The sequence below is a fragment of the Drosophila takahashii genome, chromosome 2R, assembly GCF_030179915.1.
Source record: "Drosophila takahashii strain IR98-3 E-12201 chromosome 2R, DtakHiC1v2, whole genome shotgun sequence".
NCBI lineage: Eukaryota > Metazoa > Arthropoda > Insecta > Diptera > Drosophilidae > Drosophila > Drosophila takahashii.
In genome coordinates, this window is record NC_091679.1 from 28068196 (window position 1) to 28578229 (window position 510034).

Genomic DNA, 510034 nt, shown 5'->3' on the forward strand with positions numbered 1-510034 from the left:
TTGGTTTGAAATTCAACCTCAAGACGTCATCAGCAACCATGGCTCATAAGTGAAGAAGCCGACATCGCGCTGGCACACCGGTTCATTGAACTTTCTTTTGTAAATGTTTTCCTTTCTTCGCTCTCTCTCGCTCTCCGCGTCCCTCCCTCTTTTCTTTCGGCTCCCCTAGCCCTCCCCTTCCTCTTTTTGTTTACTTAGCTGCATTGTCGCTGTGTGTCGGCTGCCTTTTCTTTCTTCTTTCATTTCTTTTTTTTTGGACGACGACTTTCCGGAGTCGGAGTTTCTTCTGTCTTTTCGGGTTTCCTCTTTCAAAGAAGGGGGAACTGCAACTTGTTTGGTTCAAATGCCTTCATTAACGACGCACACAAGCGGGGAATGTGGGGAGCCAAATGGAAATTCCGTGTCACGGATTCACCGGACTCAGTCCTCCTCCCGCGGGCAAACGACTTTCTCATCCCCTCGAAATCGTTTCGGTTTACATTTTTCGCAACCTCTACCTGACCTGAGAGAATTTCCCCCAACCGAAAACCGAAACGAGCTCACTGATACGGAAAACTCATGCCCGAAATCCGTAATTCAAACGCCGAAAACCCTCTAATTATATTTATTTCAGAGGCAGCGAGCTCTTTGGTTACCAATTAGGCGCAGATTGTTTTGCCTTTGGCCAAGATTGCGGCCAGGAAATTCGGTGCTGTCAAAAAAGTATCTCTAAATTGGTAATTAATGTTTATTTAAACGAAGTATTTACTACTACAATTTAAAGTATGTATTTGTGAAGAAAAGGATGCTCATAAATGTACTTTATATCCTAACATCTCAAATATAAAAACCTCAAGTTTTGAAATACTTACAAAAATTCAGCGAACTATTTAGATCCCATAACTCAGGGGTAAATGGAAAATTACATGCAACAATTAATGAATCGAATTGATTACATTTATTACATACTCGAATTTTTGAACCGGGCTATCAAGGCATAAACTATAAAACCTTTTTACGAAGGAAACTTACATACAGTGAGTCACATTAATATTCGGTTTTTTTTTTTTGTCAACTTCAAACGTGAATAAAAAGTTTGAAACTAATAAAACAAAAAATCAAATAATGCAGAAATAAAGCTTATTTTATTACCTTTTCATAGATATATATATGTTATTACTTTTTTTAAAATTTAACTGAGAAACATGCATAAACGAAAGAAATGCCGAATATTGGGGCCACATTAATATTCGGTTTTCCCTTTTTGTACTAAAAATCAAAAAAATTATTTAGGAAATAAACTAAATTTGACAATTGAAATGCTAGCCATTATTGTCTATGGTATCGTTTAAATATTTTGGCATACTTAAAAATTTTTTTTTTGACTATTCTGGGCCAGTTTTTTCTACCTAAAAAAAGGATGTAGGGGATAATGTCAAAAAAGTTTGCAAAGGTACAACAAAATCTCGATTTTTTTTTTTTAATTTATGGTTAAACCCCTAGCCTTTAACTAGAAATCAGTTTCAGCGCAATCCATTCATCACACCAAAAAAAATGGATGGGTACAAAAGCAGAGTCGCTCGAAAATTCATTTTTCCTTAAGTTTTGTATGGAATCAAGCAGCAAAACGCTTCTTCTGAGCGACTCTGTTTTGTACCCATCCACTTTTTTTGGTGTGATGAATGGATTGCGCTGAAACTGATTTCTAGTTAAAGGCTAGGGGTTTAACCATAAATTAAAAAAAAAAAATCGAGAATTTGTTGTACCTTTGCAAACTTTTTTGACATTATCCCGTACATCCTTTTTTTAGGTTGGAAAAACTGGCCCAGAATAGGCAAAAAAAAAATTTTAAAGTATGCCAAAATATTTAAACGATACCATAGACAATAATGGCTAGCATTTCAAATGTCAAATTTAGTTTATTTCCTAAATAATTTTTTTGATTTTTAGTACAAAAAGGGAAAACCGAATATTAATGTGGCCCCAATATTCGGCATTTCTTTCGTTTATGCATGTTTCTCAGTTAAATTTAAAAAAAAGTAATAACATATATATATCTATGAAAAGGTAATAAAAAAAGCTTTATTTCTGCATTATTTGATTTTTTGTTTTATTAGTTTCAAACTTTTTATTCACGTCTGAAGTTGACAAAAAAAAAAAACCGAATATTAATGTGACTCACTGTATGTGCTTATGCAAATGTCAGCAAACTGGTTATGTTTCAAAATACCCTCCCCTAGCACTGCAATTGCATTCGGAGAAGAGAAAAATGTAAACAAAGGAACCGGAAGCCCCCTTGATAAGACGCAATTTCTAGCCAAGTTATCATTCTAATGAAAAATTCTTGGTCGCCAGGTAAAAATGAGAAACAAAGACACATTTTCTGCCCCTATATGTTCGCCATGCAGGCCGAATTGTTTCACAAAGGAAACTGCAAAAGAATGTGGAAACATGCGCAATACCGTTCGGCTTTGGCTTTCCAGGGAGGGTTTGAGGTTTTGAGGCGGGAAAAAGTCCAGGGGTGACTCGATATTTTGGGAAATCGAGATACAAGCTATGAAGTTGCATCGGCATTTGCTTGTAAGGAATAAGTAATCTCATTTTGATTTTAAAAAATTTAAATTCGCTTGGGATTTGAACCCGGAAACCCCTCTTTGGATCCACCACTGCGCTAATCAATTCGAAGGCGGAAACACTAGAACTCCTATCGCCTGGAAGTGACTAAGTTTTCATTTTTCTTATCAACTGCGCAGCAGCTTGGCAAGTTTTTCCGCCTTTTGTGCGCAATTCCCAGTCCCTAGTTTTTCAGATCTCTTCCATTCAAGAGCGTTCCTTTTCGAGCTGTATGCGTTAAATGGGGCTTTTCGAGGTCTGAGATTCTGCCGCAGACATCTTGGGGGCCCCGTGAGCAGCGACGTCGACGTTGACGCCGTGCCTCGGTGACCTACACACTGGCACACCCCCAAATGTACCCCCCATCCCCTCCACACGGCAAAGTACATGGAAAAGCTTATACAGAACTTAACTTTATGTACACTTTTATGGCCATGTGCAGGGGCTTTTGTGGGCTCCATGCTCCGTGCTACGCATATAGAAACGATTTTTGGCCGAACAGAAAGCGAGTTGGAGTCCGATGGGGCATTCGCCAATCTTGATCCGCTGGCATTAGACGCGTTGCTCACTCGGAGGCGAGTGTATGGGTGTGTAGCGCGCGGTTTCGCTTATCAGTTGGCTGATAAACCAGTTCCTGAAAAACCTCGACCAAGTAAGTAACGAAAAAATAGTCGGCAATCTCTAGATCGAACCATATGACATATAAAAGGCGGGTAATGTTGACTTTTCGTTACGGAAATCACAATTGTAGTGATTTTTACGGCTGCTTTCCAATGGTTTTTATGACGTTATGTTTAAAAGTGGGACTAAAAGTGTTTTATAACTTAGAAAATGTACATAATGGACTTAAAAGTGCATAAAGAGATTCATATTTGTAATTCATAATAGCTTTGCAATATAAAATTATTGGTTTAATGGACTTTAAAAAACATACCAAAGAAAGTTCTGTTCTAGCTAGTAATTAAATTGTTCTAAGAATTTAGAAAAACATGTTATTCACTTTAAAAAGTTAATTATTCGGTTATGGGCGAAAAAGAGTATTGCGCTTTTACAAGTAATTCTGGAATTTCGACCTCCTAGTGTACTGATAACAGCGCCTGTCATTACTCCTATCGACATCGCCCCATTCCCCACAACCAAATCACATCTGTTTAAAGTCCAACAGTGGACCAGATGCTAGATGTCGGGGCAGCTACCATTAAATATTAATAGCTATTGGCAAACAGCCGACTGCAAAGCACGATAATTGCATAAAATTACAGAACCTAACGAACGCTCTCAGCTGTATCATTCGACATCGATTTTTTTCTAGTTATTCTCGGCGACGGACTCTCTAATTAGTCACTAATACGTGTGGGTTGTTCAAGGTGTACGGCTTTTTGTTCCCAGACCCCAGCTGATGGATTAGAATTTAAAGTTCAAAAGCTCAGTCCACAAGGCTGTAGCTCGCCTCCAATTAAAAGTGGTTATGTTGTGGGATTAGAGAAACCTGTTTTCAAAGGGGTACCCAGTAAAAGCACTGAATGCTCAAAAAAGAGAGGTTTTTAACAAGATTCTTCGTGTTAGAATACACTAAAAAGAATTGTATAAGTGTTTGGACTCCAAACTTTGGAGAAACCAAAAACGAAATAGTCATAATTTTGTAAGTTATATCTTTAATTTTTTTTGTGTTTTACAGTGTTTTTAAAACTTTTGGATAAAGTTTCAGATCTCGAAAATTCGAAATCTACATAGAAGTTACCCATTTAACCCAAGACATCCCCCCGCCCCACATCCTCTTGAAATTTCAAGCAGCATTTGTGCGTGCTCGGTGTAATTGAAAGACACTCTGCGAAGAATTGGGGGAAGAACCAAGAGATTCGTGCCTGGAGCGCATTAACTTTTAACCCAAAAAAAAGACTGGTCTTTTTCGGTTTCTGTTTTGTGGTTAAGTAAACGTAAACAGAGTCGAAAATTAAAAGAAATCACATGCAACGCACGTCTGCAGAGCGAGCGGGATGGCGATAGCCTCTCGCCAGCTTTCTTTTGCCTTTGCTTTGCGTTTCTCGTTTTTTTCCCGTGTGGCTTTTAATTTTTGAGCATAAAAACATAAAACGCAAAAGGCAATTGTGGCGTCATCGCCGAAAATTTGTTTCGCTTTCGAACTGGTTTGGATGTTTTTCGATGTCGTCATCGCGAACATCCCAAAAATTGCATCAATTTCCGCCTTCCGCCCCACTTCCAAGTCCGCCCCCTCGGATCCCGTTGCCAGGCAACCGAAAAAAAGAATCGAAGGCAGAAACAAAAACAACTGCAGCTGCAGCTTTGCGTGCCAAGTGGAAAATGGAAGAAGAGGGAGATGGAGGAGAAGCAAGATTCGCGAAAGATTCGCGCGCCAATAACCCAGTTTTCAGTTTTCCGTTTCTAGTTGGCACTTACTTGTACACAAAGAACTGTCTCTGTGTGCGTGTGCAGTGGAAAAACTGGTATATACACATGTACTTACTTATATACATAGCCAATACATAACAAGTGATGACACACTTTCGCACACATGTTTAATCAAGAATATGTGCTTGTGCCTTGCAACTAATCAAACTAACCCACTTTCTTTGGCCAACATGCAGATTTCTAATTAGATTGCAGGTTTATCTTTCGTAATTTACATGGTTACGTTGCCTTTTCAATGGAAAAACAAGGAGACGCGGAAAATTTCATCAAAAGTGCGCGACACGGCCACAAAGCTACACTTCAATGGAAAACCAGCAACAACAAATGTGTGTCAGCGACAAAGCAGCACAAGCACACACACTCGCGCACACAAAGCCGTTTATATACCGAACGGAAAGCTTCGTGGGGCCCTCCCGCTCGCACTCGCGCGGAGTACATAGCGCTGTACTGTACTTGCGCGCAACTCTCCACAACGCCGACGTCGACGCCAACTCTCCACTCGCGCGCTTGGAAGCGATTTTGGCTCGCGTTTTTCCGTTCTGCGTTTCATTCGCCGTCGGACGTCGAACAGTGCGGTTGGTTCAGCGCTTGGAAATACAAAACACAAAACACTAAACGCAGAGTATAAAGTAATATAAAAACCCTGCACGGGAAAACCCAAGGAGAGCGCACCAGCGGAGAGAGAGAGCGCGTCCTACGCTGTTGCTAACGTCGAAAATAGTCGCGACGGTTGAGTTGATTGAGTTGGTGGTGGTTTTCCCAGTGAACTTTGCCTGCAGAGCCATAAATCAAGAACAACTAAGAAACCAGACAGTTAAAACTACAAAAGCGAGCCGTGGATTACGTAAAGAGCAGGAGTATTTCGAGGAGAACCGAGCAGGCGAAAAGAGGGAGACGGCAGCAGGAACTGGATGACACATTTCTTTTTCCGAATCAATTACGCAACTTGCAAATGGCGCTGCCCGCTGTTGCTGTCTCGCTCGCCCGCTCGCGTGTTTCTAAGGCCCCGCAAATGTGTGCTTTTTCATTATCGGAAGACAAACGGCAAGTCGGAAAAAATCCACACATACATATTTTTTCACCCAAATTCAAAGAGAGAGCGAAAAGCTCCGGCGACGTCATATTTTATGGAACAGCACAAACGCGCACACATACCTACGCACGCGTGAATTCTAACGAAACGCTTTCGCTTCGTTCAGTTCGGCTTTCGTCGAGTCCGTTGCCTTGGTTTCGCTTCGTCAACTCGCGTCATTTGCAGCTGCACAGCGGACAAAGTTGGCCGCGTTTTTTCCCTTCCGCGCGCTTCGCCTCTCCTTCGCGCCAATCTAATGGAATTTTTTGCGGCCGCGAGTGTGTGTTTCGCCAACAGTGGACTAGTTTTCATTATTTATCATCAAACAGCAACTACAACGTACTGCAACCTATGTGGGAGCGAGACGGGGACTCACTGTGGCTATTAACCAGTCAGTCTTTTTCTCTCTCCTATACAAATTGCGGGCGTATCACCATGAGCCGAGTGCCACGAATTAATCATAGTTTTGTGCCTACTTATTAAGCAGACATGTTTGTAATTGAAATGAATAAATGCCCTCTATATTTCCAGCAGCAGCCATTCAACCGAGCCGATTGTCTCTTTCCAGTGTGCTCGTGCTCTCTCTTGTCTTCTCCGCTCCCCTCCCCACCAATGACTTTATTACACGTTTTATGTTTTATCATTCCACAAAACACACACAACCACACGCACACCAAGTTTTGTACGTGGACGGGCAAAGCTTACGGGTGGGAGGGAGAGGCCGCGCCGAGAACCGTTACGACAGCGCGTGCTTGTTGTTGGTCTTTTTGCTGTTGCCAAGAGTGAATGATATATTATTGTTGTATGGAAGCAAATGAAACTGTACAATGAATGTCGGTGGGCAGAGAGGAGGAACAGAGCGCGAGAGAGAAATACGAAGTACAACAAAAGCGAAACTTACGTAAACACGCATGTCTACGCATCAGTGTGTGTGTGTTTCTAGTTTTTCGAAAAGAAGAAGTAGAAAATCAAGTTTCTATCGCTGGAATGAATCATATTTCTCAGACTTATAAACAATCTCCATTTGTCATGGGACTTTGGCTGACACTTATTTTTCTCATTAATTAAGGCGATATGACTAAGAATTGCAATTGCTGGTGATGCAATTTCCCGCCGACTCTGAAATTATTTTGCAAAGAATTATATAAATTGGCTTTTTAGGTGCTCATTACACGAATCATTCGCTTGGAAATATAGATATACGGAATGGCATGTTAACAACTCGATTAGAGATATTATATTAGTATAGAATACACGGTAATTGCCTTCGCCGAACGATTTGTGTGGACCTTGGAAATTCACACAATAACTATTAACATTCGCAATGTATAATTTAGTTTTTGCATTCGAAACTTTGACTTTGCAGTCCGGAGTCGAGGCTCCTCTATCTCTTTCTAACGCCTGCAGCAGCTGACCTTGAGAGCGAGACAAAGCCAACGGACAAACAAAGCGGACGGAAAAAGATGGGCGAATAGAACAGAGCAAACAGATTGTCTACATCTACAGTCCAACTTCTATAACTCGATATAATACATCTCAATTTAGCCAGTAATATATCTGTAATATAGTATAATACCTAATTTATAAAAGTATAAGGTCTTGTAAGCGTTTAAAGCATCCTTTTCAAAATTTAATTCTGTTTCAAGTTTATTAAAAAGTTACTGTTTATCTTGCTTTTTATTTAACAGTATTAAGCAAAAACAGTAAAAAATAATAGCAAAATAAAAATAATTTTAAAAATAAATGTTATTGCATTGTTTTTATGTGTTATATGGGGTGTATTATATCGACTCTCGTCCCTAACGTTAAAAACATACCGATTCCTAAAAATTTAAAATGCTTTAGCTGTCTTTGATTCAAAAATTCAATATAAAATTTCAAACTAAATTACATGGTAAAAGACCAAAAATAATCATGCATCGGGTATTTTTTCATATCAATTTTGGTCCCATCTGTTTTCATATCAAAATGATATTTCCATACATATGATTTTGTACCATATTGATATGAAAACATACCATTTTGTTATGGGAAAATTGATATGAAACCATATCAGTTCCATATTGTTCCGTTTTTTTCTCTGTGTATGACTTTAAAATTTAGGAAAATTAGTTATGGTAGTATTTAAATGTCTTAATATTATCTACAAATATTGGATTTATACTTTAAACTTGAATTAAACCTAGATATATGGTTCGTTCTTCTAGAAAGCTGTATCTTTCATCATAAAAATTTTTTCAACCTTTAAGTTTTGAGTAGTATTTATATAACAATGTAGTTTTAATTTTATAGACGTGATATATACAAATGGGTGTGTTTTGGTTCTGGAAGTCGGACTGTAGTATCTGCCCATACTTGTTACTCATTAGCGGAGACATCCCCCGAACCGAACCCCTTCTTCAAGCAACCATCCGGATAGATTCCACATCAGTTGCTAAGCGAAAATGACGCCATCTTGCATTTGATGATCGTCGAAAGCTAGTTTTACAATAAACCAATAGAACTGAACTAGCTAAGGCCCGTCCCCATACTTGATCTTTGGTCGCTGTGTAATTATAATCCAGTCCTTCAGCAGCCCCTTGCAACGTTTCGGTGCGGCTTCCACTCGGCGACTCACATCTTGGCATTTAAGGCCAGCATTTAATAAGAAGTTGGCCTTGAAGGCAGCCAGTTTCAAATTTGTGGATTCGGTTTCTGAGCCGCACTTCAGACCCAGAACACAACACTTTGTGCCGAGTGTGTGTGATTAATGGGGTTTCTTTCGGTTAGAGAAGCCTGCGCTTAGCTTTGGATTCGCGATTGACTCCACTGGAGCTTTGAGCTTTCCGCTTTGGATGCAGCTAAGGGTTAAGATAAATATGAAATGATTGTATTGTGGGAAAACCCAAAAACATGTATCAGAAGAATTTAGTTTGATTTCAAAAGTCGCTGTAAAATAGAAAGAAATAAATAGGGCCATTTCTAACAAACTTTTCTGTTTTAAAACTATTTTCTTAGGTTCTAGAGTCTAGAATCTAGACTTACCACTTCTTACAGGAATAAATATTTTTATTTTCTTTATAATGTATTAGTCAGTACTAGAACATATGACACTCTTAGTTACAATTATCCATAAAAATTGACATTAATTAATGTCAACTCGGTTTCAACACCATTCCCCTTCCACTCTGTAGCCTTGTTATGCTGGACATGTTGATGTCAGCTCATTTGTCGTCCCGAATTAGAGGAAATGAATGCTCATGTTTCGGTCTGTAAATGTGGCCAAACTGGAGGCCGTCGATCCAACATCGATCCGCGCTAATTGCTATTAATCAGAGGCGTTTGTTTGTCTGGGAAAAAGTAGGGAGAAGGCCCACTCTCGGTCAGCTGACATCTCCATTCGGTCCGTAATTATCCGCTGCACTTCGACTGTGTAGGCCTATGGCCACCGCTTAAAGATCCCCCCGCCTCCGGCCAAGTTGGCCACAAGCCCCAGACCTCAACACCCCCAGAAGCAGTAGTACCACCCCCCAATGGCCCAATGCCTCAACCACTCAACCACATGACATGCGAAGCAGTTCCAATTTATCGTACTGAGAACGCTTGGCAGTCATTGGAAAAGCGATTCAACAAAATTTAAAACAATTTAGCTTATGTCACGTCTGCTCGGCGCGGAAAAGGGGGAAAACCGGGGGAAAACGAAGAGCTTCGAGCGCTTAGAACAAAGCGCCACAAATTGTATTGTGTCACGCTCGATCTGCGGCCATGCGAACGGGGATATAAGCCCCACAAATTCATATGTATATTCACTGGGCTATATAAAACATGTACATATAGTTATATTGGTACATGCGAGCACTTATAGTGCTAGGCCATATAGATATGACTCTGGCACATAGTCATGTACATGCTATTTATACGTTTATTCATTTAGTTCGCCTGTTTTAATTATAATTAACGCCGCTTTGTAAATTAACCAGCGGCAATCGAGGGGCTTTCGGTTGCCCCAATGGAAAACAGTTGCTTTGGATTAGTCGAGAATATCAGAAATTATCAGTAGGTAATGCTTTCGTTTAGATAAAAATCATTTGGGTTAACTGCTTCTGGCAGTGATCACGCACACCCAACAGAATGTCATGTCAGGAGCGTATAAAACTAAAGCGAAAGCTTCGTTTTGCCTATCTTGATTATGTGGCAATGGGTTTGTTCCAAGAATAATTGCACACATTTTTAAATTTTAATTTCGGAATGGTTCTTTCTATATAATTGAAATAGTAAATATACATGCATAATATTCTGGTTTTAATTAATTTTTGGATGTCTTTTTAATCTTAAGTACTTCAAGTATAACATGGTCTTAACTTGAAGAACTAATCGTTTACTTTTATCACAAATTTAGATGCCATATTTTCGTGAAATAGAATTAATGCTAATCTCTTTTATATCTAACCTATTACTGCCATTAATTTATATAAAATCAATTTTAAGAATGTATTTTCGGTAATTCTCTAAGTTTGAACCATTAATTTTAGTCATAACTGAATTCCGTGATATGAATTCTTGAATTCCTGTAGATATGCACACCTTATGTTCGGCGTCTTCATCAACTGAAGATTCATTTTAGGCTATTATTTCAGCCCCAACGATTTTCAGCCGTGAATGAGTTTGTGCCATTCGAATGACGTGCTGAAAGCCTCTGAGCAGGTTGTCAATCAGGTTGTCGCACATACGTACATCCCGAGCGGCGCCTTAATAATTGATCCCGCCTGCAGCTGGATGACGATGATGATGGTCTTTCGGGGGGTCTGAGTACACAGAGAGAAAGCATATTGTAGTTCTGAAAGAGGTTTTGATTTGGGAGAGAAAATAAAGAGAAGAAGAGACATGGCAATAGAAAATATCTATTAAAACCGAAATAGTATGATTGATATCTTTGTTTTCCGTGCACAGGCTGGAATGGTGATGTACGCCATATGATGGAGGATAGATGGTGGTGCTGACAGGCACCGAATCCAGCGACTCCGGCGATGCCAACTCCAACTGGGCCATGACGTGAGGCGACGCATCGGAGCGGAGCCCAAAGGAAGCGTGTGAAATCCCATTTGGCTAATGGCCAACGGCGTCAGCGGGAAAATCAACCTGTTTCGCAGTGTCCCCCCAACCCCCCACCCATCGCTCTTAAACTGGGAAAACTCGCTTCCAATTTCCACAGCGACACGGCGAATGTGGGCCAACCAGCATGTCTTCTGTGTTGGTGGGAAAACGGGTTTTTCGTTCGGGTTCTGCAACTGTTTTTTGGCGACTCGCTGACACGCTGGCCTCCTTTTTCCTCGATTCCAGTACTGCCGGGCACTCCTAACTTTTCCACTTGCTGTGCTTGTGCTGATTTTCGCCTTATTTTCTTGCAGCAGGATCGGGGGCGGAAAATCAGGGGAAATTGTAATGAGCGGGGGGCCTTTCCAGGCGAGATTTTCCAAGGGGCTGGCCGGGTGGGTGGCTGGGCGGCTCAACAGGGTGTGTCGGGGTCACCTTTGTTGCCGTTTTTTCGGGGGTGGTTAACCATAAAACGGGGCGCTGGGGCTCGGGGGCTGTTGCGATGATATCAGCCACCAGCCTTGGGGTGGATGTTTTTCCGCAAGCAGTGCGAAGCTCTTAGATTAAACCTACCCCCTGCACAAATAGTCATAATCAAAAGTGCCCCACTGGAAATCAATATCGGGCGCACAGGGCGCAGCATTGCTCATACGCAACGTGAGCCGGACAAAGAACTTAATTAAAAGTGATTCACCCTAAAAGGCAAGCAAGCGCTGGCGAACGTTGCATGCATCAACATAAATCTGTATGAGGCGAGTCCCATGCAAATCCGCGAACGCTTCCCTTCGCCTGACCCACATCTCCTGCTGATTTGAAATTCGAATTTGTCGCGAGTTCAACGGCACTCCAGCAAACTTCCCACAACAAGCCAAAACACACAGCGAAAAAGGCCAAACACAAATTTATGCTCGAAGCCCCCAACAAAAGGAAGCTCATATTTATGGATGCTGTTTTGGTTTGGCGCAAGCCAAGAAGTATTTTAAATTGGATAAAAAAGGCATCGAAATCTAGGCATTCCTTTCGACATCACACAATTTATTTAACTTTGTATTTTCTAGAATATTAAATACAACTTAGTATGGTTAAGTGTGTTATTAATCTTAAAAATAAATCATAGTTCTCCAGTAAAAGAAATCTGAGTAAAATTTATTAAAGTCAAAAGGATTCACGTTTCAGACTTGTTATTAAATAAACAGGCTGGCACTACAAACTAGCTTTTTCAACTAAACTTTGGTAAGGGAATTGGGATGAATTTTCTTTCTTGTTGATTTAACACTCCTGTTTTAACTAATACTCTGTTGTTAAATAATCGTTTTAGTGCCTAAATCGATTGTTTAAAGTGGTTTCTTCTTCGACTGAAGAATTCGCGGTCTTACACTAACGAAGATTTATTTAAAATCTTGTTTTGTTTTTAAAAATAATTTTGCGCACGGTTTTAAATTATTAAAACTAACTATCTGGGTTCCTCTTGTCTTACCAACTTTGCGAATAATGTTGTTGTTGAATAATGTTGAAAGAAATAAATTACCAGCTTAGGTTTTCCAATTATTTATTACTAATTAATCAAGCAAAAATCAAAACTTAAGGTGACTCGCCCTCGCATGTCTTAAAAGGATTGAAGGAAATGGTTTAATTACAAGGTTCCGATGACCAAAATAAGGCTGGTTTCTGACCATAATGACATGTGTTGGGGGCGTTCTGGGTCTGTCGCCCACTCAATTAGGACCTCCGACTAATCCTGTCATTAAACACGGCCAGGTGTCGTTTCTTCGGGCTGGAAAACAATTATTAAACAATTAGAAGGCGCTCGTTGGGGTCTATAAAAGGGGAACGCTACTGGAAACGGTAAAAGTCATGTATCCGCGATTTCTAGACCGCAACTATCCGCTGGCGAAGCATCTGTTCTTCGTGACCAGATACTCCTTTGGCCTTTTGGGTCTGCGTTTCGGCCAGAAGCAGTCGTGGTTGCATCTCTCATGGCTGGTTTTCAACTTCGTGAATCTGGCGCACTGCTGCCAGGCGGAGTTCGTCTTCGGCTGGAGTCACTTGCGCACCAGTCCCGTGGACGCCATGGATGCCTTTTGTCCCCTGGCCTGCAGTCTCACCACGCTTTTTAAGCTGGGTTGGATGTGGTGGCGCCGGCAGGAAGTCTCTGATCTCATGGATCGCATCCGGTTGCTTATCAAACAGCAGGAGATGAGGAGAGATTCGCGCAGGGACTCGGCTCAGAGGAGCTACTATCTAATGGTCACCAGGTGTGGCATGCTGGTCTTCACTCTGGGCAGCATCACCACCGGCGCCTTCGTCCTGCGATCCCTTTGGGAAATGTGGGCGCGGCGACGCGAGGAGTTCAAATACGATATGCCCTTTCGCATGCTGTGGGTGTGGTTTTTAGATCTTTCGTAAATTCTGTACTCTATATGATTCTACAGGTTCCCCGAGTTTGCCCACCGAATGCCCTGGTTTCCCATCTTTTACCTCTACTCCACGTGGAGTGGTCAGGTCACTGTGTATGCCTTTGCCGGAACAGATGGTTTCTTCTTTGGCTTCACCCTTTATATGGCTTTTTTGCTTAAGGCTTTGAGATATGACGTTCAGAATGCCCTCAAGCCAGTTGAAGGTAGGCTTTAAAAATATCGATATTTTCGATCATTTTACAATATCGTATCGAGAATATTGATGTTTTAAAGGAAAAAAGTAAAATCTGAAACAAATTATTATAGTTATGTTTATAACAAAACATCAGAAAATCATCGTCATGTTTCCGATATACATCGATAGTTGAAAAACATCGAAAATATCGAAATGTCGATCTTTTTAAAGCTTTGGTCAAGGTGAATAAGTTACAAAAATACTCAAAGACTAAATTTTTGACTGTTCTTAGATCCCTCAGTCAGAGAATCAAATATCTGCTGTCAGCGTTTGGCGGATATCGTGGATCGTCATAATGAAATCGAGAAGATTGTCCAGGTATTCTCCGGAATCATGGCTGCTCCCACTTTCGTGCACTTTGTGTCAGCCAGCCTGGTAATAGCCACCAGCTTAATTGATATACTATTGGTGATAATTTGTGATGCTTAAACGATAAGCCTATATATCTTGAACAAATTATTTCTTTAGTATACCGGCTACAATATCATACGCTATGTGGTTTATACGTTCACTGTTTCGTCGGCAATATTTCTTTATTGCTATGGTGGCACTGAAATGTCCACTGAGGTGGGTAAATTAGAACAGGAAAAATTCCGAAATTTAAAAAAATATCCTTTAAATTTTTTGATTTTCCTCTGTTACTTTTAGAGTCTTTCCTTGGGAGAAGCGGCCTACGGAAGCGCCTGGTATAAATGGGATCGGGAGACGCGCCGGCGAGTTTTCCTCATCATCCTGCGAGCCCAACGACCCATTACGGTGAGGGTGCCCTTTTTTGCACCTTCTTTACCAGTCTTCACATCAGTCAGTATCTTTTCGGTATTGCAATTATGGCTACAACTTAACTGAAACACTTTTAGGTCATCAAGTTTACGGGATCTATTGTGGCTCTGGCTAAAACAATATTGTAAAACGGATACAATAAAAAGGCGATTATTTATTTAAGATTCTTGTTTTCCTTTTAGTTAGTTTAGTTAGTTTTTTAGTTAGTAGCATAGCCCCGAAAGTATGCAATTGCGACAATCAAAGTTCAAAAGTTGTGCAGACTTAAAGTCAATTTTTCGCCAAGGGTCACGGGTTCAAATCCAATATTCAAAGGGTTGAGGTGCTGCCATTTTCATAGTTGAAGCCACAAATATGTCAACAGGGAATTTCCTGACGTAAACAAAAGAATAAACGGCAGCAAGCTAACAAAGTTATGAAAGTTTGCAGAAGAACCAATTCACCAGTTGGTTACACAGATCGTATACGTAATCATTTATGAGCAGAGATTCACAGACATACTTGTATATAAATTTTGTGGCCAAAGCACGTGAGCATGGTTTGGCTCTGGTTTTGGACCGTTCTACGACTTCTGTCAACCAATTCCTGGCCAGCCATAAATGATGATTTGATTGAACCGCCTAGATTAGTTTGCCTTGATTAGATTTACTCTGATATTGAGCGATAAGTCCGAGGCGATGGCCAATTATTTTGGTCGGTCAGTCGGTTCAGTCTTCAACCAAGGTCTGACCGCCGCACAAGTCGCTTGGGTAACCTGGGATTAGTGGACAATGGCCAAGAGATTCGTTCTATTGCTTTTCTTCGCCATTTCGCTGAGCGGAAATGCCAGCGGACAGAGAGGTAAGATTCCCTGATCCTGCTTGAGTAAAAAAAAATTGTAGGTTTGGATAAAAAACCGATAGTCATAAGTGTCCTTACAATATGTTGAATATATACAATTTCTATCAAAAAACGCGTGGCTTAAAAACCTATTTAAAAGTGACAATTAAAAATGTTTATTATTTAAAATGTCTAAAATAATTATTTTAATTATAATTATTGAGTATTTTTGATGACCCAAAACAAAAACTTTCCTATAAAATATTTGATAAATAAAAAATGAGAGCTCTTGAAAGTATGTAGTCCTAAAGGATTACTTCTTATTTATGGCAGTTAACTAATAGATTGGTGGTAATATATTTCTAGTTATAGGACGAGGTACTTTGAGATAAAATTCTTCGAAGTGGCTCCTAATCTCAAAATACGTGTGTTTGCTGCTAAACCATGCGTAGAGATAAGACTCTATTAAGCCCATTGATATATTAGCAAACCTCTAAGCTCAAAGTGATTTATGTTTACTAACCGTTTTTCTATAGAATTGGTATACCAATTGTTAACAGTCTTATTGACCTTAAAGTTTTTGGTATCTAAAAGTAGCGAAATACTGCCAATGAATAGCATTTAATATTTGAACCTTGTTTTCTACCAATTAAAATTCGAAGCTCTAAACCCCTTTCAATTTATCCCGATTTCCCATTCAGACCACCCACGTGGCCGATCCTTCGATGCTGAATCGCATCCCATCAAGCATGCGGAGGAGCAGCAGACGCAGTACTGGGTGGACAAGGCCCAGGCGAAGCTCCTGTCCAAACTGGCCGAGACGCAGTCGGTGAGCTCGAACAAGGCGAAGAACGTGATCCTGTTCCTGGGCGACGGAATGTCCGTTCACACGGTCACCGCCACCCGGAATCTGCTGGGCGACAGTGCGGAGCAGGTCTACTTTGAGGGATTCCCCTACACGGGTCTCTCCAAGACCTACTGTGTGAACCGCCAGGTGGCGGATTCGGCCTGCACGGCCACCGCCTACTTGGGTGGTGTGAAGGCCAACTACGGAACCATCGGGGTGAATGCCAATGTGCCCAGATACAGCTGTGATGGCGCCGCCAAGGAGGAGGATCGAGTGCTCAGCATCGCCCAGTGGGCACAGGCGGCGGGCAAGGATGCGGGCCTGGTGACCACGGCCCGGGTGACGCATGCCTCGCCGGCTGGCGTCTATGCCCACATCGCCGATCGCAACTGGGAGAACGACTGGGAGGTGGCCAATAGGGAGTGCGATCCCGAGCAGACCATCGATATTGCCCGCCAGCTGGTGGAGCAGCCGGTGGGTCAGCAGCTCAAGGTTATCCTGGGCGGTGGTCGCAAGAACTTCATCAACTCGACGGTGAACGACGAGGAGGGTTATCCCGGCCAGCGGACCGATGGTCGCCACCTGATCCGCAGCTGGTTGGACCAGAAGCGGGAGGCCAATGTCTCGGCCAACTACGTGTGGAGTCGCAAGGGTCTCAGCCAGGTGGACCTGAAGATCACCGACTATCTGTTGGGTCTCTTTGCCAACGATCACCTGCCCTACAACGGAGATCGGTCCAGGAAGCGCAGCCAGCTGGCGGATCCTTCGCTCACAGAGCTCACAGAGGCTGCCATCAAGGTCTTGAGCCGCAACCAGGAGGGATTCTTCCTGTTCGTCGAGGGTGCCCGCATCGATATGGCCCACCACGATACCTTCGCCAGGAGATCCCTCGAGGACACCGCCGAGTTTGCCAGTGCCGTGCAGAAAGCGCGTGAATTGACCTCCGAGGAGGACACTCTGATCGTGGTCACCGCCGACCATGCGCATGTTATGTCCATCAATGGCTATCCGGTGGGTAACTAACTTTTTATACCCGTTACTCGTAGAGTAAAAGGGTATATTGTATTCGTGCAAAAGTATGTAACAGGGAGAAGGAAGCGTGTTCGACTCCATAAAGTATATATATTCTTGATCAGGGTCACTAGCCGAGTCGATATAGCCATGTCTGTCTGTCCGTATGAACACTGAGATCTCGGAAACTACAAAAACTAGAAGGTAGAGATTTTCCACACATATTCTTGGGTTTCCTACGCAGCGCAAGATTAATTCACCCGAGCGCCACGCCCACAATCCCCCACTAAAATGTGTCTGACGTCCACACCTTTAAAGATTTCCAAGAAGTATAAATGCAATTTTGTTGTATATATTTATACCTATCAAAATGTAGAAGACATTTTTCAAATCGGACCATTTATTAAAAATATATCAGCAATCAAAAAAATTTTAGATATCCATCTCCCTCGCACTCCGATTACGATTATTAGATAGTCGGGACATTAACTCATTTGACTCATCAATGGTTTTTCTTTCCACAGTTCCGCGACCAGGAGATCACTGGCTTGGCCCAGCTAGCCGATGACAATCTGCCCTACACGATCTTGTCCTACGCCAATGGACCCGGCTACTACTCCGGCTACAATCGAGCCGAGGGAAGAGCCCTGCTGAAGGAAAAATCGGTGGCCGATTCGGACTATCAGTATCCCACTCTGGCGCCCCTGGATGCGGAGACCCATGGCGGAGACGATGTGGCGGTTTATGCCTCGGGACCCTTTGCCCAGTACTTCAGCGGCAACTACGAGCAGAGCAATATTCCCGCTTTGATGGCCCGGGCAGCTGGCATCGGTCCTTATGCCTAGGATTAGCTTTCCCTTTCCTTTCTATCTTTTTTGGCATATGTATACACTCATAAAAATAATTTTCTACATTTTAGAAAATTGCCCTAAAAAATTTTTCGCCTTTGAACTGAGAAAAATTTTCTATTTTCACGACAAATTTGCCATAAATTTAAGGCAGGTGACCATAAAAAAATATTTTTAGGGTTAATTTTTCTATTTTTCTAATATTTAGGGCGATTTTTTTCGATTTGCTTCGTTTTGACCTTTTCTAAATCCAACGGCGAATTGCCCTAATTTTTTTTCTAAAATTTTTCTAAATACATGGGCGATTCGCCTTAAAAATCACTCCAAAAGTGTGAAATTCGGTAGCCCAGCGGTCTAATCACTTGCGCTTTCAACTTTGCTATATGAGGACTAAGGTCGTGGGGTTGTGGGTTCGAACCCTGTGTGATTCAACTTGATTTTTATGTTTTTTTTTTTTTTTGTAAGCATTATAATACTGAGGACATTTTTTCGTCCGAATTTTAAATTAAAGTAGTCTTTAAACCTTAAAAACGTATGGGAGTTCTGAGTTAAAAGCATACTTTGTGTTTGCGGGCAAGAAAACGGGACTAATTGTCACAGTCGTCAGGAAAAAATATACGGTTTAGTTGCCTTTAGTCATATTATAACGTAGACCTCAAGAAAATAAGATGTGTGCAGAGTTGGTTCGTCGTCTTGCGCGATGGGTCTGTGGTGCAGCGGTAGGACGTTAGACTCTAAACCGAGAGGTCGTGGGTTCGATTCTCGCAATGACCAAAAAAAGTAAGTTGTTTTTTCTCCTCATATTTATTTCCCTAATTCATTTACAAACATGATTTTTCAGTTCTAACGCCTGTGCTGTATAGATCGGGCCCCCCTCTTAACGCGGCTCCCATATAAGCTACAAACCAATACAATAATATGAAACGGTGTCCTCCGCCGGTGTTGTTTAATTAAAGCAGTCCCAGTTCCCAGAATATAGACTATTAAAAAAAAAACATGCTTCCCAAATTCAGTTAAGCATGCTCAAACACGATTTTTTTTAAATTGTCTAATTTTTAAGGGCATTCGCCTATAAAAACAGAAAATTCGCCCTTGATTTTAGAAAAATACACCTTAAAATTAGGGCAAATCACCCTCAAAACAGGAAAATATTTCTTATTTCAAGAAAAATCACCCTAAATTAAACCAAATTTCCAACAGGATTTTTTAGAAAATTTTTCTAAACACACGGGCGAATCGCCAGCGGATACGATTTATGGGCGATTTTCTAAATCCACGGGCGAAAAGTCAGTTTTTTAGGGCGATTTAGGGTAAAAATTTCTATGAGTGTATTCTTCTTCGGCTGACATAACCCAATTAAAATGCATCATAGCTAAACGAATCTTGCATGGGAAACCTGGTTGGGGAAAATCGAATTCCTTCTAATTGAACTGGTAAGCTGCGCAATTTCCTGTGGAACCGTAGAGCTGCGGAGCTGCTCCTCGATAAATGCCACCTGCCGGCGAATTCAATTAACCAGCAATGGCAACTGACAACCTGCAAGCAGCCCCAATCAGTCAGTTGCAATCACGCGCGGTCTGCGCCAATTGACCAGGTGGTTACTCTGGCCAAGTGGAGCACAAATGGCGAACAGCAACAATGGCCACTTTTGTTCGTGTCTGGAAAAATGGTATATGGTCTTCCGAGTGAATATTCTATTAATATACAGGGACATTCATAGATGAATGAGCTACACACCAAACGCATTCAGGGTGGAAAGAATCAGTGCAACAACTACTGCAAAAAAACATTATGGGAAGAATTTGTCCATACCCAAGCTTTCACTACGTTTATGCGACCGATGGTTTGGCAAAGTCTACGATATTTTTTGGGCTTTAGAAAAGTAAAGATATTAAATAATTAAATTGCTTACAATTTAAATTCCAAAAAAAGCGCCAATCAGTTTTTTTCAGACCAACATTTAACCATTATTCTTAAGAAGCAATTTTGATTTTTTAAATGTGTAGCAAATGATTGGTTCTTTTTGTATATTAATGAAACACCAATAATGTTGCTTTAATTTTCTAATTACTTAATTTTAAAAGTAAGTTTTTAAACGGAAATGTTTTACGTTTCTGGTATTTTTTTTAAATGGACTTTGGTTACATCTATTTTAGCCTTTTTAGCTAAACCTTTTCTTCAGATATGAACTCATTCGATGTCGAACTTTTAAATGTTTGTCCAAATAATTTCCTATTGCCGAATGGACGGCCATAAACGAAGCTAGCGACCCCCGTTTGAATGATTGAATTATGTTTTCCATTTGGTGTCAACATGCGATGATTGACGATTCCCAAAGGCCAAAAGGAATATTTGGTAATGGGTTGGGTTTCATTTCCGATTTCACTTGGTCTGGGGCAGATTTTTATTTTCGGGCAATTTCCGCTGCAATTTCTGTTTAAGGAGCGGTTCGCTTGCTCAGCTTCGATTTGTGCGCAAAGGAGGAGACCTAGTTTCGACTGGACTGGGCCTAATCACAGGGTTTCTTTTCTAGCCAAAGAGGCGGTGCATCGGGCCTAGAGAAACCGAAACTGGGTCATCAAGAGTGCGGGAAAATGGGGGGGACATTCAAAGAAATGCAGCTGCGGTCTGGTTTTTGGTTTTTCCACCAGCGAGAAGGAGGGGGGTTCTACCAATTATGTATATCTGTATCTGTATCTGCAGGGCCAGAAAAAGAAGAAGAGGGAGGCAAAGACGAAGCAGAAGAAGAAAACTAATGGCAGCATACACAAAATGTGCTCACAACTAATGGTGCTGCTTTGGCTGACTCAGCCAGAAGAAGCTTGCCGCAAAGATACAAAGATACAGGCGGTCACAGATACAAAAAAACACGTGACTGTGTTGGAGCGACCGGACTGGAGGAAAGCTTTTTAACGAAACTCCATCTCCGTCTCGCTCGCACGGCAGCGCGCGCGCGCACTTCTAAGCCGATTCAAATGGCCATGTAGAGCCACAAAGCTGCAGTGCCGCTTTTTGTATCTTTCGGATACATTGCCATTCGGATTGGGGGCCACATAATGTACGGCCAGGCCAGTGGGGGAATTTTTTGCTTTTGCGCAGCGATGTCGGCAGAGCGCTAAGTGTGCCACATTCTGTTTCCAAGCGCTCACACAGATACGCCACACACACATGTATACAAGCCGCTGGGCATTTTTTTCTACTCTACACTATACACTCGGAAAAAAAGTAAAACTACTCTTTTAAGATTTTCTGAGAAAACGAATTTAGAGAAAACTTTTTCTTAAGACTTTAAATTTGTATCTAAATATTTTCAGGTTCTATCCCTCTCATTAATAAAAGAAATTTTTATTTTAAATATTTTACTCCGTAAAAAAAATTTTAAACTTTTATTATGAACAAATCTTAATTTTTGTTCGATTTTCCTTCCTTAAAAGATACATTATCGAAAAACAAGACAATTCTCAACTCAATGATTATTATTTTTAAGAGTGCACCCTACACAATCGTCGTTTATCAGCCTTATGACAAATTCATGTGAATTGGCAACGAAAACAAGCGGCGGCGGGGGCATTGCGATGACTGCAGCATTTCAATTAATGCTGAATTCGTGTCGCACAATAGATAGATACACCCGTACATTTAAGTTTTCCAAGCTGAAACCGCTCTCTCCGCATTTATCGACATTTGTGTTTACTTAACCCAAATGCGCCCCACCAACAGCCCAGAAGGGGGCGGTGGGTTATGTAAGCCTGGGTGCGGAAATGGGCTACATATGTACGGGGTACTCTCTATATACAGAGAGGGGCCTTTGCTCCAATGAAACGAGCTTTTTTAAGTGTTGGCCGCACACACGAACTCACATTACGGCCATAAGGGAAAAAAAGTATCTCAAACACGGGGCTTTTTAAAATTTTGCCATTTATACATTTAATATTTGTTTTGTATACATATTAATTTTTATATATATATTGTTCTCTTAATGCATAGTGTTACTTATTTCGATTGTAATGGATTATTATTTATCAATGTAGATTTGTTGTGGTTTCTTGTGTCGCAGCTTTCGTTAATGAATGTGTCGGTCGATCGGTGAACGAATGTCTGTACATCCATCATATACATACATACTTCTTAGCCATCGCAATCGGAATTAGTCTATAAATGAGTTGGGCCTTTGGCTAATAAGCTAGCCCTATCTTCCTTCTCCTTCTCCTACCTCTACTCTCTCCTCCATACCTCGATTTCTACATATGCACTTTGCTCGGCTTCAGGCTTTAATTCAGTTTAATTCAAAATAGATTTGACTTTCGTAGATACAATGAATGTTCATTTGCGGTAGAGACTACAAACTAATAGAGTTGCTGCAGTGGTGCTTGAGTGACGAGTGGGAGAGGGCGGCTAATAACACGTACATAACTCGCAAATTGCCTAACGTAGGATAATGAATTTAGAATCGATCTCGATCTCGCTTCGCTGCCCGTCCACTTCCACTCGCTGCGCGGCAATCAAACTCGATTTACATTACGTATTTATATTTAGAAATACATATTTTATATATTTATATAAAGATCTATATAGATAATGGCCGCGACTCTGCGCCACGCTCTCTCTATATCTCTCCGATCCTAACAGCGTTTATCTTTACATGGATGATCGATTATACTTTTAACAAGCTAGAGGTGTTCAATGCATTTCCATTTCAGTTAATAATCAGTTCATAAAAGTATGTAGGTAAAAACAAAACGTATCGCTTACATTGCGTATAAGAAGATCAAACATTGGTTGGTTCTGGTTACTGTTGCAGTGACTGCCGTTGTTGTGCGGGAACATTTTAAAAAAGTTAACGTATACGAGTAGACTAACTGAGGGACTCTTAGAGGTTACGAATTTGCAAATGATACATCATTGAGTTGGCTGGGAGGTAAGCTACTTTGACAACTCGAATTGTTATTGACTTGAGGATCTTTCAAACTTTCTGCTCCTGCTTTTCGATTCACGTCTATAAATAGAGTAGGTTTACTAGGTCTCCGCTTTCTGCTTCCTGGTTCCTTCGCTCTTTCAATATGTGTACACAAATTTCATATGTGGCCGTTCGCATTTGTTAGTTTTTTCGCATTTTCATCGTACATTTTGCAATTTTTTTGTAGAAAATATTTTTCCTTTTTCGATTTTCATTTTTTTTGTTTTGGTTTTTTCTATATCTTTTTTCTTTTTTATCTGTTTGATTGATTTCTTTACACAGTATCTGTCATCAACAGTTTAACGCCTTCATCTACCATTTATAATACAACTCAATTAAAAATTTGTAACATTCCCCGGCGAAGGGGGGAGGCATTTAAAATATTATCGTTTCCGTTCGTTTAAATACAAGTCGAATTTCGGTTTCTAGCACAGCAGTTAGCCTGGCCTGCCGTTGCTCTACTCTTATTGTTGCGGTTGTTTTGTAAATGTTTGTGTCTGCTGTTGCTGATTTCACTGTCTCCTTAAAACGACTTACTAAGAACTAAACACAGTAATGGTTAGTACAATTCAATGAATGCTGTGCCGTGTGGTGTGTGGTGTGCTGCCCAGGCAGCTACTGCCTGCGTCTGGGTCTCGCGCAGACCTCCAGGCAGAAGCGTCGGACGGTGGCGTTTTCTCAGTTGATGTTGGCCACCTCCTGGCCCTCGCCATCGACGACGGGCATGTTCAGCTGCTGAGTGACGTTCGACTTGGCCAGACAGGACCGAGCCACTGATTCGAAGAGCCTACGGAATATTGAGAACACATTGCGGTTTAATATCAACTCTTTTCGCTTCGGGCCAAGCATCCGAGAAGCCACTTGCTTAATACAAAGTTATATTTTCATAGATTAATGCTAAATTGTATAAAATAGGAGGTTACAAACGAATATATAAAGAAAGGTTAACATGCAAAATGAGTGGGATGGGGGACTGGTTGACTCGCTTTGAGGCCTGAACTTGATCTCTTGCTACGATGCACACTGAATGCCAATTAAATGCTCAAACCGCTTAACTACAATCAGACATTCACCGAAATATCTGAAAAAAGGAGGGGTGGTAAAATGTAAGTTAGGTGCGAATGTGGGTTAGGGATTGGAGAAGCGAGGTTCATTATTTGGTGCTGCATTGCTACTAAACTACTAAATACTACGCCTTAAAGGAAATCATTATTTTGGCAGAGTTAAATAAAGAAAGGGCCACTCACTTGGTAATCTCCGGCGCGCAGTGCACAAAGTCATGGTCCCAGAACTTGTAAATGGGGTTCTTGATCAACTCAATGAACGTAATGAGCAGTCCCCATGGATGCGGGCGGTTAACGATCAAGCGTTCCAGCAGAACGCGCGTAATCTGCTCCTGAATCGCTTCTGAGTTGGCTTCGGCAAACAGATGAAGCACCGCACAGCTGAAGTAGTGAGTGTGGCTGTTGGGATAGCGCAACTGGTTGGCAATCGCATTCAGGAACAGATAACGACCTTCCGTATCCAAATCAACAGCCAGGTTCTGGAAGATGTCCATGTGAGCGCTGTGTGCAATGTTGGAAGTGTTGGGCACAAAGTTCTTGTTTCTGCAAATTAGCAAACTCGATTAGCAATCAATTTCGAGAGGAAAGCTACGTTTAAGCACTCACCTTATCAAAGCAATCGCCTGGGTACCCACATACATGACCAGTGCGTTCATCAGCGTCATGTTGTAACGGGTTCCTGGCTCGCTGGTCACCTGCAGGTGACCACGCAACTCCGAAAGGAAAGTAACCGGGGCCCGAGCCTTGAGGTACGAGTCCAGATCCTTCTTAAAGTTCGGCGGCTGGATGTTCATGATGTAGCTGCTGAGCACCTTGGGGGCATTGCTGCTGTCCGACAGCATGTCGACCTTCAGATTGGGCGTGAAGGGATCGGGCAGGCGCATGTTGCGCGGGAACGCAGACAGGATGATGTTACGCATCTGGACGCAGTTGGGCGGGATGGTATCGCAGAACCCGAAATGGTAGTCGCACAAGAACTCGGGAAAATCGTGCAGCAGAACGAGTAGAACACGCAGGGTGCCCTTGTACAGGAGTTGGACTGGTTTGCCCAGCTCCGTGTTGCGCAGGAAGGGCGCGAGATATTTGAAGAGGTCCTGCAGCAGTTGCGCGTAAAGCGGCCAGCCCTTTTGGCCGGGAATCTGGACGAGGATGCGGCCCAGGAAGACGCGGTGCGAGATGAGCTCGAGCCAAGCGAAGCAGAAGCCGGGAGCCACGCTGGGACTCAGCAGATGATATGTGTAGGCGAAGGCCGACACAATGCTGTGCATCAGGGACTCGAGAATTACGTCGGCCGAGCAGAGCTCCATGAAGAGCATCATGAAGAAGCGGTGGTAGCCCACCTGCTGGAAACTTACGCCGCGCATCTCGTGGTCCTTGAGCAGCGTGCCCAGCACAATGCCTAGCACCTTGTTCAGCAGGTTGATCTTGGTGGTCGGATTGCCCGCCTCACCTGAGTGCCGCACCAGCATGGCGATCAGGTGCACGAACGCGTCGATCCACTGGAATATCTTGTTCTTGGCCTGGTTAATTGGCAGACTGGGCTCGGCGAACATTCTGTACACCACATCGGTACAAATGTGCGTAGCCTGGCGGAAGAAGCGTGTGATCAGGTCGTCCGTCTTCAGGATTCCGTAGGTGTTCATCTTCTGGACGAAGGCACCAAAGTTGCGGGCATCGCGCGTTGACTGCTGGTTTTGTTGGGTGTACAACGCCACCCAATCCTTGAGCAGAAACTCGGTCTTCTCCTGCAGTCCCGGCGGATCATCAGTATCGCATGACTAGTGGAAGAGAAGAAATGTTATTAAAACTCAAAAATGAAATGTGGTTTTCATCCCTACCCTCACGTGATGCATGCCGGAGTGGATGTAGTGCGAGGCTCCTGCCAAGTAACGCTCACTGGCGTTAAACGGACTGTAGTCGGTGCTCGAGTTGAAGTTTCCGCTCCACAGCGTATCGATGGCATTCACGATGCATTCGGGGTACCGGTGACGGTGCTGCGTAAGCCTACCCAACAGCTCCACGGTGGCCATGAATTCGTTGTCCGACACAATGTTTATCACCCGATCGTCCATGATGAGGCGCTCCAGGAGTGCAATGCCGAACGAGATGGCCACATAGTTGTTGCCGTTGTCCATGCAATCGCGCAGCATTCCATCAAACTGATTGAGGTTCACAAAGTGCGAGGTAATCAACGCACGAGCCGCCTCCACATTGTATCGCACCTCCTCGCGGATGTCGAAGAAGCACTTGGTCACCGCTCGCTCTGTGTTCGGGGCACCAAAGCTGTTGTGCAGCAGGCCAATGATCCGCAGGTGGATGTTTTGGTAGAGCTTCATCTGCTCTAGGTTTTCGTGCATATTAACCAATCCCTCGGTCAAGCCCTCGACGGCGCGGGTCAGCAGATTGAAGGCCGACTCTTGGTCACGCAGGCGACGCGTCGACATCAAAGCATTAAGGAGCATGTGCATCTTGCTGGCCTGCACCTGCAGCGACGGCACACCGATTGCCGTGTTCATGAAGGCCTCCATCTTGCTGGCCAATTCCGCGTACACCAAGCTGCTCTCATCGTTGGCAAAAACATTTGGCTGCGACAAATCCGTCGGCTTGGGCACAAACAGGGCAATATCCCGATCGCTCATCTGCTGGAAGCCAGGTATGCTCCTTGCGAACTCCGAGTACACGGCATAAAGTGTAGCTGGAGCGGGGCCCACCTTGATACGCACTGCCTCCGGAAGACGTTCCTGCTGGTAGCTGAGGATCTGGGCATCCACAAATCGGCTGCCCTCTTCACGGGCAATCTTTCTGGTCTCGAAATCAGTGCTCAGACGCCTGTCAATCTCAGCGGCTGCCTTTTCGGCCGATGTCTTCTGGATGAAGGCGCACACCAGCTCCACATTTTCACTGGCCAATTGCATGGCGGCAGCTTGGATCTCAGTCATACTGGGCATTCCCGATAGAGCCGACAGCAGGGCCTTGTGCAAGTTCTGGCTAATCGCACGCGCAATCTCATCCTTTCCGGTAATCATGGCCATGCCGGCGGCCAGGTTGCGCACCATTTGATGGGCGGCTGTGCGCATTCGGTTCTCGTCGGCATCCAATGCGAAATCCTTGCGAATAATCTGCTCGGTTGTGGCGCAGGCAATGCGAATGCTTCGGTCCACAATGGGCTGCAGCCAGTCGGTGATCGTTCGCTCCACGGCGTTCACGACAATATGCTTGATTCCGGGATTGGCGTGCAGGAACGGCAGGTTGGGTGGCAGCACCAACTGCTGAGCAATAAGCTGGAAGTTGCTCACGTTCACGTCCACATAGGAATAGCGCGGCTCCGGTGGTGGAAGTACAACCTGGCTGGGATCGGTAGGAAGATTGGGCGAAGACACCGATCCGGGGGTGCTGTTAGCTCCACCTGCTGCCATCATCATGGCGGCCGCATTCTGGGCATCCACATCGGACGAGGGTGGCGGTGGAGGAGCCTGTTGTTGTTGTTGCTGCTGCTGTTGTTGTTGTTGCTGCTGCTGCTGCTGTGGTGGCGGCGGAGGTTGTGCCGGGGATTGGTGCTCACGCGGCAGAGAAGCTGCCGGAGCTACTGGCTCCAGTTGCTTGGGTTTCGGTTGCGACATCTGCTGTTCGATGAGCAAAGCTCGGCTGGGATCCTTTAGGTAGATCACCGGACGCAACTTGGCGAGCTCCAAATTGAGTGTCTTGCACAGCACCTCGATTTCAAACTTGAGGTTTAGCTTGAGGTCCGGCTCCTGGTGGAGCTCGCCCAGCACGTACATGATGCCCATGGTCCAGGGATTGGGCGACCGGAAGATGCGCGACTTGGCGGATGACTCGAGGATCTTGGCCACGAAGGGGACCACAAAAAGCAGTTCCTGCTGGCCCTTATGATAGGCCTCGGCCAGGAGGGACTTCAAATCCAGATCCAACTGAAGAATAGGACGATTACGACCCAGGGTCATCATTCCAAGCCAGTGACCGAGGTTTTTCAGCAGGCTGCGATCGGAGAAGTTGATAACTCCCTTATCAGAGCGCAGGAGCACCTTGATATTGCGCAGCGTCTCCTTCGTCACGAATCGATTAATCTCGCCGTTTTTGAGGGCATCCAAGAAGTTGTAGTAGAGCGTGTGGAAATTGAACTCCATTGATGCGCGTTTGAGAACCAAATACTGAGCTAGCCACGGCCAATACTCCTTGGTCATGATCTCCTTAATCTCGTCGCACTTCTGCGGGATGTTCAGTTGGCTCAGGTTGTTGAATATAAAGGCAGTTTTGTCCTGTACAGGTTCCGGGGGCACCGTCACCTTCTCCTCCTGGTTGGCCACCAAAAGGGTGTCGATATTGGTAGCATTTGCGATGGATTTCATCCTCGTGGCGTGCGACACAGCAGCGCTGGATTTGGGTCCCGATCCGGTTGTGGCAGAGGGCATGTTACCTATGGAAGAGCATGGGAATCAACGTTATTCTCTGGCGAAAAGTAGTGAAAATGATGTGTTTAGTGGATTTAGTCAGCAAGCTAAGTTCTTGCTTAGTTGCTTATAAATTGAGACTTAATTGAACACTAACATACGTTTTTAAAATAAAAATAAGCTGAGTAGCTCGTTGATGTGTTCACTTTCTCTTTTACAAACTTGAATACAAATAACTAATAGTTACCTAGCATGGAGTTGCTCCTGAAAAGTGGTTCGCTTGGTGGTCCGGTGGAAATTGCAGACGGAATTGTATTGCTGAGGCCAATCAGCTTTTGTGGCGGCGGCTCCTGGCCGTGCATTCCATACTCCACATACTGGATGAGATGCGGCGGAAAGTCCGAGAAATGAGGAATGGAGCGGATGTGCTCACAGTACTTGTTGTATGTGTGCAGTCGGGTCCTGAATCTGTCCAGAGCAGTCACACCGAAGTAGTAAAGTTTGGAGCCATCGGGTTTGCGGAGCGCGTCCAGAACACAGCGCAGGGAGAGACCCAGAGCCACAAATGTGGGCACCAGGTTGCGGTCGATGATGCCTCCAAAGAGCTGCGCTGTTATCTGCAGCTCCTTCTCTGGGTATTGACAGAAGAAGCGGTACTCCTCGAAGAGATTGCGCAGCATACACAGAAAGACCTCCTGTTCGCGCCGGTTACTCGACTCCTTGAAGCGCTGCAGAATGTCCAGCACTTCGTCAATGGACAGCGTGGGATTGGGCTGGTGATTGTAGATGCGCTGGAAGTACGAGTTGACCTCGTCTTCCACTTCCTTGGACACAGGTATTTGAAGGTCTGCCATCACAGGATTGTTTGGATTGGGCGCCGTTGGAGTCGGCGTGGGAGTCTGCTGTTGAGGACCCCCGGGCAGCATACGTCCAAGATTTCCGACATTGGGTGGCGGCGGAGCTTGAGGCATCTGCATAGGATTCAGCGGATAGGGACTGGCACCTGGGGTCATTAAACGCGATGGAGAGGCTGGATTGGTAACGAAATGTAATGGTTAGGCAATAATATCTCTGAACGATTTAATAGCTACACTTACTTAGCATGTTGCCAAAGTTAAAGGCTCCATTCGGGCCGCTCAGGTTGAGGCCTGCCAGGTTGTTGGACATATTGGTCAGCGGATCCATTCCGGGTCCGAACATCTGCGCATTGAGGTTTCCAGAGAACGGTTGCTGCGGGGGCGGAGGAACAATGCCGCCGGGCAGATCCATGCCGCGATGGCGTAAAATGGCCGGAGGAGGCGGCGGAACCAGTCCTGGCTGCTGCTGTTGTTGGGCACGCGCCTTGTTGGCCATAATGGCCACGTTGGCGGTCATCTGCATAATCACTTCGACCATCTCCGGCTGCATGCAGGTATTGATGCACGTCTGCAGACAGTTGATCATTGTGGTAACCGTTTCGGGCAAGAGCTGAGCCTGCTTGGGAGGCAGCTGGTCCTCGGGCACTTTGGCGTTGATCACCTGGGGGCAGCGGCGGTGCAGCACCTTGATTATGGCCTGCATGAAGGGCTCCCCATGGTCGCGAATCTTGTCGGTGAGCCACTTCTCCAGCTTCAGGTACTCGCGCCGCGAGGCAAGGCAAGCCAGGTCGATAATGAACAAAAAGGAGCGGGCGTTGAGCAGCGCTGACAGCGCCTTCAGGTCCTGGGCAAGGTCAAGAATGCGAGACAGCTTCACCTGGTCGAACTCACTGCCTCGCAGATACCATTCGGACATGGCATTCATGATGTTGGGGCGCAATTGGAAGTTGGTCGAGCTCCAGGCGCTGGCCAGGATCACGTTCGAGTTGGGATGGTTGCCCAGGAACGTGGGTATCAGTTGGTTAAACAGATCCTGGCGCAGCGGCGTTAGAGGTGGATTAATGTGCAGTAAGGCCAAGAACAGCACATCGGGACAATTCTGCGCAGGGAACTTGAAAAGCTCATGGACCTGCGTATAGTATCCCTTGTCCGCAACAGACAGCAACACCTCCACCAGGTGGAGTGACTTCCAGGCCGAGATCTCCTTGTTGTCCGCATCCGGGGCCGTCTTCAGCACGTCCAACGCTGGCTGGCTAAATACAAAGTCGGCGAAGGAGAAGAGATCCGGGTTCTTCAGCATCGTCGCGATAAGCGACAGCTGACCCTCCGTGTTTGCCCAGTGGCGGTAAATGCATTCTGGATGTGGGAATATGTTGGAGCCAGTGGCCAGCCGAAGGATGGTCAGCAGTAGCTCCAGACCAATGCGATCCTTGAGCACGAACTCCGGATGATCGAGTTCTGAAAGGGAATTAAGATAAATTAGCGTTTCGAATTGATGAGCCATGATGAGACTATTACCCATGCACACGTCCTTCCAGTTGAGCTGGGGCACCACTTCCTTGAGGGCCTGCACAAAGACATCTGGCTTCCAGGTCTGCGTGGCCTCTGTCGTCTCCTTCTTGTCCTTCTTATCACTGGACGAGTTGCCTTCGCTGCCATCGTTGTTGTTGCTGCTGCCCGAATTCTGCTGCTGCGGAGTGCTTTGTGCCTGCGCGGAGCCGCTGCTGTTGCTGCCAGCGCTCTGTCCCTGACCAGGCCAGAAGTTCGCCGGCGTCGGAAGGTTCACATTACAGTCGAGCAGAGACGAGTGCCGGCGGCACATGAGTCCCACGATCTTGGCGACATCTTTGGACTGGAGCTCAGCGCGTTCTCGCTCGCGGGAACACAAATGATTTTTGCACTCTTCAACGCTCGATGTAAATTCATAACCGATTTCCAGGATTAGATTAATCCAGGATGTGTCCATAATATTATTTTTGCCCTGCAACAGAAAACCAAATTAGTAAATCGCTCAACATTCAAACTATTTCTAAAACGTACCTGGTTGGTGAATATTATCTCGCTTAAATGGTCATAGATATCCTCGATTCCCACCTCGTTCAGAGCATCTGCCTCGGAACTGGAGCTGTTGCTGCTGGCCGTCGCTTCGGCCTCCGCATCCGTTTCGCTGGCACCTGCTCCCGCAATCGTCGCCGTCGTCGAGCCGTACAGAAACGGCGCTAGAACCAACGGCACCGCCTGGCGCGGAAACTCCTCGCGAAGCTTGACCAGGAACTCCTCCTCCAGCTGCGGCTTCACGTATTCGCTGAGGCAGGACAACAGGTACTGCAGCAGATCAAAAGAGATCTCCTGGAGTCCGCTGCTCGCCGGGCTGCTGTGGTTCTTGCCCAAATAGGAGTCGATCAATTCAGTGAGGCTGCTCTTTAGGTTGTTTGTGGCCGAATGCCGGAGTTCCGTATGCGAGGAGTGGGTCACGGCCAAGGCAAAGATGCACTCGCAGAGCTTGTTAATGCCGGTCAGTCGGGCGACTTGGCCAACGAGATCCGCTACCGCAGCAGGCTTTAGGGACTACTCAGAGAAGGTTATTTAAAACTCTATCCAGGAATTTGGTCGTGACTCACCTTCTGGTTGCTGGCGAAGTACTGGTCGAAGGCGTAGCAGATGTTGGACACAAACGAGGAGCTCTGCAGCTGCCGCTGCAACTGGGCGCCCAGGAGCTTCGCCTGCAGCTGGGCGGTAACCGATGGCGCGGGATCGCTGAAGTTGATCACGGAGAACAGGTGGCGCAGACTGCTGCGATCCGCTTCCAGGCCGTGCTCTTTGACGAACTGCAATAGGTTGGAGAGACTATCAGTATCGGGGAGAGGCATCGGACTAGTTTTTGGGGCCAACAGAAGTGCCCTGACGACGGCTGCCCGGAACCTGGGACACATATCCACGGGACAATGGACGTTTCAAACGATTCCACGGATTATGCGGTCACCGTTTTCTTTTTATATGATTTTCATCGCAAACTTGGTAATTTTGACAGGTTCTGTTCTGTGCGTGTGTCAATCTTTAACTGTCCTAGTTTTAAGAGTGTGTTTACGGATACGTAGTCCGATCTGAAGTAATATTTTATGGTTATTGTGTGAGTTGAAGGCTACTGATCACCCGTTTGCCTAGTTTATATGGTAAGTACACGTTTTCGATATATTATAAAGTGCCTCCAATACCACTAAAAATTCTGGATTCAGGGACTGGAGTATGTTCGAGAAAAACTTTATTGAGAGGTCCCCCCTCTTTTAATGAAATACGAAATCCAGAGTTTCGTTAAAATTAGCAAGGCTATTACTTATTGGAACACTATTTGCCAAATTGGCCTATTACTAAACAAACTTTTTGTTATGATACTACGTTCAGTAGGAAACTTTTGAGGGGGTCAAGTATCCCCACTCCCCCTTTCGGACCCCACTGCATGAAATACGGGATCCGGAGTTCGGAGTCCGGACTCAAGGCCTCTCTCCGCGCGCGGGAGCGAGACAACAGCTGTGACCCCGCCGCCGCAGCTGCTCCACAACAAATTACACTCGCGCCCTCTCGCTCGCACTCGCAGGCCAAACGTTACATGGGAGAGAAGGGGAGAGAGCATGACGGTGCGAGAAAGGAAGGGGGTCACAGGAAAAACTGCGACATATTGCAACTCCAGCGAAAAGAAAGCGGCCGCAATTGATATTCGCATCGAGTTGACCGCATAAACTTACTATTTAAATTGGTTTTTTTCCACAAGCACCGAGAAAAAAGAAGTTTGGGGGCCGAAAAGCCCTATGCTTGGCTTGGGCTTCCCAATTCGATTTTTGCAACTCAATTTCGCACTGCTCCGCTGCGAATTTCACACTGCCGATCACTCACAAATCGCGTGCGTGGCTAAGCGCACACAATTGGCCTGGTTTTACACATTCTAAACCACTTTTAGCTTAAACAAAACGGTCACAAAACGCGCAACGCCGTGCAGAGAAATTTTTTCAGCTGCCTTTACCAAAAAACTGTAATGGCGTCGGCAAAAATGCACGAGCGAGTGAAATGGCAATAGTGCTCTCGGCCAGTCGTGAGTGCGAACAATTGGCAACTCTGGCACCAGGTGCGATATGTTTTCGATTTGGCAACACTAGCCCTGTCACCTTGTTGTTGTTATTGTTGACAAAAACGGATTGTTCATGAAATCTAGTGGGGGAAAAGTTCGATTTAGCCATACAACTCACCTGCTTTATTTGCTCGCTGCTCTCATTAAAATTTCGCTTGTTCACGTGCTTGACCAGATTGCGTATGTGCGTTAGCGGTGTCTTCAGTTGGCTCTCTACGTTCATAATTCTACGTATCAGTTGTCAACTCCTGAGCGGATGTTACTTTATAGTGTCGTTGTTGTTTTTGTTGGTTGGCCACCAGAATTCGTTTTTTTTTGGGCACACACGTTTATTGTGCACTGGTATTGGAGATTAGAGATATTTGACGTATTCGCTGTTGCTTCTTCTGCTTCTTGGCGCTTTTCTTTTCATCTACGGCGTAATTTGTTTTTGTCTCTGCTTTCCTCTTTCGTTTTTGTTCTTTTTTTGGGTCTGTGGATTCATTGGCCGCGGCCCCCGTAAAAAGGGGCCATCAGCAGCTCTACATCGCTGGCGGCATCTATTTACGCATATATCAAATAAACAATAAGCTCGGGTTCGGGGGCCAAGTGAAATCGGTGTGGCTTTGTCCTCGGCCGACTATACATATATTGGCAATAGCTCACGTAATGAAATAATATGAATCAATCCGCACGTACAGCGAAAACAGAAATGAAAAAATACTACTACTACCAGACACACGCACGCACACGCAGGCAAAAGTAGTTGCTCCTCGGTCTCTTTTCTCCACTCCCCCCGCAAGTTGTGGGCTTAAATCGGTGTATGGGCTCGTTTTGTTTCGTTTGCTGGGTAAATCACTTCAGATTTGTTTGCACTCGTGGATTTTTAATTATTGCCGAAAATGAAAATTAAGCATTCACTTGGAAGCGTGTTCAGAAACCGATACTCTAGTCACGACCACTTGGCATTCACTTGGAAGATGTCACAAATAACAAAATCCCTAACGCGTATGCTGTTACTGATTTGGTATTTTTATAGGGCTGCCAAAATGTTCAAAGTTGGCCAGTTGTAACGGTTAATTTAAAAGATAAAACCTATTCATAAGTTCAAAAGAGTTTTTAGAAATTGCCGTTACCTTTGTATTTATATTATAATTTACTAATAAGAACACTCAATATAACATAATCCTCAAATTACCATATTATTAAAACCGCGATTCGGTATTTTTTGGGGGGCTACAGTCAGGTCACACCCACCCCAACAGCCCCATATAGCCACCCACTCCGCCCCCACTTAGTGTACATAACAAACGGGCTTAATTGGCAATTTAGTAAAAAGTTAAATGTGCGCGGCAGGCAGTCCCATAGTCAGTGCGCTCCTCCGGCAGAATGGGCTTCTGCGAGCGGGTGGTGTCCTCCGTAGCTGGGACTTTACCGTCTCCAAACCGAACGCTCGATCTCGATCCGAATCCCGCGCTTTCTCGTCGGACGCTGGGGCTTCCGCTCCAGCTGCTCCCGGGCAGATCTCGCACCCAAAAACAGTGAGTGATTTCCAAAAGCTTCACGAAGCCACCAAAAAGAAGTTCCAATGTAAGCCTCAACCAGTCGCAGGCATATGCATATGCGTAGTTTAGTATGTGCACGTTCTATAAATACCCATCCGCCGAGTGGTCCAATTAGTAACACACCCCCCGTTTCGAATCACTTGACATTTTCAGCCAAGAAGCTGCCCGCAGATGTGCACCCGGATGCGGTGTTCGCCTGCAACGAGCTGGATCTCAGCGAGGTGCAGGTCTATGGCTTCGACTACGACTACACCCTGGCCTGCTACAAGCCCATCCTGGAGGACCTGCTGTACAATCTGGCCCGCGAGATGCTCGTGAAGCGGTTCCGCTACCCGGAGGACATCCTGGACCTGGAGTACGAGCCCAACTTTGCGGTGCGCGGCCTGCACTACGACGTGGAAAAGGGGCTGCTGGTGAAGCTGGACAGCTTCCTGCAGCTGCAGTTAGGCTCCGTCTACCGGGGACGCACCAAAGTGGAGGCGGAGGAGGTGCTGAAGCTCTACCACAACCGCCTGCTGCCCATCGCCTACGTGGAGGGGCCGAACAACAGCTACAGGGTTCGTATCTAATCGCCTGTTTTGGATTTGGGTTTATCAATCGGTGATTTACGATCTCCTTTTTTTTAACAGCACAATACCAATTCCAAAATGGTGCAGCTGGCGGATCTTTTTTCAGTACCTGAAATGTGCCTGCTGTGCAATGTGATCGAATACTTTGAGCGCAATCGCATCGATTATAATCCGGAGATAGTTTTCCATGACACTAGGACGGCAATGGGCTCCTGCCATCCCATAATGCACGGCAAAGTTATGCTGAACACCGAAAAGTACATAGAACGCAACCCGAAGCTCATCAAGTTCTTTGAGAAGCTGCAGCAGGCGGGCAAGAATCTCTTTCTGGTCACCAACAGTCCGTACTCCTTTGTGTAAGATGCTCTTCCTTTATCTATCTTCAATCTTTTCTAATCTCTAATCTCTTTTAGGAACTGCGGCATGTCCTATCTGGTGGGCTCCAACTGGCGTGACTTTTTCGATGTGGTCATTGTGCAGGCGCGCAAACCCAAGTTCTTCACGGATGAGTCTCGCCCAATCAGGCTGTTTGATGAGCGAACGCAGTCGCACCTTTGGGATCGGGTCTTTAAGCTGGAGAAGGGAAAGATCTACTATGAGGTGAGGCGTTTCTTTTTTAATTTAGCGAAACAAATGCTGTAGTCTTAGTGATCCTTCCAGGGTTCGGTCAGACAGCTTCAAGAGCTCAAGGGCTGGCGTGGTCACTCCGTGCTCTATTTCGGCGATCATCCTTACAGCGATCTGGCAGATGTTACTCTCAAGCACAGCTGGCGAACAGGTGCCATCATTAGTGAACTGGCTGTGGGTATCTTTAATTTAAAATGTATAGGTAATTTATTAAAGATTGCTGTCTTTACAGCACGAAATTGAAACCCTCAATCGCGAGGACTTCAAGATGAGCGCCAACTGGCTGCAAATGCTGACGCAGCTAATCGAGGAGACCCAGGACGATGAGAGCGAGGCAGCCCAGATTTGCCTGAAGGAGTGGATGGAGGAGCGGGATCAGCTGCGGTGTGTAAAATTACCAAGTCTTTAAAGTGCCATTATTAATTATGCAACTTCTAACAGCAACAAAACGAAGAACGTGTTCAACGAGCAGTTTGGCAGCGTTTTCCGCACTTATCACAATCCCACGTACTTCTCGAGACGCCTCTTCCGCTTTGCCGACATCTACACCAGCGACATAACAAACCTGTTAAAGTTCTCTACCACCCACACCTTCTACCCCCGCCGGGGCGTAATGCCCCACGAATATGCCTCCCACTTCATCTAAAGAGAGTGCGGAGACGGAATAACGCCCGTTAGCAAGCTCAGATTAGTTGTAGGTGAAAAAGTGCCAGTGTTGATTGCCTGTAGATCGAATCTAGTGAATTTAATGCGTGTATATCGTTATTTACATTGTTGCTCAATAAAATCGTTGTAATAGTTCAAGAAAACCCCTTTGTGCTCATTGGCCAGATAATCCAGCTTACCTCTTAACCCTAGAATTTCCTCTTTGCTGCTTTGACATTTTTTCAGCGCAATTAGATCCCAGAGATAGGTCATCTGTGCAATGTACTCCATGGAGGTTTCGCCACACTGGGCAGCAGTGCCTTCTAGCTGCTTTCGGATAATCCTCGCCAGGTTTTCATAGTCCAGCACATCCATTGAAGTTCCCTCTGTTTTTAAAATGTTATTAATATTGAAATTATATGAGCAAACTATTGCTTACCATCAATTTCTACAAAACAGGCTGTCACCACTTCTTCCGCTAGATTTCTTTTGAGGCTGTGGTGATCCACTAGCCATTTGTCTAGATCATCAAAGGCTTTAAAGAGCGCCTTCCTCTTTGACGAATCTCCGCAGCCCTCTACGAGGTCAAGGAAGTCATTGTACCAGACGCATTGTTGGCGTTCCTTGCACACCGTGCATATAATCAAGTTGTCTGCGTTGGATGGCAGCCACCAGCTGAGATTATTCCGTTGAAGTTCCACGTCCGGCAGAAATTCCTGCCGGCAGTTGAACTTTTCGCAGCGATACCGATGGAAATTGAGCTGAAAGTAATTACAGAGTATAAATTTAAAGGTATGCCTATTTAAATGTTTGACTTTTCTCACATAGTCCTGATCGGGATCACTTTGGGTGCACTTGACACAGCTGCACTGGAATTTGTAGACCTCTCTTAAAGGTTCAGTTCGCTGAAGCTTCAAACTGTTTCTGTAATCCCTTGTATAGCAGTTGAAGATCTCTTCGCCCGCTAAAATATCCTTTGCAGCGTAGTTAACCACGGAGCACCCATCGAACTTGGTTCGAATAGAGGGAGCGCAGGCATGGTTGCACAGGCTTAAGTAGGGCAGATTGATGGCCGTGATCAGCTCCGAGTGGGCCAGATTGTGCAATTGACCGAGCTTAAGGTGTAGCGGATACTGCCACAGATCCGGCTGCAACAGGGCAAACTCGTTGGGCTCCATGCCAACTGGCAGGAGAGCATCGCCCACATGGCCATTCGCCAGCAGTTGGCCGGCGGATCGAAGAATCAATGCTGATGTAATCAGTTGCCAATCCTTAGTGCTGGCTGGCGAGAATTGGAACTGATCGAAGTAGTCGGTGTGCTCTTTCAGATAAACTTGAAGCAGATTTGCGCACAGGATGTGATAGACCAACTCCGCCTGTGAGGCCTTCTCCAAATGGCTGACCATGCGCAGGCTTTGCAAGTACTCTGGAGTGGTTTCCTGCTCTTCTGTTTGCTTGGTCATATTAAGGATACTTTCCCAAATTTCCTGGGCACAGGTTCTGTACTGGAGAAGGGTCAACATCTGGGGCATGTAGGCCAAAACCAGGCGCAAGGCCAAGTGTGAAACGCCCAGCATTTTGAGAAGATCCCTTTGGTAGGCCGAGCACTCGTATCTGTGGATTGCTGCGTGTCCTTCTCGACATTTCCTGGAGCAGTAGACAACTCTTTGGTGACACTTGGAGCAGGGAATGGGTGCACTCATCAAGGTGGCGGCGCACTGCTGACAAATCAGCCGCTGTTCTAGAGGAACAAAGCAGGCTGCTCGTTCGGAGAAGATGATTTGGCCCTTGGCTATCGGTTCTTTGGCCACCATATACCGCCCACGCTCACCAGGATCTGTATGGCTGACAAAAAGATTAGATAATGGCAATTATCTGGAAAGCTAAGCTTACATTTCCTCTAGATTTGTGCAGACATCTTCCTCAAGTGTCTCCGCATCAGTGCCTCTGTCCTTTAGGTACTGCAGTTCCTCCTTTAACTCCTCCAGCTGCTGCTTGAAGCTATCGTTCAGCTGGAGCTGCTCTAGACTAGTTAGATGCTCCTCCAGGGGCTCTACCTTCTCCAGCTTCCAGGCGCAGTGGGCCTGCCGCATGATGACCTTGTGGCGCAGCCTCTCCGGGTAACCACACTCCAGCGCATTGGCGCAGTCATCGTAGGCCTCCCTGTAGTACCCGAACTCCTGGAGGGCCATTCCGCGATTGGCAAAAGCCAGGGCCAGCTCATCGAGAGCATCCTCCGCCTCGAAAACGGCTCCCGTGTAGAGCCTGCAGGCACTCAGTACTCGCTCCGAGTCTGGGGGAGATCCTGGGCCTCCACCTCGGAACACAATGTTGCCCTCCTCGCGTAGACTTCGTGATCTCTCGGCGCACTTCTTCCTGTCGTGCGGCTGCTCCAAGTCCTCCAGCAGTTTCAGTGTCAGCTGCTGGAATTTTGCCAGCTTCTCCTCCGGCAGGGAGTCCAGGGACTTGAAGGTTTCGTACTCATCCTTATACCCTCCATCCAGAGCTATCAGCTCGTCCTGCTGGGAAAAAACTCTGGCCAAACGATCCATTTTCGCCGGCTGTCCAAATTGTTTACAACTATTCTTAAACGCAGTTGGTTATTTTTAGCTGTTTTTGATAGAGGCGCGGAATGTGCTTATCGATTATATTTCAAATCGGGTTTGTTCCGTTCAAACTTTCCGGCCTGTTCAGACAGACGGCGCTTCTGCAACAGCGACCACATTCCGCAACAACGCTTTTTTCTTTCATTTGAAGTAGGGACTAGTACTCACCAGAGAGCTGCAACGAGTATGATCGAGTACGATCGATCATCGCGCGATCATTTTCGTTTAATCCGGTAAACTCACTCGGCAAGGAATAATCACGAACAAACCCGAAAGCCAAACTACGATCCGATCAACTACCCGACTCGCTTCGTAACGATCAATGATGTGATTTTGAACTTCGGGTGTAGGAGAACAAAATGATCGTTCCGAAGCGCTCAATCGTTCCCGATGATTGCGACCTCGAGTCAGTTGTACATGAATAGATTGTGAACGGATTAATATGATTTCTTGTAACGACGAAATAAAATAGATGGAGAGTGCACTTCAATGTATTACACACAAAAAAAAACTTGGTAAAATTGACCAACAAAGATAGTTACGTAACTATTAAAATGGTTACGTGTATTTTGTTTTTGCTTTGGGTTTGTGGTTTGCTAATTGTGTGTATTTTGTTGTTGTGAAATGACTATTTACTTAGTAGAATTGACAATTTTGCTGGTTGGGGCCTGTTTGACAATTATTACAGTTGATTTTACCAAGTTTTTTTTTTGTGTGTACATATATGTTTATTGAGAAATATTTATTCCATATGAAACTTTTTCCTTTCCTTTCCATTTGATATTAGTTCTAAAACGCTTTTAAAATCTAGTACTTGTTGTCCTTTTGTGCAAATATAAAAATATGTTGTGCCAAATATAAAGCAATAACACGAACTGCATTGTCATACCGATAGGCGCGAAGCACGATCACACCAATCGATTGCACAAAATATTCGATCACAAACGGGTAAAATCTTCAAGCCGAACGTTCACACACGATCAGATCACACACTTGAACGATCACAAACGATCATTCATGGCACGATCGCATTCGCTCACCGCTCATTTCATTTCGCTCACCCGAAGCGATTAATCAAAACGGATACGAGTAAATGATCGGGTGTACCCGAAAATGATTGACTCGTTGCAGCTCTCTGGTACTCACATCAACGAAATCCGTTCTCTAGCTTTAAAGTGTACTTTAAATCTAGCACGCGGACGAGAAAACCAATTTTAATCTTTCGGAAAGATGATGGGAAAAAATGGAAAAGAGCGAAATTTAATTGAAATAGTTTTAATTAATAGAAGAAATGTAATTTTCCCTAACAAAAACAACTAAGCCAAATATTTTTATTTTATTATTTGCATTCGAAAACTTTATTTTAGGTGTGTAGTTCCCCTTATTGCTAATATTTAAGGCGAATTTTCATCAGGTCAACAACTTAAAAGTTCAGGAAATACCCAATGATAATGTTTTTTGGATGAATGTTTTTAGTTTTACAACCTATGGATAGTTCATGAACGATATTTTCAGTGTCTTTAGCTGTGCTTTCTCCCTCCCAAAAAAGTGGATATCCTCGTCAACAGGGCCAGCATTTGCATAATTCTGCAGCAGCTTCTGTCACCTAGCATTAGCATTTATGGAAAATGAGTACAACTTAATTGTTGGCAGATTTAAAGTTGTTAATGTAACAAAGCAGCGCCCACAAACAAGGCAGTGAGCTTGTTTACGGCTAGCAGACAATGCATTATTAATGAGTGTCTACGGCGCGTGGCCAACGTTTAAAATATGATCGTATGGGTGAAGGATACGATATACGTCGCTGTTTCCCTGCAAGCAATTTGGGGTGAAAACTTTGTCACAGAAATGTCTTCCAATCGAAGATGGTGTATTTTGGTCACTAATTGGTAACTTTTGGAAGATAAAAAGATAGTAAAAAACAAGAGAGAACGCTATAGTCGGGTTGGTGTCCCGACTATCTAATACCCGTCACTCAGCTAAAGGGAGTGCGAACGCTGTGTCGGGTTGGTGTCCCGACTAATAATCGTAACTCAGCTAAAGGGAGTGCGAGGGAGATAGATATATGTTGACAATTTATAAATCGTATAACTTTTTAATGAATGGTCCGATTTGAAAAATGTCTTCTACATTTCGATAGGTATAAATATACACAACAAAATTGCATTTATACTTCTCGGAAATCTTTAAAGATGTGGGCGCAGGACCCATTTTAAAATCGTTAGTGGGCGATTGTGGGCGTTAGAGGGGGCGTGGCGCTCGGCTAAAATAAACTTGCGCTGCGTAGGAAGCCAAAGAATATGTGTGGGAAATCTCAACCTTCTAGCTTTTGTAGTTTCTGAGATCTCAGCGTTCATACAGACGGACAGACAGACAGACGGACAGACGGACAGACGGACAGACGGACATGGCTAGATCGACTCGGCTAGTGACCCTGATCAAGAATATATATACTTTATGGGGTCGGAAACGCTTCCTTCTAGCTGTTACATACTTTTGCACGAATCTAGTATACCCTTTTACTCTACGAGTAACGGGTATAAATACATCTTTGAAAGAACAATATTCAAGAGGTTCGACTATCAGATACCCATTACTCTGCGTAAAGAGGGTGCGAGGGAGATGGATAGCAGCAAGCGACTATTTCCTAGATGGCATACAAGCCTATTTTGATTAAATTGGTATTTATCCACAATCGACTTGCTTCATTGACGAAAATGCAAACCCTATTAAACCTCTTTGCTGTGAAGAAGCAAGGATATCCTGAAATTCTATATAGACCACAATTGATCATAATCGAAATTGTCAACAAACAGGCGACAGAAATTTAAGCTGTTTAGTATGCATCGGGCAACATTCGAGCATAATTAATAGCATAACGAGATTTATTTGATACCCGGCCCATTCATACATCAACGAATTCAATTTGTGGCCACAAAGTTAATCGTGAATGCGAAATGACAGATCAAATTTTGCAGCCTAATTTGGCCGCCCCCAAACATCCGACATCAGGGCAAATGTAATTTAATTTCGATGTGTTGAAAATGTGACAATTATGTGTAGGTAATTGCATTTCAGTTGTTTTTTTTGGGATGGTTAAGGGGTGGGTGGTTGTTGTTTAAAGGTTGCACTGCCCATGGGCTTGTGAACTCAGTGCTGTAGGCTGGGCAAATGTTTATGCCTACGATGCAGGTCAAAGACATTCGACCAGGTTGCATCTGCTTAAATAGAAGCGGTGCGTTCTGAGCGACTATAAATACGCACTGAGCAATCAGTCCGGCATCTTCTCCGCTTCAACTCGGCCACCATGGATATCTCTGTGCTGTGGCTATACCTGCTCCTCGTGTCCGTCCTGCTCCTCTTCCTGGTGCCCACTGCCGAGTCCACGCTGCTCTTCTGGGCCTGTTTATACCGACTGGAGATCTGTCCCTTTAAGACCACCACTACTGGTACTGGCTAGTAATCGGATTGAAAAATAATTGAATTGTATTCCCGATAAATATCAACGGTCAAAGTAACCCATATACTAAGATGTAGAAATCCAAAAATAAATGAAAGCCCTCTTCGAATTCCAATTTATTGATATAAAGTTGAAATGCTGCCCACAATGAGATACATTATCAGCTGTAACGAAATCCCATCCCCCTTTATGTTCTGCTTGGCCTGCTGCTTAAGTAAAAGCCGAAGTTTTCCGGCGAGTGCAAAGTTTGTCATTAGTTATTTGCTCTAATTAAGTGTAAAGCCCGCTCGACAGTGGCTTTCACTTTGTCCGCTGTCAGTACGTGTCCTGGTTGCCTAATTCCAAAGTCAAATTCCCACCCAGATCTGCTATTTCATCGGTCGAATTCGAAGTATCGAATTTAGTTACCGTTCAGGCAGTCAAAGTCAACTCAACCAGAGTTCAAGCTCAGGTATTTACCTGTGGAAAGCCAAATTTGGGTCTTTGCTGTGAGTAAATAGTCACATTTTGAGCTGGGGTTGAGCTCTGATAACTTTAGGGGGTTTGGTGTTAAGCCCCCCTTTAGGGATACATCCTATTAATGGTTGTAAAAGTATGATTCACAAAACTTGTTTATGAAAAGTTGATTAAAGTTTAGAGCGAATGACGTGTTTGTCCTTTTGGTTAATAGTTTAAGGATCTTTTTTGAATGTGAAATTTAAAGTAGGAGTACATTGTACATATATATATCGGTTTCAGCATCTATTGCGATTAGAATTCAAATAAATTTGTGCGTGCAATTAGACAACAAAAATTTCGTTGGCGGTTTTGATATCCAACCATCCATTCGAAGAGTCAAAGGTCAGGCCATCTATGTAAATAACTCTGTATTCATCCGCGGTAGCTCCAAATATTTTTGCAATTCGCATGCGACTCAAAGAAAACCGCAGGCTGTTTGTCGCTCTGCGAACCCTGCCTGCCTGAAAACCCCGAGGAAGGGGCCTTCATTATGGTAAATGAAATTAAATTTACAAAACGCTAGACACCCCAGGCGATTCACTTAATGTGGAAGAGGACCAGGCGAAAATCAATAAATGCTACGAATGAATGGATTCCCCAATCCCCCTTGTTTGTCTTCCAGGGAAACTGAAGCGTCGCAAGCCAATTGGCATTTAATTAGCATAGGGCCAGGAATAGCAAAATGAAAGCAACAATGGGCAGGAAACAATACCAGTTCGACCTTGTAGGTGGGCGGAATAATCTCCGGTCAGAACATCGTAGCCTTTCTCACACAAAGGATAGCATTTTTGCGGCCCACTGATGGGCTCAGCAGAAATGGAATTCCAGCCACAGACCGCAAACCGATTTGGGGAAGCAACACAGAGTACAAAAGAAGAATCTGCACACAAAAAAAAACGTTGGTTAAAAGTAAGTATAAGAGTAACTATTGTATGGGTTAAATTTACCAATGAATTTTTTTGGTGTTTGCACTGCAAACACAAGGCGTCGAAGGGGACAAAAAGAAGAACAAAGTTGTGACAAAAGGGAAAAGCGACGCTTTTGTAGTTTTAACTTATAAGTTAAGGAGTTGAAGTTTTCCAGTTTTATGGCCACCGATGGTACATCAAGACTTGAAGAAGGAGCACTATAGTCAAGTACCCCGACTAACGAATACCCATTACTCTGCTGACTAATTATAAAAAATTAGCCATCTGTTGCTAGAAATGGCGACAGCTGCTGTACATTTTTAACCCTATACATGAATGAATCTTATTAAACTAGTCAGTAATAGTTATCTCTCTACTTGAGGTCTGCTTTTGGCATAATCGGAGTATAATAGAAAAATTCTATATTCGTAAAAATTAAATCATAAAACTGCTAAAACGGAGTTTAGTTTTCCGGAAAAGCTAAATTGCCTCGTAAGTTTAAAAACAACTTACTTATTTTGAACCAATTTTTAAAAGTGCTAAAAACGATTTGGCCCTGTTATTAAGCCAATTAATTTCTATCTCAAATTCTGATGAATGGTTTTGGCCCTCAAGGACTCATTTAGATAGCAGTACAACTCTTTTCATTTTTCTTATACACAACGCGTGTTGAAAGCAAAGCCCAAAGAAATATTTAAGGTAATACAGCATTGAAAGCCTTTGGAAAAGTCAAATTTAACATGGAGTTACCTTCAACAAAATTAATTTTAACTCACTATTTGATTGCACACCATGAACGTTGTTCGTTTCTGGTTGAGTGTTCTCCAAAGTCGTGGCGGAGAAACGCATTCAGCTTTCCAATTTCGGTGTGACAACAGGGGCAAATCGATGTTAAGTCAACTTTAAGTGTTTGAAAAGGTATAAAAATCGGAAGTGTGCAGTGGCGGCTGGCTTAGAGGCGCCACAATGTTGCAAGCTGTCGTCGCCGAGTCATGTCAAAGTTTCCGCCGCACTCTCCAAGCGACTTTTTGCTTGTCTTGTCATCTACGGCAGACTGGAGCCTGCGGGGTGGTGGTGGGGGTGGTGAACTTGGGGGTGAACTGACGCGTGTGCGAACCTAGGAGGCGGAGGAACCGGATTCCAGCACCCTGCCCCTCCGATCTGTGTTTGACTTACCCAGATTGTAATTCAAATTTACCGAGTGCAAACAGCAGGGAGATGGCAATTAATTAAATATCACTCATACGTCAGGTAGTGCGGCTTGCTCGGCTGGTAGCGTGGGCAGCAACATGTTGGCCGAACAATCCACCTTGCGAGTGCGAAACGGGACTCGGGATAAAGCGTGCCCGAATAAAAGAAGCACTGTGGGCGATTTCCCGGCGTGGGAAGAAGTTTTTACCACTAAGCCACGAGTGATTGATTTTTGTGAAACCCGAAATAGACCTTTCTTTGTCTATAGCTGTGTCCAATGAATTAGCTCTTAGTACAACAGCATTAGAGATGATGTTTATTAAGTGAAGTGTCACTCAGTTTCCTTTCACGGGTATTTCCGTTCAAAACAAAAAATAGGCGCTTATATTTGCACTAAAAATATAAAATTATAAAATCTATATTTTTACTATAATTTTCAGAAATATATAAAGATCGTACGTTGAACTATTTTGATTTTACATTTAAATATTCCTACCATTAATTGATGGAAATATTAAAATGTAATGCTTTTGTAATAATGGCGCCACCCACGCGTTAAACTTTTGCAACCGTTTTTATATCCTCGCATGGATATCATGTTGTTCGGAAGGAGACTCCTTTACTGCGTTACAAACTTCAAATTTTAATACCCTCTGTAAAAATATGCAAAATTTTGATTCGTGATAGACGGAAATCCCCTACCCAATTGAAATTACATTTCAACTTTTCAAATGCAGTTTTTAATATTGAAAGCACTCACATTAAAAACTATTCTCTTCTCCTCTTCTCAGATATATTTTTTCAATGCATAATCGTATTTATTGGGTGAGGGTTGTGGGGCAGAGGCAACACAAAAAATTCACTCTATCATCCAGACGAGGTGGTGTTGTAAGGACACAAGGGGGATTTCAACAGGCAGGCCAGCAGGATGAAGCAACCGTCTACGGAGGGGGACAGGAACGCCATGATAATGGCCAGCAGCACCAGGTAAAAACACACCGTTGTGGCAATCATCTTCGCTGATCTTCGCTTCGAACTCAGGGATCCAGTGATGGCTCTTCCGTTTTTATATATTACCCATATTGACGCCAATCGTAGTCGTAATTGCAGCTGCCGAAAGTCAAATAAATACGAACTGTTGATCTTTGCTTGTTCATTATTCTCTAGCGAGCATTGTGAGTAGGGTTATTATAAGTTACGTATACTTCTTACGTAAAGATAAACATCTACGGATATCAATGTTTGTTAAAAGAGAGAGTTGACTTAATTAAGTAAGTGATTCTACTACTGAAACTTTATAAAGTAACATGAAATATAAGTAAAGGTCAATGTCTATCAAAAGTAGATTTGGAACGACTGGAAAAAATAGGGTTTTCTTGAGAGTTCGCTAAGTTAAAGCTGTTTTGGATCAAGTCCGACAGCCAAGTGGAATCTTTCCACTTACTGGTAAAGAGGTATGCTAAACAAAGGTCAAAACAGCTGCTATAAATAAAAGCAAAACATTGGAAAAAAGCAGAAGCGACGCGTGTACAGAAGAAAATATTTTTGAAATAAGAATTTCCATTGAGAGCGTAAATATACGCGCACTCATGAATGAAATTTGCCAAGGAGCAGCAGCAACAGATGGCTGCCAAAAAAAGGGGGGCTCTTTCTTATGGAATTCGCGGCGCAACATCCGCAGTGATTGTTTTCAACTGGTGGTCAGCACATGCGCCGTGTTCCGCACGTGGTGGATTCAGTTGGAATTTGGCGCCTGTGTGGATCCCATTGAAGTCCAAGACTTTAACGCCGGTTCCGCCAACTTGGAGCAGTTAGTCCTGCACACGGATTCAGTCGAAACTGTCGAGGTCGCTCGCTTGCCAATCGCCGAACCGCCTCTTCGTGAAACGGAAATTAAAAAACCGAGTATGAACCAAATAACCAGCATTCCGAACTCGCTCTGAGAAATATTCTTTTGAAGCGCGCTGGCCGTCGGTCTTTTTGGTTTTTGGCAGCGGCCAAAGCAAATAGTTTCTAGCCCCGTTTTCGGGTTGAGTGCCAAATATTTTTAGGAAATTGTTTGGGGACTGACCCTGCATTTGATTTACAAACAAACAAATTGAAGAGAAGTGCTAAGAAAAGCGGAACAATTGCAGTTGACTGGCATGAAGTGCTGCCCTCCATTTGCTGATTTGTGTCCCTCGCATTATTTACAGTAGAGCAGTTTTGGTGAGTATTTTGGTAGATCGTTTAGACAGAGATTTTTGAAAATGCAGGCTGCCCATATACGAAAATGATATGATATTCTTTTCCGTGTTTTATCATCCATTATGAGTAAATGCTATCATTACCAAAACTCCCTTACCCCCTTGCTCAAAAGTACAGTTCCTAACCCTTTCCCATCGCTTCTTGAATGCCGACAGAATGCTGAAAGCTGTCAGGTCTACAGAAATTTTAAATTATTTATTTTCTTGGTGGGGGAAACAAAAACTCGTTGTTTGAATGCGAAAAAGTTTGACGAAATTAATTAAAGGACGTCAGAACGTGTCGTTACTCGGAGGCAAATAAGTACGAAAGGCTACAGTTCCATATTTATTGGGTCTTCCTTTTTGTCATGACAACCCCAATGGGGCTTTCCCCCTTTTTTTTCCATATTTTGACTCTTCTTTTCCTATGAAACTCACAAATATTCAAATCGTGTCATAGCCTAATACTTTTAATTACAGACCAAATCAATTTGGAGCTAATGAGCCTCCGCTGCGGAACTTTAAGGCAGCAAATTATTCCATAATTTAGCGAAGATAACATTGGGGTATCCTTATCATCCGCTTCTTATAGGATGGGGGCAAACGGAGGTCATTGAGTCGCTCTGGTCTGCAATTTTCCTTCTCAGGACAGCGGGGTTCCGAATCTAATTAACTTCGGACGGTTTTTTGCCCGGAACTAGAGGCGAAGAAACCAAGTTTCAAATAAAGGAATGTTTATATTTTTCCCTGAGATAAGCCTCCCGAGGCAACGGAATTCTTTCGACGCTAAACAAATCCCTAGTTCGATTCGTTTGGCGCTCGTGTCACTGTCACATCATTGCGATGACTTTTATGGAAGGATCTGAATCGGGCCGGGAAATTAGCATATTCGTTAGTCAATCAGTCAACCAAATCCAGAATCGGGACGTGACAGGGCCACATCACCAGAGATCACATCAAATTTGTCACTCACCTGGCGAGGCTGGAAGGTAACCGAACGGATGAATGTGTAATTAGGCAGCGCAATCAGTGCCACAGCCAGATATCCAGATATCCAGATATCCAGGCCCCAAACTCATAAATTTCCGTAATTAGTGCGTACACTTTGTGTGCCTTTGTCTTTCTAATTGTTTATAGCTGGCGCCACAATGGAAATTATCACGCATACGCCGCGTTGCACCATCGTGTGTTACTTAATGGCACAAAGTTTAGCTTAAGGTGAAGAGCTCGACTAGCTGATATTCCCCTCTGCTACCCCCTAGTCCACAGGTGTCGCCGCAACCCTTTTCATCTTCAATCGCTCTCCGCCAACCGCGCCATTTTCGGTGCCAGAAAAGTTTTGCGGTTAACAAAATTCGAAAATTCGAAACGGCGCACAAAACGCGTGTGCGTAATTTGCCCGCAGGGCCACATTTATTCACCGCCTGCACTTGACTATCATTTGATTATGATTTTGGGGTTAGTACCCGTGTGTGTGGCACATTTTCTCATATTCGTAATAAAACCGGGTGGGTGGATCGATTCTGAAAAACCCTGTCGGACTTTAAAGCTGCCCCCGGCAGTTGTCACATACTGCACACCGCATCCTCTGTGATGACAGATGCAAATATTATGGTTTCCTTTGGCACTGCGATGATTGAGTGGGACTTTGTTGATGCAAATGGATTACACGATGCAGACGACAGAGGATGCAGGGCTGCAAGCGGAAAAATCGGAGTTTGAAGGCTGGATAACAGGGGGATTTATTATGTCAGCGGATTGCCAGAGGTCCAGTGTTGACTTTCGAGCTAATGGATAAAGTTTCTTTGATTTCCGAGCCCAGCCATTAATGTCGGAATGTCGGAATTTTAGTAGCAATATGTGGCGACAATTTCCATGGCAACTTTTCGCGCCCCGCGGCACTCGGCAGTTACCACGGGTAGTTTGTCTCTGTTGTGGCTCCGAGTACAAGTTATTTGAACTTTTCCCATTTAATTCTTACAATTTAATTGCCTACAAATTGCGGGAAGAGTGTGAGGAGGCTGGTAAAATGCCATAAATACCTATACAAGGCTCTATCAGGTGTTGGCAGTCGATTTCTTCGATTTTCAATCTCACGCCGAGTAAGTAATAATAAATTATATTTTATTTGCGAGCAATGTCAAAGCGACCCCTCGAAATTGATATTTATGTGTATACACAGCCATTTATGGGTTTCTCGGGGGATCCAAATTGCCGGCTGGCTTAAAGGCCCCTCTTCCTTCCATTCGTTGCTCCGTAATTTATTGATGAGAACATTAAATGCCGGCAACATTCCAAGCTTCTTATTGAGTTTTGTGCTGCGATTCCGTTTCGCTTCCGAAACTAAGCCCTTAAAACTGAATGACAAGTTTCCTTTAATGCCGCTTCCACGAATGCGCTTTCTTAAATGGGGCGTTTCGCATTATTTTTGTAATTTGCCATTTTCTTATTCAAATACATTGTCTCCAGCCATCGACGACGACTTTAAAACTTAAAAAAAATTCCCTTGGCTTATAGATATTTCTTTTTGCTGCAGAAAGCACGAGAAATTAATTTGACATATAAAACTGATTAATGTCGGCGCTGGTTATTAATGGCCACCAGGCAGCGGAGGCCCAGGAAACGGGCTGCTGCTCGGATTGCGAGTTGCGGATTGCGGCGAAGATGAGCTCCCTGGTCGAGCATAATTAGGCTGACGTTCTGGGCGCTGGGCGCCGCTAGTCGACGCCTATTAACTGATGAATATGCAACAGCGCCACTCGCCTCATCCATTACGTAAATGAATTCCATAAAGCGGTCATTAGCTCGGCTCACCTTTAGCGCACGAATCTCGGACTCTTAATTAGTTAATATTTCTTGTGGCCCAACGCAGCTGTTATCGGTGGTTATCCTGGTCTCCATTCCCACTGGTTTTGTCCTTGGTGCAAATCTCTGACAGCTGTCTGCGAGTGTCCTTTGGATGCAGCACGCTGACGCAGAATGGAATTCAATTACCGCTCCAGTCAGCCGTGCAGATGGTGAACGAGGCACGCCATAAATAGGATATTGAATAAGTGAAGCAGATGAGCGTGGGAACGATTCCATCAGAGGAGCCGTCAATTCCCGACACTCGACACATGCTCGATGAAGGCAGAATCCTTAGCTCGTCTTTTTGCACCGGTGACAGGACTCACCTGTCGCCTAAGAAGATATTACTCATTTCCCGCGATTCTCGCTCTACCCCGATTTCAACCGCTTGATAAATGATAGCCTGACTGCTCGGCAATCATCGTCTGCGGTCTACTAATGCTATAAATTTCGACCGAATCTGCGGCGGTCCAATGATTTATTGAAGGCCCTAATTTACTTCGGGACTTTGAATGTTTTTGCTAATGTTGTCACATCGAAAGCAAAGCTAGTTGAAGAACGATGATGATGAATTTTTGATTGACTGCAAGCCGAAAATTAATCAAACAGAGAAAGTTACTTCTTAGGAAGGGAAAAGAGGGGGTAGCCCATCTCTTATTTGCCCAGGTCAGGTGGAAATCAGAGTTCCTCTTTACTGCTTCACTGTCCGAGTTCGAACCCCATTCGTTTTCCCCCTTTTTCCCGAAGATGGACTGCAGTCATTTATCATAAAATCGTTCTCCGTGTCACTCCCCCCTGCAAATCCCTCCTTGGTTGACCGGACAAGAACCACAGAATGCCATAAATAATCCCAAGGAGCTGTTAAAGAAAGACGTTTGTATCTTGTATCTTTTATTCCCTTTCGTGTTCCACACATCGGCTCCACCTCTTTTCAAGGCAACATTGTGTGCTTGCCATTCCCTTTTCAGCTGGCAAGTAATGCGATTGCAGGGGAAATGCAAAGGGAAAGAATCAAATAAAAGAACAAATGATTAATTTGCATAAAGATTCCGATTCAAATTCAATGGAGGTGACCACGGGCCCCCATTGTGTGGGCTTACTTAGTTTTCCATTAAGCGTTGCGAAAAGTGTTTTCATTTCCCCACTGACCCACTGGCCTTCTCATTCATCTGGGATTTAATTTATTTTGGGCTAACCAAAATTGCCTTTAGCTAACTAAGCCGCAAAATGAAAGCCCACTGCGTCCCCGAATCGAATTTCTTTTCGACTGTAAGTGTAAGCACATCGATGATAGGATAGCCATATGTTTTGCTCTACCAGGCAAATTATACAATTACTGAGTTTATTTTTTTCCGGTATTCAAATATTCCTAATATATTGCCTTTGTTGGAATTTTGATTTATTTCTTTTTTTTAAATAATTGTATAAGTAGTCTTCCCCATTTAACTGTCTACACTGATAATTACTTATGATTTATTAGAGCACAGTCCCATTTTTAAGTTAAGTAAATCTTAAAGAGGTAAACAGGTCATCACTATCGCACACTCAACAAACAAAATGCTAAGGGTAGTTTTATCGCCCGCTTGTTAAATTTAAAGGATGCTTTAAAGTTTAAACTGTTATTTCCTATACGATGTCAACGTTGGGTTTTCCTACTTTAAATTTAACAAAGGGAAGAGAAACTGGGCCATAGTCGAATACCCACAGATGAGTATATATTTGGTAGAATATAATATTATTTTACGTACGAAGTTCAACGCGAATAATCATTCGGAGAAATATGAGTTTATATTTTTGGAACAATTAAAGTTGTTATCTTTTCGACACAATATTTTACTTTTCACAAATCACAAATAGATTTCTCCGAAAACAATAACAGAAAAACCTAAAACTCTAGCTTAGGTTTCTCAACTCCTGTCAAATATTCTTTCCACGAAATTTCCTGTCATGTTTACATTTTCGTCCTGTCAGTTGGGCTGCCATTGTTTTTTACATTATCGCGAAAATTCAATGCCTCAGGAATTGGCATACACTTAATGTGTGTGTGCGTGTGGCCTTCAGAGGCTGTGGAAAGCCAAAGGAAGGAGCCACAGAAAATACGAAAAACATTCTGTGATACATGGCTCCCAGGGGCGCAACTTGTCATGGTTAATCAATTTGTAATGAATTTTCGAGTGAGTGTCGGGAACAAGAGGTGCCATTCCAGTTCAAAAGTTGTGCAAGAAGTGTGCAAATTATCAGTGGCCAAGGATAACCACCCTAAGAACTGGCTTAAAGTTCTCTACCATCGATTTCCGAAGAAATCCATCTTTAAGATGATTGCCCATAAACATTTCGAATCAATCGAAAGTTCAAGTCCGCCGCCGAACATTGATCGTCTGCAGCATCATGACCATTAGAAGATCTGACATTAAGCAAGGCAATTTTCCATAAACAGTCTATCGTAAACAATTCGCGGGTATGGACATGGACGTGTCTAGGCGAGAAGGCAAATATTTACAAAACACTATATTCCGATCGGGCGGAGGAGTCCTGGCCAAATGGCTGGCGTCGACCACATGAAATCAATTAAAATATTTGGCCAACTGCTTGCAGCACATAAAACCGCGTTGAGGGGGAAACATGGGCCATGATAATAAAAAGTAATTGAAAGTGCGCCGCGAGATGCGACTATAAAAAATTGTGTATCCGCCGCGTGGCCGCATGTATAGCACCGTTCTACGGCGGAGGGATGAAAAAATGAACTGCTGACTGCGGGAAATATCGGCGATAATTGAAAATTATCCAAATAATGAAAATATTCGGAAATGAAGTACTTCTTGTTTATTTCGAGCGCAATCACGCGCCAATGGAAACCAAAACAAAGCAAAAGCCAAGAGGTAAGAGCCAAAAGCCTCAATCAGAATAGAGTCACTGGGTCGTGAATTTGGGGGATGGTAGATTGTGAAGGGGAGAGGGACCAGCTCTTGGCCCAGCTGTCCATCACATGGCCGATGGAATGCTCACTAGTCGAACGAAAGTGAAAATTAATTAAAATACTCGAACGGTTTGGGTTTCCTCGGCCGCACTTCCTCCCCCCAAAAAAGTGCGAGTACGCATATATTTTCATTCTTGTTTTTTTGATTTTCACTCATTTCCATGGCCATGCCAGCTGAGTAGCGGGAGGCATCTCAAATATTTGCCAAATAATTAATCATGCCACTTTGCGGCCCCAGAAATCTCTGACAGATCTGCTCGCGAAACGCCTGCGTCAGTCGGTAGGCAGTCCCCGACCAGAGAATTCCATTGCCTGCGGGGCCACTGATAAAGGCACACAGCTTCATCATCGCAGGACGACCGACGACGACGACGGCTGCTGCCCAGATTACGATAAATTTTTAAATAACGCCGACAGCTGAAGTTGTCTACACGCCTCGCTGACGGATGGCCCCTCTTCAGGGTCGGGAGTTCCTCGGTTCCCCCGAAAAATGCTGCAGGTGTAGGTTGATTCTGCATTAAGTGCCTTGTCCGCCGATTAGTCAGCAGCATGCCGAAATTAACGTAATCAATTACTGCCCACACAGCTGTGCTGCCGCTTATAAACATAAATCAGTTTATTTTGCCCAGTCAGCAGCGGGTCTGAGTGGGCAGGTAGAGGAACTCGCTGTCCCTCCAGAAGTCCACCAGGGTTCGCTGTTGCGGCAGGGAGTCCAAGTGCTCAAGGCATCTGGCAAAGAGCTCGCCCTGCCTCACATGCCGCATGTGACCGGCTGCCACCTCGGACATGAACCGGTCCACCGAGGAATCCCGGCCAGCGCTTCCTCGCTGCGGCACCGCTTTCAACCGCAACTTGTGTGTGCTAGTAGCATCCACATCCACGAGGACGGTGGAAGTGGCCTGCCGGTTGTACACACTCCTACTGGGCTTGTTGTCCACGAAGATCTCGAAGTGGTCCACGCTGTCCAGGTCGTGGGTGAACCACTTGAGGGATAGGGATCCCCCGTCCAGTCGCGTGGCCCCGCAGATGCTCACCGGGTAACTCAGGCGCGCCGAGGGATGCCGGCGTTTCCCGTGCAGATCGGCTTTAATCTGGCCACGCACTGCTGAGAGGGCGCAGAGATCCATGAAGAAGTTCTTGGCCAGCAGCTTGGCCTCCAGTCGTTTCTGCCCCTCGGGCGACTGGAAGAACTCCACCCTCTTCACAGCCCTCCGCATATCCTGGCAGTGGTGACACTTGCACTCCTCCTCGTAAGTCCTACAGCTGGTGGAACCATCCTCGACATTGCTCCCACCTGGCTGGCTATTTGGCTCCGCCTCCTCGGGACTGAGCAGAGCGAAGGGATCGGGTGGCAGCTCGCTCTTCGCGCTGCTTTGGGATCTTGAGCGGGATCTTGAGCCACGACGGGAACTTCTGGAGGTACTGGGGCGTGGTGAGCTCTTCTTTGACTGGGTCAAGTTCCTGGCCGTCACTTTGGATGATGACCCCTGGCTGCTTCTCGATAACCGCGATCCCTCGGAGTTCCGAGCAGAGGAGGAGCTGACCAAGGCAAATGCAGGTTCCAAGGGTGCATTCTTAATGTTCCGGGGTGACAGCCGGGGTGATCTTCTGGGTGAACTCAGTTTCTTGCGGGGAGATGATCTACTAGAAGAGCGGGTTCTTGAAATCGGACCAGAAGATGCCTTGAATTTAAGAGCAGTGCGACTCCTCGACTTGGAGCGACTTCTGGATGGTGGTATTCCAGAGGGTGGCTCGGAAGTATCGGTTCGATATCCCGCCTCCGTCCTGGTTGAGTAGCCCGTGAGGGGTGTAATGTCCGAGAGCAGGCTGGTGAGGTCGTAGTTGGCGTTATTGAGCGACTGATTGGAGCGGAGAGCGGTGGGCGTCATCTGCGAGGTGCTGGGAACGGTAAACTGGGCCGGAGAATCGGTGATCAGCGTATCGTTGGACTTGCTGAGATAGGGATTCTCCCCACTTGCCACCTGGGAGGCGGAGGAATCTGGGGATACCTCCGAGGGCTTGGATTGCGAGATAGAGGCGCTATTTTTGATAAACTTTTGGAAAAGGCGCTTCACGGAGGTGAAGGATTCGCCGGCGCGAACCAGAGCGACTGTGCTGCGGAGGAACTGCCTGATCGAAGCGGTGGTCGATTCCTGGGAGTTGTTTGAACCACTTTGGGCCAAGGGGCTGGTTTCTTCGGGTGAACCCTCCTCCAAGTTCTCCTTAAACGATTGACTGAGAGAACTACGGCTATTTGTGCTGGTACTCTCCCGCATTCCGGAAGTCATCGAACTTTGACTGGTCTGCGGACTGACGACCACAAAAACGGGCGGTACGAGTTCCGTGCGCTTACTAGAGCTGTTTTTGATGGAACTCCTGACCGTGCGGTTGGTCATCATCGGGTTCTTGCTGCTGCCTGAGGGAGTCGCCGGCATTTCCTCGGGCAGCATGATGCTCACCCTCTTGGACATACTGAAAATTTCACTGTGACGCTTGAGAGCGATTTCAAGGGAATCTTTTAGGACTACTAGAAAAGTTTACCAATCGAAATTTTAAGAGTGTGTGCTTGGCAATTTCCCCGAATGCCACCTAACTCAAGGGCAACTTGACTTGGCCCTCGGCATATCGGCTGCCTAAAATGCAAGAGCGTGTCCCGCATTCAATCATCTTCAATGGCGACTAATGACTGGGCCTGCAGGCGAGGCGGGGAATTATAAGAGGTCGAGCAGCGATTGCGCATAATTTCGTCAATGTCTGTCGCCTTGAATGGCCTGGACCCAATTTGCATAACTCGCGGACCTTTCAGGGCACATTAAATATGTCCAAGGCCTGCGTTGGAGGTCCTCCAGGCACCCCGGATATTTTTGGCTCTAATTAGAGCTGCATGGAGCATAATGAGTTGCCGTTAGCCCGGGGCCTCCTCTATGATGGGTTCTGACTTCAACCTTAAAGCGCGCCGAGTACGGCTTTAAGATTGCTGCTCCTGCTAGGCTTATTATTCGGCTTGGCTGCTCACAAGACACGGCGAATGATTAACCGACATGCCGCATTGCACATACGCCGCGTTGCCTCAGCTACAACCGAAGCACGCAAGTGTATTAAATTATTTTTGCTATATGATTTATTTAACACGTAATACGCATTCCGAAACGACTTACAGTCTGTTCTGCGGCTACATATACGGTGGGAAATATCAGTAACATTTGAGATTAAAAACCCCAAACGGAAATTAAGAGGATTGAAAAGGGAGAAAAAATATGTAATAAGTAATATCATATTCTTTTCAACCAATTCGAAAATCTATATGTATATGCTGCATGTGGAAATTTAATGTTGCTTATTTTAACATCCAAAACAATCTGAAAACACTGACTTTAACAATGAAAATATTTTATTTTTGAAATATTTCTTTGCCACCTACCTACCTATATATTTAAAAGGATACCACTGTGCCGTGAAGGAAGTAATACATCGCTGGTTATAACCTATCAAATAAAAACACCTCTTAACGAGGTAAAAAACTAGTGACGACCGCACCTTCAACATACAAAAGTTCTGATATCAACATTTGTGACGAAAAATTATTACACTCGTCATTAAATAGACTTTCTAATATTTTCTCATTCGGCCCGCCCTAGCAAACTATTCCAGCCTTTTTCCCTTCACAGGCATTTTCTATTGCAGCGTGCCGAATGAGAAAATATTAGAAAGTCTATTTAATGACGAGTGTAATAATTTTTCGTCACAAATGTTGATATCAGAACTTTTGTATGTTGAAGGTGCGGTCGTCACTAGTTTTTTACCTCGTTAAGAGGTGTTTTTATTTGATATCAGAAGTTTTTGTTTGTTTACATTTGCTCTCATGGGAGCTAGTATATACATTTAAATTTAAATTGGTCAATCATAATTTGTAAGCCATTGTATTTAAACAAATTAAGTTAAAAAGGCGTTTAAGTATTTCAAAATACCTTTAAAACGAGGTATAGCACATTTCTGTACCTTTAGTAGTGTAGAACTTAAAAACTAACGAAATTTAGCTATTTTTAGCTTTTTTCCCGCTAAAGTAGCGGCTTTTTCCAAAAATCGTAGAACAAAAGATTCCTATATGGAACTCTTAAGTGCAAATTTACTGATTCCATGACCCCAAAATACTGTTCGTATACCCTCACACAAAATTCAATACTCAGGAAGCTTTAGTTGTTCGAGCTGGCAAAAGTGGCTATTTTCGTATAAAAATAACTTTTAAACGTGACTTTTTACAGTAATGTGTTATATACCAAAATTTAAGGAATCTCAAGGGCTATACAGTTTAAAGTTGTAAAGAAAATCGTTAGAGCCGTTTTTGAGAAAATAGCTAAAAAGTGATTTAAAAAAACAACTTTTAGCCATAAATTTTAAACTATTGCATTAAGCCAATTTTACCCAAGGCAACGCGATTAGCATTTTAAATTACCTTTTAAACGAGGTATAGCACGAGTCTGTAGCTTTGGTCGTTTAGAAACTATAAGCCGTCAAAATCTAGCTTTTTTCAATGATTTCCCGCCAAACTAGCGGGTTTTTCCAAAAGTTGTAGAACAAACGTTGTTCATATCCTGCTGCTAAGCACAGTAAAATTTAGTTCAGGATCCTAAAACCACGATTTGATGCATACCCACAAACAAAGGGACAAATTATTTCATTTTGGGAAGAAGAAGAAAATCTTATTTTGGTTATAACTTTTGAACGGAGCATCGGATTTTATCATATGACCCCTCATTCGACGGGAATTTTCAATAGAAAAACTACTAAAACATTGCGAGGGGGCATTTATCCCCACCGGCCCCAACAGCTCCAAATTTCGAAATTTTCACTTTTTTACTTTCACCGCTCTCACTCCCAAGCCAATTGATTTTCTTAAAGTCTTGGTATGCAATCCTGTTAGTTTTCGCAATACCTTTCGATAGGTGTATCATTCATTATGATCGGACCATCACAGTAGATTTTCATTTCTTCGTGTATATATAGTAGTCGCCTTCGCACACTCTCCTGGTGCGCTTCGTCACTACATGGACTGCCGTCCATAGTGATAATATCTGACTTTGTCTTGGGCTAGGCGGTGGTTCTCCGCGGGAGACCCAAGTTATCCCCTGTTAGACATTTTCTGCGGGGGGCAAACACTTCTTTTGCTCGTGTCCCGACGTTTGAAATTGCCTGACTGCTGGCTTTTATCTAGCACACACCGAATTCAGCTCGTACGCGAAACCTAAATCATAAATAAATGTTTTTACCTAGACCGCCGCTCAGAACAGATGCGTTTTACAGTCGCACCTCCAAATTTTTTACACGCTTAAAGAGCAAAAGTGGTGGAGACTCTACTGAAACTAATGAAGAAAATATAAAAATTCAATTTAATTGATTGAGGTCAATCGTCTTCACTCCGGGGCGTGTCTGGTCGGTCAAGTTTAATCATTTCTCTTGTTGATGGCACCGATGATGCCTATTGCCTGTCCAGCGATCCCCTGGGACAGCCTCTTAAAGTAGATTGCATGCGGGCACCGCGGGCTCGGACTAAGCGGAAACTTTAACTTTTCCACTTTCGCCCATGAAAAGAACTTATTCTAAAGTTTTCGCCGTGCCAAAAAAAGTTTCCTGATTTTGAGCGAAAAAGACTGATGTATTTTTTCTTGTTGCCAGCAGCTATTTGACGTTTTTCGGACAGTTTTTTTTAGTGGCATAAATAATTGACTAGCGGAGTGAATTTATAAGGGACAAGTTGATTCGGTACACAAAAAGGGAAGACTTTCAAACGCACACCAGAAAATGTACACCGACCGATTCCTTTTGAATGGCGACCGTTTTTCAGGTTAAGCCCCGTTAACAAAGGAAGCCCGAAATCATAAAAAGTCATGACCCCAGCGATTACATGTGCTTGACTATGTGTGAAATTTTATTTATACCCATTCCTTTTATCAACACATTTGTGAGGACTATTAAGCCTGGCCAAGAGAGTTCCATTTGCCAACAATTACCCCAGCTTCACTGAGACAGATTGGCAGCCATTTCGGCTGGGGGTTGGGAGGTCATTAATGAGAGGCCTTGGGTCAAACCCGCTTATAAGGGCCAAGCATATGTTCTTGTATATTGCCTTTTATAGGACTTCAAAGTGGGCAGAACAATTTACCTCTGGACGAGACAACAATGGATTTCATTAATTAAACTTGTCTTCATTGCCAACATGTTTCTCCGTAAATAATTGATTTCACTGTCGCGTAAATGCATCGTAGCGCCTGAGTCAAGGCAGCTCCTGGGAATGCACTTGCCCCGAATGCCCGGTTGATTCGATTTTCCGGAAATGGTCTCACGAGCCGGATTCTGATGGAATTTCATTTGGCAAATGGGGAGACCCACGCACTCGTAGGCCGCAATCAAAATAAATAAATAACGGAAACGAAATCAACAGCAGCCAGCCAAATGGCAACGATAGCTGGGGCAATCTAGCATCGAAATTGAAATTGAAACAACATCAGCGGAGCATCGGCACCCTCGCAAGCTGACAGCAGTCGGGATAAACCCGCCTTAGAATGCGGATCTGTCTCGGGCAAGGAGTCATTTTCTCTGCCAGTCTTAGTTGGGCGCCAGTTGTGAGCCTTTCTTCTTTTTAGGGGATAAACGCATTTGATTGTGACTCGAAAGCATTTTCTTCTACACGAATGATTTCGCATTAGTTTGCGTGGGGGTCCGGAAACTTCCGCTGAACAACTGAGCGTGGAAGATAATCACAGCCGTGGGGTAAGAACGGAGGCCAGAAGTAATTGGATGTTCGAAAGAAAGGCAGATAGGAGTAAGCACTTGGGGGGAATATTTCGAAATTTATGATTATGGGCGTTGTAAATTCGTGTTAAATGCAAACATGGTCAGCGATTGCATGTTAAGGAGATTCTTTATTATGCAGATATGCACACAAACTGCACACACGACAATCGCCTGGGCTCAGATGTCGTATCATAAATTCTATCCACGCGCCCCGATGCACACGCTGCGTATGCGTGTTATTTATGCGGCTCGTAGGTAATGCATTCGCCTGTCTAGATAAGCCGCAGCTTCTGCTTTATGGCCAGGCAAATGCACGCACCGATTAAAGTTGTTCAAGCCGCAGGCAACACTGAATTAGTCCAAACTGATGGAGCTCTTCTCTCTCTCTCTTTTCTCCACAGATTCCCCAGCTTTCCCAGCTTCCGGCGACAACTGGCGAAAGTCAGCCAGCAACGAGCTCAGTGGTCACGGCCAAACACAATGTGCAAAATAAAACACGGACCTGTGGCAGCACCAGTAGCACCAGCAGCAACATAAGCACAGAACCTGCGGTCTTTGGGCTTTCGCCGGACGCAGCAGAAACGGAAGTGGCCAAAAGCGAGGCCATAAAACGGCACGCATAGAAACAGCAATCGAGACATCAGGCAGAGCCACTCCCCCTCCTCAACATGTACGCCGCCCTAATGGACGTGGGCCAGACGTTGGCAGCCAGTCTGGCGGAAGGCGGTGGCAACGAGAGCGGCCTCCTGGCAACGCAGGAGGGGCAGGGTCTGGACTTGGAGACCGGTCACAATGCCAGCGCCGATGGCGGAATAGTGCCGTATGTGCCCGTGCTGGACCGCCCGGAGACATACATTGTCACCGTGCTGTACACGCTCATCTTCATTGTCGGCGTCCTGGGCAACGGCACGCTGGTCATCATCTTCTTTCGCCACCGCTCCATGCGCAACATACCCAACACGTAAGTGGATATAGGGCTCCCAGTTGGGTTTCCCCAGAGGGTGGGCTCCCTGGAATAATATTTATTGACGGCCTTCCGCTTTGATACGGTCTGGTTCTTCGGGGGCGGGAAGCCCATAAATAATAATGCCTTTATATGGCCGCACATTTGGACCCAAAATGAGCTCGTCACTCCGCGAAAAATGTCGGAAATTGCTACTCAAAATTCATGGGCTGTCTTATGGTGGGCATTTGATTTTATTGTTAAAGAGGGATGCTATGTCCTTGACAGATAAGTTAATTAAAAAATGGATGTTAACTCCTTGAACGCCTAAAACGATGTCAAGCCATCTGTTGGCTGCGATTTTGGAATACAAAAGGGTGCCGCCTGGGAACAAAAAGCGGTTTATAGTTCTTCAAAATTTGAATCAATTCCCAAATTTATTCGTTTTCCATTCGCCACGGACCGCTATTTGACCCATAGAAGGCAAACTCTTTGTCTAGCTACATAAATGTTCAGACACTTTTAAAGTATGCCGCCTTATGCGCAATGTGTGCCCTACAAATCCGATTTTCAAGCTGTTCTCCAGACTTGGTTCTATTTTTTTTATTCTGCGACACGAAAACTACGACAGCTGGCTGGGTAACTCTGGAACTCTGGAACTCGGCGACTGCTATGCAAATGTTTATTAACTTTTCAAAGTTGTGCAGTCTTGTAAGTGGCGAAATTCGAATAATTCAAATGTAGATTCAATCAAAAGTTTCTGGGAGCCAAGGAGCCTGGCGTGACAGCAGGAGTTGAAGATGAGGATGGGGAAGCCCTTTCAGTCGCCCTTTCGGTTGACATTAAATTGAAACCCTCGCATGGGACAAACCCCACCGTTTTTGGACAAACTAAGAGCTGCAGGTGGTCATAACTTCGCACTGATTGCCCGCAAATTGCCACTTTCTACACTTTCAGTTGAACTGGCTGATTGTAGAGGGCAGTAATTGTGATTGCTAACGTAATCGTCCTGCCATCGATGGCAAAGTTGGCGACTGTTTGTCTAGACAGGATGGTTGGGAACGTGTCAGGTTGGAATCCATTCACATGCAATCAGCCAAATCCAGCAGCTCTAATGATTCCCCCGTCCGAGGGCTCAAGTTCCCGTTCCCGACTGGTTCACCAGAGGTCGTTGGTGTGTCAATGTCAAGCCGATTTGCTCTCAATCGTCCCCTTTACTCTGCCCCGCTCGGCAATCAGTCTGAAATGGGTTGGGACTCTTGACTTGAGAGGAATGGAAGTAAGAATGTGCGCTTCAGGACCTTCTCGAAAGGTTTTCGACTTGTCCTTGACAACAATAAAGGCATTCCATTCCAAACGAGATCTCGTTCCGAGTGGGTGAGCATGCGACCGGGTTAGGGACAGATTTGTCTGGAAAGAGAGTAACCCCTGACCCTTAACCCCTTACCGATTTCACATACTTTCAGCTACATCCTGTCACTGGCCCTGGCCGATCTGCTGGTCATCCTGGTGTGCGTGCCCGTGGCCACGATTGTCTACACGCAGGAGAGCTGGCCCTTCGAACGGAACATGTGTCGCATCAGTGAGTTCTTCAAGGACATCTCCATCGGAGTCTCGGTGTTCACACTGACCGCCCTCTCCGGGGAGCGGTACTGCGCCATTGTGAATCCCCTACGCAAGCTGCAGGTGAGTGGGGGGGCGATTACCTATATCCTCAGATGGACTAACCGCATTTCTCCCTTTCGAACAGACCAAGCCGCTCACCGTCTTCACGGCGGTGATCATCTGGATCTTGGCCATCTTACTGGGCATGCCTTCGGTCCTGTTCTCCGACATCAAGTCCTACCCCGTGGCCACGCCGATGGGCAATATAACCATCGAAGTGTGCTCTCCATTCCGCGACCGGGAGTATGCGAAGTGAGTTTATTGACATTAGTGTGACCAGATCCAAAAATATAAGTTGTAAGCCATAATGGGCCTGTTGTTCAATGAGCCAGAAACGATGCAAAGGAATATTGAATATTCTTACCTAACCGCAGGTTCTTTGAGTGGGCCTCTTTACCCATCAGACAGCATTAATCCGTAATGCACCCACACCTACACAGCTGTCTTTCGCACCATCTGATGCAGCAGCTTTCACCTGCTTTCACTTTACTCCACCTAGTACCGCTCCGTCCAGATGCCGTGACTCCTTATTGACGTGCTTAAGCTCCCAAGCCCCGACCAGTTGAGCTTAATTCCTTTTCCCATCAACGTAACGTAACGCAAGTTGGAAATCCTTTCGTGCGGTTGGCGTCAGCTGTTGCCACATAATCTGCTTGTGATGTAATTTACACAGATCCTTCGATGGGGGACCCTCCCGAACAGCCGTAGTAACGCCCCTCAACTGGTCGCTAATTTTTCATTTAAGGCATGCCGACATGCTTTATTTTTATACCACTTGGTGGCATGTGTTTCGACCACATTAAGAGCCGCACAAGGGAGAGAAAATGGGATTCAGTCTCTGAATTTCAGAGCTGGTAAGTCGTAAGTCCTTCCCTTGGACTTTTATGGTCATCATTCCTCGCAGAGACGCAATTTAATGTGGGCCATTTTCATAGTATTTTTAATAGTAGGTCAAGCCTCTCGAATATTCAAGGGAAATCGCCGAATCCTCTTATGTATTTTGAGCGAAAATTGGAAATGGAAAATCGCGACCTTTTAAGTCCTAAACCAAAATGACTTCCTTTCAGGTTCATGGTGGCGGCCAAGGCGCTTATCTACTACCTGCTGCCGCTGTCCATCATCGGGGCACTCTACATCATGATGGCCAAGCGGCTCCACATGAGTGCCCGCAACATGCCCGGCGAGCAGCAGAGCATGCAGAGTCGCACCCAGGCCAGGGCACGTCGTCATGTGGCCAGGATGGTGGTGGCCTTCGTGGTGGGTAAGTCATCGCATTCTGCATTCTGCATCCTGCATCCTGCATCCTGCATCCTGCATCCTAAATCCCGCATCCTGAATCCCGCATGGACACTCTAATTGGCTGTGGGTTGTCTTTCCAGTCTTCTTCATCTGCTTCTTCCCGTACCACGTGTTCGAGCTGTGGTACCACTTCTATCCCACGGCGGAGGAGGACTTCGATGACTTCTGGAACGTGCTGCGCATCGTGGGATTCTGCACGAGGTGAGTGGAGTGAAGTGAAGAGCAGTGGAGTGGCGTCGAGCGTTTTCAGCAGTTTTCGGTGGCTCTTATTCACCACTTACCCTCTTCAGAGGGACATTTTTCTTGATCCCCTGCTTGCACTTGCCATCCAAGCATTCCTTGAGGGGTTCAAAATTTATGGCCAGACTGAAGGCAAGGAGGAGAAGAGTTGTGGGGTAGATTGCATATGGTTGTTTTTGGGCCACTCTTCTTTAAAGTTTTATGCACTCATTTTCGCTGCATTGCCCCTGGCACCGGCTTTTGGCATAATTTTTAATTGAAACAGATTAAGCTGCCACCACACCCCGCATCCTTTCCCTTTACCAGTACATTTATTTTTGTTGACAGCCCGCCCCCTCACAATTTACCCCCTACCACCGTCAACCAATTTGGGCGTCACTTAGCGCAGTAAAACTCGAAAAATAATGTGTCAGCAATTTGGTGGAATATTTCGCTGCCGAGCGGCGGGACTAAAAGCAATTTGCATTCTGCGCAAGTGGGTGGAAATAAAACCCAATATAGTGTCGCAACATAGAGCAGATATCTGGGGAAAGGATCAATAACATCGAGAGTCAATGAAATTCGGATGGTAGTACACGTTTTACAAAAAAATGCATTGCATTAATTTATTAAATACATTAATCGGGAGTGTCACAGAAATCTTTTTAAACCAAAGACACATTGACAACCCTTTAAATTGTGATAATACCAACGTTTTTATAGTTAAATCTATTGAAAATTTAAAATTAAAATTTCTTCCATTTGGTTAATTTTATCACCGATCAAATTAAAAAATTGTCTTTAAAAATCCAATATTCATAAAAAAGTTATGAGTACATAATAAGATCACCGATAGGTGGCGGTAGTTTTCTTTGCTTGCTGATAACCATTCTCCTTGCACTCTATTTAGCTGAGTAACGGGTATCTGATAGTCGTGGCACTATACTATAACTTTTTCTCTGGCTTTCCTTTCGAATTCCCTTTGAAATTGAAAAAGGGTGTTAAGTTTTTTCTGGAAAGCCGAATTTCGCATCGTTGATTGGCACTAAACTGGCTGTGCTTTTTCGATTTGCAGCTTCCTTAATTCGTGCGTGAACCCGGTGGCCCTCTACTGTGTATCCGGGGTATTCCGGCAGCACTTCAACCGCTACCTGTGCTGCATCTGCGTGAAGCGGCAGCCCCACCTGCGGCAGCACTCCACGGCCACGGGGATGATGGACAATACCAGCGTGATGTCGATGCGTCGCTCCACCTACGTGGGAGGAGCAGTTGGCTGTGGGCCAGCTGGCAATCTCCGGGCCTCGCAGCACAGGAACAGCAATCACGGAGGAGGCGGAGGGTCCGGTCGTGTGGGCAGCTTCCATCGGCAGGACTCGATGCCCCTGCAGCATGGAAATGGCCATGGAACTGGAATTGGAGCTGGGGTGGGCGGGGCAGCCTGCGGATCAGGCGGTCGGGCATCGGCGGCCGTGGGCGAAAAGAGGTGAGGCACGCTCATTGTGGAGCTGCGGGAGGAGGAGGAGGTGGTGGTATCCTTGCAGGCCGACGAGCAGCTCTGAGCGGAGACAATGGGCCTATGATCTCACTTTGTGCTTGCACCACCCGCACTTTGAATCACGCACTCTGCACTCTAATACCAAGTGATTTGTTTGTCAGTGCGAAGCTGGACTAATTTCAAATGGCACCTATCCACGCGGTAAATGGGGCTATAATGCATCAAAGGATGGACGATTTCGGCACCAATAGCACTTCTATCTAACTCAGTGTCATTGTACATATGTATGTTACCAACAAACTTTTACCCATTAAGAGTACTACACATTTTATGTAATGTTATCGTGTGCCATACCTCTATTGTACGTTATGTGTTAATTAAGTAAGTCTCTCATAGCACATTAAATGTAACTCGTTATTACCTGCCCCCAGTGCAATAAAATAGTATTATATAAGCCACAGACCCGAAACACAGAAACCAAAATGGAAACACACTCCTAGCTAATTACCGAATATGGAAATTGCTTATATCAATAGGCTTAAAGGATTTTAGCATACGATTACTGTAAATAAATGAATTCCATAAATGTTAATCGCTTGAATATTGTGCTAAATGGGTCTGTAATTTTAGAGTCGAAATATTGAAAGCTTGGACCATAAAAACAGAACAAATCCAGGTAAGAGTTCGTAAATACGGTTTACTGCACCAAATAATGTATTATCTGCTTTGATTTACAAATATAAGCGCCATTTTCCCAAGTAATATTGTACTTTTATCTAAATTCCAGTTATATAAGTCGTTACGAAAGTGACCGCATGCGTTACTAAACTTAGGCTGCGATTAAGAAAGGCCCGAAGAGATGGGAGCTGCCCACGGCAAAAGGTCGAGTTCACGTGGAATACGTAAATCATATTATTTTAATATTGTGCTTCTATTTGTTATTTAAAATGTAAATGGAAAACCGGATCGCAAATAAATCGAAGTTTTATGTAAAATAGATCTACATATTTATCAAAAGCCCAAATCAACATGTGCCATTCAATGTGAAACAAATTGTTTTTTTATAGGCGAACAACACTTTTATCTTTTGTAGGGGAAAAATGTGTTTGCTTCTAGTTAGGGAAAACCATTTTAATGTTTTGAACAGGGAAATAAAAGCTTTCAATTTTTCTTACTTTTTCTTTTTTGTAAACCCATTACCCAAAAAGTAAAGAGTAATAAAGTAGCGACTAGTGCTTTAAAAAGTTTGGCACAACGACTCTAACGCCCACAAATAGCAAAAGTCTGTGGCTAAAATGCCTATCGAATTATATAAATTTCCCCGCCCACACAATTATAGAGAACAACAATTGTTTATTATTTTTTAGAACAAATATAGTAAAATTGTTCAATCTAAATATACTTTAAAAATAATGTTTTATTGTACGAATTATCTTTGCAGCAATAAATAATTTTCAACATTTTTTTCTTCAGCTTATCAAAAGTTAAAGGTGTTTTTAAAGAAATCCGTGATAATGTATTTTTCGTTTGCGAACTTTAAACATTTTTAGAAATGTTTTAGCTTGTGCCAATATCCAATTTGTGAAAACGAATGCACCCGCAACGCCTTCTAAAAACCGGGCAGTAACCCTAACTCATATCGTTATTCCAATTTATTTGGGAACATCGCTCGAGCCACCCCTTATCACGTTGAAATCGAAAAATTGCTTTGAAGTTTGGGCCAACAGAACAATACAACTACACTACAACTACACCAGGGTCCTTTGCACCTATCCCACTCACTCTTTCGCACGACCAAAGCAATTTGGTTATTTAGACAAAGGAAATCGGCAGGACAGGGCCAGAAAATACAATAAATACAATCTGGCCCCAAGCACACACAAAATTTCATTATGGTATGCCAATCAGGAGGTCAGAGGCCACAGCCACCGGAGTTGGTGTATGTAAATTGGCCAAACACCACATGTATTATCTGCGGACAGCCCGTCCCCACAAGGGCAATATGGCCGACAAATATCCAGTCCATAGTTATTGACATCCAGCAAATGGGGGACTCAAAAAGTTCCATTCGCATTCGGTTTCCTCCGTGCGGCAAAGGAGCCTGTCCATCCGCGGACCTGGCAGCCGATCGACCTATCGACCCCTCCTCCCCTAAATCAGAATTGGAAAGGGCGAGGAGATAATTCCGGACATGGAAACATTTTCGAACAGCGTGGGCAATCATTGGGGCAAATGGGGCATTATTCGGCCGGCACAACGACAGTCAAAGGGCATCAGATTTATGCCCACCTAACTGAGTTGCCCACAGCCAGTTAGGTTCAAAGCTATCGCCACGAATGCGGTGCTGATTCGCAGGGACAGCGATGTCCATCTCACAATTAGCTAATTACACTCTGCGCCGCATTCAGTGAGTGGTTAGTAGGCCGTTCTGGGGTTGAGCAGGCTGAATCTGGTTAGGGCCAGTTAAGTTGAAAGTTTACGATGGGAAGTCATTGAGTTAGTGGCACGGTAAGTACACAAATAGCATAAACAGAGTATATTCAAGTGAAGTTATGTATGTTTAGGGAGCACCTTTAAAGTAGCAACTAGCTTACATAAGCAAATACACGTGTTGAACCCACAAATTTGTGTTGTGGTTCTTGAATGTCCTTACCTGGCAAATGCAAATGAGCAGATATTTCGATTTGTGGGAAGCCTCTGTACGTTGCATAAGCTGGTAATGCGATTATCAAATACAGAAAGTGTCCAATAAGATCGAGCCTGGACCGGCACACAAGTGGCTCTAAGTGATTTATCGAATGGGCCAAAAGGAGCACAGCCCTTATAGCATCGACAGCACGAAAATAACTAACAATTAGTTGGCTCTCCACCTTCTCGACTCGTATCTTTCATGTGTTCACGCATTCATAAGTCCTCATTATCCCGAATGTCCCCGGGCAGGCGGAGGGACATCTGCTTATCCAGTTTTGGCTGTAATTTTCCCTTTTATGTTGGGCCAACACGCAGGAGGCTTCTGCGGTTCTTGGACCGTGTTTATATACACTTGGCAAGAAGACATCCTTAGACCACAGCGCTTACGGCAATGTAAATGCCTGTAAAGAGGTTAATTCTTCTTGGCCATAGCTAAGTCTAATGAAAAACGTAGTTGATTTACTATTGTGCTCGATGGCTTCAGCCCTCTTCATACATACATACTTAACAGAACCGAAAAAGTCAACTGAAATTTATTTATTATTTAACCATTAACCATTACTTTAACCATATACAATTTTAGACCAAAAGTCGAAACAAGAAGACCAATGTAAATAGTCATGTGAAAGATGCTAACATTTCAGGGCATATTCGTTTTGGCTCTGATTTCCAGTAGTTAATTGCTAAGTCCTGCAAACCAATTAAGAAGAAAGAAAATAAGGAAGCAGATGTCTCAGACAGGATGAAAGGCTAGCCACTCGTCCTGCCCGGTTACGGTCCACTGCCGACTCGTGTTTTGATTGCGGCTAAATTCTTATTTACATTCCGGTCTGTTTACGTCCAAAGGCCAGCAAGTTGTTTCCGGCTTTGGTTGCTTGATGGTCTACATTTTCTTGGGAGCTAATAAATTGTCCGCGATTCGGGTATTAAATTTGCCAGAATAAAGCCAAAGCTGAAATTTTATAATTCACGAACCATTTATCATGGCAATTATATAATGAATTTCAGATGAAGCTGTCTTCTTATTTTTCGGCAGTCCGTTTCAAGTTTATTGAATTTACCTCGCATGTATTAAATTTCATTTGTGCAAATTCACCATCACGACTATTTTGGAATCAAATTTGCTAGGGCCTGATTAAAGAGGAATTCGATATGGGATAAGTATTAATATGGCGAAAGATAATGGGGGTATTATAGATGCAAGGCCTATCGTTTATTCGATCAATTACCTAAAAAGGGCTTCCTTTTGTTGTATTTCAAATTATAAGTTTTAGAAATGTGTATAAATAGAGAAAAAAATGTTTTGAGGCTTCTGGGCAGTAAATATTTTATACGGTACACAGAACTTTTATTCAGCATCGTCACTAAAATTAAATCAACACCATTCATGTGCCCCGTACCTCCCGCTTACTTTTTGGAACGTGAAGCGAACATGGGACTCACATAATAGGCTTATGTGCCGCCCAAAGCCGGCTTAAATGAACACGCACTTAATTTAATGACAGTTTTAAGCAAAAAACAGCAATTACAAGGAAGCTGGAAAAGCAAGTGGGTCAAGACTGTCGAAAGTTCCCCTAGAAGCATCTATGCAAATTATTTAAATTAGTGGGAACAAGAAAATTTTAAATTTGTTTCAGTTTGTAACGGAGTAAAGGAGACTTATCCGACCCTATAAAGTACATTCTTGATCAGGATCACTAGGGAAGTCGATAAGGCCATGTTCATCTCTCCGTCTTTTTTAATACCTTTTAAAAGGTATGTGTACGGACGTAAATCATGTATGGAAATAGCTCCCATAGGAACGATTGAGTGAAATATTGGCATATTGCTTTTTATTATGTCAATCATCTCACTGAAATTGAAATACCCTCACAAGGGTATAGTGTTCCTTTTATCAGGAGTAAAATCACTTTTTATCGAAGCTGTGCCCTCGTCACCTTTCTCGTGCGTCATTGGAAATCAAATGAAGAGTAATTAGTCAAGACGTGTCTCCTCCTCTTCAAGTTGTCGCTTGTTTGGCATTAATGGGCTTTACTTTAAGACTTTCAAGCTGATTTCAGGCATTCAAAACAACTCTTGCACTCAGAAAAAACTACTTAATTTTAAAGATTTTGAAAACGTAGATCTTCTGGCCTTGATACTTAAAGTTAAATTGACTCTAACTTGAAGTTCATTTGGTATTGTTGTTTTAAGTGTATCATACATATATGTTATTACCTTGACTTAAGTAATTTCTTTGCGTTTTAAAACCACACTTATTTTCTGGGTGTAGACAGAGTCAGAAAAGGCTCTCTTTCGAGAAAAGCTCGGTACCGGAGGCGGCTGAATAAGAGGATTTCTTTTTTATCTTACCCAAAAGCCATTTCAATATTTCGCAACCCTTTTTTAGCTTTTCCCCAAACTTTCCGAAAGGCCGTTTGTTGTTCCAGCCGCCTCGCAGGACCATAGAGCCATTAAAAGTCAATTGGGCCAGAAATGCAAAGTGGCAGACAGTCTAAAGTCGTCGAGTATTCTGCCAGCGCACATGTGCAACTCACCCAACTTTCTGGCCTCTCGGAAAATAACACAAATATTCAAGGTCCGCCCACGGGTAAGCACTGAATATCACATATTTTGTCCTGGCTACATTCCGCTAAATTGACTTCGAACTCTCAGAGTTGGCCAACATCCACATTGCAAAGTATTTGGTATTGGCAATGGCACGAAACCGTTTATAAAGGGGGCGTGCCCAGCACATTATCATCGGTCGAGTGGTAGGAAAAATGCCCCTATCAGCCCAGTTTAAAGCAGTATTCGGTAATGGCAACAACTATGGATGGATTGCGGCCCTAGGCCTGGGAGCTCCTTGGAGCAACTGTTGGAGAATCGTGGCTCCATGGCTTCCGTTTCAATTTCTCCCCCTGCAATGCACATAATTTCCGACATCTCCTTGGCGGACTCCTTTGTGGCCATACTCCTCCATCCTCCTCCTCTTCCAGCTGGCCAGCTGTCGGGCAACTGGCCAGCGATACAAATCTTAGCCCGGAACCCGGAGAATCCGCTGCCAGTGCCAGAAACAGAAGAGCAGCCAGTGAATTGCTGGCCTTCTTTACGATTATGGGCCACTTCTCATTGTGTTCCAATCGTAATAAGGCCCTCGTTGTGGCTTTCACCATTCGATGTGTATGCAAATAAACGGCGCAGCTCGTTTTTACGGCCGCGGACAGCCTGACACTCGGGGCCCAAGAGATGCCAAAGCCAAAAGACGTGCCCAAGTGCTGTCCAAATAAACAAGCAAGCCCGAAGCTCATCGGATGGGTTGATTTGATTGATTCGATTCGAGGTTGACTTACCATTAGGCCGATGGGCGGGCACCTCGGGTTCGATGGGCCTCAAGGACGTTGTTAAACTAATGCTAAACCAACAGAGTCCCATCCCTTATGGGGAAATAGTTCAGAGTTAATTCCTTTGTCCCTGCTGGCAGTAGACCAATTTACAAGCTATTTGCAAATTGCAACGTAATCTCGAGTCTAAAGTTAGCTCCTACATTAAAAATTCCGAACTGCAAACATTGTCAAGCGATGACCAACTTTGGCGGCTGTCAAAGCTCACGCTCTGAAATTTCCGACGATGGTAACCAGAGCGAGGCGCCAACTTTGGGAGCCAAATTATTTTTCGGCAAATAAAAGTTTGCTCGCTCGCTACCGAAACTACAAAAACGGCGGGAAAACTCACGGTTTTCTAGGGGGGGGAATGGGAAATGGAAAGATGGAATTAAAATTTTATCTGAAAGGTTGGAAAATTGTGGCGGTGAAAGCCAGATTTTTCCCTGACATCCAGGTTTCAATCGGCATCAGCGGCACGCTTAGCAAATTTCCCGAAATGTTGGCAGATTACTAAGAGGCATCAGCACTCTTGGGGAGTGTGTGTTTAGGACAAGGTCAGGGGTTAAAGGGGGGTAGCTGCCTTATCTGCCGGCAGCCTTTATGGCTGCCTCGAATCAGGACGCGTGTTCGCGATATAAACCGCCTGTGCGTTGCCTGGTATCTCAGTCCCAGTATTAGCCTGCCCGACTTCCAGACTTCTAGTTGCCAAGAGAAATTAAAAGTTTTCCTCTTTCCTTGTCTCTAGTTCATATTAAATTCTTCGACTTGCTCCCAGCTCATTCGGTTTAATTAAGGTGAAGAATTATCAGCTAGCATTCAGAGGCCAGCTAGCTGGCTAATTAAAATTCACTCGACTATTGAGCAGTGACAACAATGAGCTGAAGGACACCAATAAATACTCGATTGAGTCAACAACTAGGAACACGAATCGAGGGCCTCCTCTTACTGCCATCTGTAGTTTACAAAAACTCCTCTAAATTGTTTCCCCCGGCAGCAACTACGAGGTAAGGTCTTTTGGATACTGGGCAAGCACAAGTTCGGAATTTTATTGTCCCGGCTTAGGAGCCAGATGCACAAGATTTGAACACGCAAAACTTCCCGCCGAAGGGTAGAAAGGGTGAGCTGGCAAACAGAGCTATGCCAGATAGTTTCCCAACTCGTTTTTAAAGCACACGAATTCCTGGCTGAGGAAGTAGACTATTTAAAGGATACTCGGGTATGTTTTTGGTCGTTGGAGACAAGCAGCTCAATGAGTAAATTGGGACAAAACAATGTGACTAAAGACGTGGTTCTAAACATGTAAAATTATTGGAGTGAAAAGATAAGCTTACCCTTGGATTCATTATTGAAAAAAAAAATGTATGAACCAATATTGGATTTAATATTGATTTAATTTCAAAATATTTAAGTGCTTAAATTTGAGAAAAGATACAGGTTTTAAATCTTTTCACAAGAAATGTGGATTTTTTGCTAGTGTTAAACAAAACAGTCGGCCCTTTAGCTTTGGCCTCTAATCTTAAAGATTTTCCACATTTTTAAATTCAAAGATATAACACTTATTAATTATTACCTTTCATGAATATGATGATTTTCATAAAGGGCCACATTTAATCGCGAGTCACAGAAAATAAGATTTCTGAGAAATGTGAACTTTAGTTAACCGCATTTATTTTAGTTAAATTAGGCGCTTTTTACGTTACATGTGTATTCCTAAGTTGTCTGCTAGCCGCCCGCACATAATGTCGCAACCTTAAGGAGTTCCACCTTACGACACCAACTGCTACCATACCAACTTGGGGAGGTGGGCTAAAACCTGTTAATTTTCCACCAGGCCCGATACCTCATTGAGCTCACTGTCACATCTGGTTAAGGGGACCGTCTTCGTACATATTGTTGCTGAGGGGGGTCGCTGAGGTCACGAATCCTCTTCGACGGCTGCTTCGTCATGTCTGCATTCCATATTTCTTGTCTTCTGGTTGCTGTGGTTTTTGTGTGGGTGGGACATCATCACCGTCGTTCACTGCTGTGTTCGCTCATAATTTATCATTTACATTAAATATTCACGATACTCACGTGCCCAGGAATTTGGGTCGTGTTCCGTGGCTTGAAAGAGTAATCTTACGACTTTTCCTGCGCGCAGAAAACTTAAAGAGTGAGTCTCCCTTAGTTTATATACTAAATCTGTTCGGGATGATATTTCAAGATCAGCAACTCTACAAGACCGATTTTTCAAGGCAGAAAAATAAACCGCAATGTATTAAAATACCTTATTATTTTATCTTTTAACTTTAAGCTACTTATAAACAAGTAAATAAATGAGGCTTTAACTATTTACAACTTTGTTTTTTTCGTTTTCAAGGACTGGCTGGGATTTTTCCTTTTCAGCTTGGCCTTTGATTGCTTGGTAGCCGCCTTCTCTTCTTCCTCTGACTCATTATCACTGTCGCTGCAGGGAAACAAAGGAGAGCTTTTAGTTTATATATATCTCGAATATATAACGTAAAATTACTTACCCCACAGTGGGCATCTGCTCGAACATGTCTTCGTATTCATTGTCCACAGGTGTTGCTTTGATGCTCTTGTTTTGCTTCACGTTATTAACGACTTCTGGCTCTGCTTCATCCTCGGGCTGTGCAGCAACCTGTGGCTCACTCTCCAGCTGACGAATAAGAATCTTGGTGGCCTTCGATTTGACGTAGCATTGGTAGAGCAGCACGGTGGACTCAGTGTCATGGATGCGAACATATCGGTCGAGACTAGCGGAGCTCAAGTACCGGCCAGTGACGTCCAGATGAAGATCACTGATGCCGCCGGTGAATCCCTTGTACGTATGCACATGCGTTTTCATGCGTCGAGTGTCGAAGGCTTTTAGAGCGCCCATTGTGGTGCCCGTGTAGATGAAATTTCCCCTCGCCACCAAAGTAGCAAAGCTCATTCCGTGCTCTTCGCTGGCAAAACAGGCGACCGGACGGCGCTGCTTGCGCGTATCGTAGAGACGCACGTATCCGGTTCGCGAGCAGGTGGCCAGCACACTGGGCCCGTCCACAAAGCCGATGTCGCTGTCCCAGACGGGCACCTCCAGCTGCAGATAGTCGTTCGGCAGGTTCTTGGAGCTGAAGATCTGCTTGCCGTCGGCGCTCAGGTCGTAGACCTTCAGATTGTTCTGACGCTCCTTGCCGCCGGTGGCCACAATGCTCCTGACCTGCGCGCACTGGCGCAGATGGTCCATTTGGTTGCCTGTGCTAATGACCACGGGCTCCGCTTTCTCCTCCGCCTCCAGCTCAAGGCTCTGAATCTGTCCGTTGCCAATGCCGGCAATCAGCTTATCATTGTACCGTGCCAATCCAACGATCGGAGCGGCGGTAAAGGATACTGTCTTCTTGGAACCGCCTCCCTGCGCAAAGGAGTGCAGCTCCACGTCGTTCTTGGCCCGGCCGAGTAGGATTTCCGTCTGGGCCTCGTTGCCAAAGGCCAGCGATGTGACGCGGGATTCTTTGTCCAGAGCGCCCAGGTCGCTGAGGTTGGCTTGTCCATGGGGGGACTTCTCAGATCCGGGCAACAGGTCTGAAAAAGTTACAAATATTATTGCAGTGCTCTTGATCCCGAGACAGACAGACTTACGCTTGAAGGAGCCCGTGTGTGTGCCCACATACAGTTCGTGCTGCGCCGTGTAGTTGGCGTGCTTTATATTTGCCGTAGTCCACTTCATCTTAACACACCGTGATGCCCAGAATATGCGTTTTAAATTCAGAAAAACAAATTTTACACGTGCAGCGCAAACAGTGTGACCAAGCCGAAAACAACAAAATAATCCAAAGGAGTACAACAGGGGTGTTACACAAATCGCTTGCGGTTGGTTTGGAAATCTTAGAAACTGATTTTAATTGAACAAAATATTCCTCCATTTAAATTGGAATTATCTGCTAAATTTTCCATTTTCAGAACTACAAATCGATATCAGTTTATACCGCCTAAAACGAATTAAAAGCTAGGGAAAACTATGACAATATGATCCGTAATTTGATTTTAAATTAATTAATTTTTACTGTGCACTGGTTTATGAAAATTCAATTTGTTTGAAACAGCTGAAAAACAAACGACCGAAACTAAAAAATTCAGCCATCCAACAGTTTGGGGAATACCCCTATGTTTTGGCCAGGGCTGCATAGCTAGTGTGCCCAGCTGTGCGTGCGCGTTGACCAACACTGTCCGGTTCATTTCAAAACAAACATCGCACATCACATATTTTATGTAATTTCGCAGCATAAATGGCTCTCACGAAGGTCTACGATGCTGCCACCGTTTTTAAGCACCTGGGTGGCGTTCTCAATGTTTACAAGCCGGCAGGCATGAAGGTGAAGCACGTGCGGAATGCCATACTCACCAACATTTGCAAGGGTAAGGGTAACAAAGTCAACAAGAAAACGATAGGAGGACATTAACTATGGCTCTCCTGCAGGACTCAACGAAATGGAGCAGCGGGAGCCCCGTAAATTGCCAGAGGACAGACCCCTGCTGGGCACAGGAACCGCCGCGGATCCTGTGCTGCAGAATATAGCTGCCCAGACGGATATGTCGGACCACGTTCTGTCCGCCGGACCGCGATACCTTCCGCGGGACATCAGCTGCACCACAGTTTCCAGCCTGGGGGATCACACCAGCGGAGTGCTTCGTAAGTCAAGTAGAGATCCTCTTCCAAGATCGCCGATCTAACGATATTTTTGCAGTCTTAGGGATCAACAGGGGATCGGGTCAGGCGACCAGCATTCGGAGGAACCGCCCTGTACGGGTTTACCACATAACCGGACGACTGGGCAGTGCCACAGAGAACCACCTGCCGGACTCACGGGTCACGATGCGCTCCAACCACCGACACGTCTCTGCGGACAGGATCAGCGGCCTGGCCGCCTCCATGCAGGCCTCTCATCAGCGCAAAATGTTCGAGCTCTGCGGCGTCGATTTGCAGACCCAGGAGGCCTACGAACTGGCCTGTCGGGGGCTCCTCCGTCCGGCGGACGACAGTCAACCCGTTGTCTACGGCATCAAGCTGATCCACTTCGAAAGGCCGCACTTTACGCTGGAACTGCACTCGATTAATGAGACGCAGGAATATTTAGCCGCCCTAATACACGACATGGCCTTGGAACTCCGCACCACAGCGCATTGCTCCCAGCTGCGTTGTGTACGACATGCCCACTTTGATGTGAGGGATAGTCTGCTTAGACACTCCTGGCACTTGCCAGGCATCGTTAAGAACCTGCGCCAACAACGAGACATTCTACGAGCGCATCCTCAACTCCTGAGACAGCCCCGAGTCGAGCTACAAGCTGTACAATAATTTAAGTATCAGTCATTTCATGTAGGTAAATAAATGTACAGATTTCTTAAGAAACCCTTCAGTGTTTTCGAATAACTTACGGTTTGTTTCGTCAATAGCGGGTATCTGATATAGGCAACCGACTATAAGGTTTCTAAGTGATTTTTAAATGTTTTAAAATTGATATATATATATCCTGCATTTTTTTGCTTACTCCATAATTTAAGGGATAATAAAAAATAAAAAAGGTTTCTAAGGGCCTTTATAGCTTTAATGCATTTTTTAATAATTTTTATTTTAACTGAGAGCCTACTAAAAATGATTGGGGTGAAAGATTGTGATGTCAAATGTTGCTTACTCGTTTTGTATTCCAAACGAGATCAACTTTAAAACTCATTTCTTTAGACTAATTTAGAGTACTAATCAAAAATATTACCATTTACTTATCTAAAGAAATGATTTTTAAAGTTGAATTATTTTGTGTTAGCCAATGTTTTTCTCGAATAAAATTACTTTTGACCGACATCCCGTTTTTGGTTATAGGTATAAGTCAAAATCTGTTTTTCGCACTCGAAGACTTCCTTCTGGAGCTTTGCGTTCAGCTTCTGGCCCGCCACCGATTGTTGCTCCTTCTCCATGACCACCTGAGCTTCCTTGAGACGTGCTTGTGCGAGTTCCAGAAGGGAAGAACCCTCTGCCGAAGCTCGGCGAGCCTGTTCCTCCAGAGTGTGGGCCATTTCAATCAGAATGACGGTCACGTAGATGGCCAGTTTGATGCTATAAGGATCCAGTCGTCGGCAGACGTCGTACAGCTCATCGCACAGGCGCAGCTTTCGCTCCAGCTGCACAGCGCTGAGCCCGGCCAGCTCCAAGCCAGCTTCGTTGCCGTACAGCTGGATCAATGTGTGCCGAAGGTTGAAGGTGTGAAAGTGGTTCGGATGCAGCATCTGCGACAGGCGGGCCAGAAGCAATTCAACCTGATTCGCCGATGGGCAGCCGTTCATGAGGCCATCCACCTGCTCGGTCATGTGGGTCTGCAGCTCGGCTACGTAGGCTCCATCCACCACCATGGGGCAGGTATCGCACTTCCACTGAGTGTTCTCGTCCAACGGATCCACGGGCAGATGGGTGCCACTGCAGGTCTGGTTTACATCGCCCAGACAAGCCAGTGCACTGATATACGTGCCGTATTCCGTGGGATCCAGACAGCGACTGCAACGGCAGCTGAAATGCTTCGTTAGGCGCAGATGATGCTGGCGCAGTTGGGTGCCCCACAAAATGTTGGTGTAGGTGATGCGTAAGTGGTCGCCCTTTTTCAGGTTACAGCCTGCCCGCACAGCCAGTTGCTGAGTCAAAGCATCGAACACAAAATCACAATTGGGCTGGCAGGCGTGCTCCATCATGCAGGCCTGCCGGAACAGCCCGCTCATTTCCACTCCCGTCGGCAGCTCGATGACCATAAAGTTGGTCTCCACGATGCCGCACAGGCGATGCAGCAACTCCGATCCGCAGTCGGGCAACAGATTGGGCTTGGTCTTCTGCAGGCGGCGCAAGAAGCGCTGCTGCAGGTAGCTCACCACCCGCTTCTCCGCCTCCTCGTGCATCTCGGTGCCCCGGCGCTCCTCCTCGTGCGACTGCATCTCCAGCAGAGCAGCCCACTTGGCCGGGTTCTGTCGCTGCAGCAGCAGGCACTTGAGCACCAGGAGGGCCTCTCCCCTGAAGTAGTCGTTCAGGGAACGGGCATCCGAACGAGGCGGTTGGCCCGACGATCCCAGGCTGAGCACACTGCATTCCAGGGCCTCGTGCTCACAGTTGGAACTGCAGACGGGCCAACGGCACCTAAAAGTAGGGGATGGTTTAGATACTCACTAGCGGGGAACAAACGGGTGCTTCACCTGCGACACTGGTGCTTGCCCAGGCGACTGGGCATGGAACAGCCCACGCACGGAACGACGGAGGCCTCCTTCTCGGCGTCGGAGGGATACCACTTGGGCCCCACCACCAGGGGCTCCTCCACGAAGACTATCTGGCCGGCAGCAATGTCCTGGGTGGCCATTAAATACCTGCCCAGCTCGGTATCCTCCGCCTCGGCGAAGGGCCTGCAGCTGCGCTTGTGCTGCGGCCAGTGCTGCTTCTGGTGCTCCCGGTCGCAGTAGCGCACCATCTTGCACCTGGTGCACGCCTGCGAGGCGGCCACTCCGCAAACGGGACAGTCCGTGCTAGAGACCATTGTTCTTGCTCCTGAATAGATATTCTTTTGCGCTGTTACGTCGGCCAAGGAAATTTTCTTTTTGACTCGGCTGATTTCGGCGCGCCGGCAACTGGGGGATTATTTTTAGCACGCTTCTCCAAATGCAGGTCTCTTGGGCGAACCAAGAGAACCAATATATATCATACCTCCTCTCTTGGGAACCAGGAACCAGCGCCCTCGCACTGCTCTCTGTTTACGATGGGGAAAATAAGATCCAACAGGGTGGAACCACCAGAAATTCGCTTTTCATTCGCACTTTATTTCGATTTCTTTAAGGGAATACAAAAGTATACCGTACAAAACAGGCGTCAATCGGGATAGCTTAAGTTGAGTGTTTAGCAATTATTAATGTGATAAATACAATTGATTTAGTTTGTGGTTCTAGTACGGTTCTTGCGGCGCGTCCAAGTCCCGGTAGTGTGATCTGGGTCGATAATCAAAACCACCGGGTCTGTAAGCAACGGAAATGAATATAGATATTGGAATTATTCACGCAATGCTAATGGCAGGCAGGGCAGAGATACAAGATAATACAGTGCTTTGTTTTAGGCTACGGATTCGCATTTATTTCGGGCAAACAAAAGTGGGCAATCCGACAGAATTCTTAATACAATTGGCATTTTATTGTACGGGAAAGCGGATATCAGTTGTCGTATATAAACCGTCTTTATATGCAGTAGACACACCCCTCCTAGCAGTGCTTGAATTGCTTTTAAAACTTGAGCTCGCCAAACAATAAAAGCTGCAGCGAGATGGCCTGTTTTCATTCGCATTGTGCTAATCAATTAGTCAAACATATCGGAATTGGCAGGCGCATCCAAATCATGGTAACCGATTAGCCGGCGCTGGTGTTCCAAAGGCAATTCTCTGCAAAAAATTTGCGACACAAGAAAGTTGTGACAAATTTTGATTTAGACCAACAAAAGAGAAAACAAAGTAAAAAGGGGTAGAGAAAGGGATGCCTATCAGAGTGTTTGGGTGTTTAGATTGGACTTTTAAGCCGCTGTAAACTCTGAGTTTATTATGTCTCTAGGGGTCAAATATGCTTCTACAGTTCACCAAGAAAAATGTGAACAAAAATGGAGAAAACAAGTTTATCGAAACGATCCATTGATCGCTTCTGAGAAATTCTACTGTGAATCCTATGCTTGATAGCTCTCCTACACTATAGGTATAAATTTAGATGTACTAACCTGCGGGCAGGAGGAAAATTACGTCCTCCACGTCCACCACCCATCATGGGTGGGCCAAAGCCGTAGGGCATCGCCGAAAAGGGGGGATACATCGGCGGGCGGTAGCTGTATTTAAGGAATGATATTCATTATTCTCGTGTATAAAAGAAGCAGCTACTCCACTCACCCTCCTCCTCGGCTTGACTCCGATTCCGGACGCTTAGAGCTGCCCGGATGCTCCGGCAGCTGCGGGCGCTTGGGATCGCGCAGATAGTTGTTGAAGTACTGCACCTCCTTGCGCACCTCGTCCACCTTCTCCTCGTGCTTGTTGAAGATGTGCTTGCGTATGAACTCGGGGCCCTTGAACTTCTTGCCCGACAGCGGACACAACCACTTGTCCTTGGCCAGCTCCTGGGTGTTGGCCTGCACAAACTTCTCCACCTCGGTCTCGGCGTCCTTGGCGCCCAGGTCCTTAATCTCTTCCTCGCCGAGTAGCGTTGTCTTGGTAAGAAACTGTTGCAGCTTGCCCTCGTACGTCTTGATGTACTCCTGCACGTCGTTGCTGGTCACGCGAACAGGCGCCGGACCGCGGGCATGGATGATGCCGCAGCGATTGGGCATCTCGTCCTCGTACGGATACTCGCAGTGGTTGTAATAGTCCACAGAGTGCACAATGCGCAAGTAAAGTACTAGGCGGTCCAGAACCGCTATTAATTGCTCATCTCGCTCGATGGGTTCGCCCTCGGCGTCCTTGCTTTCGCCTGTGAGGCCGAGGAGCTCCTCTTCCTCGGCGGACGCCTCTTCGATGAGGTAATCGGTGATGTTTTGCAGCACCGGATTCTTCGAATTGAAGCCATACGTGGAGGCGCTGCCATTCGCCGAAGATTCGCTCGCAGTCTTGGCATTCGCTTCGTTGGCCGACGTCTCAGTCCACAGCTTGAACCTCTCGTCCAGATTCAAAGCGATCTTGGCGCACAGTTTAATGTCCGAACGCACCACCTGCTTGTGGGCGGTGATGCCGTTGGCTGGGCGCACCCGTCGACTTAGATCCCGATTGACTATGGCTCCCATTTCGCAGTCCCGCAGCCGCTGGTTGTTCAGGCCCCAGCAAATCTCTTTGATGTTGACGTCCCGCATGAAGGTTATCCAGCCGCGGCGATACCAACGACGCTCCACCAGGGGATCGGCAATGGCCACGCGAAGGTAGCCGTTAAAACGGTTGCAAACGCCCTCGATCTCGGCTCTGGTTATGGAGGGTGCTAGGTTGCGCAGGAAAATGGAGGAGGTGCGATGCAGCGCCCTTGGCTGGCCATCCTTTACCTTGTCCAGGTCGATGGTCTCGGTTTCGACAGGTTTGTTTTCATCTGCGGTAGGTTTTTCCTCTCCCTCTTCTGTTTTTTCCTCGCCTCCATTTTCCGACTCCTTAACCGCAGCCGAATCTGTTTCCGGTGACTTTTCCGCCTCGTCATTCTCGTCGGCTTTCTTCTCTGCCTCTGTTTCTTCGACTTCAGCAGCTGGCTTTTCCACAACCTCTTCCGGCTTTGGACTTTCCGGTGCCTGCTTGGCCTTGGCCGCTTCTTGTCTGTCCCTTTCCGCCTCGGCTTTTTGCTCACTCCTCAGGCCGTCTTCCACGTCGTACTTCTCCTTGAGCTTCTCGTCATCTGAGCTGGAACTGGAATCGGAGTCGGAAGAGGAGCTGTCATCATCGCTGCTATTCCGTTTGCGCTTCTTTGTCTTTTTCTTAGGCGGCTGCTTGTCCTCGTCAACCTTTGAATCCTCCTCCGCCTCTTTTTTGGGCTGCGCTTTTTCGGGCTCCTCATCATCCCAGTTCTCCTCGTCGGAATTTACGGGTTTCACAGTTTTCCGCTGAGGCGACACAACCACGGGCAACGAATCGTCCTCGTTCATCTTCTCTTCCTTGGGACTCTTGATTGTCTCCTCTGCTGACTTGGCAGAATCTACTGGCTCCGCCTTTCGCTCATAGACCACCGGCTCCTTGGGCTTCTCGTCCAGCACCTTGAGGTCCTCGTCTGTGCCGCCTTCCAGCTTGATAACACAGGTGTCCAACACGCGGATCAGGGCATCACCCTGCGAGGAATCCACCTTCACCCCTCCAATAGTTCCGTTCTCGAGCAGCTCCACGAAGACATCAGTTCGTCTCTGCAATAGGTGTGTTTAAAAATGGTTGCAGGAGTGAGTGGAAGAGTGATAGTACCTGCAGGAAGCCTCGCTGCTCCTCGCTGCGCTTTACACTGTCCTCGGGGTGGTATTTATTTTTGAACCTGCAGATATAAAAAATATAAAATATTAGTTAGTGCGGCGAAAAAAGTAATATTTCCCTATATGGTTTAAAATTCTACTTTTTTTGCTTCTTCGCCCGGCTGTTGATAGTCAGTTTGGTTAATTTATCATTGGTTTATAAAGGTTTTTTTGTTGTTGTTGAATTATCACCCAAAATCTTACCTTGCCAGCTTAGCGCTTTCGTTATTTATGGGATTATTATATGGTTTTTTTGGGCTTTGGCTCGACAATCGAATTAAATAAATCGCGGTTTTAAAATATGAACACACCGCGGCATTGCTCGCCGGGTAATTAACAAATTAACAATTTGGCAGATATCAGTTAGCAGCTCTGCGAAATGGCGCAGAACCTCTCAGAGAAGTCTCTGTCTCACAAACCCAATAAGCTGCAGAGAAAAACTTAATATACAGAAAGTTATGAGTGGCGAACAGGACAGGAGATCTGGGCAAATAACGCAAGGGGCCTGCAGAGGCGGAGATATCAACGGAACCGTATTGATATGGATGCCCCGCTGATGTGATGGTCGGCTACTAACCATTCCTCGTCCTTGTGGGCCACGAAGAACTCGTTCAGCTGCTGCCGCTTGAAGTCCGTCTTGTACTCGGTGTACTTGCGCATCACTTCCGAGTCCGAGATGTTCTCGTCCTGGGTGTCGAGGAACTGCTTCAGGTTGAGCATGGCCGGCTGGGTGAGGGTATCACCGCCTCCGCCGCCGCCTAGGGACTCCCGAGGGGGCGGGGCATGGCCGGCATGGGAGTAGGCCGAGTGCATGGACTGGTAGTGATCGTTCCAGGCCTGCATCAAGTACGGATCGTAGCCTGGAATGGAAAAATATGAAGATTTTTAGATCCTGTATAAATCTGATCCCAGATTAGCACTTACCTCCGAACCGCGGATTGGAGCGGACATCGCCGTCGCCCCAATCGGGTCGCATCCGCTTGGCGGGCGGCAGATCTCGGCCAGGTGATCCGTAGCGGGCCCTGGGTCCCGGTCCCCGGTAGTCGCTGTAGTCCGGCCTGTGGCGTGCCCCTCCTCCTCCGCCGCCTCCTGCCGAAGCTGCGCCCCTGAATGGATTGCTGAAACGTCCAGTAAATGTTGTCATGCACTAGCTGAACGGTGACCGCCACTTACCGATCCGCCCAGTCGTCGCGGGCGCCGGCTGAACCTCCCACCGGGCGGCGCTCGTCGCGGCGTTCCGTGCGGTAACTTTCGCTGCGCTCGCCGCGGAACTTGTCCCGCCGCTTCCGATCGTACTCGTCGTCCGAATCAGCCATTGTGGGTTGTCTGCAACGGGGAGGAAAGGTCGGTGTAAGTGAAAGCGGCTCCTACTTAACCTCACTTCGGGGCCTTTTCAGTCGGTTGTTATCAAGGTGTTCTAATGGCTTAAAGTTGGGATTGGCCAATTTAGGCTTGCCAGACGAAGAGTATCTTCGTATTTGGGTGGATAGCAATTTATGTTTTCTGCACAGCCGCCATCTTGGCAATTTGATTACAACCGCTTACGTGTTTTGCAGCGGGCAATAGAGCACAATTGAAGAAATTTTCAATAGCAGGAGGTGAGCTCCAAGATATAAGCGGTGTTTCGCTTAGTTATCCACTTTCAAAACATCAAACAATTACCTTTTTCTTGACTATAATAAATTTTCCGCAAAACGGCGCGTCTGGCAATCAGTGTGACCGATTTTGAGCGAAACAAAATACCGCTACGAAAAATATGGCAAATTAAATACCGTTTTCATTAAAATACTAGGATCATAAGGCCCGTTCACACAGTGCTCATGTAAGGAGTTATAAGGACCCGTTTACACAATTATCGAGTTGTAGAGTTTATAGATAGATAGTAATCGGTCGACCATATAATATAGCTTTTTAGGAACTAACAGAAAAAACCTTTAAAAAATTAAGGTCAAAGTGAAGTCAAAATCTTTAAAAATTTTGCATAAACTATGGGATAGAAAAAACCTCATTATTGGTTAGTTTGTTTTCAAAAACCTCTTCTTTTGGGAAAACAATTATAGTTATAGTAAATATTAAAGAATAAATTAAAAATAACAAAAAAAAAAAAATAAACAAAGCCAATTTAATATACGGTAACCCAAAATCACCTTTTTTGTTAACTACCGAATTAAAAGATCATTTTTTAAATATATCATTTTTATTTTATTACACTTTCATATATCGTATATATAGACTTCTGTTAGATTTGTGTGTATGTATATATTTACAACTTAGTTATACAACTATGCAAAATGTAAGTGTATCTAGGCCTAAATAAATATGTTAATTATGAAATTAGTTTTAAAAATGTAATTATTTACGTCTGTTTTAATTCACATCTTTAGCTGTTGACGATGCGCCAGACGCTCGAAATCGCTTATTCGACATTCTTCTGTTCGTCCTACAACTTAATATAGTGTTTCGATCTTTAAAGTATAAAAGTTTTCATCGTGTTACGTTGTTAGATATTAGCAATTACATATATTAACTTTAAGAAAAAGATTTTCAAATTAGATATCAGTTTTATACATTTAAATAAGTGCATCTAGATACATGTCCGAGGTTATACATATTTATGCACCATTTGTTTTTCACACCTCATCTCGAAATTATTTCCCATTTCGGTGTAGCCAATGTCAAGCCCGGGGAAATACACAGTTAGAAGAAGGTATGCATGCGCTTGCCTTTGTTTATTCGGTTTAAATGCTAACAATCTCTACTTCTCTCTCGTTATCAAAATCGGTATACGGCAACTTAGAAAATATTCGCTAAATGGGAAGATATTGAAACGAAACAATATTTGGTTTTTCGACCTATCACTTTCGCCGGATAGGTCTAAAGGTGAAGTAAAAGTTTGCTGGCAGTGTAGCATGTAAATAATAATGCAAGTGAAATAGAAAACTATTTCTAGACAATCCGTCCGTTCATTAATTAATTCAAATCTGCTATTTTCGCTTTCCGTTTGCTATTTTATTTCCTCTTACGTATCTGGAGTGTAATGGGCTTCGTTTAGAATATTTTCAGTATGCTGATTAGATTATCGCCTTTTTTGTATTTCTCGTTACACTAAAATGCCATCAATTCAGTTGTTTTTTGTATTGGGTATTCTCTATTTGTATTTTTCAGAAAAATGATTTTACTCGCTAAGTTCTCTGTCTTCGAATTGTGTGCGTTGTCAATCCACATACGTATATGTTCTGACTTAAAGATATACTCGAAATCGTATCTTGACCTGGTTGCTATAATTGTATATATATCGTAGATATTCGTTTTTACCATTTAAATTTATTTTACTGATTGCTAGACATTGCAAATGAAATAGACTTATGGTGTCTCCCCTTTTATTTACTCTAAGTTCGAAAAATGGCTGCGGTTTGATAACTTAGTCAATCTGCATGGTTATTAGATCTCAATTTCGATTTGGCAGTGAGAAAAACTAAGCTATTCAACTCAAGTCAACTCAAGAAGCTTTGTGTTGTTTTCTTCTCGCTTACGTTATGATAATGCAAATAATTTAAGTCCAATATTGCGTATTTTTGCGACAAACCAGGTACCTCTAACAAGGCTTGGGGCGTTTATGCTCTAACTTCAAAACGAAGTCGCTATGTGCTGAGGTGCGTGGGAAACGAATTTCTATTACGGAAATAATAATCTTTGTTAAAGGTATACGTTTTTTGTCTTCTTTTCCTGCTCATACTCTGCTGCTAAGGTCTCGCTTGTAGTTAGATTTATTTTTATAATGCTTAAAACCTTTCGATCACCCTACATCTTTCGCCCGTCTGCTTCATCATCGTTTGTTTTGCTTGAGGTAGTTTTTCAATTCAGGATCAATATCTACAAGTTAAACACAAAATGCTTGTAATTGTGTGTGAGTGTCAATCAATTTCTCTTAGGGTTACAGGCTGTGTACACGGTCGTGGTCGTGGGTTCTACATAGTTAGGTCTAGATATTGGGGCAAAACAAGTTACGAGTTTACACATAACAAAAAACAGTGCATAAAAATTAAACATAGTCTCGAATTTCAAAAATCTACATAACGATTTTTTTTCACGTTTCAGCTTTAGCTTTGTGGATTAGTTTTGGTTACCTCCTTTATATGAATGGATCTGTCAACAAATTGTTACTTTATACCATCTTGTATTTTCGTAATTCATCAGGTTGCATTATTTGTATTTTTGTTATTCGCATTCTTTGTTTGCATTCTTATAGAGCGAGAGATATAAATATATATTTATTATTTTATGCATATGTACAGGTCTTAGGCGTGCTACAATGTAATATTTTAAAGATTTAGCGAGGGTCTATCGAGAGTATTTATTATGCTTGACTTAGACTAAATTTAATACTCGACTTGGGTCTGGAATTGTAAATCGAATAACTATGATAATGTGGAAAGTCATCCGCTCCCTACCACATTCGGATCTCAAAAGTGTTTTTAGCAAATAAATGTTATTTAAACATTTTTGTAAGCTATTTAATAGCTTTTTTCTGTTTTATCCACTGAAAAAGAAATAAATCATAAAACAAATGTCAAAAAGGTACAAAACTGCTTTTTGCTTACTATTTTCTCCATTTTTAACCTGTTCCTTTCGTTCTTAGCCAATTTCACAGCCATTTGCATCGCATGCAAATTTTGTTCAAATTCTGAATTTCCAGCTCATAAGTCTTTCACTCACATCCCACTAGTTTTAATCTTTTCCTTAGCAAACAAAAATGAAACACATTGAATATGACGAAAAAATATTTGGCAAAATAAAAACACCAGGGTTTGGTTTATGGTTTTTTGCATATTTTTTTCTTGTCTTATTTTTGTTGTGTTTCAACATATTTTTTTCATATATTGTATATATTTTGCTTGCCGTTACTTCTTCCACTTGCGGCAATTAGGTAAAAAGGTAAAAATATTCCGTATTACGATGGAGTTTGCTTCTTTACAATATGTGTAGAACTATAAAACAAGGTATGCATAAATGTAACTAATGTATATTTTTATAATAATAATTGAACGTACTCGAGTGTGCATACTAGAAGAGTCGAACTTAAACCGATTGTAAAAACGAAACTTAAATTGAGTTTGATGAGCAGGGACCATCGCTGGTTTGAATCTTCCCTTGGAGGTTCCCTCTGTCCGATTACACATTTTATGAATAAATAATTCACTGCTTTCTGTTTGTCAAAGTGCAGGCTACATTTAATTAGATTTCTCTTCTTGAAAGCATTGCGCTCGTTTGATAAGAGTTACTCCATATATAACCATGATATCATGCTACTTTTAGTTCATCTTTACACAAATTCATCTTTATAAATTAAGTTTACTTAAAGTTTTACATGTGTGGCTGTGTGTGTAGGCGTGTGTATGCGTGTGAGTGTAAAATTATATTTAAATTAAGATTAGTAGTAAAAGTAAAAAATTGCACAATTCAAGTAGAAAGCTACGTAAGATGTTATTTAATCTTTACACAATAAAAGAATTTAACTTGTAACTTTACGTTTTATTTAGTTATTATTTTACAGTGTTTTTTTTATCTTCCAACACAAATTTCTATTAAAATTAGAATAAATTTGATTTAAGTTAAAATAAGGCCAACAATTTTAAACAATTTATTTAAAATGTACATCTCAAAGCAAAATAAACTAATACAATCTAAAAAAAGTTTTTTGAAAATCAATTGCATTAAATTTTGTTTAACATAAAAATTGCCAAAGTAAAAAATTTGCACGTTCTTTAAAAATAAATTTTGATTTCGCCAAATTTGTTGAATTTTGTTTCTTTCATACAAATTTTGAATTACCAATGTAAATTTTATAAATATATATTGAAGTCTTTTGGTGTATGTGTGTATTTATATGTGTGGCTGTTATCAAAGTGATTGAAAACTATTTTCCACCAAAAAGTGTTTATTGAATTTGAAATCAATATTTATTTTAGACTTAATACCTTTTGATGCCTTTTGGTTTTTGAGTAAGACTCCAATCACTTCAATTTCATTATCTCTTGTTAAAGTTCAATATAAAAGTTTTTTTTTGAAAAAAATGTCTTAAAACGATGCCAATATTAAAGGTTCTTGGTTTTTGCTTGCAAATGTTTTTGGGTGGAACTCATTAGAATCTTCGAATTTAAATTCTAATATTTTAAAAAATATTGGGAGGGCATAATCAATTTTTGTTTCTTTGTTTAGTTTTGCTTTTTGTAATATTTTTTACAGTTTGCCTTTCGTTATGATTAAAAAATATTTATAAAATCAGTCCAAGTTTTGCATGTTTTTTTTTTAGAGTTTTTTGTTTTGAATTAATTTAAATGTATTTAGTTATGGTGGATGTTAATGTTATTATCATAACTATTATTTTCCTTTAACAGATTTACTCGATTCTCTAACGTAAGGATTTAGAGTAATAGTTAGGTATTATACAGTTGCTTTCATTAAGTTTACAGTTAGTAATTATTATTTTATATATTTTTAAAATATAAACAATCTTTATTCTCTTCTCTCTGGTCTCGCCCTACTCTCTGTTCTTTTTTCTGATCTGTTATCTGTTTCGCATGCAGTTCGGAGGATCAAATTGAATAACAAAATTCGAGAATTGATCGTGAGGCGTGAGTCCGCCCACCAAAGATTTGATTCTAAACTTCATGATTTTACATTTGTCCGTCTCTCTCTCTCTGTGTTTCTCAACGCGTTTGTCCAATTGTGGTTGAAGCTTGTTTCAAATAAGCTTTTGTAATTGTTAATAGGCTGTGTTATCTGTTAAATCGTATGAATAATAGATAAACTCTAATATTTGCAGGCTTAAGACTAAATAACTGCATTTTACGCTTGTCCATTAATTATTCACTTCTATTTTCGAAACTAAACTCCTCAGCTGCCCTCCTCAATCCAGCAGGATTCCGATGGTCTGTTGGTGGCGCTGCGACTGCGTCTGCTATGCCGTCGTCGAGTGCTCCGACTTGACCGCCACTCCGCCGATGAGTTGCTCCTGGTGCGAATGCAGGGCCACGCCCATCAGGGCCATCGCCGTCTGGGCGTTCGCATACATGCTGACATTGCCGCCCACTCCGACTCCTACACCCACGCCCACTCGAACTCCATTGCCCATCGCCACGGCCGGAGTGGTGGAGCTGGCGGGCACAGCAGTCACCGAGGAGGTTGTCGCCGCCGCCGAGATGGATCCTATGGACCCACTGCCGCCAATAAAGTCGCTGCTCGTACTGACCGCCGAAACGGAACCAGGCGAGGGTCCTCCGGTGATGGGAACGGTGACGGGAACGGTAAGAAGCTGGGGTTGCGCCTGGAGAGGCTGCGCCTGAAGCTGCGGTTGCAATTGAGCCTGCAACTGCGGCTGCAACTGTGGCTGCAACTGCGGTTGCAATTGAGGCTGCGCCTGCTGCGTCTGCGACTGATGCTGTGCATCGTTTTGGGTCTGGTTCGTAGGCTGAGGTTGATGCTGAACCGCCGCCGCTGCCGCTGCCGCCGAAGTGGAGGCCGACTCGGTGTCGAGTCCGGCAGTTATGGCCCCACCAACCGAGGCGCGCATACGCTCCGCCCGCTCGAGTCGCTCGTTCTCCTCCTGGGTTACCTGGAGATGCGATTGCACCGAGGGCGGGATGGCGTGCACGTCCCAGATCTCCTCGAGGAACTTGGGCAGCTTGCGGTTCTTGAGCTTAAGCGAAAAGCACATCTCGGCGTTCTGGTTGCCCAGCGTGCGCAGCTCGGTGAGGATCGAGAGCAGCTTGGCGTAGAAGACAAGGCTCATGGAGTCGCCGCAGTGGCGATTGAGTATATAAATGCGTAGCGTGTCGATGTAGTAGCTCTGGATCGCTTCGACTAGTTGGGCCTTCTCAAGGCCCGGCCGGTCCGAGAAGATCACAATGGCAGTGAGTAGCGCGTATTCGACGTTGTCCACCTTCATCGAAAACATTTGGCGGCAGAAATGCAGCAGGTCTTCAATATTGTCAGCCATTCCGGCCATTTTGTACGAGTCCCGCGTATAGGATCGGTTATTCGCGAAGAATATGGAGTCCGAGCTGTGATCGTAGCGGCGAGCCATGCGCAGCATCATTACCTCCGACGAGCAGGCCTATTAGTTAGGGAGTTAGTTAGTCATCATATTTGGTTTGTATACTCTTAGATTTCTACTCACCTTTAGTAACGTGATCTGATCCTCCTGGGGTATCTTTGTAAACGCTGGTAGACCCTTGGCAAACTCAACAATCAGCTGGACTGTGAGTATGGTTATCTCTGTGATGTGCCGAAAGCTGACGTCCGTCTGGCTTTCGTTCTCATCGGGTTGACTCTGCGGGTAAAGGTAACCGAATATTAGACTTTATGTGTGTTTTGGGGTATTTACTTTAGAGATAGACCCACCATTATACGCCTGAGATCCTCTTCGGATGGCTGCTCATAGCCATCCTGGTACCAAATTAATTTGTATATAACGGCCAACTGATTGTACGTTAATGAAGGTATATTGCGCGCTTGACACTTGGCCAAAATTTCATCAGGTAGTAGCTGTAAGGGAAAATCAATGTGGTCACGATGGCTTTAATTTCCAAATGATATAATTTCCCTACCGGAATAGTGGCATGCTGTGGCGCCTCGCATGTCATCAGGTCAAGGATCTCCTTCTTAACAAAGTCGTGGGCATTGCCAGAGCCCACGCTTCCCCCGTTGCCGCCGTGCTGCGAGCTGGGCGACGTGGTCATCTTGTCCTTCTCCTTCTGGGCCTTCTTCTCGCGCCGCTTCATGGCGCACTGGTTCTCGGGGACGACGCACTCCGGCCTCATGCCCACGGCCAGGCACTTTTTCAGCCGGCACTCCTGGCACTTGCGCCGCATGTACATGTCCATTTCGCAGGCCCGCCCGAATTTGCAGCAGTAGACGGCGCTCTTCGTCACGCTGCGCCGGAAGAAGCCCTTGCAGCCCTCGCAGGTGAGGGCGTTGTAGTGGTAGCCCGATGCCCGGTCGCCGCAGACCAGGCACAGCTCCTCCTGCACCCGCGGCGCCGGTCCCTTCTTGCTCTTCTTCGCATCGCAGCTCTCGTTCGCCGAGTATCCGTTCAGGCTGCTCGATGGCGAGAGATCATCGCGACCTGTTGATAAAAAGAAGGTGGGGGAGGCATCTAGTTAGTATGGTATATATTCAGCGGCGATCCATAAAACATTAGACCCAAATAAATAAATTTTCTCTGCCAGAGTTCTTTGTTCTTCGCCATTTGCATGTTTTGCAAGCTCTGGATTCAACTGATTCGCTTCCAAACGGAGTTTAGCGACGCCCCCAACTCCGCCATTGTCCCCCGAGAAATTTAAAATTCAATTAACGTTGCCGCTCAAAGTCAACGGATTGAGGCACGAAATTATTCTCATCAACCAAAATTAAGCAAGGGAGGTTTGGATTGCTGGAGGGGAATGCACGTCACTGAAAAGGGAGATTCTAGGGAACTGGAGTGACTATTGTGTTATCCCATTATAATTAAGCTCTACTTAAGGTATACTTGAGAGTTTACACCACTGTAACAGGGTGTAACAGACAAATTGACAAATTACAAAATATTAAGAATAGATAAAGAATTAAAATACCAAATTTATGAAGCTCAAAAAATATCTAAGGAACATCTTTATCAAGTACAAATTAAATCCTAAGCTCTTAATATATTTTAAAAAAATGTATAGGTATATGGCAACTGGTTTTCTGCATAAAATATCTAAATTTTAAAATCTTTAAATTAATTTATCCGAAATTATGCTTTAATAACTGTTAAAGATTCGGTTAGCTTAGATCTGTACTTGTGTTCTTGTACCGTTTAAATAATTTATCTATCAGTAAGCTTTGCTGGATCCTTGTTTTCCTGTTGAGTGCTATTAAAAGTTGATATCCACCACCAACCATCAATGGTTGGCTCCCAGTACTTTCTTCCTATACCAACCATAAACCATCAAGACCCACTATCGATTACGTTCCAAAGAGGGTTTGTATGTGTGGGATCAAGAACTATGAATGGCGCTGGAGAGATACATTATGCGAATAGTCACGCTCGCAACACTCCCACAAAGAGATAAAAGAATATCAAGTGCAAGTTTTCCCCACAAAGGCACTAACTATGTGCCAAGGAGGGGCAGTTAGATGGGGGCTAGATACGCTAGATACGCGGGGCAGTGGGCGTTGGCGGCGCTCAAGTACGTGCTGCTGTTGCAACTGCAACAGAAACGACCGCAGGAGGAATGACAGTGACAGCAGGAGCAGCAGCAGCAGCAGCAATGGCAATAGAAGGCTGGCCCAAGACACGTCTCAGACACTTGACTAAAGTACAAGAGGCAGGAGGAATCGAAGCCAAAGCGGCTAAGACGTCACTTGGCCACAAGTGCACCCTGCTCCTTCTCCACCTCTCTTTGGTGGCTTCAACTGCAGGCGAGTGCAACGCAGTGCATTGTCGGCCTAACACAGTTTTTAGCAACCGTTTTTTCCCCCTCACCCCATCTTTTCTACCCACCAGGCACATTGCCATAAATATTACCCATACGCCCCGTTGTCTTGGCTCCTGCCTCATGCCCCACGGCCACCACTTTCCCTCCCCTTTCTGCAGTCGCTGCGTTTCAATTTCACTGCCAGCCAGCCAGGGAAGGAGCCCGGGAAAGCGCAGAAAATGAAATAAACGACGGCGTCATGCAAACTTTGTCTGCTCCAGCGGCTCATGGAAAATGGTAAATGGAAAATGGGGAGACGCCAACTTGACTGCATTTTCACTGCACTCGCGCAGAAATGTGGAAAATTGTTGCTGCTTTGGCAGGGAAATCGCGTGGCTAAAAGTAAAAACCTGCTGCTGGTTTAACCGGCTCTCGTCCAAGTTCGTCGTGGAAGAAGAGGGTTGATTGCATCCCACGGGATCGCCGCTGCTGATCCGATGGAGCAGAGCTAAGTAGGCGCCAGGTGACGGTGAAAAGCTCTTTGACCCCCTCCCCGGAGAACTGAGCGTGTATAACATCAACTTTCTGACTGCCGGTAATTATTACCCAGCGCAAAAATGCAACTTGCCTACAAACACCAAACACCGAACAAACACACACACACAGATCCACAAAGGAGCCACATTTCATTTTTCATCCATGAAAAGACATTTTCCATCGCACGCAATGCCAGCGGAAGAGCGAAACAAAGGCAGAACGGCAATGGATGAAAAAAGTGGACGCCAGAGCGGCAGCAGTGCAGCACAAAAGACACCCCCGGGTCCACGTCCACCCAACTGGCTTCCACCCATCCGCCCCGCCCCGCCCCTCTGGAGATGCCCACGTTTGGAGTTCATTGTGTTATTGTGCTTAGTCGCTCGGTCTCCGTTCGCCATTCCGCACTACATACCCACATAATCCATGTAAGCGCCTCCGACTCCAACTCCGACTGCGACTCCCCCGAAGAAGGGATCGCTGGAGGACGAGGCCAGAAAGCTATAGCCATATACAAATACGTGCATATAGTGTACATGGCCACGAAAACAAACTGCAGCCAACTTCCACTTCAGTGCTGACGGGTTGGACTTTTACGCTATAAGACAAAATATCGACCTGCTTCTTGGCATTCAAGAAACAAAAAAAACAATTCCCCATTAAAAATGTTTGATTTTAGAGACCCTAAGCTTTAAAATAACTTTGGATTTATCAAGAAATTACAATATCTCTAAAATAAAATTAATTGTCGATCAAATTATTAATAGAGGAAACTCTACATAAAAAAACTTTTTTTTTATTGTAGGTTATTTTTAAAAAGTGAATCCTAGTGCCAATTTAAACTTACAATTTATTGCTTCCATTAAAAAAATGTGTATTACCAATACAAAAATGTACAAATGTTCTAGTTTATCTTGACTATTATAATCATAAAAACCAATTTTTCTACAATTAGGTCCGTTTTCTCGTCATCATGATGAATATAAAAACTGAATTTCCATACATTTTCAAGATTTAACAGGGATAGTTAGTAGCGCATCTCTTTCACAAAATATTTTTTTAAAATATTTTAAAGAAATGCAACCAAGGTTTCATTTACACCGTTACGTGCTTAAGTCTCAGCTTGTCTATCTCTTTTTTTTAGCAGGTGGCACAACACTGGGCGCCCAGCAGCCTGCACTCTCTCTCACTCGCTCTCCTGCTGACTCTCTCTCACTCGCTCTCTGTTTGCGCCTCTTTGTCTGCTCGTGCTGCACGCCCTTGCTGAAAAAAACTGCAAAATGTTGATGTAGGCCTCGAAAATATGCAGTTTGCCTTTGGCATTGCCACTGTCACTGCGAGCAGCGCAGTCGACGTCACGAACAAACCCCCCACACCACCCCTTCGCGTGAGTGTGTGTGTGAGTGCACGAGAGCGGATTGCATGTCCCACAAGCTTTCGTAGTGGTATAGGTAAGTTCTCCCTTCTGCATTTTGCATCTCATTTTGTCCGTTCGTTTTGGCTTTTCATCGCTTTTTTTCGCACACACACTTTTTTGTTCTAGGCAAAGAAATGAAACTTTTTGTTACTGCTCCTGTTCTTGCCGTTCCTCTTGTTTTTGTTGCTCGGCTCTATGGCGAAAATGTCTCTTTGTATTTAGTGTGCATTGGTTGTGAGTGTGTGTGCTGTGAATGCAATATTTTTAAGCGGCTTGTTTTCTGTGAATGCATAAAAAGAGGCGAAGAAGAGTGCAAATAGCGCCTTCTGTGCAGAGAATGGAGAATAGAGAAGCAAAGTAAATAAGTTCCAAGGCGCTCCCCCAAAAACCCCCACCCCACCTACCTCCTCGGATATTAGCAGTCTAGTAGAGCCAAAAGTCATAAAAAAAGCGTCAGACGAGCCAAAGTTTGCTTGTACGATTTGCAGCCTCGAAATAAAAGCCAAGCAACTTCAATAGAAATATCGATAATATCGATTGCATCAATATCGAAGGATGTTGGTAATCGAAGCAACAAGGAGAGGAATAACCTTATATCCATGGAACAAATTTTTATTCAGTTTATGATTTGTATGAAATCCAGAGAGCAATTAAACAAATAAATAAAATATAGATCCCAAAAGTTAAAAATTTGGATTTTAGAAAATTTGTATCCTAAAAAGGTTAACTAGAATCTTCAATTTGTAGGATACATTTCTTAGAGTAGATTAACTAATTTAATTTCTTTTAAGTTTTTTTAACTTCCATTGGTTAGTCAGTGGATGTATATTACTTTCGTGTGATTTATCTAGGTTTTGTCGTTACAAAATTCCCCTTCATTGTGCAGCGAGGAAGCAAAGGATTATTATTCGGGAATGTAGGACTTTTATGGCATTGTCCTGGCGCCACATTCATCATGAATCATGTATCTCCTCACAAATCATCCGAAATGGTCATTTGTGTAATTTCGATGCGCCTGAGCTTCTGATGCTTAGGAGGTACAAAAATATAGAAAACTTGAGCTAATTTTCCATCTTCATATCCTTTAACCTTTTATCCTTTCGAATTAACACTTTGAAAATCGCCCCAATATCAAACATCCCTAATCCCAGAAACGGTTACACATTATTGACACATTTTCTGTGTATATCGCTCGACTGTTTATTAACCATGGGAGTACAAATTTGACTGCAAAGACATTGCTGGGGATTATATAAGAGAAAGCCGACGACCCTAAATCAAAACAAGTTGAGCAGGCCCAACTAACCACCGAAACTGCAGAGTTTGCCCACAAAGGGGATGATTGTTGCAGGTGGTTGGGGACCCGGGGGTGCTCCACCTTGGCTTTGGCCGTAGCTAGGATGATTTGTGATGGCCAGCCGGTCGAGTAGCTAAGGCCAAAATCAACCTAGTCCGCCCAGGAAACCCCTCTGAAGGGTTTGGGTTTGGGGGTTTCTTCTAGCAGGGTGAACGTAGAACCGGAGTTGAAAAACTGTACCACAGAAAGCGCATGTCCAATGCACTGTCTGCAGTTCTCTTTCTCTCTCGCTCTCTGTTTTCAATTCTCCGTCTCTTTCGTTTGTTTGGGGTTGCACACGTTTTTCTGTTCCAGGGGGTTCGGTTCGGTTCTCTAGTGCAAGGCTGCAATTTATTTTGCACGAGTTTGTCAGTTGTTAGGCACGTTTCGCCACCCCCAACCGCCCAACCCCCCCGAGCCACTCCAGCCGCCCAGCGAGGAGGGCTTGGATTATATGGTTGAAAAATTGATTTTTTCAGTTCGTTGGCATGTTGCCGCCTAGCCATGTACTTTTTTGTGTTTTGACCAGGGGCAGGGACACGGACACGGATCCGGAAGAAAGTAGGGGTGTTGGGGGGTCTGCACTGTGTGCAATAGGTGGCTGAAAAATGATTTTTAACCTACTTTGAGCCCAGGTCGACATTTAGACCGAGGGTCGTCGTCGTGACCTTTCGTGTGTTTTGAAACGCATTATATAGCTCTTCCGCTTCTTGTTGCGCAAGAATGTTTGTTGTCGTTGCAGTTTGAAAGAAAGCGCCTCTGATTTCGATTTGGAGAAAGCGTTGAAAAGGTGACGCCATTTTAGGTTCTGTCATTTACGGTTCCAAAATGACCGCCTTAGACAGGTTCTGCTTAAAGGAAATTAAGTACAGTTGACATAACTACCCATTAGAAGCTTTTTATTAGACTGTCGAATATTTTAATATAACTTTACAACACTGGTTTTTGATGTACAAACATACAAACTTTAAAAAATCACAGTTTTTTTCATTAAATTACCCCGAAATAAAGTATTTCGCTTTCGGTCCTTGGGAGGTCTTTGTAATTAGTATGGGAGCACTGTTTATTATTCTAAAATAAAAATAACTTGCACTACGCTCTACTACCGATATTCTACACTGTGAGCTCCATCTCCTTCGCCTTGTTTTATCCTGAAAAGCTTTCCCGCTCTGCCGTTTCCCTGTTTATATACATACATCAAAGCCCCAACGCTATATGCCATTTCTGCCCCACTGGAACCCGCCCCTTTTTTTGCGCATTCCTGCCTTAATGATATGTGTTTGCATTTGTATGCAGCACATGCACACAAACAGAGAGGCTCGTGTAATTCTGCATGGGTGTGCGAGACACTGGATTTGTTTACAATTTGCATTTTATAGCCAACATATGTTCGACATACCCCGTGTGCAATGTTTTATTTTGCGCGACTTTTCCTCACTTTTCCACCGCTTACCAACACTGGCCAGTTGCAGCCCCAAAACAGATATTAAAAGTACACGGGATCGAGTGGTAGGGGAGTTGGGTTCGGGTTGGTTGAGTTGGGGGCCATGGAGAAGTGGGGATGTTACACTTATGGCCAAAAGAAAAGCAGCAGCGAACAATGGAGCTCAAAACAAATGGCAATGGAGTGAAGCCATTAGAAACACAAAGCAAAAAGCGAGCTAGAGAAAAATGTGAAAAAAAGCCTGCAGAGAATAAGAGCTAAAATAGATGGACAAAGAATTCAAGAAGTTTTCAGGGTGGCCAACAAAAGCGTCACAATCAGTGGCGTCGAGTTGATTGTTTTTGAAGGGGGGTGTGGAGACAACCCGAAAAGTAGTAGCTCTATATGGAAAGACAGTGAATAGTTATGGTTAGAAAATATTAATTAAGACTTAATCTGAAGAGTCATAATGGAAAACTGTGTTTCTAAACCTGCCATTTCATACCTTTTCGCTATAGGAATAATATTTATTTTACGATCCGATCTTAACAGTTAACATAACCGATCCTATCGATCTTATATTGTAGATCATTTTTCTAAAGATGCTGATTTCCTGATTATCTGACAATTTTCCTTATTTTCCAGTGTACAGCCCCCTAGGGTGAGTCCAAATGTGTTTTCCGTATAGAGCTATCTACATCTCCATTTCCACGTTATCACTATAGCCCCCTCCCCCACCCAAACCAGACTCCACCCATTGCAGCGTGATTAATGCGAGCAGTGAAGCGTTCTCCTCAGCTACTATGCAAAATCAGGCACACAACTTTTGTTCAAGTGCAGTAGTTGGTGGGGTTGCGGCCCCCTCTATTGGAGTTTCAGCGAACGGAAGTTTTTAATTAAATGTACAAAAAAATAAAAACGAAATGAAATAAAACGCCAGAACCTTAAGCATGGCTCTACTATGAGTAGAGCTTAATTGCGACCTTGTTGCGGTAGGTAAAAGTCGAGTCCGACTTTGCCCCTCTCTGGGGTTTTCCCGCTGCACTGCCATTCGTCTGGCGTTTTCATTTTATGGTTATTGTTATTACATTATCAACATGTTGTTATGCAGCATCCAAGCATCCAAGCAGCCCAGCTGCCCAGCATCTCTTCACCCACTCGCCCCACAGCGATTTATGTGGCTTTGTCGTCGTCTTGACTGCAGACTTATTAAATATCAGCCACATTGTTGCTGGTCAGTGATTTTTATTGAGCGACACGGACAGCGACACACGTTGTTCTGGCTCTTAAGCGATGTACAATACACAATACACCATGAGCATGTACAAGTTCTTGTTGCCGTATGTGCCTTTTATTATTATTTTAGATGTCTGACAAGCGTGGGCCAGTCTTCGTCCTTGAAGTCATTTACGTCTGCCGCAGACGGTGCCAGATTGGGTGGCGGCATGTATTGACAGGGCGTCAGAAAATGCATTGAATGCGAACTGCATTTATGGACCGCTGAGTGACACGGGGAATACGAGCGAGAAATGGAAAGGCTCGATTTCAGGGGTACTAAAAAAATAATAACAATTGGCATTCCAATAACTATAAAAGGTAAAAAAATCCTAAAAATCATGTGCAATATTTCATGGGTATCGAAAAAGGATTTCCAAGTATAGCAAGAAAAAATATCGACATTTTGCTATTTCTATTAAATGTTAAATTTGTGTTTTCCCTTCAAAAAAGCAATAATATTGAATTTATATTGTCAAAAATATCGAAAATATCGATAATTTCCAACATAAATTTTCAAGATTTAAAACTATATTTTAAACATATATATTTGATTACCCCAAAAATTAAGCAATTGCTTAAAAAGCGTTGGCTATTTGATGCTTCACTTGGCAGGCAAAACAATTTCACGATTAACGTTGCCGGCGGCCGCCCACTGTGCGTATGCGCGATTTCTCTGTGGCTCTTGACATTGTGGGAAATTCTTTTGTCGAGTGCAGCAAAAAGCATATTTCGTTTGAGCGTGGTTTTTTGTGTACGGCATATTACATTACAACGTCGCCTTTGGTTGTAAAACGAACCGAAAAACCCTCTCGAGTGGAAGAGGGGTTGTGGCGTTGCAAGAGGTATGATATTCGCTCAATATTACAAAATCCATTTCCAGGAATTTTGCATTCTTAGCCAGCATTTTTCTCCTGTTTAAAAACTTTTGGTTTTTGCAGCGCCAGGGAAAATTAAACATAAATCGAGTGACAAACTATATAATTTGGGGCGATCAACCTGACTCTTAGAGCGAATTACGGACTTAATTAAGGGAGTGTGTTTTATTTTAGTTGTCTATAAAATATATAAAAAATGTTTACCAAACATTTTTTAAATTTAGTGTATTACATATGTTTAGATAATTCTTGCCTTCAAAAACTGAGCCTGTTATGAGGTATTAACCTCCACATAGCCATTTTTTTGTAAATATTAAAGGTAATTTTTCCACAATGTCAATAGACTACACATGCTTATATGCATATGTAGCTTTACTTCCGCTTTGTTACTTTTTATGATAAATTGGTAGCATCATTCTCGCATACATTTTCCATAATCCTAATAGCCCTCATTTGCCACCTTTTTTACTGTGCCATAATCCCAACAGCCCTCATTGCTCGATTGTTGCTTTTGCTGTTTTTGTTTTGTTTTCTTGTTTTGTGGGGTATATCTCACTTTTTTTGTGAGCAGCCAAATTGTCTGGTTTAGACCAGCGATTTCGGTTTTGTGCCAATTGTTGAGCATACATATTCGTTTGCTGGTGTTTATACCCGTTACTCGTAGAGTAAAAGGGTATATTGTATTCGTGCAAAAGTATGTAACAGGTAGAAGGAAGCGTTTCCGACCCCATAAAGTATATATATTCTTGATCAGGATCACTAGCCGAGTCGATCTAGCCATGTCCGTCTGTCCGTCTGTCCGTCTGTCTGTCTGTCTGTCTGTCTGTCTGTCTGTCTGTCTGTCCGTCTGTCCGTATGAACGCTGAGATCTCGGAAACTATAAAAGCTAGAAGATTGACATTTTGCATGCAGATTCTAGGAGTTCCTACGCAGCGCAAGTTTGTTTCAAAAGGGTGCCACGCCCCCTCTAACGCCCACAATCGCATATATACGATTTTAAAAATTTCAATATTTTGGAAAAGTAAAAATGCAGTTTTATTGTGTTTATCAATACCTATCGAAATGTAGAAGAAATTTTTTAAATCGGACCATTCGTTAAAAAGTTACGGCGGATCAAAGTTTTTCTCCATCTCTTTCGCACTCCCTTTAGCTGAGTAACGGGTATCTGATAGTCGGGGCACCCGACTATAGCGTTCTCTCTTGTTTTTATTGAAAACAATTTATTAATTTTATTTTTGGCGTTGCTATGACAAAATGTGTGTCAAGGGGCAACTTGTCAGTCATAGGATTTCTGCCTGCCTGTCAAATGATATTTTATTTTTTTGTGGTGCTCCTCTCGAAAAGAAATTGCGCAAAGGCAGCTGTGAATGCCTATTTTCGAGTGTGGGAGTCGATGGCTAAAGATAAGTTCATATATAGGTTCGCAGATACCAGTACTTAGCGCAAGTACACAGGCACAGATACAAAAAAAAGGCCCACTGTGTGGGCTTTACCTGGTCGCGAAAGGGAAAATTTCATTTGCTATTTTTCAGACCGCCGGCTGTCATGTGTCATTACCTGCAAAGAAACAGAAACAGAGATGTAAATGAGCAAAGGTTTCATACGGCATATGGTAAGGTGGTGGGCAGGTCGACCTAGTACATGCAGCTCCCATTACATTTCCGCGGCAAAGCTGCAAAAACAAGCTGAACTTCACAGCTCGGCTCACTTCCGTTGGGCACTTTAATTACAGGCAAGAGCCGAAGCCTGAGCTCAACCGATTTTCTTGGTCGGTTAAATGAAACCGAACCCCAAGGCAAAGCTCGAGAGCATCGAGAACAGAGCGAGAACTCTGAAATCGCTTTTGGCCCGAGTGTTTCTAGTACTAATTATAAACATGCGATCATCGCAGGCAGAACTGGCATCATCATCATTATTATCATCATCATGGACAGCAGCAAAAAGCGAAATGGACCCCAACCCCAGGAGAAGAAGGAAGAGGGGCCTGGAAGACTTTAGATGGCCCGTTTAAAGCTATCAAGTAAATGCACAGAAAAAATGTAATACTTTTTAAAAACAAGTTATTCATATCATTTTGATATGAATAAAGATTATGTTTATTTTGTTTTACAAAATATGTTAAAAAAAAAACAAATTTTGTATTCTAAAACGGTATATTTATAACTTTTATGAAATGATAAAATATCAAGTTGATATGCTTGAATCATACATTTGACATTAATCATATCGGCCTTATATTGATAAGAAATAAAGTTGAATTTTTTTTTTGTGTGAGGACAGTTTTTCCAATGTTGCTTTTTCCAAAAAGAAGAAGCTGAATCCAGAAAAATTCGTATTTTTAAAAAAGTGCAAAAAAGACTATTATTTATGTTATGACCACTTACAACTCGCAGTCAAGCTCGGCTTGATCTTTATGGCCAATTGTCATTAGGGGCGGTTGCCCACCTGACGGCAATTAAATAAAATCCAATTAAATCCGTGGAATGAAACTAAAGTACGAATAAAACTAAAGATGGAAATGCGAACAGAAATATGTAGCTTGGCGAAACAAAGCAAACAATTGCAAATAATTTACCATAAAATCCATGGAAAATGAAAACGTGGAGAAGGAAAACAACGAACGGCGCAGCAAAAGTGGCCGTGGCACAGGCTTTTTCACATGGACTGGCTAAAATGGAAACCACTTTCAGACAGCGGCTGCAGCCATCGGCAACTAGTTTCAGAGTCTAAGTAGGTTTGGCAAGTGCAACGAGTGCACTGGGCAAGCGGAGCGCGCTGCGATCGCAATCTCTATCTCGGTCTGTACGGCCAGGCATAAATGTATCTTGCAGATACAAAGCCTGCACTGCCGCTTTCTAAACACAACTCCAGACTCACATGATCTGGTGGTTGGTTGTTGGTTGTGGGGGGGAATGGCGAAGGGGGGCTGCCTGAGATCTGGTTGGTCTGGTCTTGGCCGGTCTACGTGCTTTCGTTTCGTTTCAGCTCGTATCGTATCGCTTCAAACGCTCGTTTGTGCCACAACATGGCCTTGAATTTTTAATCAAGTTTCGCGCTAGTCCCGTGTTCGAAGTCTCAGACTTGAAAGAGAGCCCAAAGGCATGAGCTTCGCCTCGTCATGTTGGCTAAGTTCGTCTTAGGCTGACTTTGCGAGTGTTCGTTTTAGGCACTAAAATCGAAACAAGTTCTATTGAACTTGGCTCGGCACAGCTCTTCAAAATAGCAGAATCCGAAACGAAAATAAAAACAATATCGCTTCGGTTATTGTTGGATTTTCTGACTTTATTTTTTGCAAAATGATTAATGAAATATCTTATTTTTTTCCCGCTTTTTTTGGCAAACAATACTGAGGTAGTATATACCTCCTAAAAGTAAGAAATATTATTTCACGAGACGGACCGAAAAAAGAGAAACAAAAACGGCCTGCTGTGCGCGAAGGATGGATAAATAATGCAAAAAAGGAAAAACATAAATTTGAAACGAATTAATTTAAGAACACCGAAACCAACAATACACTTTTTAATTATTATCACTGACAAAAATATGCAATATGAAAAAATGGATCTGTCAAAATATTAAAGTATTTTTTACTTGTACTAATAATAATGGAAAATTAATTAAAATGTAGAGTTTAAAACTTTAAGTTTATCATCAGAACGAGATAACTAAGCTCCGTTTACTACAGATTAACTATCACACGAAATTTCAGAGTTCTAAAATAACCATTTCGATTAAGTTTTAAAAGCTTTTGAATTTTTCCCTCACTGAGTTGTTTTTGTGTTTTTATGCGTTCTGCATAAATATTGCCAGTGAGAGTTAATATCGAAAATGAAAGATAAATTAAAAACCAACAAAAGGCAGCTAAATGTAAAAAAAAACAATTGTTTCGGGGTCTTCTGCTCTTGTAGAATTTTAATTCTCCTGGCAAATTTATTTGCCTAAAAAATAAAAGGAGTTTCGGGTGAAGATTTCGCTGGGCACTTTTTTGGTGATATTCTATTCTCTGTTCAAACCTTTCCCCTTACAGTTGTGCAAATGTGGTTTAATATAAACAGACAAAAATTTGTCACCGCAGTCCAAACAAGCGACAAATTTTCTCGGCTCTTGGTCTTTTCTCTCTTCCCTTTTTTTGTGTGTGCGCATTTTAATGACTTAAACTTTGCATTCGAGGTACAAAGTACATATCTACATATATGGAAAAAGAAAGAGTCCCTCCTTATGCACATGTCTATATACAGTCAGACATTATATATGTACGCGTTTGCATACCCAGATTGGACAGATCGGACAGACGGAGACGCCAAATGAGCCACAGTTTTGATTTATTGGGCCCTGCATATTTTTGCATTTGCTCCTGGTCTTCCCATCGAGACGACTCTTTCCACTTTAAATTCTCTGCGACAACTTCTTCACTTAGGATTGGGTCAAAGTTTTCGCCTTTACCATTTCTACCTAAACGCATAATTTGCATTTCGGGCAAAATTTCTCGGTGGTGAGACGACGACTTCGCCGAATGATTCAATTTCAGCGTTGACTGAAAATGCATTCCGAACTGATATAACCCAACCCATCTCAAAAATGGTTTTCTTGTTAAAAATTGTTTGTGCTGTCGGTGTTTACGTTTTTGGGTGTGTGCGCCACTTTTAAAATGTAAGCAAATGTCGGCTCTGTCGGTTGGGTATTAAAAGTCAAATGAATGCAAAGTCCACATCCTTTCCGATTATTCTCCCCCAACAACATCAGTGGATATCACATTTTACATGTGTTGTCGACTTTTAACTCGCGTTTGCTTGCCTTCTTCCTTCGGTTTTCAATATTTCAAGCTGCGATCTTAGGAAGGGGTTTTTATTCGTCATAAGTTGCATGGAATGTGGCCATTATTTAGCCGAGGGTGACACGCCCGAAATGTGTGGTATTAATTAATCAACTCTCCAGAACTTACGATTAAAAACTGAAGTTCTATACCTAAGATACAGTTTGAAGAAATATGTAATTGCAATAAAGAATTTTCATTAATTTCATTACTATCTTCAAAAAACTCAAACTTTTCAAGAAAAAATGTCACATTCTACTTTTATATTTTACAAATGTGCAAGAATTTTGTAAAAAATTTCACTGTATTAGTAGAGCATTTTTCTTTTGGCAGTCGTATTTAATCACAAAATGTGTTACCTTGTCTGAGACTTTTAATAAATCACACGTTTGTTGAAAAAGATAAAAGTTCTCATTCTTTAACACGGATAATAATAGAACAGGCCTACCCAACATTTGGGATGGGAAACCTAAGATGGGTCAAGTATTGTTGTTCTCAGGCATTTTTTCGTCGCGTGAGCTTTTCCTTAATTCATTTTTTACTATTCCTGCTGGCAACACCCAGTAAATATGCGTAATACTTATGAGGATGAGTAATTGAGCGATCCACTTTGACATTGAGTTGCGTGAGCCCGAGAGCAGCCTGATAAATGATCACACTCCATGCCCGAAAGCCAATTATTAGTAAGATGTAGATAAGGCAGACCGACCGACAGGCTGAGGAATAATGCAAGCAAATGTTTTGCATTTGTTCGCTCTTGTTACGTTCTTTTGTCCGGCCATTTGCTGCTGCCAATTAAATTTTCAAATTCGATAAAAATCGCCAGAGTTTAAAAAAAGGATCAAAAGCATTTGCCAACTACTTAAAATATAAATAAATGGCCGAGAGGTCTTAGCCGCCGCTGCCTTGGCCCCGAGTAGAAGTAGAAGAGCCAAGCGAGGCAGATGCTACAATGGAGACCGCAACAGCTGCCAATTCGACTGGAGGCCCAAAAAACAAGAAGGAAAACAAAAAACGCAGAAGACGACGACGGGGACGACAGCAATTGGAATCTAATTTAAAATTAGTGCTTAAAGGATTGAAATAAATTTAGTCAGGCGACGGCTGCCGCTTTTAGCCCTTTTGGCCGACAGCAAAAGGCAGCGGCAACAGCAGCAAACTCATTGAAAATGCGTCTTTGAGGTCCGGTTCCGGTCGATGCGATGCGATGTGGCAGGTGGCTTGATCTTGATCGGGAATTCTGCCGAGCTCGCGAATTTTGGGATCGAGATAAATGAATGCATAGGCTAGTTTATGCCACTTAAAAAGACTTTGTTTTGGGTAAATTTATCAGAAATATATATAGATTATAAAGAAATTGTAAGGAAATTGCGTGAAATATTTGAGGCAATTTTAAAAAGTGATCAAGTGAAAAAGTGTAGATAGAGCTGAATTAATTAGTAATATATTTGCAAAGTTTTTTTCTTTGTTTTAACTTCTGATTTTTTGTTTTGCTTTACCGTTGGCCTTCGTGGCTCTGTCATTCTGCCAGCCTACGGAAGTCAGTTTATAATTATAATTTAAAATTTATGGGTTCGAGTCATGGAATGTGCCAAAGACAATTAGGTTCTTTTTCAACGGATCGTGGAGATTGTGTCATGTGTTGCCCACGCGAAGAAAAGATTGGATTGTTTTGACAAAAACTTAAATGTAGAGTAAGTACCGTTAGTCGCCCACGTACAAATGTATATCCATAGCGTGGGTTGCTAATTAAATTGCGGCGAGCATTGAGCTGTCATTGACACATTTTTTTTTCGAATTTTTGTAATTTTATTTAATAACTGAACAATATTAATTTACAACCTGGGTTTGCGGTTTTAATAAATCAGTCAAAATCAAAAGACTTAGACAACAAACTCTTAAAAACAAGAAAAAAATTATACACGAAATTTCATCATGAAAGGTTTAGTCCTATCTATAAAGAATATTATATACTTCATACATACGAGTACAATATAACCGCTCATAAAAGGCACATTAAAAACTATCCAACTCAAAGCGGAATGAATACAAAATTTCTAAAAAATTTAATAAATCACTTTTGATTGTGCCATTGTTATTTTTCTGAAAAAAAACACAAATTCACTCCAAAAATTATAATTTGGTTAGACAAAGGGAGAAAAACAGAACAGAACAAAAGCTCGGCTCACACATGGCTTAAAATCAACAAACGAAAAAAACGAAAAGTCAAAAAGAGAGGGGGAAATCATTCTAAAGTAAACAGAAAATATAATTTCGCTTTGACATTGAATGGAAATGATAATCATCAACATCATAATCATTTCGACCACGTAATTACAAATAAAAATAGTTAACAAAAGCGGCAAAAGGGGGCGGAGGGATTTTTCTAGCCATAAGAATGGCCAAGAGTAAGGGCAAGAAGCTAGAAAAACAGCGTTGGCAAATAGAAATCGCGTGTGCGCTGACGCAGCAGAAAAATATCCAAGAACAAATCCAAATAGAATTCTACTATTCCGCACCCACTTCCTTACCACCTGGCCACCCCCTTATCCATTCTACCAATACTGGAGTAAAATTTTTCAAATAGTAAAACCATAGAGGGAGCGAGACGGGTGGCACGCACAGAAGTTGTACCTATTATTATTACTATTTCTATTTCTTTATTTCTGTGGCCCAGCACACACGTTTTGAGCCAAAAGTGTGAAGCGTCTTTTGTTGTTTTATTTGTTGCCTTATTACGCATCAACATTTAACCTTGAGTCGGGCGGGTCAACGGCCGTTTTGGCCAGCGAAAATTCTAACGATTTTTGTTACCAGCCACAACAACCATAACAATCAGAATAAAAATAACAAAAAGTAAGTGGTAAACCTGATGGGAATTAACAAAAGCACAACTTGCTTTTGTTAGATGATCGTGCTGGTGATTCTCTTGTTGATCTGAGTTTGGAGTCATACGAGGCGTATGCGTAATAAATGAAAGTTTACGGGGAAAGAACAAAAGTTGTAAGCTACCAATTAACTAGAATTAAATTATTTACATTTCTCAATTCATGATACAGTCTTCAATCATCTCAATTAAGATTGAACCGCTTCCGATTATTGTCACTCAGCTTGGCAAACAAAGAGAGAGTCGAGTTCTGCAGATCTTCCGCCCTGCAGACTGACACTGACCTTGTCAGAAGCAGATAAAATTAATGATTTATCGCTTCCCTTCCCACTGTCAAAATTTATTGTAACAAAGCAAACAAAACCTCAAGTTTTAATTAAACAATTTTTAACGGTACATTAGCAATACGATCACCGTATTTGCCGACAGCGAATTTTTTGAGATTTTGACCTTTACCTACACGGTTTTTGTACAGCGAATTGTGTAATATGATATATGGCAAGTGTGCGGTCTCAGATCGCTCTTTCCATCTCCCTCCATCGCACTGTCTTGTCATGGGGTCTTTTTGTCCTCCCCGCCGACGTGGAGCAGTTGAAGTCATCAACACGTGTCTTGATTAATACTCACTGATTTTTTCGCACAACGTTTTAATGGTTGTTATTTCCCACAAAACTCTATGCCCTTCCCCGGTCCTCCTTCGAAATCGCTTACTTTACGGCTAAGGAAAAAATACAGCAAATAATGAAGGCGAAACCCCGAAAAAAACAAAATCCAAAACAATGGAAGCACATACAGACTTATTGTCCCTTTCCTCGCCTTCTACTTGACCACGATATATAGTACGTATAGATTTTATATAATAAGCACAGCCATATGTATGTGTTTGCGTTTAATTCAAGTACGCATAGCCTTTTTTTCGTCAATGCGAATCGAAAATAATTTGACCGTGCTGACTTTATTTATATTCACCAGCAAGTAAATCAACACACGTCCAAAAAAACAAATTTAGGTGAATGGTTAATAGAATTAGAAATCACAACCACAACTGACTTCTTTTAAAATAGGTAAAATATTAATCCTTATAAGATAAATAAATTTTATTTTTAAAAATAAAAAAAACTGTGAAAGTGGGATTTAAAAATTTATCATAAATCCTACACGTCAAAAGTCCGATTTTCAGCCTCTACCTCGGCTTAATCACAAGTTGTTGTCCAAATTTGTAGAGAGAAAAAAAAAAAGGAAAAAAGAAAGTAGCTACCAAACTGTATTGGCCTGATGTGTAGGAGGTTGGCAATTGCAATTACCGAGTAATTTCTTAATTGCTTCGCCGCTCTATACTTGGATTGCTGGTGCGTTTATCATCATAATTATATAAATATAAATAAAAATAATAAAATCATAAACAGACATAAAAGTAAAAGTGCCTGAAACTGTGTCAGCTCTAACCGCAGGCATCAGTTGCCGGCTCAAAGCTGAAGGCTACCGAAGTCTGAGAGTTTTGCGTTACAAATTTCTTTGATTCCATCGATTGTCTATTGTGGGTGTTGCTCGTGCTGCTGTTTTTTTTTTTGTTTTTCGGTTCCATAGCTGTTGTTTCATGAAGGTTTTTGCAAAAAAAAAAAACACCTCAGACTACACAAATAAACGTAAAGCCGCAAAATATATACACATAAAAAATGAAATGTTAAATAAGCACGCACTTGCTGCTTATTTGTTTAGAAAAAAAATAAAAAACAGCAAAAAATTAAATGTTACAAGGTTAAGCCCTGGCAACGGCACGAATTTATTGTTTAAATTGAACAAACAAAACTTTTAGCAGAGAAATGAGTAATGAACGAAACAAAATTATGCGAATAATTGGGCTAATTGTTGGCCGATTTTGAGCGATGGTGAAAAAAATATAAAAAGGTTCAACCAGATGATGAAATTCTTCTATAAATATTATCAACAATGCCGATGTTATATTTTGGGCTAAAGAATAAGCAAAATAGCTAAGTTATAGGTAAAGATACTTGATTTTCTTCTCAAAATGTTTATTTTGATTTCGTTCTCCTCCGTAAGCTATATAAGACAGATATTTGTTTAGATTCTGGGGATCGAGTGCATTACCAATAAATTAATTATTTAAAATCTTTAAATTTATTGATCCCCGATGCCATTATGACATATAAAATATAGGTACATCTAAGCTTTATTTAAGTTAAAGATCACGTAACTCTCGTCTCAAGAACGAAAAATGTCTTTATTAAAAACTGCACCCCTTAGAATTTATTTCTGTGCACTCTAAAATCCAACAATTAATTTCGCTTTCATTTAAATTGCCAAAAATGTTAGCGTGCAATCCACAGGCGGCTACGGCAATCTGCGTTTCAGTCAACAGCAGACCTATATGCGTTTTCCGTATATTTACTAGCAGCCCAGCCGCCTTATCTTATCAGGCTAAGGGGAACCGAAGAAAACACGGGGAACCATCGAGACGAGGAGCGCACATGGAAGGGGACAACGCAACGGAATATTGTTTATATTAAGAACAAGAAAAAGAGCAGTATTTTTATGGCAAAATAAATAGCACAAATGTGCATTATCAGCTAAGTGCTGGTATCTACAATGTACGTATGCTACGCACACAGTTGCGAGCCCAGGCTCGAATACACTATCCGATCCACCAATACGCAGGCACTAACCCCAATTTGAACTGAACGATTGTGGGGCACTGTGTTATCACCGAGGCCCGAAAAAATAAACCCACACACAAGCACACACACCGTCGGGAGAGAGAAGCAAACAAAAAAAAAAAAGAAATAGGCAGCGAGAGTTGACAGTCACTTCTCTGCTACTTCCCGTCTCGCACTTTCTCATAACCCTGATTAGGCGGACCCGAAAAAAACATGTATTTAGACCAATTGAGCTGGGGCTCTAACTAAAATATTGATTTACAGCACGCAAACAAGGCATCAACCACTGACCAACGCGTACCCTGTCCCCAAGTTGAACGAACCGAGCTAGAAAATTCAGTTCGTTTATGACTTGCGACTAATTAAAATAATTATTGCTGGGACTTCCGCACTTTTCAGCCTGCAGTTTCATATATTAAGCCCCCCGACGACCCTGAACTTGAACCCAACTATGAGCGAAATAAAAAATACAACTCTTGCAAATTAACCAAAATCGTTAAAAGTAAACACAAAACACAGCGACTGCCAGTTCATGAACTCTTTGGCCAAGTGTGAAGGCTAAATAGCTCTGAACAAAGGAAAATAAACACGTTTGGCGTATAGAAAATGCGAGTAGGTAAGCTTTTCGTAGCCCTATCATAACGTAGTTAGCTTGTTGTCTCTTCTCGGCGCCATTTACATATCCAGATGACGGAGTCGAGTGTGTAGGTATTTGTAGATTTACGGCTTTTAGCCAAGTTAGCGGTGCGTTCTGAAAATATATATGATTTTTTTCGCAAAAAAAAAAATGAAGTTTTTTCCTTACTATTAAATTTAAAAAATAAAATTTTGAAATCAAATAAAATTATTACTTTTTAACGTTTTATGTTTATTTTTAGCATAAGATTAGCACAATAGATCGCCTCGTGGTTTGTTATATTGACTTGACTTTCTAACGAGCGTTTGAAGAGAACTATTCAAGCAGGGGAAGAGAGAGAAAAAGCATCGCTAACCATGCCCATTCAAATTTTCAGTCAAAAAGAAGAAAAGAAAAGAAATTCAACAAAACAATTCTGATTACGAAAACTACTCATTTTTTCCGCGGTGCGTGCGTTCTTGTTGAGCCAAATCACCTTAATCACCTTTTCGCCATTACGAAAGAGTGAAAGATGACGCCCCAACGCAACAATCGCTTGCCCTCTCTCTCGCATACGCTCCTGCCGTCCCGCTTCCGCCCACGCAATGCGGTGAGCGGAGCGGGCCGAAATGCGTGTGCGTTTCCAATTTGGGTTATTATTCGTGTTCGCCCTAGTTTTCGAGATACAGATATATATAAACGTGCGGTAGTGAATGTTGCCCGGCCGGCGTTGGGTGATGCGTTCCCCGCAACAACAACAACAAAAACAACAGCAGCAACTACAACCGATAACAGCTCCGATAAGTGACCGACCGGCCTTCCCGACCTACTTCTCGACCCATTGATGAATACTCTGTTTTTGGTTTAATTGACAGATTGGGGTCATTGGCTGGCGGAATAATAAATGTCCAGGATAACATGCCAAATTTTAGATCCCTAGTTGTGAAAACATCAATTGGTTTATCATTGGATCCTAATTATGACAAATTGATCCATCCTACGTTTCATACTGCTTTAAAGTTTCATATGCTAGTATAGGGACTCTGATGCAAGTTCATATTTTTTCTTAAAAAATAAATTTGTTGTATGATAGTTTGGATATCAAGTTAAGAGCGGAAAGTTCAGACAGCAAATCAGGTCATATGTACATACGCTTGTGCTAGCCCTAAGAACCGAATTCAATGCTCAACTCAGCACATAGTCAATCCCGAAAATGAAATCGACAGAGAAAAACCCGTACTCAATTTTCCAGGTCATTGTGTGCCTTTTCAAGTAACACAATACAGACCAAAACGATTGCGTTCGGGTAGGGTAGTTGGAGGGAGAAATAACTTCCTTAATTGATTGTGAAACCGTACGCCGCAAGACATCTTCAATTGAAATTACCACCAGCAGCAACTCTCATTTACTCTTGCAATTGATTGCGATGAAGGAGCGAGAGAGAGAGATAGAACCTAATGGTTTGGCGGAAAAGTTTTTCTAGCATTTCCCAAGGTGTTTTGCTTGCAACTCAGCAGCAAGGAGCGTGGGCGCCTCATGCTGAGCGAGAATTCATAGCTAATGGCTGTTGTCGTGGTCGAGCTAGCTAGCTGACCTACTTTCCGGCACGCACTATCAGACGCCGCCCCACACCCAGCCACCCCCACATTTCCCCACCCCATCCCCCCACTTCCATATTCTTCTTACTCTCTGACGCTCGGCGAACGTAATCAGAAAAGCTTTGATAAGGTTCCTGCTGCTCGGGGTTTTCCTCAGAGTTTACACATACCTGTAAAGAGAGAATGAAAGGGTTTAATTAATCAACGTTGTCTTGAGTATGGAAAGACTATACTATTTTAATTGATACTTGAAATTTATATTATAATACCCTTTCTTGTCTTTTATTTTCAGGTGTAAAACTTTGCGTGACAACTTTTAGACAACATGCAGAGGTCAAGGGTTAGGATCACGTAACACTCATAGCTTAATATGGAAATCCACCTCATTTTCGCCGGACGAGGCAAATTATAGTCGAAAATTATTTTAATGAGCTCATTATTGAGGGGTGTGATACTCCACAAAAATCCCACTAAATAGCGTATTATTTTTTTCGATGATTAATCATATTTTTTCGACTCGAATTAATTGGCACAAAGCAAATAACTTGACTGCTTGGCATGATGTGCAAAAGCAAATTAGAAGCCAAAGTTAAAATAATTGTAAAATATTAATGTTTGAATATTTTATTGCGGATATACATATATTTTTTTTAATTCGCGCCGTTAATTGAGCCCGGATTGGTGTCAATGCCAAAGAGTTGTTTATGCATTAAATCTAAAGAGTTTTGCTGCTTGTATTCACTGAAACAAATGGAGACGAACACTACTTAAATCAGTGGCTGATCTAGAATTTGGTTGTGAAGGGGGATTTATCCACCCCATTGATAATAATTTTAATCCTTTAAAATCAGCATCAACAACTGAGTTTAAATATTCGTTCGTTTTACCGCATTTGCAATCAATCGAAATGATTGCTTACACCGATTTTCCTCGCAAAAGGCTGGTGATCGCTGAAATCTATTTTGAGTTTTCAGATCAATTAACACAGAAGCTGCAATTGAAATTTCTCCCCGAACTGTCTACATGATCCCAAGAGCCTTTCGCCGCAACCAATTTGCACTTTCCTCCAAATGCTGGCCGCCAGCTGATTTCAAGTTCACTATCGACAGACGGACGGCAAACAATGGGAAATTTATGCAAAAATGATTATGCTATTTGGGGGAGTAGGGGGGAAAAATTGCCAGCAATCAGCGGCGCATAAATCAAAAATTTTGTTTTCATGAAGACGTCCATCTCGCTCTCTCTCTCTCTTTTTCTATGTGACCATCTCTTTCAGTCGCTATGCAGCTGAACATGAACATGATGAAAATGGAAAAGAAAAAAAAGAGGGGCTAAGAAAAAGTGGAAAATCATGGCTCAGCGACGAGCAACAACAACTTTCACCCGGCCAAAGAGAGCGAGATGGGGCAGAAAGAAAGTGAGACAACAAGTTTATTGCTTTTATAGAAGCTCGAAGTGAAGAAGAAAGTTAAGAAGCAGAATTCCCATTTGAGCTACAGATACACTGTATCTGTATGTGTGTGCGTGGCTCAAACTCGTTTGGGGAGTAGAAGAAAGTTGCTTCGGCCGCTTAAGAATGCTGCACTAATTGGGCGGCGGCGAGAAAGAGATGGCGACTGACCAGGGCTGGCCAGTGTGTTAGTTGGTCGCCACTCGAACCTCTGAGGAAAATGTTCATATCTCTTACACCAATTTTTTTTTCTGCCCCACCGCGATCTATCCCTTTGGCTCTTTCTCTTGGCTATTGCTTAATACCAAGTATTCTTGGAATATTCGGCTTTTTGTTTGTTATTTCCATTTAGCTGTCTGCGCCCTCTCTCTTTCTCTATTTTCACTTTTTCTTTCTCTGCGGCTAATCAAGAATATAAATACACACTCACCCAAACAGGCGTGTGTATTTTTTATACACAAATATTTCACAATTTGTTTTCGCTTTTTATTTTGGACAACATTTGTGCATACACACTACTGACATACTTTGCTCTTTTCTCTAATAATTATTTATAATATTTTTAAGCGCACAGTGGGGCAAGAGCAGCGCTCTATACCGAATTTAAATTAAATTTCGATGCGCTTCCGGTTTTTAATGGTTTTTAATATGTTTATATTTGTATAATCATCATCCATCCAAATGAGTTAAATTTCTGTGATCCTTGAAATAAAGGGTTCAACATTTTCGAAGAAAAGGTTAAAAGATTTGAAAGCTTTGAAAAAATCTGCTTAATATATGAATCCCTTTTTGATGAGATAGAAAATCTAAAATTTCACTTTTGTTTTTATCCAGTTACCTAGCTTAAACTATATCTCCGTCCCGCTCTCTGTGTGCTTTTTTAGCTGTAGCAGCTGCGCATGATTGTAAGCCACTTCAATCGAACTTTAAACTGTAAGCACCAATACATTACACTCAAAATAAATTTAACCCTAAATTTTAGAAAATCGCCATTAAAATTTCTTTTTTCTAAATACAAGAAAGTTATTTCTAAATCTAAGGAAATTTTTCTTAAGTCAAGAAAGTTTTCCTAAAATCCAGGAAGTTTTTCTAAAATGTAGAAAATGGTTACCATGAACTAAGATCACCCTAAAATCTAGGAAAAATACCCTTAAAATTAGAAATTATTTTCTGAAAAATAGAAAGGCAAACAAAAGAATGAAATATTTTGGCAACGCCTTTTCTAAAAATGAGTGCCCTAACCCTAAAATTAAGCTAACCCTAAATAATAGAAACATTTCCTAAAAAGTAGAAAGTTTTTCTAAAAAATAGAAATAGTTGTTTTCACATGCTCTGGCACACCAAAATGTTCAATGCCAGAACTTGTCAGCTGCCGGCCAGCTGTACTCGTGGCGCAGACCGTTAAAGCACTTGGTTAGCAATCGAATCGACGCGGGTTCGAGTCCCAGAGCAAACTATTTTTACCTTTTTTTTAAAGTTTTTTTTTTAGTGTTTTTTAATTTATTTTATTGTTTTTTTTAATTTGTTTTTTTAATCTTTTTTATTATTCCTTTTTTTATTGATGGCAAGCGGTAAACCGAAAAAAATTTGGTTTATATTCAGCTATTTACTATATACTACACATAATATAAATTGCGATAGCATAAATATATGCATATGTATATACGTGTGTAAATAAGTAAAACGCGAATGGTCAAAATTATGCAATTAGTATTCAAATGTGTTGTCCGCTTCACCCTTTACATACAATGCTCGGTTTGCCACAGCAAGTTTAAGTGCTACAATGGTCCAGTATGTAGGCCGTTCGCTCCTCGCGCGGGAGACCCGGGTTCGAATCTCACCGAAGGACAAGTAAAAATGTAAGTTTTTTTCATGAAGATAAAATATTAACTAATCATAATTTCTACATTCCCAATCTTCCGCAGTCCCGTAGTCCACATTTACAACCACATTTGGCTTTGGTTAGATAAGAAATCCAAGCACAAATACATAATAATAAATACATAACCTTTAACATTCACAATATACAAGACAGACAACGCCTGCATATGTATATAATAGGAAGGAGTACATAATATATACGTATATACAAAAAAAATCATGATTGAACATGTTTTTTTGTTTTGTTTTTCATTTCTATTTTTTAGGAAAATTTCCTACTTTTTAGAAATTTTTGCCCTTAAATTTAGTAAAACTACCCTAAAATTTAGAAATATGACGTCAAAAATAATCAAAAGTATAGAAAATTGTGACCCTAAAATTTAGGGCGAGCTTGTCTTGAAGACAAAAGTAGGGCGATTTCCTTGACTTTAGGGTTAATTTTATTTTGAGTGTAGGGAAGATACAAATGTATATATGTTTATATGAAACATTTCTAGTTGCGTTGACTTGCTGTTAGTCACAGCTGCAGGCCGGTTGTGTCATTAACCTATAAAAACGTGTTCGCCTAGAGTGGCAGTGCAAGCGAGATGGAAGAAAGCAGGGTGGGGGAGATAACTAGCAATTGTATTTGGCTTTATTGCACTCGAGTGTCGCTTCCCTCTTTATTTAACTTTAAATTAATGGCTAGTCTACGAAAATAGCCCCCAAAGAATGCAGCACACAAGTGCATATCGAATCCATGACGTCACGTTTGATTGTGACTAACTGAGATTATAAATACATTTGTGAAATATGAATCATTTTGAATAATTTATCAAGTTCTAAATCATTAAAAATTGCAAAACATGTAAAAAAGAAAATATTTTCATATATGTAACTTAATTTAATTTAATTGTTAGTATAGTTTATAATTATTTACATCTATGGTCGTTTTAAAGCTGTAACTCATTGGAATTTCGGATGACAACTAATTTTTTTACTGCGGGTACTGCGATATCTTGATGTCTGCATGACAGTTTTGCAAAAATAAAAATAAAAATAAACATGGCTAAAAGTCAAAGTCAAGCGACTGTCAGAGGGACTTATCAATGTCAGGCGACATTCTCGCACTGCAACTACAAACAAACAGACAAACGAAACATCTCGTTAACAACAACTGTGGATACAATGTATTTGACTTTAAGAGGGGGTTGTGGGTGCTTGGGCGGGTGAGGAGCGAAAACAATTGCAATCGAACGAGAGAGGGAGAGAGCAGGAGAGAGTGGCGGCGAGAGAGCTCCACTCATTAGTTGGGGGCTCGGGTTCTTGGCGCTCCGGTTCGCTGATACACGAAGTGCTTCGTGTTCGCCTGATCGCGATTGTCGATTGCTGACAGCAGCAGCAACAGCAACAACAACAACAGCAGCAGCAACAACACCGCTGTGAAATGGCGGCACAAAATCATTGACCTCAATTTTTTCGTCATGCGAACAGACACATGCACACATTCATATGTACATTTGTACTTGCGGGTAATTGCATCGGTGTGTGGTGAGTGCAAGTAAAAATAAAAAGCTAAAAAAAAATATATATATACATATGTATGTAAATAAGAAAAACTTGTCAACTGGCGTTATCGTTCGCAAGTACTGGTATTTTATTTAAATTGTTTTGCCATTGTATAACTGCTATTCAACTTTATCTGCAAAAGGCCGTCCTTGAGCATCGGGATTCGCTTTTGAGCAAATTATGTCATAGAAAAGTGCGAATATCGAGCAACCCCCAGAAAGTTTGACAAAAGAAATGCAAATAAGCTAGCCCGAATGGAAGCGAAATGAAATTAAATGAGATGAGATGAGTTGAGTTGAAACGAGCAGCAGTTGTGCAAAGACACGCACACGAGTGCTGTTGTTGCGGCTCTTGCAACAATACCTCTTTTTTCAGGGGGTAAGGTCATGTACTTGAGCTTTTGCTCCGTAAAGCACGTTCGCAAGAGCGGGACAGCAAAAGAAGGGGGCAGAGAACCCCGACAGTCAATGTCCTTGTGGTTTGTTTGGCTTTTTTTTCTCCGTTCTGTCCCAGTTGCAGTTGCAGTTTTGACCCAGTTTGAAAATTTGGGTGAATCAAGCTTAAAGAAACAACAGATATGGGACAAGAAAGAACACAACATTGGAAGAATTGATTTCTTTTTTCTTCTGCCTAAACGTCCCAAATTAATCTAACATCTCAGATATAAACTCGCCATATACAAATATCAAAGCTTCTCCAAAAATCCACTAGTATTGAATTCGGAAGAATTTTTATTGATGGACGTATAACCAGTTTCTTATTCACCCGATATAACAAAAGATCAGGTAAGATTTAAAAATGCCACTCTACTTTGAAATGTAAGATGTTAAAAAAAAAACAAAAAAAAACATTCTTTTAAAATATATTTTCATTTGTCACAATTGAGATCTGGGGCAGTCTCTTATCTGGTTTGCATAGCAATTCTTTAGAGAAACAGTGTTTTTAAAAACCAAATTGGAACGAATAGCATTGCAGGAATGCAAATGCAGAAATGATTCGGATAGGGATAGCAGAATAACTTAGGGGAAAGAATCGTTCTTAACTTTATAAACTCAGCTATACCCATCTTGAATTACTTTGTTAAATTGAACGCAGGTCAACTGATTTTTAGAACTTTAAACACAATTTTTCCCATCTTCCTTTAGAATGCGTTATTCCACCAGACTTTCTTTATTAAATACTGCTTTATATACTACCTTTGTAACCCAGACTAGCCTTGACCTGCCCTCTGCAGAATTTATCCAGCACAGAGACAACACACGAACCCGTGACCCAGACGCCAACGAAGACGCCATCGATTGCAGATACTGTCCTTGAACTCCCGCCCACGTCCTCATTCAATTTGGGTCAAATGCAAATGCTGTCCTGTTGCCGACGCTTCAGCCTCTGCTGCTGCTACTGTTTCTGTTTCTGCTCCTGACCTGACCTCGTTTCCCCAATTGGCACGAGGTCAGTGCCACAACAACGAGTACGAATCGCCCGAGGTGACGTCACCATGTAGCCCATGCCCAACAATTGCAGTTGCAACGCAAGCAGGAAGCGAAGTCGAGTAGCCGAAGAGGAGCACAAGAAGCAAAGAAGCAGCAGCATTCCTTCAGTTTTCCCTTTTCCGGCTGCTCGCTGCGGGGAGGCCCTAAATATAGAACGACTTGAGGTAGGTTCGAGCTCAACAAACGAGCGTTGCATCAACGGCAACACAAAGGAACAGCCACGAAAACCGCCCTTATGGCTGCACATGGCCCGGTGCAGCGTGTATGTACATAAATGACATGCACTCTTCCATGACGCTGCTGATAGTGGCGAGCAAGAAATGCTGGCTGCCTGTGTGCGTGTTGATTGCACTCCAGAGGATCCAGGGGAACCGAACGAAAAACGACCATAAAAAAAGTGCTTCATAAAAGGCGCTCGTGCAATAAAATATAATTAGTTGGCCGTGCAGCCCAGAAACATTTACCACAAACTTCTGGAATTTATAAAGGCAGGTCAAGCTAAAAACGTAACGCAGATATCTCAACGTTTTGATGGCGTTTTTCGGCCATTTTCATTTAAAATAATATTTAAATTTAAATAATGGAAACTATGCAATCTAGATGTACAACGAAAAAGAACATATAACTTACAAGTTGAATTTAAACCTTTTGTTTTAAAATGTTTTTTGATCATCTGAACAGTTAAGCGTTCTCCGTAATCTACGGGTCTTACCTGATGAAATGGAATTCGCTGAATCGCTTCGCGGCGTGTGCTGCATTCCCAGGCCTCCCACTCCTACTCCCATTCCGCCTCCGCCCATTCCGACTCCTCCGCCGACACCTGCGACGCCGATGAGGCCATTGGAGTTGCCATTCGCGTGGTGAAGAAGACCCATTCCGCCCCCTGCGCCACCGAGGGACTGCTGGAGATGAAGCGGGGTGGTGGGCGTCGTGGGGGTGGTGGAGTTGATAAGGCCATGGCCATTCTGCATCTGCTGCTGCATTCCGTTGAGCCCTCCATTGAGCATTCCATGGCCGTTGGCCAAGGCACCTAGATTGGTGGCGCCCGGCACATAGTGGCCATTGGTGGAGCCTCCATTTCCTCCATTGCCGTTCCCGTTGATTGGGATTATGGTGGTCTGGGCGGGCAGGGTACTAGAGCAGCCGTGCATGGCCAAAGTGATGACGCTTTGCTGCTGCTGCTGATTCAGTCCGTTGCCGTTGGAACTGCCGTACGGACCACCGGTCTCGTTGCCGCACAGCCAGAGCTCCTGGTCGCAGTAGTCGTGTGAGTCCAGCGACGAGGGCGACATGTTCACACCCGAGGGCAGGACGAGCCCGTTCGAGGAGGAGGTGACCTCGGAGGAGGACTCCTCCGGTAGCCGCGCGAAGCCGCCGTTGTTTGACCAGCGCCGCTTCATCCTCTGGTAGCCGATGGTCGCCGTTTTGGGGCCGTTTCTCGGATCACTACGCGTCGGCTGGGGACAAGGGGCTTGTCCCTGGCAGTTGGTCGATAATGCGGAGAATTGGCTTCTCCTGGTAAGATCCTTTGTTGCTGTTGCGAAGCTCGGCGGTGTGGTCCGAGGTTCGGCTTACTCTGCTGGCGGTGTTTTCTGGGCGTTTTTCTGGCTGATCTAGTATTTTTTGCGCACTTGCTTGCGTTCAAAATACATTTTCGCCCGAACTCCTGCTCATTCAGTACGCGAAACAATCAGAGCTGCAATAAAGAGCGGGTACAACCCATAAAGATGAGTCGAAAGTGTCCCCCGAGAGAAAAACCCGTTCTCCGCTCGATTCGACGGGGTTCCTTCAACATTTTGTGGTCACACTGGAAAACGACGGGACGGTTCAACGCACTTGGGCGGGGGCAAGCTCATGAAATTTTCATTTAATTTAATTGCAAATTTTCGCTCTACCTTGAGCCAAAGCTAAGCACGGAGAGAAGTGAGCTAAGCCAGCCGAAAGGAATACGTAATTCTTGAATAGATCAACAACAGGCCGACCCGACACATGTTGCGTATCTTGCTCGGAAATCTCCACCTCGTTTAGCGGGAACTCTTTTGCCAGAGATTGCAAAAATTTGATAGGCCATCTCCAACTAAATTTATTGTCATATCTTTAGTTGGACCGAAATAGATATCTTGACTTTTCTGAACAATTAATTTGTTTGTTTTTTTTCCCACTCCAAGTTGCGATTTATGGACTTTGCGAATCCTGGACACGTAATTGTCGCCAAAATTAATAGTCTATCTGTACCGTGTTCTCAAATTTCTACTGAATTTAGATATGTTCTATGTTATTGGTCCAAGCTTATCTATCACTTTGACTAGAGGTTGTTTCTACTTCCTGACTAATCAATTTTATTTCCCTATTTGCTCACATATGTGTTTGAACACTCGTCACAGCTATCTAAATGTCTTGACAATCGATTCTGTTCTATCCTCAATCCCGAATGTGTGTTTGTAACTCAAACAAAGTAGGTAAGACAAACAGAAGCAAGGAGGAGAGCGGAATCAAGACAGTTGGAGAGATTGTACACCCTTCTATGCGCTTCTCAAACTGTTAACTAACTGAGATAATGAAGGAAATAAAGGGATGATGCGATTTTTGATTCAGTAAGACATTTAAATAAAGTCCCTCAAATGCAACTTATTGAACCAAATTGCCATTGTTAAGTAGGCTTACAATTTATTATCTGATCAATCTCTGCATTACTGTCGCCATCATATAGCCACATTCGTCTCATTTGGAAAGCGGGTAATTGCTGGCACTTAATTAGTGAAAGTCGATCGATAAGCGAGACAATTGGAATAAATATTTAATGCAACCGGCATAAACTACGCTGGAAATTGCTAAGCGATTAGTCATGGTCAGGTCAGTGGGAGATGTGGATTATTCGAAAATCTTGAGCTCGAGAATTATTCGCATTTCGATACATTTTGCAATGCAAGCGGCGATTGACTCATTCTGCGACTTACAGGTGAATCATTACTTATCATACCGAGTATCGGCAGTTTAAAGATGAGTGCCTTCCAACCCGAGCTTTCTTTTATGGGCTAACCACCATTAAGACACCGGCACAACAATAACGAGAGGAAAGGAGCCAAGCGATAATAAAGCAAAAGTCTGTAACTTTTCGTCTCTTTTTGTGTTATAAAGCACCGAAAAACTGGTTTCTCCCCTGGGGGGAGAGAGCGAGATGGAGCGAAAGCTTAGAACAAAATCGAAAAGAATCACGATCAAGCGTAAGAAGAAGAAGAATAATTGCTAAGAAACGGCCAGAAGAAAAGGGAAGACTATTCTAAGCTTCGGAGGGGTGTCGGGGGGTTGAGGGAAGGTGGGGCACTGAGATTTTGGCCCGCATTAAGGAAAAAAACCTGTCGCCCTCGCTGCCAACGTTGCTGCCGACTGAATTCGTCGAGCAGCAACACAAAAACAATACAAACAGGTTGTTCTTTGGCGTTTTTGCTTTGTTGTCTACAAAAATATTTCTGAAAACATCAGAAAAAGCAGCGAGCGGAGCTCGTATTTATCGCATACTATATACATTATATACGGCGTGTATATGTGCGAGATGCGCTGCGATACATATGTGTAAGCGACATTTATGGCATTTTTGTTGTCTTGTTTGGTCGTTGTTGATGTTCTCTGTTGCGTTGCCTCCTTATTTTGCTCATTTTACTTTTTCTGCGGTTTTCCCTGTTTTTTTGTTATGCTTCTGGGATTCAGGTTGGAGTACAAAAGGCGTGAAAAAAGAGTCGGGAAGCTAAACGCGCAGACTCAGATGACTCGTTTATTCTTAAGCCTCAGATCGAGAAAGAAGTGGAAATAAGAACAAAACAAAACGGAAAATTCTTCTGCCAGCTGAAAAATTCGTTACGACTCGAGTGATGGATATATGGCATAGGAAGAGGGGGTTTATCGACGGGAAGGTATAGCATACAAGTCTATTTATAGAATCGTAGAATACATAATGGGAATTTCAACAGTCAACAGGTTGGGAGTTGTACAGCCAATTTCCCTTCACGTTCAAGTAGATCCCACGAGATTTGGGCCTCTAAAATCGAGGTCTGATCATATCTGGTTTGGATCTGCGCTCAATTAACTCAAATAATCGTATGGATCTGATTGAAATCAAACAAGGGATTTGTCTTAATGAATTCTTTAGTACTCAATATTATGGAACACTAAAATACTCATTCCAAGCATATAAGCTACTATTGCCTAAGGAGAGTTGTAATTGTTAGAAATCTAGTATATTTCGGAATTCTATTGATTGAAGACTTTACCCATTTGACCCCAAAAACCGGACTGACCCCCGATTATAGTACGGATATCCTGCTGGAACGTTTCCACAGCTAAAGTATGTCAATGACTGGCACGCGACAACCGATTGTCAGGAGAGCCAGCCCCATTCATTCCCTATCCACCCAGCAACTGGCCCAAAACAACGTTCTCAAATGCAATAAACTTTATGAACAGTGCGACAGTACAACGCCAACAATTGTTGTACACGCTACTGAAATCGATGGGTGGTGGGAATTTAAGCTGGGAGCCCATGCCTCCTACTCGTGTAGAGCGAAAACAATTAAATATCCGCTGCCGGCTTGTCCAGTTGGTAGTCTAATAGGCCCACAAACGCAAATCCCCATCAGTGAGCACCCTCACATACCATAGCAAGTACGAATACGAATACGAATACTCCTGTGAGCGGATCCTTTTAATTTCCTGCTGTTATTTTCCTGCACGTAGAGCCAGCGCCGCGTGATTTCCATTTGCTGATGATTCAAAGGGGAAAAGGGAGGAAAACATATGCGACACATTCCCACAAACTCCTGCCAACTAAGAAAATAAAGCCAAATGATAATGGGCCCCAGGGAAGCAAAAGGGCTTTAACTAAAGAGAAATAGGGAAGCTTTCAAAGAGAAGGAAAACCAGAGCAAGGCAATGGGTAAGGCTTCCCCTGATGTTATTTCATTATTGATGATGATGGTGTCACAATCTACATTTCCCTGCATTTACTCACATATTATAAAAAAATTTTATTTAAAGAATTTTGATTTTAGGGTTCAGTTTATAATATGAGGCGATAAACTATTAGTGGTTACAAAAATTAGATTTAAAGTATGATTAGGAATAAACCACTAAATGGATTGTCGATAATTTAATAACCTTATCGGTTCCTCTGAATTTATGGTTATGAAAAAAAGATTATACTCTATAGGTAAGTTGAACATGGCGCCAAACTTATGTCCTCTGAAAAGATGATTGGACCAAAAGGTCTGTTGGGGATTCTGGGTTGGCCTCGTTTCTTTTTTAAGGTAGAGCCTGGTCTCACCCGTGATTTCTGCTCGAGATTGAGGTCTAAAGCAAACAAATCAGACTGAAGAGTGACCAAAATAAAAATAAATATATGTGCGTATGCGAATGTCTAAGAAATTCGTACGTATCTCAGCCAAACCGCTGAAAACTTAACGGTTGTTTCTCTCCATATCTCTCTACCTATCTCTCTCCCACTACCAATCGCAATAAAATCCAACGCAAAACAGGTCGAGCTTTGCTTTCCGCGAATTCAGTTGTCTGTGTATTCGGACGGTTGACTTTATTTTGTTAGTGGTTTTCTCTTGAAGTTTGCTGATTTGGTTAAACATGAAAAATTGTGCCATTCAATTGACACATATCCAATATTTGGCTTAAGACAAAATCAAAAAAGGCAGGTGAAGTTCACTTCGGTTGGAGCAAGTGAATCACCAAAACAAAAATCTTTTTCGGAGATTATTACTTTTTTAAACATTGTATTAAAATAAGCGAACATTAAAAGCATTAGCCACTTTTTATAAGTCGGCTATAACACGGAACCTACATTTCCAATAAAAGCCTCTTAAACTTTTCTCATCAGTATCCCTTCAGCTGTTCTGATTCCCAGGCTGATCTATTGCACATGCCGGATCTCCCAGAGTCCCTTAGAACAATTTACATGGATGTTCTATTCAATTCTATCGGCCAAAGTCTTTGCACACAAAATCAATTAGCAATAAAAGCAAAAAAAAAAGCGATAGAAACTTTTTAATGCTATGGCCCGAAAGAGATTTATAGCATTTGGCAATGGCCCGTTTTCGGCTTTTTCAGAGCACTTCAAGCGAAAATATGTGCCAGGGCACGCGTTTCAATTAATAGCCTAGCAAATTAATAAATAAAAAATACCGCAAACGCTAATTTAGAACTTTGGGTGTTTTATAAGCACACAAAAAGGCAAACAGCCTTGAAGCATCAAACAGCTATCAGCAAATAGAAGAATAAATATTAGCTGGCGAGAGGAAAAAACCCCAAGCGAAGCGTCACAGTTGGTCCAAAGTTTAGGACAACTGGTTGAGGTTGATTGGCCCGGCTCAAAAAATGCGCTTCAATCATTTCCTTTTCCGGTTAAGCGGCGTCTCTCTCTGTTTCCACTCTGCGCCGTCTACGATTTGCATTTATAATCGATAATAACATTTGCATATGTGGATCTGACTGATTGCCTGACCTTTTCGGCAGCGAAGAAGACACATTGAAGCCAATACAGAATGACAAAGCGGCGTGGACGAACAAATGTCTACAGATAAGATCAAAACAGTCTTAAGAAAGCTTGCGAAAACTTCCCTCATGATGTTACTCGAAAATAAATTTGGTTTGCGGGGATTTGACCAACGATATTTTCGAGAAAATGTGCACAAAACACAAAACAAACAGGGCATTTTTCGGCATTAGTCATTAATTTTATTAGATATATGGGAAAAAGTCAATGCCGAGGTCATTACCATAACAGTCAAGTCTTAAACTTGGTTATGTATGCATTACAACTGGCTTTTCGCCATGCTCGGCTAATCAACTACAACAATGAAATTGTAGCAACAACTAGGAAAATTGTGGAAAGTCATGGAAAATCTTCGTCAGCGCGTCATCGGCAATTGTCTGCGAAAGTGTTGACAGCTTGACTGTGAAAGTCCACGAGAGCGGTGGAGACGTCGGATGAAAAACTCGTTCCGATCTCAACTGCTATATGGCAGGGTACTGCTAATTGCATATATAGTAGACACATTTGCTTGCAGCAAGAACAGCGAGCGAGCGTGCAGGAAAGTCGTCTAGAAAAAGGCTGACAAGATAAGACACTCAATGCAATTGCCACAAGAGCACAGACAATGGCACCTGTTTGCCCATTCCCATTCCTCGGGGGGGGGGGGGGGGGGGGGGGGGGCGGGAAACTATCACTCGGGGGTTGGGAAAATGGGGGTGGTGCACTGTCTCATGACCCACTGGTCTGCACCCATCGATACGTCCACCTCCCCAACCGACGTTACATTGAACCTTGTTGAATGGGAGTCTCAACTTGGGTTGCATGTTACACTTTCGAAATAGTTATGATGTGCCATGAATAGTGTGATTGGGGTTGGTTGATGGTGTTTAATAATATGAAAAATTAATTCCCAGTAAAGCTATGCTATATGATTACAAAAAAAGAACCTATAAAACATATTCTTTAGCAGAAAAAAGAGTAGCGGGTTCGCATTTGATGTACTCGTACTAACTTAAAAAAGTCACCGAAAAAAACGACATAAACAACTTCCGAGTGCCATATAGTGATATAAACTCGCCCATTAAGCCCAGAAAACCTCGAACTTAGAGTGCAGCGAGGAGCCAGACAAAAAAAGCATTGGGAATACTCAACGTGGTACACTGGGCTCCATGTTTAGACATACATGTGTCTATATATTTGCATAAAATCGCATTAAAATTTGCCATTTTGCCAACTTTAATGTACCATAAAACACAAACAACAGCGGCGAAGACGATGACGATGATGTCGACGACGCCATAGGAAACAAGTAACTTTTTTGTGTTGTTTGCTTAGTGTCCAGAAAGTGTAGCAAAGGAGAAATAGCGAATAATTTAATGTGCAAAAAAAGCGGTAGAGAAAGAAATGAGAACAAAAATAAGAGCCAAGAAGTCGAAACTTTAACCAGTCCCGCCCAGGAAACGAAGGCCAACGGGTGGCAAAGGGGGTCTGGAACAAATTAATTGTGGGAGAGTCTAACTAATGTTGGGGACTTTACTCCAGAGCTGATGCCACAATGTTACCTAATGCCTCATTAAGCGCCTAAAGTTAGTCAAAACCCAAAACACATCAGAGAAATTGCTTGAGAGGCCCAAAAGGGAATTTAGATCTATCAAAAAAATCATGGGTTGGCAAAATAAATTCATGAAAAATAATATTGTTGAAAGGAGCACTCGTTAAATATTTTTTAATTGTGAGAACTTAAAAAGGCATTTATTGCAGATTACATTTTTGTAAATTCATCTTTAAAACTTTTTCCTTTTCATATAAACTTCATACTACATTTTACACTTGTGGAATTCATTCAATGGCTCAAATTCAATCGAATTGTTCTTGAACCTACTTCCGCCACTCAACCAAACCAATTTGTTTTACACCGAATTAAACCTCATCAACAGAATATTTGCGTAAATCAGAGCGAATCGACTGCCTGAGTTCAATCAGTGCCCACTCGAATATCAATATGCGAGTGAATTTATGGATATTCATGCCAATTACGCAGTCAAGTGCTCGCCTAGACCAATCCAAATCCCAATCCCCCTGCACACATATAAATCGAGATATAGTGCCCCGAAAGATACGTATTTATTTATGTTTACGCAGGCGAAATTTACAATTTTCAGCGTTCACTCTTTAATTGGCCGTCTGTCAGTTGTCATGACAATAATTAATGTACTACCAATCGAACGTCCATCCCCCCCACATGTGTATCTCCCTGGGACATCATATAGCTGGTATCTGCCATATGTATCCTTCTCTGCCTATGCTCTCTGTGTATCTTGGTAATGTAGTTTTCATTTCGGCTGGACGGAACAAGAAATGGAAATTGATTTTGTTCACACGAGGTGACAAGTGAGCCAAAACAAACACATTAGGGTCGAAAAAAATTCGAAAATGCTTTCTTTTTTCGGAATAGCGAACTTGTTGCTCGATTCACATCTATCGCTGGGCAGTTGACCACAAAATGTTGGAAATGGAAAACGAGTCTATTGGATTCCCCAGGTGCCCACACACTACTCACCATATGCATCGATATAGTGCGCCAGTTCTGCTACTAATCCACAAGTATCCATGGGCTCACTGTGTTCTTGAATGGAAGATATTCCAGTTTGGAATATTTGGTAAATATCTTTTCTTTTCACTATATGTATATATTTGTAAAAGGGAATCCACAGCACAAATCCCTTGCTCACTCACTCGCGCACTATCTTTGAGATACTATTGTGGGATGCGGATAATAATAATGTCTACGGCGTTCCACAGACGTCGACTAGACTCGTCTGTTCGCCGCTTTGTTGATGTTTGTTTCGATTTCAATTTCGAGTTCTGTTTTCCTGCTTTCACCGTCGTCGTCGTCGGGAATCTTCCTATTTACATTTCGGTCCCGTCGAATTCCCTCATCCGCGATTTGCACTATGCAGCCGATGATGATATATAATATCTGTACAAATATGAATATATGCTCTCCGATTTGCGTTATTTAAAGAACTATGTGTGTTTCACCTCCGCCTGCTTCTTCACTACGTTTGTATGTATGTATTTTTCCTATTTTCTGAGGTTCAGCTACAATGCATTTGCACTTTATTTCAATTTCTGCCGATGAATTGCACTTGTTGTTTTTGTTGTTGTTGCTTGGGGGGAGGGCTGGGTATTATTCGGGACTTTTCTAACAATTTCTTTTCTCATAAATATAAGTGTATAGGCGATTTAAACATGTATTTTATTTGGTTGCAACATTTTGGGTTTTTATTTTGAAACGTTCGGTGTTTTTTAATGGGAAACCGTACTGGTACATATATTGTATCTTGTATCTTGTAGTCAGACGAACGCGATCGGGCGTCGAACGTGCGAGCGAGCAACCGTTAACAACAGAGTCCAAAAAAATACTAAATCTACGAGTGAAACGAACAGAATGTTAAACGCGAAATTCTCCCAGTGGCGAACCACTGAACCACCTCAAAATCGTCGGCGTCGCTCAGTCGGGAGCGAACTCACCACACACTCTCACTCGCACCACACCACTCGCACCACACCACCCCGCGTGGGGAGGGGGGCGGCAGCGAGAGTCAAAAGCGGAATCGGCGCTAAAGTTAAATGGGAAGCGCAGACAGCACTCACTCACACAGAGGCACGGGCACACTGAGCGAGCGGCTTGAATGAAAAATGCCGATGCAATCTGAGATACTCTTTGTTCGCTCTCCGCCACGTTTCTCTCGGTTCGTGAGTATTTTGTATCTGTGAGTTGTATGCAAGCCTGTATGCGGGAGAGCGCCCGCTTTGCCCCAGTGTGCGTGAGTGCCATCATCGCTTTCCTTTCTCACTGTCTTTATTTTCGGTTTTCTACACTTATTTATTGTGTTTTTTTTCGTTCGTCGATTTTCGTTCGTCGCTACTTTCGGGTGCACAAGTGCAAATTCACACGTACATTCGAAATGTACTCGCACAGTGGGACAAAAAGGCTATAATTTGAAGTTGAAAAATTGGAATGCCAACTGGAAAAAATTCCGGATGCATTATGTATAATGGTCGCTCAGAAAAAAGTACGATAAGTATTTTTATTGATCGAAGAAAGTGGATAACTGAATTGCTTTCTTGATTTCATTAATGTGAAAATAATTAAGGAATTACTTTTATAGAAAATAATCAGATTGTTATAACGACCAGCAATGACACCCATAAGTCTATTAGCTCCCATGCCAATCGTTTGGTTACAAATATTGAGGTCTCCCGACCCATTTACAAGGGACCTTAAAAAAAATGTTTAAGATTTCTAAAGAGGTGTTGCTTGTTTCATAAAGGTGCAGATAACATCGCTTTTCCGATGTTTTAACAAGAAATCATCTCGATGATTCGTGTTGATGCTTAAACACAAATGTAGCACTCTTTTGAAACTCAAAATGTTAATATCTTCCAGGATCAGACCAATTGGTGATTTTTATAGATTTAAAAAAGAAGAAAATGTAATCGATTCATCTCCCCAAAAATACTTTCTCACAACAGATGAATGAGTAATAGCCCAAGACCGAATAGATCACAGAGTCTACCGAAGGCCCTAACAAATTTGTTGCAAGCGGAAACCAACTGAAGTTGGCTATAATATAGACACCGGCAATCGAACGAGAATATTGACACTGCTGAGACGTAATTGATGGAAAGGCAAAAAGATCAGCAGGGCAAACAGAACGAACGCAGATCAAACTAACGCAAATCATGAAAAAGGCACAAAAGTATCTATGAGTACGTATGGAAATATATATATACACACGTAGTACCGCCGTCTGTTGGGCGGCGTATAAATTGCACATTTCGAATACATTGTGGTTAAAAAGTAAACGCAAAGCAAAGCGAGATACTCAGATACATTTACGCACACATCGCTGCAGATAATTGTTTGCGCCTTCCCAACCCCCCCACCTGCCCCATCGCCTCCTCTTGGGTACGTTTTTATTGTACATGGATCCCTGTGTGTGCGTTGAGTTGACGCTGGGCAAGTTCAAGTGTAGAATGCAATAGAGAATTGCATTTGCCAGAGCGAGAGAGGGAGACCCCGAAAGAGAGAGCTATGAGTTTTGCTCCCGCTCTCTACGCATACGCATAGAAAAGCCGGCAAAATGCAAGGGCAATAGTGCAGGGGTATGGGTTCGATGATGGTTTGTGGGGGTGGAGGGGGTGGTGCTGTTGATGGTGGTGAGCATGTGGTGAGTTTCGCTCTGTTTGGGGTTGGCTAGACACATTGAACCACAAAAGTTCAAGATGAAAACACAAAATATCAACAATGACAGCTGAGTAGTGGGAACGAGACATGGTCGTAGGTATTCGGGGGTTTATAGAAGGGGTCTCTCTCCTTTTGTCTCTCTATTTGTTTGGGTGTGTGTGGGTGGAGAGGGGAGGAAGGGGGGCTACCAATACAAACACAGCTGCCATCCATTACTGCGTCTATGATGCCTCTTCTGCTCTTTCGCTTCCCTCACCCACATTCTTCTTCTCCATTCCTCCCTCACTTTTCTCCCCCACCCCCACCACACCCCCTCCCTTCTTGGCCGACTGCCAAACGACTCTCAGTTCAGTAGTACACTGGAGCAATTGCTTAGAGTATGAGTGCAACGTGTATCTGTGTTTCAGCTCTATATGTATCTGTGTGTATCTGCATGGGTGCGAGAGAGAGTTCGTCTAGTTGCGGGGGTGATGGGATGGAAGGGGTCGACCGAAGTCATGTGCATGCCGTTTGTTGGGGTAGTTCGCCGGCAAATGAAAGAAATAGAAAATAGCCAAATGATATGTAGTATAAACTTTCGTGGGTCGCCAGGAATAGGCCATACTTTTTAACAGAAACGAGAATGGATTGCCTTTGGGTTTAAGTTTTAGTTAAATATGTTGACTAATAAGATTGATTTTTCTGAATATATGATTACGGAGTGATTAGCTAATGGTCCTCTTACTGAAGATTGCAGTAAACTAATCAAAGCTCTAGTTCATTACATGCATCTTTAACATTGCATGTCAAGAGCACGTTCTCCTAAGATAAGATAAAATAGGATTCCTCTCCTTTATCCAATTCGAATTGGTTACCTCTAGGTCGGAACTAGTTCAATCTAATTCGTTATATCCCATGGGATAACAGCACTTAAACCGAAACCAACAGTTGTTGCAGCCCACAGATACATTATGTATCTGTGCACCACTCTCCAGCCATCTGCTCTATGTGTGTGTCCGTGGGTATCTGTGTGCAATTGGCGAGCGAGATAGCTGGCTAGAAAACAAAAATAAAAAAGAAGAAACAACAAAGGAGAAAAACTTGTCTACATGCCTGTCGCACAAGCTGCAAAATTTATGCGAAGACACACAAATCCACTGAACGAGAGACCGACAACGCTGCTGCCGATGGTTGTTGTTGTTGGTGCTCTGTTGTTGTTGTTGTCGGTGCCTGGTGTTTTTGATTTCTTGCCCATAGACAGGCTGCACCAATCTGCTCCACAACACCCCCCTGCCTACTCCACCACCAGGCTGAACTTTTTAAATGCATAAAACGCCGACATAGACACACAGAGAAAAAATCGTTTCGATTCAATCAAAAAGGGAAAAGAACCTGTTACCTAATAAACCTTAAAATTCTAGATAAATGACTGACAAAAAGTGTTCCAAAATTTTAAAAAACTACGAAACTTGTTAAAAAAAAATCGTATATTAATTAACAATAAGAAATATCCTCTATATTTTATGGTTGATCAAACTTTTTTTCACCGTGCACGGACATAATATTATTTTGTTGGATTTTCTTTGCCCGTCTGGTTTGCCTTGTTTGGCTTGGTTTGCTTCGCTTCGGATCGCATCGGATCGGTTCGGTTTGCCGTTTGGTATGATTTTGACTTTGAATCGGGTGCCACAAAGAGAGGGAGGGCGGGTGAGGCGAAGGTAGGAGGCAAAGTCAGGTTTAATGTCGTTCAGTGGCGCGGCGACGTTTTGCAGTTGAGGTAGTCAGAGCCACGAGACAAAGATAGGGGGCAGCCAGTCGGCCAGTGAGAGGGGGTGCAGGGGGGTGCAAGGGGGTGAAAGGGGGTGAAACGGGCTGACAGTTGGGCTGGCGAACGACGACATCAAAAGTGGGCTGAGGCTGCTCGTGGGCAAAAAGGAACCCAAGACACCGCGCCACTGTGTGCAAATAGTCAAACACTGCACTATGGGGAAAAATTCCGTTTTTTTGGCATAAACTCTAGTTTTAAAGATAGGGCCTTGAAAATTATAATATATACTCCTTATGCACAAATAGAATTTCGGTTTTTTCCATTTTTTGAAAAAACCTTACGGTTGTAAAAACACCACCCACAGCCACCCACCCACCACCTCCCCATTATGGTCAACCCCCTAAAAATTTGTAAGAATATTTTTTTTATTAATAAAAAACATTTTTATATAGATAACTTATGTAAGATATAATATTAATAAAATAAAATTTAATTATTCTCCATCGAAACTCTCTGAAACAAGCAAGAAAGTTAAAAAATTGGGTTTGTGTTATGGTGTGTTTGCCATACCTAGACACCAACTTCAATCATTCTTCTTCAGGTTCTGCTTCCAAATAAACACTATCCAAATCAAAGAAATTGATTTCACCATCTTCGTCTTCCTCCGTACTTTCAATATCGTTTGTAACATCGGAATTCATATGCAGCTAAACAGTGATTTATTGAAAAAGGGGCAAAAACGGGCAAAAAGCAATGATAACACCTGTTTCTTTATCATTTTGTTAATACATTTATATTACAACCTTGCGTCGATCGGCGTAGATTCTTAACTAAAGCTTAACAGAACACAATAACTTTTGTTAGTTTTCGGCTAAAAGAGACATACACAAGACATTAAACAACAGGACAATGCAAACAGTTACAACACAATTTGTTTTAAGAAGTATTTAAGCATACCTTGACGTAAATTTTCCATATTTTTGTTTATTTTTTCGCCCTCTGAACACTTTGCACGACGATGGGAAACTTTGGAGTAAAATTAGCGCGCTTTTTTCTTAGAGATGAGCACGTTAATCGATAGACTTTGATAGGCTACAACAAATTATCGGTGGCACGTAAAATTTTTTTTTAAATTGTTCTAATAAGTTTAACCGTTTTACTATTAAAATAAAATATTTGTTTTTTAAATTAGTAACTTTTATTTTTTGCGTTTATGCCAAAAAAACGGACTTTTTCCCCATAGTGCACTGGTGGTTGTTTACCGATAAGCGTCTATGAATGGGTGATGGTGATGGAAGTTGGTGGACCGAAGGAGGGCCAAAGTTGTCCCGCCGGAGAGCATGTACTGCTATATATATATTGGTATGTACATGGAATCGGCCGCAAATGGGTGGTGAGAAGGTCGTGTCCAGGCACAGTGGGACAAATTGAGAAAGTGCCATGCGTTATGTGGTAGTAAAATTGTTGTGGTTCTTCAAGAAGAAACATTAAATTAATTTTCTAAATTTTTTTCTACATCTGTAACATGCCAAGAGATCATGTGATAGATATAAAAAGTAACTATGTTGGGGTGTTTACTAACTAATAATATTAAAGTCTCATTTTCAAACCGACGAGGCCAACTACATACATCAGAAAATCAAAACGTCGTTTTAAGAAAAAATGTTCCATAGTTGTTATTATGTAAAGTTGTTCAATTACAAAGATTCCTTTTCGATTGCAGCTTGTACTGTGCATGAATACATGCAAAAGTATATCCATTCATTAAAACTACCTTCCCCACAAACCAGTATCTTTAAGTCAATAACCATTTCTTTATGCCACTTTCTGTACAACAATGCCCCTAATGCATTTTTCTTATCAATTACATTTTTAGGTCCCCACTTTGTTTCTTTTATATAGGTTCACCTAAATAAATTATGTCGTTCTCAATTTACATTGACAAATCCATTGCCTTTTATCAGGAACATGTGCCCATTTGGATAAAAATAAGTGGCTGATGAATTTTATATTTACCTTAATTAAATCCAGCACAGAAAAATCATAAGCTTACCTGAAAAGAAAGAAAAATAATTGGTATTAATTAGCGGATATTTGAAGATATACTTTTTTTTTTATTCTATGCATATGTATAACATACAATTTATCCTACCGAAGGTCTCTGCTGCCCTAATTCATTAACATACTCAATTCATTGACAAAAAATTAGTAACAATTCTCCGCTTAACATATATTCAGCAACGATTCTCACTTTGGTTTTGCTTTATTTTTATCGTCATATTTTTCCTCATTTTTGTTGGGTGCGGAAAAACCTTGACTGAGTTAAGCGTTTCACGCTTGCCAAGCGTGCAATTTCCTTAACCTAGCCGGTGTCTGAGTAATTTGCATTTTGAAGTGCAGGAGACGCTGGGGAGTCAATGTAGCCTCGGAAAGGTACGTATTGAGGATTGAATTGAGGTATTATCCAGGCTCCAGTCAATCCAAGTCTGGGCTCTAGCAAACTCTGAGCAGAGCACATAAATCTTTATTATTCACCCGCGCAGTCTGTGACAAGCGTCGGCAAATAAACATGAATGAGAAATGCAAATTGAATTTGAAAATTGCGAACCGAAACTTGACGGGCTGTCTACAAAAGTAAAAAGTTAAATTAAATATATAATGACAAAAAAAAATTAAACTGCCTTTCAGCGGTTGGTGAGGGGTCTTGTCACAAGAATTTTTATTCCAACATTTGATTTGAATGTTTAAGATCCCGCCACAATATTTATACGAACTTAGCTAATTTAATAAGGGGTTTTATTAGTTTTATTTAACACAAAAAAAAGAGTTTTAGATAAAAAAAATAAATAAAACCATTTAAAGAATGGTGATTAATATAGAATACATGATTTCAAAAGAGTTTTGTTTATTTATTGGCATACAATCGTGCTTTAGCGAAACGGACTGTACGTCCGATATTCATGTTACGTGCGATAATTCAAATATATTTTCTGATTTATGTTGACGACCCATTATTTTATTCAAAGTGACAATTTGAGGCGTTTCTGGCATTCGACTATCCACAAATGAGTTCGGAATGCGTATGTGAATGTGTGGCATCCTCCGGGGTGCCAACGAATTTGATCGTAATGCCCACTGACAGCCAGTCCCCCAGATTGCATACTAAGCAGGAGACTGAGTGTGGGGTGGGCGTGCCCTTGTCCCGTCAGTTATCGATAACAATTTCCTGCACAGTTAAATCGAAACGCAGCACGGCGAAAAACAAAAACTCATCAGCATTCAGAGGTGGTGGGGGTAACTAAACACTTGTTGCCGCCGCCCATTCCAGCTCATTTTAATGATCTTTCTAGCTTAGTGGTAGGGTGGCATAGGGTGTTGTAGGTTGGTATAGGGTGCTGTAGGTTGGTATAGGGTGGTGTAGGGACACCCTACACCAGAATAGTGGTCTAAGTGCAACACGCGACACTGCGATTTTGCCGAGGGGCGTTGGGCACTAATGCTCCAGTAAGCAGCTGACAACGTTGACCGATGAAAAGCTTCTGGTTACAGAAATAGCCACGCACTTGCCACAACACAGACTGCGTTGTACTCAATTGGGTTCCCTATGCACCCACCAACCACCCCTCACTACCCGCACTCCACCCCTCGAACTAAGGCCAACTTCTGTAAATTATTTTTAAATTGCACATATTTAATCAAGTGTGAAGTCTGCTGTGCTGCTGTCGCAGCACTTTGTATGCATGTCAAACAATTAATTAGTGCAAAATTTTCGCACTGTTTGGTTTTTTATTCATTTTGTTTTCTTATTCGAAAGTTTATTTGCCTTGAACTTGAATTCCATGGGGAAAGATTTGCTGTAGCAGCTCATTTGTGTTTAAGTACATGTCAAATTAGTCATTATTAGTTTAGATTATGAATAATTTACAAGATTATTCATTGCGCTTTTGCTTACCAAAAAAATGTTCTTCACCAAAAAAAACATTTTAATATTGGTTTTTGCATCTGCAGCTTTTCGACGCATGAACAATGAACCCAAATTCTTTCAAATTTCAGCGATTTGTCACCAACAACTAATTTAGGCAGCCAGATGTCGCTTTGGCACTCTTGAAATGCATATATGTACACACTCACACTCACAAGTAGGTGTTTTATGTGAATAATCGTTCGCCCACCGAAAGTTCATTGTACGAGTCGCGACGCAATTGCTGCGGTTCTTACTCATTTTGGCTTCTCGCTAAGCGCCGAGTTTTACCTAATTAAGTCAACAAAGTGGGAAAGCCCAAACCAGCACATGTATGTGTACAATATCTGCGATACCGACCTAAAATATAACCTTTCATAAAGTTGGAAAAATAATGGTCGTAAACAAATGCCCTTGCCGAATTATTTCCTAAACGTATTTTCTAATCGTTGAAAAAATTCAGATCGTTAGCCTAACATGTTTTGAAGTCTAAAAAATTATACTTGTATCATCGCAAAACTTGATACGCTATTAAAAACTTTTATGTTATTTGTTACCTTGTTATCAATTTTAGAAAAATAATAGGTACATATACATTCAAATTGTTTAAAAACCTCGCAATTTCTTACAATGTTAACTTCCTTTGCTTATCATTTTTAGATGAATACAATTTATAAATTTGTTCCTGCTATCAAAAAATTAACTTGTAAACAAACTCGTTACACTTTTGTATATAATAGTAATCGAATTAAAATTATACTAAAATGGAAAATCAAATTAAGTGCAATAACCAAATTAATCCTAATTTCATAAACAGACCCCTTAATAAAATTGTAAATTATAGAGCAAAGCAGGCTGGGAGAGTAGTTTAATGGGAAGACTTCAGCTTTTAAAATTCATACGTGATTCCACCATCATTATCACAAGCAAACTGAACAGAAACACGAGAATTTCGAGCATGGAAAACCTCACATTAGCAGAACTGATGTGGGACAGCTCCCCGAAAGTGGGACTGCGGGGATACGACGGAGGCAAGGACGTGAGTGTTAGGGGCATAAATTCCTTCGAGTTGTACGTGAGCTTCCTGTGGATATTCGCCTGCATCTACGGCCTCTCCAAACTGACCCAACTCGTCGAGCGGATCCTTGGGCAGCGGCTGCTTGGCCAAAAGCAATGGTACGACGTCCGTTCAATCAAAAGCGAATGGGACCTTACCCTGCAACTGTACGAGAGGGACAAGCGCCAGCTGGACGCACAGGTGCGGGAGCTGCGCGAAAAGAACCTCAATATGGAGCGCACGATGATCGACCTGCGCGACTGCAACATCCACTTAATCAGCGAGAACTTTATGCGGTCCGTGATGCAGGAACAGGTGAGCACAAAACATTATATTTATTCATGTATTTATATTTTAACCAAATTTCAATCGTATTCGTATCAGAATCAGGCTAGAATTGCCTTAAAAAACATATCGGGAACAATCACATAACCGAAATAAAATGTAAAATGGTTTTAAAACCTTATTATGACTCATAAATTGGTTTTAAACAATATAAGAATCTTAAGAGCACGAGAGATTAAATCTGCATAACCATTAAGGAACCTACAGGATAGAAATAAAATAAAAAATATCTAGTTGACATTAAAACCAAAAAAGTTATAACATCTTATCTTCTTTTCATAGATTCCGCAACCACCACAATCGAATATCTACATCACCAACACCCACTTTCACCTCACACGCCAGATGTTCGTGAACGAGAGTCTCATCGATGGTAATATGCACAACGCTGGCGGAAAGGATACCGAGTCCATGGGCGCCACAAGGGGGGAGGGTGAGGGGCAGCTGAATGTCTGGCTGCAGTACATGAAGATGCGCAAGTGCTATATTGGCCCAATCGCTGATCCAAATTTGATAACTTCCAGCAGTCCAGATCAGATGCTACCCATTGTTATGTCCACCGAGCAATTGGCCAATTTGCAGGGTATGTCGAATTGATTTTACAAAGTGCTAATAATCATTGGGTTCTTTTCAGGTATGATCTAGTTGATTTCGTTTTGCATTTCAAAATTAAAATTCTCTTGTTATATATATGAAAGAAAAAACAAAAAATCATCAAAAAAAAAATATAAAAAATTGTTAGTTTATTTACCAATCTATTTATTTGTGATGATGGGATAAAATTTAGTAGCTGCGTTATACTCATTTCTTTGACCCCCGATGAAAGGAAAATCTTTCTTTGAGAAAACCACTTGAATACCCACTATTTGACGTATTTTAAACGGAAATGTCAACTAGTCCAGTCGGTTGATTTATTTCATTTGTATTTCAAATTCAATTTCCGCTAAGTGCTTCGGGCCACGCCAAATCGCTTTTATTTGCCTAACCACCTACCACCCCCTCCGGCCCCTCCCCCTTTGGTGGTCTTCATGTCAACATCTGGCGGAAACGAAACAAAATAAATGCAAAATATGCCTGTCTGCCGGTCTGCCAGTCGGTCGTCTGTTTGTTCCAACTGGGAATGGAACTGCTAAGGCGGTGACTTATCAAGGCAGAATTAAGCGATTGCTTTCTTCAGCACTCCCTGCCCATTCTGCCGGCACTCTCCATTTTATTTTCTTTGCCAAGGGGTCAGTGGCAGTTATCGTTGCAATTTTGTAATCAGTTGCCGACTCAAGGTTAAATGCTCGCAGGCACAGTGGTTCAAAGTCTGTGGGTGCAAGTCCTAGTCCCTACTTCTTTTCACCTCCCAATTTCCTTCCCCTTGTTGCCAACAAGGTTTCGCGAATTTATTTGCTCATATCGAGAGTCGCCATATTTGATTTACATTTGTTCGAGTGAAGCGCGATTGTTGTTTTTGTGCGGCTACTTTGTGGGTCATTTGCCTGTCTGGCTCATGAGTATATGCATGTGTTCAGTGGCGTAGCTGGGGTTTGATTAGGGGGGTTCTCAAAAATAATTGTGTGTATCATGGGTTTTTGCATGGTGTTTTTGGGGGGCTAACCCTACGCACCCTCCTCTTTCCCCCTTTCTACGCCCATGCATGCATGCACACACTTGGAACTGGAATCGGGTTTATTTCGTTTTTTATTTGTGATTGTCACATTGTTGATTTAGATTTATTGCCATTTAAATGCAATTTCATTGTATATTCTGGATCAGTATTGTGCACTGAATTGGGTCTTCCCTTTCTGCCCCTGCACTCGCATTTTCTGTTTTCGCTGTCTGCTTTGACAATGATGACGCTGATGAAGCCTAAATCGATTAGCGGTGAATGCTGTATAAATAATTGAACGGATGAAGTCACTGAACTAATTCAAAAACTCGTGCTCCTCAGTATACATTTTTTATTTGATTTCAAGTAAATTATAAAGAACGTTAAATATTTTATTTCAATGAGAAGAAAAATAATTTTATAAAATAGTTCAAGGAATCTTGACTACTGCTTTGCAAGCTTTACCTTTGAGTCCTGTATATGAAAGTAAAATGAAAAATTAATTAGATAATGTTCACCAGTACTTTGTCCTATTTTTATGGCTCGCTATTACCCCAATTACTGGGTCAGGGTCTCGTAACACAACCAACGTCATTGGAGCGCCCGCATCTTGTAATTCTGTTCGACTTTACCTAAACATTTTTATTGTTATGCACTTGATAACCATTCGAGCCGAGTTACCTGACTGGCCACGCCCATATAAACCTGGTGCAACATGGATGACGCATTAGCCGGTGTTTATTTCTTTGGCCAGCGTCTTATGCCAATCACCTACGCAAATGGAAGTCGTAGACGGCAGTTGGCTTATTATAGTTGGTTATTTTTAGATCACCCACTACGCGTGGCGCTTTACACTTGACCAGCATCGTCTGACATTTTCATGGCTAATTTGCTTACCGCTTCAGGCAAGGAATTAGAATCCGCCGACCGCAAATAAGTTCGCACATTAACCCACAAACCGGAGAGGGAGCGCCGGAATAATCTAATCGTTAATTGGCACACTAACCCCAAACAGAAATTGCGCTGCCATTGGCCCCATTCCACTCTCACTGATAAAAATAGTTTACGTTTTATCAAGGTTATTTGCCAAAAAAAAAAAAAAATGGCAAATAGAAAAAATCAAACAAAAGCGAAAACGAAAGTGGGCGCCAAAGCAAAAACGAGTGCGAGGGTGTGTGAATAGATAGACAGCGCCGAATACAATTGGGAACGACCTTGAGATAATGCCCTCATTTATGCATTTGATATTTGTTTATTTACAGTCTAAACAGTAGGTAGAACTGGAGGAATGGAAACATTTTCCGCATGCTGAGCCGTAAACGCTAGGATGATGGGTTTTCTATCAGTTAATTGTTTGCCGATAATAATTATAAACCAAAATGCCTTTAAAAAATATGTGTACTTATTTCTAACTTAAATCAGTTTTAATTGTAAGATTATTTCTACAAATTTCACAAAAAAAGCTTGAGCTAATAAATCATCAGCTTTCAAAAAATGATCAAAGTAACAAAAAAAAAAAAAAAAAATTACAAGATTTACCAAATGACAAATATAACTTCAAAAAATTTTTAATAAAATTATATATTTAAAAATATATAAACATTGTTTTCGTCATTCATTTTTTAATTTTATATTTTTTTTTTTTGTATAATTATTTAATTTCCTAAAAAATACTTTTTTTTAATGTAGCTTTATCAACAAAAAAAATATACTCAAATAAATTGTAGTATCAAAATAACATTGCAAGTTCTAAATTTATACCCTTTAAAAAAAAAATTGAAGACAGAAGAACATGGAAATGTGTGCTGATCAAGAATGCTTCCTTCTTTTTACGTTTCGTAACAATCTAATATACCTGTCAGTCTAAAACTGTGCCAAAACAAACAGGCAATCGTGTGGGTCAGTGTGCTTTGGATTGCAGAAGATCGTTGACACCATACCGATTTTTTTTTGTTTCGAAGGCACCTTGAGATTAGATCAGATTAGGAGTACGGTTAAAAAAAAAAGGACAGCGATCCCCATACAAAGAGCCCAACTTTCGTTTTGTTTACCCAAAAATTAGGGTCAGGGCTAGAGAGACATCGTTCGACGCTGCTGTCCCACTATCAAGTGTCGTCTACGTTTTGTTCTCTGGTTGCGAACGTGTGTATCTGTGTCATGCGAAAGCGAAAAGATACACACTCGCACACGCACACAGCCGCAGACTGAGACGGAGACGGGCAGGGAGTAAGTGTAAGTGTTCATGACTCCCATTCTAATTTTATTTAAATGCCCCGTACATTCAGACGAGCTGCCATCTCGCTCTTGGCCGCCGTTTCACCTCCCAACGCCCCCCTCCTAATGGCCAGACGAAAATTTCTATATACAAAATTGCAGCCGACGTCGGCCATTTTGTTTTTACTTTTATTTCGTCTGTTTTTATTTGTGTTTTGTTTTTTTTTTTTTGGCAAAATTTCATTTTGCCTTTGTATTGCCGAATCGTTGTTGTGGCTGGTGTGACTGCTGTGTCTGCCCTGCGCCTGCCACTCCCTCTTTGCGCCGACTGCCTCTACGTGAGTGTTGGATACAGCGGCGAGGCGACACGCCCCGCACTGCCCCCACTCACACACGCCTTTATCATAATCATCGTCTTTGTGTCTTGTTTTGCGAAGCGCAAAAACGTGTTGCCATCACTTGAATTTTTGCTTCGCTTTTTGTTGATATATTTTACGAACTTTTTAGTTGTTGTTGTTTTGTCGGTCAAATATTTGCAATTCTCTTGGTTTGCCTGTCTATGCCAGTAAATTGTTGTTTCGTATTATTCTTTGCTTGCTGTGCTTTTGGAATAAAAAGAACCCACCAATATTATGCATATCTGAAGTGGCACGGACAAATAAACAGTAATTTAAAAGGTAAAGCTTTTACAGCTTATTTTTAATCAAATCTATAATAGTACAATAAATACGTTGGCACAAAATAGCGTGCAAGATGGTAGTATTTTAAATACCGGTTCCACTTGCCGTCGAATGGAAAAACAAACAAAGCATACGTAGAAAACTTGAAGAATTTTCTAAGCAAACGAAGCGCCCTAGTAAACGACACAAAAACCGCTGTTTGCCAACCGGTCCTGTGGCGCAATGGATAACGCGTCTGACTACGGATCAGAAGATTCCAGGTTCGACTCCTGGCAGGATCGAAGTGAAATTTTTTTCATTTTTATTTTTTTAATAAAAAGTACAGAAATGCAAATTACGATACAAAAATTTCAAACTAAACATTTAATAAAGGATATTTTGTATAGATACCTTAATTTCGTATAATTTTTGTTAAAGTAACTTATACTATTTGGACAAGAAAAAAAAAAGAAAAAAATAAATTCGCCCAACGTGGGGCTCGAACCCACGACCCTGAGATTAAGAGTCTCATGCTCTACCGACTGAGCTAGCCGGGCACTTGTGACGACAGCCGACAATATAAGTAGTCCAGAAGCAAGTTCTTTTCGGCTAAACAGCAAAAAGACGAAAATTAGATAAACGTAAAGCTGCTAGATAGATACAGGCATAGATACATCGAAATGGCTAAATTGAGCTCACATTGAGTGTGCGCAATCTAGTTCTTTTGATTCGGGTCAAACTAATTATCGTGAGCAAGCAAATTGAATCAATGACTTTGATGAGTTGGCCATGGCAAAGATAATCAGAATGAATGTGATCAGTGCTCGTTTTATTGCATGGCCCGTCGCTATTACACGATAATTTGCTGGCTCTTTTTGCGCTTAATCAGTCGAGGGGCTGTGGGGGAAATTCCATTTCATTCAGTGTCGCGACTCTCGCTCTCCGATATTCTCTCGCCCCGCCTGCTCACAACTATTCATAGATTTCTATTTCATTTCACATTCACCCTGACCCACCGCAATAGTTTTTATATTGCTTCGTCTACCCCTTTTCTCAGTCGACAGCAGCTGCAGCAACAACAACAACAATGCCAACTATTTATGGCAAAATTTTTGCTGTTGTTGCTAGCTTTCTATCAGAGTTTTTGCCATTGCTGCTCTTGATTTAGTTTATTATTGTTTGTTGCTTTATTGTGTTTATTTCCCATTTTTTTCGGCTTCGGTTTTGTTTTTTTTCTGTCTGCGGTTCATTGAGTTCCCCAGCGATAACAGTCTGAAACCATCGTCACACGCACAATTTTCTACGCACACAATGTAGAATCAGCAACAACAATAATGGGCATTTTAGCAAGTGCGAAATATTTTGCTGCAGACGGTGCGTGTGTTTGTGGGGGGCGCGGCGGGCTTACGCGGCGTATGATTCATATTACGCATACGCCACATTGTCTACGGCGTACCAAACGATTTCATATTTGACTGAAATGGGTCTGCGAATTATTCCAAGTTTTTATTGGATAAGATGGAATCGTTTGATGACATGAGACAGGGTGGAAATATTATATTATCTTACTAATATTTTTCAAAACATGGTTTACACACAATAATATTTACCTATAATAAAGAGTTAAAATTCCCCAGCCCTAAAACAATAACATTCACGAACTGTTTTCCAAAATGATATTCATGAAAATATATACAAATTTCTAGGTAAAATTAATTATTTTATGGGTTGTAGAGTTTTGACTATTGGAGAATTGAAAAAAAAATATTTTTAAAAAGATTTTATGAATTTTATTTATATTCTTTTTTTTATAAAATGTATAACTTTATTTCTGATAACACAGGTACACAGCCAAAAATTTCCAGGAACCATTTCAAGTTTTCCATGATATTTGGGTGCTCCTGAGTAAAAGTCCCATACAAAATTATTTTCCATCACCTACAGGTTCCGCGGTATACCTAAGAATACAAAAAACCGATGTTTTCCGATATTTTGAATTACGTGGCCAATATAAGTGGACTTACCTTTATTATTTTCGGTAGGACCTACTCTCAATACATCACGGCACTACTAAAAAATAGTCTCTATCGTGAAGCATTGCCCATGTCTTTGGAATTCGACGCCAAAGTTGAAACTCCCAAAATTTTCAAAATTTGTGAGATGAAAAAACAATTCTGAGAATTAAATTTTGAATGGAACTAATTATAAATATTTATTGAATCGATTGTTTATTGTATTCTTTAATTTCGATTTTTAAGCGTTTTCATGAGGACATTTTATTGGATTTATTAAACAAATAAAACCGCTTTTTTGATTTTATTATCTACTCCTATTTGCTGTCAAATTTCAAAAAAGTCAAGGCAACCTATAGAATGCGAGTAAATATGTATCTTTTTATATGTAATATAAATTTACATTTATATTAAATAAAAAGGTCTTCCTAACATAATATTTTTAAGACGGCTTAGTAGCCGGCGATAATCCTTACATATTTAAGTTCAGTCAAAAAAAAAAAATGGCCCCAAAAGACTCGTGTAAGTCATCTCCAAACAATTTTTACTATGTTTGCGGATTATTTATTTCAATTAAAAGAAGTACCACAATTAACCAAACAATATGCAGGAATTACAAGATTGTATTCAACATGGAAATACAAAATCAAGATAAAACGTGCACACAAAAAAAAAACTTGGTAAAATCAACTGTAATAATTGTCAAACAGGCCCCAACCAGCAAAATTGTCAATTCTACTAAGTAAATAGTCATTTCACAACAACAAAATACACACAATTAGCAAAGACACAAACCCAAAGCAAAAACAAAATACACGTAACTATTTTAATAGTTACGTAACTATCTTTGTTGGTCAATTTTACCAAGCAAGTTTTTTTGTGTGTGGGTACCCAAGTCATGCTGTGACAAATGCAGACTTGATATGGAAGCAGCACGCAAAAATATTAGGCAGATGCCATTTTCAAGACCTTCAATATGGATAGAACCAAAAGACCACATCACACCACAGAAAAGAGGTACCAAGGAAAGTAGAGTCCATCAATGTTGGCTGATTACTGCACACAAAAAAAGTTGCTTGGTAAAATTGAACAACAAAGATAGTTACGTAACTATTAAAATAGTTAGGTGTATTTTGTTTTTGCTTTGGGTTTGTGTCTTTGCTAATTGTGTGTATTTTGTTGTTGTGAAATTACTATTTACTTAGTAGAATTGACAATTTTGCTGGTTGGGGCCTGTTTGACAATTATTACAGTTGATTTTACTAAGTTTTTTTTTTGTGTGTGCTGGGGATTATTAAGGGAATCTTCAAGTTCAGGGCTCAGAAAAAAAAGGAAATTGAAAACCTCTTATTTTGAAGTCAATAGTAAGAACATTTAATTATTTTTTTAGTTTACTAATATTTTATTTTCGGTCTTCTTCTTTTAATTGAAATAAATAATCCGCAAACATAGCAAAAATTGTTTGGAGATGACTTACACGAGTCTTTTGGGGCCATTTCTTTTTTTTTGACTAAACTTAAATATGTAAGGATTATCGCCGGCTACTAAGCCGTCTTAAAAATATTATGTTCGGAAGACCTTTTTATTTAATATAAATATAAATTTATATTATATATTATATATAAAAAGATACATATTTACTCGCATTCTATAGGTTGCCTTGACTTATTTGAAATTTGACAGCAAATAGGAGTAGATAATAAAATCAAAAAAGCGGTTTTATTTGTTTAATAAATCCAATAAAATGTCCTCATGAAAACGCTTAAAAATCGAAATTAAAGAATACAATAAACAATCGATTCAATGAATATTTAAAATTAGTTCCATTCAAAATTTAATTCTCAGAATTGTTTTTTCATCTCACAAATTTTGAATATTTGGGAGTTTCAACTTTGGCGTCGAATTCCAAAGACATGGGCAATGCTTCACGATAGAGACTATTTTTTAGTAGTGCCGTGATGTATTGAGAGTAGGTCTTACCGAAAATAATAAAGGTAAGTCCACTTATATTGGCCACGTAATTCAAAATGTCGGAAAACATCGGTTTTTTGTATTCTTAGGTGTACCGCGGAACCTGTAGGTGATGGAAATTAATTTTGTATGGGACTTTTACTCAGGAGCACCCAAATATCATGGAAAACTTGAAATGGTTCATGGAAATTTCACAAAGTTTAATTTTGTGTTCCTGTGTAATTTGTTGTTTTTGCTTTCTCTTTTGTAACATTTGCCCTGTATTCTCGTTTTTTTCTTTTGTTTTATTTTATTGGCTTTCATTGGCCTTTGTTCTCAAATTTTGTTTTTTTTTATTTCTGCTGCAGTGATTTGAAATGCTTTGTTCTCAATTCTCTCATACCCATGTGTATATAAACACATTGGGTAAAGTACATATGCAGCTTGTATGTGTGACTTTTTTGGCAGTCATGTTCAGGTATTATCAGAATTTATTGCGTTTTAGGTTCATTGTTTCCCCCCAATTGAGCATTTGTTTTTCGCAGTATAAAACACCGAAATTGTGTACATATATCAAATGTTTTTTCGCTGTATTGAAGTGAACAACAGGTAAATAAATTTAATTAATACGTTGAACTTGATCAAAGGGCTGGGGTTTTCGTTAGTCACAAAGTGGCATGTCTATGAATATCTTTTACTTGCGACGGACTGACGGCAGTGCAATATAGATACGAAAGTATACCTACAAGTTATATGTATGTAAAGACTTTCGCTTTCAAATGGAAATTACCAACGTACAACAAAAACGAGCGATTATCTCAACAAATGCCAAAGCGTCGAGTGCAAGGAATACATGTACATTGTACAACAAGAAGGAATGCTATTACCGAATGACTCGACTATGGAATACCTGCTACACAACATTTTTAAGTTTTGGTTAACCAGCTAACATTTGTCTTACCAAGAATACTATCTTTTGAATGGAGTATCATATTGTGATGGTTTGGTTAAGCTTACCGATATTAATATACCCTTTAACTAAAGGAGTAAAGGGTATACACACATCTACACATACAGTATAAATTGGCAAAGAACACAAATAGAATTAAAGCGCAAGAGGGAAAGAAAAAGGCAGTCTGCAGCGACCATTAATTAAAAGCAGATATAATATTAAAGAAGGAAAATCAGCACGATCTTATTTGAGTTTTCTCCTCCATATTGATTGATTTTTTCGTAGCTACTCGTTTGCCCAAGTAAAGAGGCGGCTTAAATACAGGTGTGTGATTATGATTAATAGCCAAATATTACAATGGGTGCAATGCACTTACTGACAGCGAAAGATTTCTGAATACACAATATTTATTGCACCAATATGCGATAGCGAAATGATAAATATGCATTTTAGGTATAAAGTAAACTGAAGGAAAGGAAGTAGTAATTTTTAAAAAGTTGGCGAAAACTTATATTTTTTAAAATTAATTTTACTAATTTACCATTATTTATTTATTTTAATTTTTTACGCATTCCTTATATCTGCATAAGCTTTCACCTCCTAAAAACGCAAAGTCCATTGATGAATTCCCTACCCATTAGTGTTCCTGCCGAAAATGAAACAACTAGAAAGAGAAGCCTAGGTGTATAATAATGAAATGTATTTTTAGCACCCTGGCATTTCAACTTGTTTTGCTCAGCGGCCATTTTGATGACGTTGGACCGAGCAAATGGCTGGGTGACCAACGGACAGGCCGACTGGCTGACTGTCTGACTGTCTGACTGACCCCACAGCAAAAAAAAAAAAAAAAAAAAAAAAACGCACTCAAACAATTGTCTCACCAACACACTCACATTTAGCCAAAAGAGGGGAGAAATTCATCTGTATACGATGACGACTGACGAAATATACAATGCCCAGGGTCCCCGCTCCGCCCCTCTTTCTCTCACTGTATATATGTGTTAATGGGTCTCTGACCTGATTTAATAATAATAAATAAGCTGTCACGAGTAAAAAGAACATGAGACGGGGTAGGCGGCGGTTCAGGTCCAAGGTATAGGCAATAAATACAACTTGAATAAAAGTGTATAAATAATTGCATGGATAATTCTTAAGAGCCACAATGAATCAATAAAAGTTGCTATACGAGCAAATTTTTAGTTAGTTTATGTATAAGTATTTATAAAAACTAAAAGAATTAAGCTATAGCTTTGACAATCCGAAGTTATCATAAGGATAATTTTTTAAAGGTTAAAAGTGCGATCGTCACATAGCGTTATAAAGCTATTAAATATTTATTTACTTTATTAGTTACCATAGCTCATCAATCATTTTTAAGATGCCATAAAATGGGCTGTTACTGCATTCCAAATTAATTATTAATTATTATAATTAATATTGATTGATGTTATGGTGTCGAGACAAAATAATTAAATAAACTAAAATGTATAAATTACTTAAATAAAATATATAAATGTATAAAAGGAATAAATTGTGAAATTAACAATGAATAAATTGATAAATTCGTATGAAACGTTTCCACTCTATTTTTTCCCCAATCTTTCGTCAGTGCTTAATTACATTAAAGTTACAATTAATATATTTCGAATTGCGGAATATTGAGAAACTCGCTCGTACAGCATTGAAACGGACTGTACAACAAAACCGAAAAAGAATAACGCGAAAATTATCACCGCCGCCTGTTTATTGTTATTGTTTGTATTTTTCTTTTTTTAATATTTTTGCCAAATTGAACCTTTGTGTGTGTGTGAGTGCTGCTTGAATGACTGGGGGCGTGGATGTGTGCGTGTGACCTTGAAATGGGTTGCGCTTTGTTGTTGGCACATTTTGGAAATTATCGCGCGTGTTTCTGTATTCGCGTATACGAACATCCCGCTCCCACTGCCTCCCCCTCCTTTCCTCCTCCCTCCTCGTGAAACGAAAGTCGCCCGTCGCTTTCATATTTTTGATCGTGTACGAACGTCGGTTGACAAAATGCAACCAGCTAAAAAATATACATATGAGCGAATTCGATTGTGTGCGTTCGAGCCAAATGGAAAAAAACAAGAAAAAGAGAAATGAAATGAAATGCGCTCGGTAATTATCAGAGCCGCTGCCATGAAATTAATTATCTTTTTACAGAGATGCACGATAAACTTGCGCGACTCGCCAAAAGCCAAAGTTCGCTGTATTATTTCAAGGCCAAGTGCGATACGCGAAAAAGTGCAAACAGCAGCGCAGCAGCAGCAGCAACAACAACAACAACAACGCCTACAGTAGCAGCAATAGCAATGAGTATTCATGTGTACACAGGCGATATATATTTTATATATGTACTCAAACCCAAACAGACTTCCATGCCAGCGCAAATATATCAGCAAAATCAGCACCGAGAATCACTAGCGAATGTGTTGCGCAAATGTTTTCTCTTCTCATTTCGCACTGCACTGGGGGAAAAAAAAGAAAGGAGCGCGAGAAAGGAGAGATTTGAGTGCTGGCAAATATTGCAATTTAATTGAAAGAGAATTGAAGACTCAATTGAAGAACGGATCTTATTGTATTTAATTTTGGAAGATTTAACATCATTTTCAGATATGTGTTTTTCTTTAGAAATATTTCTTTAGGTATTTGATAATGTTATTACCCCTTTTTATTAAATTAGAGAATCACATCTAATTCACATTTGGATCAGAAAAACGGAACAGAATTATCAGTTTTAAATTTTTTTTTTAATAATTTAAACAAAAATTATTATATCAACTTCTATCTTTAAAAAAAAATGCGTCAGAAATGTTAAAGATTTATCGTTTTACTGAAGGACTTACGTCACTTCAAAAAATCGAAATGTTTTTATTTTAAAATGCTTTTTATTTAGTTATGTCGTCCTCCTAGTAAATAAACGATAAATTCTTTAGGTTGCCACGACTTAGAAAAAAAATTTTTAAGTAGAACCACGACCTTATGGTGATTCTACGCCTAAATCTTCCCTTGCACAAAAGAATTTTCTCCAATCGAGAGCAACTGAGAGTAACCTAATCACCTGTTGCAAGGAAGCCCCTAAGCTAAAATGCAAATTGAATTTGTCCCTCGGAATCGACACTTTCTCTTTTTCCCAAAAAAGCACAGAGGACCAAAGCTCAATTGTGGCACGTAGCTCACGTTTATTGGACTACATGGACGAGGGGGGATTATAGTTAGGGCCTGAGAAGCACCGATCTAAGTATTCGTCAAAACAACAACGACATGATTATCCCTGTCATTATCCGGTTCATTATGTAGTTGATCGTCATCATGAAAGCGAAAATTTCACATGAATTTCAAGGACAAACACAATGTGCACATTTGTATGTATGTGCGTGTGTTTGTATCGGGGGAATTTGTTATTTTTTTCGGTTCTTCTTCTGTTCGCTCGCTTTGGTTGGTTTTTTTTTTGCAGGAATTAATTGTGCGGGTTCTGCATGAAGCACACACACATACCCCCTTGAATATTGCATTTATATATTCGAAAAAGCAAAAAATAAAATACCGAAATGCTGAAAGCAAACAAGAACCCGCCACTCTGGAATCGACAGCGTCGCACGAGGCTCTTGTGCTAATGGCATTTGGCCTATTTATGTTTCCACGTATCGAAAACATACGTATATACAGGCTACATACAGACACGGCCACAGGAGCACCAACACCAGCGTGGCAGCAATATTAGGTAACGCTTTTGCCCCAGGGTTTCAAATTCGTTTTTAACCCTTCATCGGTGAGATGGCTGTAGTTGGGAAGTTAATTGGGTTAAAAGCGCAGTGGGTAAGCACAGGGTGACGAGAAAGTCCTTAAAAACGAATTTGTTGTCGAATTGTCGAGAGAAAACCAAGCTTTAAGAGATACTCAAAAAATGGAATACTACCAAAAAAAATCCATAGTTTAACTCTTAGTACTCGGTGTATTAATATTATAATACACATACTAAAACAGTGTGGTGTTGATTTAATAATAAATTATGTAAACTATGTAGGTACTCTGTAATATTGATTTCATAATATTATAATATCATAATATTATAAAGTTCATATTTTGTAGGTTTAATTTAATTCAAGATTCATGTTAATACTTCCAAAAATATTAATTTAAGACTCATGTTAATAATTTTTAGTTAGATATCATAGATAGATAGATTCGATTTTTTTCGATGAAGAAATATAATTTGTTTTTGTAAGTAATTAATATCATATAACTTCGTAAAGTATTGTTAAACCTAAGGGAAATTATAAAATGAGTATTAATTTCGAACTTCTTTTTGGTGGGAATAATTTTTTTTTACCTTTTTAAACTTTATTTAAGGAAAAAATTTTTACTTAAAACAGAAATTTTTTTTACTTTACATTTTTTGAAGACCCTGTATTTTCGGACTCTACTCATCGCTCCCTTTTCCTCCCGCTGCTGCACTTAGTCATAGCCGGTCGGTCTTCCTCCTCGCATGGAAAAAAAAGTATTCACATACAATGCATATACATAAAAACCTATATATATGCTCAAGATCAAGGTCAAACTATATATAAAGAAGCTTATGTACAGCCAGCACTAACAAGAGCGAAGAGAACGAATGGAAGAGAGAATCGCAAACATGTGCCGACCCAAACACAATGGCAGGGACTTTGGTCTTGGTCCGCTACGAAAGTCCGCCCGTCCGTCCCCCGTCCCCGACCTCCTGCCCCTCTGTCCATCCGTTGCGGTTTAGCAACCCCTGCAGACCATTTGACACACTAAGGCAAGACTCGTGTGTTTTTTGGTTTTTTATTTTTATTTTTTTTTTTACTCCTTGGCTTTTTGGACAATGGCAAGCAAGTGTACCTGCTGGCAAAAAAAAAGCATCTGCTGTCCCTTTGCTTTAAGCCCAACGCAGACGCAAAGTCCTTGAATAGCAAGACGAACCAGAACCGCAGCGACAAATTTGAAGAGTCGAAGGATCGCATTTTGGTCAAGCTACAAATTCTAAGGCACAATCAGGAAACGAAGGCATGAGGAGGGGGGTTTTGGTCGAAACCAGTTCCCCGGCTTTGATATCCAGGGCCTTTTTAGAGGCCTGACACCGAGCCAGACTGGCAACGGTTATCATGTTTCAGGCGCATGATTGAAAAATCATTGTTGGAAGCCTCTGTCCCTGGGCTCCCTCCTCCTTCTCCAACCTTTTCTTCTTTATTTCTTTCGTTCTTTCCCCAGCATTGCGTGTCCTGGCAGATTAAGCCGAGTCTGGGCTTGGCCGTCTAGACATTAGGTAGGGCAAACCTAATTGCATACAGTGCTCAATCGATGCGATCGATTCGATTTGGTTTGGTTTTGGCTAAGGTTTCTCTGGAAAGTGCCTGCAGCCAACAGCTTTTATGCTAATTTGCGAGTTACGAGAATTTTTTGGGTTCGGAAATTTAAGAAAAGATTGCACGTCGCTTATTACGAAAGGCAGTTTTTTTTCGATAGTGTATTTTATATAACTTGAGTAGGTAATTAAGTGGATACTTGAGAACAAATAAAATATTTCGATCACTTTTAAAATCTATATACTTCCTAATTGAATTCAAAACATTAGTTTTAAAGATGATCATTATTGACTGTTTCAATAGTTAAAGCCTACTCAAAAAGTATACAATCATAATATACGACTATCAGTTACCCTTTAGTCTGATGACCAACTTCATAATACGATTCCATCAATATTACATTCTACACAAAAAGAGATCAAGAATACATAGATAGACTTTATAGGGTTCTTTTACTTGGTAATTAAACAGTAAAACATATTTCATATTAATTAAATACCGATATGATTAATGTCAAATTTATATTTGAAATATATCAATAAGATATTTTTTCAAATCAGTTATTTAAATTTAAAAAAATATATTTTTTTTGGTATATTTAAGTGAATTTTTATTTGCCAGCAGCAGACAATTAATGAGCTATTGATCCTTACACACTCGCGCATAAATCACCGATTCCAGCAACCAACCGAAGCGAACGGCGAAAACCCCAAACGACAAAAACAATGAGATGAAACTGTTGAGAAAATGTTGGAAAATAGTCGAGAAATCAAGCGTGCTGAGATGGAAAAAAAATCGAAACGTGGAAAGGTTTGGTTTTTCCTTGGAGTATTGTTTCTTGAATTGCGCATACGCCACATTGCACACAGCCTCCAGCACCCAACCCGCAAAACAGAGAGAGAAAAACCAATCGCAAGTGAAATTGCCAAGAAAAACAAGAAGCGCCACAGAGGATAGGGTCTAGGGTTTTGTCTGATGTCTGCTCGGTTTGTCCTCACAACGAACGGCAACAGCCTTGGCATGATTTCATTACGCACACTCTCCCAATCCCCTCCCGTTAACTCCCACTTTTCTGGTTGATTTTTGGGTCGTCGCAGCCCGCGCACCGCCAGACATATCCCCAAGTTGAAACTGGAGTGAAGTGAGCTGAGGAGTGAAAGCGAGGGAAGTTCAGGCGCACGCACAATTTCTTTGCGGGAGGGAGGGGGCTTTGAGGTGTAGGATCGATTATTTTCGGGCCGACAGAGGCCATTTTATTTTAGGAGTCGTAAAAGCAACCCAAAAGGAACCTCCAGGACCCACAGAACGGAGGCTGGCGGGCGTTGGCTTGTCCGTTCGTCTGGCGGTGAGGGGTCTTTCGGGGGTCCCACCTCAAAGTCTGCCCGCTTTCCATCAGAAAAGTTTACGATGTCGAGAGCATTTAGTGCCAAAAAACGACGTCGACGTCGTGGTGCTGTGTATGCGTGTGTAGTCATCGTCTGGTGACCTTCAACTTTCAACTTTATTGCCATTGTCAGTCGGCCCAACCTCCCCCGACTAATCATCCGTCTGTCTGCTCGTCCCGACTGCGGCGCGTTTTGGTAATTTCGAGGCTTACATTCGCTCCACGTCTGGATGCGAATGGAGCTTCTGCGGTGGGTGGATGGGTGGTTGGGTGGCTTGCCCGGGGGTTTTTGGCCTTTTATTTGCCTTGTCTGCAGCGCCCATGACCTTGAAGCTGGCCACGTTTTCACGTGAAAGGTGAAAGGCACGTTCTCGGCTTATGTCTGTGTGTCCACTGTCTATGTGTTGGTCTGTACATATATTTGAGCCCGTGGGCGTGTATTTCATTCCATTCCAAGTGCCGTTCGTGCCTAATTCTCTGTTTGGCTTCCCTTTGTCCTGCATCATACACATTTTCCTGATTTTAATCAAAATTTATATATAGAATTTTTGCTGTCGCGATGTTCCAACCAAGAAATGGGATCAAGTCAACTTTATCTAGCAAAGTCCCAGGTGTATTTATAAATATGTATTCTTTACTATTGTGGTTCCATTATGGAACGGTTCTGCGACACCAAGACTTGCTTTTGGGGAAAATTTTGGTTTGAAGAGATTTCTCTGACAATAGTGGAATCTTTGAAGGACCATCGTTCGTGATTAGAATATAAACACAGTGATGTGTTAAATGTTGATTTTCTTTAAAAAAATTTTTGGTGGCCACACTTTGTGGTGTATACAGAAAAAATTATTTTTTTTTTTCGTTTTATTTGTTTTTTGTTTTCTTGGATTAAATATGCCATACTAAAATTTCCTAATTTGTATTTTTAGTTCCTTCAATAAATAAATCTTTATAACTGAACTATGGAATTTTATAGTTATTTTACAGATTTAAACAAATTAGTCGGGAAACAAAAAACGCTTTTAAAAAAGAAAAGCGAACACTAACTTGTATTTCGACGCAGATCAGATTTATTTGGCTCTCCTAACATGTTAAGTTAATGTTAACTCTCTGAATGTTAAATAACGCCTTCCACTTTTAACATTTTTGAGGAGGATTTTAACAGCTGTGAAACATCGTCCACAAAATGTAATGTACATTTTCATTACGTCAACACAGCGCCACCTATCGGTCGTCGCTGTTCATATAGAAGTACGTGGTCCCACCTACGGTTATTCGAACACAGCCGTTAAGTGGCGCCAGCCAGAAAATGTAGAAATTTACATTTTACATTTTACGGCAGCGTAAAATAGGAAAAAATCGAAAATGTATTAATTCCTTTAAAAAGTTTAAACTTAACTTAAACTGAAACAAGAATCAGAAAGGCAGATAGAGATTGGTGCTACCAAACTATGCAAATTATAACTCTCACGGTAGAGGAAGAATGGATGGCGCCTTAATTCAAAAAATGTAATAATATGGAATTGGAGTAAATGTAAGAGGTTCCCTGCACCTTTGACAAATAACTTTAATATTGATCTACCTTTCCTTTTTTTTTACTGAGCATGCAAAGTACTTCCAACATTTCGAATGGATTTTTGTTAATACTAAGACAACTTCGAACCTTTGAAGGTTCCACTTTGGCTACCAAAGTAACACTTCTCCTTCAGAATCCTACACCTTGGAACTCCTTCTTATTTCGTTCTACAACTCACCTGTTTTGCCGGTGGGACTGTAGGGATCATAGCTTCCGGCGGACATGGGCGATGCATAGCCGTTGGACATGTTGTAGCTGTGATTCTGCGAGCCGGGCGACGGTGAGAGCGGCGGCGCAGAGCTGGGGACGCTGCCTGGACTAGGAGTGGACATCCAATCCTCGGGGCTGGAAAAATGACATTATAAGTGCTATTTGTGGCCGTGATTTTTTGTGGGCTAACTTACACATCTAAGCGTGGCCTTTTGTTGGGCACTAGCACCAAATGCCCGTTGGCTGCTGCCGCCGACGTCGAAGCTGCAGCCGCCGAACTCGTCTTATTGGAAGTAGAAGTGCTTGCTGCTGCGGTGGCTGCAACGGTGGATCCTCCGGCAGCCGTGCTCACGGCAATGACGTCCGGCATGGGCTCGATTTTAATTGTCGTGGGTGTGGACCTCAGTATATCCTCGACTGCGCCGCCATTCGCACTGGCCTCGTGCAAGGTCAAGGCGGCATGGCTTCTGTTGGCGGGCGCAGAAGATGTGGAGGCGCCTGTGGCAGACGGAGATGCGCCCGCAGTGGCAGCTAATTGCTGTTGCAACAAAATGTGGCTGGGTATCGTCGAGCGCTTTTGCTTTGATTGCTGTTGTCCGCTCGTCGTCAACATGGCCACGCCTTCATGGTGTCCATTCGCATGGAATCACATAATTCGTGCCTATGCTGCAAAAGAAAAAATAAAATTGGTTAAAAAAAGAATACAAAAAAAGTTAAGCCGCCCCCGGGTGGACTCGAACCACCAACCTTTCGGTTAACAGCCGAACGCGCTAACCAATTGCGCCACGGAGGCTCATGTCAGCGGTCGGTTCAAAATCGATTGTAAGCAAAGCCCGAAACATTTCAGTTTTCAAACCAATTCCGGAGACAATTACTACAGAAATCGCTTTGCTCAGAGTTCGAGGATGAATTCTTAATATTACATGAACATTTTTTTTTAACTCTAGGATATGTAGTTGTAAAACCAATTCTTTTTCAGACTATAAGCCCGTAGTTCTAGAAACAACTATAACATGTACAATAATGTATAGGATTGATAAAGGTTATTCATAATTATTAATGTTAAAAATAAGCAAATTTTTTTTAACAGCCGTAGGCCGCAAACATTACATTAACTATTTTCATAATCTGAATGGAGAAAGAATATAGCGCAGTTCTCGTAGCCTCCGTGGCGCAATTGGTTAGCGCGTTCGGCTGTTAACCGAAAGGTTGGTGGTTCGAGTCCACCCGGGGGCGTAATAACTTTTTTGATTTTAGAATTTTTTTAATTTTATTAATCAATGGCAAACGTTTTTTTTTAAATTAATTTCATGGTTTGTAGCAAATTCAATTAATTTTAAAATAAATACATCGAACAATTTCACACTAAAGAAAAACTTTTTTTAAATATTAACTTTGTCGATTTTTGGTAGAAACTTTTTGAACCAGTGAAATTTGTGCTGAGTAAAAATTTGTTGTCTACAAAAAAAATGTATCTCGATAAAAAAAAATCAATCGCCCCCGGGTGGACTCGAACCACCAACCTTTCGGTTAACAGCCGAACGCGCTAACCAATTGCGCCACGGAGGCTGTTGCGCTCGGGCCGTCAAGTGGCGCTTTTGTAAAACAGCAATGCAATCTGGTGCTCCTAAAATCAATGGGAATAAATCTTTACTATCGCTGTGCTAACAACTACCTCAAAAGTATCGATTGTCCTTCGCTCATGAGCTTACTTCCCTCGATTCACTAATAGAATCATTTTACCTAATTAGGGGACTTTTCCAAACGCCCTTTGGCATTCAATTATATTATTTATAAGCAAGTGGCCGGGCCCTAGTATTAAATTGCATGACCAGATGTCAATTACCTGAAGTCGAACGAGGTCAATGCAGTAGTTTAATGCACTTTAAGTACGTGTGACATGCAACGCTGGAACTTAAACTAAAGCAGAGCCATCCGACCGCCCGGTCGCTGAGGGCGGCGCCTTTGTTTTAGCGTAGAATTGAATTCTCAAGTGTACCACCCACAAAGCGATACACCCTAAGCACAAGCCCTCTAATAACCCAAACCCACACACGGAACGCACCCAAGCGAGGCGCCGACAAAATGGCGTAAGCATATTGACCCAGAATCCTTGATAAGGTCGTTCCACGTTGGGCGGCAGCAGCACAAACATACGAACGGCAAACGGCCCAGCCATACAAACCGACTGGATCCGAGCGCTGTGACCCAATTTCGATGGATGCTTATATAACCCATCTGAAGCCCGCCCTCTGCCTCTGTGTACGATTATCAAATTTTAATTAACCCACCAGGCGAATAAAAATACCCGATGAAAGTGCGGTGCATGACGGGAAAAAAGCTCGCCGAATGGCGAATGCAAAATTTTGGCGTCAGTTGTGCAGATTGCAATCTATTTGTGGCACATGAAAAATAGCAACAACTTTTATTCGGCCCTTCCCCCATTCCCTCCCCCAATCATCGTGCATTCGACAGAGTTTATTCGCCTCTTGGTTCGGTTCGTTTTACTTCTGGCATGTTGCACTTGCACTAATTTCGCGGACCGGCTTGTTGTTGTGTCCCCTGTGTGTGAGTGTGGGTAAACAATCGGACTGACAAGAACCACGGTTGACGACCGGCTGACCGTCGGAGGGATGGGACGACCGCGGGGGGCCGACTGCAAATGATGCATTTCCGCTGCATAAAAAACAGGAGAATTCCGTTTGGGTTGTATTTTTCTAAAATCACAGGGAATACTTGGTGAGGCGACCGTAACTCATCTGCATTTCCAATTGCCACCGCCGCCGAGCACATAGCAGCTGCAATTTATGCACATAACAATTAGCAGCAAGAAATCAATTTTCAGGTTTGGTCAGGATTCCGTAAAACTTTGTCAATTCAACACAAAATTAAAAAAAAAAAATTATTTTTTTTTTTTTTTAGTGTTCTCTTATTCTATTAATTTGTTTTTAAAATGATTAAATAGTACTCCTTAAATATTTATTCCAAATCATATATCGCTCAAAGCTAAATTCAATATAAAATCAAACCAGAATCCAATTATAAGAGAAATAAAACCTCAGGATTATGCTTTGGACAACGCTTGCAACGGTGAGACGTTTTCCTTACTGAATATTTATCCAATTTTTCAATAAGTGCTTAAACAAATAAGAAGTGATAGGAGATAAAAAAGAATTGGGAAAGTTTTTATATATTGATTTCCTATCAGAAAAGAACTCTATGAATTTTTCTACGAAATTACTTCAAATATTATGTCACTTTTGACTTTTTTCTAAGAAATGACTTCAAATATCACGTCACTTTTGAACAAAAATTTTAGTATTTATCGATAAGTTTTTTATCTAACATTAGTATTTATCTATTGTACACTGTAGCAGGAAGTTTAAACTTAGGGTACAGGGAAATAATCGACTATAGTTGCCATAGATATATCTAAAGATATAAATTGACAGGTATGATTTAAAAAATTGGTCGACAAATCAAATAAAATAAAATATAGATTTAAACAAAAATCGTTACAGTGAAACAAACTTGCGCTGCGATCCTGGGAGTCCCAGGGATTTGCATAAGAAATCCTAACATTATAGCTTTGCCGATATCTCAGCGTTCATACAAATAGACAGACAGCTGATCACCTCGGCTACTGATCTTGATCATGAATATATAAATATATACTTCATACACTCAGAAAAAAAATCGCCCTAAATTTTAGAAAATCGCCATACTTTGAAAATCGCCTTGAAATTCAGAAAATATTTCTATTTTTCAGAAATATTTTTCTAAATAATAAGAAAAACTTACCCTGATTAGATCAACTCCTCTTGTTATCCACTTTTAGAAAAATTTTCTGTTATTCAGAAATTTTTCTTTCAAACTAAGAAAAAATCGCCTTACATTTTAGAAAATTGGCTCAATTGGTAGCCTAGGGGTCTAATGCGAACGGATTATTTGTTTTCTACGCTTATATTCGGAAGCGTGTGTTCGATCCCACGTCGAGGCGGACATTTTTTGCGACTTTTTTTTTTTTGGCGCATTAAAATTTAATACAAATAAGGATTTAGGTAAGCTAACACACACATAATGGATAAATAAGAGTATAAACCTAGAACCCAAGAGAACAGAATGAGAATGTACTTTGTACAGCGCCTCTCGTGATGCTTCCCTGGCGCAGCTAGTAGAGTGTTTGACTGCAAACTGTGAGGTAAGGGGTTCGAATCCCGCGAGCGACCAAAATGTTTTTCTCAAGATAGTAAGTTATTTGATTTTTATGTTTATCATTAATAAATAATATAATAATTTCAGTTATTATTTCAGTTACAATTTAAGATTAAAAAAGTGTGCTTGTGTACAAGCATCGTGACGTCATCCATATGTTTAAATAGAGGAGAGAAAAATAAGTTGAGAAACGAGAACCCCAACAACAACACCCCACACTGACAGAGGGGTGGAGTCGGCATAACTCCCGATTCCCCAATTTTTTTTTCTTCTTCTTATTCAATTTTGCAAAAACTAACCCTAAATTTTAGAAATTACACTATGCAGCATCAAAAATTAACCTCGATGAATGCTATATTTTTGGATTCGTTACGAATTCCCAAGTTAAACTGCGTTTTCCAAAGAGTTCCCCGACGCAAGGATTCTTAGCAAAAGGACCTCAAAGTTCGAAAAATGCTGAAATTGGCCAACTTTGCGGAGCTCTCAGAGGCAAATGGATGCATGGCTTGGTTCGAAGTTAAAGTTTTTTAAAAGATACACCCTTTATCTTTCTAACCCCATACATAAAATAATTTTAGGATTTTTTTTAAGGCAGAAATAAATTCCAAAAAACATAGTCAAAAAACTGAAAAACATACAGCTGCGGTCTAAATAGTAGCAGTGTCGCCGCCTTGTGTTTTTAAAAGTTTGATGTTGTAATTTTTTCTTATCCAATTAGTCTAATAGTAAAATTATAATCAATACAATATTACCAGGAAAAGATCAATTACAACAACAAACTTTTAAATACACAGGGCGGCAACACTACTACCATTTTGACCGCAGCTGTATATTTTTATGTTTTTTGACTATGTTTTCTAAAATTTGTTTCTGCCTTAAAAAAAATCTTAAAAATTTTTTAATTATGGGGTTTAAAAGATAAAGGGTGTATCTTTTAAAAAACTTTAACTTTAACATCGAATCAAACCATGCATCCATTTGCCTCTGAGAGCTCCGCAAAGTTGGCCAATTTCAGCATTTTTCGAACTTTGAGGTCCTTTTGCTAAGAATCCTTGCGTCGGGGAACTTTTTGGAAAACGCAGTTTAACTTGGGAATTCGTAACGAATCCAAAAATATAGCATCCATCGAGGTAAATTTAAAAAGCACTAAAAATGCTGCACAGTGTTATTTTTCTAATTTTTAGAAATATTTTTTCTAAAAGGCAAGGCGAGCTGCCTTTGGCTTAAAAAGTATGGCGATTTTCTAAAATTCAGGGCGATTTTTTTTCTGAGTGTAGGGTCGGAAACACTTCCTTCATGGTTACGAGTTACGAATATAATAAATAATGAAACTGCCAGTTTCAAACTGGTGGTACTAAAATGTTTCAGATTTGTGATGGCCTTACTATAAGCTAATAACTCTGGCTTTCAACGATTCAGCAGCTTCGAGGTCTTAGAATTGCTGAAATTTCTGATAGCAGTTGATAAACAGCAGACCGAAATTCAACAGTTTAGAGAAGACCCTAAATACAAATTCCTTTTAATCAATGCATCCCTTGTTTAAATATGATTATTGCAGCAGATTTTTAATTTGCTACTAAATTTATTTAGAAGTCACCTACACATATGCACTTCGTCACAACGTGGATTGCAGTAGTGATGCATACTCACTCACCCAATTTTGATGCAGATTTGTTGTATTCCTAAAATAGTCCGCAGTAATGTAATGATTGTTTATATTCACTTTTCACTGTGTTTATTGCTTTTTATTGATTGTTTATGATTCACTTATAGATCTTTACACTTGCTAAAAGGGAAGACTTTAATTGATTGGATATTTAACACAATTCAACGATATTTTAAAGTCAGTTTTGCCCCACAGTTCAGTGCAAATGCATTTTCTACAGGAAGAGAGAGAGACAGAAATATTGAGAGCGGGGGTAAGAGAAAGCTGCGAAGAGTTCGAGAGAGAGAGAGAGTGAAAGAGAGAGAGTAGGAAATGCATTTGCAGCTCCCAGACACGTGCATTTCTCGGCGTTTTGGTTGCTGGCGCAATTTAATCGGAAAACACCAGACTCAGCAAAAAGTTTGAATGAACTTATGATTGGCCCACTGCACTGCTGAAAATCGCTGTAATAATTTTGAGCACAAGCTGTTTTTCATTTCGTTCGCTAAACATTGCCCAAAGAACCGCGGCAGCTATGTTTTCCGTTCTCTCCGTGGAACCGAATCGCGCTCTCCATCGCTCTCGGTGAGAGAGTAAACAAGCGCCAACTGCATGGAATGTTTGACGAGAGGGGCGGGGGCGAAAGGGGGGACGTGTCACTCGCCACAGCAGCAGCAACAACAACACTAAATATCCAGCTCGGCACAGTTTTTTCTTTCTTTTAAGCTTAAATAACTTATTTTCGAAACAAAGCTAAGGTTCAATCAAATCAAATGAAATCAAATAAAGAGTATCCCTAATATTAGCGTATAACGGCATTGTTTTCTTTTGAATCGCAGGCAGAATTCGAATTTTTCGATAGCACATACAGAAACGGGGGCAGCGCGTTTAATAAACCGAAATTGGTCGCACTCTCCGCGTTGTTCTAGCACCGTATCCGGGTTTATTTTCGATTTTTCTGCATTTTTCCACCGTCAACTACGCGCGATGTAATTTGTATTACTCGAGAAACTCTGAAACTGAAACGTCAACGCCGCCGCCTCTGCCGCCTGCGCTGCTCGGCCTCTGCCGCTGCTGTCAGGTGAAGCTCTCTCTTCCTCTCTCTCTGGGGCTACCTCCTACCCCCTCTCTCACGAAGTGGGGGCGCGGGGCGGCCAGCTTGTAATTGTTGCTTTTGCTGCGCAGGCGCTCTTCGCCGACTTTTTCGGCTTGGCAATGCCGCCCTTTGGCTCTCTAGCCCGACTTTTGGTTTCTGTGATTTTCTCAGACTCTATTTTGTTGTGTTTTGGCGCTTGGCTGTTTTGACTCTCGAGCTGCGCTCGCTCAACTTTCGCGTCAGCTCACAGCGGCCCCGAGCAACAACAACAACTACGGTGCAGTAGCCACAGCGGCAGCATTCACGCACAGTGGTTGTCAATGGTGGTTGAAATTCTCATGAATTTTTTAACTTTCGAGTTGAAGGGTTTTTACCATGTTCAATAGCCTTTTCTATGCGAAATTATTATACGTTTTGAATTTTTCCACCAACTAATAAGTTGCAAAAGCGGGTTGCAATTTATTCTTTGAGTAAGATAGCAAAGTACAAAAACTTGTGAATGTTTATTAAATTAAAAAGAGGTTTTAAACCTAAAAAAATTATGGGGACTAAGAGTTCAAGAACTAAATATGTACATATGCTAAGAAAAGGTTATTGGTCATCGTGCAGAACTTTTAGTTCCCAACCTACAGTTTTCCGAAAAAATTATTTTGTTGCATACATTTCAATAGCACATTTTCTTTCCCCTTTTACACTAGAGGGGAGTTTTGGGATCTATACACACCGAAGAAATGGCATGGATAGATGAAAAATTGATCTGTTATTGAAAAACTTAAATGCATTGTACGATTTGCCCCACTGTGCGCGCACTTGGCCAAACATTCGCGTTCTTGTTGTTTCTCAGCTGGCTTTGGGCCAGAGTGCGGAACTTTTGAGAAACTGAAAACTGGTTTTGGTACTTGGCTCATTGGCAGAGTCCAACTTGTGGTTGCTGATATTCCGTGTTTCTTTTTCGCTGTGGCTTTTAAGCTCTACTTGCTGGCGACTGCGCTGCCGTGATTTGTTGTTGCTGCCGTTCTGGCTGCTTTTTTTGCGTCTGTGACTTTGTAACACACTTTTTTGTGTTGATTTCGCTGCCGCTCTGACGACTATGTGACTTTTGATTTTTAATGCTTTTTCTTTATTTTTTATAATTTTGTTTTATTTTATTTCTCACATTTCCGACTGAATTCGTATTGTTTCTCCAAAAGGCAGAGAAATATGAGGGTGGGGATGACCCTTTACTATGACGCGCATTCGATCAACACACATAACCTCAAACTCGCTATTTACCTAAGCTAATTTGCAATAATCGACTATTGAACCTATTAGCCGGGGGAATCCAATAAAGCGCGCCCACAGGGTCGTCCGCCACCCATTCCACCACCCACTGTCCGCCACAACGCCAAGAAAAGCGCGAATGGGCGGAGTGGGTGGTGTGGGTGCTCTGGCCCAGGGGGCCGTATCCACGCCCCAATTGAATGGCACGACATGCGAGAGGCAACGACACAAAATGCTGGCGCAGCGATGACGAAAATGCTAAGAGCAACAACTACAACTACGAATGCAAGCGCCGACTGCAAGTTGAATGACATAAAGCATCAACTGACCTTCAACTCTGAGACTGAACCTTAGAAAAAAATGAATAACTTTACACTCGCGGCGCACACACATAGCCATATGCAAATGCAAGTGTGAGCGCAGCCCATGCAACTTTACAGCTTTACAGCTCGTTCGAGGTGGGAATGAGGGAGAGAGATAGGTGGGAGCCAAGAGGAAATCGCCAAAAGCACTGAGCCATGGCGAAAATGGCTATTGCAACCCGCTCTCTCGCACTCACACAAAGGCACAAAACTAGTGCACCCCCTCCAAACTATTCACCCATACCCTCGCCAAGAGAAGCTAGCAGGGGAAGTGAGCGGCCAATTGCGCACGATACGCTCTAGATTCTAGAGGTGGGAGAGTGTCTTGCGATGAATCACGCCGAGCAGATCAGAACCCAAAGGATACAGTTCGAAAACGGATTTTAAATTTTCAAAAGTTTTCAGAATTTTAAAGTGAAAAAAAATGTTTTGACTATTACAAATCTACCGATTCTGAAATATTAAATAAAGTGTCTTATTTTAAAGATCTCAAAATGGAAGTTCTTCTAATCTGCATTTGATCAATTATAAAAGGCAATAAGGGACACTCGACATATCGACCTGTAAGATGGTAATAGAAGAATCGTTTCTGACCCAATAAAGTTGATATAAATCTTATTGATCAACATGGAACATGATGGAATGGATGGTTGGATAAGTATTTGTAATATAGTGGTTAAAAAAAAGTGATAATATTATTCTTTCCTATATTTAATATACTCGATATTTTAAGTCAGTTTATTAAATATTATTTAATATAGCAGATTTTAATAACAATAATTCCATACGTATTTCGAAACCGTGAATGAGAACTTTCGACTTTTCACATGGTAGTTTGAAAGGGACGGAGGAGAAGGTGGAGGCGAAGAGAGTTCCGAAAGTACACCCAATTGCGATGACGTAAATTGCCGACCGATGCCGATGAACAGAACTTGCTCTTGCACTTGGCGGCGGCTGCATCAGCTCTTCTGCGCTCTTTTCGGCGGCGAGACAACTACAAGTACTATAGTACTGTATACTTTGATGGAAGATGGCAGAGCGGAGCGGCCTATTTCTCAATGCATATTTATTTTTGGCAGCGACGGCTGCACTCACATTCACCGTCCTTTCTCCGCCTCGCTTTTATTTTCGTTTTTGTTTGGGCTTTTTGGTTTTGGTTCGTTTTCATTTGTTTTAGGGCGTTGTACAATTGAGCGGATATATCATGTGACAATGAGTGGCGGGGGTTCGGTATTGAGTGGTGTCATGAAGGGCATCATATTTAGACTAGCGCAAATAAAGCGTTTAGGTAGGTCAAAGCCAGTAATTGAATGCTTTTTGGGTGATTTTTAAACATTAGTTCTTGGCACTTAATAAAAAGGTATTAATTATATTTTCTAGGGAACATTTTCTTGGTGATCTATCCCTTTATTTTTCTCATGAAAATGGGAGGATGAAAACGACGGTCAACTACTTAAAAGTTGAAAGCTTACAGGTCAAGACATACAGCTGAGAGTGAAAAACGTCCACACTAAGAGCACTGGGGACTCAGCATGACGATGCCATCTTTGAGCTGCATCCTTGACCCAAACAATGCGCCCATTTGTGGGCCAATGGGCGGCTTTCCTACCCGTCTAACGAAGAAGGAAGTTAAATTGAAATCTAAGAAAGCACTCATTTATGAAAGGAGGCGGCCTGGCAATGACCAAGAGTGCGGTGTCCAGTGAAGGACACTTTTTAACAAAGTGGTGGGTGTATTTATACAGCAAATTACCCCATGGATTCGCGCATAATCTCCACTAATAAAATTTTGTAATATTTTGAATTCATTAGAGTAAGTTTAATTTCCGAACTTAATCCTTAATATTATTCAATTATGAAAAAATCTTCTGTGATCGCGTTTAAGCATTGGAGTTGAGATAAAAGCATGCATGCTCTTGCGATTCTTGGGATGAGTAAAATTAAAAACTTTCGTACATTTACACTTACCTCGAGCAAGTACCGAGCTGGATGTGATGACTGAAAGAAAATAAAATAACAAGTACATTAACAAACGAAACACGCCTTATTGAAATATATACTGATACAAATGAAATATTTGTTATAAAAAAGTAAGTTTGTGTTATAAAAAGTCAATTCAATGTACAGTAGATCAAAAACCGTTTCCAATAATGTTAGCAGTGGAGCCCATTTATTTCAAATTCAATAGCTTGCATAAATTATCACAAATTATAGAGAGCCTCTCAATGATCGTAAACGACTAACAGCTGACAAGTGATATCGAAGTTGGCCCAAAGTGGGGTCGAGTGTCGATCCATTCTAACGGAAAACAAATAAAAGAAACACACAAAGTTAAATAGATTATTATTAGACATACAATCGCTTATAAGGGAAACAAACTCAGCTAATTTTAACCGGTCCTGTGGCGCAATGGATAACGCGTCTGACTACGGATCAGAAGATTCCAGGTTCGACTCCTGGCAGGATCGAAAATACTTTTTTTAATTAAAGAATGTTTTTTATTGTCATTCTTGTTGAAGCTGCAAATTTTAGTTTGTTGGTCAGGGTTTCAAATTTTAACATTGGTGAGCTGTCTTTGGAATTAAACTGTTGGATACCTAATTTATTTTATAAAAGATACTGAATTAAGAGTTTTATTTGTATGTAAATTTAATTTCCCAAAACCCGAATAATTTCCCCGATAATATCTGAGTTTTTGTTCTGGAAGTATTTAAAACGACAAAAAAACCCCGAAAATTCTTATAGATTTTTAAGGAACAGCCCAGCACTACAAAATCAACAGAACCTTATAATTTTTTTCATGTTAATTTTGTGCGTTGGGCATGGGAATTTTTCTACTGAGAAAAGTAAGAAAAGGTTTACAAAATTTTGAAAAACCTAAAGAAATACCTATAGCTTTAAATTTTGTTGTATCTTTTGGATTAAAATATTAATAGAATCGTACCAGCTGATATCATTCGTGCCTGAAAAACATCAAAGTTTTGGATCGCAATATAGGCCAATATGCGACAAGTAGGTCCTGTGGCGCAATGGATAACGCGTCTGACTACGGATCAGAAGATTCCAGGTTCGACTCCTGGCAGGATCGGATGCTTTTTTATTATTTGTATAATTAAATTTTTCAAAATTTTTCGAATTAATAAATTGTAATGCAATTTGCTAGAGCTTAAAAAGAAGGATGCGCCCCCGGGTGGACTCGAACCACCAACCTTTCGGTTAACAGCCGAACGCGCTAACCAATTGCGCCACGGAGGCTTTGGGAGAAAAGTTAAGCCGGATACTTAGATTACCTTTCTAGCTGTTTAAGGAAATCTCTATATTTTGAGTCGCAAAATTTTCGCGCGTTTTCAAGAGCCTCCGTGGCGCAATTGGTTAGCGCGTTCGGCTGTTAACCGAAAGGTTGGTGGTTCGAGTCCACCCGGGGGCGAATACATTCTTTTTTGTTATTTGCAGTGGCTTTTTAAATTTGCTCTTCATGTTTTTAAACCTACCAACATCCCGTTTTATTATTTTGAACCACTTAAATAGTAACTGTTGTCTGTTTATATTTTTTCAAGATCCGACAACGATACAAAATGGTTGCAATATTTTGCAAAATTTTTACTACTTCTAAAAGAAGGAAGAAATGTAATATTATTATGCATTTATACGATACTTATATTTATTATTTAAATAGGTTCATCCTCAGATAATAGCAAACGAATATCTGGCACAACCGTGACATCCGCCTCCGTGGCGCAATTGGTTAGCGCGTTCGGCTGTTAACCGAAAGGTTGGTGGTTCGAGTCCACCCGGGGGCGAATTTTATTTTATTTCATGTGCATTTAACTATTGTTATTTTTTTTACACAAAATCCATTGATTTGTCCCCGTCTTTCTCATTTTTTAAATTTATTGTCACATTTTTTTTACCTTTTGTGCAAGTTAACGATGACTTTTTTTACTTTTTGGGTTTAAAAATGGTACAAAATGAAATGGTAAACAATCTAGTAAACATGATCTGAATTCAAAATAAAATTTCTTCATTCAAGATCGATTTTGCCTTGAATTCTGTGTCTTGAAGTAAAAAATGTATTTATCTTTATTATTCAGGCTATCGATCGAGTCATAAATGCAATACCGCCGGTTACACACAAACAGTGCTTGTTCAGTGGCGTCCTAATTGCAAAAGGGCCTGAGTTTTTCAGAGAAGACAACATTAGTTATTTTTAATTTATCCTTCATGTAAGTAGAACAAAATATTTAAATGTACAAAAAACTTCTTATTCTTGGAGCTCTATTATTTTGATCTTTTGGCAGAGTTTTCCATTTCAAAACTGCAATTATTAACCGTAACTTTAGACAATTACAGGAATAAAATACAGAGCTATTCGTTTCAGTATTGAAAATAAGAACATGATAAAAGACGTACAAAATGTAAACAAAAAAGTTCTTGGCCCATGAGGGGATCGAACCCGCGACCTTCGCGTTATTAGCACGACGCTCTAACCAACTGAGCTAATGGGCCTTGATTGCGATATTCGATTTAAAAGACATCGGTAAACATATGAAAATAAATAATTTAGGACCAAAAAGATAACTCGAATTAAAACAGATATGAATTAAAATGTTGGTTTTAAATTAATACAGACACTTTGGACTTGATTAGATTAGATTTTTTGTCCAGAATGTCTCGACTTAACAGTAAAACTTAATGCAATTTCAATAAATTTGTTTAATAGTACTATTACTTTATTATTATTATTTCTAATATTTGTAAATTATTAATATTTATATTTTATAATTATTTGTATTATTTCTTTCCTACATTAAGAAATATGAAAAGAAATTAATAAAATTATAAAAAATAATAATAAAAATAATAATTCGCCCAACGTGGGGCTCGAACCCACGACCCTGAGATTAAGAGTCTCATGCTCTACCGACTGAGCTAGCCGGGCAACAATTCCAAAAAAAATCGAAACACTTGACTCCAAAACTGGGGCTTTTAACTGCAGTTAATATATTTCTATAAATCTGTCAATATATTTGTTTAGCCTAACCTGCTTTGGGTGACTTCACCGGACTCCAATCTTCTTTTTACTGAGAGTCAACATGATTTTATCGACGGCCTATCTGATTTGTCTTTGGGTCAGATTAACTTTGTGGAGAACAATAAAGACAGGCTCCTAGATTTAATCTTTGTTAATAACGAGACCCTTACAATTGTGCTCCGATGCTCACCCTTCTCCACACCAGAAGATCCTTACCACCCAACCTTGTTGTTGAAAGTTGAGATTAACGCTGAAACTCGTAGTACATCGGCCACACGAGTCAAATGTTTTCGCAGAGCAAATTTCTACAGTTTGAGCCAACATTTGGGTGCCATCGATTGGTCATTATTAAAATCATGTTATGATCTAGAGACCGCAGTGTCAACGTTTTATGAGTTCTTGCATTCGTCGATCAACATTTTCGTCCCAGATGTATCTGTTATTGACTCATCCAAGCCTCCATGGTTTAATAAGCACTTATCTTACCTCAAAAACAAAAAATCAAGGCTATACAAAAAATATCTAAAAACCAACCTCTCCGTAGACCTGGCGAAGTACGTATCGATTCGCTCTGAATTTACTATGGCTGCTAATCAGAGTTATGCTCGCTACATTGCTCAATGTAGAGAAAACATTCGCTCGGATCCAAAACACTTTTATTCCTTTGTGAATTCTAAAAGAAAGTGTAACTGTTATCCCTCATCTCTTCATTATAAAAGCTCTTCTGAATCCTCATCATTAAACATATCTAATCTTTTTGCCAAATTTTTCCAGTCAACCTACTCTCCACAGTCCTATAGCTCCTCGACTCCTTATCCATACCCTCTATCCCACATTAATAATATCTATGTACCATACTTTGAAGTCAAAGACGTTCTGAAAGCCCTTTTGTCTCTTGAGATATCGTTTTCTCCGGGTCCTGATAAGATACCAAGCTGTGTCCTTAGAAACTGTGCCGAAACTTTGTCCTGGCCAATTACTTTTTTATTCAACCAATCTCTGCTTCTTTCTGAATTCCCGAGAATTTGGAGTGAATCTTTCATCATTCCTCTGCATAAAAAAGGCTCAAGATCCGATGTTGAAAACTATCGCGGTATTGCCAAACTCTCTGCTTTACCTAAGCTTTTCGAACAGTTGGTCACCTGCCAACTTCAACATATGTGTACATCCATAATCTCTCCAGCTCAGCATGGTTTTGTTAAGCATCGGTCAACTACTACAAATCTCCTCGAATTCTCTTGTCTCATTCATCGAAGTTTCCTTAAAAAATGCCAAACTGATGTTATTTTTACGGACTTCAGCAAGGCATTTGATTCAGTAAACCATAGCCTTCTCCTTCACAAACTGTCTCTTCTTGGATTTCCACCAATTTTACTAAACTGGATTTTGGCATATCTCTCAAATAGAACTCAACGCGTTCTCTTTAATAATCAATTGTCTTCTGTTGTAAATGTTTTTTCTGGTGTCCCCCAAGGCAGTCACTTAGGTCCACTACTGTTTGTACTCTTTATAAACGATCTTCCAAATGTCATATCTTTCGCCACTACTTTAATGTATGCTGATGATGTAAAAATTTGCCTTTCATACTCCGACCAAATCTCTCACCACCGCCTACAATCGGATCTAAATGAATTACAGTCTTGGTGCTCCATTAACTTGTTACATCTTAACCATGCAAAATGCAAGTCGATGTCTTTTTATCGAACTTCAGCTAATATTCAACCTTACTATCTCGGGAATTGTATTTTGGAACGTATTTCCAAAGTAAATGATCTAGGTGTTTTATTCGACAGCAAATTATGTTTCAAAAGCCACATCTCCGTTACTATTGATCTAAATGAATTACAGTCTTGGTGCTCCATTAACTTGTTACATCTTAACCATGCAAAATGCAAGTCGATGTCTTTTTATCGAACTTCAGCTAATATTCAACCTTACTATCTCGGGAATTGTATTTTGGAACGTATTTCCAAAGTAAATGATCTAGGTGTTTTATTCGACAGCAAATTATGTTTCAAAAGCCACATCTCCGTTACTATTGGTAAAGCTAGGGGGGTTTTAGCCTTCATAAAACGTTGGGCCAAGGAGTTTGACGATCCATACACAACAAAAACTTTGTATGTTTCCATGGTTCGCCCTATTTTGGAATATTGCTCGAGTGTATGGAGCCCTCAATATAATGAACAACAAAAACTAATTGAGTCAGTTCAAAAGCAGTTTCTATTATTCGCTTTGCGTCAGCTAAACTGGGATCCGAATAGACACTTGCCACCCTATGAATCGAGATTAAAATTAATTGATTTACAATCTCTAAAACATCGCAGAATGTGCGGTGGAGTAATTTTTTTTCATAAACTGCTTTTGGGTGAGGTAAATTCCCCGCGTCTCCTGAGCTACATTGACATCGCTGTCCCTTTGAGATTCACTCGAACTTTTCGCCCAATTCACCTGCCAATTTGTAGGTCAAATTTTGCAGTTCATGAGCCCTTTAGGGTTCTTTGTTCAAATTATAATTTATTGTATATTGAAATATCATTGGAAAACTCGATTGAATGTTTATCAGCTAAAATTTACTCCTTTCTTGAGTCTTCGAATAATCTGTACTAATAACCCTGCTTTGTTAAACTCTTATTTAAGTTATATTTATTTAAGTAAATAGTTATGTTAATATAAGTTAGCAGATTTATTGTTAACTATAAACCCCCAATAAAAAAAAAAATAATTATTCATTTTATTCACTTTAATAACATTTTATTCACTTTAATAATTCTTCAAACGAAAACAAAGTTTTTGTTTAAATATTGCGAATAATATACGAATATTTATATTCGTACGAGCACATCAGTTATTTATTGCCGTGAACCCACTTTAATATTTCTTCAAACGAAAACCATGCTTTATTACATAGAAAATGGTATTATATATAATAAATATATATATATATATAATATATATAAAAAATTGCATTATTCTTCATTAAAAATGTTGTCATTTGCTTTAAAAAAATATATGTATGGAATAATTCTGGAACTTCTGAAAGGGTAGGTATGAGTCCGGTGCTGACGATGATATTACTTAAGATAAGCATCGCCCGGCTAGCTCAGTCGGTAGAGCATGAGACTCTTAATCTCAGGGTCGTGGGTTCGAGCCCCACGTTGGGCGAGTTTTTTTGGAAACAATTCCATTCGAATTTTGGTCTAATATTTTTGTACGAATTAAAAAAAATGTTAGTCTTAAAGAATTTGGACGAATACATTATAAAGGTGTTATAGGAAAATTTGGCCTGACATAAAGACATTTCTGTAATATTATTTAAATTTTATGATATGATTTTACCTACAAGCGTTCAATGAACACCGTTCATACTCTTTGGCTTGCCAAAAATAAAAAATATTTGACTTGATATTAAAATTAATCTTTGGAATAAATTGAACTTTATTTTCCTTTCTGCTAGAATGCAAATGCCTTTCTGTCTGGGTTGTAGGGCACAGAAAACCGTCTGCCAGGCTGATTATCTGCGCTGTCGTCACAACTCCCTTGCTTCCTCTGCTGCTCAAGCTCAGCTTCGTCTGTGTTTTTTCTTTTGTTTCCTTTCGCGCATTGTTTCGTTTTAATATTTTATAGCAAATTACTTGGTCTCGGCAGGGCGGGGACCAAGTCGTATTGTCAAGCTCCTCCACTGAAGGCTTGGATCCCCTTGCATTGAGGTAGGCGCGTTATTTTATACATCATTGCTATTCCATTAGAAAGCGGTAAAATGGGCTAAGGCTAGACAATAGGTTCCGTTGCTGCGCAGGGCAGAAAACAATTACCGAGCTCAGGACCATAGAAAGGGAGAGAAAGAACCAATAGGGACAGCAACATTAAATGGGTAGAAAATGGAGCTTCAGATATTATATCAAACAAAGCACCACTCAAAAAATGGTCTAGCCAGCTAAAAATAAATCTGTGCCGGCCGCCACGTGTCTAAAATTTCCGGTACGTTTGCGAGAAATTTTATTTCTTGACCACAAACGGTCACATTGCCCGGCTAGCTCAGTCGGTAGAGCATGAGACTCTTAATCTCAGGGTCGTGGGTTCGAGCCCCACGTTGGGCGACATTATATTTTTTATTTTGTTTTTTAAACACTTTGTTTGTAACAAGAATATATTAGTCCTCTCGCGACTTCTTTCACAGTTGTTTAGCTGTTGTTGGCTAGATTTATTTTTTTATTATTATTATTTTTTAAATCCATAAAAATGGCTAATTTATGGTTATGTTAAAAAATGAATCAACACCAGATTAATCTATTCTAAGTGCATGCAGGATACTTCGAAATGGCGAGAAACAACAGTATTTGTATAATTGTTAGAGCCTAAAAAACCTGCAACACAAAATTTACTAGCTATAATATTTTATGTTTGGAAAACATACCCATTATTTTTTGTTCTAAACTCAGTTTTCACCGAAATGTTTCCGGTTTTTATCAAATAGGTTTGATCTGATATATATATATCTCAGCTCCAGTTGCAGAGAAGTTTTTATGTTGAATGTTTATACAGCCCGGCTAGCTCAGTCGGTAGAGCATGAGACTCTTAATCTCAGGGTCGTGGGTTCGAGCCCCACGTTGGGCGACACTTTTTTCTAATCTAGTTTGAAAACAGTCCTTTACATAAGGGCATCATTGAAAGTTTCCAACAAAAATACGCTGTTTTTGAAATATAAAACGTTGATCAGGGTAAAATATCTTTCTGATCGGTGGACTAATTCCTATAGCGGCATTGGCAATATTAGGGTTAAATATAACCAATTTTTAAGTTAATTAAAATAGTTTTTAATATTTCTGTGTTTATTATTTAATTTTTGTCATTTTATTATATTAAATCTGCCGAGAGCTCTGACCAACGGATCGCGAAAATGGTTTCCATTTTTTTTATGTTGGCGTCCTTTTTTTTGTTACCGATAAAAGTGTAATAGTTCCACTGTAATTTTAAAACTTATTGATAAAAAAAAATACTTTCTGGCCCATGAGGGGATCGAACCCGCGACCTTCGCGTTATTAGCACGACGCTCTAACCAACTGAGCTAATGGGCCACGATGAATTCGGCTGATTATAAGAAACTTGATAAACATAGAGAAATCATATAAAAAAAAAAGATTTTAAGGATTAAAATAAAAAAAAATTGATTGTTGGCCCATGAGGGGATCGAACCCGCGACCTTCGCGTTATTAGCACGACGCTCTAACCAGCTGAGCTAATGGGCCCATGCGAAACTGGCTTACAAAAGGTCCAGTTGCCGTGAACTCACGGCAGATCTAAGAATTATGTTTTTTAACTTACCTCTATAATTTTGTTGATATACTGACTCCTTATGTGAATTACTTTCTTATTATTGCACTTTGATCCGATCGCATACTCATGGAGTTATCACTGAAATGAAGAGGACAAGAGCTTTGTGAAAATCGGAAGACAACCAAGTAGCTTTTTAGAGGCCGGAAAACGCATCAATGAAACGTGTTTTCACACACGACCCGAAGGCAGAGGATGAGAGAACCAATGAAAAAGTAAAAAAAAGTGAGACAGAGGCAGAAAAAAGATAATGAGAAGAATGTATGCCGCGTAGATACAAAATAAAGCGATATGAGGGCTCTGTGATGGAACGAACCGACGCAATAAGTTCTCTGTGGTGTAGGTTAGGGTGAGCAGCTCCCCCACTCGCATGCACAGGGGAGCAGACATTGGAGGTGGGGGTAGAACTTCAATAGGCCTTCCCGTCCGACAACTTGCAATTGTCGAAGAATGAGCGTAGAAACAGGCAGACGGCGCAAAAGGCTGCAAGAGATGGCAAGCTAAAATCGTTGTAGAATTGCAATGCAGAGGAGGCCGGATGGCGGATGGGATGGCGGACGGACAGGCAGGCATTCAGTCTGATGTCAGGGGCATGAAGTTGCAATGAAAATGAAATTGCAAGCGGCCGAAAGACAGGCGGGATATTTATAAAAGACTGCATCGGTGTGAGCGCCGCGCATTTAGTTGCCAGTGTCTGGTTCTACTACATTCTATGTGGCAGTTTTTAGATATGTATCTGCGAGATACATTTCAGACAGGCGAAGCGCGCGTCGAAAACTCTGCCTCAGCACCATTCTCTGTGCTATTTTCGCTTTCAACGAATGTCCGCTGAAGAGTCTTGTGGCGGAGTTGCAACCCAAAATGGACGACGTTGTTTCTCGGCCTACCAGACTTGTTTTCCGTATCCCCACTCTGCAGGTTAATGGGGCCAAAAAGGCTAGAAGACTCTTTTTCAGAAAAGTTTTCTTTTGAGTTACTGAAGGAGTATAACCCTAAATACAAGTTTCGTTAGAAACAAATCAATTTTAAATAACGCTTGCCTAAATGAATATTTTTAATTTGTCAGTCAAAATCTAAAGAAAGTAATTGTAACAATGAAATTTCGGGATTTTATTAGTTACAGTGTGTTACAACTTTAACGATAAATGCTTCCAGATCTTATTCCATTTTAAAACGTAATGAAAATGCTCCCTACATAAGGACTCTGACAAAAGGCATAATGATAAAGTTACAAAAATAAATTTTAAGTATTTATTAGTAAATCCAAAAATTGGCTAGAGTGGAGGGTCGTTGAAAAGTATTTAACAGGTTGAAATCGTTTTCGACCTTTTCAGGAACACTATACAAGTTGATCTATCCTTTTCGGCTGTCCGGCGTATAAAAAGTTGGGATAATCTCATGTAGAATCTAGGAATTCTAGAAAAGCATTGCAACGCCCACTCTTACGCCGAAAAATCCCGTAATTCAAATGATATGTAGGTATTGTAATTGTGTTTAAACTTTAAAAAACTTAACATTTATCCAAATTCTTGATATCGAAACTCTCGATGTTAGACCTGCATTAACATTAACAGAATCGCTAAACGAGTTAACCGCGACGCCGGCAGAGGGGCAGCGAGTCTTCTGCGGAGGCCTACAAACACACATAGGGAAGGAGAAGAGAGTTGAGTTATGGAGAGAGAACCGCAAGCACACCAATGCACATACGGGCGAATGTGAGTGGAAAGAAGGAACGGCAGCTAAACAAACGGCCACAACAACAAGAACCAAGCAAGCAAAAGCAACTACGGCCACAAAATAACAAAAAAGAAAAGGATTTTTTTTTTCGGAATTCCGCTTTGTTTTCTCTTCGGGCTTCCAGCCGAAGCAGACGATGAAAACAAAAAAGCATGTGAAAAACAGAATGGGAGAAGCGCCGGAGAGCGAGAATATCAGAGAAAACGGCAAAATCGCGTATTTTTTGTTGATTTACGGCTTTCAAACTGAAACTTACCCGAGCTGAAATTCTCTTTACTTCTGCCACTCTGTGTTGCGATTTTTCATTGCACACTCACTGAAACACACACACCCACGCACAACGACGTTGGTCGGCAATTTAGGCGATTATTCCGATAGTCGTTTTCACACAAAGGTTACGGACCACCACAGCGACTGGCCTCAAAAGGTTTCGGTTTGCCAAACCCCAAAACACGCACTTCGCGTCTGAAGATTGGTCTTTAATTGACTGCCACCAATGGGGCTTTTCGCACTCGGGGAACTGAACACTTCGAAAGTCAACGGCGGACTGAGACTGCGACTGAGACCCACTGATTTTCGCCCTCACTGTGTGCGCTTTGCTCGCTGCCGACGCTGCGCTGGCTCGCTGCAGGCTTCGGTCTTGCAGAGGGGGTGGAGTTGCATTCTCTAAAATGTATTTCGTTCTGAATGCAAACAGCTAGCGAATTACTCTAGTTATAGTTTCTATACATGGGGTAAGTAGACTGTTATGATCGATTTTTGGATTGAAAAATCAGATACAACATTTCTAATAATAATAATAATAATAATAATAATTAATTTATAACTAGTATGTATGAGATTTCCATATTTATAAAAAATATTATAATCTGCGATTATCAGGATGTAAAATAAAATAAACCAAATTGTTTAATTAACATTTGAGTGCGTAAAGATGTTGCGGTCTTAAATAAAAACTGTTAAAATAAAATAAACACACGAAGTTGTAGAGCTTATTTACAGCTTGAAATAAAATGTCGATAAAGAAGTGACGGAGAAGTTTAAAAGCTCCTCACTTTGGTTTGTGTGACTTTGACTTCGAGTTGGCATGTGGTCCTGTGGCGCAATGGATAACGCGTCTGACTACGGATCAGAAGATTCCAGGTTCGACTCCTGGCAGGATCGAATTTTTTAACAATTTTTATTTTTTTCAATTAATAAGCAAGTTAGATTATAAATAAAAAACCAAAAAAAAAACCATCGTTCGATCTTTAATAATTGGGGTGAATAAAATAAGACCAAACTGGCCATTTTGGACACGCTTAAACATGTGGTCCTGTGGCGCAATGGATAACGCGTCTGACTACGGATCAGAAGATTCCAGGTTCGACTCCTGGCAGGATCGGAATACAATTTTTTTATACACAGTTTTTTTTGACTTCAGGTATTTTTTGAAATCGTTATGTCGCGATCATATTAGTGATATGATGAATTATGAAATAGCTTTTAAATTGTGTTTAGGGACTTTTGAGGACCAGGAACAGCGGTTTCCTAATAAATCTCCTGACCATTGATGACCACCATATAACCTTTAAAGTTTTGAGTTAGGGCTAGTAAACAACATTTTTTGACATTTTTTTCATATGAAGTTTTTTGTTTTGGACGACTTTTTGTTGGGTTAATACTAGCCCTTAAGTGAGTTCCCATTTCTGTGGCTGACAGCCTACTTTATATTTAACAAGCGAACGAGAAAACGGCACTTCGAGCAGAGAGAGTGCTTTCCCTCTTAGTTTTTGTTTCTCGTGATAAGCATAGCTTGTTAAACGAATTAATATAACCAAAATTTATCAAATAACAAAAAAATTGCTAAAAAGTGATTTTCGCCCAACGTGGGGCTCGAACCCACGACCCTGAGATTAAGAGTCTCATGCTCTACCGACTGAGCTAGCCGGGCTGTATCAAAACACTCGTCAATGACTTATTTAAGCTAATGGGAGTGCGGTTCTGAAGAAGCTTTTCTCATTACGGCAAAGAGATAATGTTGACGACTTTTGGACCGATTGTTCTAACACGGTCCTGTGGCGCAATGGATAACGCGTCTGACTACGGATCAGAAGATTCCAGGTTCGACTCCTGGCAGGATCGAGAAGTCTATTTTTTTTATAAGCTATACAAACTTATTTTGGATTTCCGAGATCAATATTTTCATTCAGCGTTTAAAATCAATATAAAAGCTAGCTGAAGCAATAGTTTATCTTTTATTTTGTATAAAGCTGAAACAGCAACCGGATTTTTGTCATTAATTGGATAAGTAAATAGTAACCGCATTTATGTTTATTGTAATGCATATCTAATTTGTTAACATATAAACATCGACTTCCTAGATAAAGTCTGAATTACCTCCTTCCTCCTGTAAAGTTTGATAACTCGTACCAGTTCCCAACGAAAGCCAAACAACTATTAATCAAAATAAAAATAAGTATATCCCTGATAACACAGACTAGCAAAAACACTCAATTCAGTTCGTTTGGACTCCGGTTATACCGGTCAGGGGTGTTCCCTCAACGCGTGCTTCAGTCTAACAACACACGCTGACTCGTTCAAACAAAATCGGAATTCGCATCGGCTTAATTCGCTATTCATTCAAATTTTTGCATAGTCATGAGGCCTAAGCGAAATAGTGTCGGCAATTTTCGCCTAGTCAAACATTGAATGGCGTTTTAAACACTCTTATCATTGGTTGGGGTGTGTAAACACAGAAAGAAATTGGATTTTATTTCGATTATGGAAAAGGACTTACTTTCAGAAAATATTTGGGTCTTATGTGTGTTCAATGTATATTTATCTTATATTTTGTCATCTCACATAGCTTTAAAAAAATATTTCTAATAGTTCGTCAGTATTGGGTGTTTTCAACAAAGTACGTGGCATTATTAAGCAACAAAGGATTTTAATTTAAATTTAACTCAAAATAATCTGTAAATAAAAAACAAGCTATTTAAACAAAAATGTTATTTAAAAACATAAAGATATTTCTTAAGTTAGTCGTGCCGTTTTAGAGGTGTTCTTAAAATAAAATAAATATACACCTATTTTTTTTGAGTGCTTCAAGAGTGCGCATTCTCGATAAGCGTATTATAGCATCTAAGTTCTGCCTTTTAGCCCTATATTATATGGATCAGCTGCTGCCTCCGGAAAAGCTTTGGCGATCACTTAAAAGCTGCCCACGGAGAGGCGATAGCAATAGTGGCTCCCTGCATTCGAAGCTTCCAACATGTCTAACGAGCTACTGCTACTGCTCGCCACCCTATCGATCGTTTTCTATATCTGGCAGAGACGGGTCTTCGCCTTTTGGAAGCGCCATGGGGTGAACTACATCCGCCCAGTGCCCCTTCTGGGCTGCACCCGCGAGTTTCTGACCGCTCGAGTCCCGTTCTTCGAGCAGATCCGCAAGTTCCATGAGGCACCCGGCTTCGAGAACGCCCCCTTCGTTGGTGTTTTCATGGCCTATCGTCCGGCCTTGGTGATTCGCGATCTCGACCTGGTCAAGACGGTGATGATCAAGAAGTTCCAGTACTTTAACAATCGTGTGCTGCAAACGGATCCGCATAACGATGCCCTTGGCTTCAACAACCTATTCTTTGCCCGCAGTCCAGAGTGGAGGGAGCTGCGCACCAAGATATCGCCAGCCTTTACCACGGGCAAGATCAAGCAGATGTATCCTCTGATGGTGAAGGTGAGTGAAAGAGAGATTCATAAAGTATTCAATTCCAAAATGGTTGTGTTTTACAACTGATAAGTGAATAATTTTTGCCACCTTTGTTCCGAAATAAAAACCATAATTCTTTCCGTAGATTGGAAAGAATCTGGAAGACAGCGCGGAACGCCTGGGCAGTGGATCGAACGTCCAGGTCAAGGATCTGTGCGCCCGCTTCACCACCGACCTGATAGCCACCATAGCGTTCGGCTTGGAGGCCAACGCTCTGCAAAACGCAAAGAGCGAATTCTTCTATCACAACAAGGCCATCTTTGCGGTGACCTTGGGAAGGGCCATTGACTTTGCTATCATTTTCATGCTGCCCGCTCTGGCGACGCTGGCCCGCGTAAAACTCTTCTCCAAGGAAACCACCAAGTTTATCCGCACCAGCATCAACTACGTCCTGACGGAACGCGAGAGGACCGGTCAGAAGCGGAACGACCTTGTCGATATCCTGCTGGCTTTCAAGCGCGAGGCTGCCGCCAATCCGGAGAAGTCGCAAAAGGCGCTCGATCTGGACTACTTGGTGGCCCAGGCGGCCATTTTCCAGACAGCCGGCTACGAAACCAGCTCCTCCACAATGACGCTGGCCCTTTACGAGCTGGCCAGGCGAGAGGATCTGCAGGAGCGCCTGAGGCAGGAAATCAGCGACTTTTTCGGCGACGAGGATCATGTCAGCTACGAGCGAATTCAGGAGATGCCCTACCTATCGCAGGTGGTCAACGAGACACTGCGCAAGTACCCGATCGTCGGCTACGTTGAACGCGAATGCTCGCAGCCGGCGGAGGGTGAACGCTTCACCCTCGAACCGTTCCACAACATGGAGCTGCCGCATGGAACGTCCATCTACATGTCCACTCTGGCCATCCATCGCGATCCGAAGTACTGGCCAGAGCCAAAGGAGTTCGATCCGGAGCGCTTCAATCCGGCCAACCGTGACAAGCTCAACATGGACGCCTATATGCCGTTTGGTGTGGGTCCCCGCAATTGCATCGGCATGCGATTGGGTCTGCTTCAGTCAAAACTGGGCCTGGTGCACCTGTTGCGTAACCATCGGGTACACACGTGCGACCAGACCGTTAAGGAGATCGAGTGGGCTGCCACCAGCCCGGTCCTTGCGTCCAAGAACGAAATTGTCCTTCGTCTGGAAAAGGTTTAAGTTCAGTGGACAAGGTTGATCTACTGCGTAGGTGAAATGTAAATGTTGTTGAAATATTTTTAAATATAAAAGAAACTGCATTCCAAAGAAGAATCGCTTTACAATCGTGCTAACAGCTCATTAAGAATTTAACCGAATCAAACCAAAATCTTTTGGAGATGATTGTTTTTGTAAAACCCTCTACTATTGTTATTATTTTTATAGCTAAGTACTTGTTAAGTACTTTATATAATTTAATTATTGTTGTTTGTACTTATTCTGGTTCAGGTAACTGTCTTTGAAGTTATAATATTCTTATATTAAGATAATATTCATATTCAACCAACGGTTATAAAATGTAGGGCGTTTCAAAAGAAACATAATATGACAGTAGAATTGTGATGTGGTAATATTTTGGTATACCAGAATAAAATAAATATACTTACATATGTATAAGTTACAATAAAAATGCTTACTTATAAAAAAGATTTACCGTTTTTAATACGACCTTCTAGTTTTCATGGTTTAATGAAATGATTTATAATGTTTTTAAAACTTTTTGAATGGAACATTTTCAATCTGTTTCCCAAGGGCAAATATAACACCGTCTGGATATTATTTCATTCATCTTTCTCGAATTCTGCTAGAACAGGGAACTGGTTATTCGAAAATATATTTGAAAGAATTGCGAACTTACCTCTCCAGGAGCAGTTTTAGGGTGTTACGCTTAAGGATGAGCAGAATAAAAACGATAATTCCTAAACCCTTTTCCATATAGACGAGAAAATACCAGACAGGCTGAAAAATTGTGTAGTCTTGAAAGCAATACAAAAATTCCAAGATCCAAAAGGTGCCCATGATACAAGAAAGCCGCAAAAACATTAGATAACTGAGAACGAAATGTAAAATGTATATTAGACTGCTTTCCAAATTCTAAAAAGGAATAATTCTTACGTCTCAGTGTCGAAATTGAAGCATTGTATAGTCCTCTCTTCATCTTGTTTAAACATTCTCAGTTCGCTTTTAACTTTCCAAATGTGACTGACCGACAGAATAAACACCATTATATTAAAAAGCGTTGTGATCAGTATTGGTCCCTTAATGAATATCCAATAAGAGGGCCCCCAAGCTGTAGACGAAAGGAAATATATGGGGTAAAAACATAGATACATTTTTCTTTAATTCAAACCTTCCAACCAGCACTTAGAATAGCCAACCAGGGGCATCCAGTTCCATTTATGGAGATCCTCCTCCCAAATAAGATTTATTAAATAAATAACTACTGTTGGGAATGCAGCCGTGCTCCACGTTATGGCACTGTAGGTAGCAAACGAAGTTTGCTCAAATCTGTTCGTCAATAATTTCCACAAATGTAAGCTTATCACCGAGAACCAGAGATTGTTGGCTATCGCGATGAAGTATCTACTGTAACCTGACGAAAAAACACGATTGTTAGTAGTTTTTCCTATTATTGAAATGAATTCAATATTAACAACCAACCTGTTAATAGGCAAATGCGGTTTAATAATTTAAATGTATCCAATATGTACAAAAGATTCAGAATGAGCCAGCAGATTATGGTAGAAATTAGACATTTGCCGAGGACATTCTGAAGCTTCCTAACGTAAATATAGACAAACAATGTGAGGATGTTGAATACTGCGGATATCACCCTTACTGCAAGTAGAAAACAGAGATATTAATAGAGGAAGTCATAAAATAATTTATTTCATTACTCTCGATGGTCGCTGGCAGCAACTCTTCAGTGCAAGTGTGTTTAACGACCCAAATGGAATCGGCAACATCCGAATTAAAGTGGGGATACAGACAGTATTGTTTTTTTGTCCAGATTTTTTTAATGTTGTGTAAGATTAGGGATCCGTTCTAAAAAACGTGTATTAGAAAAGTAGGTACTATTTTTTCATGTCGCATGACAAACCTTCCACATAACGTAATCATTCTTTTTAATGCTGAACATCTTATCGCACATTTCAAACTGAGCCCTCAACCTGAAATACTTGGTAGTCCACCCTACCTCCTGGATATGGTCGCCTACCATTACGTTTACCATTTTCAAAATAATCTTTTTATTAAAGCCATCGTTACATTTTCCGTTTGCTAACATATTTTTTCGGGGGCAGCAGATTCGGACACAGGGCTTCACTTCACAGACGCATGCTCTTAAGTGAGCTTTCACAGGCTCTCTGAATCCATTGTCTAACTTCCTATAACTATACTCCGCAATACGGTTAGAAGGAATTTCGAGGCCCTGATATATGTAAGTATCGTTGATACTTTCCAAATCCGAAACATCAACAGTATTGAAATAGTCACAGTTGGGAATATCAGCTATTGAATTCCCAACAATGGTAAGAACTACAATCGTAACGAACAATTTAAAATACTGAGACATTTTTCTAAAGAAACTTTGTAGCACAGAGAGGTTAACCCGACTGAGTCCCGAAATACCAGGCTTGCCGATTTTAAAGCTTTTCATCGAAAAGTAATTACTTTAAAAATCAAGAGTAGAAGTCGCCAAATAACAATCTTAATCATGCGCATGGGATCAATAAAACTAGAAACTTCAAGATTTATTCGAAATTTAAATTGCTTTTGGGTCATTTTTTTCCTTCAGAACCAAATCGTTCAATTGTAGGAATAGAGTAGTTTTTTCAAATCTGAAGTGTCAACAGTACACAAGGCTTGCAGCTTTAAAAGATTTGCCTCGAAAACTAATTACTTTAAAAATCGAGAGTCGAAGTCGCCAATAAATCTTAATAATGCGCATGGGAATTAATAAAACAAGAAAATTTAAGATTTGTCCAAAATTAAAATGGCTCTTGGGGCCTATTTTCCTTCAGACCCAATTGTTCAAATCCTAGGGCAGCTTTATGATCAACGAGAAAGGAAGCTACCTTCGGCCAGCCTAAGCTTATATACCCTTGCAGATAAAGTAAATACCTATAGTTTAATGCTCACTCGGTGCAGTTCCAGGGATTCCAGATTCAGCGTGTCTATTTTTTAAATTTTGTTTTTAAGTTGTCAAAAATCAAAACGCCTACAAAGTTACAATGAATTTTCTCATATTTGTTTGAATATTCCTATGGGAGCCTTAAGATATAGTGGTCCGATCCAGCTCGCTCCGACAAATGTACTACCTGCAATAGAAAGAAGACTTTCGGGAAAGTTTCATCGCGATAACTTTAACTTTCATCGCGATAACGCATAGAAACGGACAGACGGGCATGGCCAGATGGACTCGGCTATTGGTGCTGATCAAGAATATATGGTAATACTATACATTAGCGGGCTCACCCCCGAAATTCGCGAAAAAATTATCCTCGATGGACCGCGATTTCTTAAGAATTTACGTGCAAAAAGAATTTGGCGGTCGGCCATGGTTCTCTTGTAATTAAATTTCAAAGTTCCCGGGTTTGCTATAAAAAACAAGGGTGCTTTTCTCATATTTTCAATCAAAGTAATTAAGTTTTAATGAGTTCCTATTAAATTAATAAATTGTTTAAATGAGTTCCTATAAAACTATTTAATTGTTTAAATGAGTTCCTATAAAAAAATGTAGAATTTTTTTAAATTAAAAGTTTTAATGAACACTTTTCCGCACCACCATTGAGGTAAAGTTCCAGGTTTTTTCTTTAATAACCTTTTATGGCCTAGATATCTCTCTGCTGAAGTATTCCCGAATAGGAAGTATTTGAAAGAAGTGCGTTTAAAAAAGAAATTTAAAAAAAACTGCGCCGCAATCAAAAAAAATTTAAGAAAAAATCGCGCGATTTTTTCTTAAATTTTTTTTGCCTGCGGCGCAGTTTCTTTTGTTCAATATTAAGCTAGTAGTTTCAGCTGAATTAGGGTTGGTGTGTCGCTCAGAAAAAACAAATTCAATCTTTAAGTTTAGTTTTGGGTGGAAAAAACTAAAAGAAAGGTTAAAATATATAATCCTCCTTGGACCGCGATTTCTTCTGATTATCATAATAAAAATACACATGTGGTCATCCATGGTTATGAGATTTCTTAAGAACTCGCTGTCCATCGAGGATCATTTTTACGCGGTTGTGAGGACTAGTTCCCTATAATACCAATTACTCAGATGTTTGGAATTTTAAATTAGTCTTATTTTGACAAAAAAGGAAAAGGGTACATATATACATATATAATTTTTATAGCAAACGTTAGAAAAGCATACTTGTTTTTTATAGCAAACCCGGGAACTTTAAAATTCAATTACAAGAGAACCATGGCCGACCGCCAAATTCTTTTTGCACGTAAATTCTTAAGAAATCGCGGTCCATCGAGGATAATTTTTTCGCGAATTTCGGGGGTGAGCCCGCTAATGTATAGTATTACCGAATATATATACTTTATGTGGTCGGAAACGTCTCCTTTACTGCGTTGCAAACATCTGACTGAAATCATTACACGCTCTGGAAGGGTATAAAATGTTTACAATCTTATTTTTATGAAACAAAATTTATAATGACTAATGTTCCCATTGACCCGGAGAATGTTTACACCAGCGCTTAACCTTGTTCAACGAAGGGGACAGCTTTATCCCTGTGACAAGCCAAGGACGCTCCGTGGACAATTATCCTTGAAGAAAAATGCCATAATGGCAAGAGTTTGGTGGCAATTTGCAGCTTACTGCTAACGCAGTGAACAACGGCTGTTGGGTCTCTGCCCCTTCAAAAGGACCATATCCCTTTAGTAACTGTACATACGAATACAACTGCACTTGTCGCCAAGCACACACTTATTTACGCTGGAACACTTAGCGCACTTAATGTAATTGTCGATTCACTCGGTCCGCGCTAAGCGGAGGATGTCTAATAATACATAAGATGTACTAATATTATGATTACTAACCGAGATTTAGTCCTAACATATAAAAGATAAATATGAGAAAAGATGTGTGGTTTCATGACCAGCGCCCGACGCTGCTTAATTTCGGTGATCGGACGAGAACCGATGTGTTCAGCGTGGTATGGTCGTTGGCGAAAGTCGTAGGACTATGTGTTGGCCTTATACTCTGAATTCCACTCCTGCCTAGAGATTATATTTACACTAACTTCGGACAATATAGAAAATGCTTATAATCGTAAAAAACACTTTAAAGCGGTTTGGAATATACTCTGAGTTCCACTCATGACTATAGAGACTTGCTCTTAAATCTATAAACACTAATCATTACAAAAACTTTTTTTAAACATCTTGAAATATTTTAATTTTTAAATCGGTGGAAAAAATCATTTTGGCATAATCGACAACAATTTGCATCACTAGGCAGCACACCTTCGTTGCGCTTCGTCGCTTCTGGCGACCTAATGTTTTCTGATGACATGGAAGAGTTTGGAAGAGTGTATATTCTGCACTAATTTCGGACAATATTGAAACTCTAATCTTTAAAAAAACGTTGAACAGCTTGAAACATTTCAATTTATAAATCGGTGCAAGAAATCATTTTGACATAATTTGGGGTTTTGCGATACCCTATCGATTTTTATCACTCGTTCTCTCTATATAAGCTGTTCAGAGCCTTGGCCTATGAAAAGGTATAATATGATCTGATATGATTTTTAAAATATTAAATAATCAATTTTATTTGTTTTTTTTTTTTAATAAGAAAGTTGGCTATTTGGAATATTCGGGAGGATAGTGCTATAAAATTTGGATGTACTTTATTGAATCAGCACATCACGTTTTCCCACATACGGCATCAAAAATTTACGTGCGGTGCAACGTGAAATAAAATGACATCAAATTTAATGATAAACTGCAGCTAAGCCAATTTACAGTTGAGTTGTTCTAAGGGTGCCACTGCCATTGCAACTGCCACTGACAAGGGCACTGCAAATGCGTGGCACGCAACTCAATGACTTTGTACTGACCTTCTTGTTTGGATTTGCAAGCGGATTCTCCCTCCGGCGTATCGGGAAATCGCGTGCGACTTTTTATGCGAGTATTGCGTAACTTTTGCCACCTTTCACGGGAGTGGTTTTACCTTCCGATTGAATTGCAGTTCATCCAGGAGGAATCAAACAAGGAAAGCCACTCAGCTGGGGGAGATCCACCTGAACCCGCTGATAGCTGACAGTGGGTCGTTACTGGCTTGGCTTGGCTCGGCCATTAGTTTTAATTAGTCAGTGGCAGCCATTGAATAAATGTCTTTCCGCCAGATTACGCTCGCATTCAGCATCATAACCGAAGCAAAGCAAGGATAATGCTTCGCCTTGAGCCAGAAATTGCATGCAAATCGACATAAAATTAATAAACTCGCAAATTGCGTGGCTTCCCTTTTTGTTGCTGGTCTTCTAATTAGCTGGAAACTTTTTACCCCTCCGAAACTTTGTGCCAGCTACGTATATCAGGAATTGTTTAATTAAGGCACTGGGCGCCTGGACCCCCCGCCAATGTCTTTAGCTTTAATGGGGACATTTGACAGAAACAGACGTAAAGAATAAGTGAACGATAAAATCTTGATTAATCATTTCGCGGTACTGATTTTTCGGTCACAGAACTGAGGACGTCATCAAGATTAAACAGCGTTAAATAGTAAATTGGGAGAAGTAATAATAATTTCCGATGTTTTTAAATTAAATTATAATGGTAAAATAATGTATGGAAGAATATAGGGTGCTTTCGAAAACTACAAGAACCTAATTATACATTTTAATCGCCAGTAAAATTAAACATTGAAACAATTTTCGAACATAATAACCACTCCTAATAAAAAGATCATCCTACTGATTAAAAAGACTTGCGAGATAAACAAGTTGAGGGTCCTGCGATGAATATCTTTGCCATAAAAACACGCTTTGTGTTTGACGACCTTCCTTTTACGTGCTGCGAAAAAAGTGCAATAGCTGAAAGCTAAGCTCATCCCCCAGTTTTCTTTCCTGCTAGAAGCATAAATTAAGTTGAAGGAGGAGCAGCAGAAGTTGGGACACTCATTGGCCTTAGCCGAGGAGCCCTTGTTGCATTTGTCCTGCGTGACTTTATCCTGTCAGAGGGGTGCTTTCCATCTTGTCGTCGTCCTTTGCTCTCAGCATCCGCATCGTAGCCGCACTAGCACATCCAATTTAATTGCAATTTTTCCTTCCAACCGACCAAAGACAAATAACTAAAGCTAATAGATCATGTCATCTTGTCAACTAGTCTAACAATTTAATTGCGAGTTCAACATGACACGACCAAGAATCTTAAACTGTAGCAAAGATGAAAATTAAAAAACTATGTGTGAGATTTAAAACTTTTATATTTCAACCCATTATATGTTAAAAATTCAAAACAGCGATAAAGGAGGCGGGTGTTAATTAAATTTTTAATCAGAAGAACAAAATAGGCAATCCCCAGATCTACACCGATCAAAGCCTCTAATGAAAATGCAACAATTTACAGAATGGCATAAATGTTAAATATACATAAATATTATGTATTCATTTTGAAACTTCTTGAAATTTATATTGATCTGTATTAATCGCGAAGCGTGATATCTGAAATGTGTAGTGGTCAAGCTTTATCATATAGCCCGGCTAGCTCAGTCGGTAGAGCATGAGACTCTTAATCTCAGGGTCGTGGGTTCGAGCCCCACGTTGGGCGACTTACTTTTTAATTAACTTAATTAAAATATATATATGTCAAAAAGATCTGATTGTTTTAAAAATACTTTTTAACTTGCAAAAATGAAAAAAGAATTCAAAAATTTGTTGAAAACAACGTGTCCGCCAATTGGCCTTAACCAATATTACTCATACGCACTGTTGCCTTCGATCAATAAGTTATTTTATTCTTCTCTTATTTTACTCTCGAAATTCAAATTTTTCAAGATTAGAAATTCGAGAACGATTTTGTTTACTATATTTAGACTGTCATACGTATCGTATGAGTAATTTTTAAGGCATCTTTTGGACTATTTTGCCACGCCTAAATCTTACATCAGTTTTAATTTTCGAATTTATTTCTAGCCCACTGAAGTTTACCATAAGATTCTATGACATCCATATAATTTGTCTGTCGTATCTACGCGTCTATATACATATGCTGATCACGACTATATCTTCTTCTTTTCATTCAACGTTTTTATAGAATTTGTCAAATTGGTGTATAAAAAAAAGTGTTATCCGATCCTGCCAGGAGTCGAACCTGGAATCTTCTGATCCGTAGTCAGACGCGTTATCCATTGCGCCACAGGACCCGTTGAAAAGCGTCTGAATAAATATTTCGACATGTCTAATAATGTCAGTTAGACATATATTATATTCATCTGATATTGTCTGGTATGGTCAGATTCTTTAAAAAAGATGGGGATACTCTCTATAATTACTTCTTCAATGTTTCATGTTTCCACTGATATAGCAAAGCTTTTTATATTTTTGTAAAGAGATTGGAATCTTGAATCGTTATTTTATATGGGTGCCGACCACTCGGTTATAAGTATACCTTTTTTTCTAACAATAAATGACCTTGATTGCAATACGCATCTTTTGCACATTGTGCAGCATTGGCAAATGCAAATGCAATGCTAAATGGGACGCCTTTCACAGAAATCATATTACGTATACGCCCCACAGAACGAACGCCACACTTGCCACAATGCAGAAGCAATTTTTGATTCTATGTCATTTTCCCCCCCAAGAAAAGTGGAGCGAAATCCAGCGATCTGTGTTTGCACATTTCGTTTGCTGTTCAATCCCAGTGGGACTCGTAAACACTTGGCCAGCACCGAAAGGAAATGTGCATCGAGATTGAATGGGGAAAAGTTAGACAAGGGTTCCGCTTTGGCAATTGCCAATCCTTGACCCCGTCATAACGTCTCTTTTTCGCCCCCGTCGGATTCCCCCAGCTGTCAGCTGAGTTAAATGAGATATGCTTTTTACATTTTTTCGATAAATTTCCAGCAATGCTTTTGGGGGTGTGGTGGTATATAAAATTATAAGCGAGCGCAAACCTTAACATAAAAATGGCAACCGGATTTGCGCAGCGCTTAATATTGAGATTTACTGGTAAGCAATATTTATGGCAAGCAAACTGAACCAATTTAGGGAAAGTACTTGGATTTAGCTGCTTATCTAAGTGACATTGATGAATGACCGGGGAGGGGCAATTAGAACGCTGGCTATATAAGGGAAGTTCGCCCTGTCGACTGATTCATAGCGAACAAAATGCGTTCCCTCTTCCTGATCAGTTTCCTCTTTGGCTTGGCTTTGGCCTTGCCGGAATCACAGCTCTCATCCTCAACCCCGGCTCCTGAAGGAAATGGAACCTCCGATGAGGCCGAGGTACCTGCCTTCTCGCCCTTCAGTCTGGGCGATGGCAAGTACGCCATTAGCACCTTTGCCAAGGTCAACTGGTTCCAGGCCCAGGCCACCTGTGCCGCCTATGGGTACACGCTGGTGAGCATCACCTCGGAGACTGATCAGCGCATCCTGCGCAACTTCCTCTACACCTACGCCCGGAACCAGCAGGACCTGCTGGTCGATCCGCTCTGGACCTCCGGCACCGACCTGGCCAGCAACAACAACTGGGTGTGGTTCAGCAAGGGACGCGCCCTCAACTATCGCAACTTCCAGAACGGATATCCCACCACCAATGGTTACCGTCACTGCGTCAGCATCAACGGAATCACCGGACACTGGGTGAACGAGGATTGCGGCGAACAGCGCTACTTCATTTGCGAGAAGCGTTGTGAGTTTAACGACGACCTTAATTAACCTAAAGACTTGCGAAATTAGTCAAAAAACCATTTGGTGTTGGTTAATTAAAGAAAGAGCAAAATAAGTGCAAGCAAATAACGAAAATGGGAATGAGTTTTTAATTTGAAAATAATTGCCTTAAAAACTGTAATAAAGAAAAAATCAATCATCGTTGAGTTCAATATAACAACTGATTTTATTTTATTAAGTCTTGGTTTAGGTAACTAACATGGGATTATTATAATACAATTTTCTACACCCAGAAAAATTGAGAACGAAAAAAATCAACATCGACCGATCTTGATTTTAGTATTTGTATTCTCACTTTTTTCTTCTTGATATCAAGATGAAAGCAGTGTTGATTCTAGTATTCCCAGTCAAAGTCAATCTCAGTTTTTATGTTGTGGAAGAGGGACGTGAGGAAAAGACATCGAAAAAATGAGAGGAAAAGGGCGGAGAGGCCGAATTCCTCTCTTGTAGCTATCGGGCAGTCATGCTTCATGATATCGGTAGCCTAGGGGACTAAAGCGTGCGGATTATATGTTTTGTAAGCGTATAGTCGGAAGTGTGTGTTCAGTCCCGCGACGAGGCGGAAATTCTTTGCGTTTTTTTTTTTTTTTTACTCATTAATATTTATATTTAATACAAATTAGGATTTTGTTAATCTAACACACATAAATGGCTTAATAAGAGTAAAAACCAAGAACCCAAGAGAACAAAATGTGATTGAACTTTGTACAGCGCCTCATGTGATGCTTCCATGGCGCAGCTGGTAGAGTGTTTGACTGCAAACTGTGAGGCAACGGGTTCGATTCCCACGACCGACCAAAGGTGTTTTTCCCAAGATAGTAAGTTATTTGAATTTTATATTTATCATTTATTTATTATATAATAATTTCTGTTATTGTTTCAGTTAAAATTTGAAACTAAATGTGTTCTTATATACGAACATAGTATAGTGTGACGTCATCCAAGTGTTTAAATAAAGGAAAGAAAAATAAGTTGAGAAACGGGGGGACAGGAGGGGGTGCAAGAGGCAAAATTCCCGATTCCTCAATTATTTTTTTTTCTTCTTCTTATTCAATTTGTATCTTAAAATCGACATCGATTCGATGTTGAAACCGAGAAGACGTCATCTCGATATCGATAGCACACATACTCAAAAACCATTCTCAAAACCGAGATGACATCGATGTTGATTTTAGTATTTTCGATCTCGGCTAGGTTTTGTGATCGAAAATACTAAAATCAACATCGATGAGAACGGTTTTTTTTCTCGGTGTATGGTCTTCGCAAAGAGCGGGAGCCTTATCAACGGTCTCCCGCGAAAACTAATTTTATGGTCAGGCTCAAGTCCCCTGTACTTAAAAGTACAATTGTTCGGCACTGCCGCCTTGAAGGTTTTAAGTCACAGATCGTTTTTTACGTTAGTAACTTTACTAAGAGATTTATTATAAAAAGTGTTCTTCTTGAACATGCCTAAAAGCTTTAGTTTCACATCATTCATCTTTTGTTGGTGGAGGCAATGCTTTTTGACCAGCTTTTGTAGCATTTGCTTATTTTGCAGGGTATCTTCGCCGAAGTTTTAATACTTTCTACTGTTTAAATTAAATATGATCAACTCATGTATCCAGAGGATATTTCCACCAAAAAAGCACATGGGCATAATAGTATAAATACACTGTGCAACATTTTTAAGGTTATATAATGTTACCGCGCAAGATTTTTCTGGCTTGACTCGCGTTTACCAATTATAGCGAGTTTCCGTTTTAAATAACGATTTAATTTATAATGGCCGTACCTTGTGAGTCGTCAAAACGCATGTAACACGAGGCGAAGTCAGTGCGTGGTCTTTGTTTCAGTTTCATTTCCAATCTCCTGGTTCGTTGTTCCAGATGAAATGGGTCTCTGTATTTTTCCAAAGATAATATGATTGTAGAAAAGTGTCCTAACAAATACATATTTCGTTTTGTATGCGTCTATACAGTGATTCAGACTGAACTAAGTTCGGAAAAACCAGTAATCTTTTAGACAACATTATTTTACAGTTTGCAGCTTACATTTCAGTTTAATACCGAATTTGTATTCCAATTTAATACCGTTTACTACGGTTTACTATGCCTTACTACGGTTTACTACGATTTACTATGGTTTATTACGCTTTACTACGGTTTACTACGGTTTACTATGCTTTACTACGGTTTACTATGCTTTACTACGGCTTACTATGGTTTACTACGGTTTACTGCGGTTTACTACGGTTTACTACGATTTACTACGATTTACTATGGTTTACTACGGTTTACTATGGTTTACTACAGTTTGCTATGGTTTACTACGGTTTACTATGCTTTACTACGGTTTACTATGGTTTACTACGGTTTACTACGGTTTACTACGGTTTACTACGATTTACTACGATTTACTATGGTTTACTACGGTTTACTATGGTTTACTATGGTTTACTACGGCTTACTATGGTTTACTATGGTTTACTATGCTTTACTACGCTTCACTGCGCTTTACTACGGTTTACTACGATTTACTATGGTTTACTACGGCTTACTATGGTTTACAACGGTTTACTACGGTTTACTACGATTTACTATGCTTTACTACGGTTTACTACGGTTTACTACGGCATACTATGGTTTACTACGGTTTACTATGCTTTACTACGGTTTACTACGGTTTACTATGGTTTACTACAGTTTGCTATGGTTTACTACGGTTTACTATGCTTTACTACGGTTTACTATGGTTTACTATGGTTTACTATGAAATACTATGGCTTACTATATATAACCTTTGGAAAAAAACCGCACCAGTCTGGAAACGATAATTTGGTTAATTCAAACTTGTTGGTGCGCCTGCTGTTTGCATATTATATAAAATTTCATATGTGTTTATATAGATTTATTTTGCGAAATATGGTTGCGTTGCAAACTTCTGACTGAAATCATCATAATCATCATAACGAATGTCACAAAGAACGAATTCTCTCAATTATAAATAGAGCGAGATAAGGCCTTAAGTTACATGAGTGAAAAGGACTTAGAACTGCTTACATTTCGACCATATCGAGTTGAGATGCCGAATATAAAGTCAAAATTTATACCTGATAATATCAAATTGATTATCGTTTCATAACAAGTTTTTTTTGGCTGTAGGGGTACACAAATATGTAGATGGTACCTTCATTTGTTTGACTCCAGCTCTTGCTATTTTATGTTGGTAAATATTTCATAGCCAATTTAGGGAAAGTACTTGGATTTGGCAAGTTATCTAGTGACATTGATAAATGATGGTCGGGAAGTGCAATTAGTACTCTGGCTATATAAGGGAAGTTCGCCTTGTCGACTTATTCATAGTGAGCAAAATGCGTTCCCTCTTCCTGATCAGTTTCCTCTTTGGCTTGGCTTGGTCCTTGCCGGAACCTCAGCTTTCGCCCACATCCCCGGCACCTGGCAACGAAACCTCCGATGAGGCCGAGGTACCTGCCTTCTCGCCCTTCAGTCTGGGCGATGGCAAGTACGCCATTGGCACCTTTGCCAAGGTGAACTGGTACCAGGCCCAGATCACCTGTGCCGCCTATGGGTACACGCTGGTGAGCATCACCTCGGAGACTGATCAGCGCATCCTGCGCAATTTCCTCTACACCTACGCCCGGAACCAGCAGGACCTTCTAGACGATCCGCTCTGGACCTCCGGCACCGACCTGGCCAGCAACAACAACTGGGTGTGGTTCAGCAAGGGACGCGCCCTCAACTATCGCAACTTCCAGAACGGATACCCCAACAATTACAGCCAGTGCCTGAGCATCAACGGAATCACAGGTCTCTGGGTGAACGAGGAGTGCAGCCAACAGCGCTACTTCGTTTGCGAGAAGCTTTGTCAACCTATATAAATGGACAAAATATGTCCAAAACCCGATTGGCGTTGGTAATAAAAATATCAGCAAAATATGAGCATTAAAAACTACAAATGGGAAAGAGTTTTAAATTGGAAAAGAATTCATTCATCTTTTGTTGGTAGAATGAAACGTTTTTTGGACAGTTTTTAGAGCATTTTCTCTAGCATTTTCTGGTAAGTCTATTTTTGCCGAAATATTAATAGCTAGTAGCTACTATTCAAATTAAATATGATCAAATCTTTCGGGGGAAAATAGGGATATTTCCACCAAAATTTTTAAGTCGAGTACTTCGACTATCAGATACCCGTTACTTAGCTAAAGAGAGTGCGAGGGAGATGAAAATACGCGGTTGTCAGCGCCATCTAGCTTAAGATGGGGTCGTCCTCATTAAACAAGTTTTAATAAAAGCGCTAAATTTTTTCCGAAAAACGCCATACTATTAGATTCCCGAAAATCAAATACTTTTTACTTTGTTAACGCTATTTGCAAAATTTGTTACAAAAGAATCATTTATTAAACAAATTAACTTAGCGCAAAGATTTTGCCGTTTTGCAAAAGCAAGGACGTTTTATTCGAGTTAAGAAACCCATTGCAATTTCATCACAGTTATGATTCGGTCAAATAATAATGGAAGTTATATGTCTTTGCTGCTTGATATTGCTTTGTAAAATTTATTTAGTGATCTGTTTACAATTTATTAGGAAAACTTTTGTTGAATCTTTAAAAATTTTAACAGCTATTTCTGCCTCTCAAGATACAGTTTTAGATATACACTCTCTTGTCTAACGATGTATAATTTAGCATGCAAACATTTTCGCAGATAAAATAGTGTTTTTGATTGCAGGGAGCACTGTGCCACAAACTGTCTAACCCAAGGATCATACAGGCGTCTTCTCCAGTCCGATCGGACTTGGGTTCCCTCCTGCCCCACTGGCCGTAGGTCACGGGAATGCCAGTGCTCAGCCAGGTCCAGAAGTATGTGCGCTCCACCTGATTTGTGGCTCCCAGCCAGAAAGTCTTGTTGCCAAACAGCACTTCTATAAAGATAGTTTGAAGCTTTCACAATTTATTAGGATGGTAATCTTACCCTTCTTATGAACGTAGTGAAGCATCAGCTGATGGTGTTCCTCATTTCTGACAGTTGCTAGAACGGCGCCAGCTCTATTGCATATGTAGTTAGCTTCCATCCAGCTTACCTTAATGCCGAAAATATTTGGTAAATCAGAAATATTTAAGAAACAGAACAAACCTCTGCAAAACCAGCCACAGAAAAATATGTATCGCACTGAAATTGCGGATTGCATCGTGGCTCCGTTTCGTTGGCCTTATGGAAAGCTATTACCCACAAAGGCAGGTTACAGATAATAAACAATACGGAAAGCATACTGAATATTCCGCCGCCCGAAACAAAGTCATTTATATGGCCTTGGCCATGAGATATCCCCCATTAAAAGTAACTCAAAAAGTCATTAAGCCTATCGTTTCTAGGAAAATATAAAATTTTATTAAATAGAAAAAATTGTAAACGCTTTACAACCTTGTCCAAAAAGTCTAACAGCGCTAGGGCCTTGATGCGGCCATTCTTATCAGTTAATAGTTATTAAATATTTACTTAGCGTTGCTTTTGCTATACAAAACATTATTGAACAGAACGAACTCGACGCACTCGTACTCGCACTAAAACTAAATTAATTTAAATAAACACTGATATGGGGAACCCAAAGTCTGACTCAAGAAGTAGCATACATGAAACTAGGTGTACAGTAATGTGTAGATGGTACCTTAAGTTGTCTGACTCGAGCTCGTATTAATGAAATGCTAGGGATAAATAGATCGAACAAAGTTTTGAGTTCACAACGAAATAAATCATTGTGGAGTGGATAGCCTAATCTGGGTATTCGTTTAGATATGTAGTCTACGCGGGGCAAGCTTAGGAAAAGTGAAGACAGAAACAGATGCGTAACCTAAATATCGTTTGACAAGACAATTTGCTCTGCTACCTGGATGGGTTGATTGCAATAGATGCCACAAAACTTAAATACCAAAATGATTCAGAAAGTAATATATGGACAATCCTGAGGCATTTTAAGTTGGCTGTTCTGCAAAGTAAAATCAAAGTCAAATATAGGGCTAGTGATTGTCCAGATACTACTTCACTTTTTGGTAAATCTCTCCTAAACGGTTGACCCACCCACCCACTTCTCTATATATATATATATATATTAGGAATCTCCCTCACTGGAAGTAGTCGCCATACTGGTAGGTGGGCGGATGCTTGGATCCCTTCCCGTTCGGCTGGTAGAGATTGTGGTGCGATGAGGAGCGGTAGGCGTAACTAGGCGTGGCAGTCTCTGGGCGATTTTGGGCAGGTGAATGGGTGCGTCGCGCCCTCCGTTCCTCGATGTTTGCCGGCCAACGCTGATGGCGATGAGTTGAATCCTCCGAGGAGCGTCGTCGGTGATACCGCTTCGCTGGGGGAACAACTCCTGATGGATGTCGATAACTGCTATCATCACCGCTGCCCGCACTGAAGGGCTCCCTGCGCAGCCGTTCGTCTGCGGAGGAATTGGGCGTTCCACCATGCATATCGATTACATCGCCGTGCGAATTGCGCCGCGCCCTCTGCATCTCCATATCCAGATCCTTATCCTGGTGATAGCTATCGTAGGGATTCCTTCGCTGTCGCTGGCGCTGCTGCTGCTCGTGTTTGTCCAGGCGCTGGCGCCACTCGGCCGCCGAAACCTGCTGGCCATAGAGATCGGGCTGGGCCTGGAACTGCGCTGCACCCTGGCCGTAGATATTCTGGTAGGAGGAGCGACGCCAACATTCCTCTTCGTACCGCCGACGTGGTGACTCCCGAACGACCACCTCCTCCTCGGCGGTGATGGCAGCAGCCTGTTGCTGACGACGCTGCGATCGACTCGAACTGCTCTCCGAGGAGTCCTCGCCCGACGTGCCCAGTCCCAGATCTTTCTCGTCCACGCCATACGCCTTGTACGGAGCGCCCATAAAGCCCTTGGTGCCGTAGGGTCCATTTATGCCCATGGTGGGGTATTGCATGTAGTAGGACTGCGAGAAGGGCTTCTCCAGCTGCCGCTCGTCCAGGCTGTCGTCCACCTCGGCATCGCTGCCATCGTCTTTTCCAGTCCAGGTGAGACAGGAGCCGGGTCCAAAGAGCGAGAGGAGAACAGGCAGCAAAAAGAGTCCGTGCATGGCGCCGAAGAAGATCACGAGGAAGACCATCTTGAAGAAGACCAGGAAGATGTAGCTCTGGGCCAGCAAGAGGGCCACAATGCCCAGGATGGTGGAGCTGGAACCCTGGACAATCGGCAGGCCGAGCGAGTGAAGAGCCTCGCGGACCCGAGCCTTCGGACTGCGCTTCTTCGACGACATATACGTGTAGCAGATGTGGGCGGTGAAGTCCACCGAGAAGCCAATGCACATGATCAGGTTGATCATCGAAATGGAGTCCAGGTTAACGTCCCACAAGGCCATATATCCAGCGACGCCTAGTTCGATGGAAATGACCGAGAAGGCCACCCACAAGGAGCACAGGATATTCGGTATGAAGACAAACGAGATGATCATCATGATGATGGCCCCGATCACCATGGCCTGCAGTGAAACCGGTCGCACCAGCTCAAATTGGTCGAAGAACACGAAGTAGGGATGGAATATCGAGGCATTCAGGGGCGAGTCCTTGCAAATCTGTCGCAGATCCCGCACCATCTCCTTTTCGTGATTGGTATCCGTGATGTTAACCGCCTGGATGAGAAATCTTGAGGCAATGATTTGCGTTTCATCGTCGTTGAAGCGCACGTCCAGTGAGAAGGGATTGCCGGGGAATAGCCAGTGCTCCTTCACCGCATCAATGAAGGTCTGCTCGTCGTCCACCGTCACATTGAGTAACTCGTTGTTGCGCTCCAGGAAGGAGAGGAAGGACCGCAGCCAGGACTCTGTGTACCGTCTAGACGTCACATACGAGGTGTGCTCCAGGGTGCTAGTCAGATTCTCCACCTGTTCCTGCACAATGGGATCCGAGTAATTCAGAGGACCTGCAATTATGACCTGGATCAAAAAGAAAATGAATCAGATTAGATTGGATTGTGATTTTCTGAATTCTGAAGATCTCAAGATAAAAATGTTCTCATAAATATAACGAGTTGAAAATGTTTTAGTGTGCTCGAATCAAGTTATATTGGCGGTATTTACAATGTTTATCTCAACAACAAAATAATTAATCTAGCCAAAAAGTTGTTGAAAAAAATAAGTTTAGGAGAAAACTCTTCTCACCATTTTAATATAATATCAAGAACATTTTTATTTTCTGAATTCAAGAACAATGAGCTTGAAATTCTCTTTCCGTCCAAGAACTGACCTGCATTCTGTATGGAAATTCGCGGTAGTAATCGTCCTCGCGATCGAAGAACTCCACCGAGTACGAGTCCTCCCGGGAGAGCTTTCGCCTTTCGAGGCCCTCCTTAATTTGGGTTATTCCGTAGCAGGCTCCCACCAGATAACTGGCAAAGGCCAAGATGATGATCGCCTTGCACCACTTGTTGTTGATCACCGCGGCCAGCTTGTCCTTGAAGAACGCCATCAGCATGTGGTCCTTGTTGTCGATGGGGTTGTCCGGGTCGTTGGGGTCGATGCCACCCGCCATTATCGCCTTGTAGAGGAAGTTGCGCTTCTCTGCGGGACCAAAAGAAACGATTGTAAGAAGTGTGGTGAGACAAGTTTCCATTGGCCTCAATTGTAGTCAGCAGCACTTGCTAAAAACTGTGACTAGTCTACTTGGTTGTTTCTATCTCATGATCAAGTTCATGTTGCAGCTGCTGGTGTTAAGCCATCTAAACTGTGACTACTTCGATCCGGTTGTGGTGCTATCCACATTTCGGTTGGCTAAGCTAGACCTTGCAGTGGATACACTCAAAATATATATAAAACCAAAGCACAAAATAAAAAAAAAAAATAAATAAATAAAAATAAAAGTGTTGAAAATGGACACCTTTGTTGCTTTCGCTATTAATAACAAATTTAATAGAATAGTTACATTTTATATCTACTCTTTTTAAGACCTAGAAGCTATAGCCAAAAAAAAAATAAAAAATTTTTTTGAGGCCATTTGTAATTGCCTCAAAATCAGAATATAAATAAATAAATAAATATATCTACTGTTTCCTTGCATATTTTTTTTTACAAGTGTATGAATCGAAAAATCATCAATAAGACTCCAAAATAAGACTGCAAAACAACAACAAGCTGCGTTCACTCACCTTTAATTGCAACCGACATGGGCTGGACCCGGCAGCCGAAAATGGAATGCAAATTCTTTCGCTCCCTGTAGCCCGAAATGGCCATGCAGGCGGCGAAGAAAGTGATGTGCCACAGGAACGTGAAGCAGACGGCGAACACCGAGTACGTGCAGAAGATCCTAACCGATCGAAAGGGACTGATGATGCCGATCAGGAACGAAATGAAGTCGGTGACCGAAGTGATGGTGATCGAAACCGCCGCCTCGGACATCATAAGACCCATGCGTTCGGCCACCGGCATTTTGGCCTTGGTGCGTCGCCAACCAGCCAGCATTACAAAAGTGTCATCAATGCCAATGCCTGTGATAGAAAACATATTATTATTATTTAAAAACTTAAAGGATTGTGGCAAACATACCGATCATCAGGAATGGGGCAGCAAGATTGATGCCAATAAACTCTATGCCGCAATACATGGCCAGGCCAAAAGCAGCCAGGGTGGCCATAATGGCCGATACATTGCCCATGAGACCCAAGAAGGGTTTCGAACGAACTGCATCGCCCATCATGCAGGTGATGATGCTGAAATACACAAGAGTTAGACCCAATACAAGTAGAGTTTAAACTAACATCATACCTGAAGAGACCCATTAGCAGAAAAGTTGAGCTAAAATAGGGCACCACTGTCTTTGTATTCTTCTCGAGCTCGTGATCCAAAGTCCGGGAGGCGAAATACGAGACGGAGATGTGCTTGAAACGGCCCGAGTCCTCAGCATTGCCAACCACCCTTAGGAAGGTCTCCTCCCATTCGGCACCCCTAATTGCAAAATATTATTAATTTCGATATATATTTAAGAAGATATTACTACTCACTTGGCATCCTGACGTTTGGTGTCTGCCGTGACGAAATACACTAACTGTATAGCGGGAACACTGATCACATGATTGTCCTCGGTTAGCTTGGTGCCGCCAAAGAAGACGGGAAACAGGTGGGCATCCCACGTGACTGGATTGAACATGAAGGGAAAAGTCAAATTCAGCTGACCAGCTTCGATCTGATATTGAAGAAGGAAATAAATTAAATTTTAAGCTAATATTGAAAGGGTGAGATTTACATTCAATAAGAATGTAGTAAAAGATTTCACAATAAATTGAAATATTCTTTGCTGTTTATCAATAACTTTAATTATGAAAATATTATAAATATATTAAATAGCTATTACAGTATAAATAAATATATTAAACATTGTATCTAACATTTTCTATCTTGATTTAAATAGTTTCAAATTTAATCTTGCAAGTTAATATCTTTTGTTATTTAATACAATACGTTTTTAATATAAATCTTTGAAATCAATATGCAGAAATGTAACTTTTTTTCTGTGTGGGAAACAACAGTTCCTGTAAGTTCCACTCTACTCACATCATCCATAATCGCATCCAGGTTGAGAATATCGTTCTCGAAGCACTCGTTCTCCCAGCGGGCACAGTTGTCCTTGTAGGTGTACGTATCCCCATCGTAAGTGGTGGTGGCATTCTGGATAAGATTGTCCAGCTGTCGCAGTTCCTGAAACACCTCGCGCCTTATCATATTCTCGTCGCCATCTTTCGTTATCACAATGACTCGCCCGAAACGACCTGAAAACGCAGCAAAGATCTCGGATTAGCGACAGGGTGACCATGGCTAAGTTTCCAGAAAACAGTTGGCAAACAATTGGTGACTTTGTGGACTTAGGCTTGAAGGCTAAAACGGCTGCTGCTGCTGCTGTTACCCACACGCCAATACGTGACAATAATTTTAATTGAATTTCATTGGATTTTGGTTTCGCTCGATTATTTCGTTTGAGCTTGTGTTTGGCCGTTTATCGCACTTCCACTTGATATTAGCCGATTGTCCCAATCGTTATTTGTATTTAATGCGCCATAACAAATGCAGCCTCGTGTACTTGCGTCACAGTATTGATGCGAAATTTATATTAGATATATGTATAACTAACTATAAAACTTTAAGGAATTGGATAACGTGCCAAGCTTCTCGTACAATCACCCATTCATATATAAATCTTTGAAATCAATATGCAGAAATGTAACTTTTTTTCATGATATAAATAAAACAACGATGCTGAATCTAATAATATTCAAGATTAAATATAGCTAGCACCCAATAAATCTCTCTTGATAAATTACAAATTGAAAAATTAAAGGGTATTTAAACCTGCGATTTCGGAGTTTAATTAAGTTTGTGAATGAACTTGAATTTGATCAAATATTAAATGCCATCAGCAAACGATTCACGTTGTACAGGCACTTTTTGTTATGAATGATTCACAAGATTGAACAAAGGCAACCTCCATTGATTGCAGACCCGAATAAACCAGAAGTCTTTTCAATTCATCAAATGAATTGATGATTTAAATTATTGGTTTATCGTTTTTACGCCGACAAATTCCAAGTCACTCAGACAATTAAGAAAAATGTAACAATTTGTTATTATTCAGGAAAACAAACATCCGGAAATCCTTGCCTTCCGGCACCAGGATCAACTAAAGTGTATAATAAATGAGGCTTGAAAATATCTATCGGCCACATCAGTTTCTTTTAATTTATCATTTTGCCGGAGTAACAAAGCGAGTAATTTAATTATTTATTTTGGGTTTTCCTCTGTTGCGCTCCATAAACAAATTTCCATCCAAAAAACAGGGGAAAGTTGCAGCTTGCCTTGCACACATCTTGAGGCACATTTGGCCAAAGTGCAATCGAAGCGGAGCACTGAGCTTGGTGGCTAACTGGTCGTAACCGACTAAATGCGGTCTAGATAATACCGTTGAGCAGCAACAGCAATCGTGTGCTGTTTGTCTGTGTATCTGCACGGATTGCTTGTGGCCTCCACACATTCGACGGGTTTTTTTTATCTAAGCTGCCTCTTTCCAGTCGAGTGTCCAAACAAAGTTCAATGATGAGCCGAATCGGAGTTAGAGTCTTCAATAGACATAGATGCCATGCACCGAAAAAAAAATTGACAAAATATCAGATTGAGATGTGCAGGTCAATTTTATGTCCTTTAAAAATCAAGTTATTCATATCAATTAGAAATCAATAACGGTTATGTTTATCTTGTTTTATATTCTTTGTCCAAAAAATATTTTTTTTGGTGTTTTAAAACAATATTTCTATAATTTTTATGAAATAACTGATATGATAAAAGATCAAGTTGATATGCTGGATTCATAAATTTGACATTAATCTTATGGACTTGTTGTTGATATGAAATAAGCTGGCATTTCGTCATTTTCATATACATTTTTTTTCCGTGTGCATTCGTGGATTGCATTCGTGAGCTCTACGCAAACGTTATTTACTACTCTGACATACTCGATCTGCATGCATCTTAGTGCACATTGAGTACATCTTCGCAGAATGGGTCTAATGATTTCGAAAGAACAATTGCAAGTTAAGCTTTTGGAGCAGAAAACTTTCGAGACGTTTGTAGAAAACAACTTTATTTAATTCGTAGCTCATTTGCTTAGAGCACACGTTTCTCCCATCTTTTGGGATTACTAAATTTATGTTTGCCACAGGCATTTAAACGACTGGAAAAACTAAGCCTAAATTATGCGAAAGCTTAGCGTTAGGTAAGAAACTACTGCACCTAGTTGCTAGGCCCCACAATTCGCATTTATAATAATTAAGTTTGTGCAATACACATCTAGACTGCCAATTGGGTTTGGCCCACACTTAAGCACACTCGAGCAATACAATTAAAATAAGTATTTCGAATTGAATTTCACAATATGCCATGACCTTGTAAAATCGCTCTGTTATTACAGAATAATTTCTCCAAAAAATTGGTTTGAATGAAAAACGTATTCACTGTTCAAGTTTTCATGGCTCTGCGACATTTGGCAATTATAAGGTACTCGGCTGAAGTTAGCTTTTGACATTGTTGTAGCTGAAATTATTGCTAATGTTTCTACTTTTACCAATGCTGTTGCTCGGCAGTGAGGGTTTCGCTTGTTTTTTGCCCAATAAACCATTTAGCGAAGTTAATAGCCTGTAAAACAGAGCCGAGTTCAAGACCTCAATAAAAGCTAAGATATTATGTCTCCATCTTAGCCGTGTGCTGAAATTGTTTATTGCACATTTCGGCCGAAAGTCAGTGCAGGGGAGGCAAAGGGAACAGTTTGGTTATGGGAAAGCCGGCAGATAGCCAGCCACATTCGTCAAGGTGCAAAAAAGTGTTGAAACATTTAATTGTGCGACGTGAGTCTAAGTTAATTTTATTCCACCGATGTTTGCCACAGTAGTCACCCAGTGCACATATTTGCCGCCACTTACCGGGTCTCGTTATGCGTCCGACGTTGAAACGATGCGTATAATTAACTTTGAAGTATTGCTCAACAATGGCACGCTCAGTCTTGCCCTCCCCCGCAATCGGCGAGAATAGATACTCGGGATCGATTTGATACTTTAGCTGCTGGTATCTGAAAAATATTAAAGTTATTAATTAGCGGTTTCCATCAGAAGGTGACATCGATCCACTTACCCCGTCATGCAGAGCAGCGTCAGCAGCACCGGGATGATGATAAAGTATCCAGGATGCTTGGCTATGCATATTCCTAGATGGTAAAATGATTTGTTTAGTGTCTTATCGACACACGATATGCCGCACGTCATCTGTAAGGGCAAGGAGAACAAAAGATTAGCTCAGTCTAGAATTACTAGGAACACTAAAAATCGCATTACCCAAAATCGTTTCAAAAATTCTTAAATTGCGTGCATGCCCCAATGCGATTTGTCTAGTGAAGGTGAAAAGACAAAAGTCTCTATTATACAGATACGTATATTAGTATCGCTAAATGGATCTATATACCTACTGACATGTGTACCGCGTGTTGCTCGTTGCCGTGTCTATTTGGCTTTGTTCATCGACACCTTCAACTTAAACTTTAGACACGCATTGTTTTTGGTTGCCTCACTTTGCTGCTGTTTGCCTAAACGAATCTCAACAAATGCCCTTGTTCATCACTATATCTCACTGAACAACAAAAAGCGAAAATATAAAAGCACAACAAGGAAACCCCTAATAATGTTCATTAACTCGCCTAAAGAACTTAAGTATGCGGCCATATAATTTTACCGCAATTAAATTTGAAAAAAAAATTACAACAACAATTTATTAAAAGCGGGGACAAAAAAAGTTCAGTCGCCCCCGGGTGGACTCGAACCACCAACCTTTCGGTTAACAGCCGAACGCGCTAACCAATTGCGCCACGGAGGCCACGGGAGCACCGAAAAAAGTACTAAATTTCAGAGCGCACACAAAAACCGGGAACAAATCAGATAAGAACATAAATAAAATCTAATAAGAACTGCTTAGCAGCTTAATTTCCTGTGAGCCCAATAGCACCGGCGAGCGAGAGAGCCCACTAGGTCCAATTAGAACATTCGCCGGCACAGCACCAACTGCCTCCGTGGCGCAATTGGTTAGCGCGTTCGGCTGTTAACCGAAAGGTTGGTGGTTCGAGTCCACCCGGGGGCGCAGCTTAACTTTTTATTTTTTTTATTGCATGTTTTTTTTATTTTTTTATTTTTACGTTGTTTTGTCCAAATACTTTTAAGGTTTACAATACTTTCTGTCCAGAGCAGAACATGTTCATTCTCATTTGTTGTACTGTAAATAAGCTGCGCAATTAGTTTGGCCATTTATCATGCCAAAAACAGAGTGTCACAAGCTAATTTGGACACATATGAATGTGTGGGCACGAAGGATTATCGTACTTAACATAAATAGAACATTAGCGTTCGCACTTGTTCAACGTTAAAAGCCGTCTTGACCCGAACAGCGAATCAATGGCAGAAATCATAAGATGAAGCGTCGCTTTTTTGAGCATCGTTCAATGTCTGATCATTGCTCTCGAACTATAACTCACATTACTGGTTGCATGCTAAGCGGCAGACCGAAAAATTCGATTTGTCGAGCAGCCAAGACACGTAAAGTTTATCCAAGTTTACTTTCCATTTTTTTTTGTTTTCTGTCTGGGGTTCAACGACAACTGACGTTGCACTTTTACCAAATTGTAACAATCTTGTTTTGCTTTTCGTACAGTAAACACACACGGATTACAACATGGCCAAGCCGAGCACTTCGCTCGCCAAATTGAGTCACGGAGGTGGCTCAAGGTTATAGCTCTGACTTCGGGCCCAACTTTGACTCCAACGCCAACGTCAGGCGCCCGGCCCTCCGTTGACATAACGGTTCATTATGTCAAAATTACTCAGTAAACAACGCGGTCACCATCTCTCCGGTCCAGCTGCGTAGGTTTTCCTCAACTCGGGGAGGTGTCAGTGTATCAATATTTGCATTCACATACTTGAAAAACGGTATTTAGATGTGTTAATCGGATCGAAATGAGTCGAAAACGTACTATTAACTATCGTCAAGTTTCGGGGAAGTTTCCCCCTATCACCAATTAATGTCTCATCAGACCATCCAAAGCCATTATGCAAAAGTTAAATATAAATATTGTCCAATATGGGTAGGATCGCATAACGAACAGCTTCAGATTCGGTTCAAAATCCATTAATGAACTTTACAAATGCATGTCGCAAGTTCGGTGGGGCCTGGGTGCCCCGAAGTCGACTTATCAACGCTTCAGTTTTCATAATCATATTTCTCCAGTTGTGCGTTTTGTGAATGATATTAAATGAGCCCGAAAAAATAAAAATACATCTATACAAAATGCAATATCATGCTTTTTCCCATGTAGTGGCTATTACTAATGCGATTTTTGTGGCACTTTTTGAAACAGCGAGTGAAGTTGAAATCACAAAATTTCATTTTCGATCGCCACCTGAGTCAGAGCCTAGGTCGGTGTCGGTGCCTTGAGCAAGCCAAAAAAACTGCGTGCCAAGAAAACCGATTTGTGCCGGGAACTTCCCTCCCAGAAAGCTGTCAACTTGTACCATCTAAGAGTTTTTTTGGCTTCGGCTTTTGCATAATTTCTAGGTCAACGCTGAATGATACATGGCGGATTCTTTGCTTTTGCCAACCCAATTTTTTTATATGCATATATTTTTTATTAATACTCAACTAAATGCGAATGTTTATCCGGGGATTGGAATGCGTTTCAAAAGCTTTTACGTTTTGGCCCGAGAAAGTTGACGACCAAAATGAGTTTGTCTCTTCAGTCTTTTGTTTTTTTTGTTGTTTTTACTTTCTGCGCCGAACCATTTGACGTTTTATTGTTTGCCTTTCTGGCTGCCTTATTGTTAATGTATTTTTCGCTTTTCTAAATTTGATGGCTCTCTAAAAGAATTTTAGTCCCTTTTCGGGTCAAATAAAAGGTGTAACTCCGGGTCCATATTCATTTCTGGATTCTACCTTTCTCCGAAAATTTGTGTGAATAAACTTTATATTCTGTTTACATTCTTCTAACTGATTCTCAGTCAACTTCAGTTTTTCGCCAGTTCACTGACACATTTTCATCACCGCTTTAATCACCTGCTTGCTTCGGTCGGCTTACATAACTCCCGGTTTTGTCCAGCCCCGTTTAGATGTTTGTTGTTGCCGCCTTTGCTTGGCTTAAACAATTTATATAATGCATATTTACAAGGCAGAAGAAGAAGAAACCGAAGGAGGCAAAAAAACGAGCAGCGCAAAAATTGATTGCGAGCAAAACGCATGCAAGCTTTTGGTGAGTTTTTCTTTCTGACCAAGTCAACAACTTTCACTTTTGCGCTTTTGCGTTGCGGTGGCACAAAGCATAAATGACGAGAAATTACCAAATTAATATTAATTAATATTTAAATATATTTCGCTATTGGGAATTCGATTTCGAAATGTGTTTTCTTGTTATTATTATCATCTACTTGTCGGTGGGTTTTGCCTCAAATAAATTTGGGTCAAGTCATTGAAGTAGAACACAAGAGCGATTGATTGATTGACAAAAACAAAATATTTATAATTACTGTGCTAACTCGGCTTAAGCCGATTTGTTGTATTTTTACCTATAAATTTATACATATATCAGTTGGTTTTTTGTTTTTTGGCCACAATTTGTCAGCAGCTGAAAAAAGGTCGCTTACAATTGAAATTGGTTGCCACACAATGGTTTGCAATGAATTTTAATTAGCTTACTTCGGGGCTAACAGTTTAACATTGAAAGCCTTAACAGTTTTTGAGTGTTTTTTCTGGTTTTTGGTGGGTGGTGGTAGAAGAGGTGGGGGCAGATCAGGCGAGGTTCTGCCTCGAGGCAGAAGCCAAGATAAAAATTCACTTTCTACTTTTTCTGAGCCTCTTGACTGGCTGACTAACCGATTGGATTGCCCGAACTGGACAGAGGGGGACGCTACAAGACGGCAGTGATTCCAGCGGCATGCGTTCAACCTGGAACTGGGTCACACTGACACACAAAAGTCTTGGCTCAAACACACAGTTACAGTCACATACAACCGGACACTAGGTGGCCGCTTTCAATTTGAATTCAGCTTTTTGATTTGTTTGCTTTGCATTAATTAACCATTTACGTTAACGTTTTGATTTCGGATTTATCTGCTCTTTGTTCAGGCGCAGATCTGTAGGTCAGTGGAGCACAGGCCGAGAGTACCTTAATCTGATTTCATTCATTAATTGCAGTTTTAAAAGCGATATAATCGAACTTAAGTGCATCAAGATTTGGTCAAGTGTTGATTACTAAGCAATTCCGGTGGTGGCCAACAAATGGAAAAATAACTTTGTTAATTTCCTGGTTTGAGGAATCGAACCCGAACAACAAATTTCAGAAGTAGACATATGAAACTATGTATGTATAGTGACTCCATCGACTTTTTTGTAAGAACCACAAAATCAGTAGTGAAAATAGTCATAAAACAAAATTACTTTTATTTTTATTATCGTTATATTCTTATGAAAACAAAGAAATTATCCACAGTTCTTTCGATGATCTGACATCTGTAATCTAACTTAAATTGTTCATTATTTTAACTTGTAAATGATTAAATCTTTATGTTCAAGAAGGACACTTTTTATAATAAATCTAATTCTTTACGAGTTCGGTACATGTCAATATGTTAATTGATCTAGAGTCGTAAAAACCGATCTGTAACTCAAACTCTACAAGGGTGCAGTGCTAACGCTTGTAATCTTAAGTACAGGCCACTTGAGCCTGACCATAAATATAGTTCTCACACTGCACAAAGGGTCGCCTTGCAGGAGACCGTCCCGCTCCCGCCCAGGCAAACAGATGTGGTCTCTGCGTAGACCATAGATAAGTATATTGTAAGAATTTCAAGTTATAAGCAAAGACTTAATAAAATAAAATGAGATTTTTGTACAGAACTCAAACGTGAAGGTTGTTTTCCTTATTACAGAAACCCCTTTCACTATAGATTACATTTCTTATTATAAATCAATACATTTATAGTTCTTTGACAACAATTTAAATTTGTAAGCCTTCCCTACTAGTACAAGCCTTCTCAAATTTCTTAAAGCATCGCTCTATTATAATTAATTGAGCCAAGATAAGTCGTTTCCATAACTTACACTTTCTCGCTCACTTTTACTAGTATACTGGATTTACTTTCCTTGGAAATTAGTTAATTATGACAGAGTTTTTCCGGCCATCAACGGCGAGTTAATGAATCAACCAATTGACACACAGACGACAGCAAAAAAAACGCTCAGATGCCAAACGACAAAAAATCGAAAAGTGACTCTCTGAGAAAGAAAAAAATGGCGGGGAAGACACAAAGACCCAGAGAGAAAGAAGCGGAGAAAGAAAAAGAAAGTGCAAGGCTGATCGCATATCATATGTACAACACATATGGGTGCGCGTGTGGCGGAATGTAACGGTATTTCTGAACCGAAACCAGCTGAGGGAGCTTCTGAGGTTAGTCGGTGAGAAAGAAATAGCTATAGCACTTTTCCTTTTATGATATATTCCCCCCTTTTCCCATCCATTTAACCATTTAACTATAATTAGTTTGCTTGAGCACTTAGCAAAATTTACAATGCTTCGGACTGAAGAATATCAGCATGTCATTTTCACAACATTCGCTAGCCGTTAATAATTTAAGCAAACATTCAATTATATTTTGCCTGAGTTTTAGCAAATTATGAGCCGCTTGTGGAGTTGCTAATTGAAAGCTGTGAAAGACTAATGGAGCAATAAAACTGTTTTGAGCATCCTGCGGTGTAGCGAGTAATTTTCTCAAATAAAGGAAAAACCGAGACCTAAAACCAGTTCATTGCACGGATTCCTTTGCAGAATACCTGCTGTTCGGTCCACTCAAAACTGCTCAGAAAGAGGATGAAAACCCCAGCTACCTGTGGCTTTTCCGACCCGAAAACTAACCCGTGCAACTGTACACAGTTACCAAATGTGAATCGCTCAATTTGGCTTTAACCTTGAGCATAAGTGGCGGTGGACCAGTCATCTGAAAATCGACGATGGGGATGAGCCAATCAACCGGTTTCCTTTTTGACGCGAATTTCACTTGAACTTTCATTAACTGGGCCGAAAAACTCCCTCGGTTATGTCCGGCAAACCGGATCACCAAAGTTCAGTTTATGTAATCACTCTTGCTTTCGAGTTGTATCCGAATACGAATATGCAAACATATGTGAGACGTCGGGGGGCATCCGCAATTGATGACGAGTGGGTCTATTGGCCAACGTTTTTTTTTTTTTACATATTTTCCTTGGCCATTTTCCAGATGAATTTGATCGTGCATTTTCGATCCGAGGCTTACTTTCTGTCGCTCAGGTGGGTACTACTTTAATTGTACGCCGTAATTGTAGCCGCTCTCAATTCGAGTTTCATTAATTTGCCTGTCAAAAGTTTTAAGTTTCTTTCTCGACAGCCGGATTGCAAACGAAAGAGCCAAGCGTGTTGGACTTGGCCCGCAATTGCACTTGCAGTTGGGAAAAACCGTCAATCTGATTTTTATTGCCCATGCAAATAGAGGCAAAACTTGTACACTTAATTTTTTGGATACTCAAATCTGCGATTGTATCTGTTAGATGAACTCGAGCTTAAATTGTCCATGAAATTGTTAAGAATGTCGCTTGCTTCTTGTTCGCTTCAGACATTAATGAACAGCAACAAAGCGATAAATTACCGAGCCCACTTTACTTCTATTGTAGCTCATAATTTGTACACAGCAAAAATTCGGAGAAACACTCTTTTTATCACTTGTTGTAAAATAATCACTGTCAATGAAAAAATCGGCGACCAACAAGCAGTAAATTAAATGAGAACAAGATAATATTTTTGTAGATTAGTATCCGAATGTTGCATACCCTCAGCTAATAGCAACTACCCGCAGATTTCTGGATTCTTTTTCTTTAACTATATGACGACAAACATGAAAACAAGAACTATTTTCTTGTGAGGCGTGTTAATTATAAATGTGCCTGTTTTCGGCTTATACCAAAAAAAAAAGCTAATAGCAAAAATATGATTAAAAACTAATCCGATCCATGCTCTCAGTGAAGTCTAAAAATAAATTAATTTTTCAATATTGTTCTATTTAATATATTGCCTAAAAAGCATTGAAAAAATGATTATCCAATGTTTATGTTGAATTATTTTAAGGAATAGTCTGTAAAGTCTCGAAGAATGGATAATATTTCCCGTATCACATTTATATTTTATCTCAGCGTATTTTTCGCAACTACGCACTTTCTAGCAAACATTCCGAAACTAAATCCAATGAAAGCAGTAAATCAGATTTCAACCCCTGGACAGCAACCCCCGGTGGAAAAATCTGCGCATCTATCGTCTCTACTGAAAGCATCAGGAAGCTTCGAGGCGTAGATGCCTACATATATGACTGCACTTACCCTGAGTCACTAATATTTTTGCACTATTGTTTCGCCTCGTATCCAAGATGATATTCTCCTTGCAAATTAATTTCGTACTAGTACTATAGTAGTTTTCCAGCAGTTTCGTTGGAGCAACAAATTACACGCGAGCCTTTTCAATTGCACTCGGCTCTGCGTGATTCGCCTTTCACAGAATTTCTTAATGATTTTTCAAAAATGGCACACTCTTTGCACTGCATTCGGCCATCGTATTTTGGATTATTTCACCTGTAGTAAGCACGGATCGAAAGAAAAGAAACCGAAACGTATCGAAGCGGAGGCGAAGCGACACGACAACCGCTGACTTTGAGACCGAATCACGGACTGAGAGATCCAGCCAGACCTTTAGAGCTCGCCTTACAGATGCTGTCTTACGTAGTGGCCGAGCGATTTCGAATCCCGTAACCGTTAACGCGCCGATGGATCAATTCAGGCGCTATTTCCGACGTGTTTTGTCCACAACCGAATTAACTTTCATTGAGATTCTTGCTATCTGACTATAGGTAGTAGTAGTATAGTAGTAGCCCCCTTTGAAGGAAAGACGAATGGTCCGCGCACACGACCGACTCGCAACACGTAACGGTATCGAATGAAGTCTTACGTTTGGCTCAGCGCTCTCGCGGAGCTCAACTACGGCTTAGCTCTCACCTGTAACGCTCGATCTCTCTCCCTCTCTCTCTTTCTTTCTTACTCTCCCAGGTGAGTGCACCGGTTTGCAGCGGTTCGCACGATTTTTGGGAAAAATCTTTGCGTCCCCTTTCCTTTGTATACCTGTTTTCATCTACAGGTGGCTGGTGTTTCTGCTGCAGTCTGAAGGTCGCATTTTCGCTCATTAATCGACACTTTCTTCTGCGCCTGCGCAAAAGTTTTGTGGAAATTACAACCGCGAGTTCAGGTGAATTGAGGCCCGTTTATATGCGGCCCTAAAACCGATGGAAATCTGTTTCATCGGAAGCAGCCATCTGTCTTTCTAGCTCAGGTAATCCGCGTGCAAGCACGAAATTCTTAATATGTTTCAATTGAAAGAAAGATGGTGAATTTACAAAGACAATGGGTAATCAATATTCGGTTCACAACTCAAAAATAAAATTATATTGAAACTCAATATTATATCATTTTGTTTGAAATCCGGTTTTGATTCATTACAAAATTTCCCACTGAAATCGTGTAAAACAACTACGGTTTTAAAAATAAATTAACGAAAGTTAAATAAACAGATCGTTTTGAAAAATATTTCTAGAATATAATAGAAGAATAGAATAACTTTTTAAAACTGTATTTAGTAATAACTGAATACATACTTATATCTTATAAGTTATAACACAGACTGTAACAGCTAAAACTTTTAAAATAAAAGAACCTTTCGCCTTGTATTTATTGCTCATAAAATAAGACTTTTGAAATAAATGTCAAATATTAAAAAAAGATTAATTTAAAAATGTCATTGGTGGGTTTTATTTTTTAGCTTTAAAATAATTTCCCAGTTATCTCGCTAAAATAAACTTAAAAGTCAGTACATAAAATATAAGTAACATATCTTTTATTTTTATCAAAGGGTATAAGTTTATTGCACAAATCAAAACAAGTCCTTTTATCTCTTTCTTTTGGCACAAAATTTGATATTTTGAAGGTGCGATCGTCACGACCTTTTTACCGTGATAAGAGCAGCGAAATCATTTTCAGCAAGGAATTTCGAAATCCGAAAAAGATAGCTTGGAATACGCAGAAGCCACAAATAGATCGTGAGGGGGACAGGGACCCAGATATTACCGCTGAGAAATTTAAGCGGAAATTTTAATAAAAATCATTTACAATTTATTTCAAACAGAAAAAAAGTGCACACAAAGCGAGAAAGAGCATAGTGCGCGATAAAAATATACTCATGTGCAGAACCAAACAATGAACTATTGGAAGTGTACGGCCGGCGGGAACAGTTCGTATATAGTGTATACATATTGGACATATGTGTACTTAGTATACATATGTGGAGTGTTGTGTGTAGTAATGTCAGTCGGGCACGTTCAACTCGGCCGAGGAGGATTATAATGGATCTGCCGGGTAATTGAGCTGTGTAGGTGTAGCGCCCGCCCCGGCGCGCAAATGTTGAATTCAATTCTGGGCAATCAAGCCGTGCGATATATACGTATATTTATACTCGCACTCTCTGAATCAAACATTAACATTGTCCAAGGCGGCGGCATTAACGAGAAAATTTGATTGGCTCCTGAATGCGACCGACAAGACGATTATGCACAGCTCGAATCCAAAGTGGCATCCTCCAGTTGGACGCCTTGGGATCGCAGCTGCTCAATAAACTCAGTTTCCATGCGAAAGAGGTCCTCGAACTCCTGTTGTCGGCGGATGTCCTTCAGATTCTGCAGCCTCATGTGCTCCCTCAGCCGGAATAGCATATAAAGGATGGCCATGTAGATGCCCACCAGGATGTTGATTCCCCGCTCCCAAGATTCTGGATGATACGAGCGTGGTCGGTGCTTCCAGTAGCTCAGGTGCGAGCTGAGCACAAAGTCATCCAGCTGATAGTCTGCCACTTCGATCGCCAGGAGCGCCAAATACAGAATCCCAGTTAGTATCATAAGGAATCTTTTGTAGCCCTCCATGTTGAATTCAGTAGTGTTTGTGAATGAGATAATGTTCACTACTGTGACAGCTTTTGCCTAACTGACTGATTTTTAGGACGTATGCTGATTATTTAGCAATGATCTTTTAATATTTTAAAAAGCCAAAACATTATTAATTTGTCCACAGTGATCTCGCCCAAAATACTTAATCCTAATATTCCTCAAAAAAATCAGCATTTTGTCCAAAACTTGAAATTGATTGTCGGTGACTGGAATATTTTTCTCATTATTCTAAGAGACTCAAACCATCCACCTACCGGAGCTTTATTGTTAAATTTGTTGCCTTCCGAAATAATTTTGGGGGCATGATTGAGGTTCAAGTTCACACTTATTATTAGAGGAAAAATTTAAGATAGCGGAGAACGCCAAAATAGAAATAGCTTAGAATAGAATAGCTTATATCCGGATGCCAATTGAGGGAAATGGACTGCGTTAATTAATTTTCTAAATACCTCATACTTTTATGCAAATTCTTATTCAACCCACGTCGATTTTCCTTTATATAGATAACAAAAAAAGTGTTTTTCGTCTGTATTTTCATTAAATATTTTTTAAAGTGTATATGTTAGTTAATTATATCTTAACTACGTGTAAATGATTACCTTAGAAAACTGCGGATCGGACGTTTATATCCTATAGGTCCCATTTTTACTGTTGAAGCCATCTTTTAATTTGTTAAATCTGCAGGGCTATGAAACTTTGTCTTGACGAAGGTAGTTTCCGCTTCGTTTTACTCTTTGTGTTCCATTTCCAAAAGTTTCCAAATGGTCACAAAATTGAGAACTTTGTTCTTTGCAGCGCAGGCGCAGCCCGCTCTCTCTCTCTTTGCTCAAAACATTTTGATGGCACTTCACGTTATTTTACAACACTGGCGCAGGCGCAGCCAAGTTCAACTTGCTGAAATTTTACTTCCTTCTACAATTTTTTTTGATAACTCACGATGTCCATCAATTTTAATCTACGGGCCAAGGTGCTGCTGCATCCCTTGGTGCTTTTTCAAATTATCGACGCCTACGAGCGCCGACCAAAAGATGCCGCACAGGTAAGAGCGCACAAATGGTAGCCCATGCTTTAAGGAAACTCATCAAAAGCTTCACTTCAGGTAATGGGCACTTTGCTGGGCCGCAACAACGGCAAGGATGGGCAAACCGAGATTACCAATTGCTTCACTGTGCTGCACAAGGAACATCCGGACTTGAACCGCATAGATTTGGATCTCTCCTATGCTACCGATATCTTGGAGCTTAATATGCTGACCTATCCGCAAGAGCGTGTGCTGGGATGGTTCTCCACTGGAAAATCGGTGTCGCGCTCGGCGTCCCTGCTGCACGATTATTATACCAGGGAATGCGGCGATTTGCAACCATTGCACCTGCTGGTGGATGCAACCCTGAAAGGCCAGAGACTTTTGCCGCGACTGTACTGCGCCGTGGAGATCGGAGTGCCCGGCGGCACCAAAGGCCTGATGTTCTCGATGCTGCCGCTGGAGATGACCAGTGAAAATTCCGAAGTTGTGGCCCTCCGTTTGATGGAGAAGCAATCGATGCAGCCGGCAGCCAAACAAACGGGTCGCATTCTGCCGGAATTGGTTCAAGTTGTGGATGCCACCAGGGACTTGCAACAGCGTCTGGATTTGGTGCTGCGCTACATCAATGATGTTTTGGCCCGTAAGAGAAAGCCTGATAATGTGGTTGGCCGGGCCCTTCACGATGCCCTCACCTCGGTTCCGGTCGTGGATTCCGAAACCTTCCGCCTGATGTTCAATGCCAACTTGCGCGACATGTTAATGGGCATCACCCTCTCCATGATGATAAAAACCGAGCTGCAGATCGGTGAGAAGTTGTTCGGAATGCACGATCCGTGATCCAACATCCAAAAAAGATAGCTCGCTTTTCCGGGGAAATCCCAAGTTTAGTAAAAGTAGCTTCCATCTCAGCTTATCAATTTTTTTTTTCATCTACTTCTACTATTCACATTGCATTTAATATTATTTAATAATTTAAAAAGCGGATGCTGAATTAAATATATCGATTTTTATTGATTTTGTTTGCCGTTTTAAATGGACAATTAGGGTAAATAGATTAGCAAGGACTAAAAAATGTTAGGGAAACACAATCTCAAAGGAATCTAAGCAATATTGGCGAAAATAATGGTCTAAAATACAGTATTTTAATTTTCAATATCAAAACAAACTTTTACTTCGAACCTTAAAAGGGAAAAAATTATTGTTGAAGATTAGGGAAGCGGAATTTACGATTGTCGAATTGATAGCGGCGTTTGAACTTTAGATTCCGAAAGCATCATGCCCTAGTCGAGATAATGAGCTCATGCCGAAAACAAATGATTTTTGTTGAGGCTTCCCCCGTCGCCATCGTCTTCTTCTTGCCTTGGTAGAAAATTGGAAAAACCCCACGTACCTATGCTTTTTTTTGGCACTATCTTGTTCTTAGGGAGTTTTGTAACTGATTTTTATGGGTGGCAATTCAATTGGCCAACTCGTGGGGCCGTTTTGGCCACCGAAAGTTAGCGGTAAATGCAACAACAGCGAGACAACCGGGAAACCCGCTGCGGATCGAAGATAAGGACCCGGTACAGATCTATTTCGGTTCGTTCGACTTTTAACGATGAGGGCACGGCGGAGATTGGAGGTGGGCGGATGGGTGGGGGTCGCCGGGATGTGGACCACCCAAAATAACGACGAGATAATAAGGCCTTATCGCGGTTCAGGGACAGTCGGCGGATGTCCACCGGGGTAATCAATTAGCCGGCACGAACTGAAAATTAGCAAACGTTGACGCTGACCGTCGATAGTAGCCCTACCCCCACCCCACCCAAACCCCCACACCCTCCTGCTCAGATAGATGCTCTCCTGTTGTCTCTGTGCGCCCCCACCCCTCTAGCCAAATCGACGCCACCGCTGCCGCTGACTTATCGCCCAAGCCAAGGGCTATCGGTGCGCCCCCGGTCGCCTTTCCTGATAGCCATCGCTGGGCAACGCTACACTGCGGATTGGAATGGATCGGATGCGAACCGCACCCTCAGAAGTCCAGCGAACGGCGATCCGAGCAGACGCACCAAGTATTAAGCCTGGGATCGAACCGCAAACTGATCCGATTTCGAATATATATTCTAAAATGAAAACCTAGGTGGATAAAAACAAAAACTCTAGGAAAAAACATAACTATAATGATAGTGTAAACATTTAAATTAATTTGGAAAACCGTGAGTGTAATTTAAAAAACCCAAAAAAAAAACCCGTTACCGGTTCGTAACCGTTTGGCAACCAAGTATTATGTTTTCGCTGCTGCTGCACCACCCGCTCGTCTGCCGCTGCTGTCTGCTGGAGCAGCCGCCACTGTACCACAGCCTCCATGACGCCTCCAGCCGCCTGGCCGCGGAGCTCAAGGCCCTGGCCCCCGCCCTGCTCCTGGATCCCGGCGACAATCTCACCGACGTGATCTGCGATCTCTGCCTGCGCCGCCTGCACGACGCCCGCGACTTCCAGCGGCGATGCGAGCACTCAGAGCAGGTGCTCCGCTCGAGACACGAGCAGTGGAAGCACACGGTAGCCGTGGGCGATGCCTTGGCTCTGGACGATGTACTTGAGTGCCTGGAGCGGGAGGTGGGCAGCCTGGAGGCACCGGTGGCCACCATGCAGCAGGTGCCCAGCAAGCCGGTGGCCTATGTGACGCCTCTAATGGAGACCGTGGATTTTGGTAAGTTATGAGTCGGAATCTGTCAAAAAAAATCCTTAAAACCAAGAATTATTTCATAAAATTGTTTATTTTCATTGTATGATTATTAAAAAGTTTTTAATAAAAACAAACATTTCAGTTATGTCGATTTAATCTCAAAGTCGTTCAAGGCCAGCCAAATTTAGATGTTATCATTCGCGGTGCTACAGAAATAACTTTAATACGGATTTTGAAGAAATTTTCTACACTAAAAAAAAAGCAGTAAAATCAAAGATTTAGTATTTTTCGCTATGTTTTTTTAAAAATAATAATATTAAATTTAGCAATTATAGCTTTAATTTAAAATGATAAACTATGATTTTAATATTAAAGTACTTTTTTAATGACGTTAAGTGTTTTAAATTTATGTGACTTACATTGTTTCTTGTATATTCTACCTTTACTGAAGATCATAATTATATTACGTAATACAACTAAAAAAAATGTGCCAGAAATTAACAAATAATTAAAAATCTGTTAGTACACACATATTTATACCCGTTACTCGTAGAGTAAAAGGGTATACTAGATTCGTGCAAAAGTATGTAACAGCTAGAAGGAAGCGTTTCCGACCCCATAATCTAGCCATGTCCGTCTGTCCGTCTGTCTGTCTGTCTGTCTGTCCGTCTGTATGAACGCTGAGATCTCAGAAACTACAAAAGCTAGAAGGTTGAGATTTCCCACACATATTCTTTGGCTTCCTACGCAGCGCAAGTTTATTTTAGCCGAGCGCCACGCCCCCTCTAACGCCCACAATCGCCCACTAACGATTTTAAAATGGGTCCTGCGCCCACATCTTTAAAGATTTCCGAGAAGTATAAATGCAATTTTGTTGTGTATATTTATACCTATCGAAATGTAGAAGACATTTTTCAAATCGGACCATTCATTAAAAAGTTATACGCAATCAAAAATTATATATCTATCTCCCTCGCACTCCCTTTAGCTGAGTTACGATTATTAGTCGGGACACCAACCCGACACAGCGTTCGCACTCCCTTTAGCTGAGTGACGGGTATTAGATAGTCGGGACAACAACCCGACTATAGCGTTCTCTCTTGTTTCTATATTATTTGAATGCCTGTCGCCTTATCTTTCTTTTTCGCTAGTATTGACTTCAAGTATTGACTTCAGAACTTCAGAACGAAGTGGAAAGTTTTCTTAAGCTACCCTTATACAAATAGAAACTATTTGTTGTTATGAATGTTTTTATTTAATTTTATATCAGTCCTATCATAGTATCTTGAATAAGAAATATTATATCTATTCCAAAAAAGCTAATACTTCTTGTTTTATGACCACAGAAAACTTGGACTTCCAGGAGAGCTCGCCCAGTGAGTACGGGGCTCCCACGTACTGGGAGTCAACTGGGGATTCGGGCAGCCTGAACACGCCGCTTCACCAGCCGGAGACGCCGGAGCCCTCCGCAGTGGAGCTGCCCACGCCACCGGAATCCCCAGAGTCGGAATCCAGCCCAAAACCCACGGGAAAGCCCAAGAGACGGAGGACCAAGCCAAAACCGAAGGAGGAACGGGCAGCTGGTTCGCCGCGATCCTTGCATCCGTGCGGCGAGTGCGAGAAGAAGTTCACCCGCAACTTCCAGCTGAAGCTGCACATGATCGCCGTTCATGGAATGGGCGAGTTGCGGTACCAGTGCGATGAGTGCGGCAAGAGCTTCGCCTCGCGGCACAGCCTGCGATACCACGTGAAATCGGTGCACTCGACAGAGCGTCCTTTCGCCTGCCAGCACTGCGATCGTCGCTTCATCCTGCGCACCCAGCTGCTCTCCCACCTGCGCACCCACACCGGCGAGGCCAAGCCGCGGATCTTCGAGTGCCAGCGCTGCTCGAAGACCTGGCCCACCAAGTCCGACCTGCGCACCCACATGCGATCGCACAACCCCAACATGGAGCGGCCCTTCAAGTGCGACCGCTGCTCGAAGGCCTTCTTCACCCGGGGCCACCTCAACTCCCACCTGCTGGTGCACACCGGCGAGAAGCCCTTCGTCTGCGAGTACTGCGACAAGTGCTATCAGAGCGTCGGCAACCTGAACAACCATATGGTGCGCCTGCACGCCGATATCATCGAGGCCCAGCTGGAGGCGGAGCCCATCGAGAGCTGAGGACCAAGTAGGCCGGCGGGTCCTCGAGAGGCTGAATCAAGTATTAGGGGCGTTAAAAAAGGCAATTTCGCCACTTAAAAGTGGAAACTCTGCTCAGAAATATATTAAAAACAATAATAATTGATCTTAAAATAATAAGTTTCGAATAGTTATTTAAAATCCAAATTATTGACATGTTAATCTTATTTTTAATCAAAATCATTTTTATTATGTCAACAAAATTATTTTTAATTATAAGAAAAATATTTATGTTAAAGGCCCTAAAGTTCAGTTTCCCGATTAAGCGGTACCCATTACTAGAGCATGCAAATTAATTGATTGAAAAATTCGAAACATAGAATGTTCTCCTGAAATCATAATCATATCTACCATGTCAATAAATAATTTCTAATTATAGCAAAAGTTTGTTTGTAAAATAATTCTGTAGTTTGGTTTCCTGACTATCAGATACGTGTTATTAGGACTTGAATACATTGATAAAAATTATGATTTTTTCGATTGATTAAAAAAAGATTGCCAATAACGTTTAATTTAAGAAAGAATGCCTGAAAATTGAACAATTTCATAAAACTTTTTATATTTGATCTTCTTTGAAGGTATTGTTAGGCATCCTTGTTTGTGGAAATAAAAGAACCGCGAATTCTAAAAATGTATATATAGGGATTTTGTATTTTATTTAAACAACCTACATTTTTTGATATCATCAGGGCTTGCAATATTGCGCAATCGTTGATTTGCGAACATTTCTAAGGCCCAGTCGCCTTATCTCCCGTCTCAATGTCGCTCGCCGCAAACGTTTGATTGCCAAACGCAGCTGCGAGGTGAAAGTGGCAAGACTACTAATAAAAAACTCCAAAGCAAAGGTGAAAAAAACACAAAATAAACTAAAAATTTAAAATAGAAATCGTGCAAAAATGTGGAATCGAAATAAAAACAAAGTTTAAAATAAGCGGTGACAAGACAAACATCAAGCAGAATATTTTCAAAGCATCTAAGAAGCCTACACTAGGGGATTATCCAAATATAAGCATTAATATAAAATGCAATGCATCATATGAGTATTTCAAAAGACAGAAAGCGCTTGTAATAATTACTAAGGAAACGCATTAAAACCATTTATCATTTGTCACTGTATTTTATTTATCTACTTACAATTATAATTTATTTTTAATAATTTGTATCCTCAAAATTTGTTCGTTCTTTTAGGATCTACATCCAAGTTCATCCCTGAGTACATTTCAGGGTCTTATGAAACAAAATTCAGGGCTTATCGCCAAAAGTCTCGGTCTATTTGCACGAGTGCTTTAATATGTACAATGTACATATGTGTACTACCTATTCGGTACAAAAATAAAATGTGTACACAAATCGTAAATTAGCAAGAAGAAGCGATTGACAGAGGGGCCAACAAAGGGTCGGATCCATAGCAAGATTGTAAAAAAAAGCGCAAGTAAAAATTTCCAGTATATTATCATTGAGAACAGACATTCACGTAGTCACGAAGATCGCTGAGAGTGCTCACATCTATCAAAAAGAGGCTATTATATTTTTTAGAATTTAGAAAATTATTCGTTAAAAAAATAGGTGGGAAAAATGATTTATCATATTAGAGTTGCAGATTTTACCTTCATAATTTTTTATTTTCGTACTAGTAAAAATAAATAATAACTGTATTTTAGAAAACAAATGAACAATTTAGAACAATGATCGCATAGATTTTTAAGACACTATATTCATCGATTTAAATTTAAATTCTTTATATTGTGAATATAAAATATTTGCTATTCTAAAGAGCTTGCTTCAAAACTATTGCTAGAAAACTATGCCTAAGCTAAGATTAAGATGAAATTTGCTAAAGTATTATCAGTGCCAGACATTAAAGCAAATTCCGAATGTCTACATCATCCATATCTTCCAGCACAAGTGCTAACCCGACCATAAACCAAAAAAAACCCTATTAATATTTAAACTAGACTTGTGCACGACATTTTTTTCAATTACAAAACCACCATAAACAATTATGCACTTGAGCTGCTGAATCCGAGAGAGCAGTTAAAGTGTTAATCTAATTAACTTTGATAGCGACAGAAAGCTTGAACTGAGGAAGTGACCGCTGGCCTAGGTCGACGATGAATCAGACGTTATGTGGTGTGTGATAACCTTGCCTCAGGTTGAGATGGGATGCATGTGCATCTCCTGGTTACTGTTACTCACATTTAATATTTGCACATCCGGAACGTGATCGGTTGGGAATGGGAAACTAAGAGGAGTCTTTGCTCTCCGGCCACTGACCCATCAAGGCTTTTGACTCAGGGCCTCACTAAGGTACGTACTACCTACGTGCTCCGGGGTTCCTGCAGGTCCAGGGTGGGGTTCACTGTCGTCTCCATAAACCAAGATTTGTTCTACCTCGATTTCTCCACCCGCCTCCCTATCGATTTTAGGTCCTTGTTATCACCGTTCATTGGGCTGAGGGGCGATCAATGAACGGTTCGCTTATTGTTTGCCGGATCTTTGTACTCCAAGTGGTTTGGTTCTCATTTCAATTATGTATACGTAAATCGGGGTCAACGGATGACTGGAGCGACAACCAAGGCACGTGACCCATGCGTTGGAAAAGAAATGTACATTAGTATATTTTATTGAAACAGAACAGGAAATTTTAGAAAATGTATTTATTTTCTCGAATGTATGAATAATGATAACATTGTGTTGCAAAATGTAAGTTTTATTTATTTACCTCAATGGCAGCTAGAAAATCGTTATCCCTTTGTATCACATATTTAAAATTAATTCTGAGAAAAAAAATACCCTTTTTGTAAATTATTTTATAGGCTAACGAATTCCTGGTTTGTTGGGCAGTCAAAACATTTAAAAAGCTGAAGTCTCTAACTTTCAAACGAGAAACTCAAAATGAGTGTAGGATTTTTTTTAACGGAGCTATAGACGAAAGAGTTCGAACTTCGAACTAATCCCTAGACAGAAAATACAATAAACTAAAGACTCAAATCTCAATGCACTTTATTTACATAAATCCAACAACAATTTAGCATATATGTACATAACACCCTTCGTTAATTTCCCACCCAAACAGGTCATTGCCTCGAAGATTGTTCGAAGAGCAGGCGTCCCAGCTGCACCTGTTGCTGGGCGTACGAGTTGAGGGTTGGGGCATCCTGCCCCACGGAGCCACCAGTAGCTCCTTCGGGAGTGACCGACTGGCGGACCAGCTCCCTTAGACTGGCCGAGATCTTGGCGGTACGGAAGCGGTCATCCTGCCGTCGTTGGCGACACTCAACAAAGCGCTGCGACTGATGCCGCTTGCGCTCGATATCCTCGCGCAGCTGATCCCGACGCATTCGCTCCTCCTGCTGTCGCTCCCGCCAATGCTCCTCGTGGTGGGCCTGCTCCACATAGTTGTCGTGCTGCATTCGCTTAAGATAAGCCTCCAGGAGTTGGCTCCGCAACTCGTCCGCCCGACGCAGCCGTTGGGTGAGCCGCATGCAGATGTCGCGCTTGCGCAGCGTTTCGTCCAAATGCTGCTCCTCCTGCTGCACCGTGACGGCCTCACTGCGTCGCAGCTCCTCGCAGCGTCGCTGGCAGAAATTCAGATCTCTTTCCAGCCGCCTGGCCTCCAGCCGCTTCTTGGCCGCCGCATCCTTGGCGTCCAGAGCTCCACGCAATCGCTTTAGCTCCGCCAGATCCCTTTCGGCCAAGGCCTGCAGTCGCGCCTTGGTCACCAGGTAGTCCTGGAACTGTTTGTCGTGCACGGCCTGCTTGTAGGCCTCCAGCTGCTCCACGCGGAGAAGCTGCCGCTCCAGTCGTTCGTTCTCCCAGAACTTGCGCGCTAACCAGGCCGTCTCCTTGTCGGCGGCCTGCTGACTGCGCTTTCCCGCCATGCGGTTCAGGATCTTCTGGTCGTGGCTGGGCACCTGCTGGAAGGCGGCCCGCACCGTGGGCGCCAAGCACAAGTTGGCCATCGATGTGCACAGCGAGGTCTTCTTGGCCTGCGTTTGGCCTGCCACCAAAGCCACATTGTCCTGCGATTTGGACTTGGCCCGTCCGATGATGGACAGAGCGGGGGCGTCGTTCAGGGGACTCAGAAAATGCTGGGGATCATTTATAAAAATTGAATAAATAAATTAATAATTCAATGTAAAATGTATACCTCGGATTTTGCATATTTTTATAGGATAAGGATAGATCAATTCCAAAAACACCAAAGTTCGTTTCAATAAAAATATAGTTTAAAATTAATAACATATTTTATTTTTTTTGCATATTTGCAAATAATGCAAAACATATGCAAATATGCAAAATATAAAATAAACTCAACTATTCAAGATTGACCATTTCATAGCCAACATAATTTACCCGAAAAAGATTGTTTGTTCCTTTTCGTCATTTCTGAGATATCTAATTTTTTCCCAAATTTAAGGGAACCCTTTTTATATTTCCAAGGAGTAGGCGTGAAGGGGGCAAAAATAGTAAAAGGGGCAGAATAGTTTTTGGCCCTATCGGCCAAACTGTTTTTTTAAATTGCTCGCCGTGTTTACTGAAGGTTCCTTAGAATACCAGAGGCCTGCATTTGTTTTGCATATATTTTGCATATTTCCGATATGCATCCGAATTTATTATATTCGAAAAATATGACACCTACCTAAAAATTTTGGTAAAAATGGACAACTATGCAAAATCCGAGGTCTAGTAATATGTAATACTTACTTGCAGCATCTTGCAATCCCTTTGAGCACCGCGTCGTCGACGATCCTGAGGAGTGGGCTCGACTTTCTGCTGCGAAGGCTTTTCGCGGGAATCACTCCTGCGTTGGCTACCTGCGCTCTTGGACCGCCGACTCCGGCCAGATTCTGTATGCACAGATCCAAGTCGACTGTGCGGGGACTTCCCCCTCTCCGTTGGCGATCTGGAAGCACTCCGGTGACCCTGGCTACTGGCGCTCCTTCCTTTGCTCTTGGCACTCTCCCTTCGCTGCAGTTGCTCCAAGGCCTGAATATCCTTGTCCAGTTGCACTAGTTCCTTCAGGCTCTTCTGCCGCTGAATGCCACGCCCACTCACCGAACCGCTGCTGTGGGAGCTGTAGCAATCGCAGTGGCAAATCTCGCAGCAGCTGTCCGCCAAATCCAGATCCTCGAGCAGTTGCAGGTGCTCTGCCTCCGACTGTCCTTTGGCTTTGCTCCTGGCCCGCAGTTCGCTGCGTCCGCGGCGCTTTCGTTTGGGAGTCATTATGTTCAGGCGGAACTAATGACCCATCAAGATTAGTGGACGCAATCCAACGGGGTCAAACTCTAAACTGGCGCACCAAATAGATGTCCCGGGATTCCTTTTCTATGCCTGGCGTAATCAACCCAAATTCCAATGCCTGTCCTGCAGCGACATTTCCGACTGGCTTGTTTATTTTTCCATTGATTGGTCATATGCTCGTTGTCCTGGGCAACGGCACAATCCCATAGAGCCTAAACGGGCAAAAGCAACCCCAACTTGAAATAAACTCCTTGGCAGTTATAGAGGTCTGTTTTTGGCCTTTAGCCCAGAATGCGGAAATTATCGGCGTCAATTAGCTAATGCCGAAAGTAAAAGGCCTTCAGAAAGTGGCATGCAGTCGAATAAATAACAAAACAAGGACACGAAAGTATTAGAAAGGGGAAGACTGCATTGAAGACAGGGTAACGTTCTCTTAATTTTTAAATCATTTTTAAATTCGAATTTTTTTTAAATAAAAATCGGAAAAAAACTTGAAAAAAATTGGAATTTTAAATTCGAAATAAACAAACAAGCAATTACTTACATATATTTAGAGAAACCCCCAGGATGAATTTACACAAAATATATTAGGGCTGAATGTAATCTAGTTTATATATATATTTATCATTAAATAAATTCACGAGGAAGTATACATAATATATCTATGTCTGTTTATAGGTATCAATTAAATATTTATGCAATAATTAACATTTCATGGATTAATTAAATAAATTAATTGCACTAAACTCCAACCTAAAAAACTTTATGTTAAAAGAAGAGGAAAGAAATACATTTTTTTAATTTAGGTCGGTAAGATTTTCAAAGGTTTTTTACACATCAACTTCAACAATTCTAGCTAATAATTTACAAGCACAAACAATATTTAGATCCTTGTTGCTGTAATACTGCGACACAACATTTCATAATAACCAAGGTATTAATTACACTTTTTACTTTTGAAGGTTTAAGTATAGTATATATAGTAAGTAATATTGCTGTTCACTTTGAGGTTAGTAAAGGTTGAATCTGATACAAAGGAATCAAAAGGGGACGAAAAAAGTTCCTATTCAAAGACCAACGGTATTGAAGTAAAAGGTAGCACAGGACACGAAGGCTCTAGCTGCAGCGATGTGGCGAAGCAGTCGGCGGAGACATTGAAATCGCCCAGGATCTCCATTACCTTGCCCAAAGCGAACCTGTTGAATTCAACACAATCAGTCGAGGTTTTTGAGCGAAGTAAAACTACTTTGAACTTACCAAATCTTGGGACAGCTTGGATCCAGCTTAGCCGCATCCTTTAGCATCTTCTCGGCCAGCCTGGGCTCGCCTAGTATTAAATGTGCCTCTCCCAGAGCGCGCAAAGCTTCGGTATGATTGGGGTTAGCGGCAACAGCATTAAGGAAACATTGCTTGGCGTCAAACCATTGCTCCAAATAGACATGCACTTGCCCGCGCTAGAAGACACAATGGAATTGAATTTAAGTTAGGAAGGAAGATTTCTAATGTAGCATCCTAGAACAACGTACCATAAACATGATTTGATGCGAAAGCGGGTATATCTGGGAAGCTTCGTGTATGCAGTTAAGTGCCTCGTTGGGCTGATCTATGCGTAGATAGACATCAGCCAGTAACAGCCAGATCTAAAGCGAATAAAAAACATCAAATTAGTCTACGTAATGGGAAAGAAATTAACATCTATCTAATTACGCACCTCAATCTGCAGCATCCAGGGTCGTCGAGGTCCAGGACGCTGGGTAAACGAACTAAGTGAGCTGGCCGCTTCACTGAGAGCCTGTTCCACGCGAGAGACTGCAGCCAGGGAAGCAGCATACACGGAATCTTCAAAGAGCAAATTTGAATGTTAATGAAATTGCCAAAAGATAAAATATATAAAACCAACAATAAACGGAACGAGGATATATATAGGAGAGTAAGGATAGACAACATTTCAACGTAATACAAGAAAGCATTGCTAAAAGGGCCAACAAGAAAATGTTTTAAACATTTATTTAGGGAACTAAAAAAAAGGAAAGCGATGCATTTTTAAAAATGAATTTAGTCAATTGAACAACAAGAAGTTGCATGCAAAATATCTTCTAGCAAAATTGCAACAAAAATTCTGTTGAATTTAGATTTTGTCTTGCAATTTCAGTCAAAATGTGGTATGTAATTTGTAACTTGATCTTGATTAGGTATATAATAATACAAAACAAAGAGGGAGCCAGTTTGGAATTAGCAAACTACGGAACCAGAAAAATTAAAGGAAGCGAATTCGAGTGTTAGCCATGTTCGATCCACATGCATTGGCGATCGAGACTTGGCTAAACCGGAAGTTTACTTAGCAAACTTACAATTGTTTATGCGAGTTTGTTTGTTATGTACAAAACATACATTCCGCAGAAGTTGGGATACATATATATATGTATATACAAGAGTATATATACACAGAACATTCACATTATTAGCGAGAGAGATAAGTGTAAGTTAGATGCGTGTGCTGCAGCCATCGAGCACTTACTTGAATCCTTGTCGGACATCTGTGAGGAATGTGCCAGGTGAACGCCACTCTTGGTATCCGAGTGTTTCTCCTCCTCCCCCGCCAGCTGCGCCTCGTAGACGTCCCGCCACACGGCCAGCATGTGCTGCACAGTTCCGAGCGCCGTCTCTGCATCCTCCAAATGCAGCTGCAAATGTGCCTTAACGTGTAAGAGCTGTAGGTTGTCGGGAAACTCGTGCAGGGCATCTTCCACCACACCCAGTGCCTCCCGCGGACGCCGCGAAGACGTGAGCAGCAGTGCAAAGAGGTGCAGACAAGGAGCGTGCTCCATGCGCAGCGCCAGTGCGAAACGGATGTGAGCCAGAGCCTCTGGCAGCTGTCCCAGAAGTGCGTACTGCAACGATAGGTAATACTCGGCCAGGTGGTCGTTCCCGTCCAGCTGCACAGCCCGCTCCAGGGCGTCCAGAGCCAGTTTGTGGCACGCATCTCGCTCGCTTTTTAGGTTCGACTGGATGGCGAGCTGCTGGTGCCCAATGCCGACAAAGAGCTGACTGCGAGATGGCCGTAGACCTGGATAATTAAATGATTGTTAGAATTATCTTGTTAATATAATTATTTAAAGCTTACCCTTAACTTCACGCTTGAGCGCCTGCTGAGCGTAGTCTAGTCCCTGTTTAACCGTCTCCAGACTCTCGTAGCAGAGGCGCGAGGCCAGGAGGCAAGGCACCGGATCGCTAGGCGTCAACTTCATTGACTCTTGCAGGACTCGGAGAGCGTGTGAGTGCTTCTCGGCTGCCATCAAACTCAGACCGTACTGACGCCAAACGTGTTGTTCACCGAAGCTGAACTTTAGCGCCTTTTCGAAGGACTCGTTCAGCAACTGAACGAGGCCCCAGCGCACAGTGGCCAAGGTCAGGAGATCATAGACAGCCGTCACGTTGCCCATGGCATGCTGACGAGCCTGCTTAAACTCAGGACTCTGCGACAAAACAGTATCCCTCACTGCCAGCGCCTCGGCGATGAGTAGAAGCAATATCACCTCCTCCTGCTGGTTACGTGGGTTAAACTGCTGGCGGGCTGCGTACTTTCTGGGCTTCCACAGCTTCTTGGAGGATCCGCCACGCAAGGTGCCACCGCCCGACTTTCCGGTGAAGGGAGGGGCATAAATCGTGCCGGAAACACCTCTCAAAAGCACCTCAGCTAGCTGGCGGGCCAGCGTGAGACGCAGCGATTGAGTGGCCCGCGTCTCAATGGCATTCAGCATGATCCGGTACCGCTCGACGGCCTCCTGAAGCTTCTCCGTCTTGATAAGCACTATGGGCGCCCGCTGCAGGGCGGTCTCCAGAATGGCGCCCATCCTGCGGTTCACCTCCAGACCGGTGGGCCCACTAGCCGGTATGGTACTGCTAATGGCAAAGCTGCTGCTCGATGGCTGCACGCTAGCGTTCACATTGAGTGTGGAACCAGCAGTGGAGTTGTTCGACGAACTGCTGCTGCCACTCACGATGTCGTACTCCTGCAGGTAAAGCAGCCCCAGATCGGTGGCGCGCTCAAAGCAGCTTATCTAGGTGGTTCAAAACGAAGGAGTTAAAGTGAGGTCTTAAGGAGAAAGGCGATAGCCCTACCATCTCTGTTTCTTTCTCGGCCTTCTTGAACTTGGACGTCGGCTTCGAGGTCTGCTGCTCCAGGCACAATCCCTTGATGGCATACGACTCGGCCAGGATCTTGAGACTGCGACTGTGAAGTAATTAGATTGATTGATTTGTACTAGAGCCCTGCGGGAATCATTCAATTTTTGTTTTATCATAGTATGCCACAAAATTTCTGATTTTTTAAGTTCAATTCTATGTGAAATAAATGTAATGTTTTTCTAATTCATTTCGAATAGAATGAATGAAGAATTTTTATGAATTTTTTGATTTTGTTCGATTTTTTTGTGCTTTCTTTTAAGAACAAAAAGTAGAACATTTTTAACAAATCAATGATAACTGCTTAGTAAATAAAATTCAGGCAGATTTAATCACAAAATTATGGCCCTTTCTTCTTCAAAAGAAATTGTCGTTTGAATTATTTTGGAATTCATGCCGTTCATTCATTCAATTTATATTATATAAAATTCAAATTCATTCAATTCTATTAAACTCAGAATTCAAATTCATTCATTCATATAAAACAAGAAATTCAAAATAATTTATTGAATCCATTCATGCAGGGCTCTAATTTGTACAGGTTGCTATCTAAAAATGTAAAGATATTAAAATATTTAACGTTGTCCCCAACTTACAGGGTCAGTTCTTTCTCGGCGAGTGTGTTCAGCTCCGCCTTGACGAAATTGTCCAGGCTCTGCTCGTACTCGCCGCAGGCGAAGCACAGCTTGGCCAGCAGCAGGTAGGCGTCCAGGGCAATGCCAGCCTTGTGTCCGCTCTCGCCCAGGGCCAAGTGGAGGAACCGACGGGCCTCGACCAAGCCGGACTTGGCACGCCCGAAGTTGGAGTCGGCGGGAGCGAGGGCGTTGTCCTCCAGGTAGCTCTCCAGCCGAGCCTCACCCACCAGGAAGTTGGCTAGGCACTCTGATCGGGGGAATGGTGATGTAGTATTGGTATATATTTTTTACCTTGTGTGTTTACCATTGTGCGGCGACCCGGTCTTCAGTTCGTCGGTCAGCTCGATGACCCGCTGCCACTTGCCTTCGCTGCGGCAGCTCTCGATCAGGGCCTCAACTTTGGTGGTGTTACGCATGTTTCTATTGGCCATAGGTAAGCCGCAGGGGTAAGATCGGGTAACTTTGTGCCTTCAGTTCGGTGGAGTGTGTTCACTGTTCACACTGCCTGCTCCTCTGCGCTTACAGCACTCTCCTTGAACGCTAATCAAATTATTTCACAAACATTCGAGTTTTCCTTGTTTTTTTTCGCTCTTCCTCTTCTTTCCATATGGTAGTGGCTGCTATCGACAGGCTCTGTTATCGATAGTTATGTTAACAGCGTGCTGTTATGGGCTTTGTGAACCAGTGTTAGCGGGACAGCTATTTTATAGCAATCCTGTTAAGTATTTTTAAAAATAAATACAAAATTATTTATAATTAACCTTACTTAAGACACAGTGAGAAACAAAAAAAAGTGTTCTTATTCTGGAGGTGAAACAGAAATCTATTCAGTTGAAATTCTTGCGAGTATCAATACAAATAAACATATTAAAATAACTTTCAACGTTACTTTCGGATAAATTCAGCTATTTTACTTTTCAAAAGTTGGCAACACTAGTACGGACTGTTAACGAGACTGCAAAAAGCATTTATTCGGAAAATGTTCGCTTGGACTCACGCGTTTCTCGTTGGGTCTCTCTAAAATAAATATTTTTGCGGCCATTTGCGAAAAACTATTTAAAATCGTGATTAATTAAAGAATAGTGACTTGTGCCATCGAAAAGAAACTTGAATAAATTGCTGGCAATCGTTGGTGAAACAAAGATTACGAACATAAAGCGGTACGTTATTCCGGGTTTAATATGTATGTATGTCTCATTTTTGTATTAATTTGGCTGAAAGCACCGCACGTGTGTGACTGTGAATGTGTGCGACGGACGCTCAGCTGTTTTTGAGATTGCTGTCGTTGTTGTTTTCGGGCAATCAGTTTGAAAGGGACAGAGATAACAACGGTTTAAAATTGAATAAAAGTAAGAGTGAGAGTTCAGGGTGTGTGTGTGTGATTATTGCTTAGTGCATTTCCAATTGGAAAATTGAAATGTTAAGCTAGCTAAGCATTTATGTTTATTCACCTCCCTTTTTAAGTTTAATTCCCCTTTGGTTGCCAATTTCACGCGTCATTTGGGCGATCAAATTTGTTTGCCCTGCCCGCCCCCAAAAACGACCGCCCTCCCGCCAACCAGTCATCGATAACTTTTATCGCGTGCTCGTCAGATGTCAAAGTTAATTGCCAGGCTTCTATGTTTTTTTTTTGTTTCTGCTAGCCTTTATTTATTTGTTGCTTGTCAAAACTCTGCGAAATGGGCGTCCCATTAGCGATTCATGGCGTGTACAAACAATAAAATCACAAATTATTACGTAAAGCAAACATTTAGATGCACATTAAAAAAGGCGCAAGAGTCATCAAAGATGCCTGGATTCTGGCCCCTCATATTTCAATTACCGTTCAAAGCTCTTTTCGCATAGCGAATTTCTAGTAGACTATACCCCCCAACCACCTCCTCACCCGATCTTTCTGAAAATGGAGCAGCGGAGGAATTCTTTTAAACGCACCAGCGACGCGCCAAATTAAAAGCCAAGGCGAATCAAAACAAAACCCGAGAGGGTGCCCGATAGGCAAAAGGGAGGGGGTGGGTGGTACGTGGGAGGCAGTGGATGACAATGGGTAGGGAGGGGGGAGGTAGGCCGCGCTGGGTAAGTGGGCTTGCAGTGCGACGTCGCGGTTCTGCCTGCTTATGACGTAATGACAATAATTACAAGGCAAGAGCTGGTGGCGAATAAGTGGAAAATGGGTAATGGAAGTGCGAGCAACATCGTACAGTGGGCTGTTTTCGAAAACAATCTGTAACTTGTTTATTTGTTCTCTGGGCAAATAAACTTTGCTGGGATATGATTGAGAAATTCGAGTTAAATTTGTATGGATTTTGAATTTAATTTGAAGCCCAATAGAACACTGTTTAAAATTTATTTCCTTAAATTTGAAATTGTTTCAACATTTTGAAACAACAAAATGGCTAAACTTCGTAATTTTTTTTACTTCTGGGGGCTTGCTAATTTGTTAAAATTGTTGTTGTTTCTTATTATATATTGATAGCAGGTTGAATTTCTTTAACATTTTTTTCCAAAATACAACTAATATAAAGAAGGAACGTAATGGTCGAGGGCCTCGACTATCTCATACCCTTTACGCTTTAACTAATGACGCTAGGGCCTCCTACCTCTACTGTTAGGTACGTCATTGCCCATTTAAGGGGTCATAAAACCTTCTTTCTAAATAACTTCTTAAATAATTGTCAGATTTTTGCGGCGAACTTTTTGATCACACGAAAAGCAATCAGGCCGACTGTTTAATGCGATTTCGCATGACCAGTAGGTGCCGGCTGGGTGGCAAAGTGTCTGGAAAAGGATGTATGGAAAGAATGGAGGGGAAATTTGATCGAGAAACGCCACACCGTCAAATGCAAAGAGGAAGTGGAGCACGGAAAGACTCTTGAATGTGTTCATACAAACACGTAAATTCAAAAATTTAATTGTTACAACTTTTGAAGCCTGAATGTATGAAAATAGGGAATTCCTAGAAATACAATAAACATCCGTTTTTCTATATCTCATGTAACAGAACTTTAAAATTAAAGTTCTATTGTAATGTTTATATTTTTAATGTAATGTTTATAAAGGGTTTCTGTTGTGACCACTTTTCCTATTTAATTTTTGTGGTTTGGACTGCTTTTGTCAGATTTTTGGCCATAAGCGAGTGCGAAGCATTAACAAGGCATACAAAAATGTTGTTGATTTCGGCATACACACTCAAAAAATAGACGCCTTCTAACATTTCTGTCAGCATCTCCCTTTGGCTACAGCCACCGGCCACCCACAATTTTTTATTGCCTCAACGTGGCTATCAATAAAGTTCGATTCTGTCGCTCCGTCTGTGTTTCAATATACGCGTTACTCGTAGATTTCGTAGGGTAAAAAAAGCGTTCCCGACTCAGTAAACATATTTTCATGGTCCGTGTTCTTATGTTCATAGGATCATAAGAAGATTTTATTTCAAAAAACCCACTTTCTTCGGATGACCTTAAAATTAAGAAATTTAAACTGAAAAGCGATGGCGCACACTTTGTTGGCAGACGTATTTATTAAAAACATACCAGGTATCTCATAGTCGGAGTACTCGTTCATGTCTAGTACGAAGTTGTATGTGGTATACGTGTGAGCGAGCCATTGTGCTGAAGCATAAAAAGCACACTACGGCATACTGTGGTCATAAATCAAGTAAAACTAAACAACGAAAAAAGATGAGCGAGACGAAATAAATTTATGCTTATCCACGGTTACTTTTTCGCTTTCTGCCAATATTTCTGATATCCAGACTAACACTTCTCTTATCATGAAAAAATTGCTGGCTCACCATATAAAAATTCAGAAATAGGGAGTAAGACAAAAGTTCACTTTGGTATTTACCTTAAATTTCAACATGGAATCTTTTTTGATTTTATTACGTAATATTTCGGACTGCACTTTTGATTTCTACTTCTTAACTGAAAATATGTACATTGTACAATGTACATATATCATATTCGAATTATTTTAGTTTGATTAAAGTATTTCAATTCATTTAAACAACACCAACATTTCTTGACATAATTCATGAAGACGCGGAAAGACAACAAAAACAAAAAGCAAAGCGAACGAAGAGAAATGGAACCAATGCGCGCATAAGTTGAGAAAAACAAAGAAAAGTAAAGCAACTGAGGAAAACCTGAATGAAAAGTTGTTTTCCTCTCGAGGTACACTCTTAAAAATAGCTATAGCCTTTAAATGGGAAAGCCTTTGAAGCTGAAAAAATATTCGTGTATAAACATTTTTTCTTCAATAATATTATTTCTTTCAAACTTTTTAAGGCAAACACGCATTCAAAAATATTTATATTATAAAAATATAAGCACCTTTTAACGAGGTAAAAAAATAGTGACGATCCACATACAAAAATTTTATATTAACTTTAGTGACGAAAAATGATTTCATATTTTAAAAAAATAATACGTTTCGTAAAATTAACTCATTTTTTAAATCGAGGAAAATAATTGTTAAAAGTACAATGGATTTTTTATACCAAAAAAAAACATATTAAAAATGTATAGTTAAAAGATTTATTATTTATCCTACTCCTTGTACCGCCTATATACCACAACAAATAAGTACAATTGTTTTCAATTGGCTGACATAATCTGTAACATTAATGTTATGGGATACTAATATGACCACTACCAATGTAAGCCCGGTATTATAATGGCTGTCTAATGACCGATTTCAATCCAACCCACAGGTAATTTCCAGCTCAGCCTTTGGATTAATTAATTACCTATTTTAACGAGCGATCAATATGCTAACTGCAAATACACAACCAGACAAACAAATATTTTACAGCTCAAATTTATCGGCTTAATTTCGATTTAAATTATTTGGCATGCCCCAGATTTACCGCTGCTTCTCTCCGATTGTTGGGAGAGTGAGAAAGGAAGAATGAGTGGGAGAGTTGGAGGAAAACCGCTTGCTCCATTGTTTGAGCTGTTCCTGCATTGCCATTGCAGTTGTTGTAGCTCTGCTTTTGTTGGAGGCCGGCAATCTTTTGTTAGCCTTTTGCACATTTTTAATACACTCTAGTGCATCTGTCAGCTCGAAAACTCATTAGTGAATCGCACTCGCTTAAATACCTACAAAGCTCTGACCTTGATGGGCACATCGAATGAAGCCAAAATTATATATATATTTATGTACATATCTATATACATTGTACAAATGAATAAAATATGGTATAAACTATTTTTTATTATTTATGATCATTGTACATCAATTTTTAAGCATAAAAAGCTAAGTATAAGTCATAATCCCGGGAGTCACAGAAATCTCTTCCATCTGAAGACGGTTGGCTTTGTGCATTGATGTACATACATAACTATAACGGATTTCGGTTGTAAATAATTTCGGTGACACACTCCGTATACAAGAATTTCATTTTAACGGTATATCCAAAGAAAATGTACTTCAACTAAATTTCTACATTGCATAAGTATGCACTAGGACATATAAATACATACATACAAAAATATGTATAAACAAAAAAAATTTTAAAAATATTTTTGGAACTCTCAGGGGGAACTCTAACCCCAAGAAATAATTGGCTGGAAATAGTATTATTTTGATTGTCAACGTTTTTATAGTTTCAATCCTACGCTAATTGCTGGTTGGTTGGTCACCAGGGACCTGTTTTCATGGCCGCCGCTGTGCCTATGTCAAATCAAGCATTTTCCTCCGAATACATACATACATATGTACTTTCTTCAACTCGCCGGTGGCAATTGGGACAGACCGCTCTATGATTCCATGTGTGCCTGTGCCGCTTATCACATTGTGGCGCTATTTATAGTTTCGCTTGCAATTTTTTCGCCCTGGCTCCCCTTCTCTTTTGTTAATATTTTTATCGATCATGATGCCCTCACTGGTTGACAAAGTTGCTTTAAGGACTGGAAAGCATCAGATCCGTTTTATGTTCGATATATGTATGGAGGTTACGAGAAAAAATAAAATAGTGTAACATTTTAAGACTAAAGCTCACATCGACGAAATTCGTGTGCCATCTGTGGAAATTACCGAGAGGCCAATGGGGGGGTTAACGTTTTCATCATGGCCTTGCCAGCCTCCTCAAATGAATTTCGATAACTGTTAGCCAGCCGTCCCCCAAAGAATAAGAAATTTAATCTTTAAAAGTATTCCCCAGCGGAAAGATACATACATACATATGTACCAATAAATAAGTAAATACATAAATACACGTTCTAATGTGTACGCCTTTCGAAAGGTAATAAGACGATCCCTAATTGGGTTAGTAAGCGCGTTATTCATTAGAGCTTGCTTTAAGCAGATAAAATAAGAAAGCACACAAGAAAGTTTTTGGCCATCAGCACTCCCACTCCCCTAATTAAAATTCACCAAAACATCCCCGGTAGATTTCAAATTCCTAAAATACTTGGAAATTAAATTATTTTATCCAAAAACGTGAAATTATTGTTTTATTCAGAGAGTTTTCATATGTATGTACATTGTTGCATTCAATTTTTATACATTTTTCAAGTTTCCAACACATTTACATTCGTAAGTAAATGCAACAGCAAAAACACAGCAGAAAATCGACAAGATGACAAGCGTCACTACTGCTGCACCGCTTTGGCACACAAATCTCAATTTAAAACAATCAAACGCAATGAAAATCATAAACCCCAAGAAAAAATCAAAAGACCTCTTCGGGCAAAAAAAAAATATAATCGCTGGAAAGCGACTTATGTATACCCTTTATTTCAAAGTTTTATAATATAAATGTAATTTTAAGTTAAATTAAAAAAGAGATACACTGTAAACTATGTTTATCGGGGATGACAAAAGTCTTTTCAAGCGAAATTTGTATTGATGTACGTAAGAATTGCTCCCGAATTCCGGTCGCAGCAATTTCCCCGACAATCACGAATTCAAATATACCCTACAAGCATAGAGCGCAAAAACGAAAAACAGTAAACAAACGAAATGTGCTCAGAGAGAACGACGCAGGCGAACAGCGATGGCGCAATACACACACCACGCACACACGTTCAAAAACTCCCTGTTTGTTCGCTGAGAGCTGGAGAGACAGTGAGTCAGTCGGTCAGGTCAGTGAGAGAGCCAGTAAGACAGACGTTCGAGAGCGACGAACCAATGGCAAAAGAACAGACCGACCCGTCGTTCCGTCAGCTCGCCGCACAGTGGTTCGAGGACTTTTATTTATAAATAGTTATTTTCTTATCTGTAATTGTCGGAAATGCGACTATCAAAAATATTAGAGTTTCTCGAGAAAGTGCTTTTAATGTTTCACAAACTGATATTTTATTAATTACTTTTTATTCTTGTTAAAATTGTGGGTCTTGTTTTAAGCAGTGTATCATTGCTCGTATTCAGCTAAGGGGCTCTCGACATAAATTACGTAATCACAATTTCGGTGATATTTAACCCCACCCTACGTAATCATTTCTTTATAAATAAATTGAGTAATCATTTATAGTTCAAGATGCCAAAATTATTTCACAGTGATAAAAAGAAGCGTAATAATACAACATGACACATGATATTTGCTGCTGGCATGTATCGATGGTTCAAAAATTTGTTTCTCAATCAGTTCTTCTTTTTACCAGTTTGTCATACTGTGCGCTGTTCCACCGGTGTTCCGCCGCTCTTCCACATCGTTCCACGCCAACCACGGCGCAACGCCTTGGCAGTGAAACGTTTCATTTCGGAAAAAAACGCGAACGAATTCGGACCGTGAGTGAGCGGAAGAGCAACAGAATAAATATCGCGACCCAGCACCAGCTGTCCGCAGCTGAATTGTGAAAAGGCCGACGGCAAAACAATAGAGCCACCAGATTAGTCGTGCGTAAACGAGTGACTAAAGCTGGAGGCAAATCTCAAATAAATAAATAAACATACAATTTCGCTGCGGCTAATTAAAAGTTTTCAAAATTTGTAAGTATTGCTGGAAAAAAACGAGATTGTTCCTCCCTTTTTCTCACCCCAGTGCAAGTGTCAAAATTGCAGTCTAGTGTGGGTACATATATATTTACACATGTGTATGTCGCTGTGTGAGTGCTTTTGTGTCTGTGCGCGAGTTTAAATAGCGCACAACAACAGAAAAAAAATTAAAGATATTTAGCGAACCGCCTCTTCTTCTTTTGATTCGCTTTTGCAACGAAACAACAACGTCGACATCGGCGACATTTGCACGCAGAGAGCAAACAGTGTGACGAGAGTGTTGAAAATTCTAGAAAATCCATGTGTCTTCCCATGTCCGCACGTTCCGCGAAAAGACGAACCACTGTGCGAGAAATAAAACTAAGTGGAATTGAAACGAGCGGCGAATGAACGGGGCAAAAAAGCAAAAGCAAAAACAACAAGAAAAGCAACCAAAATAAAAGGAAATCCTATAAATACCACAGCAAGAAATATTTATCAATAGCGGATAGAGGTGCGGGAAAATAATTAAAGCAACTAAATTAAAGCATTTCAAACTGAAAGCTGAGGCCTCTCTTCCTCTTCAGATATCTTAAATGGTATTTAATTCATAAGTGATTAACTGAAAAGGTGCCAGTCATGTGGGATTGTTTTAGTTCGTAATTTCATTGGATGTGCTTATTAAAACGTTGCCAAACTGGCCAGCTAATTTCATAAATTATAGTAAAGCGTACAAAAAAATCGTGAGTTCAAACGGGCCTTTTAAATCGCCTACCAAGTTAAAAAACAGCACGTTGCGGCTTTCGTACTGACCCCAATAAGTTAGCAATCTGCCCAGTATCTTGAGCTAAACAAAAAAGTACCCACCAGCAACGCCCCCACGCTGAAATCCCCCCGCCCCACCCTCCAACGAACCGCTTGGCATGTTTCTATTTCATTAAAAAGTCTGGCGGCAATTAAATTTGCATAAATTAGACAAGGCAAGCGCATTTGACGCACGCCTGTATGTGCAACAAATACGGAGAACCGAATTGAGAGAAAATAGAGAAGAATTCTTGGATGGAAACGAGAGTGAAAAAATTACAATTTAAACAAATGTATTTAATTGAGATAAAAGGTGGGAGAAGTGCTACAGTAGAATAACCTTAAGACGATTTTTTAGTTAGTTTTAATTAATTTTGTTTTCGTGGTACTAGATAAATTATTACATTATAAATTACTTATAAGGTTGATCTTAAAATAAATTAAAGTGGAAGTAATGATACTATTATGATTATTATTAAGACCCTTAAAAAAATTGTCAAAACTAGGGACCTAAAATACACACACAACGTAGTTGATTAAAGAGGAATTTGTAAATTTTACGATTATTTGAGTAAAAAAAGTAAGACTTTAGAAAAACAATTTTTGTAAATTAAATTATCGTTACCATAGATTATACTTTGAGTTATGAAGTTCGACTTATGAAAGATCGACTGAATAAAGTCTAAGTATTGGATCTATGTAATATATTTGGCGTACAATAAACGTATTTTGCGTTCCAATTAAAAATCATTCATTATTAGTTGTGTGAATAACCTATGTCTATAGACTCTATAGAGACCAATTTGCTTTCCTATACTCGGTTCAGACCTAACGGCGATTGGCACTTTGACATCAGGCAAAAAACATCTTAAATGAGCCAGAACAAATGTATAATTAAGAGAAACACAACAGCGCCCAAAGCAGGCAATCCAAGTTAGGGCAGATTTCGTAAAAATCCGACTCTCGGCATCAACAGAAATGCTGGGAGAGGGCGTAAGAAAGAGAAAAACGGCAAGCTGCTTTGCGATGGAGGCAATAACGAGTTTAAAGCTCCTCTAGCTTTGAGCTCGCATACCCCATACCATACCCACATGGACTGAAATTCAGACCCACTCTCACACGGCCTGATGCTATAGCGTAAAGTTTCTATACTTTTATTTTTATACGCCGCTGGTCAGCCAAAAATAATCGCATTATGATAAGAAAAAAGAGCGCAAGAGTCTCTCGTTTGTGTGCTGGCTGTGTAAAAAGAGGTAACTATAAAAGATGGAAAGGCAGGCAACCTTTATCGAAGCTTTCGTACCCTTGAAATCAGATATTGTTTGCGCACTAAGGGACTAGGATGTTGATCGATGGCGATAGAGCAAACATGCAGTAGAATAGTAGGTAGTGTAAAAAGCAGACGAACTTTGGTGCTGAAGAACGAATCGAACTTTTCCAATAGAAATCGTAATAACTTTTTGCAAGGGTATGAAGTTTTCCAGTTGGACAACAGAGCCGAAAGCTGAAACCAAAACCAAAACCGAGAGCCAAGTTAGGCAGCACACAATTTATATTTGCTTTTAATGCTTGTTGCTGTTGCGCTGCCTTTTTTGCTGGCTGCAAACAAATAAAACTGGTTTTCAAGTCAATTAAACAAAAAAAAAAAACGAAATAAACAGCATCTACAAAAAGGAGCATTGAAAGCAAGCGCAGAAGAGTGGTTGTGAAAGAACAACTTTTCCAGCGATAGAAAAAAGAAAATTCAGCAAAACATAAAATGTCATTGCCATTTCCAATAATTCTGTTAGCTAAACGAGCTGTAGAACGAGTATAAATTCCAATTAGTGACAAAGGGAAATTAATTAAATAAATACCATTTATATTGAGCCATATATAATTGCATTTTACTGTGCTCTCAAGTACTTAATCATCTTATCTGCCACCCTTTTCTGGCATGTGCTAAATCTCGATTAAAGCATGGACCCAAACAGAAATGTGCAGACTACGTTTAAGATTCAAATTTTATAAATTCTAAAATTTTCTTGAAATGCATATTGGTTGAGGGGCACTTCTAAAATATAGGGTGGGTTTCTTATGTCCATCAATATAAATTGTACGCGAGAGCCAACCTTTTTCCTTCTTTACTACTATTGTTTATAAATAAATAAATAAAGTTAACGGATATACTTTAACCATAGCGTATAAAAAGATAAAACCTAAAAATGTCAACAAAATGTTTTGCCTTATCTTCAGTTTAAAATTGGTTAAACGGCAGACATTTAATGTCGTCTATAGACGAGTTTAAATAATTCACAGGCTATCGGGCGAGGGTGGATGTGTATACTCCGTGGGATTGTACGTGCAGGTTCATCCGGTCTCAACAGGCTTATCATTCCGATATTTTTTCCGACACACTCAGCATACGAATATCGATTTTAAAAGCTCTTGTTTAAATGAAGGCCTTGGAATGTGAGTCGGGTGCCAAAATATTCAAAAAGCAAGCGCATAGTTACATATGTATGTGTACATGCAGGCCAATTTATCAGCAGAACTCTTTCGGTTGCGAAAATCAAACGGCGAGCAATGCGAAGAAATGTTTGCATGGAAGTCTGAAGTGCAAACAAGTAGAATACCGTGGCTATGGATTTAAATATCGTTAATAAAAATTTAATTTTAAATATTTAAAAATGTTAAACAATATTTTAAGATCTTCTTAAAAAATCAAAGAACTGAATGCCACCAACAGGAAAATATAAAATTAGAAAATGATAAATTAAGAAGATAACTGTTTAATTCTTATTATATGCTTTTAAAGAGTCATCTCAGCTCTTTATTTAAACGTAACTAAACGTAATTATGGACATATATACACCTTACCTAACGAAACGTTCTAATAAAAAAAAATATTCCCATTTCATTATTGAAATTCTGCCAGAAAAACTCTGACATGGCTCGGTTTCGTATTCCTTCAATACTTGACTGCCCCATTCCTTTGTAAGCCGGCTGGTGGTGGTGTCCTTGTCATATTTCGTTCCCATCAGAGCAACCTGTGCACCAAATAAGCTCAACCAATTTATTTTCCATAACAACTGTGGGCCCGAGACAACAGAAAGTCAGAAAAAACGAAGAATTAATTCATCCGACTACAAAATACCCGCTACTACTTATTTACGTTTGGTTTTTAATAGTGTTGGAGGCTTCATTTTCAAAAATTTAGAATGGGTAGACGTCTCACCTTTTAATGATAAGACCTTTTTTTCAATTATGGTGTTACATACTTGCATAGACAAAATCTACCCTACTTTCTTCTCTACGAGTACTAGGTATAAAAATGTACAAAATTCGGTTGCCCTTCAAACATCAGAAAAATAACGAACGTCCGCCGCTATGAAAATTGGCACAGTCATAGCGCTAGACGATGTGTCCCCGTTCTCTTTTGCTTCATTTTTTGGCTTGTCCTCTGGTTTCCATGCTCCTTTTCCACTTCTAAGCTTTCCTCAATATGCAATACATTTATGTTGGGTAGCAGGCACATCCTTTGTTTACAGCCTGCCTACTCGTAATATTGTGTAACAGACACAGCAACAACAACGCTAGCAGGCAGACTCATATCCTCGGTTCTCCAGGCAGGCCAATTTGAGGCATGTCAGATCCATGCAAAATTTTGAGGTCGACTTGTTAGTATGGAAATGAAGATGGGAAATTTCCCTCCATCCTTTTTTTTTCTTACTACTTTTCAATCTTCTCAGTTCTGAAAGATGCCTACCATTCCTGTACAAGGGTTTGTTGTATTCGCGGCAGTTAAAAACAAGAAAGGAACGTATCACATACCTTTTAAACATGATTTAAAAAAGCATAATTAATAATAAGATAGTTTAAACTACAAGCTACCTATTTCCCTATCGACACATTTATCGAAAAAAAAAGTGTCCAAATGGCGTTGTGCTCTCACCCATAAATCACACCGAGTGAAAATTGATAGGAACGTTAGAATCTAAAAGCAAGACAGTACGGTATAGTCGGTTTGGTGTCCCGACTATCTAATACCCATCACTCGGCTAAAGGGAGCGCGAGGGAGATGGATATATAACATTTTTTTGATTGCGCATAACTTTTTATTGAATGGTCCGATTTGAAAAATGTCTTCTACACAACAAAATTGCATTTATACTTTTCGGAAATCTTTAAGGATGTGGGCGCAGGATACATTTTAAAATTGTTAGTGGGCGATTGTGGGCGTTAGAGAGGCGTGGCGCTCGGCTGAAATAAACTTGCGCTGCGTAGGAGGCCCAAGAATATGTGTGGAAAATCTTAACATTCTAGCTTTGGTAGTTTCCGAGATCTCAGCGTTCATACAGACGGACATGGCTAGATCGACTCGGCTAGTGACCCTGATCAAGAATATATATACTTTTTGGGGTCGAAAACGCTTCCTTCTCCCTGTTACATACTTTTGCACGAATACAATATACCCTTTTACTCTACGAGTAACGGGTATAATCACCGTTTCTTGAGCTCTAGCTGCATCGACGATATCATATACGATGCAAGCTGCACTTTGGAATCGATTCTTTTGTCCTGTTATAAGATAAACTAGTTAAAGGGGAAGTAAGAAGTAGGCAATATGCCAAAATAATTAACTTTTTGTGAAGCATCCGGTCTGCCTGCCAAAATTTAAGGCAATTGAGTTCAGTGTGAAGTACACTCAAAATAAATTTAACCCTAAATTTTAGAAAATCGCCCTAAAAATTTCTTTTTTCTAAATACAAGAAAGTTATTTCTAAATCTAAGGAAATTTTTCTTAAGTCAAGAAAGTTTTTCTCAAATCTAGGAAGTTTTTCTTAAATGTAGAAAATGGTTACCATGAACTAAAATCACCCTAAAATCTAGAAAAAATGTCCTAAACTTTAGAAATTATTTTCTGAAAAATAGAAAGGCAAACGAAAATAATAAAATATTTTGGCAACACCTTTTCTAAAAATTAGTGCCCTAACCCTAAAATGAAACCAACCCTAAATAATAGAAACATTTTCTAAAAAGTAGAAATTTTTTCTAAAAAATAGAAATATTTGTTTTCACATGCTCTGGGACACCAAAATGTTCAATGCCAGAACTTGTCAACTGCCGGCCGGCTGTACCCGTGGTGCAGACGGTTAAAGCACTTGGTTAGCAATCGAATCGACGCGGGTTCGAGTCCCAGAGCAAATTTTTTTTACCTTTTTTTTTTAATTTTTTTTAATGTTATTTTATTTTTCTTTTTATTTATTTTTTTACTTTTTTTTATTCGTTTTTTTATTGATGGCAAGCGGTAAACTGAAAATAATTAGGTTTATATTCAGCTATTTACTATATACTACACATAATATAAATTGCGTTAGCATAAATATATACATATGTATATACGTATGTAAATAAGTAAAACGCGAATGGTCAAAATTATGCAATTAGTATTCAAATGTGTTGTCCGCTTCACCCTTTACATACAATGCTCGGTTTGCCACAACAAATTTATGTGCTACAATGGCCCAGTATGTAGGCCGTTCGCTCCTCGCGCGGGAGACCCGGGTTCGATTCTCACGACGGACAAGTAAAAATTGTAAGTTTTTTTCATGAAGATAAAATATTAACTAATCATAATTTATACATTCCCCCATTCCCCCGCAGTCCCGTAGTCCCGTAGTCCACATTTACAACCACATTTGGCTTTGGTTACATAAGAAATCCAAGTGCAAATACATAATAATAAATACATAACCTTTAACATTCACAATATACAAGACACACAACGCCTGCATATGTACATAGGGAGGAGTACATAATATAAACGTATATACAAAAAAAATCATGATTGAACATGTTTTTTTGTTTTGTTTTTAATTTCTAATTTTTAGGAAAATTTCCTACTTTTTAGAAATTTTTGCCCTTAAATTTAGTAAAATTACCCTAAAATTTAGAAATATGACGTCAAAAAAAAATCAAAAATATAGAAAAATGTGACCCTAAAATTTAGGGCTAGCTTGTCTTGAAGACAAAAGTAGGGCGATTTCCTTGACTTTAGGGTTAATTTTATTTTGAGTGTATATAATCCTCTTAAGGTGATTTTGCTTCAATAAAGTACTTTTGTGAGGAAAGGAGTATATGCCGAAAATGGATGACTATGAAGTGGTTCTCTAGATTTCCCTCCCCCACAATAAAATCCTAGATCCGCCACTGCCACCGACTCTTCTAAAAAACTGACTTTGTAATGTACTTGTGTTGTGTTCAGTTGATTTCTCTTTATTGAGGCTGTGCTTTGAGAGAAGAGCTTTGTGGCCGTCGAATGGTGTTATTGATTTTGTTCGAACAGGGAAAAGACAGGAAGTTGGTGAAGTGTGGAAAAGCTGCATATGTGAATATGCATATGTATTTGCTAATGAATTATCATTTATGGCACATCGTCTGTCCATCTCTTTTTCGCTATCGATATTTTTTCTCGCCATTGAGATTGTTTTTGTGCAAGCGCAGGTGAGGACCCTTTTATGTCGCTTCAGGAAAAGATAATTGCATTTTTACTCAATTTGGCGGAATAATTTACTAACGAAGTTTCGACTTGCAAAAGGGAAGACTTTTCATATTTTCTGTTCATAATTCTGTTAATAATGGTCAATACAGTTCATCATGCATTTCTAATGCTTTTCAATGATGATTACTAGATGAAAGTTTATCATCAAACCAATTGTTTGAATTGTAGAGATATGTCTGTCTTAAATCACAAAACAACGATAAAATACCAAATTAAATAAAAACGAACATGAACAAGCATTTCAAACCCAACCATGCCTTATATACGCCCGCCCTCATAAAACATGCAATTAACTGTACATGAGGGAAAACAATGAACATTAGGTTGGATGGTTTGATATTAGCTGGTGGGTGTGAGCGGTTTATTTGAAATGGCTGAGAAGCGGCTAAAGCATGAAACAAAATCGACAGCAGAGCCCAGCTACTATATTTTGCGGAAATTGTTGGTTTGTAATTTGAATTTGCGCCATTTGCATTCAATGTGCCGCTCGCAAATGAGACACAATGAGTGTGTGTCCTGCGACCCAAGCACACAATGTCCATGCACTGAAAAGAATTCTCCTTTATAGCATTAAAGAAGAAAATGCTTTGACTCACTTAAATTTTAATCAATTATTTAAAAATATCTCTATTTTAAAACAAGTATTTTTTATTTATTTTCAGAAATCTTTGATCAGATTTGTACCAATCAGGTATGTAAAAACCAATCTTCATTCAAAATGCCACAGGACTATCTTATATAACATAAACTGAATCCACTTGGTTTATAAATTTTCTATACCTATGTTTTTAACAATTCTTCATTTCTTTCCTTTATTACTTTAACATCCTTTGCCATGGGGTATCCTTTAATTTCTCTGAGTGGCTCAGTTGCTGTGTGTAAGTTGGTGTGCGTTTATTAGCTTTTGTAACGGTCCCAGGACGACTTCTTCTGACACGCAACCAACAGCGATGCTCGGCGTCTCCAAACGGAAAGCGGATGTCGTCGGCAATATTTTCTTGGCAAGTTTTCCACCCACCCACTCCATCCAAACGACCCTTGGTAGCCCCCCCATGTTTTCAGTCCCCCGCTAGTTGAAACTTGTAGCAAACTTGGGCTATATCTTTAAGTCAATGAGCTTTTTTTTTTGCGTATGTATGAGCTGGTGGTGGGGGTGCCGATGAAGTTTGTTTACTGTGTTTGTGAGAAAATAAAGTTGCCCGACTTTTGCCTTCCCGATTCTGGGCCAAAAGTGTATTAAGTATGTGGTATATGAGTGGGCCAAGAAGGAGATGTCTTGGGCTTGATAGGCATAAAGTATGTTTTCCTGCGTCCCTACTTATCTCCCTCTTTCAGTTTTAGTCACTTTAAGAGGATTTCTCTATAAGTAGGTGAAAGTTATGTTAACGTTTCGGTTCTTTATGTACGTTTTGGGTGATTATGGTCTAAAAGTGGCGAAGATTTCAGCTGAAAAATTATTAAAAAGTTTGTCCCGCCTTGAAAAAGAAGGTCCAACAAAACAATTAACAGAAACATAATAATGTAAACAATAAACTAATTGCAGTTAAACTTCTTTAAACTAATTTTATTGGCAACAGAGAGTGTAAATGTTCATAAAATGCATTCTATAACTCGAAGGTCGTTATAACTTACACGAAGGATACCTTTCTCTTAAGCCTTCAGTTCACATTTATTTTCAACATCCCAAAAGGCAATAAATTGAAGCGAACATAAATATTTACGATGGGGAGGGCTATGTGTGGTATACAACCTTTTTCATTAAAGGAACCTAGCCTTTAAAGAAATCAGGAAAAGGCAGGCGAACATTTCCACATCCCAATGGCGTGCAGTTAATGAGCGCTGCCCTCATCAGCCACCCACCGCTTATCGATACTTTTCTCTTCCGCTCGGTGGTTTTCCGTTGGGCGAAGAACGCGTGCATTTAATATGTTCAGTTAGTTAAATGAGCCAAATTAATAGTGCACGTGTTGTGAATTGAGAGAGAAAGGCGTAGAATGGGCAAGGATATGACTTAAAGGTAACATAAAATTAACAACAGTTTTTAAATTTTAATGATATACAAGGGATCGAGTCCTTTATTTTATATTCCAACCTTAAACGTCTGCCAGAAACCACGCCTCTCTTAAAACGACAGAAATTAACCAAGCATCTTTATGTCTCTGTGTTCGGAACCACAAAATTCCAGAGTACGAAAATATTTGCCAAAGTGCTCAGGTATACAGTCAAAATTTACACAGAAAACGTAGTGCTAATTGTGCACTGCGGTTTGCACCTGCTGTCACTTGCTTTTACATTTGGTATATTGCGGTTTACTACTGAAAATGTTCGAAAGCTAACAAAAACCTTGCCATTCTCCAGAAATTGCAAAAACCAACCCTAAAATTTTGCTGAATTATCTTTAAATGTCATGAAAATCTTAATTTATATACCTTAATCTCTATATATATATAATCTTTAGCACTAAGGATCCCTTTTGTTAATAATTATCTTTATTGGCTTTCTTAACGTAGAGATTATGAACAAAATTTAACAACAATTTGATGACAACGGTGTCTATACAATGGAATTGTCCACATGCTTAATTAAAGTTTTTTTTTGTGTGATGAATTATCAAACTGATTGATTCGCTTTTAGAAATATCCCATGCGTTTATTCATAATGAATTAATAAGGGAAAATCCAGAGGAGTGGGTATGACAAATGTGTAATTATTTTCCACATTGCTTTAGGCATGTCAAGATGTGCTACGTTTTATATGGTTTCTCTGTCCCTTTCGAAACTAATTTTCTTGTGTCGTTACTAGGATATTAGTTTACCAATTTACCTGTGTAGATAATGATTAATATTGGTTTTCTTTCTGCCTTGAATTTCTATTTAATTAAAGCCAGCAGAAGCAGAGCAAACAATGACTTGTGGAAATTTTGTTCTTTTGTGAGTGATTTGTGTCGACCGTTGTTGTATACTGTGTGTGTTGGCAGAGCGGCGGCAAATAAATTTGTATTACATGTTATCGGGTAACTTTACCTGAAACCTGACATGATTTTACCTTCTAGGTTACATAACTAATAAACGAAGGATTTTTTCCTGAATTTTATACATTTGTGTCAGAGAATTTTAAATCGAACTTTGGCCCTTAACAGCACATGATTTTATTTTCATAGTTATTTTGAAGTTTTAGTATTACACACATATACAACGCCGAAACAAAAACATATTTCGACAGGCACGTTGATATTTGCATATAAACCCTCCTCATCTTTCGAAAATGGGAAACGTGATGGCGTCCACCGAAGGCGGAGGCTCCACTCGTGGGCGTGGCAATGTCTCCTCCGGATTACGCTTGCCAGAAGCAGCGTCTACAGTTCCCTCCACCGAAATGCCGCCACAGATGCTGAAGGAGTTGGAAGCGGAGGCTCGCAGAACGGAGCTGACAAATCCCGGAACCGTGGAGGAGCTGCACAGTCGCTGTCGCGACATTCAGGCGAACACTTTCGAGGGCGCCAAGATCATGCTGAACAAGGGGCTGAGTAACCACTTCCAAGTGACGCACACCATCAACATGAACTCGTCGGCGCCCAGTGGCTATCGCTTTGGAGCCACGTATGTGGGAACCAAGCAATACGGTCCCAATGAGGCCTTTCCAGTTCTCCTCGGTGAAATCGATCCTTTGGGCAATCTCAACGCCAACGTGATCCATCAGCTGACCTCTCGACTGAGATGTAAGTTTGCCTCGCAGTTCCAGGACTCCAAGTTGGTGGCTACCCAGCTGACGGGGGACTATCGCGGCAAAGACTATACAATATCCCTGACCCTGGGCAACCCGGGCATCCTGACGGGTTCCGGAGTGATTGTTTGCCAGTACTTGCAGTCAGTCAGCCGGAAATTAGCCCTCGGATCGGAGTTGGCCTACCAATACGGACCCAATGTTCCTGGACGCCAAGTGGCTGTGTTATCGGCGGTGGGTCGCTATGCCGCCGGTGATTCCGTGTGGGCCTGCACTTTGGGACCCGGTGGCTTCCATCTCAGCTACTACCAGAAGGCCAGTGATCAGCTGCAGATCGGAGTCGAGGTGGAGACGAATCTGCGCCTGCAAGAATCAACGGCCACTGTGGCCTATCAGGTGGATCTTCCCAAGGCGGATCTGGTGTTCCGCGGCAGTCTCGACTCGAACTGGCACATTGCCGGCGTCCTCGAGAAACGCCTGCAACCACTGCCCTTTTCGTTGGCCATCAGCGGTCGCATGAATCACCTGAAAAACACCTTTCGACTGGGCTGCGGACTCATGATCGGATGAATCGAATCGATTGAAATATCCAGCGTATGACAAGATAGCAAGCCTATCAATTGTTTAAATAACTTGCAAATAGGAATTTGAAGTGTTTGCACAAGAAACGCAAGGAACGCCGATTTAATTTGACTTACGGAGTTTAAAAACGAAAGATAAAGAACCTTAAATGTTCATTATGCTAGACCAAGATACGCAGAGGACGTAAGCATTGAATTATTTGGTCAACATTTTGATGTGCCACGTCAGCAAAAAAGATCAGAAGGTCTTTTAAAAATTAACTACGTATTGTGACTAGGGATATCAAACATAAATTGTTTTGTTTGTTAAAAATGCTTTAAAATTAAAAAATTACATAAGTAAAATCTTTATCCAAAAATATGAAATTTTTATAGTCATTTTAAGTTAAAAGGTGCCAAGACTTAAACAAATATTGCAACAAAAAGTGACGCTATCGACTATCAGATACCCATTACTTTGTTTGGCACTCCATCAAGGCTGCTCCCTTTGCTTTTTAAGAGCTGCATTGTAGGTCGCATTACCCTCTAGCCTCATCCCTTAGGGCCGCCCACAATCAAGGTCAGTTCAAAATGGTGTCGGTGCCCAAATACAAAGCGCCAAATGGCGTGTACATCGCATACATTAGCATTCCACTCGCTTTCCAGCTAGCGCCACCAATCCTTTCCACCCAATTCATTCCCCTTTTTGCGCTATTCAAAAAGTTAAGCGCATTTTGCGATTTGCCAAACCCTTGAAAAAAGTGCTGAAAGCTTCAACTATTTTGGGAGAATTTTATTGGCAGATTGAATGTTCGGACTATAAATCCTTTCAATCTTATTAAGAAGAAAATAAAAATAGACGTAACCGTAAAAACACATTTCAGAAATAAAGAATGTTTGGTTTATACAAATAGTTTTATCCTTGGCATTTAAATAATCATTTAAACTTTCTACGCAGAAACAATTTTTAAAAACCAAGGATCTAATCACAAAAGATTTTACTTCAACCTAGAGCCTTGACTATATAGTTGTTACTAGTTGTTTAACCAATAATAAAGCGTGTCGTATGAGTATTTTTATCCTTAATGCACACATTTTTTGTTTTTGCATAAGGTAACTTGACACAGAAACCTATAATTTTCGATGCTGAGCTTCTTTGACCTTATACAATGCAATGTATTGCTTTAATTTTGTTCTCTTAATACTTGATGCATCTCTTTAGGAACACACTTTATAAGAACCCCAGAAATGAAAAGTATGATGCTGCAAATCACTAAGTCGACAAGTGCATAAGACATATTAATTAAAAGTTCAGGGAATAAAACAATTAGGCTCGAATCAATAAGTTATTTTCTTTCGCTTCGAGGTTAATTGAAAAGCTTAGTTATATTATGAAATACTCTGGCGAGGTTAAAGCTCATTGCGGTGTCAGAGATAACATTTTGACCTCGTACAATACAATATGACAGAGTGTGAGATGCCACCGGTGGTGATGATATGGAATTGAATAGAAGTGAAATCGAGATGACCGACTACCTTATGTAGATTCCATCCCCCGATATACACACATACATATGTACGTACGCACTTTGTTTACTTGCCTTTGCGTGTCCATGTGGCGCCTTGAGCTGTCTACTCTCCATTCCTTTCAAATTTACATATTCTTGCTATCATCAATTAAGATGTTCGCAGACTGGAAAAGCAATGCACCCGATTTATTAAGAACTGTTCACTATGAAAAAAATATTTTATAAAACTTATCCAAAAGGAAATAAATATAAGAAATTAGCATCTGATGAAGGTCGACTTTCAGTTTCCTTTTATTCTATAAACGATTTGAAAAAAATAAATTCCTCCAGATGGCGGCACTCTGAATCTATAGTAATTGAAAAAGTGTCATATTAGACAGCATTCGGAATATATACTAATGTATTCTTTATTTTGGATTTTGTTAAATTAATCCTATTTTCATGAATTTAATTATGACGCCTACTTAATGTTGTCCCAGTATTATTACCAGATTTTTACCAATTGATTAATGGCGTCTTATGCTAAAGCAATAAATTGCAAAGCAATAGGCGAAAGGTAAACAAATCCATTATAATTTATGCACCTCTCATCTCAATTTATTTGTGGTGGAAGTTCCACCGCCGCGGCCTTCACATAGAAACAAACCCCAAATGGAAAATGGCAAACGAACAGCAGCATAAATAATAAAAACAAAACGCGGTAAAATAGATGCCCAAAATACAAAAAAAAATAGAGTCGCAACCAACGGAGCGCAGATGTGACGACGTTGATAAAAGTTCAAAACAATCGAAAGAGGCCAAAAGAAAAGGCAAAATATACAGAAAAAAGTTATACGAGCTTGGCTTCTATGTTGAATTACTGCTCTATATGCTGCTACCACTTCTATCTTTCTTATTCACAGTCCGCCCTTTTTGCGCACTGGCTTTAATTCAATAAACATCGAGTTCATAACAGATTTATGGTAGCTAAAGTTAATTGGCTAAATTAATTTGGAGGTGCAAGATATCAAGATAGCCTTTCTACTCATCTCCTGATAAATTTCGAGGTACATTCATAAGTTGGACGGTCTGGTAAATTATTGACCCCAATCACGTGCTTCAGTATATGTGGAAATGGGGGCGGGTGAAGGGTTAGATAGAAGAGGAAAGGTGTGTTAAGGTCAATCGAATTGGTAACTGCACTTACACCTGGCGAAAACCCGTATTTTTCTACACTCATTATTATATTTTAAGTGAGACCATACCAAGTGAAATAATCAAATATATCACGTTGGTAACACTAAATTTTTAATGTAGATATTATTTGCTTATTCTAATCTTATACTCTCATAAAAAGATAAAAATATTTTTCCACATGTATCCTCCTCTTGTTGTTAAATTAAAGACCATTTTTACGATCCATTCATGGCTCGTTCCAGCCAAGTGCAAAGCAAGCCACTAGAATGATTTTAGCCGATCTGGCATAATATGAAGAAGGTGCACAAAACGCGAAAGCTGTGATTGTAGTTGGAATGGCTCTAAAAGTCTAACCTTTTGTTGCCAACTCTTCCTAATTTCCGCTCATCCCTCTTTTTGAGACCTCGTTTAATAGAGCGTGAACAACAATTCGCTCGCTGATGCGTTTCTGATTTTAGTGCTTTGTGCTTGTCTGTCTTTGCAATCGTCCCTCGATTTCCCATTCATGCCGTTCATCGCTAATATTAGTACCTGCATTTTCAACGATTTCAATTTGGTTTCCATTTAACCCCGAAAATTGAACCATGCCATTTTCGCCCTCAGCCAACTTGCCGCTCCGCAATCGCTTTTCAGAGCAATTTGCATGTGCACTATAAATTTTAACGAATTCATTTGTTTGTGAAACGTGTCCAGACAGAGCAGACTTGCAAAAAGGGGAGGAGGTTGTGGGCAGCTTGGGGCCCGGCAGCATTATCAGAATTTAGGAGGGGGAAAAGTGGGGACAATATACGTACATACCCAGCATAGAATTTGCGGCCAACAATTGTATTTGCGATTGTTGACACAATTGAGCGTTGTATTTATTATGTGTTTTTCTTTTTTCACACCCACACACCCTCTTTCCCATTTCCACTTTTTGTTTTGTTTATTTGTCACATTTTTTTCATTTCTCGCATTTATTTGCGCTAAAATTGGCATGTTTGCTGCTTTGTTGTTGCGCTGAGGGGAAAAAATATAAACATTTTCAACATATTGTTGAACATATTCAAATTGTTGTCGTTTTTTTGTAAGGAAATGTATTTGTGATTGAGATTTTATTGTCGTAAAATATTTTAGTATCATCTGCACGAATTTTCATTTATTTATTTGTTTAGCCATGCGTAAAAATATTTTTGATCACACTTAGAAAAATTAAAATTTTAACAGAACTTCCTAACCATAATAAAATCGATATCGATATTTCGGCAAACCAACTTTTTATCTTTTCTAAGAAAATCACTTGTAATATACTCGTAAATTTTCTTGTACTCTTCAAGGTTCTTTCTTTATCAAACGCTTCTATGTACTTATTTTTTCACTTATTTGGCTTGCTATACACTACACCCATTATAAGCACCTTAGAACTCAGTTAAGCAGAAGACGAGAAGCAAGAAAAACAGAAAGGGAGGGAAGGGAACTCTGTTGAGGAAAAACAATTTTCAGTTTGACCTTCATCCCCAAGTTGAGCAGAAAAATAGAAAAGCGAATTTACGTGCAACACAAACAAGATTTGACTGAACTGGTTTATACATTTTATTCGAAGCAAAATTGACTTGGCCATTTATTAGGTAAAAGGCAATTTTACTCTCAAAATCTTTGAAACGTATTTAATCTTTAATTTACTCTGAATAACAAAATTGAATGAAAGATTGTTTAGCTTTAAGATTAAGTTCAGTCTGTTGAACTTGTTAAAATAGTTTATTTTATCCATAAAGTAATTTTGTGATTCCAATTTAAACGGATGAAAAACTAATCTACAAACTGACCGAAGTAGAAAGAAAATCAAAACAGCTTTTTTCTATTTGGAGCAGCCAAAATAAAGAAAAACACAACAGCAAACCCAACGAAAGCCAAAAACTCTTGCTGAAAGAAAAATAAAAAACACAAAACTACACACACACATTTGAACCACCAACCAGCGAGCATTGAAAAGTTGACCAGCCAACGTCTCATTTCAATGCATTGAAGAGAAGATAGTACCTGGCATGTTTGCCCGTTGTTGGCCTCGAAATGCAACAGAAATAAATCACACAAAAAGCTGAAAAAGAAGCAGTGGCAGTGGAAACAGGCAGTGGGGTAACAGCATAAACTGGAAAGCAGTGGAAAATACCAGTACGGTACTAACTAGGGAAATATTACACAAAAATAAAAAAAAAAACATTAAAATCAGGAAGTTCCATTTTAATTGCTTCCATAGCGAAATTGTGGAAATTTAATACTCAGAAAACCGAACTTTAATCTATGAAGTTTGTGGTTTTTATTTTATGGTTTTTATTTTGTAAAAGGATGTTATCAGTAATAACGCGAACTTCTTTAGGAGCTTTAATATATACAGACAGCAATTGCAACAAATATGCCTATGAATAAATAATTTCCGACTCAAAGAAACCATTTGGAAAATATAATCCAATTTCTGACTTCGCTTTTCACCAAAATTCTTCTCTTTCTCTCCCTGACAGCGCTCGAAATAAAATTGCCATATATATATTTATACACCATACATATTTATACGTTAGCTTGCATCTTTTTTATACCCTTGCAGAGGGTATTATGATTTCAGTCAGAAGTTTGCAACGCAGTGAAGGAGACATTTCCGACCCCATAAAGTATATATATTCTTGATCAGCATCACAAGACGAGTCGATCTAGCCATGTCCGTCTGTCCGTCTGTCCGTCCGTCTGTCCGTCTGTCCGTCCGTCTGTCCGTCTGTCCGTCTGTCCGTCCGTCTGTCCGTCCGTTTCTACGCAAACTAGTCTCTCAGTTTTAAAGCTATCGGGATGAAACTTTCGTAGAAGTCGTATTTCTATTGCAGGTAGTATATATGTCGGAACCAACAGGATCGGACAACTATATCTTATAGCTCCCATAGGAAGGATCAAAAAAAAAAAAACGTAAAAAAATTCTAGCTCCGGTGTTTTTTTAAATTTTACCTTCTTCTCTTGGGAATATTTTTTTCTATATATTTCTGAATTTCGGTTTTTTTGTTTTTTAAGTCGGATCACTATATCATATAGCTGCCATAGGAACGGTCGAAAAATTAAATGGAAATTAATGGGAAAAAATTATATCTTTGTTGGTTTTTATTACATTCCCTTCTTCTCTGGGATATGACTATTTTGAAATATTTCCGAATTTCGATTTTAATTTTTAAAAAATCGAACTACTATATCATATAGCTGTGATAGAAACGATCGAAAAATTAATGTGAAATAATAAGAAATTTAACATTTTTGCGATTTGTAAATTAATAGAATGATCTGCAAGGGTTTATAAGCTTCGGTTTGCCGAAGCTAGCTTCCTTTCTTGTTTTTTTTATTATTATTATTTACTCGCCTCTGTATTCTGTAGTCTTGCTTCCACATCTATTCCCTAGTTTCTCGCTGGGTGGGAGGAATTGATTCGCTCAGGAAAACTAAGTTTAGCTCTCGGGTTGCGTTGATAACTTTTTGAGTTGAGGGAAACTCAGACTTTGTGGCGTTTTCCTTGGGAAACGCGTGTAGTAGCGATGTGGTGCTGTAAGGACGTTTTAATGTAAACAAGTGAAGACGACGGTTACGCCTCAGCCTTAAGGATTAAAATGAAGATTGAGAAGTTGCTTACCTGAACTTGCTATAATTAACTTAACCAGGCTTAACAACCTCTTGAAAATAATTGACTTTAGTCAACTTAACTTCTATTCCTGTTCTCATCAAGATGACCATAATTTAATTGCTATAATTCACTTAAAATATTGTTTAACTTTTAAAAACTAGGAAACAATCACCAACATTTACCGTATTCATCGACCTCGGCTATTAAATTGTAAAAAAGTATGGTTGATTAAAGAAGAAAAATTGAATTTTTATACTCTTGCAAGGAAAAATAAAATGTTTTTGTTTTGTTTTTTTTTTTAAACCCCCAGTCATAAAATATATTTAAATATTAATTGATTTATTAAAGTTAGGGTATATGATATATGACTCGACGTTTTGACATTGCTTCCTCTTTTTTCAATGCCTCCTAGTTCGGTTTCATAGGCGCTTATACGTCCCTCTTTTTTCAGGTTTCTTGCTCATTTTCATTAATTATACCCTTGCAGAGGGTATTATGATTTCAGTCAGAAGTTTGCAACGCAGTGAAGGAGACATTTCCGACCCCATAAAGTATATATATTCTTGATCAGCATCACAAGACGAGTCGATCTAGCCATGTCCGTCTGTCCGTCTGTCCGTCCGTCTGTCCGTCTGTCCGTCCGTCTGTCCGTCTGTCCGTCTGTCCGTCCGTCTGTCCGTCTGTCCGTCCGTTTCTACGCAAACTAGTCTCTCAGTTTTAAAGCTATCGGGATGAAACTTTCGTAGAAGTCGTATTTCTATTGCAGGTAGTATATATGTCGGAACCAACAGGATCGGACAACTATATCTTATAGCTCCCATAGGAAGGATCAAAAAAAAAAAAACGTAAAAAAATTCTAGCTCCGGTGTTTTTTTAAATTTTACCTTCTTCTCTTGGGAATATTTTTTTCTATATATTTCTGAATTTCGGTTTTTTTGTTTTTTAAATCGGATCACTATATCATATAGCTGCCATAGGAACGGTCGAAAAATTAAATGGAAATTAATGGGAAAAAATTATATCTTTGTTGGTTTTTATTACATTCCCTTCTTCTCTGGGATATGACTATTTTGAAATATTTCCGAATTTCGATTTTAATTTTTAAAAAATCGAACTACTATATCATATAGCTGTGATAGAAACGATCGAAAAATTAATGTGAAATAATAAGAAATTTAACATTTTTGCGATTTGTAAATTAATAGAATGATCTGCAAGGGTATATAAGCTTCGGTTTGCCGAAGCTAGCTTCCTTTCTTGTTTTTCATTGCAATTTTATTCACCGTTTCTTCGGCTTTGCCCCAACAAATCGGCATTCAGTGGGCCGCTCATAATCAGTCAATGGCTTGCAAAATTATACAGCCCGACCACCCAATTTTGCTTCCTTCTTTATTTTATTTTTATACCCGTTATTTTTTTTTGTGCTTTCTTCGCTGCATTTCATTTTAGTTTATTGGTGTGACAAGCAAGTTCCGCGTATAGTCTTTTTACGTAATTGATTATCTGGCCTCTGAGACATTGTTTCTGAGTAGACATCAATTTTTCAAACTCCAACTGACTTCGTCGCTTTGATTATAATCATCATTCTCGTCATCATCACTGATGATTCATCAGCATCTGAGAAACAATCTTCTTCACTACTTCTCTTGTTACCTTTTATCGTCGCTTTCTTTAATTCGATTTGAACTTTTGGAGATTTTACCATCAACTGCATTTGACAAAGACTGTAATTTTGCTTGCTCCACAAACTCAGGAAAAACTTAGGCTGAAGCTAAAGAAAATGGGTACAAAAAAAACGGAAAAGAACCAGAAGCGTATCGGAGTGGAGTAGTTAGGGGGGAAAGGCGAAGTAGGGGGCGAAATACTTTTCCACTGAACTCAACCGAGAACAACTGACAAAAACTGACAAAGTGCAGTCTGAAAAATAGTTTTGGCCATAGTATGTATGTATCCTTCTTTTGCAACTTTTAATCTATTTTATTTTTGTGCTTTTTCTTAAATTTATTCCGTTTTCTGTAACCAGTGTTTGTGTAATGTGTTCATTTAAATTGTAGTAAAAATCAGTTTCATTGTAATACGAAAATGAAAAGCATCGCGCACCGACAGGAAAAATGATATCACGAAAACAGCATGTGGGTGGGTTATGGTATTGCAAAGACATCCAGACGCAAACACGGCATATTAATGCACCTGTGCCATATGACAAGCGCCATTGAAGGCCTTGCGGATGAAGCATCTGCTGAGATATGTACCGGAGCAGAGGGATTGGGGAGGAGTCGATGGGAAATGGCGCCAAGGGAAGTGGATAAGCACAGTTCGTGGTGCCGACATTTTGACAGCCTTGCGAGAGTGTCAGGGGGAAGGATACCAGGACATTTCAAAGAAGTGTCATCTTGAAGGAATCCGGAAGAAAAAGAAGGATAGAGCGGAAACTTCGATTAAAATGGTGTTGCTATCGAACAGCATTTAAAGAAGTGTTGGTTATTGGTCTTGGTGACATTTTTGCAGATAAAACATTATGTTTAGATTTAAAATTTAACCGGATGTGAAGTTTGTCGACCAATGTTATTAAGGGCGGACAACGTCCACTTATTCCCACCATCCTATTTGTGCTCATTCATATTTAAAGGTTAAGCATATGGCGAAAATGGTTTCATGTGCTTATCGTTATTATAGTCATTCTATGAAAATTTCCATTATGCCGAGACATTAAATTAGTCTTTCCCTTCGAATTTCCCACCATTAGCCATCTCACTCTCACAGTAAAGAACTAGTAGTCCTTGTCTCTTTCCATCACCTAAATAGGTGTTAAGCTGTGCTTCATAATGACGCACATTACATATGCAAGGCGAGCTTTTGATTCCGCCCCTTTTCTGCCCTTCAGTTGCCCACCGACAACAAATGTTTACATATTTGTTTTTGTCAGTACTTTATGTTTTCCTCAAGAATATATACAACATGGAGAAAAAAGGGTCTGCAGGGGTTTAAATATATACTCGAGCAAAGCCGTACATGAATTTTCCAATAAAATGAAACCGCGAATTCTTTAGTACAAGAGGAGCCAATATGAACCACGACATTATATGCCGGTTATAACACTAGTTCTTAAACAATATGATGGCAAATTATTGAGAGCAAGAGGAAACAATTCAACACTTTTTTGCTTACGATATACACTTCATTACCATTTTAAATTAAAAAATTCCTACAAATTGTATAATGGTATTATCCCAGTGTAAGCCGGCTCAGTCACTCCCACACACGGGTATCTGTATCTTTATTTAGCGTTGAATTTGTTGCACTCCCACAGGACTCAATTTGTCGTTTGAAACACCTGTGCCACGTAGAGCATTTGTTTATCAGCGCAGTTCCTGTTGTTGCTGTATGTGTATGTTGCCCCCAGCAACGCCTTCGGTAAATGGAAATTTTCCTCATCACCTTTAAGCACTGCCGGGCAAAAGTTGTGAGAGTGCCTTGCTTTCAAAGAAGCCTGCACAAACTAACTAATTTTATTTAAATGCAAATCACAGTTTCGAACAACTGAAAACATCCGCGGCAACCAATTTTCTCCATTAAAATGTTTACAAAATTAAGAAAATTGACAATTTCCGCCGTGCAGGACGAGAGGCGGCTCGGCAAAAATAATAAGAATTGAAAGTTGATGGCTCTGCCTTTGAGACTCCTGCAATTGTTTTGAGTTCGCGCTTACTTTTCCCCACTCCAGTGCTCGGTGCCCCAGTTTTGTGACACGCCCCTCGAGGGGAAGGTGGCAGGGGATGAAGGGGCGGTGGGGCAACCTTTTGGCACGGCAACAACGCGTCGCATATTTAAATTTTAATTAAAATTTTCTACAGGGCCTGCCGCACCGCCTACTTTTCCTCTCTTGTTTTCCTCCTTTCGGAGAGCGGCGCGCGTTGTGTTCCCATTTCGCGTTCGCGCGCCTAAAAATATGCAAATAAAAAATGCCTTTGTGCGAGCCTCGTCAGGAAAAAGGAGTCAAAGGAACAGAGGGGGTAGCGAATCCTGCTCTGATTTCTGATAACCTTTTTGCGGAGGCTTCGTGACCACCCGAGGGAAAAATGTAACTCTGAACTTGTGGTCCTGCAACGAGCAGAAATTAATTATCTCTTCGTACTGACGCGACAACAGGGATATCTATAACTGACGGGACAATCGTCAAATCAGAATGAAATGTACGCCCACAATCGCATTAAAAGAGCTAAGAATAGAAGCCTGTCCCCCACATCTTTACAGATTTTGCAGAACTGTAAATGCCATTTTTTTGTGTTTATAATACCTATCGAAGTATTAATTGGATCATTCATTAAAAAGTTATGAGCAAATAATGAAATGCAAGCAGTCGCTTTCCTATCTCCATCTCTCTCGTAATTGCTTTTTGCTGTTTGCATATCCATCTTTCTCGCACTCATTTATATGAGTAACAGGTATTTGATAGTCGGGGCACGCGAATATAGCATTCTACCTTGTTTAAATAGAAATCATGCCCTTGAGTTTTTACTTTTTTATTTAAGTTTAATATTTCTAAATATTCCGAGATATTTAGAAATGGAAAATAAGTGAGGTGCTTTGAAATCCGGCTTATTTTGTTCTTGTTCTTATCAAATGAAGAAATTAGAACCTGTTCATTTCGAAATAATCCGTAGAATAGTTTCCGTTGACTAATCGAACAAAGAGTCAATATTCGAGAGTGTCACAAAAATCTTATTCAGCCAAAGAGATTTCTGTGACACCCCGAAATAGATGTTGTTGGATAGGTGACAGGAAAGAAAGTATCTTTGGAATCCTCTCCCAAAGCTGTAATTTGTCCTTTCATAAGGCGACCATGGAGATGGTATGCTTTTGAGCAAAGAAGCAACTTACAATGACATGCTGGAAATTTGTGAAAGAAATTGATACGGCAGTCGCTGCAGTTTTTCCTACCCTTCACTTGAATTTGCCACTGCAACTTCAAAAGTAACGTAGTCCCTTTTCGTTTCGTTTCTTCTACACTTCTTCTTCTCTCTGCTGCTCTTTGAAATCTGTTTTCGACTGGTGGAATTTTTTGGTTAAAGCCAAAGGAGCAGGAAGGAGGAGGGGTTCTTGTCTCTGTCCTGGTTGTTAGTTGCAGTCCACAAAACCGCCAAAACGCAAGAGGTAAGGGGAGCTAACTGGCGATGAGGGGGGAGTGCCGAAAGAAGCCTCTCAGTTCTCTAGCCACAATTTGCCATGTAAATATTAATGCCGGGCTAGACACGGCCACAAGGGGAGCATGAGGATGGAATCGAGGTATATAGCTATAGCTTCGTCTGCACTCAATTTTTCAAAGCTCGTTTGTGTCGTTAGTTGGTTGGCTGGGTTTCGGGCTGCTTTAACTACTTCTCGTTTCTTCTGCTCGTATCCTGTTTTGGTCTATGCAAATAATGAATGCAAAATGCTGTTCAAGTGTTGGAAAATCAGCCAACGTTGCTGGCAGAACACTGTAATCCCTGAATTCAGTTTATTGAGATGCTGTAAAATTCCACAATTAATTTTCCTCCATTTTATCTCTTGACTCTTTCCAGGCGCTATCAAAAAGGAGTGGATAACGAGGAGAGCTCCAAAAGGAAGTGAACAATTTGCATAAACCTCTACGCATTCACCAAAATGAATAATTTCAATAAAATATTTAACAGTGAAAGTGAAAACGGTTGAAGTTTCAAAATCAATAAAAGTACTCGACATGCCAAAGAATGCGATATCAAGTGCAGTATAAATTTGAGCCCAGCATGCTGCTCAAACGTAAAGTTAACATATTTTCACATTGATAGACATATGAGCGTAATTGAATAAAATCACACAAGAGAGCAAGGCTTTCAGAGTAAAAAAAAAAACAAAATAATAGATTCCAGTGCATGAAGTGATAAACAAGATAAAATAATTGAAAAGTGCGGAAAACTGAATAAATGAAATAAGAGCTAGGTGCTCTCGAGCATTATAATTTAATATTTAGGGTTAAGCTATGCCAGGTCGCCACTAGAGAAATATGGAAAAGCGGCTAAGCGACAGTCCCGGAGATTGTCGCGTAACCAGATCCAGCATGACGCCCACCCTGCGCCTGGATCAGAGTCCCAGGCAGGAGCACCATCATCATGCCCAGCAGCCGGAGAGCGGCACAGCTGCTGCTGCTGCAGCAACTGGCAAGTCCAAGTCCCCCACGCCGCTGCCCGGAAAATCCCAGGCGGCCCAGCATCACCAGTTTCGTGCTCCGCAGCAACAGCAGGGCCCCAAGAACCGGAACAAGGCCTGGGGCAAGAGGCAGCACAACAAGGCCGGCGGCAAGCACAACGCCAGCGCCTGCGTCGGCGCCAGCAGCGCCCAGGCGCAGTCCACGGGCTCCGCCGCCGGCCCGGCCACCGCCCTCCTGCCGGCGACAGCGTCGGCAGCCCATCACAAGGCCGATCTCGAGAACATCCAAAATATCCAGAACAAGAATCAGATCACCGGCGGCGGGATCAACCATCATGCCAACGCCGGAACCGCCCATCACGGCGGCGGTGGCGGCGGTAATGCCCATCACGCCGGAGCCGGCGGAGGTGGACATCATCATCACCATAACACGCGGCTGGCGCAGAACGCCGCCGCCGGTGGAGCAGGCGGAGGTGGAACTATGCAGAGCTATAAGAAGATGCTGACACACAGGTGAGTAATAGAGACGTATGACGTAGTCGTAGATCTAAGATCTTCGAAAAAATGCAAATACTACTTACAATAAAAAGTAGTAGCGTTAGTCATTAAACATTCAAAGACATTTGCTTAACAAACCGTCACAAAAGATATGTGACTTAATGCAAAGTTTTAGAACTGCCATCCATTTAGGAACGAATCGCAATGGGTCGTAAAGTAGGACACCTGATATTTAAAAGAGAGTCGATCTAACGGTTTAACGTACAGAGTATTACAAACGTCATTTTCTGGAAACATTTTTATACCCTTGCAGAGGGTATTATAATTTTGGTCAGAAGTTTGTAACGCAGCGAAGGAGACGTTTCCGACCCCATAAAGTATGTATATTCTTGATCAGGATCAATAGGGGAGTCGATATAGCCATGTCCGTCTGTCCGTCTGTATGTCTGTTTCAATACCGTTTGCGAGCTCAGTTTAAAAGCTAGCGCCTTGAAACTTTCACAGTCGTCCTAAAACATGTGTACGCAGATCAAGTTTGAAAGCCGACCCGATCGGACGTCTATATCCTATAGCTCCCATAGGAACAATCGGATATAGCTTTCACAAAAATGAAGATATTTCGCTCAGTGTAAGAGCTATTGGCATGAATCTTTCCAAATCGTATTTTTTTGTGCGTACCTTGATCAGGGTAAAAGCGCGTGCCGATCGGACGTCTATATCTTATAGCTCCCATACACTCATAAAAATATTTTTCTACATTTTAGAAAATCGCCCTAAAAAATTTTTCGCCTTTGAACTGAGAAAAATTTTCTATTTTCACGACAAATTTGCCATAAATTTAAGGCAGGTGACCATAAAAAAATATTTTTAGGGTTAATTTTTCTATTTTTCTAATATTTAGGGCGGTTTTTTTCGATTTGCTTCGTTTTGACCTTTTCTAAATCCAACGGCGAATTGCCCTAATTTTTTTTCTAAAATTTTTCTAAATACAAGGGCGATTCGCCTTAAAAATCACTCTAAAAGTGTGAAATTCGGTAGCCCAGCGGTCTAATCACTTGCGCTTTCAACTTTCCTATATGAGGACTAAGGTCGTGGGGTTGTGGGTTCGAACCCTGTGTGATTCAACTTGATTTTTATGTTTTTTTTTTTTTTGTAAACATTATAATACTGAGGACATTTTTTCGTCTTAATTTTAAATTAAAGTAGTCTTTAAACCTTAAAAACGTATGGGAGTTCTGAGTTAAAAGCATACTTTGTGTTTGCGGGCAAGAAAACGGGACTAATTGTCACAGTCGTCAGGAAAAAAATATACGGTTTAGTTGCCTTTAGTCATATTATAACGTAGACCTCAAGAAAATAAGATGTGTGCAGAGTTTGTTCGTCGTCTTGCGCGAGGGGTCTGTGGTGCAGCGTTAGGACGTTAGACTCTAAACCGAGAGGTCGTGGGTTCGATTCTCGCAATGACCAAAAAAAGTAAGTTGTTTTTTCTCCTCATATTTATTTCCCTAATTCGTTTACAAACATGATTTTTCAGTTCTAACGGCTGTTCTGTATAGATCGGGCCCCCCTCTTAGCGCAGCTCCCATATAAGCTACACACCAATACAACAATATGAAACGGTGTCCTCCGCCGGTTTTGTGTAATTAAAGCAGTCCCAGTTCCCAGAATATACACGATTAAAAAATACATGCTTCCCAAATTCAGTTAAGCATGCTCAAACTCGAATTTTTTTAATTTGTCTAATTTTTTAGGGCATTTGCCTTTAAAAACAGAAAATTCGCCCTTAATTTTAGAAAAATACACCTTAAAATTAGGGCAAATCACCCTAAAAAAAGGAAAATATTTCTTATTTCAAGAAAAATCACCCTAAATTAAACCAAATTTCCATCGGGATTTTTTAGAAAATTTTTCTAAATACACGGGCGAATCGCCAGCGGATACGATTTATGGGCGATTTTCTAAATCCACGGGCGAAAAGTCAGTTTTTTAGGGCGATTTAGGGTAAAAATTTCTATGAGTGTAGGAACAATAGGGTGAAATCGGTCAAAATTTGACGTTTTTCAGGATATTTCGCGCAAAATATTAGCTATTCCCATGAAACTTTCCAAATCGTATTTTTTTGTGCGTACCTTCATTAGGGTAAACGCGCGTGCAGATCGGACGTCTATATCCTATAGCTCCCATAGGAACAATAGGGTGAAAAATTTTAAAATTTTATTTTTTCAATTATATAATATTTTGTTGTTTATTAATGCATGTTGCTAGTCTAGTCATGTTTTAATTCGTAAAATCTGCAAGGGTATTAAAACTTCGGCTTGCCGAAGTTAGCTTCCGTCCTCGTTAAAACTATTTTTTGCTCTTGTGTCATGTTTATATTGAAAAGTCTGAGAAGCAACCGAAATATTTAACGATGTCTTAAGATTTTGTAGTGTGCTTCAAATAAAGCATGCTTAGACTTGAGAAATAATTTGTTTTTTGTTTTCTATGCTCTGGAAGCTGGACTGTAGCAATATTGCAATGCTAACGTTGTGTGTTAACAAGGAATCGCAGAAAATATCATTATATCGATAGTATATTAAAATAGTGCGTACAAAATTTAGCTTAGAAGTTGTTTTAACTTTAAACGTTAAAAAAGATATATTTTTTCTAATATTTTATCGAAAACAGGACATTAAATTTATTTTTTTTATATTTTAATTTTTGAAATAGCAAACCTCACGATATATTTGATATGAAATTGATAAATCATATCGGAATTTTTTTCAGATATTTTATCGAAAACATAACATTAAATGTGATTTTTTTATATTTTTATTTTTCAAATATCAAACTTAACGATATTTTAGGTATGAAATTGATAAATATATCAGAATTTGTTTGTCATATTTTTTATTGATAACTTATGATTAGATGTGTTTTTTTTTGTATTTTAATTTTTGAAATATCAATCTTAACGATATTTTCGATATGAAATTGATAAATCATATCGGAATTTTCCTACTGATTTTTATCGTTACTCCTTGCACAAACTTAACCGAAATTGTTTTTCTCTTTTCCTTAGGGGTCACCACCACCACGTTCTGTGCGCTGGAAACAATGCGAACCACACGTGCTGCCTGGTCACGGGCTGCAACGGCAGCTCTGCCGGCGGAGCGGGCGTGACCGGAAGCGGAGGCGCCGGCGGCACAGCTGGGGGCGGCGGAGCGGCCTGCAAGGAGGCGCAGAGCAGCAAAGACACCAGCTCGCTGAGCGGCAACAGCAGCGTCGCCGGCAGCACGGGAGCGGGAAATGCGGTGCACTATTGCTGCGGCCGATCCAAGTTCTTCCTGCCGGAGAAGCGGCTGCGCAAGGAGGTGATTGTGCCGCCCACGAAATTCCTGCTGGGCGGCAACATCTCCGATCCCCTCAACCTTAATTCGCTGCAGAACGAGAACACGTCAAATGCCTCGTCCAGCAACAACACGCCGGCGACCACGCCCCGCCAGTCGCCCATTACCACGCCCCCGAAGGTGGAGGTGATCATACCGCCCAACATCCACGATCCGCTGCACCTGCTGGATCCCGTTGATTCGATGGAGTACGAGAAGCAGCTCACGTCGCCGATGAAGCGGGGAGGAGGAGGGGGTGGTATGCTGCACCACCGGCAGCACCACCACCGCACGCGAAAGAACCGCAAGCGTCGGCGCTTCGACTCCAACAACACCTCGCATGCCGGCGACGAAGGGGGAGGAGGGGGCGGCGTGGGCGAACTGACCGACGAACCTACGACGCAGCCCACAGCCAGCTCATCGCTGGCGGCGTCGCCGGTGGCAGCGGCGCCCCTCAACGTCGGCGGCAGCTTGCTGCTGAGCGAATCCGCTGCTCCGGCCGCGGGCGAAACGGCGGAAACGGGCCACCAGCAGCAGCTGGCGCATGTGCGCTCTCCCCAAGCGTCGGCATCAGCAGCGGCGGCAGAGATGCCCACGCCGACGCCGACCGAGGCAGCGGCAGAGGCTACTCCGGCCGAGGAGCAAGTGGAACAGGCTGCGTCGGCGCCGGCAGCGACGTCATCGCCCCAACGGCCCCAGCAACATGTGGCCGCTGCCGCGGAAGAAGCCACTCACGACGCCACTGCTGCTGCTGCTGCGTTGCCCGCCGCTTCTGAGCCGCCGGGAGAGGAGGAGATGCTGCTCAGTTGCTCGGCCACGTCGGCCACACTGGCGGTCGCGTCGACGCTGGCAGAGCGGCGGGCGCAGGCCAGCCGGGACCTGCGTCTGGACCTGTCGAGCACGTGCTACGGCGTCGGAGGCACGGGGCTGAGCTTTGGCGGCAGCAGCACTGCCAGCGTGGGCAGCGGAGGAGGCGGTGGGAGGAAGAGAAAAATCAGCGAGAGCAACAATTCGCAAAAGAGCAAGGTGAGTGCGGGTGAAACGAGGTGGGAATGTGGTGGGAACGAAATCGGGTTTAAGATAGAGAGAGGACAGAGAGTCTGTCGGACTGGAGGAGGAGGAGGAAAAAAAGAGAGCGAGTTGTTGTTGCGGTTTGTCAGCAAGTCAATCGCTGCTTTTGTTTTGATTGCTTTTGGCAGTTTTCCGTTTGCCGATTTCAGTGTGTTGGCTTTGGTAATTTGTTTTTGTCTTTCCACCGGATAATCAAGGGTATATATAGCTTCGTATATTAATATAAAAATGTCCGCCAGATCTTCAAATTCAGTTATAATTCAAACACTTTTAGTAAAAAATATACTCACACGATATTTCATATTTCATAGAATAAAGTAATATGTCAAAATTAACTATTTATAAAAATCCCCAAGAAAAACTCTTTTAAAATAACTTTAGGCAAAAAATGTTAATACAATATCCTCTAAATATTCAGCGACAAAAGCAACTCATTAAATATTTATTTTATTACAAGGATTCCTCTTCCATTTTGCTCCCAATTCGGTTAAGATGTCAGGGGCGATTTAACGAATAAGATCTCAGGACAGAAGAACCCCATTCCCATCACGATTTTTTAATAATTATCTTTTTATCTCGCCCAACCGTAGAAATTTCATCGCCACGATGCCATGGATAAGATCGTCAGTCCGGTGGTTCCGCAACCAGGTGCCTGGAAGCGACCGCCCCGCATCCTGCAGCCCAGCGGAGCTAGGAAGCCAAACACGCGAAGGTCTACGTCCTTCAGCGAATCGGAGCTGCTCAGTCCCGTGGAGGAGGTGCCGCCCAAACAGCTGCCCCTCATCGAAGGTAAGTCTGCTTATCTCTGATATAGAATCCCAGTTTTAATGCTAAATTCTCTGCCCTTCAGTTGAGATACCCCGTGACGACACTCCCGATTTGCCTGAACACGGACTGGGCAGTCCAATGAGCACCACTTCGGCGGCCACCTCGCACACGGCCGGTGAGCAGGATTCCCTGGCCGGGGCGGATACAAGCATGGCGGATGCCTCGGCGGTTCAGGTCCCAGCGACCAGCACTCTGATGCTGGAACCGGCGCTGATTCCTCCGCTCAAACTGCAGCCCAAATTCCGAGCCGATGGACTAAAGTATAGGTACGGCAACTTCGATCGCTACGTGGACTTCCGGCAGTTGAACGAATTCCGGGACGTGCGGCTACAGGTGTTCCAGCGCCATGTGGAACTGTTCCAGAACAAGGACATCCTGGACATTGGCTGCAACGTTGGCCACATGACCATCACGGTGGCCAGGCATCTGGCCCCAAAAACCATTGTCGGCATCGACATTGACCGGGAGCTAGTGGCCCGAGCACGGAGGAATCTGTCAATCTTTGTGCGCATACCCAAGGAGGAGAAGCTGCCGGAGGTCAAGGTAGAACCAATGCTGGAGGTCAAGACGGAGAAAGCGGAAGAGGAGGCTTCTGCTGCGGCCCACAAGAAGACGCGACGCGGAAAGAAGAGACGCAAGGTTCAACAAGGACTCCAGCAGCACCATCACCACCATCATCATCATCATCAGGATCTGGAACAGCTGCAGCAGCAACAGAAGCTGGACGCGCTGCTTGTCAAGCCCCACGAATTCTTCCCCATCTCGTTTCCGCTCACCTACGGCGGAATACCCCATTTGCCAGCAACGAGCAAATCGCCAAACATGTTCGCCAACAAGAATCTGTTCCCGGCGAACGTCTTCTTCCGGCACACCAACTATGTGCTCAAGGACGAGTCGTTAATGGCCAACGATTCGCAGCAATACGATCTCATACTGTGTCTCTCGGTCACCAAGTGGATCCATCTCAACTTTGGGGATAACGGGCTGAAAATGGCCTTTAAGCGGATGTTCAACCAGCTACGTCCCGGTGGAAAGCTGATACTCGAGGCCCAGAATTGGGCCAGCTACAAGAAAAAGAAGAACCTGACGGTGGGTAATTTATTAACCTTTCTCTAATATCACTTTATAACGTTTATGTATTATCTTTGCAGCCAGAGATCTTGAACAACTACAAGCAGATCGAGTTCTTCCCCAACAAGTTCCATGAATACTTGCTCAGCTCGGAGGTGGGATTCAGCCACAGCTATACTCTCGGCGTACCAAGGCACATGAACAAAGGCTTCTGCCGACCCATCCAGGTGAGAAATTAATAATTTATTAATTTAACGGGTGAATCAACGAGTCTTTCTTTTGTTTTATATTTAAAAGAGTATAGATTTCTATTAAATGTTAACAGTTTTACTAACAGTTACAGTTTTTTGACTCGCACACTTTTGTTGAAAACACATTGTGTAAAAAACACCTTGTGTTTTTTCACACGGCGTGTTAATAACACGTTGTGTTAGACACGCAAGTCGGCTGTGTGTGCTAACAATTATTTTTTACAATTTACACTTTTGTATTTGACACACATGTCAAGAACTTTGCTCACACTGTAAAATACAATTTTTCATGTTTTTAACATGTGTGTCAAATTCCGAACCCTGTTAATAAAACGGTACTAACAGTTACAGTTTTTTTTACTCTCACACTTTTGAAGTTAAAAACACATCGTGTTAAAAACACATTGTGTAAAAAACACGGCGTGTTAATAACACGTTTTGTTAAAAATACAATTATTTTTGACATTTTTGACACACTGTAAAATACAATTTTTAATGTTTTTAACATGTGTGTCAAATTTCGAACCCTGTTAATAAAACGGAATTCTAGAACTTTACCTAACTCTTACCTCTTCTTTTTCATCCGAATAGCTGTACGCCAAGGGAGATTATACCCCGAATCATGTGCGTTGGAGCGATGCTTACTATCCGCAGACCCCGTATGAGGCCTATCGCGGCATCTACGCCACTTTGCCCGCCCATCGGATGGGTGGCGGCGGAAGCAGCGCAGGCGGTAGCCACAGTGGGCACGCGCACATGCTGCACCTCAGCAGCTCCAGTCGGTCGCAGAACTACGATACGCCGCACTATGCTGGCAGCGCCTCGGGCTCGGCCAGTTGCCGGCAGACGCCGATGTACCAGCCCACCTACAACCCCCTGGAGACGGACTCCTACCAGCCCAGCTACGACATGGAGTATCTCAACCACATGTACGTGTTCGCCTCGCCGCTCTACCAGACCGTCTGGTCGCCGCCGGCCTCGCTGCGCAAGAGCAGCTCGCACACGCCGGTATTCGGGAGCGTGCGCGAAGCGGAGCTGGACGGCGATGGCAGCGGGGGAGGCGGGAGTGGGGGCGGCAGCTACCACCGGCACGTCTATCCGCCCAACGATGACACCTGCTCGCCGAACGCCAACGCTTGCAATGCATTCAACTCAATACGCGACGCTGACACGGATGATTCTAACCAGCTGCCGGGGGGAAGTCGCAGGCATGTGTACGCCACCAACTGCGGGGAGAGCTCCTCGTCGCCGCAGGTTAATCACCACGAGGCGGCCGGCGAGTTTGTGGACTCACTGATGGACGATGAGCAGAAGTCCTCGGCTGATCTGTCGGATGCCTAGAATAGGGATGCTTCTTTGGGCTTTGGGAAAAATGTGTCAAAAAGAAAAAAACAAAAAAAAACGAAAAAGCTTAAGAGAACCACAAGGGGTTTTCGAAAAGAAAAAAAATCAATGTAACCGTAAACGAGACGCTTATGATTTTCTATGGTATAATATGTGCGTAAATATTTTTATATATCGTAATTTAATGGAAAGAATATATATACAAATATATATACAGATCTATATATACATTTTGAACAGAGATGCATGTGTTTAGGTATATTGTAATCTTTATAGATATAGATAAGGCTAACCATTTTTGCTAAAACGCTTTATAGTGAACACTTGATTTGATCCTGTTGGCAGTTCAATTGTAATCCTAGTTTTAAAACCACCATAAGCAATACAAACACAAACACGCTCACACGTATACACCACCTACATATGTATGCAGGCACACCCACCAACACTCACTCACTCACACATACGACAAGCCGTAGCTTTAAATAATATAATATATTGTGCTAAAAGAATGTTTAGGAAACGTGAAAAATCCCATGAAATTGAACTATTTTTGATTAACTTTTGGCAAAGCAAAAAAAAAGGAAAATGGAATGCTGTAAGGGAATGTGAAAACAAAAATGAAATAAAGCAAACACAATGGCAAAGCAAAAAATACATTATTATATTTACTCCTAAGCAAGTGAGAGAACGCTTAAAGTTATTTACATTAGGTTCGAGCCTTTAAGCAGTGGTTATAGCTAAGCAAGTGTAGCATTAAATTTACCATTTGATCAATAGCAAAAAACGATCTTTTCCTAACCCTTGTCTACCTTGTAATTGGTAGGCGGAATTTATGAGTTTTCTCTTTCCTATGTTTTTGAAACATTTTAATGGAATATTTAATTTTTTCTGAGAAAATAAAAATTAATGTAGTCAAAGAAAATACAAAAAGATCTATATATAGAAATAAAACATTATATTGAACATTTTCGACAAAAGTATCTTTTTATTTGATGGGAGATCACGGGTGTTCAACAAATGAATTCGAAATCTTAGACGTTGCGAAGTGGCATCAAGGTATCCTTAAACATTACTCATACGACACGTATAACATTTCGAATTTAGTCGAACAATAATCCTCTTATCGTCAATTTATGAATTTCGTTGAAATAATTGGTTTAAAAAAAGGAGACCAAAAAAACAGATGTGTGGTTGAAATTAGATCCCAGCATGATTAACATAACTTTTTGATTGAAGGCAGCAGTGCGTATGAGTGATACAATTTTAAGACATTTCGCAGACCCCAAAACAAATTTTTTTCAAATGATTGTGAGAGTACACACAAACAAATTTTATTGGTAAAATTTACCTAAATAAAACTATGAAACTAGCCGTTATATTATTTTTTTTGTTTTTCAAACCACATTATAATTCTTTATACGATTTTTGGGCACCTGAATAAAAACTCGTGCAATTTTTACAGCTATTTTTTGAATTTCAACGGCCCATTTGACAGTTTAAAGACCGATCTTCGTATTAAAGTTCCCGGATCAGCTGATCGATAGTCGTGTTCAATTTCTCTCGCATCACAAGCTTTTCGGGCCAAAGCTCACTCTCAAAATGCCAGGCAGGTCAGTCAAGTCGGGAGAAGTGAGTTGTGCAGCGCGTGGAAACGGGAAGCATTAATTGCAATTAAGCAAGAACTTACAAAATAAACTGAACATTTGTCAGTTGTTCATATTGTGTAGTGAGAAATGCTGAAAGGCGAAGAACGCGTGCCAGGCTTAAGTTGCTTTCTCTCTGACGCATTCTTCGAGTGAGAAATCTGATCGACACATTTCCATGATCGCCTGGCTCTTTCGCTCAGTCTCGAATTTGACTTTTAGCGACGCTGGTCGACGCTCTGCTCTCTCTCTCGGCAAACAGAAAACGGTCACAAGCACAGATTTCAAGTTTGAGGAGAAGGTCTCCTTCAAAATCAATAAATAAGAGTGTCGAGATAAAAGTGTGTGTGTGCGCGATTGATTAACATTTTAATATTTCTGAAATGATTTTCATATGTGTACAAAGTAAAGTGTTTGTGTGGCGCCTCAATTGAATTGGTTTTATTGCGTTAATTATCGGAGTGCCAAGCGTGATACATACAAACGCACAAAAATATATATGTGCATACACTTAACCCACTGCCCAAGAGTCTGGATCGAAGTGTGAGTTATTCACCGTTAGGACTTGGAGCTCGAGAAGTTGAATCAGATCTTCTGGCATCGGAATACGAATTTCAATTGTTTGCATCAACTACATAAATGTGAGTGCTAATAAACCTAAATTGTTGCCTTAATTGTTTCTATCATATGTTGCAAATCGCAGTATAATGCTTATAAATTGATAAACGGTTTTGTAACCTTCAGTGTAAATTCAGATTGTGCAAGAGGATTCCCAAACAAAGTGCTTTCTTTTCGAGTTTAAGTAAATATTTGGGGAGAAAGGGCGTGGAAGTAAACTTATTGCACGTGATTTCGATAAGTCTCCATAAAAGCCATATCGAAGGCGACAAGAAATCCATAAGTACCATATAAGCTCTATAAATAGGGATCGGGGCTTATGAAATATTGAGTCTTGCAAATAACTTCGCAATTTCAAAAAGCTTTTGTTACAACAAGATGCAAGTTCTCACCCAACCAGATTTATTCTAGAACTGCACCTGAAAATTATAAGTACATATATTTACATATTTCATGAAAAACAAGTTTTGAAATTTAAAGTTTTTGGTTAAACGATTCCTTTGGACTAAATTCTAACTTAAATTCTAAAATTAAATTTACCATTTGATCAATAGCAAAAAACGATCTTTTCCTAACCCTTGTCTACCTTGTAATTGGTAGGCGGAATTTATGAGTTTTCTCTTTCCTATGTTTTTGAAACATTTTAATGGAATATTTAATTTTTTCTGAGAAAATAAAAATTAATGTAGTCAAAGAAAATACAAAAAGATCTATATATAGAAATAAAACATTATATTGAACATTTTCGACAAAAGTATCTTTTTATTTGATGGGAGATCACGGGTGTTCAACAAATGAATTCGAAATCTTAGACGTTGCGAAGTGGCATCAAGGTATCCTTAAACATTACTCATACGACACGTATAACATTTCGAATTTAGTCGAACAATAATCCTCTTATCGTCAATTTATGAATTTCGTTGAAATAATTGGTTTAAAAAAAGGAGACCAAAAAAACAGATGTGTGGTTGAAATTAGATCCCAGCATGATTAACATAACTTTTTGATTGAAGGCAGCAGTGCGTATGAGTGATACAATTTTAAGACATTTCGCAGACCCCAAAACAAATTTTTTTCAAATGATTGTGAGAGTACACACAAACAAATTTTATTGGTAAAATTTACCTAAATAAAACTATGAAACTAGCCGTTATATTATTTTTTTTGTTTTTCAAACCACATTATAATTCTTTATACGATTTTTGGGCACCTGAATAAAAACTCGTGCAATTTTTACAGCTATTTTTTGAATTTCAACGGCCCATTTGACAGTTTAAAGACCGATCTTCGTATTAAAGTTCCCGGATCAGCTGATCGATAGTCGTGTTCAATTTCTCTCGCATCACAAGCTTTTCGGGCCAAAGCTCACTCTCAAAATGCCAGGCAGGTCAGTCAAGTCGGGAGAAGTGAGTTGTGCAGCGCGTGGAAACGGGAAGCATTAATTGCAATTAAGCAAGAACTTACAAAATAAACTGAACATTTGTCAGTTGTTCATATTGTGTAGTGAGAAATGCTGAAAGGCGAAGAACGCGTGCCAGGCTTAAGTTGCTTTCTCTCTGACGCATTCTTCGAGTGAGAAATCTGATCGACACATTTCCATGATCGCCTGGCTCTTTCGCTCAGTCTCGAATTTGACTTTTAGCGACGCTGGTCGACGCTCTGCTCTCTCTCTCGGCAAACAGAAAACGGTCACAAGCACAGATTTCAAGTTTGAGGAGAAGGTCTCCTTCAAAATCAATAAATAAGAGTGTCGAGATAAAAGTGTGTGTGTGCGCGATTGATTAACATTTTAATATTTCTGAAATGATTTTCATATGTGTACAAAGTAAAGTGTTTGTGTGGCGCCTCAATTGAATTGGTTTTATTGCGTTAATTATCGGAGTGCCAAGCGTGATACATACAAACGCACAAAAATATATATGTGCATACACTTAACCCACTGCCCAAGAGTCTGGATCGAAGTGTGAGTTATTCACCGTTAGGACTTGGAGCTCGAGAAGTTGAATCAGATCTTCTGGCATCGGAATACGAATTTCAATTGTTTGCATCAACTACATAAATGTGAGTGCTAATAAACCTAAATTGTTGCCTTAATTGTTTCTATCATATGTTGCAAATCGCAGTATAATGCTTATAAATTGATAAACGGTTTTGTAACCTTCAGTGTAAATTCAGATTGTGCAAGAGGATTCCCAAACAAAGTGCTTTCTTTTCGAGTTTAAGTAAATATTTGGGGAGAAAGGGCGTGGAAGTAAACTTATTGCACGTGATTTCGATAAGTCTCCATAAAAGCCATATCGAAGGCGACAAGAAATCCATAAGTACCATATAAGCTCTATAAATAGGGATCGGGGCTTATGAAATATTGAGTCTTGCAAATAACTTCGCAATTTCAAAAAGCTTTTGTTACAACAAGATGCAAGTTCTCACCCAACCAGATTTATTCTAGAACTGCACCTGAAAATTATAAGTACATATATTTACATATTTCATGAAAAACAAGTTTTGAAATTTAAAGTTTTTGGTTAAACGATTCCTTTGGACTAAATTCTAACTGAAATACGAGTCGTATGAGTAATGTACATTTGTCCTCATTGTTTGTGGATATTTTAACAGGAAAGCATTGGCTCGTTTTCACAGTATGCAACATTAGTATACACCCCTGAGAATTTTATTATTGCGAATCAGTCCTTCTTAAAATGCTAAAATTATTTTTTTTTTTGTAAGAATTTTCTTAAAACTTTATTTTGTTGCTAAAGTGAAGAAACGCATTTGTATTTTCCGGAAGTAAATTTGCACGAGTTTAATGCAAACGGATCATCGGTAATGATGCGTTATAGCTTATGTCGTTAGAATTGGGCAAGCGTGTCGTATGAGTAATTTTTAAGGACACTTCAGGTCCAACGCCTAAATATTAAAATAAAAATTTAAACTTTTTAAACCACATTCTTATTACAAGAAAAATACCATATTTAAGGGTGAGCTATTGATATACATATATTCAAAATATATGTTCAAAATTTTAGAAATTGAAGTTAAGAAATTCAGCATTATCTCAACTGGCGACAATGTGTGGATCTATAAACCTAAAAGTCACCCTGTATATTAATATCAGCCGTGGTGTCTTTAAGCACTTATCTTATCTGAGCGTAAAGTTTGCAAGTGTGATTTAGCTTATTTTGCGTTAAAATAATCAAACTTCGAAGCTTCAGAACTGAAACTAGTTAATTGTATGTTGGTTATTGTCTAACCACCATTATTAGATCACAAGTTCGATATGTAAATATCTGGTTGCGTTATACAATGCATATTGGCAGAGCATTTAAAGTGCCTCGACTAACAGATACTCATTTCTCAGTCAAAGGGGAGTGTGAGGGAGATGGTATATCTGCATTAAAAATCCAACTTTTCGAAATCAAAATCATCTATAACTTATTGAAATCTCTTTTAGTTGTTATGACCCGAAATAGGGGCCACTAAATTATGTTGTTGACATTTAATACCCCGCGTGGGCCAATCTAATCGAAAGCATAATTGTAATTCGATTTATTTAGCCTGTGGTTCTCATTGGGGCTGTACAAATAATGAGTGCTGATTACAGCGATTGCGCCCGAGTCTAGTGGTGCTGATAAGATAGCCGACAATAGATACAAAGGCAGGGTTACATGCTCTTTTTAAGTGGGGTTGTGACTCATGGTCCGACAATAGAACCCGTACTCGATCGGCATTTCGAAAAGGTTTGTGAACCCCGCAGAAAGCTTTGAAAAGCTTAATGCCTTTGGCAATATTCTTTTGACGAACTGGTTCTAGCGTTTTGTAGATGACCTTGTGACCAGAGCGCCGGGGAATAGTTTTGCATAACATCTTAGGATCGTCAGTGTTTTTTTTTGGTATCGAATCGCATAGCCCAATGTTTGGGGGGATTGCGAAAAGCTTTGCCAGCTGTTTTGGAGCTAGCAGCTGTTACCAGAAAACTCCGCTCTCGTTCCCCAAGCTTGCGGCACTGGCGCTCTCTTCTTAACCGTTAACCGTATTGAGCGAGCGGAGCGGAGCGGCACAAGCTTTGGCCAGCGGTGCGAAGTTTAGTTAATATTATTAAGCGGAGTGACGGCAACGTTGTCGCAACGTTTCTCGTGGATCGCCGTCGATCGTTGGTACGAAGAGCTTTTTGGCGGGGGCTCAGCCTGTGTGAGTGCGAGGTGTCTTCGGTGTTCTCGGTGTTCTCCATTCTTCCATTTCGCGTGGCATTTCTCTCTTTCTTTCTTGGCGATTTTAATGCGACGTCGCGCTAATTTCGGTTCTGCAACTTCCGTTAGATGGCGGCCTGAAAAGTAAACAAAAACTCTACTTATCACACGCAAACGTGACAATACCGCAGTGAATCTCCGACTTAATTTATATGCATCTGTGAGATAAGAAGATACAAATTGTAGATTCGAAACCGCACATGCTGCTCGCAAAAAAATTAAGACACAATTACGGGCCATTTTACTTTGATGAAGCCAAAGCCAAGTGCCAAAAGTGAAATATGCGAAAGCCGAAAATATCCCAATAATTTGTGCGTGTGTTCGTTGGCCATTGTGCAAAAACATTTATGAGCTGGAAGCGCCAAAAGCCAAATACGAATGAAATATAAACAACACACGGAACATTCAGTGCTTGTTGTATTTGCAAAACTCGGGTTTTGTGTTTACGCAAAGATAACGAAATGCCTTGATAAAAATTTAATTAATTATTTTTCAATGCAAGGGATTTTTTGATGTGGCCGGAAGAGAGAACTAAGTGAATAAAGTCGATTTTAAAAGAAATAAAGCCTTCCAGAAATGTTCCTTTTAAAAAAATTTTTTTTTTATTTAATTTTTATAATTAAGCCCCCAAGGCACCTCCATCAGTCATTCCCTTTTATCAATTGGTTTACGAAAATACGGTATTTATAATTTCGGATTTAATTAGCCACCGCAGGCCGCCAGAACCGACATCGTTTACAAATGCAAGACCGCGGATGCCAATGCAAAAATGAGCTGGAGCACCTATAAAACCAAAATCCGATTGCCAAAAATAAATTAGAGAGCCAACTTAGTTTGCCCATTGAAATTACGCATATTCAGCAACGATGGCCAAGACCGCGGATACAAAATCCGGCCGCAACGATGAGTCGCAGCAGTTGCAAATGCCCCCAGAGGCGGCGGCGTTGGGCGCCAATTTGCAGCATTTACAGGTGCGACGTCATCGCCGTAGCATCTCACAGCTGATGGCCAGCATGGGTAATGTCTGATCTAGAGATAGAGACATGTATATCTACATAAGCCATAGATTAGTAATCTCTTGACGCGGCAGCGAATTGTCGAGATTTTGCGTCACCGGGGGATGAGATAACACTGGACTAGTTTGTGGAATAATATCTTCAACCTTTCAAACTGGTTAGCGTTCTATTTTAATACGTGAAAATTAAAAGAATTTGCATTAGTTCAGTTGAAGGAGTGCTAGAATAATGGGTGTGTAGTCCAAGGAAAACCAAAATAATTCAGACAACAAAGAACTGATAACGGTTCAAAATTGCCTTAACAATAAATTAACAAAACATTAACCATTTCCTTTGCGTTATATAAGCCACCACCGACTTCTTGCGCCTCCAATTGCGTGTTGGGCGTAACGGTGCCATTAGTAAATGACTCATAACCGACTTTAAAATGCATGACACGCCAAAAGCAACTACACTTACCCATAATGTTATAAATATATTGTGCCTAATTTACATTTGCACTCACACTCGAATATTGCAACAGGAAGTTTCGATTTCTTCGCCATTGTGTGTAGGTCAGGTGGAATAATCGCTCGTTGGGTGTAAAGACCTTTTCAGGGGGACCGTTTTTACCAGTTGCACACAAATTACAACACCCACTAAACAAAGGAGATTCAAAAATTATTGTGCTCGGTCTTTGAACTTACATTAAAACCATTATCAATAGGGGATTTCAACATTTCTGTGAAAAGATAAGTATTATTAGTAAGAAATGTATGGTGCCTTTATACTTGGTGTTACTTTGAACACTGATAACGGCCCTCTAGCCTTTAATCAGGTTTAAACTAGCAGGAACTAGCAGATGATATAATCATTACCTTTATCATTGGGGCTTTGAACTCAGGACCTGTTTTGGTGTTTTTTAATTTATAGGTTTCTATGTTGTAAAACCTATTTTCCACTTTAATCCGTTATCAATTAAAAGAAACCTTGACATTCTTGTGGATGGAATTTTTATATTTGTTGGTGCAGATAAAAATCTATATAATTGTCAAAAAAAATTTTTTTTACTATTTATCTTATCCCAATAGCAAAAAAAAGTGTCAAAGGCTTATAAATTTTATAGCTTTTTGAGTTAATTTACTCAGCTAAACGAATGTGCTAATGAATTTAGCAAAGAAATCGTTATGAAAGTGAAAAGGTGCTAAGAATTCGAAGTGTTTCATTGAATAGGTTGTTACATTTTATTAGACCCTCTTTATTTTCGCATAGTGAGGGAGGTGACCCAATGTATAGGTAATAATAATTTTATATCCGTAATATCCTTAGTTATTGAATCGGCAACTAATCAAAAGAACTTTTCATATTTTCCAAATTACTTTATTTTCCCGGTTTTATCAGACATCTAAGAATGCCCAGCTATACGAAGAACTGTTATTTCTGGCACTCGCGGTCAGAAGTTTTTGTTTGGTAATTTCGTGCTGATAACAATAAGAGCTTCGTGATAAGGCAAATGCCAACTGGTTATTTTCGCTACCTAAAACAAAACGATTTCAATTATACTTCCAAGAATGAGTGGCGGCCAGTCGAACTAGCCCATAAAAAAGTCGGGGTTTATGGCGAATTTCAATAAGACTTTGATGGCACCCATGAAGATAGGGTCTCGTACACACAAAAAAATTTGCTTGGTAAAATTGACCAACAAAGATAGTTACGTAACTATTAAAATAATTACGTGTATTTTGTTTTTGCTTTGGGTTTGTGTCTTTGCTAATTGTGTGTATTTTGTTGTTGTGAAATGACAATTTACTTAGTAGAATTGACAATTTTGCTAGTTGGGGCCTGTTTGACAATTATTACAGTTGATTTTACCAAGTTTTTTTTTTGTGTGTACTGTTCCCCTGATGCTATGGAACACGGACAGCGCTAGTCAAAACTTTTGCACTCGGCGTCCTAATTTTTTTTATTTTCAGAAGTGAGAAGGCGATTACGATGAATGCATATCAATATAATATGTTGCAATATGTACCTTCTTATCTTGGATGTGTTATTGGATGCACCCTATTATCTTTGATTACATACGACAAAACAATAGACCTACTTTTAATATTATAATGTAAAAGAGAAGATAACAGTAATCAAGATATTCGAATATACATTTACAAATAAATTTTGTATTTTGTTTTGTATATACACACAAAAAAAAAACTTAGTAAAATCAACTGTAATAATTGTCAAACAGGCCCCAACCAGCAAAATTGTCAATTCTACTAAGTAAATAGTCATTTCACAACAACAAAATACACACAATTAGCAAAGAGACAAACCCAAAGCAAAAACAAAATACACGTAACTATTTTAATAGTTACATAACTATCTTTGTTGGTCAATTTTACCAAGCAAATTTTTTTGTGTGTACATTTTTTTAATGGAAATATTTGTCTAACTGCAGGAGCTTGAATTCCTGCAGATAAGAGTATAATGTGTCTGTATGGAGGACACCTGTTATTAACTGATAATCAAAGTACTTGACTAAATACTGATTTATGTAGTTTATTACTGTCGTCGATAACGGGACGCACTTCTCTAGGTGCTCTTTTGCCAAGCAATGCCACATCCATAAACCCACTTAATCATCAATGTATGGTTCTACCTACTGTGCACTATACCCTAATCTATCTATTGCGACTTTTTATTTAGGTTTGCTATCTAAATGTCATTCGGGTGGAAGCGTAATTCCGAACTAAAAATATGGAGGTGTTACCCTGAAGAATAGATTGATGTGAAATGATAATCGATCTTTATCTCTAACTATGCATTAAACTTTCTATATCCCCCTGTAATGTGGGTTTTTGGGGAAGGGAAATAAATAAGTATATTTCTTATCAGTCGGTAGACGATTCACGTGCACTTAACTGAAAAGAGATGGCGTTTTGTATACTCAGCTCGAAATGGCTTCAAGGTTCGAGCAGGGTTCCTATGTCAAGTTCACCCCAGTTGTACTGAAATGAAGTAAACTTAACTACACCACATGTCGTAAGTTTTGACCTTGGGTGAGCTTTTGTTTTGAATGGAGATAACGAGCGCTAATTGTTACGATTTAATTGTTATAACTTACAGGCGTTGAGGGAAGCCAGAAATTCTTTAGCTGGAAACTCAAAATTCCCTATGCACACAACGAAGTTATCAGTGGTTGAGCCACGGGGGGGAAATTGAGAACGATAACAGTGGAACTCCCATTCAAACCTTCATCAGCCGAGTAAAAATTCAAATGAACGACCCTTTTAGTTAGAAAAATAAATATGTTTTTTATCAAAATGTTTTGCGCTTAAAACAAAGTCCCTTTCCTCAATTAAAATGAGGTCATGGAACAATTAAACCAGCCAATTTTAACAAGAAAGCGAACTACTTTTTGTCATTCATAAAAACATAAATAAACTTTAAGAGTATAATAAAATTTTTACTGAATACAAAACTCCTAGAGGCATAGAACGTTTTTTCTAAATACTTATTATGCATCCTTTTAACTTTTTGGTATACGTTTAGATCAGCGTGAGCATAGGGAATGTATCTGCCCATCCTTTGCCAGCTTTCGTAAACTGTAGAACAGCGATTTTAACACACACATCGAAGACCTGCCCCGTTCAAAATACTCACACAAATATTGTCGACCGATGTTTTAGATTAATGTACCTCTTGTTATGATTAACCATCAATTTAATTCTGGGGCTAGTGCTACGTCACTATCTACATTTGTTACCGGAACCTACTTATTTATATTTAGGGCCCTCATCATTGGTTTTTATTCTGGATAACTTTTAGAAATACAATCCCTTAAACACACCTACTTAAATGAATTGTTCTTCTAATCTTTTACCATTTCTTTGACCGTCTTTTGTTTTTGCAGTTGAATACCCCACGGACGATGTGTACCGGCCGACGCACTATGCCGGCTACGTGAACAGAGGCTACGATGATATAGACAGTTCCTATTACTTTGCCCAGTTCGAGGCGATGGCAGAGGTTCGCGGCGGGGCTTCGGCCCTTCCACCCTACACAACTACAGACTCGGACGTGGAACACGGTAGCGGGGAAGCGGAAGCCTCGGCGGAGGACTCCAACATCGAGGACGAGGAAGAGGTGATCCGGGATTGCACGGACGATGCGGTGGCCGAGCAACAGAATCGCTGCCTGCCAGAGTTTCAGTTCTCGTTGGTCGACTCCGAGTACGACGAGACTCTGGCCTTTCCCGATTCGGTGACCATCCTGTCCAACGTGGGCGACAAGCCGGTGCTGGTGGAGCGCAAGGAGACGGACGACGATGAGGAGGAGTTCGACGACGAGGAGAACAACAGCGTGGTGTTGCGCCACGAGATACCATTTACGAGTATCTATGGACCGAGCGTCAAGTTCAACTCGTTCCAGCGCAAGGTCTTCATTCCGGGCCGTGAGATTCACGTTCGGATCGTCGATACGGAGCGCAGCGTAACAACACATCTGCTGAATCCCAACCTGTGAGTTTAAACGATGTTAAGCAGAATTGGAAGTGGAAGATTGTCCGTTAAAAACATTTAGAAACATTTATTTTGGATAGTTTTCCGTAGAATCTTACAAATATATTTTGATATATATTTTTACGTAGAAACGAAGAATTCGTTTACTGTAACTGACTGTAAAGTAACCGTAATAAATGTCCGACGGACATTGTCCGTACATCTGTCCGTAACGTCTGTCCGTAACGTCTGTCCGTAACGTCTGTCCGTAACGTCTGTCCGTAACGTCTGTCCGTAACGTCTGTCCGTTCGTCTATCCCACCGTTTCTATGCAAACTAAGGCGTTAGTTAGAAAGCTATTCAAACAAAACTGTTTCAAAAGTCTTTTTCTATTAATGTAGATTTCTTATATACAAGGAAAACTTCGATTAAATTTAAGGACTATTCTGGTTTGTCTTATTTTACAATTTCAAATCAACATGTTGATAAACACATTACTAATCGCATTCACTTTTTTGACTGCTCAGGTACACAATCGAACTGACCCATGGCCCCTTCAAATGGACGATCAAGCGGCGTTACAAGCATTTCAACTCGTTGCACCAGCAGCTCAGCTTCTTCCGCACCTCGCTCAACATTCCCTTTCCCAGTCGCAGTCACAAGGAAAAGCGTACCACGCTGAAAGCCACCGCCAGTCAAATGGCCGACGAGTCCACCCTCAAGGATCTGCCTGCCCACACCAAAGTCAAGCAGACCAGCACTCCGGTGAGTGGCGAAGGTCACAGCAGCAAAAACGCCAACAGCAATGGTAACAATGCCATGGCCATCATAAGTCCCAGTCACAGCTCGATCCTGGCGGGATTTACACCTCGAAGGATCCAGAAGAAGCGCAAAAAGAAGAAGAAACGGAAGCTACCGCGATTCCCCAACCGTCCGGAGAGTCTGGTCACCGTGGAGAATCTGACTGTGAGGATCAAGCAGTTGGAGGACTACCTATACAACCTGCTAAACATCAGTCTGTACCGATCTCATCACGAAACGGTAAGAGGCAACTAGAACGTTGTGGAATATATTTAATAAGGCAGAAGGAAAATGGATATAAGAAATATGAAATCTTAAGATTCTATATAATCAACTATTTAATTGACTATTAGGAACTTATCACTTATGGATGGCCTAGAAAAATAAATAGATAAATGATTATCGAAATCTAGAACAAATAGTTAATTAGAAGCAATCTGAATAAGAAATATGAAATCTTACGACTCAGTGCAAAAATATAAAACAAGTAGGAAACCTATAAATAAATTTAATTTTACCAGATAACAAAACATAGACAGATGATAATCCAAATTTAGAATAATTAGTTAATCAGAATCAAGTCCAAAAATAAGGTCACCATGTAAAACAAGAAAAAAATATATATTTGATGGCCTCGACTATCAGCTACTCATTACTTCTTGAACAGTTGTTAAATAAATTTTTCACTAGGATGGCAGAGAACCAAAAATAGTTATATAGATAATAATCTAAATCGAAAGTTTTGTAGCCTATAATACAGAGTGTAGAATATGTCTAATCATCTAAATGTTCTTTTCTACAGCTGAACTTCGTTGAGGTGTCCAACGTATCCTTTGTGCCAGGCATGGGTATCAAGGGCAAGGAGGGCGTGATTTTAAAGAGAACTGGATCGACGAGACCGGGACAAGCGGGATGCAACTTTTTCGGTTGCTTTCAGAAGAACTGCTGTGTGCGATGCAACTACTTCTGCTCGGACGTTGTCTGCGGAACGTGGCGCAGTCGCTGGTTCTTCGTGAAGGAAACCTGTTTCGGCTACATTCGTCCGACGGACGGCAGCATCCGGGCAGTGATCCTTTTCGATCAGGGCTTCGACGTGTCCACTGGCATCTATCAGACGGGTATGCGCAAGGGATTGCAGATACTAACAAACAATAGGCATATCGTCCTGAAGTGCTGGACGCGACGGAAGTGCAAGGAGTGGATGCAGTACCTCAAGAATACGGCTAACTCGTATGCCCGCGACTTCACGTTGCCCAATCCGCACATGTCCTTCGCCCCGATGCGCGCCAACACGCATGCCACGTGGTACGTGGACGGCGCCCAGTACATGTCCGCCGTGGCCGACGGCTTGGAGGCCGCCCTCGAGGAGATCTACATCGCCGACTGGTGGCTCAGTCCCGAGATATACATGAAACGACCCGCCCTCGATGGCGACTACTGGCGTCTGGACAAGATTCTGCTGCGCAAGGCCGAGCAGGGAGTTCGCGTCTTTGTGCTCCTCTACAAGGAGGTCGAAATGGCGCTGGGCATCAACAGCTACTACAGCAAGTCCACGCTGGCCAAGCACGAAAATATTAAGGTGAGTGGGAAAAGAAATACCATAAAATTGCTATGTTATTAAATAGAGCCCTGCATGGGTATACAAAATGGGTTAAATGGGTACTCAAACCAAATTTCAGGTCAAGTAGGTCAGGCTTTCTTTTAAAAAATTATCTACCCTACCTGACCCCAACGTTTTCGCATTTTTCCCATTTACCCAAACCAAAACGACTCAAGTCAAATGGGCTTCAAGTAGATCAGTTCGTGTGTAAGGTTACGTTAAGGTAAACAATTTTTTTTTTTTAATAAGAGGATGATCACAGATTTCACAGCTCATCGACCCGTCGCGAATTCTTAAGGTCAAGATGGTTGTTTGTGTATAATAAATAAATTAAAGGATACATTATGTCGACATTTGTTTCCACTTCTACCAACCAACCAATTCGCGGTTTTTAAAAAATAGATATGGAATATATCTATAGGTTTCTTTAGTTAAGTTATGTATGATCCACACAAATCAATCCACTTGTTCCTAAGAATTCGCGTTCCTTGAAAAATTAATATAGAACATATCTTTAGGTTTCTTAGTTAAGTTATGTATGATCCACACAAATATATCCTTTTATTCCTAAGAATTAATAATATTAAACTTCCATTACAGGTCATGCGACATCCCGACCATGCCAGAGGCGGCATTCTTCTATGGGCCCATCACGAAAAGATTGTGGTGATCGATCAGACCTATGCGTTCATGGGTGGCATTGATTTGTGCTACGGTCGGTGGGATGATCACCATCACCGCCTTACGGATCTGGGCAGCATATCCACATCCTCCTTTACGGGCAGCACGCGTCGAACACCCAGCTTGTACTTCAGCAAGGACGACACGGACTCGGCCTTCGGATCGCGCAAGTCCTCGCGGAATGCCCACTACGAGAGCTCGGCCAAGGAGAGGTCACCATCTCCACCGGCGGAAGAAGCCAGCACAAGTATAGAATTGAAGACGTTAAAACCTGGTGATCGCCTGCTAATACCCTCCATGCTGGTTCCCAGTCCCGGAGAAACACCCGGTGAAACGAGCATAGCCCTGGAGGGTATGAAGCTCAACACACCCGAAATGGAGCGCAAGAACGTGCTGGATCGGCTGAAAAACAACGCGATGAAGGGTGCTCGCCTGGGCAAGGACTTTATGCACCGACTGACAGCCAACGAGGCGGCGGATGAGAAGTCCGGTGAGGTGTTCACCATCGAGTCAGAGGACGTTACGGACCACGAGAACGGTGCAAACTTGGCTTCGGGCGGTCAAGAGGAGGCTATCACCGCCGGCAGCACGCAAATACTCAGCGAATTCTGCGGCCAGGCCAAGTACTGGTTCGGCAAGGACTACTCCAACTTCATACTCAAGGACTGGATGAACCTCAACTCGCCGTTCGTAGATATCATAGATCGGACGACCACGCCGCGGATGCCCTGGCATGACGTGGGTCTGTGTGTGGTGGGTGCATCGGCGCGAGATGTGGCGCGCCACTTCATCCAGCGTTGGAACGCCATGAAGCTGGAGAAGCTGCGCGATAACACACGATTCCCGTACCTAATGCCCAAGAGCTATCACCAGATAAGGCTGAACTCCCATCTCCAGCAGAACCGCCAGCAGCGGGTCACCTGCCAGCTGCTGCGGAGCGTCTCCGCCTGGAGCTGCGGCTTCATCGAGGCCGATCTGGTGGAGCAGAGCATCCACGATGCCTACATTCAGACGATCACCAAGGCGCAGCATTACATTTACATCGAGAACCAGTTCTTCATCACCATGCAGTTGGGCATGGGCGTGCCGGGGGCGCACAACAATGTGCGGAATCAGATCGGGGAGACCCTATTCAAGCGGATCGTGAGGGCTCACAAGTGAGTTGAAAAAAATCGAGAAAAATCGATATGAAACGTAGATCGATTTTACCTTATAAATTCGTAATCCGTAAATTCGATATGCTCGAAATGTTAAATGTTAAAACGATATGCGTATTGCATATCGATGCGACATGCTTTATTTTTGTGTGTGACTGATCTAACTCATATATTTTTCTTTCAGGGAACGAAAGCCCTTCCGTGTTTTTGTGATAATGCCCCTCCTGCCGGGCTTCGAGGGAGACGTGGGTGGCAGTACTGGCATTGCTGTTAGGGCCATCACGCACTGGAATTACGCATCCATTTCCAGGTGGGTTTTTACTAGCAAGAATAGACAGAAAAGGATTAGAATATCAATAAAATTTCGACATGAATAATGTCAAAATTATGACCAAAACATGTCAATGAGATATTTTATCATATCAGTAATTTCATAGCAACTATTTAGTAGTTTTTTTTACAAAAAATATAAAAAAAATATTAATCTGGTCTTTATTTATATAAAACTAATATGAATTACATGATTTTTAAAAAATTTTACATTTTACATATTGGTCTTGATCGTTTGTTAGGAATTTATTTCAATCCTTAAATTATTTCTTCTAGGGGACGCACAGGGATTTTAAACCGCCTGGTGGAGGCGGGCATTGCCAATCCGCAGAACTACATCTCATTCCATAGCCTGCGTAACCACTCCTTCCTGAATAATACACCCATCACGGAGCTGATCTATGTGCACTCGAAGCTCCTAATTGCCGACGATCGAGTGGTTATATGCGGGTCGGCGAACATCAACGATCGCTCGATGATCGGAAAGCGGGACTCCGAAATTGCGGCTATTATCATGGACGAGGAGTTCGAGGATGGCCGCATGAACGGAAAGAAGTATCCGAGCGGAGTGTTTGCGGGTCGCCTGCGAAAGTATCTGTTTAAAGAACATTTGGGTAGGTTACTTGACTGGGATTTACTTTCATATTCAACGAATTTTCTTCTTTATGCAGGCCTCCTGGACGGAGATAGTTCCAGTCGCTCGGAGCTGGACATCAGCGATCCGGTTTGCAACAAGTTCTGGCACGGCACCTGGCGCAGGATCTCGACACAAAATACAGAGATCTACGACGAGGTGTTCAAGTGCATTCCAACGGACTTTGTCAAGACCTTTGCCAGCCTGCGCAAATACCAGGAGGAGCCGCCCCTTGCCAAAACAGACCCCGAGCTGGCCGCCAACCGAGCCAATGACATTCAGGTACTGTTCTGTTGAAATGGTTAACGTAATAATTTTAATTTTATAGTATTTTTGGTTTAAAGGTTTCAACCAACGAAAATCGGTTAGAGTACCAACATTTCCACAATTTTTACAGTTCCAAAATATTTGCGCTACAGGTTTAAATACTTTCTTTTTCCCCTGAACCTATGAAACAAACTTTTTAAACCAAATGTGCTATAAACTTTTTGGAAAATCTTGAAAGCTTGGCTTTAAAAATTGTGTATTTATGGTATTATTACCTATTTATTTTTAAAAAATCCTTCGTTTAGATATCCTAAAGATACTTTAATGTTCTTACTATTAAGCACTGTTGTTACACATTACATCATAAACTTACTGTGCCTTTTTATTTCAGGGATATTTGGTCAATCTGCCACTGGAGTTCCTCAACAAGGAGGTGCTCACGCCGCCCGGAACCAGCAAGGAGGGCCTCATTCCTACCTCTGTATGGACATAGTCTGCCAAAAGTCTCAAAGAGACAATTAGTTTTTAGAATCCTAAAGTAGACCTCTTAATGTTTAATACCCACCAAAAGCGCTTAACTTGAACGCTTGTCATTGCCAAGTCATACACTTTTTATATTGTATATAAATACCCGTATATAACTCTAGATAATTGAAAGTACTTGTAATTATGCCTTACCAATAGTTAATTTATTTTACACTGTTTGTCTATGTCCTCAAATAGTCTTAAGATCCTTGTTGTTATTTCTTTTTGTTTAAACAGTATTTTAGACCGATTTACTCACGTTTATTAAAGTGAAATGAAGTGCAAATAAAACATGAGAAAACGCTGTAGTCGAGTGTTTCGACTATCAGATACCCGTTCCTCTATTAAAGTGATTGCGAGGGAAATATACAAGATTCAAAGTGACAAAACAGCAATGCGACACCTAGCGACGAAAACGTTTATTGCTAACTCTTTAATAATTTTTAGAAAACTATATAAAAGTATCAAAACTTTTTAAAAATCTTGAAAAATGTGGGCGTTACACATCCGGATAAAAACCCATCAGAGCTAGTGAGTTTACGGATGGTTTAAAAATACGAATTTTTATTTGGATATCATTTTCATAATAATTTGATTTTGGGTTTGATTTAAATCCAAAAGCCTACTTTAATGTGAATAGGTTATTACTGCTTCCAGGTCAATGAGTAACTAAACAATTTCGTTCTTATAAGTTTTAGAGAATTTTAGACGAAACTGTCGTTTGTCGAGTCGAAATCGTCCTTTGCTATTTAGGGAGTTGTTGCGTCCTCCCTTGGTCGCTGTTGCAGAAGCGCGCCGTCTGTCTGAACAATCAACCATGGTCCGGCCCTCTGCACTGTGGGCACTCCGCCGGACATCAGCCAGCCCAGTTTGATCGGCGTGGGCGCCTACGTATCACCCCAGATGATGGAGGCCGAGTATGCGATGCGAGAGAAGCTGCCCGGCAACGTGTACACCTGGACATCGCGGGATCCCTGCATCGACGGACTGTTATCAACCGCATGGTGGTCACCGCCTTCCCCAGCAGCTTCCGCTTGTTCTGAGCACCGTTCAGCAGTAGACGCCACAATATTCACGCTTCGATGCGATCATTGTTTTTTATAACTAATATTATCCATATGTTTATGAATAAATGCTATTGATTGAAATGAGAAAAGTGGGCACTATTTTATGTTCAGTATACAAAGTCATTAATAAGCCATTATAACAAAATTAATCCATGAATCTCTGATTGCTAAAACCCATTTCTCAAAAAATCTGTTGAAGAGCACTAACAAATTCACTCAATTAAAAGTAAATAATATACAAATGTATATGAATGACAAAATTTCTTTATATATAATAACAATTTCGTCTCTTTCAATTGTCCTCGCTTGGAAATTCCTGATCATTGGATCACGCTCTAGTTGTTATTAGGAAAATCCTCAACGATGCCGAGTCCTCCGATGATGTGCAGAGTGGATAGAAGACCCGCCAGGCCAGTGGAATCGGAGAATATCCAATCAGATGCGATCCAATAAGTATTTATTCAAGCCGATGGAATGTCAGAAGAGACTCAGAAAAGCGTCGACTTACTCACTGCACTTATCAATGATAATAAAATATACAAATAATGTAAAGCCTTTAAATGTTTGTTAAAAATTAAAGAACAATGCAGAGCGTTTGCGAATACTTACTTGAATATGGTTTCTAGACATCAGACAATATGCAAAATTCAATTTAAGCTTAGAGATATATTGGTTTTTTTTAATGTTAATGTTATTCCACCTTTTTATTAATTTATTAAAATCGATAATAAATATTTTTTTTCAAAACATAGATGTTTTATTAAACATTAAAAACATCGATGTCTTCGAACATTTTCAGGTAAAATAAACCGCTTTGACGACGAATAATTAAAATTTGTTCTACTTTGGAATAAACAAAAAATTTCTTATGCATTCCATTTTGCCTTATTCAAATTCAAATCAGTTCAACTTTTGCGCCAAACAACTCGAACAAAACAGGCCCACAGGGTGCGCCATTTTTGTCCAATTTTGCGTCGAAAAACTCGAACGTAACAGGCCCACAGGGTGATTCGTCTATTTGAGCGACTCCGCGCTACGGTCATACCAATTGCAGCAAAAAGAAGAAGAAAAGACAAAAATTGCTCGTCATTCGCAGTAGGCGATTTCAGTGAATATTTCAAAAAACCTACAAATTCAACGCATTATATATCCCGTAAGTGTTGCAGCGACAACCGATAACCCCGGAACCGACCCCTGAACAACGAAAACCCAGTGATTTCGACCGAATAGCTGACTAATTCCAACACATCCTCCCTCCAATCTCCGCCAGCTCTCGAGAAGCAGCCGCATCATGTTCGGAAGACAAAGTGGACTGGGCAGTTCCAGCAACAGCAGCAACCTGGTGGAGTTTCGCGCCGGCCGCATGAACATGGTCGGCAAGATGGTCCATCCGGACTCGCGAAAGGGCCTCGTTTACATGACCCAAAGCGACGACGGCCTGATGCACTTCTGCTGGAAGGATCGCACCTCGGGCAAGATCGAGGACGACCTCATCGTCTTCCCCGACGACTTCGAGTACAAGCGCGTGGATCAGTGCAAGACGGGCCGCGTCTATGTGCTCAAGTTCAAGTCCTCGACGCGCCGCATGTTCTTCTGGATGCAGGAGCCGAAGACGGACAAGGACGACGAGCACTGCCGGCGCATCAACGAGCTGCTCAACAACCCGCCCTCCGCCCACCAGCGCGGCGGCGGCGGCAGCAACGACGGCGACCTCCAGTACATGCTGAACAACATGTCGCAGCAGCAGCTGATGCAGCTCTTCGGCGGCGTCGGCCAGATGGGCGGTCTAAGCTCGCTGCTGGGCCAAATGAAGTGAGCGAAAATTAGAATTTAAGATATTTGTGATTTATATCCATGATATTCAGAAAAATTTGCCAGGTCTAAAGGGAGATATCTGCCTTAGTTTATAAGAAGAAATCTGTGTAGAAGAAGGAGAAAGAAGGAGAAATCTGTCTTAGCCTTTTTTATAACGAGTGTAACGAGTCTTTTGTAATAGTATTTCTAATAGTCAAATGAAGTGAGCTTATTTATTTTATAAGTCATCCCAACAATGCAATGCAATCTTCGAGCTTATTTTTAATGCGCTAGTCACAAAAACGTATCAATTAAGGTAAACATATTTAAACTTATTGTATTAGACACTTATATTTAATATTTAGGTCGCTCTAAATTTATTAGTTTTGGTAATTGTAAAATAATTATAAAAAACATTTTTATGGGTTCAAAGAATTTTAACTTTTAAGGTGTGAGAGCACTTTTAATTTAAATTTTGTTGCGCTGCTTATATTTTTAATGCTATTAGGTAGCTGATTCCATAGTCGAACAGAGTATACGAAAAGTGTCTTCTGACAATTTCTGAATTTATGATATAATTTTATATTTTTGCCAGGTCTAAACGGAGATATCTGCCTTAGTTTATAAGAAGAAAGATGTCTAGAAGAAGGAAAAATCTACCTTAGCCTTTTTTATATCGAGTGTGATGACTAATCTTTTGTAATAGTATATCTAATAGTCAAATGAATTGAGCTTAATAGCTTTCCCAGCCTCTAGAGAAACTCTAGAAACCAAATCCAGTTAGCTTTGTAGATTTCTAGAATGATAAGTAGATAGGCTTTTACCATTTTAAGATAAACTTTGGTCAATAACTCTTTAAAAAGGAATATAACTGCAAGAATATTTCGTAATCAGGCTGTTATCAACTAACGATTTCGTAGTTTAAGCATTTAATTTCCCTTATCTTGCTTTAATAAGCCTTTCCTTTCCAGCTCACGTACGCCCTCGTCGCGCAACACCTCCTCATCGGGTGGCGGTGGCGCCTCGGCCCTGCAGACGCCCGAAAATGTGAGTGTTCCGCGCACTCCGACCGCCCCATCCAAATCGGGCAGCAGCCGCAGCAGCAGCAATGTGAACTCGCAGGCCGGAGAGGCGGCCGGCAGTGCCGGCTCCTCCGTTGATGCGGATGCCTCCGGTAAGAACTCAACCACATCGACCACAACGGCGTCAGAATCGACCGGAGCCTATGCCAATCCATTCCAAGCCTACTTATCCAATCTCTCCCCCGAACATGGCGCAGGACGATCCCTGAACATTGACCTTTCGACGGCGCTGTCCGGCGCCGAGGCCATCAATCAGCTCATCGCCGATCCGGAGCGGGTTAAGTCGCTGATCGTGCACCTGCCCGAGTCTGAGGATGCGGACGAGGATCGCAAGCAGCAGATCAAGGACCACATCACCTCCCCGCAGTTCCAGCAGGCACTCGCCCAGTTCTCGAATGCCCTGCAGTCGGCCCAGTTGGGGCCGGTGGTGAAGCAATTCGAGCTGTCCAACGAAGCGGTTGCCGCCGCCTTTTCCGGCAATCTGGAGGACTTTGTGCGAGCCCTGGAAAAGAGCCTGCCTGCCGGTGCCACCATGGGTGGCGAACCGTCGGCCAGCGAGAAGAAGGGCGACGCCGAGACTCCCACTTCAGTGGACGAGAACACCGATCCCGCTGCCGAGAAGCAGGAGGAGAAGCAGAAATAATAGTTTTCGGAAGCATATTTTTTAATGTTTCTAAGTATTTTTCGATTCTGAATAAATTAACAAGGGAGTTACAGATGCATTAAACCGCTGTTATATTATTTTTCGAAACTAATAGTAGTAGTAGTTGAAGTCATTCATTTCCATAACAAGATACATTTTTAAAGCTTCCATATATAGCAAATTTTCAACTAGAAATCCTTCGATCTATTTAGAAAAGTTATATTACAATAATTCAATTCTTTTCTTTTTGAGTGACATTTATTTTGAAAAAACTGATCAAAATTTTAATGATTTAAATCAATTTTCAGGGTTATCTTGAGAATCTTTTCCGATATTTAAGTCGAAGCATTAACTTAATACCGATTATTTGCGGTAACTTCAATTTTAACACTAAATTATTTTCCAAAATGGGACAGAATTTGGTAGTAATTTCTTTTAAACTCTAGCAAATAGTCTCCAATCATTTAAAAATTCAAGTTTATGTATGTATTTCACATGAATTTTTAAATTTGGAAGTAAATAGTGGGGTACTTATGGAAGTAACGGGAATAGTAATCCCGACAAGGTCATTTTGTTGGTGTCCCCCTAACAAAAAAGCTCTCTGCCTGCTCGCTCATCGAACCCCTCTAGTCGTCTCTTTCTGGCACAAATTGCGCGCTCTCTCTCAGCGAGCCGTCTCACACAGATACATACGCACACAGGCACACGCAACAATATTTATTTTATTCAATTCCAAAACGGGCAGCGAATAAGTTGTGTTTGTGCAAATCTCGCGCGTTCGCAAATTTTTGGAAGTTGGCTCTCGACTCTCATACATAACGATCTCAAGTGATCTCCCCTCGCCGGAACGAACATACGGATATATCCAGACCTACAGTAATTGCCATATTTTTTCGCCAATTTTCACGTCGCGGGCTGGATGTGTTTTTGTATCTGTTGTTGTTGGTGCTTTCATTTTGCAGCAATCTCGGCTGCATGTGTGTGTGCGTGTTGGTGCTTTTGGCGGACGTGAGTGTGTGTGCGTGTGCTGGTGGCAGTCTGCATGTTGTTTTTTCCAATCCAATGCATGACTGCTTCGCGGATTTCATGGAAAGCTTTTCCCTCCAAAGTAGTTGCCAGTAAAAAAAAGTTAAGAGCCGAGACAATAACAAAAAGCAAAGCAAACACAAAAACGCGAGCAGTCGAGTGCGAGAGAGAAAACATGAGAGTCGCACTCACACTGGCAACCTTTGACTTTGACTCACTCGCACACACACGCACACCGTGAAACAGGACTGGAAGCTTGGAGAAAATAAAACTAAATAAAATAAGAGCTGCTAAAAGTGTGTGTTGTCAAATAACAAAGTAAACAAAAAGCTTTCCGGACTCGCAATATCTCCGGCCAACGATCTGGCAACACCAACAACAACAGTGCCAGGCTACATAAGAAAACGAAACTGCGTTTCAGCCATTTCCTGCAATCATGTATCTTTTCTCGTCTCTTCCAATTAGTGCTGGGAAAGTAACGCCAGTAACGGTTTAGCTACAGTCAAGACACAAACCCCACGCAACTCCTTAATGAGTTCCCCTCAAACAAACGGAATTCGCAACAAAAAACGCTTGATTTGCCGCTGATAAAGCTGATAAAAACCCCCAAAGCCACCAAAGTCAGCTGCACTTTTGCGATAAGGTGAGTATAACCACACGAGTGCTGTGGCGGTCTTTGATTTTGCCGGCAAAATCGAGGCTTCCAGAACAGCTGCAGGAGCTCCAGCTAAAATAAAGGTGTCCCCATGCAGTCCCATCCCCTTCACAAAAGTAAAAAAAAGGATAAAAAAAACCAAAACACAAATGGCGCCTGAGCATATGCTGCAGGAAATTATCACGAGAGAGAGTGGGGGTGCGAGCGGGACAACCATACAGACAGTGTTTATGTTTTGGTAGAAAGGTCACATCCTTAGCTTCCAATAGAACTTTCGTTACCTTCTCCGCCACCCTCGTCCCGCGCAAATTACGTCAGGAATCGAAAAAGGAAGTCGGCTTCCACAAATCGAAGTCTAAATGCCCTGCTAATTAGTCTTCCCTAGCCAGGACATAACCAACTCAAAATGTCCTTTTGAGTTTATGATATTTTAAAATGATATTGGTTACTATTTTTAGTCCCCTAAAAATTCCAATATTTAAATGGACTACAAATCTAGAAAGACAAAAACTTACGTTTTAATTCGAATGCTATTTTTTTTTACAATCAACATTTTTAAAAAGTAGTTCTATCTATATTTTGGCTTACTATCAGAGTAGGACCATTAAATATTAATTTGATCGCTTAAAGGATCGGAGATGTCGTTTATGCTGTGCCAAGGACATTTACCTATACATCCTCTATTGCCTTGTGAACTTCTGATCAAAATTACAATTACATGTGTGGGTGGCGAAAGTTTTTTGACGCGTCTCCTGCAACATGGCCGACCAACAGGCGGAGAAAGCTTCCAGAATGACATTGAACTTGGTTGAATTCGATTAATCACAGGACAGGGTGCCGCAGCTTTTTGGGGCAACTTTCACCAACAATTTCGCAGCTGCCACACTTCAACAGTTTGTTGTCAGTTGCAGCCATTTCATCGATTTTGCTTATATGTAGATACAAACATTCATAGCGCGCCATTTTAAAACTTTAGCTCAAAGCTTGCAGTGTAGAGCGCCTTTCTTCCTCCACCCTTTTTGAAAGAAGATTAGGGTACCAACTTTATCTTCATCTCAACAGCTGTCTTGGTAATCCAAGAGCTTTCTTCGTTGCCTGTTGCACTCTTACTTATTTCACAAGAGGGAGTTTAAGACTGAATAAAAACAAGAGAGAACGCTATAGTCTGGTGCCCCGACTATCAGATACCCGTTACTCAGCTAAAGGGAGAGCGAAGGAGATGAAGATAAAAACTTTGATCCGCCGTAACTTTTTAACGAATGGTCCGATTTAAAAAATTTCTTCTACATTTCGATAGGTATTGATAACCACAATAAAACTGCATTTTTTTTTCCAAAATATTGAAGTTTTTAAAATCGTATATAAGCGATTGTGGGCGTTAGAGGGGGCGTGGCACCCTTTTGAAACAAACTTGCGCTGCGTAGGAACTCCTAGAATCTGCATGCAAAATGTCAATCCTCTAGCTTTTATAGTTTCCGAGATCTCAGCGTTCATACAGACAGACAGACGGACAGACGGACATGGCTAGATCGACTCGGCTAGTGATCCTGATCAAGAATATATATAGTTTATAGGGTCGGAAACGCTTCCTTCTACCTGTTACATACTTTTGCACGAATCTAATATACCCTTTTACTCTACGAGTAACGGGTATAAATATACAATTCTTCATTAATTTCTATCGATCTACCCAAAAAACAGAATCTTAAGGATATCTGTTAGAAATTTTAACTTCAAAAATATTAAATTAATTTTATTAATGAAATATGATAAAGGATCCATATAATCAAACGTTGCAAAAAAAAAACTTTTTTACAATTTTCCAAATATTCAAAATTTAATCGGAAATGAAGCCTTAAACAGGATCTATTGGTCTTAGAAACCAACATCATTGAATATGCATATTATACAGCCTCTTTATCCTTTTAAAATGCAAAATCAATATTTATCCTCAAAAATTCCATAGCATTTGGTCCACCCCAGCCATGTTTGCTTTGCATGGCACATTTGCTCGACTTCCTCCGGTCCAATTTACATTGGCTCCTCCCGCCCCATTGTGATTATAAGCTCTGGCCGGCAGGCGACTCTCCGATCCGCTGACATCAGCAGTCGCAGCAGCAGCGAAATGCAGCAATCAGCCGCCGCAGCAGCAGAAGGAGCAGATGATTTTCCGGTTTGCCAGGGACCGAAAACAGGTTTTAGGCAGCAAAAAAAAAAAGAAACTACCGACAGACCGAATCGTACGCTGCCCTTTCGCACAGTCGGGCCAAAAAGACAATACAGTGCGGAGTGGTACATGTCAGAGCTTATATATTTTGAAAAGTACGTGTTGTGTGCGGAATTAGACAAGACATTTGGCTCAGAAGTCGACGGGCTTGATGGTGATGAACCGGGAGAGAATGAAGGCCACCAGGATGGTGGCGCATACGAAGCAGAAGGCGAACATGTAGAAGCTCTCCTCGGTGAAGATGTCCGAGAAGGCCGGTATATCCTCGTAGATCTTCTCGATCACCGCCAGCGTTCCCTTGTGTTTCCTCACCATCGTGATCGTTCTTCCCTGCGTGCCTTCTACTTCTTTTTGAGAGCCTTTTTACCGCCGCCGGCGCCGCCGCCCAGTTTCTGTTTCTCCGCCTTGGTCAGGACCTTGTTGGTGATCTCCTCGGGTGGTGCCAAGCTGGACACGTGTCTGTTGCACAGCTGCAGGAGCTCGAGGGTGTTGAGATTGTCGCTATTGAACCGAATCTCCTTGACTTTGGCTTGTTCTGCGGGGAGAAAGTTTGTTATTAAACATAATGTGACCTAGTTTTTGAGCTTAAAGGGACTTCTCACCTTGTGCTGACTCAATTAGGGCAAATTTGATGTTGGCCGGCTGGCGATCGCATACAATTTCCGACTTGACCACGCACTTGGGATTCGTCAGTGCCACTTTGGGTGTGGAGAGCAGGAAGAGGAATTCTCTGCAACAAAGATAACAAATGTGGGTTATTGATTTTCCAACATTAGCTAATTCTCCCCATTGCTTTTCCAGGAGCAGCGCCGCCTCAAACTGACGCCGACACCGACTAAAATGTCCACGGAGCGTGAGCTGGCTCCCGGTGGGCCAGCTCAGCTCCACCCGCACACGCTGCCGCTGACTTTTCCGGATCTCCAGATGACCTCCGCCGTGGGCATCATTGGGAAAGTCTACGGTGAGTGACATTGCCCAATCATCCACTTCATCCCATCATCCATCATCCCCAATCTCCATGGTAAATCGGTTTTATGGTGTGAATACTTCACTGCACCTTTTTGCTTTCCTGAGTTCTTCGCGTATGATTTCCTTTTCTGATTTTCCTCACTTTGGTTCCGTGAAAATTTTCCAACTCACTGGGGCAGACTGCGCATGTCCGCTATCGATAGGTGGAAAAGCGGTTTTCCCAACTCACCGTGTGGACTTGACGTTTTCCGCAAACGGATCGAACTGCACGGTTATCCGCTTGACGCCCTTCAAATTCACGCTCTTCAGCTGCTTGCCGATGGCCGATACAATGCCGCCGGAACGGCGCAGGGCGCCACTGAAAGGCACCGACATTATTTATGTTTTTGCAATTGACGAAAGAAAAACTGCAGTTTTTCACAAAAATAACGACGTAACAAACACGCTACGTAACAGCTGAGCGGCGATAACGATAGGCGCCCCATAATCGATAATTCTGCCAGCTTCACTCACGAGGAGTGAGCAACCCTGCTTCGCTTGCCTAGTCTGCGGCTCCTATAGCCGTCCCGCTCTCTCGCACGGCTTGAGGCGAGAGTGCTTTGCCCTCATTTAAGTGTGGTTAAGAGTGTACAGCATGCGTCACGCTCACACGTCGCGAGTACAATTTTTGTGTGGACGTCCAGTGTGTGGCTGCTGTGGGAAAAGCTGAAGAAAATTGCATTTTTTGCATAATGCGCGACGTGAAAAGCTAACAAAAGTTGTGCTAAATCAAAATTCAATAGTCTGGCCACGGTTTGTGCGTAAGAGCGGGCGGCGCGAACGTGTTTGGTGCACAAAAACCACGTCTCGAAAAGTCAAGAATTCTACGTGCACACATTTTTGGGCTGCCATATATAAAAAAAAAAACGCATACAAACGCATTTTCTTGCTGTATAGCGGAGCAGCACACAACACACACGGGCCGAGGAGCACACAGACACACACACGCATACAATTGCACTCACGAGATATGCGAGCATAAAGAAGAATTTTTTCTTAGTTGTATTACAAGAGCATTAGATACATATATAAGTATATAAATATACATATATACACGCTTAGGTGTGTACATAAAAGATACATACATATAATTAAACGAAAGCTGTGCCTACATTTGTGTTCTTTTCCAATACTAAAATAACAACAACAATAATATAAATAAAATAATGCAAATCAGAGAGAGAGAGACGAGAGAATAACACCCACTTGTCTGTTGCTAATTCCAATTTATATAAATACGCCTACGCCACGCCCACGCGCAACAACAACAACAACAAATGCAAAATCAACCAAACGAATAAAACTTTAAACTACTTTAAAGTGTGATAAGCAAAAGGCTGAAATCAAAAACAAAAAACAAAAACAAAACTATAAATAACTAGTAGAAAACCAAAAGCAAAGGCAACAACAAAGAAAACAAAAACAACAATCAATTACATTTTACACCAAAACACGAAACATCAAAAAGGGATAAACAGAAACACGAGCCAACCTTTTATACATTAATTATTTTTCTTAAACCAAACCTAACTTAGTGCAAAAACATGTATCCAGTCGGACAACGTAAGTGGCTACCGAGTGATGAAGAAGAAGAATGAAAGAAAAGACAATTTCCAGACTGAAAAAACAACACTGAAAACTGCTGCTGCCACAAGTTACCCACACCGAACCCCCCACCACCTTCCCCCTCCCCCTCGTTAAACCACCCACTAATCAAGTTTTCGATGTTCTACTTGCACCCATATGATATGCATACGTATACGTATACATTGCAAGTGCCAGACTTTGCAGTAGTGTGCAACTCCCATACAGACACGTGCGCCAAAGTGCAGAGTTGAAAATGCGCAAAAATTGGGTCAACGACCCAACGTCGCGTCGCAATAGTTTCCTGCTTTTCCGGGGGTGGCTTTTGCTCTTCAGCTTTTTGGGGCCTACGAGTATCTGGATCTAGGTTTTAGGACCAGACGCTCCCAATTGCGTCGCATTTTGACGCCGATTGTGCGTATTTCATTTAAATATTTATGCTTCAAAGGGATGAAAACAAAGAAGGTTGTAAATAAACGTTGTCAGGGAAGGGTATAAAAAATATACGCATATATTAGGGTCGTTTGTTTGAAATTTGAATATTAAATGGGAATCCAACACCATTGTTTGTTGCTTATCTTAAAAAGACGCATATAATATTATATTAAAATTGAATTTCATACCTCGAAATAATAAGGATTCATTCGAATCAAATCTTTCTAATTTCTTCTTTTAAAATAGCCTATAAAACACCTATTACATTTATCTTCGCTGTTAGCATTATCTTTTTTAAGTTGAAATCTGAAATACTTTCGTAATTTCAATTGAAATTGTGAAAATAAAATTTCTTTTTTATCAAATAAAATAGCTTAGCAAGAAGAGTGACTTCAAACTTTATCCAAAGATATCCTTATATCTGAGAGGCTTTATTATAGGTTAGCTAGGGTTTTTGATAAATTTGAATTAATAGTGGCCTCAATAGATCGCGTTCTGAATATTTACTCAGTAGAACATCGAAACCTACTCCATCTGCAGGGGTTCCCAGGGTCGAGGGGTGCGAGAACTTCTAACACAATTGTGGCTAACCCAGGACTTGGATATGCAAACTCCCACCCAACCACTTAGAACACTAAAGAACTGATCAAAGGGGAAACCGACTTGTGGCAGCAGGATAAACACGATATTACCCATTACATATATAACCCCAAACATATATTTATTAATGACGATGATGATGAAAAAAAACTGTAACTAAAATATTATTAACGCACTTTTATTTCGTTTTCTTTTCGTTCGTTATCGCCACCTGTTTTCGGTTTTCACATCGTTTCACCATTATGACATTACGACTTTGATTTACCATCATCGACAACAAACCATCGATTGGCCATTACCCGTTTTGATTTGAACCTCTTCATTTCCATTTTCATTTGATTACCTTGCGTTTATTTGATTACCTTTTCTTTTTATAGAGTCACAGTGGACCCCCTCGCCCACTCGGCCTCAGAGTCCCTCTCAGGCGCAGACTAGCTTCGACACGCTCACATGTAAATTTCTCTTCAAACCAAAAACGATTACTAAAATTACTAAGATCCTTATGCAATTTGATTGATTCGAAAAAGCTATACAAAACTGTTTGTGTTTACGTTCTTTAGTTTGGTGTTCCCGACACACTGTTTCTCCACTAACAACTAACCTATCCTCGAACTAACCTTTTTGCCGTAATGTTACTAACAAAAAAACCAAAACTTTAAACTAACAAAAAAAAAAACTGAAATTGTTTTGATTTTTCGTTTCGTGTACATGTTTGTTTCTTCGTACCCTGCAAAGTGCACTTGAAGTATAACTCTACACCTAAACTAAAACACCTGCAAACTCTGTTTGAATTTTAAAATGTATTTTTTGTGTTTTACGCTCGTTGCATGACAATTTTGGCTTATAGCGATTAAGGGGAGTTTTTCTCATAGACTGGGATATCTCACATTGGAATCTGGGTTTAATATCAGTTGGGGATAGTAATTAAATTGATTAAATTAGTTACTTTAAAATAAAAAGTAAGGTTTAGCATTTCTACAACCCAGTTGAAAGTTTTGGATACACAATACACACTCTAGATTAGATAAGAAAGACTATTTTATTTAGGTTTTCGTTAGTTGCCTCATTTTTGTTGGTTTTTTCTTGGATGACTGTACAATTTTTCATTTAATAAAAATGTTAAAGATATTTAAACATTTTTCTCAAGAAGAAATTTTTTGTTCATATTTTTAAAATTTAAATTTATCAAATACAGTAAGTATTTGGAAGGTCATTACAATTTTCTGCAGAAGAACTAGTCAGAATAATTATAACAAATTGATTTATAGGTGAAAAACACTAATTGATATTAGGTATTCTTAATTTAAAAGCAGACCACAAAAAGTAATAAATAAAGATTCCTGAGATTTATCCAAGCATGTGAAGAACATCCCCAACCGTTCTTTAGATATTGCCTAGTTTCGTACTTTTTTTAATGCGGGAAAATATATCTTTCGAGACGAGACTAATTAGCAATTGACCTTGCAGCACCACCAGCGCCCGGATCGTCGGTCAATCCCACCGCCGTCACCAGCCCAAGTGCCCAGAATGTGGCCGCTGGTGGGGCAACTGTGGCCGGTGCCGCTGCAACTGCCGCCCAGGTGGCCTCCGCCTTGGGTGCCACCACCGGCAGCGTGACGCCAGCGATTGCCACCGCCACGCCAGCCACTCAGCCGGATATGCCCGTCTTCACGTGTCCACGTCGCCCGAATCTCGGACGCGAGGGTCGCCCGATTGTGCTGCGCGCCAATCACTTCCAGGTGACGATGCCGCGCGGCTATGTGCATCACTATGACATCAATATCCAGCCGGACAAGTGTCCGCGGAAGGTGAACCGTGAGATTATCGAAACCATGGTGCATGCCTACAGCAAGATATTCGGCGTGCTCAAGCCGGTGTTCGATGGTCGTAACAATCTGTACACACGCGATCCCCTGCCCATTGGCAACGAGCGCCTGGAGCTGGAGGTTACTTTGCCCGGCGAGGGCAAGGATCGCATCTTTCGCGTGACGATCAAGTGGCAGGCTCAGGTCTCGCTCTTCAATCTCGAGGAGGCTCTCGAAGGTCGCACACGGCAGATACCCTACGATGCCATTTTGGCCCTAGACGTGGTCATGCGCCATCTCCCCAGCATGACGTACACGCCGGTGGGACGCAGCTTCTTCAGCTCCCCGGATGGTTACTACCATCCTCTGGGCGGTGGTCGCGAGGTTTGGTTCGGTTTCCATCAGAGCGTGAGGCCCTCACAGTGGAAGATGATGCTCAATATTGACGGTGAGTTTGTTGCTGTGAAATTACCTGCTTTTCCTTTAACTAATCCTTGAATCTCTTTCAGTTTCGGCCACCGCTTTCTACAAGGCTCAACCAGTAATTGACTTTATGTGCGAGGTGTTGGACATTCGCGATATTAACGAGCAGCGCAAACCGCTCACCGACTCGCAGCGTGTGAAGTTTACCAAGGAGATCAAGGGTCTGAAGATTGAGATCACCCACTGCGGCCAGATGCGTCGCAAGTATAGAGTGTGCAACGTCACCCGACGTCCCGCTCAGATGCAATCGTAAGAATTCTGCAGTTTCTGGACCTTCCTACAGTAGCTAACTATCTTTATCTTTATCCCCATTAGATTCCCACTGCAGCTGGAGAACGGACAGACCGTAGAGTGCACCGTGGCCAAGTATTTCCTGGACAAATACCGCATGAAGCTGCGCTATCCGCATTTGCCCTGCCTGCAGGTGGGTCAGGAGCACAAGCACACCTATCTGCCTCTGGAGGTGTGCAACATTGTGGCTGGACAGCGGTGTATCAAGAAGCTTACGGACATGCAGACCTCGACCATGATCAAGGCCACCGCTCGTTCTGCTCCGGACCGCGAGCGTGAGATCAATAATCTGGTGAAGCGCGCCGACTTCAACAACGATTCGTATGTGCAGGAGTTCGGCCTGACCATCTCCAATTCGATGATGGAGGTGCGCGGACGCGTTCTGCCGCCACCCAAGCTTCAGTATGGGGGACGTGTGTCCACCGGCCTCACCGGTCAGCAGCTGTTCCCGCCGCAGAACAAGGTGAGCCTGGCCTCGCCCAACCAGGGCGTTTGGGATATGCGCGGCAAGCAGTTCTTCACCGGCGTCGAGATCCGTATCTGGGCCATAGCCTGCTTTGCCCCACAGCGCACTGTGCGCGAGGATGCGCTGCGTAACTTCACCCAGCAGCTGCAGAAGATCTCAAACGATGCCGGCATGCCGATAATTGGACAGCCGTGCTTCTGCAAGTACGCCACTGGGCCGGATCAGGTGGAGCCGATGTTCCGTTACCTGAAGATCACATTCCCAGGACTGCAGCTCGTCGTGGTGGTCTTGCCGGGCAAGACGCCGGTGTATGCCGAGGTTAAGCGCGTGGGCGATACCGTATTGGGCATGGCGACCCAGTGTGTGCAGGCCAAGAACGTGAACAAGACATCGCCGCAGACGCTGTCCAATCTGTGTCTCAAGATCAACGTCAAGTTGGGCGGCATCAATTCGATCCTGGTGCCCTCGATTCGGCCAAAGGTCTTCAACGAGCCGGTTATCTTTTTGGGTGCCGACGTTACCCACCCACCGGCTGGCGACAACAAGAAACCATCGATCGCCGCCGTCGTGGGCTCCATGGATGCCCATCCGTCGCGCTACGCAGCCACCGTTCGGGTGCAGCAGCATCGCCAGGAGATCATCCAGGAGCTAAGCAGCATGGTGCGCGAGCTGCTGATCATGTTCTACAAGTCGACGGGCGGCTACAAGCCCCACCGCATCATCCTTTACCGTGACGGTGTCTCCGAGGGCCAGTTTCCGCATGTCCTGCAGCACGAATTGACAGCCATTCGGGAGGCTTGCATTAAACTCGAACCGGAGTACCGGCCGGGCATCACATTCATCGTCGTGCAGAAGCGCCATCACACACGTCTCTTCTGCGCCGAGAAGAAGGAGCAGAGCGGCAAATCGGGCAACATACCCGCTGGCACCACCGTCGATGTGGGCATCACACATCCCACCGAATTCGATTTCTATCTATGCAGCCATCAGGGCATCCAGGGCACCAGTCGCCCCTCGCACTACCACGTTCTGTGGGACGACAATCACTTTGACTCGGACGAGCTGCAGTGCCTCACGTACCAGCTGTGCCACACGTACGTGCGCTGCACCCGTTCTGTCAGCATACCGGCGCCAGCCTACTACGCCCATCTAGTGGCCTTCCGTGCCAGGTGAGCCTTGATATTAAATACCCCTGTTAGAGCCCTGCATGAATGGATTCAATGAATTGTTTTGAATTTTTTGTTTTATATGAATGAATTAATTAGAATTTTGAGTTTAATAGAATTAATCATATTGAATTTTGGGTTTAATAGATTAATTCGTTAATTCAAACGACAATTTATTTTGAAGAAGAAAGGGCTATCATTTTGTGGTTAAATCTGCCTGAATTTTATTTGCTATGCCGTTAACATTGATTTGTTAAAAATGTTTCCACTTTTTGTTCTTAAAAGAAAACGCAAAACAAATCCGGCAAATTCAAAAAATTCATAAAAGTTATTCAATCATTCAATTCGAAATGAATTAGAAAAACATTCTATTTATTTCACATAGAAATTTTTTTAAACTTTTATTATAAAAGTCATAAATAAAAGTTACGGAAGACTTTAATTTTTTTGGTCAGAAAATAACTCTTATTCTCTGACTTTTATTTTAAAATTCTGAAATAACCAGAAATTTCCTTGCATACTATGATAAAACAAAAATTGAATGATTCATGCAGGGCTCCATCCCCTGTTTCTTTATTATATGCTAATGTGTAACCTTGCTTTGCAGATACCATCTGGTGGAGAAGGAGCACGATTCGGGCGAGGGCTCGCACCAGAGCGGCTGCTCCGAGGATCGCACGCCTGGCGCCATGGCCAGGGCCATCACTGTGCACGCGGACACCAAGAAGGTCATGTACTTTGCCTAAAAAGTATCTCGTCCCTCCCCATTTACCAACACCAAAAAGCTAAGGAATACAAAATCAGTTTCGAAATTCGATTCGAATAAGCAAGCTACTCCCCCCTTCCTCCCCTAAGATCAGAAAGCGGATGAAAGCCAAGCCTAGAAATGTAGTATTAAGTTTAAAGTTACATTTTACGTTGAGAGAGAACGCGATGAGAGAATACGAAGATCTTGCATGCATTAGTTATTTAGTAAGCAGAAGAAAATCCCACAAAGACACAAGAAACACCGCTCACTCATCCACACTCACAAAAATCTGCTAGCCACACAGTGAGAAATTATAGGAATAGGCAATCGAATGTCAGGCACAAGTTTGCGCAACCGAAGGAAGGCAAAAAGTGAGAATTCTCAAAACCAAGCGTAGCAAACAAATTGAAAGCAAATAGGAAATCAACTTAAGGGAACAAAAACTACGACAGCAACACCAACCAACACCAGAAAACAAAACAAAAAAAATTGAAAGCGTCATTAACACGAGAGAGAGACAACTTTTGTAATAGAAATTACGATTAAATTGTACAATATATTTTTACACGATACGAAATGAAGACATGATGAATGAATATGAATGAATGCATACAACCAAAGGTTTTTAGTATACAAAACGAATACGTTGCTGATCGACTCACACAGCAAAACACCACAAGAACACCAACCACTCGGATTCTCTGTACTGTGAACGAAGACCACCACCAAATTATAAACAAGCAAACAAACCACAAACCGACATTAAAGCGACAAGCATTGAAAGAGTGTAGACACAACTTAGCATGTACTAATGAAATACTTCAATAACTAGGGCGCAGTTTAAACCAAGCGAAAACATTTAATAGTTCGTAAGTTGGGCTGTACCAAAAAAATCAGAGTATGCCAGATCAGATCAGATGGACAATGAGAGCGCGGCGGAATAACGAGAACTGCAATTTCAACAAGGGACAAACTTTTGGTCAAATCAATAGCTATACTTCTAAAGCGGAGCCTAAAATATACATACCTAAGCCTAGAACTAACATTTAAAGTTTTTACAAAACAAAACGACAAAAAAAGCGACATGGAACTGTAACAATGTAGAATACTTAAATTCAAAAGTGCAAATAACACGGTAGCAGATACGTTTGCAGTGCTAATATTTTATTTTAGTCTTTAGTTTACCCTCTTGTATGCACACACAATCAGACTCCGAACTCCTCCCCTCCCCGAGTCCAAGGCATATCACTCAATGTCCTCTTATTTATGTACCTCCTACACTTAACCTAATGATATTTAGTTATACCTTATATTTTTTTAAAAGCGAAACGAAATTTGTTGATTTCCTCATGTTGATTCTTCGAATGGGCAAAAAACAAAAAGATCGCGAACAGGCCTGCTTTTCGTTGTAATTTCGTATTAATTAACTTTAGAGCAAAGTGGTGTACGGGTAATATAAACAAGGTAACTCTTCTCCACCGTCCCCCGGAGAGAGGTGGCAACTACATTTCAATATTTTACAAAGTAGTTTTAGTTTCGCCAAAATCAACAAGCAACAACAAACAAACAATATCAATATGCTACGTATGCTTAGTAATTGTACTATATCGAGGACACAGTTCAAGTTAACATTATAATGAGTTGTTATTTATCCGATGCGGGCGACGACGACATTCTCCGACCCTCCCGCGCCGAACCTTATTTATAATTGTGTAAATCCTTACAGAACCTTTATTTTAGACCTAGTTTCCAACGTTGCAAGCTGTTTTGCCAATCGTACATTATGTGAGCATTATAAAATACATAATATATAAATCTATATGCTTATATTTAATCATTTACTGCACTTACAAATTAGTTGGTAATCCTAAAAAAAATACATACAAAAAAAAACGGAGGAAATGTCACAGTCCCGCAAAATGTTGAATCAAACTTTCAAAAATCTCTTTGGGTTTCATGTCATTTGCCAAAACTTTCCCGTTTTTAGGAAACTTTACAAATGATTTAAAATTCATTGAGATTTTCGTAGCACTTCAATACAGTTTTCTGAGGGCCGGATTCTCGAATACAAGCTAAGCTATTTTCTGACTCAAAATATTTAGAATGCTAGAACTTGCCAGATAGTTGTTGGTTTGAAAAAGTTAACGACTATGTAATATCAAGAAACCGGGCTTCTTAATCCTCAAATAACTGCACCAGAAATACCATTTATTAAATTAAGATGTTTTTAAATTTTTTTACACAAAATTACAGGCCAGAGTTTCATTTCTGAAATACTCAGCTAAAAAAAAGGCTATTCTTGGATTTAGAAACGATTAACATTTTGTCGGGCTGTGCAATCGATGTGTGGGCGTATTTGTTGACATTTTAAATTGTAATTATTCATTTTCCATTCGTTTTTTTGTAGTAACGTTTCTACACAAGGGATTAAAATTTTAAATTTATTTCTAAATATTTACTTAAAGCAACCCGAAGCAAGAAAAAACAGATCAGCCAATTTTAGTTCTAAGCAAATATCGAAAACGAAACAATGCAAAGGAGTTCGCGATTCGGCGGTCGATTTAAGATCGCCCAGACAGAACCAACATTTACATTATATATTCAATTAGTTTAAGCTGAAGCTGAAATGTGTGCCGACAATGAATGCATCTCGTAGTTGTAAAATGAGCAAGATATTTAACAATAATTTACTTTTCCAACACAATACAAGAGAAAAGTCCAAAGCTTTAACTACTCGCAAAGAAAAGGAGCAAAATATCGACGTGAAAATCCTTAAACACTAAATGAAAATGCCAATAATAAGCTGCTATCTCCCATCCAAGAAAATGGGCTGTAAGAATTGTCCCTATATACACGCGTAAAAATATATATATATCGTAAACTGGAGAACTTCGATTTTCCCCCAGAAACTCACACACGCTACAATTTCAATGGTTTCTTCAGTGTCGTGCAGCTAAAAGAAAATGTTTTAGGAGAAGGTTGGAGACAGTGGAACGCCTTAAATATCATTTCCAACCTATGTTCTGCTCAGAGTCAAGGTCAAAAAGCCGGGATATTCATATGGGAACTTAAATTTTTATCTGTCAAAATTCAATTGAGCTTTAAACTAAGGATAGATCGAGAGAAAAAAAAAGAAAAAGTAACAAAAAAGTAAAAGAAATGCCGATAAAGTAATAGAATTGGGATCGCATTGTTTCTACATATTACTTATAAATGTGCCGTTTATAGATGTCTACAATTATATACAACAAATATAGATATATACCTAGATATATAATCAGATCGAAATCGAAGCTAGAACAGCAACTTGCACAACTCTTCCTAAAGGAAATAAAAAATACAAATCTAAATCGATTAAATTATATGCCACAATTAACGAGATTTCAAGAAGTGACGGACTAACTCCAAGCAATTAAACGTTATATTTGAATAACTAACTTATGATATGTGTGTACTCTATACTCTTCCAATTGGTCCCAGAGTCCCACGTAAAACCTGACCACTCGCGCGATCCCCATAGCCACACACACACACTCTCCACTCTCGATGTAGTGTTCCAAATACGAATCAAATCGGATAACCCTTAGCTGAAATTCGACTAGCAAAATCAATATGATAATAACACTTATTCGTGCGTTAAGATTAAAGAGATCATCTGGTATACATACTTTACTTTATAAAATCAACCAAAATGCCGGGTAATTAATCAATAAAATACATATTATTAGTTCTAATCTAAGCGGAGTAAACAAAATACATCAGCATAATTATTAACAAGAAATAAGCAACGTGAGCAACGTAATATGGGAAATCTGTAACTTTGGTGATCTTTTTAAATGTTATTAGTAAAACAAAACAAAAATCAAGTTTAATGACGAATACAAATCAAACCAGTTTTAAATGTGACTTAAAATACGACGTAAACGACATTTTTCCACAAAATTATATGTGTAACAAGACAAAACCAAATTAAGAGTTTGTGACATATGCAATTTAATGAAAGTTGATGATCTTTTCGATAGAACTATGTCAAGCTGTCTAACAATTAGTTATAAGCGCTTCAATACAAAATACCATTCAACAAAAATCAACAAACTCAATTAAGTTAAACGGAACACAATTATATTTAACAAAATGTATAAGTTTTATACAAATTATAATTATTTTTATCAAGTTTTGCGGCTTTGTTTCCAATCTGAGTTCTAAACATACAAAATCAACCCATCCCTTACAAAACAAAAACGATTTCAGTTTGCGTTTAAAATAAGAAAACAGCATATACAATTCATTTTTGTTCAATAAAAATATATTTAACTAAAAATTCGTCTTGCCTTTTCGGATTTGGGACGGAATGTTGTCAGTTCTGAGGAGATCATTTGGAAAGGTGGCACCTTATCTGCACGCCAATCTCGTGGTCAGGTGCAAGGCCACTCAGGAGGCCAAGACGGCACTGATCATCCTGGCACCGGGTGCCGAGGAAATGGAGTTTACTATATCAGCAGATGTCTTACGGCGAGGAAAGGTAAAAATTATGGATTCAATTGTCTCAAAATGGTTTCAATTGATATTTTAAGTGAATACTTTAGAAGGTGGCTCACCCACTGTTGGTAATAAATCTATTTTATGATTCTTTAAACGCGTACAACTTAATAATCGAAATTCACGAAATTTGTATTACTTCGCGTATACTATTTTGAACCTTTATGTGATTTGCCTTCGGTTAGATCAATGTCACCGTGGCGGGTTTGAGCTGTGATCCGGTCAAGTGCTCCCGGTCTGTTGTTATTGTGCCAGATACTTCCCTGGAAGAGGCCGTGTCCCGTGGAAACTATGATGTCGTGGTCCTGCCGGGCGGACTAGCTGGTAACAAGGCGTTGATGAACTCGGCCGCCGTTGGAGAATTGCTGCGTTGCCAGGATTCAAGAGGCGGATTGATTGCTGCCATTTGTGCTGCTCCTACTGCACTGGCCAAACACGGAATTGGAAAAGGAAAATCTGTTACATCGCATCCAGATATGAAGCCCCAACTGGAGAAAGATTACTGGTAGGAACTTAAACCGATATTTCTTTATACATTATTGCAATTTACAAAAGTACAATAATCTATAAACCATTGTAAAAAAATCACTAATTCTATATTTTACTTTGCAAATTATCTTAACAAAGCAAGCTATTATTACACGACTTTTGTTCTGCTTAGCTATATAGATGACAAGACTGTGGTTCAGGATAAAAATATTATTACAAGTCGTGGTCCTGGCTCTACCTTCGACTTCGCCTTAAAGATTACCGAGGAGCTGGCTGGAGTTGAAATGGCCAAAGAGGTGGCCAAGGCAATGCTTTGGACTTATAAATTATAACGGAAGTTGTAGATAATGTATGTTAAATAAATCAATGAATACTTAATTAATTTATACACTGAATTAATTACTCAGTTATTGGAATTCCACAATATATATAAAAATTCGCCTGTCCAAAATGATGTGTGTTTTAAGTGTCAATTAAAAAAAATTTTCAAACCCTATGTAACTCCTTGAAATAAATTCGGTGTAATTCGATGTAAATGGCTGTAAGCATGGAAACTTAACAGGAATGTTATAGATGGCGTGTTAGTGAACGCTGACAACAGATCGTTAAATGTTAGCTAACATTTCAGAGATGTGGAATCACCGATGATTGCTAAGGTATTAGAATCGACGGTTTCATCGAGGTTTCTCCATCTCTACTTCTAACACTCCGGTCACACTGCAGCAGTTCGGGAAAACGGAAGGTTCAACTTTGTGGCGGTCCGTGAAATTTGTATTTTTTGCGTTTTTGGCGGAATAAAACTGTCTTTTGAATCGCAGTCAGGATAGTTAGTACTTAGAGGGAGTAGCCAAGTAAGGATTCTGCACAGTTGCAGTTCCTGGAGAGTAGACCGTTTTTTGCGCCTTGTGAGCACGTGAATCGTTTGTTGTTGCGCCCGTTGCACTTGCAGCCCAAAGTGCGCTCGTGTGTGCGTGTGTGTGTGTAGACGGGTCATTAAATCTGCCGCTTCTTTCTCTGCCGCTGTTCTTTTGTTTTTGGGTAAATTGCACAAGTGTAACGGTTTTCAAGAAGTGCAACAACCAGAGCGACAGCAGCAGCAACAAAAGCAACAACTGCAACTACGACAGCCATGTAAAGTGTGTGTAACCAGAAACGCGAAAAAATTGCAGTTCATTCAAACTGCAAACGAAATTGCCATAAATTATTGTTATAAGCTTTTGCGTTGCGTGATGAAAGAAAACAGTGCGATGGCAAATGAAAAGCGCTGCGAGCGAGAAAAAAAATAGTGGAAAATATTGTGTATATAATAGTGAATAGTGAAAATTAGCATAGAGCAGGAGCAAAAAGCTAAAAAAAAAAAGAAAAACCAGGAAAATAGTGGAAGCAGCCACAACAAAAAAAAAAAAAGGAGAAGAAGCAGAGGTTGAAAAAACGTTTGCTGCACTTACACACACACACTAATACACATACCCACCCTCTCTCTTCCGCGTCCTTTTCCCTGCTTCCACTCGCCGTCTCTCTCGCACCCGCCGCCGCAATCGCAATCTCTCTCTGACATGCGTCCTCTCCCGCTCTCTCCCGGTGCACTTTCGGTGCCCTTTTCATGCTCCTTTTCATGAGTCACGAGTTGAGGCAAAGAAACCGTGTAAAATAAGAGGAAATTGTGCAAAAAGCGGTGACAGTGCGAACCACAAAAGAGTCAAATTCAAGCAGACTTAAGCAAATCAAGCAAAGTGCACTGTGCTAAATGCTAAATGCCGAAATAAAAGGCATTATTGTTCCTTTTGGGTGTTTCTTCCTTCTTCGTTACCCTCCCTTCGGCGATTGTGTGAGTGGAATTTTTAACCGACAGCCGCGGCCTTTTGTTGCGGGGGCGGGTAAACAAATTAAATAATTTGTTTATAAAACTGTGTCAGAGCAAGAGTCATGTGTGAGCCTCAACCCGCTCCCTCTGACGCAGGTGCGTTTATCGACAGTCGAACCTGACTAACGTGAACTATCATCACTAGTTCAATTTAAAAATTTCAAGTTATAAAAATGATTTTTAATTAAAGTCTTAAACCAGTAACTACTGTGATAGCTTTAAGATCTCAAAAATTCAGTTGCATTAATTTATTTCATTCTATTCTCTATAAAGTTTTGTGGAGTAAAGTATGAAAAACCTCGTATATTTCCTTTGAGTTAAAAATAACCATAAGAATGATATAGTTATCAAACTGAATGAAACTAGGCTATAAAAAACAAGGTTGTTAGAGCAGCCTTTAGAAAAAAGTGGATTCCCCTTAGGAAAGTTCGACTGTATGATCGCTTAGTTTCTGGCCGGCTAATCAAAGCAAAGTCAGCACAATAATTTCGCATTCTCTGCCTTCCACTCTTTCTCGCCTATCTGGTCCACTCCATCTGGTCTCTATCTATATACATACTATCTGCTAAAACATTCGCCCTTGTGGTTTTTATCAAAGACTTGTTCTAATTAGCAAATGCTTCAGTTTTTGTCATTGTCGCATAAGCGTATTTGTACGTACAAACATAACAATACCGTTCATACATCATCGCTGGAAAAAATCGATAGTAAGGAGGGGTGGTCAAAGTTTTTTTCTGAGTGGTGGGTGACACATCCATCCCGTGTACCGTTCCTTTTCGTCCGTCTGCTTTATCATTCATTCAAATCGGACAGGCTACGCGCATTACACACACTACGTGCACACGTGTGCGTGAGCGCCTGACACTGACACTGACCACAGGTAAATTGAGAGAAAGAGAGGGACGCACTACGCTCACCTCCACCTCCGCACTTTTGCGCTCTTTCTCCTTTCTTTCCATTTGCCGGTCTTTTGCTGCTCTGTTTACAATTTCATTTGTTTTGGTGAGCAACCCCAAAAAAACAACATTTGGCGGCAGGCCCAATTTCCATTTTTGGCTTTTCTATTTCCCAGAGAATTTTCCTGGGGTTTCGAAAACACAATTGGAATATATTAAGGGAGTTTTTTAACTGAGGCGTTATCCTGTACTGGTATACTTCTGTTTTATCTAACCATCCCTAAAGTCAAAAGTAGTTACATGTTTATCAGATATTTTGGATAGATATTAGCAAAATAGGCGACATTAACTTTGTATGTGCTTAAGTTTTTAGATAATTTGGTTAGATTAGCAAAAAAAACACGTTGCCTTCCCTTCCTTGACCTTTCCCAATACGAATTTGCTGCAACTCGATCAATGACAAATGATAACAACTTCTTTTAGGCAAGCTGAGTAATGAAATATAACAGTTTTTGGATTCTAAAAGTTTTAGTTTCGATGAGAACTTTCAGAATCTTGAAAAGAAAATTTGCTACATATTCTTTGTGCATTGAATTAAAGACGAGATTTTTTGATAATTAAATCATTATTATATTAAGAAGAGGTCCTGTAACTAAAAATTTTCAAATAAATTTTAAAATATTTCTGGAACATACATAATCCAAACTAAAGTTTTTTAGTTCCATAAAAGAACTCTAATTGAAAGAAAGGTTATAAAATTGTTGTGTTTTCCTAGTTTTGAAAAGACGTTGTTGTGAAACCTTATACTTGTGGGATATTTAAAAGTTTTTCAACCGAATAGTAGAATAGCACTTAAACTCTTTTGCATATTCCGCTGGAACCAAGTAATCATTTAGCTTCCTTTCTATTTTCTCACTATAGTTTTCCCAGAATGCGCTTTTAATGAATCCCAAAGGGATGAGGCACTCCCCTTGCTTTTACGACTACAGGATACGCAAACGTACATATAAAACATAATCAAACGCTCTTTTCCACCATCTAACGTGGAATCCGTCAAAGGGGTTGTTGCCTTTGCGGCGCTCGTTATTGCTGTTGTCTTAGTTGTTGTTCAAGTAGTGTTTAGTTGTTAGTTGTCTAGTGGTGTTTGTCGGCCTGGAAAATGCACTCAAGCGTTGGGCCCCGAGCAGCTAGACTCTCCTTTCCCTGCCGCTTCTTCTGCCGGCTGCGTTTTTTATTACTTACTGGGCCGTCTGACAAGTTTTACGTTTTTGTAGTGTTTCCCTCGATTGGCAGCGACATGCACTTGGCATCGCCAGTTGGAAAACTCCATCGAGGTCGCGATTGCGCTACAAAGTGGCCATCGGCCGTGGAAATCTAGATGCCTCTTGGCTGGGTGGAAGCTCTGCCACTAACGGAGGTGTGTCCGCTAGCATTAGAGTTGAGTTTTATTTGCTTTAGATTGGAATAATTGAAGGTGAATGTTTAAAAGAGGCCTTAAGGGGTGAAAGGCAGACAAGCATTTAAAACTATTTATACATACCTAGATATAACATCCTGATCCACAATTTTGATAAACATATTAAATTCTATTGATTTTCTATAGTGTATTTTAAAAATAACTTAGTAGAAAAATATTGCAATAAACATTTTTTTACACAATTACATTTTACCACATTTTTGTAGGTACTCTTAAAATTTGTATCTTATGTAAATAAATCTAAACGTTAAAAAAAACGTTTTCAAAAGTAACGCAAAATGCATTTATTGACCCTCATCCTTAATGTTTAAAAAGATCACATCAAAATTCAAAGGCAAAAGAAGACGTTTCTATGCGTGGTTCTATATAAAAAGGTTAAAGTACCGGTTGTGTGTCAAATTAGTTTGGTTGCGCTCCATTAGCTAATGTTCTCACACGCTGTCGGGAAGCCCCAGATGCCTTCTCGCCTATCTGCCGAGTAATACTTGCATCTCGAGACCCTTGTCGGGCCATATCTGGTGTGTGGCATCTGTGATAAGCGAGAACACAATGCAATCAACCGCTCGATTTCCACACAACGGCGTCGGCGGCGGCACATAGACTCCACCGATCTCCTCTACTCCACCCCGATTCGATCTTTGCCCTTTCGAGTGGATAATTAAAGTTCCGCTGGTCGTCGGGGAAACGCCCACTAAGAATTTCGGAGCCTAATTAGTCGGCAATCGTCTGGCCATTTATCAATGAGCACACAACTAACTAATGGAGCAGTTGGGCAGTTCTAGAAACCTTCAGAAAATACTGAATCGATTTGAATTTGAGTTTGAACTCGTAGGAATATCAAACCAATTGAACCCGTTTAGCAATTTGACATGCAAATTTTTCAGATCGCTGATTGTTATGCCATGACATAATCCCATAACAAAAACCCTGAAGCAATGAGCTAATAGAGCAATCGATGCAATTTCAAATATGATTTCATACCGGAGCCCGGGGCCTAGTTTCACATTTAATAAATCTGTCGCTTGCCATTGTTGATAATTAGACAATTTTTCAACTCGATCGTTGTTCCCATGGAGAGCCCCCCAATCCCTTTTCCCCAGTTTTTTTGAAATTTTTTCTATTTCCTAGCGATGACGTTGTCAAACTTGTTTCATTCTCTTGCTCTTTTTTTATCAACGTTTATTGTTTTGTGACTTTTGCGGTTGCCTGTTTATTGCCTTTTCAACTGTCGCTTAATTGACTTGGTTGTGTCTCGCATAATTCTACTCTGGTGAACCCCATCAACGAGCCCTGTGAGAACCGGGGACACCTACACGAATAAGCGAATTCCCATCCAGAACTCAGTCTATTTGGGTCTCTTTAGCTTCGCCCTTATCTCAAGGGTCTTTTCACCCAATGGCTCTTTATTGTTGTACGCTATTCAAATGGAATGGCGATTTGAGTGGCATTGGATCATAAAGCTCGGTTGTTTTTCTGTTTTGATGATAAAAGTGATCGCCCGGAAATTATGGGCTTCGGGTACAGGGTCTAATTGCCAAATATCGGCAAACTTTTTATTTCTCGTATTTGCTTAATATTTTTCCCACTTTACATTTCACAATGGCTCTAATGTAACGAGGTAAAAATTATGTACTTGTGTTATAGATTTTATATTTGTTTAATATTCTCTTAGCTATTTAAACATGTAGTATAGAAATACCGCTTATATCTCTTAAGTGCCTCTCAAGTTCCAAACATTCCGTGTTAGATTTCGACATTCGTGAAATTTTGTTAAATTCCGAGATGACTTCGTTGAAAATTGTAGTCTCTTAAAAGGAATTCGCTGGCACTTTTTCAAAAAGACCCTGTCTAGACACATTCTGTTTGCACTCCCATACTGCAGGCTGCTAATTTCTGTATTTGCACAAGCCCTTGGCCTTCAGCATCTTTAGTTTGTTGTTTTTGGTTTGGCCGGCGCCACATTTGTTTTATTTTTACTGTCGCAACAGCTGCTCTGTGATCACCGCTCAGTCGGAGGGCATCGTTACTATCGGTTGTCTCTTTTTGATTTCGTTTTCATTTGACATATTCGTTAAATTTGCGCATCTAATTTGCAAGTTTAATACCAAGTGGCTTTGTTCAAATTAAGACTAAATGTGGGTCTGCCGCTGTCTTACACGCCGGAAGGGAGGAATCGTAAATCAGATGGAAAAAAAAGTAGAAGGCCTCTCGATTAGATCAGCGTCAGGTTCGGGTTGAAGTTCCGTTCCTCAGGTAGCCAGAATAACATTTAAAACCTATATACCCTACTATAGAATTGCGCACGTGTATTGAAAAACTACCTGATTTCGAAAATGAGAACGATAAATTGGTTTAAAAATTTGTTTAAACGCATTTCTATTTTTTAACAACAAAAAATGTATTCCAAACTTTTTATTGAAAGTGTTTTTTTTATTTGTAACTAAAATGAGGTAAATGAAAAACATATAAATACAATCAAGTTTAGTACCTAAATATCGTATAAGCTTTTTTATTCTTTAATTAAAACCTCTAAAATTAAACAAAAAGGAAGGACATAAAATAGTTTATTATAATAAGAGAACCTAATATGATCTTCATACTTTTTCCCACCGAGAACCCCAAAAACAGTTTCGTAAGCGCTGTGAAACTTATCAAGTCTCGAGCGCAATCAAAAACATTGCCCCGCTTATCTGCTGATAAGCAAACCGAGTCACGCACATGGAAAAAAAGTAACACAACTGCTAGAAGCCCGAAATACAGGCGTATTTCTTTCCACTTTTATATCGTTTGATAACTCTTTTTTATTCAAAGGCCGTCAGTCGTCCGTCAACCTGTTGAGTGCACACTGTTTGAGAGCCACTGGCGATAATCTGATCAAGCGCCCCGCTCACGGCTCACGTATTCCCCATTCCATTCCAAATTTAGTCGCTCAGTTGGCATTTATGGAACGATTTTACTTAGCGCTCCACGCTGTACAGTTAGAGTTTGTTTATGTGCCGGCACGTCAGCAGCTGATAAAAGCTCGCGAGTCGTCGATCCCACGCGGCAATCGGCAATACCCAATAATAATACAATTTAGCAGCGATAATTGGCCATCGAGCCGAGCTGAAAGACAGGTGCGGCCATACCTTTAGCATTGCAATTTTTTGCCAATTTATATTTCGAGATTTATAAAATTCTAAGGCTGTCTTATTAAATGAATAGTCAGAAACCGATTAAATTTATTTTTTGAAGTGTATTCGATTTATTTATATTGCTTACAATTTTTATAATGGTGCTTCAATTGAGGCTTATTAAATAACAAATCCTAAATCATGTTAAAACAAGAAAGGAAGCTACCTTCGGCCAGCCGAAGCTTATATACCCTTGTAGATAAAAGAATACTCACTCGGTGCAGTTCCAGGGATTCCAGATTCAGCGTTTCGATTTATTTCAATTTTGTTTTTAAGTAGTCAAGAATCAAAACGCCTACTTCCTACAAAGTTACAATGAATTTTCTTATATTTGATTGGGAGCCTTAAGATATAGTGGTCCGATCCGGCTGGCTCCGACATATGTACTACCTGCAATAGAAAGAAGACCTTCGGGAAAGTTTCATCCCGATAGCTTTAAAACTGAGAGACTAGTTCGCATAGAAACGGACAGACGGACAGACGGTCAGGCGGACATGGCTAGATAGACTCGGCTATTGGTGCTGATCAAGAATATATATACTTTATGTGGTCGGAAACGTCTCCTTCACTGCGTTGCAAACATCTGACTGAAATTATAATACCCTCTACAAGGGTATAACAAGAAAGGAAGCTACCTTCGGCCAGCCGAAGCTTATATACCCTTGCAGATAAGTAATACTCACTCGGTGCAGTTCCAGGGATTCCAGATTCAGCGTTTCTATTTTTGAATTTTGTTTTTAAGTAGTCAAGAATTAAAACGCCTACTTCCTACAAGTAACAATGAATTTTCTTATATATGTTTGAATATTCCTATGGGAGCCTTAAGATATAGTGGTCCGATCCGGCTCGCTCCGACATATGTACTACCTGCAATAGAAATAAGACTTTCGGGAAAGTTTCATCGCGATAGCTTTAAAACTGAGAGACTAGTTCGCATAGAAACGGACAGACGGACAGACGGACATGGCTAGATAGACTCGGCTATTGGTGCTGATCAAGAATATATATACTTTATTTGGTCGGAAACGTCTCCTTCACTGCGTTGCAAACATCTGACTGAAATTATAATACCCTCTACAAGGGTATAAAAATGTTTTTATATGAATTTTGCTCTATTTTATACAAAGAAAAACATTATTTTTTCAATATCTACAACATGTACCCTGAGTTCCAAAAATGTATTACATTTTTTAGTGTTAACGAATTGTAAATTTAACTCTAAAAAATTTAATTCTATCTGTAGGTATTTGGCAAATAATACGATAATATAGAGCGAACGAAAAAGAGAGACTCTGGAGACAAAAACCAAGTCACAATAACGGGCCAAAAGCAATAACAATTCTAGTCTAGTTCTTCTTGTTTTTTATGGCTTTTGGCCAGCTGCACTCTATCGTTCTTTCTCTCTCTCTCTCTCTCTCGAATCTTTTTCTTCCTTTTTATTTCCGGTATTTAAACTTTGCGCATGCGTATTCTCTTCTAACTGGATAAAAACCGGTCGCTCTCTTTTCTTTTCTTCTCTCTTTGCGGTTTTTGTTGACATTTTGTTGCACTTCCACTTCCCACACAAACCTACACACACACAACTCTACGCTCACCGTTGTTTCTATCTGCATTTTATAGTTGTTGGTGTTCTTTTTAGTCGTTCCATTAAGGCGTTTTTGTTTTTGCGATTGCTAGTTTCCGTTGTAGATTCAATTGTTTTTTTTCTCGAAAATTTAGCCGGGACACAATAGCTTAAAAACTGTAACGAATAATCAGTGGTATTTGCATATATTTATTTATAGTTCATTGTTTTCCGCTTAATTTGCCAATGACCTACAATGCGAGTAAATGAGAGCAGAGCGATAAGGCAGTAAGATTGACTCACCCGCTTACTTTTCACCCCCTTAAATCCACTTTGCACTCTTTACCCACTAAATATGCAAATACTTAAGTGGGCAAATGCATTTCAAACTGTACTTTTTAAGCAGCCTAAAAGTATGCAATAAAGGTTGAAGGCGCCGTTTTCAAATGTTTAAAAGAAACTTTGGCATTTCTTCTTAGTTTTTAAATCCAAAAAACTGATAAATTAATATGTGGCTGCTTCTACTTCATTATAAATAATTTTAGTTGAAAATGAATTAGTCAAGAATAATTTTATGTGCAAGGGAATATACAAAAAACATAAAGAGCAAAAATCTTAGATGTTTTAGGCCAAAAAACATTTTTTGTTAAGTAAAATCTAAACAAAATAAAGCCGATTCACAAAATATATATACTAAAATAAATGTAAAATTTATTTAATACTCAATAACAAAAGCCATTTCTCTCATTTCTCTTCCAGTTAAAGTATTAATATTTAGCAAATATGTTGCTAGCCCAATTCTAGTTAGTTAAAGAAATTAAGGTTAAGTACAGGGAAACTCGTGTGCAATCAGGGCTAACACAAAAAGAGGCTGGCGCCGCACCGCATCCGTGAACTCCGGGAAGCTCCGACATCCGTCCTCCTCCGCACCACGCAGTCACAACAACAGCAAACACGGCGTCCCCCCGCAATTACGTCCGCTCGCGCTCCACCCCCCAGTCGCCCCACTCCCCGCAGGCGGCGGCACTCCTCGGCGGCGTCGGAGGCGGTAGATCCCACGGTCAGCACCATCACCATCCGTACCACCACCATTCGCCATCCCCGTCGCCATCCTCGCCATCGCCATCGTGCCCCACGCTGCAGCTGCAGCCGCGCCTGCACCAATCGGAGCAGCAGCTGTGCCAGCGACGCCGCATCTATGCGTCCACGGGGAGTGCCGCCAACATCATGATGGATCGCGAATCCCTTAGCGAATGGGCTAAGGACAAGCCGCTCAGCATCCTGCAGCTGGATCCGGCGGATCGGGCGGTTCTCCGCATAGCAGGTGAGTGCCAAAATATCCGTTTTGCAATCGTAAATAATTCAAATAGGAAATGGCTACAGTGGTCGCTCGTTAGGGAATACAATCAAGCTTATATTTTACAAAGTAATATTTTAGAGGTTCCAATTCAAAAAAATTTGTAGGTAACAAAATTTTTTTTTCATAATCTAGATTTAAAATTTCCTTGGATTTTTCTACAAAAATAAAATTTTAATTTAAATCATTTAATAAGAAAATCTTTAAATCATGATAATTAAAAAAAAAAATGTTTTTCGTTTAAAAAACAGCATTCTAAATTAACAATATAATAATTGTTACCACAAAGCGAGCAAAAATTGTAGTCAGTCCTTAGGAAATCTTCAAGTTGTTTGTGTTAAAAAAAGATTGGTCGAAAAATCTTAAAAATACGAGAAAAGAATGATTCCTCAAAGCCAAAGAGCAGTGTAACGCAATTGAGGTAATCCCCGGCTGATAGCTCCATTCAGATGGCAATATGTTGAACAAATATTTGGCCGACCCACAGCGCCCCACCCAACCGACCGCCCACCAAACGCTGCACCACCTAACGGTCGGTTCATTGCACTTAGCATTCAGCCAGCAGTGCCTGCCAAACTGTGCTCGCATTTCCACTCGCTTTGCTGCTTTTTGCATCGACGCAGCGTTATTATGCGCTAATTCCACACTAACGGTTGCAGCCTCCGCCCAGCCAATCCCCCTCTTAATACCCCACTGCAAACCCCCCCTCGATTTCCCCCCTTTATAGCCCGTCCCTGTGCCAGCTTTGCTGTTTTGTCTGTCAGTCACTTGTAATTCTATTTCTGTTCCGCCAACGGAGTTTTTGCGGCCCACAGAACTATGTACTAGATATAGTCCCCATCCCTCCTTTTGCCATTTTTGCAATGGCAACTGAAAAATCGAAATTTATGTCGCCGTCGCAGCCCGAGGGCATTGTTAGTGCCGCACAATAAAAAAAACTAAATAAAAAGAAGGCTAACACACAAATGGAGGCAGAATGCGATGTTGTCTATTGAATACTTGTCGCATTGTGCCCAGGCTATGTCTATTATAAAGTTCTGACGGTGAGGAGTTCAAGGGATTGTCGAGGAGTGAAAGAATGTCAGATCAAAGCCCACGGAAATAAATTACATTTTAGATCAGTAGCAGCAAATATGCGTTTTCTGGTCCATTGCATGGCATAAAAACAGAGCTCTGGAGTTGTAAGGCTCTGTGGAAATTTCAATTTAACAACTATGTACTTGGTATACACACAAAAAAAACACGTCGTGGTCAAATCGATATGCACATGGTAATTTTCTGGCATATCTTTCTTACTGAGCAATACAAATTTCTCTCTCTCGGAGATTCTCTGACTTCGAAAAAGAGAGGGAGGAGCAATATGACAACTTAAATTCGAAATAGCGCATAAAGTTACAAGAGTGGGAGGGAGAAAGACAGATACCACATAACGTAGAATCGATCATCCTTTCATATCAAGTTTCTTTTAGGTGTATAAATAAAATGTAATCCTTACTTTTTCATGCAACACTTCCAGCATTATAATGCACATGCGTCAGCGCTCAGTCGTAATTACTTTCAATTGAAATTGATTCAATAAGTAAGAAACGCCCAAGATCGTCAATGAAACTGAAAACAAAACTCGTTTTACCTTAACGAGCTTTGGTCTGGTGTGTATATGTAGTGGAGATATTTATAAATTGAGATTGATGTCTGGGATTAAGGCCCCCAGAGAGACACCTCCACAAATGTTCCCCCATGTTCCCATTCCTCAGCCAAATCCGAACCCAAATCCGATTTCACATGCGAAATGAAAAGTTTTTCGCCCGCCTGATGGAGTTTTCGCTTTTTTTCCTATCCAGTTTTTTGTGGTTCCCCCCGTGTAATAATCGTTGTTTGGCGCTGAGTTTTAATTAGCCCTGAGCCCGAGCCAGTTAGCCCCACACACAATTTGGCCCAATGCATGTAACGGAAAGCGGAAAACTTGCCCACAAACAGTTGCCAACTGTTTGGAAAAAAAAAGACTGGCAACTAGCTAATGAACGGTACAACGCCCCCTCAAACGCATTGCTTTGAATGGATCATCTTAAAGATGTGTTAATGCCTCGATTAAATAATATTTGCTTACGGTCTTCTGTTTACAATTGCTTTGTGTATATTTTTAAACTTTTACTCTCTCTGATTTTGATTTTCTCACCTTTGGCTACGCCTGCGCAAAGTGAACCAATTTTGAATATTTGGCCGCTTGCGTGTGGGTATGAGGCAATATTTTTAGTTTTTGGCCAGGCTATAATACTTTGAATCGAGCCATTTGTGATTTTGTTTTCGGATTACTTTGACATCATTCGACAGCATTTATTTTTAGGCTGGTGTTATCACCAGGCCTGTCCCATTACCATTAATCGAAGGCGTATTGAAGTGCCTGGCTCGATATCGCTTTATCGTTATCGAACTTTTCGTAGGCTGTCAAAAGGCTTGGCCAAAATCGCTTGGAAAAATGTGGAGGGGCGACGACAATCCCCCGGTTGCATCGTATATCGTACAGATTTCATTAATAAATCTGCCGAGTGTCTAGGTTCTGTGTTTATGTGGTAGAAAAGCATTAGATATTCCAAGCACATTTACGTACACGATCGGTTTTAATGGGCAAATTAGCCCGGCAACAGGCGGCGGCGGCCGCCACCGGAAGTACAGTTGCCACAAGGAAGTCATCAGAGTTGTATTTTAATGACTTCTTAACGGAACTAGGTCGAATGTTTGATTTTTAAATATTTATGTGTTATTGTCAAGACATTTAAATTATTTTTGTAAATTTCCCAATAAAAATTCAATCAGTTTCCCATAAAACTCAAAAAGTTCATCGTAAGTAATTTTATCGAGGAAAAAGAGTTGTTTTATTTTTGGCATTTTGTGTTGTATCTGGAAGATACAGATACGCCTACCGACATAACACGATGTTGTTAATTGAAAACTGATAACTGTTTCGCTGTTCTAGGCTGTTTTATTCTCCAACTGTTACCCACTTCTGCTTCTGTTTCTTTGTGACTTTGGGTGTATTTCGTATTCGCATTCTCTGTTTTCGGCGTGTCTCCTTTGCCTTTTCGGTTTTTTAATTGTCGTTATGTATTTTCGTGTCTCCATATCGTTCTGCAGCTGTATATCTGTATCTCGATGGGGTGGGCTTGTGTTTGTATAGATATCTCTAATTAGTTTTCAATTCAATTTGCATTTCTCGTTCGCTTTGTTTCCCCACTTTTCGTATCTTTATCTCTATGTTTCCAGCGACTGCTTTCAGTAATAATTCGTTTTAAGTTATGACATTTTTAAGTGTTCTGGAATCTAATGAATCCTGGGTTTTTTATCTTCCCTACATTCTTGTTGAAGTTTTTATGTTTAATTGGCCAACTTTTTATGAATTTTATTCTCTAACGTTTTTGCATGGCCAAAAGAGAATGTCTAGCTGTTTTTAAGTAGTATTTTATTTGTGGCTCAGTAGTGTCAATATCGAATGCTAGTGAAATCGATTTTAAAACCTATTAAACCATGCTAATTTTTAGAAACGGATAGCCCAATCAGGCAACATTCTTAGATATGAGCTAGCTTTTAGGAGCAATAATGTTTATAACTTAAATATAATAACAGCCTTAAAATATAATTATTGAAAATGTGATTACCAAATCATGGTTTATTAATATTGATTTTGAACACCTTTATTGGAGAGATAAAGGTAAACAAAGTTGTAAATATGGTTTAATACATAAAATGGTTTTTTGTTTTTAGTTTTAAAATGTTTAAATAATAATATTACAATTTCTTACGTTCAATAAATACTTATAATTAGCGACGATTGAGTTAAGTTATACAGATTTTTGAATAAGTTCACAGAGAAAAAAAAATACCAAAAATTGTCATCATTCGGGTATTTTTTCATATCAATTTTGGTCCCATATGTGGTCATACCAAAAGTATATTTTCGAACATACCAAATTGGTATTTTCGAACATATGAATGTGGTATTTTTCATAATAGATTGTTATGCGCACATATCAAATTTTGCTACAAAATTTTGTATTGTATTTTCTCTAACTCAGAAAAGCATTCTGCCACGAAAAAAAAAATGTGGGCATGGCTCAGAGGCCAAGGTGCTAGGTCCTGATATTATTTTGTGCTCGGGGGAACAGGGTTCAAATCCCGCTCACAACACAACACAACTTTTTTTTTTTTATTAGTAATCTTATCATATTAACTTTTTATCACAATTTTGTTCTTAATATTGTTAAGGAAATGTTAATTATGCGCCTTAAAAACTTTTTACTTTCTCTGCCTTAGCCGGTTTTGAACCGGGGTCCTCTCGCATCAGAGTCGGATGCGTTACCTATTGGGCCATCGCGACAAGTTACACGCGAGTATATTAGCTAAACTTGAATGTAAAATTATCTCGTTTAAGCATGCTCAACTTGTAAGTGTGACCACAGCATATAAAGCGTTATAATACCATTGTATACCAGAAATACAACAAAAATACAACTTTACAGCCATACTATTTTTTCGAAGACTTTTCGATGCCCCATTTGATATGAAAAACATATCAATCTTTGAAGTATTCATATTAATATGTTACGGATTCATATCAACATGGGTAATTGTTATGATTTCGTATCACATTGGTATGAATTCGTATTACATTTATATGGAAAAATTGATATGTACAAATTGAGGAGACAATATCAATCTGGTATTGTTCCGTTTTTTTCTCTTTGTTGTAAAACAAATGTATAAAAATTTTACTGACATCTAAGAACAAAACTGTAGCATTTGAAGCCAACAAACATCTTAATTTCCCGGCTGGCAGGTGATATTCGTGAATCATATTCACACGCACCAGCAGTAAATATCTCGGTATCTAACTCCCCCGAAGGCTAAAAAACGCCATATGGCACCTTTCCCAGACAATTGTCCCCCACTTCGGGTCCCTCGTCCTCCCGACATCCCCGAATACATCCGAGAAACTCTTCTGACTCATTAAGATAAGCAATTTTGTGTGTCAATTTGTCAACTCCAAATGAGAAACAAAAACTTTGGATCAAAGCGAAGGGCCGCCAAAAGCACTTGAATATAAATAAAATCTATATAAAAATGTACGCAGGCACACTCGTACAAATTATTTGTATACAAATATTTAATTACGCTACTAATTGCCAGTGACGATCAACAGCCACGAAATGAGACACTCGTCGGGCTATTCGAGGTCAAGATACTTGATCGAGGGGAAGATATATACATAAATATATATATAGGTATACTCCCCCCGCAGCAGATGTTGTTGTGCAATGCTTTTATTTCGCTAGATCAAGTGGCATTACTTTTTCGCTCTGTGGGAGTTTCATTCAAGGCGTTCCTGCTTTTGTGGCTTTCACTGAAATTGCAATGATCTCAGCTCCAGCCAATATCACTTTATGGATATTTATGACCTGTTATATATATCACAGCGATGTTTTTGCCGATTTCAGTGTGGGTGGAGTGACCATGACGTCACTGCTGCGAAACAAGTTGGCCTTTGTCAGCAATCGAGCAATCATTTAAATGACATTACACGCAAATAAAAGTAAACAAGCCAAGTACACTTAAAAAACAAAACGCCTTTATTTGGAAAAAATATGTTTTAAAACTTGGCGGTTTTCTAGATTACACCATAAGAAAACACAATTTTTTTTTTAAATATGAAACAAATTTATTCATTTAAATCAGCGGTCGGCAGCGTCCTATTAAGTGAGCATAGGAAATTGTTCTGCTCGAGCGCTGCCTCCACGTATACTGTAGAACAGCGGTCTGCGCACACACACTGTTAAGCCGCCCCGTACAATTAATTGTAGTTCGCCGGGACTGGTCCCGAACTAGCGAAATCGCCATACACCGGGGGCTTAGGACTAACTCCCGTTCATACCACCCGCAATGTAAATTTCTATCCACTTTTACCACGGCATGTCCTAGGCGGTGGTCATATGGCGAAGTTCTGCATTACCTTTCGCCACAAAAGGGACCGATAGGTGGTCCCATATTATACCCCTTTTCGCCACAAAAGGGGCCACCTATCGGACCACCTATCGGTCCCTTTTGTGGCGAAAAGGGGTATTAAATGGGACCACCTATCGGTCCCTTTTGTGGCCAAAAGGGGTATGAAATGGGGTTGGTGTTTTCAATACCAAAAAAGCTGGATGCTATGAAACTTCCCAAGAAAAAATACTTTTTGTTAAATTAATTTATTGTATTATAAGTAGACAATTTTTCTATTTATTTAATTTATATTTATTGAACAAATTCCTCTGCTGACACGTTTTTGTTGAGTTCCTCATTGTTGTTCTTATTTGATTTGAATTTATTTTTAAAAAATCGTTTCTTTTGCAATTGAATTGCCTTGGGAATCAATATTTCTGCATTACCAGATTCTGAAACAATATCTAAAAAAAAATAAGATTTTAGTGTTTTAAAATAAAATGAGAACAGAAACTAACTTCGGCAAGCCAAAGTTTTAATACCCTTGCAGCTTTCAGGAATAAAATTGTGACTAGAAAAGCATAAATATAAAATAAGAATAACCAACAGTTCAATGTAGACTTATTTCTCGCTTTTGAAACTTGAACCGACAGACAGACGGACATGGTTAAATGGATTTACTTTATAGGTTTGAAAAGGTCTCCTTTACTGCGTAACAAACTTCTGGACTAAATTATAATTCCCTCTGCATGGGTTTAAATATATATTTTTAGATTTTGTTATACAAGCCTCTTTACATCAAACCATGTTTTAAAAGTGAAAAGCAGAAAAAGACAGAAAGAAATAGGATTAAAGACAGATGGCATTCTAAGTAAATAGATTGAAATTGAATCAAGAAACTAAGTGTATTATAAAAAATACAGTTATAAAAATAACCTACCGTGAAGTGCACCATAGAAATGTGTAAAGGAGTTTACGGCTTTTTTTTCCAGACAGGCCCCTAACATTAAATCCCACAACAAACTCATCTGTGAGAACCCTCCGCAAGTTTTTTAAACCCCCTTCTGGCAGCAACAACGATCTCATGGCTTTAATCTAAAAAGGAAGAAAATTTCACTAAAATATTTATATCAAAGAAAAAAGACTTACGTAGGAGTCCTTTGCACCACTATTTCTCCTTCTCCTCTTTAACAAATCGACGAATGTGCCTGTTGCTGTTCATGGCTAAATATCACACATTATTAGGTATTTCACTTGCACAACTCATGGTGTTACTCACCTGTTGACGACACTTCAGATCACAACAAAATATAACACTTTAAATGTACAATAAGACAAATTAAATACAATGTTTACAAAATTTGGCGCAAACGTTGGGTTAGTGATGGTAGCGGGGTTGGGTAGTTATGGCAATCCGTTACGATTAATATTGCGACTACCGATATCGTATAATCGATGGCAATAAAAACATTCGCTAATATTATTTTTGTTTAGTTCTATGTATATAAAATTAGGTACTTATATATTTATTTTATATATCTAAGCACCAATAAAATCCGCTTGTTATGGAAGGAAAGAAAACGTTTTGCTACTGAACCACCGCTATTGTTAAAAATATTGCTGCAGCTAAATTGCTCATTATTAAATATAAATAATATAAAAAGAAATAAAATTCTATCATTTATTATTTTATTTTATCTCATTATTAAGTTTTTATTTTATTATTTTAACTTTTTTTAAATTTGTTTTTTATATAAACAAAATAAAGTTGTATTCGTTATTAAAATCATTATATAGTTGTCAAAAATTTCATTTTACAATTTTTTTAACTCATATAGAAGTGTTCACATAGAAGTGTTCCCTCTCCGATAACTCTTTTGCTCTTGTAAAAAATACACACGCCACCTATTGACCCTTAAGGGACCACTGGGTGGTCGATCCCTTTTCTACCCCGAAAGTGCCACCGGCCCCCTTGAGAACTACAGGGTTTACTCACACAAAATAAAACAAAATGTAATTGTATGAGTGTGCCGACCGCTGATTTAAATAAAAAGAAAACGAATTATGTGAAGACAGTTTTGGTTTTAAGTGTGTAATCCAATCATTTTAAATCTGTTTGTATATTAATTTTAGTTATTGTGCATTTTAGGATCTATTTTTGTTTCAAGTGTAAGAGACGCCCACTACTTGGTGTGGTAAACCTGTTTTTTTTTGTATTTTGGGATGGGTAACTACATTTACTTCTGGGGACTGCCTGCCTTCAGTGGGTCACCCATTCCATGAAGGAGGAGGGTCCACGGGGCAGGGCACCCTTGAAGTGAAGTGAACTTACACAAATTCCATATTCCATTGTTTTTTCCCGTTTCTGCCACCTTTGTTTACAAAGCCAGCAGCAAAAAAAGGGGAATCAGTCAGTCAAAAATAAGTCAAGCCAAATAAGGGAAAAATGTAACTTTTTAGCGGTTTGGAGTTTTAGCAAGTGGGGGAGTCCACTTAGCCGACATTCCAGCTCTGACTTGTTTACAGTGTGACTTCACAATAAGCCAAATGCCACATTGACACACATATCAGTCTGGTTATTTCAACAGTTGCAAATACTTAAGGGGTTATATACCTTTTTTGAGCGAAAAAATTTAGGGAACTTTGAATTTTTTTTTGGTGTGTAGCAATTATTTTATGACAGTGAAGTTATTATTTATTGATAGTACATGTTCTTATCGAAACAACAAGCCTTTGTTCTTGAAAAAGTATGAATAATTTACGAAGTTATGGCAATTCTTTCCGAACCCTTTTTTTTTTATAGCGTCTTGCGGTGACCACGATGGAAGTCCAGCAGGTCAACTGATATCAAAAAACCAAAAATTTTTAGTTAGTATAGTATTATTTTCAGTTCGTGAACGATTACTTTTAAGAATATTTCCCTTTTTCTGCATACAGTAACTATTTTTCCAAAAAGTTGATTTTTCAAGTTCTAAAAATTGTATTAAAATATTCTGATCTGCGAAATTAAAATTGGCGCATAAAAACTGAATCGTTCACGAACTCGGCACAATCATTACGAATAATTTAAAAAAAAATTGAAGAAGATCGATCAAATAGTTCTTGCGCAATCGTGGTCACAGCGAAGGCACTTTTGGAAAAACACGACTTTGAGATAAACGCATTCAAAGTTTTACGTTGACGTTGCAACTATTGAAGTCGAGCGCGTCAAAACGCTGTTTTCCTATCGAACTATTATTCGGATCTGTATGAAAATTTGGGGAGATGTTCTCTAGGGGATATACTTTAGGATTCAGCAAAAAAAAAATTTCGTTTTTTTTTTTTAAAAAAAAGGTATATAACCCCTTAAGGACGGATAATGTCTTTAGTGACAGCAGCCACAGACGGTTTTATTTTAAATGTTTATAACTTATTTGTTTAATTTATATTCCTTTTATTAAAGAGCTTTTTGTTTTTTTTTCAAGATTTGTTTACTTTAAGCTTGAGTAATAAATATGGGAGTAATTAAACTTATTAATAAATAGTGACTGAACGCTTAGTTGAGAAACAAACAAATTTGCAATGGTTTAAAATGCGTAATACCAATAAAAATGGGAACATTTTTTATATAATCTTGGCTTAGCAATATAAAATAAAGATAACTTTATTCGATCATTATATTTTTCCAATTATCTATATCTATCTTAATCTTAATATTAAGAACTTTTAACCACGTACACTATTAAAACGCCTACTCGAAATTGGTTAAAATTCTTGCATATCTGTATGTATGTACAGAAAATCAATAATTTAAATACATTTATCTTAATTCATGTGACAAAGTGTGTTGAGCACATGACGCTGTGCGAAAAAATTGTCGTTTCTCTTCGATTGCAATTTCAATTGCCGGCATTCCGCGACCGAACGGGAAATTGTCTGCAGCGGCGTCTGAGTCTGAGTTTTTAGTTGAGTTTTTCTTTCGTAAAGTTGTTGGGGTTGTGCTGTGCTGGTTGCCTTGAGACGGATGTTGGTTGTGACAGGCGGAATTCCGAAGACTTTGGGCGTAAGCGTGGGCAGCGGTTTAGTAATAGCAATAGCTATGGGCGGCAGCTGCTGCCCAACAGCTCAGTGACTAAGTGGGTGAGTAGTCTACTCGATCGTTACTAAATCATTAATTTTTATGCAAACAATACCTGTGCTAAATCAAAACCCAAGTCTTCAACTTTCCATAAAAATCCTTGCTTGATTGCCAATAAAATTGGCAGCTCCTCGCCTCGTTTCGTTTTTTAACCCATTTATATGTTCCAAACTCAATGGCGTGCCAGAAGGCAATTCAAAATGCCATAACAATCAGTTGGCAATTAAATGGCGCCCCCTCTTAAAACCTCCACCTTCTTACACCCTCGAATAGCCAATAGCCCTGGTAATTCAAAATCTGCTCAACGATGTGCGATTGCCAATTACTAATTAAAACCACAACAGCAAGTGCATGAAAAAACAGTTGCCTTTAATATGTACTTTGGATATACCGCGCATATATCGATTGTCTGGGGGTGTTGTCCACTTGGGGAAGTGGGCTGGTTGGCCAAGAGGGAAACTAGATGACTGCCAAGTGTTGGAGTGGATGGATTGGATTATCTAGATGCGGGAATCACTCGACTGAGACTGAGACCCAGACGCAGATCGAGACTGAGACTCCGACTGAGAGACATGCAAATGAACGGTGGCGGGCCCACAGACAATACCCACACTGGGAAAAATGGGATAGCTTGAAAAGATACCAATGTACAAGTCTTTATTTTCTTTAACTATGAAGTGTGCTATGCATAACAAAATTTGGAGTACCTACATCTTTCAATTGCAGAACAAGCTCTATAATTTGTGAAGTAAAAACATAATAAAATCTAAAAAAAAATATTTTTTTCATTACTACAGAAATTTGTTATTAATTATTTTAAATGTTGTTTATTTTTTTGTGTTAATATGGTAATAAAAAGTAATAACCTACTACTAAAAAAAACTACTACTACATTTTTTTAAATAATCATAGGACTTTTCTTGAAGTAAAAAAATATGCTTTTATGCCTAAAAACCAACAATAACTAAGATTTTCATAAATATATTTTTTTCGAAAGTGTGACTTTTTCCTTTGCTTTATGTGTATTTTCTTATTTTTTTTGGCTAAAGAACCGAAAAAAGTCAAACTCGGTCGCATTAAGCCTACGCCAAAAATTCGATACTCATTTATGGACAGAGGCTTAGTCACATTTTCGACCTGAGTCACGGTGGTGATGGAATACAAGTGATTCCCACTCACTCACACCCCTTCGCCTGAGATTGGTCTGCATAGCATTTCCGTTGAAAGCGAAACAGCTGTTTTCGATAGCTGCTTTTCAGATCAATTTACGTTTTTACTTTTTGTGGCAGTATGCAATTCGACTTTCCATTTTCATAACGCGTTTTTCAAAAAGCTAATGTCACCCCAAAAGCTAATGCTCATCTCAGCTGATCGGGGAACTCTCTCTTAGTCTTTGCTCTTGAGCAAAACAAATCGAGAAACACTCGACTCTCTGCTCTCTAATCCGATTGCATCTTACATTTTTATGGATTCTTCTTCTATTTTTACACATTATGTTTTAATTTTGGCCGCAGCTTGTTTGTGTTTATGTCAAACAACAAAGTTCTTTCAACTGCAGTTCCCAAATTTGTTTACAAGTGCGTGTCGATCTGCGGTCTCCCTCTATTTCTATGACTGTTTCTTTGCGGCTTGGTTAATAAACCACAAAAAAGACGAAAGCCAAATTAGGGCTTTCTGTTTATTAACGGCCATGACCATTAGCGGTTTATTTTATTTTCTTTTCATACTTTTTATTCTCGCTTTTCGGCGAGCCCACATGTTTAAGCGGCTTCCTCTGGCCCGCAGAAACATAGCCAACGCTCTGACCAAATATGAGGAATTTCTTTTTATTTCGCGTGCACTGAAAAAAATTGTCTCCAATGAAAAAGTCCAAGTTATTGAAATATTCTATGTAAATATAATGATTCAATTAGTTGTGCGTAATTTAGAGATTACAATTATTGATTTTGGATAGAAATGTATTCTTTATCTGATCTTTTTTTTTGTAAGTGCACTGACTCGCATTAGAGTGACATTTTTGGTAATTTCTGCGTCTTGAGCCTCTAATGGCGCTCAAAGAGCGGTGATATGGTGCTCTTTCGCTCTTCTCTTCCCACACAAAACCGGCCACGCAGTTGGCTTTGAGTTGCTCATGAGTGAGTGAAATGCAATAGTAACTTACTTATGTAAGTACCCAAACTATCTGAATATTTCTTTCAAAAAGTTTTGGCGACCTAGAAAAAAAGAGTCTACATCATGCCAGTATTTTAAGAATTCATATATTATACCATGTATTACCTGTACAGCCGAAAATGTTGTATTTTTTTAAAGACCATTAGGTTTTACAAATCTTTTTCATAAATTAAGGTGGACCTTGTGTGACCATTCCAAGCAGCTGACCAAAGGTAACAACTGAAGAGCGAGTGAATAACTGATCAAATGAACAGCTGAGTGAGCAGAGTAAGTGAGTTTGTTCACTCACAACAAATTGAGCAACTGATCTTGCTCACTTGATCTGGAGGAAGAGCACTGCTTAATACGGCACCATCACGATACACCTGCTCCGCTCACTCACACTCACCTGCCGTCGCTCGCCCCCGCTCTCATGCTCTCTCCCTCTCTCTAGGGGCTCTCTTCGCTCTTGTATCTCGACTCTTGCATTTGTATCTCTATCTCAGCACCCAAGTAATTCGCTTAGCCCCACGGCGCTCAGTCAAATTTGAACCGCGATACCGAGCGGTTGGGCGTTTCTCTGCTAGAACTACGTTCTCTTACCAGTGACTGTGTGTGTGCGTGCGTTGCGTCCATATATGTTTAAATGTGTGTGTGTGGTGTGGCAACAACAATTTGTTAACGCACACACTCACGCGTAGTTAACGAACGCCACTTGGCCCTTAAAAAAGTGAGAAGAAACCTAGAAAAAGTGCAAAATTATAATATAAATTCGGTACAAATCAACACTCAAAATTCGCATACGAAAACCGCGTTTATCTTTAGTGCGAAAATTGTGCTGAAGCAGCACCAAAGAACCCGAAACACTATAAAAATAAATAAATGACTAAATTCAGAGTGACTGAATGAATGACCGCCGTTGTGTTATCGTCCTAAATAAACCGAACCGATAAAGAAAATCATAAACGGAGTCCAAGAACCTAGAACTTGCGAGTTCCCAAAAACCCAGCAGCTGTGTTGCATTTCTTAAATATTTGCCTGTCGCAAACGAGAAATTTTCAACTTCTCCCAACTTCTTTTTAGTTGTGCGTTGTTGTTTTTGCCATTTTTGTTGTTGTTTGTCGTCGGCTGGCTTTTCATTCAATAACCAGTTTTTGTCAGATTTTTTCTTTAGATTTTGGTGAGCTTGAATTGCTCTTTAGGGGCGATCTGGTCTCGGATTTTTGATCGCTGCACACACGCACTAAAATCCACAAAGTCGCACTGTAGTCTATATATCATTTTGGTTTTTTTCTTTATAAAGACAAATTAGTCATGCCAAACGCATGCACCGCTCTGTACATCCGAAAAAAACAATATCTTATTTTTTAGACGTTATAGACCTTTAAAATTTAAAAATTTACTTAGTTTTCCTACAAATAAAGTGCTAAAAGGTGCAGTTTTAAACGAAATATGGATTTCATAATTTGTAATTAGCAAGTGATGAATTAATTGTTTTTTTTTTCATTCTTTTTAATAGATCTGAAACATTGGTTTGAGTTTAGTTGTTTTTCTCTCTGTACCCGCCGTTCTCCCTCTTCCATTTCTATTCGTTCTCTCTTTTCTCCTACCTGTTAGTTCTGAACACACGGTTTTCTTGACATGCCAGGCATACTTAATTCCGGCTCTCCCGTTTAAACCTGGCTTAGAAAAATGAGAGAAAATGCACAACTCGCATAACTGTGCCACAAATTGGGGGGAGGAAGAGGAGGCGGAGACGGAGAAGCGGAAAAAAGAGAGAGGCGAAAAGCCAAGTTCAGACAGTGGCAGTGGGGAAATATTTTCCATGAATTTATTGTGTGAAATTTTGCATGTGAATGGAAAAATGCACACGGAACAAGCAGCCAGCAAATAACAATAACAAAAAACCATAACAATAACAAGCAACAAAAGTATGAGTGAAAATTATTGAAAGCCACTTGCAGCAAGTGAAAGATGCAAATGGCAAAAAAGACGAAATAAAAACTGTTGACGCTGGAAAAAAATCACAAAAAATTTGCACTAAAAATCAAATTAACCAAAACTAAAACCTAAACCAAAATTCAAGTAAAAGTTCACAAAGACGGCAAGGAAAAATGTTTGTTTGTCATTTAGCTTCGTTACGCCCAGCGTTTGCATAAATAAATTAAAAATTTAAAGCAGACAATGCAAACAAATTTGAAAAAGTTGGCAAACCGAAGTTTTTATACCCTTGGAAACTTTGCAGAAAGGTTTAGCAGTTAATAAATGATAAAAGTTAATCAAATTAAAACTATGTATGTTTATTCAAGTATTAAATTATATAGCTCACCTATGAAGGATTGCATATTAGTTAAAATCATTTCTAGAATATCTAAAAGATAATTTTTAAAATTCTTTAGTCGTAATAGATTTCTTTTGTAACTCTCTCCCTTTATCTTTCAAATGGGATCGCGATTGTTCAACACAAACTTCTGATTAAAATCAAAGTACCCCACTGCAAAAGTAAATAGACTACACAAACTTTGAATGAAAAATGAGTTGGGAGAGCGAAAGAAATTTGTCCGTCCATATCTACATATGACTACGGGTATATATAATTGTATTCGTATCTAATCAGCGACAACCCGTCTCCTGGGCCCGCAGCTGGTTGCGTGTCTAGGCATTTATTTATTTATACTTATTGCGCTTACGGGTCCGAAGCAGAAATACAGCTCCAAGCTGACCTCATGAATTGAATGGAATCACCCACCAAAAGAAAAAAAAAATAACACTAAAATCGAGGCAAAAGTAGAGATTCATTTTTTATTTTGCAAATGAAAGTACACAAAAAAATTGGATCGCAGTTTTGTCATTGTGAAGATTGCAAAAATGAAAGAAGAAAAAAGTGGACACGGAATGAAATGATTTAAGTGCTCGCTTTTACTTGAGCTTTATGTGTGCAGCTGCGTCTGATTTCAGTTTCAATTTATCTTTATAAATTTTAATTTGGCTGCCGGGTCGAAGAGAGCGATGGCAATCGCGATCGCGCCCTTCTCCCATTGTATCTCAGTATCCGTATCTTTTGCTGTATCTGATGGATGGCGTCGCCAGTTCGTTCGCCCCTGGCGACAAATGCACCATGTAAGCTAGTGTATCGTATCTGGTAGATACATTTCGCCCAGCACGTTTTCTTTTGGCCAACGGCCAATTGGAACAAAATGCCGGCAACGAGCAAAAACATAAAGTCAAATACACCAAATACATAAGAACGCTTCTATAATACACAGAAAAAAAAGACTTAAATGGTGGGCGTTTAGGATGTTATTCATTCACAAAATTCAAAATAAAATAGAATCTCGATGTGAGCAGTGGTTATTAAACAACACCAAATATACTGTGAGCGTGCTTAGAAATGTTAGTAAAATATTATAGAAATTGTTAGAAATGTTATTAAAATATTATAGGAAAGGAAAACATTTAAAAAATATCCAAATTCGAATTAAAATCGATCTTGAAAAGTAACAACATTTATTGTGACAAGATGCTATATCTTTCAAATATTTTTTTAACGTGCAGATTGCCGACTTCCTCAACGAGAACTTTTACTTAAATTTAGTTTAGCGCTTAGTACATTCCTTTTTGGTATCTCGCTAATTGCAACTCATTTGCAATTGCTGTTTTCTGATGATTTCACGTTCAAGTACGCGGATCGCAGCGTCTGCAGCTGAATCATCGCAGCTAATTTAGGTGTACAAATAAACAGTCTTTCGTATTTAAATTTGCCAACTCCAACTTCAGGTCCAGCCAACCGAGAGCAATAAAAATAAAAATCACAAAGTGCCATCGCAAAACAAACATAAACTTCGAAACGTGCTAAAAATCGACAAAAACCGAACAAAATTGCAGGGAAAGTTGACGACTGACGACGAGTCCCCAAAAGTGTTTCAAGTGTATCTGAGTCTCTCTTAATGTGCCACCCGCAAGATGACATCGCATTCCTACTATAAAGACCGCCTGGGCTTCGATCCCAATGAGCAGCAGCCGGGCAACAGCAACTCGATGAAGCGGAGCAGCTCTCGTCAGACGACGCACCACCATCAGAGCTACCATCATGCCACCACCAGTAGCAGTCAGTCGCCGGCAAGAATCTCCGTTTCCCCGGGTGGTGCGGGATTATCTGGCAACAATGGGACCCTGGAGTACCAGCAGGTCCAGCGGGAGCAGCGAGATCGGGAGCTGTACAGCAACAGCAACAACAGTCATCACCACCAGCAGCAGCAGCACCACCACCACCATCGCCACTCGGCGACGGGCAGCGCATCCTCGCCGCTCTACGAGACCACCAATAGTCCGGCTGCCCCCAAAAAGGCCAAGCACTCATCCACCCAGGCACAGCCGCAGGGTGGCTACGAGGATGCCCTCACCCAGTTTAAAGGTAGCATGTCCATTTGGGATCATTTTATAGAAGATTGGGACATAATGCGTAAGTGGGAAATAGGATTTCTTCGATTCCTTTGTGGCATGTGTTGCGTTCCAGTTCTTGTTGATGTTTCCCCCTCTTAAAAACAACAAAGATTTATTAATTGCCCCAGCGGAAATCATTTGCATTTCAAGTTCGCTTCGTTTGTATCTTGTTTGTATGAATTTCAATTATGAATCCGTCGCGGTTTCATATATTTTTCTAAGCTTAACTAACCAGAAAACATGTTTCCCAAACGACTACATATGACGGAAGCCAAGCTTGAGAGCAAATTATAAAGGGTCAAGGTTAGGACCCTCTTTAAATGCTAGCTCACAGTCCACAGAAGTTTTAGGCAAATACTTGAGCTTAGTGTTCCCCAACTGGTTTAAAGCTTTTCGGGCGGAATTTATGCAAAACCCCATGGAATGTGAAATAGATCTCGAAGAACAAACAAATTTAAGCTATAACGAATAAATTACCTCACTTTTTTGCAATGCATTTTATATCTTCTGCGGACTTTTCAAGGCCTTATCGGGTGTTATAAATATATTACAAATTCCGACAATCACTAAATATAAAATGTTGACACTTCTTGGGCAAATACAAATACATTCGGACACCATTAGTCGCACCTTTCTTGGCACATCATATATGGCGATCAAATAAAAGGGTGCCAGCTCGACCTTGAATTTAATAAGAGGAAGATAACCCATAGAGGGGCGTTAGTTTAGGGATCGATGCAGTTGATATAACCCCTCTGTTCTGGGTAAACCTGATTTCGAGCATTCCGACACCGAAAAACTGTGCTGGCAAATTAACAAACTTTCGACTGGCTTCAGAATTCCACGAATTTCAAAGTGAACTCATTTGTCCAGTCGACAAAAAAAACGGTTTTATGCTTATTGACTTTTGTAAACATTTATATTAGCTTTTTATGCTGATGGTTATACGTTTTCGATTGCCTGACACTAATTTGCTGGCGCCGTTAGCTGGGAATTTTGTTGATTTGCAGATAAAAGCAAGAAATATTTTACATTCCATTTGAAGTGCATTTTCTTCGTTTATATCTGACAAATGAGTGAATTTCTTATCGCTGATTGCGAACGGTCAAAAAACGATCAAGCAAACGTCCTTCATAAATAATATCAACAAAACGTCTCAATTGGAATATTACCAACTCATTTAATTATTTAGTTTTTTATTTTTTAATATAACTTTATTAGATTATTTGTTGAGTGAACTTTGAAATACTTTCAAGTAACTGCTTTTATATTTGCCAACATCAAACGTCCTTCTAAGGTTAAGTGTGCTAATCAATGACAATGACTAAATGCAAAAATAAACATTAACGAATATCAAATAAGCTTCTTCGAACTCTTCTACAACAACTTAACGAACGTTTAATCGTCGAAAACAAATTCAACTTAGAACGTGACATCATCACGCGCTCTTCAAAATGCCGCATACAGACACACATTCAGATAGTGCTACCCTGTTTCGGTATTTGTGCCGGCCAAGTCGTACACCTTTGCACAATCATTATTTGTGTGAATATTTATGAACTCTTTGTGTGTTGTTCTTGGCTTAGGGGAAGATAAAAATAAGCCCGATTACGAATCGGCTTGTGTTGCATGCAATCGTGCAGAAAGATTTCTGCGGAAAGATCGGCGCCACTCGATGAATGGGAGAGTTTTCAAGAGGTGGAATCTCCGCTTGAATGGAAAATTGCAAACGGATGAGTCATCAGCGATTGAAACAAGTTTATGATCATTTCGCTTCTCCATTTCTCACTCTCTCTGACAGAACTTACCTGTAACTTGAGAGAAGGAAAATTATCGATAGGGTATTTTATGGTTATTCAGGTTCTATCAAAACTTAAAGGAATAACGTCACCCCAAAATACTTGTCTAACTTCTATATCAAGCTTGTCATGCAATTCTACAAAATTTAAAACCGCATCCTATGAATCACTACCTAAATTCTAAATAACAGTTGTTTAAAGTTATCATAAAACATTGTTTTTTATCTTAGTCATACCTTCTGACTAATTGATATTGACATTAAAAAAACAGAAATATCTTGGTACTTAAAACCTTCTACAAAAAATAAAATCCTTGATATCACTTTGATTGAAACAAGAATTTTGTAAGCCCAAAATATTTTAGCGTTCCAGTAATTAGACTTTAAACAGAACACCTTTAAGACGATCCATCACGTATTTCGCAATTAGCTTTGCCTTGACTCTTCTACAAATTGTTTACCAATAAACACGGTTCCTTTGTTGACCATATGTGACTATGTGGGCTAATTTCTGACTCGTTAGACTTTTGGTCGCCTAAAGAGATTAAGTAAATGTACTTATAATGGTATAATAGTAATCCCTTTTCCAAGGGCATTTAACCTTCGTTCTTGATACTTTACAGAGTTTAGGAGAATGAGTAATGTGGAGAGAAGAGAGTTAAACTGGTTGGGATCGTTCAACTATACTCACTTGTTCTCTCTGACTCTTTATACTTTATCTTTTATCGCTTTTGTTTTGCTTTTTAGCTTCTGCTTTGAGTTGCTCGTTATATGACTTGGTTATTTTCTGTTCTACTACGTTTATGGCTTTATACGTTTGGCACTTGAATTTATCGGGTTTATCAGCCAATTTGATACCTCTACAATTGACGTTGAATTTCTGTTTGGCTTTTTTATGAATCTGCAGACTTGCCGATTAGATTGTAATGAAAAAGGGTAGTTAACTTGAAATATTGTCGAGCTCTGCCCCTGCATGGAGTTATCAGCGTGCAGAAAACTTTACTAATTGCCACACAAAATGTTTAACAACTTGGAAATGCTTAATTTTTGTGCCGAAAGTTGGGGCTACATGACCATTAGCTTATCTGTAGATGGGTTATTCCCACCAGCACACACACACGTCATTTGTCAGACCAACAAATCAAAGCTGAAGCTACCCAACTCCCGCCCACCCGTTTCTTATCGATTTTCGTATATATCAGGCCAAAGAAAAACATTGACCAAAGTTTGCAGAGGCCCTGAACGGAAATATAGATAGGGTGAAAAAGAGGGGTAAGGTAAATAGGGAAATCACACACGCACAGTTCAAACTCTAATAAACCATTAATTAGCAACAGTTGGAACATTTGTTCAAACAAGTTAATTAAAGCCCTAACAGATTATTCAACGCCCGCACTTGAGTTGTTAAAAAAAGCACAAACAAAAAATACTGAAATAATCTTTGCCGTAAATTAATAACTTTGATTGTGGGCGTTAAAATTTTGAGTATTTTACATAAACTATTCATTTCTCAATCAACGATGACGCCATTCAAGATGGTTCTTCTTTCGGCACAAACTTCCCAAGCATTGCATGATTTTTGACTACTAACCAAAATCAAGTTTATCAAGAAATACTAATATGTGATCTCTTTCTTACTAATTTCCCCATTTAGACGAACGCGATGCCATTCAGAAGAAGACTTTCACAAAATGGGTTAACAAACATCTGAAAAAGGTGAGTTAATGATCGACCTTAAAAGGCGTCCTACAAACATAAAACTCAGATCTTTGTGAAACCTACTGATTTCCCTTAAAAATGCCAAATTTATTCCCTTTTCCCCCCACATGCAGCATTGGAAGTATGCTAAGGTATTAACCAGTAATCATTTTAAACGTATATTCATTTTTTTACAAAGATTTAAACTGATTTTCCTGCGATTTTCAGACCTATACTATGCTACATGTTTGTGTAACCACAAATGGCATACCCTGTTGTTCTCAGTCTGTAAGTCTAAAGCTAAACGAAAATATTTCTTGATGTTGTCTTTTTGATTTGCTATTCCCCCTTGCAGAAAGTACTATTATTTATTTAAATTTTATTTATACCTGCAAGGGATTATAAACTTATCGTTGATGTTGTTTTCTTGGATTTTTATTTGCTGCTGCTTATCCAAAATGTTTTCCTTGCGATTTTGATCCCAGCAATTTTGAGTTGTTTTGTTTGCATGTCTTTTTCTTTGGGTTACTCTCTAATTTATTTGAATTCACCTTTTACAACTACTATTTGGCAACCGCCTCCCCCACCTGCAGGCCAATCGTCGTGTGGTGGACTTGTTCGAAGATCTGCGCGATGGTCACAATTTACTTTCACTCCTGGAGGTGCTATCTGGCGAACACCTGGTAAGCAGCGTTATTCAATTGATTTCTTGGCATTTCTGTCACGCTCTCGCCAACGTTTATTGACTTGTACTTTTTCACCTTTTATTTTTAGCCACGCGAGAAGGGTAAAATGCGTTTCCATATGCTGCAGAATGCACAAATGGCTCTAGACTTTTTGCGCTACAAGAAGATCAAACTGGTCAACATACGCGCCGAGGATATTGTGGACGGCAATCCAAAGTTGACCCTGGGCCTGATCTGGACCATTATATTGCACTTCCAGGTGAGTTGTCGAATCTATATACCTATATATTTTCATTGATTGAGCAATTGGAGCAAAACTGTGGGCGCGCTGCTACGGTGGGCAGCGATTCAAAGTCAGCGAGACAGCTAAAACGCCCACGAACCGAACTGAAGGTGACCCCCCGGTCTAGAGTTTGTTTTCATTTGGGCGTTTGGATCGTTTGGATAGATTCATTGAGCCGACTTGGCAGCAGCCCACACATCAACCAGATAGCTACAGTCTTGACACGCTACGATCTACGCGCGCGATCCACCTAAAAAATATCTGTGTGTTTTTTTTTGGCGAACGCGGCCCAGCCTTTTAAGGCAACCCGATTGCCTTCTCTTTGCCGCCGCCGCCGACTGACACACATAACGATGCTGCTGCTGTTGCTACAGTTCGTCAGCAGCAAGGCCGTGAGTTGGCTTTTGAAGTTGGATGAGGGGAGGTTACAGGGGGAAGTTGGAGTGGTTTTGGCCACCTACACAACAAATGGCAGCATGGCAAGAAGAAGCAATGCGTTGAGATGCAGTTTGAAACAAAGCACAACAAGAAATTGAAAACAAGTGCGTTTTTTACGAGGTTTTTTTATGATCGTGAATCAATATATTTCCTCATAAAAATATTTCAAATATCAATTGGGGATCTATTGCATAATATTCCCTCATAAAAAGGAGAAAATATCAATGATGCAAACGATAAAAGATTTATCAAAATAAAATTATGCTACTGATTTGCTCATTCCATAAAATAAGATGATTTTGTAAAGTGGTTATAAAAATACGTATTTAAAAAAAAATAGATGATATGATATGTCTAATCATATACAAAAATTTAAGATGTTTTTGGTAAACAACTTTTTTTAATACAAAAATTCAAGATGTTTTTAATAAACAACTTCATCTAAACAATTATGACACATCTGTATGAATTTTTAGAAATTAAAAACAACCAATTATGAATTTTCACTTATTTTACGAGTCATAAAATAATATAAATAACACGAGATGACTTTGTGAAACGAATATTAATACTAGAAAACCCCAATCAAATGTTTTTCGACACTGACTCATCGGTGAGATACATTTCCGCAGTATGTGTGTCAACTGGCTGCAATACAAAACTTGGATATTTCGTAACTGGCGACGAACGCAGATACATTTTTCAAGTCGTCGTTGTTGGATTTTTTCGATGTAGCTGCGGCTTGGCTTCGACTTGATCGATGGCGCGCATAAATGCTCAATGATGCTGCCAGTTGAGCGACCATGAGGCAACAGCAACTGGCAACAGCAGCAGCAACATCAACATCAACACGCAACTCTGAGGCTGCCAAATGGCGTTCATTCAATTGAGGCGAACGAATTGTAAATCACTTGACAATGTGAAACTCAATCGCGCGTCATTTACTGTTTACTGTTTTCTGTCTTATTCATTATTTCTTGTCTGCCTGCCGCCGCCAAGGATTTATGTATATTGTCGGTGCTGTCGCGGGTGTCTCATGTCTGATGTCATTCGAACTGGCTCGCAACAAAATATGCTAATTCAATACGTTCGACTTAAAAGGATATTTCTTGTTTTGCATACCAAATGATTTGCCTTACAGCGTTCTCGGTCTCATTTAATTTTAAGTTATCCAAATCTCAATCCAAATCGCAATCGACATCTTGCAATTATGACATAATTCCTATTTCCATTCGTGTGCGAAAAGCGAAGCTGTTTTGTATATTCAATTAATGATCGGTGTTTTTGTGGGTCAGCGTCGAGAAAAATATATACCTATTGTTAAAGGCGAACAAAATAATAATAAGCGCCGGAGCAATTTTCTAAACAGCAGCCGCTGGCAGTTTGTAACGCTGCTTAGCTTGTAATTAAGTTATAAATTGTGCAAGCGAATCGATTTGATCTATGAACCACCCTCAACAACAGCAAAAACAATACAATCAATCAGAGACTTTACCTTTACTTGAGACATAAAACCTGTTGAGCTTTATAGTATTTTCTAGTGCTTTACACGTGGTTCCAATGATCTCCGTACATATTAGTGCATATTTATGGCGCTTTTAGCTTAATTATTACAGGTTTTAGCACGCTCTAGTTAGTTTCAAGTAAAAATAAGCCTAAACGATGATCGTTTGGCAATAAATATTAATTATTACAACTTCATTTACGAATATTCACTCAAACATTGAATATTTTTCAACTAATTAAAATATTTATTTTGCTTTAATGAACGAAACTTAGTATTTCAAACTAAATTTGAAAATGGTCGATATTTTCGATATTTTCCCAATATTGATTCGATAATATTTGATTGACGACTCTGTCAAGAAGTTAAGTTGCTGTAAAAGGCTTTTAGCTTATAAACATATTTAAAGGAGTATTTTTTTTATACATCAAATAGTTATTTTTATCCCGCTAACGTTATACGCGATTTACTGCTTTCAAGTACCATTTAGTACACCTCTGGCGCCATTTGGAGAGCCACAAATCTTTGGCTAACCTTGCGGCTGCCACGTAAACTTCCTAAGCCGCTCAATTGCTAAATTTAAATAATAAATTGCCGCGACCCCCAAGGCGACGGTGTGTGCAAAATCGCCGAGATCTGTGTCGAATTGTTCTGACAAACGTTTTCATTATGAGCATCAGATAATTTCCCCAGCAATTTGCCATTTTTCATTGCTCGTTAGTTGTTAGTTGGGTAGTAGGTGCGGATATGTGTGCCGGGCATTTATATTTGGCCAAAATGCCATGACCAATACGAAATGTTTAGTCAGGGCGCCCAGGCATGAAAAAATAACGCCTCGAAAGAAAGCCCAAATACAATAGCTAGAGAGCCACCGAAAACCCAGACATTCTCACGTCATCGTTCGAATTTGAAAAGATTATTATTATTATTTTTTTTGTCTTATTTTTTGAATTTTTGTGTGTGGCATTTGATTTATTATAATACGCCAAGGTATGTGTTACAATAAAGTCAATGCCAGTTGGGGAACAGCAAAAGACAATAACGAGAATTACTTGAAAAAAATCAGGTGGAATAAAGGTGTTTTTTTTTCTTTACTGCCCTGCCCATGACATCAGCAATCCTCGGTTCTTGCCAAACGAAAGACTTCAACGCAGGCGGCGAACTCGAACTCTCGACCAGCTGGCTGTGGAGTGTATCAAATGGCCAAAACAGAATGTTAGCAATACCAACAACAACAACAACAGATGCACTTATTCGTCTTAATTTATGACATTGATGACTGAATTTTTGAATAGCTTTCGTGTGTGGGTTCGATCTCGATCTCGAAATCTATCTATAGCCATCGCAGATAAAAAAACAAACAATGTTTCATTAATAAATCGATAGCTGGCTTTTGGTCAAATAAGGAAACAAGCTGCCTTTCGGCCTCTCTCTTTCTAATTATTAATCGCCATCTCTTTCTGTTTGGTATGCAAATGTCAAGAGAGCTGTCTAGAATAGTTGTTTGCACTCGAGAAGCGTTTACCAGTGTAAGTTTGTTCAAATGACTTGTAATTAATTTGAAATCTTACCGCTGTATAAATTTCAAGTGTATATATTGAATTACAAGCGGCTAGGTAAATTATTTGATTTGCCAATGATGATGAGCCCACGCGGTGATATCCCTAGGAATGTCAGACGTATTTGGTGCGACACCTACACCTCACTACTCACCCACAAGTTCCGTTCGGGGTTTAGGGTAATAACTAGAACATGGAGGTGCACAGAGAAGAAAATGTTAATATTTCTATAAATAAATGTGATATGGATATATCGATGTATAGAACCACTGATTCAGCTGAGGAATAGATAGAATATTACTATCTATATTTTCTGTGTATGGTGTTAACCAAGGGGATGGAAAATTAGCTACTGATTCCGCTTTGTTTTCCCACCACAAACAACACATTTCAAGTGCAAAACACTGCTCAAATTACGAATAGTGCCAAACATAAGCCGCATTTGTTTACTGGGTTGCATCATATCAGTATTAATAAGCATATGCCCAATACGAGTACTTACCCGTAAATGCCACCCCACTCCCCGCACTGCATTCCTGCAGCGGCTAATTAGATTTGCAATTCAGTTGGACAGTTCAGTTTCAGAGGCTCGGGGAACTCAAGGTGTGGGGTCTACCTGGTCTACCTGTATTGACTATAGCCATTCGAGAGTGTGTGTGAATCGAAAAACAACTGACAGCAGTTAAGAGTATTTATTACCCATACATAAATATGGCCAGCAAATATGCCGGCCCAACAGCTGTAGTAGTCACAGTCCGCAGTCACTGCCTTTTACTCCATATAGGGCATCGCCATGGGGGACTTAAGGCATGTAACATGCTAATTAACCCATGTTGGCAGTACGCGAGCGAGTGTGTCGAGTGTTTGTATCTTGAGCACACACGAAATAAAGGCACTTCCGTCTGGTTAGCTCAGCCTCGCTTATGGATTTCGACACCCACTTGAATCCGTTGGACTTTCTAAGTGCAAGATTATTGCAATAGTTCTGAGTTACCATATTTGGTCGGAGATTGATGGGGGAAATGCATGCAACGTGTCGGTGATTGCTGCTAATTTGCATTAATTATAAATTATTGCTTCCCTTTTCTTCGGGCTTAGAAAAGCATACACTTTGGAAATAAATGTATGTAATTTTATAAAATTGTGTAATATTTAAAAAGTTTCTACATTTGCAATTAATGATATTACATTTTTTTATTTAAATGGAAAATAATTGTTTACACTTGAACTGATTTAATTTGCTTAAAAACAACTAGGGCCACAATCTTCAAATTTTCTCCAAGGGATTTCTTTCCCTACCTTTTGCTTATTTCTGATTTCCATTTTCCATTTGCTGTGAGTTAAACCTGTTAACATCATTGGTCATTTCTGTTTTGCCGGGTTTTTGGGTCACTCTGCAATGTAATGAGTTGGTCGTGATGTGTTATGAGATTTAATTTCAAACTGCGAAGACCCAAAAATACCATGGGGTCATAGTAAATCGCTGTTTTCTTCGGTCTCTTACTATTTTTAGTCTGTTAAGTTTTTAATCAAAACTCGTTGTTCACAATCCACTACCGTCTTTCGTCTACTTCTTCATTTATATTTTGCCTTTTGCGTTGTTCTTTTCCATAATCAAGTTCTCCGTCTTTTTTTCATTATTATAATTATTCTTTGGCTTGGTGTTCTTGTACTTTTGAGTACCTGGAATGACGTATTACCTACCGTGTTTGGGGCTGCTGAACCACTGAATGAGTGGCGGCTACCACAACAAAATTGCGAAAGAGAGAGGGATAACTCGAGCCGGTGTTGTGTAACTTACCCTCTCTCTTCGTTTCGCCAAGCGCTTTCTTGGGATGGTATTTGAATACCCTTGGGAGGATGATCTAAGCAATGTAATGATGTTCCTTTATATGAACTTAGCAAAGCTTATACAAGACAGGAACCTATTTTCCCATTTATATGTATATTGAACAATATATTTATCTATTTAGATAGAAATGGGAATATCCAAAACTTGCAACTATTTTTTTCAGATCGGAAATAGTAATATGTCGATATAAAAAGTTTGGATTATTATATTTAATAGATAACAAATATTAATTAATTATTTTTCTGAAGTCAAATAATTGAGTCAAGATGGGCCTGGCAAAAGTTTATCTATCATCGTAAACGTTACAAAGAGGGAAAAATATTAATTTTTCATCGTAGGTGTTTCAAATAAAATGGTGACCTAGGAACCTATTGGAATTATGGGCTTGTAAGGGTATTTTTAAGCATCGCTGCCCTTATTATGTTGTTGTTGTTGCTGCTGCGTTACAAATGCGTCGGCGTGGGCGTCTCTGCTGGCGTCGGCGTTCACGTTACCATGGCAGCGGTGGCAAAAAACACAGGTGTTGGTTGCAAATACGTCATCAAAGCGGTCCGCAGTGGTGGCAGAATCAGGTGGAACGGCGGCAGAAGCAGCGACGGCGGCAGCGAAGCCAGCAGGCCATAACGGGGAAGGCAGAAACCGAGGCAGAGGCAGTGCCCCACCGACACAACCACACACGCACAGCTGTCAGCACGATCGCGATTCCATATATTCCATATTATAAAGCCCGACTTTTGACGCCGACGTTGACGTCAACGCCAACGCAGACCGCGATCGCCGTGTGCCAATTCCAATTTGTTTCTGCTTCGCTTCTATTCTTACCTGTTACAAAAAAAAAACAAAGCAGCACGGCGGCGTCGACGCCGGCAGAGGCGTCAACACCTGGCCAAAGCCACACTTTAAGCGTTTTAACTTGGCCCGATCGCTTTTAGTTGTTGTCGAGACGCCGCCGATTCCATTTCACGATCCCTCTCCATAAAATATTCGCTAGTAATCGCATGCGTTCCTCTGGAACCCCGGAATTCCAAAAAACATACGGGAACGCGCTTTAAAACCCCGGAAAATCTCTATAAAGTGTGTGTGTCCAGAAAACTCTATTTAAGCCAAAGTCGCAGCCCCTGCACCCCAAAGTGATTTCAATCAATTAATTCGACTGCCCCATGATGTCAGAATCTTGCATTATAATCGCTCTCGTTTCTGATTTATTAAATGCCGCCAATTTCAATTGATTTCAATCTCTCGCAATTGAGTTCCATTTCAATTATTTTTTATGACGAGTTTATTACCAAAGTGCGGCACGGTTTGTTTCAATTCGTTCGTTTGTTTGCAAACAAAATGCCCCGCGAATGGAGTCAAGTAGCTGTAAAATAATGACGTACACCCCTGCTGATCTCTGGGTCCCCCGATTCCATCTCGTTTCGGACTCGGTTTATTCGACGCTGTTCCACTTCGTAGCGTTCAAAAATGCTTTTTGTGTGTGTGCCTCGTATTTTATTTTGCAATTTTCAACGCTCTCCTCAAGTGGTTTATTATTTGTCCCATTGTCTGAGGATGCTTTATTAATTTCAATTAATGTGCTCACAAATCCCTCAAATCCGAAAATTTTGGGACAGATTTTTAGGGGGTTTCGCAATTGCCAACGATGGTTTATTGTTTGTTTTGTTCAGTTGCGTCCTTAATTAGCATTGATTTATATATCTCATTAGTAACATTAATATTCCTTGTTATTGATTCTGAAATAATATATCACCTATAAATACTCGTTCTCTTAAGCTCTTGTAAAGTGATTTAGTAGATCATATGCCATTTCTTATGTTTTCCTAATTGTATTTGATGTCCCAAAACAAGATAATTTATTAATTAAGCTAGGTTAATATATGTTTGAAGTTTTTCTTTTTGTTGCATTATTAATTGAAGGTTATAGCCCCGAGTTCTAATAATATTGTGAATTAATGTACTTGTCGTTAGGCAATGCAAATTGGCAGGCACCTCTAAAAATCAAGCATCTCCAAACTTTGAACAGTAGCCAAAAAGCCCAAATAGGCAACGACCAGATGGAGCTCTGCCGCCTTTCAAAAGACTCATTGAGAATGTCAAGCCATTAACGCCTCTTAGAGACGCCTCCACAGACACTTTGTTCGAGCTGTTCGGCGGCCCCAGGTATTTTTCTTATTTCTCTATCATTTTTGTTTTTGGCATAATCACATAAAAACAACGCAGATCGTTTATAGTATGCTTAAAACGCTGCAATTAGCATTTTTGGTTGTGTGGGGATGTGAATGGATATGTGTATTTGTTTGTCACGGTGCTGCGCAGGCGTAAAACGCAGCTTCAACCTCCAGTTAAAGTCCGAGCTCCATTACCAATGCAAAACAAACATTTGTCGTGCTTTTCGTTGGGTGGGCGGTTCTTTTGGTCAAGCCAACTGTTTTATATTGATCTTGAGCCAAATAGATCAATCTAGAGATTTCTATTACAAGTTGAGGTGTAACCAGTTTGTCTATTAATTATATAGGGACAAGAAAATATTTGAAAGCTTTCGCTGACTTCCTGTTTACTTTCTGCCCTTAAGTGAGCTGAGTGCATTTTCCAATTCTCTGTTCCATTGTTTCATTGTTCCTCTCTAAATTTATCACACTTGCAAATGATTTGCCCCTTCACTTAATGAGCTACTGATGTTTGTTTTGATTATATTGACTTTAAATATTAGCTATACATATTTTGTTTTTTTTTAACCCTATAACGTCAGATTAAAAAGACATTCCTTTTCCACTTCCGTAGCATTTTTATACCCGTTACTCCTAGAGTAAAAGGGTATACTAGATTCGTGCAAAAGTATGTAACAGCTAGAAGGAAGCGTTTCCGACCCCATAAAGTATATATATTCTTGATCAGGGTCACTAGCCGAGTCGATCTAGCCATGTCCGTCTGTCCGTCTGTCCGTCTGTCCGTCTGTCCGTCTGTCCGTCTGTATGAACGCTGAGATCTCAGAAACTACAAAAGCTAGAAGGTTGAGATTTCCCACACATATTCTTTGGCTTCCTACGCAGCGCAAGTTTATTTTAGCCGAGCGCCACGCCCCCTCTAACGCCCACAATCGCCCACTAACGATTTTAAAATGGGTCCTGCGCCCACATCTTTAAAGATTTCCGAGAAGTATAAATGCAATTTTGTTGTGTATATTTATACCTATCGAAATGTAGAAGACATTTTTCAAATCGGACCATTCATTAAAAAGTTATACGCTTTATAAATTATCAACATATATCTATCTCCCTCGCACTCCCTTTAGCTGAGTTACGATTATTAGTCGGGACACCAACCCGACACAGCGTTCGCACTCCCTGTAGCTGAGTGACGGGTATTAGATAGTCGGGACACCAACCCGACTATAGCGTTCTCTCTTGTATAATTTTTATTTTGAGCAAATACTTTTCTCAGTATTAGCTATGCTTCAATCGTATGGTTACTTTATCTCGATATTGTTCTTCACTTCATAATTTCTGGGTATATGGGGTTTTTTGATTTCTGTTCCCTTGCGATAACATTCTTCTTTAAATATTGATTTCCAGGAATTAGGGATTCAAAAGCATGAACAATTTAAATTGTTTAGCTATAATTTCAATTAATATTTTTCATTCTTTCATTCACTTCCAAATGTGAAAATAAGCCCTAAAACAAACGGTATTCCCTGTTTCACTACCATATCGTTCCTCTCTCCATTTTCCTATGCAAAATAGGCTTGCGTGTTCCGAAACTAATGAATCTCTGCCCATGAATCAGCGGTGTAAATTAACTTTTTGCCGCGAATATGTGTGTACTTTTTGCAAAAAAAAAAAAAAAAAAAACAAACAGAAAAAAATGACGGCAGGAAAAGAAGCAACAAATAGCGCCAAGAGCAAGACAGACAGACAGTTGGGATAATTATGTGTACGTACAACACAATAAATAATTCGCAACAACAATGGGCCCCTCCATATGCTTCACTCCACTTTGGCTCCGTTCGGTTAATTTTACCCCGCTTCAGTTCTCGATGGGGTTTCTGACAAAGTCTAGGGCAATGCCACATAGAACAAGACATCCGGTGCCGGTTTGGGATTCGACTTTGGCTTTCGGTTTGGCTTAATTAAACTCAAATTGTGAGGACCGGCAAATAATTAAGCTTATTTTGAAAATCACGCAGATTTACGAAAATCGGTGTAAAAGCAAAAGCGGCAAAACGAAAAGATTTTCCTACGAACCCAAAAACGAAACGAAAGAAAGTGAAACAAACGAAACTAACGATAACGCAGCGATAACTGCGATAGCAGTCCGATTACTGCGATAACATGCACTCCAGCTCGCAATCGACGCTGAAGCGCACGCAACAACTTGTGCGGCAAACGAATGGCGGCAGGGGCGATGTCCTGAGCAGCGGATCCGAAGTGGTCCACTCCTCCCGAGGACCGGCGATTACCACCAATATCGATGACTCCAGCTTGCGTTATCGCCATGAGACGAAAAGGGAGCGCACTGTGGAAGCGGTGATCACGGATTATCCAGGGGTATCTCCCCTGGGAAGCGTTCCCCATGAACGAACCAACTTTGAGCGCACAGTGACCTTCCAAGATCCCGCTGGCAATTCGCGTCGTGTCTCTGAGACTCGGGCATTGGTCCCGGCGAGTGGAAGTACTTCTTCCTCCGCCCATTACCAACAGGTGACGCGGAATAAACGCATTTCCACCGAGGTGTTGGGCTCCAGTGTGGAGAGCACGAAGACATCGCAAAGGGCTCCAAACGGCCATCGACGTGTTACCACGCATATTGTCCGCAAAGTGACCACTTTGAGTCGGGCGGAGGAGAATGCTCAGCCCGCCGAGGATTTGTTGCCTCCAGCGAAAATGATTCGCAGCTCGGAGTTGGAGTACCGTCGTGCCCTGCCGCCTGCTATAGAGTCGTCCACGCAGCGCAGAGAGGTAAAGAGAAGGGGCTCTGAAGTATGGATATCAAGAATGTAGACCACTAGATCAATCGCCCACTAACGATTTTAAAATGTGTGCTGCGCGCACATCTTTAAAGATTTCCGAGAAGTATAAATGCAATGTTGTTGTGTATATTTATACCAGTGGTGGCCAGCAGAAGCAGCACACATACAATAAAAGAATGCATTGCTTTTGTGTGAGTGCGAGCATGCACGAATTTGCCTGTGTGCGTGACGTTTTTCATCCCTGTAGTTCTCAAGGGGGCCGGTGGCACTTTCGGGGTAGAAAAGGGATCGACCACCCAGTGGTCCCTTAAGGGTCAATAGGTGGCGTGTGTATTTTTTACAAGAGCAAAAGAGTTATCGGAGAGTGAACACTTCTATGTGAACACTTCTATATGAGTTAAAAAAATTGTAAAATGAAATTTTTGACAAGTTTATAATGATTTTAATAACGAATACAACTTTATTTTGTTTATATAAAAAACAAATTTAAAAAAAGTTAAAATAATAAAATAAAAACTTAATAATGAGATAAAATAAAATAATAAATGATAGAATTTTATTTCTTTTTATATTATTTATATTTAATAATGAGCAATTTAGCTGCAGCAATATTTTTAACAATAGCGGTGGTTCAGTAGCAAAACGTTTTCTTTCCTTCCATAACAAGCGGATTTTATTGGTGCTTAGATATATAAAATAAATATATAAGTACCTAATTTTATATACATAGAACTAAACAAAAATAATATTAGCGAATGTTTTTATTGCCATCGATTATACGATATCGGTAGTCGCAATATTAATCGTAACGGATTGCCATAACTACCAAACCCCGCTACCATCACTAACCCAACGTTTGCGCCAAATTTTGTAAACATTGTATTTAATTTGTCTTATTGTACATTTAAAGTGTTATATTTTGTTGTGATCTGAGGTGTCGTCAACAGGTGAGTAACACCATGAGTTGTGCAAGTGAAATACCTAATAATGTGTGATATTTAGCCATGAACAGCAACAGGCACATTCGTCGATTTGTTAAAGAGGAGAAGGAGAAATAGTGGTGCAAAGGACTCCTACGCAAGTATTTTTTCTTTGATATAAATATTTTAGTGAAATTTTCTTCCTTTTTAGATTAAAGCCATGAGATCGTTGTTGCTGCCAGAAGGGGGTTTAAAAAACTTGCGGAGGGTTCTCACGGATGAGTTTGTTGTGGGATTTAATGTTAAAGGCCTTTCTGGAAAAAAAGCCGTAAACTCCTTTACATATTTCTATGGTGCACTTCACGGTAGGTTATTTTTATAACTGTATTTTTTATAATACACTTAGTTTCTTGATTCAATTTCAATCTATTTACTTAGAATGCCATCTGTCTTTAATCCTATTTCTTTCTGTCTTTTTCTGCTTTTCACTTTTAAAACATGGTTTGATGTAAACAGGCTTGTATAACAAAATCTAAAAATATGTATTTAAACCCATGCAGAGGGAATTATAATTTAGTCCAGAAGTTTGTTACGCAGTAAAGGAGACCTTTTCAAACCTATAAAGTAAATCCATTTAACCATGTCCGTCTGTCTGTCGGTTCAAGTTTCAAAAGCGTGAAATAAGTCTACATTTAACTGTTGGTTATTCTTATTTTATATTTATGCTTTTCTAGTCACAATTTTATTCCTGAAAGCTGCAAGGGTATTAAAACTTTGGCTTGCCGAAGTTAGTTTCTGTTCTCATTTTATTTTAAAACACTAAAATCTTATTTTTTTTTAGATATTGTTTCAGAATCTGGTAATGCAGAAATATTGATTCCCAAGGCAATTCAATTGCAAAAGAAACGATTTTTTAAAAATAAATCCAAATCAAATAATAACAACAGGTAGGCACTCAACAAAAACGTGTCAGCAGAGGAATTTGTTCAATAAATATAAATTAAAAAAATAGAAAAATTGTCTACTTATAATACAATAAATTAATTTAACAAAAAGTATTTTTTCTTGGGAAGTTTCATAGCATTCAGCTTTTTTGGTATTGAAAACTCCAACCCCATTTCATACCCCTTTTCGCCACAAAAGGGACCGATAGGTGGTCCCATTTAATACCCCTTTTCGCCACAAAAGGGACCGATAGGTGGTCCGATAGATGGTCCGATAGGTGGCCCCTTTTGTGGCGAAAAGGGGTATAATATGGGACCACCTATCGGTCCCTTTTGTGGCGAAAGGTAATGCAGAACTTCGCCATATGACCACCGCCTAGGACATGCCGTGGTAAAAGTGGATAGAAATTTACATTGCGGGTGGTATGAACGGGAGTTAGTCCCAAGCCCCCGGTGTATGGCGATTTCGCTAGTTCGGGACCAGTCCCGGCGAACTACAGGGCAGCTTGACAGTGTACATGTGCGCCGAAAGACTGCAGCGCGCTGGCAGAGCAGCGGCAGAGAAATTGCCTATCCCGTGGGCCCTGCGCGCTGCCTCTGCTGGCCACCACTGATTTATACCTATCGAAATGTAGAAGGCATTTTTCAAATCGGACCATTCATTTAAAAGTTATACGCAATTAAAATTGTTTATATATCTATCTCCCTCGCACTCCCTTTAGCTGAGTGACGATTATTAGATAGTCTCTCTTGTCCTTTTAAAATAATTTTAAACAGGCTACCACAGTTTTGCTCTAATCAACAATCAATTTTCGTATCTAATAGATCTTGACCTGTTTATACTTAATTCTAAACTTTATTTCCCATAACAGATCTCCGATATTGTTGTGGGCAAGGAGGACAACGTATCCGCTCGGGAGGCTCTGCTGCGCTGGGCGCGTCGCTCGACTGCTCGGTATCCGGGTGTTCGTGTCAACGACTTCACGTCGTCGTGGCGAGATGGATTGGCTTTCTCGGCGTTGGTGCACCGCAACCGACCGGACTTGCTTGACTGGCGAAAGGCAAGGAACGATCGGCCACGCGAGCGCCTGGAGACGGCCTTCCACATTGTGGAGAAGGAGTACGGGGTGACGCGTCTGCTGGATCCCGAGGGTAAGTCAACTATCTAATCTGTTATTAAAAATAAATATTTAGGTAAATAAAAACCTTCCTTTTTAGATGTGGACACCAACGAGCCGGATGAGAAGTCCCTCATCACGTACATCTCATCGCTGTACGATGTGTTCCCGGAGCCACCCTCGATCCATCCACTGTTCGACATGGAGTCGCAGCGTCGCGTCCACGAATACCGCGACCTGGCCCAGCAGTTCATCTACTGGTGCCGCGAGAAGACAGCCTACCTGCAGGAGCGCTCCTTCCCGCCCACTCTCATCGAGATGAAGCGTCTGCTGAGCGATCTACAGCATTTCCGTAGCGAAGAGGTGAGCGCCCGCAAGCGCGAGAAGTCCAAGCTCATCCAGATTTACAAGGAGCTGGAGCGGTACTTCGAAACCGTGGGTGAAGTGGACGTGGAGGCCGAACTGCGGCCGGATGCCATCGAGAAAGCCTGGTATCGAATGAACACGGCACTGCAGGATCGCGAGGTGATCCTCCAGCAGGAGATTGAGCGGTTGGAGCGGCTGCAGCGACTGGCCGACAAGGTTCAGCGCGAGATTAAGCATGTGGATCAGAAGCTGACCGATCTGGAGACGCGCATCGGTGAGGAGGGTCGGCGCATCGAGCGACTGCATCCCGTGGACGCCAAGAGCATTGTCGAGGCGCTCGAGACCGAGATTCGGCACCTGGAGGAACCCATACAGGACATGAACCAGGACTGCCACGTCCTCAACGAGGGACGCTATCCCCATGTCAGCGAGCTGCATAAGAAGGTCAACAAATTGCACCAGCGCTGGGCTCAATTGCGCACCAATTTCCACACGAACCTGGTACAGAAGCTGTCCGGTTTGAAGTATCCCGTCCACGAGACCACGGTGACGCGTCAAACGCGCATGGTGGTCGAGTCCCGTCAGATCGACACGAATCCCCATTTCCGCGATCTGCAGGAGCACATTGAATGGTGCCAGAATAAGTTGGTAAGTGCAGAGTGCTGATAACTCATCGTTCAAAGAAACTAATTGATGCTCCTCTCCTGCAGAAACAATTGCTTGCCGCTGACTATGGCAGTGACCTGCCATCGGTCAAGGAGGAACTGGATCGTCAACAGCACGAGCACAAGATCATTGACCAGTTCCACACGAAAATACTCAACGATGAGCGTCAGCAGACCAAGTTTTCCGGCGATGAGCTGGCCCTGTACCAGCAGCGTCTCAATCAGCTGCAGAAGGTGTACGCCGAGTTGCTCAGCACCTCGACGAAGCGTCTGTCCGATCTGGACTCGCTGCAGCACTTTTTGGGACAGGCCTCGGCGGAGCTGCAGTGGCTCAACGAAAAGGAACAGGTGGAGATTACGCGCGACTGGGCGGACAAGCAACTCGATCTGCCCTCCGTGCACAGATACTATGAGGTAAGTGATGGCGTTCGCCGGGCAGAATCCTCTTAGAGCTAGTTTTATATATATGTGTTGTGCTTCTATCCGATTACAAGCGTGCATTTGGTAATGGCGACGAGGTAAATACCAATTGAACATTTATATTACAACAAAAAAGAGCAACCAACCAAGTGCACTACTCGAATATGTTTAATATAGTTAACTAATTAACTATTGATATCCTTTAGAACCTCATGTCCGAACTGGAGAAGCGTGAGATGCACTTTGCCACCATTCTGGATCGTGGAGAGGCCTTGCTGAACCAACAGCATCCGGCATCGAAGTGCATCGAAGCCCATCTGACGGCCCTGCAACAGCAGTGGGCATGGCTGCTGCAGCTGACCCTCTGCCTGGAGGTTCACCTGAAGCACTCGACAGAGTACCATCAGTTCTTCGGCGAGATCAAGGATGCCGAGCAGTGGCTGGCCAAGCGTGACGAAATACTCAACAGCAAGTTTTCGCAGTCTGACTTTGGCCTGGACCAGGGTGAAACGCTGCTAAGGGGAATGCAGGATTTGCGCGAGGAGCTGAATGCCTTTGGCGAGACCGTGGCCACCCTGCAGCGAAGGGCTCAGACCGTGGTGCCTCTGAACAAGCGACGCCAGCCGGTGAATCGTCAGGGACCTGTGCAGGCCATCTGTGCCTACAAGCAGCAGGGTCAGCTGCAGATCGAAAAGGGTGAGACTGTTACGCTGCTGGACAACTCGGGTCGCGTGAAGTGGCGCGTGCGCACGGCCAAGGGTCAGGAGGGACCGATACCCGGTGCCTGCCTGCTGCTTCCGCCTCCCGACCAGGAGGCCATCGATGCCGCCGAGCGTCTGAAGCGACTCTTCGATCGGTCCGTGGCCCTCTGGCAGAAGAAGCATCTGCGCCTGCGGCAGAACATGATTTTCGCCACCATTCGTGTGGTTAAGGGCTGGGACTTTGACCAGTTCCTGGCCATGGGTCCCGAGCAGCGCACGGCCATCAGGCGGGCGCTCAACGACGATGCCGACAAATTGCTGAGCGAGGGCGACCCCAACGATCCGCAGCTGCGACGCTTGCGCCGCGAAATGGACGAGGTTAATCGCTTGTTCGATGAGTTCGAGAAGCGAGCGCGCGCCGAAGGTGAGTTGTATTCTGTGGGAGTATCGGTATCACCAGGGGTAAGATAGTTTTTGCCTCGCTTTTCAATTGACGGCGCTCGCCAGCTGTCCAAAACGTTTAATTGATGGAGGCTAATTGAATTTAACGCTGGCGTGTTTTCTCAGAGGCAAGTGGCAATCAGGAAGCCAGAATGCGACTTAGTCTTGTCAAGTGTAGTCAACTATGAAGAAGCTTTTTGCGAGTGTCAAAACAAGGGGTAATCCTGGCTAGGATAGCTAATCTTTGAACTTCACACTAATATAAACTGATTTTTTTGTACTTCACAGAGGAGAGCAAGCAAGCCAGCCGCATCTTCACCGAGGAATGCATTGCCATCAAGAGCAAACTGGAGGACATGGCCCGTGAGCTAGATCAGATAATACTGGCTCCGTTGCCACGTGATCTGGACTCGCTGGAACATGTGCTTGAGATTCACTCGGACTACGAGCGCAGACTCAACCTTTTGGAGCCAGAACTTAAGCATCTGCAGGAGACTTTCCGCACGATTGCCTTGAAGACGCCCGTGCTGAAGAAGAGCCTTGACAACCTGCTGGAGCTGTGGAAGGAGCTGAACACCCAGAGCGGTCTGCACAAGGACCGCCTGAAGCTGCTTGAAGCCTCGCTGGCTGGTCTGGAGGACAATGAGCATGTGATTTCCGAGCTGGAGAACGAGTTGGCCCGACACCAGGATCTGCCATCGACGGCCGAGGGCCTGCAGCAGGTGTTCAAGCAATTGAACCACATGCAGGACATTATCACACAACAGCAGCCGCAGATGGACAAGATGAACGATGCGGCCGATCAGCTGGGGCGCATGGGTGTGCCCACCAAGGTTCTGGGCGACCTCAAGCGGCTGCATTCGAACGTGGAGCGTCTCAACACGCGCTGGAGTGCGGTGTGCAATCAATTGGGCGAAAGGTAAGTCCACAGGCGCCACCTGCTATCTCCGTGCGTGGTTGTCGCCTCATTGGCGGCCACAGATGGAAATAAACCTGACTCTGACACCGTGTCACTTTGCTTTTTCAGAATGCGTTCATGCGAGACGGCCATCGGGCTGATGAAGAATCTCCAGTCGAGCGTGCAAGTGGAGGAATCATGGGTGGATGGCACCACAGAGCGACTGTCTGCCATGCCCACCGCCACTTCGGCGTACGAACTAGACGTGAGTACAGAGACAATGCCCCTGTAATAGCTAAATTTCCATTCCGATAAGCGATAGTCTATAGATCCTTGTACAGTATTGCTCAGTTCTAGCTGCCCCAGTGATCTCCTTCGCGGGCCAAACACAAAGTATATATACCTAGCCCATAAATGGAAACCGTAGTAGCCATTGACCCGCGTCCAAAGTAGTTTGCTCCCACAGTTGTTGCTCCTCTTTTTTGTTGTTGGGATAAAACCTGCCGGTGTTGGACATGTCTCAGTATTCCTATATACCTATATATATTTTATGTGTGTAAATCTATTTTGTTTTTTGTCTTTGTACTCCATTTCCATTTGTTTGTCCCCGAAAGAGGAGAAACAATCTCCAGTCCCTTGTCCGTATTATAGCAGTAGTTCTTGTCTAATCCAACAACAGTATTTGGCCACCACCCACATAAGCATACCACTTGTACATATATATACACAGCAGACAGACCTCCAAATGTGGCCAAGTCGACCACCTACACAACAATACCCATATAAGTAATCTGTAGTGATATCCCCTCGTCCCACCACACAGTAAATTGATACCAAATTTGTGTAGTAGTCTTGAAACTTAACTACTTTTATGTTTGTAGCTTTTTCCCCTTAGATTTGTAAGACGCACCTATACATATGCCAGTATCAAATGATATTGGCCCCTACATTTTATATTTATTCACCCAGTATTATCGTATTTGTAGTTGAAAACTAATTGTATATGTATTTTTGTCTAATTTTTTGTATTTTTACCAACCAAAAAAAACTTGTAAACTTTTTCACACAACAATCAAATATTATCACACACTATAAACCAACACAAAATGATCAAATTATAAAAAAACAAAACAAATTAAAAATCCCGAAAATATCGAATACCAAAAAAAATACCCCCGAAACCTATAGAAACTGCTCGGAGCTGCAATCGAACGAAAACCAAAAATCGAAAATGTCAACGTGGCTGGAGGACGACTTATACGCGAAGCCAAGGTAAAAATTAGTATGCCTGTTGTTGTGTGATTGATCTGAGAATGGCTGACCCATCGTAACCCGGCAGCCGTTGTTTCCAGACATGTGAAATTCGATCGTTCTTCGTGCGATTCGATGGCCTAGGCCTAGCAAAAGTTGGGTTGCGATAGGTCAGTTGGTGGCCGAGTGCCAACTCTTTAAGTATGATTGCGTCGAATGATTGTGGATATTTCGACCGAACACCGAAATCCCTCCAATTCCGAAAAGAAAACACTTTGTAGCTCTATACACCTCTTAGCTGTTTCTCTACCAAATCTATAATATATTTAATGCTTTTTAAAACACTGGCCGGCCGATGAGCTCCAGTTCATAGTTATCTTGTGGGTAAAAGGTGCGTTAATAACACTTGGGTGGAACAGAAACAGCCTGACAAACCAACACAAACAACAAACAAACCAACAACAAAACTTACAAAACAAACCAATTAAAAAGCAATTTTTACCAAAAAGTAATTTCGTATTGATTAATCAATAAAATAAAAAGCACTAAATATATAAACCCCCCCCCAACCTCCTGAAAAACCAACCGAATTTGTTTAACCCAAACAAATTACTAACATTTAACCGAAATTAACCAAACAACGAAACAACAATGTCAACGTGGGACCTTGAATTTCGGGAGTAGATCTACGATAGCAAATGCCTACGCTTCGTGGACTGGCTGCTCGAGGCCCGTCCCTCGTTTTCGCCGCCTCGCCGAGATCTCCGGCCAGCGGATAGCGATCCGGGCGCCACACAGTATTACAGCCAACGTCTGGACAACCTAAATACGAAATACGACAGATTGCTGGAACAACTGTCGCAGAGGCTAAAAACTGCAATCGAAGTGAATGGCAGCGATGGTCTGGTGAGTAAACTAGGTGACCTCATCCCAAACCCTGTCCCTTTGGAAGGATCTCTGCGAGGTGACGTCAGGCGGGGTATTTATTTGTTTGTTTACCTCGTTGGCTGGGGTTAGGCTCAAAGTATTCAATTGTGTCGTAATCGGGGTTCAAGTTCAGCAAACGAGTTATGTGCTTTCGTTTTCTACAAACGCAAGTCAAGTCGAGTTTTCAAATGCAAATACGAACGTCTCTCTCTCTCTCTGGTATCATTGTGTATCCTACTCCATCTGTGCCTGTCGTCTATCTGTAAATGTATCTGTTACCGCTCCGAGTGCCCGGCGGTTGTTATTATTAAATTAACCTTCAGAATCGGTGCACACTGTCGGCAGAAGCAGCCATATAATGACATCACGTCAAATGCGAATTGACCAAACATTCCGTCAATGGCTTGAAATGCTGCCGCCATAAATCACGGCTTGATTAATTTATAAAAATTTAAACTATTTTTTTCTGTCATCGTGACCGTCGTTTGTCTTTGCTGTCAATTGATGCAGTAATTTGTTTAATGTATCAAATGTATTTATAAATATTGCATTATGTCAGGAGTTTCAATGAAAAGAAAACAAAAACGATTGGTATTGTCATGTGCCTGACCAATTAGGCAAATTGGAGACAGATTCGAAATTAATAATGACGACGCCGAATTCTATAAATATTAATGAGGCCCAGCATTCGTATGGGTTCCTATATACTCGAATTTCAATGCCAGGGGACGTCATCAACGTCTTTGTCGCCATCTGTCAACTTCTCTTTTATTTTTTTGTATTTGGTATTTTTTAAATTCCTGTCCCCTGTCTATTTGACTATTTTTGTTCAACTGGTTTCGGATTTGTTTGTTTGTTTCCATCTTAGAAATTCAATTAAGAATTTTATTAGCCAACTCGTTTTTCTTACCTGCTGTTAAAATATTTGTTTGTAAATATTTAGGAGGCAGTTACCATAATGTATAAGTGGATCGCCGGACAAAAGTTATTGAACTTCAGCTACTTTAAATCTGTGCAAAACTCCTTTAGGGTCTCATGTTCGAAGTAAACATTTTTAGAACCAAAGGCAACTAATTTTAAATATTTAAAAAGTTAACCAAGTTAAAGGTTTAAACCTTTAATATTAGTTTTTGTACCTGAATTGAACCTATTTAACATAGTATTTTTTCCCATGTAGTTGATCTCTTTTTTAAAGTAATCCGAAATTGTTGTTTTGGGATCTATTGAGGCTTTTCGAAGGTGTTGCCTTCGCCTCGGGCGTTGGAGTGACATCATAACTGCTCCATTACCACTTCGCCTTCTAGCCAACTTGATATGCATAGCAGGGGCGGACGTAGAAGCTCCGCTGGCTTAACTAGACTGAAAAGCAAAATATGTTATTTAGAATGTTAGATGGCGGCACAAACTGGTTTTATCTTTTCTTCTGATACTCTATTCTCGACTTCCGCGTATTGTTTTCGACTTTAATGTGGATCCAACTCCGCGTACTCCGTTCCCATCCCCATTTTCCTCTCCAAAGGCTATTGTAAATGGATTGTTTATAATATTTTGGCGCAACAGCTGGGAAATGCTCACCAGCTCACCGAAAACTAGCCGGCATTCGAAAGCTCGCTCCCGGTGGTTGTTGTGCCTCTCTGAACCGCATGAAGCTCGCTCTTCACTCGGCCAATTGATTCTCACAGCAGTGCTGCTCCACTCAGTACCAAAAGCGACGTGGTTGTGTAACGTCGCGTATACGCTGTGTGTGCCGCCTTGCTGCCGGTGAACGAAATTTAACAAAGGCCAAAACCTTTAAAGCCTCAGGTTTTGTTGGCAACCAAAGTCTATGGAATTTGAATTCGAATCGAGCGTGTAATTATGAGTGAATAGTTGTGATAAATATTAAGGCAAACAACTCCTAAAGCTGAAATACAGAATATTGCTCATCCGCCGCATGGGCAGACGTGATGTCACATATACGGCCGGATAGAAAGTGTGTCCGTGTGGTTGTCTTGGTGCCTTAAATTTCAATTAAATGCGAACCGTGTCGCATTGGCTTGCTTTTATTTTGTTAAAAGAAATTTAAATTCGCTGCCGAGCAGTGTTCCAATTTTTGACGCAACGAGTTCTATTATAGCCCGAAATGAAGTCACTTGCGGGCTCCGCAACAACTCAAATATAACCGAAACGCGAATAGAAGAGTGTGAAAACGAAAATAAAAGAAATACATTATTAATATAGCCTTGAACATGTCGCAAGAATCGGAATGTTGATATTTTCGGCAGTCTGTTTGGTGTTAATGAAAGCTCACACACAGCCAAAGCAAAAAAATAAAAATCTATGACTGAAATTTCGTAGTGACTCAGCGAGTTGGGGTCATTAAAAGTTGCATAAATCCATTAAAAACTGCAGTTAAACTAAAATGAAAGCCGGCAAAAATGTTGAAATTCCGTTGGTCCATTATTTAGTGACTAGCGTGAATTATGACTTCCTATCAACAGCCGAGATCGCGGGAGTGTCAGGGCTGGCGCTAATCTAATCTATAAGGTGCAATCCATTAGGTATGATACGATGCTTCGGATTGAGCGATCGGTTGCCCGGGAAACACTTCTAACTGTGACTGCCCCGAACTTTACTTGTGATTTTATCGATTAAACTAGCTGCCTCTGTTTGCCTGCTATATATACAAATGGTTTTATATATATTTTTAGCGGCATTCTAACGATAAATCAGGAATGAAAGCGAGCGTTTCGGGGTCTTTGCCTCCACTAAAACCAGAAGGGAGGCGCCTATTTTCGTGATGCGGCATAGGCGAGGTCCAATTGCAGTGTCTGCATGCTGCACGCTCTCGTCGGAGCTTTTCATCCGTCTCTTTTGTGCTCTCTTACCCCCATTTAAAGCCGGCACAACGTGGCGTATTAGTCATGTTATCAGTGTCAAGCGCATCACACTCGATTAGGGCCAAGAATCAGTTTAATCTGCTTGCTGTTGAAGCCCCGAACAAGAAATCATTCAGAATTACTTTCTGCTTTAGTTCAGCTTTATTTTTCGTTGTGCGGGCGCCCGCTCGACAAACTTGTTTCATTTATAATCAAATATTCGCCTCTCTGATGACATCATTGTTCTCGTACTCGTATTTACTGTCTAAATGTGTGTCGGTGTATGTTTTGTTAATTATAATTTATTTGTTGCTTTTACCAACTCTAGGGCAACCTTGAAAACTAGCAGCAGCAGCAGCAACAACCGATTAGTTGTTTATTTTGAAAATGCAAATCATAATCGTTGATCACTGTGTATAGTCGCTATTCAATGACTTCATCTGCAGCCCTCCTATAGAGTTATATATGACGTCAATGCAATTTCAAGTTGAGGCTACGACCTGCAGCCGCCATATGTCAATCATTCCCCATTGAATCACGGTCTCCAATAAAGATAAAAAATGAAATTACCAGATGCCTGCGATAAAACCCACTTTGTATCCCGGCACAATCAAAGAACTCTTTCCGGGTAATCACCCATTTCTTGTACGGGGGCCTCTTGAGAGAGTTTGCACTACATATTTGCAGAGCGATTGAGGCCTTCTCCCTATATAGCGTCATTTCTATTTTCATGAAGGCTTTGGGTTTTGCTTTTTGTGTGCGCTTATTTATTTTTATTTTTTTACTTCACTATATGTGTTTCGTGTGATTTGTGTGCTTCGGTGCGGGGCTGATAAAAATGTATCCCTGTGTGTGGGTCAGAGAAACGAATCCAGTGAATGGATTAAGTGAATCAACAAAAAGAGCAGTAGAGTAAAGTCTTAAGGGCCGATGGACACTTAAAGTCCAGCGAAGACTACCGTGAAAAGTTGTTTTATAGCTTTAAAACACTTTTCTACCTATTTTTAGTTGCTTTATCGCCGGTGACTTTATCTCGCGGCCATATCAAATCACTCTCACGCATGCCATAAACATTCCACACAAGTTTGAGACACCACGGGCACCTTCAAAGTGACGCGTCTATCTAAGAATCGTAACTCGTAAATCTCTAATTGCTTTTGTCACAATTAAATCTCGCGCAGTGTATTCAAGAAGCCCCTAAGCCAACGAAACAAACCCCAATTGCTGACTATGACTTTGTCGAACTGAACCAAACGAAAGCCTTAGACATGCCTCAGCATAGATCGGGTCGCAAGGCGACCAAATCCAAAACCAAAACCCAAACCACGACTGTCCATGTGGCAGAGGAAAGTGACTACGACTTTGCGTTCGAGTTTCAGGTAATACTCCATCTATCCCCCCTCCTCCTTCTCCTCCCTGCTGCCGCCCTCGCAAAGCCTCCAACGATTTACATTTAATTTGCGTCCACAGTTGTTAACTTTTACTAACCGAAATCGCTTTCATTTGGCATTTAGCAATACGCTGAGAGTCTACAGAAACCGCTCAAGACCTTTAGGGTTGACTTCAGTGCGGGCAGCGTGCCAACTGGCGATGGCTACGCTGCGCGCCCGGAAGATCTCTACACCACCACCTACAGCACCACACAGTGAGTATTTGAAATAAACTTTATATTTCGATATCCCATTCTTCAGAACTCTTAATCATAATAAAATGTAGTCTGAATAATAAAGATATCAGAATTTAAATCATTCAAATAATTTAAATGTTTTTTTTCGGAAATACACTTCAAAATAAAAAAAACACTTGTGAGTCAACGGTTTCATTCGAATTACTTGTGGTTTAAATTATATCCAAAAGAAAGAACAACTATTCCGGAGAAACTCATTTAATTTCTTCATTTTATCAGATTTTTTCTTATCAAGGTCATAAAAATTCTTTGTTACTTTTTGAATTTGTTTCATTATGAATAATTTAAATAGAACTTGCAAATAACTTAACTTGCAAATTAAGAGTGCTTTCTAATGAATTTCTAAACCCTACCTTGCAGATTCAGCTCAACGAAGACAACGAAAAGCTCTACGAAGAGCGTATACAGTAGCGATGGCTTGGATGCAGCTAATGAGCAGGTTAACCCGCCCCAGTCTCAAATCCAGTTCAACGAAATCCGTACGCTCAAGCGCTCCCAACAGCTGGGTGGCCATTCCGTGCTGGATATAGCTGGAATTCGCGATCCGCGTACGGGACGCGTTCTCACCATCGGCGAGGCAATCCAGCTACGCATCCTGGACGTGCGCACCGGCGAGATGTTGGTGGCTGACCGCCGCATCACACTGGAACAAGCTGCCGACCAGGGACTGATTGATGCGCAGCTGGCCGGGCAATTGCTGAAGCCCGGAGCCGGGCGAGATGCCAGCGGACGGGAGCTGTCGCTCCTGGAGGTTATTCAGCGCGAGATTAGCGAAGCGGAATCCGGTTACGAGACGGCCGAGAAGCGGATCAAGGTAAACAGCACGGTCACCGTAGAGCAGACGGCATCAGGGGAGCTGGGTTCTCCCGAGAATCCGCGCAACATTGCCGACGCCATTACCGCGGGGAGTGTGGACACCAAGACGGGCCTGTATCGCGTCAAATCGGGCCAGACGATCAGCCTGGCGGAGGCCTACGAGCGCGGCTACCTCATCCGGCACGAGTCGGTGACAATCAAGTCGAATGCGCTGTGCCTGAGCGATGCGATTGCGCATGGCCTGGTCGATGGCGCCGGCTGGATAGCGGATCGCAACTCCGGCGACAAGTTCCGTTTGGACTCGGCCATTGCCAACCAGCTAATTGACGCGAGTGTTCGCGAAGTGGTGGACGCGAAACGCGATACGAAGATCACGCTGCAGGAGGCACTGCAGTCGGGCGTTCTGAATGCCAAAACGGGTCGGTACGTCAACGAGGTGACCAAGGAGAAGCTCACCTTCGCGGAGGCGCGCAACCGTCAGTTGATCGTGAAACCGTACACGCTGAAGGACATCTGCGACCTGAACCTGCTCGACAAACAGGCCCAGATCACGAGTCCCATGCGCCGCGAAAAGCTGAGCATCATGCAGGCCATCGAGGCCGGTGTGCTGGACGGTAATTTGCTCAAGTGCATCACCAAGCGTAAGGGTGAATTGGTCACCCTTCAGGAGGCCATTGCCGACGGCATCGTGCTGCCGGCGGAGTGCAAGTACCGCGATTTCATGACCGGAGAGTTGATCAGCATTCCAGAGGCGGTTGAACGCGGTCTCATCAGTTCAGTGGCGCAGCGATCGATCTTTGATATTGACGGGTTCAAGGATCTGAGAAGCAATGACTATGTTAGCTTTAATGTGGCCCTGTCGCGCGACCTTTTGCGTCGCAAGAGTACGGGCTTTGCCTTAGAGACGGGTAGGGATAGTCTGGTTCCACTAGAGGTGGCCGTAAGTGAGGGACTTGTGCGCCAAGAGGTCTACGAGATGTTCAGCCGCGGCATCGGGGTTCAAAATGCCAGTGGCAAGGAGCTTAGTGTCTTTGATTTGGTCTATCACAATCTGATTGACCCGAAGACGGGATATCTGTTGGATCCCAAGACTGGGGAGACAGTGCCCCTGGATACCGCCATCGAGCGAAAGTTTATCACTCCAGAGGGTGCTCTTCTTTTGAGCAGTTTGCTCAACATCACATTGACCACGGAGACGGTGACGCGGACGATTAATCGTTATGTGACAATCAGGGCCGGTTCCCAGGAGCCGGGCGACACTGTGCTGCTCACCTTCACGGAGGCAGTGCGTCAGGGTTTCATTGACGAGGAAAGACAGCTCTTTAAAGATCCCAAAACGGGCAATATTTACTCGGTGCAGCAGGCCCTTAACTACGGTCTGTTAGTTCCCGACAGCAACCAAACGGTACCAGAGCCAACTAACAGGAAGAAAACCAAGTCCACGATCACCATTGTGACCAAGCAGATAATACCAGAGGCGGAGCCCATCAAGCTAAACACACAGCACACCAAGTATGTGGAGAAGTCGGTGGAGATTCCCATTTCCCAGGAGCTAGTAAAGCCACAGCGCGTGGTTTCCGAATTTATAAATATGGAGAAGAGCAGCTATATCGAACAAAATGTGACGGAGCGGCAGATCATGGAGCTGCCTCCAGGAGGTTGGCGCCTGAAGGACGCCATCGAACAGCGGTTGTTCAACCCGGATTCGGGAGTATTCCATGTGCAGGGCACAGATCGCTTGGTCAACTTTGAGGAGTGCATCAACAAGCAGATCATAAACAATCTATCGGTTTCGGTAATTGATCCCAGCACTGGCGACAAGATTTCAGTGCAGTCAGCCTTCGAACGTGATATTCTGGACAGTTATGGCAACTATACCAACAGCAGGAAGCAAGTGCAGGGCATGCGCAGTGCCATTGACGAGACTAAGATCATCCTGGAAACCGTTCCAGCCACGAGAGGTGCAAACAAAAAGACCATTCTTCGCATAACTAGGGTTAACAATATTCCGGATGTGCTGGAGGTCTCCACACCCCTCAAGGATGCCCCGCCCAAGTTTGTAGAAGTTCTCACCTGCCAACGAGAGCTCGCCTCTCCGGAGCCACTACAAATTGCCCCGGGCGCCATCTATGATCCGTCTACAGCGCTGGTGATCTTCACGCAGACCGGTGAGACTGAAAACATTTTCGATGCCGCCCGACAAGGACTGATTGACGATCAGCTGATCAAGATTGTGGATCCTACAACCAAGCAAACCATTTCCGTGACTGAGGCGATAGCTCGTTCTATTTACGATCCCAAAACCGCCACTATACTTGATTCGGAGGGACAACCTGTGGATCTGATCACAGCCACCAAGTTGGGTCTGTTGAGTGTGGTGGGTGCCCCATTGGTTGCAGCCGAAGGAGCTCTAAGAACCGTTCGCTTCGTCACCGATCCGCGAACTGGTGAGCAAATACCAGTAGAGGTGGCCTACGAAAGAGGTATTGTCTCTCGTGATCAACTGCATCGCGGACGATCCTTTGATAGTGAACCGTCCAAAATTGAGGAGAAGGTGGTAGTGTTGCAGAGAATGCGCAAGGTCATTCTGAAGCCTAAGGATGCTCTGCGCAAGGGAATCATCGATGAGGAGACCTGTGAGATACTCGAAAACACGAGCAACTTCACCAATCCCAAAGGTGAGGTGGTTAACATAAGTGAGGCTCTAAACACTGGACTAATCGATGGACGTCGTGGCCAGATCATTGATCCTCAAAGCAATCGAGTGCTTAATTTCAGGCAAGCGGTGGAACAAAAGATTATCGATCCCGAACAGACCAACCACATTCTCATGCCGTTGGCCAAGAGCTTATCAGTGCCACGGCTGGCAGCGCAGGGATTAATTGATCCGCAAACACAGACTATTGTCCATCCGGAGAGCGGTTATCCGCTGAGCATCCCTGAGGCGATAGTGTGCGAGGTTTTGGATCCGCATTCTAAACTGCATAAGCCTGAGAAGTGCACCCTGGAGGAGGCGATCACAAAGGGCATTGTCAACGCTGATGATTCCACATTCAGCTATAAGAATAAAACCCTTAACATTACCGAAGCCATTGAAGCTAGCCTTTTCGATCCAAGCTACGATCAGCAGAAATCCAAGGTGGAAATTCCGCCGGTGGGTATGATATTCCCAGTGGCAGTGGAAAAGAGCCTCGTGGAACCGTCGAAGCGTGTGGTACTGCACCCAAGTACGAGAAAAGCACTTCCCATCAAGCAGGCCATCGAGGAGAACTTCATCATGTCGATTCCCTACTCCCCCAAGCCAGATGCTATCGAGGTGGTAACCGCCATGGAACGAGATCTCATCGATGTGGCTGCGCAAACGCTGACGGTTCCGTCCACAGGGGAAGGTGTACCTCTGCGACAAGCCATGGAAAATGGTGTTTTGGTGGTTAAGAATCTCTCCGATTTTGTGGTTACCCAGAAACCCATTGCCAAAACGGAAATAATGGAGACAGTGCGTGCCGTGCACACGGTGACCACCAAAACCATTGAGCTGATGCAGGGTTACGTTCTCATTTCTAACAACGAAGTGCAGAACGTTAGCACCGGCGAAGTATGCAGCTTGGAGGAGGCTAAGGAGCTTGGAATCCTGCGTGAAGAATCCACAACTCGGGAGACCAAGGCTGCGGCGGGAGAAAGTCCGGAATCAGTTGCTGCCCTAGTCACCAACAGCGATCAAACTGTGGTAGTGGAGGAGCGCACCCAAACAGTGGTGGTAGGTTCGGACACACGGAAACAAGAACTGCAAGTAGTCAGCACAACGCAATCCACCAAGGAAACACCGATTCCAACTTCGAGTGAAACCGACAAGAAGGGAAGCAAGGCTTTGCAAAATGTGAAGGACGCCGCCAAACTGGGGGCACTGGGCGTGATCGCAGCCCCTGTTTTGGCCGGCGGAGCCATCGTGAGTGGCGTTAAAAGTCTCATCAAGTCTGTGAAATCTCCCACGGAAGATGCCAAGACCACAGTAAAACCAGAGCAACCTCAGAGCAGCTTTATTGATCAGGAGCGCCGCAATGTGCCACAGCCGCAACAAGTGCCAAGTGAGGTGGATAATCTCCTCAACGAAACGGAGAACTTTATCAGCTCCACAACTGCCAACTTCATAGCCAATGAAAAACAGCAGGAGAAGCCCATTGAAGAAGTGGGGCCTTTGGCAGTGGAATCAACAACCACACTGACCACCACAACAGTAACAACCGTAACTACCTCAAAGACAACATCAGAAAGAGAAGATCAAGAGCCAGTTGTTGTGGAAGATGTAACGACGAGCATAGCTGTTGAGGAGAGTCCAATCGTAGATGTGGTTACCGAGAAACCTGAGCAGGTGACAGATGATAAAACACATGTTTCTAAAGTAACTGAAACTATTACCACAGTGACAACTGAGGGTACAGTTTCTGTGCCAGAAAAATCATCTCCAACAGAATTAACTCCTGAAGAGAAAACAAAGGAACCGAAAGAATTGGATCGAACTACCGAACCAGCACAAAAAGAAGTGCCCTCAAATGCAGTTAAAAAGGACTCGACATCCGAGCCAGTTAAAAAGGAGAAAACTCCGGAGCCAGCACAAATTGCAGAAAAGGAAACTTCTCATGCACCGACTACTGAAATAGAGCCTGAACCCTCTACAAAGCCAGAACCCAAACCAAGAACTGGTAAAAAGGAAGAGAATCCAGAGATCGAGCCGCCCTTCACAGCACCTCTTGCTCCATTTGTTGATCAAGTCACAGATACCACGATCACAGAGACCGAAATTGAACCTATTTCAAGTTCTCAAACTATAACAACTATTACAACAACTGTGAAAACTATTGAACAGCAACCAACGATCGAAGAAGGTACTGTGACTAGCAAGCCTGAAAAGATTGTTGAGCAAGTTAAGGAACCAACCGTCCAAGAGCCCACTAAAGTGGATGAGCCAAGTGAGATCGGCGATGATTCCTCTAGGCCTGAACACACCAGTACAATAGTGCATGAAGAAAAAACTGTCATTATCGAAGAGCCAACTATCACTGAATCTACAGTAACAACAACGACTATTACAACCACCACAACAACCTCAAGCAGTGAGGAGGGTCTGCCTATAGAAACGCCTGTAGAAGAGCATGTTCAACCTATCCCATCTAAACCAACTGAGGCTCCCCAGAAAACTATCAGTGATGAAAGTAAGCCAGAAGAAAGTCCAGTCACTACATCGCCCGATCAGGAGTCAATACAATCTATTCCAGCTCAACCTATTGAGACATCTCAGACAACTAAAGAAGTGATTACAGAGACAACTATTATCACTGAAGAGAAACCACAACTCCCAGGTGATCTTGAACGTATTGTTCCACCTCAGCCTGTTTCCGATAAGCATCAATCAGTGGTTGATTTCATTGAGAAGGAGAAGGGCCCAAAAACATCGTCAGATAGTGGCAGCAACATATTGCAGAATGTTAAGGACGCTGCCAAGTTGGGAGCTCTTGCAATTGTGGGAGCACCCGTTCTTGCTGGCAAGGCTTTGGTAGATGCCCTTACGACAGAAAAAACACTCAAGCCAGAACAATCCACAACTCAAGTGGTGACCCAGACGGTGGAAGAACTGCCAACGGAGGAAATCTCCACCAGCACTTCCACATTAATCACGAAGGTCACCACCACAACTACCACCACAACATCGTCATCAACAGTTGAGGGCACTCCCGAAGATGAGGCACGCGACGTCGTAGAATTGCCGGCTGAAGTGGTAGAAACCACCATCAAACGAGAAGTGCCCAGAACACTGGCCATTGGCGATGCCATTTCCCAAAAACTAATTAGCCCCGATGAGTGTCAAGTGATAGTAGACGGAGAACAGCAATCTCAGACAGTTTCCACGCTGCTCAAGGAGGAGCAGCTGAGTCCATTAGACGAGGTCCAGATAATAGACGACAAACTGATTGTGCTGCAACAGGTCTCTTACCTGGTGGACGCCGACACCGAACTGACGCCCGAGAGTCTGGACGCCCTTAACATCTACGATACCGAGAATCAGTACTTCATTGATCCCAGCACTGGCCAGAAGATCTCCTTCCATGCGCTAGTATTCGAGATGAATGTCTTTAACCCTGAGACCATTTTGGTTAAGAACTTTAGTACCGGCAAATACGAGAATCTTACAGCAGCATTGGAACGTCCACTTCTAGACAGGCACACCGGTCATATGGTGGATCCCAAGACAGGCAAGAAAATTCCATTCTTTGAATGCATTGCTCGGCAATGGATAATCCGTGCAGAACCCGAGGAACAGCGACCATCGGGCATTGAGAACGTAACCATAGACACACAGACCGGACAGGTAGTGCTTGACGATGGTCGGGTTTGCTCCATTGTTGAGGCCATCAACAGTGGCAAACTGGACATTCAGTCGATATCGGTGCGCGACCCAGTCAGCGGCGAGGTGATTCCACTGCGTATGGCAATTGAGTTGGGGGTGGTAGACATGCAGGCTGGCACGGTGATAGACATTCAAACGCTGAAGGAAATCCCCATGGAGCTGGCCTTCCAGTTGGGCTTCCTAGTGCCCGGTGCGCGCAAACCTATTTCCCTGGAAGCCGCCGTTCGCAAGGGTCTCTACGACCCCGAGACGGGCAAACTCTTCGACTCCGAAAGTCAGAACCAGGTCGATGTGCAAAAGTCTATTGAAATTGGTTTGGTGGACCCGAAGATCTCATTGATTGTCGATACTGTCACCAAGAAGGAAGTCAAGCTGGATTGCGCCATCGAAGATGATTTGGTGGTGCCAGCCACAGGTCAAATCAAAGACAACAAGAACAATACACTGGTGCCGTTCGATGTGGGTGTGCAACAGCGTTTGCTGAAAACCGACAGTGTCACCTGGAGCCTGCCGGAGTTGCTGCAACGTGAATACTACACGCCCAGCACAGGCAAGGTTCTCAATCCCGTCACCGGCGAGGAGATTCTCCTCCAGCAGGCCATTGAAATGGGCTTTGTGGAGCTGGAGACGACGTTGGTCAAGGATGCCGATCACGACAAGATTTTGCCCGGCAAGGAGGCAGCCAAGGTGGGTCTTCTGGACACGGTTCGTGGCACCCTAAGCTCGCCCAACATCAGTCTCGACGAGGCCTTCGTCAAGGGCTATCTTATTAGTACCAAGAAGCCACTGTCCCTGGTTGATTGTCTGCTGCGTGGTCTCTACGATCCTTCGACAGCCAAGTTCACTATCGACGACAAGCAGCTGGACCTGAAGTCCGCCATTGCTCAGAAGCTCATCAATCCCGAGGAGCTGGTGCTGCTCGACCCGAAGACAGAATCGATTATTTCCATTACCGAAGCGATAGCCAAGGGTTATCTCGATCCGATTGCCGGATATGTTATTAATCCGTATGCTTCCACCAAGCTGTCCCTCCACGAAGCCCTCGAAAATCGCATTCTCATTCCGCCCAAGCGCAAGCGCAGCCTGCCGGATGCCGTCTACCGGGGTCTTTACGATCACAAGACGGGTCAGTTCAGCAACACGGTGACCCGCGAGAAGCTCACAACTGAACGTGCCATTCGTAGGGGCATCCTCGATCCCGATTCGACGGTCGTCAATTTGGGTACCGGCCAAATCATTCCATTTGGGGTGGCCACCGAGACGGGAATCGTGGACAGTAGACAGGGTACGGTGAGGGATGCCGATGACAATTTCATTGACTTCAAGGAAGCTTTTGATCGAGGTGTTCTAGTTGAGGCCAAGAAACCGCTACGCCTCATTGAAGCAGTGGTTAAGAATGTTTACGATGAGGTTGATGGTCACTTTGTCGATCCCAAGTCGGGCGAGAAACTAAACTTTGCCGAGGCCCTTAACACGAATTTACTAGACGAGCATAGTGTGCAGATCAGGGACTTCAAGACGGGTCTTTACAAGCAGCTTAACCTAACGCACGCCAAGGACAACGGCATCATTGATGCCCAGAACTCGAAGCTACTGTATAACAACCAGACCATGACCCTCAAGCATGCCTTTGATATTGGAATCCTTATGGATGTCAATGCGCCCATCAGTATTCAGCGAGCAATTCATCAGGGACTGTTCGACGACAAGACCGGCAAGCTGAGCGATCCGAGAACTGGACGCCAGATCACTCTGCTCGAGAGCATGCGCAGTTTCGTGATTAATCCTCACCTGCCGTGCTACTTTGATGAGCAGACGGAGCAGATGTTCACGCTGAGCGAGACCTGTCGCAATGGCATAATCAATAGAAGGGAGGGTGTCTTCCGGGAACCGGGAAGCAATAGTTTTGTCCCTCTGGGCGAGGCATTGAGCCTGGGCCTAATTGTGGACATTGAGAACGCCGGCTTTGGTCTGTACGAACTACTATCCATGAGCTTCTATGATGTTCCCACTCGCAAGGTTCTGCATCCGGTTACGAATCGCAAGCTTAATCTCAATGAAGCCTGCGTGGAGGATGTGGTTAGCTTATCCTCCAGTTTGGTCAAACACCACGAGACTGGCAAGTACCTTCGGCTGGCCAATGCCATCAAGGAGCAGTTGATTGACGACTCTAGGGGTTGTTACAATCTGGTTGGCGAACAGTTGGACCTGCAGGCAGCTAGGGCCAGGGGTTTAATTGTCTCTAATCGTCGCCTTCTCAGCCTTGAACTCGTTCTGCGCCAGCAACTTTACCGCGCTGAAACAGGAAAGTTCTGTGATCCGACAACCGGGGAATATCTCGACCTTATCGAATCCATTCATTCGGGCTTTATAGATCCCGCGACGACTGTGTTTAAGAACCAGCTTACCGGTAAAGAGCTGCCGCTAACTGAGGCCATCGAGAACGGTGATATTGACGTGTCCAAGGGCAGGGTATTTGATCCGAAATCTAAGTCAGCTTATAACTACGACGTGGCACTCTCTCGCGGAATTCTGGTGACTATTACCCGGCCACTGACCGATCGCAATGATGTGGTGCGTCGCCAGGATAGCGTCGAATTGTTGGGTCAAACGCCCGTTAGCGTTGTGATCAGCAAACCGCGTGAAATGTCTCTCGAAGAGGCCATCCGTTACAACATAATCGATCCCAAGACCGCTCTTGTTCGCGACTTCGATAGCTTTAAGTTCTTGCCGTACTCGGTAGCCGTGGAACGCGGTCTCGTGGACACCACCAAGCGAACACTCGTTGATCCGAAGGCACTCTACTTTGCCTTTGATCCCACTCTAATCGTCTATGTACGTGAGCCAATCACCTTTGATCAGGCGGCCGAGTCCAAGTGTCTGGACTTGCTGACCGGAATGCTGACCTATGTGCCAGCGAGTGTAGCCAGCGATGACAGCGCAAACGATTCGCTGACTGTCATCGAGACGCCCAAGGTATACACGCTCAAGGATGCCGCCAGTGCGGGCGTAGTGGATCCCGACTCGGCGCTGGTCAAGGATCTGGCCAAGGCCAAGCTGGTCCGTTTGCCGGAGGCATTCCGAAAGGGCTTGATGGATGCGAACAAGGCGAATGTGCTCAACACTCAGACCTCGAAGCTTTGCACCCTGCAGGAGGCCTACGAGAGTGGCCTGATCTGCACGCCCAAGCGTTCATTCGGTTTGCTAGAAGCCATTACCTTCAACCTGTACAACCCCACCAATGGCTGCCTAGTTGATCCCTTCCAAATGCATCCCGACATCATCCGGCGGCGCAAGTTCACGCTGGCCGAGGCCATTGGCTCTGGTCTGGTGGATCCCTCGTCGACGGTGGTCCGTGACCCCAGCACTGGGGTCATTGTACCACTGGCGGCTGCCATCAGCAGCGGGCTGATCGATGCCACCGACGGCCGCCTGACCGACGCCAATGAGCCGAAGAACAACATCGACCTGGTGAAGGCCGCCGAGAAGGGTCTGCTCCTGCCGGCAGAACAGAGGGTAAGTCTCAGACCACACCTGACGTGGTACTCTTTCAATTTCCATCAACACCGATCTCGAATCCGAAATCCGAAATTGCGAATGCAACAAATTACTGAATTACTGCAAGAAATTACAGAAAAATTACTCTAATTCTAAATTTAAAGCTTTGTTCGTGGCATGTTTGGTATATACTCTACTATCGATATTGATTATATGATTTCGATTTTGTTAAGACATTTTGATCAGCGCGCTGTCTCTCTATCTCTCTCTGTCTATCTCTGTCTCCACTTAAATCTTAAACTCTATATCATCAGACTAACCCAGATGTGAGCTTTCTACAATGAAAAAAAAAAATATTCAGCAATTTTAATTTGCAAATCATATTTATTATTATTTTGCAAATCTCTTATATTGCAGCGCATGGCATTCAGTTTTATGTTCTATATATCGTATTTTTCGCTGAGATCGCTTTGAGTTCTCAAGCGACTGCTGCCACAATAATGCAATCAGAGTCAGCCAGTACATCACAGATCACATCCAACAAACATGCATCCATAAATATCGTTCTCCATCGATCGCGCTTTGTCAGGCCGAAGACCAATGCGTTATGTCTCATACTCCTCTGCATAAATGACGTCGGCAATAGGACACCATATTCAATACTCTATATATACTCTCTCGATTTGTCTATAACACTAGCATACGAATCTTTTTCCATTCGAACTTGCACACATAAACTCCCTGTTCTTTCTCTTCCCTATTTATCCCATTTTATCCTAGGCAGTATTTTATGTAGGATCAGACCAATCTTTAGCTGTGTCTATAAAGCGGTTACAGACTGGTCTGACTGAATGTAGGGGATATTCCCGGAATACCCCTTACATCACTAGTTTCTATCTTTTGCTCTTAGTTTTGGAAAAAGGTTACATTTTCTTTTCCAGCCCTAATGCAATAGCCCAGGCTTCAGTTATTATTTTTTACATCTTGTTTAAATACCAATTTTCTACCTATTTTCAGCATATATATATTTTTTATACATTATTTCGTTTGCAGTTTTAATTTGAAAAAATAAACCCAAACCAAAATTAACACTAACCAAAATAAAAAAACAACCCAAAAGAAAAAACGAAAACCAACCAAAAACAAAACCATTAAACCGTAGTTAGTGCATACTAAAAGTAAAACAACTCGTAGTTGCTAGTCCCCAGTAGTGCTCGTTTCCCAAAGTAGTAAACCTTGGTGTTTGTATGTCTTTATTATTTTAAGTTGGTTTATGTTAACTGCTTTTATAATCTACAATACTTTAATGCTTGCCATAAAACCGCTTTGCCCTATGTCTTTGCCTTGCAGTCGCTTCAACAAACAAATGTGTTCTTTCCAGCTATGTTTGTGTTTTATATATATTTTGTGTTCCATTTACCTATCGACATTTAAATATATACGATATCTTTGAAATCTCTTTATGACTCCTTTTATAGCGACCCGTATCGAGCTAAGATGTTCTATCTATTCCTACGAGTATACTAATGATTTTATTATTTTGCCCTCCCCAACCATAATGTGTCCATATAGCAAGCAGTATTCGAGAAGTTCAACATGTGCGAAGAGAATGTCAACGATCTATTGAAATGGGTCACCACTGTGGAACAGAAAATCTCAAGTGTCGGCGGACCACGTGAAAAGATCGATGAATTGCGCAACCAGATAAATGCCCTTAAGGTGAGGAGTTAAGATTAATTTGCTTTACAAAATCTAAAATGATTTTATCCTTGGTATTACAGCAAATCAAGGATGAGATCGAGTCGCAGCAGCGGCCAGTAGCCACTTGTTTGGAGCAAATCCGCCAGATTGTGCTAACCGGCGGCGATGTTTTGTCTGCCCCTGAAGTGACCACTTTGGAGAACTCTGGCCGCGAGTTGCGTTCCCGTGTGGATCGTGTCAACGATCGCACTGTGCGCTTGCTCCGCCGCCTGGAAGCTGGTCGAGATGAGCTGACAAAGCTGCGCAGCGAATTGGATGTCTTTTCCGATTGGCTGCAAGTCGCCCGTCGCACTCTGGAGGACAAGGAGCGCTCGCTGTCCGACTTGACTCGTCTGCCCTCGCAGGCGGATTCGGTTCGGGAGTTTGTGAGCGATGTGATTGGCCACCAGGCCGATCTGCGTTTCATTACAATGGCCGCCCAGAAGTTTGTGGACGAGAGCAAGGAGTTCTTGGCCATTCTCAACGACTTCCGTACTTCTCTGCCTGAACGCTTGCCGCATGTAGAGCCTCTCTCCAGTGCCGAAAGTCCAATCCGCCAGGAGGTGTCGCTGGTTTCGGCCCAGTACAAGGATCTGTTGAACCGCGTCAACGCTCTGCAGGATCGTGTCTCCGGCTTGGGTGGACGCCAGCGTGAGTACCAGGATGCCCTGGACAAGGCCAACGAGTGGCTGAGAAGCGTGCATCCTCGTGTTTCGCGCATCATCTCCGAACCGATTGCCGGCGACCCGAAGGGAGTGCAGGATCAGATGAACGAGGCCAAGGCTCTGCACAACGAACTGCTCTCCAGCGGTCGTTTGGTGGACAATGCCCAGCAGGCCCTTGACAATCTGCTGCGCAGCCTGGGCGGTCAACTGAGTCCCATGGAAATCAATCAGTTGGAGCTACCGATTGCCGATCTGAAGAACAACTACCAGCAGCTGTTGGACAACCTGGGCGAGCACTGCAAAACGCTGGACAAGACTCTGGTGCAATCGCAGGGCGTGCAGGATGCTCTGGACAGTCTTGTGGGATGGGTCAACCAGGCCGAGGACAAGTTCAAGCTAAACCTGCGCCCCGCGTCGCTCATCAAGGAGCGTCTGCAGGAGCAGATACGCGAGCACAAGGTCCTGTTGGCCGATCTTCAGTCCCACCAGGCCAGCATCGATAGCGTTCAAATCTCGGCCAAGCATCTGTTGGCCAGCGCTTCGAATGCCCGCATTGCCAAGAAGGTAGAATCGAATCTAAACGATGTGACCGTGAAGTTCGAGAAGCTCTACGAGAAGGCCAACAAGCGTGGCGAGTTCCTGGACGACGTTTACAACCGGCTGAGCAGGTATCTGGATGAGATCAGCACCGTGGAGCAGCGCATGGCCAGTTTGCAGGAGGCTCTCGATAGCCGTGAGACCAGCCTGCTGTCCACCGAGGAGCTGGCACGCCGCATGAACGAGCTGTCGCGCGACAAGGATCAGTTGGCACCGCAGTTCGAGGATTGTGTGCGCAATGGCAAGGATCTGATCAGCCTGCGCGATGTCACCGACACCGGAGTACTACGCGATCGCATCAAGGCCCTGGAATCTCAATGGCGCAACATTAACATCAGCATCGATGAGCGCGCCAAGCTGTCCAAGCAAAAGGCCGAGCAGCAGCTGGCCTACGAGGGTCTGAAGGATCAGGTTCTCTCCTGGCTGGCCAGCACGGAGGCACGCGTAAACGGCCTGCCACCGGTGGCCATCGATCTGGACAGGATTAAGCAGCAGCACGATGAGCTGAAGCCCATCTGCAAGGATTACCGCGATTATGCTCCAACCATTGACAAGATCAACGACGTGGGAGCTCAGTACGATGCGCTCATCCGACCCGAGAGTCCTGCCCGCAAACGTTCGACATACAGTCCGATCAAGCGGGCCAGCCCGCTGCGCCGCATGTCCGGAGACGCCAGAAGCCCCAGCCCCACCAAGGGAGGCATCCTGTCGCCACTATCGACTGGTTCCAGTGGATTCGGTAGCCGCAGATCCTCCCAGGACGGTTTCCAGCTCTCTGAACTGTCTCCGGTGCAGCAGCAGCTGAGCGAGATCAACAATCGCTACGGGCTAATTGGCGTCCGTCTGAACGATCGCCAGCACGAGCTGGACAACCTGAACGAGGAGCTGCGCAAGCAGTACGAGAACCTCAAGGGACTGGCTCAGTTCCTGGAGCGTATTCAGCGCCAACTGCCCAAGGAGTCGGTGTCCAACAAGGACGAGGCCGAGCGCTGCATCAAGCAGGCGCGTAAGATCCTGGAGGACATGTACGAGAAGCAGAGCCTACTGGACACCACCAAGGCTCAGGTGAAGGACATCCTGCGTCGCAAGTCCGATGTACCCGGCGCAGAGCAGTTGCGCCAGGAGAACGATAGCATCCAAGAGAAGTGGAAGAATCTCAACGACATCTGCAAGAACCGTATTGCCTTCGCCGAGAAGCTGCGCGACTTCTTGGATACCCATGGCAACCTGAAGAGCTGGCTGGACAGCAAGGAGCGCATGCTAACCGTGCTGGGACCAATCTCCTCCGATCCCCGGATGGTTCAGAGCCAGGTGCAGCAGGTGCAAGTGCTGCGCGAGGAGTTCCGTACGCAGCAACCGCAGCTGAAACACTTCCAGGAGTTGGGACACGATGTGGTCGACCATCTGGCCGGCACTCCCGATGCCCAGGCCGTTGAAGTGAAGCTGAAGGACATCCTGGGCAAGTGGGAGGATCTGGTGGGAAAGCTAGACGACCGCGCCAACAGTTTGGGCGGTGCCGCCGACAGTTCCAAGGAATTTGATGCCGCCGTCAATCGTCTTCGTGAGGCTCTGCAAAACATCAGCGACAATTTGGACGCTCTGCCCACGGATGGCGATCACCAGGAGAATCTACGCAAAATCGAAAACCTAGAGCGTCAGCTGGAGGGTCAACGTCCGCTGCTGGCCGATGTGGAGCAATCCGCCGCCACCTTGTGCAACATTCTGGGTGATCCCGCCTCGCGTGCCGATGTCAACTCTCGTGTGGCCGCCCTGGAAAAGCAGTATTTGGCGCTCCAGAAGAAGCTGGACACCAAGAAGGCAGAAACGGAGGCTTCGCTACGCGATGGCCGCCACTTTGCCGAGAATTGCTCCAAGACTCTGGGTTGGTTGGGCGGAGAACTGTCCAATCTAACAGACAGGCTACTCGTTTCTGCCCACAAACCCACACTGCAGCACCAGATCGACACTCATGAGCCGATTTACCGTGAGGTTATGGCCCGTGAGCACGAGGTTATCATGCTGATCAACAAGGGCAAGGATCTATCCGATCGCCAGCAGGATCGTGGAGTGAAACGCGACTTGGACCGCATCCAGCAGCAGTGGGAGAAACTGCGCCGCGAGGCGGTCGATCGTCACACACGACTGCAGACTTGCATGGAGCACTGCAAGAAGTACTCCCAGACTTCGGAGGCATTCCTGGCCTGGCTGCGAACCGCTGAGGATAAGTTAACCGATCTCACGCCCGGCGTGCTGTCCAAGGCGAAGCTGGAGACGCGTCTGCGTGATCTGCAGACCTTCCGTAGCGAGGTCTGGAAGCATTCCGGTGAGTTCGAGAACACCAAGGGATTGGGCGAGACCTTCCTCACCAGCTGTGACATCGATAAGGAACCCATCAAGGCGGAGCTGCAGGACATTCGGGATCGCTGGGAGAGGCTGAACAACGATTTGATTGCCCGCGCCCATGAGATTGAGAACTGCTCGCGTCGTTTGGGTGACTTCAATGATGAGTTGCGTAACCTGGATCATTCGTTGGGTCGCTGCGAGGATCGCCTTGCGGCGCACGATGCTCTGGGTGGAGCTGCCAAGGATCCCAAGCTCCTGGAGCGCGTTAAGGCCATTCGCGAGGAGCTTACCAACCTGAGCAAGCCGCTGCAGTCGCTCAAGGCTTTGGCCAAGGACATCAGCGCCGAGGCGAGGGCTGCTGGCGGAGATGCTGACCATTTGACCAGCGAAGTCGACGGCCTGGCCGATCGCATGACTGAGCTGCAGGGTCGCCTGGATGATCGCTGTGGTGAACTGCAATCTGCAGCCACTGCTGTATCGCAGTTCAATGAACAAATGAAGAGTTTGGGCATCGATCTGAATGATCTGGAGACGGAGATTGAGAAGCTTTCACCGCCCGGTCGTGAGATCAAGATTGTGCAAGTGCAATTGGACGATGTTGGCAAAATCCAGAACAAGTTGGATCGTCTGGTGGGACGGTTGGAGGATGCCGAACGCGCCGCCGATGTTTTGGTTGATGCAGGATTCGCTGCCGACACCACCCAGACCCGTGAGCAAATCTCCACGCTGCGCAAGACCCTGGGTCGCCTGGATAACCGAGTGCGCGATCATGAGGAGAATCTCCAGGCCACTTTGAAGGCCCTGCGCGAGTTCTACGACAACCAGTCGCAGACTCTGGACGACATTCAGGACGTAAGCGATGAGTTTAAGCGCATGAAGCCTGTGGGTTCGGAGCTGGATCAGATTCGCCGCCAGCAGGAGGACTTCCGTAACTTCAGGGAGCGCAAGGTGGAACCACTGGCCATCAATGTTGACAAGGTCAATGTGGCTGGAAGGGACCTAGTGCGCTCGGCCGGCAGTGGCGTCTCCACCTCGACCATTGAGAAGGATCTGGAGAAGCTGAACGACCGCTGGAACGACCTAAAGGAACGAATGAACGAGCGCGATCGTCGCTTGGATGTGGCCCTGCTGCAATCTGGCAAGTTCCAGGAAGCGTTGGCTGGTCTATCCAAATGGCTCAGTGACACCGAGGAGATGGTGGCCAATCAGAAGCCGCCAAGCTCCGATTACAAGGTGGTGAAGGCCCAACTGCAGGAGCAAAAGTTCCTCAAGAAAATGCTTTTGGATCGCCAAAACTCGATGGGCTCGTTGGCCAATCTCGGCAAGGAGGTGGCCAATCACTGTGAACCTGCCGAACGGGCCTCCATTGAGAAACAGCTGAACGATCTGATGAAGCGATTCGATGCGCTGACCGACGGAGCCGAGCAACGTGAGTTGGACTTGGAGGAAGCCATGGAGGTGGCGAAGCGATTCCACGACAAGATCAGTCCCCTGGAAATTTGGCTGGACAATACGGAGCGATCGGTCAAGGCCATGGAACTGATACCGACCGACGAGGAGAAGATCCAGCAGCGTATCCGCGAGCATGATCGCCTGCATGACGAGATCCTGGGCAAGAAGCCCGACTTTACCGATCTCGCCGATGTGGCCGCCCAGCTGATGCATTTGGTCAGCGACGAGGAGGCCGTGAATCTGGGCGAGAAGGTGCGCGGTGTCACCGAGAGGTACACTGGATTGGTCGATGCCAGCGACAACATCGGAGCTCTGCTCGCCGAATCCCGCCAGGGATTGCGTCACTTGGTCTTGAGCTATCAGGATCTCGTCGCCTGGATGGAGAGCATGGAGGCGGAGCTGAAGCGCTTCAAGTCCGTTCCCGTGTACGCTGAGAAGCTTCTCGAACAGATGGATCATCTGCTTGAGCTGAACGAGAACATTGCCGGTCATGCTTCGAATGTGGAATCTACTGTGGAATCCGGAGCCGAGCTGATGAAGCACATTTCCAACGATGAGGCTATTCAGTTGAAGGATAAGTTGGACTCCCTGCAGCGTCGCTATGGCGACTTGACCAATCGCGGTGGAGATCTGCTGAAGAGTGCACAGAATGCCCTGCCGTTGGTGCAACAATTCCATGAAGCCCACAACCGTTTGGTGGAATGGATGCAGAGTGCTGAGGCTGCTCTGGCGCCCAGTGAGCCTCGTCAGGCGGACGTGCTGCGTCTGGAGGGTGAACTGGCCGATATGCGTCCGATTCTGGACAGCATCAACCAGGTGGGACCACAGCTGTGTCAGCTGTCGCCAGGAGAAGGCGCCGCCACCATCGAGAGCATTGTGACGCGGGACAACCGGCGCTTCGATTCGATTGTCGAGCAGATTCAACGCAAGGCGGAGCGTCTGCACCTGAGCAATCAACGCGCCAAGGAGGTGACCGGTGACATCGATGAACTGCTCGAGTGGTTCCGCGAAATGGATACAACTCTGCGTGAGGCTGATCTGCCGGCGATGGAGCCCAAATTGGTGCGTGCCCAGTTGCAGGAGCATCGTTCGATCAACGATGACATTTCCAGCCAGAAGGGACGTGTGCGTGATGTTACGGCGGCCTCCAAAAAGGTGCTGCGTGAATCACCGCAGAGCGAGAATACGGCCACGCTTCGTGAGAAGTTGGATGATCTCAAGGAGATCGTCGATACCGTGGCTCAGCTGTGCAGCGAACGTCTGGGCGTTCTCGAGCAGGCTCTGCCCCTGTCCGAGCATTTCGCCGACTCTCATCAGGGACTCACCGCCTGGCTGGACGACATGGAGCAGCAGATCTCGCGCCTGAGTATGCCTGCCCTGCGTCCCGATCAAATCACCCTGCAGCAGGACAAGAACGAGCGTCTGCTCCAGTCGATTGCGGAGCACAAACCTCTTTTGGACAAGCTGAACAAGACGGGAGAGGCCCTGGGTTCACTGGTGGCCGATGATGATAGCGCCAAGATCAACGAGATTCTGGACACGGACAATGCCCGCTATGCCGCCCTCCGTTTGGAGCTGCGCGAACGCCAGCAGGCGCTTGAGAGTGCTCTGCAGGAGTCCAGCCAGTTCTCCGACAAGCTGGAGGGCATGCTGCGTGCTCTGGCCAACACCGTGGACTCGGTCAATCAACTGGATCCCCTGTCCGCCCTGCCGCAGAAGATTCGCGAGCAGATCGAGGATAATGACGCCTTAATGGACGATCTGGACAAGCGTCAAGATGCCTTCAGTGCCGTGCAGCGTGCGGCCAACGATGTGATCGCCAAGGCGGGCAACAAATCCGATCCCGCTGTGCGTGACATCAAGGCCAAGCTGGAGAAGCTGAACAATCTGTGGAACGATGTTCAGAATGCCACCAAGAAGCGCGGCAGCTCGCTGGACGACATCCTCAGCGTTGCGGAGCCCTTCTGGAAGCAACTGAACAGCGTGATGAAGACGCTCAAGGATCTGGAGGAGACGCTATCCTGCCAGGAGCCGCCAGCGGCCCAGCCGCAGGACATCAAGAAGCAGCAGGTGGCGCTGCAGGAGATCCGTCATGAGATCGATCAGACCAAACCGGAGGTTGAGCAGGTGCGTCGCCACGGCAGCAACCTGATGAACATGTGCGGTGAGCCCGACAAGCCGGAGGTGAAGAAGCACATCGAGGACCTGGACAATGCATGGGACAACATCACCGCGCTGTATGCCAAGCGCGAGGAGAACCTCATCGATGCCATGGAGAAGGCCATGGAGTTCCACGAGACGCTGCAGAACCTCCTCAAGTTCTTGACCAAGGCCGAGGACAAGTTCGCACATCTGGGTGCCGTGGGTTCGGACATTGATGCCGTCAAGCGACAGATTGAGCAGCTCAAGTCGTTCAAGGATGAAGTCGATCCGCATATGGTTGAAGTAGAAGCATTAAACAGGTAAGGTCTTCTTGGTATTCTTTGGGCTTCAATCGACTGTATTTAAATTTACAAATTTAATATTCTATTGCCGTGGTGTCTATCTCATCGTGTGAATTGGCAGAAGTCTCAAAAGGCAAGAAAGTTCAAAAAAGTCTAATTCGTTCGTTCGTTCGTTGTTGTTGTGAATATTGATTACTGTTTACTGCCTGCTAATGCAGAGATTCGCTGGGATCTTTGACCTGAAGCTGAGCTGAGCATGTTTTTTTGATTGCCACAGTTTATTCTGTTGCATGCAATGCCAAAAAAAAAAGAAAACACTTGCCAATTACTCTTATTTTTGCGCTTGCTTTTGGCACACTTTAGACTTTCCAACTTCCCTGTCTAATATCTTATTGAATCTTGCAGACAAGCTGTGGAACTGACGGAACGCACTTCACCCGAGCAGGCTGCATCGATACGCGAACCCCTGTCGGTGGTCAATCGACGTTGGGAAGCCCTACTCCGCGGCATGGTCGAGCGCCAGAAGCAACTGGAGCACGCCCTGCTGCACTTGGGCCAATTCCAGCATGCGCTCAACGAGCTGTTGGTCTGGATCAACAAGACCGACAGTACGCTGGACCAACTGAAACCGGTGAGACAAAAAAAATCTCTTTAAATACAAAATAGATTATTATTTTTAACAATTTCTAGATTCCCGGAGACCCACAACTGCTCGAGGTTGAGTTGGCTAAACTGAAGGTGCTGGCCAACGACATTCAGGCCCACCAGAACTCAGTTGACACACTGAACGATGCGGGCAGACAGTTGATTGAAACCGAGAAGGGCTCCGTGGAGGCATCCACCACGCAGGAGAAACTGCGCAAACTCAACAACGAGTGGAAGCAGCTGCTGCAAAAGGCCAGCGACCGGCAGCACGAACTGGAGGAGGCTCTTCGCGAGGCCCACGGCTACATCTCCGAGGTCCAGGATATTCTGGGCTGGCTGGGCGATGTCGACGCAGTGATTGGAGCCAGCAAACCAGTGGGTGGACTGCCCGAGACTGCCACCGAGCAGCTGGAACGCTTCATGGAGGTCTACAACGAGTTGGATGAAAACAGGCCCAAGGTTGAGACGATTCAGGCTCAGGGTCAGGAGTACATCAAGCGCCAGAACCAGATGAAGGTGTCGTCCAGCAATTTGCAGCACACACTCCGTACGCTGAAGCAACGCTGGGATGCCGTGGTATCACGTGCATCCGATAAGAAGATCAAGCTGGAGATTGCACTCAAGGAGGCCACCGAATTCCATGACACCCTACAAGCCTTCGTCGAATGGCTTACGCAGGCCGAAAAGCTGCTGTCCAACGCCGAGCCAGTTTCACGCGTTCTGGAAACCATTCAGGCCCAGATGGAGGAACACAAGGTGCTGCAGAAGGATGTTAGCACCCACCGCGAAGCCATGCTGCTGCTGGACAAGAAGGGCACACACCTCAAGTACTTCAGCCAGAAGCAGGATGTGATCTTGATCAAGAATCTCCTGGTGTCCGTCCAGCATCGCTGGGAACGAGTTGTGAGCAAGGCGGCGGAACGCACCCGTGCTCTGGATCATGGTTACAAAGAGGCCCGCGAGTTCAACGATGCCTGGAGCGGCATGATGCAGTATCTGCAGGAGACCGAACAGGTGCTGGATCAGATCATCGAGGAGGCCACCGCCTCCAAGGAACCGCAGAAGATCAAGAAGTACATTGGCAAGCTGAAGGAGACGCATCGCCAGCTGGGCGCCAAGCAGTCGGTCTACGACGGCACCATGCGAACTGGAAAGAATCTCTTGGAGCGCGCCCCGAAGGGCGATCGCCCAGTGCTGGACAAAATGTTGATCGAGTTGAAGGAACAGTGGACGCGAGTCTGGTCCAAGAGCATCGACCGTCAGCGAAAGCTGGAAGAGGCTCTGCTTCTTTCCGGACAGTTCAGCGATGCTCTGGGCGAGCTGCTCGAGTGGCTGAAGAAGGCCAAGAGCCGCCTGAACGAAAATGGACCTGTCCACGGCGACTTGGAGACTGTCCAAGGTCTTTGCGAGCACCACAAGCACATTGAGCAGGATCTGCAGAAGCGCGCTGCGCAAATGCAGGGCGTACTCAAGACCGGACGCGACTTGGAGCGATCTGGCAACAATCCCGAAGTTGGACGTCAGCTCGACGAGATGCAGTCCATTTGGGAAGAGGTCAAGAGCGCCGTCGCCAAGCGCGGCGAACGCCTTCAAGTGGCGCTTGTGGATGCCGAGAAGCTGAATGCTCGTGTCCAGGCTCTCTTCGATTGGCTGGATCATGCCGAGCACAAGCTTCGGTATGCCAAGAATGCCCCCGATGATGAGAAGGTGTCGCGCGAAATGATGGACATCCACATGGAGTTCATGAAGGACCTGCGAGTGCGCGAGCGTGAAAAGACGGAGACGTTTGAGTACGCCGAGGACATTATCAATAAGGCCTATCCCGATGCCATCCCGATCATCAAGAACTGGCTGTCGATCATTCAGCAGCGCTGGGAGGAGGTGCGCCAATGGGCCATCAACCGCGAGTCCAAGCTGGACCAGCATCTGCAATCTCTCAAGGACCTGGACGACACCATTGAGGAGCTACTGGCCTGGCTCAGCGGACTGGAGGGCACTCTGTTGAGTAAGTAGTAAAATAATATTTAATTCATTAGATACTAATTCCTATTCCTTGCAGACCTGAAGCACGAACAACTGCCGGATGAGATTCCGCCCGTGGAGAAACTGATCGAGGACCACAAGGAGTTTATGGAGAACACGGCCCGCCGTCAGAACGAGGTGGATCGCGCCTGCAAGCCCAGGCAGCTGCCTCCGGGAGCTCGCAAGCCATCTCGCACCGGCAAGACGCCAGTGTGAGTAGACCAATTCCTTTAGAAGTTGCTGCTGTATATATCCTCTGTATATTATTATTTTGTATATTTATTTTTGCCAATTTCTTTTTATATACTTTCTTTTGTATCCACCGCCCTATTGCTACAATATTCTATACCAAATCCAAACAAACAAACCCCCGCAACGTCTTGCACACCTATTTCTCTGCCTATCCAAAAACCACACCAACCAATGAACCAACCACCGACCGACAGTCGTGGCTCCAGTCACGATCTGCGTGAGCAGTCACCCGACGGCACCCTGAGGCGTCAAAGGTTTGGACCAAACTCTAATGCCCGCTACTCGTTTCATCCACTTGCCCAGTGGCGAATGTGCTTACTCACCATCAACCTATTGACTTAGTGATTTCCTAACATCTGATATCCCGAAACCTCCTCAGTTACCCGCTAAAAGCCCAAAAGTAGCGCTAAAATCCGTAGCACTCATACCACTCTAGCACTCTACAAAAAACCACCCTGCTTAATCATTGCTGCTAAAACAATTGCTTGTTTAATACAATACCTAAGCACATATAATTAATTATATTTATCTTTTATTCCATAGCTTCAAGGGATCTCGTGACCAGGGACTCAACGCCCGCAAAGGAAGGTGAGTTATCATTGGGGTTAAATACTTTCCAGTTCAAGAATAGATAGATTCCGCATGTACTTCGAAATTCTCAAACCGAAATTCTTTTGTTTTCAACTTTTCAACTACTTTTGGAAATGCTGCGTCTACAACTATTCGAAATATTTATAAATATATCTATTTGATTTTTGTGCTATATATGTTATATCTGTGTTTTGCGTATTTTGTTCGTTACTTTACCATTTTGTTTTGTCTCTTTTTGAATCTACTTTCATCTTGTCTACACACTACGCTACTACGTAATCGTTGCTCATACCGCTCGAATATCAAATATCAAAACTATGCATCTTGCCGCTTTATTTGCCTATGTCTTTGTCAAAAACCAAATCTCTGAGCAGTCGTATCACGCCCACACGTGACACTCCCGACAGAGATCGCCTGCCGCACTACGGCCCCCGATTCTCGCCAAGGTAAGTCCTCGTAAACCCACAATATCATCTATATCATCTGTATCAAGCTGTGCATGTCCAGTGCTCGTGTTTGTATGTAGTTTTATATTCACACATTTACCGAAAAAGTGTCGAGAACTTCTTATTCAAAATGTTACATTTTAATCTAGCACCTCGGGACCAGAACTGGAATTCCGTTCGCCACGCGCCAAGCTCCTGTGGACCAAGTGGCGCGATGTCTGGATGCTCTCATGGGAGCGCCAGCGTCTGCTCAACGATCATCTCCTGTATCTAAAGGATGTGGAGCGTGCCCGCAACTTCAGCTGGGACGATTGGCGCAAGCGCGTAAGTATTTAAGAACTATAAACTTTCTTTGAAGCATAATATTTATATTTATTTTGTCATCCTTTTAAAGTTCCTGAAATACATGAACCACAAGAAGTCGCGCTTGACGGATCTGTTCCGCAAAATGGACAAGGACAACAATGGCATGATTCCACGCGATGTCTTCATCGATGGCATTCTCAATACGAGTACGTTTTTCAAGACTCAACCCATAAGTAACTAAACTAAAAGACATAAACTCCCTTTAGAATTCGACACCTCTGGCTTGGAAATGAAGGCTGTAGCCGATCTGTTCGATCGCAATGGCGAGGGTCTCATCGACTGGCAAGAGTTTATTGCTGCCCTGCGGCCTGATTGGCAAGAAAGGAAGCCGGCCAATGATTCGGACAAAATACACGACGAGGTCAAGCGTCTCGTAATGCTGTGTACCTGCCGGCAGAAGTTCCGAGTATTCCAAGTTGGCGAGGGCAAGTACAGGGTAAGTTTGAAGCTAATGGGTATATTGAACGATGCTCAATTAATTATGTATTTTACCAGTTTGGAGACTCCCAGAAACTACGCCTGGTTCGCATTCTTCGCAGCACTGTAATGGTGCGCGTGGGAGGCGGTTGGGTAGCACTGGACGAATTCCTGCAGAAGAATGATCCTTGTCGCGGTAAGTAGACCACCAGTCAGAAGCTATACAAGACACCATATTTAGTTGTGTTCCGTACACACATTTTCGAAATTTGTTGGACTTCATCAACTCCACATCAGTACCAGTCACATACATTTCATTCATACATATATCTACCATAATATTCTAGAGTAATCTCTTAGTCCACATTTTTAATATTCCACCCGAATCATGCATTTTGTCTATACCCAGATGCTGTGCATCGTTTGCTCATTTCATTTAAACGCATTCATATCACACCTAGGTACAGTTGTGCTTAACAACTAATTATACTATAATGCCAAATAATAATAATACCAAATGGATATGGTCATTTAACCAACCAACAAACAACCAACCAACAATAAACTACTGTGCCTAAAATAATACTAGCCAAAGAACCCGGAAAATAAAGAGAGAAACCTTTGTTTAAACCTCATCATTAATTCTGGTCCTTAAGTTGCCTAAACAAAGCTAAAACAATATTAACTGTGCGCCCAATGGCGAATATTATTTTTAATAGCCATCCAGTCAGAGCCAAAAGCCACTTCATACACAATAACCCAGCCAACAAAATCAACAACTGAACCCAATAAAACCCAAAGCCCAACCAATCTAGCCGAGGGTTTGCCATTTACTTTACTCATGCTCATACTCGTCGCTTCGTTTAACTTTGTAACCAATAGCTGCTACAAGTCCATAAAAAACACACACCAACGCCCACCAAAAACTTTCCTGCCTACCTACTTTACCTATTTCCTATTAGCTAGTTATATTAACCAGGTTTCTCCAAGCAACATCTAGTGGTAGTCGAAATAACCATTTTATATGTATAATTCTAAGCCAGTATTTTTGCTTTTTTGCTAACCCTATCCTGCTTTAGAACTAACATTCTGCTTTATTTGTATAACAGTTTATCATCCTCTGTTAACTAACAGGGGCTGTGCAGACTGTACTTCATGTCACTTTATGTTTAAAGCCTCACCAAATTCGCTGTGCGTCCTCTAGTAATTTTGAAATTTGTGTATTAATTTGTGTTATTCGTTTTTCGTTTTTTACTAATCCAATTTTATGTTTACCCCTTTTTCTTTTTTCAAAATGGTACCCCTTATTATACCGAAAATCGATTGAATATTGATAAATCGACCCCGATAAATATATACTCTTCGCTTGCGCTGCCCGCTCGCCACGCCCACGACCACGCCCGACATGCACCCGCCTGTGCCCACACCAAATACTAAACAACAAACAAATCCAAAAAAAAAAAACAAAAAAAAAAAACACAATACTGAAAACAAACTGACCAATACTTTGCGGTAACGAACTTTCGTTGTTATTGTTGTTGTTTATATGTTCGCCCTACAACAAAACATTGCCTATCCGTGTATATGTGTTATATGTGGGTGCATATGCCATGCCAAATGATGCATTTAATGTAAATGCATCTATGCATCTGCCACTGCAACTGCAATCGCTACCAAAACCAATGCCACTGTTACCCGGGAGCAGCCAAGGGACGCACTAACATAGAGCTACGCGAGCAATTCATATTGGCCGATGGCGTCTCGCAGAGCATGGCCGCATTCACGCCCAGACGTTCCACGCCCAATGCGGCCGCCACTGCCTCCTCCTCACCCAATACCCAGAATGGCGGCAGCTCCAACTTGCCGCCATATATGAGTGGACAGGGTCCCATCATCAAGGTAAATCAAAAAGCAAACAGCAAAAGAATCTGCAGCAGAAAGTTAAGGCGACTCTAAACCTTACTTCATTCCAATCAGTTTTGTCCTTGATCGGATTTGGTCCTTATTTGATTCTTCAGAAAAGCTAACCGAGGATGATACAGAAATCCAGTATTTCCCAAAGAGATTTCTGTTACCCCCGGAATACCTAACTTATTTTATCGAAAATTTTGCCTTCTTAAATTTTATTTACTTAAAAATCCATCTCACTTTGTTAGATTTTTATTTGATGTAAGAATTAATATTTCAATCAATCAATTCTTTTTAATCTTTTTTATTTAATACTCCATGGAATTTTATACATTTTTATTCCCTTTGAGGTGAAATTAATTTTTCAAATGAAGACAAAACCAAATTCGGAAAATATATTAGCTTTATAGAAGAGTAAATAATCCACCAATTCTGAAATTGATAAATTTTAATGGAATTGGAAAAAGGAGAGTAAAAAACCGTTAAATAGTTTACGACAAAGAGTTGAACTCTCACTTTAATCCCGACCCCAATCCCTTACTCATCCTAACATATCCTCATCCTGCAAGGGCACAAGGTAAGTGCTCCTTTGCTCCTACTTTGGGTTCGTTGTGTGTGTTGTTGACAAAGAAAAGCTCTCGCTGCTGCGCCGCCGAATCGTTAAATATATTATTTGTTTATATATCTGCATGAGAACCGAATACTTTCGTATCAATATATTTGTTTAACTCGTATTTTCCCAAGTATTGTTTTTGCGACATTTTTGAGTTTAAGCTAGAGTACAGTACACCCCACACCATTTATGATGAGGTTATTAGGCTATTAGGCCAGGTTAGGTTGTTGTCCACGGCTTAAATGATCATAGACCGTTTGCCAGCTGAAATAAATCAGTTCATTGTTGGTTAAACGTATCGAAATTAATTCCCTAGCCGACGAGCACTTGGCCGAGCTAATGCCAATCTTTGAGAAAATCCGCGCTCAAGACCAGGTTCCATGCGCCTTTCCCATTCACATGGGTGCCGGCGGCACGGTATTCGTCCGTTGCAATACCAGCCGCTCGGTGCCGCTGAGTCCACACGTTCTGCATTGTCATCCAACAACACACTGGGTAAGTTTGCAGCCGGCAGGAGATGGAGACGCTGCTCCAGGAGGAGTGCTAGAGTGCTTGGGTTCCATTATCACGGGGGTCCTGGATAAACTATGAATGTGTGTTAATAATTTATCTTTATTTTTTGTACAGGTACGCGAGCGTTCCGTTCGCTCCATACCCATGTCGCGCCCATCGCGCTCCTCACTCTCGGCCAGCACTCCCGACTCCCTGAGCGACAACGAGGGCAGCCACGGTGGTCCTTCGGGCCGATACACTCCCCGCAAGGTCACCTACACGAGCACGCGCACGGGCCTCACGCCAGGAGGCTCTCGTGCCGGCTCCAAGCCCAACTCGCGCCCGCTCAGCAGACAGGGATCGAAGCCGCCGTCGCGACATGGTTCTACGCTGTCGTTGGATAGCACGGGTAAGTAGTCGGTGGATTAACCCAATCCTGCAAGGAACCTAAGCTAATAACTTATATCCCTTTCCAGACGATCACACGCCCTCTCGCATTCCGCAACGCAAGCCCTCCACGGCCAGCACCGCCAGCGGCACCACGCCACGTCCGGCGCGACTTTCGGTGACCACCACCACGACTCCCGGAAGCCGCCTCAACGGCAGCAGCACCATCACCCGCAAGACCGCCTCCGGATCGGCCAGTCCAGCGCCCACAAGGTAGGCTTCTGCGATTTAATCACTCCAGCGAATCAATAAAAAAGGGGACATTTTGGGCGGGATCAAACACTTTCACTTATTCAAACTCTTATTAATTTATTATTTTTATTTTTACACTGTTCTCGGTGTACCGCATTAACTCTTGACCAACACACAACTCACATCATGAAACGCTAACTTACAACTCCAATTGGCATTTGAACCATTTGAAATTTGCTTGAACGCAACTAAACAAAAATGCAACTAAAACTCGTGCCTGCAACCCCTCCCAAAAAAATATAAAATATTATGTACTGAAACAGCAACGGAGGCATGAGTAGATCATCCAGTATACCAGCACTAACAGGCTTCGGCTTCAAACCAATTAGGTAATACAGCCACAAACGGCATAAAACACTTAACATAAATACCACCTACATACTCATAAGTTTAGGCTAGACATAAGATATAAGACCGATCATGTATCGTAGGCAGCGGTTATGGTTTACCTATGCTAACTATCGTTGTACTTACTACCCCCCAAACACGAAAAGCCGGCCATCACGGATTCCGATTAAGATACCCTCATTCGATTCCAAGTCAACATCGCCCAGCTCGACTACGAATCCAACCAGCTTGGGGTAAAGTTAATAAGCTTACAACAAAGACATTACCTAGTCAATATTCAACTCAGTCTATATCAAGTAATTATGATTTGTACTCGTCTAAAGTTATTGTTAAGTTTCCTCGTTTGTTATACCTTTTCCGAGCATGTAAATGTGTTGATGTGCATGTCCATGCCATAAAACCAACAGGACAACGACCAAAAATGCTTTTCACTAATGCTTAAGTTCGATTACCAGATTAAAATACATTTTTGTTATTTTTATGTGTTATAATGTATACCAAATTGTTGAGAATAGCGACTAATCAATGTATTTTCGATCCCAGGCGAAACATTAGCGGTAGCTCCACGCCCTCCGGCATGCAGACGCCGCGAAAGAGCTCAGCGGAACCCACTTTCAGCTCGACCATGCGACGCACTTCGCGGGGAACCACACCAACGGAGAAGCGCGAGCCATTCCGACTATAAAAACCGCTTAGGAGATGATGACAATAGAGAAGCAGAAGAATGCCAATATTTAAACAACATACACACAACTTTACGTACTAACTGCGCACTGAAGTTCTAAACTAAACCCAAACCCTCCTCAAAAATAACCAAGTCTACATTAGCAATGAATGTAGCGCGAACAGCACACAGTTCTAAAGAGACTAACTTTGAAGTGCCCTATTGGAGTGGAAGAGCGAAACAATTTATAGATGTTTATACTATATATATTTTGTAAAAGACACACACAGTTAAGATGAAAGGAATGCAGACATATAGCTAGCACACAAAGTTGATCAGACAAGCAACCTACTTACGAGTACTACTAATACTTATACAACCTTTTGCTACTACTAATTTGTAATGCCCACTACCTTTATTCACTAGTTATACACGTTTCCAAAATTATGATTTGTATATACTTATAAAGCGAAAAGCAAGCGTAAATTAATGAAAAATACACTCCAAGTGCTCTAAGGCAATTAAAAAATACAAAGAATAAAAACAAAAAAAAATATATAGAAAAAAATAAAACATTCGAATGAAATGTCGGGGCCTCTGCTGCAATCCAACTTGAGTTTAGGTCCTCCACTGGAATCGCCAGTCCGGTGGAATCCTAGCCAAGAACGGGGCGTGGCAGAGGCGAAACGGCCAAAAAAATAACTAAACCCGTTAAAAGAGATAAAATTTGATTTTGTTCTGTTATTAAACTAATAGGAAAGTGAAAATTGTAAGCCGCATAAAGAAAATATTTAATTATATACTAAAAGTCATTACTATAAGTTTAATTAATATTTAACTGTTAAGCGACAAAAACACACACAGATTTTGTATTGCATAATTATTTTGTTTTTTTATATGCAATATCAGCGAATGAATTACGAAGCAGATGGGGGAATGAGAACGAACCCGTTTATATAAATATTGTAAAATACTAATACTAAATTATTTTGTTGTACGAAACGAAAGAAATGCATTAAAACTCGTTTTTTGTAATTCTATTAAATTAAAACAATTTAAATGCGAAATAAACATTTACAAAAAATAACAACATAACCGAATGCCTTTTGATTTTTTATAATAGTTCCCCCGAAAGTAAAACTCAAAACACTGTTGTTGATTTCCGAATTTGATTTATTCATTAAAGTTCTCAATCGTAGTATTTATTTGACACATTGAAATTGAATTTTCGATATAATACCATTGTCGATCACGGCGGATCTCTGTTTGGTTTCCTACAAACACTCAATTAATTGTGATATTTAAATATGTGTGCATGCATGCTAATGCAGATGCCCTGTATCGGGATTCTCCTCCTCTGATGCCTCTTCTGACCTCCATTCACTGACTAGAAATGCCGCTCCAACTTCAATCGTCCAACTCAGTCAAGTACAAGCTGGGTTCTTACGTTTCTTTGTGCTACAGGGCCGCCAGAGAGAGAACTATTTATACTAAACTTCGAAGTGCTGTTGCAGATTATGCGTAAGTGGATATCAATACCGTCGTCTCCTCGATCTTCTCAATGCTGTGGTGTAATCTCGTCAACGCCAGCGCTGCCAGTTGGTGCTGCTAAATACATGCTCTACGCTCTAGCTATCAAAGGCCCTACTATAATATCGGATCGGCATGGTGCCGCAAGTCTTTTGTAAATCATTACAAATATCATTATAGTTAAGGTACAACTAAATATCATCATTAATATAATCCAAATTAGCTAACCCGGCTCGCTAAAGCTAACTAAACATAAATATATACGAACTTAGGAATTCACAGAAACGAGTGCGCCTCACGAAACAAAACCTGGGCCGTTTGGTTGTGGTGCTTCATTGTGTATTAGCAGCATGGCAACGCAATGGGTATCCGGATCCCCATCTCTCTCGGAAGCCATCGTCACCTGGCAAGCCCGGAGCTGGCTGACTGGGCCTTTGCCTGCTTGCCGTTGCCGGCATTCGACGAGGAGCCACCGGCGGTGGCTGGAGCTGCAGCCGCATTCTGCTCTCGATCCCTTTCGGCCCGATGGTGGTGGCCATGCTGATGGTGGTGATGGTGCCGCCTGCCGCCGCGATAGTGGCGCCGATTGTGGTGATAGTTATTGTTGGTCGGCTCCGGCATGATGCGCTGGGTCTCCTGGACGACGGGCGCAAATGTGGAACTTGTGGTTGGCTTGAGGGCCTCCTCCTTGGCCGGTCCCTCCAGCTTCTTGGCTGCCTCGGCCTCCTCGCGACGCCGCCTGCGTCTGATGTCCTCCTCCGTCTCGATGGAAATCACCGCTGCTCCCTCGGCCTTCACATCGATGATGGCTCCGCGACTCTTCTGCTGCAAATACAGCTCGGACATGCGTTGCTGCATCTGGCGCAGCTCCTCCGTGACCTTGAAGTCCGGGGCATTGAGCAGCTCCGACGGAGGCATGGCGCACTTGAGACTATCGGTTTCGTCGCCGATATGCTCGCGGCAGACGGGGCACAGCGCCTGGAAGGGATCGGCCGTCTTCTTCAGCCAGGCGGGCAGCTTATCGAACTCCTCCTGGTAGTTGCGGCGCAGGGCGTTCAGATGGCGGGCCAGGCAGTAGCTGTGCAGGTAGTGGAAGCACTCTGTGCGGGTGAACTCGTCGCCATCGGCGAATCCATACAGACAGACGACGCATTGGCCACTGGGCAGATTGCTGCCGCTGAGGTGCTCCCGCACCACCTCGATGAGGTCGAAGACGACCGGGAAGCCGAGGGACTCCTTGATCTTGGCATTGCAGGCGCTTCGAATGGCCTCCAAGCGCGCATCGTCCAGTCCTCGCGGACGCAGCAGCTTGAACGTGGGACTCTCCTCCGGATAGCCAGGTGTCGGGTGGACCTGCAAAGTGACGCACACGTACTGCTGCTCCTCCTCCTCGCCGGTCAGTGGAAGCACTGTGGTCTCAATCTGCTCCACATCGCCGCTTTTTGGGGATTCGAATATTTACTGCAGTGCCGCAAACATTTAGCAATATAGTGACCTACCTGGGCGTGCGTTTGATGCAAACATCTTCCATTAGGATTGCTTCCAACGATTCCACCTCGTCGTGTAAACTGCAAGAATCCACAATTGTAAAACAAACAGTAGGTACAATTTACCACTTTCGTGTGCTTACGCGTCCATTTTGCCACCGGTTAATTTACTTTTTTGAGTATTTCTTGGGGTTTTGTTTAAAAATCGATTTGAGACACCTGAAATTTAGCGAAAACACGGCGGCCGTTGTTTGTATTGCTGAAAATACCAAAAATGGAATTTCTAAAATCCCTAGAGTACGGTCGCACTTAAAAGTCACGACCGCTACTTGGATGTAACGGTCACACCGGCCTGCATAACAAATTTTCCATTTATTATTTTTAATACAAATATCCCTGTTATTAACAACAAATGTTGCGCCGAGGGCTTTTATCTGGCATCAGCCCCACCTTGGGGAGCCGTTACATGTCGGTGGTGGCCAAATCCTTGAAGTACACACAGCACGGCGAGCCGCAAGATGTACTGCAACTGGTGGAGGACCAACTGCCCGATCCCAAGGACAAACAAGTGCTCGTCAAGATTCTGGCGGCTCCCATTAACCCGGCGGACATAAACACCATTCAGGGTAAGCTGGGCACTAAGATTTATGATAATACTGTATAACGCAGCAGTGCGATAACCTGTAACCTGTAACTCGATGCTCTAGGTACCTCCAAAATTCTATTAACTGCACTTTAATTTCCTCTGTAGCTTTACTAAAACTTTTGAACTAAAACACTGGATTCCTGAAAACTCATAAAAATGCTTTTGAACTGTACTGTACTTTGAATTTTAAGTTTTCAAGGATACAGTTTTTAGGAGATATATGTATGTAGCTAAAGTCAAAAGTTTACTTAAATCCAAATTAAAATTTTTTTTTTTTTTTTTGTTATCCTGATTATTTGATTTTTGATTAAGTGATTCCTAAGAAATCGAATAACTCCTGTAAACCTAAAACCTTATACCTATCCTATATCCCACACAGGAAAATACCCAGTGAAGCCCAAGTTTCCAGCCGTTGGCGGCAACGAATGCGTGGCGGAGGTCATTTGCGTGGGCGACAATGTCAAGGGCTTGGAGGCGGGCCAGCATGTCATCCCGCTGGCCACCGGCCTGGGCACCTGGACCACCCATGCCGTCTACAAGGAGGATCAACTGATGGCCGTGTCCAAGAAAGTGGGTTTGGCGGAGGCCGCCACCTCGACGGTGAATCCCACCACCGCCTACCGCATGCTCAAGGACTTTGTGCAGCTCTCGCCGGGCGACACGGTCATCCAGAACGGAGCCAACAGCGCCGTCGGCCAGGCAGTACATCAGCTGTGCCGCGCGTGGGGCATCAATAGCATTGGCATCGTTCGCGATCGACCCGAGATTGCCGAGCTCAAGCAGATGCTGCAATGCCTGGGAGCCACCGAGGTCCTGACCGAGGCCGAGATTCGCACCAGCGACATCTTCAAGTCGGGCAAGCTGAAGCGGCCCCGCCTGGCCTTCAATTGTGTGGGCGGCAAGAGTGCCACGGAGGTGTCGCGGCATCTGGACAACGGTGGCGTGATGGTCACCTATGGCGGGATGTCCCGAGAGCCCGTCACCGTGGCCACGGGGCCGCTCATCTTCAAGGACATTGCATTTAGAGGCTTCTGGATGACACGTTGGTCCAAAGAGAACTACAGTTCCCCGGAACGTTCGAAAATGTTTCGGGAAATCTTTGAGCTGATGGAGCAGGGCAAGTTCGTGGCCCCCAACCATGAGATGGTGCCGTTGACTAACTTTAAGGACGCGGCAGCCGCTGCTCTGAGCTTCACGGGATTCACCGGCAAGAAGTATATCCTAAACATGAATGCGTAACTTGTTTTATTTACATATTTGTATAGTGAGGATTAAAATTGTTATCTACTGTGATACAACTCAGACCATCTCCACCTCATTGGACTGGTACTTCAGCTGCAGGGTCATGGCGGTTGGCGAGGTCACGTCGGTAACTGTCAGCTGCTGGCCATCCTGCAGGCCCAGTTCGCCCAGCGACTGCGTCAGATTCTTGCGCGTGGCCTCCTCGATGCTCTTCACCGTGGACATGTACAGAGTCCGCCGCTTGCCGTCCTTCATCACAGTGGTCAGAGCGGGGTTCTTCAACTGGAAGCGCGGCGAGTCGCACAGCAGCTTTATTACATCCTCCAGCGTGGTGGTGTTGGGATCCTCGATGGGCAGCGACTGCGGCGTGTTGCTGCAGGCCAGGCAGCTCTCCGACTTCTCGGCCTCGTAGGTGTACGTGTAGATTCCATCGAGATCGTTGAAGTTCAGATAGTTGGCCATGCTGTCGTAGCAGCTGGTGGCCAACTTGAAGATCTCCAGGGCGCAGGCGGCGGCTATGGCGGCATTCGTACTGGCCACGGCGGGGATTATGTGCTTGACCACGCCCTGGACCAGTCGATAGGTGACTCCGGTGATGTTGAACTCGTTGGCCCGCTCCAGAGCCCGTTCGTAGACCCAGCCAATGTGCTGCGGGTCGTCGCCATCCAGGGGCACGCCGAAAGGATTCTGTTTCTCCCACTGAATGATCTTCACGTACTCAATGCAGTGCTCCGGCAGCCTGGGCGTATTTGCAATGGTGCAGAGGGGATAGTTGACCTGCGGCGGGAACAAGTCCAGGGTGCACTCAATGCAGGCCGAGAAGCCGGGCAGAATGACGCGGGCGTTGCCCTTGAAGCCCTCGGTGCCGCCATCAATCATGGGCACTATGGAGGAGGTGTCTATGCTGCCGTCCTCCTCGTAGCGCAGCATGGAGAGCAGCATGCCGTTGATCCAGCGCCGGGCCACAATCGAGTCCAGGCCGCAGACGATCAGGTGGAACTGCTGGTAGAAGGACTCGTCGAAGTCCTGGATCTTCTTGAAGTGCGGCGTCACCCGGCAGGTGGGCACTCGGCCGTTGATGAAGCGCGCCGCGCACTCCGCCTTCGAGGCGCCGATGTCGGTGCGCCGAAAGAGGAACTGGCGATTCAGGTTGGACAGCTCGATGGTGTCCATGTCGATGACGTGCAGGTTGCCGAAGCCCATCAGAGCCAGATCCTTGAGCAGCTCGCAGCCCAGGCCACCGGCCCCGATGATCAGAACCTGGCACTTGGTCTGCAGGAACTCCAGGTTGTCCGGCGAGGCCGAGAAGTCGTCCTTGCAGAAGGGGCCCTCGCGCTCCAGGATGTTCCGCAGCCCATTGAAGCGCTTGCTCTGCAGGATCAGGCCAGGATTGGGCGAGTGGACAGACATTTTTGAAACAAAATCGAGACCTGCGATGCGTTTAGCAGCACTGGTTGACTTATAAATATTAGAGATGGAAGTTTTAAATTGTTTTTATTTTATTTATAAATTATTTTAAGGATAGTCAAACTAAAATATGTACAAATTTTAATTTATAAATATCAATTAAAGTATGTATTTTAAATATTCAGCTAGACAATACTATTTATTTTCGATAGTTATTTCCGCCATGTGTTTCCACTATAGTCACCGCTTTGAGTTGTTGCAACGTCTCCCTCTCTCTTTCTAGCACATATACTTTGCTCGCTGTTGCGGATTTGGGTCGCTGAACAGGCTGCATCAGTCTGAACAGGCTATAATATTTCGGGCGATCATACCGATATTTTCCTTTTATGTGACAACCCTACTGCTTATTTGATTTATCCACAAACGGTCACACTGCCTTCATGGCGTCAATTTGAAAACAACGGAACTTGAAAAAATCACCGCGTCCTTTGCAGCGTGCTCCCTTTCCAACTCGTTTTCGGTGGAAATAAAACAGATTTTCGGCAGAATTAGCGCTGAATCAGGGCAACCAGTGCACAGGCAGTCCCTGTGAGTGAAAACCCATTCACAGATATTCACAGAGCAAAGCGAAAATGGCGCTCTCCGCCTTGGCGTCCTTTGACGATCTGCGACGCTGCATGCAAGTGCTGACCGATGGAACGGCCGAGGAGGGTGAGTAAAAAGAGCCACAGGCGAGCCGAAGGAATCGCTAAATCCTGTTTTTCCATCCAGAATTCCTGCGCTTCCTGCGCATGTTCGAGCAGTACCACGAAAAGTGCGCTGGCTACGCGGCCGAGACGGCGAGGATCCAAAGCGAGCTGGACAAGTCGCTGACCAAGATGGGCGACCTGGAGGGCAAGCTCTTCCACGCCCGCCGCATCATCGACATGGAGATCAAGGCGCGTCGCCAGGCGGAGCACGAGCGCGACGCCATGGAGGGCAAGATCATGGCCGTGGCGGATCTGCTGCGCCACGAGCGCAATCTGAACAACGAGACTCGCGACAAGTTGGCCTTTCTGCACACACTGCCCTCCTCGAGGAAGCGCAAGTCCCTGAATGCCGTGCGCGAGGACAAGTCCTACGGCGACATCAACTCCACCGGCTCGCTGCTATCCGATCTGTCCATTACCCACTCTGAGGACGACTTCCTCGATGTGCGCACATCGAAATCGTGGCGGGAGCACCGACCCTCGCTGCCCAAGAACCAGATTCCCTGTGTGGGCAACAAGCGATCGCGCCTGAGCACGGGACTCAATGGCAGCATGTCCGGGAATACCCCAACCACCGGCAAGTCGCGACGCTCTGGCGTCGGCATCGGAGTCGAGCAGCACACGGTGGATGTGGGTCAGGGCGCTGAGCGCTTTTGTGCCACTACCAAGGTAACCATACCCCAGGATGGGCAGGGCGTCATCCGGGCAGAGTCGACTATCGAGTCGCTGCCGGTTATTGGCGGCCACGAGAGAATCGGTGACGGCTTGTCCTCGACGCCACGACGATCTGTTCTCAAAGAGGCCACCGCTCCGCCGCTGACGCCGGTCAACGCAATGGCTTCCCACGTGGCCGAATCGGGAACTCCGCTGCAGCATCGTCCGCTGATGAGGAACCACACCTTCAGCCAGAAGACGTTCTTGCGCGGCGACAATTGCGTGCAGTGTCAGAAACGGTTCGTAAATAATAATTCTAAATATTCATTCATTAAATATGGTACTTTTTTTGCAGCATTCGGTTTGGGGCCGTTGGCCTGAGATGTCGGGATTGCCCGGTGCGCTGTCACATCGACTGTCGGTATCTACTGACCGTGAGCTGTGTGCCCCAAACGGGAACGCCCACGATGAAGACCATGACGGGCTACGTCACAGACTTTGCCCCGTCCATTGCGCCCATGATTCCGGCTCTGATTGTGCACTGTGTCAACGAGATAGAGGCCCGCGGCCTCACTGAGGTGGGCCTCTACCGGCTGTCCTCGTCGGAGCGGGAGTACAAGGCCCTGAAGGAGCAGTTCTTGCGCGGCAAGGCCACTCCGCATCTGGGCAACACGGACATCTATGTTTTGTGCTGTTGTGTTAAGGATTTCCTGAGGTCTCTCACCGAGCCTCTCATACCGACCAGCCAGTGGAAGGACTTCGCCAACGCTGTGCAGAATCCAGACACCAAAGTCGCCCAGGAGATGCTGTACAAGTCGGTGAAGCAGCTACCTCAGGCAAATCGGGATACGCTGTCCTTCCTCATACTGCACTTCCAGCGCATTGCCCAGTGCCCAGTCGTGCTAATGCCGATCGATAACATCTCGCTCATCTTTGGGCCCACCATTGTGGGCTACTCCACACCAGATCCAGACCAGCATGCGATCTACACGGAGGTCTTCACCCAGAAGCAGGTGATGAAGGCGTTGCTCGAGCTGCCCGTTTCGTTCTGGGAGCAATACATCGTTATAGATCCAACAAGAACGCCGGCCACAGTGATCAAGCGGGTGCCCAGCAGCAAACATGACTTGCTGTCGCTGTATGGTGAGTTGAATATGGTATTCAAATGATCTCTTCCTAACCAGCTTTTCCACAGCAACTCCCTTCAAAGGCGGCACCATTAAGAAGCGAAAGTTCTTGGGCACGCCGCCGGCATCTGGCCACAAGAAATAATGAGCCTTTCCTCGTTGGAAAGCATTTGACGTGTTACTTAAGTTTACTTCAAGTATTTGCAGTTTTTTGTTTCCGCCCAGCCATCCCCGAGCTGTATTTATATTTGTACCCAACTAACACTTGGAATTTTTCTTTATAATTAATTCGAGCGATTATAAACTAAAGCCCTATATTCGTACTAACAAGAGTATACTCACTTTGAGAATTATAGTAGCATACGCATATGAAAAGCAATGAGAACAATAAAACAATAGTTGAATAAATATAAAGAATATAAGGATATTGAGATCCGCCAAAAAGTAATAGCTGTATTTATTGGATAATACATTTCTGACACCATATTAATATAATTATTTTACAATCTTTTTTTAATACAAAGAAAGGGGGAATATCTCGTGTGCATTTACCATTATAGTAGAATTACAACTAATATTAAAAATGGGATACATGGCGGGAAGTCCAACTGATAAGTTTATCTGAAAGCAAAAGCCACTGAAATGTACATGCGAAACAATAATCAGAGCCGCTCAGAAAAGCCCATGACAGCTTTTTACACTGCTATCGTCATATCATCATCAAACAGGTTTGGATAGCTCCCCTTTAATAATACCCTTAACCGCGACATGGAACCAGCAGTCGGTCGATTGAAACCTATTCGAAATGTTGAGAGCGCATCTGAATCGATTCCTGGAGCTTCTGGTTCTTCTCTCCTTGGCGTTCGCCATTTGCTCTGCAGCGCCGAATGCCACGAACTGCGGTCATCGGTGCGGCGGAGGCGACTGCATCGAACTGGACCAGCTATGTGACGGAGTAGCCAACTGCTTGGATGGCTCCGATGAGACGGTAGCCATGTGCCAGAACGTCTGGTGTCCGGGCTATGGATTCCGCTGCAGCTACGGAGCGTGCATAGCCAGCACGGCGGTCTGCGATGGCGTGCGGGACTGTGTGGATGGATCCGACGAGGAGGGATGGCTCTGCCGGGCACAGATGCAGCAGGCCAACTGCGACAACTGGGAAATGTACTGCTCCTCCGGCCAGTGCATGCCCTACTCCAAGCTGTGCGATGGGGTCAGGGATTGCCGGGATGGAGACGACGAGCAGGAGTCCCTCTGCGAAGGAGTCGCTCTACCAACAACTACTGTTAGATCAACTACTGTGACCACGGAAAGCGATGTCATTAAGATAACTCCCACTGTGACCATGATAATGCGACCTGGAACCAATCTTATTGAAGAGAAAGGGGAATGCACGATTCCACAGCTGCCAAATGTGATAGTTAAGCACTTTACTGATGCAATCCTAACTGCCGGATCCAGAGTAGCCAATGGCACCCGGATTTACTACGACTGTCCAGCTGAGCACTCACTAAAAGGAGAGGATCGGAACATTTGCAAAGACTCTTTGTGGATTAAAAAGTTTCCTTATTGTGAAAGTAAGTTTGATACTCAATGGACTTTTTAATTTTATTTAATTAATTAACCTTAATTTTTAGCACCCCAAGCCTTCATCTTTAGCCTGGTAATATCAATATTTGCATTCCTAGTCGTTGTATTGATATTCCTGATTTGGCGGGTTCGTCGGGAAAATGGAGAAAGGAGGCAACGTGAGGAGCACATTTGGCTGGTGGAGACAAACAGTACTAATCCCAGACAACCTGGTATACCAAAGGTCTAAGGATTAGCTACCGTTAAAAGTTCTCCTGTTCAAAGTATTAAATGCTTAGAAAGTTTAAATTGTAACCGTTTTAGTGCTGGCAAACTCTGTTAAACCGCTGTTAAAAAGCACTGTTAGTTTTAAAGTATTCAGACTAGTAAAATGAATCAGATCATTTTGCACTATTTAGTTTTAAGATCTGTAAAATTTTTATTTATTTATATATTAGGCAAATTTAAAATCTCTGTCTAGTATTAAAGCTTATGTTTTTTCTAGGTATCAAGTAAAGTCACATTTAGGGTATATTAATTAGTGACTAGCGCAGTAATTTATCAGTTATACAACTTGTAGCGTTAGGAAGCCAAAACAATATATAATAGTAATAAATAAAAAAATACATAAAAAATAAGTAAATCATCCAATTTCGTCTATATATAAATAATTACTATAATGTAAAAACACTTGTTGCTGTGACTAAACTGTGACTGGGAATCGTGGCATTTTTGGATGTTAAGTACACGTTCACACTTTCCCGTCGAGTGCGCCAATATTGCTCCAGTGCTTCGCAGCGTAAGTACCCCGCACTAAAGTGGTTCCAAAGAAGATCCCCCCATTGATTAGATAACGAATTGCACTTGCAGCCGGTTAAGTGTCCCCTTGAAAATGGCCAACATTGCTAAGATCTTCGCCTCCCGTGCCCAGGGTGTCCTGCAGGCAGCCGCCCGCCAGCCACAGGTGGCCACCCGTTTCAGCAGCTCCTGTAAGTATATTAGGGATTCCAGACTCCAGGGGGATCAAAGTCCATCCGCTTAGTGGCCATCTCCGCCCTGAGCTGGAAAATCAAGATATCAAGTGCCGGTTTCTGCCTTGATCTTGGTACTTTTCCAGCCAAACAAACATTGATTGCGTAACGATCACCTCATGATGCCGTCTCTTTTCAGCCACCAACAACTGGGAGTACATCAAGACCGAGGTGGCCGGCGAGGGCAAGAACGTGGCCGTGATCACCCTGAACCGTCCCAAGGCCCTGAACGCCCTCTGCAATGGCCTGATGAAGGAGCTGTCTACCGCCCTGCAGCAGTTCGGCAAGGATCAGAGCATCGCCGCCATCGTTTTGACCGGCAGCGAGAAGGCCTTCGCCGCTGGAGCCGATATCAAGGAGATGGTGGGCAACACCTACTCGCAGTGCATCCAGGGCAACTTCCTGAACGACTGGACGGAGGTGGCCCGCACCCAGAAGCCCATCATTGCGGCCGTGAACGGTTACGCCCTGGGCGGTGGCTGTGAGCTGGCCATGATGTGCGACATCATCTATGCCGGCGACAAGGCCAAGTTCGGCCAGCCGGAGATCGCCCTGGGCACCATTCCCGGAGCCGGTGGCACCCAGCGTCTGACCCGCGTCGTTGGCAAGTCCAAGGCCATGGAAATGTGCCTTACCGGCAACATGATCGGCGCCCAGGAGGCCGAGAAGCTCGGTCTGGCCAGCAAGGTGGTGCCCGCCGACCAGCTGCTCGGCGAGGCCGTCAAGCTGGGCGAGAAGATCGGCACCCACTCGAATCTGATCGTGCAGCTGTGCAAGGAGTCCGTGAACACCGCCTACGAGACGACGCTCCAGGAGGGTCTGAAGTTCGAGCGTCGCACCTTCCATGCCACCTTCTCCACGGTGAGTTTGGTTGTAGATCTCCTTTCTGCACCATCTAATTTATTTGATTTCTTCACTCTTTCTAGGCTGATCGCAAGGAGGGCATGACTGCCTTCGCCGAGAAGCGCGCGGCTAAGTTCACCAACGAGTAAGGCCGGATGTTAACCAGATCCCTGCCCCAGCCAGCATTGCATTTATATTCTTGTAACAATCAAAACTTTAATCGTGATAAATTGAAAATGTATAATGTACGATAATTTGTTAGTACAGTTTGTGGCATGCTGGCCCGGCTGTCATGTGGTAATCCATGCCTATAAATATGGTTTACCCACTTGACAGTCGGACTGCAAGCCACATTGCCTTGCTTTTAATCAAAACAAAATAAGTGCATGGGTGAATTGGTTGGTTTGGTGGATTGAACCCTCTTTTTGATGAGGAGCTTGGAGGAAAAGCTAGTTGGAAAGGCGTGTGCTGAGAAACGATGACTTCGTGAAGGAGACAGGACATCCTCCCTGCACTCTATTCCTCCGCGCATTCTTCCCGATTTTGAAGGACTTTTGCTGTGCCTCGACACATCGGAGTCATCGCAACATTGATCGGAATGTCGGCGTCTTCGTGATCTCGAGAAGTTTTCTTTATCCCTGAGCCCGGAACAGTGCGGTGTAAACCGGAAACGTTGGCACTTTGGTTTAATCAGACATTGTTCACTGAGTTCCGTGGTTAACTCATGGTTTCGATAGGTTACTAGTCCTCGACGTATGTCCGGATTTCTCGGCTCCATTGCTCGTGAGGTGAGTAGGTAATCAGTACATGGCCTGCACTTCTCCCTGTATCTTCTGGCCTTCTTCCGCTCCCGGTGTTCCTCCCACTCTCGTTGGGCACGGGATATCAATGGTCGAGGAGCTTGGCAGGGTGGTTGGGGAACTACAGAGAGAACACTTGACGGACTGCTCCAGTTGCTACAGCTGTCACTCCTACATGACTTCTTTGGTATGAATTTGGATGGTCTTGTGGAACAGGAGCTGTTCTGAGGAGCTGACCTTTTGTACGTAAGCCTTTCGGAGCCGGAAGAGAATGGTGCCTTAGTCTTCGGACTAAACTTTTCCGTTTTAGAATGCCGAAATACACGTGGACTGGAAGTTTTTTGATTTGGCCTTGCCCATAGCTTGGGATCTCTTGGTCCTCGCACATCCTGAATTCTGGCCTGATCCTTAAAGGTGATTTTTCTGTCTGCCGGAGAGCTATTTCCATTGCATAATTTCATTACAGGTTTCGCTTTATAAGAGGTATCCCTTTTTTTAGCACCACTTGCACTGGAATTTCTGGGTCGGACACTATGTCTTTGTCTTTCGCTTCCCGATTGGTTTGACTTTAAGTGGAGTCCTTTGGAGCCTGGAAATAGCAATCGCTTGGCAAAGGCGTGCAGTCTGGGCAGCAGGCGTGGCTTCTTGGGGATGAGTGCGTCTGAATCCGAAATCAACTTGCTTGAAATGACCCTTGACCACTTTAGATGGCTCTTGCTTACCACATGCTCTTCATCGGATGTCTCTGGGCTTCTGATCCTAGTGTCTCCTGGAAAGAAATCCTTTGGCTTTCTAACATTAGAACAAGATGGGCCAGTGTATTGATCATCGAAATCAGAGATAGATTTTTCATCGGTTGGGATAATTGTGGATCTACTGCAGGTACATGATTCCTGATTGGGATCTGGATAACTCCGGCTGAATTTAAGTGGTCTATCGGCCTCCTTCAATCTTTTGGTCTCCTTCACCTGGCTTCTTATGTCCGGATTCGTTTGCGACCAGTAGTACGAATAGGGCTTACTGTCCGGAAACATTTCCCGCTGGTGGAATTTTAGTTCCGCGAGACGTCGCTTCTCCGCCTCCCGAATGTCCGGATCGACGGCGGACCACATATAGCAATATGGCGGTGGCTTTAGCTTCTTGCACTTGGGAATCGGACCACCGCATCGATCAATTATCTTCTGTTTTTCGGAGCGCCGTACAAAGCTCTTGTAACCGATGCAACCTTCCTTGCAATTCGCTGGCATTTCTATATCATTCTGTTCATAGAATTCGGTTCGATGAGGTCGTTCCACAAGATGACTGGAGATGGATGCATAGAAACTGTTTTCTGGAGGAGGTTGTATCTTACAATCATCTTGATCTGGGTAAGTGTTACAATCCTTCTCCCTGGAGGCGATGGGACATACTGTATTTTCACTGGTGATGTTAGTCGGGCGGCAGCTCTTCTGCTTTTTACAACCTTTTTTTGCACAGCTCACATAATTAGCTCCTTGAATGGCCTTGAAGAAAGGACTATTCTCGTACTCGATGCAGCGAGGATCTCGGGTTCTTCGAAATCTCTCAGTCTTACCAGGACATATAGAACGATTGCAGGTTTGCGGCAACCATTTCGGTTGATCAATTGGGCAGGGACAATTCTTTATTTTTTCCAGGGGTCTAGCACTTGATTCCGCTGGACAGCTGACCATCAAACTGTCTTGAGATCTGGAAAGCGGTGGCTTAGGCGACTCCTGATTAACCATGTGCGGAACTAAGGATGGATTACTGACATAAATTCTATGAAGTCTGGTCCCTTCCAGCTGGCTTTCCATAACCCCATCGACATCTTTCTCCGTTCGAACTAATTGATTGTTTTTCTTATTTTTGGCAAATAGGAAAGAGCGCTTCTTGTTGGTATTGGTTTTTTCTTTCGGAGGCTCCTCCTCACTTAAAGATGCCGGCGGGAGGACCTCCTTTTTCGGAGGACAGGGGCAGGGACGATGGTGACGGGTACAGGCCAAATTGGTGCAGGTGAATTCCACAGGAGCCGCAGTATCGATGCCCGGACGCATGTGACGTCTCTTGGCCGCCGCATCGTACTTGTAGTAGGAGAAACTTGGCCTGCGGCAGAGATACTTACGAGGCAGCTGCTCTAAGCCCCGCATTCTGGCATGATGCTGCTTGAGGAGGCACAGGAACTCCGGGGACACCCGTCGTCCTGGAAGAGAGTAGGTTGCCGCTCTGTTCCTCCGGCGAAGAGCATGCCTTATGGGCACCCGAAACCTGAAGCAAAACTTCCGTTTGCATGGCTTTCTTGCGGCTCCTCCAGCGGCTGTGGATCGTCGGGTATCCAGATACCATTCCGCCGCCTTGTCGTCCACATCAAAGTACTTAACGCCACGTCTGGCCAATCCTGGCGCTCTCCCGAATTCCTGCTGGGCAGGAGGATCGTGGTGCAGGCTGCAGCACCTCAAGGAGTCCAGGCAGTTGTGCCCACAGGTCAGGAAGTCGTAGTAGGAGGTGCAGGTGTTCTGCAGGTTCATCTTCTTTACCTTCAGAGCACTTAAAATATTCATAGCGATAGGGGAATTTTGTCCTATTAAAATCTAAAAAATTAGAGAAAATAAGCAAGTTATACAAAGGCTGGTCGATTGACATTGAGTCACAAAAGTAATCGGAAAAGTTATTAAAATTGTATAGTCCAATGTTTTTAAAATCAAATATTAGGTCTACCGACTTGTGGGACGTAATATCGTTTCTTAAGTTTAGGATCTGATATTTGAAGAGCTAGCAGTTCTTTGGACAACACATCTGCTGTTCCCATTCCCTTCTCCTCATTTTAAGGTAATACGACCGAAGTTCATTTCGACGCAGTTGGGCCTTAGTTTTTTGTATGAATTCTGGGTCCTTGCCTAAAAAAGAATCATGTTAGTAGAGATCGGAACATAGGGTTTAACTTACCTTTTGAAACCAAACTGCAGAGGCAGCAGTCGCATTTTTCCCTTTCATTGAACTTCTCATCTGCATCAGAGGATTTCTTAATCTCAGCTTGGTCAGATTCCATTTGGCCCTTCCACACTTTTTCACTGTAGCGACGAATTTTTACGGGCTTCAGTGGCGACTTGGCAAAGTCCTTGAACTTGTTGTAGATCCCTGCAGAGATTTCCGAAAGATGTAAAGGTACATTGGGCACCGTCAGTACCTCACTCAAGGTAGGGTACTTTTCTGGCGGTTTCATCGTTTCCTCCAGGCTATTTTGGGATATTTTGGTCGGCTGAATATTTCGAAGCCTAAGAATGTTCTCCGCTACAAAATCCCTCGGGGGTTTTGGGGGTCGAAAGTCCTCGCGTATGGCCACCTCCTTCATAAGCTCCTGGATGCGAGCCTGCACAGCCGCCCGCTCCTTCGTGTAGAAAATCTGCTGCCACCGTTCCCGAGAATCAACATCCCTGACTGCCTGGTTCTCACGGATCTTAACCTCCTCGCCCACCGATCTTAGGGACAAGGTGCTCTGGCGGTTGGCGGTGGGATCCGGAGTCCCTTTACTGGACTTGGACCTATGCCTGACCCGCTTTGGCTGGGATTTCTTTCGGGCCTTTTCCACCTTGGCAATGCCAGCTATGATGTCGTTCATTGTCTTCTTCAGGCCGTCTTGGGCATCGTAGTCCTCCGGAAAAGTGGCAAACAAGTCTTCCTCCGTATCCATGGAGTCGAGATCCTTCTTTTCCATCCTCCGTATCGGTAACAAGGACTGGGCAATATCCGCTGTGCTGATTACCGATCCGCCAATTCGCTGGCTCTTATCCAATGGAGTTGGGCTGGACCTCCGATAAAAAAAGCTTTTCTCGCTTTTCAAGTAGGAAATCGGATTCTTCGAATTCATCTGGCGAAATATTTTCCGATCTGGCATTGAGTTCTTTATGTAGTGGTAGAATTTCTTGAGGTTTATTCTCTTACCAGGCACAGAGGAAAAGTGATGCTTCGAAGACCGATTTGACTTTAGTGATAACTGATCGAAATCACTGGACGAACTGGATCGGAATTTTGGTGGTCGTTGTGTGCGCCTTGGTGATCCACGATGTCGTGACAATCGCGATTCTTTGGCTTCCAGAATTGTCTCGGAATGTCGCAAAACCTCGGGCTCTTTAGCCAACACTATTTTTCCAAACCTTCCCGGAACGCTTTGGTCATTGGAAACTATTCTTTTTTCAGAAGGTGGGGAAACCTCTGGAACTTTGGTTGTTTTAGAAGAACCTGAATTACTAAAAGAACCACCTTGAAGTGGATAATTTGAATTGATGGATGATTTTTGACTGGATAATATTGGCTCCTGGTTTATCTGTACTGAATATAGTTCGCTGGAGGATACTTCAAGGGGTATTATTCGAAATCGGCTTCTCAATGACCGATTGAGTTCTGGTGTTTTGGTTTCTTTGCCCTTGAGCATTTCCCCGAACGGTTTTGTCATTTGCCTGTTGCTTTCTGAAGCTCGAAGGCCATTTCTTGTAATTGGTTTCTTTTTCAGCTGAGACTTCTTAAGTTTGCTATCGGCTTTCATTCGAAACTGACTTCTCAATGCCCTATGGCGTTCTGGCATTGTGGTTAAATTGCCCTTAAGCATTTCCTGGAATGGTTTGGGCAGAGTTTTCCTTGCCTTTTTAACATCCTTATGCCTGTGTGTTTCGTATTCCTGGAGTCCATAATTTGGCTCTACCTTTTTTTTCATATGGGACTTCTTAATTCCGGGCGTTTTTCCTTCATTACTTATCTTAGTATCCAATCGAGTCGTGCTCTTTAGATTTCGAATGCGTTCTGGCATCTCAACATCCCTGCCTTTTATAAGTTTTTTAAAGGTCTTAGTTTCGGTTTTTGGCAGGCTTTTAAGCTTTTTCCTAAACATCAATGAAAATTTGGCACCGATTTTGGTAGTTTTTACTTTTGCATTTTCATTTGGTGATGCAACTTTTAAGCGATTAGTTGATTTTAGAAGGGGATTAAGTTCGGAAATCTTGGAGGCCTTACCCCTAAGCATTTTATTAAACAGATCGGTGTACTGAGCTGATTTTTTTCTCCTGTGGGGTTCGAAAACATCTAAGTTGTGCATACTCTTCAAAGTAGAATGCAGTCCGGGCACCACAGTACGCAGTCGCCTTACTTTCTTCAAATCATTGCTAGTCAATCTCTCCTTGGAAAATGTTGTATTCCCATCTTGACGTGGTGCTAGATTTCCTGTTTGCGAAGGGTTACGATAGGGGCTTAATTTATGTTCTCCCAATTGAAGGTTCCGACGAGCGTTCTGAGCCTGGTTAAACTCAAAATATTGCTTGAACTTTTCCCGAGCTTCACGTTTCCTGATCAGATTCTGAATCAAAATGTTCTTCTTTTCTAATTCCTGAGCCTTCTTATTTTCTTTAAGTTTTTCTTCGTGCCTCTCGCGCCATTTCGGTATTGGTTTTTGTGCGAGGGGCGCCAGGGATCTTTGAGCTATTAAAGTGGGTGTCTCATACGGGTGGCCTTTTTTTCCAGGCGAAGCCATTTGATCTCCAATTATAGTAGGTCTTGTCTCCCTCTTAAGCTTTTCTGTTTTTCCTTTTCTGCGATGACAGCACATTTCGTATGCATCTTTATCGCTGATTTTTGTTAACTGTTCTCCGTTATTAACCAATTGTTCTTGGAGGCTCTACAAATTTAAAACAATATTAATCTTCCCATATTTCTTAAGGGGTTACATTATTAGTTGTTTGCGAAAAATTAACAAAAATGTAATATTTCCTGCTTTAAATCCCAGTCAAATAATAATTTAATTACAAGAGCAACGTTATATAACAAACTGTGCTATTATTTTAGATCGATTTTCTTTCCCTTTAAATAAGCGGAAAAACCTTAAAAAATATGCTTTTAGGCTTCATTTTAGTTTAGTCTAACCTTAAAACATAAAAATAAAGTAACCACCCAATCATTTTGTGTGCAATGTTCTTCCATCTTTTTTATTAAAGACGAAACTTCACCTGAGGATTGAGTTTATTCCATCCATTTTTCTTGTTTACTGCACAGTAATTTTGTATCTTCTGTTGTATCTCCTTGTAGGAATTCTGTTGGTAGTTACACCAGCAGACGTTTGATTTTTGGAACGCAGCCATAGTAGATCGTAGATGGTCGGAACGCAAGTATTCCGCAAAACTAGCAATTTATTGTAGTTTCCTGAAATGTAAGTCACAATTTGAATTATAAATCAAGGATGGCCACACTGACCGCGCCTAACAGCACGCTGTTAACGGTTTCCTAACAGAGCCGTAAGATAACGCTTATAACGGTAACATTCTGGCTGCTCCGACGTATGTAGGTATATTTAGCAAGAGTCCTGCGCGCTGACAGTCGAATTTCCGTTGAGAGCGAAGCTGGCGAAAAGTAAAAGTGAAAATCAGGCCCTTGAAATTTGTTCATCAATTATGGATTGATTACCACGAGCGAGTACAGTGATTTGTTTGCGAGCGCGGTTAACGGAAATTGATTTCGAAAAGAGTGTGGCGAAAATACGTGTTTATTTTGTCATTCTGTGCCGTAATCCATAATTGCGAGAAAGCACTCGAGCGCACCCACCCACACTACGCACGGTATATACACACAGTTGTGGGTGAGCCGCCCCCTTTTTGCCCTTGGCCCCACGGACCGAAGAAGCGTTCGATTTTTCACAACAGTCAGTGAAAACGCCAGCGGAGGAACCCTGAGAGGCCCGAGAAGCACGAGAATCAGAATCCCAACCAGCACGAGAACCGGAGACCCATTATCACCATGGACATGCTCAACCAGATACTCAGCATCAATAACGGTGGCGCCTACGGGGGCGGGAAGGCTGGCGGCGCCTTCGACCCACTCACGTTCGCCATGAAGCCCCAAGTTGTCATCAGGGCCCTCTGCTGGGTGAGTTCGGACAATCTGCGTCCGGGGAATCGCTGGGATTTGTGGACGCACACGCCACTCACACGACCCAATTGTCACACTGTTTACACAGCGCATAATTCATGAAGTAACGTGGAAAACATTGTCCTTCAAGACGGTTTATACCCAAAACTTCTGCTTTTATGACATTTTACCTGCGCTTTACTTTTAATTATTATGTCTTTAAATTAATGTGACTTTTATTAGTATTTTAAAGAGAACTATACATTTTTTTAAAGTCATAAACATTACGTTTATCTATAATTTTCTTGAAATCATATGGTAATATAATGTTTTTTGCATATTAAAAAGTGTTACATAAGCACGATTTTTTAAAATAAAAAATGAAGGCATTTTCTTACCATTTAAAATTTATATTTTAATAACTCAACGATATAAAAATGTCTCATCCTTAATGCTCTTAGTAATAAAGTTTTTAAATTGACTCAATAAAAGTGACCCCTATTTCCTATCCCATTAATGTCCCATTTCCCAGACGATTGCATTGTGTGCTCGTAAATGTTGCATAAACCGTAGGAGTATTACGGAATCTAAGTAAGCCGTGAATGTCGCCACATAAACGCAGTGGCACTCAAATGTCCGATTTGTTTACCCCCACATCGCAGGGGCGCTGGGGATTTGCAACGATGAAGGGGGGAGTAATATAGTGTTCAGCTGCAGAGCTCCCATAAAAACTCTCACGTCCATGAAAGCTTTATAATTAAATGTCGTAAGGCGCCCGGGCAATTGGCCACTAGGCTTAGGACTTTATTTTACCACCGACTAGATGTGCGTCACTATCGAAGTGGGAAAATGCTATAACCGAGGGGGCGGCAATTTGGGTCCTGTTTGCTTTCCATTTGTGTATACGTAATATTTACCCACTCTGTTGACCAAGGACTCTGCCATTGCGATTCCCGCCCTCCTGGCCAAACAAACTAAACTTGGCCTTCATTCCGCAAATTGGGTCACAAACATAAGTACGTGTCTGCCCCGATGTCTGTGTACTTGAACTTCTGGTTTGTTGCACCTGCTTAAGGAAATCAATACAGGAGTTCGAGTTCCATAACAGCCAGATATAAAAAAAGTTTGATTAAAAAGTAAAAAAAATTATATTACTGAAGTTCAAGCATATCTTGAAACTAAAACCACTGTTTGATTTTAATATATACATTTTAAGAAGTTTTGAGAAATTAGTAATTGGATTCGAGTTAACATCAAAATCAATGAGGTTTCAAATCAACTGTGATTTCAATTAATAAACAGAAGGTAAAAGGGTGTGAAAAGTACAATAAAGATATTCAAAACCAAAAGCCAGTAGTAAAATATAATTATTCCCTTACTAAATTAAAAAATATATTTAAAATTGGTCACCAAATGACTTATTCAGACACTCCTTTGCTGTAATATCCAACACATCTTTGTGCGTATAAACGCAGTATTAAAAGTTAATGTATGCCCTCACTCATAAAGAATTCACTTGATTTTTCAGCTCTTCTCGGTAGTGGTCTTCGGATGCATATCCTCGGAGGGCTGGACGGAGAAAGATGGCAAGGAGTACTGCCTTTATAATGGCGACGGCATGGCCTGCAAGTACGGTAACATGGTGGGCGTCTTCGGGTTCCTGGCCTCCATGGGCTTCATGGGCGGCGAGTTCCTGTTCGAGCGGATGTCGTCGGTGAAGAGCAGAAAGCGTTACGTCATGGCTGACATGGGCTTCTCGGGTGAGCTCAGTACATTCCTTTTGACTACGAGTCAAATCTAATGGCAATCTTTCATTGCAGCCTTCTGGACCTTTATGTACTTCGTGGCCTTCCTCTACTTGTGGTCCCAATGGAGCTCGTCGCCCCCACCACCACTGGGAATTGGAGCTGGAAGCATGAAGACAGCCATTTGGTTCTGTCTCTTCTCGATTGTCAGCTGGGTGGGTTGTAGTTAGTCCTTATTCTTCCATTAGTTTTCTGCTATTAACAAGGATCATTTCTTAGGCCCTCTGCGCTCTAATGGCCTATAAGCGTTTCCTGATCGGCGCCGGTGATGAATTCACCTCGGCCTTCGAAACGGACCCGGCCAACGTTGTCCATCAACAGGCCTACGGTTACTCAATGGACAACGATAATGACCAGTATAGCGCCTCACCATTTGGCCAGCCCCAACAGGGTAAGTCCATAGCCTATATTTAAGTTAAGATCATCTTTAAATTGATTTATTTTATCATTTTATAAAACCGAAAATTCAGATTATTTACCAATTGCTTAGTGCTTTCTTACAGATGCCATAAGATATTATTTTATTTATTAAATTTACTTTAAATTAGATTTTTGTTGCGGCTTTTCGTAGATAGGAACTGCAAGAAGCATTCTTGAATCTTATTAATAATTCGATTTACCCACTTCTTCTAAAAACAGGAGGCATGGAGCAGCAGCAATCCGGAATGGAGTACCAGCAGCCCACCTACTAAGGAATTTCCACACTTGCTCCTCCGTTGTCCGCACACACTCACTTCGATTTTGTAGTGCAACTGGCAAAGGTTTTACACGACTAAACAGCTACACACATGTTGGCTTTACCATATACACCGATGTCGAACATATAACAAGAGTAACCGAAACAATAACAGTTGATACAAACAAGCAAGCAGCAGCAGAAACCAATCCACGCACTGGCTATCCACTTTAGCTACCGGGAGAGTCAGGGGATATATCCGATATCGGATATATCAGATCAGATGTCAGTGTAGTTTTCGAATAACTCGTAAGCTAGCCCTTTAAGTTGAGTGTGCCGTTTTGTAGTGGAAATTTGTTGCAATTATATATTATACAGATATACAACTAGTTATATATCCCTTATGTATACATGCTACCCGCGCTTTCAACGTTGTTAGTTATTTAGTGTTTACTTGTACGTACCATATGATTTTGATTTGTGCCAGACCCTGGTCCCCCGACGATCAGCTTGTTAACAATGGCAATAGCTTGCAACAGAGGGAAACATGAAGTTTTTTAGATAAATTTACACACGTGCAGTGCAAATACATAGTTGAGAACGAAGCAATTTGGCCACCGGAAGAACAGACGAACCACTGCTCAAACCACATATCCAAGATCCATCTGGAGAACCCCACAAATAGACCTGCGGCCAGGGTCGAAGCTTGGTTAGATGAGCAGCAATACATAGCAACCACTACAATAAACGCCAAACAATATGTAAATTGTAAACCATAAGAGATCTTTAAACCGTAGAACTGTTGAAGGCATTTGGGAGATTACTGCAGGAATAGTTATGGTTCGCAATCACGCTGAAAAAATGGTATAGGGCTTGTTCAATGCTTGATGTTGCCCCTTCCTACCAAAGATTTGTATAGTAACTATAAATACCCAAAAGAAATGGAATTATACTTATGTGTACAATACCCATTATGCATTGTAATGGGGCGGTCGCTCCTTCGATATACTCAAATATCAATGAATGTAAACATATTGATTACATAAATGTTCACTTAGTGCAGCAACTTGCGATAACCTACAAATGTATTTGTTAAATTAAATACCATATACATATATATTATATATATTTACGGATTGTATGTGTAATACGAAGCGCCCTGTTAAATGCAACAAGGAGATAGGGATCTCAGCAAATATACAAGTATAAATTAATCATGTAGAATTCGTGTGCGTTAAAATGGTAGAAAACTAAAAACAAAATTTACTCATTTAAATAATAAAGATCGATAAAAATAGCGAACCCAGCCCAAAATCGGCTTGAACATTTGCGAACACTATTGAAACAGAGAAACTCCTCAAACAAGATTCTCAACTGGAAACCCCTCAAATAAAAATAAATACATATTTTTAAAAACCAACCCAAAATCATAAATGTTTTCTTCTTGGGCTAATTACCCTGTTTATGCGTATATCTGTGCTTAAAATGTATGTTCGTTATAATACTGGATTTACCGTAATTGCCTTTATATATTATTTTATATTATATTTTTTGGTTTGAGTTGTTAAAAGGTTCCGGGTCAGTATGTTGGATCAGCGTGTAATGTCAATCTGTAATTTATATATCTTTATTTCAAATTAAATTACTTATTCTAGCAAATCTTACCAAAAACTTTTCCCAGGGATACTCAATTCTAGTGGTTTATTTAGTGGTTTGTCCTAAAGGAAGGGGTCGTTGCTTGTTTTTCCACTCTTCAAAGGTAAGATCACTCCACTGATTTATGCCCTTCTTAAAGGATATGGTACCCAATTCGTATCTCACATTGTGTTCCTGAATCGCCTTCCAGTTAGTGCAGAATATATTTCGACGATTCTCAACTTCAGCAGCATCATGATATTTCTTTTCAAAGTCAATCTGTAATTTATTTGACTTTATTTTAAATTCATTTAAACCTGATACCATATCTTACCAGAAACTTTTTCCAGGCATCTTGGCATTTAATGTAGTCTTCAGCATCCTCAAACTCAGGAGCAAGAATGGGTCGTTGTTTATTTTTCCACTCTTCGATCGTAAGATCACTCCACTGATTTATGCCCTTCTTAAAGGACTCCTCACCGAGTTCGTATTTCACATTGTGTTCCCGAATGGCCTTCCAGTTGCCGCAGAAGATATTTCGACGTTTCTCGGTTTCAGTGCTATCTTGATAATGCGCTCTAAAGTCAATCTGTAATGTGCATACATAACTTAGTGTTAAATTCATTTAAAATTTCCACCATATCTTACCAGGAACTTTTCCCAGGCAGCCCGACACTTAACTTCATCTCTCACGTCCTCAGATACTCCAGTAGTGATTTCAGCCCCGGAAATTTCGGGATGTAGCCTTGGCCGTTGTTTCTCTTTCCATTCTTCAGTGGTAAGATCACTCCACTGGTTTAAACCCTTCTTGAAACTCTGATGTCCCGACTCGTATTGCAAATTGTGATCCCGAATGTTTTGCCAATTTTGGCAAAAGATTTTGTTTCGCTTTTGTCTTTCGAATTCGTTCTCGTACTTTATTTTAAAATCGATCTAGGGCGAAATATTTTCTTTAGCGATCCATCCTTGGAAATGTCTACTCAAAGCTTACCAGGAACTTTTGCCATGCAGACTGGCATTGACCCTTCACATCTGATAAGGTTGTAGATGTTTCAACTGGCTGGGTTGTGATTTTAGCGGCTGACGATGAGTCAGTTGTGGTTGTTATTGTGGGTAGGCCAAGGGCCACGCCTATCAAACACAGGATCAGTGGGACGCCAGCAATAATTTCACCTATGCCCATTTCGAAAACTTTTCTCGTACTGAGCAACGGACTACGAGAATCGCAAATTATATATGCGAATACTCAAAGATCAACTGCATCGAGAGAGGAAAGCCAAATAAGACCCCATGCGAGAACCGCCGATCTGTAATTCTCGACATTACCTGCTCTCTCTTCTTTCTTATTAAAGCGTTGGAGAGAGTATATGCAGTTTCTCAGTCAATTTGTGCATTCATCCACCGATAAACATTTCCCCGTATTGTTAGCAAAAGCTCATCGAACACGTACACAGATAAGGCACTTTGTTTATTTATTTTTCGAGTGACTAATGGACTGCATGTCGTCACTGCAACGCTACATACTATAGTAACAATGTTATAAATTCGTCGTTGTTTAATTGTCTATACTATCTATCTAACTACATTACATAGCTGTCCGCCTACAGAATGGGGTAGCTGCACTCGCTGGCGATTCCACAGAATCCGCCGGCATTACGGATCAGACGCATAAAGCCGCCCTCGCCCCAGTTCTGGGAGTACGAATTCTTAATGATCCAGTAGTCGCGCCCATTCTCCGATCCGTAGCCCACCACCGTGACCGAGTGATTCACCTCGCCCTGGTTGCAGTCGTCATCCTCGTAGATTCCGCCTCCATACTGCTCGAACGAGATGGTGTCCGCGTTCATCGAGCAGGCCAGCGGACCCAGGGTGGCGATCACCTCCTTCATCTTCTCCTCATCGCCCGGCGTAATGGTGGCGTAGTCACGGATCTTCACCAGACTCTCCCTGGGCGGACGACCGGCCGTCTCGTTCTGGCGGCACTGCATCTCCGACTGCGTGTACGGATACTTGTTGGCCAGCGTAACGCCATGATCGCGAATATACTCGAAGCCGTACTCCTGGAAGCCACCGTCGCATCCCATGTTGCCGTAGTCATCGGCACAGTCCACCAGATTCTGCTGCGACAGCGAGGCCAGCACGCCGGTCCGGCGGAAGATGTGGCCCTCGAGGGTTCCGGTGGTGGCGAACGACCAGCAGGCACCGCAGCCCACGCCCTGGAATCCGGGCGGCGTCACTCCTCCCTTCTCGCGCCAATCGAACTTCTCCGGCAGACTGGCACTCGTCGGACTCTTCTTGCCCGTCACGAAATTGATGTGGCCATTCGTGTACCTCCTGCAAAAGCATTAAAAGGCTTAATCTTTCTGGCTCTATTAAGTTGAGAGGTTTAATTAATTTTAAATTAAATAATCACTTTATTAGAAATGGGTGGGAGGTTTTTAAATAATGTCTGTAAAATGTAAAGACTTTTCATCCAGACTAGCATGTAATGTAACTACCGTGTAATGTAACTAGCTAACATGTAGAAATTTTCAAGATCGGCTAACTTTACATGACCGTAAAATGTAGACTGTTATGATAATATGTTTAACAGGAAATCAAAATGATGATTGATATTATCAATTTGATAATGAAAATATTTGTAAAATATTGTAAAACTAATAAAAATTAAATTAAAATACTTAATAAACAATAACAATACAGAATTCACCTTTTTATATTACTTGCAAGAATAAATATATGACCTTTAATTATATTTATTATCTCATTAAAAGGCATTTGATAACGCCCCTATGTTTTGACTATAACCTTATTATGATTGGCAAATAATCAAGGAAGTGCTGACTGAATTCTCAGAATAAACAGGTAATAAAAATATGATTATGAGTTCGGTCATATTCTGAATGATTTTGTTTACAAATTTTCAAACGAAAGTTATTCGCAGAAGGCAAGCCCTATGAATGGAATTTTTGGGAATTCATAAAACAAGTTTGGCATAATAGGAAAACCGAATGTCTCAGTCAGTCACAAACAAATGTTACAAATCATTTATAAACCAGATTATAAATTATAAGATGGGTGATAATTCATTCATTTGCTCAGGTTCTTCCCCTTTTAATTATGCTAGCTTGAATGACGTCAAGAGGTGCTACTTACTCGCCGAATTCGGAGACCTTTGAGCCCAGCAAGGTGCCGATCTCCTTCCTGGTCATGTCGGCCAATGGGTTAACTCCCAGGCGGAATCCGGCCACTCCAGTATCGGCGTTCTTGTTGCTCAGCGTGATCAGCGACATCTTGGCCGCGAAGATACTCTCGCGGTAGACCCGCTCCTCGTCCGAATACGTCTTGCCCGTTTGGCGGAGGAAATCGTCGAAGTTTTGGACATCGCAGAGCTTGGGGAACGATTGCAGTTGCTGCGATGACACAGCAGCCAGCATGGCCATTCCCAGCGCCAAATGCAGCCACATCGGTGAGCACATCCGCATCTGGGACGAGGGAAAACAGAAAGAGTGGAAAGCGTTAAGTAACCACTTGGCCAACACACAGAGTTACCCCATCCCTCGACCCCTTTATTTTTCCACATCTGTCAACGTTAATCACAGGCAAATTTAACCGGTCCATTCACCTCGAATCGAACTAGCCTGCCGTGCAGCTCGTGGAATATCTAATATCTGTGTAACTCTTTAAGGGAAATCACCCTATTAATATTAATTTATGTAGATAATAAAACCAATGAAACACCTTATGAAATACACATTTGGAAATAAGCAATATGTCTTGAAAGCAATAAATCAAATTTGAAGTCGTAGTCCAATAACAAGATTTCTTAATTTTTACCCAGATAATACTATTTAGTAAATATAAAAAAATTAAATTGGAGAAAAATTTTATATCACTTGAGACAAATATTTACCAAATCGGATAATTTTTTAGATTTAACCAAAATATTAAAAAAAATCTGTTGCATTTATTATTCTTCCTATTTAAACTTATGAAAATATTAAACAAAATTGAACTTGCAAAGTGAGTTTTAAATCAAACACGTTTTTAAATTGAACTTTAAAATCAATACTTTTCCAAGACACTAATTAATTGGGCTTTCTTCAACCAGCATGTAACCAAAGCACTTAACGATTTGTGTATAACAAATAACAACATAATTTCTTAGGTAATAAACCACTTAATGATCGATTTAACGGAAACAAATATTATTTGTTTTTTCTTTCCACAGATCACCCGCTGCTGTCATTAATCGCCTTAATTAATCACCCTCAGGTTAAAATCATGTCTTAATTTTTAACGCCAATCGATCTATCGATCTTAAGTTGACTTTTGAAGACAGCAGAGCATCTGATGTTCGCTATTTCGGTATAGATTGCATATACTTTGCATATAGTTTGATATCATATGCATCGTTATTGGTTGAATAAGCTCATTTGCATATGTTTAACATAATTACATTGGTGTAACCATTAGATTCGATCGAATTTCGACGTATTTATGATTTCGTGGAGTCGTCTCTCCTTTTATTTCTTTTGCTAATTTTAGCCTGGCCGAGGGCCAAATAAATCTAATCTAGATTAGGCAACCGCAGACAAAAATTTCACTTTCGAAGCCATAAATACGGAACACATGCTGGGACTGGTGAAAGGAGATGGATTCCCCTTTTCAGTCCCAATTTCCATTCAAATGTACGTTTTAATTGCAATTTAAGTTCTCTTGTACGTTCGATTTGCCCATAACAATGATCCATGGATGGCACACAGAAACCGAAAACACACACGACACAAAATGTTGAAAGCCCGGCTTAATCACCTTTTATAAGTATCTGAAAGATATATGTATCTTCCGTGTTCACAGATCTGGGCGAAGATGGCGCAGACACGAAGACCGGCGAGGTTTTAAGCTCCGCTCGCCACGCACACCTCGGTTTTATAGGGTCCGCGGGTCGGACCTGGCCTGTGGGACATCTGGCCGAAACCAGATGGGCCTCCAATTTGAAACTCTTTGAAGACCGAAAAGCACATTCATCTGCATTTCGACTGTCTTTTTGGTTTATGGGTCTATAAATATCGTAATTTGATGCATGTTTAGTAATTTTCTATTGGTCAATATGATGTATTTACTCATTTAAAACAAAAGAAAAAGAAAAGCGAAACGTGTTGTTAAAATTTAAACAGGTGGAAAAGTTAATAATCATCGATTTTATAAGTTTTATGTTTTCCGGTAATGTGTGAGTGTTTTTGTATATTTATGTTATTAATTTGTTTTATGAATGACTAAATCAAATTAACATTTGTTATGCCAATAAAATATAATACAAACATAAAAGAAAATATATGTGTATATATTTACATTTCAAATAACTACCACTTGAAGTTCTTCTTAGAGATAATTAATGTATTAGAATACTAATAAAGAATACGTAGCGAATTTATTTGCAGTTCAATTAACAGATTGGTGGTCGGCTATTACTCGAATATTTTAGTGAGACTGCCGAAGAGTTCGTTGACTGCCCGGTATCCCTTTTGGGTTTACTTTTTGCAGAGTTCCCAGAAGCTCGCGGTGTACCGATTAAAATATCTGTTAGACTTCCGCGATGGAAATTGCCAAACAACTCATTTAGCACTTGGTTTACAGACTTCAAACGGGCCTATCGACGGTGTTGCAATATTTATGGGGGCCCCATGAAAGTATGAATGTGATTAATCATGCCTGCGGAGAAGACACAACCTCGACAAGTGACGATAAGTTGGCGTTAGAGCCGCTTTTACGATGCTACACGGGCGGAGGGGTACGGGCATTTCTGAACTGGGGCAGTGGGGACTTCGAATTAACAGAGATACGAGAACCCAGCGAATCGCAACGATACGAAGCAGAGCGCATTTGTCGGGTTTATTGGGCAAACAAAGCGCACCCAAGACTTTTTCTTCTAACGGGGGTTTATCGAGACGACCGACCCACCCGGAATATAGACATGGTTACTACGCGTACTATATGTGCTGTGGGCCAAGTGCGAATTCAAGGCCTCATAGAAATCTATTTGCACTTTTCTTGCGAAAGTAAGTTGGTATGGTAAACTTCTATTTGCGTTTGCAATCAGAAGGAGACTCGACTTGGTGCCTATAAAAGACCGTTCCGTGGTTCTATGCGGCATCAGTTGGTTTAGATTTCGGGTTTCGTCATGTTCAAGTTGCTGCTTTGCTGTCTGCTCCTAACCGCCGGAGGCGGATGGGCCTTTAATCATGGCCAGGATTTAGTGGATTTCCAAACTTACGAGGTATGTTTGCTTGCGGATATTAAAAATGTTATGGAAAAGAGTGACTTTGTTGCCATACTTTCAAAAGGATATAAATCTATTAATAAACATTGTAATACGCAGCTGTAAATATTTAGTGATTTTAAGATTCGTTAATAATATTATACAATTTTTATCATAAAAAGTTTTATTCTTAGTTATTTTCTTATGATTTATTTTCCTTTTGCAGGAAAATTTCAACAAGACGTACGCATCAACTTCAGCTCGCAACTTTGCCAACTACTACTTCATCTACAACCGCAACCAGGTGGCCCAGCACAATGCCCAGGCGGATCGGAATCGCACCACTTTTCGCGAGGCGGTGAATCAGTTCTCGGACATCCGGCTGATCCAGTTTGCAGCCCTCCTGCCCAAGGCCGTGTCCACGGTGGTCTCGGCGGCCAGTGATCCACCCACCACCCAGACGGCAGCCGCCACCTACGACATCATCACGGACTTCGGACTGACCGTAACGGTGGAGGATCAGGGCGTCAACTGCAGCAGCAGTTGGGCCTATGCCACCGCCAAGGCAGTGGAGATTATGAATGCCGTGCAGACCGCCAACCCGCTGCCTTCTTCGTTGTCCGCCCAGCAATTGCTCGATTGTGCGGGAATGGGCTCCGGATGCAGCACTCAGACGCCCCAGGCTGCCCTCAACTACCTCACCCAGCTGACAGATGCGTATCTGTATCCGGAAGTGGACTATCCGAATAACAATACCTTGAAAACTCCAGGAATGTGCCAGCCTCCTTCTTCCGTGTCTGTGGGCGTGAAATTGGCCAGCTATTCGGCTGTGGCTGACAACGATGATGCCGCCATAATGCGTTATGTATCCAATGGTTTCCCCGTCATAGTGGAGTACAATCCGGCAACCTTTGGCTTTATGCAATACTCCAGTGGGGTTTACGTTCAGGAGACAAGGGCCCTGACCAACCCGAAGAGCTCACAGTTCCTGGTAGTTGTGGGCTACGATCACGACGTGGACACCAATCTGGACTACTGGCGGTGCCTGAACTCCTTCGGAGAAACGTGGGGAGAGGAGGGTTATATCAGAATCGTGCGCAGGTCCAACCAGCCCATTGCCAAGAACGCCGTCTTCCCCAGTGCGCTGGCCTAACGAGAACGCTACCCCTTAAAATATTTCAAATAAATAAACTCTATTTTATGTTAAAACCACGGTTTATACTTTAAATGAAAAGAATAAGACATAAATAGATTCATTTGGAATAGGGGAGTACTATCTTGCAGACCCCACCTGTAAAGTCTCATTCTAGAGATTTTAGTAGCTCTTCCAGAAAATGATTACCATATGCTTCTAATTGTTGTAATGGTTATAAATTTTAGCAAGAGTTTAAGCGATCCCAAAATTATCAATTTAATAATACAATACATTTTAAACAAATAGACTACAAATAGACTATATAGAAAGATTTTATATTAGTAAGATAGAAATCCAGATCTAAATCCCCCTTGCATTATTTATTAACTTTAGTTTCGTTTTTGTTGTGAAAGCTTATAGCTTTTTTGTCTCCATTTATTGAATTTACCATTTTATTTAGTTTATTTATTGATTTTTCATCTACAAGCGGAGCTTTACAGACTTAAATGCTAAAAATTAACAAGTTCACTTTATTTATTTTTCTTGCTTTTTGCATCTTTTTTTCTGCTTATGGATTTTATTCTATTATTTCTGCTGTGTTTTTCTGTTATAATCTTCTTGCATATTAAATAATTTTCCCATTTTGTTGCTATTCGTGTTGCTGTGATATAAAAACGAAAGGAAATGATATTGATATATATTTAGGTATTACAATTATGGTTATAGAATATTCGACTCAGCCAGCGCAGACAAAAGCTTTTTGGTGTGTGTTCTTTCTGTAGATTTCTTACTTTTGTTTACTTATCCATACATTTTTTAAGTTTCAGTAACTTGTTTGAAAACTTGTTATTATTAATAATTTCTCTTTATTATATTTCAATTGCGTTAAATAATTTGAAATATAAGTATGTATGTACGCTGTGTTTGCATTTTGTTTTAGTTTAGTTTTTATTTAGAATGTCTTCCGTCACTTGTGAAGCAAAGCTCAATGATATGATTCACGCTGAATGGTGTTTTAACTTCTGCTTTATTATTTCCAAACCTCAGCAGTTTATAAAGTTTTGCGTGATCTTGTGTTTTTATTTAGTTTTTATTTTGGATGTGCTTGACTTGCAATATTTTTGCGATACTCTCTTGGAAAAGTCTTTCCGATGATAAACAAAATTTAAATAATTTTCCGTCATATTTGGTTTAGTTATGGGTTCTTAAGTACTCTGACTAGTTAATGGATTATTGATTTTAAATTTGTCTTTTTCAATTTATTAATTTTTTCTTCTTTTTTCTATTACGATACAACGGCTAGTGTTTGTTATTCATTTTATAAATTAAAATTAGTTAGGTTTATCTACATACGCTCTCGCTTCTCTCTGTTGTTATCTCAATATCTTTCCATATAATTCTTAATAATATTTAACTAAATAGATAATGTTATATAATTTATGCAATTTTTTCATGTATATATATTTTTTTTCTACACAAAATGATGTGCTTGCAACTGGTTTTTATATGTTGGCTAGTGTTTCTGTTTATTAATATCTTGCCATGCTTTGTGTTGACTGTACCTTGTTTTGTGTTAGTATTGCATTGGGGACACAAATGAAAATATTTATGCACTTTCCGTCTAAAGTATTAGGAAGATTTATGTATATCAGCCACGTTAGCATTTCCACTTCCGCCAGACTTTTGTGGAACTCCTGTGAAAATGGTTTCCGGATCATAGCTGTGTAGTATGTATTGGTTTAGTTCGTATGAAGCTTATAATGGACAAAATTTATTTTTCCCTTTTTGGATTTAGTATTTTACGGATTCTCATTTGTTTTGCAGATAGGTTTATTTTCATTTATTTACTTCGTATAAATTTTAATAAGTTTCTCTTATTTATGAAAATCTATTTTCTGTTTTCAAATGAGTTATGAATACAAATGACTGCAAATTCTTTGCCGTAAAGATAGATGTTCGTCTTTAGAATTTGCAGTGATAGGCTTCATAAGGGGTCTGCCTTTAAGGATTGCCCTTTCCCATTTATTGGTTTAAAGTACATAAAAACTAATTAAGAACATTTGACAACATAAAAAAGAAAATAAACGGTTAATTTACTAGAAAATAAACCAAAACCAACCAAAAACCAACCAAAAATACAAAATAACATATGAGGTTCGGCATAATGGAATTGCAAATATTATTTATTGCAGGTTACTTCCCGTAAAGATAGATGTTATTCTTTAAAATTTGCACTCACAGGTTTCATAAAGGGCTTGGCTCTTAAGATTTACCCCATTTATAAACTGAATAAATAAAATCCGCTGGGTCAACTGAAATTCATTGCCAAAACAAAAATGGAATGAAAAAGTTACTAAAAGTTTACGGGTATACATTTTTACTCAAAATCCATAAGCCAAGAATAAGGAAACACCCATTTCTTCCGATCTTATGCAAAGATGGTCGATCTGCCTCAGAATAAAAGAGGTATTTCTGCACCATTGACTAATGTACTTTTGGGCTATGACTTATGTAGATCAGCGATCTGTATTGTTTCTTTAGGATTTCTGGGGTCGACGGTTACATTTTTTTTAGGCGGAGACATTTACTGGCAGTTTTTTTGTATTTTTAACTTAATTTCCAACAAAAGCTTAAACAACATATTTATTACTGCCCCCAAAAGTGTGATTACCATCTTGTTTTTATCCTGTTTCTTTTTATAAGGTGTATGTGTGAATCCATAAGGTAAGTTAATTTCCATATTATTCTTATTATTTTTACGCTTACGAACACATTAAATTAAATATTAAAGTAAATTATGCAACTAAATGATCATCAATTGCAGATCTGAAACGAAAAACCACTAAAACCAAAGTCGAAAACGAAACTCAGTGAAATGCTAGGTCGAGCTGAATTTACGAGCTCTGGAATCGTATTGTGTGCCTCGAGTTCAGCAGGAGCGCAAGTCCGGCGGCGAAGACTAGTGGCAGCATCATCCACTGGGCAACAGGGGAGTTGGCTCCGTTGCACAGATCCTTGGTGCAGGAGCAGTAGATGGCGGCCACGTCGTGGGTTCCCGAGCGCCTAACGCACTTGGTGTCGGTGTGTTCATCGGGGATATATCCGCAGCCTCGTACGATCCGGGTCTTCCCGTAAACTACAGGTTAAGTGGAGGTTAGTATGCGATCTTTTGGCTAACTGCTGTAAACCTACTCTTTTGAACGGTTTTGCGGCACAGGGTGGGCTTGTACTTGTCCTTCAGGTGCTCCAGTGGCTCCTGTTTGCTGCAGTTCACCTCGCCAATGGAGTACGGCTCGAAGGGATCGCCGCATCGGGGATCGAACTCGCTATTGCAGTCATAGCACATCAGGGCAGTAGTCACTAAAAAAATTAAAAATGAATGAATAATTTATCTTTTTCATTATTGATAAAAAGACAAGGAAAATGGTAATAAATAGATTTCACCAAAAGTGTTGAGAGAGAATTGTATCATTAATGTAATCATTTATTTACAATACGATTATTGAAACCATTTATGTAAGTATAATGATATAAATCTATAAAACCTTTCTCAATTTACTTTTCTATCTATATATATTTTCATATTAGTCCATAGTTGATAGTTTGTAAATCTCTGTAATCTGACTAATTGGATAAAGAAGACACTTTATGCGATTATCAGTTTCGACGTTGCGATTTGTCTGAAAGCTTAATTTTGTATGCAGCTTAAATTAGATAAGCTGAGGCTTAAATCAGCGGTTTTCGGATTTGCTTACAGTATGCAATATATTAACTGTCAAAAATGTAAATATCAATCTTAAAATAACTAAGGCTGCTTTGTTAGAAATAAGCTTTTGCAAGAGATTATGCACTGTGAAGTGAAGTGGAAACATAGACTTTCGCATTGTTTTTAAAGTTAATGACATTAACTCAATATTAATCCTGACTTTAAAGGGATTTATTATTATTGCAACTCTGTTCACTTTGAGTAATACTTTAATACAAATAAGTTTAAATTTGAAGCTGTTAAATAAATTAATAACTTCATTAGTTAAACATCATCAGTAATAAATATAAACGACTCCAAAATTAGGGCAGCTTATTAGCATAAAAGTACGATATATTTTAAAATAAATTTATTGGCTTAAAATTGTAATAATCCAAAGGCTTAATAGCTTAAAAATGCTATAATTCAAATTAATAAACAAACAAACCAAAACTTTGCTTCCAAAAAGAAAAAAATAACTAGACGAACTCGTATTTGTCAAAACAGCTTTATAATAAGAAAACTATAATACGGTTTATGGTCCATTTTGAAGTCAATAAAATATGAATATTAATATTATATCTTAACCAATGATGCGCAACATAACTATATACAATTTAAGGTCTCGGCCCTTTAAACACGTTTTTGTGCAGGGCTACGACCACTTTCTCCGATCCGTGGCATTATGGCATACTATATATAGTGTGTTTACATAAAGCCAAATGTCAGGGCTTGGAGCTGCGTCAGTGTGTGAGGGTGTGTGGGTGTATATGTGTGTGGGCTTGTATGTTTTTCGCATTGCATAAACTTTGGGGCTTTGGCTTACCTTGTATGCAGCAGAGCACGCCTAACAACAACAACGTCTTCTCCATGAACGGCGACATTTTGTATGTGTTTGGGTTTATCGGAATTAATTATTTATGCTTTATTTGTTTTTTATTTTTTATGAATCCACGCTTCTCTTGCCCGGCGGCTGGAGCAACAATTTGTTTGCTGACGCTTATGGATTTCGCTTTCGTTGGACAATTTGCGAACCGTTTCGATGCTACATTAGCATGTTAGCCTAAAAGTTACGACAAACAAAAAAGAAACAGGAAAGTTGGTAAAGTAATTTAAAAACATATATGCATTGCCTAATAACCCGTGGACGATTTGCGAGTGTGCTGCATTTAGTTCGACTGCAATGAAAAGTGAAAATCGCAGTGGCAAAAATAAATCCAAAAGGATGGAAGAAGGCGAAAGAAAGGGGCAAAAACACAAAGTGGGACGCAGAAGAAAAGCAAGAAGAGTGCAATCCGAGGTGCGGGGAAAAGGGACGGCAGGGCGACGGCGCAATGCAACTAAAGTGCTCTCTCTTTCACCCCCACTTCCTCCTGCCCATGCTCGCTCTCTTTCTCTCCGATGACGCGCGCCCTCTAGCGACCCAATTAGTGAGCTTGTGGATCCCATGTGGCTCCCATTCGAACGGAGCTTCTTGCCTGTTTTTTTATTTTTTTAATTTTTATCCGTTTTTTTGTATTTTTTTCTTGGGATCGACTGTCCATTTAATTGGATTGCAATGATTGCTCAAACGCAGTACCAGCCCCTTCACCCTTTCTCCCCATTGATTTTCCCAGGCATCGCTCCACAGTTTTTGTGGATGGTGGGAAATTGCTAACGGTTGTCGGTAGCTAGGTAACAAATTACCAATATGTACCTCCCATAAAAACCCCCCACACCATTCCCCCGCTGCCTGGGCCTTTTAATAGTTTAGCCAGCGTTTGCGATTTGTGGCCAAGTGGTTTTATAGGCCCTTTCCCGACCGACGGCTTAATCTGTTTTCCTTTTTTATATTTGTCAAGCGAAAGGGCTTTGTTGGGCTTTGCCAATGCTTAGGGGATTGTCTTCAAATCTGATTAAGAGGTTTTTAGTGGGCGTAAAAAGTTACCTACAATACTTTTGAAAGAACGATTTACTACACTTATCTATAAAACATAATACATATGAAGCTTATTGCTATTATTGTATTTTTTGGAAATTGAAAAATAAATTAAATAGGTATCCCAACAAAAGATTCTTAAAACTTACAATTTTTAGATATTTTAATAAGAAATTGAATAGGTATCCCACCAAAAAGTTTCTTAAAATTTTGTTTTTGATGAAGAAACTTAAAAATATAGAAAAGAATTTAAAAGGGACAACCAATTGGTTTTCTATAGAAAATTAAGTTTTCAATCTTTGGAAAAAATCTTTGGAAAAAAAATGAATGAGATTTTCCAATTCCTTCATATAAGTATCCACATTTAAATATTAAAGGAGTCCTAATTGACTCTACATGACTCACATGGCGACCCCTTTATGACTTCACTTAGAATTTAAATAACCAATTTCCCGGCCACTCAAGTAATTACATTGTCAACCCATTTCCGGGACGCCTGCAGTTCCATTGGCCATTTGGGTCTAAATGTAACCACAACCCCGTTGCCTACCCCTTATGGCACGTAATCGAGAAAAGTGCAATGCACTGAAGCCATAGCTCGATTCTAGAGCACAGTAGTTGGGGGCCCACTCCGAAATTGGCCAGAGCCGAGAAACGGGGAAAGACAAAATGAGCAGACAGATCAGAGTAGGAAATATTACGCATACGCCCCGATGTAGCCAACGAAATTTGGGTTTCTGGCACAGAAACTCAGGTGTCGAAGGAGGTGGATACCTCCGTATATGCGAGATGGTTAAAAATCGAGCAAATGAAAAGCCAATCAATATGGTAGTCAAGGGGCCGTTGTCATGTCGGCCACTCAATCCCAACGAAATGGGGTTGTTGTTGGTCAGCGGACAAGCGGAACTGGAAGAGCTCCTCCAATCGACAGGCAATATGGGCCTGTGTGATATGTGGCGATAAAGTGGGGGCGGCTGACTTGATTGAGTGGGTCTATTTCATGTTAGTTTCCCATCAGCATTTGATGTTCAGTTGCATTTTGCAGGACATGCAACACCATGCTTCTCCCCTCGGAAAATTCAATAACTGACCCAGTTCAGGTCCCGTTTTAGCCCACTTTTCCTCTATACCCCTACCCTATTTTTTTGTTATCAACTGTCTCCGTCTTTTGGCATTTCCTGCGGGAAATGTTTTGAGTTGCCTTCCTGCCAGTGGGCTTTTCTTTGAGCTGGTTCTTTTTGTTGTTATGTAATAGCCCAGACAATTGGCAGAGGCACGAATCTGGCATATCGATTTAGCCATTAAAAAAATGGAACGAACAAAAAATTGAGCAGTACAAGTGGCATAGAAAGTCACTCAGGTAAAATTATCAGGGGGTTGGGTCTGCACTCTCGTTGTGTAATGTCGTCGAAAACGTCGAGGATTAAAGGATTCTTGGTCTTGGATGGCATTTTGCAAACTCGGCTATCAGCTAATTAGCCACTTTAAGGTTAGGTATTGTACTTTTACTATAGCTATTATGGTTTATTTCAAGAACCATTTAGTTTAAGTTTCATAGTCCATTTTCCTTCCGAACCATTTGCAGTTCCAATTCGTTTTGTAATCACTTATGCACTTTGTTTCTCCATTATTGTAAAGTCACTTTTCACTTTTACTTCGGCAGTTATATAATAGCAGACCCCCACGAATATTCTCAATAGTTTTCCACAAAGTTTTCCTTTCGAAACAATTTTCTTTTATTTATTTACGTAAGAGTGGAGACATTTGGAATTTCCCTGGCTCTCGAACTATTTCAAGCTGATGACACCAAAGTGGAAATGAAAGACCACCGAAATGAAAAGCGAAAAGAAAATCGGATGTCAGGGAAAAGGGCTCAGCGAGGGTGGGGAAAAGGGGTGGTTCGTGGGTGAAGGGGGTGGATAGTTGTAGGCGAAGGGTTCTCGCGGGTGGGCCGATTTAAGTGCGATTTCAGTGCAAATTCTCTCGCAAGGACGAAGCACAAAGTCAAAGCGACCAAGAGAAACAGAGAAAGAGAGAGCCTGTCACCCTGAGAATGAGAAAGAGAGAGAGAGAGAGAGGGGGCGGTCTTCAATAGAAATAGAGGGGTGCGAGCGCCCTTTTGAGAAACCAAGCGAAAAAAGTTAAATCGATAGCGAACCGCGCCACTGAAACGGGATTATCTAACACGGCTTTACGGAAAAGTGGGCCCAGAATCGCGAAATTTTCGCCACTTTACACCCGATTCGATTTCTCGGCTACCCTCTCAGTCGTTACACAATCGAATTCGGACTCACAATTGTCGATATTATGGCCAAAGGTTTCCTTATTTTTTGTGGACTCTGTGATGCGGTCACGCGACGCGATGCAACCCCAAACACGGTGAAATTCTTTCTGAGCGCTCTGCCAAATCCGCAGCTGTCCGCAGGCCGCTTCTCTGGCGGCCGGCGAGATTTCCGAGATAGTTCTCTGGTTCTCCGGGGACTTTTTCGAGAGCGAGACTGCGCACTAAACACCCTGCCAGTCCTGACCCTTTTTAAAAACATTTTTCAGTTGATTTTTTATTCTTAAATGTTTTTTAAAGTACTTAAAATGTTTAACAACGAGAAAAATTTTCCGTAAACATAGAGCTGTTTAAGATCACCAAATACACATATTTTTAAAACTCAAGAGATTATTGTTTGAAAAATTTTAAATTTCAGTAGTGAAAAGTTTAATTTAAATTCATCTGTACACCCTTGTAAAACATTTTTTAATGAACATTTAGGGGAAAGCTTAGAAATTTGAAACTTTATGAAATGGCCTTAATCAATTGTGAGAAAGCCATAAATTTTATACTGAAAACTTATGGATCTCAAGCAAAGAGATTTCTGAGGCCATATTCCAGCCCAGAGTAGAGTCGCACAGTAATAAGTTGTGTTGAGAACTGAATATTGAGTCTGAGAGGTGCGAGCTCTGCAGATAAGGGATCCAAAAAGTTCATCAGTGAATAGATTAGTACTTGCAAACATATTTATGAAGTTGATCAGCGTAACAATGAGTCGAACAAATCACTGCGACAAATCACTTTGGAAAAAAATATGTTCTGTTGTAGCCCTAGAACTCTGAAAAATCAGCTATTATAGTTTGATCAAAGGACTTAAACTACTGATATATTCAAGATATATGAAAGTACATAGAAGAGGGTACTTGTTTTTGGAGCACCTTGCAATGACATTTTTAGTGCTTTTTCTATAAGATTGAGTTTAGAGAAGGAGCTTTCATTCCATTTTATCACATTTTATTGAAAAGCATAACTTAACATTTAACTTACACATTATTATTGAAAACCCTTATATTCAATATTAACATAACATCAATTTATATCTACAACCTGATTGGCGACCGCGTTTAGGAACAGTTTCATTCATTTAGCTCTTAATGGCAGTCGTTATTTCGGTCCAGAAGGCCTGAACCTCGGGATCCTGCATTAGAATGCGTTTTTTAACGTTCAAAACCATGTTTAAAATGTCGGCGTTTTTGCAACAATCCCGTTTTACAGATTTGCCATCCGTCGCCTCCGGAGAATATCCCTCCGGTTCCTGTTCCTCCAGGGGATCTGCTTCCGCCGCCGGACTGCCTAGTTGTCCAACTGAAAAAAAGGCTTATATAAATCAGTTTCTCACGCAAAATAAAACAACTCACCTTTCTTGCACTTCGTTGCCTCTGTTTTGGGTTTTTCTGTGCGCTTTTGGTAGGGTTTTCGAGGCTTTGAAACATCTTTTACCTTGTTGCGCTTAGGATTGGGATCACTTGGCAATAATTCGGGGCTCTCGATGGGATTATCCGCATCCTGCTGCAAGCGCCGCTTGACGTGCAAATTCAAGCGCTCCTTGATGTTCTGCTGCTCCAGTTTGACATGTATGTTCGAGGATTCAGCCATATTCTTACGTTTTTAAAACAAATCAGTCGACCAGAGTGACCCCCCTGGACTCCGTAAAAAATAACAACATTTCGGCTATATTAGGAAAATTTAAATGCCCTGTTCCCACTAGTATCCGCCTTGTAATATATTCTGTCATCGCGTTCAATTTTCTAATTATTTAAAGAAAAATATTGTAATCTGGATTCGAATTCGGCAGAAGTTAATTTTTTAATGAAATCCAATATTGTGATTTTAACAAGTAAAACAGAAAAGTAATAATACTAATAATTCAAAACGTAGAAATATTTTGGAAATATTATTATTGCTAATTAATTAATACCTTTGGAAAGAGAGCATCGAGGTATCTCAAAATATCCTAAATTATATCTTTATAAATTAGAAACTCCTGCCAGTGTGTACACCCAACAGAACCGGACGATTGGATTGTGCCCTCGCTAGCACATATCTGAGTTCCGAACCCAGGGTTGCAGTCGGATTAATGGCAAATTTGGTATTTTCCAGCTCCGCCATGTTGGATTCCGCACAACAGTTAACAGCAGCAATCGAGAAATCAGCTCGCAGCGTTGAAAAATCAAGAAATAACGCCGTTAAAGTGTCCCCAAACGACCAAAAGCATACGCAAAGTGTGAATCAAAGGACAATCCAGCGATAAATCATTAATTGAGCGTTGAGCCAGCGCGAAAAGTACGCGAAATCGACGTTTTGCAAACGTTCGCAATACGCGTCGCCATTGGTGCATGCGAGTGTGTGTGTGAGTGAGGGAGTATTGGTGGGCAGCGTCTGTGTGCGTGTGAATGTGTGAGCGAGCGGCCCCTATGAAAAGCAACAACATCAACCACAACAACAACAACGCCAGCAAAGGACCGACAACAACAAGAGCGTTTTAATTTGCAAATAATGAGTGTCGCTGCAATGACTATGGACGATCAAAGACCCTTGATGAACAGTTACGACAAAATGCCCCCGACCAAATACGAGCAAAATCTAAATATCCTAAACAGCAGCCAAAATAGCGGAGTCAGCGGCGGCCCCGCCTCCCCAACGCCCTCGGGCCTCGAGGATCCGTCGTCGCACCATCACCATCATCACCATCCGCATCCGCATCCGCACCATCATCACCATCAGGAGCAGCAACATTTGCAGCAGCAGCAGCAGCAACAGCAGCAGCAACAACAACAGCAGCAGCACGCAGCAGCTGTTGCAGAGGCTGTTGCAGCCGCCGAACAGCGACAACGCTTGCTCGAAGGTATTTTGCACATTTTGGTACACTGCTATCTGATCTGATCCAAGGGATCTGATCTGTATAATACCCCCTATATACATACATACTCGTCTCAAAAACAAAACCACGATCTAAAGTGTCAACTCTGTGTAAATTGTATAAAGGAGAAGCGTAAATGGAAACTTGGTTTATTTAGTTTACTTCTGTCCCCACTCCATTTGGGTTTCTTGTGACATTGAATTTGTTTATGAAAAACACTCGGAAAAGAACTCAACGTATACGATTACCCTGTGAATCTAATCGAAGCGAACACTCTTTTTAACGAACATTCTTTCAGCGGCGTTTTGGTTAAGTTTTGAGTTATTTTTTTACACACCACCCCAGAAAATTTCAATTCAGTGAAAGTGCTTTAAAAGGACCACGAAATGAGTTAATAAATGAAATACCTCAATATAAACTATGAGAAAAGGCAATGAGAGCCTCAAATATCTATAAAGTGCTTATAAAGTGTTGTGCAAATGAACTATCTAAAAAATAAGTTACAAAATAATAATAAATCAAAATATAATAATCAATAATAGCTAGAAAATAATAAATAAATATCACTAAAGAGCTAAGGCTTCTTATAAAAGTTAAGAGCATACATAATCTTAAAATGAAATGAAACACGGGTTTCTTGTAACATAATACAAAATATTATCAAATATTTAAAGAATTCAAAGCGAAGGTTTCCAATTTCCCCGTTTTCTCGCCTTTTCGTCGTCTTTGCGGTGTACAGTTTTCGTTTTGCGACCACTTTTCGTTTGCCTACGTGCCAGAAGAAGAAGAGGAAGAAGTAGTGGAGAGGTGGGGACAAGAAGAAGAAGAGAGCCAACGTGTCTGCGCCCCCCGTCCCGCCCCCTAGTTCCGTCTATTTCTCTCTCTTTATGCCCCCCTCACACTTTCTTGTTGTTGCTTAAATAATAATGGTAAATAACCAAGTAAATAAGTGACAGTGCATAACCGAAAAGAAAATAAAGTAAAATTATTTTTCAGTTGAAATTGTGGTGAAAAAGTGAATGCCAAAAACTTTGCCTCGTGTGTTAAATAATAAATATTCAAATGAAAAGGCGCCAAACCAAAGCGCTGTGAACATGTGTGTGTGTTAGCGTGTGTGTATTCGCAATTGATAAGATTATTCAATTGGTTTTTTTAACGCCTAAGTGGCCGCCAATTAATCAATTTACATGCTATGTGGGACACACGCACACACATTTGTTTGCATCGGTAAAATATAAATACATAAATAATTGCTCGCCTGAATAAATACAAATACAAAATAAAATACGTGTTTGCACAACAAATACAACAAAAATGCAAAGTCAATAAACTTTTTGTATGACAAAAGAGTGTTCGAAAATGCCGCAGAAAAAGAGAAGGGGAAAAGCTTTTCAAATCCATGCGTACATATGCATATACATATGTATATACGAAAAAGCTTTCGAGAGCGGAGTGTGTGCGTCGAGTTTTTTGCAAGTGTTTTTCAAAAATATTTTCAGTTTTGCCATGCCCACAAAAAATGTATCAATCACTCGTCGTTGTTTTCCACAGTGTACGCAATTCCGAAAATGTCGCGAAGATTCAATTTCAATCGCCAACCAAGTTCGATTCTAATGCAAATGCAAAAGCAAGAAATCAAAATGAAAATAATGGCAGGTGTGGTTGTTCAAGTGCCAGAGATAATGCCAGAGATAACGAGCAAATCGATATCGATATCGCAATCGATCTCGAGATCGTGTCCAAGTTCAAGTGGTTGTGACCCTCGCATCGAATCAAAATCAATACCAATATCATTATCAGCAAGCGATTGACGACGGGATGCGGCCTTTTCCAACGACCATGTCACGAACTTACACGAATGATTGCAACGCATTGGTATGATTTCGTATTAAGTTCCACCTAAAACAAACACTTTGCCTTGCCCATTAAGAACTTGTAAAATATACCTATGACTAGTACAATACTGTAATGTCTCGTGCAAACCAAAAACAGAGTGGCTCTCTCTCGGCTTGGAAGCAGCGTTTCTTGAGATATCCCTAGCTAATCCTATCCTTCGATTCGCAGATGAGATCGAGAATCTCAAACTGGAGCAGGTGCGCATGGGTCAGCAATGCGCGGATGCCCTGCGCCGCGAGAAGATCCTCATGCGGCGGCTGGCCAACAAGGAGCAGGAATTCCAGGACTACGTGGTAGGTTTACCTATACTTAACTTAAAGTCTTCAAGTACAAATCATTATCTTATCCCATTCAGAGCCAAATTGCCGAGTACAAGGCCCAACAGGCACCCACTGCCTTGGCTTTGCGCACTGCCCTTCTCGATCCTGCGGTGAATCTCCTCTTCGAGCGGCTCAAGAAGGAACTTAAGGCCACCAAGGCCAAGCTGGAGGAGACCCAGAATGAGCTGTCCGCCTGGAAATTCACCCCGGACTCCAACACCGGCAAGCGCCTGATGGCCAAGTGCCGACTGCTCTACCAGGAGAACGAGGAGCTGGGCAAGATGACCTCCAATGGCAGGCTGGCCAAACTGGAGACGGAGCTGGCCATGCAGAAGAGCTTCAGCGAGGAGGTCAAGAAGTCGCAGTCGGGTAGGTTTAGTATAATTAAAACAGAAGATAATAACAATGGCTAATAAAATCTCCCCAATTCCCCAACAGAGCTGGACGACTTCCTTCAAGAACTGGACGAGGATGTGGAGGGCATGCAGAGTACCATTCTGTTTCTGCAGCAAGAACTGAAGACAACGCGCGATCGCATCCAAACGCTGGAGAAGGACAACGCCCAGCTGAAGCAGGCTAGCACCAAGGAAGAGGTCGTGGCACCGGCGACAACCACCAATGGCGGCACCAACAAGACGTTAGGCAAGCTGGAGACCATCGATGAGAACGCCTGTTTGGCGAGTAGCCCAGCAAATCCAGACTGTTACAATGGCAACAGCGCTAACAACGAACCGATCGTGGCCGCGCCACAGATACCACCGGCGGATGAGAGCAGCAATGGCAACGGGAATGCGGCGCGATTGGCTCGCAAGCGAAACTATCAGGAGGAGGAGTTGCCGCCAATAATCGTGATGCCCACAACCACGCCAGCCAGCATCCCCGTCCAGGAAGCGCCACCGCCAATTAGGGAAGTTGCCGCCCCTCGAACTCTGCCGCCCAAGAAGTCCAAGCTGCGGGGCATCACCACGCGACGCAACTCGCAGCTCGAGGAGGAACATCAGCCAGTGACGACGCCAGTGGCCGTGCCGCTGATCCTGGACAATGCCGTGGTCGGAATGGCGAGCGAAGAGGCGGCCGCCGCTGCGGCGGTGAGCAACAACAACGCGGAGGCGACGGGAGTGCCAGTGGGAGGAGCTCCCGGCGAGGCCAGCGATCCAGCTGCTCCGGCGGCACCGGCGCGCATCCTGACCCGTCGTCGGTCCGTTCGCATGCAGCAGAACGGCAGCGGAGCGGTCGACTATTCCACCTAAGCGCTGGCGGGGTGCACTCTTTATGATTTCGTCATATTGATCGTTAATTCCTGACGTTTACTTTTGTGAATTGAGATTTCAGAACAGAGAGAGACTTCATTTTATAATTCTAACCTATCGTATTAGATTCTTTTATTTTTTACACATTGTCTTGTAAAATACGTTTATTATTTTGTTTGCATGCAGCATAGGCATACGTAATACGCGAATTAATTAGAAGTCACTGCTATACATACGAAATACAATATGTAGAACAGTGTACCACTTCAGCACATATATATGGTCGATCTAAACGATAATGCTAAAACTGATTACCTATTTATGTTTTTTTAAACCACGGCAACTACTGAAAAGCTGAAAAAGAGAACTTCGACAAAACAAAACTCGTCATTTAGCTAAATTAGATTTTAATTATCAACCTAAGGCATTTTTGTAAAACGATGAAAGTTGTGTAAAATAATATAAACTTGTGTTAAAATAAATTGTTAAGTATAACAAATATTTCAAATAACCAGAGTACTCTTCATTGACCGCCAAGAAAACAATCGGTTTGATTTTCGAAATTATTTTGTGTTTATTATCAGTTTCTTCTTTTAGCACATTAGACAAATGGTTTTTACTTGTATTTGATTGAATTCGAAATATGTTTATGTATGTAGTACAATTGTGGTTGCCAGCAGTGTGTCTTGTTTCTTTTGTTTGTTTGTTCGTGAGGAGAGTTTAAATTTGAGATCGGGCTTAGTGTCCTGGTGAAGTGGCCTGCAAGCTTGGTATAGTTTGATATTTGCTTTACCCTACATTCGATCGGGATGTACGAAATGAATAAGAAATGAAACAACCTGCGAAAGGGATAACAGATTTCCCGGCTAGTCGCATCTAAAACCGCTCCGATGAGTTCAATATTAAATAGTTAATAACAAATTCTAGGCAGTTCGAATGGCACAAGTTAATTACACTACCATGGGGACATGTGGGGCTAAAGCTTAGCAAGTTCTGTTCCTATTGGAGGAGAGATCCTCTCGGCTGAGAGTTTGTCTAGATGTACGATAGTTTGTCATGGTAAATTTCAACTAGTCAATGTTTAAGTGTAGTATTATTAATAATAATTTAGTCACTAGATGCTGCTGCTTTTACTCAATCGTTTCCGACCTCGGCTCAGTTCTGTGGCTCGTATCAAGTAGTTAGTAATAAAAAGTATTTCTCATATATATGTATGTAGGTACTTGTGGGTAATGCTAGGTATCGTCATCATCAGTGTATGTATATAAAAACAATGCCATTAGATCGGTTTATTTTGCTATCGGTTTCTCGTTAGTGGCGTACTTCATCTTTTAACGCTTGTCTATAAAAGTATGTAGTTTTCCAAGGCTCCGAGGCTGAACTTTCGGTTAGTTTTTCTCTGGGCTAAGCTAAGCAAATATACAAAAGCTACTTAAATTAGTTAGCATGTACTGTACCGGGCGTACTCGTAGGTATATATCGTATTATCGTATGTGTGTCTGTGTATATATAATTAAATGGTTCCATTATTCGCCTTTACCGATAGGTTCTTGATCCGTTCTTTTTTCTTTAAACATAAACTCGTAGCTAGGTGTTACTTACAAATGTGGCCTTCTTAGATTAGGATTAACACACTCACGCACACCGCTGCACACTCACCCACACACTCGCACACTCACTCACACACATAACCATGGGCAGTAGTCGGCATTTGGTACAGTGTGTGCCATAAGTTTTGTCGCCCGAATGACGGCGCTTTGCATTCAGCTCACTTGAAGGTTGCAAGTCGTTTAAGGCCGTTGTTGGAATTCTCAGTTATACAATATATATATATGCAATAAATATCGGTTTGTCCTGTCTATTGGAAGGTCTACAATAAGCCCAGCGCCCCGTCCGTCATAGGCGGCACACACTGTCCGCGTTCACTGAGTCCGTCCGCTCCGTTCGACGGCGAACGCTGAGATCGAAACGGATGCGGATGCGGATACGGATACTCGTATTTAGCTACTTATTAACTAATTTGGAAAAGTTTCTCTAGGTGACCAAAAATATTGAACTGCGCTCAAGCGTTAGAGTAAAAAATTTCCCACCTCCCGGATTGCCCTTCGTATATAATACAAAACATATTGCTATGATCTAAGCTAGGCCCATCGGCCGCCGTTACAGCCAGCGACTCAGTATGTGGCAGAGGAGCAGCAGCCCCAGATTCGCGTAGACGGAGCACGCCTTTCCGCACAGCTTGATGCCGCTCTCCTGAAATGGAAAATTCAAATAAATTAAAATAAATAGTGAAAGAAAATAAAGGTTTTTAGTGTCTTTCAAAGACTTAGAACTTGGTATAAGCCCACAGGCCCTCCTAGCCTGCCTACATTTTTTTAAAGACTCAACCTACAATAAAAAAAATTGGTTAGTAAAAATAAATATCTGCACATTGTACTTAAAGTTTTGTTTGACATTTAAAAATATAAATTTAAAGGTAGAAATTATTAGTTACGATGTTTATGCATTTTTTGAAGGAACAAAGTTTTTAAAAATTATATTGAAATCTAAAACTTGCATTATAAAATCAAAAAAAACCTGACTTTTCAGACATTTTCGTCCAGCTTTAAACAGTAATTTTCTAGCCCCAAGTCCCTCAACCAAAAATTAATCTCATGAATCAATAGATATATTATTAAGTCGAAATAAAACAGCAAAGGAAACCGCCATTACGGTTTCATTAATAACTGAGCATAGTTCATTAGCTATACTACTTAGCTATAAATAGGCCTGTAATTTGACACTTAAAGTTCTTTCATACCCGGTCTCCACCCACCAACTAGCTTAATTCTCCAAGGACCCCAATGACCCCGATGGACTTACGTTCGCGTGCCGACTGATGCAGCTGTGGGGCCGCTGGCGGTTGAACTCCCGAGCCTGCTTGTAGCAGGCCAGCGAGTCGTTCACCGACAGGTGGTAGTCGATCGGCTGCGGATTGACCGTTAGGACGACGGTGCCGTCCCGGGGACACAGCTGGTCGATGACCAGCAGGATGAGGTTGCTGAACGGGATGGGCAGGACGACAAATGGCCGCTCACATGCATGGGCTGTCATATTGTAGACAACGTTGTCCTTCTCCTTGAACAGCGTGTAAAGTTCGCGCTTCATGTCGCACGGTTTGAGCCGTGTGCGATGGAGTGTCAAGTAGCGCAGCCAGTGGTCGTCGTCCTTCTTCCCATGCCCATTACCGTTGCGGGCATGGTGCTCCGGATGCGGCTCCGGCGGCGGAGGCTCCGTGTCGTTGGAGTCGCCGTACATGTCCGCATAATGGCTGGACACTCCGGGCGCCCACTGCAACAGTTGCACAATATACCACAGCGCCGTATGCAGCAGCCATTTGCCCACGCGCAGCAGATGGAACAGGGGCTACAGAAAAATATATTGTGGTATTATAGTACTGATTTAAAGTCAACAGTCCAACCTTTATAACTCACACTAAATTTAGAGAATTTAACTGGGATGGGGACGTAAATAAAAATTATTAAAGATTATTATATTATATTATTATAAAATTTAAAAATATTATAACTAAACTTTGTTTGGAAATTAAGTAGGAATTTTTAGGGAGGTCCGTTTAAGGTTTCTGATCTACAAGAATAATTTTTCTAATCTTAAATAATATAAACAAATTATACATATTATAAAAATCGGAGTAGGCTAAAACACCACCATTTGAGTTATAAAAGTTAGACTGCAATTAACCAAGTCAATCAATTAAACCAATCCTACCGAAAGCAACATGCTGGACGCATTGTTATCGTTCTTGGACTCGAAGCACACCGCCTGGTAATCGTAGACGGTGACCTGTTTGTAGACATTCTCCTCCAGCAGCCGCTTCATGATCGCTCCGTTCACCTCCCCGAAGAATCGCCCCGTTTCGTGGACCCTCGTCGATATGACCACATAGCCATTGTTATCCAGTATATAGCAGTCTTTGTCATCCACGGCACAGGCCTATGAATGTATCTAATTTTAGGTAAACAGTAAAAACAATTAGATAGCTGTTAACCCACATTGCCGGTGATGTTGTGGAAGAGTTTGTAGAGCGCCGAGTGCTGAAACTGGAAGCCCACAACTGCCGCCGGCGCTGTCTTGCCGCCCTCATTGTGGAAAACGGCATGGCTGGCGGTCACCAGGATCTCCGAATTGCTCTCTACAGGTGGGAAATGTTGTTAGGTTATACAGAGCTTAAAAGTAATATACATCTCAACTTACCACCCGCATCGAAGGGCACGGAGTAAACGAAGCTCTCCTCCCGTACAAAATGTTGGTCCACGGCGCGTTTATACCAAATCTCATCGATGGCCCGCGTATTGTTCTGGCTGAAAGTCTCGCTACATGCAAAGTCCCCCCATTAGTTTACCATCGAAATCCTTGGGCTTTCCCAGACTCACCCGACTCCAGATTCCTCGGCAGCATTTGAGTGGAACTCGTGCCAGCGGGTGAGGCCACTGTGGGTGGCCAAAAAGGCGACGGTGACGCCAAAGCGCTGCTTGAATTCATTTCTGTGCAGATAGATACATTAGGTTAGATAACCAGACAACATAATCTTGAGAAAGAACGACTTAGCCTAGTTAACAGGACTGAGTATCGAGGTTTATTATTCATTGTTTACCTTGGCAGCAAACCCATTAGAACGGCTATTGGGCTTGATGCGCTTGTGCTAAATTTGTGGATGGTTTGTTTCAGTATTTCATAATGGGGAGGCATTATGTTTTGTGGTATCAAGTTCAGGAGATATTCAAGAGTTCATATATATTTTTATATTCATAGTAGAGTTGTATTAGAGTGGTGGGTGCAAAAATTCAATATGAGAAAGACATTAAACGACAGCGATAAGGACGACACAAAGAATCGATATAAAATGCAAATAAAAGTGAGAAAAATCGAAAAAGAAGGGCGTACACAGAAATAAAATGAAAACGGTTAATATGTGCTGCTTTTCCGGTGCGTAAACTCGAGTGCATGGCGTTGACTGTACTGAAGGTGTCTGACGAGTCAAGCCTGGCATTGCTAAAAGTCCCCAAAGTCCCCGGACCTCGCCACTTACCCCTTGTCGTCCTTGGAGTTGAAGCTGGTGTTGTTGGAGAACCACCCGGTGACTCGGGCATCGAAGACCAAGGCCTGCATCAGCTGTCGATCGCCTGAAATTCAAATTCAAAGGGTCAAAACAATCCTAGATTGTAACACTGGAAGTTGGTTAAGTAATGGTTTCTAGTTAAGTTCTTTTAATTTCTGCAACCATTACCCAAGAATGTTAGCTTGATGTGAGCATACTTATAACATAATATAGAATTAATAGTCCTCTGTGACATGCAACGATTTGAGTGTGCAAATTCCGCAGCTAACTACAGTGTGTTTTTAAAACACATAAGACGCTACTTGAAATCATAATGATAATATAATAACTTTTGGAACAATAGTGAATTTTATATGGCCCAATCAATTTGGTTTTGGCTTTTTTGTAGGTTTGGTCGAAGTTTGATATGAAATTTCTGAAGAATTCACACCTTTCACCGGCGTACTAAAGTATTCAAGTATTTAAGTTAGGATCAGACTACATTTATCGGGCATTTCCGCCAAATGTGCAGGTGCAGGAGAGGAATGAGAACAGTGCTACTGAGTGCGTGTGTTGTTTTTTTTTTGGTGGGTGCACAACTGTGATGACTTTTGATATTCGTTACTCACAATAGTAGCTTTCTTTTTCATTGATTGATGGATAACGGCCAGTTGATGAGTTGTTAGCTGTGAATTTGCATGAACATTGAAATCGCAATCGTAATTTTCAATTCGCACATCGAACACAAAAACGCAAAACAGAGTCTGGGAAAGCGGCGGCTTATCGAAGCGATCGATTCGAGTGGAATCGGAAATGGATGTCGCGGGAAGTGACTGGGGGTCTATATACTTACAGAACATGGCGGCCGCGTGTTCCGGGGGCAAAGCGCTACGACTTCCCGGCCATCGCCAGCCAGGCTCAGACATACGCTCGAGAAAGTACAGCAGTTCAATCTCTGGCGTTTTGAATGTCCTGTTGCTGTGCTTGCAAAATAGCCTGAAAATATCAGATAATCCTGTTAGTTTGATCAAATCTTTACCAAGTAGTGGCAGGCCTTACCAATCGGGATGTATTTTCCATCGCTTGCCACTGAAGACGCTGCGTAAGTTTGTGCCCTTTATGGAGATGCGATGGATCTCCTGGTCAGCTCGAATGTCCATGTGGCTCACGCCATACTGTTCTGGATAGGAAATTACCAGAGTGAAGGGGGTCTTCTTGATGGCCGTCCAATAGTATTGTCGCTTTATGCGAGCCACCCGTTTCTTTAAATTAAATAAGAGTATATCAAAAAATATTAGAAAATATTATTATAATTAGATAAGAAAATCCTAGAGAAATTTAGTAAAAAATTGTAAATGCAAATCTTTTCTATTAGGAAAATTTAATTATCATGATATCTCATATTACTCATGTAATCATATTACTTACCATTTCATCGAAATGATTTTTGACCAACATCCATTTGCTGCCTGTCGACTGATTGATTATGGAATCTCTTATCTGTCCAAAAAAGATTTAAATCAACGTTTTGGTAACTGTTTAGTTAAAAGGGGATTAAAAAATCACATACCGTCATCAGCACTGGATTAAAGTCTCTGGCGGACCGATCGTCATCCAACAGCTCGACTTCAATCATGTCAACGCTATTGTATGATGGCTTTAATATGTAGCCTTGGAACTGGAAAGTTTAAAGACATGGCTTACTCATAGCACTTTCTTACAAGAAGTTAAACTTACAATTGGACGAAAGTCTGGATGGAATAGTACATAACCATTGTTGGTTACTATAAACGCATAGCCATTCACGCCAAGCTGTCAGGGGGATATAGATTTATTATATGTTATTCGTAAGACCCGCTAGAAGCCCCCACTTACCGTAAATGGCGACAGCAGCTTTTTGATTTCATTTATAGGCACATCTGTGCCGGCCACGCCCAGTATATTCGCAATCCTAGTCTGTGCGTGAGAAGTTTTGAGATATATTTAGAGGAAGGTCGGGTCAAGTGATTGGAAACGAAACATATACACAAGTTGGACTTTAAATTTTACAAGTACAGAGAATTGGTAGTTAATTTTTGGTTTTGCATGTTAATCAAATACTGAAAAATGAATTTGAAATTTGAATTCGATAAATGGCATTGCTAGTACAAAACGCCTTAAGGCATCTCAAAGTAAAATACAAAGATGTAAATCAAAAACGGAAACAATGTCGAATGCAAATATGAGAAGCATCGTTTACTACGCAAGAACTTACGAGTACAGTCAAGAAAGTCGATTTCAAAGATTTGTTTTGTTTTTTTTTTGCTTTTGGTTTTCTTGTATTGATGTTTACAAAGAATTTAGTTAAGCGTTTTTTCTGTTTTTAGCGGCTAATTACATGGCTAGCAGAGTAGTACTAAGAGCGTATGAGAGCGTTGGGTTTTATAAGGCGGTGTGAAACAAAATTTTGGAAATAAAGTGTTGAGATCAAGGAGAGGCTTTCGAAAACGGTAAAACCATAAAGATTACAATTTTTTCTTTAAAAAGGTGGATTCTTGGACAGGTGTAAACTGAAAATGTGTGAAAGAAGCTGTTTACACGTGTGGGGGTATTCTTCTTCGCGAAGAAAGTACAGTTGTGCGTGTTTGTTTGCGTTGTTGGTGTTTTGGTGTTCGGCAGTGTATATATTTTCACAGTTTTTATACCCTTCACAAAAACATTTTGGGTGGTGGCTGGAAATCTGGAAATCTACAAGATGCCAGTTACCAGAGAGATAAAGAGTTACAGAGAGGAGGACAGACAAGGAATTCGATCTGCGATCGTTCGGTTTTGGAGTGTCCATATAGCGAAGCTTTACACACAGATATACAAAGAGAGAAAGTGCCGCAGAAATCTTAGTCTAGGATTGCAGTAATAAATCATTCGGGTTAGTACCAAGCACTTGATCGGACTGGCTAATAAAATCAAAAGTTATAGGATCGTCGCTGAGGTGGCATGGAAATAGGCATTACACAAAAAAGGAAGGTAAATCAAAATCTTAGGTGCTCAAAAAAATCAGATGAAAATCAAAAAGGCAAAAAAGAATTTCGATCAAGTCACGCATGCGGCTTAGACAAACGAAAGTGACAAATTTAGGATGGGCTTTTGCATTTTATTAGATTTTGCTGTGGTTTTTTTTTGTTTGGTTTGATTTAGATACAATTTACTCACAAATTGAAGGTTTATTTTCGCAGCCGGATTTATATCGGTCGTTAGATTAATGCGCTGTGAATTCGTATTGGTAGTATTTAATAAATTAATCTCTAGGAACGAAAGCAACTTAAATAGGATTATTCTAGGGGCGGGTGGGGCTGGAGGCGTGGCGGTGTCGGTGGGCGGAAAGAGCGGCGGGGTGCGTTTAAGAATCCTGGTCCTAGCTGATCTGCTTTTGATATAGTCTACTTATATATCCTGTCCTGCAGAAGGGTATAAAAACTCCAGCGGAATCGGGGCCTCTCGTTTGGAAGGCGCGGAGATGTGTCTTTGGTTTATATTTATATATAGAAATTGATCTGTTGTGGTTGTTCTTGTGTGCTCTATAGGTCCTCAGCAGTAGCCTAGGATTTCTCCTATTTTTGGTTGCTTTTCGCTTTGTCAATGATTGTACTTACTAAACATCAATGTGTTCTAACATTTATTCGTTAGGGGAGAGGGTGGGGTTTCATTTCTTTTTGGACAGGGTGGGACTTCCAATTGGCACTATATAAATACGTATATAGAGTCTAGTCGATCGCCGCTCAACCCAATCTTTCTTAGTTAAAAACAACAAATGGAAAATTCTACTACTCAAAATGCTAGATAAAATGTTCTATTTATACGTTAAGTAATCAACTAGGCATAGCTATAATTCGATTATTGTTTATAATAATTGTTATAATATTACGAGTACGGTTATATAAAGAAAGTCAATATCTAGATATCGATAAATACTGGACCAATTCGAATTGATTTCGTTATTACATGAGAATACTTTTGGATTTGGTTTCGATTTTGGGGGTTGAACCCAGTACGTGGTCAACTATAATGTCAAAAGGTTGCTAAGGAATGCCATGGTCCTAGACCATATTAGCTAGATTTATATACGAGTTATAGTATAGTTAGTTATAGTATATATCGGTTAAATATGGATTAGGTATGCATGTATGTAGCGCAAAGTATAACAAATCGTTTACTTTATTTGATATATATATATACGGATAATGTATATACGAGTATATAGGTAGAGCTCAATACGATATGCAATTAATTGGCGTATATAAAACTTGTATCAAGAGCAATAAATACGTTATACGCAAAAATTTCGTTCGAAATTTATTAAGTTAAGTTTGGATTTGGTTGTTATTTGTTAGAATTTGGCATTATAGTTTGTACCTCACGTGTTTGCAATTCCCAGAGTGCTTCATTTATTAAAACTTCTTCGGTGATATTCTGTGGTATAGTTGTGTATAGTTTGGTAGTAGTAGTAGTAGGTAGTGTGTTATATATATAACGCATAAATTATTAATACAGTAGTAGTAGTAGTAGTTTTAAGTGAGTTGTTACATAGATAGGTTCAGATTGGTTTGCTGTATTTCGATTTCTTGCTTCGATCGTTAATGAGTTTGGGGGCAAAATGAGTTCGTCGCTGCTTCGGCGGCTGCTGATTCTGATTTCAGTGTTCTTTCTTTCGTTTTCCGCTAAGAATTTGGCAGTGCTAACTCGCTTGATAGAGTTCGATTCGATAGGTTTTCCCCCGTGCCAGGGGATCGAACAATTTCTGTTCACTTTCACTTACCGCATTCTCACGCCGATCGTAGATGGGCATCGAGACGGTGGTCATGAACTGGTACACATTCGAGTCCACAGGTTGGTTCCAGGTCTATGGAAGAGAAAGTATTATTATTTGTAATATTTTATTGAAATATGTAATTCTCTAATTTCAGAATATTAAATCCAAAACCCACCTCCTTCATCCGTCTGTACTTCCGGCGGTGCATTTCGCTGGGCTCCAGCATCCGGTCGTGCACCTGCCAATACTCGAGGACGTCGGCCTTTTGGTACTCGCACTGGTTGATGTCCCACAGATAGTCGGAGAGTTTTGTGTCCTATGCACATAAGATGGGAATTTGGAAAAACTAACATTGCCAACCGTTTTTGGGGAGGGGGAGAATTGACAGCCCCCTTTAAAAGGGGGCGCTACCCACCTCGATGTCCGCATAGACCTGCGACCAAATCACCGGGTGATCGTGCCTGCCCAAGACGAGCGGCCTGGCCATAACCGGTATGTAATTCAGGACCATCTCACGCACCTCGGCTGTATCGCTAAGGTGGACGTAGTAGCCCTGATTCTCGCACGCCATCCACCGTATATCATCCCAATTGGCCACCTCCTTGCCAATCAGGTAGGTGAACACTCGGACCGGCTTGTACGGCGGGTCCCGCCAATTGTGCAACTCGAAGACCTCGCGATTGTTCTCGGGCGCCCCGTCGCCAATGATCATGATCGCCTGATTGCACTGCGCCCCGCGCGAACTCAACTTGGTCTCTTCCAATAGCTCGAATGCCTTTGTCAATGCAGCGGTATAATTGGCGATCGATTTGGGTTTAAACGATTCAATCCCTTCTTTCAGTTCACGTATGTTGCCCAGATTCGCCTGGATGAATTTGGTATTTTGGGATTTTGATAGTTGTTTTGGTGTTTTGTGATCGTATTCGTTTGCATCAATTCGGTGTGTTGTTTGAGATTTCGGATTTGGTGGTGGATGTTGTTTGGTTTTTGTTGTGGTTTCAGTTTTTTGGTGGGATAGACAGAAATCAAATATGCGTTAAATCAATAGAAATCAGGTTAAAAGAAAAACAATTGATATATACTTGAATCAGTGTGTCTTCGAAACATGGGACGACTGGGCTCACTTCCTTATCAAAGGTGAAGATGTTCACAAAGTCATTTGTACCTAATGTATCGAGTATCGTATTGACAACATGCTTTGCGATATCTAGCCTCTGTCCCAACATTGAACCGGATCCATCCATCAGGATAACAATATCCTTCGGACTCGTCGCCGCCTCCATGTACCAGGAGCGTAGTCGGCAATCGTATAGATCGACCGGTACGTCCTTTCGCCACTTCGATGCAGGGAATTGACGCATAAAGCCAGTCGAACTGCCAAAGAATTGCCACGACAATGTCGGATCGTTCTTGTAATTGTCGCGGAATATCTGATCCAAATTCTCCGACCACTGAATTGCTTTGATCACATCCGGTGCTGTGTCACGTGTTAATTGAGGGATAATTGTTTGGGGTTGTTTTTTTTGTTTGGTTAGGTTTTGGTGGTTTTTGTTGTCATGTCAAAAGAAATGGGAAGAATTTAGCAAGAAACACGATTAGTTAACCTCATCGGCTGGCGTGCACTTAATCCTAGTTTTATTTTTACGGGCTCTCGGGTATTTCTTGGGGTTTGTGTTCTGGTGGCTCAAGTTGGGTGTTATACGGTTTTTGGCAAGCATTCCGCGTGTGTCGTTCAGTGGAGCATTCGCTATATATTTATTTGGTTTTACATTACTGCATTCCCTGGCTCAAAACGCGAGCGCGTCGCCAACGTGGACATTGTACCGCCAGCGGCCCCGGAGGATCGAAGGTCGAAGTCAAGGTCGCGGATCATTAGGTACGGTGGGTGGGCCGGGCGGCACAATGCGCTGCTTGACCTGCGCACGCGTTCATCGCACGCATTGACGCAAGCGCTTTTTGAAATCGAAAAAAAGCTAACGCCTTTATATCGTAATGCTTCGGATTATAATATAAAGTTTGCATGGCATACGGAAAAAAATCAACTTTTACGGTCAAGCGAGCTAGCGAAAAGGTAAGTAGCGAGTGAGCGAGATAGATAGATAGCTAGAGGCGATTTGAAGATTCTACATTCTGGCAGCTAGACAGAGAAAGGTGATTCGTTAGTTATTGGCTCAAGTTTGATTTAAAAGCGTTAAGTAAAACCCTGGTCAAGGGAGTTTGGGGTATTGTCAACTGACGTGGTAATGGATTCTTAATAATTTTTTCAAAAATTTAATTTAATTTAATTTATAATTTTCTGAACCCCAAACTCGAACCGGGTCTTTAGATAAGGACAACACACACAGGCGACAATACAGTTACAATTACACTGAGCAAAGGAGACAGAAATACAGAGAAAGAGATGGGTGGAGAGCGGAGAGAAGAGATAAACGGATTATAATGATCAGTATTATTCCAAACCTCGATCAAACACATTGACGGGCACGTGGACCGAGCTGACGCTGAAGTTGACCGGTGTGTTGTGAAACTCCGGTCGGGGTTCCAGGACCACCACCTTCGGCTGGACGTAGATTAGCGGTTCGCCTATGTCCTTGTCCATATCGGGCGCCGGGGTGGGTATGGGCGGTACGGGATCGCCGGGCTCCAGCATTTCCTTGGCACTGTAGTAGGAGAACATCTTATCCGCCATATCATTCTGATGCGACAGAGCCGTATTCTCAGCCGTGTCCATAATCCGCTAGAAATAACGAGTATTAAAATGGATTATATTTTTATTTTTGTATTTTTATTTTAAAGAAATACCTACCCTCACTGCACTGACTTTGAGGTCCATCATCATTTCGATTTCCTTGGCCATCGAATCGACAATGGAGGCGCCATTGCGCGACACAACTTTCGCATCCTTGAAACTCTGTTTGGACATCAACAATATATTAACCGAATGTCAGGAGTAATATGGGAATTTTTCATTATTTCCCCAAAGCATTGGTATTCTAAAAGTACGTCATAGGCGGAACCACCCCGTAAAACCCGTTTAGAGGCCCCAGAAGGCCCATTGACAAACAAAAACACATTTACATGCATATAGAGCATTACAAACAGTTGGCGCCAATGCGGTTGTAACTCATGGACTGGGTAACATTTAATTTGTAAATCCAATTGCGCTGACTAAATATAAATAACCAGCTGTGCCGGACAGCAAACTGACCTCATAAGGGAAGGAGGCAATCTAAACATAATATAGTTCACTGGCTCAAGGTTTTTTGAACACCCTTCCATATGAAAAATCTGTTGTAAAAAATATAACTTGCATCGTTATTTCACATTTTTGGGTTAGATATAATATATTAAACCCTATTAGAATTGAATTTTTAAATTTTTTTTTAAATCTTTTTTTTTTTTTTTAATTAGAAAAACGTTCATAGCTTGTACTAATTGTATTTATTTTCACTGTGTCCTAGTGACCCTTAGCTACCTCTACTTCTAATTATTATTCAATTAAGAACCAATTAAATGGTTATTTCAAGAGCATTGGTGATTCGACCTACTGCCTCGCAGTTTACCCATCTGACTACTGCTTTACATTCTTTATAATTGCCGCTCGGGCCGCCTTTAACCCAAATTCGGAGCCGAAGTCTCAGCCTCAGAGAGACGTCAACAACCCAGCAGCGAACAGGCGAATGGGGTCTGGAGAAAAAATGCATTACATGTAAAGAAAATGTAACCGATTACTATCGCTGCTTTTCGTTAGAGAAGTTGTAATCAGGGCTCCTATGACTTCGTTTTTTCGTTCGCTAACGATTTCCCTTCGTCAAAAATCACAAACACACATAAAAATTATTGTCTATGTGTTCGTTTTTCGTTTCCCCTTCCTCACGTTTGAGCTTCGGAACTTTAATAATAAGAGCATGCAGTCTAAATATAGTTTGACGAACTAAAAAAAGCACAGACAATGGCCGAGCGGTTAGCCTTTCCATCCATTATACAATAATACCCATGTTCAATTCCTACATGAGGAAAGAATATTTTTTGTTTTCATAAATGAACATGCATTACAACTCAGCATACGTTTTTCAAATTGTATGTTGAATTTTCTCTAGTCCGTCTACATTTTGCATTACAATTTCGGAAAAGTATATTGAATTCGTAATGGAGACCCGAAGGTGATTCGGCCCTAGCATACTTTTCCCATTGCTAGTAATGCAAATTGTCTCCCGACCACATTACAAGGCGGCCATGCCTATGGCAAAGTAATCCATGTTGTAATCCATTGTTTCTCTATTACGAGAGGAGAAGTAATGCATTCGTAATCCATTTTGTAATGGCAATTTTCGCCGCTGGGAAGGAGCGCATAAAAACAGAAAACCGAAAACACACACACACAGTGGGGCATGGGAAATGGGAAATGGGGAAAGCGGAGCGGCGGAAAAATCAATAAAATGCTTTTGGACAGCTCACCTCTTGCACCTCCTTGCGCCTGGTGATGAAATCGCCCAGATGAAACAGCTCCATGCCCAGTTTGTCGGCCCACGAATGAACGCTGGATTCAGAGAAAAGGTCGCTATAATTAGGGGGACTCTATAGATGCCCCATACCAGAACTCACAGATTATAGTTGATGTTCTCGGAGGGCTGCAGATTGACGCACGGTGCCAAACAGACCAAGACGGAGAGCAGGCCCAGGCAGAGGCGCCACCAGGCCAGGAGTCGCGACCAGGCCATGATTTCCCCGGATCCTTTGATCCTTCCTATGATCTACTAACTGCTGATGATGGAGGTCGATCCAGTGGGAGCGCGACATAAATACCAGGCGATGCGATTTTCTTAGCCTACTTTGCAGCTGCACTCACACACTCACAGGCACACACACGCTCCGCGTTTGCACCACATATCCCGTTAGCTCGGTTTTGGCCACCTGCCTTGGCCATCCGGTAACATACCACCCGCCGCGTCACTAGATCCCTTCAATTTTCGACTTTATCTCGCTGTGTTCCTCAAGCACAGAGCATTTTATCCTTGTCGTTTTTCACCGATTTTTCCAGGAATTTTCAGCAATTTTCTCGCGCGACCCAGCACTTTTCCGTGTGTGTGTGTTGTTGGCCAGCGAAAACTTTTCTCTCTACACTGCCGTGGCCCGTTTTGACGTTTCTTTGACGTTTCTGGGCCAGCTTAAAGCTCCCCAACTGGATTTCCCTTGGCCGAAAAGGGATAACCCTCGAGTGTCCCCATCAACCATTCGCCGCACTCTTCTAACCTCTCAGTGCGCCTGCTCTGACACTTGGCGATTCGGCGCTCTTAGCTTGTTTACCTCACTGGGAGACCCACAGGTGTTTGTTTACCTGCCACCGCGCCTGCGTTTGGGACATGTTGACGTGCGTGTCCTTCCAGCTGGTCGAACATCTGTTACTTCAGCTGACAGTTGGATTGAGAAGGAGCTTTTTGCAGGAAGAACTTTGCGCGGCAGGAGCCTGTTCGAATTTAGTTGCCTAAACGGTGCAACAGGGGGCGGTTTGCTAACAAGGACTTTCTTCCGAAAAACTTTATTACCAAGTTATTTGGTGACTACAATCAGAAAAAGAATTTCTTGGTTTCATGACATTTTTGTTACTTTAGTTTCGACTCATATACATTACCTGCATATATATTTATTATTTCAATAATAAAATGCATTTTAGGTAAATTCAGACAAAACTTGACTATTTTATTTATACAGTTTTGGTGAGATTTCCAGACACTTCCTAGAAACTGAAGAAAAATATTTATATATGTATGTACAGCAAACAGCCGATTTCTTTTGAAAAGAGAGAAATCAATTTGCTTTGCCTTTTACCTTGCGAGCATACGAGCAAAGCTAATAGACGCATCTTTTGTATGTCTGGATGTTCAGTTATGGATTAACTGATAACGTTTAAGCTTTAAATGGATTAAGTTTTACACACTGACGAAAAAAAAAAAAAAAAGGTATTTATATTTTTTTTCGGAATTTATATATTGATTGTGGCAGAAATAAAATAAAATAATTTGCGTTTACAATAGTCACGTCTAAACTATTGTGATGACAAATTAAAACTATAAAAGTCTTAATTATATTTTTGTTACATTTTTATCAGCTCCAACTTTTTTTCTACGTGGTAAGTAAAAATAATGATTGAAAGCTTATCAAATTTCAAATCTAGCATTATCTCATATTTATTCCGTCGAAATACTCGGCATATTTTAGCAGCTTTTCAGCCGAAACAGTTTTAATTCTTATTTGCGTCGTAAAGGTTGTGATTTTTGCAAACGCAATGCGGCGAAACATTCTAATACTTTTCTTTTTTGGGATCGCCTGGCAAAATACCTTAGCAGCAGTACTTGTAAGTTATTTATATAATTTCTTTTCGTGATTTCAACTTTAATTTCTTTGTTATCTACGATAGCGTGAAGATGAATCTTCGCAATTATCAGATTCGGAGAAAATAGACTTTGATCGATTGGCTAGTCTTATGGAGTCTTTTGTAACCGAAAAAACGTTGACTGTACACGATCGAATTTTTCATATACCTTTTGAATTACCAAGTACGAAGGAGGACCTTCATAATGAGGAAAATATTGAGATCTCCAATGAAGTGGAAACGCTGCCGAAAATCTACATAACATATCATGAAATCAGTGTGCCAAAAAAAAATCAACTTCGAAATTCGATAGGCTTTGTGGTATGTGGTATTATATTCATGTTTGTAATACTTTTGATTATAAAGTGTTTTCTAAAGTGTTTTAATTCAAACGAATAATTTATAAATTTGTGCATAACTATCTTTGTCGTTTGCTATTAAATTTCTTAAAGTTTTCCATTAGTCATTTATCTGGAAATACTGTCTCCATTCAATCTAATTCTTTACCTCCTATTTAAATTTATGCATTTATTAAGGACTCGTACTGGGACTACTTTTTCATATTTTGCATATCGATATATAATATTTCTTTAAAATGATTAATAAATACTGAATGCTTAATAAATATGAAATTCTCTGTGAACATTTTTGGGGATCGGTCTATTGTATCGTATAGCTACCACAGGATGAAAAATATTAAAAAGGTCAACATTTGATGATTTTCAAAATATTTGTAATTATTTTGTGTAATGACCATGTACTAAATCTTGGGCCCTTCGTCTCGAAGAGGACTTAGGCAAGAGCTTTCGCAAGTTTAAGCTCCAGAGGGCGTCACATTTTACATCCCCAAGCTCTCCGGAAAATGCCATAGTTGAAGAAATCAAACGCCAGCGGTCGCTTTAGTTTATCAATACTTTTTATTGGTATATCGTAAGGCTTACACGTTTCGCAAGATATGTGACCCCAGCTGACCCAGTCGAAGCACCACCCACGCCTAGTACTTGTACCCACCGGCACCGCCGCCACCGCCGCCGCTGCCACCGCGTGCTCCCGGCTGGGGACCCTGCGGGAAGGTGGCCTCGCCCTCGTAGGTCACGTCCGCGTGGTAGCCCGTCTTCCAGTCGGCGGTGTAGCGGACGATCTGGGTCCGTCCGTCGGGCATCTGGACGCGGTACTCGCCGGTCACCACGTCGCCGTCGCTGGACGCCTTGTGCGCATAGTCGTTGGCGGTCTCTGGATCCTGGACGGCGTACTCGAAGTCGTACGGCATACCGGGCACGTGGACATGGTCCTAAATTGAAGGAAATATTTATACATATTAATTCTAAATGTTTAAGTTATTCATGTTTCCTAAGGTTATTTTTTTCTATTTTCAATCAAGCCTTTCTTTGAAAAATGGTTCTTTAAATTAAGAATTGAATTTTTGATTGTATAACTATAAAAATGCAATTTATGTATACATATCAAAAAAAATTATTCGTATTTTAGATGCTATGCCAAATGTTTTTCAAACATTCAGTTCATCTTTAATTAAATTTAAGACCTTATACATGTACAACATAATTTTTACTTTAATTATGATAATATAGTTATCTTGTAACTTTGCCATTCCAAACTGATCTATGATCTTACACTTATTACCTGAACATTATGCTGATCATTAAAATGATATAAAAATTGATCTTTGAAAAATTCATTACAATGGAACATTACCATCTTGATCTTCGATCTTTTTTAATGGCTGATGATTTTGGTATACGATGAATAAGATATACTCACATCGGCGGGTTGGCCGGGAATGTTGCGGGGAGTGCCGGGTGGAGCTGGTGGTCGAGGTCCGGGCGCTGCTGGTCTGCCAGGTTGGCTGGGCTTCTGTGGATTAACAGATACTTTAGCAAATGGAAAACTATAAAAGAGCTTCTCCAAGGAAACATAAAAATCGGGGCCAAGCGGCAGTAGCTCAAAATACTACCAATTACTGAAAGAAATAATGGCTAGCTCTCCATCAGTGGATTTCAAATATGACTGTTGGACTGAATTATAACTGCGACTCATCGCCAAAGGAAACTTGATTTGTTGAACTTCGAGTTATGGAAGTTCACCTGCACTGTGCTATTTTCGCAACGATCTGCCGTTCGGTTGGGAGATCTCAAAAGGTTAACTTCCAGTCATTTTCAACTGCCAAAGCCAAAGCCCTTCACCGATTCGAAATGTTGCCATCATTTTGGGCCGACATTCAGCAGCATGACGTGCAGCATTTATTGAGTTGAGCCACAGCATTCTGGGTGATAAATGCGGCGACAAATCTCGGCTGCCGACTGAAGTTGGCTGTTGCAGTGCCTGCAACTGCTCCCAGAATGATGGCCGTAATTAGTCCGTTGACTGGGATTCAATTTGGGGCGGTTGGCCAGGCCACACGGCCATATAGCCAGATAGCCAGATAATTAAGATTCGAGCTGTACTCACGAATGGGGTCTTGGGTTCCGAGTAGTCGTAGCCGTTCTTCGTGGGCGGGAGGTACGCGTTGGAGCCAGGGGCGATTTGGGCGTAGGCATAGGCACTGATGGCAGCGAGGGATAAGCTCTGCAAAGAAACATCGAATTAAATTCAATGGGCTTAAGAATGTGTTACTACACTTGGAGTAAACTAAGACGTGGTATGTAAATTGTATAAGACTTTTAAAAGCGTTTGTACAGCAATGAATTTATAAGTAATCAATAAAGTTTTAAGAATCTATAATTTTCGATTTTTTATGGAGGGATTGCCTTTTAAAATATTTGGAATTTAACAAATAAATACAGTTATAATTTATTAAATTATTGTATACAGTTTATGACATTCATAAAAAATATTAATAATAAAAAAACATTTTGTAGTCCAAATAGTTTAAAAATGTATGGCTAAGAAAATTGTTTAGTTACTAAATGAACGATTCCTAAATGTTATAAAAAAATATTTTTAGGTGACCCTTAAACTATTTTTCCCTCTTTTTCGCAGTGTAAGAAGCCGGGCACTTGGTGCGACATTATATCAGTGACTTAAAGGTTAAATTAAGAGGGCGAACTGAAAAGTGAACGGTTGCAAATGGATGTAGAAGCGGCGATAAGATCGCGTCTGACATTCAACCAGAGAGCAGGTGCATCTGCATCCAAAGCCAGAGTTAAAGCCAAAGCGGCTGCAATTTATTTAGAACGTGCCCGAAAGGCGTTTGCTCATCGCCCGCAAAAGGGCAGTAAATGGCGGAGGTTAGTGGCGATTTGCCGCCGATTCCGCTCTTTAAACACGGCTAATTGACACATGCACATGGTGGCTGGCGGTGACGGCAGCTCGTCAACGCAGCCACATTGCAGATTGCTGCCATCCATCAGTCGGCTGACAGCCGCCGGTCAACTAGTTGCCATAACCACTTGGCCGAGTCAGCCGCGGGGCTTCTGCCTGTCATCTAATGTCTGGTTGTTGTTTTTCTTTTCTGTTTTTTTCTGACAACTTTTCAATTTACATGCTGCAAACGACGGATTGCGGAAATGCTGCACTGGCACTAAATTACCCACAGAATGGGTACATATTATATGCGGCTAAGCTGGGGCATTGATCATTATTATCATTAGCATCCCAGGTGGGAACTGCTTTACATTGTTTGCTGATTAGTTGTGTGTGCATATTGCTTAATTGCGCATACGACGTGTTGGCCGAACGTGTAACTCCAGCCACATGGGAGACTATTTGGTCAAGGAAAGCGGGATTCCGCCTCGCACGAGGCTTTCCCATGGATAAACTCACTTGAATCTATAATCGCGATGAGGAATCTATTTTCACGAAAATATAAATAAATGTAATTATTTTTTCAAGTACCTCTTTTCACACATTTTTATCGACTTTTTCATACATGCTTCATATATATTTTCAGTTAAGTGATTCCAGTTCACCTTCGCAGGTTTTTTAATGAACTATTTTTTATTCAATTATTTCTACACAAGTTACTTGAATAGTTTTCCATTTTACAAAAAATATATATTACCAATATTAATATTGATGATCATATTTGTTTTACATATATTTAAGTTTATCTTTCGAGTTCACCTTCTCCGATATTTTTTATACGCTACATATAAAATATTAAAAAATGTTTTTACCAAAAAAACATAAATTGTTCGTGCACCGGATATGACGTTTTTATCATTTTTTCATGGTAAATTTTAATTTACTTATACCTAGCGAGTCTCGGGTTAAAGTAAGATAATATTCATAAATCTCACTCTTAATAAATCCCCTTCTCATTCATTACATTTTACCTTATATTTAATGCAGCATATCAGGCAATTTCAGTCGGCGTTTAATTCATTTTGCTCGCCCATCAAATGAGTTTAAATTTAAATTAATTAACTCCACTAAAGTTTCCGCAATTACCGCGCTGGGTGGTCCTAACCTTCAGGTTTCTCAAGTACAAAACTCGAAACGGAAACAGACACAAAAACCTGACCAATAAGCATGTCAACTGCAATTTTCCATGTAAAACAAATGTAATTATCCCTAGCGCAGCAGATACAAAAAAAAAACGAAGAGTTCGTTTGACTTCAATAAAATAACGGCAAATAATTTGCGTGTTAATTAAATAAAAGGCAAAAGAGCCGCAAAATAAATTGCGGCAACTTGACGACAGCCGAAATTTAATGGGCAAGAGGGAGATGAAGTTGCCAAAAATTGCAGATTGCCAAGTTGCAACAAGAGAGGCAGACAGTATTCGTAGAAGCGAAGAAATAGAGGCAACAGTTTGGCTGAAAGACCGAGACAATCCGCTGGTTATTTAAGACGCCACAGTGAGATAAAATCTCTAGTAATGAAATCTAAAATAAATTAATTTTATAAACGGCTTTAAACTTTAACAAGAATAATTTTTATATTTTTTTTTTATAATACATTTTAAAATTGTAATCACATTAATGTATTTTCGTCTAACTATTAGTAAAATAAAAAAACTATAGCTTTAGTAGATCCTGAGGTATTGACTTTCATATGGACAGACGGACATACGGACAGGAAATACATAAACTTTATATTCATACATATATACCATTATAATATAGAGCTATTTACTAATAAATACCTTCCTTTCGCTCTTAATATAGCAGCTTGCCTTAGCAACCGCAATCATTGCATCTTCTACTTTTTTGCGGTCCCCGTTCTGTTCTCATTGTTCAAGAATGCTAATTATATCGAAGGTTTTCCTCGGGTTGCCATGGCTTGTGGGTTTCCCATTTGCCATTGTCGGTGGCCAGCAGCACCTTGACTCGGTGAAACAGCAGGCATTGATCTTGCCCCAGTGGAGCTACCAAAATAGCAGTCTATGATTAAGATTTTTTTTCTGGCCAAGTGCCCGCACTTTTATTGCTCATCGCACGCAGGCTTCGGCTTCCCCCACTCCAAACACCAAAAGGCACGAGCCGGCTCGCATTGAAGCATCATTAATCGTGCACAATCCAATAAATTAACAATTGTTTGCTTTGTCCGGCTGATTATTAAATGGCTATTATGCTACATGGCTGCTGCCGTTGGCCGGGCTGAGTTGTTAATTACAGCACTGAGCTCTTGGCAAATAATTGAATTTGTTTTATTAAATCAACAAGTTTTGTTTGAGCACTTCCATGATTAATCATGGCGAATAGACGTATGTACAATATGTGCGGAAGTCCGTCGAAAAGTAAAAATATGTTCAGCATGGTTGGAGCATGAGCATGTACTTCAGTTCTAGACAGAATGTTGTGTCCGCCCACTGGTCACTAAAGTCGAGGGCCACCCAGAACATAAAATGAATATTGTTTATATTAATTACAGATGAGCGGCATCTGTTGAACAGATTGCCTGAGTAAATTAAACTAAAAAATAAGAAGATGTAGTTTTTTTTCCATAAATCTAATAGGTCATCCCGCCTCGGGCTGAGTTTTGCATACTATAAATAAATAGTTGTGCAAATCTTCACATTTGTCGGACTCCCCGCTCACATTAGATCACGACCCAGTTTACAGAGTCGGTTGCCGAATTACAGCGATCCGCTTAGATGTATTTATTTATGACAATCTCCTTTTGAGTGCGGCTTAAATGGCAAACTCGACGGTCTGGAGCTGAGTTGATTTATGGGCGGTTAGCATTTAATATGCTTAAGCCGATCGCATCGGATCGCCGCATCAGATTTTCCAAGTGGAGGAGAGGTTTATGGCGGGCAATAAAAATGTTTACGCCGAGATGTCTTCATAAAAACCCAGACGGACGGACGGAGATGCAGCCGTTGCATTTATTTTAATTAATTTAATTGCCCCTGTCTGGGAAAGGAGTTTAAGCGCCATTTGGAGATCTTAGTTTTTTTTCAAAATTGTACCATGGCATTTTGTTTGTTTAGCTTCTGGGCCTGTGATTAAGACGTCATCGGATGTGGAAGCTTATGAAGAATTCTACAATAGTTACATCATTTCGGAGCGGCGGCACCTTAGACAACTCCAGCAGCATTCTGCAACGCCCACACACTCATGGGTCGATGAGGTTCGGCCGGGGCTTCCTACTTATGGATGCCATGCTGTCTTAATTTATGGAATTTTTGCACACTTTTTGTCCCGTATCCCACCGCAGCAGCTGCTTCCCAGCAATTACCAGAGTACCAGAGTAACAACCGAAAAAAGTCCCCTACATAGATGTTAGATTAACATGCACTTGCAACACACGACACGACTCCGCGTCGCGACTCGTTCAGTAGAACAACAAACATTTGGTTGACCTTTTCATCGCCATCTCCATCTGCATCGCTCTGTTGCACGTTGCATGTTGCATGTTGCTGTGCGGTTTATTTTTTTGTTTTGTTAGCCTCTTTTTGCGCTGCTCTCCCCCAGTTTGGGGCATTGAAATGCAAATTTGGCAAAATAAAAGTTAATGGGCCAAGTGAATGGCAGGCGGCGGGCGAAGAGAGCCTGCAATGGGAAATGACTTTTATTGCAGTTCGCCGCTTGAGTCTTTTGTTGTTGCAACTTGCCAGCCGATTTTAATCATCTCTCTTTTCCTTTCCTTGTGCAATGGGCCCAATGTTCCCAGCTGTTTGACAAAGAGTCACGTGCCCGGTGGTCACAAGGACAATGCCAAAGATCAGAGGTTGATCATTATGTCTCACGATTTGCGCCTCCTTGGGGAGCCTTCGCCGTTGATAAGTTAATTTCTTTGGTCGGAATTCCCCTACTTATTGGTAGATCGTAAATTATTAGGTCCCACTCATACACCACATTAACCCTATTTAACCCGAATTAAATAACACACCCTCATCAATACTGCAAAGCCGCCAGCCAGTGCATAAAGATATTAACCTTTCAAACAGCCAAAAACGGGCGAGAAAAAATCGTATAAATTATATGTTACCATCGAATACTTCAAGTAGTTGTTTATGGCCAACTATGAATTCACAAGCTGCTCGGCTCCACAATTACTTAAAATGTTATAAAAACTATGTGGGAGCTTTATTGAAGAGATTGTCTCATATAAACTGATTGCCAGCTAAATAGGTAATATTTTGTGGTTCTAGATAGATTTAAAAAATATTTGTTTTTATTTTGTTGGCCCCTACTCCAATGTTCAACTTTTAAGTTCAGCGAATTAATATTAGTTCTCTTTTTTGGCTAAAGTTGGCTAATTTACTAAGTTTATATTTCTGAAATCGATTGAAAATTATGAAGTCTTTTAATATAGAAATTTCCAAATTGCTCTGAAAAAGCCACAACAACCGAAATGGCTTCTTGTGGATGCCAATGGGCAAAGTTATTTTTATAGTTGACTGAAAATTATTTCTCCGCCATTTAAATGTTCAAATTTCGGTTAAAACCCCAGTGAACTAATTTTCCAATTGCCAGCTGTTGTGGAGCCGCAAAAACGCCGGCCAAATAACACTTGCAGAACAGAACAGTGCAATTAAAAATTCCTCGCCCAAAAGAGCAAAGCAGAGAAGCGCCACTTAACCACATTGCGCATACGCCGCGTTGGACTCTTGGGTTTTGGTTGGGCAATTAGCGGATTCGGAGGCTGGGCCTGGGCTTTTGTAATCAGCTGAAATTTCGATTTAATTAGATTACCACACACACATACAAAGGCGTAGATGGTTGGCTGGTTACCATTTCCCTTGCAAAAGCAGAAGCAAAAGCCCTCTCTTGAATATATCTGACTATATAGTAAGGCTGCTGCACTTGCCGCTTGCTCAAGCGTCATTAATTTTTTGCTATTTGGGTTTTCTTCGCTTGGATTTTTTCCCCCGGCATTCGAGCCATTGCCAAAGACAATAAAAACCGCACAAAGATGCAGCAAATATCGGTGAAGCCGCAAAATTGCATACATCCAAGGCAGAAGAATGGGTCTGAGCGCCCGTCGACGACCCCCAGGCTCAATTACCTAAGCACAGATCAGCTTTAAGGCAATGCCAATCGGCATCAAGCGAAATCTGGCAAATCTGCCAAATTATTTCAATTAAAATTGAATTTGTAATGCAAGAGGAGAGCCGAACTTAAAGAACGAAGGGGGAATACGCTTCTCATAGGCAAATATTAATGTGCAATATAGGAAAATAAATAAGTTGAATCGACATTGAAGTGCAAAGATTGATATGATTTATGATTTATTGAAACAATTTTTTATTCGAGTTTTAACTTTTTTAGGAAGCTAAACATCGCCCAAACCAAAATTTATATGAAATGATGATCGATTTTACGTTAAGTGGTATCAATTTTGACTTGATATGCTTGAAATGTTCTAATTTTGAATACGTCGTTCTCCCTCTTCCTATCTTTTTCAAAGTCAGAAAATCTCAAAAAAAAATTTACAATGCGCATATCAATTTGACCGCGACATTTTTAGGATTATTTCCTATGTGATTTAAAGATTTCACCAAAAGACTGCCAAATAGGTATGTATCCTTTTGATTTACCCTATGCTCAGCCATAACTCATTGGGCAATTGCTTACACTCGAATCGTCAGCAGTCGAGCGACGCGACGGCAAAGAGCCAATGAAAGGGTTTTGGTTTTGGCCAGACATGCGATATATTGGCCATAATCAGGCGGCTCTAATCAGAATCGGTGGCAGCATTGACCCGCCTGCATTCACAATTCCCAATTCGCTGCGGCCAAATTACAACAATTCAGCATTTGCAGAATGCAGCTTCGGCTTTCGGCTTTGCCAGCTCATCAACAACGGACTCAAATATCAAACTGTGAATATTTTAGGTTTGTCATTTGAAATTCAAAAGCGTGCCTGAATTGCAGTCGATGCCTTCCAATCGCCGCCAATCGTTTTTCGGATTCTTCGTTGCCAGTTCTGCAAATTTTCGCGTGCGAAAATGAGCAGCTTGGATCATGGGCATTAATATGCAGCAGCAGTTGGGAATCACTCGGGTGTGGGTGTGGTTGGGCTTGGTCGGGGGTGTACGAGTATGTAGTTGGGTCTTCCGGCTGGCGGGGACCTGCTGAAATTAACATGTAAAACATGCTCGCCATGATGTTCTCAAAAGCCCGTGCACTTGACTGGCCAGCGGCCATTTGTCTATCGAGTGTCTGCCTTTGGTGGGCGGAAGTTGGGCTCCAGCTTTTTATTTTATTTTCATTTCGTTTCGTTTCTGATCCTTGTCTGCTGTTTTTGGCCTGGGCCAGGCCAAAACAAAAATGGCAAAAAAGGCTTTGGGAAAACGGAGTCGCTGGTGAAAAGTCAAAAAGTTACAAGCGGCAAATTACACGCGTCTGGCTGGAGTTCTACACTCTGCTCTCAAACTCTATTCCTTTTCTACCGTCTGCTCTACCTTTTGGTAGTTATCTGCTTGGCAGACCAGACGCCCAGAGCTGGGGAACTGTACTGTGAGAAATTACCCGCAAATTTGGTAGGCAATCTATCTTTAAAAAGTTAATAAAATGTATGTTCTATCAAAAATAATAAAATAAATCTTGTTTTGATTCTCTGTATAATTAAAATTATATCTTTTAAAGAGGAAACTGTTACATGATACTATTTAAAAATATCTTCATAAATTCTTGATTTTGTTACAATTTTTCCCTCTGTGCTTATGAACGAGGCACGGGTAGGGGGCTTTGGATGGATTCCAGACACTGTGGTCTTGTGTCTGGACCTGCGTTGCATCCAAGTGTCGCACCAACAGTTTAACACGCCCCAGTTACAACAAAAGACCAGTGAAACTCGCGTTTTTCTTTATTTTGTTGCCTGCTTAAGGGCGTAGTCCCAGATCGCGACTCAAAATGATTTAACAAAGGCGAAAAAGTGAAAGTGTCTAGGATTTGGAAAGTGTGCAGTTGATGGCGGGTTAAATTGGTTATTACTCAAAGGTACGACCCTTCCACAATTTTCTGAGAATTCTAAAAGATTTAGCACAAGCTATGGAATGCTTTCAAACTAGAAACCTACATATATTTACTTTGGTTGGTAAGGGGGTAAAAAAAGGTTTGCAATTTCCCTCAGATGGGGTCTCACTTACACGATGCCTAAATACGAGAGGGAAAAAAATATTACCAATATGTGTGCCCCGCCTGCTAACCTTTTACCCTGTCCTCCAGTCAAGTGTTTAGTTGGGAACAATCATGGCATATTGCTTAGATTTCGGGGCGTATTTTACGTGGCACTCGGCACGCACAGATGTTGCCAAATATTGCATTCGTATTCGCACAGAGGAGTACATATATTAACCAGAGCGGTGGGGAGCACTTAAGTGTCTTTGATTATTTGCAATTTGTTCGATTCGGCGGGGTTACTTAGCCCCTTCGCCACTTGACTTTCGTATGTGGATTACGATTTGACTTTGGATTATGATGATGATGATGAGAGGATCTGTGGCAGTCGTGTGCCAAGTTATGCAATCGTTTTCGTTGCCATTGACGGCAAGTGTTACAAAAAAAATCGAAAAATAGAAGAGAAAACCAAATTGTTTGCCAGGCACTTGAAACTACCAGTTTGATGGGAAGTTTCCTTCAGTTTCACTGGCAAATCCCACTTAAAGTCCCCCCTCGAAAAGCCGCATCAGAAAAATGACATTGTGGCCGAAAAAGGACACTGAGTGACCACGAGTCGTTTTCCCTGCCAGCGATAAACAAATTTAACATATAACAAGCTTAACTTGCTGGCCTCGGCGCATAGTTTTGCCTTAGCCGAAGGACACGCCTGCCAAATCTCATATGATTTGTTTGGCCAACTGATTTATGCAGGCTTAGCATTCGTCCCCTTAAAAATACATATGGCCTTGTCTTATTTACGTATAAATACTCACAAGCAGGACGAACGCCTTGAAGGACATCATATTGTGGGTTGGGTTTCGATTTGATGTTCGGGCGATGGCAAAAATGATTGTATTCACAACGCCGCTGGCTGAAGTTGAAATTGAATTAGATTTATTAGAGCTTGGCTTTATATTTATTTATATGCGAATGTAGTTTAGATATTTTAACAAGTGTTTGCGGGCAGTTTCATTATTGCACACAATTTAATTCGCAGTCCTTTTGGCACTGTAGTTTCGTTGAAAAACTTTGACTCTTACTTTCACTGGGCGGGGAGGTTTTTTGTTCGGGGTTGGGTTTCTCAACTGTGGACCTCTGTTAAAGAGGAGTTTGTTTTATGGCTTTGGGTTCGGTTTGTTTGATTTTCCTAGACAACCGCACGAAGTACACGAACGTTTTGAATTAGGTTAGACAATGGAGATGCGCTTGCTTTTTATAATAAACGCTCGAGACGCTGGCGGCGACGCAGACCGAGGCAGCGACGGAAGCAGCGGCGTTCGCGTTGCCAACTGCACCTAAAAGTAACGAAAAAGCGGTTTGAACAATTGAGGCAAGTCTACCGAGTCTAACTTCTAGATCATCTGCCCCAGCAACTCTTAACTATTGGCTCTCAGAATGGCCCAAAGAGAACGAAGCTCCGCTCTCGCTCGTTGTTTTGGCCAAGTGTTGAGGTGGTGAAAAATGTTGCAGATCATCGCCGACGATGGGCAAAGAGATGATAAATGAACGGCTCAGACTTGGAGTTAGACGATGATGAAGCCTGCTCGCTGGGGCGGATGTATAACAACAAGTTGGGGAGCCTGCAACGCCCCGAATGACTTCATTAAATACTTGGCCATTAAATACTCGGCCAAATTTGATATTTAAGCTTTTATGAAGTCTGGGCCCTCGGGCGCTGCAGTTGAAATCGAGACAAGACCAAAATGTCACTGGGAATGTCAGATGATAGGTTTCGTTTCGGCCTGCGAAGATACAGTCGCCCTTTCTGTATATCTTTCAGTTTTTTTATCTTGGCTTTTTGTTTGCCTTTTGGGAAAGCGGCAGAACATAGAATAAGTTTGGTGAGAAATACGTGATGCGGCTGCCTGGGGAAAATTGCACAAGCTGCACAAACGTGTTCATGTGGCGTCCCAATTTCCCGCAGCACCTCTGCCAAAATGCAATCTATGACGTGAGGCTCATGCCAAAGAGCCGAAGTCCCAAAACTTATCCATTGGCCATTGCACAAGGCTCGAAGACGTGTCGAGGGCTTTGGGCTTTGGGCTCGGGCCCACTTCCTCCTTCCTTCCTACCTTCCTTTTCTTCCGTCAGGCATCAAATCCCATAACCAATTAACCTTGAATGTATCATACGGCTTTGTACGAGCCGAGATTAAATAACAATTAAAAGCAATCTATTTTCGATGTCTGATTTCAGCCTCTTCTTCATTGATTTTTAGTGACCACTTGCGAGGTGATGATGTGTGCGTGCGAGCGATATTAAAACAAGAGGGAACGTTATAGTCGGATGCCCCGACTATCAGATACCCGTTACTCAGGTAAAGGGAGTGCGAGGGAGATGGAGATAGAGATAGAAAACGTTGATCACGCATAACTTTTTAACGAATGGTCCGATTTGAAAAATTTCTTCTACATTTCGATAGGTATTGATAAACACAATAAAACTGCATTTTTACTTTTCCAAAATATTAAAATTTTTAAAATCGTATATAAGCGATGGTGGGCGTTAGAGGGGGCGTGGCACCATTTTGAAACAAACTTGCGCTGCGTAGGAATTCCTAGAATCTGCATGCAAAATGCCAATCTTCTAGCTTCTATAGTTTCCGAGATCTCAGCGTTCATACGGACAGACGGACAGACAGACAGACGGACAGACGGACAGACGGACATGGCTAGATCGACTCGGCTAGTGATCCTGATCAAGAATATATATACTTTATGGGGTCGGAAACGCTTCCTTCTACCTGTTACATACTTTTGCACGAATACAATATACCCTTTTACTCTACGAGTAACGGGTATAATTAGATATTGAAATTTTTATGGGAAGCCACCAACCGAAAAATAGCTACACTTTCAAAGAGCTTGGTACCTGGGAGCGAAAGATGATTTAATTAATTCGAATAATTTTTATTTTAAAGTCTCAGGATTTCTTATAGCCGAAGTAGTGTAGTTTAATGTGTAGATATTTTTTAATATTTAAAATAATTTATAATTTAAATAAATTGCTATCAATTACAATATTTTTATCGGTAATAACCGATCACCATCTTTAGTTAATCCTACATTCTTAACTTTGAAAAGCTAGATTAATAAATACCATTAATTAAAATAGTAAATATTTTATTCACAAATTGTTTAATATATAATACCCAAAACCAAAAATAAATGCTTTCTTTTTGAAATTTTTTCTGTCTAACGTGGACTTTTTCTAAAAATATTTTTTGGTGACAATACAATTACCAGTTTTTAATGTTTGTTAGTATGTTTTATAATTTGGTGGTGTCTTAATGGTGTTATTAAAATACAAAGTTGTATTAAATTTATTTTCCATTATATTTACCAATCTTTATAAATATAAAAAACCGTTTATCGTGTACCTTAGCTAACATCCAAAACGTGGGTACCTCCATCTCTTCCATCACCGCTTACACCTGCTGCTACGGTCCATTGGACCGCTATGAAAAGTAATTGAACGACTTTTGGTTACTTTTGGCTTTTGATTTCCGTGACACTTGAGCTGCGGACATGTGTGTGCGAGATCCGAACGCACTTCTTCACGTGGAGGCGAACGTACTGTCAAAACCGTCTTAACAACATAATACCCGCCGACAATCGGGGCCAACCGCCTGCTTCCCGTCCACTCCACACACTCCCGGCCACATTGAAATTTCTTTGAGCCGCTCTCGAAATGGAGTGCATTTTGTGGTAGCTGCGATTACGAAAAGACTTCGACTTAAAACGTAATTAGAGCACTGTGATGGGGCGAATTTTATATAATAGCGCCAAGTGCAGGTCGTGTTGAAAATTCCCTTTTGATTCGTGCAACAATAACTTGACATCAATTGGGCAACTTTTGTTTCGCTGTCATTGCCTTGGCAGCTGTTGCCGCCGTAGTTGCAGTTTTGGTTTCTTCAGTTTTCGATCATTTTTCAAAACGTCCAAAGTAATAAAGTTTTGCAAATTTCCCGCTTAATTCATCAAGTGGACACTTGGCAGCCCCCAGCGAAACGGAAGCAAAACTTAGTCAAACATTTCGTGGGCTTCGATAGCCATTTGTGCCTTCTTTTTATGTCGCCCAGCTGTTGACATTTTAAAGTTTATTGAATTGTTGCAGCAAGAGGAAAAAGAAACAAAAACCAAACAAAAAATTAACATTTAAAAGAACAGACTCTAATTCTGCAGCAGAAGAAGCATTTAAGATGATTTTTCCTCGAATTTGTTTTGCCCATTTCGTGCAACATTCAGGCGAATCACCTGTTGATGGTTGTTGCACGTTGTTGTTGCTGCCGCCAATAGTGTTGCTGTTGCTGTAGAACCAAAATACATTCCAATCCCCAGCAAGGCGCACCTCTTTCAAGCTAAAAATGAGTGAATTAGAATAGCCAACTATGTAATTGCCGCATTTTATTGCCACCAGCAATAGATGTTGCTGCTGTTGTTGTTGCTGTTGCTGCTGCCATGGTTGGCATTGTTATTGTTGTCCCGACCATTGTTGCAGCTAAGCCAAATGTTTTTGTTGCTCTAGCGGCTTCTGTTGTTGCTGTGGCGACTCGATGTTGCTGCCGTGTTTGCAACTGTTGCTGCCGCCGTGGCCCTCTGAATTTGGTGTGAGAAGTGGTCGAAGTCGCGGCGATCTTTGTTTTATTTTGGTTTTAAGTCCAGACGAATGATTTGCATTTTTTTCGGCGCGGAGGCGCGCTGCTTACCATTTGCTATTTATAGACTAAATGTCTTGGACTTCTGACGGAACAAATGGAGTTTCCGATGGAAGGCGCATCAAATGTCGTTCGATTTGCTTGGCATTTCCCCACGATCATATCTGCTACTCCGAAAATAATGGAGCTTAGTTTGGAGGTGACCTTAAAAGTAAGCCTTTGGTAAATCCCGTCTCCTGATATTCTCATTATAAACTTTTGGACTAATGATCACTTTAAAGTTGCTAACGGCTTCTCTGATTGCTTTCATTACACCCATTACGCCCATCTCCCTTTGCCACTTCCTTCTGATTTGATTTGATCTCTTTGCCGGAGTTTCCTGTTGATTGCTCTCATTATTCCAGCCAGCAACTGTTACTATGTTTATACGATAGCAATCACGATTTCTTGAAAGCGCGAAATAGAAATAACCCCTGTTTATACGACAGCCGAGAATTCATGCTTTTATTCACTCTCAGCTGATAGGGATGCCGGACCGGTAAAAATATCTAATTTGTAATACCACTGATTAGAGATTCAAGCCTAGTACTCAGTACGACGAAAACTGCTAGCTAAGCATAGGAGTAAGCGAGAGGCAAATAGGTAGCTAAAGCCCTTAGCCGGGGACTTTTTCCCACCTCGGTACTCAGTTGAGCTAAGGAAATAGTAAGAAAATACCACTAAAATACTAGATTTAGCGGATGAATTCTGATGAACGCCTTTAGCCGCGGCCCAAAGAATAAAAAATTTGATCTTTGGCTGTGTTTGTGCAGAAGCGGTGTGCCAATAACATATTATAAATAGAATGAAAACCCCAAAAACCAATGGAAAACTGCCTGTAGGAGTTGCACCAATACATATCCTCATTCCAATAGCAAATTTAAAGCTTGCGACCTAGGTCGGCTAATCATTTTGTAATATTTCAAAATTGGCGCCAGTTAATTTGCTTGCTGAGAGTAAGACCATTCTACATGCATTGCGGATGAACTCCGAAAACTTCGGTCACCCTAAAATATTAATATTTTTCGACTAGTAAAACTCTTAGCCGAACTGAGTACTAGGCTATAGCCTATAAAAGGCCTTTAATTTCTAGCGATCTGGCAACGTCGCTCATTTTTTACAGAGCTACCAGATTGCATATCACCAAATCACGCTTTTGGGCTGAAATCATATACTATGTTTATACGATGAAATTCACGATTTCTTAAAAGCGCGATCTTGAAATAACCCCTGTTTATACGACAGCCGAGAATTCATGCTTTTATTCACTCTCAGCTGATAGGGATGCCGGACCGGTAAAAATAGGTGATCATTTCTAGAGAAATAGCCTATGAAGGGCCTTCAATTTCTAGCGATGTGGCAACGCCGATCATTTTTTGAAGAGTTACCAGATCTGCCTATCACCAAATCATGCTTTAGGCTGAAATCATAGTCAACTTTCGTGTGTTGCCGAATTCACGAAATGGCGTTTATACAAGCACGAATCGGCCGAAAGCATGAAATGATAGCGTGAATTCGGCATCGTATAAACACAGTATGTGATAAGTTTTTCCAGAGCTGCTGCAACAATCTTCGTGCTAAAGGCGAGCTTTCCCTGTCACTTGCCACACTTGCCACCATTTTTCTTAATGGAAATTTTCATGCTCTTGGCTTTTCCTTAGACAAATTAAGCGAATTTTTTCTGCGTTCACACCTTCCCTTCAACTTGTGCATCCTCATTGTCATCGTCATCTTCTGCACTTGCGTTCATTGCTCCCGAAAAAAATGAAGGAGAGAAGAATGAATTCGAGGCAGGCCAAGTGGAGGAAAAAGTTGTGGAAAACTTTGCACCTAACATAAATCACATCTCCGACCAGGCTGCCCGCCCCTTTGCCACGCCCACTGGCCGTGTGTGTGTGGGTGCATTTGCATATTCCAATTTTGCATTTAATCAATTTACACCCACCCACAGAAAAACACTGTGGTATAATGGAGGATGGTAGCGCTGGCAGCTAGACAATTACCAGCATTCCCTGACATCGCCTGCCTGCTCGCATCATTTATCCTTGTTAATTTTTATTTAGCCAGCTAGAAAAAAAACAAGTCCCTTAGCTCCAGTTTTTCACTGCATTTCATCCGGAGATCTTGAGCGATTGAGTCGTAACCCTGCGTTGACTTGTTTACGTGTTTTCTCCGAAGCACGGATACAAAAGCGCAGATACAGATACGGATTCATTCTGGCCCTGTGGGTGGCACCTGCAGTCCATTCAGCAACTGACTGACTGCAACAGACGGCGAACAAGTTAAGCGGAAGCGAAGGACAAACGACAAAGGACAACTCTGATTGAGACACATGTCCAACTGGCATTTACTCGTAGTCAGTTAAATGCGCTCTGAATCAAGTTAATCAAATGATTGAATTCACTAGAGCTTTTTAATGTATGATTCTCTAATAGCATTTGTAAAAATTGGATTTTAATCGAACATAGTTGAAATTTAAGACCAGAAAGAAAAGTAATTGATAATATGAATTCCTAATCCTAGAGTAAGTTTTAAGTGTTGAGAAATGTTTAAAAAAAAATTAAATAAATACAATAAATAAATAAAACTCTAAAGCATATTTAAATTCACTAACTCAAACTATTTTTTATGAAACATTTGTGTTCCAAAATTTTAAATTAAAATGTATTACAAAAATTGTGATCTCTACACAATATAATGTAAATATTCTTGTCAAATAAAAAATAATTCAAGAATACTAAAATTAACGACTTAACGACGAAGAGGAAGAACCAAACTAATTTATACGTATAGGTACTCTCCCCTCCCTTCGAATTAAGGATTTTTCCCAAATAGGTCTGCCCATTTCTCGCTGCCAAATTTTCACACATTTTGATCTGCGGCAGATAAATTCCTTCCCGCCACATATATCAAATACAGAGGGTGACAACATTTGGCCAAGTTTTGGCAGGGCATTAGCCACGCCCCTAAGTTGCTTATCAATTGCACTGTGAGCCCACCGAAGTTGGCTCCATAACTTGCTAGCAGGGAGAATCCGAGGCATTTAACTTGCAATGACAGACCCCGACAGCCCCTGGCAAGCGACTAATGGTCAAAACTTATCGTCAAACTTAAATGGGATTTTATTATCGTCGCCGAAAACTTCAACTTCGCTGCTCCTTGGCCATGTTTTTTTCTTCTTCTTTTTCTGGGCTTCACATGCAGCCTGAGAATGGGCTTGGTCTCAGGGTTTTCGCGTTGCGAGGGCGTGGAATATAATTTTTCTTCTTTTTTTTGCCACGCCTAATGCGCTGATTTATATATAATACCATAATTATAATGCACTTGGTTCTCATGGATTGCCCCACCGAAGTTATACCGCAACTTTTGAGGTCAGCCCACATAAATCTTGTCAAAATTGTGCATTCTTCTATACTTTGGTTTTAATTAACTCAAGAATTGCTTAATTACCCAGCGAAAAAACAGCGAAACCTTACAAAAAGTGCTCACAAAACTCATAAGAAGTGCAGCGATGATGTGAGTGACGTGAGCATCTCTTGGCCCGGTCGCTTTGGCAATTAATGTCAATCAAGTTGGTAAGATACGAGTACCAACTTGGGCACACCATCCGAGCCATAATACCTCAGAAGGAGAACGTACGGTTCTGAAAGCCGAAAACAAATCATTTTCATACTTTTTAATGTCAATACAATTAAACTATCGAAAATTAAGAAACAAAAAAGATCATGTTCCAAGTTACTTATGTCACAGTGGCTGCCAAAAGGTGGCGAATTCAATTTAAGGCCACTCCTCTCTAACAGATTTAATTAGAAATTCTTTAGTGAATTTTTTCTATGGCCTCATAAATTATTCAGCGGATCGGTGAATGAGCATATGAAATATTTTTCCGGCGAAACCATAAATATTATTTGGTTTTTCCGCTGCATGTGAATACTTTTCGCGCTGACTGTTTGGGCCAGCCACTAAAATTAGTTAATGAGCTCTGCATGAGTTCGTCATGAAAAATGGAGAAACCTTAAAAACAACGAGGACGGAAGCTAACTTCGGCAAGCCGAAGTTTTAATACCCTTGCAGATTTTACGAATTAAAACTTGACTAGACTAGCAACATGCATTAATAAACAACAAAATATTTTATAATTGAAAAAATAAAATTTTAAAATTTTTCACCTTATTGTTCCTATGGGAGCTATAGGATATAGACGCCCGATCGGCACGCGCGTTTACCCTAATGAAGGTACGCACAAAAAAATACGATTTGGAAAGTTTCATGGGAATAGCTAATATTTTGCGCGAAATATCCTGAAAAACGTCAAATTTTGACCGATTTCACCCTATTGTTCCTATGGGAGCTATAAGATATAGACGTCCGATCGGCACGCGCTTTTACCCTGATCAAGGTACGCACAAAAAAATACGATTTGGAAAGATTCATTCCAATAGCTCTTACACTGAGCGAAATATCTTCATTTTTGTGAAAGCTATATCCGATTGTTCCTATGGGAGCTATAGGATATAGACGTCCGATCGGGTCGGCTTTCAAACTTGATCTGCGTACACATGTTTTAGGACGACTGTGAAAGTTTCAAGGCGCTAGCTTTTAAACTGAGCTCGCAAACGGTATTGAAACAGACATACAGACGGACAGACGGACAGACGGACAGACGGACAGACGGACAGACGGTCAGACGGTCAGACGGACAGACGGACAGACGGACAGACGGACAGACGGACATGGCTATATCGACTCCCCTATTGATCCTGATCAAGAATATATATACTTTATGGGGTCGGAAACGTCTCCTTCACTGCGTTACAAACTTCTGACCAAAATTATAATACCCTCTGCAAGGGTATAAAAACATAACAAACGCAAAAATGCAAAGGCAAAGGCAGCAGAACAAATACAGAGAATAATGCCAAAAGCAATTTAAAGGTGCGGAGGTGCGGAAAGTGGCAAACAAATTGGCCAACGACATCAACAAGCCAACAACAGAAGTAAGCGAGACTGAAATTTGTTTCTACAATTGTTGGCAACATTGAACTTTAAATGGTAGCAGAGCCACATGTGATTGCGATTCTTGATCTGTGGTATTTTTTCATACATATTTCTGTATCTGCGATGACATCGAAACTGGAAGCCATTGGCCCGGACTCTCGGGCCAAGTACGTCACGCCGATGATGATGAGATGATGGGGCATAAAAGCCATTGCGATCGATCGATTTTCCAAGCGGGCAAATTAATTAAACTACAATTTTTGGAGTACAAGCAATACAAATTGTGGAGAGCACCCAGCAGAAACACCTTGACCTTCGGCGATGATAAATGGTTAACGGATGGGCGAAGATCGCAAGAAGAAATTTTGCTACAATTTTAATTAAAGCCAAACAAGATTTTCGAGCAGATCAAAATTGGTTCGTACTCGCACCGCAAAAGTGCCTGCACTTGGGAAAAAATCTGCTGACCACTTTGGATTCAATCGGTTTTATTTATGGTTTTTAATAGGTGTTGTTTGTAGCTTCTTTTAAAACTGCTCTGTTCTTAAGTGACCATTAATTTTAATAAAAAAAGAAATCCAACTAACTTATAATTAAATATTATAAAAATGGTAAATAGAAGATCACATTGCAAGTTTTTGAAATGAAATAAAAATAGTTTTATAGTTTTGTAAGGCATAAAAATGATAGTAAAAATGCAATGGTTTTGTAGATCGAACTTGCACCATCCTTAGATTTTTGATATTATATATTATTAGCAAAGGCTCAAGGGTGTTCTTCCAAAATTATTACTCTGAGTGTAGAAAAAAAAGCCAAATCATAAAAGGCCAAGCGGAAGCGAAAGGTCACTCACAAGGCTTGAATAATTGCTCAGGTAGTGCGTTAAACGCACAATAACGAACATTTAAAAGTCAATTATGGAAGAAAAGGCGAACGGAGCAGAGCGCATCTGCCAATTCAATACTATTCCGAAGGTTCGCCTCCAATCGATTCCGTCAGGCATTTCGCAGTCGCCTTGCTGAAAGCTGCTCAATTTGTCAGAGACCTCCGTTCACGCATGCTGTCAGTTATTTATTGATTTCACTTTATTGCACATCGTTCAAACACATTGGTTGGCATTGTTTGCATGCGTTATTGCACTGGCTCCTTAATTTAAAATAAATTTTTCATGGGCTTAAACTAATTTGAGCAGTGCTCAAGTAACCGTAAATGAGATGGAAATCACTTAATATCTATAATAGCATTTGAACAAGAATGGAAAATGCAGAATGTCATTATTTGGTATTTAGTTGAACAATAAAACAATGAATGAATGGCCAATCTGAGGCGTGTGTTCTGTGGACAATTGTTCCTTAAATTGTGGATGGGAATTATAAGTTTAGACTTCAAATACAGTAATCAATGCTACGATGTTCAATTCGATGCATTTTTGGTGTACAAAACATTGCCTTAGAAAGAATCAACAACATAATTTCTTATAATAAAAAACGGAAAGGACATTTTTCTTAATCCCAACTTATTGTTTTATGTTTGTTTAAAAAAAGTACGTTAAAATTTTGATTTACTAAATTCAAATTAAATTTTAATCAAATAAAGATTTTTTTTCAATTCCTTGGCTAATTTATTCTTTCGCATAACCTGCGAAAATCATTAGCCAAAGTATAAACTCTTCAATGAGTTACTGAATCAGGCTCTTTTCAATAATAAATAACCTGTACATAACTGATACTTATCTGTAGGTTATTTATATTTTTTTGGAAGAAGACTTTTAAACTAACTTATGCTACATTGCACATTAGGCCGCAGTGGTGTAGACCAGATTTAATGTTTCGCCCCGCTCTCGAAGCTGACATCCGCATGGAAGCCCGTGTCGTCGGCGTGGTAGATAACATTCTGGATCCTTCCGTCCGGCAAGAGGATATGGTACTGGCCGCGTGTCACGCCGTGGAGATCACGATTCTGCTTGTGGCCAAAATCGTTGCCGGTATGGAAATCACGTATGCGATAACCGAACGCATACTTTGAGGCGTACTGCTGCAGCTGCAACGAAAACACAGGGGAAACACGGGGGCGGGGAATAAGTTAGTTATGTATTTGCGTATATTGTTCAGTAAACCGATAAGTTGCATTCAGCCAAAAGGGGTCTGGAATCGCTTTTCAGCACCTACCCACCCCCTCTATATGCACATTTCCTACTGCTGCAGTTGGGGAATTCGTGCGCATGCTGAAAAGTATGCGATGCAAAATGCATTAAGCACACTGTCATGTACAGTGAAGACTGAACGCGACAACTGGAAGACGCGCTGTGACAACCGTAGTAGTTTAAGTAACAGAATTTATGCATACGAATATTTTGGGGTTGTGACGGAAGATTTTACACCCTAGGAACCATTAAATTAAGTTTTAAGCTTAAAACTTTAATACGCTTTCTAGTTTAAACCTTCTCTTAGTTTATTATGTGAACGAAAAAAATACAAATTAATTATATAAACAAATTAAACTAAATAGGCTATGATTTTTCATGTTCAAAATTTTAATACATTTTCCAGAATCTTACTTTTAAATACAATAAGAAATTATAAAATTATAAAATATGTAATTATTTATTTTAAAATAATAGAACCTGGGGGAAAATTGGTTTGTTTGGTCTAAAATTTAAAGCAATAAAAATCTTTCCCAAACCCATTTAAACTATTTAGAAAAAAGAAGGGGATGAAACCAACCAAGGTTTTCAGATGTACATACATACATAGTAATACCCCTTACATCAAGGGTATTTACAGTGCCCAGGCCGCGCCAATGGATTGCAAAGGCAGAATTGGGTCTTGGCTGATTTTGGGAGTTCCTGGGCTGGTGATGATTGGGCTGTGGAGGGGGGGACAGGGACAGAAGGCTGTCTGTCACTCGCACGGCTCGGTTTGTTATGCATGCGATTGTAAATTGTATCGTAATGAAATTTGCAACAATATACAGGACCAGTCCCCGGGTCCCCTATCGAACCCCCTTTCAAAATCTGTGGCATTCTGTATGCAGCAGAGCTGTCGTTTTGTTGTGTCCTGAACAATTTTGGCTTTGCCTTTTTATTGTAAGTATTTCGCATTTCAGGCATTTCAGCCAGATGAAAATAAAATAAGCAGGCGGATGTGTGCTCGCGGGTGTGAGTGTGCGTTTCCGTTTCCGCTCGTTCAAATGTTTTCGGGATCCCGACGACAATTGTTGGCAACTTTCGCTACATGTTTTGGGCTGCTTCTGCGGTTTTTATGGCCTGGCCCAAAGATTTGTGCGCCAGCGGGGGCGTGGCAAACTTTTTGATATGTTAATGAGTTGTAAATTAAGTTTAATTAAGTTACATTGTTGACTAGATTTCACCGACTGCGGGAAATGTAATTCCAAGTGACGGAACAAAAGTTTTTCAGGCCTTAGAAAATATCACAAGTGCTTTCTTTTGATTGCAGGCCTGATTGACGTTTGTTTTAAGCAGTTTTTCCCCCAAGAAAACACTCGATTTGATTGCATTCACCCCCCTTCAGTTTTTCAACACCCACGCGATAAACATAATTAATAAATTCCTTGCTTCAGCAATTTGCCAACATTTGCACTCGCCTTCATCTCCTAATGAAATGCAAAAAATATTTCTGCGATGCTAAGGGCTTCATTAGGAGCACGGTAAAAATGTTAATAGATTTCTATATGTCTGGGGGAAAAAATGCAAAATAAACCGCAACAGCGGATGAGTATGCAAATTTGTGGATGGCGTCCAGACGCCAAGTATAAAAGACTCTGCAATTCGGAATTTCATTACTAGTTGGTCTGATTAAAGTGAACATAATTACAATGCAGATAAAAAATGTCGGCAGGGGGGTTGGTAGACCAAAATGTTTGCCTGGTAAAAAAACACAGAATCCAGCGAAGTGGAATCCGAATCAGATCACGTGCCATATTGAACTGGACCCTTTTTCCCCGAATCCGATGACGTGGCCATTTTTTGCGCCCCTTTCTCCAACGGATTGCGATGGATGGATAAATAGATAGATGGCTGGCCAAATATGACAAAAGTGCCGCTGCGAGCCAAGTTTATTGCTGGATTCCATGGACACTTTTTTGCATTTAACACGTTTCCATTGCGATGGCGTTGGCTCTTAGCGAATTGTGCAGCGAAGTCGAGTGCAAAATGCAATTGCAGGCCAAGCTACGTGAGTTCGTTTAGTTGCGAGTGAGCGATCAGATGGCCAAAGTATGTCCAAATTGACATGCCGAGCAGCTCGAACTTTCTTTCATGGCGAAAAGCAATAAGCCATCCCCAGCTCCACTGGGGTAACTTAATGCGCACTTCCGAGCCACATCCACTTCCTTTGGCCCAAAGGAAAGTGCTTTGACATCGGACATCCAAGGCGTTGGCTGACTTTTATTTCTTTTAATTTGCATGTAATCAGCATTGTTATTCCCTGGCCCTTTTTCCTCCCTTCCCTTTTTCCACCTTCCCCCTGAATTCCGCGGCTTTGTCATCTCATCTGCGCTCATTAAAATGTTTTTGCCTTTTGTTTGCCCTGCGGCATTGGCCTGGCCTGCCCTGGCCTTAACCTTCCCCCAGCCACTGCCCTTGTGGTTAACCCTTGCGGCCCCGGGGGGGTCAGGATGTTCATTATCCGTGGGCGTGGCTCAAATCACTGTGTGACTGGATTTCATTGTGATTTTCCACTTAATTCGATTTGTTGTTTGCCTGTCAGGTTTTTGCGGTCGAAACATCAAGAAAAGTTGGCAAACCACTGACAATTATTATGCCCCCGGGTGGTCAGGAAAAATAATAATAGCGGAGTCCATAAATAAACGAGAGAGGCGAGGGATATTCGTAATAAACGTAAAAAATCACTTTAAGAAAACTTCGTTGTTTAAAATTTTTCATACGGTTTGTATAAAGAGATAGTAAAAGTATAAATACTCATAAAGAGATATAAAAAAATCTTTAAAACCCTCCCATTTGTTTTTAAAAACCCTTAGCTAAACCTGAATTTTTCAGATTTAGGGCTTAAACAATGGCTGAGATAAATTATATGATATTAAATGGGATAGCAGACAGCATTAGATTTTATGGTATTACATTGCCACATGACTCCAGCCTGTTGGAGACCCCACTTAATCTCGTTCTTAGCCATTCAAATCGTTGCGTTAGCTACCCTCTTCAATTAGCTCCTGATTTGCACTCAGCCGGAAAGGATTCCGTACTCCTCTCCCCAAACCCAGTGCCATAACACTAATCCTTGTTGGGTAACTAAAGCCGCCGCCCAGGATTCCTGCCCAATGCCTCTGTGCCCCCGAATGTGTTGCGTTTATTATTCACACAATTCGTTTAAGCGCTGCAAACACCTCCATGCCGAAGCCCGAAAACCTCAAGGGACACAGGCAGAGATTGGGCGACTGGAGAGGATGGGCTGGGGCAACCGGACTTTGACCAGGATCAGGGGAGTTGCAGCTGCAGCTGCATGCTCATTTAAAATTGAACAAGACCTGGGACCGAGGATGGTCAGCAACCGAGTGGGGCCAAATCGCATTTAAATGGAAATAAATGTTGTGTCCAAACAATTTACAAAAACCAATTTTACAATGTAATGCGTTCGGAGCTGCTTCAATGCCATGTGCCATGTGCCTTGTGTGGGTGGACTCAGGACTCTGGTTGGGTGGCTGAATGTTGAATGTTGAATGGGTGTGGGGGTGTGAAAATCCCCATCAAGTGGAACGTGTTCAACAGCGTTCGTCAGGCAAATGGATGTCCTGGGCTCGTTGATGCCACACGGCAGCCATTGACACAATTGCCGCTGCCTTCCAACGAAACTTTTTGGCCACGCAATTATGACCGCTGCAGCTCCAGAGATCCAAAATCCGAAAAGAGCACAGGACGATGATTAGACCGGCGGACCTCCTACGAAAATTGTTGTATAATTTTCAGTAGAGTGCCGGAAAGGGAAGGCAAAAATTTTAAATGCAACCACCCACAGTTTTTATGGCTCGCTTGTTAGCAATTTTCATTTTTCGAGCTGTGGCGTCTCCGACCAAAATTGAGTTATCAGTTTGTTGGCTCTGTTCTCGGGCTGATTGCGTGACAGCTGCTGCTCCTGGTAGTCCTCCTGTCCCCTGCTCCACATCCTTGTTATCCCGGAGAATCGGACCTGCTGGAGCGGCAGCCGGAAAAAAAAATCCATCTAACGAAATGGCAGAGCAGCAAGAAAAATGTCAAACTACGTGATTTTTATGCGAATGTGGCTGTCAATACGTTGCAAACATCATTGGAATAGGAATAGGAATAGGAATAGGAAAAGCCATGGCTACATATAGTTTTTCCCCACTCGGAGGGCCGCAATATTAGCTGTCCTCGCAGTTGCAGTCGGGTGGCTGTGGTTTATTATGGTTGGCGAATGAAGTGAAGCTAATTTAAAGTCAACCAGCGGGTCAGATGTGCCGAGGCAGGGCTATGAGGTATATCGACACCAATTTTGTATGCCTTGTTTAAGGGTCTTTCGCTTGCAAATTTCTTTAAAGCGAGACACACTGGAAAACCATCAATTGCAGGACAAAGGCGGCACTCGGAGCACATTAGCAACACATGCCAAGTGGAATTTGGGGAGCTCTTCAACCTCTCAATGGGAACTCTCTGCTGGGAAATGGAAAACCCCTTTTGTCGAGTGATTCGCAATGCCCGAACCGAACTTATAATCCCGGAACATATGTCGGAGGGCTCCATTAAATAAAACTTAAATCCCTGGCAACCTCTTTTCAACACTTGCAAAAATATGTTGTAACCCCACTACCCCACACCATTGGGCAACAAAAAGTAGAAGGCCAAAGAAAACAAGCAACAGCAAAAGGGTTGAAATAAAAATGAAATTAAAATATGTGAGTGGGAACCAGAAAATATTGCACCTGCAGATGGCAAGCAAACGCAAACATAATACAGTAGAACTGAGGTAAGCTGAACTGGAAAATAAACGGAAAATAATTAGTCTTCGTAATATTTAAAAAACATTTTTCTTTAATTTGAAAATTTAATATTTATTAAATGAATGGTGAATGAATTGATGATTAATAAATAAATAATTTCAATTGTAAATACAAAATTGTCCTTTGGAGACCCATTATACCAAAAGTATAGACCAAGAACCGAAAATAACAGTTTTGTTTAAAAGTCTTTTAAAATCACTATGGACGGCAGTACATGTAGTGACGAAGCGCACCAGGAGAGTGTGCGAAGGCGACTACTATTATATAGCCGCAAAATTGAAAATCTGCTGTGATAGTCCGATCGTAATGAGTAATACACCAATCGAAAGGTATTGCAAAAACTTAAAGAATTGCATACCAAGACTTTAAGAAAATCAATTGGCTTGGGAGAGAGAGCAGTGAAAGTGAAAAAGTGAAAATTTCGAAATTTGGAGCTGTTGGGGCCGGTGGGGATAAATGCCCCCTCGCAATGTTTTAGTTGTATTCCTTTTGAAAATACCCGTCGAATGAGGGGTCATTTGTCAAAATCCGACTCTCCGTTCAAAAGTTATAGCCAAAATAAGATTTTCTTCTTCTTCCCAAAATGAAAATTTAATTCTGTTTGTCCACTTGTCCACTTGTCCAAAATATGTTTTTTAAGTTCTGAAAATTTGATATGACGTTCATCACATCGATATAAAAAACTTTTGTTCTACCACTTTTGGAAAAACCCGCTAGTTTAGCGGGAAAACAGCTATAAGTAGCTAAAATTCGGAAAGCCGTAACTTCTATACTACTAAAGCTACAGGCTTGTGCTGCATCTCGTTTGAAAGGTATTTTTAAATGCTATAAACGCCTTCTATATGCAATTTGTGTAAATGTAATACTTAAAAAAATATGAACAAAAGACAATTTTTTAAAACTTTTTTTTTAGCTTTTTTTTATTTTTTTCAAAAACGGCTCTAACGATTTTCTTTAAAACCTTAAACTGTATAGCCCTTGAGATTCCTTAAATTTTGGTATATAACACATTACTGTAAAAAGTCACGTTTAAAAGTTATTTTTATTCGAAAATAGCCACTTTTGCCAGCTCGAACAATTAACGCTCCCTGAGTATTGAATTTTGTGGGAGGGTATCCGAACTGTACTTTAGGGTCATGGAATCAGTAAATTTGCACTTAAGAGTTCCATATAGGAATCTTTTGTTCTACGACTTTTGGAAAAAGCCGCTACGTTAGCGGGAAAAAGCTAAAAATAGCTAAATTTCGTTAGTTTGTAAGTTCTACACTACTAAAGGTACAGACATGTGCTATACCTCGTTTAAAAGGTATTTTGAAATACTTCAACGCCTTTTTAACTCAATTTGTTAAAATACAATAGTTTAAAAATTATGATTGACCAATTTAAATTTAAATGTATATATTAGCTCCTATGAGAGCAAAAGTAAACAAACAAAAACTTCTGATATCAAATAAAAACACCTCTTAACGAGGTAAAAAACTAGTGACGACCGCACCTTCAACATACAAAAGTTCTGATATCAACATTTGTGACGAAAAATTATTACACTCGTCATTAAATAGACTTTCTAATCTTTTCTCATTCGTCACGCTGCAATAGAAAATGCCTGTAAAGGGAAAAAGGCTGGAATAGTTTGCTAGGGCGGGCCGAATGAGAAAAGATTAGAAAGTCTATTTAATGACGAGTGTAATAATTTTTCGTCACAAATGTTGATATCAGAACTTTTGTATGTTGAAGGTGCGGTCGTCACTAGTTTTTTACCTCGTTAAGAGGTGTTTTTATTTGATTTAATATAAAGAAAAAGAGATCAAATTTTTTTTTTAAGACGGAGCAGTATTAATTTTGAAGCACTTCGTTGATTTAGGCAATCTTTACCATAAAAAAGTATAAAAACTAACACATCTGTGGCTTACTGGACCGAGTTCGCTAAAGCGAAATTCGCCTGTATTGGGCTTGAGAGACTGAGTGACGACCATTACCGACCATTTCGACCACAATAAAATGACAAATGCCCGAAAAATCTGACCATGTTCGCACACGTTAGAAGGAGCGGCAGATGCCGTCAAACAAGTCCCATGACGAGCATTGCAACGGCATGTTGGCCGAGCCACCCCCTCCTCCTCCTCCTCCAGCTACTGGCCAATTCTGGCCCAAAAGCGACCTAACCTCCACCCAAACTTGAGCCTAACAAGTGTCGTTTGCCTGTCAGAAGCGGACGGACGGATCGGACGGACCAGAGGCAGCAGGAGCAGGACCAAAAACCAGGAGCCGGACAATGTCTGGGCTTCTCTTTGCTGGGGCCATCATGACCATCACGACCATCAGGCGGCGTTTTTGGGGTTTAACAACCAGACCAACCGACGGGCGATGGGGCTTAGGACGATGACGACAAGTCCAACAACTCGGACAGGGACAAGGCAAAAGCCTATTAAAAATCATGCTAAACGGCAGTAAAACAATGTGTGTGTTTCAGCACCAGCTCCCGAATCCCGTAACGCCCTACTCCAGGCTTTTGCCTGCCGCATTTGACTGCGTCCTTGTTTACTGGAGCTTGGAGCTCGGAGCTCGGAGCTGCTGCACCCTTGGCCACTCGGCTTAATGCGCATTAACGCCAAAGCCGAGATCCAAGCGAAGCTGATATCCCCATTGCAATTTGGTGACGCCAATAAATAAAATGTAATCAGCTTTTCATCCCCCACCGACCTCCCCTAACTCGACGATTGAGAGTCAAATAAAAGTGCTGCCGGGTGTAAAACAGAATTCAGCTCGAAAACAATTTTAAGTAGATTGGCAGCGACAGAAAAAGGAGCTGGGGAGTGGGAACGCAAGTTTCTGTCATCTTGCCCGGAAAGTGGTCCTCTTGGCCTCTTTGTGGCAGTTGCATTTTGTGTACTGCACGTTAACACTCAACTCAGACGAAAAGCTTTTCAATGGCCCTATAATATAATTCCCTGCATTTCTGCGTCACTTGGAAATAGTTTGTTATTGCTTTGCATATTAGGTTTACATAAAACCGAAGGCTATTGCGTTATTACTAAGTGCACTTCAAAACACATGTAAGGAATATTCGCAATTTTTATTTTGGTCGACTACTGAGATTTTGGTTTATTTTATTTTTCTAGTAACAGCTAGCTTTCGCAATATCCCGCAAATATATTTTCATATTTGCCAGGTTTGTATATAAACACAGCAATAGTTCCTATGTCCCCTATATGAGTTTTTTCTTCAATAATTTTGCTTTAAAAATAATTTGCTTGGAGTAAAAACGAAGGCTATTGCGTTATTACTAGGTGTACTTAAAAACACATGTAAGGAATATTCGCAATTTTTATTTTGGTCGGTTTGAATATAAACACAGCAATAGTTCCTTCAATAATTTTTATTTAAAAATAAATTGATTGGGCTAAAAAAAATTATTATGTCACGAGTCTAAGAAGTCTTTTGAGGTAGTTTTAATGTAAATAGCTTTATAACTGAGAGACTAATCAAGAAATATATATCCTTTAAAGAGTCGAAAGTATGTTCAATAAATGCCTTGCCAACTTCTAAAGAATTCTAAATTATTAGAAAAGGGTATACAAATGCACAAAATGTCGCCCTTACCTCTAATAAATTAAGTATAATTACTTTTTAAGATCCACAGGGGGTGATATATCACCCCCACTCGGGTGAAATTAAACCAATTTTGGTATTCAAAAAGTATGCAACCAAAAAATGGTTCTGATATCACCCCCCACAACAAAATCCTAGATCCGCCAATGTTTCAAAATATAACATAAATTAACCGTTTTTTAAAGAGCCTTGCTAGAAGTTACTAATTTCACCAACACTATACGAATAATTTTGAATCACGTTCTCCTTGGAGTTTCAATGACAATTTGTCTACCATGTGTAGGGCCCCAATATGTTCAGTATCATTTTATTTGTACGCCGGTAGAGAACAGATCGTTTGTTTTAGAAAGTCCCCAGAAAAATTTTAGTTGGTTCTTTTTCTTAACCTTTTTTTTTCGGTTTTTCTGAAAAATTTCGAGTGTGGAACCAGACGGACTTGTTTTAATCGCCCAAAATTTATCGTATTAGTGCGTAACGTTTGAGGGGATTTTTCGTAAACCCTAAACCGATTTCCAAAGTATCATAATATAATCAATCAAGCCAGCCAGCGAACCAATCAGCCCGCCAGTCAAGATGAACAAGCTACGTCAGTTCCACTGCTCGTTGAAAAGCGTGAGTGCCCTGTGCAAGCCGCAGGTCCTGTCGAATGCAGGCGTGCGATTCTCCTGCGGCGAGGGCAAGACAATAATGAGGGGCGTGGTCGTGGGCCTGTACCAGAAGGAGGGCGACAAGGATCCCAAGCTGACGCCGGCGGGCCAGAAGATTGACCAGCGAGTGCACGGCAAGCTGATGAAGGTGATCTGCGAGACGAAGCTGGACGGACGGCTGGGACGCGGCAAGGTGTTCCACAACATCGACTCTGAGTTCGCGGCCGTTGCGGTGGTGGGCGTGGGTCTGGAGGGGATCGGATTCAATGAGCTGGAGATGCTGGACGAGGGAATGGAGTTTGTGCGCGTGGCCGCCGGCGTGGGAGCCAGGTCATTGCAGCAGCAGGGAATCACCAATGTCTTGGTGGACGGCATGGACTATGCGGAGCAGGCGGCCGAGGGCTCACAGCTGGCCGTCTGGCGGTTCCCGGACAATCTGTCCAAGAAGAACATGCCGCTGGTACCGACCCTGGAGCTCTTCGAGTCGCCGGATCACGAGGGCTGGACGCGGGGCATCTTCAAGGCGGAGGCGCAGAATCTGGCGAGGCGTCTGAGCGACGCCCCGGCCAACTGCATGACGCCCACCATGTTTGCCCAGGCCACCGTGGACGCCCTGTGTCCCTGTGGCATTACCGTCGAGGTGCGGACCATGGACTGGATCGAGGCGCAGCGGCTGAACGCCTTCCTGATGATCGCCAAGGGCAGCTGCGAGCCGCCCGTGCTGCTCGAGCTGAGCTACTGCGGCACGGCGCCCGACGACAAGCCCATCCTGTTCGTGGGCAAGGGCATCACCTTCAACTCGGGGGCACTCAATCTGCGGCCCTGCAAGGGCATGGACGAGTACCGGGGCAGCATGTCGGCCGCCGCCTGCTGCGTGGCCATGATGCGGTGCATCGCCGCCCTGTCGCTGCCCATCAACGTGACCTGCATCATTCCGCTGTGCGAGAACATGCCCTCGGGAATGTCGGCGAAACCCGGCGATGTGGTCACCCTGCTCAATGGCAAGTCGATGGCCGTGCGGGATCTGGACAAGGCCGGTGTGGTGGTGCTCTCGGATCCCCTGCTCTACGGACAGAAGACCTATCTGCCCCGGCTGGTGGTGGACATAGCCACCTTGAACACGGGCGTGAAGAAGGCCTTTGGCGGCGGCGCCACCGGCATCTGGTCCAACTCGCATTACATCTGGAAGCAGTTCCAGCGGGCCGGCTCCATTTCCGGCGATCGCGTGTGGCGCCTGCCCCTGTGGCAGTACTACAGGCGCCAGGTCACCGACGAGCGCTCCTTCGATCTGAGCAACAACGGCAGGGGACTGGCCTCCTCCTGCCTGGCGGCAGCCATCCTCCACGAACTGGTGCCCTGCGTGGACTGGGCGCATCTGGATACCCGCGGCACTGGTCTGCTCACCAAGTACGGACTGGTGCCCTACCTGACCAAGAAGCGCATGACCGGACGACCCACCCGCACACTCGTTCAGTTCGTCTACCAAATGGCCTGTCCGGAAATGAAGTGAGATCAAGTGGCGTCCAAGGGCTGGCTGCGGTGGTTCTGTTGCCCTGTAATAAGTGCTTGACGACTGGTCGAAGTTGTTTCGGCCAAGTGTTATAGTTTGTTTTGATATTTTCAAGTAAATCAAAGATTTTTTCGGCGTCAAATTGTGGTTTACTCTATTGTTTGGTTTTATGGGAGAGAAATATCTTCGTAGTTTAGAAATTTAACACTAAAAATCAAGAGTTCAATACGGAAGTCTGCCCAAAATTCATATATTGGCAAGAAAAGGTTTCATAGGGATAAATCTAAGATTTCCAAGTACTGACATAAAACTAAAAAGTATGTTGATGCTTGGGAAAAACTGAAAGATAAGTAATCTTAAGTTTAAGTAAGTTCTGTCTTTGAGTATTTAAACTTAACAAAAAGTAACAGAACAAATATATTCGATAAATTGAATACTCCGCTCATTTCTTTCTAGTCGTATTTTAATACGAGTATCGCTGCCTTTGGTGTCCTTAAACTCGCTTTTTTAACGGGCTTGTCCTCACCTGCTGTACTTCCTTTTCAATCCCCCTTCGCAGGTGTGTCTGGTGACTCTGCACACACACTCTGCTCATTTCGCATTTCCAAGACACTTTTCGTGGCCTTTTGCCTGGCTGCGCACAAAGACGCACCATTGCCCGGGACTTTGCCTTCTGGTTCGCCAAAGAAATACAGATAAATTAAATTCAGGAAACCCCAAGCTGCGCGAAAGTTTTTCCGCCAGTGAAAGAAAATGTTAATTCCGAGACGCATGTGGAGTGGAGTGCTTTTCCCTGGCACACGCTCCAAGTGCTTGAGGTTGGCCAAATGAATATATACCGTATCAGCTGCCATATATCTATATCAATTGGTCCAGACAGCGCCCCAAAATGTCGGCCCGACACACATACACTTCGGCGAAAATAATTCTGAACTAGAAATTACGTGGATTACGGGCCGTTTTCTCATTCGTATGTTAAATTTTAAATGGGGTTTGAAACTTGAAACCGCATTGGAATTCATAGTTTAAATCCTATTTTTAATTTAACACGCAGATGATAAAAAAACCGATTTTGTAAAGAACTAAACTAAGGGACATTTTTTTCGACCAGGAAGGAAATGTCCTTAAATTTAAAGTTGGTTTTAAAATTAATTTAAAAGCTTAACGGAATTTAAAGCTTAACGCCTACTTTAAGTTTAACTTGCGGATGAGAAAACGGTATTAAATAAGTGTGCTCTCTCTTGTCTGTGAATATTAACTCATTAACATGGAAAATTAAGACAATTTTTAAGCTGATGTTATAGGATCAATGGTTTTTATTGATTTTTATATACGCGTGTGCTTTATTATAACTTGCTTTAAATATAATATTCAAAAACAGGACCAATGAGCATGGAAAATATAAAATTCATTTCAAGAAAATAGCCTGTTTTTCTGAGTGCACTTGCAGACTGCAGTCGAATGGATAGTACTATGTAGTAATGAAAGACGAAGTCGTTTGCATTGCTTTTGTGGCTGTGTTGCCAGGTACCAGACGATGGATAGGCGGGATGGGGCTGAAGAAAGGGGGTGGTGGGAGGGAGCCTGGCTAACGACATTGAAAATGCTTGTCGAACTTGAAAATTATTCGATTAAGTGCATTACCGGCGAGACATGGATCGGCAATCAAACTGAATTGCACACAGAGCGGATACTTGGGGGTATGGGTGGGGTGGGTTTAAAAGGTTGTGCTGAGGTGAGCTGGGAGTCGGAGTCCCTGCGAAGTCCCTGCTGCAGGGGATTCCATTGTTGTGACTGCCGCAATGTCGTGCAATGGAGTGTCTATCCGTCTGGCACCGTGTTTGTTTGTGGCCGCCCCAGCTCGTCTTATTTATGCTGATTGTGTTTTTGCCTATGCCAATGCCAATGCCAATCAATGGGGCACGCTTTCGGGAGAACGCTAAGCCTTTTATCGAGCGCCCCAAGGTATGCTTTAATTTAATGCATTCGGGGGGCCTGCTTGTCGTACTACAGTGGAACTTGCTCAGGAAGGAACCAAATTGGTAACACATTAAGGTTCTTTGGTAGGGAAAATTATGGGATTTAAGTTTAATACGATAAGTATAAGGAGAGTGGAAATGGAGATATTTCAATAAATTAATTTAAAATTTTAACAAGTTCGCAAAAAAAAAAACCACATTGATTAATAATAATATTATTTTGTTGATTTGGTAGGTATTTTCCGTAATAATTATTTATGAAATTATATTATAGCAATCAAAATTTAAATATATCTAAAGGGTGGTATTTTTAAGTCGTTCTTTCTTCTTAATTATATTAATTTAGCAAATTCCTTTGGGGTTGGGGTTCAAGAAATTCACCTTAGGAAAGTCCGCCTGCCACCGCATAATATTTGAGGGGTAAGTAAGTCCAAGGCTCTTAAGTCTCCCATCTTCACTCACCGACTTATCCTCCTGGCTGTGCACAAAGTGCAGTCCATTCACGCCCTTGTCCGCATCCAGTTCCGCCGGCAGGACAGTGGCCACAAGTCCGTGGTGCTGCGGCTGCTGGATGTGCTGTTGGTGTTGATGTTGGTGGTGCTGCTGCGGACTTGGGTGCTGGACCTGATGGACCTGAAGCAGCTGCGTGGCCACCGTGGGGTGGTGAACCACATGCTCCACCGTCGTCACCGGCTCCTCCACATTGGCCACGCCTTCATAGCCATTGGACAGCCCGTGGCCGTGAGTGTAATCGATGTAGGAACTGGGTGTGGGCAGCTTGGAGGCCTCGCTGCTGGAGACGGCAGGCAGCTCCTTGACATCGTTGTTCCCCGGCTCGATAATGGGCACATACTGCTTGGTCTTGGCCATGCCGATCAGGCGACCCGGCTGGACGCCCAGGGAGCCGTGATCCAACAGAGTTTTGAGAGTGGGCGCCGGGGAGGGTCCCTGGCCCGGGTGGAAGAGAATCGGTGCCGTGTTATCCTGCGGGCGATCCACCAGCTGTTTGCCCTGCCTCTGCAACTTGGCCTGCATTTCCTTGGCAAGCAGGTAGGTCAACCCGTGGATCTGATCATCCGGCGACTTGCCAATGAGGGTGGACAGCTGCTGGAACTCCGGCAGCTGCTTGTAGTGCTCCTTGATGTCGTTCGGCTGGGCATGGTACTCGATCTGGATGAGGGGCGAGGCCTCCTCGTAGTTGTAGGACTCCTGGGGCTTTCCGTAGATGGCGGCCGGAGCTTCGGCCAGCAGGGGATCTGGCTTGGAAGGCCTGAATTGCGGCACAATCACATCCAGATTTTGGGTGGGCGGCGGTGCCAGCTCTGCGGTGTACGTGTGGTGCACTTCCTCCACTGCAACGGTGGTGGGAGCTGGCGCCTCCTGGACCACAATGGGTTGGGCTATTGTCGGGGCAGCTGCCACATAGCCGGGCTTGTAGACATAGCGCAGTTGTTCTACCACCGGAACCGGTTGGATGTGCACTTGGACGGGAGCCGGAGCAGCCGAAGGTTCTGCCGGTTTCTGGATGTACTTCACATAGTTACCCAAAGGCTTGGAAAGTCCATAAGACAAAGGCTTAGCCTTGTAGTGTTCGTACTCGGATTTCTGGGCAGGAAGATACTTGACATACGCCTTGCCACCATGTCCATCCTTCATCAGCTGGCCAATGACCTTTTGCACTTCGTGGGGCAGGGCGCTCAGTGACTTCTTGGTCTTCACATGTCCCGAAGAGAGAGGTGACTCCTTGTAGACATACATGCGCTTGGTTTCCGCCGTGGCCTCACCCGTCAGTATGTCATTGTCCTCGACCCGAGGAGTGGGTGTGGTCAACGGAGGAGACTGGGTCCTGTTCCTGGCCTGCGTTTCCATTGTCAGGAGAGTGGGTACAACTTCGGACTGCAATTGTTTTCCCGCCCTTTGTGACAAGGGTTTGGCGTCCGACAACTCAAACTTGATCATCTGCGGAGCCGAGCGCTTGGAGCGCTTTGTCTTGCGAATCCTCACCTGGAACGGTTGCTTTCTGGCCACTTGGGGTTTCAGCTGGTGAAAGTCAGAAGATCTGGTGGCCTGGCTCTGAAGATCCAGGGTGCGAGCCTTCTTGATCAGCTGAGCTGTCACGGGATCGGGTTCCCTGGCATCTGTTTCCTCGAAGGGAATCATCTGAACCTTAAAATCCGCCGGCTGCTGGCTGCCGATAACTGATCGTCTTAGACGACGAGGTTTTCGGGACTTAGCCTTTGTGGCCTTGGTGGTGCTGACAGCTGGTTCCTGAGTTGTACTGACCGAACTCACAGGCGTGGGATTCTCCTTCAAGGCTCTGGCATGATATTGGCGTAGGATTTGCTTGAGTTCCGGATTCGGTTCCACGGCATCTGCTAGTTCAAAGCGCAGCATCCTTGGTGCCGTGGGCAGTTGGCGCTGTTCCCGTTTTATCCTGGAATGGGAGTGGGTCCCCCGTTTCGGTGCCTGATCCTCCAGCTGCTCGTTGTACTGGTTGAATGCCGCCAGGTAACTATCGTCGGTGGGATTGTCAATGTGCCGCATGCTACGGAAATTACGCTGATCAAAGTAACGCTGCATATCCTGGAAAGATATTGGATTTTTTGTTAGAAATTCATGTGGTTTTGATTTCGAGTTTTTACCTCATATGAGGAGAAGGTTTCCAAAGAAGGTAAGCGCTGCCAGGTGTCCGTAGCTTGACCAAATGTCAGAATCAAAGTCAGGATCAGTACCTAAACAAGAAAAGAGAGAATTTGTTAGGAATATTACACTTAAGCAATCCACATTAAATATAAACTCAATTATAATTATAAAATCATATTTTGTGAACCCAAAACTCTGACAAATGTCCTGTTTTTAGGTCTACGTTCAATTACTTAATGTCGGATAATGTTGGATATCTGCCTAATTTATTGTTCTTAATTCACATTTTTCTACAAACTTACAAAAATAAAATAAAACTTTTTTTTAATTTTCTTAATAATTTGAAATAAGTGGATTGATCTACTCTTTTTGTAAAGCTGGCTAGTATCTGCTAGTGTATACAAAATTTGCAAAACCAACCAAAGGCAATTTTTACAGATGTGTAAAAGTCTTTTGTTTTCATAAAATTCGATTAGATCAATTTAGTTGGTAATTTCATCTTGGCGCGATCATGAACAATAATTTATGACCATCTGCGAGGGTTGAACCAACTTTGCTTACAAAAAAAAGACCCATAAATAATCCGAATATGTCCACCCGTCCCGTCCACCTGCTATTTGGTCGTCTGCCCACTTTCACTTTCCACCCAGCCGCATTTGGACGGAAGCTGCAAGTCCAACTGCAACTGGAACCTGGCTTTGGCTCAGCTCAATTCTCGGCTTCGATTTGGAGCCTCAAAAGAAAAAAAGAAACATAAACAAATAAAACGAGTTGCGCACGCGCTCTCCTCGATGGAAGTTGGGTGTTCGCCTGGCCGCCACTTTCACGTCAACATGTTGAACTTGGCTTTTATGGCCATTAAACTCATCGATGCTCGATTTCAATTGCTTTACTGGCACTCTCGTTTTACGTAAGACCAATTATGGTATTCGAATCGGTTTGGCCAGTGATGCAATGTTGCATCCAGCTGTATCATTAACTTACATTTCGCGATGGACCGCGATAAGAAAGTTGTGTTGGCATTTTGATGGCTCAGTAGCAGGAACTGAACTTAAACCAGCCAGTCTGATAAACTCTAGGGACCCAAGCGACTTAGCTCAGCAGTTCTTTAACTAAGCCCATCGAACTAAATCCAAATGAACTGTCAACGGTCGTTAAAAATGCAGCCGCGTAAACATTTAACGGCCGTTAAAACTGCGCCTGAGTGAATTTTTATGAAGTTGACACCCCCTCCAAATGGCAGCATCATATGGCCACGCCCCCCTTGCTACGCCTCCCTAAGCCCACCCTTTGAGCCTAGTAACCTGGCGACTGCATCGCGTTTTCTATACGGAGGAAATACACACAACCTCAGGCCGCACAGTTGGGTTGCATAAAATTTTATGTGCTTTCTATTTAACACTTTCGGGGGGCGGGTGGTCTTTTATTCTGGGTTTATTTCCCTGCTCGGAAAAAGTGTCTTTTCATTCCAGCTGAAACACGCGCTGGATTCGTTTTAAAATTCAATAGAAAAGGAGCGATAAAAATTGTTGCTATTTGCGTTTCAGTTTCTGTTTCTGTTTGCTCAGTTGGATTTTATGGCCTTAAAAGTGCTGCGAAAACTAGTTAACAATTCCTTTACGAGCCGCTAAGAGGCGAAAGGAACAGGACTTCTTCGTCCATCTGCATTGCATTTGAAAAGTTTTCGTTTGTTTTGACATTTGTTTCGAAATTGAAACTTTAATATTTGCACTGAGAGCTAAAGTTTGATTAAATTGAATATTTACCATTGGCTGTTGCGTTTTACGGCTGCTTACAAGATATATTTATTGCACTGGCAATTTAAAAGTGCTGAAAAGGCTTTTATAGCTGTCGGTTTATTTTACAAGACAAATAACAAATAACAAAAGTGTTGTTTTGAGTCTGTGCTGAGGTGATAAAATTGGTAAAGCAATTTAACTGACTTTTGATGACCTCTTTGCTTCTCAGCTAAAAGGAAATCAAGTTTTGTTCAATCAAAGGGGATATAAAAGATTGTGGCTTTAATTTAATTTAATAAAATACTTTTCAGATAAAAAAGTTTTAAATGCTTAGCCCTTTTTCGCAGTTTTTTTAAAGCAATCAATACATCAATTTCTCACCCCCAAACTGTATTGTTCTATTTTGCTTTCCACCAAGGCGAGCAGGTTGCTTCATTAAATGGTTTCTGTAATTGCTGTTTGGCCACAAGTTTGTATAATTGTTGGCTGCAATATGCGCTTACGGCATCGCCTCTTGTTATATGCAACAGGGCGGAAAAACGTGGCTCACTGTTCCCAGACCAGACTAAAACAGGGGAGTGGGCCAAGAGCCAAGACCAAGAGCCAAGACCAAGTCGAGGCACCAGAAGAAATGGGAGCAGGCAAAAGGCACAGCTTGGGCTAATTGTTGGCTGTGGCGCTGGCGGTGGAAGTTACCAACTGCAGTGGCGGCAGTTAGAACCAGTTCGCTCTTTTTCCTTGGCCAAAACCCCAGGCAAAGTCAAGTTCAATGCACATAAAAGACTTGACTGGTCTAAAAAGAGAGTGGGAGAGGGAGAGGGCGGGGTGGGATGGTACTTCCTGGCCACAAGGAAACTCGCCTCAAAAGAAATGCCAGCAATAGCAGAAAACTTTTTTCCATCCACTTAAATTGCAAATTTCCAGTTTCGATTGCAAATGTGGCTGCATTTTCCTTTCGCCCGGCACTTGGATATGGATTCCGATTGCGATTCGGTTAGATAACCACGGCGAGCCTTCATAAAGCCGGGGTCATAAAATCAAGAGAGCCCGCCACAAAGCGAAACAATCAATGCCAGTTGCGCAACGAATGTGGCCAAAAAGACTTTGAAATATTCGCATTCGGTTTATGATTTTTATGGCTGGTAATTAAATGAGTGCTGGAAAAGTTGTGGCCCCAGACCCCAGATACCGAGCGCCACTGTTTCCTGGCTAATTGAAGTTCAAGTGCAATGAAAATAAATTATTTGCAAAATGTGCGTGCCAGGAAAGAGGAGGCCATATGGAATGACTGGATCGTCCATTTCCTGGCCAGAAAATGAAAATCGCAGCCGCGGCCGACATTTTTCCCAGGCCATTTTCGCCCCGAAGAATCTCCGCGGGCGCTTGTTGTTTTCACGCCTCGATGGCCCTTGCAGTTGTCGGTTATTTATATTAAAATTTCAGAATGATGAACCCCGTGCACTTACCATTAAGGTGGGGCTGGCGCCACAGATAGCCATTTTCATTTCCATTTTCCTTGGGTCGCCTCGGTTGTCGGACGGCGGCGGAAGTTCGGGCAAATGAGGCGTCAAGTTGCACGTTGCACGTTGCACTTTTCGCGTTTCCACAAAAGTGGCAGCTCAATTTGTAATTGTTGTTTAAATTTCTGTTACTCTCCCACGCTGCCTTTCTTTAACTTGCTATTTTTCAGCGTTGAACTTTATTGTTTGTTATGCCTGGCAAAGTATTTGTGGAGTTTGGTAAGCTATGACAGGAGTTAATTGCGAAAAATGCTATTTAAACTCTTGCATTGTTTTCAATAACCTCTTGCATTATTATCTAAATGCTGGTAATTTTAATGAGAGGTTTTGGTGGTTTTATAAAAAGGCTTATATGAAACATACTGTTTTGATTTTAAGCAATTTGTAAATATATTTTAAAGTCTGTTAAAATGCATTTATTTATTTGCTTAAAGGAACCCATAAGACTTATTAAACCCTTTTTCCCTTATGAGAAATTTGATAATAACTTTATATGCATTTTTTAACTTCTAATATTATTGGCTTTTGTCATAGTCAAATAATATGTTATGTTATGACCTACACAAAATATACCCTAATATAAACTTAAAAAAAATTATTCTGGTGTTTTCTATTATAATAAAACAATATAATTTTTTAAAAGAAATTGGCAAAGAATGTTATTCATATTATATTTGAATTATGCATTTAAAATGTCCTCAGAGGAATGAGTTTATTTCAACGAAGTTTTCACTGATAAGTTTCACTTTAGACATTTTGATACCACCATCCTGTAATAGCTTATTGTTCAACTTTTAGTTTAGCGTGTATTTGTAATTTATTTAAATTGTTATAATATATTATTCTTGTTAGCCAGCACTTGTGAGAAATGTAATAAAAGTCTTGTTTCTTTTTTCCAAAATTATATTGTCATATCCTTTGCGGAAAAAAGCAAACTTTGACTATTTCATTCAACTTTGTCTTTGAGCTTTGTTTAAACTTGCTCGTCGCAGTCCTCGTTCGTTTCTCATTTATTTAATGCGACTTTTAATTTGAGTTTTCGTTTCGTTTTGCCTTGTTTACTTTTGGCTGGAAAAACTGTGGAGGAAAACCGCACGCTTGCGCGCTGCTGCTGCAACTGTGCCTCGAATTTTCGCGCCACTTGAGTTTTGTGTGTGTTCGGGCCGCGCAGTTTTCACGTAGACGGCCGGTTTGTTGTTGCCTCGCTTTTCCCATTTTCCTTTGCCATCCAGCAGACTTGGCCTGGTCTGGTGTGTTGCTATTCCATTTTCCATATTTCTTTTTTGTGTATTTTTTTCTGTGCGGCATAATAAGCTGATGATTAAATTTGCAACGCTCAGAAGGAAGTCGAATTTGGGATTTGCTCGGGGAAATGCATTTGCATTCCAATCTGTTGGTAGAAATGGAAATTATGGGAGTCTTTGGTGCTAAATAGTTGCTTATTTGCCATAATATATTAATTAAATATATTCCTTTGAAAATAAACATATTTTCTAATTTTAAATGAATATTATTTCGTTATCATTAAATTTCCCTTGGTGATGAACATTTGATTTTTGGTATAGAGCATATCTTGTTCGCTTTTTAAAAATGGATAGCTTCCCCCACTCACTTGATATTTGTGTTTTAGCTGGCTGCCATTCGAGCTGCTTTTTTGGCCATGGCTTTGGCCAAGGCGTCAGCCAACTTTTGACCATCAACATTTGCACAATATTTGTACAAGTTTTGCTGTTGTTGTTGCGCTGATGACAAAAAATGTTCAAGTTTTTTTTCCATTTGTGTGCATTTCTTGTGTTTTTCACTAGTCTCGTGTGCGTGTGACTGGGGATAAAACTGAACTCAGTGCCGTCATGGTTGTATAATTAATTTATTAATGGCAACAGCTGAAATGCCTGGCCACGCATTTCCTATAAGGTTTTCCTGATTATGTGATTTATAGGAAGAACTTATCCCCTTTGGAGGGGGAGGGATCCTAGCCCCTGGGAAAGTTCAACTGCAGATATTATGCAACAGGCAACCGCGAGTCACGCACGCGCTGCCGCCGATGAAGTAGCTGACAAATTATCTTTATTTTATTTTATTGCAGCCCATTGTGGGACTTTAAAGTGGCTTGGAGTGCCGAGGTCGGGCTATCTAGTCGAGTGCATCAAACCTGGGCCAGATGCTGAGCCGATTGGGGATTTTTGGCTATGATTGGTGGTTAGCAGCAGGGAGGCGGTGCGAGGAGGCGACGCTTGGCACTTTCACATTTGTTTTGGCTGGTGTTGAAATTGAGTTATTAGAGGAAAGCCATGTAAGCGGGCAGGGGCCTAGTATAGCAAGCCATTAAAGTCGAAGGGGGAAAAATGCAAGTGAAAAATTATCAATTAAAATATGAATAATAAATAATAACACTAAATAAAAATAAGAATAATAATAATATTTTTGCAAAATAAATCTTTATCGTTTTTATATTTTGTAACTACATTTTGTTTCTTGTTTTATTTTAATTTCGAACCAATTTCAGAATGCAGTAAATAAATAAATTAATTTAGGTTGTTAAAAATATTTTTTTGTGAATAAAACATGATTCAAATTTACTTCACCCAAAATATCAGAATGTCTAAGACTATTGAAAAATATTGTATTTTAAATGATTATCGTTATATCTTATTTCTTAAATTAAATTCCTTTTATCTGTATTATAAAAATGCAAGTAATATTTCGCAACCCTCATTTCCGTTAACCCTCTGACAAAATAAGATTCCCCAGCTCTGGCACGTTCCTCTGGCAATGTGCCAGCCTCCTTCCGAAAGCCACATAATTGCTGTAATCGCGGTGGAGATTTGCAATCTCGTAATAAATTCAGACACCGAAGATGCGCCAGAAGTTGGAGGAGCCCCTCCCCGGGCCGGGAACCCCCTGTTCGCCGCCATATGAGTCGCCAGTTGCAGCTGCAATAGGCGGAAATCTCACACAGAAAGTTGCATTGCGGATGCAGTCATCGCCGCCATCTCCCGGCTCCATCTCCTCCAGACTTTAGCTTTATTTGTGCGGAAGTTTAGCCAACTAACAAAGTGACTCCGAGCCCGAATCAGGGGCAACAATTGCTGGCCAAATGTGTGACTCCGTTGACGCTTCCAGCCGCTCATCCCGGTTAACTGGTTGAGCCAATGGCTCAATGGATGTTCCAGTTTTGACAATGGCCATGCCATTCCAGCCACTTAATTGCCTTCAAATTGCTTAGCTGGCTGGTTCAAAACTTGGACAGTTGGTCATTTGGTTTTGAGGAAATTGCGACATCGATAGCGATCATCGGATCGAACGTTTTAATTGACTCGCTCGCAGCTTCCTTCATTCGCCAGATCAGGATCTCCCTGCTGGCCTCCCGAGCTGCCTTAATTGTCCGACACTTCCCGTTTTCGTGGTTAGCTTCCCATCAGCCCATTCCCCAGCCACCGTCTATCCCGGCCAAACCAAACCAATCCGAACCGAACCGAACGGAGGCGACTAGACCAGGCCGAAATCTAATTACGCCATCGCAGCCAGAAAGCCAACGAGCGCAGCAAATTGACAACACAATAAACAGGGGGAGTGGGAGTGGGAATGGGAGTTCGGAGGTTTCGGGTGTCACACATGTGCGACAGTTTCTGATTTATGAACACAATTTCCACTTTGACAATGAGCGAGTTCTCCAACTCTCCAGCACTTCGCCGATAGCTCCACAGAGACAGAAATAAATGAACACAAACGAAGACTTCCCTGTACTTTTGATAAATGGTAAGGAATTTGCAAAATAAATATTGTTTTGACTATTTTAGTACACATTTGAAGGTACGTTTCTTTGACCATTTTTGGAGGGAAATACTAGTTTTAAAAATAAAATTCCATTTTGTATTTTTTCATTTGTACATCTTGAAAATTAAAGGTCTCTATTTCTACCAATTATAAATTGTTCTTGCTTTAAAAATAAAACTAATATTTTTATTTCATGGAGATTAATTAAATTCGATTTAATGAACATAGAAAATACGGGATGGAAATTAAAATAAAATTTAAAATAATAAAACACATATATTTATAATATTGAATATATATATTTAAAAAAAGAATACTAAGTACATGTTCTGTAAAAATCAGTTATAAATTGTCTTTGATTTAAAAATAAAACCTATTTTTTAATTTAATGCACCAAACCGGTATGGAAATTTAAATGTAAAATATTTGAATAAATATTTAACTATTATGTTTTACAGAATACATTTTTTTGGCATCTAACGGGAATAATTAAATTACATACAAAATATAACTCCAAGTAAAGCGACACTACCTAAACCTAATATTCCGAACTTAAGAACTATTTTTTTCAATGTTCATCTACCAAGCAGATGAGCCGCTCCCCTTCTTACCGAGCTGAACTCATGTCCGGGTTGAAACTCGGATCCTGTTTAGGGAAGCTGCTATCTGGGGGCGACAATTCCTACCGAAACTGTTAGTTTATGAGCGGGAATGCCAGTCAAGACCCCCACATCCACGTTGGTCTAGGTGAATTATGTTAATTGAGATTCGGTGGCTGATAGTCCGAGCAGGAGCTGCAGCTGCTCCCACTTGGATTGGACTCGCTTTAAGACATTGACCAGGCCGAGACTGGCCATATTTCAGGGCTTATCTGGGCCTGAGATGCACATAAAAATCGAAGGCCAGTCGGGCGGAGATAAGAAGGCCAGAAAGAGTTGTCCTGGCAAATGCAAAATGGGTAATGGGTAATGGCCGAGGGGTAATGGGTAATCTGTGGATTGGGTTCGATTGGGCCGACCCCAAATGCATAAATTCTCGCAGACGAAGAGTTCTTTTATTGCCAAAACTAAATGCTTGGGGCTGCCTTCGTATAAATAACCGAAAATAAATGTGGTGCATTTTATTCGTATTTTCCCCATTTTTCTGTTTTTTTGTTAATGACTCTGTTCAGGGCATTTAAGGGGTTTTCAATCAAAACCCAAATGGAGATGAACTGGAAGGCGGGAGTAGAGAGTCGAGTGACCGAACGAAGCCAACTGAAAACTCATTTAAGGCTCCATTTCACAATGTGAAAACAGCAGGGGAAATGGAAAAGGGGGCTTTCCATGACAATGTCGAGCGTTCGAACATTGCCTCTTCGAGACAATTTGCCACTTTAATTGCCGCAATTTTTTGCCCATTTTTAAGTCAAATTCACTCGACTTGGCCCGAACCAACCGACCTAACAGGTCCCTTTCCTCCTAGCCACACTCTGTTGTTATCGTTGTTATTGCTGTTGTGGTCGGAGAGTTGGCCAAAAGGGTGTCATTTGTGTGTGTGAGAGTGTGGCTGTGTGAGTGTCTGTGTGTTGGCCTCATGTGTCGTTCCATTATTGTCTGTGTCCTCCGGTTCGCACTAAAATGCTTTGTAATTGCAAACAATTTGATATTAAGTACGATTTCTAATTGCTCGAATGATTGCTTTTCACAAGTCACAGGGAGAAATGAAAACTAAGAGATTTTATGGATAATATTTAACCACAATTCATTATTTAATGGGTGAAATTGTCACTTGGTCGTTTGGGTTCATTAATAACTTTATTTATTCTTGAGGGAAAATCCACTGGATGGCAAAATCCTCTCCAAGTTGGCTCGAAATTAATTAGCCAATGGCCAAATGATAAATATACAGGGGCCCCGTGGCTAATCAAATGCGGATACAGTAAACCAAAATCACTCAGTGGCCACTGACCATATAATTAATTAAACTTTTATCGCCACTAGCCGGGGACACCCAAAACACACACACACAGACTGTTGAGCTGGGACATTTAATTTGCTTTAATGGCAAATCCTTGTTTTATACGGCCGGCACACAAGAAGGGGCCAAGAACGAGAATCCGAATTCCGAAATCTTTTAATGCCGCACACAAAATGGCAGCCGCAAAACGACAAAACTAAAATATCACTCATACGCCACCGACCGACCAACCGACCGCCCTCCTTGTTGGCCTGGCCAAAAGCAGATTTATGCGCGTGCTGCATTCCATCTCCCAGAGAGATGTCCTTCGCCCGGCTCCTAATCTAAATCTGCATGTCAACTCGAAGACCGCATAAATCACAAAATAATCCCAAAGTAAAATACCGAATCCAAATGGCCAGCTGCCTTCGCCCCTCCCACTTTTCTATCGGATGTGGGCGTGGCTGTGGTTGGGCGCCGGTGGGTGTGGCAAGTGCTTTTGGGCTCACATTAACTTCAATTGTCTTTTGTCTGCGACCACGCCCACAATTTGGCCGGGGTTCCTGTAAATTCGCCTTGACAATTCCGGGAATGGGCCGCAAAATGTTATTTTGGCTTCTATTGGGGCCTTCTCATATGGCTCAGACCCTTCATCTCACCTCATTGCGATCGGCGGTAAAGTGTAATCCACAGAATCACATCCAATTTTATTTAAAATTGTTAAATCGCCGCTTCCTTCTCTCAACGTCGAAGTTATAAAACATGGGGGAATATTCTCTGTTTGGTGGCTGGGCATCTCCGAATTAAGGATACAGAGATATAAGAGTCTCTAAAAGGGATTCTCTATTTTTTTCTTTTGAAATCAAAAAGGTTACAACATCCTTACAACCCTCGCTTAACTTTTTTATTTAATGTAGGTAAACAATTATACGATTTTTTTTTTAATGTCACGTTTTTTATATAATTTCTTTGACGAAATACATAAATATAATTTTTCATTGATATTTTAAAATAATATTTGTACAAAATTTAAAAATAAAATGCGGCTTTATTATTCTTTAATGTTTTTGGAGAGGCTGTGTCAATATACGCTTTATTATAATATTTTTTTTTTCCTGCTGAATCAAATTCTCGTTTTTTGGGCGAATTATTTTGCGTGTATTCTTTTTTTCAGTTAGTGTATCCAATTTGTCGTTAGTTTACTGGAATGGGAACGGTTTGCAGTGATTTTCTTTATCGTTTGCGGTCCTCGGGCATTGTACAATGTGTCGTCTGTCGTCTGGGTGGGATATTGGTACTGCTTTTGGGTCTGGGTCTGCGACTGAATCTGAACCTGGATCAGGGTTTGGATTTGGATTTGGGACGAGCCCAAACAAACGGGCAATGCAGCTAATGCTGATTTCATTTGTTGTGCCCTCTGCTGGCAGGGTGGCAAATATTGTAAATGAGACTGCGACAAAATCATCACACAAAGGCGGCAACGGAACAAAGCCCAGCGCTCCCTACACACGAATAAATATCTCTATATATATACAGATATATATATATATATATATTGTAAAAAGCTGTTAACGAGAGCCCGAAAAGGGGGCAAAAAAGGTAAAACGGCCTGAAAAACAAAAGACCCCACAGAGAGAGTTGGGAAATAACCTCCCTTTCAGCCTCAATTGAAATAATTAAGTGTCAAAATGGCGCCCACTCACATGGAGTTTGGGAGGAAATGGAAATGATTTTTCGTGAAAATTGCTTGGCAGACTAAAGCCGAGCTCTTCTTTGGCACCAGCGCTATTTGGCGACGTAAAGTGTAAACAGTTTAAAGCAATTGCTGGCTCGGAGTGGAGCGGAGTTCTTGGTGCGATTAGGGGAGCACTGCACTTGACACGCCCGACTTGAGAAGGGTCGTTAAATACTTAACTATTGCGTGAGTCGTTTGGGGTTTTCGCCGCACAAAGAAGATTATTCCGGTAATGAGAATCCAGATAATGCCATCCGAAAAAGTTGCGGAGTTTGGGGAAATTAAGTTAGGATTTGTGTCTCTGAAAAGCCGTAAAGTGAATCTAGTGACAGTGCTGCCAGTTTGTACTTTTTGTTTGTAAATAACTGTTCTACTTAACCCAATTAAAGGTAACCACTATGTACTATATTTATGTAAACAAGAATGGAAGCTAGCTTCGGCCAGCCGAAGCTTATATACCCTTGCAGATTATTCCTATTAATTAACAAATCGCAAAAATGTTCAATTTTCTAATATTTCTCATTAATTTTCCGATCGTTCCTATGGCAGCTATATGATATAGTCGTCCGATTTTGATCAAATTAAAATTGAAATTCGGAAATATTTAAAAAAATCAAAGAAACTAGAATTTATTTCCTATTACTTTTCCATTAATTTTCCGATCGTTCCTATGGAAGCTATATGATATAGTAGTCCGATTTTTTAAATAATTAATTCGAAATTCAGAAATATTTAAAAAATAACATCCCCAAAAGTAAAAGGTAATATTTCAAAAAACACCGAAGCTAGAATTTTAAAAAATTTTTTTTTTCTGATCCTTCCTATGGGAGCTATAAGATATAGTTGTCCGATCCGGTCGGCTCCGACATATATACTACCTGCAATAGAAAGAAGACTTTTGCAAAAGTTTCGTCCCGATAGCTCAAAAACTGAGAGACTAGTTTGCGTAGAAACAGACAGACGGACAGACGGACAGGCGGACATGGCTAGATCGACTCGTCTTGTGATGCTGATCAAGAATATATATACTTTATGGGGTCAGAAACGTCTCCTTCACTGCGTTGCACACTTCTGACTGAAATCATAATACCCTCTGCAAGGGTATAAAAAGCTTTATATCGCTAGTTGATTTAAATAAAATAGCCAAAAAAAGTCAGAAAATATAACAATTACCTAGCTTACAGAATAAGTTATTTAGTTTTCATAATTATTTATTATCCAAATAAGTCGAAACAAATTATCATAAAATCGTTTGTTCCCTTGTTATTACATTTTATTTGTTAATCTGTGCAAGTTTTTATTTCGGCTGTTAGCAGCACTGTTTTAATGTCGTCTTGGGGGCGTCAGCAAAAGCATTCAGTGTTTCTTCTCTATAGCATCTTTGGCCGAGATTTCGCAATCTAAATAATTTGCCACAAGCAAACAAGCACTCCACTCTTATGGTACAAAATAAACACTTGGACTTAACCCCCTTAGCCGCCGCCGAACACGAAAACTTTGCCAATATACTGACAGCAGTTCCAGTTGCCAGTTTGCAGTTTGCAGTTTACAGTTTGCAGTTTTCAGCTTTCTGCTTTCCGCTTCCAGTGGCCCCGCAAACTAATACCCCTCGATCCTCGACCTGCTGACCGCACGCATGCTAAAAGTGTGGTCGCACCACCCAAAAGGTGTGGGTTCGGTGGTGCTCCGGTGACTTTGTGGCCCAGCAAAAAGTTCCGTCCGCCCGGAGTTTGTTGTTGCCGGCCGTTGTTTTTGACAGAAAATTGCAGGAAAAGCGGAAAACCTGTGTGGAGAATCTCCTGCTGTGAGCCAAGAAGCCAGGAACCACTTCTCTCGGCCGCAACGCAGTTATGCAATCACAAAGTTGCTGCCATCGTCTTTGCCACTGATTGAAATTCCTTGGCCAGCTTTGCGTTGGCTGCCTATAATAATTTTCAGCATCATCTCGGCCAGGGGATCACAACTTGAACGTGGATGGTTTTCATCTGGGCAATGATTATTATTATTATCAAACTCAGACTCCTTTCTTCCATCGCAGCTGGATGTCCGTCATCTGCAACTAATATTGTCAGTGGCTAGTATATATTTACCCATTATACTCTAAAGGAAATATTCCTAGCATGGCCCTTTAGTCAAGGAACTCAAACGGTTTCAGGTATTTTAAGATGACCACACTACCTGGATAAACTCACTAGAGCAATTTGGAAACATTTCTAAGTAATACTTTAATTTACTCGTATACCACATAGAAAACCATCACTTTGCAAGGGTATTTTATGCTTCTACTTCCTTAAAATCCGCACAACTTGCTCTAATTATTGTTGTTGCTGTCCGTACAATAACGTCTGCTGCTCCTGAGCTTTCTCCCACAGACTTGCCAATATTTTGCTTCTGCATTTATTTCAGCATTGCAATTGAGGTTTTTGATTAGTTTTTACTTCCTCATTGCAATGGGGAGCCATTGATTGCGTATTCTTATTGTTGCCGAGTTGTGAGCTGGGTCGAAATGAAATCTTCCCTTTTTAATGCCTCGAGGATGTGTTGTGTGTACTTCAACAAAGGATTAGGGCGAAAAAAGGCAATGATAATAAGTTGGGGATTGCTTTTTGGGGGAGCTTCGTTAGTAGTTAGATGATGTTTATTAATATCATAAAGGTAACTTGTTTTGAAGGGGATGAATAAAATGGGTAATCTTTGATAACATTTTATTCAAAGGAGTTAAAGTTGTAAAAATAAACGTGTTTGTTACTCGGATTTTACATCTACAAATGCTTACATGCTTTTTAGTGTTGAATACTTTTGGGCCAAACATTCGCTAACAGCTCTGTTAACAGAGCCATGTTCGATTCCCTCCTTTAGTTTATTTGATTTACCAATTTAACCCATGTTCACGCTGTCCTCTGCATAGTTTTCCCAATGCAGCAAAGTTATGACTGTCTGCTCTCGTAAGTACGTGCAGACGACTTGTTTCTTTTTCTGATTGAATAGAATTTCAGCTGACTTCCTGTTTGTTTGCGGTTGTCGCCTGGTAAGTGTTGGAGTATATTTTTTTGTGGCCTGCCAAAGGCAAGTTGAAATCCCAGTCTAGACGAAGTGGGGGTGCAAATATTTGCTAGTCCTTACCTTTACCTATTGGCGGTTTTTTAGATCGATTTGCCAACCGCAGGTATATTCGCCCATTAGCGGGCTAAGCGACACGGAAACTTACCCTTGTTAACTGAAACCACCGGTTTTACCCTGGGTTATAAAATAACCGGGAGGTTATGAAAGTATTTTAGATGGTGGGGAAAATTAACAATGTGGTACTACCACTCAAAAAAACGGGGATAGACTTGGAATCGTTTATATTGGGGGATTCGCTTGCACTTCTCCGTGCAATTCCAACGTCATTCATTCGTTCTTTTGGCATTTTCCCCCACTTTTGTGCCAGAGTTTCCCTCCCTAAATTTTCCACCTCCATCTCGCCTTATCTCTGTGTGCTTTTGACATTTTTGCGTTCATTTTTGTGTGACAAGTTTTCTGTGGTTCAGTTGGGCCACTTTACGGCATGTCAGCTTCATCTGCACCTCCCAATCCACCCAACCACCCATCTTTTTGGGGGCCAACGGGGTGACGGCCTATTTCACACTTTTATAGAAAATTTTTGCCAATTGTCTGGCGACGTTTGCCTGTTTT

General features: G+C 41.7%; 54 protein-coding genes, 4 long non-coding RNA genes and 25 other non-coding genes across 158 annotated transcripts; 43 read left to right on the forward strand and 40 right to left on the reverse strand.

Moving 5' to 3' along the window:
• Nucleotides 1-13021: 13021 nt before the first annotated feature.
• On the forward strand, nucleotides 13022-14727 carry Or45b (Odorant receptor 45b). The gene is made up of 6 exons (XM_017147743.3): nucleotides 13022-13545; nucleotides 13600-13787; nucleotides 14052-14227; nucleotides 14288-14386; nucleotides 14468-14620; nucleotides 14677-14727. The coding sequence occupies exons 1-6, from the start codon at nucleotides 13022-13024 to the stop codon at nucleotides 14725-14727; spliced, it is 1191 nt and encodes a 396-aa protein (XP_017003232.3).
• Nucleotides 14728-15310: 583 nt separating this feature from the next.
• Alp6 (Alkaline phosphatase 6) lies at nucleotides 15311-18159 on the forward strand. Its single transcript, XM_044392728.2, has 3 exons — nucleotides 15311-15439; nucleotides 16120-17276; nucleotides 17801-18159. The coding sequence occupies exons 1-3, from the start codon at nucleotides 15370-15372 to the stop codon at nucleotides 18119-18121; spliced, it is 1548 nt and encodes a 515-aa protein (XP_044248663.1). The 5' UTR covers nucleotides 15311-15369; the 3' UTR covers nucleotides 18122-18159.
• A 3866-nt stretch (nucleotides 18160-22025) lies between these two features.
• Nucleotides 22026-34455, reverse strand: Not1 (CCR4-NOT transcription complex subunit 1). 2 transcript variants are annotated; one of them, XM_017147776.3, is made up of 10 exons: nucleotides 33653-34455; nucleotides 32033-32239; nucleotides 31452-31979; nucleotides 30930-31392; nucleotides 29652-30869; nucleotides 28802-29584; nucleotides 25984-28580; nucleotides 24752-25923; nucleotides 24329-24688; nucleotides 22026-23868 (listed from the first exon to the last, which is right to left on the reverse strand). In XM_017147776.3, exons 1-10 carry the CDS (start codon nucleotides 33755-33757, stop codon nucleotides 23760-23762), a joined length of 7542 nt encoding a protein of 2513 aa, XP_017003265.2. In that variant the 5' UTR covers nucleotides 33758-34455; the 3' UTR covers nucleotides 22026-23759. The 2 variants fall into 2 exon arrangements, with proteins under 2 accessions (XP_017003265.2, XP_070068428.1); XM_070212327.1 differs by lacking the exon at nucleotides 22026-23868 and adding an exon at nucleotides 23896-24162.
• A 238-nt stretch (nucleotides 34456-34693) lies between these two features.
• Nt5c (5' nucleotidase C) lies at nucleotides 34694-37083 on the forward strand. The gene is made up of 7 exons (XM_017147778.3): nucleotides 34694-35103; nucleotides 35232-35635; nucleotides 35708-36003; nucleotides 36061-36247; nucleotides 36308-36448; nucleotides 36507-36658; nucleotides 36716-37083. Exons 1-7 carry the CDS (start codon nucleotides 34857-34859, stop codon nucleotides 36918-36920), a joined length of 1632 nt encoding a protein of 543 aa, XP_017003267.2. The 5' UTR covers nucleotides 34694-34856; the 3' UTR covers nucleotides 36921-37083.
• On the reverse strand, nucleotides 36990-39579 carry Smyd4-1 (SET and MYND domain containing, class 4, member 1). The gene is made up of 4 exons (XM_017147777.3): nucleotides 38813-39579; nucleotides 37744-38764; nucleotides 37359-37680; nucleotides 36990-37305 (listed from the first exon to the last, which is right to left on the reverse strand). Exons 1-4 carry the CDS (start codon nucleotides 39469-39471, stop codon nucleotides 37037-37039), a joined length of 2271 nt encoding a protein of 756 aa, XP_017003266.3. The 5' UTR covers nucleotides 39472-39579; the 3' UTR covers nucleotides 36990-37036.
• Nucleotides 39580-42832: 3253 nt separating this feature from the next.
• Nucleotides 42833-42985, forward strand: LOC108061519 (uncharacterized). Its single transcript, XM_017147769.2, has one exon. It carries the CDS (start codon nucleotides 42833-42835, stop codon nucleotides 42983-42985), a length of 153 nt encoding a protein of 50 aa, XP_017003258.1.
• A 3391-nt stretch (nucleotides 42986-46376) lies between these two features.
• On the reverse strand, nucleotides 46377-46624 carry LOC108061497 (uncharacterized). The gene has a single exon (XM_017147728.3). The coding sequence runs from the start codon at nucleotides 46594-46596 to the stop codon at nucleotides 46450-46452; it is 147 nt and encodes a 48-aa protein (XP_017003217.1). The 5' UTR covers nucleotides 46597-46624; the 3' UTR covers nucleotides 46377-46449.
• Nucleotides 46625-54131: 7507 nt separating this feature from the next.
• Nucleotides 54132-56223, reverse strand: LOC108061596 (uncharacterized). Its single transcript, XM_017147898.3, has one exon. It carries the CDS (start codon nucleotides 56100-56102, stop codon nucleotides 54261-54263), a length of 1842 nt encoding a protein of 613 aa, XP_017003387.2. The 5' UTR covers nucleotides 56103-56223; the 3' UTR covers nucleotides 54132-54260.
• A 4724-nt stretch (nucleotides 56224-60947) lies between these two features.
• On the forward strand, nucleotides 60948-66882 carry CCHa2-R (CCHamide-2 receptor). The gene is made up of 7 exons (XM_017147899.2): nucleotides 60948-61384; nucleotides 62833-63052; nucleotides 63117-63283; nucleotides 64099-64292; nucleotides 64411-64531; nucleotides 65625-66720; nucleotides 66832-66882. The coding sequence occupies exons 1-6, from the start codon at nucleotides 61092-61094 to the stop codon at nucleotides 66034-66036; spliced, it is 1407 nt and encodes a 468-aa protein (XP_017003388.2). The 5' UTR covers nucleotides 60948-61091; the 3' UTR covers nucleotides 66037-66720; nucleotides 66832-66882.
• A 2491-nt stretch (nucleotides 66883-69373) lies between these two features.
• On the reverse strand, nucleotides 69374-72374 carry LOC138912669 (uncharacterized). Its single transcript, XR_011418230.1, has 3 exons — nucleotides 72068-72374; nucleotides 71273-71992; nucleotides 69374-69866 (listed from the first exon to the last, which is right to left on the reverse strand). It is a non-coding gene; the product is annotated as an uncharacterized lncRNA (long non-coding RNA).
• A 1988-nt stretch (nucleotides 72375-74362) lies between these two features.
• Nucleotides 74363-75894, reverse strand: l(2)k09848 (lethal (2) k09848). Its single transcript, XM_017147705.3, has 3 exons — nucleotides 75722-75894; nucleotides 74614-75664; nucleotides 74363-74546 (listed from the first exon to the last, which is right to left on the reverse strand). Exons 1-3 carry the CDS (start codon nucleotides 75807-75809, stop codon nucleotides 74432-74434), a joined length of 1254 nt encoding a protein of 417 aa, XP_017003194.3. The 5' UTR covers nucleotides 75810-75894; the 3' UTR covers nucleotides 74363-74431.
• A 463-nt stretch (nucleotides 75895-76357) lies between these two features.
• LOC108061484 (pseudouridylate synthase TRUB2, mitochondrial) lies at nucleotides 76358-77453 on the forward strand. The gene is made up of 3 exons (XM_017147712.3): nucleotides 76358-76498; nucleotides 76560-76772; nucleotides 76828-77453. Exons 1-3 carry the CDS (start codon nucleotides 76369-76371, stop codon nucleotides 77436-77438), a joined length of 954 nt encoding a protein of 317 aa, XP_017003201.2. The 5' UTR covers nucleotides 76358-76368; the 3' UTR covers nucleotides 77439-77453.
• Nucleotides 77290-79796, reverse strand: SmydA-5 (SET and MYND domain containing, arthropod-specific, member 5). The gene is made up of 4 exons (XM_017147836.3): nucleotides 79313-79796; nucleotides 77632-79256; nucleotides 77519-77571; nucleotides 77290-77427 (listed from the first exon to the last, which is right to left on the reverse strand). The coding sequence occupies exons 1-2, from the start codon at nucleotides 79645-79647 to the stop codon at nucleotides 77927-77929; spliced, it is 1665 nt and encodes a 554-aa protein (XP_017003325.3). The 5' UTR covers nucleotides 79648-79796; the 3' UTR covers nucleotides 77290-77427; nucleotides 77519-77571; nucleotides 77632-77926.
• Nucleotides 79797-79906: 110 nt separating this feature from the next.
• Ars2 (arsenic resistance protein 2) lies at nucleotides 79907-84845 on the reverse strand. Of its 5 annotated transcripts, none has more exons than XM_070212220.1 (8): nucleotides 84762-84845; nucleotides 84273-84425; nucleotides 84024-84205; nucleotides 83677-83959; nucleotides 83056-83122; nucleotides 81028-83000; nucleotides 80862-80966; nucleotides 79907-80119 (listed from the first exon to the last, which is right to left on the reverse strand). In XM_070212220.1, exons 2-8 carry the CDS (start codon nucleotides 84413-84415, stop codon nucleotides 80050-80052), a joined length of 2823 nt encoding a protein of 940 aa, XP_070068321.1. In that variant the 5' UTR covers nucleotides 84416-84425; nucleotides 84762-84845; the 3' UTR covers nucleotides 79907-80049. The 5 variants fall into 5 exon arrangements, 4 of the variants coding, with proteins under 4 accessions (XP_070068321.1, XP_017003323.2, XP_070068320.1 ...); XM_017147834.3 differs by having other exon boundaries at nucleotides 84024-84217; XM_070212219.1 differs by lacking the exon at nucleotides 79907-80119 and adding an exon at nucleotides 80208-80535.
• Nucleotides 84846-87906: 3061 nt separating this feature from the next.
• EcR (Ecdysone receptor) lies at nucleotides 87907-175128 on the reverse strand. 5 transcript variants are annotated; one of them, XM_070213690.1, is made up of 8 exons: nucleotides 175081-175128; nucleotides 166695-166724; nucleotides 156343-156814; nucleotides 156117-156283; nucleotides 91709-92226; nucleotides 91503-91646; nucleotides 91279-91431; nucleotides 87907-91215 (listed from the first exon to the last, which is right to left on the reverse strand). In XM_070213690.1, the coding sequence occupies exons 3-8, from the start codon at nucleotides 156759-156761 to the stop codon at nucleotides 90061-90063; spliced, it is 2556 nt and encodes an 851-aa protein (XP_070069791.1). In that variant the 5' UTR covers nucleotides 156762-156814; nucleotides 166695-166724; nucleotides 175081-175128; the 3' UTR covers nucleotides 87907-90060. The 5 variants fall into 5 exon arrangements, with proteins under 5 accessions (XP_070069791.1, XP_070069790.1, XP_070069792.1 ...); XM_070213689.1 differs by lacking the exons at nucleotides 166695-166724; nucleotides 175081-175128 and adding exons at nucleotides 162018-162149; nucleotides 162878-163032; XM_070213691.1 differs by lacking the exons at nucleotides 166695-166724; nucleotides 175081-175128 and adding an exon at nucleotides 162018-162198 and having other exon boundaries at nucleotides 156343-156809.
• On the forward strand, nucleotides 137710-138999 carry LOC108061531 (uncharacterized). Its single transcript, XM_017147786.3, has 3 exons — nucleotides 137710-138225; nucleotides 138538-138838; nucleotides 138890-138999. The coding sequence occupies exons 1-3, from the start codon at nucleotides 137725-137727 to the stop codon at nucleotides 138898-138900; spliced, it is 813 nt and encodes a 270-aa protein (XP_017003275.2). The 5' UTR covers nucleotides 137710-137724; the 3' UTR covers nucleotides 138901-138999.
• TRNAR-ACG (transfer RNA arginine (anticodon ACG)) lies at nucleotides 142952-143024 on the forward strand. Its single transcript has one exon. It is a non-coding gene; the product is annotated as a tRNA-Arg (tRNA).
• TRNAK-CUU (transfer RNA lysine (anticodon CUU)) lies at nucleotides 143207-143279 on the reverse strand. The gene has a single exon. It is a non-coding gene; the product is annotated as a tRNA-Lys (tRNA).
• On the reverse strand, nucleotides 156868-156941 carry TRNAN-GUU (transfer RNA asparagine (anticodon GUU)). Its single transcript has one exon. It is a non-coding gene; the product is annotated as a tRNA-Asn (tRNA).
• On the forward strand, nucleotides 157311-157384 carry TRNAN-GUU (transfer RNA asparagine (anticodon GUU)). Its single transcript has one exon. It is a non-coding gene; the product is annotated as a tRNA-Asn (tRNA).
• On the reverse strand, nucleotides 157644-157717 carry TRNAN-GUU (transfer RNA asparagine (anticodon GUU)). Its single transcript has one exon. It is a non-coding gene; the product is annotated as a tRNA-Asn (tRNA).
• Nucleotides 167122-167194, forward strand: TRNAR-ACG (transfer RNA arginine (anticodon ACG)). The gene has a single exon. It is a non-coding gene; the product is annotated as a tRNA-Arg (tRNA).
• TRNAR-ACG (transfer RNA arginine (anticodon ACG)) lies at nucleotides 167742-167814 on the forward strand. The gene has a single exon. It is a non-coding gene; the product is annotated as a tRNA-Arg (tRNA).
• On the reverse strand, nucleotides 167908-167981 carry TRNAN-GUU (transfer RNA asparagine (anticodon GUU)). Its single transcript has one exon. It is a non-coding gene; the product is annotated as a tRNA-Asn (tRNA).
• On the forward strand, nucleotides 168080-168153 carry TRNAN-GUU (transfer RNA asparagine (anticodon GUU)). The gene has a single exon. It is a non-coding gene; the product is annotated as a tRNA-Asn (tRNA).
• On the forward strand, nucleotides 168453-168526 carry TRNAN-GUU (transfer RNA asparagine (anticodon GUU)). Its single transcript has one exon. It is a non-coding gene; the product is annotated as a tRNA-Asn (tRNA).
• Cyp6w1 (Cytochrome P450 6w1) lies at nucleotides 168773-181909 on the forward strand. Of its 2 annotated transcripts, none has more exons than XM_017147699.3 (3): nucleotides 168773-168949; nucleotides 179968-180541; nucleotides 180660-181909. In XM_017147699.3, the coding sequence occupies exons 2-3, from the start codon at nucleotides 180080-180082 to the stop codon at nucleotides 181719-181721; spliced, it is 1524 nt and encodes a 507-aa protein (XP_017003188.2). In that variant the 5' UTR covers nucleotides 168773-168949; nucleotides 179968-180079; the 3' UTR covers nucleotides 181722-181909. The 2 variants fall into 2 exon arrangements, with proteins under 2 accessions (XP_017003188.2, XP_070069793.1); XM_070213692.1 differs by having other exon boundaries at nucleotides 180140-180541.
• Nucleotides 169159-169232, reverse strand: TRNAI-AAU (transfer RNA isoleucine (anticodon AAU)). The gene has a single exon. It is a non-coding gene; the product is annotated as a tRNA-Ile (tRNA).
• Nucleotides 169593-169665, reverse strand: TRNAK-CUU (transfer RNA lysine (anticodon CUU)). Its single transcript has one exon. It is a non-coding gene; the product is annotated as a tRNA-Lys (tRNA).
• Nucleotides 172848-172920, forward strand: TRNAK-CUU (transfer RNA lysine (anticodon CUU)). The gene has a single exon. It is a non-coding gene; the product is annotated as a tRNA-Lys (tRNA).
• TRNAK-CUU (transfer RNA lysine (anticodon CUU)) lies at nucleotides 173783-173855 on the forward strand. The gene has a single exon. It is a non-coding gene; the product is annotated as a tRNA-Lys (tRNA).
• TRNAK-CUU (transfer RNA lysine (anticodon CUU)) lies at nucleotides 174300-174372 on the forward strand. Its single transcript has one exon. It is a non-coding gene; the product is annotated as a tRNA-Lys (tRNA).
• Nucleotides 174760-174833, reverse strand: TRNAI-AAU (transfer RNA isoleucine (anticodon AAU)). The gene has a single exon. It is a non-coding gene; the product is annotated as a tRNA-Ile (tRNA).
• TRNAI-AAU (transfer RNA isoleucine (anticodon AAU)) lies at nucleotides 174931-175004 on the reverse strand. Its single transcript has one exon. It is a non-coding gene; the product is annotated as a tRNA-Ile (tRNA).
• TRNAR-ACG (transfer RNA arginine (anticodon ACG)) lies at nucleotides 177918-177990 on the forward strand. Its single transcript has one exon. It is a non-coding gene; the product is annotated as a tRNA-Arg (tRNA).
• On the forward strand, nucleotides 178138-178210 carry TRNAR-ACG (transfer RNA arginine (anticodon ACG)). The gene has a single exon. It is a non-coding gene; the product is annotated as a tRNA-Arg (tRNA).
• On the reverse strand, nucleotides 178687-178759 carry TRNAK-CUU (transfer RNA lysine (anticodon CUU)). The gene has a single exon. It is a non-coding gene; the product is annotated as a tRNA-Lys (tRNA).
• TRNAR-ACG (transfer RNA arginine (anticodon ACG)) lies at nucleotides 178878-178950 on the forward strand. The gene has a single exon. It is a non-coding gene; the product is annotated as a tRNA-Arg (tRNA).
• A 382-nt stretch (nucleotides 181910-182291) lies between the features above and the next one.
• Nucleotides 182292-183001, reverse strand: LOC138912280 (probable G-protein coupled receptor Mth-like 7). Its single transcript, XM_070212470.1, has 4 exons — nucleotides 182890-183001; nucleotides 182655-182829; nucleotides 182398-182589; nucleotides 182292-182340 (listed from the first exon to the last, which is right to left on the reverse strand). Exons 1-4 carry the CDS (start codon nucleotides 182924-182926, stop codon nucleotides 182325-182327), a joined length of 420 nt encoding a protein of 139 aa, XP_070068571.1. The 5' UTR covers nucleotides 182927-183001; the 3' UTR covers nucleotides 182292-182324.
• A 6237-nt stretch (nucleotides 183002-189238) lies between these two features.
• Nucleotides 189239-189311, forward strand: TRNAK-CUU (transfer RNA lysine (anticodon CUU)). Its single transcript has one exon. It is a non-coding gene; the product is annotated as a tRNA-Lys (tRNA).
• A 522-nt stretch (nucleotides 189312-189833) lies between these two features.
• On the reverse strand, nucleotides 189834-189906 carry TRNAR-ACG (transfer RNA arginine (anticodon ACG)). Its single transcript has one exon. It is a non-coding gene; the product is annotated as a tRNA-Arg (tRNA).
• Nucleotides 189907-190872: 966 nt separating this feature from the next.
• LOC108061498 (lithostathine) lies at nucleotides 190873-191509 on the forward strand. The gene has a single exon (XM_017147729.3). The coding sequence runs from the start codon at nucleotides 190874-190876 to the stop codon at nucleotides 191420-191422; it is 549 nt and encodes a 182-aa protein (XP_017003218.2). The 5' UTR covers nucleotide 190873; the 3' UTR covers nucleotides 191423-191509.
• A 3274-nt stretch (nucleotides 191510-194783) lies between these two features.
• On the forward strand, nucleotides 194784-195389 carry LOC108061499 (lithostathine-like). The gene has a single exon (XM_017147730.2). The coding sequence runs from the start codon at nucleotides 194784-194786 to the stop codon at nucleotides 195309-195311; it is 528 nt and encodes a 175-aa protein (XP_017003219.2). The 3' UTR covers nucleotides 195312-195389.
• Nucleotides 195390-195960: 571 nt separating this feature from the next.
• Nucleotides 195961-196709, reverse strand: LOC108061555 (rheacalcin-2). Its single transcript, XM_017147845.3, has 3 exons — nucleotides 196567-196709; nucleotides 196405-196513; nucleotides 195961-196354 (listed from the first exon to the last, which is right to left on the reverse strand). Exons 1-3 carry the CDS (start codon nucleotides 196699-196701, stop codon nucleotides 196080-196082), a joined length of 519 nt encoding a protein of 172 aa, XP_017003334.2. The 5' UTR covers nucleotides 196702-196709; the 3' UTR covers nucleotides 195961-196079.
• Nucleotides 196710-196798: 89 nt separating this feature from the next.
• On the reverse strand, nucleotides 196799-212908 carry Ptr (patched domain-containing protein). Its single transcript, XM_044392766.2, has 10 exons — nucleotides 212415-212908; nucleotides 205116-205246; nucleotides 204908-205053; nucleotides 201996-202210; nucleotides 201446-201627; nucleotides 201210-201389; nucleotides 200991-201154; nucleotides 200594-200932; nucleotides 199696-200009; nucleotides 196799-199385 (listed from the first exon to the last, which is right to left on the reverse strand). The coding sequence occupies exons 2-10, from the start codon at nucleotides 205244-205246 to the stop codon at nucleotides 197553-197555; spliced, it is 3504 nt and encodes a 1167-aa protein (XP_044248701.2). The 5' UTR covers nucleotides 212415-212908; the 3' UTR covers nucleotides 196799-197552.
• TRNAN-GUU (transfer RNA asparagine (anticodon GUU)) lies at nucleotides 205777-205850 on the reverse strand. The gene has a single exon. It is a non-coding gene; the product is annotated as a tRNA-Asn (tRNA).
• On the forward strand, nucleotides 206038-206111 carry TRNAN-GUU (transfer RNA asparagine (anticodon GUU)). Its single transcript has one exon. It is a non-coding gene; the product is annotated as a tRNA-Asn (tRNA).
• Nucleotides 212909-214227: 1319 nt separating the features above from the next.
• LOC108061504 (uncharacterized) lies at nucleotides 214228-215096 on the reverse strand. The gene has a single exon (XM_017147733.3). The coding sequence runs from the start codon at nucleotides 215051-215053 to the stop codon at nucleotides 214682-214684; it is 372 nt and encodes a 123-aa protein (XP_017003222.3). The 5' UTR covers nucleotides 215054-215096; the 3' UTR covers nucleotides 214228-214681.
• An 847-nt stretch (nucleotides 215097-215943) lies between these two features.
• Nucleotides 215944-217048, forward strand: eIF3f2 (eukaryotic translation initiation factor 3 subunit f2). Its single transcript, XM_017147736.3, has 2 exons — nucleotides 215944-216116; nucleotides 216177-217048. Exons 1-2 carry the CDS (start codon nucleotides 216015-216017, stop codon nucleotides 216936-216938), a joined length of 864 nt encoding a protein of 287 aa, XP_017003225.1. The 5' UTR covers nucleotides 215944-216014; the 3' UTR covers nucleotides 216939-217048.
• Nucleotides 217049-218284: 1236 nt separating this feature from the next.
• Nucleotides 218285-220990, forward strand: LOC108061472 (zinc finger protein 2). Its single transcript, XM_017147700.3, has 2 exons — nucleotides 218285-218790; nucleotides 220113-220990. The coding sequence occupies exons 1-2, from the start codon at nucleotides 218367-218369 to the stop codon at nucleotides 220928-220930; spliced, it is 1242 nt and encodes a 413-aa protein (XP_017003189.3). The 5' UTR covers nucleotides 218285-218366; the 3' UTR covers nucleotides 220931-220990.
• Nucleotides 220991-223955: 2965 nt separating this feature from the next.
• On the reverse strand, nucleotides 223956-226373 carry LOC108061496 (inner centromere protein). Its single transcript, XM_017147727.3, has 2 exons — nucleotides 225656-226373; nucleotides 223956-225039 (listed from the first exon to the last, which is right to left on the reverse strand). Exons 1-2 carry the CDS (start codon nucleotides 226172-226174, stop codon nucleotides 224026-224028), a joined length of 1533 nt encoding a protein of 510 aa, XP_017003216.2. The 5' UTR covers nucleotides 226175-226373; the 3' UTR covers nucleotides 223956-224025.
• Nucleotides 226374-226790: 417 nt separating this feature from the next.
• On the reverse strand, nucleotides 226791-231630 carry Ttc7 (tetratricopeptide repeat domain 7). The gene is made up of 9 exons (XM_017147885.3): nucleotides 231317-231630; nucleotides 230974-231259; nucleotides 230315-230426; nucleotides 229317-230253; nucleotides 228711-229259; nucleotides 227904-228031; nucleotides 227719-227832; nucleotides 227450-227646; nucleotides 226791-227388 (listed from the first exon to the last, which is right to left on the reverse strand). The coding sequence occupies exons 1-9, from the start codon at nucleotides 231441-231443 to the stop codon at nucleotides 227256-227258; spliced, it is 2583 nt and encodes an 860-aa protein (XP_017003374.2). The 5' UTR covers nucleotides 231444-231630; the 3' UTR covers nucleotides 226791-227255.
• A 351-nt stretch (nucleotides 231631-231981) lies between these two features.
• Nucleotides 231982-272469, forward strand: bin3 (bicoid-interacting protein 3). 2 transcript variants are annotated; one of them, XM_070214117.1, is made up of 8 exons: nucleotides 231982-232172; nucleotides 246937-246965; nucleotides 262455-263571; nucleotides 266618-267950; nucleotides 268586-268784; nucleotides 268846-269912; nucleotides 269975-270121; nucleotides 270737-272469. In XM_070214117.1, the coding sequence occupies exons 3-8, from the start codon at nucleotides 262916-262918 to the stop codon at nucleotides 271484-271486; spliced, it is 4152 nt and encodes a 1383-aa protein (XP_070070218.1). In that variant the 5' UTR covers nucleotides 231982-232172; nucleotides 246937-246965; nucleotides 262455-262915; the 3' UTR covers nucleotides 271487-272469. The 2 variants fall into 2 exon arrangements, with proteins under 2 accessions (XP_070070218.1, XP_017003297.2); XM_017147808.3 differs by lacking the exon at nucleotides 231982-232172 and adding an exon at nucleotides 238722-238941.
• On the forward strand, nucleotides 249416-250944 carry tomboy40. Its single transcript, XM_017147809.3, has one exon. The coding sequence runs from the start codon at nucleotides 249539-249541 to the stop codon at nucleotides 250565-250567; it is 1029 nt and encodes a 342-aa protein (XP_017003298.2). The 5' UTR covers nucleotides 249416-249538; the 3' UTR covers nucleotides 250568-250944.
• A 2671-nt stretch (nucleotides 272470-275140) lies between the features above and the next one.
• Nucleotides 275141-289811, forward strand: Pld (Phospholipase D). 2 transcript variants are annotated; one of them, XM_070212868.1, is made up of 9 exons: nucleotides 275141-275814; nucleotides 282903-283509; nucleotides 284016-284529; nucleotides 285092-285868; nucleotides 286490-287727; nucleotides 287912-288037; nucleotides 288334-288671; nucleotides 288729-288973; nucleotides 289350-289811. In XM_070212868.1, the coding sequence occupies exons 2-9, from the start codon at nucleotides 283010-283012 to the stop codon at nucleotides 289449-289451; spliced, it is 3840 nt and encodes a 1279-aa protein (XP_070068969.1). In that variant the 5' UTR covers nucleotides 275141-275814; nucleotides 282903-283009; the 3' UTR covers nucleotides 289452-289811. The 2 variants fall into 2 exon arrangements, with proteins under 2 accessions (XP_070068969.1, XP_044248822.1); XM_044392887.2 differs by lacking the exon at nucleotides 275141-275814 and adding an exon at nucleotides 278657-279017.
• A 1732-nt stretch (nucleotides 289812-291543) lies between these two features.
• Nucleotides 291544-294153, forward strand: Rpn13 (regulatory particle non-ATPase 13). Of its 2 annotated transcripts, XM_017147910.3 has the most exons (4): nucleotides 291544-291703; nucleotides 291821-292362; nucleotides 293316-293518; nucleotides 293624-294153. In XM_017147910.3, the coding sequence occupies exons 2-4, from the start codon at nucleotides 291842-291844 to the stop codon at nucleotides 294067-294069; spliced, it is 1170 nt and encodes a 389-aa protein (XP_017003399.1). In that variant the 5' UTR covers nucleotides 291544-291703; nucleotides 291821-291841; the 3' UTR covers nucleotides 294070-294153. The 2 variants fall into 2 exon arrangements, with proteins under 2 accessions (XP_017003399.1, XP_017003398.1); XM_017147909.3 differs by having other exon boundaries at nucleotides 293316-294153.
• Nucleotides 294154-294790: 637 nt separating this feature from the next.
• AGO1 (protein argonaute-2) lies at nucleotides 294791-310884 on the forward strand. 4 transcript variants are annotated; one of them, XM_070213483.1, is made up of 8 exons: nucleotides 294791-294945; nucleotides 295561-295738; nucleotides 298779-298938; nucleotides 301982-302056; nucleotides 303072-303857; nucleotides 303919-304141; nucleotides 304208-305818; nucleotides 306423-310884. In XM_070213483.1, exons 3-8 carry the CDS (start codon nucleotides 298818-298820, stop codon nucleotides 306559-306561), a joined length of 2955 nt encoding a protein of 984 aa, XP_070069584.1. In that variant the 5' UTR covers nucleotides 294791-294945; nucleotides 295561-295738; nucleotides 298779-298817; the 3' UTR covers nucleotides 306562-310884. The 4 variants fall into 4 exon arrangements, with proteins under 4 accessions (XP_070069584.1, XP_070069585.1, XP_017003183.1 ...); XM_070213484.1 differs by lacking the exon at nucleotides 301982-302056; XM_017147694.3 differs by lacking the exons at nucleotides 294791-294945; nucleotides 295561-295738; nucleotides 298779-298938 and adding an exon at nucleotides 299563-300548.
• Nucleotides 298044-298292, reverse strand: LOC108061469 (uncharacterized). Its single transcript, XM_017147698.2, has one exon. The coding sequence runs from the start codon at nucleotides 298290-298292 to the stop codon at nucleotides 298110-298112; it is 183 nt and encodes a 60-aa protein (XP_017003187.1). The 3' UTR covers nucleotides 298044-298109.
• On the reverse strand, nucleotides 298319-299406 carry mRpL53 (mitochondrial ribosomal protein L53). The gene is made up of 3 exons (XM_017147697.3): nucleotides 299176-299406; nucleotides 298580-298707; nucleotides 298319-298512 (listed from the first exon to the last, which is right to left on the reverse strand). The coding sequence occupies exons 1-3, from the start codon at nucleotides 299319-299321 to the stop codon at nucleotides 298319-298321; spliced, it is 468 nt and encodes a 155-aa protein (XP_017003186.2). The 5' UTR covers nucleotides 299322-299406.
• A 20-nt stretch (nucleotides 310885-310904) lies between the features above and the next one.
• On the forward strand, nucleotides 310905-311973 carry DJ-1alpha. Its single transcript, XM_017147696.3, has 3 exons — nucleotides 310905-311085; nucleotides 311288-311607; nucleotides 311764-311973. Exons 1-3 carry the CDS (start codon nucleotides 310915-310917, stop codon nucleotides 311921-311923), a joined length of 651 nt encoding a protein of 216 aa, XP_017003185.2. The 5' UTR covers nucleotides 310905-310914; the 3' UTR covers nucleotides 311924-311973.
• A 327-nt stretch (nucleotides 311974-312300) lies between these two features.
• On the forward strand, nucleotides 312301-397102 carry shot (dystonin-like protein short stop). Of its 45 annotated transcripts, none has more exons than XM_070212747.1 (34): nucleotides 312301-312349; nucleotides 321325-321889; nucleotides 342059-342120; nucleotides 342237-342254; nucleotides 342331-342390; nucleotides 342696-342785; nucleotides 342877-343047; nucleotides 356127-356406; nucleotides 356473-357386; nucleotides 357449-357817; nucleotides 358030-358948; nucleotides 359254-359884; nucleotides 359993-360128; nucleotides 361052-361135; nucleotides 361799-362020; nucleotides 366414-366544; nucleotides 366947-377321; nucleotides 378876-379022; nucleotides 379085-386562; nucleotides 386950-387175; nucleotides 387235-389194; nucleotides 389249-389423; nucleotides 389658-389717; nucleotides 390007-390051; nucleotides 390429-390500; nucleotides 390650-390824; nucleotides 390895-391012; nucleotides 391073-391302; nucleotides 391362-391479; nucleotides 392989-393182; nucleotides 394432-394705; nucleotides 394773-394956; nucleotides 395490-395576; nucleotides 395887-397102. In XM_070212747.1, the coding sequence occupies exons 2-34, from the start codon at nucleotides 321793-321795 to the stop codon at nucleotides 396026-396028; spliced, it is 26244 nt and encodes an 8747-aa protein (XP_070068848.1). In that variant the 5' UTR covers nucleotides 312301-312349; nucleotides 321325-321792; the 3' UTR covers nucleotides 396029-397102. The 45 variants fall into 45 exon arrangements, 44 of the variants coding, with proteins under 44 accessions (XP_070068848.1, XP_070068863.1, XP_070068849.1 ...); XR_011417842.1 differs by lacking the exons at nucleotides 312301-312349; nucleotides 321325-321889 and adding exons at nucleotides 334715-334893; nucleotides 337941-338625 and having other exon boundaries at nucleotides 395490-395639; nucleotides 395887-396022; XM_070212735.1 differs by lacking the exons at nucleotides 312301-312349; nucleotides 321325-321889; nucleotides 395490-395576 and adding exons at nucleotides 334715-334893; nucleotides 337941-338625; nucleotides 395259-395324.
• On the reverse strand, nucleotides 328218-329676 carry LOC138912456 (uncharacterized). Of its 3 annotated transcripts, none has more exons than XR_011418000.1 (4): nucleotides 329175-329676; nucleotides 329045-329119; nucleotides 328414-328990; nucleotides 328218-328359 (listed from the first exon to the last, which is right to left on the reverse strand). It is a non-coding gene; the product is annotated as an uncharacterized lncRNA (long non-coding RNA). The 3 variants fall into 3 exon arrangements; XR_011417999.1 differs by having other exon boundaries at nucleotides 328220-328359; nucleotides 328836-328990; nucleotides 329175-329623; XR_011418001.1 differs by lacking the exon at nucleotides 328414-328990 and having other exon boundaries at nucleotides 328341-328359; nucleotides 329175-329510.
• On the forward strand, nucleotides 353639-355442 carry LOC138912408 (uncharacterized). Of its 2 annotated transcripts, XR_011417946.1 has the most exons (4): nucleotides 353639-354337; nucleotides 354393-354471; nucleotides 354522-354675; nucleotides 355152-355442. It is a non-coding gene; the product is annotated as an uncharacterized lncRNA (long non-coding RNA). The 2 variants fall into 2 exon arrangements; XR_011417945.1 differs by having other exon boundaries at nucleotides 353648-354337; nucleotides 354522-355272.
• Nucleotides 397103-397655: 553 nt separating the features above from the next.
• LOC108061601 (E3 ubiquitin-protein ligase RNF25) lies at nucleotides 397656-399300 on the reverse strand. Its single transcript, XM_017147903.3, has 3 exons — nucleotides 399168-399300; nucleotides 399037-399105; nucleotides 397656-398975 (listed from the first exon to the last, which is right to left on the reverse strand). The coding sequence occupies exons 1-3, from the start codon at nucleotides 399173-399175 to the stop codon at nucleotides 397937-397939; spliced, it is 1116 nt and encodes a 371-aa protein (XP_017003392.2). The 5' UTR covers nucleotides 399176-399300; the 3' UTR covers nucleotides 397656-397936.
• A 35-nt stretch (nucleotides 399301-399335) lies between these two features.
• Nucleotides 399336-400972, forward strand: LOC108061593 (enoyl-[acyl-carrier-protein] reductase, mitochondrial). Its single transcript, XM_017147895.3, has 2 exons — nucleotides 399336-399650; nucleotides 400050-400972. The coding sequence occupies exons 1-2, from the start codon at nucleotides 399437-399439 to the stop codon at nucleotides 400907-400909; spliced, it is 1074 nt and encodes a 357-aa protein (XP_017003384.2). The 5' UTR covers nucleotides 399336-399436; the 3' UTR covers nucleotides 400910-400972.
• On the reverse strand, nucleotides 400899-402365 carry Uba3 (Ubiquitin-like activating enzyme 3). The gene has a single exon (XM_017147894.3). It carries the CDS (start codon nucleotides 402320-402322, stop codon nucleotides 400970-400972), a length of 1353 nt encoding a protein of 450 aa, XP_017003383.2. The 5' UTR covers nucleotides 402323-402365; the 3' UTR covers nucleotides 400899-400969.
• A 395-nt stretch (nucleotides 402366-402760) lies between these two features.
• tum (Rac GTPase activating protein tumbleweed) lies at nucleotides 402761-405297 on the forward strand. Its single transcript, XM_017147897.3, has 4 exons — nucleotides 402761-403030; nucleotides 403091-404021; nucleotides 404078-404865; nucleotides 404918-405297. The coding sequence occupies exons 1-4, from the start codon at nucleotides 402952-402954 to the stop codon at nucleotides 404992-404994; spliced, it is 1875 nt and encodes a 624-aa protein (XP_017003386.2). The 5' UTR covers nucleotides 402761-402951; the 3' UTR covers nucleotides 404995-405297.
• Nucleotides 405298-405654: 357 nt separating this feature from the next.
• On the forward strand, nucleotides 405655-406668 carry LOC108061490 (modular serine protease). Its single transcript, XM_017147720.3, has 2 exons — nucleotides 405655-406426; nucleotides 406487-406668. Exons 1-2 carry the CDS (start codon nucleotides 405655-405657, stop codon nucleotides 406666-406668), a joined length of 954 nt encoding a protein of 317 aa, XP_017003209.2.
• A 430-nt stretch (nucleotides 406669-407098) lies between these two features.
• Echs1 (Enoyl-CoA hydratase, short chain 1) lies at nucleotides 407099-408546 on the forward strand. Its single transcript, XM_017147707.3, has 4 exons — nucleotides 407099-407217; nucleotides 407289-407407; nucleotides 407589-408310; nucleotides 408376-408546. Exons 2-4 carry the CDS (start codon nucleotides 407311-407313, stop codon nucleotides 408439-408441), a joined length of 885 nt encoding a protein of 294 aa, XP_017003196.3. The 5' UTR covers nucleotides 407099-407217; nucleotides 407289-407310; the 3' UTR covers nucleotides 408442-408546.
• A 98-nt stretch (nucleotides 408547-408644) lies between these two features.
• LOC108061486 (uncharacterized) lies at nucleotides 408645-411664 on the reverse strand. Its single transcript, XM_070212147.1, has one exon. It carries the CDS (start codon nucleotides 411648-411650, stop codon nucleotides 408657-408659), a length of 2994 nt encoding a protein of 997 aa, XP_070068248.1. The 5' UTR covers nucleotides 411651-411664; the 3' UTR covers nucleotides 408645-408656.
• Nucleotides 411665-411847: 183 nt separating this feature from the next.
• Nucleotides 411848-415295, reverse strand: LOC108061460 (uncharacterized). Its single transcript, XM_070212148.1, has 3 exons — nucleotides 415083-415295; nucleotides 412036-414754; nucleotides 411848-411986 (listed from the first exon to the last, which is right to left on the reverse strand). The coding sequence occupies exons 1-3, from the start codon at nucleotides 415212-415214 to the stop codon at nucleotides 411862-411864; spliced, it is 2976 nt and encodes a 991-aa protein (XP_070068249.1). The 5' UTR covers nucleotides 415215-415295; the 3' UTR covers nucleotides 411848-411861.
• A 134-nt stretch (nucleotides 415296-415429) lies between these two features.
• Syngr (synaptogyrin) lies at nucleotides 415430-419610 on the forward strand. The gene is made up of 5 exons (XM_017147880.3): nucleotides 415430-415995; nucleotides 417506-417737; nucleotides 417798-417937; nucleotides 418002-418173; nucleotides 418422-419610. Exons 1-5 carry the CDS (start codon nucleotides 415867-415869, stop codon nucleotides 418472-418474), a joined length of 726 nt encoding a protein of 241 aa, XP_017003369.1. The 5' UTR covers nucleotides 415430-415866; the 3' UTR covers nucleotides 418475-419610.
• Nucleotides 419561-421304, reverse strand: LOC108061579 (cystein proteinase inhibitor protein salarin). Of its 3 annotated transcripts, none has more exons than XM_070212150.1 (5): nucleotides 421085-421304; nucleotides 420742-421026; nucleotides 420428-420682; nucleotides 420124-420372; nucleotides 419561-419981 (listed from the first exon to the last, which is right to left on the reverse strand). In XM_070212150.1, exons 1-4 carry the CDS (start codon nucleotides 421274-421276, stop codon nucleotides 420160-420162), a joined length of 945 nt encoding a protein of 314 aa, XP_070068251.1. In that variant the 5' UTR covers nucleotides 421277-421304; the 3' UTR covers nucleotides 419561-419981; nucleotides 420124-420159. The 3 variants fall into 3 exon arrangements, with proteins under 3 accessions (XP_070068251.1, XP_017003366.3, XP_070068250.1); XM_017147877.3 differs by having other exon boundaries at nucleotides 419561-420068; XM_070212149.1 differs by having other exon boundaries at nucleotides 419561-420083.
• A 224-nt stretch (nucleotides 421305-421528) lies between these two features.
• Nucleotides 421529-425014, reverse strand: CtsL2 (Cathepsin L2). Its single transcript, XM_017147904.3, has 3 exons — nucleotides 424909-425014; nucleotides 423250-423578; nucleotides 421529-422427 (listed from the first exon to the last, which is right to left on the reverse strand). Exons 2-3 carry the CDS (start codon nucleotides 423576-423578, stop codon nucleotides 421695-421697), a joined length of 1062 nt encoding a protein of 353 aa, XP_017003393.1. The 5' UTR covers nucleotides 424909-425014; the 3' UTR covers nucleotides 421529-421694.
• Nucleotides 425015-426231: 1217 nt separating this feature from the next.
• On the forward strand, nucleotides 426232-427564 carry LOC108061556 (uncharacterized). Its single transcript, XM_017147846.3, has 2 exons — nucleotides 426232-426373; nucleotides 426582-427564. Exons 1-2 carry the CDS (start codon nucleotides 426278-426280, stop codon nucleotides 427506-427508), a joined length of 1023 nt encoding a protein of 340 aa, XP_017003335.2. The 5' UTR covers nucleotides 426232-426277; the 3' UTR covers nucleotides 427509-427564.
• A 2655-nt stretch (nucleotides 427565-430219) lies between these two features.
• LOC108061558 (UPAR/Ly6 domain-containing protein crok) lies at nucleotides 430220-435560 on the reverse strand. 3 transcript variants are annotated; one of them, XM_017147847.3, is made up of 4 exons: nucleotides 435448-435560; nucleotides 432062-432298; nucleotides 430683-430850; nucleotides 430220-430626 (listed from the first exon to the last, which is right to left on the reverse strand). In XM_017147847.3, exons 2-4 carry the CDS (start codon nucleotides 432117-432119, stop codon nucleotides 430385-430387), a joined length of 468 nt encoding a protein of 155 aa, XP_017003336.2. In that variant the 5' UTR covers nucleotides 432120-432298; nucleotides 435448-435560; the 3' UTR covers nucleotides 430220-430384. The 3 variants fall into 3 exon arrangements, with proteins under 3 accessions (XP_017003336.2, XP_017003337.2, XP_070070021.1); XM_017147848.3 differs by lacking the exon at nucleotides 435448-435560 and adding an exon at nucleotides 434902-434961; XM_070213920.1 differs by lacking the exons at nucleotides 432062-432298; nucleotides 435448-435560 and adding an exon at nucleotides 431050-431190.
• Nucleotides 435561-436408: 848 nt separating this feature from the next.
• LOC108061495 (uncharacterized) lies at nucleotides 436409-437091 on the reverse strand. Its single transcript, XM_017147726.3, has 2 exons — nucleotides 436835-437091; nucleotides 436409-436781 (listed from the first exon to the last, which is right to left on the reverse strand). The coding sequence occupies exons 1-2, from the start codon at nucleotides 437070-437072 to the stop codon at nucleotides 436561-436563; spliced, it is 459 nt and encodes a 152-aa protein (XP_017003215.2). The 5' UTR covers nucleotides 437073-437091; the 3' UTR covers nucleotides 436409-436560.
• A 493-nt stretch (nucleotides 437092-437584) lies between these two features.
• Nucleotides 437585-442313, forward strand: fl(2)d (female lethal d). Of its 3 annotated transcripts, XM_070212878.1 has the most exons (5): nucleotides 438206-438321; nucleotides 439888-440211; nucleotides 440401-440525; nucleotides 440588-440921; nucleotides 440991-442313. In XM_070212878.1, exons 3-5 carry the CDS (start codon nucleotides 440436-440438, stop codon nucleotides 441800-441802), a joined length of 1236 nt encoding a protein of 411 aa, XP_070068979.1. In that variant the 5' UTR covers nucleotides 438206-438321; nucleotides 439888-440211; nucleotides 440401-440435; the 3' UTR covers nucleotides 441803-442313. The 3 variants fall into 3 exon arrangements, with proteins under 3 accessions (XP_017003361.2, XP_070068979.1, XP_017003362.2); XM_017147872.3 differs by lacking the exon at nucleotides 439888-440211 and having other exon boundaries at nucleotides 437585-438321; XM_017147873.3 differs by lacking the exon at nucleotides 438206-438321 and having other exon boundaries at nucleotides 438344-440211.
• Nucleotides 442314-442351: 38 nt separating this feature from the next.
• Nucleotides 442352-456800, reverse strand: stj (voltage-dependent calcium channel subunit straightjacket). 7 transcript variants are annotated; one of them, XM_017147825.3, is made up of 24 exons: nucleotides 456292-456800; nucleotides 456145-456226; nucleotides 454493-454597; nucleotides 454147-454423; nucleotides 452769-453163; nucleotides 452102-452551; nucleotides 451862-452002; nucleotides 451693-451776; nucleotides 450090-450143; nucleotides 448776-448856; nucleotides 448638-448712; nucleotides 448471-448578; nucleotides 448329-448400; nucleotides 447960-448162; nucleotides 447754-447896; nucleotides 447530-447586; nucleotides 446892-446985; nucleotides 446457-446504; nucleotides 446236-446346; nucleotides 446057-446175; nucleotides 445855-445994; nucleotides 445571-445795; nucleotides 444665-445207; nucleotides 442352-444055 (listed from the first exon to the last, which is right to left on the reverse strand). In XM_017147825.3, exons 1-24 carry the CDS (start codon nucleotides 456405-456407, stop codon nucleotides 443963-443965), a joined length of 3816 nt encoding a protein of 1271 aa, XP_017003314.1. In that variant the 5' UTR covers nucleotides 456408-456800; the 3' UTR covers nucleotides 442352-443962. The 7 variants fall into 7 exon arrangements, with proteins under 7 accessions (XP_017003314.1, XP_017003313.1, XP_017003316.1 ...); XM_017147824.3 differs by lacking the exon at nucleotides 450090-450143 and adding an exon at nucleotides 451290-451346; XM_017147827.3 differs by lacking the exon at nucleotides 450090-450143.
• A 1116-nt stretch (nucleotides 456801-457916) lies between these two features.
• On the forward strand, nucleotides 457917-458529 carry LOC138912549 (uncharacterized). The gene is made up of 2 exons (XR_011418092.1): nucleotides 457917-458041; nucleotides 458105-458529. It is a non-coding gene; the product is annotated as an uncharacterized lncRNA (long non-coding RNA).
• A 428-nt stretch (nucleotides 458530-458957) lies between these two features.
• Nucleotides 458958-469744, reverse strand: Cpr50Cb (Cuticular protein 50Cb). The gene is made up of 5 exons (XM_017147711.2): nucleotides 469613-469744; nucleotides 469346-469443; nucleotides 460526-460642; nucleotides 459839-459931; nucleotides 458958-459350 (listed from the first exon to the last, which is right to left on the reverse strand). Exons 2-5 carry the CDS (start codon nucleotides 469373-469375, stop codon nucleotides 459054-459056), a joined length of 537 nt encoding a protein of 178 aa, XP_017003200.1. The 5' UTR covers nucleotides 469376-469443; nucleotides 469613-469744; the 3' UTR covers nucleotides 458958-459053.
• A 10064-nt stretch (nucleotides 469745-479808) lies between these two features.
• On the reverse strand, nucleotides 479809-498894 carry Cpr50Ca (Cuticular protein 50Ca). Its single transcript, XM_017147911.3, has 4 exons — nucleotides 498856-498894; nucleotides 495650-495739; nucleotides 493470-495590; nucleotides 479809-480306 (listed from the first exon to the last, which is right to left on the reverse strand). The coding sequence occupies exons 1-4, from the start codon at nucleotides 498892-498894 to the stop codon at nucleotides 480088-480090; spliced, it is 2469 nt and encodes an 822-aa protein (XP_017003400.2). The 3' UTR covers nucleotides 479809-480087.
• S-Lap7 (Sperm-Leucylaminopeptidase 7) lies at nucleotides 489172-491170 on the forward strand. Its single transcript, XM_017147912.2, has one exon. The coding sequence runs from the start codon at nucleotides 489445-489447 to the stop codon at nucleotides 491026-491028; it is 1584 nt and encodes a 527-aa protein (XP_017003401.1). The 5' UTR covers nucleotides 489172-489444; the 3' UTR covers nucleotides 491029-491170.
• Nucleotides 498895-510034: the final 11140 nt, after the last annotated feature.

What these genes read in the sequence shown, in the direction of transcription:
- Or45b (XM_017147743.3), top strand. Translation starts at nt 13,022, where the DNA reads ATGTATCCGCGATTTCTAGACCGCAACTATCCGCTGGCGAAGCATCTG. An exon ending in GCTTAATTGATATACTATTG is followed by an intron (nt 14,228 to 14,287) that starts GTGATAATTTGT and finishes TTATTTCTTTAG; the next exon opens with TATACCGGCTACAATATCAT. An exon ending in CTTTACCAGTCTTCACATCA is followed by an intron (nt 14,621 to 14,676) that starts GTCAGTATCTTT and finishes AAACACTTTTAG; the next exon opens with GTCATCAAGTTTACGGGATC.
- Alp6 (XM_044392728.2), top strand. Translation starts at nt 15,370, where the DNA reads ATGGCCAAGAGATTCGTTCTATTGCTTTTCTTCGCCATTTCGCTGAGC. An exon ending in AAATGCCAGCGGACAGAGAG is followed by an intron (nt 15,440 to 16,119) that starts GTAAGATTCCCT and finishes TTTCCCATTCAG; the next exon opens with ACCACCCACGTGGCCGATCC. An exon ending in TGTCCATCAATGGCTATCCG is followed by an intron (nt 17,277 to 17,800) that starts GTGGGTAACTAA and finishes TTCTTTCCACAG; the next exon opens with TTCCGCGACCAGGAGATCAC.
- Not1 (XM_017147776.3), bottom strand. Translation starts at nt 33,757, where the DNA reads ATGAACGTAGAGAGCCAACTGAAGACACCGCTAACGCACATACGCAAT. An exon ending in GCAGCGAGCAAATAAAGCAG is followed by an intron (nt 32,240 to 33,652) that starts GTGAGTTGTATG and finishes AACCTATTGCAG; the next exon opens with TTCGTCAAAGAGCACGGCCT. An exon ending in CAGGAGCAACTCCATGCTAG is followed by an intron (nt 28,581 to 28,801) that starts GTAACTATTAGT and finishes GCTCTTCCATAG; the next exon opens with GTAACATGCCCTCTGCCACA.
- Nt5c (XM_017147778.3), top strand. Translation starts at nt 34,857, where the DNA reads ATGTGCGCGGCAGGCAGTCCCATAGTCAGTGCGCTCCTCCGGCAGAAT. An exon ending in CACCAAAAAGAAGTTCCAAT is followed by an intron (nt 35,104 to 35,231) that starts GTAAGCCTCAAC and finishes TGACATTTTCAG; the next exon opens with CCAAGAAGCTGCCCGCAGAT. An exon ending in GAGGAGCGGGATCAGCTGCG is followed by an intron (nt 36,659 to 36,715) that starts GTGTGTAAAATT and finishes AACTTCTAACAG; the next exon opens with CAACAAAACGAAGAACGTGT.
- Smyd4-1 (XM_017147777.3), bottom strand. Translation starts at nt 39,471, where the DNA reads ATGGATCGTTTGGCCAGAGTTTTTTCCCAGCAGGACGAGCTGATAGCT. An exon ending in TGCACAAATCTAGAGGAAAT is followed by an intron (nt 38,765 to 38,812) that starts GTAAGCTTAGCT and finishes TCTTTTTGTCAG; the next exon opens with CCATACAGATCCTGGTGAGC. An exon ending in GTGATCCCGATCAGGACTAT is followed by an intron (nt 37,681 to 37,743) that starts GTGAGAAAAGTC and finishes AATTACTTTCAG; the next exon opens with CTCAATTTCCATCGGTATCG.
- LOC108061519 (XM_017147769.2), top strand. Translation starts at nt 42,833, where the DNA reads ATGGATATCTCTGTGCTGTGGCTATACCTGCTCCTCGTGTCCGTCCTG.
- LOC108061497 (XM_017147728.3), bottom strand. Translation starts at nt 46,596, where the DNA reads ATGATTGCCACAACGGTGTGTTTTTACCTGGTGCTGCTGGCCATTATC.
- LOC108061596 (XM_017147898.3), bottom strand. Translation starts at nt 56,102, where the DNA reads ATGTCCAAGAGGGTGAGCATCATGCTGCCCGAGGAAATGCCGGCGACT.
- CCHa2-R (XM_017147899.2), top strand. Translation starts at nt 61,092, where the DNA reads ATGTACGCCGCCCTAATGGACGTGGGCCAGACGTTGGCAGCCAGTCTG. An exon ending in ATCCCCTACGCAAGCTGCAG is followed by an intron (nt 63,053 to 63,116) that starts GTGAGTGGGGGG and finishes CCTTTCGAACAG; the next exon opens with ACCAAGCCGCTCACCGTCTT. An exon ending in GGTGGTGGCCTTCGTGGTGG is followed by an intron (nt 64,293 to 64,410) that starts GTAAGTCATCGC and finishes TTGTCTTTCCAG; the next exon opens with TCTTCTTCATCTGCTTCTTC.
- LOC108061484 (XM_017147712.3), top strand. Translation starts at nt 76,369, where the DNA reads ATGGCTCTCACGAAGGTCTACGATGCTGCCACCGTTTTTAAGCACCTG. An exon ending in ACTCACCAACATTTGCAAGG is followed by an intron (nt 76,499 to 76,559) that starts GTAAGGGTAACA and finishes GCTCTCCTGCAG; the next exon opens with GACTCAACGAAATGGAGCAG. An exon ending in TCACACCAGCGGAGTGCTTC is followed by an intron (nt 76,773 to 76,827) that starts GTAAGTCAAGTA and finishes ATATTTTTGCAG; the next exon opens with TCTTAGGGATCAACAGGGGA.
- SmydA-5 (XM_017147836.3), bottom strand. Translation starts at nt 79,647, where the DNA reads ATGGTCTCTAGCACGGACTGTCCCGTTTGCGGAGTGGCCGCCTCGCAG. An exon ending in GGCAAGCACCAGTGTCGCAG is followed by an intron (nt 79,257 to 79,312) that starts GTGAAGCACCCG and finishes CCCTACTTTTAG; the next exon opens with GTGCCGTTGGCCCGTCTGCA.
- Ars2 (XM_070212218.1), bottom strand. Translation starts at nt 84,415, where the DNA reads ATGGCTGATTCGGACGACGAGTACGATCGGAAGCGGCGGGACAAGTTC. An exon ending in CGCGACGACTGGGCGGATCG is followed by an intron (nt 84,218 to 84,272) that starts GTAAGTGGCGGT and finishes TGGACGTTTCAG; the next exon opens with CAATCCATTCAGGGGCGCAG. An exon ending in GAGTCAAGCCGAGGAGGAGG is followed by an intron (nt 80,967 to 81,027) that starts GTGAGTGGAGTA and finishes CCTTAAATACAG; the next exon opens with CTACCGCCCGCCGATGTATC.
- EcR (XM_017147780.3), bottom strand. Translation starts at nt 120,759, where the DNA reads ATGAAGCGGCGCTGGTCAAACAACGGCGGCTTCGCGCGGCTACCGGAG. An exon ending in AGCGAATTCCATTTCATCAG is followed by an intron (nt 92,227 to 120,071) that starts GTAAGACCCGTA and finishes TTTTATCAACAG; the next exon opens with GTCGCGATGATCTCTCGCCA. An exon ending in CACAGCATGCCACTATTCCG is followed by an intron (nt 91,647 to 91,708) that starts GTAGGGAAATTA and finishes TTTCCCTTACAG; the next exon opens with CTACTACCTGATGAAATTTT.
- LOC108061531 (XM_017147786.3), top strand. Translation starts at nt 137,725, where the DNA reads ATGGGAAGACTTCAGCTTTTAAAATTCATACGTGATTCCACCATCATT. An exon ending in GGTCCGTGATGCAGGAACAG is followed by an intron (nt 138,226 to 138,537) that starts GTGAGCACAAAA and finishes TTCTTTTCATAG; the next exon opens with ATTCCGCAACCACCACAATC.
- Cyp6w1 (XM_017147699.3), top strand. Translation starts at nt 180,080, where the DNA reads ATGTCTAACGAGCTACTGCTACTGCTCGCCACCCTATCGATCGTTTTC. An exon ending in TGTATCCTCTGATGGTGAAG is followed by an intron (nt 180,542 to 180,659) that starts GTGAGTGAAAGA and finishes TTCTTTCCGTAG; the next exon opens with ATTGGAAAGAATCTGGAAGA.
- LOC138912280 (XM_070212470.1), bottom strand. Translation starts at nt 182,926, where the DNA reads ATGCCCCTGGTTGGCTATTCTAAGTGCTGGTTGGAAG. An exon ending in TTCTAAGTGCTGGTTGGAAG is followed by an intron (nt 182,830 to 182,889) that starts GTTTGAATTAAA and finishes TTTCGTCTACAG; the next exon opens with CTTGGGGGCCCTCTTATTGG. An exon ending in TTCAATTTCGACACTGAGAC is followed by an intron (nt 182,590 to 182,654) that starts GTAAGAATTATT and finishes TTTCGTTCTCAG; the next exon opens with TTATCTAATGTTTTTGCGGC.
- LOC108061498 (XM_017147729.3), top strand. Translation starts at nt 190,874, where the DNA reads ATGCGTTCCCTCTTCCTGATCAGTTTCCTCTTTGGCTTGGCTTTGGCC.
- LOC108061499 (XM_017147730.2), top strand. Translation starts at nt 194,784, where the DNA reads ATGCGTTCCCTCTTCCTGATCAGTTTCCTCTTTGGCTTGGCTTGGTCC.
- LOC108061555 (XM_017147845.3), bottom strand. Translation starts at nt 196,701, where the DNA reads ATGCTTTCCGTATTGTTTATTATCTGTAACCTGCCTTTGTGGGTAATA. An exon ending in CTGTGGCTGGTTTTGCAGAG is followed by an intron (nt 196,514 to 196,566) that starts GTTTGTTCTGTT and finishes TTCGGCATTAAG; the next exon opens with GTAAGCTGGATGGAAGCTAA. An exon ending in TCACTACGTTCATAAGAAGG is followed by an intron (nt 196,355 to 196,404) that starts GTAAGATTACCA and finishes CTATCTTTATAG; the next exon opens with AAGTGCTGTTTGGCAACAAG.
- Ptr (XM_044392766.2), bottom strand. Translation starts at nt 205,246, where the DNA reads ATGACGTGCGGCATATCGTGTGTCGATAAGACACTAAACAAATCATTT. An exon ending in CTGCTAATGGGTCTCTTCAG is followed by an intron (nt 201,155 to 201,209) that starts GTATGATGTTAG and finishes TGTGTATTTCAG; the next exon opens with CATCATCACCTGCATGATGG. An exon ending in TGCCCCATTCCTGATGATCG is followed by an intron (nt 200,933 to 200,990) that starts GTATGTTTGCCA and finishes TTTCTATCACAG; the next exon opens with GCATTGGCATTGATGACACT.
- LOC108061504 (XM_017147733.3), bottom strand. Translation starts at nt 215,053, where the DNA reads ATGGAGGGCTACAAAAGATTCCTTATGATACTAACTGGGATTCTGTAT.
- eIF3f2 (XM_017147736.3), top strand. Translation starts at nt 216,015, where the DNA reads ATGTCCATCAATTTTAATCTACGGGCCAAGGTGCTGCTGCATCCCTTG. An exon ending in GACCAAAAGATGCCGCACAG is followed by an intron (nt 216,117 to 216,176) that starts GTAAGAGCGCAC and finishes GCTTCACTTCAG; the next exon opens with GTAATGGGCACTTTGCTGGG.
- LOC108061472 (XM_017147700.3), top strand. Translation starts at nt 218,367, where the DNA reads ATGTTTTCGCTGCTGCTGCACCACCCGCTCGTCTGCCGCTGCTGTCTG. An exon ending in AATGGAGACCGTGGATTTTG is followed by an intron (nt 218,791 to 220,112) that starts GTAAGTTATGAG and finishes TTATGACCACAG; the next exon opens with AAAACTTGGACTTCCAGGAG.
- LOC108061496 (XM_017147727.3), bottom strand. Translation starts at nt 226,174, where the DNA reads ATGACTCCCAAACGAAAGCGCCGCGGACGCAGCGAACTGCGGGCCAGG. An exon ending in GGGATTGCAAGATGCTGCAA is followed by an intron (nt 225,040 to 225,655) that starts GTAAGTATTACA and finishes AATGATCCCCAG; the next exon opens with CATTTTCTGAGTCCCCTGAA.
- Ttc7 (XM_017147885.3), bottom strand. Translation starts at nt 231,443, where the DNA reads ATGGCCAATAGAAACATGCGTAACACCACCAAAGTTGAGGCCCTGATC. An exon ending in GATGTCCGACAAGGATTCAA is followed by an intron (nt 228,032 to 228,710) that starts GTAAGTGCTCGA and finishes TGCTCTTTGAAG; the next exon opens with ATTCCGTGTATGCTGCTTCC. An exon ending in CGCATCAAATCATGTTTATG is followed by an intron (nt 227,647 to 227,718) that starts GTACGTTGTTCT and finishes TGTGTCTTCTAG; the next exon opens with CGCGGGCAAGTGCATGTCTA.
- tomboy40 (XM_017147809.3), top strand. Translation starts at nt 249,539, where the DNA reads ATGGGAAACGTGATGGCGTCCACCGAAGGCGGAGGCTCCACTCGTGGG.
- bin3 (XM_070214117.1), top strand. Translation starts at nt 262,916, where the DNA reads ATGGAAAAGCGGCTAAGCGACAGTCCCGGAGATTGTCGCGTAACCAGA. An exon ending in AAGAAGATGCTGACACACAG is followed by an intron (nt 263,572 to 266,617) that starts GTGAGTAATAGA and finishes TCTTTTCCTTAG; the next exon opens with GGGTCACCACCACCACGTTC. An exon ending in ACAATTCGCAAAAGAGCAAG is followed by an intron (nt 267,951 to 268,585) that starts GTGAGTGCGGGT and finishes GCCCAACCGTAG; the next exon opens with AAATTTCATCGCCACGATGC.
- Pld (XM_044392887.2), top strand. Translation starts at nt 278,867, where the DNA reads ATGGCCAAGACCGCGGATACAAAATCCGGCCGCAACGATGAGTCGCAG. An exon ending in CGGATCGTGAGGGCTCACAA is followed by an intron (nt 287,728 to 287,911) that starts GTGAGTTGAAAA and finishes TTTTTCTTTCAG; the next exon opens with GGAACGAAAGCCCTTCCGTG. An exon ending in AATTACGCATCCATTTCCAG is followed by an intron (nt 288,038 to 288,333) that starts GTGGGTTTTTAC and finishes TATTTCTTCTAG; the next exon opens with GGGACGCACAGGGATTTTAA.
- Rpn13 (XM_017147909.3), top strand. Translation starts at nt 291,842, where the DNA reads ATGTTCGGAAGACAAAGTGGACTGGGCAGTTCCAGCAACAGCAGCAAC. An exon ending in TCGCTGCTGGGCCAAATGAA is followed by an intron (nt 292,363 to 293,315) that starts GTGAGCGAAAAT and finishes TTTCCTTTCCAG; the next exon opens with CTCACGTACGCCCTCGTCGC.
- LOC108061469 (XM_017147698.2), bottom strand. Translation starts at nt 298,292, where the DNA reads ATGGTGAGGAAACACAAGGGAACGCTGGCGGTGATCGAGAAGATCTAC.
- AGO1 (XM_070213483.1), top strand. Translation starts at nt 298,818, where the DNA reads ATGTCCACGGAGCGTGAGCTGGCTCCCGGTGGGCCAGCTCAGCTCCAC. An exon ending in CATCATTGGGAAAGTCTACG is followed by an intron (nt 298,939 to 301,981) that starts GTGAGTGACATT and finishes TTCTTTTTATAG; the next exon opens with AGTCACAGTGGACCCCCTCG. An exon ending in GATGATGCTCAATATTGACG is followed by an intron (nt 303,858 to 303,918) that starts GTGAGTTTGTTG and finishes AATCTCTTTCAG; the next exon opens with TTTCGGCCACCGCTTTCTAC.
- mRpL53 (XM_017147697.3), bottom strand. Translation starts at nt 299,321, where the DNA reads ATGTCGGTGCCTTTCAGTGGCGCCCTGCGCCGTTCCGGCGGCATTGTA. An exon ending in GAAAACGTCAAGTCCACACG is followed by an intron (nt 298,708 to 299,175) that starts GTGAGTTGGGAA and finishes TCTTTGTTGCAG; the next exon opens with AGAATTCCTCTTCCTGCTCT. An exon ending in CCTAATTGAGTCAGCACAAG is followed by an intron (nt 298,513 to 298,579) that starts GTGAGAAGTCCC and finishes TTCTCCCCGCAG; the next exon opens with AACAAGCCAAAGTCAAGGAG.
- DJ-1alpha (XM_017147696.3), top strand. Translation starts at nt 310,915, where the DNA reads ATGTTGTCAGTTCTGAGGAGATCATTTGGAAAGGTGGCACCTTATCTG. An exon ending in ATGTCTTACGGCGAGGAAAG is followed by an intron (nt 311,086 to 311,287) that starts GTAAAAATTATG and finishes GCCTTCGGTTAG; the next exon opens with ATCAATGTCACCGTGGCGGG. An exon ending in CAACTGGAGAAAGATTACTG is followed by an intron (nt 311,608 to 311,763) that starts GTAGGAACTTAA and finishes TGTTCTGCTTAG; the next exon opens with CTATATAGATGACAAGACTG.
- shot (XM_070212729.1), top strand. Translation starts at nt 338,127, where the DNA reads ATGACATCGCATTCCTACTATAAAGACCGCCTGGGCTTCGATCCCAAT. An exon ending in CGATGGCATTCTCAATACGA is followed by an intron (nt 391,013 to 391,072) that starts GTACGTTTTTCA and finishes AACTCCCTTTAG; the next exon opens with AATTCGACACCTCTGGCTTG. An exon ending in GAAGAATGATCCTTGTCGCG is followed by an intron (nt 391,480 to 392,988) that starts GTAAGTAGACCA and finishes ACCCGGGAGCAG; the next exon opens with CCAAGGGACGCACTAACATA.
- LOC108061601 (XM_017147903.3), bottom strand. An exon ending in TGCATCAAACGCACGCCCAG is followed by an intron (nt 398,976 to 399,036) that starts GTAGGTCACTAT and finishes ATCCCCAAAAAG; the next exon opens with CGGCGATGTGGAGCAGATTG.
- LOC108061593 (XM_017147895.3), top strand. Translation starts at nt 399,437, where the DNA reads ATGTTGCGCCGAGGGCTTTTATCTGGCATCAGCCCCACCTTGGGGAGC. An exon ending in GGACATAAACACCATTCAGG is followed by an intron (nt 399,651 to 400,049) that starts GTAAGCTGGGCA and finishes TATCCCACACAG; the next exon opens with GAAAATACCCAGTGAAGCCC.
- Uba3 (XM_017147894.3), bottom strand. Translation starts at nt 402,322, where the DNA reads ATGTCTGTCCACTCGCCCAATCCTGGCCTGATCCTGCAGAGCAAGCGC.
- tum (XM_017147897.3), top strand. Translation starts at nt 402,952, where the DNA reads ATGGCGCTCTCCGCCTTGGCGTCCTTTGACGATCTGCGACGCTGCATG. An exon ending in CGATGGAACGGCCGAGGAGG is followed by an intron (nt 403,031 to 403,090) that starts GTGAGTAAAAAG and finishes TTTTCCATCCAG; the next exon opens with AATTCCTGCGCTTCCTGCGC. An exon ending in TGACTTGCTGTCGCTGTATG is followed by an intron (nt 404,866 to 404,917) that starts GTGAGTTGAATA and finishes GCTTTTCCACAG; the next exon opens with CAACTCCCTTCAAAGGCGGC.
- LOC108061490 (XM_017147720.3), top strand. Translation starts at nt 405,655, where the DNA reads ATGTTGAGAGCGCATCTGAATCGATTCCTGGAGCTTCTGGTTCTTCTC. An exon ending in AAAGTTTCCTTATTGTGAAA is followed by an intron (nt 406,427 to 406,486) that starts GTAAGTTTGATA and finishes CTTAATTTTTAG; the next exon opens with CACCCCAAGCCTTCATCTTT.
- Echs1 (XM_017147707.3), top strand. Translation starts at nt 407,311, where the DNA reads ATGGCCAACATTGCTAAGATCTTCGCCTCCCGTGCCCAGGGTGTCCTG. An exon ending in CACCCGTTTCAGCAGCTCCT is followed by an intron (nt 407,408 to 407,588) that starts GTAAGTATATTA and finishes GTCTCTTTTCAG; the next exon opens with CCACCAACAACTGGGAGTAC. An exon ending in TCCATGCCACCTTCTCCACG is followed by an intron (nt 408,311 to 408,375) that starts GTGAGTTTGGTT and finishes CACTCTTTCTAG; the next exon opens with GCTGATCGCAAGGAGGGCAT.
- LOC108061486 (XM_070212147.1), bottom strand. Translation starts at nt 411,650, where the DNA reads ATGAATATTTTAAGTGCTCTGAAGGTAAAGAAGATGAACCTGCAGAAC.
- LOC108061460 (XM_070212148.1), bottom strand. Translation starts at nt 415,214, where the DNA reads ATGGCTGCGTTCCAAAAATCAAACGTCTGCTGGTGTAACTACCAACAG. An exon ending in GGAATAAACTCAATCCTCAG is followed by an intron (nt 414,755 to 415,082) that starts GTGAAGTTTCGT and finishes TTAAATTTGTAG; the next exon opens with AGCCTCCAAGAACAATTGGT. An exon ending in CTGCAGTTTGGTTTCAAAAG is followed by an intron (nt 411,987 to 412,035) that starts GTAAGTTAAACC and finishes ATTCTTTTTTAG; the next exon opens with GCAAGGACCCAGAATTCATA.
- Syngr (XM_017147880.3), top strand. Translation starts at nt 415,867, where the DNA reads ATGGACATGCTCAACCAGATACTCAGCATCAATAACGGTGGCGCCTAC. An exon ending in GGCTGACATGGGCTTCTCGG is followed by an intron (nt 417,738 to 417,797) that starts GTGAGCTCAGTA and finishes CTTTCATTGCAG; the next exon opens with CCTTCTGGACCTTTATGTAC. An exon ending in ATTTGGCCAGCCCCAACAGG is followed by an intron (nt 418,174 to 418,421) that starts GTAAGTCCATAG and finishes TTCTAAAAACAG; the next exon opens with GAGGCATGGAGCAGCAGCAA.
- LOC108061579 (XM_070212150.1), bottom strand. Translation starts at nt 421,276, where the DNA reads ATGGGCATAGGTGAAATTATTGCTGGCGTCCCACTGATCCTGTGTTTG. An exon ending in CTGCCTGGGAAAAGTTCCTG is followed by an intron (nt 420,683 to 420,741) that starts GTAAGATATGGT and finishes TGCACATTACAG; the next exon opens with ATTGACTTTAGAGCGCATTA. An exon ending in ATGCCTGGAAAAAGTTTCTG is followed by an intron (nt 420,373 to 420,427) that starts GTAAGATATGGT and finishes AATAAATTACAG; the next exon opens with ATTGACTTTGAAAAGAAATA.
- CtsL2 (XM_017147904.3), bottom strand. Translation starts at nt 423,578, where the DNA reads ATGCGGATGTGCTCACCGATGTGGCTGCATTTGGCGCTGGGAATGGCC. An exon ending in AAGGTCTCCGAATTCGGCGA is followed by an intron (nt 422,428 to 423,249) that starts GTAAGTAGCACC and finishes ATGCTTTTGCAG; the next exon opens with GAGGTACACGAATGGCCACA.
- LOC108061556 (XM_017147846.3), top strand. Translation starts at nt 426,278, where the DNA reads ATGTTCAAGTTGCTGCTTTGCTGTCTGCTCCTAACCGCCGGAGGCGGA. An exon ending in TGGATTTCCAAACTTACGAG is followed by an intron (nt 426,374 to 426,581) that starts GTATGTTTGCTT and finishes TTCCTTTTGCAG; the next exon opens with GAAAATTTCAACAAGACGTA.
- LOC108061558 (XM_017147847.3), bottom strand. Translation starts at nt 432,119, where the DNA reads ATGTCGCCGTTCATGGAGAAGACGTTGTTGTTGTTAGGCGTGCTCTGC. An exon ending in CGTGCTCTGCTGCATACAAG is followed by an intron (nt 430,851 to 432,061) that starts GTAAGCCAAAGC and finishes TAATTTTTTTAG; the next exon opens with TGACTACTGCCCTGATGTGC. An exon ending in CCGCAAAACCGTTCAAAAGA is followed by an intron (nt 430,627 to 430,682) that starts GTAGGTTTACAG and finishes CTTAACCTGTAG; the next exon opens with TTTACGGGAAGACCCGGATC.
- LOC108061495 (XM_017147726.3), bottom strand. Translation starts at nt 437,072, where the DNA reads ATGGCTGAATCCTCGAACATACATGTCAAACTGGAGCAGCAGAACATC. An exon ending in GGCAACGAAGTGCAAGAAAG is followed by an intron (nt 436,782 to 436,834) that starts GTGAGTTGTTTT and finishes CCTTTTTTTCAG; the next exon opens with TTGGACAACTAGGCAGTCCG.
- stj (XM_017147824.3), bottom strand. Translation starts at nt 456,407, where the DNA reads ATGGCCTGGTCGCGACTCCTGGCCTGGTGGCGCCTCTGCCTGGGCCTG. An exon ending in TTAATCCAGTGCTGATGACG is followed by an intron (nt 448,401 to 448,470) that starts GTATGTGATTTT and finishes TTTTTTGGACAG; the next exon opens with ATAAGAGATTCCATAATCAA. An exon ending in TCCACAACATCACCGGCAAT is followed by an intron (nt 445,796 to 445,854) that starts GTGGGTTAACAG and finishes ATACATTCATAG; the next exon opens with GCCTGTGCCGTGGATGACAA.
- Cpr50Cb (XM_017147711.2), bottom strand. Translation starts at nt 469,375, where the DNA reads ATGATGTCCTTCAAGGCGTTCGTCCTGCTT. An exon ending in TCAAGGCGTTCGTCCTGCTT is followed by an intron (nt 460,643 to 469,345) that starts GTGAGTATTTAT and finishes GTTTCTTTGCAG; the next exon opens with AGCTTATCCCTCGCTGCCAT. An exon ending in CGGAACCCAAGACCCCATTC is followed by an intron (nt 459,932 to 460,525) that starts GTGAGTACAGCT and finishes GTTAATCCACAG; the next exon opens with AAGCCCAGCCAACCTGGCAG.
- S-Lap7 (XM_017147912.2), top strand. Translation starts at nt 489,445, where the DNA reads ATGAACAAGCTACGTCAGTTCCACTGCTCGTTGAAAAGCGTGAGTGCC.
- Cpr50Ca (XM_017147911.3), bottom strand. Translation starts at nt 498,894, where the DNA reads ATGAAAATGGCTATCTGTGGCGCCAGCCCCACCTTAATG. An exon ending in AAACCTTCTCCTCATATGAG is followed by an intron (nt 495,591 to 495,649) that starts GTAAAAACTCGA and finishes ATATCTTTCCAG; the next exon opens with GATATGCAGCGTTACTTTGA. An exon ending in ACAGCCAGGAGGATAAGTCG is followed by an intron (nt 480,307 to 493,469) that starts GTGAGTGAAGAT and finishes TTTTCGTTGCAG; the next exon opens with CTGCAGCAGTACGCCTCAAA.